The 495,949-nt window shown below is 37.2% G+C and overlaps 74 protein-coding genes, 2 long non-coding RNA genes, 1 other non-coding gene and 1 pseudogene across 142 annotated transcripts; 33 read left to right on the forward strand and 45 right to left on the reverse strand.

Annotated features, from left to right (window-relative positions):
* Positions 1–3,726: 3,726 nt before the first annotated feature.
* LOC120010768 lies at positions 3,727–5,636 on the reverse strand. 5 transcript variants are annotated; one of them, XR_005470918.1, is made up of 4 exons: positions 5,179–5,636; positions 4,743–5,091; positions 4,368–4,540; positions 3,727–4,133 (listed from the first exon to the last, which is right to left on the reverse strand). XR_005470918.1 is itself a non-coding variant. In XM_038861621.1 (3 exons), the coding sequence occupies exons 1-3, from the start codon at positions 5,512–5,514 to the stop codon at positions 4,129–4,131; spliced, it is 690 nt and encodes a 229-aa protein (XP_038717549.1). In that variant the 5' UTR covers positions 5,515–5,634; the 3' UTR covers positions 3,727–4,128. The 5 variants fall into 5 exon arrangements, 4 of the variants coding, with proteins under 4 accessions (XP_038717549.1, XP_038717546.1, XP_038717547.1 ...); XM_038861621.1 differs by lacking the exon at positions 4,368–4,540 and having other exon boundaries at positions 5,179–5,634; XM_038861618.1 differs by lacking the exon at positions 4,368–4,540 and having other exon boundaries at positions 3,727–4,114; positions 5,179–5,632.
* A 1,841-nt stretch (positions 5,637–7,477) lies between these two features.
* Positions 7,478–9,198, reverse strand: LOC120010765. 2 transcript variants are annotated; one of them, XM_038861615.1, is made up of 3 exons: positions 8,721–9,198; positions 8,307–8,640; positions 7,478–7,765 (listed from the first exon to the last, which is right to left on the reverse strand). In XM_038861615.1, exons 1-3 carry the CDS (start codon positions 9,108–9,110, stop codon positions 7,701–7,703), a joined length of 789 nt encoding a protein of 262 aa, XP_038717543.1. In that variant the 5' UTR covers positions 9,111–9,198; the 3' UTR covers positions 7,478–7,700. The 2 variants fall into 2 exon arrangements, with proteins under 2 accessions (XP_038717543.1, XP_038717542.1); XM_038861614.1 differs by having other exon boundaries at positions 7,478–7,777.
* Positions 9,199–9,377: 179 nt separating this feature from the next.
* LOC120010762 lies at positions 9,378–14,724 on the forward strand. Its single transcript, XM_038861609.1, has 5 exons — positions 9,378–9,767; positions 11,200–11,462; positions 12,489–12,699; positions 12,802–13,183; positions 14,432–14,724. Exons 1-5 carry the CDS (start codon positions 9,383–9,385, stop codon positions 14,487–14,489), a joined length of 1,299 nt encoding a protein of 432 aa, XP_038717537.1. The 5' UTR covers positions 9,378–9,382; the 3' UTR covers positions 14,490–14,724.
* Positions 14,725–15,015: 291 nt separating this feature from the next.
* On the forward strand, positions 15,016–16,526 carry LOC120010770. The gene is made up of 2 exons (XM_038861624.1): positions 15,016–15,520; positions 15,601–16,526. The coding sequence occupies exons 1-2, from the start codon at positions 15,206–15,208 to the stop codon at positions 15,694–15,696; spliced, it is 411 nt and encodes a 136-aa protein (XP_038717552.1). The 5' UTR covers positions 15,016–15,205; the 3' UTR covers positions 15,697–16,526.
* A 632-nt stretch (positions 16,527–17,158) lies between these two features.
* LOC120010761 (WD repeat-containing protein WDS homolog) lies at positions 17,159–21,591 on the reverse strand. 3 transcript variants are annotated; one of them, XM_038861608.1, is made up of 6 exons: positions 21,427–21,591; positions 21,052–21,089; positions 20,300–20,967; positions 19,674–19,775; positions 17,785–18,420; positions 17,159–17,556 (listed from the first exon to the last, which is right to left on the reverse strand). In XM_038861608.1, exons 3-6 carry the CDS (start codon positions 20,945–20,947, stop codon positions 17,383–17,385), a joined length of 1,560 nt encoding a protein of 519 aa, XP_038717536.1. In that variant the 5' UTR covers positions 20,948–20,967; positions 21,052–21,089; positions 21,427–21,591; the 3' UTR covers positions 17,159–17,382. The 3 variants fall into 3 exon arrangements, with proteins under 3 accessions (XP_038717536.1, XP_038717535.1, XP_038717534.1); XM_038861607.1 differs by lacking the exon at positions 21,052–21,089; XM_038861606.1 differs by having other exon boundaries at positions 20,300–21,082.
* Positions 21,592–22,069: 478 nt separating this feature from the next.
* Positions 22,070–28,141, forward strand: LOC120010763 (ribokinase-like). Of its 4 annotated transcripts, XR_005470917.1 has the most exons (15): positions 22,070–22,234; positions 22,338–22,389; positions 22,483–22,572; positions 22,683–22,760; positions 22,859–22,933; positions 23,038–23,090; positions 24,024–24,174; positions 24,888–24,998; positions 25,148–25,247; positions 25,542–25,604; positions 25,688–25,814; positions 25,964–26,061; positions 26,963–27,101; positions 27,676–27,728; positions 27,880–28,141. XR_005470917.1 is itself a non-coding variant. In XM_038861611.1 (14 exons), exons 1-14 carry the CDS (start codon positions 22,140–22,142, stop codon positions 27,961–27,963), a joined length of 1,251 nt encoding a protein of 416 aa, XP_038717539.1. In that variant the 5' UTR covers positions 22,070–22,139; the 3' UTR covers positions 27,964–28,141. The 4 variants fall into 4 exon arrangements, 3 of the variants coding, with proteins under 3 accessions (XP_038717539.1, XP_038717538.1, XP_038717540.1); XM_038861611.1 differs by lacking the exon at positions 25,148–25,247 and having other exon boundaries at positions 22,877–22,933; XM_038861610.1 differs by lacking the exon at positions 25,148–25,247 and having other exon boundaries at positions 22,071–22,234.
* A 99-nt stretch (positions 28,142–28,240) lies between these two features.
* LOC120010760 (FT-interacting protein 4) lies at positions 28,241–31,479 on the reverse strand. Its single transcript, XM_038861605.1, has one exon. It carries the CDS (start codon positions 31,417–31,419, stop codon positions 28,381–28,383), a length of 3,039 nt encoding a protein of 1,012 aa, XP_038717533.1. The 5' UTR covers positions 31,420–31,479; the 3' UTR covers positions 28,241–28,380.
* A 12,358-nt stretch (positions 31,480–43,837) lies between these two features.
* Positions 43,838–45,615, forward strand: LOC120011525 (probable indole-3-pyruvate monooxygenase YUCCA8). The gene is made up of 3 exons (XM_038862658.1): positions 43,838–44,557; positions 44,652–45,023; positions 45,158–45,615. The coding sequence occupies exons 1-3, from the start codon at positions 43,883–43,885 to the stop codon at positions 45,383–45,385; spliced, it is 1,275 nt and encodes a 424-aa protein (XP_038718586.1). The 5' UTR covers positions 43,838–43,882; the 3' UTR covers positions 45,386–45,615.
* A 1,724-nt stretch (positions 45,616–47,339) lies between these two features.
* On the forward strand, positions 47,340–48,925 carry LOC120011527 (mitogen-activated protein kinase kinase kinase 17-like). Its single transcript, XM_038862659.1, has one exon. It carries the CDS (start codon positions 47,516–47,518, stop codon positions 48,686–48,688), a length of 1,173 nt encoding a protein of 390 aa, XP_038718587.1. The 5' UTR covers positions 47,340–47,515; the 3' UTR covers positions 48,689–48,925.
* Positions 48,926–49,060: 135 nt separating this feature from the next.
* Positions 49,061–52,657, forward strand: LOC120011524 (nuclear poly(A) polymerase 1-like). Its single transcript, XM_038862657.1, has one exon. It carries the CDS (start codon positions 50,533–50,535, stop codon positions 52,417–52,419), a length of 1,887 nt encoding a protein of 628 aa, XP_038718585.1. The 5' UTR covers positions 49,061–50,532; the 3' UTR covers positions 52,420–52,657.
* Positions 52,658–55,309: 2,652 nt separating this feature from the next.
* Positions 55,310–56,264, reverse strand: LOC120011529 (hevamine-A-like). The gene has a single exon (XM_038862662.1). The coding sequence runs from the start codon at positions 56,262–56,264 to the stop codon at positions 55,365–55,367; it is 900 nt and encodes a 299-aa protein (XP_038718590.1). The 3' UTR covers positions 55,310–55,364.
* Positions 56,265–57,033: 769 nt separating this feature from the next.
* On the reverse strand, positions 57,034–61,501 carry LOC120011528 (short-chain dehydrogenase TIC 32, chloroplastic-like). Of its 2 annotated transcripts, XM_038862660.1 has the most exons (9): positions 61,200–61,501; positions 60,168–60,399; positions 59,921–60,000; positions 59,247–59,400; positions 59,068–59,146; positions 58,505–58,621; positions 58,136–58,220; positions 57,616–57,671; positions 57,034–57,460 (listed from the first exon to the last, which is right to left on the reverse strand). In XM_038862660.1, exons 1-9 carry the CDS (start codon positions 61,303–61,305, stop codon positions 57,296–57,298), a joined length of 1,074 nt encoding a protein of 357 aa, XP_038718588.1. In that variant the 5' UTR covers positions 61,306–61,501; the 3' UTR covers positions 57,034–57,295. The 2 variants fall into 2 exon arrangements, with proteins under 2 accessions (XP_038718588.1, XP_038718589.1); XM_038862661.1 differs by lacking the exon at positions 58,505–58,621.
* Positions 61,502–61,765: 264 nt separating this feature from the next.
* Positions 61,766–66,474, forward strand: LOC120010378 (probable inactive nicotinamidase At3g16190). 5 transcript variants are annotated; one of them, XR_005470870.1, is made up of 6 exons: positions 61,766–62,156; positions 63,658–63,771; positions 64,493–64,727; positions 64,844–64,960; positions 65,777–65,961; positions 66,048–66,474. XR_005470870.1 is itself a non-coding variant. In XM_038861153.1 (5 exons), exons 1-5 carry the CDS (start codon positions 61,986–61,988, stop codon positions 66,119–66,121), a joined length of 711 nt encoding a protein of 236 aa, XP_038717081.1. In that variant the 5' UTR covers positions 61,770–61,985; the 3' UTR covers positions 66,122–66,474. The 5 variants fall into 5 exon arrangements, 4 of the variants coding, with proteins under 4 accessions (XP_038717081.1, XP_038717084.1, XP_038717082.1 ...); XM_038861153.1 differs by lacking the exon at positions 65,777–65,961 and having other exon boundaries at positions 61,770–62,156; XM_038861156.1 differs by lacking the exons at positions 61,766–62,156; positions 65,777–65,961 and adding an exon at positions 62,199–62,391.
* A 2,487-nt stretch (positions 66,475–68,961) lies between these two features.
* LOC120010375 (protein NRT1/ PTR FAMILY 1.2-like) lies at positions 68,962–72,295 on the forward strand. The gene is made up of 4 exons (XM_038861150.1): positions 68,962–69,271; positions 69,352–69,569; positions 70,643–71,193; positions 71,290–72,295. Exons 1-4 carry the CDS (start codon positions 69,178–69,180, stop codon positions 72,179–72,181), a joined length of 1,755 nt encoding a protein of 584 aa, XP_038717078.1. The 5' UTR covers positions 68,962–69,177; the 3' UTR covers positions 72,182–72,295.
* A 5,397-nt stretch (positions 72,296–77,692) lies between these two features.
* LOC120011349 (uncharacterized serine-rich protein C215.13-like) lies at positions 77,693–79,032 on the forward strand. Its single transcript, XM_038862447.1, has 2 exons — positions 77,693–77,826; positions 78,226–79,032. Exons 1-2 carry the CDS (start codon positions 77,727–77,729, stop codon positions 78,771–78,773), a joined length of 648 nt encoding a protein of 215 aa, XP_038718375.1. The 5' UTR covers positions 77,693–77,726; the 3' UTR covers positions 78,774–79,032.
* A 3,064-nt stretch (positions 79,033–82,096) lies between these two features.
* LOC120011513 lies at positions 82,097–90,517 on the forward strand. The gene is made up of 7 exons (XM_038862638.1): positions 82,097–82,346; positions 82,638–82,874; positions 83,034–83,207; positions 83,378–83,484; positions 85,007–85,284; positions 89,326–89,997; positions 90,070–90,517. The coding sequence occupies exons 1-7, from the start codon at positions 82,221–82,223 to the stop codon at positions 90,252–90,254; spliced, it is 1,779 nt and encodes a 592-aa protein (XP_038718566.1). The 5' UTR covers positions 82,097–82,220; the 3' UTR covers positions 90,255–90,517.
* Positions 90,518–91,802: 1,285 nt separating this feature from the next.
* Positions 91,803–93,982, reverse strand: LOC120010627 (protein HEADING DATE REPRESSOR 1-like). 2 transcript variants are annotated; one of them, XM_038861411.1, is made up of 3 exons: positions 93,537–93,982; positions 92,286–92,605; positions 91,803–92,206 (listed from the first exon to the last, which is right to left on the reverse strand). In XM_038861411.1, the coding sequence occupies exons 1-3, from the start codon at positions 93,628–93,630 to the stop codon at positions 92,003–92,005; spliced, it is 618 nt and encodes a 205-aa protein (XP_038717339.1). In that variant the 5' UTR covers positions 93,631–93,982; the 3' UTR covers positions 91,803–92,002. The 2 variants fall into 2 exon arrangements, with proteins under 2 accessions (XP_038717339.1, XP_038717340.1); XM_038861412.1 differs by having other exon boundaries at positions 92,286–92,627; positions 93,537–93,744.
* Positions 93,983–94,416: 434 nt separating this feature from the next.
* On the reverse strand, positions 94,417–97,714 carry LOC120010362 (uncharacterized protein C1450.15). The gene is made up of 8 exons (XM_038861135.1): positions 97,213–97,714; positions 97,069–97,134; positions 96,898–96,940; positions 96,341–96,395; positions 95,882–95,930; positions 95,474–95,541; positions 94,955–95,063; positions 94,417–94,660 (listed from the first exon to the last, which is right to left on the reverse strand). Exons 1-8 carry the CDS (start codon positions 97,408–97,410, stop codon positions 94,547–94,549), a joined length of 702 nt encoding a protein of 233 aa, XP_038717063.1. The 5' UTR covers positions 97,411–97,714; the 3' UTR covers positions 94,417–94,546.
* A 1,287-nt stretch (positions 97,715–99,001) lies between these two features.
* LOC120011592 (aspartyl protease family protein At5g10770) lies at positions 99,002–100,919 on the forward strand. Its single transcript, XM_038862746.1, has 2 exons — positions 99,002–99,285; positions 99,496–100,919. Exons 1-2 carry the CDS (start codon positions 99,114–99,116, stop codon positions 100,764–100,766), a joined length of 1,443 nt encoding a protein of 480 aa, XP_038718674.1. The 5' UTR covers positions 99,002–99,113; the 3' UTR covers positions 100,767–100,919.
* A 1,992-nt stretch (positions 100,920–102,911) lies between these two features.
* LOC120011595 (AP2-like ethylene-responsive transcription factor At1g16060) lies at positions 102,912–106,168 on the forward strand. The gene is made up of 8 exons (XM_038862751.1): positions 102,912–103,208; positions 103,322–103,404; positions 103,737–103,745; positions 103,928–104,016; positions 104,108–104,181; positions 104,287–104,337; positions 104,455–104,531; positions 105,419–106,168. The coding sequence occupies exons 1-8, from the start codon at positions 103,087–103,089 to the stop codon at positions 105,955–105,957; spliced, it is 1,044 nt and encodes a 347-aa protein (XP_038718679.1). The 5' UTR covers positions 102,912–103,086; the 3' UTR covers positions 105,958–106,168.
* A 14-nt stretch (positions 106,169–106,182) lies between these two features.
* On the reverse strand, positions 106,183–108,778 carry LOC120011593 (tubby-like protein 8). Of its 4 annotated transcripts, none has more exons than XM_038862750.1 (9): positions 108,206–108,773; positions 107,902–108,016; positions 107,461–107,637; positions 107,282–107,334; positions 107,115–107,211; positions 106,880–106,969; positions 106,679–106,771; positions 106,523–106,590; positions 106,183–106,434 (listed from the first exon to the last, which is right to left on the reverse strand). In XM_038862750.1, exons 1-9 carry the CDS (start codon positions 108,652–108,654, stop codon positions 106,359–106,361), a joined length of 1,218 nt encoding a protein of 405 aa, XP_038718678.1. In that variant the 5' UTR covers positions 108,655–108,773; the 3' UTR covers positions 106,183–106,358. The 4 variants fall into 4 exon arrangements, with proteins under 4 accessions (XP_038718678.1, XP_038718677.1, XP_038718676.1 ...); XM_038862749.1 differs by having other exon boundaries at positions 106,196–106,434; positions 107,282–107,337; positions 108,206–108,771; XM_038862748.1 differs by having other exon boundaries at positions 106,284–106,420; positions 108,206–108,778.
* A 3,267-nt stretch (positions 108,779–112,045) lies between these two features.
* On the forward strand, positions 112,046–130,440 carry LOC120010810 (nudix hydrolase 3). 4 transcript variants are annotated; one of them, XM_038861680.1, is made up of 21 exons: positions 112,046–112,202; positions 112,307–112,486; positions 113,169–113,246; positions 113,839–113,935; positions 114,558–114,691; positions 115,122–115,212; positions 116,618–116,704; positions 116,888–116,994; positions 118,404–118,575; positions 118,712–118,953; positions 119,061–119,142; positions 119,381–119,446; positions 120,888–120,965; positions 121,130–121,225; positions 121,680–121,786; positions 121,904–122,072; positions 128,285–128,368; positions 128,606–128,703; positions 128,784–128,874; positions 128,952–129,098; positions 130,187–130,440. In XM_038861680.1, exons 1-21 carry the CDS (start codon positions 112,114–112,116, stop codon positions 130,238–130,240), a joined length of 2,349 nt encoding a protein of 782 aa, XP_038717608.1. In that variant the 5' UTR covers positions 112,046–112,113; the 3' UTR covers positions 130,241–130,440. The 4 variants fall into 4 exon arrangements, with proteins under 4 accessions (XP_038717608.1, XP_038717609.1, XP_038717610.1 ...); XM_038861681.1 differs by having other exon boundaries at positions 128,609–128,703; XM_038861682.1 differs by having other exon boundaries at positions 115,122–115,203.
* LOC120010811 lies at positions 125,021–126,880 on the reverse strand. The gene is made up of 2 exons (XM_038861684.1): positions 125,658–126,880; positions 125,021–125,361 (listed from the first exon to the last, which is right to left on the reverse strand). Exons 1-2 carry the CDS (start codon positions 126,742–126,744, stop codon positions 125,324–125,326), a joined length of 1,125 nt encoding a protein of 374 aa, XP_038717612.1. The 5' UTR covers positions 126,745–126,880; the 3' UTR covers positions 125,021–125,323.
* A 494-nt stretch (positions 130,441–130,934) lies between the features above and the next one.
* LOC120010852 (putative leucine-rich repeat receptor-like serine/threonine-protein kinase At2g24130) lies at positions 130,935–135,562 on the forward strand. Its single transcript, XM_038861748.1, has 2 exons — positions 130,935–134,329; positions 134,824–135,562. The coding sequence occupies exons 1-2, from the start codon at positions 131,725–131,727 to the stop codon at positions 135,141–135,143; spliced, it is 2,925 nt and encodes a 974-aa protein (XP_038717676.1). The 5' UTR covers positions 130,935–131,724; the 3' UTR covers positions 135,144–135,562.
* Positions 135,563–139,112: 3,550 nt separating this feature from the next.
* On the reverse strand, positions 139,113–141,508 carry LOC120010850 (heat shock 70 kDa protein). Its single transcript, XM_038861745.1, has one exon. The coding sequence runs from the start codon at positions 141,257–141,259 to the stop codon at positions 139,292–139,294; it is 1,968 nt and encodes a 655-aa protein (XP_038717673.1). The 5' UTR covers positions 141,260–141,508; the 3' UTR covers positions 139,113–139,291.
* Positions 141,509–143,396: 1,888 nt separating this feature from the next.
* Positions 143,397–146,167, reverse strand: LOC120010851 (shikimate O-hydroxycinnamoyltransferase-like). Of its 2 annotated transcripts, none has more exons than XM_038861747.1 (3): positions 146,032–146,167; positions 145,138–145,580; positions 143,397–144,428 (listed from the first exon to the last, which is right to left on the reverse strand). In XM_038861747.1, the coding sequence occupies exons 2-3, from the start codon at positions 145,543–145,545 to the stop codon at positions 143,535–143,537; spliced, it is 1,302 nt and encodes a 433-aa protein (XP_038717675.1). In that variant the 5' UTR covers positions 145,546–145,580; positions 146,032–146,167; the 3' UTR covers positions 143,397–143,534. The 2 variants fall into 2 exon arrangements, with proteins under 2 accessions (XP_038717675.1, XP_038717674.1); XM_038861746.1 differs by lacking the exon at positions 146,032–146,167 and adding an exon at positions 145,754–146,021.
* Positions 146,168–150,664: 4,497 nt separating this feature from the next.
* On the forward strand, positions 150,665–152,259 carry LOC120010281 (chaperone protein dnaJ 8, chloroplastic-like). Its single transcript, XM_038861039.1, has 3 exons — positions 150,665–151,222; positions 151,321–151,389; positions 151,840–152,259. The coding sequence occupies exons 1-3, from the start codon at positions 151,001–151,003 to the stop codon at positions 152,023–152,025; spliced, it is 477 nt and encodes a 158-aa protein (XP_038716967.1). The 5' UTR covers positions 150,665–151,000; the 3' UTR covers positions 152,026–152,259.
* A 2,374-nt stretch (positions 152,260–154,633) lies between these two features.
* LOC120010060 lies at positions 154,634–157,640 on the reverse strand. The gene is made up of 2 exons (XM_038860746.1): positions 157,433–157,640; positions 154,634–155,054 (listed from the first exon to the last, which is right to left on the reverse strand). Exons 1-2 carry the CDS (start codon positions 157,590–157,592, stop codon positions 154,963–154,965), a joined length of 252 nt encoding a protein of 83 aa, XP_038716674.1. The 5' UTR covers positions 157,593–157,640; the 3' UTR covers positions 154,634–154,962.
* Positions 157,641–157,840: 200 nt separating this feature from the next.
* On the forward strand, positions 157,841–160,797 carry LOC120010058 (pentatricopeptide repeat-containing protein At1g80880, mitochondrial). 5 transcript variants are annotated; one of them, XR_005470810.1, is made up of 3 exons: positions 157,841–158,458; positions 158,789–160,066; positions 160,185–160,797. XR_005470810.1 is itself a non-coding variant. In XM_038860745.1 (2 exons), exons 1-2 carry the CDS (start codon positions 157,884–157,886, stop codon positions 159,852–159,854), a joined length of 1,641 nt encoding a protein of 546 aa, XP_038716673.1. In that variant the 5' UTR covers positions 157,841–157,883; the 3' UTR covers positions 159,855–160,797. The 5 variants fall into 5 exon arrangements, 1 of the variants encoding a protein (XP_038716673.1); XR_005470811.1 differs by having other exon boundaries at positions 160,214–160,797; XR_005470812.1 differs by having other exon boundaries at positions 160,327–160,797.
* A 693-nt stretch (positions 160,798–161,490) lies between these two features.
* LOC120011220 (non-functional pseudokinase ZED1-like) lies at positions 161,491–163,096 on the forward strand. The gene is made up of 3 exons (XM_038862284.1): positions 161,491–162,653; positions 162,838–162,862; positions 162,989–163,096. Exons 1-3 carry the CDS (start codon positions 161,491–161,493, stop codon positions 163,094–163,096), a joined length of 1,296 nt encoding a protein of 431 aa, XP_038718212.1.
* Positions 163,097–165,069: 1,973 nt separating this feature from the next.
* On the reverse strand, positions 165,070–167,618 carry LOC120011586 (putative receptor-like protein kinase At1g80870). The gene has a single exon (XM_038862736.1). It carries the CDS (start codon positions 167,420–167,422, stop codon positions 165,296–165,298), a length of 2,127 nt encoding a protein of 708 aa, XP_038718664.1. The 5' UTR covers positions 167,423–167,618; the 3' UTR covers positions 165,070–165,295.
* Positions 167,619–169,258: 1,640 nt separating this feature from the next.
* Positions 169,259–175,014, reverse strand: LOC120011278 (protein LOW PSII ACCUMULATION 3, chloroplastic). 2 transcript variants are annotated; one of them, XM_038862356.1, is made up of 12 exons: positions 174,673–175,014; positions 173,961–173,991; positions 173,532–173,624; positions 173,389–173,451; positions 172,941–173,052; positions 172,544–172,629; positions 171,132–171,190; positions 170,935–171,037; positions 170,787–170,847; positions 170,170–170,252; positions 169,989–170,069; positions 169,259–169,642 (listed from the first exon to the last, which is right to left on the reverse strand). In XM_038862356.1, exons 1-12 carry the CDS (start codon positions 174,987–174,989, stop codon positions 169,583–169,585), a joined length of 1,149 nt encoding a protein of 382 aa, XP_038718284.1. In that variant the 5' UTR covers positions 174,990–175,014; the 3' UTR covers positions 169,259–169,582. The 2 variants fall into 2 exon arrangements, with proteins under 2 accessions (XP_038718284.1, XP_038718285.1); XM_038862357.1 differs by having other exon boundaries at positions 173,532–173,729; positions 174,673–174,781.
* An 11,531-nt stretch (positions 175,015–186,545) lies between these two features.
* Positions 186,546–187,207, reverse strand: LOC120010341. Its single transcript, XR_005470867.1, has 2 exons — positions 187,073–187,207; positions 186,546–186,905 (listed from the first exon to the last, which is right to left on the reverse strand). It is a non-coding gene; the product is annotated as an uncharacterized LOC120010341 (long non-coding RNA).
* A 588-nt stretch (positions 187,208–187,795) lies between these two features.
* On the reverse strand, positions 187,796–189,457 carry LOC120010340. The gene is made up of 3 exons (XR_005470866.1): positions 188,744–189,457; positions 188,093–188,364; positions 187,796–187,945 (listed from the first exon to the last, which is right to left on the reverse strand). It is a non-coding gene; the product is annotated as an uncharacterized LOC120010340 (long non-coding RNA).
* Positions 189,458–189,818: 361 nt separating this feature from the next.
* LOC120011239 lies at positions 189,819–192,430 on the reverse strand. Its single transcript, XM_038862306.1, has 3 exons — positions 192,213–192,430; positions 190,223–190,379; positions 189,819–190,103 (listed from the first exon to the last, which is right to left on the reverse strand). The coding sequence occupies exons 1-3, from the start codon at positions 192,413–192,415 to the stop codon at positions 190,056–190,058; spliced, it is 408 nt and encodes a 135-aa protein (XP_038718234.1). The 5' UTR covers positions 192,416–192,430; the 3' UTR covers positions 189,819–190,055.
* A 236-nt stretch (positions 192,431–192,666) lies between these two features.
* Positions 192,667–196,172, reverse strand: LOC120011236. 2 transcript variants are annotated; one of them, XM_038862302.1, is made up of 5 exons: positions 196,016–196,172; positions 195,060–195,185; positions 194,237–194,465; positions 194,054–194,158; positions 192,667–193,584 (listed from the first exon to the last, which is right to left on the reverse strand). In XM_038862302.1, exons 3-5 carry the CDS (start codon positions 194,418–194,420, stop codon positions 192,872–192,874), a joined length of 1,002 nt encoding a protein of 333 aa, XP_038718230.1. In that variant the 5' UTR covers positions 194,421–194,465; positions 195,060–195,185; positions 196,016–196,172; the 3' UTR covers positions 192,667–192,871. The 2 variants fall into 2 exon arrangements, with proteins under 2 accessions (XP_038718230.1, XP_038718229.1); XM_038862301.1 differs by lacking the exon at positions 195,060–195,185.
* Positions 196,173–197,109: 937 nt separating this feature from the next.
* On the reverse strand, positions 197,110–201,029 carry LOC120011237 (histone acetyltransferase MCC1-like). Of its 3 annotated transcripts, none has more exons than XM_038862304.1 (8): positions 200,874–201,029; positions 200,474–200,586; positions 199,848–199,920; positions 198,776–198,993; positions 198,549–198,693; positions 198,333–198,432; positions 198,023–198,251; positions 197,110–197,734 (listed from the first exon to the last, which is right to left on the reverse strand). In XM_038862304.1, exons 4-8 carry the CDS (start codon positions 198,880–198,882, stop codon positions 197,554–197,556), a joined length of 762 nt encoding a protein of 253 aa, XP_038718232.1. In that variant the 5' UTR covers positions 198,883–198,993; positions 199,848–199,920; positions 200,474–200,586; positions 200,874–201,029; the 3' UTR covers positions 197,110–197,553. The 3 variants fall into 3 exon arrangements, with proteins under 3 accessions (XP_038718232.1, XP_038718233.1, XP_038718231.1); XM_038862305.1 differs by having other exon boundaries at positions 200,474–200,572; positions 200,874–201,017; XM_038862303.1 differs by lacking the exon at positions 200,474–200,586 and having other exon boundaries at positions 200,874–201,027.
* A 554-nt stretch (positions 201,030–201,583) lies between these two features.
* Positions 201,584–212,814, reverse strand: LOC120011235. Of its 5 annotated transcripts, none has more exons than XM_038862299.1 (17): positions 212,340–212,812; positions 210,681–210,884; positions 210,346–210,527; positions 208,870–208,996; positions 208,571–208,768; positions 207,977–208,024; positions 207,724–207,771; positions 207,477–207,524; positions 207,124–207,346; positions 205,871–206,418; positions 205,631–205,735; positions 205,200–205,273; positions 205,069–205,120; positions 204,031–204,117; positions 203,883–203,926; positions 202,281–202,355; positions 201,584–202,204 (listed from the first exon to the last, which is right to left on the reverse strand). In XM_038862299.1, exons 1-17 carry the CDS (start codon positions 212,445–212,447, stop codon positions 202,003–202,005), a joined length of 2,373 nt encoding a protein of 790 aa, XP_038718227.1. In that variant the 5' UTR covers positions 212,448–212,812; the 3' UTR covers positions 201,584–202,002. The 5 variants fall into 5 exon arrangements, 4 of the variants coding, with proteins under 4 accessions (XP_038718227.1, XP_038718228.1, XP_038718225.1 ...); XM_038862300.1 differs by having other exon boundaries at positions 205,871–206,403; positions 207,109–207,346; XM_038862297.1 differs by having other exon boundaries at positions 205,871–207,346.
* Positions 212,815–213,967: 1,153 nt separating this feature from the next.
* On the reverse strand, positions 213,968–216,369 carry LOC120011345 (40S ribosomal protein S12-like). Of its 4 annotated transcripts, none has more exons than XM_038862439.1 (5): positions 216,262–216,360; positions 215,911–215,951; positions 214,649–214,931; positions 214,347–214,412; positions 213,968–214,230 (listed from the first exon to the last, which is right to left on the reverse strand). In XM_038862439.1, exons 2-5 carry the CDS (start codon positions 215,916–215,918, stop codon positions 214,171–214,173), a joined length of 417 nt encoding a protein of 138 aa, XP_038718367.1. In that variant the 5' UTR covers positions 215,919–215,951; positions 216,262–216,360; the 3' UTR covers positions 213,968–214,170. The 4 variants fall into 4 exon arrangements, with proteins under 4 accessions (XP_038718367.1, XP_038718368.1, XP_038718369.1 ...); XM_038862440.1 differs by having other exon boundaries at positions 215,911–215,946; positions 216,262–216,338; XM_038862441.1 differs by having other exon boundaries at positions 215,911–215,955; positions 216,262–216,337.
* A 112-nt stretch (positions 216,370–216,481) lies between these two features.
* Positions 216,482–216,555, reverse strand: TRNAT-AGU. Its single transcript has one exon. It is a non-coding gene; the product is annotated as a tRNA-Thr (tRNA).
* A 1,596-nt stretch (positions 216,556–218,151) lies between these two features.
* LOC120010099 (probable CCR4-associated factor 1 homolog 7) lies at positions 218,152–219,656 on the reverse strand. 2 transcript variants are annotated; one of them, XM_038860799.1, is made up of 2 exons: positions 219,490–219,656; positions 218,152–219,233 (listed from the first exon to the last, which is right to left on the reverse strand). In XM_038860799.1, exon 2 carries the CDS (start codon positions 219,106–219,108, stop codon positions 218,284–218,286), a length of 825 nt encoding a protein of 274 aa, XP_038716727.1. In that variant the 5' UTR covers positions 219,109–219,233; positions 219,490–219,656; the 3' UTR covers positions 218,152–218,283. The 2 variants fall into 2 exon arrangements, with proteins under 2 accessions (XP_038716727.1, XP_038716728.1); XM_038860800.1 differs by having other exon boundaries at positions 218,152–219,110; positions 219,490–219,653.
* A 1,107-nt stretch (positions 219,657–220,763) lies between these two features.
* Positions 220,764–229,320, reverse strand: LOC120011540 (factor of DNA methylation 1). 3 transcript variants are annotated; one of them, XM_038862675.1, is made up of 10 exons: positions 229,057–229,201; positions 228,919–228,976; positions 228,735–228,810; positions 227,008–227,908; positions 226,535–226,716; positions 223,634–223,723; positions 223,258–223,542; positions 222,394–222,606; positions 221,842–222,073; positions 220,764–221,036 (listed from the first exon to the last, which is right to left on the reverse strand). In XM_038862675.1, the coding sequence occupies exons 3-9, from the start codon at positions 228,804–228,806 to the stop codon at positions 221,843–221,845; spliced, it is 1,974 nt and encodes a 657-aa protein (XP_038718603.1). In that variant the 5' UTR covers positions 228,807–228,810; positions 228,919–228,976; positions 229,057–229,201; the 3' UTR covers positions 220,764–221,036; position 221,842. The 3 variants fall into 3 exon arrangements, with proteins under 3 accessions (XP_038718603.1, XP_038718604.1, XP_038718605.1); XM_038862676.1 differs by lacking the exons at positions 228,735–228,810; positions 229,057–229,201 and adding an exon at positions 229,267–229,320; XM_038862677.1 differs by lacking the exon at positions 228,735–228,810.
* Positions 229,321–231,177: 1,857 nt separating this feature from the next.
* Positions 231,178–235,327, reverse strand: LOC120011543. The gene is made up of 6 exons (XM_038862683.1): positions 234,722–235,327; positions 233,144–234,075; positions 232,594–232,998; positions 232,212–232,481; positions 231,861–232,117; positions 231,178–231,783 (listed from the first exon to the last, which is right to left on the reverse strand). Exon 1 carries the CDS (start codon positions 235,226–235,228, stop codon positions 234,893–234,895), a length of 336 nt encoding a protein of 111 aa, XP_038718611.1. The 5' UTR covers positions 235,229–235,327; the 3' UTR covers positions 231,178–231,783; positions 231,861–232,117; positions 232,212–232,481; positions 232,594–232,998; positions 233,144–234,075; positions 234,722–234,892.
* LOC120011544 (aquaporin NIP6-1) lies at positions 231,862–234,075 on the forward strand. The gene is made up of 5 exons (XM_038862684.1): positions 231,862–232,129; positions 232,251–232,475; positions 232,590–232,784; positions 233,479–233,543; positions 233,848–234,075. The coding sequence occupies exons 1-5, from the start codon at positions 231,896–231,898 to the stop codon at positions 234,068–234,070; spliced, it is 942 nt and encodes a 313-aa protein (XP_038718612.1). The 5' UTR covers positions 231,862–231,895; the 3' UTR covers positions 234,071–234,075.
* A 129-nt stretch (positions 235,328–235,456) lies between the features above and the next one.
* Positions 235,457–238,144, reverse strand: LOC120011541 (60S ribosomal protein L7-1-like). 3 transcript variants are annotated; one of them, XM_038862679.1, is made up of 6 exons: positions 238,037–238,144; positions 237,650–237,844; positions 236,921–237,018; positions 236,699–236,836; positions 235,905–236,007; positions 235,457–235,795 (listed from the first exon to the last, which is right to left on the reverse strand). In XM_038862679.1, the coding sequence occupies exons 2-6, from the start codon at positions 237,836–237,838 to the stop codon at positions 235,580–235,582; spliced, it is 744 nt and encodes a 247-aa protein (XP_038718607.1). In that variant the 5' UTR covers positions 237,839–237,844; positions 238,037–238,144; the 3' UTR covers positions 235,457–235,579. The 3 variants fall into 3 exon arrangements, with proteins under 3 accessions (XP_038718607.1, XP_038718609.1, XP_038718608.1); XM_038862681.1 differs by having other exon boundaries at positions 236,699–236,815; positions 238,037–238,142; XM_038862680.1 differs by having other exon boundaries at positions 237,650–237,849; positions 238,037–238,127.
* Positions 238,145–238,264: 120 nt separating this feature from the next.
* On the forward strand, positions 238,265–242,507 carry LOC120011542 (Golgi SNAP receptor complex member 1-1-like). The gene is made up of 5 exons (XM_038862682.1): positions 238,265–238,451; positions 239,034–239,273; positions 240,455–240,622; positions 241,501–241,614; positions 242,086–242,507. The coding sequence occupies exons 1-5, from the start codon at positions 238,413–238,415 to the stop codon at positions 242,197–242,199; spliced, it is 675 nt and encodes a 224-aa protein (XP_038718610.1). The 5' UTR covers positions 238,265–238,412; the 3' UTR covers positions 242,200–242,507.
* A 4,341-nt stretch (positions 242,508–246,848) lies between these two features.
* Positions 246,849–247,867, forward strand: LOC120011150 (zinc finger protein 1-like). Its single transcript, XM_038862214.1, has one exon. It carries the CDS (start codon positions 246,913–246,915, stop codon positions 247,705–247,707), a length of 795 nt encoding a protein of 264 aa, XP_038718142.1. The 5' UTR covers positions 246,849–246,912; the 3' UTR covers positions 247,708–247,867.
* Positions 247,868–249,586: 1,719 nt separating this feature from the next.
* Positions 249,587–253,245, reverse strand: LOC120010175. Its single transcript, XM_038860891.1, has 5 exons — positions 253,032–253,245; positions 251,890–252,309; positions 251,076–251,125; positions 250,929–250,981; positions 249,587–250,438 (listed from the first exon to the last, which is right to left on the reverse strand). Exons 2-5 carry the CDS (start codon positions 252,117–252,119, stop codon positions 250,187–250,189), a joined length of 585 nt encoding a protein of 194 aa, XP_038716819.1. The 5' UTR covers positions 252,120–252,309; positions 253,032–253,245; the 3' UTR covers positions 249,587–250,186.
* A 3,406-nt stretch (positions 253,246–256,651) lies between these two features.
* On the forward strand, positions 256,652–257,826 carry LOC120011332 (deSI-like protein At4g17486). The gene is made up of 3 exons (XM_038862424.1): positions 256,652–256,904; positions 257,052–257,339; positions 257,417–257,826. Exons 1-3 carry the CDS (start codon positions 256,748–256,750, stop codon positions 257,659–257,661), a joined length of 690 nt encoding a protein of 229 aa, XP_038718352.1. The 5' UTR covers positions 256,652–256,747; the 3' UTR covers positions 257,662–257,826.
* Positions 257,827–257,986: 160 nt separating this feature from the next.
* Positions 257,987–261,426, reverse strand: LOC120010309 (DCN1-like protein 4). Of its 4 annotated transcripts, none has more exons than XM_038861079.1 (11): positions 261,254–261,426; positions 261,005–261,085; positions 260,319–260,403; positions 260,141–260,215; positions 260,005–260,041; positions 259,421–259,504; positions 259,240–259,300; positions 259,045–259,151; positions 258,573–258,638; positions 258,302–258,415; positions 257,987–258,151 (listed from the first exon to the last, which is right to left on the reverse strand). In XM_038861079.1, exons 2-10 carry the CDS (start codon positions 261,078–261,080, stop codon positions 258,317–258,319), a joined length of 690 nt encoding a protein of 229 aa, XP_038717007.1. In that variant the 5' UTR covers positions 261,081–261,085; positions 261,254–261,426; the 3' UTR covers positions 257,987–258,151; positions 258,302–258,316. The 4 variants fall into 4 exon arrangements, with proteins under 4 accessions (XP_038717007.1, XP_038717005.1, XP_038717006.1 ...); XM_038861077.1 differs by having other exon boundaries at positions 261,005–261,151; XM_038861078.1 differs by having other exon boundaries at positions 261,005–261,080; positions 261,254–261,425.
* Positions 261,427–261,770: 344 nt separating this feature from the next.
* LOC120010835 (nuclear pore complex protein NUP96) lies at positions 261,771–268,384 on the reverse strand. Its single transcript, XM_038861719.1, has 6 exons — positions 268,161–268,384; positions 265,212–267,799; positions 264,187–264,310; positions 262,898–263,046; positions 262,638–262,735; positions 261,771–262,233 (listed from the first exon to the last, which is right to left on the reverse strand). Exons 2-6 carry the CDS (start codon positions 267,768–267,770, stop codon positions 262,041–262,043), a joined length of 3,123 nt encoding a protein of 1,040 aa, XP_038717647.1. The 5' UTR covers positions 267,771–267,799; positions 268,161–268,384; the 3' UTR covers positions 261,771–262,040.
* Positions 268,385–269,163: 779 nt separating this feature from the next.
* LOC120011232 (protein RAE1) lies at positions 269,164–275,365 on the forward strand. The gene is made up of 12 exons (XM_038862295.1): positions 269,164–269,296; positions 269,395–269,456; positions 270,480–270,566; positions 271,028–271,105; positions 271,221–271,414; positions 271,781–271,922; positions 272,808–272,888; positions 273,064–273,192; positions 273,443–273,520; positions 274,360–274,431; positions 274,893–274,973; positions 275,062–275,365. The coding sequence occupies exons 2-12, from the start codon at positions 269,400–269,402 to the stop codon at positions 275,110–275,112; spliced, it is 1,050 nt and encodes a 349-aa protein (XP_038718223.1). The 5' UTR covers positions 269,164–269,296; positions 269,395–269,399; the 3' UTR covers positions 275,113–275,365.
* Positions 275,366–278,749: 3,384 nt separating this feature from the next.
* On the forward strand, positions 278,750–279,635 carry LOC120010434 (ethylene-responsive transcription factor ERF003-like). The gene is made up of 2 exons (XM_038861233.1): positions 278,750–278,941; positions 279,036–279,635. Exons 1-2 carry the CDS (start codon positions 278,859–278,861, stop codon positions 279,514–279,516), a joined length of 564 nt encoding a protein of 187 aa, XP_038717161.1. The 5' UTR covers positions 278,750–278,858; the 3' UTR covers positions 279,517–279,635.
* Positions 279,636–283,721: 4,086 nt separating this feature from the next.
* Positions 283,722–289,138, reverse strand: LOC120011147 (ATPase 9, plasma membrane-type). The gene is made up of 15 exons (XM_038862211.1): positions 288,882–289,138; positions 288,482–288,601; positions 288,266–288,364; positions 288,044–288,181; positions 287,617–287,931; positions 287,172–287,498; positions 286,914–287,033; positions 286,278–286,400; positions 286,078–286,182; positions 285,693–286,002; positions 284,987–285,501; positions 284,680–284,853; positions 284,409–284,591; positions 284,140–284,312; positions 283,722–284,055 (listed from the first exon to the last, which is right to left on the reverse strand). The coding sequence occupies exons 1-15, from the start codon at positions 288,936–288,938 to the stop codon at positions 283,959–283,961; spliced, it is 2,856 nt and encodes a 951-aa protein (XP_038718139.1). The 5' UTR covers positions 288,939–289,138; the 3' UTR covers positions 283,722–283,958.
* A 3,654-nt stretch (positions 289,139–292,792) lies between these two features.
* LOC120011148 (probable receptor-like protein kinase At1g80640) lies at positions 292,793–296,085 on the reverse strand. The gene is made up of 10 exons (XM_038862212.1): positions 295,770–296,085; positions 295,027–295,197; positions 294,658–294,911; positions 294,429–294,561; positions 294,257–294,320; positions 294,074–294,170; positions 293,887–293,986; positions 293,587–293,705; positions 293,395–293,484; positions 292,793–293,305 (listed from the first exon to the last, which is right to left on the reverse strand). Exons 1-10 carry the CDS (start codon positions 295,786–295,788, stop codon positions 293,180–293,182), a joined length of 1,173 nt encoding a protein of 390 aa, XP_038718140.1. The 5' UTR covers positions 295,789–296,085; the 3' UTR covers positions 292,793–293,179.
* Positions 296,086–298,689: 2,604 nt separating this feature from the next.
* On the forward strand, positions 298,690–300,787 carry LOC120010968 (F-box/LRR-repeat protein 2). Its single transcript, XM_038861939.1, has one exon. It carries the CDS (start codon positions 298,805–298,807, stop codon positions 300,557–300,559), a length of 1,755 nt encoding a protein of 584 aa, XP_038717867.1. The 5' UTR covers positions 298,690–298,804; the 3' UTR covers positions 300,560–300,787.
* Positions 300,788–300,977: 190 nt separating this feature from the next.
* LOC120010970 lies at positions 300,978–307,072 on the reverse strand. Its single transcript, XM_038861940.1, has 5 exons — positions 306,027–307,072; positions 305,282–305,364; positions 303,585–303,696; positions 303,117–303,169; positions 300,978–301,425 (listed from the first exon to the last, which is right to left on the reverse strand). Exons 1-5 carry the CDS (start codon positions 307,009–307,011, stop codon positions 301,267–301,269), a joined length of 1,392 nt encoding a protein of 463 aa, XP_038717868.1. The 5' UTR covers positions 307,012–307,072; the 3' UTR covers positions 300,978–301,266.
* Positions 307,073–310,736: 3,664 nt separating this feature from the next.
* Positions 310,737–314,472, reverse strand: LOC120011023 (protein kri1). The gene is made up of 2 exons (XM_038862030.1): positions 312,353–314,472; positions 310,737–311,164 (listed from the first exon to the last, which is right to left on the reverse strand). Exon 1 carries the CDS (start codon positions 314,356–314,358, stop codon positions 312,385–312,387), a length of 1,974 nt encoding a protein of 657 aa, XP_038717958.1. The 5' UTR covers positions 314,359–314,472; the 3' UTR covers positions 310,737–311,164; positions 312,353–312,384.
* Positions 314,473–315,437: 965 nt separating this feature from the next.
* Positions 315,438–317,911, reverse strand: LOC120011371 (acetylornithine aminotransferase, mitochondrial). The gene is made up of 3 exons (XM_038862473.1): positions 317,357–317,911; positions 316,316–316,750; positions 315,438–316,124 (listed from the first exon to the last, which is right to left on the reverse strand). Exons 1-3 carry the CDS (start codon positions 317,771–317,773, stop codon positions 315,591–315,593), a joined length of 1,386 nt encoding a protein of 461 aa, XP_038718401.1. The 5' UTR covers positions 317,774–317,911; the 3' UTR covers positions 315,438–315,590.
* Positions 317,912–318,603: 692 nt separating this feature from the next.
* On the reverse strand, positions 318,604–321,736 carry LOC120011004 (F-box/LRR-repeat protein 14). The gene is made up of 2 exons (XM_038861998.1): positions 321,323–321,736; positions 318,604–320,295 (listed from the first exon to the last, which is right to left on the reverse strand). Exon 2 carries the CDS (start codon positions 320,258–320,260, stop codon positions 318,857–318,859), a length of 1,404 nt encoding a protein of 467 aa, XP_038717926.1. The 5' UTR covers positions 320,261–320,295; positions 321,323–321,736; the 3' UTR covers positions 318,604–318,856.
* A 150-nt stretch (positions 321,737–321,886) lies between these two features.
* Positions 321,887–327,976, reverse strand: LOC120011002 (BRAP2 RING ZnF UBP domain-containing protein 2). The gene is made up of 12 exons (XM_038861997.1): positions 327,630–327,976; positions 327,082–327,197; positions 326,500–326,608; positions 326,230–326,353; positions 325,268–325,365; positions 324,745–324,851; positions 324,321–324,567; positions 324,171–324,224; positions 323,849–323,992; positions 323,546–323,610; positions 322,403–322,457; positions 321,887–322,321 (listed from the first exon to the last, which is right to left on the reverse strand). Exons 1-12 carry the CDS (start codon positions 327,858–327,860, stop codon positions 322,157–322,159), a joined length of 1,515 nt encoding a protein of 504 aa, XP_038717925.1. The 5' UTR covers positions 327,861–327,976; the 3' UTR covers positions 321,887–322,156.
* Positions 327,977–330,081: 2,105 nt separating this feature from the next.
* LOC120011341 lies at positions 330,082–333,614 on the forward strand. 3 transcript variants are annotated; one of them, XM_038862432.1, is made up of 9 exons: positions 330,082–330,302; positions 330,421–330,599; positions 330,848–331,035; positions 331,121–331,405; positions 331,495–331,553; positions 331,655–331,691; positions 331,778–331,849; positions 332,561–332,885; positions 333,004–333,614. In XM_038862432.1, exons 1-9 carry the CDS (start codon positions 330,188–330,190, stop codon positions 333,295–333,297), a joined length of 1,554 nt encoding a protein of 517 aa, XP_038718360.1. In that variant the 5' UTR covers positions 330,082–330,187; the 3' UTR covers positions 333,298–333,614. The 3 variants fall into 3 exon arrangements, with proteins under 3 accessions (XP_038718360.1, XP_038718362.1, XP_038718361.1); XM_038862434.1 differs by having other exon boundaries at positions 330,965–331,035; XM_038862433.1 differs by having other exon boundaries at positions 330,424–330,599.
* Positions 333,615–334,194: 580 nt separating this feature from the next.
* LOC120011331 lies at positions 334,195–337,630 on the forward strand. The gene is made up of 9 exons (XM_038862423.1): positions 334,195–334,616; positions 334,794–334,978; positions 335,469–335,650; positions 335,753–336,037; positions 336,117–336,175; positions 336,264–336,300; positions 336,404–336,475; positions 336,615–336,933; positions 337,053–337,630. Exons 1-9 carry the CDS (start codon positions 334,508–334,510, stop codon positions 337,452–337,454), a joined length of 1,650 nt encoding a protein of 549 aa, XP_038718351.1. The 5' UTR covers positions 334,195–334,507; the 3' UTR covers positions 337,455–337,630.
* Positions 337,631–338,297: 667 nt separating this feature from the next.
* LOC120011221 lies at positions 338,298–349,258 on the reverse strand (annotated as a pseudogene).
* A 1,501-nt stretch (positions 349,259–350,759) lies between these two features.
* On the forward strand, positions 350,760–361,450 carry LOC120011080 (mediator of RNA polymerase II transcription subunit 15a-like). 2 transcript variants are annotated; one of them, XM_038862119.1, is made up of 13 exons: positions 350,766–350,916; positions 351,124–351,201; positions 351,311–351,433; positions 352,177–352,288; positions 352,869–352,989; positions 354,377–355,720; positions 356,610–356,680; positions 357,507–357,581; positions 357,864–359,198; positions 359,307–359,645; positions 360,288–360,482; positions 360,572–360,660; positions 360,874–361,081. In XM_038862119.1, the coding sequence occupies exons 3-13, from the start codon at positions 351,321–351,323 to the stop codon at positions 361,079–361,081; spliced, it is 4,002 nt and encodes a 1,333-aa protein (XP_038718047.1). In that variant the 5' UTR covers positions 350,766–350,916; positions 351,124–351,201; positions 351,311–351,320. The 2 variants fall into 2 exon arrangements, with proteins under 2 accessions (XP_038718048.1, XP_038718047.1); XM_038862120.1 differs by lacking the exon at positions 351,124–351,201 and having other exon boundaries at positions 350,760–350,916; positions 360,874–361,450.
* A 4,340-nt stretch (positions 361,451–365,790) lies between these two features.
* LOC120011081 (protein NUCLEAR FUSION DEFECTIVE 4) lies at positions 365,791–369,614 on the forward strand. Its single transcript, XM_038862121.1, has 3 exons — positions 365,791–366,295; positions 367,935–368,845; positions 368,958–369,614. The coding sequence occupies exons 1-3, from the start codon at positions 365,960–365,962 to the stop codon at positions 369,421–369,423; spliced, it is 1,713 nt and encodes a 570-aa protein (XP_038718049.1). The 5' UTR covers positions 365,791–365,959; the 3' UTR covers positions 369,424–369,614.
* A 142-nt stretch (positions 369,615–369,756) lies between these two features.
* LOC120011082 lies at positions 369,757–370,631 on the reverse strand. The gene has a single exon (XM_038862122.1). It carries the CDS (start codon positions 370,596–370,598, stop codon positions 370,029–370,031), a length of 570 nt encoding a protein of 189 aa, XP_038718050.1. The 5' UTR covers positions 370,599–370,631; the 3' UTR covers positions 369,757–370,028.
* A 10,462-nt stretch (positions 370,632–381,093) lies between these two features.
* On the reverse strand, positions 381,094–383,650 carry LOC120011562 (amino acid transporter AVT6E). Of its 3 annotated transcripts, none has more exons than XR_005471050.1 (2): positions 381,516–383,650; positions 381,094–381,296 (listed from the first exon to the last, which is right to left on the reverse strand). XR_005471050.1 is itself a non-coding variant. In XM_038862708.1 (1 exon), the coding sequence occupies exon 1, from the start codon at positions 383,318–383,320 to the stop codon at positions 381,836–381,838; it is 1,485 nt and encodes a 494-aa protein (XP_038718636.1). In that variant the 5' UTR covers positions 383,321–383,650; the 3' UTR covers positions 381,389–381,835. The 3 variants fall into 3 exon arrangements, 1 of the variants encoding a protein (XP_038718636.1); XR_005471049.1 differs by having other exon boundaries at positions 381,095–381,283; XM_038862708.1 differs by lacking the exon at positions 381,094–381,296 and having other exon boundaries at positions 381,389–383,650.
* Positions 383,651–396,749: 13,099 nt separating this feature from the next.
* Positions 396,750–405,042, forward strand: LOC120010950 (protein TOPLESS). The gene is made up of 27 exons (XM_038861911.1): positions 396,750–396,923; positions 397,429–397,547; positions 397,674–397,853; positions 397,981–398,094; positions 398,216–398,374; positions 398,709–398,886; positions 398,965–399,091; positions 399,217–399,326; positions 399,440–399,623; positions 399,735–399,844; positions 399,947–400,016; positions 400,134–400,207; positions 400,292–400,387; positions 400,467–400,562; positions 400,691–400,818; positions 400,922–401,156; positions 401,239–401,397; positions 401,480–401,569; positions 401,658–401,810; positions 402,327–402,437; positions 402,523–402,708; positions 402,814–402,942; positions 403,057–403,152; positions 403,522–403,710; positions 403,796–403,965; positions 404,114–404,391; positions 404,596–405,042. The coding sequence occupies exons 2-26, from the start codon at positions 397,468–397,470 to the stop codon at positions 404,325–404,327; spliced, it is 3,438 nt and encodes a 1,145-aa protein (XP_038717839.1). The 5' UTR covers positions 396,750–396,923; positions 397,429–397,467; the 3' UTR covers positions 404,328–404,391; positions 404,596–405,042.
* Positions 405,043–406,396: 1,354 nt separating this feature from the next.
* LOC120010933 (F-box/LRR-repeat protein 14-like) lies at positions 406,397–416,798 on the reverse strand. Of its 13 annotated transcripts, none has more exons than XM_038861868.1 (17): positions 416,642–416,798; positions 415,492–415,795; positions 415,272–415,400; positions 414,855–415,062; positions 414,566–414,712; positions 413,714–413,788; positions 413,122–413,193; positions 412,880–412,951; positions 412,482–412,553; positions 412,253–412,324; positions 411,825–411,896; positions 411,610–411,681; positions 410,520–410,591; positions 409,393–409,536; positions 408,042–408,113; positions 407,333–407,479; positions 406,397–406,890 (listed from the first exon to the last, which is right to left on the reverse strand). In XM_038861868.1, exons 2-17 carry the CDS (start codon positions 415,684–415,686, stop codon positions 406,706–406,708), a joined length of 1,806 nt encoding a protein of 601 aa, XP_038717796.1. In that variant the 5' UTR covers positions 415,687–415,795; positions 416,642–416,798; the 3' UTR covers positions 406,397–406,705. The 13 variants fall into 13 exon arrangements, with proteins under 13 accessions (XP_038717796.1, XP_038717793.1, XP_038717794.1 ...); XM_038861865.1 differs by having other exon boundaries at positions 411,610–411,684; XM_038861866.1 differs by having other exon boundaries at positions 411,825–411,899.
* Positions 416,799–417,266: 468 nt separating this feature from the next.
* LOC120010353 lies at positions 417,267–419,685 on the reverse strand. 2 transcript variants are annotated; one of them, XM_038861124.1, is made up of 5 exons: positions 419,202–419,685; positions 418,775–418,992; positions 418,415–418,543; positions 417,701–417,832; positions 417,267–417,612 (listed from the first exon to the last, which is right to left on the reverse strand). In XM_038861124.1, exons 1-5 carry the CDS (start codon positions 419,548–419,550, stop codon positions 417,499–417,501), a joined length of 942 nt encoding a protein of 313 aa, XP_038717052.1. In that variant the 5' UTR covers positions 419,551–419,685; the 3' UTR covers positions 417,267–417,498. The 2 variants fall into 2 exon arrangements, with proteins under 2 accessions (XP_038717052.1, XP_038717053.1); XM_038861125.1 differs by having other exon boundaries at positions 418,775–418,975; positions 419,202–419,403.
* Positions 419,686–425,040: 5,355 nt separating this feature from the next.
* On the forward strand, positions 425,041–428,223 carry LOC120011307 (trigger factor-like). The gene is made up of 3 exons (XM_038862395.1): positions 425,041–425,274; positions 427,525–427,583; positions 427,685–428,223. Exons 1-3 carry the CDS (start codon positions 425,143–425,145, stop codon positions 428,010–428,012), a joined length of 519 nt encoding a protein of 172 aa, XP_038718323.1. The 5' UTR covers positions 425,041–425,142; the 3' UTR covers positions 428,013–428,223.
* A 917-nt stretch (positions 428,224–429,140) lies between these two features.
* On the forward strand, positions 429,141–431,500 carry LOC120011472 (protein SRG1-like). Its single transcript, XM_038862596.1, has 4 exons — positions 429,141–429,709; positions 429,943–430,190; positions 430,385–430,709; positions 431,111–431,500. The coding sequence occupies exons 1-4, from the start codon at positions 429,461–429,463 to the stop codon at positions 431,345–431,347; spliced, it is 1,059 nt and encodes a 352-aa protein (XP_038718524.1). The 5' UTR covers positions 429,141–429,460; the 3' UTR covers positions 431,348–431,500.
* Positions 431,501–432,508: 1,008 nt separating this feature from the next.
* Positions 432,509–434,253, reverse strand: LOC120011471 (arogenate dehydrogenase 2, chloroplastic-like). Of its 2 annotated transcripts, none has more exons than XM_038862595.1 (2): positions 432,858–434,253; positions 432,509–432,735 (listed from the first exon to the last, which is right to left on the reverse strand). In XM_038862595.1, the coding sequence occupies exon 1, from the start codon at positions 433,985–433,987 to the stop codon at positions 432,875–432,877; it is 1,113 nt and encodes a 370-aa protein (XP_038718523.1). In that variant the 5' UTR covers positions 433,988–434,253; the 3' UTR covers positions 432,509–432,735; positions 432,858–432,874. The 2 variants fall into 2 exon arrangements, with proteins under 2 accessions (XP_038718523.1, XP_038718522.1); XM_038862594.1 differs by having other exon boundaries at positions 432,509–432,739.
* A 187-nt stretch (positions 434,254–434,440) lies between these two features.
* On the reverse strand, positions 434,441–439,692 carry LOC120011470 (pyrophosphate-energized vacuolar membrane proton pump-like). The gene is made up of 8 exons (XM_038862593.1): positions 439,306–439,692; positions 437,199–437,773; positions 436,731–437,110; positions 436,523–436,609; positions 436,092–436,422; positions 435,429–435,839; positions 435,053–435,112; positions 434,441–434,963 (listed from the first exon to the last, which is right to left on the reverse strand). The coding sequence occupies exons 1-8, from the start codon at positions 439,559–439,561 to the stop codon at positions 434,757–434,759; spliced, it is 2,307 nt and encodes a 768-aa protein (XP_038718521.1). The 5' UTR covers positions 439,562–439,692; the 3' UTR covers positions 434,441–434,756.
* A 5,574-nt stretch (positions 439,693–445,266) lies between these two features.
* On the forward strand, positions 445,267–448,107 carry LOC120011258 (glycerol kinase). Its single transcript, XM_038862326.1, has 4 exons — positions 445,267–445,555; positions 445,652–445,873; positions 446,393–447,350; positions 447,655–448,107. The coding sequence occupies exons 1-4, from the start codon at positions 445,419–445,421 to the stop codon at positions 447,898–447,900; spliced, it is 1,563 nt and encodes a 520-aa protein (XP_038718254.1). The 5' UTR covers positions 445,267–445,418; the 3' UTR covers positions 447,901–448,107.
* A 26,192-nt stretch (positions 448,108–474,299) lies between these two features.
* LOC120011146 (VQ motif-containing protein 11) lies at positions 474,300–475,153 on the forward strand. Its single transcript, XM_038862210.1, has one exon. It carries the CDS (start codon positions 474,392–474,394, stop codon positions 474,938–474,940), a length of 549 nt encoding a protein of 182 aa, XP_038718138.1. The 5' UTR covers positions 474,300–474,391; the 3' UTR covers positions 474,941–475,153.
* Positions 475,154–479,030: 3,877 nt separating this feature from the next.
* On the reverse strand, positions 479,031–491,474 carry LOC120010860 (protein TSS). The gene is made up of 23 exons (XM_038861755.1): positions 491,405–491,474; positions 491,223–491,284; positions 491,049–491,141; positions 490,895–490,967; positions 489,500–489,841; positions 489,167–489,228; positions 488,040–488,171; positions 487,818–487,859; positions 487,201–487,722; positions 486,557–486,711; positions 485,287–485,791; positions 485,000–485,062; positions 484,806–484,907; positions 484,257–484,571; positions 484,087–484,179; positions 483,852–483,953; positions 483,649–483,753; positions 483,244–483,377; positions 482,735–482,918; positions 482,512–482,643; positions 482,138–482,250; positions 481,968–482,049; positions 479,031–480,927 (listed from the first exon to the last, which is right to left on the reverse strand). The coding sequence occupies exons 1-23, from the start codon at positions 491,472–491,474 to the stop codon at positions 479,263–479,265; spliced, it is 5,148 nt and encodes a 1,715-aa protein (XP_038717683.1). The 3' UTR covers positions 479,031–479,262.
* Positions 491,475–495,949: the final 4,475 nt, after the last annotated feature.

Raw genomic sequence — 495,949 nt, forward strand, 5'->3', positions numbered from 1 at the left:
TATGGTGAACAGTAAGGGTCCTTCAAATCTTTTTCTATAACATCTCCTATTATACTTTCTCGAACAGTCCCAGAGGGGATTCTTCTTATGCCGAGCACCTATCAAAAGTTCAAAACCCAAAAAATAGATCAGATGATGGAATGAGCATAACAAATAACTACAATGACCAAATCACGGTCATATCAAAAAGAAAGGGTGAGGGAGAAGATTATTTCAAATCCTTCCTGCACGGAAAAAACCATGGCAGCGGTTTCGTGAATCTATTTGTCCGACTTAGTGAAGGAGGGTTGTTTTTTTGGGATATTTGGACATAATATTCACAAGATACATTCACTGCTGAAGAGAAGAGGCTTTGCGATTTTTCGGGTTTAGATTTGGTACATCTTCTCTGACACGAACTCTTATGGCAACAATAAAAGGACACTACATACAATAAGAAGTGAAGGCATATACTCTATGTTCAAAAATCCGAATTATAAGAAACAAATCAAATAGCCAAATACAAAAAGAAAATAAGGTTGATGCTCAAGTATAATATCCAACGTATATGCACAAACTGAAATAACAATTCTATATGAGTACTTTAGTGCAGTAAACAAAACAATTGGAAAACTTTGTACACCTATTATTTCCGCCAAATCAAATTATTTCGAATATTTTTTCATGATTTTCTTAGATATGGGTGAGGGTTTTAATTTCCTAGCCCAAAACAAAAGAATCGATGCAAGCAAAATGAAAATACGCGTGAATGGACGGATACGAACCTGAAAGATAAAGATCGAAATGTGTTGCTTTGAAATTTTGACAAAGACAAATTTCTTGGTTGTCTCTGATATGCCAGAGGGGTCTCTGAAAACGAAAAACTGAATCGACTCAAGAACAATGAATATACGCGTGAACAGATGCTCCTTTGCAATTGACGAAGCGAGTGAAAGATCTCGAATGGCAAAAGAAAGAGAAGGAACATTTGAAGATTGTGATGATGAGCAAAAATTGAAGAATTGAGAGATGAAGAACGAAGAATCATACCTGGCGTACGTATGCTGGAAAACTATAACAGAAGTGTTTCAAGCACAAAATGATATCAAAAAGGCTTTAATAAATTTAAAGAATCCTTAGAAGTATAGATTAAGGAATTTCCATGCTATTAGATGGTTCACCTCTTGAACAACTAACTTATCATGATCCAGTTGCTGTCATCACTAAAACTTCTCCGACTCACCTTTCCCTCTTCCTTCCTTTCTTTACTCTCTCTCAACCATCCTGATCCATGCCTCACCACGTTCTCTTTCTCTCTCTGTCTCAATCATTCGTTTCTGCAAGGTCTTGATCAAAAGTTTGCTCGAGTTTGCAATCACAGTGAGGGGAAGAAGAGAAAATGCATGAACCTAAACTTGAGGTTTTCACGTCTTCCCAAATTTAGAGGCCACCAATTGATGAACCAAAGGTGAATCGACGGAGACGTTAAATTGAATTTGCTTTTTTAAAAAATATTTTTTCTTCCTCTCTGGTTTTTCCCACGTGGCAGCGGAATTCGTTGGGAAGCATAGTGGAGGCCTCCCTTTTATATATAGATAGATAGATTGATTACCCTGAAATCATAAACAATTTTGTCCGAGTCTTGTCCTCATGGGGAGAAGGCTATGTGGTGTACATTGTCAAATGTTTCTGTGCTATCTTCAATTGATTTCCAGGTGATGTTAAAGGCCCTATTTGGGTGGTGGTATTGACATCATAACGCAAGAGCTTCAACATCCGCCATTTCAAGATGCTGTAGGATTCAAACTAGGGTTAAGGGTTGCTGCAAGAGCTCTAAAAATTATCACTGTCTACGGCAGCTTACATATTGTATAGGCCCAAAACCATTGACCCAAAATACTTGAGCATAGGTTGAAAGGCCCAGCGAAGGCCCAAGTTGGATTGGCCCAAATATATGTCCAGATATGTACCCGGCCAAAGTCCAAGCGAAGCCCAAGGCCCACGGTTGAAATAGTTACAAGAATGGTCGTATGAGGCCCAAGGATTGTGATGCCAAACAAGTACCAGGTTGGGCCGCGTGCCCAATCGCGGCCTAACGAAGAAGCTCTTTCGTACGGTCAACATGTGTTGACCACGTGATTTGGAACACTATAAATAGAGGAGGATCCCTCCTCATTTACTCTCTCAACTACCTGGTATCTTTCTCTCCCTCTCTCTTTAAGAGTCTTTCACTTCTCTCACTAAAATATCTCTCATTGTTGACTGACTTAGTTGTTGGAGCTTGTTCAGCCGACACCACATCGGTGTCCAAGCATGACGGTCGACCTTCCTTTGATCTTGCAGGGTTGTCATTAGGCCTCGATCGACAATAATGAATTGATTGCGGATTTTAGGATCTACACATATATGACTGCCAATTCAACATCTGCCATTTCAAGATGCTGCGGACTTCAATCAAATTTTTTTTCTCACCTACCACAGTTAAGGTTTGCTGCAAGAGTTCTAAACATGGTTATTGTCTACTGAACTTACACCTATGACTCACCCTCACTGGTCGAGGAACTACTTCTACATAAGGCTCCATATATCACAATCATTATCTCTTCTATGCTATCCTTAGGCGATTTAGATAGATTCAGAATTCACAATGTAATGAACTTCAGATAACTTGAAGATAGAGAAAGATTAGAAGAAGATAGAGATTGGAAGAGAAACTTGTTTCAGACCGTATTCATGTAATAGCAAGTTACAATCAAATGGCTAAGATAGCCTGTAATATACACAGCGATTAATTTGAATCTAACGTTCACCAACTTGATAAGAGAGGAAAACTGTTAAGAGCAGAGACAAAGTCGCACAATAAAAAGTCCTATATCATACAGATTGAATGTCAACGATGGCCCACTATGTAGCCCATCAAAGATAATAAAAAATAATACTGGACTGAAGGCCCAAAGAAAAAGCCTGTGAGCTCAAGGCTGTAGTGACTAAAGCCCAAGATTAACAAGCCCAAACAACCAAGGGCAAAGAAACCTGAGCCAACCATCACTTCCAGCCAAACATCCCTCCTCATCGCGCAGAAACTCCATATCTCAACACAATGTGTTCATTATGTGGCTAAATATGTTTTGGAGATTGGCATAAGTTCAATGAAATCTTCCTCTCAATTCTCTTCGAATCTTTCCCCTCCATTTTTTTTCAAAAACTATCCAAACAAGAAAATTGAAAAGAAACTCTACGTCCCCCAAATCCCTCAATCCAAAATAAACTGAGATATTATCACTACCTGAGTTAATGTCTTAATGCTACTACTGTGTGTCTTGCATCCCAAAATATGACCACAAACCATCCCCAAATCAATGTGACATTAAAATAATCATTGAATAAAAACACACATGTAAAGGGCCTCAAGCATTTTCCAATTCATAAATCATGCATATAAAAAAAATACATAAATCAACAAAGAATATAATTAAAGGAATCCAACTGATCGTATTTCAAAAGCAATTCTCCCTGATAGGGGCATCAAAGGTCACTTTGATATAGTTCCCTAGAAGGGATTGCCACACAACCTAACATTATAGCAATTTGCCTTGCTTCCAAAACACTTTTATTTACGTTCAACACAGAACAGATTTTCTATACCTTGCCCATTGGATTTCAATAACACCTAATCAAATCCATAATTACCAAGGCCCATAGCTGAAAATCAGTCCACCTAATACATAATAAAACTACAAAAGCCGATAAGAACCAACCGCCTGTCTCCGTACTACTTCAAATTTAAATTTAGATATCCAAACAAAATTCCAACGATCCACTCACAATATCTAAACATTACCTAATTAGAGAAGGGAACAACCCCTAGTTCATAAAATCTATAATTATACTAGTCATTTTACACATGAATAAATATATGAACATCCCCTAACTGGGAACATCCTCTAGTTCATAAAATAAAATTAAACTCCAGCATTATACATAACTAGGGAACATCTCCTAACTTCATATAGTCCCCAATTATACATATCCATCTCCAAATCTCCAACTACTAGAGATTTGCTGCAACTGTCCGACACCAGCTAAGGACTTGCTCAAGTACTAATATTGTACTCATCATCATCTGACACATCATCTGCATGCAAAATGTCAAACTAGTCCTAGAGTGAGTTTATAAAATAAATTCAATTAGAACTTAACCACAGCAAAGAAGATCATCCAAACTTGTAACATGAAAAATATATATAAAAAAAAATTCTCGAAAATAACAGATAATACAATTGTCTAATCCTCAAAAATGTGTTAGCACTTTATGACTCTTACTATGGTTATTAGATAGATACACATCACGATGCAATATATAAATAACACACAACAGTTACACATACCATTAGTTTAGTGAGCCAAAATAACCAAAGGACAGTTTCTGGATCCATCATCACTTAGGTAACTTTACTTTGTGCAAACCTAAGGCATCATGTTTTGTGCATCAAGTATTCCAGTGACTGAGTTGTAAATTTTCAATAAAGAACCATCATCTTCCATGCCCTAAAAATTATAACTGCAAAGGGCAAGCAGCTTATACTAGGTGCAAAAATCCACACCCAAATAAAATTAATAAAAGAAAACTTGGTTCTTTTACAGAAAACCATGGAACATCCTATTTGATTTCGATGACAATATATTTCATAATAACAAAGCAATGCTCTGACAAAGCTGTAATCTTTTTGTTGAAACATTAAGTAAAGAAACAGAAAACTTACCAGAATCTTTGACCAACTCACAGAAGTAATCATATCCCATCATAGTAGCCTGTGGCAAGATATTTGACACCCTTTCTTCATCGTAATACTTTAAAAGACTTCGTTTAATTTCCATTTCGCAAAGGTCAACTCCTGCTCCAGTATATTCTTTCATTTCATCCTCGGTTCGATCACAAAATTGGTTCAAAGCCACTCGAAGAGAATCCGGTGAATTACCCTCTGAATTTGTCTCAACAACAAACTTGAACGAACTTTCAAATATTTTGAACCTCATTTCTTCCTCCTCAGCATTCGCGTACACCCTCTCGTATGCCTCTTTCCATTCCTGAAAGAACTCCCTTACCCGTCCCTGCCATACAAAGTTTAACTTATATAAACAAATGTCATCTAATTTCGTATACCTAAACATCCATACGAGTATTGGTTTTTTCTTCACCTCTTCCCATCTGCGCTGCAGGTACTCCTCATCACCAAACTTCTCCTTTCTAGACTTTGAGCGATCCACTTGTTCTGCGTCCCCCATACCATCCGCTTTGGCAATTTTATCAGATTCATCGATCTGTTTCTCCTCCTCCTTCTGGTCCAGGACCATACTGCTCCACGACCTGGTAGTAGGCGCCGTAGCCTTCATCGAAGAGGTTAGAAAGGGAACATGAGCTTCCCGACTGTACGAACCAATCAGGTTCCTCGATGCCACCGAGCCAAAGGTGGCCGTTGAAATAGATCCCCGTACCATAATCGCTAATCTGAACCGTAAGAAGCTCGTCAGCATCGTGATCTTGTCTTCTGATCGCCGATATCTATGAGAGAAGTAGGGCTCTCAATCTCTCAGATCAGTTTAGCTTGTTTCTTTTAAATAATTCACTTCAAGCACAAAACCTAGGGCTAGGCCCAACATTGTCGCGTCCTTCTATTAGCCAAAACACTTGTGTAATGCGTATCATCAACTATCAATTAATGAACAGCCTAGCCCAGCCCATTTCGTACAAATTTATTTCCGGCCCATTACCAGTCTAATCTCACTTGTTGATCACGGGTAATTGGGTCCGTATATTGGCCTGCCTTGTTAAATGATTTAAGCAGTGAAGCAGAGACACACATGTACAGTCCAGGCCCAATAACAACTTTAAATGTGATGTTCTTTCCATGAATCTTATTTACACCTCATTATTTACTGATGACACCCCTTAAAAAAACCCCACCTAAAAATATAAAAATGATGAGTTCACCCATTTTATGTTTTTTTTTTTCTAAAAAACACAATCTACATCCTTAAAAACCTATATTTTCAGATTACTAATTGTCTGTAAATAGATGTTTCTCTCTACAAAATCAAAGAAGAATCTCTAACGAGGAATTAACCCAATTGCCCAGTTCAAAGGAATCCGTATGAGCACAAGCTGAAAGGAAATATCATCCCTCATAAGGCTTTTATCAAACACTTTTCTTGAATCACCTAAGTCACCAATCTGTGCATGCATATTGATTAAAGAAGTGTGCACAAAGACAACATGGTGCCCAAGCTTCAAGACATGTGCATGGATCTGTTCCCCTTCATAGGCAACCCCAAATTTAGCACAAGATTTCAAAAGGAAAGGGAAACTGGGTGTTGTGGAGGCACAAACATGGATGAGACATATCTCCGAAGTGAGAAGTGGCACAAACATGGATGAGTATGGTAATGGCGAACTAGGTGTTGTGGAGGCTGATTTTGATAGCCGTTGGAGAGTGAAATTGGGAGTGGGTCTCCGTCGAAGGTTTGTGGAAGAGGGAAAGAATGATAAGAGTTAGTGGGGGTATTGATAGATTAAGGTTTTTTTATTGTGCTTAGTAAAAGGTGGAATGCAAATAAGATTCATCGTTCTTTTTAATAATTGGGATATCGTTCATTTTAGTAATTGGGGATGGGGAGTCTAAGATATTTTCTAAGTCATAAATCACGCCTATCAAAGAAAAAGGACATAAATCAACAAAGAATATAATTAATGAAAGTATTTCGTCAATTTCATTTTCTTTTCATAATTGCTTTCGGTGACGGGATCTTCAACGGGCCGGGTTTGTTTTAATCTTATTGTTTGTGTTTTGTTCTCCATCGATTTCTATCAGAGTATAGATTCATCAACTCCTATTAAATTTATATACTTTCTTAATACTTTTAGATCTACGTTACTGTCTCCAATGCTCTCCTATAAAAATATATATCATTATAAAAAAATTTTTAAAAAAAAACTACTACTATCTGCAGCTCATCATCATAAAAAAACAGCATCCAAAAAATGTCATTTCCGTTTCAAATCTTCTTTCAAGACCACAACAAAACTCCATTTGATAAAATAAAATAAAAAAACATGATTTACAAAAGTGTATTCAAAATAATCTCTCTTCAATTACATTAAAATCAATGGACCCATTGCGAAGATTAACCCAATAGATTACAAATTAACAACTTAATCAAAACTGTTACAAATCCCGACATAACTGAGACGATTTGTATTTTTCTGGATTTCACCTGTTCAGCTATTGTTCTCTTCATATTTTTAGTAAAATTAGAAACTTTACGCCAAGTCATCAGCTGCATAGTGCCGGTGCAATAAGCGCGCCGCGAAAGCGCGGGTGCATCGCTAGTTTTTCATAAAAACAACAAAAGAGACAAAGAAACATGGAAGTCTCATGTACCATATATATTCGTTGATACTTCAAAATCAAAATCAAAATCAAAATCAAAATCAACTGGATAATGACAGATTGGACCTCCAAGAAGAGCAGTCCCTACTTTACTTTACTCCTTGAAACTTGATAATGTTACCAATAAAAAGAACATGACTCCATACCACGTCAAGTTTTAGACACAGAATAAATATATGAACATCCCCTAGACAGTTCATAAAATCCATAAATAATACAAGACAAATTAAACTCCGGCATTACATAATTTAATACATTATTAGGGAACATCTCCTATGGTTCACAATTATACTCTCCAAGCCACTCATCATCTGATTCCCAATAACAGAACTCATCACCTGACCCATCATCTGCGCGCAAAATGACGCATTAATGCAGAGTGAGTTTATATAGTACATTCAATTAGAGTTCACAAAACTACGTCAAAGGAGATCATTTTGAGGCATTTATTAAATCCAAATTTGTAACATGAAAAATATATAAAAATCATGAAAAATAACAGATAGTAAAAATGTATAATCCTCAAAAATATTAACATGAACTTTGTGACTCTTACTATGGTAATCAGACAGAATACACAATGCAATAATATGTAAATATACAATCACTTAGGTGACTTAGCCAAAGGGCAGTTTCTGGTCACTTAGTTAACTTTACTTTGTGCACCTAGGCAAACCTAAAGCATCTTGTTTTGTGCATCAAGTTCAGTATACCAGTGAAATCTACCGATTTCCTAATTTCAACAAGGAACCATCATCTTCCATCCCCTAAAATTTATAACTTCAAGGACAAGGAGCTTACACTACGTGCAAAAATACACACCCAGAAAAAATTAATAAACCCAACTTGGTTCATTAAGCAGAGAAACAGAGAACTTACCAGAATCTTTGAAGAACTCACCGAAGGAATCTATTGCCAACATTACTGCCAGTGGCAAGAGTTCTTCCACCTTTTTTATTGTGTAACGCTTTCTCAGACTTCGTCTGATTTTGGCTGGGCAAACTTCATATCCTTTAGTAGGTCGTTTCAATTCCTGCTCGGTTTTATCAGCAAAATTGTTCAATCCCATTAAAAGCGTACCCTTTGAATTTGTCTCAACAGCATACTTGAACAAACTCTCAAATATTTTGAACCTCATTTCTTCCTCTTCAGCATCCGCGTACACTCTCTTCTGGGCCTCTTTCCATTCCCGAAACACCTCCCTTGCTTGTCCCTGCCAGACGAAATTTAACTTATAAATGAATGTCATATTATTTCCGTACCTAAACTTAAGGATATTGGTTTCTACTTCACCTCTTCCCAGCTGCGCTTCAGGAACCCCTTATCATAAAACTTAGCATACTTCGAGAAATCTTCTTGCATACGGCGAAGAAAAGGGTTTTGATCACTAAACTTTGAGAAACTCATATCCACTTGGTTCCCGGCCTGCCCCATACCATCCGCTTTGGCAAATTTATAAGATCCATCGATCTGCTTCTTCTCCTCCTTTTGGTCCAGACCCATACTGCTCCAGGACCTGGTAGTAGGTGCCATAGCCTTCATCGAAGAGGTCAGAGAGGGAACATGAGCTTCTCCACTATACGCACCAATCAGGTTCCTCGATGCCACCGAGCGAAAAGTGGCTGTTGGAAAAGATTCTCGGACCATAATCGCTAATCGGAACCGTACAAAGCTCATCGGCATCGTGATTTTGTCCACTAACGGATAATGCAGATCCAGAAAGATAAGTCGCCGGGGGAAATCTGAGAGAGGTAGGGTTCACAATCTCAGATCAGTTTGTTCTTTTAAATGGTTCACGCAGAAAACGTAGGGGTAAAACTGTCCTTCTATTAGCCCAAAGCACGTCTGTATCAACTATCAAATAAAACACGTCGAAATTATTTTCTGGAAAACACACAAATTAGGAAACAAAAACGAGAGAAAAAAAAAAAAACCTAAAAAAATGGAATAGGCCCATGGGCCAGAATCTCCATTTTATATTCTTCACCCATTCCTTAACAGGTGCTCTGTTTCGTTCCTGCCGCTTTCATCCCCACAAGCACAAAACTTGGACTTCGTTTATGGCGGATTCCAGTCAGGTTTACGTACCCTTCATTCCTGGCGCTCTACCTCTCCATAAGCTCAAACCTTGGACTTCGCTTATGGTGGATTCCAGTCAGGTGTACGCACCTTTCAAAGCGGAGGATCTTAATTCAACTATGCCTCAGCCTGAGCTTCCCGATGCAGAAGATCGAGCTCCCACTCATGACCCTGTTGTTCAAACTGAATCTGTACCTGGACATCCAGCTCCTGCGTTGGGTTTGGCTCCTGTTCCTGCTTCGGCTTCCTCATCTCCCGCCGGTAAGCCCTGCTTTTATACTTCTGATTTACCCCAATAAACTAACTAGTGAAGAAAAGATTTATTTTTGGAGCTTCTCGCGTGCAATATTTGTTTGTCTACTCTGCTGTCATTTCCCCCGGCATAGATTGTCCCTAATTTATGGAATTAGGGTTCATCACCATCATCTTTATCACTGTGTGCTTTAATCGGTAAAACTGTATGAGCGTGCTTGTATATATACTTGAGAGAACTAATGAGGGTTTGTTGTTATATTTACTTATAGGGTTCAGGTTTTTTTCTCCTCTATCTTTTGTCCCGGGTTCCTTGTTTAGTTTAATTACTTTCTCAGTGATGAAATTGCGGATTCTTGGGAATACTGGGTTGGCTACATAAACCACTCAAGAAATTAGTGAGAATCAATGCGACCTGTTGCCAGTCCTAGTTTTATATGCCTAATCAGCAGGGGAGGGTTAATACGTGATATGGGTCAGCTTGTGCAGCAAAGTACTTGCAAGTCATGTATCAAAGTATTTACAGTTAACAGGCAGCATAAACTAACTGTGATAATCAGAAGAATCGACTATGGACTATTTTCAGTTTAAGGAAGGCTTGAGTAAGGGAAAACAAGCATCAATTTTGTTTCCTTTTTCATACATTCCAAACCTTTCCAAAATTTATTTTTCAATCGTGTTTCAAACCACTCATGTAACAATTGGTATCGCCACCATTTTTCAGGCTGACCAAAATTGCATCTTACCCTACTTCTCCTCATATTGCATATAATCTTAGACCGGAGGTTGGTGCAGTGGGGGATCCATATATGATTATATGCATTTTTATAAGGTTATTCTAATCTTGCAGCAAAAATTTCCATTGTGCAAACATATTATTATATTATCTTGATTAAATTTCTGGAGAATAATGTGGATGTGGTAAATTGTATCTCAATTGCATTAATAAGTTTTGTTCTACTTCATAATAAAATTTTAATTGAAAGGTGTACATGGAACCTCAACAGAATATCTAAATCTAGTTTTAACTTTTAGTTTTTTGACTTGATATAATTTTACCTTTGAGATATTAGTGGCTACTGGCTACTGTTTTCTTTAACCGAAAGAATATTTGAATAGAATTGTCATTTTTACTTTGAGCATCATAATCCAATATTATTGTCTAGTTTAGTTAGTATTGAAGTTGGATGGACGAAGTCAGTTTGAATCATTAAAAAATTGTGGTCCTGGTCTCATTCATTTTGAAAGTTAGACTTCTACAACTTATGCTGATTTTTTCTTTGAACAAGTTCAAAATGAGACATATTGGTAATATTATTCTTAGGAATGATTTTGTATGAATGTTAGGTAGTTGATCATTATTTGGCTAATATGACATGAAACATGCTAATTTTTATGATGTGCTTATATCCTTTGAAGGATTAATGTCTTCTTTGCTTAGATACTCCACAAAAAATGATGCACAAGAATCGTTTGCAAGAGTACACCCAGCGGGCATCCCTTCCGTTGCCAACTTATCAAACGGTTAATTTAGGATCACAACATGCACCGAATTTTCGGTCGACTGTGCTGGTTGATGGAGCAACTTATTCCTCTCCAAATACTTTTCCACATCGAAAAACGGCTGAACAAGATGCCGCTAGGGTTGCCCTAGAATGTTTACCAGAAAAAATAAAGTATGAGGGCCCTCCTATCATTTGCGAGGTTTGTTTTATTGGAAAAACATGAATATCGACATTTGACAAGTGTTAGCATTTCTTTCTTTGTCTTGTAGTTATATCTTTTTTCTTGCAAATTGGGTTCTTGGACGATTTTAAGCATTTGATCTTTTCATATTTGTGCAGATGAACTTATTATTTGCCCTATTTTTACCAATAATAATAAAACCGTATTCATTTAAGAAGGGAAGTCAATAAATTTCTCACATGTTAGCATTTAAATCTTTCAAGCATTTAAGTTTCTTTTTCCTTAACGAAATGCATGTATGTATCTTTCAAGCATGATCTCTGAACTTTCTCACCTGTTCTCTTTCTCAGGAGACCACATAAATATTTATCCGTGGCTTTTTTTTTTTCAAAAATATATATATTTAACCCTAAACCTCACCACCCTAAACTCCAATGACAGGTGGCTTTTGTTATCTGTGGCAGTCGACCTTTCTCAGGCAACAACATAAAATACAAAAGTGCTTGAATTTTGATGCTCCACATTGTCTTAATAATCAAGAAGTGGAACTCATTTGGATATTGGGGGTTTTTGTTTGGCATTGAAAATTTGAAATTATTATTCTTGTTGCATTTTGAATTATATATTTGAAAGTTGAAGTGGTCAAGCTCCTCACCACTCTGCTCTAGTGGCAAGTGTTTGATTTGTGTCATGTCATATAAGTTTGGATGTTAGTGTTAGAGATTGTATTGGTGCCAATCGTAGATAATTTGCTTATCATCTGATAGTGCTTAGCAGTATAACTCATTATTTTTTATGCTCTTACCTGTTCTTTGCCATTTACAATCATTTATGTTTCTCTTTTCATGTATCATTGTTGCATATTCAGCAAACAACATTTTGCAAATCCATCCGCAATGAATATGCTGTCAAAATGAATTTTGACATTCCTGCTTACAACACTGTTCAGTCAGAATAACTCATTATTTTTTATGCTCTTACCTGTTCTTTGCCATTTACAATCATTTATGTTTCTCTTTTCATGTATCATTGTTGCATATTCAGGAAACAACATTTTGCAAATCCATCCTCAATGAATATGCTGTCAAAATGAATTTTGACATTCCTGCTTACAACACTGTTCAGTCAGAAGGGTCGCTTCCTTGTTTTACCTCTTCGTTGGTTTTCAATGCTGTATTTTATACCGGCAAAGCTGGAAAAAACAAGAAAGAAGCAGAGCAATTGGCAGCACGCGCTGTTATTCTCTCTTTGTTGGGTATCCTTCTTGACTTCTTGTCAACTCTTTAATGAGCAGTTATTTGTGAGTTATGTATGCAATACATGTACCTATAGTGTGGCTGAGTAATTGTTTAATCAGGTGATAATAGGACGGGAACAATTCTCTATGAAATCATAAAGTCAAAAGACAAACTTTATGCTGCTCTTCATAAAGGCAAGAACTTCCAGACTCATCACAACTCTCCTCTCGATGGAGGAAGTGCTGGACCTCATTATGGGATGCCACTTACCCAAGGCAGAGAAGTTGAAGCGTTTGTAGTTCCTGGGGCAAGTTCAGAGGCTAATCAGCCCCACCATTACTATAAGAAGCAAAAACTAGGGCCACCTTTTGTACCGAACCATCTCCCAATAACATTTGTGGCTCCAGTTTCAGCCCAACCTCAAGGAGATGGTCCAAGTTGTGCCAAAAAAGGGAAAAAAAACAAGAAAAAGGCAAAAAAGAAATTACAGACTGGTGATGAGTAAGTTTTATTTTCACTCATTTACTAATGGTGATTATATGCATCTTGTGCTTTGCTTTTGTTAGTAGTTTTTTCATTTTTGCATTCTTATTTGTGAGCTTAAGGCAGTCTAATTATTGTTTCGTAGCATGCATGTGGATGATTTTTCCCCTTCTTTTCTCTTCTGCTTTAGGAGGTTGTGATCATTTTAGTTTTATTAATATGTAACTAAATTAGCTTTTAGTTAATGTTTCTCTACAATTACCACTACTATATAGTATATAATGAAGGATACTATCACTTTTGTTCACTGTGCAAAAGAATTGCAATTGAAAAAATGTCAAGATGTCTGTAAAAGTTAACAAGAAAGGAAAATATACTTCTAGTTACGTTATGCACCAAAAATGCAGTTCTTTCATCAATGTTGAATGCTAATTTTGGCATTCAATCTATTATGGTTTCTTATATTGAGGGATTACTATTTCTTACAGCTACTGATATATGTGAAATAATTAGTCTCTCTTGAAAAATACTGAAGTGTCATTGCTGACGTTAAATTTGAAGATGGGTGTATGCCTACCAATTTTAATGCTGAACCTGCTCATCAGCTCTATGCTTCATTCTGTACATTGGATATGGTTGTGCTAAAGAATATTTGGCAAATTGGCTGAGGGTTCTTCTGGTCTTATTTGGAAACTTATTGTGATTGAACACTGCCACATTATGTGGTTGTTGATGCATCAGAAATTTAATACAATTGGCCATTTTATTTGTTGTTACATGAGAGTGGTGCCTTTGTTACAGCAGATTTTGTGGTAACTTTCTTAGTTTATGATGCTTTTTTAATGCTACTGGCCTTGGAATCCCCCCTCCCTTCTTTCCCATGCTTGTTGATGGAGAGGGTAGGATGAGAGAACTTATGGCATTAATTGAGGGCTGGTTGCTGTTCATACCTATGCTAACAATTTAAGCTGGCTGGCGTTTCCTCTTGGACATGCATGTCCTGTGCACCATATGCAGGTGCTGCTTGTTTGTATCTGCGGCGAAGTATTTTAGATATTCTTTTATTTAACATGTTTTGTCATAAACTACCTAACCAAATTGTGTGGCTCAGGCCTCTTTAAGGCAATTGGTGTGTGTCTTCGACTCTTCTACATATTTGTAATTGTTCTTTTTCTGTACATGTGGTACCCCCATGGATTTGTCTTTTAAATATAGACAAGTTAATCTTCACAGAAATAGTAAAGGTGAATTCTTTTGATCTTGCAGATTGTCTCTTGCTGTGTTTCCTCCGAGTCAAGACCCACCTTGTTCGGTAGCCCAATGAATGGTGCAAGTCTAATGCATAATTTTTGCAGGAATCCTGTTTTGTGGTGAACATGGACTCATGTAAAAATAAAAATAAAAAAGGTTTAGTGATGTTTGGCATATGTAACATGGTTTAACTTTTCTATGTTTTGAGACGAGGTTTCTTTGAGGTACTGACCTCTATCATCCACCAACGAAGCAACTTATTATTATTGTTTAGGTTTATGTTTTAACAATTCAAATCTTTCCTTCAAGTGGATTATTCCTTCCAATCAATTAGGGTTTTTGAGTGAAGGCAGGAATCAAATTTGAGACCTAATTCTGATCTCTTGAATCACTGAAAAACATTGCGGGCTGAAATGCCTCAGCCCCCCATGAATGGATCAAGCTATGGTACTGCAAGAGTATTTGAAATGGCATCAGTCAACGGAACATTATATTATCATCTCAATGTACATATACACAGTTCAAATATGAAGGATCTCTTGCTTGATGTTGATTAGTCAGCCGCAAGCAAGCAGTAGTCTGTTTGCAGGAAATCCCAAGTGTTTTATTTGATACATGATACACAAGTGCTTTACTTGATACACAAGTCTTTTGGGCTAGGCGGACAATTTTACCCTAGGTTTTCTCTGTGAAATATTTAAAAGAACAAACTGATCTGACATTGAGAACCCTACCTCTCTCACAGACATCGGCGACACCGATAAGTTAGTGAACAAAATCACGATTCCGATGAGCTTTGTACGGTTTTCAACGGCCACCTTTCGCTCGGTGGCATCGAGCAACCTGATTGGTGCGTGTAGTCGGGAAGCTCAGGTTCCCTCTTCGATGAAGGCTACGGCGCGAACTACCAGGTCGTGGAGCAGTGTTACGGCGCGAACTACCAGGTCGTGGAGCAGTGTGGTCCTGGACCAGAAGGAGGATGAGAAACAGATTGATGGATCCGATAAAATTGCCAAAGCGGATGGTATGGGGGACGCAGACCAAGTGGATGACCCAATGAACAAGTTTCGTAATGAGGACTTCCTGCAGCGCAGCTGGGAAGAGGTGAAGAAAAAAACCAATACCCGTATGCATGTTTCCGAAATTGTATGACATTTATTTATAAGTTAAACTTTGTATGGCAGGGACGGGTAAGGGAGGTCTTTCAGGAATGGAAAGAGGCATACGAGAGGGTGTACGCGAATGCTGAGGAGGAAGAAATGAGGTTCAAAATATTTTGAAAGATTGTTCAAGTTTGTTGTTGAGACAAATTCAAAGGGTAATTCACCGGGTTCGCTTCGATTGTGTTTGAACCAATTTTCTGATCTAACCGAGGATGAAATGAAAGGATATACTGGAGGAGTAGGAGGAGGAGGAGTTGACGTTCGCAAAATGAAAATTAAACGAAGTCTTTTAAAGTATTACAGAGAAGAAAGGGTGCCAAATATCTTGCCACTGGCTGCTATGATGGCATATGATTACTTCGATGAGTTGTTCAAAGATTCTGGTAAGTTCTCTGCTTCTTTACTTTTAATGTTTCAACAAAAAGATTACAGCTTTGTCATTGTGCGTTTCATCTTGTTTTTAGAGAGCATTGCTTTGTTATTATGAAATATTTTTTCATCAAAAGCAAATAGTATATTCCACAGTTTTCTGAAAAAGAACCAGTAAAAATGCCAAAGCGGATGGTATGGGGGAGGCAGCTCAGAAAAGGGTCCTTTGTTTAATATTCTTGAGGATTAGACATTTTTACTATCTGTTACTTTTCGTGATTTTTATGTATTTTTCGTGTTACAAATTTGGATTTAATAAATGCCTCAAATGATCCCCTTTGCTGTAGTTTAGTGAATTCTAATTGAATGTCCTATATATATAAACTCACTCACTCTGCCAATAATGTGACATTTTGCGCTCAGATGATGATGTGTTAGGTGATGAGTTCTGTGATTGAGTATCAGATGATGAGTGGCTTGGAGATGGACATGTATAATGTATTAAATTATGTAGTAAATTCGGGGCTCTTCTTCTTGGAAGTCCGATCTGTGATTATCCAGTTGATTTTGACTTTGGTTTTGAAGTGTCAACGAATATATATGGTCCATGAGATTTCCATTTCCATGTTTCTTTCTCCCTCTTTTGTTGTTTTTAGGGAAAAAGATTTTACTGTTTCTTTCTCTTGGCTTGGTCTTGGCTGGTGTTGGAAGCAGCTACCATATTAGTCGTTGGGACAAAACGCTTATAAGAACAAACAACCTGAAAATATGGGGTTGTGAACATTAGAATAGGCAATAAATCCAAAGAGTATGCAGACATGCATATCCAATTAGGCAAAATCAAAACTACTGCAATATCCATGTTCCAGAAATAAGATGGATCTATGGGACAAAGGAGAGACCAGAGAAGATGTTTGATGCAAGTGAGAGGACGAGGAGAGAAGAATACATAGTGCAGGAGGGAAAAACAGAGTCCAATGCATTGTTGAAGAGGCGAATTAATGTAAACGACGGGTTGCAATGTTTTCCTTCTCCAGAAAATCAGCATGTTTCCTAATTTCATGAGAAAAAAAATTCTCCCTCTTCAGGAAAATTCTCAGAGATAGATAAAGAACCCTTTGCGGGGGTAGGGGCGATGTAGCAGAGTGGATCAACAGTTGTGAAACAGGATACCAAAAGTTTTTTCCACAAATTGAAAATGGTAAACAGGTAAAGCAAACAGACACTTTAGCCTAGTTCCTTTTCAAACTATGTAAAAGAACCACAGTTACAGGGATGTATACACAACAAACAATATGAAACAAAATTGGAAAGGAGCCGCTGGAAGGCAGTAAGTTACAAATACACTAATAAATAGCACAAAAAAAAAGAAAGAAGCTATATACATGAGACCAAAACTTTAAATTCATGATTTATCTAGTTCAAATGAGCTGATCAGGCAGTTTTCCTTTTGGATTGGCTTGGTCCCCAAATACGGATTGTGTGATCATCACTAGCCGATGCCAACATCTGATGCCTTCTAGGATTCCAGCTCACACAGTTTACAGTCATTGAATGGCCAAATAGAACCTCTATTGGCCTGGACACTTGCTGATTCCAGATGTAGACCTGTTTATGTATAATCATACCGATTAAGATCCTATTGTTTGACAAGTGATAGGAAAAGGGAAAAAAAAAAAAAAACCAAAAGATTGACCAGGTGTATGTGCTAAGCGTGTTTGTGCATTACTGGGTTTGCATGGCTTTCAAAGGCGCAGAAGTGAGGAGGAAAAATACAGTGAGTGTGTGCAACCAGGGAAGCTATGTACATATGACAACAGCAGCATAGTATCATACCTGCGAGTTCTCACTACCACTGGCAATAAAAGAGCTATTCACTCCACCAAAGCATGAGCGTATCACATACTTGTGTTGCTTGTGACCCGTATACTTCAAAGGTTTCTCGCATTTTCCAGCAACATCCCACAAATGGATCTCTTGGCTGTTTAGGTTGACGATAAAGTATTTACTATCTGCGGAAATTGAAAGGGATGTGATTGGGTGCTCCTCTGATATGACGTTCTCGGCATTTGTCCCCAAATTTAATATCCGTATTTCTTTATCTGAGGATACAGTGACGAGGTTTTCCCCATCTGGTGTCACCGCAAGATCCACAACCTTGGGCATTCTCATCCCTTTCCATGCTTTTATCTCACTCCCATCACAGTCCCACATGTAGATACCCTTTTCAGGTTCAGAACTGCCACAAACAAGCCGCTTCGAGTCAGGAAACCAAGCACATGAGGTCACAATGAAGCCATGATCCCCAAATGTATGCTTGCATGTACCTGTCTCGACATCCCACAGTTTGAGGACTTCTACATTTCCACACGTCAGTAACTTCGTATCATCAGGGCTCCATGCTACAAAAGATACAGGATTTTGGTGGCTTCGTAGTGCGTGTTTCATAGTCAGTTTTCCATCTTCCAGCACCTAGCATAGAGTAACAAATTGGATCAGAAAGCCTAAACAATTTGAACTTGAATATCCCTTTTTTACGCATTAAAACGTGATTGAAGTTATAATTACAAACCCAAAATTTAATCAGTATATTAAGCAGTACTGCAGTAAGCACGTATAGTAAAAAGTCAAACCACAGAACAAGGCACAAGAAATGGTGGTTGGCCTGGGAACGGCAGACATAAGCAGGCTCAACCACATTGGGAGATATTTTCCTTCGTTTGAACCTGTTACACTCCAGTTGATGTCAAGCAATTTTCGCACTTCAAATATTCGCCATTGTTATAACATCCGCTTCTAATGTCGGTTGTAACTTTGTGTGGTATAGAGGTTTATTAATGAAGAAAAGGTGCACCAGCCAGTTTGGGCAGACTAATTTCCATCTTTTTGTTTCAATGAAGTATCTCTTTATTCCGTACCCCAAGAATGCATGCCTCAGCCAGCATGTGTTATAACAGAGAGGTTTGACCTTGGGTCTGTTAGGCTATAATGATATTTCCTTAATACACAAAAGGACAATCTTCATCGTAAGATAGTTTTTCTGGAATTTCAGACAGCTTTGGAAACAAGATTCTATCATAAAACTGTATAGCACAACTGCAGTTCAGGTTTGGACAGAGAGAGTGCATAAAGGGACTGCACAAGTGACCCCTAGCTCCAAATTAATGAAAGGAATATGTGGGGATGCTACGGGATGTTTGTCATCGTGAGCCCCCTCAAGGAGTAAGTGTGTACCAAGTGACTACTAGACCAGCCTAAGTCAATGAGCTGAAGGACATGATTATATGTCATCATACTAAAACCAACATTAAGGCTACTCTAGAATTTTTTTAAAAAATGATTAGATTTAAACGACACCTAAAAATAGATTCCGTAGAAAGTTACTTTATGTGTCCATCTAAGGCAAAATACCAGTGCATAAGAAGGTCACTGCGGGGTCGGGGATAGACAAGATGTTCGTAGACCTTACTTTATGCGTCCATCTAAACTACTTTATTCCTTGACATTCCATAAAAAAAAAAAAAAAAAACCTAATGAAGTATTAATGATTAAAATAAAAGATTTAGTCATTAAGAAATTTCAGTCTAAATGAATAAACTGCCAAACAGTGCCACATGGCCACCAAATATTCATTAAAGTTGCTCGAGGTCAGAAAATTGGGACATATACCCCTGAAGAATTATTTACGTTAACATAATTCCACAGGATAAGGTGAGAAAGAGTACCTTCCATATAATGGCAGTGCAGTCACTTGATGAAGAGGCTAAATACTCCCCATTATTAGAAAATTGTACAAACCAAACTTCATTCTTGTGCTCAGTCAAGATCTGTACAAATTGCACAAATGTCAAACAACAGCTAAGTACCATATAGCAAAGGGGAAAAAATGCTAAACAAAATCAAGCTGTCCAGATGACTTAATTGGCATTCCAAGGACTATACCAAAATAGACTTTTGGTCATTATTGAAGAGAGAAATCATCTTGAAGCATGACAGCAAGAACATCTTGTACATTTCTCAACTAAATCAATGCACAAGATACATATCAAATTCAAAAGCTCTTCATGTCACAACATTGGGATTAAAAGTATTCCAACAATAGATGAAATCCTAAGTCTCCTTCCAAATTTTATAGTCACCTAAACTGCAATGCATACTCTATTCATAAAAAGCTAATAAGAGTGAACAGAATCAAACATTTTGGTTTTGGAGATGTTGGCTTTGACATTGTCTTCCTATGGTGAAAACATATCATCACAAGAGAAAAAAAATGTTGATAATGGGTATTAGTAAAAAGAAAAGGAGTTGGATGAAGAAGAAAAAAGGATTTTGACAGAAAGAAGAAACACACCTGAACAGTCTCAGTAGGGATTTGGTCTCTACTACAGCAATGGTCCTCGTAAATCGAAACTGTGTCGCCTGTATTGTGATATAAACAAGAATCCATCTGGGCCAAAATGGCAGTTTCAACCAAGTGTTCCAACCTTCTTTGAGGTACCACAGTGGGAGGAGGAAGCAATTTTTCCAAATCCAGTAACAACGTTTTCCTCAATTCATGAATGACACATTCATCTATCTTTCCCAACTCCTTATCATTCATGGAAAGAATGCTATAGGCAAGGTTGTGAGCCTTCTCCCTTCCCACGTGTAATGCGGGAATCGTTTTCCTCAAGACAGACAGTGCTAAAGAATCATCCCCACGATTCAAATACTCCAACAAACACTGCTTGAACACAAGGTACAAAGCAGAAGTTCTCGTCTCACCCGTCAAATCCATAATTGCAGTGAGGGTATCAATGCAACCGTCCCAATTTCCATCGAGTGCATGTGATTCCAGCAGCTCGAACTCTACAGATTTGTATGAAATTCCTGACTCTGACTCCAAACAAGAAGCAGACTTCCCGTACCCCAATGAATATAAACACTGAATAATAACTCTGACAAACTCGTGCCTCTTAATTAGACCTTTTGGACCAGTACCACTCTGCTGATTCTCCATGGATGCAGTATTTTCGCAAACTACATAACATTAAGAGTGTCACCTTTCAAAAGAAAGATACCCATTTTGTCGACTAGCCATGAATAGAAAGTCATGAACCTTACAAAAACAGGCAGCAGATTCTAAACCAGAGATCTGAATCCTACAAAGAAAATCAAATATTCTATTCAGAGAAGTTCCTAAAATATAATAGTTTGAAACTTTGAATGAGCATAGAATCAAAACTAGCTCCCTATATATGCAAATATCAGAATTCAATATACAAATAACATAAAAAAAGATTGAAAAATCAAACTCCATACAGAAAGACCATAAAGAATAAAGTATCTTAAAGACTACACAATAAATCCAGTAGCAATCAAAGAAACCATAGAAACTAACCTAACCCAATAAGCCCTGAAAGATTCAGGCATAATTCGAAAGCCAAAGGAGGCACAACAACTTTGATTGTTGCAGAGAGAGGAGACAGGAGGACATACCTTCGTCGGAAATGGAGACTGGCTGTGCGGTAATGAGTCGTTGCGTTTGAAGGAGAGCTCGCAAAACCGAATTTTCAGAGTGTCAACTGTCGATTAGGGAAGAAACGAGAAAGCCCCTACATGCCAGTTCGGCAAGACACGCCGTGTTAAAATGACCTTAAAACGACGTCGTGTAATTGCACTGGATTTACTTTGTGTCGTTGCCTACCCAAAATTGGGACCGGGCCAGCGAGCTCAGTCATTCCTCTCGAGCTGTTGAGTTAGACACATATAATTCAAATTAACTTGTCAACTCCTCATATATGTACATGGAATCTTATTGGTATAGTTGGTATAATTGAAATATCAATTATAACGGTTTGACATTTGAGCTAAATTTGTTAGTGCTTATGTTCCTATGAATTTTCAAATACTGAAACGACGTCGTATGTGAGCGGTATAGCGTATTCATTCCTTATAAGAATAAACAAATTCCAAACTGGTATAAGCCCACTCTCCTCCAAATTCCCAAACACATCTATTTGTCATTTACTTCCTCCCGGGCCCAGACGAGCGAGCGACAACCCCAAGTCCACAGTCCACACAGAAGAGATTATCCAAGCCCAACCCAAAAGTTAGCTCCCAATCCTCTCCAAGACTCCAACCCTTCTTCCTCTGCCGCTCTGCACTGTGCACTGCCCATTGCCCAATTGGATAGTAAGAATTAAGAAAAGATGTTGAGACTGTTCACAATTCCTAACGTCATAGCTCCTTTCCCTTCAAAAACCATACCTTCTTCAAGCACGCCAACACACTGCTCTCTTATCAGGTCCCTTCATAGCCCCCCTAACACACTCCTAACAACCTTCTCTTCTGGATTACTTTGCGCTTTTGAGTCCTCTCTTTACTTGCTTCACGTTTTCAATCTTCAGGGCCAAAATGTCGTCCGATTCACTTCCTCCTCCGCCTGATAACCGCATCGTCGTAAGTTGTTCTTGTTTGTTAATTAAGTTTGTGTGAGTTTTTGTTTTCGATGATCGGACTTAGAGAGGTTGAAGCGGAGAGACGTTGTCGCAGTTAGGTTGCGGAACGGTGACGGTTGACTTTTTGGCGGCAGTGGCCGCCTATCCTAATCCTGATGACAAGATCGGAAGCACCGGTTTCAAGGTACAGCGCTTGGTCCTTTGAATTTTGGAATCTTAATTGAAAACAGAGAATTAGTAGTAAGAGATGGAGTAATGAATTGAAGTATTTGTTGTAATGCCTTTTGTTCTCAGGTTCAAGGTGGCGGAAATGTGGGGAATGCCTTAACTTGTGCTGCTCGTTTGGGCTTGAATCCTAGGCTGATATCCAAGGTTTAGCACTTGCTCTTCCTTACAATTTCTAATTTGACTTGGTTATCTTTCTATTCTTTATCTTGCAAATCTTTGTCTTGGCATTTTCAATTGGCTAGGTTGCTGATGATACCCAGGGCAGGAGTATACTGGAGGAGCTTAAAGCTGATGGTGTGGATCCCTCTTTTCTAGTGGTGAGTTTTAATAAATGAACTGTGTGTTCTCTCCAATTAATTGATTTAGTTAATTATCATATTTAGTTAGTATAGATTATTGACTGATATGGTCTTGTTTATAGGTTTCTGATGAGGGAAATTCACCGTTTACCTATGTCATTGTCGACAACCAAACGTGAGCTCTCTGTCTCTCTCTATGTGTCTCCAATTCCCTTCTGCCTCTTGCTGGTGTTGAGATTTCAGTGAGGCAGTGAGCTGAATTTGATTGTAATCTGATGGTCCTTTTGTTTGTCTATGAGACTATGACTATGATATATTAATTTAGATCCTCTCGGAACAGATTGTGACATTTGTTTTCATGAAGATTATACTGAATCAACTTTCTTGTTCACTACATGGTTTTTAGCACTTGGTGATCATGCTTTAATTTGGATGCAATTCCTTTCTGATTATGTCAATTTTGTAAGGATAACAAACCTAGTCTGTGCATCGCTTTGCGATTTTTACTTATTTTTCTTCAAATTTCTAGGAGATGGAAAGGAAGAAAGAAACTAATAAGTATTAAGTAATTGTGTAAATATGAAAAGGATGAGAATTAGGGAGGGTGACTGAGCTAAAGCTTCGCATATTATAGAAATTACTTTTTCCTTTCATACCCTTCTTCCTATTTCATAAGAGCAAAGTTGACATGCAGGAAGCCTTGTTGTGGTGATATATATTTACTTCGCGATTGATCACATTGTAGCTTACAGAACCACTGGACATTAATTCATTCACAAGTGCCATTGATATTCGTAAATAGGCAACATAAAACATATTAATTTTCTGTTTGGGCAACTTTTTGAGCTTCTTACCCCATTTGGTTGCTGCTGAAGGTCTGACTCTTAGTCATGTTTTGTTTGCGTAGTGATCAGGCCCAGTGTGTATTTCAATCCAACCTGTTAATGTTTGGAGCCTTGATCTTAATGCACTACAATCTCTTGTCAATCAAAGTTTTTTTTTTTCCAAAAAAGTTTTTGTTTTTGTAATTATGCTTGTTAGGATGATTGTTGTAAGTTCTAATTGGAAATTACATAGCTGGTGGTTAATTTGTAAACGTCTTTTCCAGAAAGACGCGTACTTGCATTCATACCCCCGGATATCCTCCCATGATACCAGATGATCTTTCTCAAGAAAGCCTGGTTTCTGCTCTGGATGATGCTAGAGTAGTCTATTTCGATGGAAGGTTACCTGAAACTGCTTTGGTAGTTGCCCAAGAGGTAATTGTTATCTTATGTTTTCTCCTAGCTGCTGTGGCACTAAGTTCTTTTATTTGAGATAGATGAAGTGCAGTGGACTGCTGGTTTCACTGACACTGGAGGTATTTCAAGTATAGGGTCTTTCTATGTGTCCACTATTTCTGTCTGTCCAATTAATATCAAATGATGGCACTGGTAATATCAAAGCACTCATGGTAATAATGTTTTCAGTCACTGTGTGTGTGTGTGTGTGTGTGTATTGTCCAGATGCTCAAGAGTGTTATTGATTTAATAGTTTCTTTCTGTGGTGTGCTGAATTTCCAACAAGGTCACAAATTAACGTAGGCCTGAAATATCTTCTTTTATAACACTTCAATTGTAACTACAATGCATGAGCTAACTGATTTTGTAATTTTATTCAAATTTCATGTTTGGGGATGGGGGGAGGGCTCATTGAGCCATTCTTGTTTCTTCTACTTAATTCTATCGTTCTCTATTTACAAGATGCATTTTATAATTCTTCGTGTGTAATAATGTTCAGTTCTTAGCATCAAGTTATAATAGCTCTTTATGTGTCCAGCTCATTGTCATATTGGCCCAAATCTATTTGTACAAGAATCGTACATCATTATATACACCCTTTTTCATTCTTACTTTTCTTCTCTAATTATAATAGCAAAAAGATTGTGTAATGCTTGCTAATGAGAACAGTGTATTGGGGTCTTCCAGTGCAGGCAGCCCGCAAAAACATACCAATTTTAATTGATGCTGAAAGGAAAAGGGAAGGGTTGGATAATCTTCTAGAATTGGCTGATTATGCTATATGCTCCGCAAAATTTCCACAGGCAAGGCTATTATATTTTGTAAAGTTTTTTATAGTTTTCTTCAATTGCAAAGTTTTGTTACTAATGTTTCATATGTGAGAAATTTACTTTAGTTTCATTAACATCTCTTGACCCCTTCCTCTTTTTTTCTTCGTGTTTTTATCCCAAAGGAAGTGCTCTTTTTTATCGAAGGATATAGAGGAGCTGAGTTGATTCTGATCCTGTATCTCTGCATAATTAAACATGTCTCTCCTGTTTTATGTGAAACATGTACTCATTCCTTGGTATACTCTGGCTTATTGTTATCTGCTCTTTTCCTCTAAATTTTTTCTTCTTGTTTGATTTCTTCTTCCATACTATCATATATCCTAATAATAACATTAATGCCCACATGAAATTTCTTTCAAATATGTAATTCATATAGTTTCTAGGGCGTCATCTCAATCACCATTGTTTTATTTTGGATGTATTTTATTTTCTGGATCTTCCAGCATCATCCCTATGTATGTCCTCTCTGGAACATTGAAGTTTTGCATTGATATGATTGTTCATTTGGTTCTGTAGCTAATCATAAACACTTTGAGTATTCAACCCAATTTTGGAGTAAATTGGTCCTTCATCGGTTTGGTAAAGCTTTGTCTATGGTATGGCATATATGGTGTTCATCTAGTTGCTCGGCCTAAGGAACATCATAAATTGCTGTATCACAGGCATGGACGGAGGCTCCATCTATTCCAAGTGCACTTGTTTCCATGCTTCTGAGGTTGCCGAACCTCAAATTTGTCATCGTGACTTTGGGGAAAGATGGATGTGTAATGCTTGAAAGGAATGTAAACGGTAAGCTATGATTACCAATTTGCTTACATTTGAGGTGATATGCTAGAGTAGGGCCTGTGTAATTGCAGTTACAAATGTGCTTTCATCTATGTGATGTTGTTATGACTGTCAAAAAATTATAGTTTTTGTTGTTAACCTGAATTCTGCAGGGGATGTGGTGTCTGAAGAAATAGATGTGGACAGCTTATTGGAAACACTGAGGCAGAGAAAGGATGATAGCATAGGGATTCCAACATGTCTTTCATCAGTAAATATTTTTTCTTCTTTAAACCATTGTCATATTTAGTTATGATTTTTCTGCAGCATGAAAATTTAGTAGAAGCAATGAACATGTTACCTAAGGAGAACTCCTTCCAATTAGAGCAAGGAATACTCCTAGTTGATTAAGGATTGATCTCGCTGAGTCTGGGGTACATGGATAAGTGGGTTGTGCTCTTGATGCAATTGAGCTGTTCTCTTGTAGATAATCTCTTGGCTAGGTTCTTGCCAGTTTGAACTCCATTGGTGCCTCATTAATAGATTTCCTTCTTTGTTGGTTGAAAAGAAATTATAAGCAATATGGCTTTTATGGTTATTTTCAACTTTATCCAGGTCACAAGAGGTGGCTTCATATACAAGTATTTCTCTTTTAATGACCCTGATTTATGGGTTGGGCTTTGATGAGGAGACCATTTGAATTCGAAAGAGAAATAGAAAAGTTAAGATAAGACAATCACATATTTATCTATCTATTACAGTTCAGGCATGTCGCTCTCTCTCTCTCTTTTATGCCAATTTTTTCCAATCCACCCTGTTCTTGAAAAGCTCAAAAGCATATGGAATTCCCTCTCTATGGACATTTAGGTGGTCTTTCCAAACAGAGGGAAATAAAAATGATTTGGGAATTGATGTCCTGTGGTTATAGTGTTGGACGACCTCTGCTTTTAGCTAGAGGAAACTAAATATTGAACTTACCTAGAAGACTGAACTATCTATAAAGAACAATACAATTTTGCTGTAGGATTTTTGTCTGTTCCAGGTTAAGAAGTCGTGCTTTAAGAGAAGATATGATAATATGGTTATGGATGTCTTATGGTTTTAAGCACTTGAGACATACCTGTGCTTCCATTTATTATTTAAATGATAATATTTCCATTTTATCCTCTCAGCCAGTGGCAAAGTTGACAGCACAAGGGATAGGGGCAGTGAGTGGTAGATTATTTGCAGGAACAGCTGAGAAGATACCTCCATCAGAACTTGTGGATACTACTGGAGCTGGGGATGCATTTATCGGGGCAGCTCTTTATGGTATGTTTAATAACAATATTTCATTATTTCCTTCCATGTGGCCCTATGCTTCTGTGCAAACACTCATATTATCATTTCTGTGATATTGGTTTTATATTAGAGATCAATAAGCAACATGTTGCCTAAAAGCATTTATGTTTTATTTTAGCTCAGAATTTAGAAAAATGATGCCCCATCTCTTTTCGAAAGATCACTGAGATTATATCAAACCTTTGAAAAATTGTACCAATAAGAGTATAGGACAAAGACTGTGCAGAATAATAGTTAAACTTGTGTAAATTGTTGGTCATCAGAATTTTTTAATCCACTATTGAGTTTGTATTTGGTAGGTCACCTGATTCAACTAGCTTGCTTCTTTTTTTTTTTAATGATATTATCTATCAATTTGAACGCCAAACCACCTTTTGGTTATGTTTTGCAGTTTCATGCCGAGAATTATCTGAGAACCTAGATTATGTTTATCATTCTTTCAGCAATGTTTTGGATTTTGCTTCTACTTTTTATATATTCTTTGATTGATATGTTCCATTTATGGATCCGAAATTCGCTCATCTTCTCTCTCTTTCTCTTGTAGCTATCTGCGCAGACATGCCACCAGAGAAAATGTTGCCATTTGCTGCCCAAGTGGTAAGCAGACGAATTTCTTTTTTGCTGCATATTGGCTGGCCTCTTCAGCTTCTTCTCAATTTCATCCCCTCCCTTTCCCCTTCTGAAAGTAAAAAGCCAAGGACAGCGAGGAAGTAGGATCATGACATATTTCATGTTGTCTTAATTGCAGGCTGCTGCAAACTGTAGAGCTTTGGGAGCTCGGACGGGGCTTCCACACCGCACAGACCCATGTTTAGCATCTTTTCTAAGTTGAGTTACTGAATCTTGATTTCCGAACAGAACTACTGAATCTGAGACGGGCTTCCGAGTCCTCTCTGTTTTGTTAAGATTTCATAAGCAGTTGTAGGACAAGTGGTTTGGTGAAAGCATGGTGTTGTGTCAATTCCGAACGGATTGCGCCGTATGCGTGATTGGTACATTGTTAGATACTTCATAACTATTGTTTTGTTTTTCAGGAGTAAAACGTTCAGCAAGTTTACAAGCTAATTAAACCAATTTAGTGGTCAGATTCCAACTACATGACCGAAAGAAGACATTACAAAAGCCCATGCCTTGTGGGTAACACCATCCAAAATAAGTTCAGAATACTAGAGTCTAAGCATTGAAACGAAAGTTGCATCTAACCCTTCATTCTACAGCAGACCTATCACTCTACAGCAGACCTATCACTCTACAGCAAGCTATCAGCCTTGGTGGGTAACCTCTTCAAGAAATTGAACACTGGAGAAGGCAACTTGCTTCTGAACCTTGGCGGCCTCAGCGCGTACAACACCCAGAGTGCCACCACAACCCTGATTGGCAGTAAGTAGAACCCAAAAGCAGCAAACAAGCACATAATCACAGCCACGAAGGTGGCTCTCGGGTCTCGCCAACTTAGTAGCGCCTGAAATCGTTCACCTTGAGAAGCCATGTCTCCAACCACAGTTTGAATCCTCCCCGCCACGCTCCTTAGTCGGTCATATCTCATTCTAACAATCTCAGCACTTCTACTAGTCGGAAACGAATCAAATTCCTCATCCAATTCATCAGGATAAACACTCTCAGCATGGGAAAGCCTGATCTCCATATGGGGTGGATGGCGTGGTCGTGACCTGTAACGCCAAAGCCCCAGAAATGCCATGTAAAACAGTATGATTGGGATAATGAGTTCAGGCATTAGAACCAGCAACAGAAAAACTACAAGAAACAAGGTCGAATAAACCGGCCTATGCCAATTCCGAATTGACTCAACCCACTTGCCCATGGCAACAACACCAGAGACCACATTCATTAGCCTGAAAAAGTTAGCCTTGCTCCTTCTCATGCTCCACATATGAGAGTCATGATCAAGCATATACTCCACCACATCTCGCCCTAAAGGCGGTTCTGCCCGGCTCAGCCTTGATGCCACAACATTCATAGCCTGGTACCTCAGGCTCTCCACCTGGTTCACAATCAGAGGAAGCACGTAGTGCATCTTAGGCAGCAATGGCAAACTATACATATGCAACATGTTAGCCATATTAGCACATGAGAACCTCACAGCTAGATGGAGCTCCCCCATTTTCTTCACACCTGTTGTGTGCAACATAAGCAGCGGATACGAGTGAGTGTAGACTCTATCAGATTCAAGGGTTGATAGCCTAATTCTAACCTTCCCAATGCGAGAATCCCGAGCTCCAGCGTTGTGTATCACATTCTTGTCGACGCGGCTATTATCAAACACTCCAATGGTGATCACTGTGCAAGGATCAAACACCTCCCAAGTATACTGCTCATTCCATTTTGGAGACAAGCTATCCACAACAGTCCGGGTTCGAACCCATTTCTGGCCATACTTCGCAACACAATAAGCATCTGAAGACCCTCCTTTCCCTTCTTTGATTTTGGTTGGCATAAGCCCTGTGGCACCCAATATCCCCATTTCAAGCACACCAATATGAGGCTTCCATAGTTGTTTTGCTGTTGGCCTAAGATCACTGCTATACATAGCAGCTTCATCAAGTACATGGTAACCTCCATCAAGACAGACCCTGAGATGAATCCTAGACCCGAACCTCGTCACAATCTTCGAATCAGCAGCATTGCTGAATTGGTTTTCGACATTAAACCACCTTGAAGTCACTTGTTTTTCATTCGTCCGCCTCTCCATAGCAGTAACCGGAAGCAAGAGTCTCCCCACAACCTCCTCCCTTCCTGGCCCAAAACGATCCTCAATTGAAACCAACATATAGTCCTCAAAAGGTTCTGCAACTACAAATAACAAATCTTCATTCCAATAAGGATTTGACACGCTTCGATTTGGAGTAGCTCCAGCAATTCTAGTCCTCAAAACCTGGTTACCCACCTGAACTTTTGCAGAAAGCTCAGGGAACCTCATCATAGCAGGCCCTTTATCACCAGGGACTATATCCTGTGCTTCAATGACAGAAACCCTTAAATACCATAGTTTTGGTGAGAGGTATACCTTGGATTTGATTGAACAAAGCCCGTCAAGGTTCACATTTGCTGCCTTTGAATGCCAAGCCTCTGCAAATGCCTCATCCGCTTGAGTCCCAAACCATATGGACGCCATTACTTCACCAGCTTTTGCTCTGTCTCCTTTCTTGTCCTCCATTCTATACCATTGTGGTGCTAACTGACTATCAGGAGGTACCCTTCTCGGAACCTCGTTCAAATCGAACCAAACACGGCCCAAGAACTCATCTTTGTTGCTCTCTTTGACAAAAATCTCCACCATTGATGATTGTATACAGTCTTTGGAGAATGCGAACACTTGATTCCAGTCTGAATTAGCACTACCCCTCTTTGTGATGCCTCTGTAGTTCCCCAACTTCACTTCTGCAACAATCTCACCACCACCACCAAACAATCCAATGTCTTTAGCTCTCACAACTCTCACATAAAGATACTGCATTTGCTCAACAAGGTCATATGTTGAACTAGTCTTGTCCTTGTTCAAGAGACCCCCACCAAGGTGAGGACTTGTCTCTTTTAAAGAAAACTCACTTGACCCATTTGAGTACCCACCAAACCCAACAACCCCACCGCCCCCTCCGCGGCCTCCAATGGCCGGACCAGGTGCTGTAGTGATGACAACAGGCTTCATCTCCCCTGGGTTTGGCTCCATAGGCTTCAGATTGATCTGATTTTGGTGATTAGGCTTGTTGTCTTGTGTCAACTGCACAACCATAGCTGGACTTTGCTGCTGCAACTTCTTGTTCTTTTTAGAATTAGAAGCACCAGAGACGGAATGAGACCCAGCTACCACAACCCCATTAGTGAATCCACCTTCTTTAACAACCTCCTCTGTTTTGGACACATAAAGCTTCAAGCTTATCTCTCCCCTCACATGAGAAAACAAGCTTCTTTTGTCAAGAGTGAACAACTGTGCCACCTCTTCACCTTCTTTAGCAACCATTGAACCAGAAATTCTAACTTTACCCAAAAAGTTCCTGCTGTTGCTGGACCTTCTCTCATTGAAGACATTGGCCTCTATGGTTCTGTAAGGAAGATCTGCAACATCTTTTATGTAGAAAACAAGCTTCTCATTCCAAATGGGGTTCAAGTCTTTGTATTTCACTTGGGTTCTGAGCCTCTGATTCTCAAACTCTACGTCTACAAACGGTGAAGATGAACCTTCTCCATCTTTGGGCATAAGATTGTGTGCTGCCACCACCTCCACCACCAGCTTTTCTTTAGCATTTGTGGTGGTGCTGCCATTCATCATATTCAGTTCTTTGTTGTTACAGAAGAGATGCAGAGAGAGAGATGAAGAAGATGAAGTGACAAAGAGGAGAGACAGTAGAGACAAATTGGGAGAGGCTCAAGAGGAGAAGAAGAGCTTTTAAAAACAGAGGCGTGAAGCAGAAAGAGCGTGCAAACTGAGTTGTTCTACACAAACACAGACACAGCATTTGAGAAACAATCTCAGATACCCAGGTCTGTTGATGCACGCACCAATCATGGTGCAGGAGCTAAACAAACATATTGGATATGGTGGGACCCAAAAAACATTCTTAACGTTATTAAACTTCACTGGTTTGACTGCTTTCGTTGCATGAGCAGAGAGAGTCAGCCTGGTCAACGGGGCTAAGGTTTAATTATAAAATAATATCCAAAGTGGTTTAAGTAACGCATCCGACCTTGTCTTTTGTTCCCAAGTGAGATATTTTGGGTTGGATTTGTTAATTATTGAAAAATAATAGCATGTCTTACATTTGGTAACAAGCCCCTGTTCCTTGCAATTTACAATCAATCCTACGTCCGTCCATTATTGTTTATAAATGTCCTTGCAACGGATCATAATGATTATTGTCTCTGCATGTCATCTAACGGATCCATAATGATTTATACTTGATATGGATGAACACTCCCATGTCATATTATATTTCTCCAATATAGCTTAATTTACATCAGTCCTACGAATTCTAGTATTTTTTATCTCAATTATCTCCAATATTGATATGAACACATAATATTTGATATGAATCATGTATGTCCATCTCAACATTTAAAATAACAAAGACAAAAAATATGGAGATACTTGGTATTTTCACCGTTATGTGCACCAAGTAATTAGAGAGTATGAAACTTTAAACTTTAAAGGTAAAGTAGGAGAACTAAAAATGTGAAATACTTTTGATGGGCATGGAGACAAACATGGTTCATGTTTTTTTTTTCCTTCTTTTTATAGATAATGAGATGAGCGCGTGTTGGATGGGCTAAGGGCGTGGTATGAAGTGAGGGAGTGAGTGAGTTATAAAAAGGAATAGATAGGTCAGCAGCAGAACATAGCGTGCGAGGATCAGACTCTACAGAACATACTTTTTTCCCAAAGCTGAAAGAAGGAAGAAGCCATTGCTTGCAATTGTAATCTCGAAGTCCGAGGTTTGGGAAACAAAATTTGTCTTTTTTTTTTAGCCAATGTGAAATTACTTCCACGACCTGGCCCGCATGGACTTTTCATGTGTCTGATGAGTCGTGGGCCCCACCATGCAAAGGAATTACTCATATATGACCTTTTTACAATCCAACGGCTAAGATGTATCTGATTCCTTTTTTGCCTAGTTTATAATAAAACTAATCAAACTAATGGTGATGCTTCTCATTCCCAAATGTGGAAGTCTTGTTACTACATACGTTAAGTGGAAATCAAAGTCCCACATCCACTCGGCATGAAAAAGATGATGGGTTTATAAGTGTGGATAATATCTCTATTAATATGATATCTTTTGGGTAGAAGTCCAATAACAAATTCATACGGGCCTAGGCTCAAAACGGATAATATCATATTAAGGTGGAGATATATGGTCATATGGGGTTCATAGTCCCAAAAAAATGGTACCGGAGCTAGATTCCAGACTTATCCGTGTGAAATTCTTGAATGTCGAACAAAGATGATGGGCTCAATTAGCTCAAGATGGATTCATGTTAAGGCATGTCTCTCAACGCAAGAAAGTAGAGTAGATCAGGATAAAACAAGCTATCGAGGAAGGTAGTACTTTTGATCTTCACCATGTTAGAGACACAAAGAAATTAAGTAGTTGATCGCGATGGACGGATAAATGTTACTTGAGGGGAGGGTTTAAACCATGAAGAATTATGTGATTCTTAGTTTGAGGGGAGGAATACTTATAGATGCAAATCAAAGTCACATATTGATTAGACATGAAAAAGATTGTGAGTTTACAAGTGTAGATAATGTCTTACTAGTACCAAGCATTTTGGGTAGAAATTCAGTAGTAAATCCGTGCATACGTAGGTACGAAGCGGAGAATTATGTGTGTGGTGAAGGTGGAGGGTTTTATATTTGTGAAGGGAGAAGGCTTTACCATCAAGTGTCTGAAAAGGCTAAGCTTAGGTGCTGTCTGAAAAGATGGGCCCTTCTGTCTCTTCCGACAACCCCTTCCCCTCGGCTTTATCATATGGTCTCTGGGACAACACTATTCACCTGCGTCCACCACTTTTATTCCGACACCTGTCCATAAAGAGGGGTACTTGGGTAGTTGCATCTACTTAAAATTACCCAAAAAGGCTTGCTCCATTAAACGACGAGTACTGTTTTTGCCCTTTTTTAGGTAAGAAAAAAGATGAGAAGTCGTCCCTATCTTATAAGGTTAATTAGATCTTAAGTGGTCTGTAATCTGTATCAAACAAAAGAGTATATATATATAGTTTTCGTAAAAATGTACATGTTTTTGTATGTAATTAATTTAATCATCTTATAACGATGTATGACAAAAGGGATTTGGATCGAGTCCATTTGACCCTCTTGGCCCATATCTTTACAGCCCAGCTTTGCAAGGGCCTTGGGTCCAAATTCCCAAGCACCAAGAGCCCAACATTAGTGGCCCATCATATAGAGCCCCAATAGCGGCCCATTATATCATCATAATTATCATTTATTTGAGCATTTATCTCAAAAAATTTGAGATGGCTACACGAGTTCACGAGAAAATCAACATAAATCAACTATATGAATTTGTTTTCACCGTTCATTTTTATTATAATTTCATCAACTCTTATTGAATTTATATTTTTTTCTCACTAATTCAAGCCATCTTTTTTTAATCTTGGTGGTAACCCGACCAACACCATCAAACTTGACAAAATGAAAAGTTTGGGGCCCCACTCACTCAAGCTGGAGCCTAGATGCTCCAATAAATCCCGGATACTTGAATCCTCATCTAATGTTTGTAAGGTTTGATATTTCGGCGAACAAATAGAAGAGTTGAACATCCTTAAGAGTTAAAAATCAAACGAAAGTTTTGATATCGAAACAGAAAGCTGAAAACTGCACGCAAATGATTCACATGGACCGACTAAAGCAAGGGAGCTTTTTCAGTGCCTGTCCATCTCCACCACAAGCTTTCTAGTCTTAAGGGACCATGAAGCTCTGCCCTACTGGACCATTCTTACTTGTTCAAATCCCTAAAATCCATCACAGCTGTGCACTGGTCCATGGCTTGATCTTCATTTGCGTGCAAAAAGAGACTGATTAGGGTTTACTATGTATCTGTAAAGTTTGGGCCCATTTTTGGCCCCTATTTACAAAACCCATAAAACGTTTCTCCTTTGGCAGAACCTAGAAAAGGATGTCGGCTGGGCCTTGTTGATGTGAAGGAAATTAAGTCTATGCTAGTCTCATTCACTCCCCCACATGGCCCCTCAAATAATTAGATTTTCCTATTGGACTTGTGAAACTAATTGTGAACTATATATATATATATGCATGTATATCTTTCCAAGTTAGATGGTCAAAGAGTGGTTGGGGTTTTAATTCATTATTATGAAAAAGAACTATAAGTCTAGTTTTCATAGAGATAGTATGTTCTTAGTGTGACTCGGGTACAACAATTAGTGCATGCCAAAAGAAAACTTTAGGAATAAAACTCTTTTAAGGCTCGATAAATTTGTATAGTGTCGTTTTCGGTTATTAAGAGAATAAAATCAACTCTCTTTTTGAAGATGATGTGTGAGTCAACAATAGACTAAAGGATTGTCTTTTAGGAGAGATATATACAAATACACAATGTCAATTATTCTGATTGAGACCTTGATCTTTGACAAACCCCCAATTTAATTGCAAATTGCCTTAACTACACCACAATAATGTAATATATATCATTTTCAGAAGGAGTTCTTCAATTTTTGCATGGATTACTTTGTCGTTTGTGTTGTGGCAATAGTTAGAGCTAGCAATTATTATACTAAACAGTAAGTAACAAGTCTTATCGGTTTAAGTTTCTGAGAATCACTTGAATGATAGTTTAGTTAGTGAATTTCTTTGAGGCCAAATGTATTGACTCGGGAGGTCCCGAGTTCAATTTCTATTGAGAACAATACTCTTGTGGTCATGCATTGGATTTTGGCCCAACTTACTCTGTCATGATGTGGGAAACTTCTGCACGCGGAGGCCTGACAATCATAATTTAATCCTATATCGAATGTTGAAAAGACAAATTTGTATAGTATTGTTATTGATCACAAAAAATATTTTAAGTAAGTTTATACAAGGCAGGTATTAAATCGATTTCAAACGGCACCAAACTTTTGCAATGATGCAAGAATCATCATATCCCTTAAAAACTTATAAAAACTTGAACCTACAAATATTAATGTTATATAATGAAGATTTGAGTGATGTGTGTGTTCCAAAATACCACATAATCAGTCAAGTTCACATGCAAATGCAACAATAAACATTAGTAAGCGAAATTCATAAATTAACTATTATAATCAAAGTATTGCTTTATCAGAATCAATTAGGTTATATATACATATATATAGGTGGTTGAGAAGATGAATTATTGAAGAATAGTAGCACATGTAGTTAGTTTGGCATAACAAATTCCAATTCGAGAAAGAGAGATGGAGAGGCATTTGACTAATTATTTTCTTACCAAACAAACACCCTCATTTCATTAATTAATTTAATCAAACGCTAATTAACCATGTTGACATTGGAATTGAATTGTGTAAGTAATATTAAGCGGCTCTTCCATGTGGTCTCATGTGTTTCCACATTTTGAGTCAAACCACCGCTTAGACATCATGTTCTTGTTTGTTTTGGTAAACATTAATTTGGTCATGTTCTTAAGAGATCATCAACTCCCAATTTCTTACTAGTCATTATAGTTGGAAAGTTAGTTGGAATATTCTTCCAATAAATAAACAAAAGATTTGACTGATATATGCGTCTATATATATATATATATATATATATATATATCGCCTGAATCAAGAAGGAGATTAGAGTGAACTTGGCCATGTTATATACTTATATATATGTATACATATATATGCAACTTGAAATATGATATTTCAAGGTTTATGGAATAATGAAGTGGTGTTAGTTGAACCTATATGACTTATTAAGACAAGCATCAAAACAACTAGCTAGCTACGTACATCTTCTTCTTCTTTTGGTTTAATTAAAATCAAATTCAGAAATCAGTTTGTTAGGGAAAAAAAACACTACTGAAAGAATATTTCAATAGATCATTGATTAATGAATCATTTTTGTTGGATCCTAAAATTCGAGTTTTTCAGTTAGACTCTGTCACCCTGATTAAAGATACTTAAATGGTTGACTTTTTTTCAATGTATGACTCATTATAAGTTGGGCTAATTAGCTTCATTAATTTGGATTAAATAAATTGGACTTGCCAATTTTGGGAAGTGAATTTCACATGCTTCTTCAAACATTTAATTGGGACGGTTTAGATCATTTTTACGCCATATATATATACACATTCTCTATAGATAATTGTGGTGACCTGCCCTAGATGAGGACGAGGTCCATGGTCATCGATAGCTGTGTCATGTGCAAACATATGTCTGAATTATTTGTTAATTAAATTCATATTTCTTGTAATACTGGGTTTGAGAGGTTTTCAAGGAAATGTTATGACGTGGTGACTTTGGAAGGCCAAAAGCCACCCATTGAAGGTGTTTGAATGTGCATGAATCTTGTTGCAGACAAAAATGGCCTTGAGATTCTAATCTGCTAACGCACCATTTTAATTTACACTCCCATCAACCCTTCCTCCATCGGTTTATGTGGCTTACCATAATTCACCTACAAATATAAACAATTATATAATTTGCATTGAAGCAAAACATCACAACCCTTGCTTTATTAGGCATATATTTCGCTAGTCAATAGCTAGCTAGTTAATTAATTACATATGCCATCGATTAATTCCTTCTTAATTAATCATTTTCTAACATATATAGACCTAAGTAGTTAGGTATGGTCATGTCATCAAACCAAACCCTATTATTTGTTGGGATTTTCTAGCAATCTCTCTCTCTCTCTCTCTCTATATATATATATATAGTCAAATTTTAGGTGATGTGTTAAGAAGATTATTGTTAATCATCATAAATTAAGAAACAAAGGACTACCATAATATGGGAAGATCAATTGTAGGCAATTTTGACCAAGTGAAAATATGTGTATGTGGCAATGTATAAAGTAATGGTTTGAAGATAAACTAGAAATTAAATGGTGATTGAAACCAACCACATTTCACCAAGAAGCACCACATGTTTAACCCTATATTATAATCAAAACCCACCTGGCCACTCCCCTCCTCTGTGTGTGTGGCCGCATTTGGTGCTGCATTCTACAAACCACAGAGCTTGGGGAGTTGGAGGGCGGCACCTAGATTTAAGAGAAGCCTCTCTTGAAAGCTGAGCCTACTATATATGTATGTATATGCACACATTCTCTGTGGTGCCACATGCAGGGCTAACGTAGCGCCAGGTGCAATGGTCCTAACGCGTTATCTGAATGACTAAGCGCGCGCGCACACACACATAGAGACCTCGAATATTCAAACGGTAATACCGACCACATCATCATCTTCCATATATATATATAGCCGTTGGGAACTGTTATTATATGAAGTAATTGAAGAGAATATTAGGTCATCCATATATCCCACATTCTTATATGTTCAATAATTTCAATTTGCATCATCAAACCATACTTCTCATAAATTGTGTGGCCTTTTGGGTGTTTTTGTCAATTTAAACTATCTATTAAATAATTAATTTTCTCCTATTTCTCTCTCTCTCTCTCTCTCTATATATATATATATATAGCAGCCTACCATGTGATGTGATCTCTACCACGTGATCAACAAACAAATTTATTAGTGATCATTATTTTTAACTGTTAATTTGAAGGGCAACTCAAATTTATATGTAAAATCCAAAAAATTCACTGCATAAATATTCTTTTATTAAAATGATTATTGAATATTTTTGTCAAAATTGGACTAGATCGATCCAGGATGACCATGATGTGGAATAACACAAGCAATAAAGCAAGTTATAATTAGCTTTAACATAAATTTTGAAAAAAAAGTTATAATCAGCTTAAATGAGGCTCAAAAATGTTTTACATTATAAACTCTTTAATTTGGGAGAGTGAATATTCAAATTGTGAACAGTCAAAGGAGGGTACAAAGCACACAATACGTTAATTAGACTGAAATGTCAGGTTAAGAAAGCCGGGTTTTTACATCCACAATAAAAATGAGAAATAATTAACTAGAATTTATACAGATAAATTAGTTGCATTTTGCATTATTGTTTCTATTTATTTTCAGAGAAAAATGTCTTAAATAAAAAAAAAGTATTGCCGAAATAATACAACCTAAATAGATAATTAAAAAAGATGAGCAGAAAAGCTCAAGCAAGTGCATAATATGGAAAATCAAATTCGGATTCGGATGAGTGTATGTGCCATGTTTGCCAACTTTAATGTTCGAAATATAATGCACACACAAGTGTGCATATATATTTCAAGAAAATGTTAATCATAAATTGTCCCAGCAGACAAAAATCCCATATAAGAACCACTCATAAAAAATTAGGTTGCCAATAATCATATTTACTGAGATTTTTATGCTCTCAAATCGGACCAAATCCAACCACATGTCATGAAATATTCCTGCCATAATTTATTAATCTCATTTTTTTTTTTGCTTTTTATGATGATGATGATGATGCATTTAATTTATCACATGAGATAAACACAACAACTAGTTTTGCATTCAAAGATCCTCAAAATCTTTCAAAGGTTCTAAATTTTGTCAAAAATATTAGAAAAAGTTCCTAATGCGCCCTTCTAGATTTCACTAGATTTTAATTTCTTTCTTATTATTGTGGATGTGTATGTTTTTGTCATGGTGCCATCTGAGACTATTCTATCTTTATGACCACACGCTGGGTTTGGTTCAACTTATCATGTTGTCAAGTGATAAATATTTGTGCGTGCGTACTTGATGAATCGTGTTTAGGTTCATATCGAATGTTCAAATGACAAATTTGTATGGTGTTATTCTTGATTAAAAAGAATAGTGTAAATCATATACTAGTTAGGATGCATTAAATCCTGGCCTTTAGTTTAATTATAAGGGACGGTGATGCATTTATATATAATCATATATGTAAACTTGTATCCAAGCTGTCTAATCATTGGGTGGATATAGTAAGTGAATTTTGAAATTATTTAACAATATTTAAATTATAATTAGAGTATATTACAACGTTTGATGTTGTGGGTGCAATGAATAGGTATCACATGTAGTTTATTATTTGTAAATATGTGGAAGGCATAAAGGTTTCATCAAATACTGTATATATATATATATGTGGATCCTCTTGAAATCTTATATGGGTCCCTTAAATGATTAATAGAACCTAATTAATCCCACATTTAAAAATTTATGTTCCATAACTACTGAAAATATATGCATTAGTCTTCTCTTTAGGTTGACTACGTACGAAGAAAGTGTAGATATATAAACAATTAAGACACACCAAACTCCAAAAGAAAAGGACTAAATTTGATTCAAAAGTGAAAACCCATAATGTTCTTAGAATATAAATTTCTAAAATATATCGCTATTCATTAGTAGCTACCGGATGCTAATTGGGTTTTAGTCATAGCTAATCAAGAGAAAATTAATGACAACCAAATTCTCATTTTCATCTCGAGATTATTATTGTGGTCACAATCCACAATTTTCAATTTAATCACAGAGAATTAATAATCTCGGTCACTTCATATTCAGTCAATTAGATGACGTGTCAACATCTCATTGAAGAGGTAATTTTGATATTACGAACGTTAATTCAACACGTGTCGATGGCCTATAAACATCGTTGCTTTTCACACTAATCTCATAATTTGACACGCGTTATAGCTCATGATTAAGAATTAAAAGTAGGCTCATAGTTCTTAATCAAGTTAAAGTAGTCTGTATTATATATATGGTTGTGGTGGTGAGGAAAATTAGCTCTACTTCACTTTAGGTTTAGGGTTTGCGTTTGTGTTATAAAGAAAACTTGTGCAAGTACAAAAAAGGTGTATGATGAGTGGTGTATGAAAAGAGAATGAGTTGGAAAATCATGGCAATGGGTGTACCCCCACACCTACTCACTCACTACTTACTATACTAAATGAGTAAACTCGATCTTGGAGAGGGAAGCATGTGCATGAAAGTTGAAACCTTGAATTCCCCATGCATATAGTCTCTTCTTTTCATGAAAAGATTTCAGACCTAACCTAGCTAACTCAACCATATGAGTTTGGCAATTCCAATGCAACCAAGAGAGAAAAACAAAATGCAAAGTACAAAAGGGATATAAGAGAGAGATACGGCTATATATACATATATACATATAATGACACAAATATATATACAAACTAGAGCCCATGCATCCATTATGTGCATGATCGGTAGTGATCATATGAGATACGGATATCATGTTCACATAATTTGTAGTAGCTAGCTAGCCACCAACCTGCAGGCTTGCAAACATAATGCTCCACAGCTAGCCGGGTTGGTAAGGCATTAGTGTATTTGGTGTTTGTGGGTATGTAAGCTTTCCACTTTAAGGATGAGATGGAATATGTGTTTTTCTTTTTGTCTTTAATTAATTGTGTATATTATTTTGTAGCAAGATCCTATGGGCTTTCGTTTTGGTTCGACACTTTTGGAGTCGGTGCTGCTTCACTTGCTAGGAAGCTAGCTAGGGTGTTTTGGCAGTGTGTATATAGCCTTTAGTGATCGTGGGGTATAGTTAATCGATACATATACATATATATATGTATATATATACATATACATATATATATACATATACATATATATGTTTATATATATATCATTAGTATGCAAAAGCTTAATTGCGAAAATCAAAATCTATATTAATATTAGTTTGGTGAGTCGCACGCGTAAAGCAAAGTTGAAGAAAGGCGCAATCATCAACTCACTGTATCGGGCCATGCAACTATATATATATATATATATACACACACACACATACTTATGCCCACCTTCAATAAGCAGAAAGTTAAAAACTGATATAGTTATTTTATATATATATATATATATATATATATATATATATATATATATATATATATATATATATATATATATATATATATATATTCTGTAGAATAACAGCTAAACATATTAATAATACGCGTTCTTCTTTCGGTTTTGGTGGCTAATTATATTTAAATCATGAACGTTTTCGTTTTTGTGATTTGTGAACAAGGAAGGAGATGAGAAACTAGCAGAGCTAATTACTTAACATTATTATTCATTCATATATAGTTTCTATGTAAGTCATATATTTTCCTTTTTTTTTGGTAAGTCATATATTTTTCTAGTTAAAATTATTAGCGTGGGAGGATATTGAATCTTACCCTATGATACTCTCATTCAAGTCTTAAGAGGTCGGTTATCACTAGACAAATTTAAGGGTTATTATGGGTTCAATTCTTCAAAACAATATGTACTCAATACAGTTTGTAGACATCTTATCTTTTCACACATCCTTGATGATAATTTTTAGCACAAAATAGATGTCACAAATGACTAATAATTTAATTGATGAATTCTCTAACATACTGTAGACTACGTAGAACAAAGATATTTTTGTTGAGATAGATAAGTTGAATGTGACAACTCTTCACAAATACAGGAGGTCACACATTTAATTCCTACACCTAGCAGTGTCGGCATTAGATGTCGTCAATCCGGTCTTAGCTGTCGTCAGGGTAGAGCGCATTGGGTTTGCAGTTTGAGTTTAGAGCTAACCCAACTGTCTAGTGGGTGTGTTGATTGCTTAATAAATCACATAGAAACAATGTACTATATTGAACATATCGAACTTCATGAGTCCTTCAACTAGAAGGATTTTTTTTTTCCAATCAATTCAATGACTCCAAGTGGTTAAATGATAAACCCAAGCCAAATTACTAAGTAATCAAAGTAAAGAATAATGAAGACATTATTAGGGTTTAACGGAACGAAAGAGTTGGACTAGATTTTTTATTTTGATTGGTAGGAAGGAAGACAAATATTCTACCACCAAAAGTGGGTTCCACAAAGCTGGTTGGCAGAATGGGCTTTGTGGGCCTTATTAACAGCCTTACAACTACGAACGTCGCAATCCCAATGCCAGGAGCCTTTGTGTGGGTGGGTCCAAGATTGTGACAGTTAGGACCCCTCAATTAGCCATTCAACTTCATCCACTCCAGCCTCGACGTGGGCATGTCCTAGTCAGCATGTCAGTATCAATGCTTCATTACTTTGGGAACTCTTTGTGGGCCACTCGAATCAGATTAGGATGACATGTCATCGTCAGTGTTCCCTAATTCTCCTTGTATTCCTTCTCTCTTGCTTCACCATTTTAAGTAAAAACCCCTAAAATGGCAATACATTCCGCCTTTTCCCCTATGCAATTCTCGTTTACTAGTTTAATGAATTCGTTATCGGCCAACACGATTATTCTCGAATGAATCACCTGAGTGATAACCTATTTCTGAATCTCTCTGATACCAAACCATATTAATATGAACTTAAAATGTCCTTAGTTCGATTCTATTGAGATTAATATCCTTGTGAGAGATTTGACCTAACTTGCTATGTCATATGGTGAGAAATTTGTTAGGGTCTGATGGCCCGAGTTTAGACTCATACTGAATATCCAGAGAGCAAACTTATATGGTGTCGTTTTCGATTTTTACAAAAAAAAAAAAAAATCTCAAACGGTTAATATATGAAACATACTATTTCTTGTTATAGGTATGAGAAAAACCGTTAACAAACAAAGAGAATAAAATCAGTGGAGCGTATATTAATCTTGGAATCTAAATATAGGGTTTGCTACAAGACCTTCCTACAAATTAAATCTTTTTAGGGTATCAAAAATCATGTTTTATAGTCGGGTCATACAAAGCGTATACCTAACATTACTTCTCCTTCTTCTTGTACAAACACCACCACCGTATTCCACCCGAGAAGTTACAAAAAAGCCCTTCACATCTGAAAAATCCCATAAAGGCATAAACAATTCTCCCAAAAAATGTTCTAATGTACATTCATAAAGCAATAGTATTATCACATAATTATTATATAATATGATTAAAATTAAAATAATATAATCAATAGTTATGATTTCAAAGCGCATTAACTTCCCACTCTATCCCTTTGCACCTCTCTTGACCAATTCCCCTATTTAAACCCCCCTCACATCTCCAAACCAGAACATCATCTCATCATCAACAACAACAACACAAAAAACTCTGTTTGATCCTCTTAAAGTTCTTACAACCTACCCATTTGAGCAAAAACACCTCACCACATTATCTCAAAATGGAGAATTTTTATCGCTTAGTTGATCATGATCAAGATTTCCACAATCGTAGATGCATTTGGGTTAATGGTCCGGTCATAGTTGGTGCCGGACCATCTGGGTTAGCCACAGCTGCTTGTCTCAGAGAACAAGGAGTTCCCTACGTTGTTCTTGAGAAAGCAGACTGTATTGCTTCATTGTGGCAAAAGCGCACCTATGACAGGCTTAAGCTTCACTTACCAAAGCAGTTCTGCCAGCTCCCTAACCTGCCATTCCCAAAAGACTTCCCTGAGTACCCTTCTAAGAAGCAATTCATCGAATACCTTGAGTCCTACGCAAGGCGTTTCGAGATCAGCCCCAAATTCAATGAGTGTGTGCAAACAGCAAGGTATGACGAGACCAGTGGCTTGTGGAGAGTGAAGACTGTTTCCACAATTGGGTCTTCAAGGACTGAAATCGAGTATATTTGTCGGTGGCTCGTGGTGGCGACAGGGGAGAATGCAGAGTGTGTGACCCCTGACATTGAAGGACTTGCAGAGTTTGGTGGGGAAGTTATTCATGCTTGTGACTACAAGTCTGGAGAGAAATACAAGGGAAAGAAAGTACTTGTTGTAGGTTGTGGCAATTCTGGCATGGAATTGTCTCTTGATCTCTGCAATTACAATGCTGATCCATCGATAGTGGTTCGCAGCTCGGTAAGTGATCTCAGATACTTATATACATCAAATCAGTATAATAAAAAGAAATATGAGTTTGGAGTTCTAATATGATTTCCTCTGTTTTCAACAGGTTCATGTCTTACCAAGAGAAATCTTAGGGAAATCGACATTCGAATTGGCTGTTTTGATGATGGCATGGCTACCTATCTGGCTTGTTGACAAGCTTTTGTTATTCTTGGCATGGTTAGCGCTTGGAAACATCGAGAAATTCGGCCTGAAAAGGCCATCAATGGGTCCTATGCAGCTCAAGAGCACACATGGCAAAACCCCAGTTTTGGATGTTGGCGCCTTGGCGAAAATCAGATCCGGTGACATCAAAGTGGTTCCTGGAATCAAGAGGTTCGCAAAAGGCCAAGTTGAGCTTGAAAATGGAGAAAAACTCGATATAGATTCAGTAGTTTTGGCTACTGGGTATCGCAGCAATGTCCCTTATTGGCTTCAGGTGAGACTATGTTCAAATTTTAGCATCAACTAATTGAAAAAAAAAAAAAAAACTCGTTTATTTTTACAGTTTGTGATGTTTTGTAATAAATGGACAAATGGGGCTGATCTTGTTTTGATATTATGATGTTTCAGGAAACTGATTTCTTTTCCAAGAATGGATTCCCAAAAGCAACATTCCCAAATGGGTGGAAAGGCAATACTGGTTTATTTGCAGTTGGGTTCACAAGGAGAGGGCTCTCTGGTGCATCCTCTGATGCTATGAGAATTGCACAAGATATTGGCAATGTCTGGAAGGATGAAACTAAGCAGAAGAAGCAGAGAACCACCGCTTGTCATCGCCGTTGCATTTCACAGTTCTAAGTTCATCAATCAAGTCAACAGACTCTCTCTATGGTGTATAAACAACAGAATAACATATACTGTAGAAAAAACTATACACAGAAAGAAAAAGTAACAGAATATACAGCAGCAACAGAGACAGAGCCCTCTCCGAATGCCCAGGTTTTGGCTTGTTTTTGGGCATTTTGTTTTAGAAAACTGAGGATGATGAGGCTTTCTCTTCTTTCATTCTTTTAAGCTTCATACATGTTTTTGTTTTCCTTTCTTTGTACCACATTCAGTGATCAAGTTGAATGAAAAAAAAAAAACTTGTAATTTTACAGTCCACTTTCTGTGTTCATCTTCATTCACCAATTCTCCCATTTTTTGTGGGCTTGGAAGCAAATTTGACCCTAAATTCTCAACAATACTCTCGCACAACTGTCCCCTCTAATGTTCTCCAGTTTGACAGAATAATGTAAAGTAGTAGGCTAACATTGCAAGTCTCTGGTGGGTTGCACATGGACACAAGCCCCCAACCAGCTCTAGGAGTAGCAAAGTTTGGAGTTTGGACAGTTAAATTCCTTCTCTCTTACTCTCTGTACAGAAAAGTTGAAAAAGAGAAGTAAAAAATGGTTGAATACCAGATAACAAATAACTACTTTGTTTGGGTTGTTAAACAGGTGGCATGAACTGGAGAGATTCCATGTATTTCAATTGATAAACCAAGCTGTATACAGTACATATACTACTGCACCATCTTTGGTGTCACCTCATGTAGTTGTCATCTAGGATAAGTAAAAAAAAGGTTGACTATTGAATGACAGGTTAATGCAATTTTGGGGTTAGCTTAAGATACCAAAGATTCCATATGGAGACGAGGTGTGCATCACCTTACCCACAACCCCCAATGCAATATGTAGAGATTAATTTTGAGAATTGAATCAGTAACATCTAAGTTGCACCTTTGCAATTCTACCAGGACACCACATGACCCATATTCGATTGAGCTTCGGAAGCATCAAGGAATGAACTTTGAGAAGAACAAGGAAAAGGGTACTCCCTCAAGCTACTTTGAAAGGTTACTCTTGAGATTTGGGATTTTGAACAAGGTGTCTTCATACATGGCTGACTTTCCATGGCGGATATGACTTCTATCTTTTGTCCGGAAAAGAGTTGCCTTGTGACCTGGTTTCTTTTGTGGTCCAATTGTGGTATTACTTTGGGGCTCAGTTTTATGGTCTCACGACTGTCATGTCTCCCTACAACTTCTATGGTGGACTGTGAAATTTGGCCAAGACACTCGGAGTAAAGAGAGTTGCAGGGAGAAGTCACCCAGCAGGGTCGGACAGTTTGCTCACAATGCAAACATTCATGGAACTCAAACAACAAGGTTTTGCTGATGAATTTGAATTTACAATGCAACAAGGGAAGTGGACTGGGTTTGAGTGGGTGCTTTATGGATTGAAGGTTGTAGTATTACTTGACTGTCATGGCCAAGTTCACAGGTGGAAGGGACTTGAGGTTGTCTAGAGAGGGACTTGAGGTTGTCTAGAGCTTATTATCTGATATCATATTGGCATTCGCATAACTAACCGAGTAGTTTATAAATAAACGTCAAACATATCTCATACAACAAACACATTTTTTGAACTTACATATTAAGGAAAGTTCATGAGAGCGGACAATATTTGTTGATGTGTTTGGACTCGGTCGGTCCATTTAGACATAACATTTACTCGTGTATGATTACCAATCACTCTCACACAATAAACCCTATAATCGAGTTGAGCTTGACCATCTAATGATCTAATTTTAACAAACCTTGTTATTCCAATTTCATTATGTGAGAAAAAAATGAGATAATTAAAATTAAAATATGCAAATCCCAATTGTAATTAAAATGATGAAACCCATTATATCCAACTTTATGACTAGTCATAAAACCCTAAATAAAGGCTCTCTTAATGCGCGTAGGAACGAAAATTAGTCTCGACACGTTTAGGAATGAATCCTTATTTGAAAAGCTAAACACGCGACGGCTCAAAGATATTACAGCCTTGTTCTTCTTCTTCTTCTTGGGTTTCCTAATTCATTCAGTAATTCATCGATTGATTGCTACTGAATTGGGATTGAGATTGACATTGTGATTGCTGTTGATTCCAAGAAACCATGGAAACCCACGGAGCACAGTGGGTTAGGGGTCCGATAATCGGCAGAGGCTCATTCGGCTCTGTTTACTTGGCTTATTCCAAGAAACCATACTCTTATCTGCCTCCTGCAATGGCCGTCAAGTCTGCTGAAGTTTCCGATTCAGCTTCACTTCAGAAGGAAGTTGAAGTTCTCAAAAATCTCCAGGGTTCCCCTTATGTAATCCGCTGTTTTGGGGAAGAGACTACAATTGGCGCCAATGGAGAGATGGTTTACAATGTCTTGTTAGAGTATGCTTCTGGTGGTTCCCTAGACACTCTTATCAAGAAATCGAAATCGAGTGGGGTTTGCGGTGGCTTGCCTGAATTGGACGTGAGACGTTACGCCAGGCATCTTCTTCTAGGGCTTGCTCATATACATCAATCAGGGTATGTTCACTGCGATTTGAAACCTGATAATATTCTTCTAGTTCCTTGTAGAAATTGTGGTTCTATGACTAAGTTTGTGGCAAAGATTGGGGATTTTGGGTTGGCCAAGAGAGAGAGGCAAAGCAAGAAGGCCAAGTTTGATCATTGCTTGAGAGGCACGGCTCCCTATTTGGCACCAGAAGTTGTGGTTAATCGGGTGCAGGAGGCTCCTGCAGATATTTGGGCTCTGGGATGCGTTGTGCTTGAGATGCTAACAGGGGGGTCTCCTTGGGGGTCTGATTCAAACCTCACTGCTGAAGAACTGTTCAACAAAATTGCTGATAGTGGTGCACTCCCAAAGACTCCTATTGGGATATCAAATGAAGCTAAGGATTTCCTGAAAAGGTGTTTAGTGAGGAATCCCATGTTCCGATTTACTGCAGATATGTTACTGGATCACCCTTTTTTCGGTGGCTGCGAAGATGGATATGATGCTGTTGAAGAAGATGTAGGTGAAGTTGGTCAGGCCATTGGGGTTGGCTCATCATGTTGGCCTGAAGACGAGTTAAGTTCTTTGCTAGTTCCAGCGGATTGGTGTTCTGTTTCAGATGAGGATTCAGATTCATTGCCCTGTTCCGGGTTTGAGGATTTTAAAGTGTATGCAAGTACTGCCGAACAACTGATACTCACAGGCCATAAAAGAAAAAGGTCTTCACACTTCATTCCCATCACCGATGGTGACTTTTTTCTCACCACAATAGCCCCCACCGTTGCTGCTGGATTATAGCACACATAATGTGAGTTCTGGTGAGTATACTGTAGTTTAGAGGATATGATATTCTTTGTATAGCATTGATGTCAGCCTCCCAATGGTAATTAATTTTGTTGATGTGATTGAGATAACAATATTGATATTGAAGCAATTACACTACTGAGTAATGGTTAATTGGATATCCATTACCTGCCATTAATTGTAACTAATTGTTTTGACTTTTGGGATGAATAGTTGTCTTTGTTTTTCATATTTTTTGTGTGTTTATGATATGTTTTTCCTATTCGTGATATATGATGTCTTTCAATCTCACGAGGGTAGCAATAGTGATTTTTGTTGCTTATGCGCATTCAATTTTAGAAACTTAGAGGCTGCAAGTAAGTTGCATTGCGATTATTTCTATTAGAATTCCTGATTCGTCTTTTTTGAATTGCTAATGTGGTAGAGAATAAAGAGTTGCATTCTTTAACTTAGACTGGATATTCTAAACTCAGTGCTTGTTTGATGTAAATTGTAATCTATTACATATTCGTTGATGAAACAAACGAGGATTAAGTAATTGCTACCCCAAGCTTATGCAGTGACCAGGAACATGAAGCTTTGTTGTTCAAAAATTCTCTTGCGGAACTTTCATTACTGAAACTATATTTTGCTAATCCTTGCTATAATTTTTGCGTCTGTTTTGCCTTCTCAAAAAAGAAATTGCATCTTTTTCAGTATACTAGCACGAAATGGTTTATATGGTGATTGACTCAAGCAACAACTCAGGAGTATATTATACGGCTTTCCTCCCCAAGAACTAAATTCCTTACCAATTTTCAGAATTTATGCTACTGGCTTAAGTTATACAAGCACTATTTGGCTGTGGCTCATAAGAAAATTTCAGATCTGGTCTTAGCTAGTCATTGTATGCCCATAGCAGAAGCACATATTGAATCTTGGTTTTTTGTTCTATTCCTTACTTTTGGTTGGTGACTCTTTATTTACATTTGTCATTAGCCCTTCACAAAAGTTACAGACTTGCTACATTTTCATTGATTGGCTTCTTTATTCAGCTTGGCAAGATTGAAATCTGCATGCCTCCAAATCCTTTAGTGATTTTGATTGAAATGGATCTTGTGTAATTTATCACACTTTAGGACTCCACCAGGTTGAGGACAAGGTTGGTAATGAAAGCTCCATGAGGAGAGGAGCTGTGTGTTTCTGTTGATAGGTTTATGATATGCAGGTTCTTGGCCACAATTTGCCCTGTCATGTTGCTGCACATTTTGCTGTATCATTTACTTTCATGTTTTGGAAATCAAACTCAACTGTTGCCATGCCTTGTAGGAGGGGGGAAAAAACAGAGTTTTTAAAACAAGGTCATGTTATGAGTAAGGTTTTGAAAACTGGACCGGTCATTGAACTAGAAAAATCTTCGATTCATGGTTCCATGATTCGTCGGGGTTCAAATCGGTTTGAACCGAATTCAACAATACATTATTATAAGTAGACCGAAGATATTAACTCCAACAATGCAAAATTATTCAGTATAGTATAATTACTAATAAATTAACTACCAATGAATAAATAATTCATTGATAATGATGGTGTACCGTTAATTAGTTGAATGAATAATTCAATTTCAGGGAGTTTTAAGACTTGTTTTGAAACGTTGAGGGGCGGTTGTGAAAACTGGCAAACCTTTTGGGGTCTTTTTGATATTTTCATTATCCTAATCCGAACAGGAATAGAGGAACGATACATATATAACAGAACGTTGGAAAGGAAAAAAACAGAAGACGGTGCGTGAGCTCCTCGATAGATTGAGATTGAGGGCGGTGTTCCTTTAAAGTTGCGATCAACTGTTGTGCTTGGTGATGGAGCCCATAACTACTGATGGGTCTTGTGAATTTGACGTGATTAAGAATGGTGAACTGGAAACAATGCTGAAGGATGCAGGGTTGTATGAGAGCCATGAAGAATCTGTAACGAGGGAGTTGATGCTGGGGAGATTGGATCAGATTGTGAAGGACTGGGTGCGGAAAATCACAAAGGACAAGGGTTTCAATAGTGAGATTGTTGAAGCGGCCAACGCAAAGATTTTCACTTTTGGGTCTTATCGATTGGGGGTTCATGGCCCTGGAACAGATATTGACACACTGTGTGTTGGACCAAACTATGTCACTAGGGATGAGGATTTCTTTGGAGGACTTTATGGGATACTGAAGATGATTCCTGAGGTACAAGAACTGAACCCTGTACCCGATGCACGTGTTCCTGTTATGAAATTCAAGTTTAATGGGGTTTCTGTGGATCTTCTCTATGCACCACTGCATCTCTGGGTTGTTCCTGAGGATCTTGATATCTTGCAAGATTCTTTGTTGAATGGAGCGGATGAGAAGACAGTGCTTAGCCTGAATGGATGCAGAGTTACTGACCGGATTTTACGTCTGGTTCCTAATGTGCAGACTTTCTGCACCACATTAAGATGCATAAGATATTGGGCAAAACAGCGCGGAGTTTATTCGAATGTGATGGGGTTTCTTGGTGGAATCAATTGGGCTTTGCTTGTTGCTCGTATATGTCAGTTGTACCCGAATATGTTGCCTAGTACATTGGTTTTTCGATTCTTCAAGATATACAAGCAATGGAGATGGCCTAATCCGGTTTTGTTATGTCCAGTCCAGAAGGGATCTCTTGAACATCAAGTTTGGGATCCAAGGAGAAATTTCAAGGATAGGATGCATCGAATGCCTATTATAACTCCGGTTCATCCTTGTATGAATTCGAGTTACAATGTGTCGTCTAGCACACTGCAGATTATGGTAGATGAGTTTCAAAGGGGTTCTGAAATATGCGAGGCAATGGAGGGTAGCAAAGATGGCTGGACTTGTCTGTTTGAGCCTTTCCTCTTTTTTGAAGCTTACATGAACTACTTGCAGATTGACATAACGGCGAATACTGATGAAGACTTAATGATGTGGAAAGGCTGGGTTGAGTCGCGCCTTCGTTTGCTTACTTTGAAGATTGAAAGAGACACAGGAAGTATGCTTCAGTGCCACCTGCACCCTACTGGTTTATCAGACAAATCAAGACCATTGCACTGTAGTTATTTCATGGGGTTGCAACGGAAACACGGGGTGTGTATGCAGGAAGGGAAACCATTGGACATGAGATATACTATTAGAGAGTTCAAGTACTTTGTAGGGCTGTACTCCTCTTGGAAATCAGGAATGTCCATCGATGTAGGTCATGTAAAACGCAGTAGCATTCCACATTTTGTCTTTCCTGGTGGCGTCCGACCTTCATGTTCCATTCAAACATTGAAGAGAAATAAAAGAGTTCATGGGAAAAAGAGAAAATTAGATGAGGTTGCCAAAGGTAATGAATTGAAAGATCCAGGGTCGTTGATGGGAATTGGGACAGATCATTCAAAGGAGGGGAGGAGGATTAAAGAACATAAAGCAAATGCGAATGAGTTCTTGTCTGATGCAAGCTGTGGTTTGACAGCAGGGCCACCAAATCCTTGTGTGAAAGTTGAAGAAGTACCATCCATGTCGAACCATCAGAATGTAGCGGTACCTCTGCAAGCAGCAACGACAGTGGCGAAAGTGGTCAGCTACTGCACTGATCTCCTGGAAGAATTAGAGGAGCTTGAGCCTACAGACGTAGTTGCGCCATTATCTGGAGTGGCACAAGGAAAATTGTTTATCAGACTAAACACAGCCAGTACTTGTGGATTTCCACAGCCTTTGAAGTCATGAGATAACCTATTGAAGGCATTGTAATGTAGCTGTCAAGGAGAAGATGTCAAGTTGTAGGAGATGAAGTTGGAGAGATCAGCGGGATTGGCTCATCTTGTTTCAGATGGAAGATTTCAATTCATTGTCATGTTCCTGTTGCAAGGCTCTGCTAAGGATCTGATTGAGATGTTACAGTGTGTTAGATACTGATTTCGCAGTCCAAGTGTAAAAACTATTCTTTTGGCATGAATGATATAAATAAAAATAATAATTCTTACCAAGATTTTGTCCTTTTTTTGTTCATCTGATATTTTCCTTTTGTGGTCAATGGCATTTTTCATTATCATGTGGATAGCAATAGCTAGTGTTCTCAACAGAAAATTATTAGAAACACAGAACTGAAAATTTCCCATCTTCTGAACAACATTTAAGCAGGAATAGTTTGAGCCGGTGTCATGAATACAAGCGCAGTATCAGTGATTGATAGGAATGAACATAATCATCTCCATCTCGTTCTTCACAGCCACTTATGAAAGGTTAATTCATCAATTAGGACCTCTGTAGTGAACCTAAGAATATGGGGTTCCTCACAAAAACACTAGACACCAGCAGGAATGGTTTGAGGTAATGCGGTGAGCGCAACACAAGGTATGCATCAGTATGAGAATACCTTTTTCATACTGATACTTGTCTATATATATATATATAGAGCTAAATTTAAGATTTTTTCATATTTTTTGTTTTGTAATATTGATTGGTGAAAGTCATTGATACTCCTTTCACTAGAATATATGCATTTAAATACAAAAAAGCTTCTGAAATTCTCAATGTCATATTTTTGTCGGAATGGAAAATTACAATACACTACAGCTTGAAAGATACTTAAGTATATATATATATACACCACAGTTTAATTAAATACTTTTCACATTTTTTATTTCGTAAGATTGATTGGTGATAGCTGCCAGTTGATACTCCTTTCATTAGAGTATATGCATTTAAATGCAAAAAAAGGCTCCTGAAATTCTGATGTAAATACTAAGTTTCTTTACAAAAGAATTCAATACACTTGGGATTTCAGATCGATACAATTCGATATCATCGCTAAACATCGATACAACTATTGTAAGTATCTCCAGCACCGATTTGGGGGCTCCGTAATTCTCTAAAGTTTACAATTTACATCTAATGATAGAGGAAAAGTAAGATAGTTTTAAAAATATAAAAACAAAAATACGATGTGATATGACATACCTCCTAAATCATTGGATTCAAATTATAGATTGTACAATTTTAAACAAATTGCCCCTCTAACACAATACACCCTAAAACCCAAATATCGGCAGGAGCCTCTTGCACATGATCAAGAACCACTTCTGGAGCCACATACATTGTCTCAATCGGTAAAAACGATTATTACTAGATGATGTGGGATATAGAGCACTAAGCCCCTTTGTCACTGTGTAGCTCACCCAGGCCTGACACCACCAAGCTTAACAATGTAGAGGCTTGTGGCTTCTAGCGCAGGAAGCTTTTTACAGGCCCATGACCTAATTATCAATCAACTCAATATGGGCTCATAAGCATAGGAAGCTCCTTCACAAAGTCCATGGTCTAACCAAGCCAAGGCCCAATCCCTCCAGCTCAGCACCCATGTACTAGTGGTGGGTCACGTGAGCCAAAAATTTATTAATAGAAGAGGTCCAACCACATTAAAGGGAATCAATTTTGGAGGTATCCGATTCTCTCTAAACTCTGTTAATTCTCTCACTAAAATATCGCAACTATATTCTTGACTTGATCGTCGAAGATTTCCCAGTTGGACACCGACATCAAACTTCATGATTTGCTCTCTATGTGATCTTTGTCGAGTTGTTGGTGGCCTTGTACGACATCCCAGCAATCATAGATTCTCACGTCTACAAAATGACTGCATCATAGTATATTCAAATCAGTATACACTTGAAAAAGAAAAAGAAAAGGAAAATAAAGTTTGGGCACAGATTGTGAGATGAATGCATCACAGTGATTGTAAGCATTTCTGGTTTGTGGTGTACAGAAGACTACCAATGGAATATGATCCAAGTAGCTTCTAAAATTTACTTTTGTAACTGAAGTTTTCTGATTATCGAACTAGCTAGGCTATCTCACTTGATGATTTCCGGATCACCCATGAGGGACAAGTAAGATTTTGTGGTTGAGGCTTTGTACATGCCTACATGGAGGACTTGTAGAGAGGGAGAAGATCAACTTATTCTTCCTGCAATTCAGAGCTTCACGCCTTACCATGAAGAGGCAGATATAAGAAACGGCGTCGTGTGGGCTGCAAATTGCAATCGACTGCGTTTGTGGGCCCTTCGTCTGTATCTCGATGGGCTGGGGGTTCATTGGAAGGGTGACGTGTGGGCTGCAAATTATAATCATCTTAACTTGTGGGCCTTCGTCTGCACCTGATGGGCTGCCGGGCTGGGCTTCGTTTGAAAGTAGTCGTGTACTAGTATACAAATTGCAATCATCGGCCCTTCGTCTGCACCTGATGGGGTTCTGGTATGGGCTTCGTGGAAAAGGTGTCTTGTAGGCTACAAATTGCATTCATCTGAGTTTGTCGGCCTTCCTCTGCAGCTCGATGGGCTGCTCGGCTCGGCTGGGCTTCCTTGGAGCGGCATTGTTTGGGCTATAAATTACAAATTTGCAATCATTTGTGTTTGTGGGCCCTTGTCTGCAGCTCCATGGGCTGCGCTGGTCTTCTTTCTTCTTTTTTAAACTTTGTTGTTTCTGATATTTGTTTATGATGTTTTCTGCTGTTTGCTTGAAGTTCTGATAGTTGAAAGTGTGAGATTTCATACTACACAAAAGAGTTATTTATCACAAGGATTAGGGTAATAATAGATATACATAATGATGACAGGCAGGAAGTATTACAAGCACAGATTCACATTTAACCATCCATCAGCAGGTTTAAGAATTCAGACATGGCTCTTAATGGAAGAACTATATCCACTTTGGTCATCATAATACTTGGACCACAACATTACTCCCCCATACTTGTCAGAACCCTTAATCGCTGGAAGCACGTCGGCTGTTAGATCAGATACTGGAATGAAGCCACTACCTGCAGCCTCTTGAGATGCTGGTAGTCCTAGAAAAATCTTAGTTGCAGGGACATCAGAAGTCCATTGTTTCCAAGCGTCTTCGAGGCTACCGATACTGCCAGAGGCGTACTGACAAGGAGGATTGTTATAGAATTGGACCCAAACATAGTCAAAAAGACCTGTCTTAAGGGCATTTCCTATCCAAGCATCAGGAAATGGGCACTGGGGAGCTGCAGTTAGGAATACTCTTTTACCCGTCTTGCTATAACCTGAGAGATACCTTGCAAGGTCATCCCAATGTTGGTTTGTTCCTCCTTCAATGTCAAAATCAATCCCATCTAGAACAGCAGGTCCGAGGGGACGGGACGATGATTTTCCTCCCAAGAAATTATTCCACAGATAAGTAGCTACCTGCCTTGCATCCTCGGCGGAGGTAAGGAAATAGCTACCGGCTCCTCCTCCTATAGAAAGCAAGACTTTGATGCCTTTGGCTTGACAAGATTTGATATCAGAACTTAATCCAGTGCAACCATTATTGTAAGGGTCGCAATGGCCAGCGAGGTTTAGCATTGGAGTTTGGCCATTCCCAAAGGTCGGTAGGAAAGCGATGATGGCATACTCGTAGTTCCTTGTGGAGCAAGTTTCCGCTAGGGTTCCCTCGTTTCCATTTTGACCCCAATAGATGGCAATTCCTCCTGCATCAGAGCCTATAAATTGTATTACCACCACCAACACAACTACGAGCAGCGATGAAACTGCTAATTTAACTGCCATTCGGAAAAGGGTTCAAGTACTGAAATTGCTGTGTTGAAAATATGTTAGAGGAGCATGTCTTTTATAGGCCAGAAACAGAGTTTTCTGATTCAACAATTTTGTAAGCTTATGGTTGTTTGTTGTAATGAAATTTTGCCATAAAGTTGCTTCTTCTCACGTTATAATATGTTTTAAAATTTCTACAGACAGCATTGCCGTAACGCTGACAATATGATCAAGGTAGCAGAACATATATTACATTGAAGTTAGCATTTCTGTTAGCTTTTGTTCATTGCCTCTGTTAAGATCGTAATCTTGTAACTATTCAGGCATCAACATGTTTGATTTGTGTTAATTTGTTTGGTAGCTTTCAACTGTTATATATCAGCAACTGCGACTTGTTTGTTGTCTTTTACTTTACTTTTCTTTTTTTTAATGTCAGAAATCAAATACAAGATTGTCTCAGATATAGAAGATTAAACATGCCAGTTAGAACCACCTCAAACACTACAAACTAATATTGTATGCTTCGTGCCTTAGCCTTAGTTCTTCTAGGCAGTCATCAATGGTACTTAAGCCTAGAAAAGACCTCGGTTGTGTGAGATAGAGTGGATCTTTACTTATAAACCACTCGGTTGGATTATCCGAGTGGTAGCATTTACAACTACTCTGCCATTAATATACAGTCAAATTTTCATTGATCAGAACATCCACCAAACAAAATGATAGAAGTAACAACTAACGACATTAAGATTGAAAAAGAAAAGTTGAAGATGATTATTATGGCTGTGAAGAACAAGAACGAGACAAAGATGATTATATTCATGAAGATGAGGATGAAGAGACTGAAGAAGAAAAGAAGGTCTTCTCACTTCATCCCAAATCTAAAAACCTACCACGTAGTTTCTGATTATTGATTAAAGCAACATTCAAGCATATACTAATTTGAATTGATTAAAGCAACATTCAAGTATATACTAATTTGAATGTGCATTGGGTTACTTGAAGTAGACCAAATCTGCAATTCATCAGCAAAAGCCTTCCAAACCCAACTACTTGGGGGTTGTCAAGCTCAAGCTGAAATCCCATAGCTTTTTGGCTAATGCTGCATCTTTTGCTTTCACGCTTGGCTGGGCTATGTTACTATCCGAAAAATATTCCCCGCTTACTCCCTTCACTTGAGGATGCAATGCTACATAACACGTTGTTGCCGCTCCCTATAGAAAAAAAAAATAATCAGAGAAATGAACAAGAAAATGATAAGTTGGCTTTGGCTGTTTACGTTGGGCTTATCATGATTCTCTCCAATTCAAAAACCAATCATGCTCAAACTAATTTCTGAAATACAAAGCTGTCGAGATAAGACACATACCTGCTGAACATTTTTTACCAAATATCTTAGAAATATACCGATCACATTGCCAACACCTGCATCAAAAGCCCAAGAATTGTTACTCTGTAACCAGATAACACACAAAGAGTCAATGAAGAAGTAATAAACTTAAAATATCTAATCAGTAAATATTTAATCATATTTTCCATCCTACGAATGGCCAAACCCACCCCGCACATATCAGGCCAAGAATTCAGAACTTTAGTTGATTGATACTAAGTACTAACCTGCTCAGTAAACCTAGTTTGTCTGACCACCCTAGCCTTTCTTTGAGTCGTATGTCTTGTTGATCATGATTCATGGCACATAATTAAGTTGGCATTACAAAATCTAAAAAGTTTGACGCATGACTAGGAACCTAAACACAGATTGTATCAATCTATCACCTCTCGCATTGCAATAAACAAAAGAATTACTGGTAAATGTTCTTCAATTACAGCCAGAGCTTTTCAACATGCCATTTATTTAGGAAACAAAAATCATATACTTCCAGGATTACCATTAAGAAAACTGTTGTGGCGCAGAATTTTGGTACCAACTGCTCCAGGATGAAGTGAATTAGCAGTGACGTCCACTCCATCTTCCTATATGAAAAAGAAAAGGCAGATACATCTGCATTAGGATCCAGTCCACAATGTTGAGCAAATCAAAAAGATAACTCATCTATACTCTCCACAAATACAATGTCCAATTCAGAGGCAGAGGTAATTTGTTGCAAAAAGCTAATAGAAGTTCTCACTAAGCTAACATGAAAACCAAGTTTCTCATAGCAGGCAAGCGTAACATTTTAACATGCATAAACATCTTCAAAGTAGCATAAGCAATTAATTTATCAACAAGTTGGGAATATACCACCCTAGTTACACACCAGGAACTGAATATTTGTTACTGTCACTTTGCGGTAGGAATGAAGTGAATGAGGAACACCTCCTATCTTCGCATCAGAAATAGGTGTAACATTTCTACTTCCTGTTCTTAACTTCAGCTTTACAACGAAAAGTTCATAGACATTGTTAGAAATTAACAACTTTTCAATATGGGAGGAGGAATGGGCAAAGACAGATATGGGAGGAATTCTACGTATTCTGGTGCATTAGTCTGTTTCATGGTAAACAAAAGGAAAACAAATTCAAATGAAAAAATTCCGATTAATTGGCAATGATATAACTCACAACTATCAATATTGAGTAGTACTCAATCACTTTTCTACAAATATAACTCGAATGCTATATTTTCCAATACAAAAGAACCCACAACTCTGCTTGTCCTTTGGTAAATAAGAGTTTTTTTAAGTCACAATAGAAACAAAGAAACATTAACAAATATCCAAATGCGTTTAAATCTACTACGGTGTATGCACTGCTAAATGCAAATAAACATAAAATGTTATTCTGATAGATAGGCATCACTGGCTTGCAAACTTTTGAATACCTTTAGGCACCTTGCAAGCTCATTAGTATGTAAAATATTAGAAAGCTTTGATTGTCCATAAGCAAGTGTAGTGTTGTAACTGCGTGACAAGAAAAAATAAAGTGAACATTGAAAATCATAGCAAATGCTAAGACGCAATATTCAAAAAAAAGAGAGAGAGAGTTCCATTTCAATCTTACCTTGGTTCACTGCTAATTTCATCAAATTGAATTCCTTCGCTATATGTCCATCGGTGAGCCATCGATGACACATTAATGATCCTAACCTCTCTGTTGCTTTGACGTGCGGTGTTTTTCATGGTCTCCAACAGCAGACTTGTCAAAAGAAAATGACCTACAAAATGGCCATCAATAAGGTTAAGACTTGTTGGCTGCATAAGGTGTGCATCGCGAATTATTTCATCATATCAAAAGAATAACATTGCACTGTTATGCACGCATAAATTTTTTAAAATAATGCCATGGACATCAGACACTAATGTCTCCCACTCCTGGAAGAGACTCTAAGCAAGAGTAACTTCTTGATACCATTTTTCAGGAAATATTCAATTCTAAGTACAAAATTATAATACATCAACGTTTGAGTAAAATTTTAACTTCAAAAAAACTTTAGGATAGGATACTGCAGCCTCACCAAATTTGGCTTATTATAAGAATTTGAACAAATGGTTCACAACCTCTGATAGCCCTACAGATTTACAAATCACATCGTCACATACAGCTACATGATTTTAGATTTTTAGTCACATATGAACTCGTGATCTTATGGGATCTGAGAATCAGATTCGAGGTACGATATCCTGTATTCAAGTCCCCTGCTAACCCAGAGCAAATGCAAATCAAGCTCGGCCTACCTAAATGATTTGTCGCAAATTGCAATTCTATTCCGTCTTCAGAAAGCATAAATGGAGTTGCCATTATCCCTGCATTGTTTCTTCAAAGTTCAAACAATGAAAAGAGAATATTAGATTTCACCAGTTGATAAATCTATATGATACCAGCAGCCATAAATAGGTCTTGTTTGCATTCCCAAATAAACATGGAGTATCCAGAAGAAAGAGGGATATAAGTAATACAAATGCTTGATAATAGTTTTCTTACATTAGGAGATTCAGAGGAAGTCCCGAGGAGTTGTACTCTGATGCAAATTTTCTGGCTGACGCCATTGAGCTGAGATCTAACTCCATAACATCAATCTTAGCAGAAGGGTTTTCCTTAAGTATTGTTTCTCTGACATTCCTACCAGCCTCGACGTTTCTAACTGCCATGACTACGTGCACACCACGCAATGCAAGAATACGTGTTGTCTCTTCACCTATACCACTGGATGCTCCTGAAGTTAAACCAATATAAAGCACCAGAGACAAAAAAAAAAAAAAGAAGGTAAATTAACAGGTTAAGTTACAAGAAAACTTAAAAGTAGTCAATAGCAAACAAAACCCTAATATTGCAAACCGTCTCATCAGAAAAACAACGGAAGGATCATATAATTATGTGTATCAGAAGAGAAAAATGTTAACTGAAAGGCATCAAACAAAAGACATCACTTCAATTTGACAAATCAATGCCTTCAAGGCAGCACTCCAGCATCAAACTCCACAGATGTCATGATAAATCTAATCTTAATCCGGAACCATCTACTTCAACCACTCAATTTTAATATCATAAAATTCTATTACGTTTGACTCAATATACAGAACTCGCTACTCTGATATCAATACACACAACCGTAGCCGAACACAGTACTTCCTAAGAAGATTGAGAATCGTACATATATTGGCGGGATTACAAGTGAATCAAAAATAAAAACTTCATTAAGTCAAACAGGATAACAAGCAATCAGGAATAACTTATTCACATATTTGTAACTAGAATAACGCAATTGACAAATGATGGTCTTAATTCCAAAGCTCAATAAGCTTTAGCAATAGCTCTCATAATAATATAATAACATCTAACTAAAGATACTAATCACATGTCACTGAATAGATTTTGACCAATAACTAGATCACTAAATATTCCGAAGAACTAAACGTGATAAAATTATTTGGGTCTGCATCTTTTTCACCTTCTCATTTATAAGAGAGACGGAAATTGAAAAATAGAGCAAACCCAGATAGGTAAAAGAAGAACCTGTAACAATGGCAGTGAGACCAGTTCCATCGATTCCCTGGGTAACCTCCTCTGCCGTGGAAGAAGCAGAGAACCCACTTGGCCCTTTCACCCCAAAAATCCACATCTTGTTAATCCCCACTCAACTAAAAACCCCAAACAAGAAGCCCCTGCCTCTGCGAATCTTTGTTCCTCAAACTGGTTTCACTTGGATGCCATTGCAAGCCGAGTTTTAGTAAAGAGGGTCCTCCGCCTGGTGGGTCCTATGTGGAGCCACAGATATTCAACAACGACGACGGCATTGAAGATACTCAGGCCCGCCGTCAAAGTTTAAACAAGCTGAAATTTGAAAGATCGTTTTCTTCGTAAAAGCCAATGACGTGGAACTGGACTGACCACTAGTTCAACGATTGCATGTCAACCTTTCAAAAAAAATTAGTTCAACGACTCTGCGCGCAAGATATCCAGCACGAGGACTCCATGTTAATAGAATATGTAAACTTTAGTCACATCCCTGACACTCCGATTTAAGTTGACTTAACATTGACCGTGTTCTTTTTTTTTTTGGATGTCGGCTCATAACACCCCAAACCCATGTTCTTTGAAAACAGAGTAGAGAGATGTCTGCCTTAACCACGAAGGCAAAATCCTGATTTTTGTTCTTGTTGCAGATGAAATCGAAGATTAAGAAACGGACGGCTCCTACGAGAACTCCGGCAGACTTGGTTGTCAATGGCTTGCTGTTCCACCGGAGTTTTCCAACGTTGAGTGCCTTCACTTCTACATCGATCTAGGCAGAAGGTTCGGATGGGATGGGTCGAGGTCATGGTACAACTAATTGCAAGATGGGTACACCGAATTGAAGAAAGTATCCATGAACTTAGTTCTACAAGATTATTGTCGGCCATAAATAAAGAAGCAGCTGATAAAGGGGATCTACCAAACTTGCTCATCATTTCAAATGGTCAATTTCCAAAGGTTTGTGAATTATTGTGTATTTTCATCTTCTGAATTTAGCTTCCACATTCTTATCCCAACTTAGGTGCCAAAGGCTCGGGTAGATCACAGCTGCAACACAATGGTGTTTGATAGCAAAGAAATGGTGATTGGGCACAAATGCCCGTAGACCCTCAAATCTTCCTTGGCGGCTTGGATGTTGCTTTTACTCGTGTTATACTGGACACGAAAAAAGCTTTGTGTTCTTTTGATTTAGGTTAGCATTCCCCTTCACCCCTTGTTTGTCCTCTGTTTTTATGCATTAGGGTGTTCTTTGAAAATGTTTAAGATTTAGTGTATTTTGGGTGTATTTATAAAAATTTACAATTTTAAGAGGTTCGTTTAACAAGGGGTGTGTCTTTTGTAAAAATAGGGATGTGACTAAAATTTATCGTGTTCGTAGGGTAAGACCGTAAGGGTATATACAACTCCTCCAGCCCACGTAGTGGTCCGTTGACTTGGCCGTCCGTTCTGGCCCGTCCGTTTAATTTCATGGGCCATGACGGTCCGTGAAGACCAAATCCAATGGTCATGCAAATTATGGCCCAAGGGCCTACCTGGCCTACCCTTTTTAATATTGGGACAAGTCAGGCGGGCCGGTCAACAAATCGTGAGGTAGCTTTAGTCACATCCCGATTTTTTTTAAATATACCCTAATTTAAGTTGATTACCCCTTATAAAAATCAGTTGACGGGGTATCTTTAAAAAAAATCGGAGTGTGACTAAAGATACCCTAAACTGTGCCTGGAATCCCAGCTCGTTAAAAGATGCTAGGCCGGGCCTAGCACAGCACATTGACCATGTTCAACGGGCCCGGGCCCGGGCCCGGCCCCGGCCCCAAACGGTCAACGCCGGATTGACGGGTTTGAGTTTGAGGTCCGTTTGCCACCTCTAGGCTCTAGGCTCTAGATAGGAACATATCATTTTTAAAATTAGGACGGGCCAGGTGGGCTGGTCAACAGGTCTTGCCGGGCATGATGGGCGTGAATCCCAGCCCGTGAAGAGTTGCTGGGCTGGGCCTAACTGGGCAAGTTAACCTTGGTCAACGGGCTCGGCCCCAAACGAGCTACGCCATGCTGACGGGCTCGAGGTCCGTTTGCCACCTGTACAGTCTACATAGGAACTACTGAACTAGTCAAGCCCTTGGTCTGAACGTTGCTTTGAACGAGAAGAAACATGGGAGAAAAATGGAAGCACACAGCTCTTTTAGTCATTGACATGCAGGTCTCTCTTTTCTCCTCTCTTCTCATGTATTACAAGTATCTCTAGGAAATTACGAAATCCTGATAAAATAATAAATCTTGTCGAAAACGATGACAAATTTGAGGCTTGAACAATAAAGAGTTGCAGATAAATGAATGCAATCTCCCAGCTCCCCGTTCATTGGCATGTAGTTATATTTATCTCTATGTGTAGCCTGTAGATGTTTATATTTGTAACTGATGTCAAAGTATCAAGATTCTTGTTTTTTTTTTTTTTGTAGAATGATTTTGTACTTGAAGATGGGTTGATGAGGGTAAATGGGGGCAAGGCGATTGTCCCAAATGTGGTCAAGACTGTTGAAATTGCTAGGCAGAGGGGCATCCTCGTTGTTTGGGTAAGCTTCACTTCTTTTGCTCGCCTTTCAATTTTCCTCCTTCCTGAATCTTTCTTTGTTTCCGGGGAATTTCCAGGGAAAATAAAGAGGATTACTTTGGGTTTTACATGGAACAGCTTCTATTTTTCTTTTTTTTTCTGGGTTATTTAATCCAAGCTCTATGGGAAATACCTGTTTAAGCTAGTTAGGCCCAAGTGCTCTGTTTGTTTTTGCAAAAAAATTTGACCAATGAATTGTCTTCCCCTGAAAAGTAAATAGTAAATACGTAGATGAACAAATAGGTTTTCTTCATTGTCAAAATATTTGTTACCCTAAAGGATAATTTTCATCAAAACAGGAGAAATGAACAATTCAAGTGCTATTCACAGTTATGTTTGTTACTTTGTTCCAGAAAGCATGAAAAATTGACTAGTTTGATTGTCGTGAATTATTCGTTTTGAGGGACTGTGATTGCTTCAAAGCAGAAGCTGTGTTGTTCAGTCTAATACAACATGAAAAGCAGTATTATGGGCTCACTTTTTTTCTTTTTTTGGGTAAGGGGGCTTCCACTTTATTTAGTTCTCCTTACACTTTGTTAATCTTGTTCTTTTTTCTCTCGTTCTCTCCTCGATTTGATTTGAATTAGAAGATGTTTAACACTTTAAATTTTGGATGGTTTGTGGGGGGTAAAAATCAGGGTTATAAATTTAGATGTGCTGATGTTTCTGAAATTTTTTTCCAGGTCGTTCGTGAGCATGACCCATTGGGGAGAGATGTTGAATGCTTTCGTCGACACTTGTATCCTCCCGGAAAAGTGGGTCCAACCTCAAAGGGAAGTGAGGGAGCAAAACTGGTTGATGGCCTTGAGATCAAAGATGGGGATTATAAGTTGGTGAAGACACGGTTCAGTGCATTCTTTGCTACTCATCTTCATTCATTTCTCCAAAGTGCTGGGATTGATAGTTTAGTAATTGTTGGTAAATGAAAGTTTAAGGCTATTGAAGTCTTTTTGATCCATCTGGTTGACGGGTTGCCTGGATTTTGATTAAATGGTTTCTTTTACCGCTTTTACTATCTTGATTTGTATCTCCAGGTGTTCAGACTCCAAACTGTATCCGGCAGACTGTCTTTGATGCTGTAGCTCTGGACTATGAATCTATTACTGTTCTTGTTGATGCCACTGCTGCAGCTACACCTGATATACACATCGGTACGTATACATGGATGTGATGGAATTTATTCCTGTTACTTTTTGTTTTTTGCATTATGTAGAAACTTTTTCGATGGCAGTTCAAGGGCTCCTGTGGATATATCCTAAATAAGAGTTCTGACCCAAGGAAAACAGTTACCATAGATTGAATAGGAAACACAGTTATCTCAATCCACTTTTCATATTCACTAGAGCCCCTTTTACCAGTGAGCTACTTATTTTCTAATTAGAATTTGAAGATGCTTACTGAAACAATAGAGTGCTAGTTCACATTGACCGTAAAGCCATAAACTAGCATGGGATTGTGTTTTTAACAAACAGCACTGTTATATACCAGCTACCAGTGTCAATTAATTCAAGAAACTGGAGGGAAATGACTGGCGGACATGGAACCAAACTTTTCAAACAAGTGGTATGGTGCTTCTTTTTTTCTGCATCTAACCTCCAGTCAAAACCATAACAATCCATTTCACCTGCTAATTAATCAAGACTTTAAGAGGGTTGATCTGTTCAAACTTTCCCTTCTTCGTAAGTTTTATGATGGGCTGCATATTCCAGCATAATATTTTCATACTACTACTTGTGCTTATTTCTATGTTTAGCTGCCATTAACACTAAGTCTCAATACTTTAATTAGCACTTTATTACCTACATTGAGCTCACGTCTTTCTTTTTTCAAGGAAATATTTGTATGACTGATGGTGGGATCAAGAAATCTTATTGATTTTGTTTTGTATCTGTCAACCCTTGATAGTTACGTTATTTTTATATTGAGTCATATAACGACCCATTCAGTAGATCTTCTATTCTGGCCAGGCAAACCCATGGGCACTTAAATGCGACCCGAACTGTAGTGAAAGCTAGCATAAAGACTTTTGCCACTATTATAAATTGTATGGCAGACCTGAACACATCCTAGATATGTCATCATCATCATCGAGCCTTTATCCCAAACCCTATCCTAGATATTTCAGTTCAACAATTCCCGACTGCCTTAGAAAGTATGTCTCAAACCTCTTAGATTACTTTTTAGCAGTTTCAATTTGAAGATCGGTACTGATATGAAGTTGTAAATTTTCTGGACCAGCAAACATATTTGACATGAAAAATGTTGGCGTTGCAACACCATCAATAGAGGAATGGTCTGAGGCTGATGCCTGAATCCACCTGTCGGATCTACCACGCTATGGCTCACGGTGAGGTTAGACCTTACCGTGATTCTGGAATGACTCAATGGATCAAATGTGTAACATACATGTGATAATGAGCCAAGCATTGCAGTTTGATCAATATTTTTTGTACTATGCTTTGTCAGCCCAATACTATCTTCATTTCAGATAGAGTGATCTCGCAGTCTGATAACTAGTATACTGCTCCGAGAGATTGAACCGAACAACAAATTTGTTATCATTTTTATTGCACTTCGTCTGTTCATGCATTTCCATTGAAAATTTGAAACTGTGCGATGTAATCATGACATGGCATTTGTGTTGTATACTGGCTTGCTTGCAGTTTTTTGAATTCTATTCAACTTTTAAGGAGTAAAATTTACAGATTGGCAGTTACATGAAATTCCAACTTTTCTGGATCAGCATACAGATTTGGCTTAAAATGCAGGCTGGAGAAGATCCGTGGCAATATGAATATTTCGTCGTTGATTACTTGATTCCACAATTTCTATGGTCTGATTCCACAATTTCCAGGCCGGAGAAGGGAGCTCTTGAAGAGCATACTGGGGAAGCTGAGCATTTCTCAAACTCGTAAAAATTAAGCACTAGCAATGTCATTGTAAGTTGTTTCAAATCATGTCCGGATCGACTTAACTCGGTTGGTTTCGGTTTTTGAAACTGTTTGACCAAACTCGGTCAATTAACCGATCCAAACCGGACCTACCAGTCCGATTACCCGCTTTGGTCTGGTTTTCAATTTCATTTGCACAGGCCTAATGCTGAATGTGCCATGCCCTCATACATGCGAGTTACCACAGCCAAAACCCTTTCACTGGTTGGGCGTTGATCTGACTCTGTTTTGCAGCAATCCAGTGCGAGTGTTGTTATCTCTCCGGCTTGTTGCAATGTGCAACCTCGCTTAGTAAACGAACGGTGCACCACATGGTCTTTTTTGCGAGGCACCTGTTGAGCCCTTTCTGTAACATGCATGCTCATGTCATTAATTGGCGATTGTTCTTTCATTATTGCCTGCAGCATAAGTATTCCAAACGCGTACATATCGAATGCCGCCATTGCTCTGCCTGCAAGAAGGTTTTAAAATTGAACGTTTCAAGTAGCATGCATTCCATGGCCCCGTTTGGTAGACCATTTTGGGCAACAATATATTGTTGTTGAACCATAAATGGTTTACCATCACCAAACGGCAATCTCACGTCTCAAAAATCGAGGTTTTTTTTTTACAATGTATGGCCTTTTCTGAACTTTTCTCATTTTAACAATTTGGAGAAATTTTGTAACCATTTTTCATTTATGCCCTCGATTTTCTATGCTTCTCTCACCCGTCCAATGAAGTAGCTTCTGATCATCGAAGAGTAACAAGATGAAGGATAGCATTGAAAACTGCTACATATAGTTAATTATCAATAATTAATTACTTAAAAATAAAATAATAATATCTCTTTTATTTAGATAGGTAATGTGTCAAATATAGAACATTAAAATTTTGATGGTATGAAAATATGTTAAAAGGAATTTGATGTAGATACTTTTACATTTTTCGTTTTTTGTTTCCTTTCATGATTGTTTTGCTCTATAACTTAGGTTTTATTAAGGATCATCGAAATAGGCAAGACACCCAAGCCTTTTGGTCCACAAGATGCTTGAACTTCAACCAATTGTTTGCATCATCACTTAATTACATCCAAATAATAATTCAATGCTATTTTCGTTACCATTTGACAACTACATAGCAGATATGTTTTTTCAATTTTTTTCCTCTCTTACTACCCTTTTTCTGTTTTCAATTTTTCATGCTTGTACTTAAAGATGGACCAACCATTTAATAGCAGAGACAATGACTCTCGAGAGATCTCATTGTAACTAGGCTTCTAAATTGGGATTTCTTGACAAGAATGTTGGATCCTGATCAGGATTAAGTATGTAGTCGCCAACATCACACCAATATTGAGTGCTACTAGAAGTGCCTGGATGGTCCAACATCACTCATCTCTCAAAACACACAAGCACTTTATGAATATATGGTATGTAATCTTATCATACTTTTAGGGTTGATACGAAAATCCGCCAACAACCCTCAATTGAGTTGGGTTGAGTTGGATAAGACATATACTTGAATTGGTTGGGTGATATTCAAATTCGAGCCCCCTCCCGCTTTCCTACAAAAATAAGATATGAAAACCCACATGGTTACACAAAAGCATAGAATCAAATTGAGGTCATAAACTAGGATATGCTTCACCATGTGTTCACCAACCAAACTTTACATAGGAAATCTCTATATGTTCTCTGTATTACACAGCTTTTCAATAGAACACTTTCTAACTTAAAATTCAACAAACCCAGAAAGAAGAAGAAAAAAAAGCTGAAATTTTGGTGTCAGTAGCTGAAATGTTTTTGTCCAATGGATCAGACTAGACACACCATATGCATGCATTGCACCCATCAATCAAGCACATAATAGATTGTCATTGGCCCAATTTTCAAATGGCCTTTGCCCACTCTTTCTCTCATTGGATCTCTTTTGAAAGACTAGATAGAGCATGGAGAGTGGACCAACCTTATCAACAGTGAAACCCTTTTTCAGTTTTTTGCACCCACATGAGATTTATGTTTGATTTCTTGTTTCTTTTCAGCACATGACAGAGCCGCTTGTCAGTTTTTAAACGTTATAGTGAATTTTCTTTTCTCTTCTATTTTCTCTTTCAATGTGCAAAGGGAAAGAAAAAGTGATCACAATACAGCTGCAACTGGTAGGACAGATCGTGGTGTGTTTTTTTCCAACTCAATGAACTAATTTATATGTAATATTGTGATGCAGTGTATATATATAAATAGGTATCTATTGTGTACTACTGTACTATAGTAACTGACACACGCTAGCTTCCCAAACTAGTCTTGCATTGCTTCTACTTTTGACTAAAAATCATATAAGTTATGAAACCACAAGACAAAAGATTTTTATAGTACTCTCTCTCCCTTTCATTCCATCTTCGTTCTTTGTGTGTTCGACAAATTGTGCCAAAGAAAATGGGAGAACCCAGTTCAGATCAGGAAGAGATGAATCCCCAACAGACCCCAAAGAGACCGAAAGGAGGCCTAATTACCATGCCATTCATAATAGGTACATGCGTTTGATCTTCAATTCATCTGTATATTTATGTTGTGATACATGTATGATTATGTATATGTATATATGTGCAGCAAATGAGGCATTTGAGAAGGTTTCAAGCTATGGGTTGATGCCTAACATGATAATCTACTTGATGAGAGATTACAGAGTGACAGTAGCTAAAGGCACCAACATACTCTTCTTCTGGTCAGCTGCTACCAATTTCATGCCTCTTTTGGGTGCTTTTGTCTCTGATTCATATCTGGGTCGATTCCTCACCATTGCCTTGGGTTGCATCGCCAGTTTCTTGGTAACGTTGATCTTCAGACTCTTTATTTTGTCTTCTTTTTTATGCCGCCAATTGATTCTGATGAGCAGGCAAAGTTATTATTATCTAAACAATTGATAGTTGTCTCTGAGTGGATTGAAATGCTAAACAATTGATGAATCATCTTTATGTGTGTGTGTTTATGAGTATGACTTGTTGATTCTGACAGAAATACAAAACAATTGTTGGGTGGGGAGTGCCCCACCTGACCCGCTTTTCCGCTGCCTATGAGTTTGTGTCATGTGACTTGTGCATGTTCTGGCAGATTAGGTGATACGTCACCTTGTAAAGATTTTTTTTAAAATTTTTTTCCCCTTTTGAATTAAAGGGCTGGGCCTAGATTCAAAGACCTACGATTCATGGCCTCACCAATCTATTCTCTGAAGGGTTGGCTTTGGACTTGAGATCTAACTGTGTAGAGCCAGAGGGTTTAGCATGTATCACAGATCAAACACATGAAATTATACACTAAATTTTGGCCATAAGAGAATGATTAACGGTAACGGGGCTTGTTACTGATGACCCAGTTGGGATTCTTTTAAAACAAATGGTTTTGTGATGGTTTGATAACTAGTCCTAATGGAAGAAACTCTCTGCAAGAATTCAAGCTATTAATCATCATCCGAGCCATATCCAAAGAATTTTAGGTACGTGCATATAGCATTCAGATGCTAATTAGATAGCCTGGTTGGTCAGGTTGTCTGCCCAGGACCTTGAGGTCCAAGGTTCTATTCTCACCAAGGGGGTTTGGGATTTGGGTAGTTTTCCATCCGTAGTGGTGGCATTCATGCCCCTCGGGCATGGCTTAGCGTGTGTGTGGCCTGTGGGCCTTTCAAAAAAAAAAAAAGTTTGTAAAGTGTGTTTTAATTAATGTCCACCTTAGTTATTGTGGCCAAAACAATGTAATATTTCTGTTATTATTGACAGAGAAACATGCATCATTCTGATAAATTTTTCTTGTCTGTATTAGAACCAGGAAATATATTGTCCTTCAGCTGTGGTTGTATTGTGGGCGCGTAAATACTAATCTTCTCATGAAATTTGGAATGATACAGGGAACGGTCCTCTTATGGTCTACAACAATGATTCCACACATAAAGCCTCCACCTTGCGATCAATCTACTCAGGGTTGTAAATCCCCGACTGCAGGGCAAATGACATTTCTAATATCCTCCTTTGTCCTCATATCAATAGGCGCTGGTGGGATTAGGCCATGTTCCTTGGCATTTGGAGCAGATCAGTTGCAAAATAAAGTCAACTCGGGAAACAAGAGGATCTTGGAGAGTTTCTTTGGCTGGTACTATGCCTCCTCAGCTGTTGCTGTGCTGATTGCTTTAACTGGTATCGTTTACATTCAAGATCATCTTGGATGGAAAGTAGGATTTGGAGTTCCTGCTATTATCATGCTCTTCTCGGCATTGTCCTTCTTCCTTGCATCTCCTCTTTATATCAAGCGAAAAGCAAAACAAAGTTTATTCACAGGTTTTGTTCAGGTGGTTGTCGCTTCCTATAAAAATCGAAAGCTCTCCTTTCCTCCTCTAAATTCAAAAGGAGGTTACCATCAGAAGAAAGACTCAAACCTTGTTGCGCCAACGGATAAATTAAGGTATCACTTGATCAATACAATCAATGTAATCAAACTTGTCTAGTAATTTGGTCGCTGATGCTGTTTCAACTAATCTTGTCCAATTAATACTACCAGGTTCTTGAATAAAGCTTGCATCATCAGTAATCCCGAACTAGATTTAGCACTGGATGGATCAGCTTCAAACCCTTGGAGGCTATGCACGATAGAGCAAGTAGAAGAGCTCAAAGCACTCATTAAGGTTATCCCAATATGGACTACAGGTGCCATAATGTCGATCAACATTAGCCAAAACTCATTCCCATTGCTCCAAGCCAATTCAATGAACCGACACATTTCTTCAGGATTCCAAATACCAGCAGCCTCGTTTGGGATGTTCACAATTATTACTCTAACCATCTGGATACTTCTCTACGATCGAGCAATCCTTCCCTTAGCATCGAAAATCAAAGGTAAACCTGTAATGCTAGGTGTTAAACTAAGAATGGGACTTGGGATATTCTTTTCCTTCCTTTCCATGACAGTTTCAGCAATCGTTGAGAACATTCGACGCAGAAGAGCAATCAGGGAAGGCTTTGCAAACAACGGTCAAGCAGTACTTACAGACATGAGTGCAATGTGGCTTGTGCCGCAACACTGCTTGAACGGTTTAGCTGAAGCCTTCAATGCTATAGGCCAAACAGAGTTCTATTACTCTGAGTTCCCAAGAAGTATGTCAAGCATTGCTTCTGCTCTATTCGGACTCGGCATGGCCGTGGCTAACTTGTTAGCAAGTGTGATTTTGAGCAGTGTGGATCACATTAGTTCCAAAGGAGGAAAAGAAAGTTGGGTTTCCAACAACATCAACAGGGGTCGCTATGACAATTACTATTGGGTTCTTGCCATATTGAGCTTCATTAACTTGCTCTATTTTGTTGTCTGTAGTTGGTGGTATGGACCTTGTGCGGAACCATATACTAACATAGAGGGTGATCAAGAGTTAACCGAGCTCGATAAATCACCTGCTTGAATTGATGATATTCTTGTGTTTAGCCTTTGTAACATAGTGAATGTATCCTTATGTGGTTTGGATTATAGAAATCAAGATTATAATTAATGTTGAAATTATGGTATTTATATGCCATTGTACTCTCGAGTTTTTTTTGTTTGTTTTTTCATGTTTAATAGCACTTAAGAGGAGATTTGGAGTTCCGCAATTCGTTTAAAATTGTAAAATTTACAATTTGAATCCAATGGTTTGAAATGTGTATCACATCGCACCACATTTTTATTTTTTGGTTTTCAAAACTTGTTTGACTTTCTTTTTTCTGATGATAAGGAATTGCGGAGCCCCCAAATCTCTGAATAGGATTACAACTTGCAAGTGTAGAATCACTATTGAAGCAATTGAGGGGCTTCTAGAGATATAGCTAGCCCATATGTCATATTGGGCTTGACGAGTTTTTACAGCCAGCCCATTTGCATATCTATGACTATGGATGGGTTTCTACTTTCTAGAGATGTAGCTAGCCCATATGTCATATGATGGGCTTGGCGAGTTTATACTTTAGAGCCAGCCCATATGTGTATAGCTATGGATTGGATCCCTTTAAAGAAAGAAGCCCACTACAGACATTTTGAGAGGGGAGGGACCCAGATCACTTTTTTTTGTTCAAGTGGGCATATTGCACATGTGCTTATTTTATAAAAGATGATATGGGCCTTGTGAAATACATACTACTCAATTGATCTTTATTAGTGCTGCCGACATTCTTTTCTTCTGTAGTCATTGTATATGCTTCCATGTAATGATTACACTGTTTACAAACACTATGACTAAAGCAAATTTTACTACGCAAAAAGTGAGAGATCTAAAGGGATATCAAAAACGTGATTCAAATAGTCGTTATCGTAAATCATAAAGATCCTAACAGTTTATTATCTCGATGATCTTAATTGTTGAGTTAAACGTACATGATTCAAATAAATTCGTGAGCTCCACCAATCCCACATTATGTGCATAAAATTTCATACATATAACTTGACAACTGAAATATCAGCTACTAGGATCCATATCGTAACTATATATATATATGTATGTATATGTATATTCTCCTCTTGCATGTAATTATGTGATTATGAACATACTTTTGAAATTCAAACCATACGGAAAAGCGTTTACTAAGGGTTGACCCGGTGATTCCAGTTCCAAATATGGTTAAGACACTATACTTAAAGAATTAATTATAAGTCAATGACATATAATTAATCATTCACTTCATTCATTAATTAATCAAGTGATTAAGCATGGAAAAATCATGTAAAATATACGTATATCTATGCCCGTAAAACATATGGATGCCCACATAAAGTTTATTAACTATCATCTCAATCATTGGATCTGACCAACACTGAGATTAAAATATCATCTCATGGATCCTAAACTTTTGGAGTTTCGTGTCAAAATGAGTACCCACAAGTCCAATTCGGGTCTTCCTCCGTTGCTCGTCGATTCGAAACCAAATCTGGAATAGAATAGTATATTTCTCAACCATTCTACTTAAGCTATGTTTGGCTCGCACATAGAACTAGAATTGGAATCGAAACCAGATCTGGAATAGAAAACAAGAGAGTTATTATAACATTTTTAAAGTCATAATCTAAAGAGGTGATTAGATAAGAAAAGAAATCACAAATCCAAATGATAGGGGCTTAGTAGATCCTACAAGTGGAAAATTAGGTCAACAAATGAAGGTAATAAATTAATTTAAAAGTTTCCCAAATCACTTCCAAACATATAGTAACTTCCACTAGTGATGAGTTGATAATAATTACTAAATCACAGCATTAATCCTACCCTTCTATCATATATTATCAAATCTCAATACCTTTCGGAAGCCCATGTAATTATCCACTTAACTCACCATGACAAATTGACAATCATATGATTATTATTTAACTATAAAGACAAGCATGAAAAGGATACACACCATATATGTATACACACACAAATTCTCCTCTCTGTGAATAAAAAATGTGAATACGAAATCCAATTATTATAATAAAACACAACAAAAATGGGGGTCACACATTTATCGTGAAACCCGTCGCATCTATGATTGAAAAATAAATTTTTAAAAGTTGATTAACATTTTCAATTCACATATAATTAATTGATAGACCATTACATTGACATTGATCTGTTTGTTCTTTCTTTTGGACGGCAACACTTGTAGTTGTGGAGCCCCCAAGTGACAAAAGCTAAAATCCACCACTCGTTTTGACTCGGCATGTGCAAAGCATTTTAAATTGGAATTCACCCTAAACCCATTAAAAAAAGGCTTACCTTTTTTATCATGAATTTTTGTGGAAATAAAAAGATAAACAATTATTGATCTCCATTATATACGGTGGGGATTAATAATATCGATTGCAATAAATATGCAAATTAAGTAATCATCCAGTCGCCTTGCCATACCAAAATCAATGGAACTGTGTCAAATTCACGTGAGGTTACTATATTTTAATATTTAAATTACAAATTATTTATCTCTATTCTCAACCACCCATTTATTATTACAAATGTTTGTGAAATAACACAATTTTATTGATTCTGGCACACCATGTCAACAAATGACATAGTATACAAGTACCATTGATAATTTTTTTTCCCGTGTTGATTTCCAATTCATCATTCAAAATTGGAACAATCCAAAAAGTTATGACATAATAGTGGTATTAATTTGTTTTGACTAAGAAAATGCCATTTGTCATTAAGACAAAAAGTCATGCTACTTTCATTAGTGCGCATATATATATATTATTGTTCACATGTCGAGCACCAACGAGTCGAGCCCACAGGAAATTAACTTTTTGTTACAGATAAAAAGGTGGACGTCCGTAAATATTTATTGGGTGCATTTAAATGTACACAATTTTTTTTTAAAACACATGGGACACTGATCCACCAGTGAAAGAATCTTTTGCCAATCCTGATTTGGTTTCTGTGAGATGTCTCTGTCTCATGTCTGTAGTCAAATATCAAAGGATGATGTTTGAGAATTTTAAAAAGTGATCTCAATGTATCATGGAGTGTTGGATGTGAAGTGGATCTTATCTGTGTGTTTTTAATAAATAATTAAATAAAATACAATAATAATATGAATTTCATCGGTTTATATCCCATTTATCTTAGCTATTGATTTATACACACAAGATTTCATGTGGGATATGCTTAGCTCACGAATTCACTTAAATTTTATACGTCCAACTCAATAGTTAGAATATCAAACTATCGAGATATTTATAATTTTCGGAGAAGATAACATATTTGTTTAATCAATTTTAAGATTATACAGTAAGTAGATAGCAATAGGGAAGACAAAGAATGAGGAAGTGGACTTCAAAGGGGGCTAGTGGCAGGTTTAGGAGGAGTAGTAGTAGCTGTTTGAAAATTGGGATTGATGGATGGACATTATAACACTCGTAAGGGTGTTATATTGTTTAGGCCAACAAATATGTATGAGGTTTTGTGTTTTGTTGATGTGATTGTATTGAGTTTTGTGTTTTACTGATGAGGTTATATTGAGAGATGTGTTTTATATTAAAAGATTATGTTTTAGTGTAGTTTTATTGGGGACAACATGGAGGGCGTGAGAATTTGTTGGACACCATGTTGGGTGGAAAGGAAAATATATAGGAATTTATGTTTTCTTGATGTGATTATATTGGGAGATGTGTTTTGTTGATGTGATTTTATTGAGAAACATGTTTGCCTTAACTTTTTATGCAATAAAAGTGGTTATCATCTATCATCGATCTCTGTCTCACAATTATGGGATCTGTGTCCTCCCAATACAGTAATTTGTGTGTATTTAGCAAAAATGGATGTGTATTTAACAATTATCATATATTTATTTACGAACGTCCAAACATATATTTACGAACGTGCGCACCTGAGATTTGCTGTACTTAATAGTTAGTAACTATTACAATCCCCACAAAATAAAATATGCCACGCCTGCATACAAACATTAAACATTGTACTTAATAGTTAGTAACTAATTACAATCCCCACAAAAGCACTTGTTACCCGCACTAAGCAGATGGGCCAATCAGTCTTAAGAATCACCATGGAAATACAATCATATTCAGAATGTCCTATGCCTTATAAAACTTGAGCTATGAAGGTTAGTAGTAAATCACATATTAAGTGAAAGAAATGACATTACAAATGTTCTTGCAAAGGAGGGAGAAAGGAGGTCATCTGATTTTGTTATGTGGTTTTAGTTTATTTTGTGTCTCCTTCTATGATTGATCTATTCGTCCTAGAATTTTTGTTTTTCTTCTAATGTATGTATTTATCGTCGGCCATCCTCATCGAAGCCCTATTTTTTAAATTTTTTTTGTGGTTTATATTCTCCTTTTTATCAAAAAAAGAAGTAGATGATCAATAACTTTAAAGTTAAAAACATGAAAAAGGAAATCAACTGTGTGTTTGTTTCTACACGTCACATAGCACTAACACATCGACACCCAAATTAATCATACCACTCATGTATGGGAAACCAACGAGAGGTGATTTGATAGGTAATCGACTAGATTATGTATATATGTGTTCAAAGTTCAATTCCAACCACAAACATATTTCTATGCGGTATTTCTCACAGAGCTCAACCCATGCTTAGGACATGGCCCAATTAGACCAATCGCATTGGCGGACTACGACCCGGGGTTTGGATCTAACTCGGGGATCACAAAGTGACCGACTGGTCATTGGGATGAGGACTTCTCATGTTATTTAAAAAAAAAAAAAACTCATGCATGGGAATATCCATATTTTTATAATCATTTTTTGTAATATAATTGAAATAATTTGCGTAAGCTGAGGATTGACTACCTCAATCTCAACTGTTATGCCCACTTAGATGCTCCCTTATAATCACTTTTTTTTGTGTGTGTGTGACGACGTCGTTCAGCAATAATAAAAATTTTACTAAAATGCTGTGCATTTGGACGGCTTCACACCTAATTTAATTAATTAAAAATAAAGCACAATCTATAGTGAGCCAATCTTCACCTTTTTTTTTGTCATTTATTATATTGAATATTATTTTTAGTTTTTTTTTTATTTTTTATCAGGCACACCAACACAGATTACACACAACACCATGACAGACCAAAAAAATAATCTGGTGGATCATGACCACTATGCAATCAGCGTTGGAACTCCAAAAGAAAATGTGTGGGAATGCTGCCCGAAAGCTTCAAAGCAACAACCCATTTGGTGAAAACATCTGCTCAGGCATTTTATTACCTGCTAATCTTCACAATACTCCATTTCTGAATGCCATTCAATTTATTTTTAGTTATGCCCAGGGTAGAATATCTAGGATTTTTTCCTCCTTTGCTTTAATTAAAAAATAAAGCTTTGATACTAACACTTACCTAATAGAAAGCACTTCATTTAAAAAAAAAAGAAAGAAAACAATAATAAAATGCACTCATGCTTTGCCTATAAATAAACTACGTTGATAAGACTTCTCCTCACACACAAGAACTAAGAAGTAAGAGCTATGAATACTGTGATGATGAGAATGGCTTCTCTCTTTCTCAACACTTGTTTTGTCATTCCTGCTCTTCTTGCCATTGTTGCTCAATCAAGACCTTTACGAGGTACCTAAAGCTGTTCATTTTTTCGCTCTCTTAATTCTTCTTTTCATCTTCATAAGGTTTGAATTCGACAATATTAAACACAATCGATAGCTCAATTGTTTATCTTATTGTTAGGCATTTCATACCTCTAGGGGTTTTCCTAGAGGTACAACCCCTAGAGGTACTCGCATCCTGGGCTTGTCCCCCCTATGGGACTTAAGCTCATGGATTTCGGTCCAGTCTTAACTATCTCTTTGGACAGCTCAAATTTAAGCCCACTCACTTGTATAAAAAGCACGCTAACTTTCGAAATTTTTGGTAGTTTTCATGATATTAAAGTTTTTAATAAACACTAAATATTCTCGGTCCATAATAGTAATTGGTCATTTCTATTTGGTCTTCATCACTTATGATTTTTAGGTGTTACGAATACTGATTTGAGCATCGGAGTTGCAATAATTGCCATCAATGGGAACCCTGATCAAACTGGAGAAATCATGATACCTACTAGTCTTACTTGTACTTCAGAGAAGCCATGCAAGCAAGGGATGATGAGTAGTAACTATGAAAGGAGGCCACCTAAAATTCCACCACCATCTCCAAAATCATCACCACCAACCAGAGAAATAACTTCTTCATCATCATCAACAAGAAGTTCCAATGGAATCCAGAGACCTTCTGTTTCATCTCCTCCACCACCAAAGGGAAGCCCTTCCATTGGTCAATTAGGCCTTGCTTCTTCTTCCTCATCATCAACAAGAAGTTCCAATGGAATTCAGAGACCTTCTGTTTCATCTCCTCCACCACCAAAGGAAAGCCCTCCCATTGGTCAACTAGGCCTTGCTTCTTCTTCCTCATCATCATATGGCGATGGCCATGAACATGAAGGGAGTACTACTTCTAATACTCCGTCCTATTATATATCCATGATAACCCATAAAGACTTAACCACTGCAGACCCTATCTAGCTAGTTCATATCCCTGCAGGTTATCACTTTAATAAGATTAATGTTTGTGAGAAAATAAAAAATATAATATGTTTGTGAGAGTAACTTAGTTAGTGTTTAATTATCAATGTATTGTGACATATATACATATACGTATGTATGTATGCTTAGTAGAAGTAGGGTTTGGTATAACTAGTAAAACCATTAGTCTCTACTTCTCCTAAACCTTTTGTGTGGAATATTGTAATCATCTGTGCAATAAAGCTGAGAGTTGTTTTTACTTTTCTTCATGAAAGAAAACCAATAGCACTCCCTTAGTCATATTACAATTAATTAATGGTATGGTGATAAGATGGCAGCGAAGCAATGCTTAGAAATATAGTTGTTTATCATCAATTATCAGTACTGATGGTAAGAGCATCTTTCGGAATTGAGTATTCAGCCTTTTCCAAAGAAGATGTAGATATATTATGCATGACCTACTTCCCATTTTTTTGACTTGCTTTCTTGTCATCTTAATTTGTCTAGCTCTCTTTCAAATAATTGTGAGAGGATTAACTTTTTGGAAGGGCTTTGTAATAGAAAATTGTTGGAATTAATGATTGTATGGCACTTAACTGGCTGCTAGCTAGTTTCATATATATCCCCAGATGTTCTCCTAGCTACAAGTAAAGATGCACCGATTGAGATTTAGATAACCATACATATACTTTTAAGCCCCAAACATTAAAACATTTGATATTAAAGTTATTAAAAAATCATAAATCCTTTTTTTTTTTTTCGTGACAAGAGAACCAACTAAAAGCACAACTCACTGCATTTTATCTTGAACGTAAACCCACGAGACACATACAATATCCACAAATCATATGGGCCGGTTAAGTTCTAGGCCGAAGCCTGATGCGAAAATAACGTCAAATCATGTCAAAGTGGATAATAGAATCGGTGACCTAGCTCCCATGCACATGCACTAAGAGCTAGGTTAAAATAGCTTAACCATCTGAACCAACATTTTTTTGTTCCTAAACCCTAAATTTTTTTTGATAATCAAGAATTCCCCAACTCAACATGCCCACTGAATAGGTGAGTCAACTCTAAACTCAGGCCGCCAACCCAACCTATTATATGCTGACGACAAGTAAGACCGAACCAAGACCCTTGTGGAGAGAACGAGGCTGAAAACCACAAAGAAAGTTAACTTCCTAAATTCTAAATCTTAAACCTTAAAATCTCAAACCCTAAACTCTAAACCTTTTTCATAATTAAGTACTTATATACTAAATCAACTTTGGACTTAAAGTAGATGTACTTATATAAACTCCATTAAGTTGAGGAACTCCTAAATATTTATGAGAATTTTTGAGATGGGGTAGATATAGGTTAAAAGTTGGGAATAATTGTGTCATATCTTAGATCCTCATTTGCAGACTAATTAATTAATGATATGGTGATAAGATTTCAAGGAAGCAATGATTGAAATATATAGTCGTTTATTATCAATGGTTGTAAAAAGCATCTTTCAGTATTGGATTTTTTATTTTTTTTTTGCTTTTTTCCAAGAAAGATGTAAATCAGTAAATGTGATTCAAGATCAAATAATGGATCACGTACAATGAAGATATATATGAATAGCAATCTCTTACATGATCACGTCGTACCTAGTTGTGCAGCAAGAGAATCATGCGTGACCGACCAACTCATGGTCATAAGTCGTAACCAGGCCGAAAAGTAGTTAGCAACTTAGCACTGCCAAGGGTGGGCAATTGTCCACTTCGATTTTTTTTTTTCTTTAGCCTTCACCCAATCAACCCAATTTTTTTGTCCGCTTTGTAGCCGAACTCTTGTTCATCCTGATAAGTCATTTGACCCAGCACAAGTGTAATTGTAGTCTTGTAGTTATTTGGTCCTGCCCAACTCAATTTATATCGAGAAGATATTTCAAGTAAATTTTATGAATTTACGGTTTCAGAGTAGAATGGATGATCAATGATTAAATGATAGTTTAATTGTGTTCATTGAGAAATATATTTTTGATACTATTCCAAATGAGATCATCATGACACGATTTCAAAATATAAAAAATCTTCGAGGAACATTTGTAAATTAACTTTCAATTATTATCCATTGCTATTTTATAATTTTTTATTTTCAATATTATTTTTCATACTTTTAAAGATATAATTAATAAAAAATAAAAATAATTCGAGTGCATTGCCCCCAAACCCCGCTTGAATTTGCCTGTCTTGACATAAAATTTTGCATCCACCCCTTTGTACAGACTAATCTGCCATTACTATAGCATAATGTACAATTATAATGAGTAATTACAATAATTGTGTTTCGATTTAGGCTGAATACCTTATCCAGCCCATTCACAAATGTATGGGCCAGCCCATCATCCCTTCCCTTGCACAATGCACGGTGGAAATTTTCGGTCCATTATACAGCGCCTTTTGGTAATTGGATATTCTAATAATTGGTTCAAAAAAGAGAGGATATTCTAATCCCAAATAATATTAATAAAAGCTACATCCGAACCACTAATTAAAGTAATAAAAACGGTGTGTATCACCCTGGTGACCAGGGTTCGAATCCTCCTCTCATTTCAAAAAATATATATATTAATAAAAGCATCTACTTGCACAAACAATTCTTTTGATGATAAGGTAAGCCCAATGGGACAAATCTATTTTTCTTTATTTATGAAATCAAGTCCATTTAAGGTAGACAACCAAAAAAATAATAATTATGAGAGCAAGTCAATATTTGGTTTTCCATTTATGATCAAGTCCTTTTTTTGTTTTTTTTTTTAATTTATTGAAAAATTCCATTTTGATTGTTTAGTTTATGAGCAAGTCTATTTTTGTTTCATTTATGACCAAGTCCTTTTTTTGTATTTTATTTATTGAAATTTTTTCCATTTTTATTTTTATTAATGAGCAAGTCCATTTTTAGTCTTTTAATTAATGGCTAGTAGTCCATTTAAGGAATGACAACTAAAGATGACAAGTCCGACGTGGCAACGTCTATCCAGAAACGGCATATGACGTGTCACTCTCAACCGATGACAGCTGTTCCTTAAAATTAAAAAACAGAGATCCATTGAAGCACAAAGGCCCCACAACTTTATCCAAATTTTGCAACATGACGTGGCGGTCTCTGCAAGCACCGGACAATCAATGAATAGACGAAAATACCACTAGCCAGTGGCGGCAGTAGCAATCCAACTCAAGGGCATTAATCTCAATGCGGGTGGTAAATTGGTAATTGTAGTTCTGTAATAAAAACGTGGCGAATTCAAATTCATTCTCGTGCTTAACCCACTGTCTCTGAGACTTGATAGCTCTCACGGAGACAGCCGGAGACACTAAGGCCATGTTCTCTCAGAACTGAAAAAGCTTTCGAGGTTTTACAGAGATTCTGAATCGCAGATTTACGGAGTCAACTCGTCCGCTCGGAGGCTTCGAAATGGTTCAGCTAGTGAATTCGGAGAAGGAGAACGAGAAGGAGAAGAGGAAGCTGGAAACTGACGACTCCTTGGAGGATCAATTAGGCTATCTCGACAAGAAAGCCAAACTTGATGCCGCCTTAGAGGTTTTTTTTGTAACATATGAATTTGTGCGTTTGATTGAAATTAGATTCGAATTCTTTTCCCTTGCGGTATTTAGGCATTTCCCGTTCAATTTCTTAGGAACCAAACAGCATTAAATGACCTTGTTCCAGATTAGGTTAGTCAATTAACTTTTAGGAAACTGATCTAGAACCAAATAGGAGTTAATTTTTTTCTTAATCTGAGAAGATTATTTTGCTGGTTTTATTATATTTTGTTGTTCATAGAAGGAATGTGAAAAGGCTGTTACTGATACATTGTGTTTTGAACACCAGAGTGTGATGTCGACCTTGCCTTCAATGGACGATCTACTGGATGAGCCACCTCCGCTGGGACTGAAGCTCACAAAGAGTCCATCGTTTATAGCATTGATTGAGGCGACACTCTCTCAAAGTCAAGGAAACAACACAAAGTTACCTACTGAGAGCCTTAAAAAAGATCATAAGGTTGCTGCCGATAAGCTCAAGGCTTCGAATTTCCCAGTTTCTCTTCTCAGGATTGGGACATGGGAGGTGCGATCATAATTGCGCTTGTTTTTATGATCTAAACTCTAGTAGATATTATTATGTTTTTTTTTTACCTCTTTTTCTGCAATACTGTTAAGTCGTCTGTTCCAATTGTCGTTTTTCCCACCGCCAATGTTAATATTTAGTTTTTTTTTTGGATGGCAGTGTAAATCTAAATATGAAGGAGACCTGATGGCGAAATGTTACTATGCCAAGCATAAGCTTGTGTGGGAAATTCTTGATGGTAGTCTCAAGAATAAGATCGAAGTTCGGTGGTCAGATATCGAGGCAATCAAAGCCAATTACCCTGATGATGGACCGGGTACCTTGGATTTGATGGTAATTGTCTTTTGTTTCAAGAAATTCTATTTGGACATTTATGTACACATAGTAAATGCTTTAATATTTTTGGCCTACGTATTTATTATTTTAAGCAGATGTATTTACAACTATGTTTGCTTGTCACTGTTGCTGTCGTGAAAATTCACAGCTGTTTTTGTTTTCCATAGCTGGCTAGGAGGCCCAAATTTTTTAGGGAGACTAATCCCCAACCTAGGAAGCATACCGTATGGCATGAAACTTCAGATTTCACTGGTGGACAAGCAAGCATACACAGGTAGCTTATTCGAGATCCTAGTCATAACTGATGTGATTAAATGTATGCATACTCAAAATATAGGTGGTTGAAGTAATTTTTATTGGTTATACTATTCTGTCGTTATTGATGCTTTTCATCCCATATTGTGCTATTGATGTTATTATGTATGACTGAACATGTTACAACTGCAAAAATAAATCAACCAAAATGAAGACTTTGAGTTGGGAAAAAAAAAGAGAAGAGAATATAAGGTTAAAGAAATTGTGGCAATATCAACTCAGTTGACACAACCCGTTGGAAAAGCGTCGTACATTGTAAAATCATATTAAGAACCCTTTTCCTTTCTGTCCTTTTATTTGTGTGCCTCTGTATGTTTATCTGTGTTGGGTTCATCGACTGAGTGTTTTTTGAAAGCAGATAGAACGGAGAAAAATGAAGGAGGAAAAGACAGGAAGCTATATGAAATAATGATATGATTATGAAAGCTTGTAACCTATCAAATCATTTTATAGCTGATACGTACCCTGTCTGGCATGAAAACCTCTCGTCATATCCAAATCCGTCTTTTGAAATAAGGAATTGTTGTTGAAAGGCAAACCAGAAGCCTACAAGAAGATTACTTCAAGCATCAGATGACACAATCTGTTTCTCACTTCATTAATTTTAATAATTATGGGTCTCAGATCAGGGGCCTTGTGGCCTTGGCATCATGTGAGAGAATATTACTACTAATTAGGAACTACCACCCACCACTAATACGTCCTCCCCAAAAATCAACCCAATATACATCCGTTAATTATTTGAAAGGCCTTGGTTTATATTTCTTGATATCAATTAAAGCAGGCATATTGACAAACAGTCACCATGCTGGTGTGAATTGAAGGAGATGATGCTTTGCTATATGAACCTGAAAATCATCTTTGGTGATTATTTGCCTAGTATACAAAAATTCTGCAATGGACCATAATCATTGAGGTGCTGAAGGGTTAAATTTCAGGTTTACTTGATATGTCTACTTTGTCTATAGTTGGTTTCTTGATATGCTAAATTCAAATTTGAATTTTCAAACTTAGTGCGGTGTTGTCTTTTCATGCACGGTAAATCAGCTATGGGTAACATGGGTTGATTGAGTTTATTATTTTATTTTGAGCTTGCTCTATTCAATACTCATTGTGAACAGGCTTTCTGTTTCTTAGAGGTTCACACGATACTAGTCGTTATCTTTTGTGTTTCTGTGTGTCACTGTGTGCACATACTTGTTTTTATGTGCGCACACACTCTTTTTTTTCTTCTCACAGTGCACTATTTGGTACTATTTTGGTTGCTATGTTGACATGTGTTTAAGCTTCCTTCTTGCCATTTATCTTGGCTTGCTTCAAGTAAATCAGACCAAGAGTTGGATTGGAAATTAGGAATCTGCCTTTTGTAATAGCTTCAAAATGTTTGGTAGAAGATGCAACCATTCACAAAATATGTTGCTGAATTTTGTGTTCTCAAAATTTTGAATGCATAATGATGATGTTTTTAATTTCTGTAACAGGCAACATTTTCTGCAGTGCCCAGAAGGCATGCTGGCCAAGCATTTGGAAAAGATTATCCAATGTTATCCTCGTCTCAAATTTCTAAGTCAGCAGCCGGAAATTCCATTGGAATTTCCGTATTTTGAGCCCCAAGCTTCAGCACTTAATGCAACAAATGGATCAATCTCCAGGGGTGCACCCCCATCTGGAGTTTCATCTGCCTTGGAGAATGAGCGACAAGAGTCCCTTCCTGAACTCCCAGAAAATATCTCCAATGAAGCTCCTTCGCCCAGATCAGGTAGTTGTTATGAACCCATTCCTGAAAGTTATATATCATCAGCTCATATATAAACTATTCATTTCAGTACATGGAAACAAATTTACAGAATAGTTCTGCTAATTAAAAATTTATAGTTCTCTATAGAAATATATATATAAAAAAAACTCGCAGTGGGTGGGGACGGGGACAAGTAGGATATATGCAGACCTATGCCCACATAAACTCTACCACTGGGCAACATGTTCGCTTGTAAAAAGGTAAATAATTCTCGTACGCAAGACTCCAGCAGTGGACGGAGTCGAGGACGGGAAGGATGTACGCAGACTTTACCCCACATAATATGTGGGAGGTTGTTTTTAGGAATTGAACTTGTGACCTTTAGGTTGCACCACTGCAATGATTTATTTGATGTACTCTACGACTATACTTTTGCATAATATACCTAGAGCTTCGACTGTCAATACATAAACTGATGTTTGTTGCAGTGAGAAGTTTGAGGATCGTGAAATTATTCGGGGTCAACTGTCGGTTTCCATAATTATTTGTTCTTAAAGTTAGATCCATGTTAAGAGCTGAATTCACATAGAACCATGCGGAAATTTGGTTGTAATTAAACTTTGAACCATTCTATCAGATTACAGTTTAAGTCGATTGAATTATATGAGATGTTTTGAATGTTTAGTGAACAAAATTATGAATGATTTGATCTTGTTGCATTCATTTTGATGGATGGGTAGAAATTTCCTTTTCATTATCTCATCAGTATTTTTTAAACAATAATTCATAAGGTCAAATTATGATCTTTTTGTCGGACGTGATCTTTTTGTCGGACGGGACAAACGAACCGTACACCTTTTGTGAGTGTAAGGAGCTGGCCACTACTAGGCCACAAGAGCACCCCTATCTCATTAGTATGCTAGTACCTGTTGTATGTATATTGTTGAGTGATTAGTATTCTTTCTAGGTATTTTCTTTAAATTGTCCATAGTTCTCCAATTTGTAGAAACTTCTTTCAGATTAAATCTGAGAAAAGCAGGCTTCGAGTGTTGTTGGCCAATATTGTGGGTTAGTGTATGAGTGGAAGTAGACTGATTGAACGTGGTTGTTCTTGAGAAAAGATGCAATTTAGATTTTCCTTTTTCGCTAAAACTTAACCTTTGCTAGATTATGTCCCAGCGTGAAAATGGCAACAGATATGTCATGGATACCTGAGTATCATCTTTTAAATTGGTAAAAGTGCCATAATATTTTGTCATTATAGAGGATTTAATAGTGAAATCTGGCACCGCTAGTTACCTGAAAACCAATAATCAGATTTTCAAGACCTTTAAGTTGCTCCTTTTGATCATTGTATATGATGGATAATGTTTGGATTCAAGAGCAAACGCTTGGTAACGTCACCAATTTTTACCTGAAACACAATGATCAGATTAGTAAGACCTACCTTTAAGGTGCAGCTTCTGTTCATTGTGTTGGAAGGATAAAGTATGTACTAGAGTGCAATAAGGTCAAATCCACTTTTAAGATTCGGTTATGTTCTTTTACACCCACTTTGAATGTTCCTTGGAACGATTGCCAACAATGCTTCATGGGAAACTCTGGGTACTAAATTTCGTAGGCGGAATTGGTGGCTAGATTTGGATACTTTATAGCTTTCATTGACTTATGGAATTGAATGATGGAGTTCCGCTTGAATAAAATTTCCTCAATAGGTGTATAAGTTTCATACAAAAGCTATATGGTATCTCTTTTGAAACACTGATCATTGAGTCTCCTAGTGGTTTAAAGGAACTTTTTGCCTGAGACTATCTACTTAGTTCGATTAAGATTTTTTGAATGGATATAAAATATGAGGATCTCAACCTAAGTGAGAAACTGAGAATTTATTGTTGGATGAAGGAGATGGAAGGTCTCTCTTGTAAACTTGGTGGGTATATATTCTTGGATGAAATCAAGCAAAAGAGAAGAGTACATGTGGAAAGGACCATCTAGTTTGGGGTTAATATTTTGTAGAGACAAGTTGAATTTATGGAAGAGAAACTTTCCTAGTGAGAAGCTCTACCAGTTGAAGGGGCCATGTCATAACCATGAACTTGAGTCAAGTCAAATCCCTCCTCCGCCAAAACTTTCATACCCAAAAGAGTTGAATTGATGGAGGATGGAAGATGTTGACTTAAAACATGTTCACCTCTTTGACAACCAACAGTGAAAATTTGACAAGAAAATGTCAATCGTGCCCTAAAAGGAAATTCAAAATTAGTGCATAAGGCTACCACCATCATCATTATTGGTTCTTCTAAGGGTTCCTCTCGTTGCAAAGATGTTAGTTCTTGACTTGAACATGTGATGCTTACACTCCAAATAGAGCAAATTTATCATTGCGCAAGGTTCACCTTCGCACCACCAGTAAAAGGAATTAAAAAAATTATAACCGATGAATGAAAGGAGAAACAAGGTAAGCATTCCATGAGCAGTAGATATTATTTGATTTTTTTGGCTACAACGATGTTTATGGTAGAAGGATGGAATACTTGGACTAGAAACGAGTTCTTATTTCGGGCTTTCATTTTTCCAGCAAAAAATACCTTAAGCATAGATACCTTTTTTACTAGTTTGAGACAAAGGGCGAGCCTATAGACTAGTGGTAAGGTTGTCTCAAAAGAAGTCATGGGTTCAAATCGTAGAAACAGCCTCAACATTGATGTGATGGTAAGATTGCGTACCATTCTTCTTCACAGACCAGTGTCCGAATATGTGTCAGTTGCAAGAGTCTTGTATGTGAAAGTTGTTTCCCTTTTCTTGGAAGTCTCCATTATTTATTGTCTTTCCTTTCTTTGTCGATAAGTATACACTATATGCCAGATTTCCTACGAGTAATTGCTCCATTTAAATTGTTATTTTTGAATTACCAATATTGTGCATTGGCGTTTTACCCCCTTTCCACATTGATGTGGCGGATGTACACAAGTCTCCATTATTTATTGTCTTTCCTTTCTTTTTTGACGCATATACACTATTTGCCGGCGGTTCTACAAGTAAATGCCTCCATTTAAAGTCCTTTTTACTTGAGTTACCATACATTCATACATTTCATTATTATCTGTATCAAAATGTCTACGGGATGGTTTGCTAAGTGGTAAAGTTGCTTCACTGCAACGCAAGCATCAACCCAGAAACAACCTCTTCAAAATGTGAGGGAATGCTGGGTGTTGTTTCATTTATACTATTGAGCCTTTAATATGGTTATCCTTACTAATCCAGCCATTAGGTATGTCTGGGTTTTCGCACATTGTTTCATTTTGTTTTATTTCGTTACACTTGAACTGGGGTTATTTCTATTCTGGGTAAACCCATATATTTTAGTGTGGCCTGCTGAGGTTTTTTGCAACTGTGCTCTAATAGATTGAGCTAGACATAGTAGTCATCGTTATTTCCAGGTGAATATGTTGGCTGGTTGGGGCTATCCAGCTTGGGCTGATGACCGTAAGCTTGCACGTTTTGGTCTTAAGAGCTGTCACTTCATCCAAAAGTGCTGTAGGATAAACTTGCCTCTAGAGTTCCGCTATCAAGATGTACCTTGATGGCATGAGTATCCAACCATGGCCTACTAAAAGTCCTCTGTTAGGTAATACTATTTATCAAGTTTAGGAGCCAAAACATGCTTGTGAAAGTTTGCTGAGATGCAAGCATGTGATGTTCTTTGGGTGGCCCGCATGGCCTAGAGGGGCTCTTCTCTTTTGAAAATGGCTGGCCTAGAAAGGTTTAACCCTTATGTAATTCGTTTTAGCTGGTACAGATGAGGAAGAGTTTTTTTTCCATTTTGAAGCTAATTGTTGTTTTCCAAATAGGAAAAGGAGGGAAAGAACTTTCCTGCTCCCTATTTTCATCTCAACTATTATTTCAGATAAAGCAGTTGAATTTCATTTCATTTCTAGATTGTGATTACTCTCATTTTAATGTGTATGTTGGATTATCTGTGTTACTGTTATCTTGTAGCTTGTCTTTGTCTTGATTTTATTTTTCTTTTCCTTTTTAAAGTAATAGACATCTCAATTTCAGATATGAGTGCTGGAACAGAGGAATCCAACTTGCTCAGGCATCCTGATCAGATTCAGATGTCCGAAAGTCACCAATCTGTGGAGATGAATGACCCAGTTAGTGTCATTGGAAACTGCATTTCAGAGCAGAAATCATCAGGCAATCCTGCCCCTTTGCTTGGCAACTCTCAGTGCAGGCCCTTTCTGGAGAAGGTTACCCATCTGTTGCTCGGTGATTCCCAACTTATGTCCACCTCTGATGAGCAGTCCGTCATGTCAAAGGCAAATTCTTTTTGTTCTCTGCTACAGATGGATCCTGGAACAACACAAATATCTATTCCTGCTGAGCAGTCCGCTACGTTGAGGATCAATTCCCTTTGCTTCCCGCTGCAGAAGGATCCTACGGTAGCAGAGAACTTGGAGAGTAAAGTTAGGACTGTTCAAGATGCGCAAATTGATGAGAATAAGAATTTGAGGGATACACAGTCTGTCAATGAATCAGCAGGTGAAGATAAAATTTCTAGGGATTTTCCCAGTCAAGTATCTGATGACATGCAGGGTGGGGCCATGTCAAGAGAGGATTCTATTGAGGAGCTGCTTCACAATCTCCCTAGAATTGCATCTCTACAAGAGTTTCTGTTCGACATTACTGAAGAGTCTAATACTGCAGTGGCACAGAACTTGGAGAGTAAAGGTAAGACTATTCTTGATGGTCAAATTGATGAGATTAATAATATGATCATCACAGAATCTGTTGATGCATCAGCTAGTGAAGGTGAAATTCCGGAGGATTTTTCTGCTGAAGGCAAGTCCTGTCATGTATCTGACGAGGACCAGGATGGGGCCATTTCGGGAAATGAATCTGTCGGGGAGCTGCTTCACAATCTCCCTAGGATCGCATCTCTGCCGCATTTGCTGACCAAAGAGTCTGACAATCGAGAAAAATGGTGAGTCATGCCAATGTTCCATCATTGGTGCTTTCATCCGAAAGCCAGGGGATTTGGAAACTTATGTTGATGAAGAATCCCCCAATGTCCACCTGAAAATGCAGTATGCAACCTTATGCAGGCATTAGTTTTCATATGGTGATCATTTCAAGATCGCAGATTCTGAACCTTTTCTCTGTGTTTTTTTTTTTCTTTTTGGGAGTTTCTGATGGTTTAATTAAGGTGAAAGTATTCTTGAAGAGTTTGATGGATTTAAGGTAATAATGCCTTGCTTATATGAAATCCAGTGTTGGATAAGGTCGCAAGGGCACTAGCTTGGCCTCATGACCTTATATAAATAGGTGCTTCAATAGTTATCAGCTAGTGATAGAGCTTTCTTTTCTTTTTAAACCAACTATGCTTTGCAAAAATGGTTTTTGCCGATGCTGTTTTGATAGCTAAAACATTTTGTAGGTTCACTTGATGATTAATACAAATTGTCAGTCGAAGGGAAATCTTGGACTTGTAATTTGATTAGTCAATATTAAGGTGGTTTAATCTCTAGTTTTGCATTGTATTATTGGGTAGGGTAGGAAAAAATTTGCCAAAAATTAAGAGTTTTATATCAGTGTTTACTCCTGCACTGTGAGATGAATTTAGAAGAATTAATTGTTGAAACTGAGTCTATGAATTTTTGAAATTGACTGTTACTACAAAAAGATGGACAAAACTTGGCACTTCTGGTTTTCTAGTATTTCTCTAGGGGTGTTCAAATGTGTTGACATTAGGGAGACCGAAATATTTCGGTTCCAACAAGAGGAAACCGAATCATACCGAACCTGTCATAAAACAAAACAAAAGAAAACCGATTAATAACGGTTTAGTTTGGTTCGGTAAATAACGAACTCGCACATCTGAGAATAGTAGAGGAAGACTTGTAATCCACATCGGATTGATATTAACCCAACCGAGTGACATATGCGTAAAGCTTAAGTATCCCTCACGCAACACAACAAATGCATTTTCTGAGTCATACAGAGATGGCCCAAGAAAACAAATTCATGTGGACTTGTGGTCTAGAGCTGACATTTTTAGTTGATGTGTTTGGACTTGAATTTATAAGACGTATCGGAATTTGGAGCAAAGACTCGATGTGTTTGGACTTGAATTTATAAGATGTGTTTGAACATGATCTCTATCCGGATCCACTTGTTAAACCCACAAGTGTAAGGAAATGTCAAGACTTGTAATCCGACAATGGATTGACATAACACAACCAAGTGACATATAAGTAAAGATCAAAACACCTCTCACACAATAAATGCGCAAGTATTACAGAGACGGCCCAGGAAAATAAATCTGTGCAGACCCCAACTTAGATCGGACAATATTTATTGGTGTGTTTGGACTTGGATTTCTAAGATGGTTGAGATTATTAGCCTAGATGATGGCTTAAGCCTAAATAAATGAAAAATCAAATAACAATAAAGTGCAATTACAGTTTTTAATTCCAACCACAGTTCCATACACAAGCATCCTTTTTGGCCTTCTCTCTAACAACAGGAAAGAAAAATCAAATAAAAAATCATTTTCATAGAATTTTATGCGATAAGTGTTTCATAATTACAAATTATGGTAGACCAAACAACAATGCAGAATACTGGTATACCTGTATATATCAGAAAACCTCACTCCTAACCCTGACAAAGATATATGTATCATCCATGCTTCTTTTCTCCCGAAACTACTTACAAATAACAAACAAGAGCATATCTAAGGTTCCTCAGGGCCTTCATCCTCCTCTGGTTCATTTTCCTGCAGCATGTTCATCAACATGGAGATCTGGTCTTGCAGCATAGCATTTTCTCTTTCAACTTCAGTTCGCTTGCTCCTTTCATCCAGAAGCTGTAGTTGTAGATGTTCTAGGCACCGTGCATCCTCGTCTAGCTGCTCGTTGAGACCATTAATTTCTCGATCCTGCAAGAATTTAACTAGTGATGATTCAGTCTGCACATGTTAGTGTACATGGATGCAAAGAGGCGAAGAAATTAATTACCTTTCTGTTCATCTCCTGAACGGCAATCCTCCGCATGCTCTCAACTACATCCACATTAACAAGCTTACGCTTCTTGCCAACCAGCCAGCCTCGGGGATAACTTGCAGCATCAAAGTCCGGAGGTGGGAGTAAAGACTCATTTGATGGTTTTCGACCATTTGCCGGTTCCAATGGCTCGAAAAGAGCCTTCCGACGCTCAGAAAGTTCAGCTGAAGTGGGAGTTGGCTCCTCCATCTTTTCATCATTCGGAGTTGTTTCCTGTTTGCTGGGTGTTTCATGAACTATTTCTTCCTTCACGTCATTCAACATCCTCCCGCTAGCTGTTGGAAAGAAATCACCATTCTAGTTCCAAGAAGTTTTAGACAGAGTGTAAATCTAGACTACTTATACACACTTGCTACATTGTACATTAAACCAGAACGAACGCCAACCAAGATGCCAAATCCGTTCAACAGAGAGTGTTGACTGAAGTTTTGTCCAATGGATCAAACAGATATTATGGAAAGGTGTTGGATGAATGGACCTATCAATGCTCTAAGAACAGACCATACAATGCACGGATTCAATACCAAAACTGAACTAATTCAAACTGCAAAGTAGAACAAAAATCTTTTGACCATCTTTAATGCAACAGCTCCATTTGAACAAATACTGACTCTCTTTTGTTTAGGCAGGATCATATGCATAGTACCTGGTACCAACACTTTTTTGTCATTCCATGAGATGCTTTCTTGTAAGCTCCACAAGATGCTTAATCGTGGAGCAGAAGGAAGATAGTATATATACATAAACAATCCCTATTTGCAGTAGAAAAGAACATAAACAGAAGAAAGTGGCAGATTTGATAAAAATATTGAAAGAAAAGATACAAAGCACAACTGCACAGGTACTGTTATATATGGCCCCACATAAATAATTGTAAAACATGTGTGGATAGGAGGATCAGATGTATTAACATTATGGATAGGAGGATCAGATGTAATTCAGCTTTCTCTGTATTTCAACTGAAGAAAAGAGAGATTGGACTCTGCTGAAATGGGTACGATTTGACTCAAATCAAAACTGGATTATATTCATAAATCAAGGTGATAAACACTATAAAGCATCCAAATTTCAACATATAATTTGATGGGTATGTCTTAAATCACGAATACGATTTGGGGAAATAAGTTTCATTGCCCTATCATCTATGAATCAATTTCAGAACCAAAACAGAGAGAAACAGAGTAAAACCTGGAAATCAAGAAATACCTGATCTCTTTCGAGATTTCCAATGTATCCGAGTAGTAGAGACTGGAGCGAATCCATTTAAAGCCCCACCACCCAAATTGTTCGACTGGTCCATTCGAAGAAGAAATCAGTAGTTGTTGTTGTTGTTGTTGTTCAACTCCTGAGAGAAATTCTTAAAAGATAGAAGATTGTGTGTGCGCCTGTTAATCTGTTATATGCCTTAAAGACAACAAGGGATGGTGAAGATAGACGTTTCTGCCGTCAACTGTGTGTCTGATGACGGCACCATCAAGGATGAATCATTTCAACGGTTCAGATTTCTCATTTCATGCTCACAGTCTCTACGTGGACCCCATGCTTTGATGTAAATAATATTAATGTCTTTATCGTTGTTTTTTCTTTAGGAAGGGAAAAGCTGGTGATTGCTGATTACTCCCTCAACTTTCTTCTTCTTACAGATTTGCCAGAGCATATCCTTTTTTGGGTTCCGTAATTTTCTTGGGATTTGGAAATAAACTATGTGGGCTGGGCCTCGATCCTTATGTAGATCAGGTTATGGGCCTGAAGGTCTGGACAAGTCGAATTGCAGACCCAAGTTTGGCTCATACCTTGAGCAATGCCTTCTCATAGAGTTCCTTATCCAAAATGTTGAAAATCTACCCGATGTACTAAAACAATTTTCAACTTTGAATTCTTAAGTTGTTGGAACATTTGAACATTCGATATCCATGTTAGAACATTTGAACATTATATAACTGAGTTGGAATGTAACTAATCTTTCAATAACCAATTGTTGCGTTAACCCCTTATAAATACCCCTCAACGAAATTTTATACAAAATTGACATGTACCCCATCTGTTCAATCAAACAATGATAGTCCCATGAGAGCATGAGAGGGAGAAAAAAAAAAAAAAAAAAACCAACTCCATATCCTAAAGCTATTTCCTAATTAAGAGTTCTATCAAAAATGGTGGCATAGGTAAGATTATAATGCTAAAGTTATATGAAATTACGAGATTTGCATCGCTAATTAATCCGCTTTAAGATGCTGCCGTCGACCATTCACGAGTATGAATCCAACAGACACTACCATTCCTACTAGGTACCCGATCAAAGCTCCATTAGCGACGCATATTGGCCATTCCTGTAATTGGGAAATAAGTGAATCATGGCCTCAGTCAAATCACATTACATCTGAGTAATGCAAACCAGAAGAAATGACTACCACTAGTTCAGTATTATCTACCAAGTGTAAAATCCACTTTGACAACTTCATATGATAAACAAAATAATAGATACTACATAATCGAACCAAATGACTCGTTCATTAAGGAATTGTGACCTAGTGAACCAGTTTGAAACTTATTGAACTGTAGCAATCAAAGGTAAAAACTTCCTGCACTAGAAAATTAGGACAAAAAGGGAAATGTAACTGAACCTGCCATGGCCTCTCCCAGTCAAGCGGCATGGGCCAAGCACCAAACCAAGCTCCAATAACAGCTCCATGTGCAGGTATACATATCAGATAGTCTAAAGAACCTTTTGGCCTAATCATGAGACAATCCATAAATCATATTAGCAAATACAGTATCTTACTGAAATCCAACTACCTAGATTCGTAATAAAGCTAGTCGGGTGCTTCAGTGATCAACATAATTTATAGGCCAGGATGAATTTAGGAAGCCTACTTTACTTTATCATATGCTTTCCCGATTTCACATCTTTGTGAACAATTTACTAAGACCGACGTAGTTAACAGGTTCCAGGCCCAATAAGGGAAATCCCATGTACAAAATTGTAATTTACTTATCCCCCAGGTCCAGTCAAATGTAAATTAACTTCTCGTGTATCAATTGGTTTTTATGGTATTATATAGATGTCCTGAAGAACGTGAAGGAAATACTTATGCCACAAAGCTAAACGCCTAACAATGGATTAGTAATACGTGAAAACTTACTTGGTATGAGCAAATAAGCGTTGCCACTCTGACCAAGCTGAGCCAAATACAGAAGCAGCAGGTACGCACTGAATAAGCAGTGTGGGTAAATCATGTAAGAAAAAGAACACACAGGTAATGCAACAACAATAACAACAAAATTACAAGGATTGCTTAGAATTCTATGCATACTTCTAAGAGGTGAAATCAGTAAATTGGGGAAAGGAAAGCAGATCAAAACCTCCACCTATGAACTTTCTTACATGTAGCCACTACTTGAACCAAACAGATACTTAGCATAAACATCAATGCAATACATTACTAATGCATACAGCCATCGATTTCATACAAGTTCACAGAAAACAAGACACGAGGTCAATCCTTCAAAGAGAAACTTAAACTGCAAAAACTAGCATACTAGAAACTTACAGTGAATAATGACATAAGAAGTGACCAGTTAAGGGTCTTTGGTAAATACCTGTGATCAGTGAGAAGGTACAAGTCAATTAAAAGCTTGTGATATAAAAGCCATAATAGAAATAGGAATAACAAAAGTCAATTATCACGGTTCTAGTTGCTCAGTTAGTTTATTTATGGGTTATCTATATGTGCTTGTCTTCATAACTATGAAGATATATATCACAGTTGAGATTGATGGTAAAAAGAACTTTGGAGTTTATTGCCATAGAAATATGGGATGATTAGTTTTAATTTCCTTTTTCAATAGAAGCAGAAAGAACCATCAACCTACCAAAAACATGGGAGATTAATGGACCTAGTACTGTTTAGGCTACAAAAGATTGTGCACTCTGCTACTTCTAACCTCAACTGGGACATCTACATAATGCTATATGATATGAATTCTATTGAATACTAAATATCACGTACTGAGTGCCAACTGGTGAACCCAAAGCAATAGCTCCAAATGCATTTACTAGAGCCCCTACAAATTTGAAGACAAAGATTATAACAAACACCTTTAAGCACGTTAAGGAAACATCTCTAAACATAAATTCAGAATCTTGAGATAGAAACATATTGATCAGGCAAAAAAAATACATTTCTATATAGGACATAACCACATTCTTATATAGATTTCCAGCAAATGACCTAACACGAAAACTCTGCCCTACTAATTGACAACAAAGCTCACTAATTAATGCACAATGTGCTTCTGTATTAGGCATCCACTACTAGGGTAAGGCATAAAATTACTCTCTCTCTCTCCAGTTCTATACTAACAAATACAAAACCCAACTAACATATGGACAAAAAATTTCTAAGAGAAGTTCTTAAACAGGTCCTAAACATGTAAAAAGTCTAATTTTATCAATAAAACGTATATAAAAAGCTATTGAAACTAGGATACAACAGGTAATAATCATCTCACAAGTTACAACTTACACGATTAAACAAACAAATGCAGTGTGAGATTGAAGACTAACCAAAAGGAAGTCCCAGTACGCCCCGTCCAACAGCTCTGAAGTACTGTCAGGACAATGAAAATAAACTATTAGCCAATGAAATCCAAAAGAACAAGAAAAAGAAAGGAAAAGAAATTTATACGCTCTCTCTCATACCAAACTAAAGAGGAGCAATCAATTATTGGAACTTACAGAGCATTTGTCCGGATTCTGCCGAAACCAACTGTATGTGAGGATCACAACAGGGCTTTCAATAACCTGATACCAAAAACATAAATTTCAAACCCAAATTTGGAAACGAAAAGCGATTCAGAACGAGGAAGGTAAGAGAAGCACCAAGATCAGGAGAAGGGTAAGAGACGGATTGGAGACAAGAGTGACGGAGTAGAAATTGCGAGCCGTAAAGAATCCAGTGGCCAAGGCTAAAGCACAGGCGAGATTGATTATACACGCTTGAGAAACTGAAATTTCTGCTCCAGAACCCGCATTTTCACTGCTCGAAGGCTCGACAAAACCATCTTTCTTCACATTCATTTTTTGTTGTGAAACCCCGATTTCTGGGCTTCTGGCAAAGCAATAATAAGCAAAGCACCTCCGTAGTATAGGGGGCTGAAATTACCTGAAATCCATTAAATCTCAGCCATCTATTTCATCTAATGGCTGAGATTTAATAACAATTCATCAACATCTAGGGTTCCCTCCTCTCTTCCCTCTTCGGCTCTTCCACCTTGAACTTAACAGAGCCCCCTGTTAAGACAAGAGCTACAATCAGCAAAAAGTCCTACCCTCCCCTGAGGAAGCCAAAAGACCCTCTCACGGCCGAAGGCTCCGCAACACGTTGGAGAGCTTTTAGATCCCGCCCTAAAACGCCCATTCTCCTAGAGTTCCGAAGTGATCCTCATTCTCACCGCAGCCTTCTTTCTTAAGCCGAAAGAAAGCCGGGCAAGAATCTTCTTTTTTGGTAGTACGAAGGGGAAGCAGAATCGTATCTGGCAGTGGTTCTTCGGATCGATCTGTGGAGGGGAAGAGAAGAGGTTATGGAAGAGGGAAGTAGAGTTGAGACTTGGTAGAAGGAAAGAGGATGGATAACATTTTTCACCATTAGATGAAATGGATGGGTAGGATTAAAAAGATTTCAAGTAATTTCAGGATTAAAATTTCAGCCCCACCCATCCCATAATGGGCCAAATTTAGCCCTCAACTTCTCTAAATGGGCCTACTAGTGGTGATCCAGCCCAGAGATATTAACCTGAAGCATCGGTGGGCTTTATTTTTATTTTTTTTATTCTTAAATATTTAACTTGTACTTGTTAGTATGGTTCCGTAGTATGTTTCGTATCAAAATGATGTCAAAATACAAAGTTTTGTCGAAATTGGACAGACAACTGAAATTAGGAGAGAGTTAACAATCACAAACCGTCAAAGAGAATCATTATATTCTGTTTATTGTTTTTAAATGTCTTATTTATTAGTATAGACTCGATACAACGTTTCGTACTAAAATGAACATCATTACATATGTCGTGATCTCTTACTAGCATTACATGACAAATAGTGAAAAACATGCCACATCATGATCAACCCCATGACTTTAACAAAAAAAACAAGCATCACCTGTGAGTCTTAATTCCTCATTAGATTATCCTGAGACTGAATTATTTTGCCATTACTAACTACTAGCGAAACATGATGCAATGCCACACACTCACAGTTGTAGATATATCTACAACTGTACTATCACATTAATCAGGACAATAATGAAAGGGACAATATGAAACACACAATATGCTCTCTCTCTCTCTCTCTCTCTCAAAGAAGTCCAAACTAAATGAGTTGTGACAGTTGATTCCGTGAATGGGGAGTCCTTATCCCTTGAAAGCTCAGCAAAACCAATAGAAATCATTGAACATCGACAACTTCTTCTTCATATACATCCCACATCCCACACCATAGCAAGCAATAGCAACTAGCAAGCTTGATTTGCTTTTCTTCTGTGTTTGTAATAGAATATGCACGTGAATCACCAATAATTTCTCATGCACCCAACAAGTGGGGTCCTTAATGCCAGCCCCTCCTCTTTTGTTCTCAACCCAACTTCCAACTTTCATAGAATCTCTCTCTCTCTCTCTATCTCTCTCTATCTCTTTCTCTATCTCATTGTTTCTTCTTCTTCTTCTTCTTGTTCTTAAAAAATAACCCAATATTTCTTATCTCTGCCATTGTACTTCTCAGTTACAATGGTGGAACCATCACCTCTTTTGTTTACTCTACTTGTTGTTTTGCTCTTCATTGTATGTTGTGATGCAATTAACTACTCTTTTGAAGAGAAGACTAGAGTTCTCAATCTGAACAACTTGAAAAGGGAACCAAAAATCATTACCTCTTCAAATTGCCTCTCAAAGAAATCAAGTGAGTAAAAGCAATATATTCTTTCTTTCCTTTTTTTTTTCCTTCCTGTTTAGACATGGAGTTCTTTTTCTGTTTTGTCTTGCTTTTATGGGAAACATAATCATTAGTCTCTCTTTTTCTCTCTTAAATCTTGTAGTGAAAGCAATATATACCCTTTTATTCCCATCTAGTTTAGTATAATATACACATTGAATCTGATTTTATTTGCAGGGATTGAGAGGGGTGCAACAATATTGGAAATGAAGCACAGTGATCACTGCTATGGAGGTACTAATGCTGACTGGAACAAGAGGCAGCAGAGGAAGATAATTACGGATGAAATCCGCGTTAAGTCGCTGCAATCTCGAATCAAGAACATGGTTTTCAACTATAACAATGGTGTTTCAGACACTCAAATCCCATTAACATCTGGTATAGACCTCGAAACTCTCAACTACATTGTTACAATTGAATTAGGTGGTAGAAAACTGACTGTAATTGTGGACACTGGAAGTGACTTGACTTGGGTTCAATGCCAACCTTGCAAATCATGTTACAATCAACAAGACCCTCTCTTTAACCCTTCAATGTCCTCTTCATATCAGACAGTTCTGTGCAACTCCACAACTTGTCAATCCCTCCAGTTTGACACTGGCAATAGGGGAGTATGTGCGAGCAACACACAGACCTGTAACTATTCTGTTAGCTATGGTGATGGGTCTTACACAAGTGGTGAATTAGGCCGCGAAAATCTCAATCTAGGCAACACTACTGTCAACGATTTCGTATTCGGGTGTGGAAGGAGCAATAATGGTCTATTTGGAGGAGTTTCAGGGCTAATGGGATTGGGAATGAGTAATGTTTCATTGGTTTCTCAGACTCCCAACATATTTGGAGGAGTTTTCTCCTATTGTTTACCTACAACAGAAGCTGAGGCTTCAGGGTCATTAGTTTTAGGAGGAAACACTTCAGTTTACAAGAATTCAACCCCAATTTCATACACTAAAATGGTACAAAATCCAATGCTACCCACATTTTATTTCATCAACCTGACTGGAATCAGCATTGGTGGGGTGGCATTGGAATCTCCAAGTTTTGGTAAAAGTAGGTTTCTGATAGATTCGGGAACAGTAGTCTCAAGACTTCCTCCTTCAATCTACAGAGTTGTGAGAGCAGAGTTTATGAAACAAGTTTCTGGGTTTCCTTCTGCTCCTGGTTATTCAATACTTGATACTTGTTTTGACCTAAGTGGGTACGAAGAAGTGGACATACCCAAGATTGAAATCCAATTTGAAGGGAATTCTGGCATGACTGTGGATGTGACTGGGGTTTTTTATTTTGTGAAGACTGATGCTTCACAGGTCTGTTTGGCTCTTGCTAGTCTTTCATATGAAGGAGAGATTGGTATAATTGGCAACTTTCAGCAGAAAAACCAGAGGGTTGTGTATGATACTAAGCAATCTATGTTTGGATTTGCAGAAGAAGCTTGTAGTTTTGAGTAGGGTGTATGGCTTCTGAATGTGTATATATAATGAGACGGAGGGAGTATATATCTTTGTATTTGTATTGCCAATTAAATTTTTGGCACAGAAAATGTGATTTTAGTGTGTCTCCCGGTTCATATCAGTCACATAAAAATAGGGATTTCTTATTAATATATCATAGTATATGTGGATTCAAGTATTGATTTTCTTAGAATGTTTTTGAGCGAAAATGATTAAGGTCCCAGTAATTGATATATCAATTATATCTTATCTTCTAACTTAGATGCATAAGATTCAAGCGAAATCACACTGTGTTCCACGTGTCTCATATAATGCACATGAAATTTTTGTGCATAGTACGCAGTAATTGAGAGACTGGAATTGTACAATAGGGTCCTACAATGAATAATCATGTGGGTTGGGGGTGTAGGTTCATTATGCATTAGATTTGGGCCAGAAAAATAAGCCCAAATTCATTTTTTCCTGGATTTGGGTTTTACTTGGACCAGTGCACTACCAGCCCAACTTAACTTAACAGTTTGCCACCCAATTTTAAATTGTTATTGAACAAAAGAAAAAGAAAAAGAAAAAAGCAGTTGGGAGGGGTTTGGTAGAAAACTATGATAGCAATTTAGATCCATTAATTGTGAAAATTTCTATGGTTTGAATTTGAGTGAGGCAAATCAGCCAGAAATATATGGCACCACCTAAAAAAGTAAGTTGGGGATTAAATCCCAAGTGTTGCACTTGCCATCCCTAAATGACCATGCAACACATTAATTAATAGCTCCCTACTAAATTCATACTTGAAAAATAAAATGAAGAAGACAATTTCTCTTATGCCTGTTTTCTTTATATAGTTTTGAATGGTGATTCCTTGTTTATTAATTTGTAGACATTTTGGCATAGTGGTAGTCTAATACTTGAAACAAGTCAGAAAGATAAAAGAGTTTATATATCTTTTTAGGTAATCGATAATAATATCATATAAATTTTTAGTTTGGATTTTCTTTTTGGGTCTACACTCGGATTTTTAACCCTGTGTGTCTATTATGTGTTTGTGTGTATAATTAATGAGATTAGTAAATTCCTTATCAAATTTTCCAAGAGAAAAGTCATAAGTAACACCAAAATAGTGTCTTAATTTATTTGTTAATATTAATCAATTGTTACAATTACATGGCAATTGGGCAGTAATCCATATCTCTCATTTGCCCAACACACATGACAAATTAGAGGATGACTTTGCTATATGTAGACATTAGCCTTATAAGACTCATCCATAATTTGGAGACCCTAAACAAACAATACAACAACATACATCCACATAGTATCATATTTTGGATGGCAAAGTGAGACGACAACATACTTGTTTCATTTTATTTGTTTTGCTTCATTTATCGAGTTAGAGATCTTTTTATAAATTATAAGAGGTAGGGGATAAGATTTTTTTATATATAAAATATTCCTTTCCATTAGCGAGACTTTTTCCTTGGGTTTAAGTACCAAAGTGTGATGGTTCAGGAAGAATAAAAATTGTGCGAGCCCCATATATTCACAATAACCGAGCTTAGATTTCTAACAAATATGAAATATTATTTGAACTTTTTTAAGATAAGTAATTCATTAATCATCAACAACATACTACAAATTTACAAACCATAAAAAGAGTCTCAAATAAAAATCAACATATCGATATTTAACCAAAACCCAACACACTCGGGAAATGTAATTCACATGGAGTGCGGCCCCTAGTCCCCCTATAGGGTCTAAAAAGATAGAGGGAATGAGATCCCACATATCCACAATTGATAAAAGAAAAAAAAAAAAAGGTTGAGATCGAGGAACATTAGTTTGGAAAAATGATTGCAAGATCATGGTAATTAAGTTGATGTTTACGTGAAAATGAAGCACAGGATTATCTATTTTTGAGACCTAACCAAAATTGGAAAAATAGAAGAAAATGAATGTAGAGCACAAATTATGAATTGAAAAATCTTATCCCCTAATCAAATGTGTACAAAATGACCTAATTAGTGTTAAAATCTCAATCCCTAAATCCTAATCCATATTTTACTTTAATTGTTGACAATGTGTATTAAATAAATATTAAGAGAAAGAAAGAACACAATTGAGGACAAAAGAGTGGAGAGAGAACACACATAGCCGCTTAGAGACGGCCACTAGAAGCCATCCTCAAATCTCTCCCTAGCCGGCCCTCACTCTCTCCATTTCTTTTCTCTTCTTCTTCCCTTTTAAAACCACCCTTTCATTGGACCTAAGACACTCAGTTCATTCATTCTCTCTGTTTCTCTCTGTTTTTTGAACTTTCATTTTAATGGGGAAGATCTCACAGAAAAACACTGCAAACCCAAAAACAACAAAGGTAAAACGGACTCGAAAAAGTGTGCCCAGAGACTCTCCTCCCGGACGCAGCTCCATTTACAGAGGAGTCACAAGGTGGGAACTTGGAACATCACATTCATGATTAATTCACCAAAACAGGGTTTTTTTTTTTTTTTCTTTGTATGGTATTATTGATTATCTTCTATTAATGGTTGGTTTTGATTCAGGCATCGATGGACGGGTCGCTATGAGGCTCATTTGTGGGATAAGAATTGCTGGAATGAGTCACAGAACAAGAAAGGAAGACAAGGTTTGATTTTGATCCATTTTCGTTCAATGGGCTCTGTTCTTTCAGTAATGATAGGTATCCGGTATCTCAATTATCCCAGCGGTTGAGTTGTACGTATATGATTTTATGTGCATCATGTGGGATATGTGTAACCTACTAATTCACTTGAATCTTGTACGTCCAACTTAATAATTGGGATATCAAACTGTTTGGATCTTTGTCAATTTGGCCGTTCTTAGTCTTACTAGTACATTTGTGTCGAAGAGTATTGATTAATCTTTTTCTTTTTGTTTTCTGGGATGTTCTGCCAACGATGTTGATTGTGGTTGTTGTGGAATCCGACTGTAATGCAGTATATCTTGGTAAGTTACACAATCTCTATCCTTACGTTTTCAAAAAAAATAAGACCATGTTTGTCCACTCGGAATTCTACCCAAATTACAAATAATAAAGACACCATTTTTGAACAAAATTTAATCGAATCACTGCTGAAACACACATGCAAAGCAAACACGGCCTTAATATAATGCACATTTTTCTCAAGGTGCATATGATGATGAAGAAGCTTCTGCACGTGCGTACGACTTGGCAGCATTGAAGTACTGGGGAAAGGACACTGTCCTCAATTTTCCAGTAAATTTTCTTTTCTTTTTCTTAATTTAGATCATAAATTTCCTTCTGTTCTTAATTTTACATTGATTTAGCCATTTATTAATTTCTGTAGTCATCAAATTATCAAGAAGAACTTAAAGAGATGGAAGGTCAGTCCAAGGAAGAATATATTGGATCTTTGAGGAGGTATTAATCAAATTTTCTAGGGAAATCAATACATATTTTAGTTGCTTGTGTGTGTATGCATACCAATGTTGTTGTGGTAATCTTGTTTATTCACAAATTTTGCAGAAAAAGTAGTGGATTTTCTCGCGGGGTCTCGAAATATAGAGGAGTAGCAAGGTAATAATTAGGTTTATTGTTATTGCATTCGTAGTTTACGGGTTATTGTATGAGCTCATGAGTTTACCTATTCCACACACGAAAGAGGAAAGATAGTGATTGTGAATATGTGTGTAGACATCATCATAATGGGAGATGGGAAGCTCGCATTGGGAGAGTTTTTGGGAACAAGTATCTCTACCTTGGAACATATGGTATGTATACACTTGTCTTTTTTTTTTTTTGATAAAAACAACTTAATAATAAATAATAAATAAACATTAAAACTCAACGTCTCTATCTCTATTGTGTAAGAATGTTTTTGTTATAGGAAGAAAATGCACTTGTTTATTACTATGTTGATGTCAAACATAATCAAGTGAAATCCAAGAAATTACACTTGGTAATGGATGGCTTTTCTAAACATTTAATATTTATTTGGACATGCAAGTCAAGACAAATAGCATAATGGCATAATAATATGATGTAATTTCTTGGTTAGTTGGGATATTGATCACCAACCCTCAACTGCCTAGTCAAGCTTATGATGTATTCAAACTCATTAATATATCTAAAAAAATTAATATTATTTCAATTAATACTACAAATACCTTGTTGTGGATTAGATACTTTATTTTTTTTATAAATGGGGATAGCCTAATACAATCATTTGGGTGATAGTTTAGTGTTGAATTTCAGTGGGGACAAATTATATAAATTCGAAGATTCAAAGTTTGATTTCTATTAAGAGCAATACCCTTGTGGTCACACACTAGAATTTGACCTAACTTATCATATTGTCAGGTGAGAAATTTATGTGCGCATGCCTTAACGTCTGAGTTTAGGCTCATATAAGATGTTCAAATGATAAACTTATATCTGGTCGCTCTCGATCAAAAAAAATTTTGATATGGTAATTCAAAGTCAATACACAGTTGGACATCTAAATAGAACATAAAATTGGACCTTGGTTTAAATTACTACCTTAGGTTAAAATTGGACCTTTTTTATATTGTTTTTAGTATAATCTCTAGTGAGTAGTGATTTAATGTTGTCTCTATGCTTTTCCAAAATTGCCCCTAATTATTTTCATTTATAACAGCTACCCAGGAAGAAGCAGCCACAGCATATGACATGGCAGCGATAGAGTACCGGGGACTTAACGCCGTCACGAACTTTGACTTGAGCCGTTACATAAAATGGTTACGCCCCGATAACCAAACGAAACTTAACAGTGACGGCCACCAAGAAATTACTAACGGAGACGTTAATCGGTCCGCAAAACCTAACGACGATGGACTTGCTTTTACCTTATTGCCCCTCAACCAAAACCCCAATTCTACCGAAACAGCCCAGCAGCTTCCACCAAGACCAACCGGCGGGGGCGGAGGATCCGCCTCATCGGCGCTAGGCCTTCTCCTGCAATCCTCGAAATACAAGGAAATGCTTGAGAAGACATCGGCGGCTGACTCCCCATCAACACCGCCGGAGTCCGACCAGCCACGCCGGAGCTTCCCCGAGGACATCCAGACCTACTTTGATTGCCATGATTCCGGCAACTACACCGAAGGTGATGACATTTTTCTTGGTGATTTGAATTCGTTTACTTCGCCGACTTTTCGCTTTGAGCTTGATGCGTAGGGAAGATGATGGGAATAGACATCTGAAATTCTTTCTTTTCTTTTTGTCATTTACTTCTTTTGCTTTCTCCAGAATTTTGAAGAGAAGAAAGTTTGCTAATTTTTATTGCTTCATGACTTCATATCTATTAACTTGTAAATTTAGTTGGATCATGTAAACATTTGTTCATCAAAACATTTCTCTTAATAAGAAAATTTTAATTTCTCTTGCATCATTGTTGCCATGATATCTAGTGGTAGAGGTGCAAGCCAGTACCTCCAGTGCATTACATTTTGATTACAGAGCTTGCATTGATACAAAAATGGTACCTCTGTACTTCAGCTGAGGGGCCGTAAGCACATGCAAGAACAGAACTTAGCAACTTAAGGTTGAAACTGCAGTTGGATCTAGGTAGCTTATAGTTATAGTGTGCAGCAAAGCTTTGAATCGATCGAAGCTAAACATATGCAAAATGCTTGGTAACCTGTTAAAGGATATCTGCAAAATTAAGATTGTATACTTATTTATACGTTTTCCTGATACTTTCTCAAAGGCTTCGAATCTAGAATCAATGAGACCAGTGTACCTGAAATCCATCACAAACTTGGTTTTGTCAACCCTTCCGAGCTGCAGAATTGTCTGCTTTCCATTCTCCTAGATAAATATGTATACAAGTTAATAGTACCATCGAGTCACAGAATAATTGTGACTGAATAACTTTCAAATCTAATGTTCTTGATACCTCCAATGTCAACTGGAAATTTTTAACTGATCTTTGGACTCTAAGTCCAGCTCTTCCTCTATCTCTGAAGTCCAACTCATATTGTTTAGAACCCTGAAGAAGCAAAAAAAAGAGAGGTTAAATTCATGGAATGAAAAATAACTCAATACACAAGAGTTTCTACTTTTCTATGAAGAGGAAAGACATTCATTGTTGTCTTACACTATTGTATTGCGGTATTCTTGAAAACAGCTTATGCACTCTTTCCACTCTGCTCTGCCAGTCCTCAGGCAGTCTGCCAACGTGTTGCGTCTAAAGTTTACGAAGATTAAAGAAAAGCGTTAAATATCATCAACCCGGAATTAGGTCTTTGATGATTGAAATCCAACAACACATTTGTAATAGGTTATGATGATCCTATGGTTCATTGGTTTGTATCTTAAATTGTACAGCTCACCTGAGTTGCATTCTTTAGTTGCATTGATTGCTGCTTAGGTACATACACTGTCATGTTTCTGTGACTTCCAGTCCAGGTAGCTATCGTTGGCATGAACCTGCAGAAACAACGGTTGATAAAACCATAGGCAGAAAGGGAGGAAATAGAGAGTGATAAGTTTAGCTTACTTTACAACAGCTAGTGGATTAGACTGTTTCATTGGGGAATTTTCACGGCTTCCCTGCTATGAAATAAAACAATAAAACAGAATCAGAATACATTCTCATTCGGATTAAATACACCTGCTATATGTTTTCAGAGGTGAGACAACTCTCTATATGCGTTTCAAATATTCGAAAACATATACCTGATCCCATATATAGTACTTTGAGCCCACAAGGTTTGAGGTTACATTCCCCATATAACTATCATCTGAACTTGAATATATTCCCTTTGCATTCTGAGCTATAACATATTCCGACTTCCCATTACGCCGCTTGTGAAAGGCTACAGCTAGTTTCCGATCCTGTCGTCCTTGACCTTCCTGAATCGTCAATATGCCAAATCACATTATCTGGAGTATAATACAGCTATAACTGAAGGGTATGAATGATGATACAACGATAACGATGATACAACGATAACGAAATTCCATAACCATAACTAGTTAAGCTACTAGACAGGATTCATGGAGGCCCTAGATAACTAGATTGAACACACTAAATCTGATAGACTCCAAGTCCCTTGTGCCTAGATCTAGAGATCACAAGAGGTCAGAGAAAAAGTATGACAAGTTCAGAAATCTTACATTTGTGTAAAGTGAATAAAGAGTACTCCCATCTAACCCTTTAGGCGATGCCTCCTTCACAATAAGGCATGTACATCTCCCAATGTCCACTGGTAATGTCCTACACAACAAAGCCCTGAAACCCAGCCGAAAACACGAGTTCAATTAGAGAACATTTCATAGCGTAAATCATACATCAACGGCATGAAAGCTTGTATCGACTTTAGTTTCACAAATAACTTTGGCTATTTTTGCACCAACCTCAATAAGATAGCGAGCACATCCACTATAAGTCTAAGAAGAGATGGGTGTCTGTGTTACAAACCTATTAGGCAGTGTTGACCAAGAAGAAGCTGGAGCAGCCTCGGAATCGGAATAATCCCAAATTTTCAAAGAAGTAGAGTTCTCCGACTCTACGGGGTCCCAGATTTTGGACCCAAAAGCCTCCTTATCAGGCTCATTCATTTGCATACAGAGCTGAAGGGAAGAAGGCTTCAAGACTCTGCCAGTCGACAAAGATTTGAAATTGGAAGGCTCTCTGGCCAAAGTAAAAGACCCATTAGTGGATAAAGATTTCTGGACCAGAGGAGTCCGTTTACAACCGTTTGTGGGTGCTTCAATGTTCTCTTTGTTGTCATCACCACCAAAGATGACATTCTCTTTGTTGTCAGAGATGGGCTTGTCCCTGCAGCTGGGGCTGTTTTTGGGGTCGTTGACATGGAGGGAGTTGTGGTAAGACTGATTCTGGGGTGATGAGTTCTTGGAACTGGTCATTTTCTGATAAAATGATGAGACAGAGAGATTACTTGGTGAGTGTTGGGCTTTGTTATAGTAATTTCATTTTCAGGCACAGACACTGAGATTTTGTGTTTTGAATTTGAAATGGCATAGGGTTTGGTGGGCAACGGTTACGTGTTTTTATAGAACTTTAGAACTGGCTGTTCTCTTTTGTCATCAAATGGGGTTTTGACCTGTGACTAGTAGTCCAAACACAAAGGCGACAAAGCGGGAATCTAAGTTTGAAATAAAAGCTTTATTTTCTCCTGATAAATTATAATAATATGAAATTTTGGTCCGTCTAGACCTAGTTGCTTTTTACAGAAATATTTTAAATTTTGTTTCTTGATCCTTTAGACTTGTCCAATTGTCTCTTTTTTTTTATATATTTTTTATAAATATTTAACCCACAATTTCTACGCACGACTTTTTTGAATATGCATCGGATAGATACACTCATAAATTTACATAATAATTCACAAACAATGTATTAACATCAAGTAAAATAAAATTTTCATCCACATACCCGATTGTAGTCCATTTTGGGCCACAATAAAACTCTTTTTCAAGTTTGAAATTGTAGTATTTATGTTTTGATGGATTTTACGAATGCAATAATATATTTTATGTCTGAAATAAAATTAAATTCACATTCATTAAACTAGATACTACACATTTATAGTTTTTTTAATGAAAACAAATCATTATGGGCCTAAAGGGGCTACAACAGGTCTATCGTAGTTCACCCATAGCAAAGCCCCTCCACCGGCCCTAGGTCTAATTAACAATTTAATTAATCTTACTATAATCTATTATCATGGGAAATTGGAGTAACCAACTCGGACGGATAGCAAATTCTCGGACTATATGTTTATGGTGCGTTTGGTACGAGGGTAATAGAGTGTAATAGTTATAAGGGTAATTAAATTTTAAATTTACTTGTGTTTGTTATGTCAGTATAACTTTTACTCCTGTAATAAATTTTAGTAATTGAGCTTATTTTTTACACATAAAGTTTACTTGTGGGGGGACCTGGGTAATAAAAAGTAATGAGAAGTTTTACTCCAATCTATTACCCCTTTAAATAAAAAATTATAAAAGCCCATAAGTTATATATACACATATATATATATTATATATTATATATATGTATATATATATATATACATATATAATATACACACACATATATATATATATATATATATATATATATATATATATACACACATATATATACACACACTCACATATGCACTGTCTGTGTGTATTTACACACATATATATACACACACATATATATATACACATACACACACATATGCACTGTCTGTGTATATATATACATATGTATATATATACACATATACATACACACACATATATATATATACATGCATATGCACTATATGTGTATATATATACATACATACATATATGTGTGTATATATACATACATGCATATACATATACACACACATATAAATATATACATACGCACTGTCTGTGTATATATATATATATATATAAATAAATAATGTCGGGCTTGGGTCGGGGTAGGGGTCGGGCTGAGCCAAAATTGGCCTGAGGTGTCTGGCTTCGGGTTGGGCTGACCCAAAAAATGGAGCCCATGCCCGATCAAGAGGTCAGGCAGGGCCGAGCTCGGACCTAGGCCCGCGGGCCAAATGATGACCCCTACTCTTGTGTTACGTCTTTGTCATGGATTTGAATGTTACCAGATTATTTTGTTGAAATTGTTAACAATTGTTATTATATATATATATGTCTGGCTATGTGTGTATATCTATGCATATGTATCTATATTTTTAAAATTTTGGTACATGATAGTCGTAACAATAAAAAACATAATCTCACTTTTTTCTAATTTGGTTCATTACAATAATAACAAACAAGGGTAATGGTATTACACCAGTAATGTATAGTCGTAACAAACAAGAGTAATGAATACTTGGGTAAATTTTACCCTTCTTTACCAAACAAGGGTAACACTTGTTCTCCATAATTATTATTACTCTTGTAACATTTACATGGGTAACAAATTATACCCCCAAATTCTTACCCTCTTACCAAACGCACCCTTAGTATGAATAGATTTGTAATTAGTTGTTCATAAAATTGATTATAAACATGAATAGATCATTATGTTAGGAACATATTGTCTCACATCGGTTGGGACACCACTAATTGAGTGATTTATATGAGCAAAACTCACTCCCTACATAAAACAAGGTATTTTTCCTAAGCCTAGTGAGTTGGGCTTTGTCCCATTAGTAGTTGGGCTTAGGAGGGACAAAATCGGGCTTAGTAGTTGGGCTTAGGAGGAACAAAGTAGTGCGGGCCCGATGTATATCATCAGGAAATAGGAATCGGACAACCCAAACAGGATAATATTATGGACATATATGGGGGTGTGATTATGAATAGTTGAGCTTCTTTCGCACACCGGACAACCCAAAACATATATGGGGGATAATATTGTTGACATATATGGGGGTGTGATTATGAGTAGTTGAACTTATTTCGTAAAACGAAGAATACTATTGACATATATGGGGGTGTGATTATGAGTAGTTGACATTCTTTCGTACACCGGACAACTCAAAACGGACAATACTGTTGACATATTGACATATATGAACGATATGGGGGTGTGATTATGAGTAGTTGAATTTCTTTCGCACACTGGACAACTCAAAACGAACAATACTATTGACATATATGGGGGTGTGATTATGAGTAGTTGAACTTCTTTCGTACACTGGATAACTCAAAACGGACAATATTATTGACATATTGACATATATGGGGGTATGATTATAAGTAGTTGAACTTCTTTCGCACCGGGGGAACAAGATCCAAAGCAAGGACCCCAACAGTTTGGAAGATATCTTGCGAAAAGGTTAAATTCTAGCATACTCTTCTAGCTACTTCTAGAAAGGAATACTCTGATCGGAAGTGCGCTCAAAAGCAAGGTCCATGAGTGAGAAATCGTAGTTCTTGTTACTGCTGGGTGACGAGATTTTAATATTTTATGGCCTCTCAAGACTCAAATGGATCTCTTCCTAGAGAGATGTGGGCATCTAATCCCTCGACATCAATAAATAATTCGAAATGCCTAGTCTTTTTTTAAACACGAAACGAATATATGAGTTAATATATGCTCTAAAATAAAAGGTATCATTAAAAGAAAAGGTCCTCGATATGAACTTCATCTTTCAGAGAATCGGGGAAGGTGCTTGGCAGACGATGAGAGAATACATGGTTGCACCTAATAACAATTAAATATTAATAAAAAATTGGAAAATATACGACCGACTTTCTCAAAGGGCGAATATGTAATTACGATCAAAGTCCCATATAAACGCGCAACGGTAATTTTTTATTTTGACACCCGTAAGAGTTTTCAGGGATTTGCATTTTAGGGATTGACTTCGGATGCAAGCAATGGAGGAGACTGCCGTACAAGAAGAGCACCTCGATGTTCTCAGTCAAGACGGTCAAAAAACCGGCGTCTCCAAACCCAGGTTAGCTCTCTTTTATTTAACAAACTCCGATTGTTCTTCGATGCACACTCGAAGCTTGAAACGACGTAATTTTCGTTAATTTCTGTTGATGTGCGTGTGTGCAGGGGAGCTGTTCATCGAGATGGAGATTACCATCGAGCGGTCCATGTGTGGATTTTCGCGGAGAGGACACAGCAATTGCTTCTCCAACGACGTGCCGATTGCAAGGATTCGTGGCCTGGGAAGTGGGATATATCCAGTGCTGGTCATATTTCTGCGGGTGATTCATCACTCGTAACTGCACAGTGAGCGAACCTTTCATCCTTTCTTCGTGATAATATTAACGTCGATATTGTGCTTAAGATTCTGTTTGGTTTATCTATATTGTGGTTCAGTGGCTAAGGTTTTGTTTGGCGGGAAAAATTGATTGGAAAATTAACGATTGGTTGGATGTTTTGTTTTTCAGAACTGTAGATCAATTTTATTTGGGCTCAATCTTCTCGTGGCTTGGATACTAAGTTTTCTAACTTTTTTGGCCGTTTGCTTAGTAACCAATCTATTGCAGACATAAATTTCCTATTGTAGACATACAAGTCCATTGAAGGACATAACTAGTTTTAGTCTAAATCTAGCTAAGTTTCAAACTAATCTCACTATATATAATGAGTTCTGTAAACCAGATTATATATAATGAGTTCTGTAAACCAGATTATGTTTGGTCCTGATGTTTAATGAGATACCTTGAATTTGAGGGTGGGAAACTGGTTTTTCACTTTGTCAAGCTGCTTTCATTGCCACTTTTTCTCTCCCCCTAAAATTTGCGATGGGGATGGGGATCATTCGAACTCCTTCCTTTAGGTAGGGTGGTTAAACACTTAGATTATTGGTGCTCTTCATTCTCACTTGCATAGATATCTTTTAACTTATTTTTAGTTTATGTCGTTCTTAGGTCAATTTTTGCTAAAACTTCAAATTTTTTGCCTTCAGGAGGGAGCTTCAAGAAGAACTAGGCATCTCCCTTCCAAAAGATGCATTTGAGCCGATATTTGTTTTTCTTCAAGAGTGGTGAGCAAATTAATTTATCTTATCTATATAATGAATTTTATTTTTAATTTAGTTAATGAAGGATTAAGGTTCTTTTGTTTTCAGTGCTTTACAATCCTTTTATTTTCCTCTGCATGTTTCTTCTGGAGCTGTTTGCACTTAATCCTATAAGTAACCCGTACAGTGCAGTCTGCTATGCCTAGGCCTTTATGCAGTCCATTGAAGGCCACGTCTTCTTGTAGAACTGGTGTTTTTTTCCTTGGGAATTCTCGAATTCTTGTACACCACGACGGAGATTTTTTGAAGTACTATCTTGGCTTTCTATTTCATGTATTTTTGTTGGCATATTTAGCTTGGAAATGAAGCACTAAACTTTGATACTAGAATGACAGTACTACTAGGTCTTATATGTTTCTCATGATTGCATGTGTGGTTAAATTGCCTTCCCCAGTTCCTAAATTATCGGTTGTCTAGCTGAACTTTAGTCTGGAAACTTCTATTGGGATGCAAATATCTCACTGATGGGTTAGTTCAATGGTATGCAGTATGCTTGGTGAAAATCCAAATTCCCCCGTAGTTGACCAACTGTTTTGAATCTTGCATTTGGGTGCAGCGTCATAAATGATGGAAAATTCATCAATAATGAGTACAATGATGTTTACCTAGTGACAACACTTGACCCAATTCCTTCAGAGGCATTCACTCTCCAGGTAGATGTTAATATTCATAATTACTTAAGAATTGATTTGGTATTGTATTATTTAAGAAGATCATTTTCTCCCTAATATTCTATCTGGCACTTATGGCATCTTGGGATTTTGGTTTATGGTAGAAAACTCTTATAAGAAAGGAAATGAAAGGACAACCTTTCTATCTATGACTATGTTATTTTAACAGTGAAATCGCCCCTTTTTTTTTGAACCTTGAGTCGTTCTGTTAGCTGAATTAACAAATGTAATAAACTTGTGGAAGGGGAACTCAAAGGACAATGATATTGCTAACGGAAGTAGCAAATGTCTCTTGGAATGCCGTCTTTTGCTGATATTTTATATTAATATAGCGCTCTATGAATCTTGGATGATTGATTTGTGCTCTTAAAATTCAATTTTATGTATACGTTGTTTCTTTTGAAGGTATTAAATTATTCTCATTAGATTGATCTAAGTAAGAAGATTGTTTTTGTCTCATACCTTGAGATGTGGAAGGCTAAATTTTCATATAAAATATTCTTCAAGCTTGCTCTGCTTGTTTCAGTTTCATCATAAGTAATATGCTTCTAGATGTTAATTTTGCTAGAATCTTAAAGTTTATCTTTGCTCATCCTTGTTATAGGAAACAGAAGTCTCTGCTGTCAACTATATCTTTTTCAAGGAATACAAAAGCTTGCTTGCTAAATCAGATCCTGACTACGTCCCCTATGATGTTAGTGGACAATACGGTCTACTCTTTGACATAATTATGAAAAGGTAACTTATATAGAGTCACCAAATTCATCAAGCTGCATCAAGCTAATTGCCCAATCTTTTGTTGGCATGACAAAAAGGAAAAATCATTCATGGTTTAGCCCATACAAAGGGAAAATAATTTGTTTTCCCTTCTTAAGAAGCATGTTGATGTGAATAATTATCCATCTTCAGAGACTAAGATTACAATATGTTTTGGCCACTATTTATTTTGAGTGAGTTTTGGTCACAACATATTTCTTATATATTAAAATGGAAATGTCATGACTGACTCATATTCCACTTTCTGTACATTGCTTTGGTGAAGCACCGAATAAAAGTATTCCATGATTGGCAATGAATTTGAATGTTGTCATGCAAATTATATGTGCTATCATTTTTCCTGTGAAAAACTCTTTTAGACTTATGATGCGTATTTCTAAACTTATTGAAGGTACACCAAGAACTCAATGGAACGCCATTTGGCTCTTCAAAAGCAACTTGGTCGATATGCTCCTGTTTCCCTCACTGCAGAGGTTTTCAATGTTTAGTTTTCCTTCTCATTAATATCTGAAATCTTTGTTCTTGTACGTATCGCCTTTGAGGTTTTGATTTTTGTTATATGGGATAAGATTCTCTAGTTCTATGATTTTGTTTTATTTACCATTTACCTGTTATTTTAAAGTTGGCTTTTAAATTTTTTAATAAATGGTGGCTTCAAGATAATTTTTTTAAAGTTGTTTCTCATTCCCTGTTGAATGGGACAAAGCCACAGGAACCAATAGGAATGAGATGTATCAGTAGGTGGAACTTCTTAGCACATCATATTGATCGTAAATAATAAATTCTGCATGTAGCAAGAGTGGTCAGACACGTTGTAGATGATAATTTACTTTTACTTTAGATTTACTATTCTGAAAATCACATTTTGTTTACAGTTTGCCAATGGGGGCATCCTCTGTTTGCTGATTTTCAATGAAATTATCTTTCGATTTTGAAGTGAAAGGAAAAACCGAGAGTAGTAAATACATTTGACCTTTTCACAGCAAACATTCTTCTGTTGTGTTGACCTAATTGCATTTGAAAAGTATCTGCTCATAGAAGACTTCCTATTTAATGCTGCTAATCTTATGAAGGCAAGGGGTTGAGGACTGGATTGTTGGAATCACAAATTCACAATCACTAAGATGCCTATTTCTTTCATTTGTTCTAGATCTTCTTTGTTGTTGTACACACTTGGTTGTTTTGTACTTTCGCTTATGTGTTACAGTGTTATACATGTTACTGCATGATATGCAAAGCATTTATGTTTGCACTTTGCAGGTAGACATCAGATTCTGAAATATTCCATGATATCAATATTCATAGATCTTTTAGCTGTGGAAAATTTTATCATGCCTAGAAATTACCACGAAGTGTTACCTTTGAGGTTAAATAATCTTCTTATTTGAAAACTTGATCTGTATGTTTCAATTAATATATTTCAATTTTTTCTTCTTCATTTTATTGGATAAAGAATGGATAATTTGAACTACTTGTAAAGTTTTGAGGCAAGAATTGCTTCTGTCCACTTTTAAGGCTTTTAGAGCTTTCTTGTTTTGGTTTACTGGGCGCAATTTGTTCATGTTCAAGACACTCGTGATTATGTTGATTTTGTGCTGTGGAAGTGATTCTGTAGGGGTTGGCTCAAGTTCCTTTGGCCCTAGAGGCTAGAAGACAATTTCTAGATCTTTTCCTGTTCGAAGAAGAATATCATTTAAATCTAATAGATTTTGCAGCTTGGCTCTCTAGGAAAAGATGGAAGTTAAAAATATACATGTTACAGACCTGTTCTTAGTCCACTTTTCGTTCTGTTGTTCCACATGGTTGATAATTTCATTATCTTTTTCAAATCAAAGCATGTGCATGGTGATTGACAAATCTCCTCCCCTTTTACCCTCCTCAATACAGTTAACTGGGCTATCAGATGCCGAGAAGGAGGCTCTGGTTTTACTTGTAAAGGCTGCAAGAATTATGGATAATATCTTTTACCTTCAGGTGACTCTGTCTATATGGATATGCATATGCAAGCAAACACTAGTGCACGCACGCACACAAATACACAAACAAATGCATGCATGTATGAAAAATGAAGGCTCATATGAGCATCTGGTACCCTTCTACAAATTTAATGCATGGTAAGATGATTTGAGCCCTTTGTTAAAATTTTTTTCCAATCAGGTTTGGTACAGCAATCCAGCTTTAAGAGACTGGTTGAAAAAGCATGCCGATGTATCAGAATTAGACAAGCTGAAATGGATGTATTACTTAATAAACAAGAGTCCATGGTAACTTTTTCCTTCAGCCGCATTTGATTTATTTTGGTGTGTTTGCATGTGTGCGTGTTTAATCTGGGGGAGCATAGCAAGTCCGTGTTGTAGTGACATGCATGAAATGTTGAACAAATTTTGGATAATTGAGGCAGTGTTTTGGCATTTTATGATGATAAATGTGGGTTAGTTTTCTTCTGAAAAGTAATTATGCATGATTGTGTACGAACAGTTATGTAGCAGCGACTATAATAAAAGTTTCAATCTTGAATTTTGTTGCCTATGGTGCTGTTAGTGTTAATGTGCCAAAACAAATGTGTGGAAGACTTGAACATAGTATAACCACATATCACCATAACATTTGGTGGTTGAACAAGCAGCATAAATTGTTGAAGTTGCTCAATGTGTTTTATGTATCTTATCCTCCCCTATGGTCATGATATGGATGTACCTCAGCCTGTTGGAAGTGCTGTTACCACTCAGTACTGCAGGGAAAGAACCTACATGTTTTCAGCTGTCAAGTAGTTTTCTTAGTTAAACAGAGCTGAAGTATGTTCTGTGAAGTAAAACCCTCTCAGCAGTCACCGTGTACTTGGTACAACTTCATGGGTTACTTTGCATATAGGTGGGCAGGTGAGGTGACCCCAATAATGGGGTAAACTAACCACTCTGCATGAGTGAAGTAAAACCCTCTCAGTTCTCTAATATACTCAAAATGGCAGGATTTTATAAGTGCAATACCTTCGGTAATTTTTGTAAATGCAGTACCTTCAGTTTTTTGGGTGATTTGAAAAAAAAAAGGAATATGAGGGCCTTTGATGGGATAGAAACTAGTTAGAATGGTTGGTTACACACTGAATATAAATATGATAGAAAATTTAAATTGTAGACTGTGGTTTGAGGAAGATTCCAAGAAATTTGTTCCTTCTTATTAATTTGTTTATGATAGCAAAGATAGCCAATTATAAAGTTACCCTTAGAATTCGAATCTAAATACTTCTCTAGTTGCTTATCCATAAATATGTACACGTTCTTAGGCCAGTTATTTCGTTTAGTACTACCAAACTGTCGGTGATGATTGTGGAGTAACTCTAATCTCTTAGATAGGCATTCCTGTTCTGGGGCATAGGAGATTATTTTCAATATGATGTAGGGGTAAGTCTACGTACATCTTGCATGTCCCCAACCCTAGCCATTTCGGGAGCCTTGTGCACAGGTGTTGTTCATCTTTTTACGAGGAATAAAAGTAGAACTCGTATGAGAATTTGGTCTGCATAGTTCAGCTTTTTTTTTTGAGGGGGGGGGGGGGGTGTTCTTTCCAGAGGGATGCCTCTGCCAGGCCTCCCTAATATTGTCTCTATTGATTGGGAGAAGTTCTTTTCAAAGGGAATATCTGTTTATTAATTTTGATTCGTTGGAATTCACAGGTCCTGCCTTGATGAAAATGAGCCGTTTCTGACAACTGCAGATTCTGCTGTAAAGTTGCTTCCAGAAGCTGCAAAGCAAATTACTGGTTGGAAGGGTCTGGAATACAAAGCTGCATTTCCAATGAAGAAACCACCTGGTGCAAACTTCTACCCACCTGACATGGACAAAATGGTATGGGTGTAATAAGATGGGCGCTGTTTACATTGCACAAGTCATGTATCGTATATGAATAACTGTGCAACAAATCTTCTGTGCTAATCATTTCATTTTTGTTCAGTATGAGGCCAATTGTATCTTCATGTTACAGGAATTTAACAAATGGAAGGGCAGTCTAACAGATGATCAACAGCGTGATGCAACAGGATATTTCAATGTTATCAAAAGGCACAGTCAGGAGAACATTCTTTCTCATCATTTAATTGATGGGCTGACCGATTCAACAGGGTCCCATGATTTATATATTGTTCCCTTCTCCCAAGAGTATAATTCTTTCCTCGTGAAAGCTGCTGAGCTATTACATAAAGCTGGAGACCTTGCCAGCTCACCCAGGTATGATACATAAATTTTGCTGTTGAGGAATTATGGATAACTTTTATGTCATCATTCATATCAACATTTCTCTGGAAATTCTGTTGACTATTTCTTGCCCTATGCAGTTTGAAGAGGTTGCTGCATAGCAAGGCCAAATCCTTTCTTTCGAATGATTATTATGAATCAGATATAGCATGGATGGAATTGGTTGGTACTTACGATTCTCGCTTATTTATCAATGATTGATATTCCTTCTATTGTTGACATTTCATAATGCATGTGGTTCTGCACTTTGATTGAAAAAAGGGTATATATATTATTTCTTAACATCATTATGACCTGGTTTTTCTGAATTGTATAGAACTTTTCTTTTTCTCACTGTTGATGTCAAATTATTTTAACCTTTCAGTTGACAATACCCCTCCATTCTGTTTTTCTGGTGTAGGATTCTAAGCTGGATGTTACCATCGGTCCCTATGAGACATACGAAGATTCACTTTTTGGGTACAAGGTAATATAAGAGGCATGCGGGTTGACCATCTTTTCACTTCATTAGCAGAACTTATGGGGCTTTGCTTGTTGCTCCTGCATATATTATGTCTTTATGACAAACTGCTTCCCAAAGATACTTTCCTTTGATAATTTCTTTTCCCTTTCCAATTTCTGCTCTTTTTAACAAGTTCGTAAGGCTTCCAAATAACAAATCTTAAAGCACGGTGAGTGACAAATATTACTGGAATTTACATTTGCATTAAATCCGAGCTGATTCAATGGTAGAGTATGGGTTCTAAAAGATTTTGGGCTTGAATTTTTTTCAGCTCAAGAAGCATAGGCTTGTAGGGATAACTTATCTGGAGTGTGTTGTATGATGTAAATTTGATGGAAGAGATAAATAAGAAAACTGCCCTAGTTAGCAAAAGCACTTTTGAAGGAGTCGAGACCGCCAGTGGAGACTGTAAAAGACAGTTGGTTCTTTCCTTTTTCATGGTTCAGTACATCGTAATCTTGACGAAAATCTTCCTTTTTATGGTTCTGTATCATAAGATTGTATTTGAGTGGCAACCCCTTGTTTCATTTTCAATGCAATTCCTTCTTTGCTGATGTAAAAATGCTTTTGCTTTTATACCATAGCAGCAGTTCATATATGTTTCGAGCTTTCTTAATTGCATGCATACTTGTGCCATTTTGTGGCTAAACTGGAAATCGCACTAGTAAGAATGCAATATGCTTACAGCAAATCTACATCAAGATCGCTCAGTGCAACTACCGAACAATATTTGATGGTTTTATTCGACAAATTCAATTGTTTACATCTTCATTTGTTTCTTTTAGTTTGCAAGGAAGAGTATATGTCTTCACGTGTTTCTGTCACAGTTGTCTTAAAGGTCCTGAGTGAATTTACGGCGTCATTGAGCTTTTTCGTGAGGGTTATTCCATGATTTCAGTGGTTACATGCTTGGGGTCTGCAGTCTGCTTAGCCCAACCATGCTTGAATTTGTTGAGGTTCTGGATGGGGTGGATGAAATATAGTTATTGTCTTTGATATTTACTGAAAGGTCTGCTTTGCGCCTTTATCTGTCTATTGTATATCAACTCTTGCTCCTTCATCTCTCTCTCCCCCTCTCTGTGCTGTAAAATGCTAGTTTGTTTGATGTGGTTCAGAATTAATTGATGTGCTACTACCTCATATTCTCATTCTTCATTTATACTTTGGTTTTCGCATCTTTTGAGGGGTAGTAAGGTCCTATCTAGACTTCCAGATAAGAATATACATATTTTTGTTTACTTTTTTAAATGTTAAAGCATTCTCTTTGATGCTCCACCTGTGTATGAGGAAGTTGTCCTCTTTCTTGAATCTTTATGATTCATCTTAGAAGAAAAAGAAAATGGAAAAAAAAAGAAAAGAAAAGAAGAGAAGATGAAGCTCACCAGTTGCATTCCTCTCATTGCAGGCAACCTTTGAAGCATTTATTGGAATTCGTGATGATGTGGCGACTGCACAAGTTAAACTCTTTGGTGATAATTTGCAGGTACTATTATGGCGGTATTTGTGACTGAAGTTATGAGTCCTTTCTAATAGCTGCTTGGCTTTGTTTCTCTTTGAAATTTCTTTTACCATATGAACCTTTTTTTTTGTTAAGATACATGTCAAGATTTTATATTTTGTTTCTAATAAAGATGTTTTGTCTCTTAGTTGTTGGAGAAAAATCTACCCATGGAAAGTGTGTACAAATCAGAAGATATTGTTGCTGCTCCTATTCGCGTTGTCAATCTTGTTTATGCTGCGGGGGTGAGTTTTATTATATGTGAAGAATATCCAATCATGATTATCATATTCTCTTGGACCCGTGAACTCAGTAGGAAAATAATTGAAATCTAAGCCAATTTCTTTGTTATAATTGTTTCTTCAGAGGCTAATTGTAACCTCCTTTGGAAAGTGATTCTCTCTCTCATATGCACATGTGCATTTGCAAGGAATTCAATTGATCTTTTACACTTTGCATTTCATTTTATTGCTGCTGCTGGACGCCTTTCATTCTCTTCCTGCTTGCTGTTTCGCTCTCTTTCTTCTGTTGTGGTCTTGGCTTCTCCTCTCTTTTTTCCCCTATTTCTTCACTTCTGTTTCAGTTCTTGTTCTGGTTCTACTACTTGTACGAAATTGCTGTTATTTTTATTATTATTATTTTTTTCCCATCTGAGCTCTATTCACTTATGGAATTCTTATATGCTCTGGTTGATGTCAGGATGTAAAGGGCCCTCAGACTGTTGCCTTCAATTTGCCAAATGATGAGCGTATAGTAAAAGATCGAGGAACATGTATGGTCATGCTGAAGAACATTTCTGAAGCAAAGTACTATTCCTTTCTTTGAAGTTTCTATTCTACGATCAGCTGTCTTTAGTTGTCTTGATAAATTAGTCTTTAGTTCTGGAACAATGTTTTAGATGGAAGATCTGCTTATCTTGACAGGTTCAGACATATTTTGGGGCCAATAGCTAATGCTTGTATAAATAAGGAACAACGGGAGCTTGTAGACTTTGATTCTTTTTTCACTCACACTATTTGCCATGAGTGCTGCCATGGGATTGGGCCTCATACCATAACACTGCCAAATGGTCAAAAGTCTACTGTCAGATTGGTTAGTTTAATATAATTTTTTATGTTATTCTTTGCCATTTACTATGTTTCAGATTGACAATTTTTTTAGTATGTGAAACATGTTTTTACTACTCATCTTTGGTCTTTCTTTTAGGACAAATTTCCTTAGTTGATATCTGACCTGATAACAGATATGAAATTGTGTAACAAATGAGTAATACATGAGTATATAGACAAGAGAATGAAGAGAAGACCATACTACCCTTCTATACTAAAAATATACAAAATACACATCTCTAACACCCCCCCTCAAACTCAAGGTGGGTCAAACACCGAGAGTTTGCCAATAAGAAGCTGATGACGAGAAACAGTGTGAGACTTCGTGAAGAAATCCGCCAACTGTGCAACAGAATAAGTGAAAGGCAAGGAGAGAACATCCGATAGAAACTGCTCACGAACAAAGTGACAATCAATCTCAATGTGTTTCGTCCTCTCGTGAAAAACAGGGTTGCTGGCAATATGGATAGCACTCCTGTTGTCACAATGCATCGGTGTGGGTCCAGAAATATGGACACCCAAGTGACTAAGGAGATGACGTAGATGAACAATCTCCTTAGCCGTAGTGGCCATGGCACGATATTCCGCCTCCGTGCTAGAAAGAGAGACTACATTCTGTTTCTTGCTGCGCCAAGAGATGAGAGAGTCACCAAGAAACACACAGTAGCCTGTAATAGAGCGACGAGAAGTAGGATCACCTGCCCAATCAGCATCTGAGTATGCCTGAAGAGCGAGAGGCGAGGATGATGATAAGTACAAGGACCTAGTCATAGTCCCACTGAGATACCTAAGAATCCGAAGGAGAGCACCATAGTGAACTGAGCTGGGAGCAGACATAAACTGACTCACAATACTCACAGCATGAGCAATATCCGGACGAGTGATGCATAGGTACACAAGCTGACCAACAATCTGCCTGTAGCGAGTCGGATCAGGAAGAGGCTGACCATCAGTCGGACGGAGCTTCACATTAAGCTCAAGAGGAGTGTCAACACTGCGAGTATCTGAGAGAGCAGCCCGACTGAGGATGTCAGAGAGATACTTCTGTTGGGACAGCAGAATGCCATGATCAGAACGAGTAATCTCAATACCAAGAAAATACCTGAGAGAACCAAGATCTTTCATCCGAAACTGAGACTGAAGGTGTCGCTGAAGATACTGTATGGCAGCGGTATCATCACCTGTAATGATCATATCATCCACATACAACAGCAGAATCGCCCGCCCCTGAGGGGATGACCGAACAAATAGAGAGTGATCCTGAGAACTCTCAGTAAATCCAGCCTGAGTCACCACCTGACGAAAACGCTCAAACCAAGCCCGAGGGGCTTGTTTGAGACCATAGATAGCCCGACGAAGGCGACAAACATGCTGAGGAGGAGTCCGAAGTCCAGGAGGGGGTTGCATGTAAACAATTTCTGAGAGATCACCATTGAGAAAGGCATTCTTCACATCCATATGAAGAAGAGGCCATTGACTAACTGCCGCAACTGCCAATAAAGTGCGAACTGTAGTCATCTGAGCAACTGGAGCAAAGGTCTCATCATAATCAATACCATGCACCTGAGAAAAACCTCTAGCTACAAGACGCGCCTTATAGCGCTCAATGGACCCATCAGGTCGACGCTTGACCCGGTAAATCCATTTGCAGCCAATAGGCCTAACACCAACAGGAAGAGGAACCACATCCCAAGTCCGAGTCTCCCTAAAAGCCTCAAACTCCTCAGCCATAGCCTGCTGCCACTAAACGGACTGAGATGCCTCACTGTATGTACTAGGCTCAGACTCCGAATGAAGAGCAGTAAGAAAAGCAGTAAACTGTGGAGCATAAGTGGAAACAGAACTATAACCATACCTCTCCACAGGACGTCGCTCGCGCTGAGGATAGCGAGGTGCAGGAGGATCCGTACTAGCAGATGATGGACAAGTGATCGAGGAGGATGAGGTAGTATCAAAACTAGAAGATGGGACATAGTCAAGATCACGGGTGTAGTGAAGAGGATAAGGAGTAATACCAGATGAAGGAGGAGGAGGAACAATATCAGTCGAGGACGATGATGAAGATGGAGATGGGGAGGATCAGGTACAGGGGGAACGTGATCAGGGCCAACAGAGGACGAGGAAGATGGAGGATTAGGCTCAGTAGGAGTAGAATCCGAGGGAGTGGAAGAGATTGAAATATCTAGAATGGAGGTAGAAGAAATAGGAGGAGAGAGAGTAGAAATTTCAGGAGTGGGTAAAGGCGGAAGCGTAAGAAAGGTAAGATCCTGAGATGTCGAGAAGAAATAAGGAACATCCTCAAGAAAGGAGACATGACGAGAGATACGGACGCGTCGAGTCAAGGGATCGTAGCAACGATAACCCTTGTGTTCAGCACTGATACCGAGGAGAACACATTTGACAGAAACAGGAGACAATTTGGAACGCTCAGGAGGAGGCAATAGGACAAAACAAGTGCAGCCAAATGTGCGAAGACGAGAGTAGTCAGGTGGGGAGCGGAAGAGCCGCTCATGAGGAGAGATACGACCAGGGAGAACTGAAGAGGGAGTAATGTTGATAAGATTGACTGAAGTGAGAACAGCCTCAGCCCAGTAAGAACGAGGCACAGAAGCCGAAAGTAGAAGTGCCCGAGTAGTCTCTAGAATGTGTCGATGCTTCCTTTCAGCAACACCATTCTGCTCATGTGTGTGAGGACATGAGTGTTGAAAAATGGTACCGTGAGAGGAGAGCAATGAGCGCATACTAGAAGACAAGTACTCAAGAGCACAATCAGATCGAAGCGTCTTGATGCGACGACCGAACTGGGTGAAAATCATAGTGGTAAAGTGCTCATACACAGAGAGAATCTCAGGGCGATGTTGTAAGAGATAGACCCAAGTATAGCGAGTAAAGTCATCAATAAAGGAAACATAATAACGATAACCACAAATAGAAGGGAGAGGTGCAGGGCCCCAAATATCTGAATGTAATAGATCAAAAACACTAGAAGTTTGGGATACACTGGGGGAAAAGGGGAGTGCTGTAGCTTTAGCAAGCTTACAACCAAGACAAGGACTCAAAGCAGAAAAAGGACCACGACCGAGAGCTCCAGACAGGGAGAGACTCTTCAGTCGCGATTCAGAAATATGACCTAATCGTCTATGCCAGATATCAGGAGTAGGAGAGGCAAGACCACAAAAACTGGGACGCGAGGAGGGAATGTGGAGGGACTGGAGATGATAGAGGCCACCCACTCTACGACCACTGCCAATCACCCGGTTGGTAGACGGATCCTGCACACGACAAGAAGAGGGTGTGAATAAAACATCATAGCCAAAATCACATATACCACCAACAGAAATAAGGTTCATGCTCAATTGAGGAGCATGAAGAACAGAGGGTAGAGAGAGATGGCCTGAGGGCTCTGAGGTAGTAGTAATAGAGCCAGCCTGAGAAACTCTCAATGGAGAACCATCAGCAGTGTAAATAGAGGGAATAGGAGGTGAGGGACTACAATCAGTCAACAGTGAGGCATCAGAGGTCATATGATGAGAGGCCCCAGAGTCAAAAATCCAAGTACTAGACATACCAGTGGCTGAGAAAGCAGAGGGTGCAGGAGTGCTACCAGTGCTAGAAGAAGTAGTCATCTGCTCAAGACGCTGTTGATACTGTTGGAACTGCTGAAATTGCTGAATATCAATCTGAGGCAAAGCAAGAGCAGGAGCAGGAGAAGGAAGTGCATGAGTAACAGCCGCAACAGTGGAAGTGGAGGCACGGCGGCCGCGGCCACGAGGTCCAACACGACGCTCGGGGTGGAGCTTCCAACAGTCATCTATAGTATGACCTGGCCGCATGCAATGAGGGCAAGTAGGACGACCAGAGGGAGCTGTGGAAACACTAGAGGGAGCTGCAGCAAGAACACCGGAGAAACTAGAGGGTGCAGGAGTAGACTTGACCCCACCTAGTAGGCGAAGACGAGTCTCCTCGGCGACTAACTCAGCAACTGCAGTCTCGAGGCTGGGAGGGGGGTCACGATGTATAAGCTGACCAACCAGAGGACCAAACTCGGGGCGGAGAGCCATCAGAAACTCGTACATGTGACGCATATCCCAAAAAATCACATCAGCAGCAATATGACTGCCAGCAGGGAGAAAAACCTCCAACTCACGCCAAAAACCACGCATGTGGTGATAGAACTGCTGAATAGACCGATCATCCTGACGAGCAGTAGCAGCCTGAGTGAGAAGTGAATACTGACGAGCCCCACTGCGTTCAACAAAACGAGAGGTAAGAGATCTCCAAACAACATGGGCAGCTTGAGTAACTAGATCAGGACGGAGAGCCGGGTCGAGAGACTCAATCAGATAACTGGAGACTCGGTTAGTTCGAAGAGTCCAAGCAGTTAAAACATCATCAGAACCATCAGCAGGTGGACCATCTGTGAGATAAGATAAGAGCCCTCGGCCAAACAAGGCATTACGAACCGTGGCACTCCAAGTAGGCCAGTCACCGGCTGAAGTGAGCCGAAAATCAGTCGAAGTGGGAAGAAAATCCCGAGGAAGGTCAAGGGTGGTCAAACCAACGGTCGTCGATGATGCAGCCGAGGTCGACAAAGACCGAGTGGCAGAGGAACCAGTCCCCGTCAAAGGTAGAAAATCAGCACCAAGAGTTGCCATCAATACAAACTACAATTTAAAAAAAAATCTGTAGGGACTAAACTGTAAGTTCAGAAAGCTGGAGGGACCAAACTGCAATGTCAGAAAGCTGGAGGGACCAAACTGCAATTTCAGAAATATGGAGGGCCAAACTGCAATGTCAGAAAGCTGGAGGGATCAAACTGCAATGTCAGAAAGATGGAGGGACCAAATTGCAATTTCAGAAATATGGAGGGCCAAACTGCAATGTCAGAAGATAAAAAAAAAAAAAACAGATCTGGCTGGGTTGGCAGAGTGGACCAAACAAGGCAGAGAACACCGATCTGGACAGTGCTGGTCGGCAGAGAACTGGGCCGAGAGAGATGAGAGTAGAGGCGCACTAGAAGAAGCTCGCCGGCAGCTGAGAGATCGGAGCTGGGAGCTGGCAGCTGGGTTGGCAGAGTGAACCAAAGCTGGTCGGTAGAGAACTGGGCAGTGCTGGTCGGCAGCAGAGATCTCGCCGGAGCTGGACTGAGAGAGCTGAGAACAGTGGCGCATTGGGAGGAGCTCGTCGGAGAAGAGTGCCGCACGAAAAAAAAATTGTAGAGAAAAAAAAACTTAACTCGATACCATGATAACAGATATGAAATTGTGTAACAAATGAGTAATACATGAGTATATAGACAAGAGAATGAAGAGAAGACCATACTACCCTTCTATACTAAAAATATACAAAATACACATCTCTAACATGACCATTATCATGTCACTGGTGAAAATTGATTGCCAAAATTAGTTGTTGCCTATAAAAATGTGAATGCTTGTTGGGAAAGTTGATCTCCCATAGATGCCTTGTGAAAGGAAGTGAAGAGAATAAGGAAAGAGAGAGACAGTAAGGGCGTAAGGCTCATTACTCTAGATTTATGTTTTCTTATGTCACACTTCTTGTCTAACCAAGTAGTAGATATAGTATTGAATCTTCCCCTTCAAGACGAGCTCTACTGCACTTAGGGGTGACCGTCCCTAGTATCGCATCACAAAAAGAACTCATGATTTTAGGTTGGAAAGATTTCATCCGTCTCTTTGACTTCATGATAGTAAGATCCTTCAATTGTAGACTTTATTTCTTTTGACACTTCGACCAGTGACCACATTCTCTCTCGGATGAGCAGGCACCCATAAACTTGGTGGTCTTGCATTCGAATCCCCTCTGGTGCTACTTGGGGATAATTACTGACGTTCGGGTTTTACTCTTTGGGAGTGTGTCCAATGTGGGCCTTCTTTGGAGTGGTCCCTGGTGTCAAAATAATAGTGAAAAAATTTCGGAAAGGGGCATCACCAAGGGATGGTGACAGTGTAGATTACTGACGTTTGGGTTTTTATATATTGCTCGAGTTTGACAGCACGGTGGGATTGATAGTCAATCTAATTTTATCTGATATTTCCAACTCCTTGATCTGGTCTTTTTTTCTTGTACAATTATTTTATCTTTTTAGGAAAAACAGAATAAATAATATTTTGATGTTAATTATTTTGCTCATCATTTCTTTCTTCTATCTTCTCTCTTTTTTTTTTGGCACAGGAGCTGCAAGAACTCCATTCAGCTCTTGAAGAGGCAAAAGCTGATATAGTTGGCCTTTGGGCACTCAAGTTTCTGATCAGCCAGGTTCGTTATTTAAGCATACTGAAACATTATGGTGCTTTATTTCCAAATTTCAACCTTCAATGTTGCCCGATGAATGATCAATGACTCCGAAAAATAAGGATTGTGGTTTGCACATTTTTAGTACTACCGGGCTATGTGGAGTTATTTTTTAATTGAAAATTTTAGACCAAGTCTTTAGTCTTGTCTAGGTTTTCATTGTCTGACATTCTCTTGATTTGTTTGTATGAGCATGAAAAGCAGGATTTCCTTTCAAGGGATTTGGTAGAGTCCATGTATGTTTCTTTCCTCGCAGGATGTTTTCGCTCGATACGATTTGGTTTAGAAGAAGCTCATGGGTAAGCTGATTATTAATATAATTTTCTATACTGTTGCTGTTAAGGAAATAACTATCTAAATTTTTGTTTATTATTGTCAGGAAAGGACAAGCATTGCAGTTCAATTGGCTGTTTGAGAAAGGAGCCTTCATTTGGCATCCTGATGATACATTTTCCGTGGATTTTGCCAAGGTATAGGTGTTAATGGTTGAAGGGCATCTCTGTAACTTGAGTATTAGAGCTGTGAGCTTCCTTTTTTCATTTTATAGGTTGAAGAGGCAGTTGAAAGCCTGAGTAGGGAGATACTCACCATACAAGCAAAAGGTGATAAAGAGGCAGCAAGATTGCTGCTGGAGAAATATTGTACGATGACACAGCCATTGAAAGTTGCACTGCAAACATTGGAAAATATTCAGGTATGAGTTGTGACATATTTCATATTCGTAAAGGAACATTTTTCTTTCTATGAGGAGCACCGTATTTTAGTAATGAAGATATATCATGACCCAATATCTCTGTTCTGTGGATTAATTAGGTGAAAACTGCAGATATGTTCAATCATCAAATTATTTTTTGCATATTAGATTCAAATTCCGAGGCCAAGTATGACCATTTTCTGTGGTTTAATTCACATTTGTGCAACAAGGTTATAGATTTACTGTGTAGTAAGTATATTTGAGCTACTCAGTGCATTCCTCTCAATCTTCTTATGTACATTAGCACGGGCTTTCTCCTTGTCATCATCATTGTCGTCATCATTGTCGACATTTATAAAAGGCCTGATTGATTATGTTTCTGCAGTCTGCCCCTCGTTGCAGCATATGAAGTTTTACATAACTTCAGAAAATCCCGTAGACCAGTGATAAATAGTAGCTGTGAGTTCTATCCAATGGGAGGATGCTGTATAGCTAAATTCAAAATTGATTTATAAGTGGAAGTTTTCTTTGTTTCAACCCTATATCTTACTGTCATCCCACATCACTGAAATATAGAGTTGTAGTGTGGTTTAAAGTTAGGGTCATGTGCTACTCAAATTTCACGGTTTTGAGTAGTGGTGTGCTCCTCTCCTCTTAACAAAAAAATAGTTGGTTCAGATTGTTAAGTTAATTGTTTGAATATCTTAACATCCACTCTGACGTGAGTTGACGTTATTTCCGTACTGGGTTTCAACTTAGGACTTAACCAACCCACGTTGCGGGCATTACATGTGACTCGTGGGTTTGCTATTGAGGTGGAGTCTAATGGGAAGTGTTCCTCTCCCTCTTCACTCTGGTGCCATATGCGTGTGCGCCCTTTCTCTTTCCCCGCTATTTTATTTTATTAAAAAAAGAAAAGCACTTTTGTGACCTACCTTCAAAGAGTGCCTGCCTTTGGCATGTAGAGTTCCCATCGATTGAATATGGAATGTATAGTATGATTACCTGGAGTCTTATGACTTGAAAATGGAGATCATTGTGCCTTGTCTTTAAACCTTATTCTTGTGTAAATTTTTTTGATCTTTCAGGTGCCCGTGGACATAGTTCCTTCATATACTGCGGTCAATGAAATGTTGGATTGAACCTCCGAATTGGGTACTCAGAGAAGAAGTTTGAATCTCATCGATAGAACACCAAACAAAATCATTGACAACGTTGTTCTGCAATTTGATGGGAGTTTGTCCGTACATGTGATTTAGTTGAATGACAAAAATACTATGTTGATCGACTCGAACCTTGTTGTCTTTGTAACATTTTAATAATAATGTAACATTTTGACGAAGAAAGTTAATTTTATGGATGAATATTATTTGCATCATATTTTTTATTAAATACATTCTACTCTATACTCTAGTGTGATTTTAAAGGGTTAATATGGTGTATTTAGTAAAAAAAAAGGGTGTAAATAATGTTCATCAATCTTATGACCAATAAAAGTTAGATTTCATGGGCAAAAAAGATATTAAATCATTATATAAACACTTTTATTAAAAAAAATTGAGTTGGGCAAATAACCACCCCACGCCTAAAAGAAGATTATTAACACTCCCCGCCCCCACGCCCCAACCCAACCGCCACATTACGGCCCCACTTTATGGTAAGAAATAAAAATTAAAGGAAAAATGGATGATTAACCAACTTAGTGCTTTATTTTGTATTCCTCCACCCAACCTAGTTGAATTAATTTATTTTTGTAGCTTTATCTTAATTGGACTCGTGTAAAATAAAAATAAAAATAGAGACCACAAAAGGAAGAAAAAAAGAAGAAGATGATCTCTAGTTAATTTTGATTCCACCACCAGCCCTCCTCTCAAACAAAGCCTACAATTGCAAAACATGATTGATCCAACACCACCACATACACATTTCACATTACTCAAGCCTTCATTTGGTTTGAAAAATGTAAAAACAATATAAATCCATGGAGACTAAGTGCTATTTTTCTCAGCCCAAAGATGGGTAGTGCAACAACGGTTGTGAATTTGTGATCCAGATCAGCTGAAATTGAAAATGGATTCAAAGACACATCAAATACAAACAGAATGCACTTTGCAGGGCTACCATTCAATTCCAGGTACTGATCAGTGGTTCATTGACAGCACTCACTCCAGCAAAGACTAGCCAAAGCTAGCCAACCTTTGTCACAATCAGCAGTCATTGAACAAGTGTAAGTCAACATCACCATGTTACACAAATGAAGAATGACCAAGAGTCAACTGCTTCCCCAACGTCATGCACATTCCATCAGCCATGGCCAATTATCAAGAATCATCAGCCTGCCTCTTGATGCAAAACTTTATTGGATTCCAATTGGATATCCATTTGAGTTGAAAATATACTCAACCTTAGCCGCAGGGCATAATGAGAACTAGGAAAATACTATTTCCACTGCACTAAAAAAAATCATGGCCGGTGTTGAACATTTTCCCAAAAGATCTATTACCACCTTCACTTAAAAGGCCTCAGAAGAGTCAAGCGGATTTCACGCTGCCAACCGCCTTTGGAAACCTTTCCCTTTCTCCTACTATTTTATTGCTATGAAGAGAGAAGAAAGAAAAAGGAGTAGATGATCTCACAAAGGATATTATTAGGCTTCGGTACTTGCATTGTATCCAACATGGCCTTCACCAGAACAATTTTTCTTCTTCTGCTGCAGTATTTCGTTTTAACATCTGTTCATGCAGCTTCAGGTCATCACCGTCCTCCGCACTTCTCTTTACAAACAGATAAGGAGACTCTTCTGGCATTCAAGAAGGTGATTAAATTTGATCCCAACTCAACGCTTGCTAACTGGGTCGAGGCTTTTCACGTCTGCAACTTCACCGGGGTCATATGCAACAGATACCATCACCGTGTTGCAAACCTCAGTCTAAACAGCAAAGGACTTGTAGGAATGCTTCCCTCTTTCATTTCAAACCTCACAGGACTTCGAGCCTTAGAACTTGCTAACAATCACTTTTCTGGTAATATTCCATCTGAATTTTCCTCACTCCAACGTCTTCTTGTGCTTAGGCTAGAGATGAACAATTTGAATGGTCCAATACCAGAATCTTTTGCATTTCTTTCCAACCTGACTTTAGTAACACTTATGGATAATAATTTGAACGGTTCACTTTCTCCTTCCTTTTTCTCTAACTGCACTTTGTTGAGAATTATAGATCTTTCCGACAACTTTTTCACAGGAACAATTCCAAAAGAAATTGGAAATTGTGCAGGCCTCTGGACTCTCAATTTATACAACAACCAATTTACAGGAGAACTTCCTCTCGCTCTAATAAATACTTCACTGTCAAGCATAGATGTGGAATATAACCATCTTTCTGGTCAATTGCCATCATCTTTGGTAGAGAAGTTGCCCAAATTGTATTACCTCCATTTATCCTATAACAATATGGTAAGCCATGATAACAACACCAATCTTCACCCATTCTTCACTGCCCTTGGAAACTTCAGTTCCGTAGAGGAGCTTGAATTGGCTGGCATGGGCTTAGGAGGAAAGTTGACCCAATCCATAGGCAAACTTGTGAATCTGAAAACACTGCTCCTGCAAGAAAACAAAATTTTTGGATCCATTCCTGCATATATTGCAAATCTTTCTAGTCTTAATGTGCTGAATTTAACATCCAATTTTTTAAACGGAACAATTTCGTCAGAGATTAGTCGGTTGCCCAACCTGCAACAGCTCTTTTTGTCACACAATTTTTTTAATGCGGAGATTCAGGCAGCGTTAGGTCACGTACCTCGTCTGGGTCTGCTAGATTTGTCGAACAATAAATTCTATGGAACAATCCCGGAAACTATTGGAAACTTGTTGCAAGCAAAGTATATATTTCTGAACAACAACCTCCTGTCAGGAAAGATACCTCCAATGTTTGGACAGTGCAGAAATCTGGACAAGCTAGACCTGTCATATAACAGACTGACAGGCATCATTCCTCCAGAAATATCAGGTATGCATGAGATCAGGATATTTATAAATCTTTCACATAATCAACTTGAAGGGTCATTGCCACTCGAACTTAGCAAGCTAGAAAATATCCTGGAGATTGACCTCTCCTCCAACAAACTCAATGGCAGTATCTTCCCTCAGATATCAAGCTGCATTGCATTGAGGGCAATAAATCTCTCACACAATTATCTTCAGAAGGCCCTTCCAGATTCTCTGGGTGATCTAAAGAACCTCGAATCTTTTGATGTTTCAGTTAACCAGTTATCTGGAAAAATCCCAGCAAGCCTCGAGAAAAGTCGAACTCTCACCTTTCTAAATCTTTCCTTTAACGACTTCATGGGAATGATTCCCTCTGGTGGCATCTACAGTTCAGTCACAAATTTGTCTTTCTTAGGGAATCGGCATCTTTGTGGGGAAGTCTCTGGCATGCGTAAATGCCCTCAAAAGATAAATAAGGTTTTTATTATCTTTATTTCAGTCATATCTGGATCTGCATTTGTCGCAACAATATGTTGTTTGATTGCATTCCATCGCATCAAAGTACAAGTTTCTTCAGGGAAATCTGAGGAAATTCAAACAGCAGAGAAAGCAACACAGGCAGAACTCATGCACAACATCCCAAGAATTACACACAAGGAATTGCTAGAGGCCACCAGAGGATTTGATGAGCCGAGACTGATTGGGACAGGCAGCTACGGACGTGTCTACAAGGGAATTCTTCAAGATGGGACACCCATTGCAGTAAAGGTATTGCATTTGCAATCAGGAAATTCAACAAAGAGTTTTAACAGAGAATGCCAAGTTTTGAAAAGGATTCGACATAGGAACTTGATACGGATTATAACAGCATGTAGTCTGCCTGATTTCAAGGCTCTGGTTCTTCCTTACATGGCAAATGGGAGTTTAGATAGCCGTCTTTATCCTCATTCCAGCACAGGTATAGGCTCTGGCTCTTCAGATTTGAGTCTCATCCAGAGGCTGAACATTTGCAGTGACATAGCTGAAGGGATGGCCTACCTGCATCACCACTCCCCAGTTAAGGTCATACACTGTGATCTCAAGCCAAGCAATGTTCTTCTCAATGATGACATGACAGCTCTGGTTTCTGATTTTGGGATTTCGAGGTTGGTTATGACTGCTGGAGGCAATGGTGGAGTGGTGGAGAATTTAGGGAACTCTACTGCAAATCTGTTATGTGGATCTATTGGATATATTGCTCCAGGTACAGAAATATATTTTCCCTCTGCTACTGCACCTGGAATATAAACAAAAAGAAAATAAATTCCTGAGAAAATTATATCTAACTTGAAGGACACAAAAATGCATGCCTATCAATTCACTATAAACAAAGACTTTATTGTTCTTCCAACTAAAGGATTTGGCTTCATTGAATTTCTTTTCTTATCACATTAATTACTTCTGCCTAAAATACTAATCAGAACTAGGGCAATTGACAGTCATTCAAAACAACAATTGCTTAGGTTTTGCCAAGTGATTTTGTAATCATGATCACGTACAACCTTCTGCCAACATATTCCCTCCTGTCTTATTAGTATTTAGGTAATTTTTATACTATTTTAAATCAACATAGCATAAGTCTTTCCTTAAATATTTGTAATGCAGAGTATGGGTTTGGATCCAACACATCAACAAAAGGAGATGTTTACAGCTTTGGTGTTTTAGTCCTTGAGTTGGTGACCAGAAAGAGACCAACAGATGACATGTTTGTTGGTGGACTAAGCTTGCACAAATGGGTGAAGAGTCACTACCATGGTAGAGTAGAGAAAGTGATAGACTCTTCCTTGGTGAGAACTTCAAGAGATCAATCCTCAGAAGTGAGAAAAATGTGGGAAGTAACAATAGGAGAGCTGATTGAGTTAGGCCTCCTTTGCACACAGGAGTCCCCCTCTACCAGGCCTACGATGCTTGATGCTGCAGATGACTTGGATCGGCTTAAGAGATACTTAAGCGGGGACACAACTACAACATTTGCCTCTTCTTTAGGAATTTCATCATCCACTCTAGGGGATGACTAGACCCATCCTGTACATTCACTAAGAGTCTATGATATCATTATGCTTTGAATTTTAACAATTTTACTGAAGCTTACCAAGATATATGCCTTATTCTTCCAGACACCAAAAGAAAGAGGGGAAAAAAAGCATCATCATCAACAAATCAGATTCGAAAATGTTAGTAAGGCAGTTTATCCAGCCAAGTCAATTCCCAATGAGAAAACTCAGGATGGAATAGAAGTTTACCTTCCTCCTAGGATCAAATCACTCATAAATCACTGACAAATGGCAATAAGAAATTTCAGTACAACTAATGACCTAAGCCTTAAACCCTAGTAAAGAGTAAACAATTCCCTTGCAAAAGGCACCCATAGTGGGCGGGGTTGGGGACAAGCAAGATGTACATAGACCTTACTCTTACATAATATGTGGAGAGGCTGTTTCTAGGGATTGAACCAGTGACCTCTAGCCTTAAATCCTAGTATCTATCATGTGAAATTTGTATGAAACCAAACAATTATATCTATCTGGCCTCCCATCAACAGAGGTCTCTCTAATCTCATTGACAAGTCGGTAAACCAATGTCTTTTTCTTATTTTCTTCCTCGACCATATTGTTCCCTCTCTTTCCCTTTCTATTTTTCTGGAGAAGCAGGAAAGAGGTTGGGTTGGAAATCAGGGCCAGTCATATAATGACTTTTATATCACATCTAGAACTATCCTGTTTAAAGGGATTGCCATCTAGTGCACTCCCCACCGAGGCTTAAATGCATAATCTAACTCCTCTCTCACATGGATAACGGCAGTATGTCAAGAACCAAGCCCAGATACAAAAAGTAGTTGAGTGGGTATTGGCCTTCCATGATGGCGACCACCATCAACTGTTAGTCCAACTGTGGTAAAACCACATAGCCAGTCAAAAATGAATAGTAATGATTTAGAACAAGAACAATAAAATAATGGATCTTCATGTCAATGAAAATCAAATTAAATAATCATAATTAAGTACCGTTCCACTCATGCAATAAAAATAAGTCAAACTTTACAGGAAAAGCTATTTAGTGCATAGTGCATACTATAAGAATGTAGGTTACCCACCTTCTATCATATGCTATTTCCATACAAGTTAATATTTCCTATTGTCTTTATTAAAATAGAGAGCCCCGCACAATTTTTATGTTTCGAAAATGTTAAAGTTACTGAAAGCGGTGACATAGGAAACCAACAAAGAGCTGAAGATGCAATGATGAAGATGAGAATGAAATCCGATTGACATTTCCAATTAGAGATTAGCATATTTCCTCTCTTTTTTTCTTCTTCTTTGTTGTACGTATGATAACAACATTTTGTTGCCACCAAAAAACATAACGTTTGGTGGTTAAAGCATATTTGTGACAACTACAAGCAAAAGGTTACCAAAATGACCTGAGCTTTAAACCTAGTATCTCCCCCTAAAACCTCCAGCATTGACTAGAATCACATTCTCATGTCCAAAAATGACGGGACAGAGAAATCTGTCATGGTTGAAGTAATTAGGTAGGATGTTGGAATAAGTTTGACTTTATAAGGAAGTCCACCAGCTATCAGCTGATGAGTGTGTTCAGGAAATATGGTGTCCAACAATCTAGCAAAATGAAGCACTTAGCAACTAAAAGCCAAAGAATTCAGCATCTTGTTGGTGTCAAATCAATCGATATATCCAAAGCATTATAATTTTATGCGTCGCATTTATTTTTAAAGACTAGATTATTTGGATCCAAAACTTTCAAAAGGAAAAATTACAGAAAACTGCAGAACATCCTTTTCTTTTTCTCTCTACTACTGCCCGGCACTTCTCCACCACAGCGAATATTTGATACTATGATTTTGGCCAATATGATATAATCTAATGCAATATCTAACAATCACATGACAAATGTTGAGGAAATATATAACTTTCTTCTTCATACATCACAATTCACAAGCAATAGTTATAACAACCTCTACTGTAGGAAAATTAATCTACATCAATCGAGCATAGATTGCTAGGGAAGGTTTTGCAAGTAGGTATGCTAACAACCTATGACTCACAGATGGTCACAAATATATGGTCATGGACAATCTTTTAACATCAAAACATATCAAAAATCATAACAGACTCAAAAGGCAAGATAACTGAGATTCTTCACCTTTCTGTTTTATTTTGTTTATTAATTTTCTAAAAACGTCATTGCAGAAGGAAATAACAGTTTCAAGTAAGTCATTTGTTATAGCCACACACATGCACCAACACAATCCATATCTAGCTGACAAGAACAAAAAGGTGGGATCTGCATCACATATCCCATTTCTTTCATTTGTTGTTATCATCATCCCAGAAGCACATAAAACTTTACAGAGTAGTCCACTATAACCACACAATTCACAACTGCAACAAAAGCAAAAGAAGAGGAATTTGCATCAAGCATCTCTCTCTCTCTTGCTTTTAATTTAATTAGACATGAACTATCATTATCACATATGCAAATAATTGACTTGCATAGGTTAGTCCAAGACAACTGCATATATTATCAGTCTGGCTAAAATTTTGATGCATTTATAATGAGAAAAACAAAGCTGCTTCCCAGGCCAAATCCAAGGCATTTTCAGGTATATTGCTTATGGTATGGACAAATGCCCATGACAGATTGCAAAATAAGTCATTTTCTTATCCCAAATTAGGAAGCTTTCCAGAGCAAGAACCACGAGAGAGCTTTCAAAAACTCTAGAAGCATTTGTCATCATACCAACTACCTGAAATGAGTTGACATTCAGTTTGCTTAATTCCCTAACCAATTTCCAGCTAATTTTCAATCCATTGGAGAACAAAATTTCTGCCATCAGCCCTGTTTGTCCTCCTCCTCATAGCTGCTCAATCTCAACAGAATTCTCAACATATCAATCTTCCCACCTTAACACTTCAACAAGTTACCTTGTTTTCATGCCGTCTGAAGACCTTTAAGACTACTGGTTCAGCTATAAATCAACTAACATGAAGTGGTGGCTTAAAAATTAGTGGAACACCAATACCATACATATAAGACGATATCTTGCTCTTCCTTTCTTTGTCCGTTTGTCTCAACAAACCCCGATCGAACTATTCCAACGAAAATCTTGATTGAAAAGATTTTCAGCCACAATTTGACTTTTGCTCTTCGACAATAACCAAAGAAGCTAGTGTGGACACATTATACATGCAAAAGAAAACAATTTACTTGCATGGAATCGTTGAAGCAACACATACCACACTTTTTTATAAGCATTATATCAAACGCATTATATGCAACCACTAAATTAGACTGGAATGCACCAACATTCTTTATCATGAAATGAACCTGTGAAGAAGGAATCGATACACTCTTCATGCTTGTCGGAATTCTTCCCCTCCAGCACAATCTCTGAGTACTTTCCTTGCGCTATGTGACGTTGTTCTTCGTCCGATCAGGTCATGCGGAGAAGACATCGTATCGTTGAAGACCTGCGAACTCCACCGGATGCGATGCTTTAGGCCCATTGCAAGCAATGGAATTCGAACTGAGCGGGCAACATTATTTGGGCTGTCTGGGCCCATGTATTTGGACATGGGCCACATGTAATAGCACAAGGTTCGTTGAGAATATCACAGGTCCACAGGAGCAACCTTAGGGAAGGCTTAAACATTAGTTTTCCTTTCCAATTGCCTAGAATTCTCAAGCTTGAATCTTCATTGGGTAATGTAATTTTTCATCACTAAAAGATTTATCAATTTTTAACTCCCAAATGCCAACGTTCCAATCTAAAAATCAAAAGTTAAAATTGTTCTGGAAATTTCTCACTGATCAAAATCTACCCATGTATGTATGAACATTTAAAAATTCCATTATCAAATTATATCTGGTCTGGTCTGGTCTGGTCTGGTCTAACCCTTCTAATGAGCAAAAATCTGATAACAAGGAACAGTAGTATTTGCTCGCATCAATTGTAAAACCAGGAATGAGAAAACTCGAAAGCTCTCCTTTATTACATTCAGACAATAATTTACATCGCTAAGCTTTTCTTAATATGAAGCTTTCTCAAGCCTCCACCATAACCATACTCTCTTATATAAGAACAATAACAGGAAACAACATAACAACATTAGCATATATGAAACAGAACATCATCTGCAACCCTTTAATCAACTTCCTCAATTTTAGGCCCAGCACCAGAACCGCCAGACCCAGCATTGCCATATCCACCACTCGGCATCTCCGCGCCGCCGCCTCCCATCGGTACGTCCCCAGCACCGCCTTGATACATCTTTGCAATGATTGGATTGCACAGACCTTCCAATTCCTTCAACTTGTCCTCAAATTCATCCACCTCTGCCAACTGGTTCCCATCTAGCCACTCAATGGCCTCTTCAATTGCCTTCTCAATCTTCTGCTTGTCTGCTGGGTCCAATTTCCCTGCAATCTTCTCATCCTTGATGGTGTTCCTCATGTTGTAGGCATAGTTCTCTAATCCGTTCTTGGCCTCCACCTTCTTTTTAACTTCCTCATCCTCTGATTTGTACTTCTCTGCCTCCTGAACCAGCCTCTCTATCTCGTCCTTGCTCAACCTTCCTTTGTCATTAGTGATTGTAATCTTGTTCTTCACCCCTGCAGTCTTGTCCTCTGCAGATACATTCAGGATACCGTTTGCATCGATGTCAAAGCATACATTGATCTGTGGTACCCCTCTTGGAGCCGGTGGAATGCCGGTGAGCTCAAATTTACCCAGAAGATTGTTGTCCTTTGTTCTTGCTCTTTCCCCTTCATATACCTGAATTAGTACTCCAGGTTGGTTATCAGAGTATGTAGAGAAGATCTGTTCTTTTTTGGTGGGGATGGTGGTGTTCCTTGGAATCAACACTGTCATCACCCCACCAGCAGTCTCAAGACCAAGACTGAGAGGTGTGACATCAAGGAGGAGCAAGTCTTGGACTTTTTCATTCCCTTCTCCGCTAAGAATTGCCGCTTGAACAGCAGCTCCATATGCAACCGCCTCATCTGGGTTAATGCTCTTGCAGAGTTCCTTACCATTAAAGAAATCCTGCAGAAGCTGTTGAACTTTGGGAATTCTTGTAGACCCACCAACAAGAACAACCTCATGAACATGAGACTTGTCGATCTTCGAATCTCGAAGACACTTCTCTACCGGTTCCATACACTTCCTAAATAAATCCATATTAAGTTCTTCAAATCTTGCTCTGGTGATTGTGGAATAGAAATCAATACCTTCGAAAAGGGAATCGATTTCAATGGTTGTCTGAGAAGTCGAAGACAGAGTCCTCTTCGCCCTCTCGCAGGCAGTCCTCAACCTCCTCAAAGCCCTGGCATTGCCACTGATGTCCTTCTTGTGCTTCCTCTTGAATTCCTGAACAAAATGATTCACAAGCCTGTTATCGAAGTCCTCACCTCCAAGATGAGTATCACCCGCAGTGGCCTTCACTTCAAAAATCCCTTCCTCAATAGTTAGCAAAGAAACATCGAAGGTTCCTCCTCCGAGATCGAATATAAGAATATTCTGTTCACCTGCCCTCGACGCCTTCTTATCCAGCCCGTACGCAATTGCAGCAGCAGTAGGCTCGTTGATGATTCTCATAATATTAAGCCCAGAAATAGCCCCTGCGTCCTTTGTAGCCTGCCTTTGCGAATCATTGAAATAAGCAGGCACAGTAATCACAGCATTCTTTATCGTCTGACCCAGAAAAGCCTCCGCAATCTCCTTCATCTTGATCAGAACCATAGAAGAAATCTCCTCCGCTGCAAATTGTTTCTCTTCGCCTTTGTACTTGACCACAATCATGGGCTTGTCACCAGGTCCAGGCACAACCTTGAAAGGCCAGTGCTTCATATCGCTTTGAACAGAAGTATCGGAGAAGCGCCTGCCAATCAAACGCTTTGCATCGAAGACAGTGTTGTGAGGGTTCATCGCCACCTGGTTCTTCGCTGCATCGCCAATAAGACGTTCGGTATCAGTGAAGGCCACATAGGAGGGAGTGGTCCGGTTGCCCTGATCATTCGCTATGATCTCTACTCGGTCGTTTTGCCACACACCCACACAGCTGTAGGTGGTGCCAAGGTCTATGCCAATAGCCTTCCCTTCCGTCTTCGCCATTGTGAAAAGAATCCGATTGAACAGAAAGTGCTCGACGAATTGACAGAGTGCTCGCTATTGCGTTTGCTGTGTTTTTGAGTTCTTCCGTTTAGTTTTTCTGTATATGGAGGCTGCGAGAGGTGTATATATATAAATTTGGGCAGGACACTGTTGCGCAGAAAATTCGAGATAGGAAGAGGCCCGAGAGTTGTAGAAACAGGAAGAAGATACAGTGAAGCGAATACTGGAGAGTTCTGGAGAAGCCGTGAGGTGTCGAGGACTTTTATGGGTGTTTGGATCAGCTTGGAGGTCAGCGGACGCAAGCAGAAGCGAGATATTTCGCAAACCGACTTTAGGAATCACACATTACGGGGCTTGGTTGGTCAGTTCAGGCTCTGGTCTTGGGCTACATGGGCCTATCCGAGAAACCAAACCATTGGTCCAAGCTTCCAACAAAAATGCAGCAAATCAAACCAATATAAATATTGAATAAAATAATTATTATAATTATTTATATGATATATTTAGGTTTAGGAAAATATTAATATTGATGTTAATTTATTTATTATGTTAATATGGTAAGATTTTATATTATGATAGTTGTAAAATAAACTGAATTTAAATAAAAAAGAATGAGTATAATAGAAATGAATATTTAAATTATTTAGAATGGTTTAAAGTATGTGATGTGTGGTGGTATTGAAAATGATAAAGATCTTAACAATTGGTATCTCAATTATCCCCGATGCTGAGTTGGATGCACAGTATCCAAGTAAATTCATGAATTTTACATGTCTCACATGATGCACATTATTCCGTAATCGGAATAATTTGAATATCAGTTGTTGGGATCTCTATCATTACTAGTGGTGGTACTATTAGACAAACTGTAAATCAGTAAATGGTGAATTTTTACTGTAAAAATAATAGAGAATTTATTAAGAAGAGTTTATGCAGATGGTCTAAGCTCAAAAGGATAAAGAGTAATATTGTTGTAATGGCATGTCATGCCTTATAATCACATTTTAATTAACCAAATCAAAATCCCTTTTAAGTAGTTTTACACATATTGTCACGCCTTAATTTAATGAAAAGATAAATGTATGATTTTGAAGGTAATTAATTTCGCTCCCTATATATAAAAAAAATTGCAGAATCAAGAGTAAAAGCCAGTGTCTGGTATTTTCAAGAACAAGAACAAGATGATGATGTGTTCTCTGAGGAAATCGATTGTGATTCCTTCTTGTGCTTAGTTTAATGGCTATGACAGTATTTCCAGCTGTGGCAGCGAAGAAAACTAAAACTAAAACCCAAACCCAAACCCAAACCCGTTATTATAACTGCTGCAATGGCTCAAGCTCATTACATATCTCCAACACAGTCTTGAAGCTCTTTGTTGGGCGTATAGGATTCTTGTTACTCTCATACTTCATGGCTTCTGCTATGTAATGGGAAAATCTGGATTACGTAGATATTATTAGTGTTCTCCCTTTTACCAATAGAGAAAGAATCATAAGAATCTGTTTCGCATCAAGGGAGGAGTGACAAATCTTCCTCTCTTCCTCCTCCCCTCTAGTCTAGTTAAGTTAATTTCCTTACTTTTCTTGTTCTGAGTACTTTTCTTTCAATAATATAATGTCATGACGATTAATCTGCATGGATCTTGACCCATTGACAACTTGTTTTGTGGAGATTTCTGTTAGATTTATTGGATCGGTTGGTGTGATGTGCTAGTAGATTGACGAGCTGTTTATGGGAGTTCTTGTAATTTGAGTTTGTTTCTTCTTCAGATCTATTGTTTTGGAGGATTTTTTTTACATGAATGGTCTTTCCTTCTTGAGATTCGATGCTACTATTTATGTTATTGGTTTGTGGAGCTGGGATTTCAACTAGAGCTTTAATTTTGTTTCATCTATACAAGTACATCCCAACATGTTAGTCTCCTATGTGAAGCGGTGGTCTCCAATCCGACCCGAGTCCGTTTATATTAGTTCTCAGCTTGTTGGATTCTATCCAACTAGCATCTTCAAGTCCAAAAGGATGACCTCTTAAGAAAGTAACCGGTCGTACTCCTTGCGACATGTATTCCCAATTTATTTTTGTTCGATGGTTCTGTATTATAATTTTACTTTTAGCAATAAAATTTCTTGCTTTACACCAAAAAAAAAAAACAACCTTTTATTGTACATTATATTGACTTATGAGTAGGCATCAACAAAGTATAGAGAGTAGAGAGAACAAGAACATAACGTGAAAGAAATTCCACAAGTGAGTGGTCAGCAGCTGCTTTGCTTTCTTAAATGTCATATATGAACTTCTCAAATAGTTTCATGTGTTCAGATTGCAAAGAGATGGCCACTGATAAGCTCCCATCACTAATCGGACTTGGCAAGATAAACGACAACCCCTCATATGCAATCCCACCAGGCCCCATAAAAATTGGCCGACCCCAACCAAAATCTGCATCATGAATCGGCAGCCTTACCCAGCTAGTTATCCCGAGATTCGGACACTGGAAAGTATGAGCCCCGCGGACAAGCTTCGATAAGTCAGGTTGCAGCTCTAGGTAATCAAGGGCCGACCTTAAGTAATCGTTGTCCATCCTTGCCAATGCGTCATGAATCTGGCTTGCTGCGTACCATGCTGGTTTTGATTGGAGATCACCCGCTACAGCAATCGGTGTGGCAGTAAAGATTACATTGCCAAAGTAACCGGGAGGCAGAGGAGGTTGCAGTCTTGACCGTCCATCAGTTGCAATGTACAATTTAGTCTCCTGATCGTCGGTTAGACCCCGTGCCCTGCACGCGGACCTCCATACATGACTGGCCAACATCTCATATGAGCTGTAGTTGACTGTATTACCACCTTCCTTGCTCTTGCCTTTGAGGGTGATAAGCTGGTCGCGAGACAACTTGAAAATGCCCACAGCTGTTGTGCTTTCAGGACCAGACAGGGGTTTTGTTGGAGCTTTCAAGGATGGAGGCTGTTGGTACTCAATGTGAGGGAATTGTGGCTGAGGTGGGTTCCGCGCTCGGAGTAGGGTGCGGTCGATGAATGGTGGAATTGTGAGCTCCAGACCACGAGCCATGTCTGACCATGTGTTCACAAAGTGAAGACCAGAAAATCCATCTGCCGCATGATGTTGCATGCCAACACCAAGGGAGACTCCCCCACACTTGAAGTATGTGAACTAACAATATTTAAAACCAAAAGCTTACATGAATGGCTGTGGAGTTTAATGCTAATATGAAATTGAAGATGATTTCAAACAACATATATAAGCTCGGCCAGTGAGGCCTAAGAAAAATATCTTTCGACCCGTAAACCTGATCAAAACACATAGTTTGAAGTTCACATCAATGGTTAAAACTCCTGTGATTCCTCAGCATCTATAGCAAATTTGATAAGACAATAATAAATTATGTAATTACTGCATAAGTAATTAATCTGAATAAAACAATAGACAATAATAAATTATGTAATTACTGCATAAGTAATTAATCTGAATAAAACAATCCATTGTAGATCATATTCCAATCCAAAACCTTTTTTTTTTTGGCAACGTGAACTCACTCAGTTGTCCGGTATTGATAAACCTCATGCCACATGGAAGATCCTACGACCTCTATGAACCGGGTCAAGGTTCAATGCGGAAAGATATCACAAGATGACATTTGCACACGCTAGGCTAAGCAATGGATCAAGGGTTCATCTTGCAAATTACGATAATGCAAACACGCATGATAGTCACGACCACTTGTGTCAAGTGCCAAGAATTACCACGGTCAAAGTTACCGTAAAGGAGCTGTTGTTTTCCAATCCAAAACTTGTTCAATCAATGGTTTGAAACAATGAAATCGGCCCAAAATATATAAGAGAGACAGTTAATAAATGCATACCTGCAACACCAAGAGAGGAAAAGAGCCTATATCGCCAGAATAATCGACAGTTGGAATGAGTTGCTTCAGCTCCATGGTGGGTGCAAAATCACCGAAATCATCAATCACAGAGTTAGTTTCAGCCAGATCCAATTGGACACCTTCACCATTGCAATTGATCTCAATACGACCATCCTCATCGCGCCTTAGCCTCCCCGCCATTGGATAGAACGGCACGAGGGCCTTGCTCAGAGCCTCCTTGAGCACTTGCGGATCGAAGAAGTTGGAGGCTCCGGTGGGTCTGTAAAAATAGACGCTAGGGGTGTGGAATCTGGGCACCACCAGGTCCACGTTGGAGTTCCACAGCCCCTTCTGCGGCGTCTCCTCCGCCGGGCGCACCATGTTCGACTCCTTAACGTTGATGATCATTTTCAACCCTCCAATGTTCGCCGCCGGTTATTGATCTGCAAGGTCATAAAGGAACAAACTTCACTACAAAACCACAAAATTGAGATAAAAATCCTTTAATGGGTACACAAGGAAGAGGAAGATTTTCTGAAATTAACCATTCGGGCATAAATCTGCCTTTGAAGGCAAGAAACAAACAAATTGAAAACCCAACAACAATGTCGCTTACCAACAAGTTCTACAGTCTATGAGAAATCAGAAAACTTATTCTTAGGCAGAGGCAGTAAATCAGTAATGGAGCATTTATACGCAAATGGGTTCCTAAAAAAAGATACTTTTTTGGCAATTTCTAATTAATCTGCCACGATAAATAAATTTGCGATTGGCTCTGATAGAAAAATCATAATTCTGTTTATGTTTGTCAAACACCCAGCCGCACTTCCTATCTAATATGATTAAACCAACAAAAAAAAAACACAGAGTTTTCTCATGGGAGATCAATTAGACCTGTTAGGAAAGAGAGCACAGTGATGAATGGCAAACGGAGTGGTAGACTTGCAGACTTAAAAAGAAGAAAGAAAATGTTTTTTTTATACGAAGTCAAGTGCCTTAATTTCAATATTGAAGATAATTTGGACAAAAAATATTACAATCCGTAACAGTTTGTAGCCAAATTAGTAATCCCAAGAAAAAAAAAATAAAACAATTTTTTATAAAATAAAATAGGCAAGGGTTGGCCTGATGAAGTCTACATCCTCACTCATTTGACCTTCAACAAACCCACCAACACCCTCATAAGATAAGATAGCAAGTTATTTTATTTCTTTTTTTTTAGGCAGATAATAAGTTTTATGTGTTCTTAGCGATTGTCTGTCTTGATAAAAAAATCCCACAAAAACAAGTTTTAAAAAGTACCCTTTTGGTTTGGGCCTCAATAAGAAGATCAAATGACACTCATTCCACCCTGTCACCAACCTGTTTGGAGTGTGTGGGAAAATGGGATCTTGATGAGAAAAGTCAATATTTTTTTATCAAGGAATAAGTTGGTGGACGTAGGAGCTGCAAAGAGAGGGAATTGGCAAAAGTTGGTGAGACGGTGACCTGAAATTTTCGAAACCTCTCACACTCAAACACTCAAGTAATCATCAACACCTATCTTGTTTGTTGGTATTCCACACAATTTTGATCATATGTGGCGTGGAGCCGTGGAGGTGGAGCCCATGGGGTTAGGTGATGATATTGTTCGGTGGCTAATTTTGTTTGTTTGGGACCCACCGTAAAATATAATGTTAATGCGGGTCCATCCAAAGGTTTGGTGAATGGTGAGGCATGAAGTGTCGATCACGTCACTCTAAAGAATGTCCATACCCCATACTGGCCGAACTGTTAAAACGGTGCCGTATTCGGTCCATGCACTGGAACTGGGATTGGACTAGCGACCGTGCAAGTTTAGATCCATTGCCCATAATGGTTTATAAACCCATATAACATGCACCATCATTATGCATAACAATCTCAATCAGAAGACTACCATACAGGGAAAATTGAGTTTTGTGTTCAATGGGTAGGTGTCTGCATTTTCTTGACAGTTATGGTATGTTCACCTCCCTATAATTGTTGTATTTTGCTCATTTGATTGAAATTATGTCATCATCTCTCTATGTAGGGATTGCATGTCCGCTTGATTCGTAAGTAGGGTACTCCCACTTCCAAAAGATCATGGGTTCTAATGGGGACGTAATATTTTCCTCAAATATATCTGGGAGGTTTATGTGGCAAAAGCAAAAACATCCCGCAACAGACAACCTTACCCTTCACGTATATAAGCATAACCATCAAAAAGCTTCTTCAAGAAGGGGGCCACGACCAATCGCCTACCTCATAACAAAATAGTGCCAGAGCAAATGTCATGTCCAGTTTAGATGCTTAAGTCAACTGTTTGAACCTCTTAACACATGTGTGTGGAAGATCCCATGTTCTAACACCCAATCTGATGCAATTTGACGTTATTTCGGCATTGGGTTTCGGCCCAATACTTAACCCGCCCATGTGATTTGTGAGTATTGCATGCGACCCATGAATTTATCATTTGTGATGGAATCCGATGAACTGTGCTTTCGGTGGTTTCCCTCCTCACCAAAAAAAAAGTGTCCAGCCATAATAGCCGCCCCTAAGAACCCAAGATGTTGAGGCCCTGGCAGAGATAGCAGCCCATGAAGTCCTAGACTGGCATAGCATGATAGCAATTAGCAACCCATGAAGCCCAACAGCCCACATAAGCCCATGACATCCGTACTCATCAAACCCAGCCTGGACCCGTGAACGCATAACAAAGAAATACGGAAAACTTTAGTCACACCCCACTTTTAACTAAAGACACCCCAATTTGAGTTGACCATCCCTCGTAAAACTCAATTGACGGGGTGTCTTTAGTAAAAGGTGAGGTGTGACTAAAGTTTTCCAAGAAACACACACAAGCTCAGCCCAACGCTACTCACGAGCTCAACCCGAATTACCTTACCCCAACAGAACCCAGTCCAAAACCCCTAAATCCAAGATCAACCTACATGAGCAATGACAACGGTGGTTCACCAAGCTTCAATGATTGTCAGTAACACTAACGCCCAAACTCCAACGTGTGGCGAACCAATGATTAGCAATTTAACACTAATCATAAATTCCCACTCCAATATCAAACCCCTTATGTTCTTATAAATTGGATACTCGTGGGAGAATTCAACACAAACAATTCGTAGAGCGGTAGAGGTATTGTCTGTTCAGGGTTCAAGGCCCATATGGTTGTCCTTAAAATGACCCTCTTGGTTGAGAGGGATTGAATATTTACTTATAAATGAAATTGATAACTTACCCCTAATCGATGTGGGATACAAAGTCTTAATAAATTGAATACTTATGAGACCATCGTATAAATTTAATTTGAAAACTTATGGTTGACTCTGAGATGAAGGCCCACGGTTCTTTTCCTTAAAAGGCCATTGTTGTTCACTCTAGGTGGGTGATGAATTGATGATAATCCACAAGTATAGTGGCCCACACCAATTAGGTGAGTGGTGACCCAAAGATTTTTTGGGCCGAGCCCATTCAAAATACACCATCTTCTCTCTTAATTATATTTCCCTCCATTTATACCTATCCTCTCGTTCTCTTTCCAAAAGCGCTAAATATACCACCCCACCACCCAAAGTGCTATAAAACATTCCATTTAGCACTCTCATTGGAGTGATATTTTTTTTAGCTTGAGATACTATTTTGGTCATTATTTTAAAAATCCGACCATGCCGCCCGATCAAATCGGAAAATCGATCACCCAATATCGATGATTCACTGGTTGAACGAGTGAACCAGTGACTTGGTCCCTTGTCCTGGTCGATGTCCAAGTCGGTTTTAAAAACATTGATTTTAATAGTTAAAACCATATAGCACCCCATTTAACATTCTCATTGGAGTTGCTCCAACACCTATATCTGAAATTTTCTTTATTATTGTAATTCATATACCGAATTTGCCAAATCTGACAAAAATTGAAACAATGCAGAATTTTTAAAAAATATTATAGACATGTATTTACAATTCTATATAACAAAGTGCAAGCATACACGTGCACAATGTACATATCAAAATTTTAGCCTAATCTCAACCATTGATTTGATCTATACATATTTCGAGCACAAGTTCAACAAAAACACCTGAGTGACACCCGAATTCCCAAACTAATAGTTGAAACGGTAAAAAAATTATGTATCATCCTGATAACTAAAGTTCAAATCTCCATCCCCATTTCAAAACACACCTAAGTGAATGCATGAGCGACACATGTGAACTCATAGACGATCTCATCCACAGCGTCTTTTTTCACAACTTATCCAGAAATCCGTTTACAAATTCCAACGACAACCGCTCCTAAAAAACAGACGCTATCCTGTCAGTTATCGGTTTTGGCTATTTTTAAACTATGACACGTCACGTTATCCGGTTCGTTATCATACGATACACGAGGTAAAATGCATCTTCTGCTCCTGCTTTTATTGCCCATCTCCGCATTAAAAGCCTACACGTCATCCCTATTTCTAAGTTACATTATATGGTTTCTCGGTTTGCCCCACTAAGTTTCTCTATTTATACTTTCACCCACTCTTAAATTTCTCAATCAACACAACTCACATACCAAGTCACCGTCTTTGGGTCACCTTATAACATGATTAATATTTATATAATGCTTCAATGATTGAATGGAACAAGTCAAAACGTAACAATCAAATATGGTTCAATGCATGCACAATAAGCCTAGACTTTATGTACAAACAAATGTTTAATTTGTAGACCTTTCTTTAAAATCAAAGATTTTAGGTTAAAAGTAAGGAGATTCCATTACCTTATTAGCAGTATTTCTGCTCTTATTTTGTCAATAATAAAATCTCACACTGCTCTAACATAATTCAATCGCGTAATTTATAGGCAAATCTCAGATTCTCTTACGTTGAAGACGCATATAAATAAAACATTGAGGGTAAAACAATGCATCCACAGTGAACCAGAGTCCAAAGAGGATTGTATCTCTCTTGCGGGTTTAGTGTGTCTTCTACGCCACTCTGACCCCTCGAAGACACGTTTTACAAGTCTAAAAACCATTGATAACTAATAACTGTTCGTGAAGAACAAATTTGAGCAGACACGTTATCCATATATAGTGAATAATAGATTCAATCTGTTTCAGCTTAGGATTTCAACATTAATGCAATGATAATAACTAATAAAGTTGTTCTATCAATGTTATCTCTAGGTGATAGAAACTATTGGTGTGAACATCATGACATTATGCCACCTAATCTCTACATCATATGTTATTTAAATATTTTGGGCATCAATAAATTTTATATTGCGGTAGATGCTTGACGGCAACGGATGAAGGTTCTTGAATTATTATTAATATAGGGAAAGAACATGTCCCTTATCTAGTGTGAACAATGAAGGAAGCTACGCGTGTAAATTACCAATATTTTTGTGGCGAATGGGGTAATATAATAAAAGCGAATATTCCAAAAATAAACCGTCCAGTGTTATTTATTTATGGAAAAACCCCTCAAAAATGCTAAATCACTGGTTCTGAATCTGACAAGAACCAAACGATAAGCGCAATGCGACATCGTATCGTTCTGATTCATTCCCCCAAAACACGGTCATCGTTCGGATAAGGACCAACCCCTTCTCCTTCTTTAAATATAGTCTCCGTTTTTGAACAGTCATTCTTATCTATTTTTTCTATTGTTATTGATTTCCTATATATTTGAAAGCTTCAAATCCACTTTTCACAAACCAAACAGACCAATTCCTGATTGATTCAGCTGGCTTTGCCCATTGTTTTTCTTCTTCGATTTGAATTGATTTCTGGGTGTTGTTGGATTGCGTTGGGTTTAAGCGAATTTTTTGATCGTTTAATGTTTGATTGATTGTCGCAATGACAACTGCTGTTGGAATTATTGGTGGAAACGGGTCGTCTTGCTCGAATTCTTGGATTAATTTGAAGGACAGAAAGAGAAGGACGATGAGAGATCGTGTGATGATTTGTTGTGTTGCCTCCTCTCCGTCTTCGGTGATGGATCCTTACAGGACTCTTCGGATCCAACCTGGAGCTTCCGAATCTGAGGTTAAGAAAGCGTTCAGAAAGCTGGCTTTGCAGGTTTGTGATTCGTTTGAATTTTTTTTTTCTGGGTTAAGATGTTTGTTATTGGTTTTGGGTTTTATTGATTGATTGGAAATTTTTTTGGTGGTTTTCAGTATCATCCGGATGTTTGTAGAGGAAGCAACTGTGGAGTTCAATTTCATCAGATCAACGAAGCCTACGACGTATGTATTCCCTTTCTCTGTATATCCTCTTTCAATTGATCTTGGATCATGATGTCTAAGGCGACTCAGTCTGGACAAGATTTTTTACACTCCAAGATTGGAGAAATAGCTATCGGCAAGTGGTTGTATTATCGTTTTACAAAATTGATTTTGCAAGAACTGAAATTTTGTTGGGTAGACCTCTAACTGGTTCAGCTAGCTAGTGGCCTGCAATCAGACACGCTCCCATCAATTCTTGGTATGGCCAGGAAAAGATATGGCGTTTGATGGGGACCACACTAATCATGACCTTCTCTTTTCCAATATTTGGATTGTCGGGGCCCAATGGGCCCTTTGAGGGACGTCGTGACAGTACACATTTGGGCCCAATGGGCCTACAGATTGATGTCATGATACAGAATTCTAAAATCATCCCTGTAACTTATGTTTGGCTTGTGATGGTATTTGCAGATGGTGATGAGTAATCTGAGAGAAGACATAGATGAGCCAAGAATGGCATATGAGCCGTGTGATCAAGGAATAGATGAGCCGATGAGAGGGATGAACGATCCAGATTGGGACATGTGGGAAGAGTGGATGGGATGGGAAGGAGCTGGAATTCGCGACTATTCGTCGCATATTAACCCTTACCTTTGAAGTAAATTGTGAATTAATCAATGTTATAATAAAAAATTAGACCCAAATATTAGTAGCTGAAGTTGGCTGCTTGTATAGGTAAAAGACTTGGGTCTAAACCCTAATGTTATTGTCAATTTCTGCACATATGATGTACGCTGGCTTCAAACTTATATCTTTGCTTACTATTGGAGATGACAAGGTTGTAAGGTTCTGCCAGAATTAAATCCAAATCCATTGCCATCGTTATCTTTATTATAGCGTAGCCCATCTTCAATTTGATAGATTTTCCGAAAGATCGATCATATTCCATTTTAGTCACTAATAGTCAAAATGTTCTAATTTGGTCACTTCAAATCAAATTCACACCATTTTGATGGTTTAGATAGAATTTGGATTAAGTCAACTTTTAGCCACTGAAAGATACTCAAGTTTCACTTTGGTCATCCAAAGATCAAACGTCCCAAGTTGGTCATCCAAAGATTTTTTTTTGATACAATTTGGATACTCAGACAGATTTCGTGAATTTTGGGCAGTCACTGGTAGGCAACCGTTAATGTGGGATGATGTGGCTTGACGACGTGAAGACTATATGTACACGTGGCATAAAAATTAATATTTTTAACAAAATTAATATTCCACCTTCCTTCCATCTCTACCCCTTTGTCTTGCAACGATTTAGCAGATTCTTCTTCTGGTTTGGTTCTCCGACCCTTCTTCTCTCTCATTTTGGTGGTTTGCTCTGAAGTTGAGATCTAATCAGATTTGGGTGGGGAGTTGGAGTCAACCGCCGGTGTCTCGGAGGTCTTCTAGTCGAACAACCTTCGCATCATCATCAACGCCGATCTCGAAGAGGACTCATCAAAGGCGTTGATTGTCTTCACGGCTGGAGCTCCTTTATGGTAAACTCGGGTTTGTGAGCCTTTAAATCCATGAAAGCCATCCTTCATGAGCTATCACGTTCGTCTCTCTTTGTATGAACCTGAGAGCAATCCCTTGTGAGCTATTAATTTGGTCCATTGTGATGTCTTTGAAACAATGATTTCATGCTTGGATTGCCTGAGTTCAACGTCTTCTTCATTGTAATTGTTTATTTAGGGTTTTTGTTTGAATTTTGGGGAAATTTTGAGATGTCACTATTTAGGTTTTTTGTTTGAGTTGGCATTTTTATTTGTTTAATCTTGACAGTTGTCATGCCACATAAGCAAAATATAATTGTTTTTATCTAGGGCTGTTACTGTTATGGTAAATTATCTATTGGTATACCATTACCGACCAATTGGTTACAGAAAATAGCAGAAGATTGGTATACCGTTACCAATTGTTCGGTATGGTAAATTTTCCGATGATTTCGGTAACGGTAACGGTAAGCAAAGTTCAAAACCGATAAATTTCCCGATTACCGACATATATATTAAATATATATTAATATTATTTTTAGTTTTAGTTTTATTTAATTATGATCATTAGATTGATTTAATTTAATATAGACCATTGATTATTTTTAGGATTATCATTTATATATCACTCGTAGCAATTTCATTAACTTTAAAGCAGCGTTTGCTACATAACAAAATGCTTTGTTGGTATTGATTACATGTTCTTCTTCTCCCTTTCCATTATGGTTTTTTATCTTTATTTATCTTGTTTCTTCTAGCTTACTTGCTATGGAGTTTAAAACACTTCGGATACTAAAAATATTAGAAATTAATGAAATGAAAGATTTTACGTTATAGATTGTTGGAATAATGTTATGTGAATTCTCCTTTCTTTTTTTCTTCGATTGATAGGTATTTTATCTTATTCACATGTAGCACAATGATCCTTCTCATTAATCTATCATTTTTATTATTGGTATTGTAGGCAAGATGAAAGTATTGTAGTTTTATACAATGACTATTAAGCACAATGCTACTTGATGCATTTTTTTTATTCTCTTTTTTAAATAGGTTTAAGAATTGGTAAATTTACCAATTACCGACTTACCATTACCGATTGATCGGTATACCGACTCTTCCGGTAACGGTAACGGTAACATTTTTTGAGTTACCGAAAGAATTGGTATGGTAACGGTATTCCGTGTTTGGTAACGGTAACCGTACCAATAACAACCCTATTTTTATCGGTCAATGTGACACATCAGCGCGTTGACTGCCCAGAATTCACCAAATCTGTCCGAGTGTCCAAATTGTATCAAAAAAAATCTTTGGACGATCGACTTGAAACGTTTGATCTTTCGATGACCAAAGTGAAATTTTGAGTATCTTTCAATGGCCAAAAGTTGACTTAACCCGATAGAATTTATTAAAATTTCAATCAATCAACTTGCTGATATGTTTTCATTGTCGTGAGCCTTATCTTTGACAGTGTAGGCTTGGACAATTGTATGACCACGGGCCTAGTCCCGCATGAGGCTATTGCTGGATAAACTTCTTGGGCCCATAATGGGGTGGGCTTGGGAGAACAAAGGCCTAAAGCGGACAAATGGCTAATTGTTGGAGGTGGGAAGGGTTGTTCGTATCACTAATTCCTTGGAACAATGTTTCTGAAATTAGTTCAAACATATTACAGGCGCCTGCAACACTTTGTTCCTGTATCCAATGTGTAGTGTTATAATATTACAACCAACTACTACGTAAGACGGTGCATATAATCTTATTAATGTGCTTACATGCCACATTTAAGCATGGTCTGCAACATCAAATTGATTGAATATAGTGTTTAAGTAGTCAAGCGTTATTCATATCAACCCCCTAAACACTTCCAAGGTCTCAGCCCAGGTATGGCAACTGAAAAAGAAAATAAACAGAAGTTCTCCCAAAACTGGACACTGAAAACATGCCTCATGGATCAACACAGCCACTTGTGGGTAGGAGAGGGAGACTTAAAAGGGAGTGCCAAACAACAAAGGTCCACTCGACCACTTATCAAGGAGATCACTGGAAAAGGTATAAGAAATCATGTAGCAGAAGATGAACCAGGAGAAAGCCTTTCCTGTCGAGCTTTATCGGCCTTTTCCATGTAATCCTGATGAGAATGTTGCTTTGATCCTACAAGAAGACACAGAATTTCCAGATTTCAGTTCGTTAACTGTTAATAGCTGAAACACATTTTTCAAAAAAGAAAATCCTCAAAGATTTTACTTTTATGGCCAAACTAATTTCAACTCTCTAACTCCTACCCAATATAACTCTTTCTGAAGCATGTATGCTCATGAAACCATGTTTAATCTAACTTCAAACTTGAAAAACTTTCCTACTGCAGAACAAATATGAAAATTTAACAGTTATTGGAGATTTGGATGTTAGAAATGTAGAACAATGGGCCTAGGTTTGCAATAAAAGAAGGATTTTAAATTCGAGACAGCTTGCATGCTCAAGTTTCAGGCAGCAACAAGTACCGAGGCTCGCGTTTGAAATTTAGTGCGCCAACTCTAGGAAAGGACACTGAGATTAGTGCGCCAACTCTAACAATCAAATAAGACGTGAACCAAATCAAGGCTAATTCCAGTAGAAATATTAGAAGGATACGAAAATTGACCACCTACAGGGTAAGACCTAAATAACTAGATAGTACATTTCCTTTTAGGTGGGGAGATTGATTTAAATTTTAAACTACGACCTTATGGTCGTAGAGATGGGTATTCTATGTCTACCCCTAGACCAATTGCACTGGTAACATTTTCACTAGATTGTCCTAAACAAAATTACATGCAATATTTAAAATTATTAAGAGCATTTAATAATATTAGTGTGGATAACCATGATGTGATGTTGCATGAGAGAACAACATAATAGTAAAGATGAAAGGAAACCATGTATAAGAATCTTAGACATTGCTACATGTATACAAGAGTTCAAATCCCGTTCTCAAAAATTTGATTGAGCTAAAGAAATTTAGTCTCCCACAGCACAACCCAACCCAGAAAGATATGACACCAGCACTAAATTGTGATTTAACTATATATCTCCGTTTACATCAACATGGATGTTTTCCCCAATTCAAATGAAGATATCCCCAAGAGACTAAAACAAAAACTAATAACCTAACAAGAACTAACAAAACTCTCCAACGTCAAAAACACCAATGCTCGTCAATGCCTCATTGTGGCACCCATAAATTGCTCCATCAGAGTACAGGCTGAGGCTAGATTTCAAGCAAATTCTACTTCAGGACATAAAAGGGGGCAAAACTGTCAGATTTCACACCATGAACAAGAAAATAAAGTTGAACCCCATGCACAAGCCTTCTGATGCGATAGTACTAGGAATGATGTAATCTAATACTGCATTACAGAGAATGAGTTTTTATTTGAATTAGTACACCTAAGTAGCAATAGAGAAACTTCACCATAACGCGAGGCTGGTCATCTAAGCTAAGTAAATAAGAGACAAAAATGTTCACTTTGAAAATTTGGACACATAAAGGTTAACCATTCTAACCATGCCAACCATCCCCATTAGAAATAAACCTGAACCCACCTCAACAGGGACCAGAATGAGCCTGATTGCCGACCCCGAGATCTCTCACTATTCAACCTATTCCAATCTACTGAACGAAAATGCAGAACTTAAACTTCCCAACTTGCAACATGTACATTAGTACTTTAACGCACATAACTTGCCGATGATTCCAAACATCCCAAGAAGCCTTCTGGAGTACAAGGAAAGTGGACAATAAGGAATATCATATTCCACAACAGTACCACACTCCTCATAGGTCAAATTTGTGAATGTACCATCATCTGCATCCCACGTCTATCACAGTAGTTCAATGTTTCAGAATCTCAAATTTCAGTCGTTATTGCTCCCACATTACCTCTTTAGACATCCCTTAAATAAGATACAAACAGATGTTTGTCGAAAATAAAGCATCTAGGATGACAAAGTCTCCCATACAAAGTTGCTGCATTCTTATATTAAAAATCACATATAAGCTCCATTGAATGATCATACACCACATAGATGTCAAAACTTCGTTTATCTTGCCAATGATGTGGCAGCCAATTCTCACCCCACAAAAACCCAACAACATGAATCAATTCTCATCTTCTACATCGCCCATCATAGTCTTCTACCTTCTCATGTACAGTTCAACAGTTCACCAGATGTTTATGCCTTATCATCTCCACTAAAACAAAAAAAGTTCAACAATTTACCATGATCGCGCATACTCACTAATGCCTCAGGTAATGTATCAACAAGTGAAAATAAAAACCTGCGTCATATCCCCAGCCATATGGCTATAGGCATAGAGCAATACCAAACCTCATAAAATTGTGAAATTTACGAAATAATCATTCACTTCCTCAGCAACCGAACAAAATTCACCGCGGATTCAAAGAAACAAAATTTAAGTAAACCCAAATCACTAGCTATATTATAAATAAACAGAAAAGCCAAAAAAAAAGAACGGGAAAGAAAAGAACCTCTAGTCATGAGGTACCAAGGGATCCCAAAGACAGCACTGATAATTGCCACTCCGGCGAAGACATGCTTCTTTTCCCCACTGTTGATATAGTACACCATTCGTGACTTGAACCCTCCACCGCTGCTACTGTCTTGACTGGGTTTAGCCTCGCCCCCCATTTTTTGACTCGCTTTCGTTGAGTTCCTCCCCCGCTTCCTCTCCAGTTCGGTTCTATAGGTTTTAGGGGTTTAGATATCCCGAGAGGCTACCCCGAACAGGCCCAATCTCACTTTTGGGCCCTATTTGGGCCGTTTGGACCTGAAAACGGTCGGGTCACGAACTGCCCGAATGGGCAAAAACAGGTTTTCCCTGCCTGTGCCCGCATCGTCGGGGGATATATATGCACTTGGGTTCAAAGTTTTCCGATTGAAACTACGGCAGTGCCTTTATACCGTCGTATACCGTAGGTTATGGCACTTTTCTGCTTTACAAGAAGGCTTCAAAAATCCCAGTTCATTTTTCCGTTTCTGCATCGCTTCTCTCACGCTCCTACATCATTACGTCCACTCTATTCTTTATCCTCGGCATTTCATCAAACACGTCGCATACCCTTTGAAACCCGACCTCACTTCTCTGCTCTTCAGTGGTTCTCCACTCGAACATTCGTTGATCCGTTTGAGATCACCGAAAGGATCAAAATTCAAGCTTGTGATCCTCGTGCACAGGATCTTCTGCAATTGCTGAAACAGGTCGCTGATTTCCCCTCGGAAGCAGAAGCCATGGTCTCTCTTAATGAGTCCGGGATTGAAGCGAATCAAGATTTGATATATTCGGTGATATGGGTGTTGAGGGAAGAGTGGCGAATTGCATTTTTGGCTTTCAAATGGGGCGAGAAATTGAGTTGCGTCGATGATAAAGCTTGCGAGTTGATGGTATGGGTGTTGGGTAATCATGGGAAGTTCAATGTTGCCTGGTGTTTGATCCGAGATTTGCATCGGGCCTCACTGGGTGGCACACGGAGGGCAATGCTCATTATGATTGATAGGTAAGACTGAACCACTATTATAAATATTAACCCTCTCCACCTTCCCTTTTTCATATGTGCAGTTATGTACCTTATCATCTCTTGTTGTTGATGTTGAGTGACGAGGGCTGTGGCCATGTTTTTCTTCAGCAGCCTACCATTATATTACTGATTTAGTTCACTACATGTTGTGTTTATGTGAAAAAAAAAATAGTGCAACAGGGTTTTTATGAGTTTTTTTGTTGGAAAACAATGCCTAGTGCCTTCTAGTTTCCACAGTTTTTCTGTTTTGCACTTTGTTCTGGACTTCCATTCACAATGATTATTGTCTTGCATTTTGTTTCTAATTAGATATGCAGCTGCTAATGATCCGGGCAAGGCTATTCGGACATTTCATATCATGGAGAAATTCAGATTGAGCCCTGATGAAGAAGCATTCCACCGCCTCTTGAAATCCCTTTGTAAAAATGGGAACACGGAAGAGGCAGAAGAGTTTATGCTCATAAACAAAAATCTATTTCCCTTGGACACTGAGGGCTTTAATATTGTTCTCAATGGGTGGTGTAATATATCTGTTGACATAGTTGAAGCAAAAAGAGTTTGGAGGGAAATGTCTAAGTGCTGCATTAGTCCAAATGCAACATCTTATACTTATATGATTTCCTGCTTCTCTAAGGTTGGTAATCTTTTTGACTCACTGAGGCTCTACAACGAAATGAAGAGAAGGGGTTGGACTCCAGGGTTCGAGATCTATAACGCTTTGATTTATGTATTAACTCGCGAGAATTGTTTGAAGGAAGCTCTCAAAATCTTAGACAAAATGAAAGAAGAAGGTTTGCAGCCGAATTCTGCCACTTATAACTCAATGATATGTCCTTTGTGTAAAGCAAAAAGGGAAGAAGAAGCTAGAAATATATTGGCTACAATGATAGGGGAGCAACTCACCCCAACAATTGAGACCTATCATGCATTTCTTGAGGGAGCTGATTTTGAAGGAACTTCGAAAGTTCTTGATCTCATGAGGGCAGCTGGTTTAGGTCCTAATGGGGAGACCTTTTTCTTAATTCTTGGCAAGTTTTTGGAATCAGAGCAACCTGACAATGCATTGAAGTTATGGTTAGTAATGAAGCGGTATGAGGTAATACCTGATTTGACACACTACACACTGTTGGTTGAAGGGCTAGCTAAGTGTGGATTGTTGATCAAAGCCAGGGAATTCTATTCTGAGATGAAATCAATTGGAATTCCCGATGATCCCAAGCTCAAGAAGATCTTGAAGGAACCAGCGAGAGGAAGCCGTGATAACAGCAAACGGCAGGTGAGAAAGTTTAAGAAAGATAAACAGGTAAATCATAGGAGAGCCAATGAAGAGCAAAGTCATCAACGTCAATCAAGAAAGAAAAGGGACATCAATTGAAGAATCTCCTTGAGAAGCTCTTGATGAAACACACAAAATATATGAAAACTGGAAGCAGAGGAGCTTATGTGGCAGGATATTAAGGAATCTCAAGTGATAACCCAGTTCATCCTCCATAACAAATTCAAATAGAGGTGATTAGGCATTACTCATGAGCAAGAGTTCCGGACCTGCAGGGCTCCATACTTCTGACAGTTTTCCGCATGATTCAGGTACTATTTCTTTAGTTATTTATTTTTCTTTGATGATGAATGCAACGCTCACTAGGATTGTGATGGATGGCAATTTCGTTGGGGGATGTCTGACATGGAAGTTGCATCTGTCTTTCAGCTGACTGCTTACTCGCTGGCTGGTTTCAGGAAATAGTATCATCTTTTATGCTGCATTAGATGTGAAACTTTATGGTGTTGGAGGAACATAGCTTGTCTTCAGAATTAGATGCCCTTTATGATGTGTTTTTGCCTTTTATTAGATGGATTTGAGTGGTGCAAAAAATGTTCTCATTGAATGAAAACCAGAGGGAGAATGTCTTCAGAGATTGATCTTTTGGATAAATCCTTGTCAGACAGAAATCGAACTCAGTGTTGATGCGCGAGAAATTTACATTGTGGACAGATTGTTGAGGTCTCTTATGACACTGATGGCAAAGCTCTCTGTCAAAACTGGACTACTGATGCCATTCAGTCTCAGTGCTAGTTGCTGAGACTTCGGCTTTGAAAGGGTTCTTGCTTATGATGATCCTGCTGGAGATCAACGTTTGTTGCTGAGACTGGCTTTTATAGAGGAGGTTATAAATCAAGAGCATAGGAGCACTCTGATATATGTATCAAAATAACTGTCATTGGCATAATCTTTGTGTAGTCCCTTCCGAATTTGCACACTGAATATACTGGCATATGAACTTCAACTGTATGTATATATATCGACTTGGGAAATTATTCAATGGTCTTGATATACCATGTCACATGTTGATATAGTATACTAGAACTAATAGGATGTTGTCAATTCACAAATGTTGTAACCATACATGGGTAGTCGAGGATAGAAATAGGTAGTTTGCAATTCAAATTTTAAAAATATACAAACTACGTGTGAATTGGCACCGTCTTCTATAGTTTTGATGCAGTACTACATCAACGTATAACATAGTGTGCCAAGATCATTCAATAATTACTCATATTAACTGTGTTATTTTGAATTGCAATACCTCTTGTACTAGAAACAAAGACCTGGTGACACCAATTAGGACAAAATAATATATTTATGAAAAAAAACATCAATGACAATCATTGATTAATGAAGACAAAATTGATAGGTACCCTTTTATACCAATGTTTATTGATGGGAACTTTCATATCGGAAAGATCGAGAAGTTAAGTGCTCTTTATAAGGAAACTAAATGTCATTCGTGCAAAATGTTTTTACATGATAGGGTTGGGTCTTGATTGTGGAGACCTGTTGGACTATAACCTGTTCATGGGCGCGTGTTCGTAGGGTCGTCTATAGGCCTGTTGAACTGTTTAGGGGTTTGGGCCAGACCTCCGAACTCATATAACCCTGATGTGGAGGATAAAGAATCAGCAATAATCCCTAAAATTGTCCAACCGATCTGATTTTCCACAAAACCCAGAAGAAAATGTCCAACAAATGGAAGGAAGATCAGGAGCGTTTCTTCCTGAAAAACGGAGCGCTCGTGTTGGAACAGATCATCACTGGTTTCAACGGCAAATGCAATCCGATTCGCAGTTTCACCGAACAAGAGCTCAACGAGGCCACAAACAGCTATGAACGCGGTCGAATACTGCGGGACGATCTCTACCACACACTCTACAAAGGAATCCACGAAGACCGCGAGATTTCGGTGAAGAAATTCAAAAGAACATCGACCGTGGAATGGATCACTAACGAGATCGCAATCGCCTCCAACATGAGCAACCACAAGCACGTCTTGAAGCTCATCGGCTACTGTTTGGAGACCCAACTCCCTCTACTTGTATACGAATTTGCTGGCAACGGAATCCTCTCTAAATACATATATAACGCCGCCAATCAACCGCAGGAACTGCCATGGGAGACTAAGCTGAGGATTGCGACTGAGATTTCAAACGCGGTGGCGTATGTTCACTACGGAACATCGAAGTTGATTCTGCATCGGAATATAAACCCTACTAATATAATATTAGGGGAGGACTATGTTGCAAAATTGCTTGATTTTCAATTGGCCATACCAATCCCTGCCGGTGAACAACATGTTTATGCAGAGGAGATTTGTGGAATTATGGGGTATGTGGCTCCTGAGATCCTTAGCGGACGATACACAGAGAAATGCGATGTGTATAGTTTTGGAGTAGTACTGCTTGAAATGTTGACACGTGAAAGAGTGGGAGATTTGGGGGATTTTTATGAATTGGGAACCATTATTGCTCCTGGTGATGTCAACGGTTCCCTAGATGCGGCCATTGGCAGAGTCTCCTTTGATAAGGATCATCAATCTAGCTATGATTTTATAGTCAGGAAAGATGGTCATGATGAATCTGGTTCTAATCGTGAATCTACCTATGGTTTAATAGCCAGGGAAGATAGTGATGATGAATCTGGTTCTAATCATGAGAATGGGAGAAGTAATTACTGGAACACGTATTTTCAGTGCTGCTTGCAGGCCGTTTTATTGGAAGAAGGAGATAGGCAATTGGTGGAATTTGGGGAGCTCACACTTAAATGTCTCAAACATAATCCTGATGAAAGACCCACCATGAAAGAAGTCTCGCAAGAACTCAGATCCATCAGTAGAAGACACAGGTCTTCCCTCCTAGCATGATAATCTGGGGAATTGGGGAAAAAGGAATTTCCTGCATGTTTGCCAGGGTATCAGTCATTTCTCCATTAACGATTATGTATCAGTTATGCAAGAAAGATACCCAATGATATCCTAATAAAATTGTGCTGGTTGCTGCTGTTTGTTAAATTGTCAACCATGAGCTAGCTATGCTGTCCCTGTCGATCAAACTGTGAGCTGTTTGGGATATGAAGACTAAAAACATATTCATGGCAGGAACTTCGACCATGATTCAACAGGCGCAGAATGAGGGTAAAAAAAATCTAAGTTGACTTCGGCTGGACATCCAATGCAATAGCATCAACCAAAATCCCAAGCAATAAGGTCGGCATGGGAAGGGTGGGAAAGTCCATGGAAGTTCGCATTAAGCAGTGTTGAAGTTTCAGGCTTCGCTATACCTGTTTAATTAGAGGTCAATGCCTTTGGATGCAGAGAAGACCCAACTAGCTAAATATTAGATTGGGTAAATGAAAGAGAGTAGTTTGTCTTGAAGAATGGAGGTAAGATGTTTAGAACAGGTCATCATAACTTTTAAAGGAAAGTGCAATCCAAAGTTTCTCAGAGGAAGAGCTTATAAGGGCAACAAACTACTATGCAGAAGAAAACTCCTGCACCATGACTGGAATTTCTGCATGTATGAGGGAACAAATGAATCTCGCTCTGTTTTTGTCAAGAAGTTCAAGAAAGAAAGGTTTATGCTTGGGGCCAGCTTGGATATTCTTGAATTGGTGACAAATGAAATGGCAATTGCATCCAACATGAGCAATCATATCAACTTCTTGAAGCTCCTGGGGTGCTGCACTGCTGCCTGGAGAGTGAAATCCCCATATTAGTCAACAAATTTGGAGTAAATCTTTCACATGAGATCGTAAACAGTCTGCCATGGGACAGCAAGTTGAGAATTGCAAACGAAATGGTGAACGTAGTCGCTTAGCTCCAGAGTGATCATCCATAGAGACATTAGAATTGGTCACATATACCTTAACCAGGGCAACATTGTCAAACTGAGTCCCAAATGTCTGTGAATTGCCTTGGGCTAAACACATGTGGACGTACTAGTATCTGGAAGCACAGGGTATTCAGCTCCAGAAGTTGCGGGGACAGCGCATTTAACCGAGGAGCGATGCAGGTACAACCCTGGGATTGTATTGATGGAGATCTTGAATGGAAAGAATGTCAGTAACCGGTATAGAAAAATACTTGATGATGGGGATCTTGATGACGGGGGTGATGAAGTTGCACAAGCACTCAAATCTATCATAAACATGTCCTAGATGAGTTTATCTGAAATTCTGGTTGTGTATGAGTCGCAACATCTCTCTCTTTTTAGTTTTTGCAAGTAGTTTTAGGGAAGTCAATTATTCTTGAGTTGTTCACTCACTGTGTTGTTTCTATACGGCCTTCTTTTTTCTGTTGAATGAAAGCACTTGCAAGAAAATGAAGTTGTGTTCTGCACTAGCAAGTCAAAATTTTTTCCCTCTGCGTCTCATTTCACAAAAAAAGCAGCAGCTATTGTTGCAATCCAACACACAATGGAATTCTTGAGTTACCATCACAAATGCTCAAGCCCCAAATAGCTAGGTATTTTGAAAAACTAGTGGGAAATCATTAAACATTTGCCATGGCCTACCTTTATTTCTTTCTGGTTTTTTTCTCCTCCACAATCTCTATCTCTAAGTATTGACTTGTCTAACAGAAAAGACATACCCATAATTGAAGAAATTGTGAAAGTTCTGTCTTTTATTGATTCAAGCCAAGAATAGCATATGTTCTGCTCATTCAAGAAATCCCAGAACTTTTGCTTCAGAAAATGTGAAACAACCAAAGGTCAAGCAAAATTGTCTAATACAAAACAAGATATTCTTGCTTCTGCTGCACTTAGTGCCTTTTATTTTGAAGTAATGATGCATAGCTTCAATAGTTGATAAGCTTTAGCCCCTGACTATGACATGAGTGATTCCTAGCTAGTCAAACAACAAACATCAATCTAAAATAGATTGGCAATCATTACCTGCACCCTTAAATATTGCATTCAAAAAGATGAACAAACCCCATTTAATGCATAAGAAAATTCAAACCCTAATTGGGAAGGCAACATTATTCTTCTCACCTAAATTTGTAAGGCATCTTTATTGCCAAGTTTGTTGCTTCCGGCCTTAATTTATTGGAGGTTGTAAGTGTCACTATCTGGCCCCATCAAAATGCAGTATCAAGAAAACCAAAAAGAGAAAAATTCAATCACAAGTTTGACTGATGAACTGGATTTTGAAATAGAAACCACAATGGATGGGAGTTCTGCTGTCTTAGGACTGTCAAAGAAATTGCAATGCACCCAGCAACTTGAAATGTGAAAAACACAGTATAATTTACAAACTAAGGAGCACAACATGAACCTGATCCATCAATATTTGCAGCTGGTTAGGGGCATAGAAAGCAAGAAACCAGTCTTCTAATATACATACATCAACATAATCCCATATTCCACATACACTCAGTTCTTTTTTCTCAGTATCAGCTTCCAATCTATGTTACACTCAAGAGAGAAAAAAAAAAACCAATGTCACATGATTTAAAGAAGCAAAATCAATGATATATGTTGCAGACCCTAGTCTCCATTAGCCTTCTGTTTTCTCCTGGACCTGCTCAACAATTTTGATGGGGGAGAAGGAGAGAACTCAAATGGGAGTGATGGGAGATCCATCTCCCCTTTCAAAATCCGAACAACATCACCAATATCGGGCCGCAACTCTGGCATTTTCTGCAAGCAAGCAAGTGCCAAGTTGATGCACAAGCTTGTCTGCTCCTTATCATACTCATCCTTCAATCTCTCATCTACAAGTTCTAGTATGTTCCCAGTTTGAGCTAATTGCCTGCACCAGCTTACCAAGTTCGCCTTTTCGAGCTTCATTGGTGAGGCAAGAACATGCAATGGCCGTCTGCCAGACACAATCACAAGAATCAAAACCCCAAAACTGTATATATCAGCCTTCTCAATTAAGAACCCACAGCCACCATATTCTGGTGCAACGTAACACAAGGTCCCTCTCATGCTTGTGGTGCTACTTAACTCTCTGCTAAAAAGATCTCCACTACACATATCACTTCCCGTGGAAAGTGCATTCTTTCTCCTCCAACCTCTTCTGAAACTGAACTCCCCATTTTGATCACAATCATTTTGATTCTGTTCCCCGAATACATTTCGTCTCCGAAAGAGAAGCCTTTTACCCAGATCAATATGAACAATCTTAAATCCTTTCTTCCACTTGGTTTTGAAATTCTTAATCTTGCTACCCTTATTGCTGATTTCACTAAGATGCTCTTCTTTCCACCATTCCTGCATCTTCCTTGGCTTCTTTCTGCGATTTTTCTTGCCGCGTTTGGATTCTTGCATCTGAGGCTCATTTACATCTTCTAGCTTATCTAATGGGGTTGAATTTGACAATCCAGCTTTCTCAGGAGTACTTATCTGCTCTTCATCCCAATCGGGATTCGTTGAAGGACAAATTTGGCTTCCTATCCATTCCATGACATAATCTTTACTACACAATTCAGCACTCCCATCCTGTCTCCACCACCAATCTTTCCCCCATTGTTTTGTATCCTCCACATCGTCAACAACAGAACAAGCATTCCTATTCAATTCCTTACTATGTTCAACACTGCAGAACTCATCATCATAAGGCACAAACTTACAATTCCAATCATCCCCACCAATATCCATGTTTGAAACTTCTTTCCCCTTACCACTCAAAACCTTAACATCACTACTCTCAGTTACCATATTGGCATTATAGTTTAATGAATTCAAGTTCAAAGCTCTAACATTGTGACTTACCTTACTATTTTTGGAGGAAGATGAAGCTTGTAAAGCAAGAGCAAAATCTACCTCAGTATTATCTTCAACAGGTGTACTAATTGCAGGAGTCTCCACACCAGTTCCTCCCAAGTTCCCTGACAGCTCTTGGCTCTTCCATAGCTCCTGACTCCTCCCCAGATCTTGGCTAAACAAATCCACCCCAAACTCACCCTCAACCTTAATCCTTGACAACCCGAAATCAGAAACCTTTGCTCGAAAATCCGAATCGAGCAAAACATTACTTGGCTTAATATCTCCATGAATCACAGGAGGGTCACATCCACAATGCAGAAACTCTAGAGCTTTAGCAACATCAAGAATTATGTCAAATCTTCTCTCCCAAGAAAAACCCAAATGTCCATCTCCAAATAGCATCTCTTGCAAACTTTTATTTGGCATATATTCATACACAAGCAATCTCTTGCCCCTTTCAACACAATACCCCAATAGGGTTACCAAGAAAGGAGACCTTAGACCACCAAGAATCTGCAACTCACTTTGAAACTCTCTCTCTGTCTCCAAAGACAGAGAGTCGAGTCTCTTGATAGCAAGTAATTTACTATCTCTTATAATGCCACGAAACACTGTTCCAGACCCACCTTTGCCTATAATGTTCGCATCATCAAAATCATCTGTGGCATTCTTTAGTTCTCTATACGAGAACCTCTGGAGCTTCAGTGGCGCACAAGAGTCAAAAGGAATAGTCTTTGAGCGATTTACAAGGGAACACCAGAGATAGTAAAGAAAGTAAAGAATTGTGAAGATAATTACTGCAGATGCAGAAATTGTGAGACCCAAAAACAAGATCCTGGTCTTGGATATGATCCTGGGTTGTCTTGTAGGATTGAAGCCTGGAGAGAGTGCCCTTGAAGGCATGATTTTGTTCTTCTGGGTTTGGCACCACAAGATAATGTATCAAATTTAACAAAACGAGTAAATGGGTTTTTTCTTTCCTGGCTTCTTTCAGAGTTTTTTCATGGTTGCTTCACAGTTGGATAATCATAACCAGGATTGATAATTATCGTTCTAGTACTTTTGTTACTGATATTGACACTAGTGTTGGTTTTTCTAAACAGTGGAGCTCTTTGATTTTGTCATTTTTGTGATGAGGAAGTGAAGGTGGGCAAAAGGAGGGTTGGAGGGTCCCAAGGTCCTATTGACTAAACCGCAAACTTTTGCAGAGAAAGTCATGAGAGTGGAAGAAAAAAGAAATAGAAAATGGTGGGAATATGGATTACAGTGATGGCTGACTTGATTGAGTAATCAAAGAAAAAAAAAATCATGCTAGAAGATATTAGAATTCAAATTTGAAATGGTTTGCTAGAGAAAAGGAAAGAAAGTAGGGAGAAGAAAGTAGGGAGAAGTTAGGGAAATTTCAATTTCTAAAATCAAGGAAATTTTTGATTCAATCACACCAAAAATCACATGTATTTTTTGGCTTCTGTTTCTACTTTCTAGCCTAAAATTTTCCATCAAACAGTGAAAAATCATCATGGGAGAGATGCCATGGCAGCGGAAATACTTGGAAACTACTTCCCTTCCTTCTCTTAAGCACCCCGTATGTTGCAAATTGATTTATAAAGTGAAGTTCAAGTCGAATGGTTCAATTGAGAGGTATGAAGCAAGACTCTTGTTGCTGATGTCAATAATGCTCTCTTTCGTGGTGATTTACACAAGGAAATTGCATTATTGTATAAGTATTGATTAATGAAATTGCATTATTGAGAGAGGTCTTAGGATTCTCTTCTTTTTCTTCTTTCTTATTGTTCTTTGGTGGCCGGGAGTGGGAGTGTGAGGCATCTCATTTTGTTCTTAGTTTTGGCTTTATATATATATCTTTCTTGTATTGTACAATCACGAGATATTAAAAGTGGATCAATTAAATCATCAAAGCTAACGTATATACTATGCACAAATGAATCCACAATATTCGGTGGGTATACTCATAATTAATTAGGGTTTAAATTAATGCAATATTAGTACTAATTAAGTTTTCTTTCAAATCACCTTTTTTCTTTAGATAGCATAGTTGACAATAAATAAGACTTGGTCAAAGTTCATGTATATAAGGATTTAGAGGTGGGACAAGTCCACTGAACTAAGATTCCGCAAGGGAATATCGCAGCTCGCTGGTTCGAAGTTTCGATGTTGGATGCAGTTTACCCTAAATTCGGAAAGATAATAAGCTAGGCTATCCTGATTTTTTTTAAAACACTCTACCAGTCTATCATATGTTCTAATGAATATAATAATAAACTTTGACATCTTTTAATGAACTAATTAAAATATAATTAGTGGGGAAAGTATGCTTTATACTATAAAGTTCAACAACTACAGATATTCAGGGGATTGATGTGCTCGACCTATTTGGATTGGGCTGGGCCTCCGTGAGCTTTAGCTTCCTTTAAATTTGGGCTTAATCAGAATTCAGCTTTCTGTTTAACGGTTGGGCTAGGCCCTCCGTTAGCTTTTCTCTTGAAAATAAAAAATTGGGCTTGATCAGATATTCAGCCTTTCAGTATAACGGCTTTAACGGTCTTGGCCATTTTCCCTAAAACATACATCGATCGCTCTGACACATGTCTGCCCCCCTCTCTCTCTCTGCGCCTCTACAAACACAGAAACCCTCTTTTATCCTCCCATACTTCATCCTTCAAGAATCAAAGCTGCCGCCTGTAACGGTAATCTCATTCTTCGACATGCCTACAGGTATGAGACAAATAAGGTTGCTCTAGCTATGTATAACAGTTGTTTCTCTTACACTAGAACTACAAAACAATCCAGTGATGGGTAACTTGAAGGAGTTGGGGATTTAGGCATTCTACATATCTCGAATCACCATAAATAATAGAATGCAAGAAACATGAGAGGATTACATATAGATGAACGAAACAAAAATCATTACGGTGGAAGAGAAAACGATGGAAAAAGAATATCACCAAGAAATCTTCAATCTCGACTCTGAAGCAGCATCCGTAACTTCTTTGCAATCTGTCACTTTTCAATGAGCTTCTGCTGAGTTCAGCGACTTCTGGCTCAACTACGCCATTCAGAAAATGCTTCCAGTTCAACATCTTCTTCCCACCAAGTGGCAGCCTGCAAGGTTAGATAAGGTAGTTTTTGTAACGCGTATACTTAACAAGAAAATCCATATTATTAGTTTATTTTCTTTTAAATCCGCTCTACTTACCTAAACACATCTAACAGAATGGTTTCAATCTGTAACATTCTGGCTTACGCATAGCAAGCTCGAAATAGAATGTTTCCAGAACAGAACACTTGTAATTACTAGAAAAATAAGAGCAAGCGAATAACTTGTATTCCTACAAGATGAAATGTTGACCATTTTTCATACCTTTATCCTTCCTACATACAACTTATGGTTTACTACTTCACTAATTTGCAATGAAATCATAAAATACAAAGTTTGAACAGGAGAAACCTTGTAGCCTCTCCGAAGGAATTCTAATGAGCTTCCTTGCTCCTCTTGTAGTCCCAGGACCCTCAATAGTTCTTCTTTGGTCTGGATTGCACCAAATAATCAGTCCATTCTTAAAACAAGAATATGTTCATTATGTAACTAAGCAAGAAAAGACTGCATACACAGTAAGACACGTCCATACCTCACCAAGTGTGAAGCGTGTTGCACTCTCTGCTACGCAAGCATAAGAACCATCTGCTTGTTTAAGCATCACCTGCCATGGCCCTGCACAAGTTGCAAGTAAGAAATTTCAACCTAAAAATATAATAACTATGCACATATTTGATAGTGGAAAAAAATAATGCATTGGGAAAAGAGTTGGCACAAAGCTAGAAAAACAGCTATTCAAGCACTGACGCAAGCAAATTGACAACCTGCTTTGCTCCATTAGCAAATGAGTGTAAACAGCAGAACACAGAGACACAAGTACGGACCAGGAAATTTCCAACAAATAAAGGTTACTTGAATTTCATACAAGTTCCTTTCATCTTGGACTTTTCTTTCCAATTCTAATCAGCATAAGAAATAATAAAATTTTGCCAGTCAGGTTGAAAATTATCTTATTACTCTTATATACCCCTCTTACATGGAAATTCCAAATGCAATAAGTATTACCGGTCAATAATCTGTTACAGACCTGTTTCATCATTTTGTGATTTGATCAGATTAGGCCTTAAAACCCCAAACACTCACCACGACCAAGGGTTTAGGGTTTACTGGCTTGAATACTCAATAGAATGAAAAATTTTAAAATCTTACCAGGGTATTGGCGAAAGAGTGCCCCACTATAGTTCAAGACATAAGGTGCTGTTGCTACTGTCTTATGTAGGTTAAAAAAACAGTCATTAAAAATTAGATCAAAGAAACCTTAAACAGAAACAAATATGTATATCAAGGAGTGAAGTACCTTTGAATACTCCCTTGTTCGTATATAGAACACTGGGATGAATTGGGATAAAAAACGATAATGCAGATCTTTGGTTGGAAATCCAAGAAGACCCAAGTCAGCACTGCGAGCCAAACAAATTTTACTTACCATTATAAAGTAGCTAATAACCAAGGAATCAACTATCACTTGTAGAGACGAAAAGCAAAAAAGTGCACCGCAATGTGTCAAGTTCAAGGTTGAACAGAAGCGTTGGAGTTGACATGGCAAAATTTTCCTACAAATCGGAATCAAAGTATGAGGTATTTGCCAATGCTTTCTGAAAGTTAATAATACTTTGGATCTTTCACGTACAGGCATAAAAATGAGGATATAAACAATGTCTTCATGTTAACATTTTAATTTCTCTCTTAAAGTTTAAACACCGCGGCTGGCTTGTTCTTATAGACTTATGGTCCAGGCATGCAAAAACAGCTGAGATGAAAATACATCACTTATTAAATTCAAATCTTCAACTACAAGATAGGATGGACGATTATCTGTGTGAATTTCTTGAAAGAGATTCATTTGAAGACAACAAATTTTTTGTCAGGCTCTACAAACTTCTACAAAAGTGAGTAAATATACAAAATCTCTGGAGAAGATAAGAGAAAAATGAAAACTATATAAGAATGCAGATGACGGTCACAGAAAACTGGAATGCCCAAGGTAGTATAAATGGGGTATACATACAAATTTCAGTTTTACAAAAATTTAGCAAATCAACACATTTACATATACTCATAATTAAACTCCTATTCTTTTCTTGGAGGCACCTATAGATGTGATCAAACATCAAGTTGCAATAGCTAATGATGATAAGTGAAAAATGTAATTTCTTTCCATTAAAAGGAAATTTTCAAAAACGAAGGAAATATAAGTAACATCTTAAAATGTTAAAATAGATATTTTACTCTGTTAACCTCATAGCAAGTGTGTGTACGAAGATAAAATCTCCTCTATTTGCTTCCCTTCCTCTCTAAAATGAGACCCTCTTACATTTCCCTTGTACTTAAATAAGTTATAAGCTCTACCATTCCATACTTCGAAATATCGAAATAATGACAAGTCGAAAACTTTAAATACTAAGACCACTCTACTTTAAACTTTAAATACTAAGACCACTCTACTTTAAATAAGTTTTCCTCCTCTTCCTATAAGAGCACTCTACTTCAAATATAAAACTTTCCTTTTCTACCAAACTTCCTTCTGCAGTTCTGCTATGCCTATAACTATGGCAAGTGTAAACTACAATATTTTATTTACCTTTCTGCTTTGTGTAAAGGCAAAACGAATGACAGAAAGGTTTCTTCTTAAAAATCACGTGAGAAGAACAAAAAGTGATTTCTTCGCCTATAAATATTACAATGAACAGATACTGAAGTTTGTAGTATACAAGAAACCAGCTGAGATTCGGTCAAAAGACTCCATTGCCAATCATGCCACAAGATTTACAGATTTATATGCAGGTATTATGAAATGAATTTTAAACAAAAGCAGTACCTCCTTTTCTAAATAGGAGAACGACATTAAAATATGCATAAACTACTGATAAAAAGGGGGAAAAAACTGCGGTTAACTGAAGCCGTACCACATATTTCTCAATGTTAGAGAGCTCACGAGTGCTACAATTTAGAAATATGTAGATGGACGGTGGCTCACTCGATTTCCAGCAACCTGCAGTTGTAAGAAATAACAGAGAAGAGTAGAAGACTAAGACCAATCTTTTTCATTGTTTCATCTTCATACGAATAGAGATATAAGTGCCTGGTGGACCCTTCTGTGCACAAAAATGTGCTCTAAATCTCCAGCCATGCTCGATTTCAAAGAGAAGAGTAAAGGACCATCAATCAGGGTACTTTCGGATTGATTGTAAATGCAAAACAATCAAGGTACTTCCCATATAAGTGAAGACATTATATAGAAAATAGAATGCCCACGAGCAAACAAAATGTCCACCATAATAGAAGGATTCAAGGATAACCTACCTTCATTATCATCTTCAAAATCAAAATCTAGAGTGCTCCTTATAGATTTGAAGAAAGAGGTAACAGGACCTGTGGGGATGTCATCCAGAGAACCTATAGTTATACCATCAATCTGAAAGTAAAAAACAAGAGTCAGAGATAATAGAAAATTTTGAAATTTGAGCCATTGTGTCCTTCAGTAATTAAGACTCATTTAGTTCAAAAGATTCTATAAGAACACCTTACCAATTACCATAACAAAGATGGGATTTCACTAATTACATTGTACATTTTGACTGAATGCAGAAGTTATAACTAAATCTCTAAAATTGTTTAAATCCCCATCAACTCATTACAACAGAAATGAATGACCTTAAATTTCAGGTGCAGACACCACTGACAAAATGAATACCGATGTCATAGGTTGAACAGGCATACTTTGTCAAAAAGATTGTGATCTGAAAAATACCGAATCAAAAGCTGCTTTGAACATCTGAGAGGCCCTGCGTTTTTCTGGCTTATCAGGAAACACCTGAAATGAAATACACTCGTTTACCTCAGTTTTTACTTCAAATATTGAAGATGTTTCATGAGAAAGGAGTCTTATCTTACCATACAAGCTCTTGTTTCCATTCTTTCCTGAAGCTTCCTGATAACAGCTAAGGCAAGTTGAATGTTGGCATCAATGAAATCGTCTGAAGATCCCTTCACATGTTTAGGAATTTTTTTTAAAAAGTGATGTATCTATTTTCTTCATCTCTCCCTTCCACAGAAAGAATCTGTTCTTCATTATTGGACCACCAAATCAATCTACATGATCCCCTCAACAATACCATTGACATTTGGTAAAAACAAAACATGAAGTATGGTTTGGTAACCCAAAAACATGTTCATATTCTGAAAGAAATGAAAGCATTCAAAATAAAAGGAACTTGCAGTACATAGTGATGACAGAAAGCACTACATAAACATTTGAGAAAGCCTTAAGCAAGAGCCCTTGAGTGTAAAAGTACGCTTGTAAATGAGTGCAAGAAGGAATACCTTGTAAGAAGATATGTTGCTAGGCAAGGGCCTGAAGTGCATGCAAACAAGGGAAGAAAACAAACAGAGAATATATAAATGTTAGCAGAATTATATGGCAACAAAAATAAATGATATGGAGATCTCAGTATATATGATATTTTAGTTAAAAATTGACAAAAAGTTAACAATTCCAGCAAAATAACACATTCGTATAAGAATTTGTTAGCTTAAATACAATATAAAAATAACAATAAAATAGATGAATCATGTATCTTTGATCCAAAGTTCACAAATCATCCATGATTGCTACCATCAGTTTCAATGCATAGTGACAGAGAAAGTGCATGGCTAATTTTATCTTTCAATGAGAGAAGTTTTACAGTCAAAGTCCAAAAAAGAAAACAGAGATAACGAATACACATGTGTAAACTAACCAGAAAATCTGTCAAAAAGTTTCAGTCATGAAGCTCCTTATTACTAAATGGGTCTAGAGATAATCCTATTCTAGAACAACTAAATTGTCACCAGAGAGAAAAAGAGAGAGAAAAGGTAAACTTTTCAAGCGGGTTTTCATATAGTTATTAATCCAATTCCTCGGAAGAACATATGTAAATCACGCAAACTGGTCAAACCCGAAAGGAATCAACAAGATACGAAACGAGAAGAGAGAATTCTAGGGTAAAAACAGCAAGAAAAACAATCCAATTGGACAAGAAAACAAAAGAATTACGGGAAGTCAATTTCCAAGCGAATTTTGCCGTCTTGAAGTGCATAGGCGAGAGAATTGGCGGCGTCGCTAGCAAGAACCGCGTAGGATTTGGGCTTGTAAACTGAGACTCCGGTCTTGGGGTCGGAATTTGGAGACCCTTGTTGCAGTTGCTGCTGTTGTTTTTTGTTGTTGGTCGTGCATTGGATGTTTGTATGATACGAGAACCTTAAAGAAGAAGAAGAGGAGAGAGTGGGGAGATTGAAGAGAGGCTGCAACGGAGAGGGCCGAAGGATGGTAGTGAGGGAAGGGATAGAGAGAGCCGTTGTAGACATGGCCATGACTCGCAAGAGATTATGGTCGGGATTTGGGAGCCTCAGAAAACAAAAATAAAGTCAATAAAGTTACCGTTAAAAAAGTAAAAATTTTTTTCTTTTCTATTTCAGAATATATTTTTATTTTTTTGTTTTCAAGTAATTTTTTTTTAATTGCAACCAATAAAATTTTCTGGATTGTTTCTATTTTCAAAAAATAAATACAGACAGAACTAAAATGAAAAGAGATTTGAAGACATGGTAATCAGTTATCCCAGCAACAACAGTTGAGTTAGACACAGATAATCTAAGTGAATTCATGAGTTTCACATCATGCACATCGAATTAGCGTAATCCAATCGAATGTTATATATGCAAAAATCACACACTTCTCATACAAAAAATATATTTTCTATGCTAAGTACTACGGAGGTATATATGCAAAAGTCAAACACCTTTCATACAAAAAATGTATTTTCTAGGCTAAGTACTATGGAGACAATTCAAGAGAGCAAATTCGTGTGGACCCATAACTCAAAACGGACAATATTTGTTGATGTTTTGGGATTGGATTTGTAACATTGTTGTGTAAGCATATGCTGCTCATTGCTTAATCATGCACTATTTTTCCATGTTACTTCAAAAACATTTTGTGTGAATTGTGGGAAGATACTTTCTTTCCATTTGTTGACAATTATCAATATTCTTTTCTTCCATCTTTTTAAACCAAGTATTCAATTACAACTATAACAAGTAATTAACTAAATTGACATATAACTATAGAAGGTAAGTAAATAAATTCTCATAATACAGTTTCTATATTCTCATATAACTAAGTATTTAATTAATTAGAATTATAAAAGGCAAGTAAATTCACATATAACTATTAAAGCTAAGTGAGTAAATGCATATATATATATAGAGAGAGATTCTCCTATAAGTACTCAAAGTAAGGACTTAAAATAAGTACAGATATTTTCACCATTGATTTAAAACATGTGAGACCCAAAACAGTGGGTCCCACTAGTCATTTCACTTAAATCAATGGTCAAAATGTTGTACTTATTTTAAGTCATTACTTTGAGTACTTATAGGAGAATTCATATATATATATATATATGAATTCTCACATAAGGGTATAAAGTAAGGGTGTAAAGTAAGGGTCACTTTTTAATGGTGTGGATCAGTGTAAAGACAAATGAGGTCCACTACTTTTGGTCTCACATGTTTCAAATCAATGGTGTAAACATAAACCCTTATTTTATACTCCTACATTATACCCTTATATAAGAATTTCTCTATATGTAGATATATATATAGATGTGGGGTTTGATTGTAACAAATTGTTGTGAAATTAGTTAGACGAATAAGTGTTTATAGGATTACTTATAAATCCATAATATGGAAATCCCTTAAATTCGTAAATCTTGTACATTTTACCCACTTACCATTTATAGTTATATATATACATAGAAATTCTATATATATATATATAGAATTGGCAATCCCTTAAATTTGTATATATATATATATATAATTCCCTTAAATTTGTAAATCTTGTACATTTTACCCACTTACCATTTATAGTAATCCTATATTTATATAGAATTGGAAATCCCTTAAAAATATTTAAGGGATTTCCATATTATGGATTTATAAGTAATCCTATAAATACTTATTCGTCTAACCTAATTTCACAACAATTTGTCGCAATCAAACCCCATATCTAACCAATCACAAAATTAACTACAGGAAAAACAATGGAGAGGATTTCTCGCAAGATGGCCTTATTTGCCATCCTCTTTGTCATCGCATTTAGTTAGTCCCTCTCTCTCTCTCCTCCCCTCTCTCTATAAAATGAGCACACCCACATGAATATGTTTAGATAATTTTCATATATGTGGGAATTAATTATTATTATTTTGTGCTCATTGTTAGGTTTAATGGGTGTGAATGCCAAAACAACTCTAATGGAGGAAGGGCCATGTTCTAGTGACAAAGACTGTGCCGGACGCATATCTACATGTTTCCGTCAATTCAAGTGTGTAAATCATAAATGCAAGTGTGAGTGGCCATATATTAATTTATATAAGAGCTCTACCGATGAATTTTCGCAAAATGATAACAATCTCAGCAGTTGTTGATATTTCAGTTATCACAGATATTGAGTTGGGGGCATATGATCTCAGTGAATTTGTGAACTTCACATGTCCCACATTATGCACATAAAATCATGTGCGTACAACTGTGATAACTGAGCTACTATATGTTGGGATCTCTATCATAACTGATTTTGTATTTTTTTTCTGTTTAATAGGTGTGCCACCAGCGACAGAAGAAGAGCAAATTTACCCTTGTTCTAATAACAATGATTGTACAAAAATCCCAAATGTGTGTTATGGTCAGTTTGTGTGTAAAAATCATTACTGCAAATGTGAACCACTTGTTGCTGGACCCATCTTGGCTTGATTAAGACCATGTCACAAACTATTGTAATTGGCAAGTGATTGCATCAATAAAGAGCTTATTTAATTTCTCATGTTAAACAATCAATTTTTAGTGCAATTGTGGGTCAATTTTTTATTTTATTATTTTTTTTTTGTGTTCAAGATAATTGGAAATGACATCCTACGAGTTTTTTCCTTTGGACATATATTTGATGTAAGTCTAAACTCGGGTCGCTAGGTCCATGCACACATAAATTTTCATCTATGACAAGGGTTAGTTAGTCAAAACCTAGTGCGTGGTCACAATGACATACATTATTCTCAATAAGAATCGAACTCAGGATCTCACGAATATCATGAATCTTCTTTGAACTGGAATGTTGATATTCAGACGACATACGTATTTGGTTGATATGACGGTTGTGCGCTTTTAAATAATGAAATTTACATACGTTTGTGTATGTCACTTTTGGATTCATTAGTAACAAAAGTATTACATATCATTTTTTATTGGTGTTTTTATGTCAAAACTTGTGTTATAGAGTTGATAAAAACAATACTTGTTATGAACAAAATATACCACATCGGTTGGGTAAGTCCCAACCGAGTGATTTAGAAGAGCAAAGTCCACTCTTATATGTTATCTAGCCATTTTCATGGGCTTAAGTGATTTGGGCCAAGACTCAGTTGTTGGGCTCATGAGGAACAAACTCGTGAGGGTAATATGATATATCCATGGTAATCGAAATCCCAAAGCGAACAATATAATTGGTATGTATGGGGTGTGAATTTTTGATAATAACATGAAAACATGTGAGGGTAATCCGATGTATTCACGTGAGCTCATGAGGAACAAACTCGTGAGGATAATTTGATATATCCATGGGAACCAAAACCTCAAAGCGAACAATATAATTGGTATGTATGGGGTGTGAATTTTTGATAATAACATGAAAACCTGTGAGGGTAATTCGATGTATTCACGAGAACCGAAATCTCACAATGAACAATATAACTATGGGGTGTGGAGGGTGTGGATTTTTTATAATAATATGCAAACCTGTGAGGATAATCCGATGTATCCAAGGGAACCAGAACCTTAAAGCGAAGAATATAATTGATATGGCACATAGACATTATGACAAATAAAAAAGGTTTTATTGATGTTATCTATTTTGAATTTAAAGAGCAATATTCATTGACATGGTTTGTCACATAGATAGCCCCCTTAACTCTCAACTCTTAAGCCTTAATGATGTTGGATTCAACACGAGGTGGCTGGCATTGGCAGATGTGATCTTTACAAATCATGGCCCAAGGAGGACATATGAATAATCCAACGCAGTCATCAGCAGTTTCACAATGATGCGCGTTCTCAATTAATCGCCCACCTGTACATATATATATCAAACAAAACAAAAATTCAGTATTATATTATTACAAGTCTTCTTTTCTTTCTTTCTTTTTTTCTAAAATCGAGAACCACAAAATCCAACATGTTCTTTGGACAATTGAGTGAGAGTAAACCGGAGAGATAACGAATGAAACTATGGCCAAAATATACTACTAACCTTCCACGCTTGAGATTGGAATGCCTATCCAAAACAAAATTAAAGAAGAAAAAACCCCATTAGCAACCTTGAATATACATATATAAACAAAACAATTTCATGTATCATTCAAGAGAGAAACAGATTTAGAGAGAGAGAGAGAGACTCACAAAATGCAATGACAAAGAGGAAGGCAAAGAAAGCAATCTTGAGAGAAGTCTTCTCCATCACTTTTTTTTTCCCCTTATGGATTATGGGTTTTGGACTGAAAGATGTGTGTGTTTGATTGCAATGTACAACTCTCCACAATATGCATGTATTTATAGGCAATAAAATTCTAAATCTCATAAGATAGTGGATGAGTATGAATTTGCTCACTTACCTTTTATAATGATATGCATCGATATTTTTTTATTTACTCACTCACTTTTTATAGTTATATGCGTCAATATTTTTCATTTACTCACTCACTTTTTACAGTTATATGCATCAATATTTATGTCTTTAATTATATACCTATAAGGATTCTCATTACTTGGTTTGATCGAGATAAGGTCAACATTCTATTAACATTAAAGTTAATTTAATCACCTATATTTTCTAGTCACGTTCTTTGTGATTTTTCCCCTCTTACATTTTATGGTTCTAAAAAGTGTTGGACCCGGCCTGGCCCCCCAAACTTCCGGTTTAACCGTGTAATTTGGATAGTGTCGGGCCGAGCCTTGTGTTGGCCCGCGTCCATATGACCCGACTTTTGTCTCTTACTCTATTTTTATCGAGGTGAAAAGTTGGGCTCAAAAAGCCTGATAAAAAGAAGAGCCCGCACACTCCTCTCACTCATCACAAACACATCCTTCCACTCTATTGGGTTTAATATAAACTTAATTAAAATGAATTTTCAATTTAATAAATATTAACAAGGGAAAAAAAAACTCCTTTATAAGACATATTTAGTTGTAATAAATCTACCACAAGTCTCACATGATGTTCAACCTCCTACCTTTGTTCCTAATCGATAATGACATCATATAAATTGATCATTTGAAAGTTCGATATATGTCTAAACTCACGCACAAGCGAAAAGCAATCCAATTGGACAAGAAAACAAAAGAATTACGGGAAGTCAATTTCCAAGCGAATTTTGCCGCAGAGAATTGGGAGCGTCGCTAGCAAGAACCGCGTAGGATTTGGGCTTGTAAATTGAGACTCCGGTCTTGGGGTCAGAATTTGGAGACCCTTGTCGCAGTTGCTGCTATTGTTTTTTGTTGTTGGTAGTCCATTGGATGTTTGTATGATAAGTGAACCTTGAAGAAGAAGAAGAAGAAGAGGAGAGAGTGGGGAGAGTGAAGAGAGGCTGCAATGGTGAGGGGCGAAGGATGGTAATGAGGGAAGGGATAGAGAGAGTCGTTGCAGACATGGCCATGACTCGCAAGAGATTATCAATATATTGTGTGAATTGTGGAAAGATACTTCCTTTCCTTGCTGACAATTATCAATATTCTATTCTTCCAACTTTTTAAACCAAGTATTCAATTACAACTATAACAAGTAATTTAATTAAATTGACATATAACTATTGAAGGTAAGTAAATAAATTCTCGTAATACAGTTTCTATATTCTCATATAACTAAGTATTTAATTAATTAGAATTATAAAAGGCAAGTAAATTCACATATAACTATTAAAGCTAAGTCAGTAAATGCGCATATATATATATGGGGTTTGATTGCAACAAATTGTTGTGAAATTAGGTTAGACGAATAAGTATTATAGGATTACTTATAAATCCATAATATGGAAATCCCTTAAATTTGTAAATCTTGTACATTTTACCCACTTACCATTTATAGTTATATATACATAGAAATTCTACATATATATATATAGAATTGAAATCCCTTAAATTTGTAAATCTTGTATATCTTACCAACTTACCACTTATAGTTATATATACATAGAAATTCTATATCTATATATAATTGGAAATTCCTTAAATTTGTAAATCTTGTACATCTTACCCACTTACCATTTATAGTTATATAGTTATATATATAGAATTTCTATGTATATATAACTATAAATGGTAAGTTAGTAAAGTATACAAGATTTACAAATTTAAAGGATTTCCATATTATGGATTTATAAGTAATCCTATAAATACTTATTCGTCCAACCTAATTTCACAACAATTTGTTGCAATCAAACCCCATATCTAACCTATCACAAAATTAACTACAAGAAAAACAATGGAGATGATTTCTCGCAAGATGGCCGTATTTGCCATCCTCTTTGTCATCGCATTTGGTTAGTCCCTCCCTCTCTCTCTCCCTCCCTCCCCTCCCCTCTCTCTCTAAAATGAGCACACCCACATGAATATGTTTAGATAATTTTCATATATGTGGGAATTAATTATTATTATTTTGTGCTCATTGTTAGGTTTAATGGGTGTGAATGCCAAAACAACTCTAATGGAGGAAGGGCCATGTTCTAGTGACAAAGACTGTGCCGGACGCATATCTACATGTTTCCGTCAATTCAAGTGTGTAAATCATAAATGCAAGTGTGAGTCGCCATATATTAATTTATATAAGAGCTCTACCCATGAATTTTCGCAAAATGATAACAATCTCAGCAGTTGTTGATATTTCAGTTATCACAGATATTGAGTTGGACGCATATGATCTCAATGAATTTGTGAACTCCACATGTCCCACATTATGCACATGAAATCATGTGCGTACAACTCAACGTACAACTGTGATAACTGAGCTACTATATGTTGGGATCTCTATCATAACTGATTTTGTATTTCTTTTCTGTTTAATAGGTGTGCCACCAGCGACAGAAGAAGAGCAAATTTACCCTTGTTCTAATAACAATGATTGTACAAAAATCCCAAATGTGTGTTCTGGTCAGTTTGTGTGTAAAGATCATTATTGCAAATGTGAACCACTTGTTGCTGGACCCATCTTGGCTTGATTAAGACCATGTCACAAACTATTGTAATTGGCAAGCGATTGCATCAATAAAGAGCTTATTTAATTTCTCATGTTAAACAATCAATTTTTAGTGCAATTGTGGGTCAATTTTTTTTTTGTTCAAGATAATTGAAAATGACATCGTATGAGTTTTTCCTTTGGACATATATTTGATATAAGTCTAAACTCGGGTTGCTGGGTCCATGCGCACATAATTTTTCATCTACGATAGGGGTTAGTTAGTCAAAACCCAAGCACCTAGTCACAATGACATACATTACTGTCAATAAGAATCAAACTTAGGATCTCACCAATATCATGAATCTTCTTTGAACTGGAATGTTGATATTCAGACGACATACGTTTTTGGTTGATATGACAGTGGTGCGCTTTTAAATAATGAAATTTAGATACGTTTGTGTATGTCACTTTTGGATTCATTGGTAACAAAAGTATTGCATATCATTTTTTATTGGCGTTTTTATGCCAAAACTTGTGTTATAAACTTGATAAAAACAACTATAAGAGTACTTGTTGTTATGAATAAAATATACCACATTCGTTGGGTAAGTCCCAACCGAGTGATTTATATAAGCAAAGTCCACTCCTATTTGTTATCTAGCCCTTTTCATGGGCTTAAGTGATTTGGGTCAACGCTAAGTTGTTGGGCTTATGAGAAACAAACCCATGAGGGTAATATAATATATTCATGAGAATCGAAATCCCAAAGCGAACAATATAATTGGTATGGTATGTATGGGGCGTGAATTTTTTATAATAACATGAAAACCTGTGAGAGTAATCCGCTTATGAGAAACAAACCCGTGAGGATAATATGATATATTCATGAGAATCGAAATCCCAAAGCGGACAATATAATTGGTATGGTATGTATGGGGTGTGAATTTTTTATAATAACATGAAAATCTGCGAGAGTAATCCGATGTATTCACGGGAACCGAAATCTCAAAGCGAACAATATAACTATGGGGTGTGGAGGGTGTGGATTTTTTATAATAACATGAAAAACCTATGAGGGTAATCCGATGTATCTAAGAGAACCAAAACCTCAAAGCAAACAATATAATTAATATGACAGAGAGACATTATGACATATAATTAAAAAGAGGTCTTATTGATGTTATCTATTAATTGACATAATTTGTCACATAGATAGCCCCATTAACTCTCAACTCTTAAGCCTTAATGATATTGGATTCAACGCGAGGTGGCTGGCATTGGCAGATGTGATCTTTACAAATCATGGCCCAAGGAGGACATATCAATAATCCAACGCAGTCATCACCAGTTTCACAATGATGCGCGTTCTCAACTAATCGCCCACCTGTACACATATATCAACCAAAACAAAATTTCAGTATTATATTATTACAAGTCTTCTTTTCTTTTCTTTTTTTATTTCTAAAATCGAGAACCACCCCATCTAACATGTTCTTTGGATAGTTGAGTGAAAGTAAACAGAAGAGATAACCAACGAGACTGTGACCAAAATATACTACTAACCTTCAACGCTTGAGATTGGTATGCCTATCCAAAACAAAATTAAAGAAGAAAAAACCCCATTAATAACCTTGATTATACATATATAAACAAAACAATTTCATGTATCATTTGAGAGAGAAAGAGATCTAGAGAGAGAGAGACTCACAAAATGCAATGACACAGAGGAAGGCAAGGAAAGCAATCTTGAGAGAAGTCTTCTCCATCACTTTTTTTTTTCCCTTATGGATTATGGTTTTTGGACTGAAAGATTGCAATGTAGAACTCTCCATAATATGCATGTATTTATAGGTAAAAAAATTGTTAGTCTCACAGGATAGTGGATAAGTATGAATTTACTCATTTGCTTTTTATAATTAAATGCATCAATATTTTTGCATTTACTCACTCACTTTTTATAGTTATATGCATCAATATTTATGTCTTTAATTATATACCTGTAAGGATTCTCATTACTTGGTTTGAGATAACGTCAACATTCTATTGACATTAATTTGGATGGTGTCGGGCCCAGCCTTGTGTTGGCCTGTTTAACTGTTGGCCCGCGTCCATATGGCCCTACTTTTACCTCTATTTTTATCGAGACGAAAGTTGGGCTCAAAAAGCCTGGTAAAAAGAAGAGAGATAAAAGTCACGCGGCCCGCACACTCCTCTCTCTCATCACAAACACATCCTCCCCCTCTATTGGGTGGTTTAATATAAAATTAATTAAAATGATTTTTCAATTTAATAAATATTAACAAGGGAAGAAAAAAACACTCCTTTATAAGACATATTTAGTTGTAATAAATCCACCACAAGTCTTACATGATGTTCAACCTCCTGTCTTTTTTTCCTAACCGATAATGACATCATACAAATTGGTCATTTGAAAGTTCGATATATGTCTAAACTAATGCACAGATTTTTCCCAACAGACGACGTGATAAATTAGGCTGAAGCATGACAGTTAGTCATAAAGGTATTGCTCCTAGTAAGAATCGAATCACCAATAGTATATCACCCAAATGGTTTCCAATCTTTTCTCTTTTTTTTTTTTGAAATACCATTGAGAAATATGTAATTTTTTTTATAAGTGAAATTATAACTATAAAAAGTAATTAAATTTATTGGCGAATATAACTATGGAGTAAATTCATATTTATCCAATATCTTGTGAGATTTAGAATGATTTACCTGACACTTTTTGATAATATTCACCATTCTTATCATTCAAACTAGTGGTTCGGGCATAATAATGAGAGTCATTAGAGGTATATAATTGAACACCTAAATATTGGTGCACATAACTATAAATAGTAAGAGTAAATTAAAAATATTGGCGCATATGCATAGTTTCCAGAACCTTACCGTGCATCAAACTGTGTTAGATGAGGGTTCGAGGTTTTCAAGGTTCAACCGATGCGACGAAGGTCGAACCACTCTTTTATAATATACATTATATTTATATTATATATATATATATATATATATATATATATATTATATGAATAATTAAATATAAGTATATACGTTATACATAACTCAAAATAGAGTCTCAATTCTCAAATGTGAGATACAAAGTTCAAAGAAGTTCCAAAATAAACAATACATGGCTCAAATTCACCTTCCTCAGGCCATGAAGGTCTGCATTTGTACTCTCAATCTCTCTAGCGCAACTCTTCCAGAATCCAGATTCCAGAGTCTCCGACTTTCCTCACAAATTAGGGATTTCGACTTTTGTGAGTTAGATTAGGCCAAGGGGGAGGGGCAGTTGTAGAAAATTATTTAGTGACCTTAATTGTATATTTTTAAAATTAAATCTAATGTCTTTAATAGTAATTTACAAAACTTGTAGCTTTATATGAAATACCGCGGTTCATGGTTCATAGAAATGCCGCGGTTTGACCTCGAGTTTCACGATTTGATTGCATGTGCGGTATGAATGTAAAATAAAATAAAAAAAACGTCTCAATCCAATTGGCAGTACGGTAGGGTTTTGAAAACTATGCGCATATCACTGTGAAAAGTAGGTGAGCAAATTCATACTCATCCACTATGTTGTGAGATTTAGAATTTTATTACCTATAAATACATGCATATTGTGGAGAGTTCTACATTGCAATCAAACACACACATATTTCAGTCCAAAAACCATAATCCACAAGAAAAAAAAAGTGATGGAGAAGACTTCTATCAAGATTACTTTCTTTGCCATCCTCTTTGTCATTGCATTTTGTGAGTCTCTCTCTCTCTCAAATGATACATGAAATTGTTTTGATAATATTCAGATTTGTAGTGGATTCATCATTATTTCTTTTGTGCTACAAAAAAAATTATTATATACTATATATATATATATATTGTTCAAGGTTACTAATGGTTTTTTCTTCTTTAATGAATTTTGTTTTGGATAGGCATGCCAATCTCAAGCGTTGAAGGTTAGTAGTGTGTTTTTTTTTATGTGTTAAAATCTTTCTATTGAAAAATAAATGGCAATATAATAAATCACTTGGCTATAACCTCATTGGTTCTCTCTCCGGTTTATTCTCACTCAACTGTTCGAAAAACATGTTAGGTTATATGATTCCTTGATTATAAAAAAGAGCTAACAATATTGGATTTTTGTTTTGTTATATATATATATATATAGGTGGGCGATCCCCGAACGTGCATCATTGTGAAACCGGTGATGATTGTGTTGGACTACTTATATGTCCTCCTTTCATGGTTTGTAAAGATCATATCTGCCAATGCGAGCCACCTCGTGTTGAATCCAATATCATAAAGGCTTAAGGGAGCTATCTATGTGACAAACTATGTCAATTAATATTGCTCTTTAAATTTCAAAAGAAATAACATCAATAAGATCTCTTTTTACTAGCGATAATGCCCCTTATCTCTTTTTGTTCATAAGGAAAAGTGCTCTTATAGTTGTTTTATCAAGTTCATAGCACAAGTTTTGACATAAAAACACCCATAAAAAATGACAAGTAAATAGACATACATAAATGTATGTAAATTTCATTATTTAAAAGCATATAATCATCATATCAAAGAAATATTAACCTCCCAAGTTCTAACAGTTCGAAGAAAAGATCATGATGTTGTCCTACGATCATAAGCAACCCAACATTGGGAAATTGGCGAGTCGAATCAAATTCACATGATATTCAATATATTACTTTGGTGAATTTTGATCTGACTCTGAACAAATAAAGATAAGGAAAACATGACATCGTGGCAGCAACAGTACACAAGTAGCATCAATACAACAAGGTGCTTTATAGCTAACAATATGTTTCTTATTACACTGATGTATTACCTAATCAATAGGTAGTATAGAAACCAAAATGAACCTCCTTGTACTTGTGGCTCACTGCAAGGCGAATCCTCACATAATGTTTGTCATCTCGCCAAACCAAGTGTCTAAATATATAGTCTTCAAACTTATTAGTAGCCTTGACCTCCAGAGTAACATTGAAACTCTTTATCTTCACATATTTCCTTAAATGTAAGTGTCATTGGATTAACCTAAATTGACAAACTTGTTGACTATTTAACTTTTACTCTATGTCCCTAGAGAACATTCTTCCTTGTTCTCCATACAGAGTAATTGTTAAAGAGCCTTGACCTCCAGAGTAACATTGAAACTCTTTATCTTCACATATTTCCTTAAATGTAAGTGTCATTGGATTAACCTAAATTGACAAACTTGTTGACTATTTAACTTTTCCTCTATGTCCCTAGAGAACATTCTTCCTTGTTCTCCATACAGAGTAATTGTTAAAGAGCCAACAGGTTTGCCAATTTTGGTTAATGCAAGGACACTTACATTTAAGGAGATAGGAGAAGAGATGAGGTTCAATGTTTCTCTCAAGGTCAATGTTAGTAAAAAGTCTGAAGACTATGTATTTGGATACTTGGTTTGGCTATATGACAATCATTATGTGAGGAGTATCCTTGTAGTGAAGCACAAATACAAAGAGGTTCGTTTTGGTTAATCCAGTGACCATTTTTTTAGTTTGGGACCTTTCTGCATATGGGAAATCTATAGAGAATATTGGCAGTAAATGAAGATGAGAATGAACCTATTGCAACAAATGGATTCTTGGTCGTCTTCCTCACACGGTCCTTCCCATCTCGATGGCACTAGTCCATACCTTTCATCGCTGAATCTCTCTGATTCTGGCCAAACACCTAAAACACAAAATCTGGACAAAAAAATTAGTATACAAAAGTTATTTCAAAGGACAACCTGATAGCAAATGACAAACATATGAAGGAAAAAAAAATCATATTCTTTCCCCTCAAAGTATTTCAATAGAAACAAGCATTTAGATTACAAGACTTGCCAAAGTCGAGATTTGGATGATCGTGCCTTCACCAAACCTTGTCTTCTTCAAAATTGAGCTCCTTGGAATTTCTCCCCTGTCTCTTGTCCAAGGAAACCCATGACCATGCCTCTGCAATTTTCTTTCCTTGCTTAGTTAAACCGAAACAACATCTGGACATTTGATCAAATCATATAATTAATCAGGAGAACATAAGCGCCACGAAAATTCCATCGATTCAGACAAAAATAGGCAAGAAGGGAACAAATGAGAAAAATTATAGTAAAGAGTTAACACTAAATTAAATCAGAAGTTCTTACTCAGAATCTATATTGCTTTTTTCCTTTTGAGGCATTGCAGCAAAGCCATTTATGTTTTTGGTATAATGACAGAAGATAACATTTTTGGCTTTCTCTGTACTGGTTCAAAGTATAACAAACGACTTTATAAAGTTGAAAGATTGATCCTCATGAAGCAAGGTGAAATCTAGAGGTGAGTTTGTGAAAAAGATCTATACCTTCCCAATGATAGTCTGAGAAGCTCGAAATGAGAATTTTTGGCTCGATCAATACCATCAGATGCATATGTAACCCTAAATACACAAATAAAAAAAGAAAAAGATTAGGGGATAGTTCAACAACAATTTTATTAAGATAACCCACGAACCCTATTATGAACTTATCGTGTAGGGTTCGAACCAATAAAAAGGTTTCAGGCCTGCCCGATAAATGCTGGGTCGAGCAGGATTTGGAAACCTGATGTCCACCTCTAGGCGCTAACAAGTGGTGGTTATCATCAATGTAATTAACATGATAGACAAAGACTCATAATATAAACAAAGACAGTGTTTCGAGTCCTGCTTGTTAACTCTCCAACTACTGGCTAAAACGCACAAATATATATATGTTTAATAGATTAATTAATTAAAAAATTGAGAAGTGAAAACTGAGAGAGGGAGAGAGGTGGCGTACAAAAACTGGTTTCCGCTGAATGATTACATCTTAACACCTCTGGACTGGTGTCAACGTTGGGTCAGAATCGCTGGCTACGTCCGTCGTCGTTGAGGATGCACAAGGATTCGCATCTCATTCACAAATCTTCCTCCAATTCAAATATTCACTGTCCTGCGCAAGCAAGAAGCGGTTTTCGTTCGATCGACGGAATCCATCGTACTTTCACTGCTGTGGACCGGCTTTCATAAAGCACCTTTGGGCAGCAGCTACTATTGGGATCCAATTCCGAGATAAATTTGACAAAGAGACTTCTGTGTCTAGGGCAATCAGTAGATCGACTAGAATATTGAGATAATTTGCTTTTCTGTTTTTCTATATATATATTTCGTTTCTCACGTTGGGCTTCAAAGCCCAAGAAAAGGTCCAATGCATGCTAATTCGCGCTTTGTGCTTTGCCAAAAACGCACGCCTGCACCTGTCCAACCGCGACGAAGCGAGTCGCGAGAGGTGAGGGGGGCCGAGTCACGATCCGTGAGCTCCCCCCTCACTTCACGCTTTGAGCGTGTGCTTCGGTGCTTTTTGATAGTGATATTTTGTCTGTATTTTAGGAATAAACTGGTGGTGCAGATGCTCTTATTAGACTCTAGAATTAACTAACATCAAAAGAAATGGCAAGAGATGCATTCAAAAATTTCTACTTACCTTTTTAACAGGTCAAGTCTGTGTGGAGAAAAAGAGAGCAGCTAGCTCATTGCTTCTCTTGGGTTGTGGAAGGGAGCTTTGATGGGATGAAGTGAGTGTAAGTAGGTTTTAATGTCTTGATTGGCACCTACAAGTGACTGTTAGATTAGTACTAAGAATTTAAGAGCGCCATCTTGCTTTTTATGGTTTGTTTCTTTTGGTCACTAGATTGGCTTGATACTTGTAGTTGGGCATTAAGTTTTGTTGTACTCTTTTAAATTATTTTGCATCTTTTCTTACGACATTATACCTCTTAGTGTAAATTGTTGCATTCACCCTTATCTACAAAATGAACCAAAAAGCATTAAACCATAAATGGGAAAAAGCATAAGTAAATAGTAAGCAAAAAGCATTAAGCCCGCCCGGCCTTTGATTATGTGGCAGGAAAACTAAATTGAAAGGGAAAAGGAAAGGCCATAAATGGTAAAATTTCAAGAACTTGTAACAAAGTCCACAAATAAACAATTATTAGCGGATGTAAACATTAAACATGGAACTCAGGACCAAAAAAACTGTTCAAGTCCATGAGCACAAGTCTTTGAAACACAAGCAGATAATTATTGTCGGACATCAAGCAAGATTTTTCACCTCACTCTTTCTTTCCGATTCCATGAGACATATTGTAGATCCCACGTCCCTGAAAGGAAAATGCACAAAATGAATGATTGTTAAATTATCTACGAGTTTAGACAGCTAAAGTGTCTTGGGGTGGGGCAAGATAAGAGGGATCAAATGTCGGGGTCAGAAGAAACTCACGATCATAAACAATGAAGTGGCTGCTAATGCAGCAGGAATTGCAACAGAGGTGATCTTGTCAAATGGTCCCTTCAAGTAGGTGTGTTTTTGCACCTTTTGGAAATACTTCTGCTTTTCACGAAGTACCTCTCGTGGTCTAAAAGGAGTCTCTGACATCCTACACAGCAAATTGGTAATAAGTCTCCACATAAAAGCAATGAGGGTGACACAAAAGCATATAAAATTATGGAAACATCATAAGGTGAAGCTTCGAGGATGATTACCAACAGAGATTGTGAGGGAAATTGCACGGTCATAAAAACCATAAAGCAAAACTCATTGCCTGTATCATGTGCATGTTCTATACATGTCTCCTTTCATGCTGTTTGAAGAAGCATAGCACAGGAGGGAAAACTCCAAAAGAAAGGGGCATACAAAAAGGAAAACAAAATATATCCTGGAAACATTAGAAGTTGGACCTTGAAACTTCGAGGATGACTACCAACAACCGTTGTGAAGGTACATGTATGGTAATAAAAACCATAAAGCAAAATTCATTGCCTGTGTCATGTGTATTAATACATCCCCTCACATGCTGTTTGGTGGAAGCATAGAACAAGATGGAGAACTCCGAAAGAAGGGAGGTGAAAAAAAGAAAAAAAGAAAAGAAAAGAAAGGTATAGCTAGATTGAGATGTGCAATTTCCTAGTGAAGACAAAAACCAAAACCACCATTATCTCAAAATCAGACCAAAAGAAAGAGAAACAGTCAAACAGCACAAGACAGTATGAAGATAAAATGCACAAAACAAGTAAATTCAAATGAAAAACGTTTCTTCAGAAGAAATCAAATAACACAGAAAGGTAAAGAAAAAAGGGACTGGGGAAAAGTGGAGATCTAGCATTTTGTAACATATGCATGAAAGGAGTCAATTGGAATACATTTTGGTCTCAAAATCTTTCTTTTCTTTCATTTTTTCGTAACAAGAGATAATGATATCCTAATGCTATCCATCTCTTGCCACACACCACCAATCCCAATCACAGGAAAACACAAGCCTGTATTGCTAGATTTCTGCAGTTCTATCCATCTGCCCTACCAAACATGCTAAATAAGCAGCCTCTTACTCGTGCCTCCAAACAGCACCTAACCAATGAGAGTAGTATTTGTCTATTTGAAAAACTTCAAAAACCTACAGCATCAAGCATTAACAAATGACTGCAGTAGAGCCTTCTCCATTGAAGAGAGGATCAAAGTGATTGATATGAAACATACTACAAAGTTATTCAAAGGGAATGACAAGTGGTGAATCTAAATGGTTAATCCATTCGTCATGACAAGGAAATTATAACATAGAGATTCAAAAAGTGTATATGATAGATAGGAATGTGAAAATGACTCTCCTCAAACCGAAAGTGGACCAAAAGTATTTAACAAAGCATTTAGAACTGAAAATTACGAGGAAAAAGGCCCAAAAGCAAGAAAAACAATGCTACCTATTGTCTGGTTCAGATTTCAAACCACCAGACTTTTTTCAAATTGAACTATTAAAAGGGACATTGACTTTCAATTTGATTCAAGGGATCTGAGTAAGAGAAATCATAACGAATAATCAAATGGAAACCTAACACCAATAACACAGGCTCCAATCTGGTGAAGAAGTAATAAGCCAAGAAAGTTCATGAAAAACGACACGTGTACACAAAGCACACTCCAAATTCATAGCACAAGAAACTGAAAAATCACCATCATTATTCATTACACAACAAAGATCGGCAACAATACTTACAATTACGCTCAATTCCTACATCTACGAATACAAGAAATCATCGCACCAAGAAATTGTCGAGAACATATAAAAGAAAATGATAACTACTCAGAAATCCCCCCACAATTTCAAATCAATAATCAGATACAGATCGGAACTAACGACAGCACGAATAACACCGAAATCAAGGAATTATGTACAGACGATAGAAGACGATAAATCTAGGGAGATGGAAGAGCTTACCTTCCGTACTCTGACGAAGTGTATGTGCTGCGGTAGGTTTTAGGGATCGGCGTGTCGGAAGCGTTGGGCAGAAAGGTTGAATTTCCGCCGTTTCGCGAGGAATATAAAGATATGGACAGCCATCTATCCTCCTTATTGGGCCGGCCCAACAGACCATTACATAATTTACCATTTTTGAAAGGGTTGAAAGCCCAACATTTCATTTAATATCATATTTAAACCTAGAACCATCACCAGGAAAGCTTAGAAAATTATAAATTTCGAACTACAAGACCTATGTCCACTAGATCATTCTAGGAGCTACATCACTGTGCCCCAATTTATAATAAGGATTGGAATCAAAAGCTAATATGTAAGAAAACAAAATCTCAAAATCAATTTTCTCAACTCTTCTGACTCTGAATTTGAAGAGCAGACAAATGGCAAAACCAGTGTAATGTTCCTACAGCTTTGCTTTTGCGAATACCATACCCCAGTTCTCTATTTTGTCTCTCCGTCTTTAGTCTCAACTCATGCACATTCTCTAGTATAAAACAATGTCAAACATTCAAGCAAAACCAAACATGGAAAGAAAGAAAAGGAGAAAGGGAAGCCTCTCCTACATATTGAAACTTAAAACCATTACAAGGAACGAGGAAAACAAGAAACTAAGGGTGCACCTACAAAATATTAGGTAGCTGAGAATCTAATCTCTGTTGCAACTCCTTGATCTTCATGGATAGCTCTGCTTTCTGCTCCTTATAGCTCTGCAGCACGTATTCCTTTCCTTCAATCACCTCCTTCAACTCTCCCACAACGCTCTTCAGCATCTCAACTCTGTCCCCATCTCCCCTTCCCTTTTCCAACGACTCAATTGCTCTCGCCATTGATGTAGCCATTTCTTCACTCAGATTCCCAGGTTGTGACTCGCCATTTGTGACCACATGTCTCACACAATGATCTGCAATTGCCTTTCTCAGTCTCTGAATTTCCCTTTCCGAATCAAACAGGTCCGTATTTGCAGCATCAAGCTGAGACTGCAAATGACTGGAATGTGCAACCTGAGCATTCAGTGAATTATGCAATTCTGCAATCTGATCTTGCATCTCAAGTATCATGTCATCTCTCCTCTTCAATTGCTGCCTAAGCTTGTGTATCACTTCCCGCTTGCTGAGTATGTCAGAACCGGATTCTGATACACATGGAGAATCTGAGCAGTTTGAATGGTGAAAAGGCTTGGGAGGCAACTCCAAACGATCAGGAGAAGATGCCCAAATAACACCATTCTCCTTGGGATATTCAGTGGACGGAACTGTAACCAGTGGAAGAGCAACATCAGATTCGGAAAGCACCTGGCCACTGGGCGGGTACTTCAACTCCATGCTCGCGTACCCTGTTTCAAATCCAAACAGAGGTCCTTAACATTATAATACATGAAAAACAACACCCCAACCCAATTAACCAATTTCCAAATGTGTTAAGAAAATGTTACAGGGCTAGACCAACTACAAAAACTGTTCTCAACCATGTACATAATATTGCCAAAAGTCAGGGTAATAGAAAACTGATACTCACAGCATGACTTGAGACTCCACATTAGGCCTAATCAAATGACATGCACAAACAAACACAAGCACTAGAAGAACTTCGTGGTGTTAAACTCCAGCATCATGGCATGTAAGGAGAACTTTAACAACATAAAAAAGGAGGAGGAAAAATAACAGATGAATCTCATGACTATCCATTTTAGCATATCCATTTCAAAACACCTGCTTGAAGATTTTTCCTCTTAGCAGCAGATTGTCTTCCCTCTGAACACTAAATCAAAGAACGGTAGATAGCAATCATAAGAATTTTCATACCTGAAGTGCAGTGAAAGCAACCATCATTATCGTGTGGAAAAGAATACATATTTGAATGCAAATGGCAACCATGTGGTCTCCGTCTCTCGGAAGATATTCCATTCCCTGGTCATCAGGAACTTTAAAAGTTAGGAATGGATTTGCGTTAAAGACGACTTATCAAATTCCAACATATTATAAGACCTTTTAGGCTACTACTAGCATTTGCTTGTTGCTTTGAGTCAAGAGTCTGCTTCATCTTGTAACCAAGGCGAATTGAAAGTGTACTTAATAAGGCACCACCTGCAATGAGAATCCAACTCGGCCCATCACCTTGAAGTGCTTTTGTCCTCTGAGCTTTAGATTCCACATTTGCTCTTGGTTTCATCTTAAAGGTGTTGGAGGGAAAGATGCCAAATCAGCCAAATATGACCTACAGCAACAAAGCACCAAAATTCCATGCAGCAGAATTAGGTGAAACAGCAGCAAGAAAGCAGACAATCAACCGTGGTTTTATAAGTTAGAAAAACCCCTGAATTAAAATAGGAAGAACATAATTTCGATTTATAAGCACAAATCACTCTCTTATCAAGTGATTTGACTGCAGAAAACAAATGATATAACCGAATGTCTTACACGTCAGTTTCTTCCTTCAAGCATATGCATGTATACGTGTGTGTTTATGTATGTGTAAAAAGGCTACTTTGGTAGCCCAATCCCACTCAACCAGTGACCTCATTCAAGGAACCCATCCCAAATTACAAGCACAATATATCATGCCCCTCTACCATTGAAACCCATAACACTATGTTTGGTGAAAAGGAAAGAGAGAATTGCTGGAGGGAAGAAAAGAGAAGGAAAAGAGGCCGATATGGTTGTTGGTTGGAGTTCGAGGGAGGAGAATGAAATGCAATGGGAAACTCTCATCCCATATTTCTTAAAACCAATCCGTTCCAGAGGTGGGAGGTTTCAAGTAATCTTACAATAAATTGAGAAATGATTAACACTATAAAAGGGTTAGTTTAACCTCCACCACTCATTTCCTTCTCTTCCTGTCTATCCAACAGACAATACTCAAGAGGATGGGGACCTTCCTGCCTTCCACTCTCTCACATCTCCTGAACAAATCCTCAGCTCCACTTTCAAATTTGACCTACCAAAAAAGTATAATTATGCAGAAACTACACAGTTATAATGAGTATAGTGCATCCAATTCTCGCAAATTTTCAAGGCTTAGAATTTTCTAGGATCTTCAATTCCTAGTTTCAATGCAACAAGACATTGTCAACTGGTATATCACCTCAAAAACAAAATCAAAATAGTGACGCAGGGAGAGACCACTACCCTAAATAACAAGGAGGCTCCAAACATGAAGTTCCATTAGCATGGTCCAAGCTAATACCATTATAAACAAAACTCATTTAAAAGGTCTCTGAAAGAGCCATTAGACCAATAATTTAGTCCGACGAGACTTTGTGTTTGCCAAATTACACAGTTCACATTTTCACAGAAGCAATGGATACTCACAATGACTAAATAGCCACATCCTGCTAAGGCACTAAACCTCTACCATTAAGTCTTCCCACTTAATCCATAGTCCTAATGCCAAACATATATGAGGGAATTGTTGAAATGTATAATAGATTCATCTTTATGGTTCAGTAAATAATCAATCAAAGCATCCACACATATTCGGGTACAGAGACAAAATCTCAAACAATCGATATGCAAAGAATAAAATCCCTCTCATCTAGAACAACATTGACAAAAACTCATTAGCTCGTACTGACATAATCCAGATACGACACCTGTGTTAAATCTAATTTGGCTAGAAGAAAACAAATCAACATAAGTTCTTGATAGATATAATATTCCCAATCCCTTATAAATTATTCTTAACAGAAAAATGCAAAGCAATCGTGCTCAACCAGTATCGTTCCCTAAAACGCACAAAAAGTAAAGGGGAAAAAACGAAACACGGACCTCATTCACTGTTTTAGGGTTTCGATATTATCCCTTGGGAACTCCGGAAGAACGATGCTCACTTTTTCTCCCTCAGATTTGAACTTACTAAATGAGGTAAAAAAGAAAGGCAACAAAAAGAGGAAGAGAGAGCAAAAGAGAAAGAGGGAGAAATGAGTTTTGGAAATGGCGGTTTATTATTATTATTTTTTTAATTTTTTTTTTTGGTATAAATGGAATATTTTCCAGTTGTTTATGCGTAGCAACGTCAGCAAATACACGTGGTAGCTTTTCTGAATCTGCATTTATTGGCAGGAGGTTCACAAACCATTTCTGTTGCTTCCGTTGTGATTTTGTTTGTTGTTCGGAGTTCGGACGGACTGCAATCTTTTCTTTTCTTTTTTAAATTTAATTTAACGATATAATATAAAAAACCAAAATGAAGTTGCAAAACACGATGAGAATAATTTGGCCAAAGAAAAAGACAAAATAAAGGTGTAAAGAAAAAAATCTCTACAGTTGAGTATTGTTCACAAAGAAAATAATTTGGTCATAGTGTAGGTGGTTATCTCTCACAACTTAAAACTTAGGACGTAAAATATTTAGTCAGAGATCAGGAGTTCAATTCTAAACTGGCATTATTATTTTCGCGAACAGATTTATACATGTCTACCCTGATTCGAGTTTGAAGTTCGTTGACGGTCCAGATAATGATGAGTTATTTTTTTTTAAGAAAAAGTTTACAAATGATTAAATATAATTGCCTTTTTATATTAAGAACGTGTATCAAACAATTTTTACTTTCTTTTAAAAAATCTTCACCAACTCAATCATTGTTTTGGCCTTAAATGATTGCTTTCAATTAGTAGTCGGTACACATATTGGTTCCCATGCCTGCCATTAAAGGTTTGAAATGGCTTTTTAGCTTGGTAACCGAGACTTATTGTAATAAAAGTTGTGTTTGGCATGGTCTTGATCCCTTCGTGTGGACTCAATCTAGTCCTTGGGGACCAGATTAACATGTCCACTCATTCTGCATATAGTTCATCATATCTTCTTCATTTGTCAGTAACTGAGATGGTATGAAAATGAAATTACATATCAACAACACATAGTCCATACCCAGATATAATCACCTTAAGTAAGCCAAAATACACAAAAAGCCTGATGTACAAGTCATTAGCACAAAATACACAATCAATCATGAGAAAAAAAGAATAACAAGGTAAAAATGCGCGTAGCGTGCAGACCGACTCAGAAGGACGCTCGCGCAGAAGCAGTGGAGGTTTTGGTTTAATATAGTAAGATGCCACACTAAGCTTACAGTTAAGAGTCTTACAGGTTCAATGACAAGATACAAGTTCATCAAGCTTCCTGATAAGCAAGGAGAAATTCAAGCAAATTAGGGCAGATCATGGACACATGACTTAATAAAGACATTATTTCACGGCTCAGATAAATAGGAGCCAGAACGAAGGTAGGAAAGGAAGGAGTATACTCCAGCTTTTGGATTTCCACACCATGTCTCTTATTTATCACAAAATAAAGAGAGGCGCGCATCACACATATTCACACCCGGTATACTCCGATGTTGGGTTTCTTTTGTTCTGCTTGAATATAGGACTCTGGGTATTTCTACATCTGGGCCACTTTATCACCTTCTCTTCACCCATCCTTAGCCTTGCTGCTATTGACTTGAGACCACTTCTGATATAATTCACCACAAACATGACAACCTCTCTGCAGACCAAAAACAAGAAAGACACTACCTTAGAACAGTAAAACTTCAGTAAATAGTTCATTCAGCAGCACAAGTACATTCAAAAGAAGCAAATTTCACAAACAATAATCGTCTGGTAAGTTTTTGGCCCAGGTCCTATAAGATTTATATCATCTACAGGTGATTCTAATCATTGACATAAAAGAGCTTCCTCATTATGCGGAACATGCAAAATGCACCATTTATGTCAAAACTCTTATGCTAAGTATCAATGTCAAAACATAGAACAAGTTTTTTTTCGTACTTACAATGGTGAGCAAGGAGAACGACTGCCATTTACGTAGTAAACAAACAGGTAGGAATCATAATGCTGGCCGTTGATCAGGTAAAACCCATGCAACCTCCGTACGCACTTGAACGACATTTTTTGGTAGAAATGAATGGCAGGATTATTATATGAAATAACATGCAAGTAAACTGCACGACAAGTCGGAATACTTGAAGCATATTTGATGACCTCCTGAATCAGTGAAGATGCTACAAATACAAGATTATCGTATTGATTAGATGGAGACCGGCATAGCATACTTAAGCCAAATCATATGAGAAAGTTCCTACCTATGCCGACATTTCTGTAACTTTCTACTACTCCCAGTGTCAAAATGTAGACTAATGTTTGATCATGTTTTGAGGGATCATATCTAAGGAAATCCACAATCTGCAGGGTGGATGTTAGATATATACGAGCTCATCAGCAATTACATAAACTATGCTTACAACTTTTTCATTAAAAAATATTCACAAGTTGTAACCTAACAAAGGTAGAGGACCCACCTCTGTGTCTTTTTCCATGACAACTCGTGCAGTAACAAATCCAATAAGTTCATCAGTGTGGCCATCGGGTCGATTACGATCAACTGCTGCCCAGGACACAATATCATGTCCATTGACAACATTCTGGAAAAACTCAGACTCGTACCTGGAAAGAAATTTATATTAATGAAGAAGCAAATGAAACCTCCAGAAGCTTATCTCACAAAGGGTATAGTTAAGCTGCCTACCTAATAGGAAATATGTCACCATGTAGTTGCTCTAAAATCTCTAAATCAGAAGGTTGAATTTGCCTATAGCATATAAGTGGGTGGTGGGAGATTTTAGGGGCTACCATTGACGATTTGACTTCTAATCCCCAGCAAAAATATGATATATTTGAAGATATAGTGCATGAACTTGTCCTTCCATTTATGCCACATCAGTCATGACTGCCAAGTATTAGTTCCTGAAAAATGTGAAAAGAAGATTCTCTTTTTATAACTTCCAGAATTAATAAAAGAAACCAGGCATGATAAACAAAAGAATCAATATGTGATACCACGAGCAGGGGTACAGACAGAGACAAAGAGTAAAGACTAAGAAAATACACAGCATATGGAGACACTAAAACAGTACAATTAAAGAAGAAATTATTTCAAATATAGCTTAACACGGTTAGCAGGCCCAGCTCAAATCTTTGTGTTTTGCAGTAGCTAGGAAAATTCAACAAGCTTTTGCAATTTGGAAGTAACTAGCTTAAATGTGGTATTTTTCCCAAGGGATGTGGAACCTCACCTAGAAACTAGCTTAACATGGTATTAAAGTAACAAAGCATCATTTTGCTGCAATTATAATCAAAAAAAGAAATATGAAATATTGACATTGTTAACCGGTAACTATAAGACAGGTCTTCTTTAGCCAATCTCAACCCTACAAAACTGAACAAATCGTTCTTTGAGAGTATGAATTACAGAAAACTGCGGCATTACATGTGACCAGAGATTTGCGATACTAATAATCCCGGTTCTGCGCATGGATACTAGCAAGTAATAAAGAGAAAGGTAGCCCATAACACTCTGAGAAAAGCTTTGTTAATTGGAATCTTACAGCAGCTGCTACAAAACAGATGTACATAACATTGCAAAACATGAGTTATATAACTGCATATCCTCACATATTCTTATACCATAAAGGCATAAACCACACCCATTTAAAAAGTCTTTGAAAGAACCATTAGCCCAATAGAGAAATCTAAGACGACTCTGAGTACATAAATTATACAGTTCAAATTTTCACTGAAGCATAGGACAGGACACTCACCATAATGGCACATGGTCACGTCCTGCTAAGACACTAAACCTCCACCACCATTCCACCTGTGTAAGTCAAAGTCCTGATGCCAAAAAAGAATTTGAGACTGCTCCAAATGTATAACAGATACATTCATATGTTTCATTATTTAATTAATCCACCAACCACGCAAATTTGGGTAAGATTTGGATATGAAATCCAAAAAATGATGTGCAGAGAATAGAATCCTTTATAATGAAGATAACCAAGAGGGACGCTCATAACTTATACTGACACAATCCAGATAAACATTGTTAAATATAATCTGGCTATAAGAAATCAAGTCACTGTAAAGTAACAGATATAACATAGCCAATCTGTTATAAACGCAACTCCAAATCCACATTGGAATAAGGCAAACCAATCATTCAAATCAAACTACCAACAGAAGTCATAAAACTCAATATCAAAACTCTAAATAGCCAAAGTGAAAAAAAAAGAAGAAGCTATAAATCATTAAATCAAAACGCCAAGATAACCCAACAGAGAAGTAAATTGAGCTACAAAATGATAAATCCCTATTGTCCCTTAAAAAGCGCAAAAGTTGTCTTTCAAAAAGGAAGAAGAAAGCCAAAATTAAAACATCAAGCACAGACCTCATTCAATAGATTAGGATTTCGATACTGTCTCTTGGAAACTCCGCAAGGTCAATAGTTGATGCTCTTCACTTTTTCCCTTTCAGACGTACAACTTCACTAGACGGAACAAACTTGAAAATAAAAACAAAAGAACTCAAAATTCACCATATCACACCACAAGATCAGCATCAATACTTTAGATGATGCAATTCTCACGTCTAAGAATAAAAGAAATCAACGTAGCATCTTTAAGAAGAAAATAACAAATACTCAGAAATTCTCCCACAATTTCAAATCAACAATCAAAATCAGATCCAACCCTACGATAACTCGGAATTAACACCGAAATCAAGAATTCATATCCAAACGAAGCTTTGTTGTTTAAAATCCAAAGAGATAAAACGAGAGAAGAGCTTACCTTCGTTGACCAAGTCTACGAGCTGCGTAGGCGGAGAAGGATGAGCTTCGTCGAGGAATGATTACAAGAAGATGAATTGTTGAAGTCTATAGATATGAGGACGGGATAGTGGCGGACAGGACATGCATCCACTATCCAATCCTTGCTCGCTTATTAGGCCAGACAAACGAAGCATTACATTCTGATTTCTTTCTGGTCTTTTTTTTTTTTGTTAAATTTAATCTAATCATTATTTATTATTTATAATCGATATTGTTATTCGTTAAATTAGAAAACAACTGTAATTAAAACAGATCGTCAATATCTGGACCCGGCCAGATTCGTCCGTTACAAATCCATATATCATCCATCAATCTCTATATAGATTTGAATAATGAAAAAAATTCGGGTTTCGAGTTCAAATAGGACAAAAATTTTATGTTTAGACCTTGACCCGTTTTAAACGAAAAATAGTTTTTGTATTTGAACCAAATTTCAAAAATATAACTATAACTGATGTTCAAACTTAATTTTAACTTAATTTTAATCCGATTCAAACAAAAATGGGAAAGAAAGCCATACCATAAACTATTCTACCAAAAAAAACGATTAAGCTTTTTCTCCAACCAACAAAATTAACAGTCCACCAAAGCATCAATGTAACGTTTGTCCATCTCCAACAAATAAAACTCATGTGAAGCATGGCCAGGAGTTGTGAAGGACTAGGCGCAAATGCAATTTGTCATTGACACAAGGACAACAACATCATTCCCATTCCCAAACCTTCATATTTCCATCCATACATGATTAGGTGCCGAACGTTAGGTCTACAAGTACAAAATCGAGGGGATTAAGTTACCATCACAACATGAACTGGATAAATTATCAACAGGACCATCCTGCTGTCCATTGTCCGAATCCAGCAAAAGACAGACAGCACGTACAGCGCTGTGGACTAAATATGCAACGATAATAGCAAAGCTACTACTAACCTGAACAAAACAGACACTACACATGCCAAGCTTCCCAATCTCTCAATAACTTGCTTCTTGCCTCTTGCCTCTATACACGCATTCTTTCATTTTTGTCTGGATAACAACCACCGATGATCAACTGCTAATGCCTTTAGGACTTTCGCCACTGAACAGGGTCAGCTTCTCTGATATGATCTTGTTGGTGTTGAGACCGCTCCTGGACTTTCCATTCTCAAATTTCCTGCAGATTCTTTATTATCATCTTTCAAGTTATCTGTCTGAGTTGCTGCATCCACAGACGTATCAACTTGAACAGCTTTATCAGTTTTACCACTATTTCTAGCTTTGACTTCGAAAGCGCTATCAGTAGCTCCACTCCTGGAAAAAAAAAATCATATTAGTCAGGAACACATGCTGACACCGATAAAAGTCCCATATATTTATGGATACTGACCTTTCTATGGATACATTGGCACTTCGTTGTTTTCCTGATTCCAGCTTCCTTTTCTTCCCCTTTTGCTTTTCCAATCTGGTCGGATAATAAAGCAGATGCATGTACAGAATCCAGCAAAATAAGAAAATTTTTTTTTATAACCACCAACTATATAATCCACGTAATGAATTCCCGTTGACATAGACTCATGTAGCAGACCCCAAACTTATGAGATAAAGGCTCGGATGATGATGATGAATCACCACCTATATATGCCACAAATATAAGATCATGCAACATCAATCATCTAGTATTAGTATTAATGTTTAATGCTGCCATTTCAATGCATGAATTGTTCTGTCCTATCGTTCTAATCCCCATATGACTATTAAGCAAGTTAGTTTCCAACATAAAATAAAAAGGCCAGAGCATTTCAGATGCTCTCATTTTCCTTTTTAGGGAAAATAATTTTATAAAGATAAAGGTTATCAAGGAGGTGCTCGCTTCATTTTTATAACCAGCACATAATTTAAAAATGTCCTTGATACAGTACAAATTTACTTACATTCAAGAGCTAATGATAAACAATTAAACATGAATGTATAGAATCCTCTTTAAAAGCAGAACTATCATTCGTCCTTTTCCTCACTCCAATACTAGACAATACATAACGAGAGGGAAGAATGGGCCGATAATGCAGTAGTAGAACTTCTGTAGGGAAAGGGGTTCGAAAGAGCAACTCCCTCTTTCCAATGGAAAAAAAGAAGAAAGAGTAACTCCCTCTGGCAGGATCAAATGATAAACAGATTGTAAGGAAGATATCAAAGACACAGCAAGCCAACCTAATGCAATAACTATTTGCAGGTTAACATTAACACATATAATGATCAACCCAGAGCAAGTGACTCCATGGTTGCAAGGTCAGGGGATCACGACCTAGGCATATTAATAAGCATTACAAAGAGACTGTGTTTCTGTAAAGAATAATGCAGATGTGTCATGCATGGTTTAATTCCAAAAGTATGGGTTAGACATCAAAACGTGTCTAGGACTACAAGATTCCCCTAAAATGGCCGTTGAACTCAAAAATATTTGCAGCATGATTAGGACCTTTGCACAAACAGCAGATAAACAAATCCCAGTATGGACACGAAACCTTCCAACATGAAAACCATTTGTAGATAGCCAACAACTGAAGTTTAGCCCAAGTCAAAAAAAAAAAAAAAGTAGAAGCAAAAATTGTTCTTCAGAGGAAAGATTGCAGAAGAGCAAAGATTTAGTACCTAAAGCCTCAACTCAAGCAAATGCAACACAAGACAGCTGTTACTAATTAATTGATATAAGATGCAAAGAAAGTAATGATGTTACAAGAGGGATACAATTTTGTTTTGATCTTACAGAAGGGGAATTGATCACCATAATAACCACAACAACCATATGCAACTTAAGGGTTACAAATTCACAAAAGAATGAGAAGCAAGATAGTAGACTACACATAAGCATGCCCATGACCAGAGCATATGCAAAGACAGTTTCAAAATAAAATGTCTCAACTACAAATCCACATATGAAACAACTCAGGAAAGCGAAACAAACAGTATTGGCAAAAGAGAAACTACGTACCTATCTGGTGGATTGTCTAGTTTTGGAAGATCAATACCTTGCCCCTGTTAAGAATACAAGCACAATTGTATCATAGAGGAATTACTTTAAGAAAATTTTTGGCTAATGTAAATCAAAAAAATTTAGGAAATGAAAATAAGATGCCTACTTCATGTGGCAAAACATCATCTTCAACCAATTCCCAGCACTCCTTTCTGAGATTCAAGGTCTCTATATCCCCATCAGCATATAGCACCTAGGTAAGAAGCATCAACAATTACATTAGGAGCTATAAGATACAGAAACAAAGGAATGAAAGAAAGTACCCCCTTTTTTTAACATAAGTTATGAGGTTATAATCTTAAATTTTAGGGGAAGGGGGAATCGAACCTTGCACATTGTGCAATCATAAGGAGTTGGCTAGCACTAGGCCATAACCTACTTTTTTTTTTTTATGAAAGATCCACTTTATAATTGTTAGAATATGATACAAATGATGTGAAATTTCCCGAACCAACAAGTTAACTTACTAGGTTGAACGACAAAATAAATAATCTTAACATGGTATCAAAGCGGGGCTTCTTGGTTCAAAACTTAGTTTCTACAATTTAAACCCAAATTTTTTGTTGCCCCTAGTGTTGGCCTTTGTGTATGTTTGTTGTTGCCCCAAGTTTGGGCCTTTGTGAGAATAGCCCCAGTGTTGAACCTCGTTTGTTGTGCACGTGTGGGGTCGTCGGATTGTCCAGCCCACACGTGAGGGCGAGTGTTAGAATATAATATAAATAATGTGAAATGCCCCAAATCAACAAGTTAACTTACTGGGTTGAACAACAAAGTAACTAATCTTAACAAATAATAATATACTCATATGAGAGAAGTTGAGTAAGACAATTTTTCTAGTCATTCACGACAACCAATGACTACAACAGCAAGTAGTCAATACTCAATATGATAGGTCAATGTTTCTTGAAGAGCCATTACTAATGATAAAGGCAATGCGAACAGAGAGACGCTGATTCAGTTAAGATTAGTCCTCTATACAACTGTTATGGCGCTTATCGGGGAAAAAAAACTACATTATGGCAGGAGAAAAAATAAAAGGAAAGGAAAAACAAGAATTCGACCAACCAAAGAAAAAAGCAACAATTAAGGGACATACATAAAAATTTAAAATTGTAATTGGGTGCGGATTGCTGAGTACTCATACCTCATGTTTCTCTTTCACAGGGTCATAGGAATCAACTACGCCTTTATAAAACCTGCAGAATATGAAACTACATTTTATAACTTCAGACATTTTCCCTTGAAAAAAGATAGAGGAAGCATTGCAGTACTCACTCCTTGTCCATTGGCCACCAAACCTTTATCGTGCGACCAACCAGCTGGTTCCCATGATAGGGAATTCCAGAAGACTGAATGAGAAGGAAGAGAACATACAAGTTAAATTGGAACAACATCGTTTAGGAATAGCAGAAACGGGAAGAATGGAATTAAACAAAACACCAGTGAAGCCAAATTAGTCCAACTACTAGAAACATCGATATCTACAGTGAAATTAGGATTCATAGTCAAAACAAGCTCGAAATAAAACTTTTGCAAACAATTGAAAGAATAATCTTATACAGCATTAAATTTTAAAAAATTTGATGAATCCATTATTTTTAGGGCAAGGAGAATGATATCACAAGCACAAAGGTTTTATCTAGCCTGCACCAAAGATTACTCAGTCAAAGGAATTAAACATACATTTGCGAAAACAAAAATAATACCACTTCCTTCCTCATGCTATGCTTCCTCTTGAGTTTAGATTTAGGCATTTCCTCAAGTTGATTTCCGTCTTTATTGGAAGCTTTGAATGTGGACTTAGATATGCTCTGCACAGATGACAGAAGAGAATGGAAAATAAGACGTTTTTTTCTTGAGTGAAAGGAATGTAAGAACTTATTGGACAAAGAAACCAAGAACTGGAAAACACATAACAAAATAATTTAAGTCATCCTATTCCAGACCTTACTGCCAGATGCTTCAGTAGTATTTCTATCTGAAACAGAATCAACACTCCTCCTATAAACATCTTTTTTAACTGATGAGCTGTGATCATTGACGATCCTTACCCCTGCCTTTGAAATTGAAAGCTGTTGTGCCTTTTCCTCACGCTCACTTAGAATCTCAGCTTTCTTCACTTTGGCAACAAATCCTTGAGGTGCATCCATCTCCTCAAAAGCCATTGCAAAGTTACTAGTTTTTCTCATATGTTTTCTTTGCTCAGCTTCCAATTTACTGTTCTCTTCAGGTTTCCTTTTCAGGCTGATATCTGTAGATTGCGAATATTTTTCCCCATCCTCAGCCCTCAAGTTCTCTCCCTTCAACACGGATGAGGGATTAGGATTCACCGCTTGATTCACCAGATTCTTGTTTTTCCTTGGTCGGCCTCTTTTAGGATGATTTTTATCAGGAAGGCTATGTTTCGGGATTGGGGAAGAAGAACCTATGCCTTCACCTACTTTGGATGTATATCCCGGAGGCTTTGTCCCTCTATCATGTCTTGAAGTCAAATCTGTAGATTGCGAATATTTTTCCTCAGCCTCAGCCCTCAAGTTCTCTCCCTTCAACACAGATGAGAGATTAGGATCCACTGCTTGATTGACCATATTCTTGTTTTTCCTTGGCCGGCCTCTTTTAGGACGACTTATGTCAGGAAGGCTATGTTTCGGGATTGGGGAAGAAGAACCTATGCCTTCACCTGCTTTGGATGTATATCCCGGAGGCTTTGTCCCTCTATCATGTCTTGAAGTCAAATCTGTGTTCTCAGAAACTGGGGTTTTAGAAGATGAATGATCACTTCCCTTGTCACGAGACTTTACAGGACCTGGTACTGCTTTCTTCACTTTGGCAACAAATCCTTGAGATGCAGTCATTTCTTCAAAAGCTGTTGCAAAGTTACTAGTTTTTCTCATATGTTTTCTTTGCCCAGCTTCCAATTTACTGTTCTCTTCAGGTTTCTTTTTTAGGCTGATATCTGTAGATTGTGAATATTTTTCCTCAGCCTCAGCCCTCAAGTTCTCTACCTTCAACACGGATGAGGTATTAGGATCCACTGCTTGATTCACCAGATTCTTTTTTTTCCTTGGCCGGCCTCTTTTAGGATGACTTTTATCAGGAAGGCTATGTTTCGGGATTGGGGAAGAAGAACCTATGCCTTCACCTACTTTGGATGTATATCCCGGAGGCTTTGTCCCTCTATCATGTCTTGAAGTCAAATCTGTGTTCTCAGAAACTGGGGTTTTAGAAGATGAATGACCACTTCCCCTGTCACGAGATTTTACACGACCTGGTACTTTTGGAGTTTTTTTATCCTTAAAGATCCACGAATAATCATAGCCTTCCTCAGGATTCAGAAAAGAATTAGGCCTCCGACCTCTTTTAAATGGAACATTCTCTAACTCACTTTTTGACATAGCATCTGGTGAGAGTTCCTCTTTCACCTGAAATTGAATTCTGGAGGGATCATTCTAAGGGAATAAAAAAGATTATCTTCAGAAAAGTAAGTCAAAAGGACTCATTACCATCAGTAGCATTAACAAGGAAATTGAGCTGACAAGGAAAATTACATACCTCAGGTGGCTCAATTGAACCTTCCCCATTCACCGGCTTGTGTGAGTCCTGGAGCATTTTGCGGAATACAATTATTAGTCATAATACCTTGAATTCAAATAAACTAAACTTATTTCAGAGTGAATATGGTGATCATAGCCAGATCACTTGGCATGCTCTCCAAGAAGATAATTACAAATTTGATAATATTGTAATTATTATTGGTAGCATTAACAAGGAAAGTGAGCTGACAAGAAAAATTACATACCTCAGGTGGCTCAATTGAACCTTCCCCATTTACCAGCCCGTGTTCTTCCTGGAGCATTTTGCATAATAATCAGAATTATTTATCGTAAATACCATGAATTCAAAGAAACTAAACTTATATTGGAGTGAGTATGGTGATCATATGCTAGATCACTTGGCATGCTCTCCAAGAAGATAATTACAAATTTGAGAATATTGTAATTATTATCGGTAGCATTAACAAGGAAATTGAGCTGACAAGAAAAATTGCATACCTCAGGTAGCTCAATTAAACCTTCCCCATTTACCAGCCTGTGTTCTTCCTGGAGCATTTTGCGTAATAATCAGAATTATTTATCGAAAATACCATGAATTCAAAGAAACTAAACTTATTTCAGAGTGAATATGGTGAATCATATGCCAGATCATTGGGCATGCTCTCCAAGAAGATAATTTCATATTTGTGAATGTCCAACTATGAGCACTACGTCAACTACAACCAGAACAGAATTTTCGTAAGAGACTATTAACTGATGGTCAACTTTTCTGCACATCTCTCTTTGCAGCTGCACCTTTAATGGTGTAGAGAAGCATTTCTAATCTGTTAGGATTCCAACTCCCAAAAGAGTGTATGGGAGCACGGCAACATAATATTGTTACCATGTGAGTGTTAATACAGATTCCATCCCAGTATCAGCCTGTCAGTTTTGATCATAAAGTGTAATTGTTAATATAAATATGTCAGTTTTGACGAAGGCAAAGGTAGATATTTTGCAGATTCCAGGAAAAATTACAGAGGTACCAGTAATATGCAACAGAAAATTATATTTGAATGATTAGAGTTATGCATGGAATGATAAAATATGTACCAGATGCTCCCCCGACCCACTTCCATCGTCATTATCAAGAGTATTAGTTTTGTTTTCCCAAAGGGCAGCAACAATAGGAGCATATTCATCCAAAGCAACGCCAATAGACTGCACTGCATCTTTAAGATATGGTTGCAGCTTAGAAGCACAGCTGACAAGAACTTGCTCCCCAAGCTTCCATGATATTGGAGAAACACTCTGGAATCATGAATAAACAGCACAATTGTGTAAAACAAAAATCTTACCGAAGATCATGTCTCTGTGCCTCCAATTGTGTAAAGATTAGCAAACACGGTTACCTGATTTTCCTGTCTGACACTAGCTAAAAGAGGATTGATAAGATCCACAGAGACTTCTTCACTTTCATCAATGACCATGGTCATTATGGTCTCCATCGACGTAAAAACAATATGCGGATGATTGGACCTTTGAGAGAATAGAAGATAAAACGTTAGTTGCGAAACTATTTTTTATGTGCAATAAATTATTAAATTGCTGAAAAAATTCAGAGCAAATTAAAATTTTAAAAATAAATGACTTCAAAATATGTATACAGAATTTACAGAAAAAATCCACTAACGAAGAAGCAAAGTCTTAGCAGATTATTGGTGAAAAGGCGGATTATGGGTGAAAAGGCTGAGGCTAGTGTAGTAGTGTTGGGTGCTGCATTCATCTCTATGCCATGTTTGCATCAGCCAAAGAGCCAACTCCAGCCCCGATTCACTGATTTCTAATTCTACGAGATCTACCTTAAGCATTATTGTGACAACTGCTGCAGACACAAAGCAGAACTTTCATAATTCATACTATACCGTTAACAATATTTTTTTTGGAACAGTAACAGCCAATCAAAGCCCAAATATAAATGTCAATCAACTTATCTTATCTTAGGGCCCATTTCAAGATTTCCATCTGAGTAATGAAAATCAGAACATAAATCAAAATTTATTACCACTAAACTCTTTAAAGAATGACAGGAGTCAGCAAAAACTAATTCACCATCCAAAAATAGCCATGGCAGCGCAAAATCTAAAAAGTTTGGAAGTCTTCTTCAGCATATGTTAGAGTTTAATCAGTCAACCCTATCAACATCAATAGAAGGGAATGATTTTTATTTTTTAATGATGCCAAGTCACAAAGGGAAGATTCATCACAATCACAAACAATTTTCTTGGCTCACTTTTCATTCTATCTACTTGAATCTATTCTTCGGTTTCTTCCAACTTCACAAAACCCTCTCCAGATGATTTCATCATCCACTTGATCTTGTGAGGTTCTTAATGCACCAGCAAATAATGCAGAGCCATAGTGAACTGACCTCTACACTCCCATCTTTAAGTAGCAAAACGAGTATACAAGTGACCAGAAAATATATTACATATAATCATCCTCTCACTAGAAAAACACAACAATAGCTAGCAAATATAAGTGAAACCAGCACACATTTGCAAATGCTTAGATAATCATGGACACAGTTGACATATAGGCTTACGCATGTCAAACCAACTTATGTCACAACTTCCCTAAATGCAAAACAATTATTAAAATCTAAGGGCATTTAGTATTCTTTAGTTCGATAAGTTCAATATAAAAGTTTAAGATAAATAACTCATATGATAAATGAAAGTTCAACCCATATTTCAGTCACTGAATGCATGTATCGATTTATGAAACTATGCATAACGTGTGACTTTCTTATTGCATAATAATAAACCATCCACTCCAAACAATTAAAAAATAATAACAATAAAAAAAAACTTTGAACAAGTTCTTACCTGATGACTTTGAAAAAAATTTGGAACATTTTGATGATCAACGAATCACACTCCAGGTCCAACATTACCAAGCATGACCTGCACCTTGCCAATGTATCAAGAATAGAGATTGCTTTCGTATAACAGCGACCCGACACAAGGGATAGGTTTTCAAGGGCTTCCACTGCCAGCTGAAAGTACTCCTGTAAAACGATGTATTGGAAAAAGAGCACAACATGAGCACTTAGGAATTCAGCATTTCAGTACAAAATGCTGATTAAGCCTCCTATACTTGAACCTGCCTAAAATCTGCAAGCCAATTAAAATTGTGCAATTAATTTGCATGCTATGGGTACCTTCATCATGTCATCATTGTAGGGAGCATCGGGGGCACTTATTCTTGTGATCTCACTAATACAATCTGCAACTGAGACCTTTACATCCATGTCTGAGTGCCTGAAAAGGTCATTCCCAATTAAGGCCTTCATTATTGGTAGCATTGCATCTTGCGTTGCTCTCGAGGGTGCTTGATCCACATTTGCGAGCAAGTGCTCAGCTTTCTACAAGCCACAACAAACAAAGAAAATGAATCCCTCTAGGGATGAAAGAGAACGAGATAATTAAAGATGGGTAGAAGAGAATTCCAAAAATAAAATTTGTCCCATTGCCCAAAAAGACACATTAGACCAAATAAAAATTCAACATTATCAAGAAGTACAGTGAATATTTCAAAAGTACCCTATTTCAGATTAAAAACCAAAGCAAGCATTGAATTCAAGAATGTTCAATGGCGCTAATCCATGAAAAGTGAGCCTCATAAAGAATATAAGCTTGCATGCATGGTCCATGATGAGAAGTCAGACCAGTATTATAAATGCATGATGATACAATTTGAGGATTATTATTGTTCTATCAATCAAACAAATTACTAGTCACCCAATCCTTGGTGATATCCTAAATGCATGGAGATGTAATCAGAGAATCGTTCTGAATTTGCACCACAGTAAACCACTCAGAAGCTAATATGGTCATGGAATTAATGCCTACCATATCAGCAAAGTCTGGCATTCTCACCTGCAACATCTTCTAAGTAGCAGTCAAATCTGATTAAATCTAATTGAGAATAGGTCATTTAACATTTGGAAAATCAAAACTTTTACTTTATTGCTCAACTTTGCATCGTTTTGACTCAATAGGGGGAAAAAAGGATTGCAGAATCAAATAACTGTATCAAAGGTCTTAAGTGAATGCCAACCAACCAATTAAAAAACTTAAAAATCAACTAGAAGGATCATCAGCAAGAAAAAACCTTAACACCGTTTCGGTTGTACTGATTTTTATAACCATATAAAGCATATCTTGAGATCTGCAAATCTAACATAATAATTTAACAAATATCACAGCCCCAGGTGCAAAGTACTTGTCAATAAATTTTACTTTTTGTCCAATCAAGAATCAGTGTGGAACTAGACACCATCTCTACCAATGAAATCCCCAAGCATACACATGTACACGAAGAGAAGAAATTATTACATAAGAAAGGCAGAAATATATATATATATATATATATATATATATATATATATGTATGTATGTATGTATATAATTGCAATTGGAAAGATTAAACCATTGCAATAGGGAAATTAACAAACAAAAAGAGCCCAAAAGACAAATGCAAATGCAAACACATGAGACACAGAAGACTAACAAACAATTTGACAAAGAAAACCCATGTAACACCAACAGAGATCAAGGCTGCTCATGACCAATATAACAATTGATTCTTGTGCCAAGTTTTACTCATGATCAATATAAAACATGATCAGCGATTGGAAGGAAGGGGGGAAACCACATAAAGCCAAAGAAAATTAACCTAACATACCCACAAAATCATCCACTAACAATTCGAAAACAACATCCTAATCAATCACGAAAAAGAAAAATCGCAATACTAAATAACACAAACATAAGGATTAAAATTAAAAAAAAAAAAAAAGGAAAGAGAAAAGCATTACATCAAGAAGAGAGCGAAGCTCAATAGTGGATGAAGGAGGGTTGAGAAGGCTATTTCCAGTCTCCATAAGTTGCGTCTCAATGTGAATGTCCGTGAGAACCATCTTCATTCTATCAGTACAAACCCTAAAAAAGAGGTAAAAACTTTGTATCCCGTCTCTGTTACTCTCTGCGACTCCACTTTATAGCCCGGAAAAGGCGACACCCAGATGGCAACCAGTACGCTTACAACTCACCACGGCAAATTTGGGGTTTTTAGGAAATGTTTTGAGCATGCAAACAGCAAACACAGACTGACAAAATACCAATACCCGCCCTCCAATTTATAGCCTAAAAAGGGAGACACTCAGATGGCAACCAGATCGCTTACAACTCACCATGGCAAATTTGGGTTTTTTGGGCAATGTGTTGAACATGCAAACACAGACTTACAAAATACAAACCAATCCCTGGTTTCCACGGCGCTGGGTTGTCCGCTTTTTCCTTCATTTTATATTCTCTTTTTATGTTTTTATATTTTCATCTCTAAGTAGTAAAGTTCTATAAATCACTTGCTGTAAATGCAGTTCTAACCTTATCAACTAGGAATGTCATAAATTCATTCTTAGGACTTTGGTCCATTTACCGTATTATCATATGAGAACATACAGGTTTGACGGCCTTAGTTTAAACTTATATAAAATATTCAAACAGTAAACTTGTGTATGATATCATTCTTGATTACGAAAAAAATTTATAGACATACATAATTAGATTCGACGTCGCTAGTTTGAGCTGGTCAAAAATAAGTCTTAATCTAAATGGAGGAATTCGAATTCAACTCCAACTCACTATGCACTTGGAGATGATCTCACCGGACCCTCCACACTTGCTCCTGGTCTCATTGCCCCTGAGTGCTGTCAAAATGTAGCAGCAATTCATGTGACATGCACCTAAGCCATGAAACTTACCTGCACCGCATATGGAATCCTCCACTCATACTCTGGTTGGTTACTCATAAGGTCCAACTACCTGTCCCTGGAATGCACTAGACTCTTCTCCTGGTTATTTGTCATCCTCTTTCAACTTGTCATCTGTCATTGTTGTATCTTCCTCAGCTATGTCGACTTAGACAGCTTTGTCAACCATGGCAGCATTCACAGTTTTGCTACCATAGCAAACATACCAGGAGAAACTAACAGGAGAGTATTTTATTGAAACTGGTGAAGATTTAATGACGATGGGTTGGGCTGGTTATTTGAGTGGGTTATGGGTTTTTTAGGTCAGATCGTCAGATTGATGAACCATTGGGCCGTGTTGTTTTCAAACTTAAGTACATGCATTCGTCAGCCCAATAATCTGCCTGGCCAGCCCACCAAGCATGAAGAATGAAAGTGGCAAAGTGCGGTGCGGGTTCTGCAGGCCTAGGCTTTGGTTTAAGCCCGACCTATTTTTCAGACCGAAGCTTGAATTTGGCACCTTCGACTTTAGCCCGGCCCATTCACCCATTCCGATCATTTTTAAAACATACTTCTACCCGGGCCAGCATTGGACAAGGATGTAGGCACAACCGCACAAGTGCACAACATACTGCATCCAGCCCGGCCCATCGCGGTACATAGGGTTCGAAAACTTCCTCAAGCCTGGCCTGGCAGGAAAACATGCCTCAAAAAGTGAAAAAGTTTCTGAATACACTCTTCTTTTTTCATTCAATCTATTCAATTTTGAACGAAAGTTTCAGAATTTGCTAAATGGGAATACTAAAAACTGCTCTAGAGCTAGGTTCCAACAGGAAAACATATAGAAGGTCCTCCATAGTTTACTCCAAGCCTGACAAATAAGACTCATTGTCGATCAGTGAGACTTTATGTGCTGCTGAACAACTCCGAGCCCTTCGCTTTCCTCCCCATAATCCTGCAATGCAAACAAGAAAGGAGGAAACTGCATGAAAACGGCTTAAAGGCAAACAGACGTGAATGACAGAGGAGCACAAAGATGTGAAGTGAATTTCTTCATAAATCTGTTCATACCTTGACCACAACACATGAGCATCCAACAACCTTCCTGGCCTTTCCCTCTGAATCGATCTTACATAACTGCAGTGTCCCAAACAACCATTAAAATGAGATTGGACACAACATTTTCCAAGGCATCAAAAGTTGTGTGCAAACAGACAACTTGCATATACATGTATTACTTACGCCAGCAGAGTGGAAAAGAAAGACAAAAGTTAACAGTGATCACTGTGAATGATATACAGAGAGAAATTACAGCCATTTTCTGCATCCGAAAAGGAAATGATGGCATGCACATTTCAACAAATAATACTTACACCAGCCCACTCGCCAAGGGTCTTTGCGCTTGGTACTGTTACCAAGCTTACATTGTGATCAACACAAAGTCCTTTTACCAACTTCACATAATCGGGTTGATCACAGTCCTCCGCCAATAAGCATAGCTGGGCAGCATGCTTCTCAATCACTTTTGCGCCTTCATGCAGCCCACACGCAAGCCCTCCATGAGCCAATGATTTCTTGAGCACAAGTTGGATGGCTGTCATCAAATCCAACTCAGGAGCAATGATAGAAGCCTCTGGAACAACAGCAGCCTCCTCACTGTCAAAAGATATTTTACGTTCATGAGGACATGGTGGAAACTTTCATATTGTGATATAAATTGAGCAGACATGCAGACCTCCCATAAACAAAAAAGAAAGGAAAACAAGGGGTAATGGAAAAAGAGGACATTGAATCATAACAAAAGAATACAAAATCAACATACAAGTCAAGCTTCATCCAATTCCACTAGAGTGAGGTACAAGAGAGAACTAATCTTATCTCTCTTCAATTATAGACTATCATGAAATTCTAACCAACTTGAACTCAAGTTTTTGACAAATTTGTTGCACCATCTCTCAAGTAATAAGCAAAACTATAATGACGTTTTAACCAAGCTAGCCACACCATATACAGCAGAAATATCTGATGTGTCGCACTATGTGTTACACGTCGAATAATAAGAAAAACTAAAAATAAAGTTCTAACCAAGTAGCCACAGCATATAGAGCATAATTGCAGAAACTATCAAAAGAAGTAATATGATGTCTGTGTCCTAAAGATTCACAGCCATTAAAGGGAAGGGATTATCCAAGTTAATAAACTGCTCCAATCTACAGTTATCTTATCACTCGAAAAGGCAGTCTTGCTTTGCCTCAAAAAATTTCCACAATCACAGAAAAGTTCGAAAATCCCCATATATGACACTCACAGGAGCTTCTAGCCCATCATGTTCATATCCTAACATACCAATAAGTTGAAAAATACAGCTTGAATGAACTATACAAAGACAACAAAATCCTGTGTGATTCCAAACAAACTCAAAACATACGTTTCATAAGAACTAAACAACATTAATTTCAGACACCGAAAATTGGAATAAGTAACATCATTCCAAACCCACAAAACATCATGTGTCATTATATCACACAATGATGAAAGTCAGTACAGAATTCGACTCAATCAATATACTAACTACACAGAAGGCATCGCCCTGCACTGCTGCACTCGCCAAAAGTTCAAAAAAGAGAAGACTTACCCAGACATCTTTCCTTCTGTTGATATTCAGATAACTCTTTCCTTCCCACAACATCAAAATATCCAAATCAGTCCCAATACAAAAATAAACCAAAGGCTAGGGTTTATGGATAAACAGCATAATTAAACTATTAACTATTAAGTATAAACATTAAAAACACTAAGCCCGTGATGCCCAACTGTATTCATATGCGTTTCGAGGCTTAGTCGCCCAGAACATTATTGTTCTGGTTTACGAACCAAAACGAATTTAAACTAAAAATGGAGTCTTGTCGATCCCCGAACACTGAATGGGATACATATCATAAAAAGTAAATACCAATCAGAGAAAAAGAAAAAGAAAAAAGGGCACCTGAAGATGTTCAACTCGAAGCCCAGATCGTTCTGTGATCGGCAAGCGAGGTAAAACTCAGAAGTCCCGAAGACACGAACCTTGGAAAGGAAAAAACCCTAAATAAAGGCTTCGGCTCCTTTCTGTTGGGCTTGGGCCCGTCGAGAACTCAGCCCGTATATCCTCCAGGCTCCAGGTGCTGGTTGGGCGGCCCAGTAAGTTAAAAAAATTCGGAAAATTTTGCTTTCATTGAGAGTCGAACTCAAGACCTCCCGCTTACTAAACGGGTGCTCTAACCAACTGAGCTATGAAAGCTTGTTGGACCCAACAACCGTGAATAAAAAATAAATACTAGCTCCACTACAGTGTCCACATCACTTAATTTACGAACCACCTAGCCACCCCCATGAAAGACCCAAATTCAAGCTTGAAATGGCCATCAGACTAGTTGGAACACCGAGAGGACACTTTGGAAGAGAAATTCAAGTTCAGTTCTATATAGAACCATATAACTCTCACTTCCACTAAAGTTTTTCTGAACTTTATTGCCTACAATGATGTCATGAGCTTGTTCCTTGTTCATATAGCACATTCACAACTAATTTCAAGTTGCAGGCGCAGATTTAGGAGATGAAACTATTGCCAGAAAAAAAAACACATGAAGTCCAACCAAATGAAGAGTTGAAGACTGTATTCATGGAGATGATGATAGTTCTTCATGCAACAATGTTTCAGAACTAAGTAAATGTCAGCAATGAATATGTGAACAATGTCAAAATATCTATTATCATCTAGGAGGTAAAGACAAACAAAATGCATCAAAGCTGGTGACCAAAAATGAAAACCTGGATGGATAAGCAAGCAGTGCAAAGAAGACGCAAAACCTTAAGCAGTCTCCCAATCTAAGGCATGCATAGAGCCATAGAGCAGAGAGAAAGAGAGCAAACTCAGTATTTATTCCTGGGTGCTCTTTGTTCTAGGCAAGACCTGCACTTCCCATGTTAACAGTAACAAGATAGACTGTCATGCAAGGTGACAAAGGGGAAAAGAAAAGAAAAACCGAAATTAAAGCCGAATGAGATTCACCAGAATACTTTAACATGGACTAGTCAATTGGACATAAGATGAATGCATGCAACAAACTCTTCCATTGATAACTCAAGCAAAAGCTGAAATGAGACAATTGACACTCCCAGAAAAAGACATGAGAAACTTGTAACAATGAAATAAATTATAAAACCAACATATTTAAGTAGAACTTTTCAAGCAACTATAGTTTGTTTTCTTTTCCACATCAACGTCCATGACTCAAAGTTAGCGGAAACGGAAACTACGCAAGAAAGAAGGCATACCATTAACATGACCAAATCTAAACGTTGCTAAGTCCAACATTACAAAGGGCCTAAGCACCACTAACTTGTTTCCTTTGTAGAAAGACAACATCCATTCACCCCGCTTTTCTTCACTTCCAGTCCCAAATGGAGAAACAGACTTAATCATGTATCACCAAAGTATATCAACTGTAACATGTCCTTTTGCAAGCATGAACTCCATTCAGAAAAGAAAGAACCAACAACTGAGGTTTTACAAAATTATAGAAAAACATGTAAGGAACACCAAACAAAACCAATAAATCAGATGGAAAAGAAATTTTACAACCATTGGTTGATACATGAAGTACTGACTAAAACGGTACAAAAAGAAGACCAATGCACATCCATAAGGCAAAGCTCTCTTTTAGATCACAACAATTAGCCACTTACAGGAGTAGATAAGAGATATTTGTGTTTTATGTTGCACTAAGGGAGTAAATGCTGTTTTCTATTTTTATAACTTGTGCTTTTCATTTTAACCGTATGCAACTATCAAGTACAACAAGAGAAAGACAAGTACCAGTAGAAGAGAGGAGAATAATAATAGAAAGAAATGTCTGTAGATTAAGGAACTTGTTGCCAAAAGTGAACATTGAGTTATGGGTGTTGACACATACAGTTGACAAACATCCCTCTTAACTCTTTTTTTTTTTTAATTTTATTTTTCACTTCAATGTATACTCTGTCCATTCTCAATACCTAAACCATACAACACACCAGTATATTTTTCCAGAGAACCACTAAAGAAATTCTCTTTCAATTTCATGAATGTACAAGATGTGAGCAAACTATCTGAACCTGCTTGATGACAAATCCCAACTCTCTCCACTTCCAACAACTCTGCGAGCTTATTCAATCCACCGTGAAGGCTATTGCAGAATTTCATCAAATGCTTAATATCGTAGAGAGTCGGGAAGTACATGTTGATCAAATTGAAGAACCCTGCTTGAGTATCGGGCAGATTTTGACATGTCAACAGCTTAAGTAAGTACCCAAAATCATACCCACTGTGGAAGGTTACCCAATGCACATTATCGTTCAACACAATCCCAGATGACATCAAGAGTTCACCAAAACGCAAGGCATCAATACCGTTCTCATTATTCTTCTTAAAGTCGATCCCACTTCGACGCAATAGCTCAATTGAGTCATCAGCAAACACATCTTCGTTGACATTGAATTCACGGAAATTGAATTGCCAGATGCAGTATTTATCAGTTCCACAAGTAGGTAGATTCCCATGCTCATCTGAAAATGTTAAACCCAACTGAATCAGCTTCAACATATCAACATTGTCCTTCAGTGTTTGGTAGTGGTAGTCATAGCTATTCTTGAAATTGCCAACCGGGCGCAGAACTATGCCCGGAAACTCTGTGTCCATGGCAATAAAAGGGTAGTCATCCACAATATCCCGAATCAAAGCAAATTCTTCCTCCAGATTGTCATTCCACACCTCTCGAATATGGATTGAATCATCTTTTTGCAACAACGACATTCCTAAAAAAACAACTAAATTAATCAGTGACCCAATACAAAATTGCTCAATCCCAACTCCCCAATGAAAATAGCGTCTTCAGCTCCACCAGACAATAATTATACAAAAAAAAGATATCACCAAATCTGCAGCATAATCACAACAAATTCAGCTATAAAGAAGACACAAAAAGACAGCTGAACAATCCCATGATTGCAAAAAAACTAAGCAATGAGAAATGAACACAATAATACGACAAACTTCAGCCTTTTTTCGTAAAACCAGCATTAACAGGATCCTTGTCAAAGAAGCCGGGAAAAAAAATACACCAGCGAACGAGCATATAAACCACTCAAAAACATTCAAAATTACAGAGAGATGAATCCAGATCTCGAATCGGACCTTAAATAACCGATAGTATAAGCCCTCGAACAGCAGATCTTGAATTGGAACAGCAAATCCGAGAGAGAAAAACAAACATGGGTAGAGTGCGAGAGAGGAGAGGAGAGGATCGAGAAGGGTCTCTCTAGGGTTTCAACGACTGGTTAATATCCAGCACAGGGATCGGGGAAAGAGAAAGCGACGCGGATTTTTTTTTTCATTTTCATTTTCTTTCATTTTTTTATTGTTTTGTAGATCAATTTTCTTTATTTGTTTATTTTTCTTTCTTGATTTGCAAAAAAAGTTTTGATTTTTCTCAAAAGAGGTTTCTGGAAATACCTAAAACGCCTTCTCGTAATAATGAAGAAAAACAAAAAGTCAAAAAAAAAATTCAAATGATCAAAAAGAAAGTCAGACAGATATGAGAACTATGGGTGACAAAATTCTATCCAATCTTGAATGATTGAATTTATTCAATTTTGAATTAAACAAAGTATGTACATGACTATTATCGAATTTGTCCGATTATGGATTAAACCAAGTATGTATATAAGTTATATGTTTAAAATTCTGGTTTAAGCACAATATTTTTGTCCAGTTTAAAACTGGGTTTGAATCCAAACATATCAATTTTTTCTAGTTTACTTATCCAAACCCTAACTTGAATTAAGTTAAACCAATTGGAATTTGATTTATTAAATACGTATAAAATTCAATTCAGATTAGAATTCGAACATGTAAATATTTCATAAACACGTGATATTATCTGAACCGAAATCTTTTTTTTTCCACCCTACTGAGAACAACCATTTTACGCCTTCTCAAATATGATGGCCCAGCTCAACAAAATTCTCATTGAATTCTTTTTAACCTATAAAGTTTGTTAGAATTTTATTTTTATTTTTTTATGTACATTGAAGTCGGCAGCACATTAGAAAAATAATACACTGCTCCTGAAAATAATTAAAGAAAAAGTTATGGACACCCATCCCATGTGGTTTAGTAGCTTACGCCATTTTGAGATATGTTTCAAACATGTTAAAAGATTCAAATTCTTTCGCGGTAATAACTAGAAGTAACATTATTAATCATAACAAAAAAGAAACCACTGCCGGTCTAACTTGTTGGACTCTGATCAACATGTCCTCATTGACATGATTTTAAACCCCCTTCCCACCATGTAACTTGACCACAAAACTCACCATTGTTTTCTTTTTCCTCCCAATTCCCCCATCAAAATCATAATTACAGAGAGAGGGGAGCAGGTAAGAACAGGGGGCAGAGAGGAGATGAGGTTTCGAGACAAATGAGCATGAAGTACATGCAATTATGCAAGTGTTTGTCACAAAGAGATCTTCCCAATAAAAGGATTACAGTTGATATGGGATAGAGTTAACAAGGTTTGTACTCCATGCGATATTAAGATAGCAGGTTTATAACCATAAATCATATCAAGCTATCTAGCAGCATAAGATAGAAGCTCAAAGGAATTAAGGTCCTGAATACTACGCCACTTCAAAGGTCACTCTGCTTCCTCTTCAAACTTGATGTTCCTCTTTCTGCAGCACCTGGCAGTGAATCTCATGGTTAAACATGATATGTTAAACTTTAGTAAGGTCTGTGTGAGTTCAAGAAGTGTGAAAAGGTGTGAGTAGTGTAAAAAATCAAAGTGCCCTGAGCAAAATTCATGCAGCTGGATTACCAACTCATTTCACAAGAACGTCACGAAACCGCAATATTTTTCTGTCACAACAAACAGTTTTCAACTTAAACTAGAACCCAAACAGGCAAATGCCAATACCACGAGAACTACCAATTCTGGCTCCGAACATCTTATAATAAGTAATACCTGCAATCTTAGCAATATGAGTATAACAATGGCGAACTCAACTGTTTTACATGTATTAATTGCAAATTAACACATGGTTTTCCCATTTTCCATTGGTATATGGAGCTAAATGGTTATAAAATACATGCATAGCAAACAATCAACAAACTTTTTGTCTCTTCCTTGATCTATTGTTTGATGCAAATAACTTTAGGATCAGTGTTGAAACCCCCATATCAAATAGCTCATACAAGTTACAAGTAAACCCCAATATTTGATAGTCTGGTGGCTGGCGAACACAGCCTTGATTGTTTATTTTCACTTTATGCCCCCAAACATTGTCAGTTGCACTAAGGAAAACGTTACTACTAGCGTACATATGAGAACACAACTTATGTTTTAACCAATTATGTTATCCATACAGTGCAAAATTAATGGCGCTTTTAAAAGTCAGTAGAATGAAAATTATGCTTGGGCTCTGAGGATTAGCCCACTTTATATCTCTTAATAAACCAAAAATCTATATATATGACAGCAGACCTTACCTTAAGTCCTCTTGCGCTTAAGTGACTTAATATTTTTCAAGATGTAACTGATGACTTCCTTCAATGTGGCTTTTCTTCCTTCCTTGTAGTTCCAGAGCTCAGAAATCACGTATCTCCCGCTTGGATTATACTCATTTAGTTCCTTCAAAGCAGTTACAACTGCCATGTAGATTTCAGATCCCCATTCCTCCTTGAGATTCCGTAGCTTTTCATCTTCTTCATCAATTATTTCCTGCATCATAAAGACATATTGCAAGATGAATAAATTTCAAACTATTTATGTGATCATAAAAGGAAGGAAAGAAAATGTTCCAATTTACTCCTGGAAATGGGGAAATAGTCAGAGAAAAGACCCATACAAGTATACAACTATACAAGAGAACTTGTACGTATAACGACAATTGTTGAAAGAAAAATCAATTATAATTTCAATTCATTCATCTATCAGCAGTGTGCAGCAGAGATTAATTGCAACCTCATTCTGATGCAAGGCTACTAGAAGCAAAAATGACTAATATATAAGTGACAATTTAGTTGTTTGAATACCCATACCTGGGGTTTTTTTTCAGTATTTATTATTTTAAAAGGATGCCATCCTGGATTCTTCAAATTTTCCTGCCACAAAGAGCAAACAGTGGATGCCTGCAACGGTGCTTCCTCAGCAGAAAATCTCTCCTTGCATTTGTTCTGAAACGGCTTTGAATCAATTTCTCCCATTCTCTTTATTCCAATGTTAGTGCGTGCACTCAGCATCTCACTCAAACCCTACAAAGGAAGATATACCTTTGTTACCTCTTGCCTATTGGTTATCTGTTTATGCAAGGGATAGACAACAATAACCAGTTCACATTCCTTAAGTTATCAAAGGAGAAACATTTGAAGTATAGTAAAAGTGAAGAATATCTGATATATAGCAACAAAAGTTAAGTCTGTTTATCATAGGCATCCATTAACTATGCCATCAATAGTGGTCACCAATGCTCCAAGGGCAAGGGAATTGGTGAAAAATCCTATCACCATCACATAATACTGGGTCTGGTTCACCGGATCCATCACATAACCCATCACTCTCCCGTCAATCGTGGTTGCCAATGCTCCAAAGCATTCTTTGAATGCCTTCAGTGTGTCTTTCTTTCTATCTCTCACAATACAAGAAATATCATGAAATGATAGTCAAAAGTATCTAATTCATTCGACTTTGAAGATATCTTGATCCGTGGCTCCTGATTCCACATGCAGCAAAAAGCTATTCTGTTCAGCTTCGTACTATTATTTATAATTGTCTCTTAACTCTTAAACCAGATTTAACAAACCAATATGAAGTATTAAATCCAAGGACAAAAATCTCCCCCCCCCCCCCCACCACCTGCCGCATAAAAAAATATATGCAAATGCAAGTAAAGATCATATGCATACCGATATTAGCTCTTTACGAGCTTCTTGAAGCTCATCATTGCTCTGGCGCTCTTTTAACAATAGAGTTTTGTTCAGATCCTCCATCTCATTGAGATTTTCAATTTTCTCCTCCAAATCTTCATTCATCTGTTTCACCTTCTCCTGAACGGCAACATCATCTTCTTCAAGGCACTTCATCACCTGTAACTTCCCTTTTAACTCTTGAATTTCCATTTCCAACTTATGTTTAGAATCCAGCTGCTTTTCCAACTGAAGTATCTTTTTGAGGGCCTCTTCTTTCTCTCTCTGAAAACTCATAAATCCATACCAATTGAACAGCAGAAAAAGTGAAACATAAGTATGGTACAAAATATGCTCTTAACACTAAGTAGCAGACCTTTTGCTCTTCAACAAGTCTTAAGACATTCTCATCAGCCCTTCTCTGCTCCACGGATGCCAACTGAAGTGAACTGTTCCTACTATCATTCTAAAAGAACAAAAAGAGGTTCAGTTAACGCCAGAGATTGTCAACATAAAAACACACACCATTCTTGGCAATGCCATTAGAGAGTTCAAATACAACACAGTATGAGTAGCTATTGATATATTTGAAGATGCCATTTTTAGCTGTTTCTAGTTTCTATCAATGCAAGCATAATCAATATCTAAGCCAATGTAAGTAGTAAACACATTAAAACTGCAACTTCAAGTAGCATAGACACCAAATTAGTGTTGTTATCCAATCTCATTCCATTAGAGTGTGGTCCTGGATGGGTAATTCAATGTTGTCCCAAACCTCGACACTTCTAATATGTTTTAAATGGAACAAGAAAAGTATTGAAAGCAACAAGAGGATGACACCAAAGTGCATCATATTGCTGAAGTTCAATCTGCATTTAAATGCCTCACATAGAACAAGTATCGGAGTCACAATGACTTAATATCCCGTTTGACCTCCAAGAACAATATCAAAATATTTCTTCTCGATGCCACATATCTGTTGGACCAAACGTCCTACATTTTAATTTTGATGATCCAATATTATTGTGCTATTTGATTACATGCACTATGTGATGAATTTAAGATTGAATTTGAGATTGATTTTTATTGATGAGGTTTAAACCTACTTGTGAACTCACTGATCATTTTTATATCAAATGAATTCGGATTAATCTGAAATTTGGTAGAGACATTATTTACATCATAATAAACATTTTTCATGAAGACATGACTAAGAAATGTTGACTTCTTCTTACTCAAAATCGTTGCCCAAATATCTGTTTGAAATTGCTACGAAATGTTATTATTCAATTGATTTATGTGACTTATTATATGACTATATGATATTTATTTGAGCTGGAAACTTACATACACATTAGCCTATCTATGCAAAGATATTTGGAGAGAGAGTTGGCTGGGATTTGATTTCAAATAAAGAAAGACTTACCATATTTGATTGAAGCCATTAAGCCATGAATTATGGAGAAGGAAATCAAATAAAGGAGTTCTCTTTTTGACTTACCAAAATCACAATAATTTGAGAAGATCTTGCAGCTGATTCTTCTATGAATAAAGAAGGGGCAAATTCAAGGATGTTTTCAAAATTGGAGGGAAGACTTTGACATTTGAAGTTGATTATGTTACAAGTGCAAAATTCAAAGCTGAATACATAGTTTGACGTGTCAAATTAATGAGTCTAATTGAGAGAAAATCATGGAGCTTTGTATACAAGTCAAAAGAAGTTGGTTCTATCACATGTTCCGAAGACTTTTACAAGGCAAAATCTCATAATTGAAAGAGAAGAATCAAGACATTATTGCTGACTTTATGGATGATGATCTCAAGAGCTAAAATCGTGGGAACATGATTTTTCTTGGCCTATATAAGCAGCTCCTTAGCACAAGAGAAAATATACAAGAAAGAGTTAGAATTATCAAAGCTACTTGCTCTCAATTTCTCACCCAAGCTCATATAATATTCTTCTATCTTACTTCACCGTTTGCTTAGTGCAAACACAGGTGTGAAGAACTAAATCTTCATTGTTCATCTTCACCGATTGCTATTGCAATTCCAGGTGTGAAGAATCTTCTCTTCTTGTGAGCTCTTCTAAATTCAAATCCGATTTTCTATTCGTGAGCCTCACTTTAAAATCTCTTGAGAGTTCCTCCTAGTTTGTTGAGTGCAAACACTGAGTGAGTGAATCATTGAGCCTATCTTTGTAAAACCCAAACCGGGTACTATATTTGTGAGATTTTGGAAGAGTTGGGGTAATTTTGAAACCCTTGTGTAAGAGTTTTGTGGAGCTCTTGAAAAGCCACACCTTAGTGAAGGTTTGAAAATCCTAGGTGGTGAACCTAGGTAGTAGACGTAGGAGAAGGGTCTCCGAACTACTATAAATTACTTGTGTGTTCTTTACTTGCTTTACTTTTACAGCTTTCATTAACTCTTCTAATTTAACATAACTTGTTTTATTTTATTTACTTTACATTATTGTTTATTCTGTTCATATTGCTATTGTCCTGTAAAAATTGCAAGTTAAGTACTTTCTAGTGCTTATCTTGTTAGAAGCTTTGCTTCAATTGGTTCCTATTGTGCAATTTATTCATATTGCTCATATAGGTCCATTTGTGAGCAACTATACTTTGCCAATAATTAAATTGACAGAATTTTGCATCTAGACGCATTATATACTTAAGTTACAAGTTTGCTTGGAAATAAATTAGGGAAATTGTATTAGTAAGAATCACTTTGTGTGCTTGGTGTTGTGCTTGATTTGTGAAATTGATATAAGGGGGATTCCTATTCGGAATTTGGGGACACAATTCACCCCCCCTCTTGTGTAACCTAGGTCCATCAATATCTTCGATTCTCCATGCCCATCTTTATTTTTGTGTGGTCTGGTTAACATCGCTAGTGAAAACAATACTTGTGTATGTTCCTCAAATGATAGAAAACAAAGCCTATAGTACCAGCACATGTTACACTAAAATGTTAAAGAGGCTACACTCTGACCTGCACTTCTATACTACGCTGCAAAAATAATGGATCTTCCTAAGGAGAACTTCACTTTCAGCCTCATATGACACCAGATCACATATTATCCCTTTTAACAAAGAAAAATGTCTAATAACCATCACGGCTTTCAAAAGAAAATGAACAGCTAGAACAGAAATCAAAACAATGGAATAAGAGCTGGATAGCAGACAAAACAATACACGTAACCTGAACATAAGCAAGAAAATTCAATAGTTCATAGAACCTCTCAACCCGAATGTCAGCCAGTTTAATATGTAATTACCTTTTTTATCTCCTCGTCAAGCTTTTGCTTTTCCCGTTCTGTTAAAGCTTCACGTTTGTTCAATTCATTGCTCCAGTAATCCAGTTGCTTTTTCTTAGCATCCAATTCATAATTCAGTTTTTCCTGTTCTTCCAAGATCCTTCGAACATTTTCACGTGCAGTTCGCTGCATCTTCCTTGTCTCTGAACAGGGGAAAATAATAGATGTCACAACTTCTATGACACGTGTTTAAGTATGTATGTTATAAGAATTTATATAGGCACCTAACTGTGGGTGGGTTCATCAACCTATTTACAAGCAGATGTGTGTTTTGTATCTATGGACGTCCAAGTGTACGAACAACATACAGCAATCAGAGTTTGATTATTTATCATCCTCAAAAAGACCATGAACCCATGGATGTGTAAACATAACATATAGTGTATATGGCCATTATGCTACATTTGGAGAGAGAGACATTCACAGAAACAAACCTTCAACAAAATCATTGTGCAGCTTGTCTTTCTCTTCAAGCATCCTACTCAAAGACATAGTCTTCTCATTGTACTTGTACTCTAACTCATTCAGGTTTTCATTTGTCAAGCTAATTTTATCAGTCAGATCCGCCACCACATTATTTCTATTTTGGGCTGCTTCATGGACAAGGTCAGCTATTGTTCTTAGTTTTCCTTCAGCGCGCAGGTAATCCCCGATTGGCCCGATAGAATTATGATCATCAGCACGTGCACACCAGCCATATATATGAGAGCCAAGATTCATTTTCTGCTCATTCCATTCCCTTTTGCTGTGACGCTCAGCTTCGAATGCTTTATCAAACTCAGTTGCATTCATGAAACCATTCCAATCATTGTTGAATTTCACCACAGCTTGTGCGGTATGGTCTGGTTCACTCCAGAAAGTACGAACTTCTAAAGGCTTATATTGGGCAAACCGTTTCAACCAATATCCACCATCAAACAAAGCATCCCCATCCTTTGAGTCAGTCACTATGTTGACTATTATTCCCATCCAGGGCCATACATAGAGATCTTCTTGCCCCGGAGTTTTTTTGACAGGTTCTGAAACAACTGGCGGCGGAGCTTGATCTGCTTCAGCACCTAGATCAGTCTCCAAATACTTCGCCAATGCAAGATGGTTTGCCTTTTGTTTTGCACTTCTGTTAGCAGATCCTTTACCTACTCCTGAAGCATGCTGAAACAATTCCTTATACTTGTAATCTTGTTTCTTCTTCCCAGCACAGAAGGGGCATCTCAATGCACCATTTATATGTTTAACTTTGTATTTTCCACTCCTTAGCTGTTCATATGGCTTGTCCTTGTACTCGTCAATTTCAGATTCACTAATGTCTGACTCTTCATCAGAATTAGAGTCCATCTGACATCCCACCAAATGAAAAAAAATAATAATAATGCAAACCAACATATGAGAATATAGTGGTTAAACTAATAAACATAGCAGTTACCCAACACCTTCCCCTCGCCCCCAAGCACCCAAAAAAAGTACAAAAGGTTCTCATGAACAGGAGTCCTGAGTTGCAGAATTGAACAGCAAGTTTGTGAGTGCGATACTGTAACTGTAATTGAGACGTGCATGGCCTCTCAGAAAATCTGTGCGATACCTTCTTTTTTGATATTTTCTCCAAATAAATAAGTACATTATCGTCACAAGGCACAAAAGAAGAAAGGCAGGACACATTCAACAATATACAGATCAAGAACTGGACCCACAAAGAATCAACTCAAACAGAAATAACTTCTATATTTCATCGAGTGACCAAAGAGAACAAGAAGCATCCACTCATAGCATTTGTAATTTTCCCTATGGCCCAATCATAAAACCAGCAGAAGGTTCCTTACAATAGTTTGCCGTCGTTATTAGGAATTTTATACTAGCATGACAACAAAAATAAATGAGGAGCTTTGGCATAGTCATAGCCTAATCCTTAGGACTTGAACCATGTTAAGGTTTGAGTTCTTTCACAGGCTAATGATAACAATAAATTAATGATGACATGACGTTTTAAAAAAGAGGCATGAGAACACAAAAGGTAGATCAACTAAATAACTAATCAACAAATAACCAACCAAACAGCAGTAAACTTTATGACCTCCCTTAATTCAAATCATGGCAGCTCAACGTTAATGTGTGAGAAAAAGTAAGCAAATAAGGACATAGATAATTATCCACAGGGTATAAGCACCTCAGTTACAATTAGGTAACATATTGATAATAAATAGAAACATATTTGAATGCCATCAGCACTTGATTTCATTTATCTAGCAAAGAAAGCAGGAGATAAAATTTTATATGAATTTTTCATACACATTCAACCAATTAGAATTCAATATCAACAAAACACAAAAAAAAAAAAAAAGAAGACTCACATTTTCTTGAATTAGGGTTTGATATGGGCTTCAAAACCGAAAATCTGAGTTCAATAACCTGCAATAATGAAAAATGACAGATGGACCGATTATAGAAGGAGAAAATGGAGGCAAATGCTTTAAGGCTTCAGAAGATACTGAATCGCAACAGCTAGAGACTGCATGCAAAAATAGCAGTCGCTACTCGCGCCAAAGCAAACGCTCTGCCGTAGCAACACCGACCGCTGGTTGCTCCTAGACCAAATGCAGCTTCTGGCACAGTAGAAGCAGCTCGCTTCACCGGCTACAGTAACCAGTATAAGTAAAAAAAGCAGACGAAGAAGACATGGAGGAGGAAGAAGTAAATACCTGATGTAACGCGACTGTCCGACTGCGAAAAGCAGGTGGTGGTGTACTGGTATTTAAATTTTGGTAAACGACACCGTACATGTAAATAAATATTAAAATAGTTAATTATTTAGTTTTCCGAATAACATATTTTAAATCCGAGCCGTTGGTTTTATCTCACAGTCCTAAGTCGTAAATATAATGCCTGCCCGGCCCATATCTGTCAGAGTATTAAACATTCATGCTTTAGTTTGAAATATAATGCCAGCCCGGCCCACATCTACAAGAACAACCATACAAAATTTCAAAATGATGAAACACATGTATCAATGCAACTTTTTCAATGTCCAAGACATTTTGTTTCCATTATTAAGTGTCTCAAGAATATTAAAATGCCTAAATCTGAAACTCGAAACCCTAAATTAAAATGTTTACAATTTTCTCACATCGGATGACATAACTCAACCGAGTGATATATTACCATAAACAAAGTCCACGCATCTCTTTCACAATATATTTATTTTCTAGGCCTAAGTACTACGAAAATGGTCCAAGAGAACAAATTCATGCATGTCTTTGGTCCAAAGCGGACAATATTTATTAATGCATTTGGATTTTTAACATGTTATCGAAGCAAAAAATCGGTCAATTTGAACATGATCTCTACTTGTGTTCATTTGTTGGGTCTCGCAAACAAAGTTCACAAGTGCGAAAAATGTGTGTGTGTTTTTTTTTAATATATATTTGGACTTGAATTTTTAACAATAACAATGCATGCATGAAAGCTTAGAAGGAGACTAGATCCAAGTTATAAAAAAAGAGTGCTTGTTCTTCTTAACCATGTGGATTGTGGGTACTACTACAAGGTTCTGGACTCAACCATGACCAATACTCTCATGCACGAATGATGAAACTCTGATGATTCAAGAAACGCCATCAATTGTGTTCGTGTAATCCTTACTATATATATACATATAAAAGAACAGAAGTCGTTCATATCATGCAAATAAAATAATTAGGCTGGCCACTCTGATGAACACATTTGCTTTTTATCCATGAATTTCTAGCCATAATAACTTCAATTTCAGATTAAAATTCATCCTAATTTCATCTGTTTAAACTCAGATGCGATTCACAAGTCAATAAATTGGGTAGATAATAAATCAATACACGTAAAGGTTCAATTTCTAAAAACAACCTCTCCACATCTCATATAGGGGCAACACCTGTGTACATCATGCATTTCATTCACTGACTCCACTAACGGCAAGAATCTTGTACACGAGAATTCTATGTAAGGCAAATACGTTAGTATGCATCTTAGAAGACTATATATATATATATATATATATATATATCGAAATGACTTATTATATATGTAGTTAGAATTAAACATTTGAAGTAGATTGTTTATGGCATGTGCATGGTGGGAGCATATATAGTGAGAGGTTGGGGTTCAGAGAAGCCAATAGCCAATACTTTTATCATATTGGAAGTCATGATGATCTGGAAACCATAACAGCAGGTCATAATGGGGTCTTTTTATTTGTTCTTCATGTATCTTTTGAAAAAGAACACAAAGAGTTATGATCCATATATATACTGAAAGAGCATAGTTTATTGGAAGTGAATAAGAACAATCCTTAAAATAACCAATTACAATATAAATAATTAGAGATACAGAATCTCAAACCTTATAATACACATAATTAGTGTTGGTAGTTTAGTTGGTGAGCCATTTAGAGAATTAATTGCTTTGGTCACTTTTCTACTTTTGGTATCCGAGAATATTACCATACAAATTTGTGGACTTAAACTCAGACAATCGAGCATTCGCGCACATAAATTTTTCTCCTAACGAGTGAGTAAGTGGGACAAGACCCAACTTGCCCTTTGCTCAAGTCATAAGAGCAAGTCTAATTGCTTTCATTATTTCATAACAAAATAATTGCTCTTAATAATCTAATGCATTCTAGAAAAAGAGATTCGTTACATATATCAATTTCAAATAGCCAAAAAAGGGTCAAGACCTCTTAGCTAAAAGAAGACATGGGCATCGTTGACTGGTTAAGTAGTGGAGACAAGATGATTCAAGAAGCAACCATTAAGTTTGAGTTTGACCCACCTTATACATTCAAGTGCATTGAATATGAAACAAGTTCTAGGATAAATTCAATCACCTAGTTAGTTTTTTTTTTCCCCTCAAAAAAATTAAATTGAAAATGAATATGATAAATAGCACTGAAAAGCCAAAGCTGGTTACCTTCATTACTCACAAGGACAAGCTCAATGAGAAGCTAACATGGATGACTTCTTTGCTCCATATAATTGAATGAATGGCAATTGAGTGCAAGTGCCTTAAGACTGACAGGGGCGCAATCTTTCATGCCTCCTTTACAAGTTTCACATACTGAGAATGTCCCACCATGACCATCCACTTCCAGTGCCACCAACCAAACCATCTTTTTTAACCTCCAGCAGTTCCAACCACTAACTTCTTCTTTTGACATTCGCTAAGTCAACTTCTTTTCTCTCCTTCTGCATTATAAATAACACAAGCTAAGGTACACAAAACATATAGAAAAGAAAAGAACAGTACAATCTGTAAGATATACATCTCGGCTCTTGATTGGCTATTTTGGGGGTGATAATGGATAATGAGGAGATTCCATCAGTGCCTTCAACACCAGCAACACCAGGGACTCCTGGTAGACCTCTGTTTGGAGGGTTGAAGGGAGAGAGATTAGGATTAAGCAGCATTGGTAGAAAATCACTTCTCAAGAGCTGCAAATGCTTCAGTGTCGAAGAATGGGCCATGGAAGAAGGAAGATTGCCCCCTGTGTCTTGCTTCATTCCTCCTCCTCCTATCTCCCTTGCAAGAAAGGTAAAAAGAGAGTGAGAACTCCTTCTTCCGAATGTTAATTTAAACACTTCTTTCTAATGCAATGCAGGGGAAGACTACATACATGTAACATCTATGGACTAACGATTGAAAACTTGTGCAGGTGGGGGCTGAATTCATAGGCACACTAATACTCATCTTTGCTGCGACAGCCACAGCTATTGTGAACCAAAAGACACAAGGCTCTGAGACCCTCCTTGGCTGCGCTACCTCTACCGGGCTTGCTGCCATGATTGTGATATTGTCGACTGGCCACATCTCAGGCGCCCATCTCAATCCGTCTGTCACCATTTCCTTTGCTGCTCTAAAGCACTTCCCATGGAAACATGTACAGCTAAAAAAAAACTACATTTAATCAAAAAGGATGGATTCCTCTTTCATTGATCCATTGAAATTAAAGAGCAAAACAAAAGACTGATAAACTTTGTTTGTGGGTGTACAGGTACCAGTGTATATTGGGGCACAAGTGATGGCATCACTGTGTGCTGCATTTGCACTTAAGGGGATATACCACCCTATAATGGGTGGAGGAGTTACGGTTCCAGCAGATGGATATGGTCAGGCTTTTGCTCTGGAGTTCATTATCAGCTTCAACCTCATGTTTGTTGTCACTGCTGTAGCCACCGACACTAGAGCTGTAAGCAGTCACATTCTAGTATTACTCAAACAAAGAGAACTTTGAGAAACTTGTAAAAACACTGCTTCTCCCTCTACATGTTTTCAACTTCAAATCAGTTTCTGTCTTCTCTTCAAAAGTCTACTTTGTCTAGAATTAAAGACCTTCTCCAAGTATATTCCAGAAGACCAATTCCCTTCAAACTTGATTTGAGAATTCCAACAGTTTGACAAACCTGCAATCCCAGTCTCTGATGAGTAAAATATTAAGAACATCCAAAATAATCTAGCAACAACAAATAGCTATAATAAACAAGAACCACAACGTGCAACGAGAACAAACTAATCATCACAAAAAGTATATTAAACAAGGAACCGGACCTGCTTTCTTTATCAAACTCATAAGCTGTATAGCATAACCTGCACTTGCTGCTGTCGCTCCATGTTCCCTTTCATTTGCTCTCTCAGAGGGGCACATATTTCAGCACTGGAGCAAGTGAAACTCACTGTTCCATCGAGGTTTAGAGCTTATGAACCATATGCTATATTTGACTCTTTAGTCACAGAAGCCTTTCTATGCATTTCATGGTTGAATATATAAGTCTAATATGCATTTTGTCTTCAGAAAATCATTTTTAAGAAAGTGCAATAATAGGAGTTGATAACTATCAAATCTTCAAACTTTGCATCTGTGATTTCACTCCCCAACATTGCAGGTGGGAGAATTGGCGGGAATCGTGGTGGGGGCTACTGTCATGGTCAACATACTCATAGCTGGGTATGTCCATTCCCTGTTGAAAATCTACTTGATATAAGTTGAGAGATTCAACATCAAAAAATAAACAAGGGACTAAAGGAAAATAATGTTATTTCTTCTCCTTGAAGCTGCTAACTTATATTAAGCAGGGAATACGCCATCAAAAGAAGTGTTTCCACAAGGAAAAGATAAAAATAATATAAACATAAAGTTCAGAGGCTATAAACTGCCATAAAGCCTCGTCCCCGTTATTTCTTTCACAAAGACCAACAAGATACAAAACCTGGTGTAATTGTTGACACCTCCAAATGTATTATTGAAACCATTCTTTTATGCCATGGTGCAGGGAATCAACTGGTGCATCAATGAACCCTGTGAGAACATTGGGACCAGCCATAGCTGCAAACAATTACAAAGCCATATGGGTATACCTCACTGCCCCCATCCTTGGAGCACTGGGTGGAGCAGGAACTTACACTGCTGTCAAGCTGCCAGAGGAAGATGATGCAACTCATGGAAAGCCTTCAACAGCACGGAGCTTCAGAACATGAGTCACCTACAATACCAGGTACCCTCTTAGTAAACAGTGGGAGAATTATAAGCATGTGAACAAGATGGGGCAATGGCAGAAAAAATCTGGTTACCTTCATCTATATCAGTGTATAGTAGTAATGAAAAGGCCATTTATGGCTTCATAACACTGTGTATTTGTGTTTTTGCTTCTAGATGTTCATTTAAAGTCATCATACTGGGACCAAACATCCTTTGTCATTTGCTCTCCCTCCATGAATATTTGATTTGTTCTATTTAGCAAAATTTCACACCCTGAAACGAGATTTATTTTATTACTATTACACTAATTATTTAAAATCCATAAGAAGATATAACCTATTTTATATTTTTGTGACATGTTCAGGATCTCTTATGAACAAGAATCTGAGTTTCAAACTTCTGTCCTATCTTCTTAAGTACATCAAGTTAAACTAGAGATTTAAAATTCAAACCAAAAGAACACACACCCATACATGTCAAATTCCCCCGATCAGCCTCTCTTAACAATATTAGAACAACCCCAAAGAGATCACAAAAGTGGCTCATAAAATGATACCACATTCAATAAATAAATATAACATTACATGGCCATTCAAAGTGGAAATTAAAGCATTACTCAAAACTATGTAGTGCGGGAAAAAAAAACTAACCTCAATCAAGTATTTTTCTACTAAATCAGTACCCAAAATTCCAACTTCTTCTCTTTATGACACTTTCTTGGCGACAAAGAGATGATCACTTATTGTCCTAAAAACCAAATCCGTGTTCCAAGTTGCAACCGTCGTACAAATCGCACCAGCCATTGATCTCCAGATGCTAAATCAAACAGGCAAAACCCGTCCGCTGTGACTGGAATTGGAGAGGGCTTGTTTACGACACAGAGAGAGCACCAAGGCAGCCACCAAGACGCCTAGGAGATCAGCTGCCGCGTCCTTAGATGAGGCCCCAGCGGAGTGAAAATAGCCAAGCTGGTCTGCAGTCTCCTTGGCGGCTCCGGCAGCGAGGGAGAGGATGGATCCGATCCAGATGGAGTAGCGGCGAAGGAGCGGAAAGCGGGTATGGTTGGCGAGAATGGAGAAGAACAAGGTGAGGGAAAGGCAGAAGATGACGTGATAGAGCTTGTCTGGGGCCAGCCAGGGATCCTCATCGCTACCCATTGTGGTATGGCAGTTTAGGTTCTAGTTCAAGGCTCCGTTTTTGGTTGGTGAGAAAGTCGAGCGGAAAAGGAGAAGAGGAAGCGATTTTGAATATCCCAGTTATTTTAGTAAATTTAATTATTTTAGTTTTATTTGCAAACAGTCAAAATTTTTATTATTATTTTTTAAAACGGAAAGGGGATTCAAATATCACCAGATTGATCATTGATACACACCACAAATCGACAGTACCAGAGATGCAATGATCTGATCAGTAGAACTGATAAATTTGGAATACAAAATGCCAGAACCTATAGAAGGTAAATGTAGAGTAAATCACAACTCAAAATTTTTTTTCTCACGATCGCAATGCTAATTCATCTTACTAATCAATTCATTAATTTGATCACCACGATCACCAGAGTCGCCTCCATCCTTGTAAGGTTGTTTCTTACCCTGCAATCCTTCCGTTGGTCTGTTAAGTGCCAAGGGTCCCAAGAACTTGCTGACAACCTTAAAATGTGGACCTAGAATAGAGATTTCACGTATGATATCTTCTATGCATATCATGCCATATTTTCCTAATGCCTGCCAAGCAATTATATGGACAGTAACATTATGAGAATTCGATGTCTCCAAGCAATAAAGATACTCAAGTAGGCAAGTATTATGCAATGTTTAGCAAATTCAAACGTACCTCTTCGATGATGATATTATCTGTCAGGGGAACTTTCTGCTTGTTTATTAATCCATAACCTTTCTTGTAAATCAGCTCTTTTACGCTCTTCAGATTAGGACATCTTCAGAAAAGTTCATCATCTCATGAGGACAAAGACTTGATTGACAAAATCAACCAAAATAAAATACTGGAAAATAAGTTAAACTGATTAAAACAAGGAAAAAAATGTAGAGTTAAGTATAGAGATATCAAAATACCCATCGTTCTTTCAACAAAAAGCTAAGAATTCTCGCTATATAGTAGTTCAAGAAAATAGACCATGTAAGCAGTTTATATGATGGTAAAAAAAATTAAATATCAGGAAACTGATGCAATTTTAGACATTAAAGATGGAGCCACACTGATGTAGCTTTTGGCAAAGAAACACTTATTTTACATTGGCAATGTTTTGTGTCAATAGGTGTGACTCCACCATCTCATATAACTTTCTCATCATGTCTCTTAGGCTGAATTCAAACACAGCAAGTGGCATCTAATTCTTTATTGTGTTGGACAGATGGGCAAAAGAGTGTTCAACATGAGGGTAAACACCAATGAACTACACAGAGAGCAGAATTAAAAAAAGAAAGAAAATGGAGCCTAGAGTGACTAAGCTTATCAAAGTACCTACATAAGTAGGTAAAGTCCTCCACTCAGGATAATTCAACAATGAATCTACAGTAACAAGGACACTACATTAGTACACATCGCCTTGTAATCTCTAACTCATTATATTTTCTGCATAGAACTAGGAATAAGGCATGTTTGCATACCCATAAGTTACATATGGCTCCACCTTTTGCAGCATTTCCATCAACCCTTCATCTACCTTCATGAAGACACCATCAAATATTCTGTTCAGTCTCAAGTTCCGCAAGATCTTCTTAGTTCTTGGATGCATGTCAGTTTTGCTACAAATAGATAGAGAGATCAGAAATTAAACAAACCAATTGTAAAAGTATAGAGGAAAATCATTACAAGTAGTTATTTCTTACCCCTGTATGCGGATGATAAATAGTAGATTACATCCTGGCAACCGTGACACAGATCTCGGTCTCTTTCCCCTTTGTTTCATGCTGACAAGGTCCAATTCCTGCAGTAGGATGTTAATATTAGTTGTTTTGAAAGGAAAACGTGATATATTTAAGTGGCACAAAGCAGGTGCCAAACAGTACATCCACATTGTCCCAAATCCAGTAACAAGTCCTCGACAACCCACATTACCTTCACTCCCCAGCACATTTACTCAGAAAAGCAACAGTTGTACATTTTGACATTGTGTGACGTAAAGAGGCTGTCTTATAAATACTCTTTGTTGTGGATTTATATATATATCAGCAAGCATGCAAGTAAAATTCTTCCTCAATTTCTTTTTGAAGACAAGAACATGAAAGTTTAACAAAAGCAGTGCTTCATGGTCAAAGAAATAATTCCTAGATTTCCAATCACATTTCGCATTACAATCTTGACTATTAAATCATGCGTAACTATACATGCTCAGAGAATTCCCAATAAGAAAAGGAAAAAACATCATCTTTTTCAAGATATGCACTTAAAATAACCAACTTCAAGCACTTGCAGATTGCAATACAATAATTTATTATCATAGCCTAAATTTATAGCTCGAATGCTCTGATCTGATCCAACATAAAACCACATACATTAGATGTTAACGTATGTCGGACGGCACAGACGCATGGTTAATTTACCAATAATATGATTACCTTGTCTCTGAACTCTTTGATTAACTGTTCAGGCCTTTTGAATTCGCTTAGCTTTCTTTTCTTGTTTTCATGCTTGCCCAACTCTAACTGCTTTCTCCTCAAAATTGCCAATGCTTCATTGCCTTTTCTTTTCTTCAATATCACTTCCGGTACATATGTCAACTGATTCACCTCCTCCTCCGCCATCATTATTGCCTACACTACCAGTGCAGCAAACCAAAAATTCTTAGAACCACCCAACAGCAATCCCGCACCCTTTTTTTTGTTTAAATGTGTTCGGCTCCGATTCGCCAACCAAACAGATCAGCAGAAAGAATATAAATCCCGTGATCATTCAATATCCAGCACGAAATATATATATATAGAGAGAGAGAGAGAGAGACGTACCAAAGGAAAGGAGACGAACAAGCCCTTGAAAGTCGACAGAAGATAATATGAGAGCAAGGAAAGCAAGGGTTTTAGGCAGCTAAAAAAACCCTAATCCTCATAAAATTGGGCTGATATTATTATTTTGTTTTTTAAAAAATTTGTAAGGTCATAAAAGTTAATATGAGAACGCTCACATGGGATAGGGAATTGTTTTTAATTATCTATTAATCAACATAATTGTCAATGGCCAAATTGCCGTTGAGGGACAGACCATCTGTCTACGTCTCCAAACAACCCTCAATTTTCTCCGTTTTCCGAAACACAGCATAACGATTATAACGCAGAATCAGATTTCGATAGGATCGAGTGAGTTCCTCTGTTGTTCCAAGTCAATATGGATGTTCCAACCTCATGGGACGCTTTGCGGAAGCAGGTGTGAATCCTCCTCCTCATCTGTTAACGTTCCGTTTTTGTTTTTGGTGTTTGATTTTTCTATTCGGCTGTCGATTTTGCGGTTGAAAGGAATGAGAATCTGTAATTTGTTTTCTTTTAATGTCCGATTTTGTGAGGTTCGTCAAGGGAATCGAAATATGCTGCGTTCATCGTTATTTTGGATGTAATATCGGTGTGTTCAATTGAGTGGATGTTTGAAGGCAGTGGGTAGGTGATGCAAATTGTAGGGTCGAGGTCTATCAGATTTTGATGCTGCCGAGGTGGTTTGTTTGGTTGCATCTTGAGAATGTGTGGGAGATCCAATGCTAATTGACATTAACTTATGCGCCGTGGCTGGATTTCAATTCTGCGAAGGCTATAATATAACTCACAGTCAGTCAACATGCCCTGATTTAAACATGTTATGCTTAGGTTGCAATGCAGCAACTTAATGTGGCAAAATCCTTGCTTGAGTTGACAAGTGCATATATGACTAATTGATTTAGAATTTAATTCGTATTTTAAGTTTTCTGCCAAACTAATTATCTGTTACCGGGATTGGTGTTTTAATTTTTGGCTGAAGGCGAGGAAACTTGAAGCTCAGTTGGATGAGCAGATAGTTTCCTATCGTAGATTGGTTTACATAAAGGTCTCTACAAAAGTTGATACTTCTGAGAATGATCTGGAGTCTGGGATAGACCGGCTACTGAAACAACTTCAACAAGTCAATGAACAAATGCAAGCCTGGGTTTCATCAGGTGGCTCAGAAATGGTTTCTCACACCTTGACTCGGCATCAAGAAATTCTTCAGGATCTGACGCAGGTAATATGTCTTTGTAAATAAGATTTTGCAGAATGCGTACTTCAACTATAGTTATATTGCATGTGTAGGCCTGAAAGTTAACTTTACATAAGATTTCAAAAAGATGTTTTTGGCCTTTTGGGTTACTTGATTGTCGTGGGTCGTGTGAAGCTCTTGCCTCTTGTGACTATACTTATATTGTAAGTGTGAGCTTGAACATTAACTTTGTATTGGATTTCACAAAGATTTGATGGAATTTTGGGTTGCTTCATTGAAGTTGGCCATGTGAGACACATGACACGACGTGCTACTCCCTGCTTCAAAATTCTTTTGCACTTTGAAAAAGTCTTCTGGGGCTAAAATATTTGATCGCACCCTTTATTTTTTGAGGAAGCTTTTTCCTTTTTTTCTTTTTAAATACTTTTCTTTAGCACTTAGTAAAGGGAAAGAGTGGTAAGGTTTTATAACTCCCGCTTCATTGATGCAAGTAGTAACATTAAAAAGAGTACAAATAGATTTTGATTGCTGAAAAATTGAAAACCTGATATTTTTTTTATTCTTCTAGATATCCGCAATATTTGGCTTCCTCTAAATGAGAGAACATTTTAGTTGGAGAGAGGTGCTTTGTAAGTTTCGCTGGAGTTCTTACTACCTCTAATCTCTCTCTCTCTCTCTCTCTCTGACTGCCCTTTCCTTTTCTTCCCTAACCCCCTCCCCCTTTTGTTCCTTCCCATGTGTATGTTTGCAAAAGTACTTTAGTTGTCTTTGTTGGTGCACATGTTGGTCTGTTATTGATATTTCTCATTTTCATTCAGTTAATGGCCGTCTTTGGATTTGGCCTTGTATGGTATACTCTCCCCTACCTCTTTTCATTGTTAAAAAGTGAGGAGAGAAGACAAAAGAATATTTCTATTGTCCCTGAATTTTCGAGGGGATTAAAATTGATGTGTTGGTCAATGAGAATGTGGATGGCAAATTTTTCTTTAAAACTTTGTTTGAATTTCAAACTCTTACTGAAAATTCTATTTTAAAATTTGAGGTTTAGTTTTATATTGAACCTTAATTACTCATAGCCCTTCAACACTTTGGGTTCATACCATCTAAGCCTTATCATCTGCATTCTTTTCCTGTTAACTTTAAGTGTAGTTTATATAGATATAGACTTCCAGATGACTTACTTTCTATTCATGACCGAAATGCAGGAATTTTATAGACTTCGCTCAAGCCTTAGAGCTAAGAAGGAACATGCTTCGCTTCTTGAAGATTTTAGGGAGTTTGATCGTACAAGATTAGACTTGGAAGATGGTGATGTTTCAGAAGAGCAAGGTCTTCTGAAGGAACATGCATCCATTAGCCGGAATACAGGACAGGTTTGTGACAAATAAAAATAGATCTTGTTCAGTTGCCAAAATGACTACCTCAATTTCATACTTCCAAATTCCAATAAGAATGAGGTTCAAATGGCTGGGAAGACAAATATAAAACAAAATTCTTCATATAACAAGCAGTTTTTTTTAAGTTACCGTAATTGTAATTTCCAGCAACATCCCTGTTTTCCTTTCAATGTCAAGTAGTAACTTATTGTGGGATGGTATTCAATCTTAGTTCGCGTTTACATCAGCATCAGTTGATTTATTTCCTGTTAGTTTGAGGTTGCCTTTTGATTTGTTGGAGCCTGCATATGGTTTAATGGAGTCACTGTGTTTCACTTGTATGATATCTCCTCTTTTGACTTTAGTTTTTCTGTTTTGTATATATGGGTGGCACTGGCACTGGCACCACCTTGGTGCCCTTCCATATAATTTTATTATTCAAAAGGAATTTTCCTCGATTAAAGAGCAGATAGAGAGAATGGTGGCTATCTCAGATGAAAACTGACAAATAATTAATTCTAATAGAAAGAGGATGATATCTTGCTCCCCCAAGTTGCCATAGCCAAAAACAAAAGAGCAGAGTTTGGGTTCTTATGCTGGATGTTGTTTGTTATGCTGTCGATAGAAATATGAAATGGAATTGCTTTCCAATACCTAAAATTTGCTGTATGTCATGCCAGAAACTGTTTGTCTCTATTTGTATAGTATCACTCCAGAAATGTGATTGATGCAGACAGTTTGGGATTCTTTTTGTCTGAATTTATGTTGACATTGCATCAATTTATAGGGTAATAAAAATTGGGGAATAAAATTCTATGCTTAAAAAGCAGCGTTTTGTGCTCTCTATGGAATTTCTCTGTTTTCTGGTATTGCAGATGGATACTGTGATATCCCAAGCTCACGCAACACTTGGCACGCTTGTACTTCAACGTTCAACATTTGGGGGCATAAATTCAAAGCTTAGCAATGTTAGCAGCCGCCTCCCATCGGTATGGAACTTGCTATCCCAGTTATTGATGTCTGAATATTTTCTCCATTGTCACACAAGTGATACTTTATCCCTTAGAACGCCCATGAGAAAAGAAATTTCTTTCTGCAGTCATGCTATTTTATGAACTTCAAACTGTGTGACAGTTAGTTGATTGTATTAATTGCTAACAAAACAATCCATCTCAATGAATTATAGCAATGACTTAAGACACACAGTGGTACATTTGTGAGCATATTACATCATATCTTAGCAGTAAGTGACTCAACACTACACGGTTCATTTGTGAATTGTGAGTCTATAAAGCATCATACCATAATAGTATTAAATGTATGTGCAATCATTTTAAGGACAAATAAGAACATGGTGGATGTTCTCAATTGCTTGGGCCGTTCCAATCCCCCCCACCCCCCGCTTGCTTCTCTGTCTGTGCTAATTGATTGACATCCTATTTTCACAAAACATGGTGCAGGTAAATCAAATTCTCTCAGCAATAAAGAGGAAAAAATCTATGGATACGATCATACTTTCCCTCGTTGCATCCGTGTGCACGTTTCTCATCTTCATATACTGGTTGACAAAGTGAGGATTTGATTTTGTTTGCCTGCAGATGATTAGCTGAAGTTGCCATATCCTTATCGTTACGCTTGTTGGTGCATTCAGCGAGGGGTATGGTGGCACATTCTTAGTAGGTGGTGTATAAATTTTTTTTTTCCCGCTGTAATCCCTTTTAAAGGTCCACACGAACTGACAATAGGCACATACTTTGTATCATTCATGAGGGGAGACCAAAAGTAAGATATTGATGTCACTGCCCTGAGTCCTGTGAGGGAATACCGTGCTCAATTCACTGCTTAAGCATAAATGATTTGGGAAGTTTCATATTTGCAGTCATATCAATGTATGCACCCTAATGCATTCCTAGTGTCAATTCTCACTGGGTCATGACAAGCCATTAAGGAAAGCATTGCATCTATTTTCTCCTCCTGAAGAAGCTTCAAAGATGTTCTTTACACTCTTGAGTAGCTGACATCATTCGTAAGACCAATTAGAAGTTAAGACTAGAGTTTTTTTGTATTGATATGCAAAAGAACATTAGCGATGGTTGGACTATCTCCGTAAGATAATTGTGGTTGCAGAATTAGCCTAAGCGATGGTTGGACTATCTCCGCAAGATGATTGTGGTTGTAGAATTAAAGCCTAAGGATGCTAAGCCATCCACTAAGTATAAAACGTGTAAGGCCAAGATCAATGGCTTGCTCGACCCTGAACAGGAAAGCATAGGCCTCCGCCGTGGTAGTGCCACAAGCTGCTGGGATCCTTTTGTAAGCAGATAGTAGGATTCGTCCACTATTGTCCTGGATCACTGCTCCCACATCAGCATAAGCATATGCCAAAATGCATCAAAATTAATCTTGAGATTGTTAGTTGACTCTAGAGTTCCTTAATCCATCATTGAGGAGTGGAATTTAATGTGGCTATAATGTAATTCTACATATGTTGGTTGTTTTCTCAAGTGTGATTTTCTTCCTTTTGAGAGAAAGAAATAGATAGAGAGAGAGAGAGTAGAAAAGATAAAAGAGTTTGACAAGAAATTGTGTGGAACCTCCACCTTTTTCAAGTGGGGGAAGTGTTGCATGTTCAAGTTGTGATTGATTGATGTGTAATTAAGCAAATTGAGTATGGGCTAGATATTGAGGGAGAAGTAGACAACTAGTCCATGACATTCTCTTGAAAGTGCTAGATATATTTAATCAAACAAGAAAAGGCTAAAACAGAGAGAGGAAGAAATCCACAAAGAGATTTTGGGGTGGGGGGGTCCAATTTGATTAGACAAAGGAAGCTAAACCCAACAGAGGAATCATTAATCATAATGGCCTAATGTGGGAGGCTTAATCAGCAATATTGACAAATAAAAAACAAGAAATTTCAAAAGCAATTATTCTCCTCTCCAATCTCCATCCATCAATCCTAGACTTCAGTTTCATTAATTTACTATTGTGTCATGAGTTGAACCTTATCTTACTTTAGGTGTATACATATAATTCATAATGTTACTTACATAGCATGCATACATACATACATATATTATTATTATATATGTATATATATAAGACAGCACTATGAAATTGGAAGTGTTGAAGAAGCACATTAGGAGGTCTCCAAATCAACTTACTCCATCTACTTGTCGGCCATTTGTCGCTGCTCTAAACAACGAAATATATACCTGTTGCCACGTGTCCTTTGTTCGTAGGATAATTGATTTCATTTTTGGAGGAGTGTCATTCCAAACTTTCCAACCCAAAATGAATGGGATTTAGAAGTTTCGTAATTTCTTGAATTTTATCATTCATATTTATATTTAATGATAGAGAAAAAGTCGGACAAAAATTATAAATGGAAAAATAAAACAAAAATGTAGTATGATGTGGTATAACTCCCAAGTTATTAGATTGAAATTGTAAACTCTATAATTTCAAAATATTTACGAAACACCCATATCCAAATGAAAGGACATATCTTGTGTTCTTATGAATAGATATGCTAAAATAGTTGCATATATATATAATAAAATAATTTGTTATGTATACAATAAAATAATTTGGATAGGTAATTATAAACGTAAATATTTTATTGATATATTAGGAGATTATATTTATGTGTTTACTTATTCATTAATTGCTTTGAAGTAATGTTTGTCCCTACATAATTAAAATTAATCATATGATATGTTGTATATTTAACTATTTAAGTGCAAAACCTCCACCACCTTTGCCCCTTTTTTAATACAAACAACATATGGGAATGGGACACAAATCAATTGTGCATTTCACCTACGTTAATTATTAGTTTTTACAAAACTTACAGTTTAGTTTTCACTTTCTCACCAAATCAAGGTAAAAAAAAAAAAAAACCCCCCATAAAGAATTGATTCTACATATATATAAAGATAGTTCATACTAATCCATCGAATGTCAAAGGCTTGTTTGCTAAGTGAACGTGAAAGACAAAAAAATAGCATGAAAAGTGAAAACTCTCACTTTCCAAGGATGTGATTGCAGAGAAACTAAACTCCCACTGTATGCCATGCCTCCAATGTCTATTCAATTGTGGAAGCCTACCTAACATATGTATACATACATACATACATATATGTATATACAACCAGCGCGTTTGGGGGGACAACTTCGGAAGACAATTTATGGTTCTTTGACCATATATTATTAAGCGACAGCAAACCATTTTTGGACCCAAATATCGAGATAATTTTATGAAAATAATGTGACACTTCTCAAATTGTTCAACATGGGACCATTTTAAGACAATTTTGGTTCACATTCACTTTTGTTCTTCATTCTACCGTTCTTTATTAATGATATTCCAAAACTATGCCAGCTCGCTCTTCTTCTCTCACTGCTGCCGCTGGGCCTTCGTCCTCCATGCTTTCCAGTTTCTCTCACAATTTTTTTTTTGAAGAAAACAGCAGAGACATGGCTTTCGAAGAGTGAGAACATGTCATTTTATTTTATTAATTAAAAATGCTTTTATTAATATTATAAATTTTTTTTTTTTTATTTTTTATTTTAATTTGTTACAAGTTAAAAGTATAATACCCCTGCACGTAATTTGTCACGACAATTTTTACACTATATATGCTACATGCAAAAGTATAATCAAACACTCTCAGCATTTCAATAACCATATATACGACCATTTATTATTTACAATATATGTTTTGTCTACCAAACGGATCCACGACAAATTCAATTGTGTCCACCTAAAGAAGCTAATCATTCTACTTTTTGAACATTTGTGTTCTCTAATAGTGGCTAATGGCTATTGCTGTGCATGTCGATATACATACATATTTGGTCCTTTTATCAGTAGGTATGTGTTCCTTTAATCCACGACAATAATACTATTTGTTATAATCCAAGGAAGGCAGAGTGAAAAATCCAAATGTAATATAGTTTGTCTATGGTGTGTGTGTATATATAGACACACATACACTGTGCAAATGTTTATATATAAATACCATATATTCCTTCTCCAATAGTGGTGTCTTTATTTTTATCTAAAATAAGGACATTTACTTTTAACCCATTGGATCTAACCAAATGACAGAGATTAAAACTGAATTATACTACTCTAAACTCTAAACTTTAAAATTTAAATCATAAACCTTAAATCTTAAACCCTAAATTCCTAAACCCTGACCTCTAAATCTTAAATCGACTTTAATTTCAGCTATTCAATCAGATCCAATGACCTAAAAACAAAGGTATTTACTTTAACTAAAATAAGGACATTCTTACTAAAGAATTCTTATATATACACCCATACACCTAAATAAGTTTCAAAGTTGACTTATGCAAGTTTAGGAGTCTCATATATATATATATATAGAGGGATATTGATGTGTACTTGAGTAGAATATAGTGGGTGCATGTATAAATTTGTGAGATGACTCATATCCACTAAATCATAGCGACTTGACAATTCTTAATTGCATAGAATAATTTAATAACTTGAATCACATTATAGCCTATGATGAGTGTTTTAATTAATGAATTAATTTCAGTATTTTTTAATTAGTTTTCTTTGGACGAGAAAAATCAATTGAAGAGTATTGATTACATTAAGCGCACTGCCAATTTCAATGGCTATTAATTCAATAAAAAATAAATCACTCATTTTGATAAGATATATATAATTATTTACAACCATGATTTCTTCATAACTGGTCCAATAAGGCTTTAATCATATGATTTTTGATCAATATCAGATGTCCAAAGGACGGACAAGCTTATATATATGGTATCGTTCTCGATCGGTTAGATAAAGAAATTAATGTTTTGTGAAAATAATTCCTTTATGTACAAAATTGTCTTTTTCATTATTATTTTTTTTCAATGTAGCATTGTTTCAAGAGGACCAAACCCTAAAATGACAAGAAATGTAAAAAGGGACAAGAGTGCAAAGACAGAAAAGTTAGATATAACATGCAATGGGGTACATGTAAGAAAAAAGATGTACATAGTTTTAGGGTTTTCAATCAATACCCCTTTTTGAGTTTCAATCTCTCAAATCACTTTCTTTTTCAAAAAAACGTGTCAACAATGTATATATTAATTAGTAAAAGACTTTGAAATATAACTATAGAGAAATAGTAGAACATATATATATAAAGTATTTATATTTACCATATAAATATTAACATTTCACCTTAACTTGCTATTAAACCCAATTATTCTCTTCATCACAAGAAAATTCAACCCCCACCCGCTCCTTCCCTCTCATGGAGTCTTCAAGAGTAGTAGTACTATTAGAGCCAAGTCTCTCTGAAACTTCAACCATCAATCAACAACAAGAGGTGCAAGAAGATATTCATGACCATCATCATGAAATAGCACACAAAGAAGGCGCAAATCATCATGAGCTTGTATTGGATCTTAGCCTCTCTAACAAGGATGATTCTTCCAATCAAGGGTCTTCTTCAAAGCTTGAAATTGAACTCAATCTCATCAATTCAATCAAGACAAGTATTCCTCCTCCTCCTCCTCCTCCTCCATCGGATGATCAAGCCGAGCCGCGAATCTTCTCATGCAACTATTGTCAAAGGAAATTCTATAGCTCACAAGCACTTGGAGGGCACCAAAATGCACATAAGAGAGAGAGAACACTAGCCAAAAGAGGGCAAAGACTTGTTGGTGGTGGTGGTGGTGGCGCATATTCTAGCATGTCTTCTTTGCCTTTGCATGGATCATTCAATAGATCACTTGGTCTAAAAGTTCACTCTTTGATCCACAAGCCCTCCAATTCTTTGTCATCAAGTAGTACTATTGGTTTTCAAGGGCAAATAAGTGGATGGTCTAGGCAACAAATTGATCAACAACCAGCAATTGGAAGGCTTACTATGGAGAATTTTAATGTTGGATCATCATCAACAATTAAAGGGGCTGCAAGATTCGAAAACTCTCGGCCATTTTCGCCGGCCGGTGAAGGGGTTGGGGGATACCGGTGGGATGGTCTTGGCCACTTGAAGACCAAGAAAGATGAGATGCAGAAGCTTGACTTGTCCTTGAAGCTCTAGTTCCTTTTCTTCCTTCTTTTTTAAGTTAAATTTTTGTCTTCTTTGAATTTTTGGGTTTTGATTGTTCTAGATTTTTAACTGTTTTTTTTTAACTATTTGATGTTGGATTCTTGTAAATTCTCTTTTTGGAATAGAAGACTAAGAAAGATTTCAAGTTCAAGATTTTTGTATTAATGGATTTATCTATTACAATATTGAATTTTGATAATTAGCTGCATGCATCTTTCCATCCCAAACCTTCCCAGAATTAGCAATGGCAACACAAACTTCATTGATGGGTTAATTGACATTTTTTTTTAAAATATTTAACTTCAAGTTGCTTTTATGTTAATCCAATGGATTGTTAACTGAGTCACCTCTCGTTGGTTTACGTAAATTGCTTTGAAATCACAATCGTTCAAAATTGAAAATACAAACAACAAATAATATGACATGGGTATCATGTGATTAGTATGTTAAGTTCACTTAAGTTGATTTTGGGTACTTTGATGATTAAATATGCTTAGTCTCAACCTAATTTAGTGATGTGGTGGGTGTAATTAACATTTGGATTTTGGAAGGTTGTGGGTGTCAAGTCATGTTGTTATATACACAAATATTAGATGGTTGTGATTGTTTTGTTTTTGAGTGACACCATCTTTTGACCCACCATCAGTTGTAGAAATAGACGCTCTCTATTTGGGAGGGAGTCTGTGTGGGTGGGTTAGGAGTTGTAAAATTTTATCCGATTTGAATGATCGAATTTGTTTGATCCGAATTAAATCAAATTTGAATATAAGTTATATGTTCAAAATTTGGATTCAAACACAAAATTTTTATCCAGTTTAAATTTGGGTTTGGATCCAAACATATAAATCTTGTATGATTTATTAATTTGAACTCTAATCTATATTAGATTATTATCCAATTTATTTACTGAGAATGAGAGAGGGTGTTGGGGCAATCAAAGGGGGTCATTCAAGGAAATGGAAAGAGGTTGGTGTGGAAAGTAAGGGCACATAATGACCCTCCTCACAGCTATGCTATCACATCATTATTTTTTTGTTTTTATATGATATTATATAATTAAAGGGTATATAAATCTTGATTTGCTTTGATCTCTTACCTAAGATAGATATCTTTAAGTGGGGTCCCAAATTAGCACCCTGATGTCTACAATCTTGATCACATTAATCATGGTTTAGAACACAAAATTGCCTAGAATCAAGTTACAAAGTAACAGAAAAATCTTGTAATCATGATAGTTAATTATCATATTACTAGGTGACAACATTGTCACAATACCAAGTCTTGATCATATAGATTGGGACATCTGGGCTTTTGACATGTGTTAAAAGTGGGTTGGCTAGTCTATTTTCTTTTAGGTTGGATTGCCTTTATCCTAGTCATTTTGCCATTAAAGTATACACAACTTATTGAGTTTGCCTCTAATTCAAGAAACACTTGTCAAAAAATTAAACACAAGTTGCGGAGCAATCATTCTGCTAAGTTAAGGTGGAAGATGAGAAAAAAAAGATTTTGTAATAATTAATTATTAAAGAATAGATTGTTTGTCTTAAATCAAATTAAATATTAGGATATGGATCTTCTCAAAGATCTAATGAAGACTGTGTTTGTCTCTCTCACAGAAAAAGAAATACAACAATTCAAAGTGTACACTGTAGTATAATACATCAAGTCAAGTGTATAGTTCTACTGCTTTGCTAATATTAATAAAAAAACAGAAGGATTTTAACTTTGCGGTGCAGCCCTCTGGTCGCCTTGCCCTTCTCTTTGTTTCTCCGAGTTTAGGGTTTTTTCAGACCTGTGTATCCGCACCCGTGGGAGTTTTCCTACACGGGATCAGGACACTTCGCTAGCATTTTGTCATTGCTGATACTTAAAATTGAATGTTTGGTTCTTCCTTGCATTTTCATTATAATTATATGTGAAAAGCTTTGACATAGAATTGGCAATTGTTGCCTATTACAATGTTGAGATCTGAAATGCACTTATGATGAACATTGCAGTGAAAAAAAATGCTGGAAGGGCCAAATATAATAAGCCAAGGGAAAGACATAAATTTCCAGTAACTTTGATGGAGAACTCCCAGACCCAGCATGCCAACTCTTGCTGCCTGACACTAGCACCGGCCAGAGAAGTTTGCAACTAACCATATTGGTGTATTAGCAACCTCCCTCCAAGACTTTATAAAGTGCAAAGAGCCTCCCCTATCTACCAGCAGCCTAAGCCCCTTCTTGCAGTCAAAAAATTGCAAATCCAAGGTTGGACAATGGGGCAGAAAAGGCCTAACGCTTTGCTCCTAAGACAGACATGCATACGTCTGATAAAACAAGCTCTACATCTCTTATTGCATTGGTATCATGAGAAAGACCTTCGCTCTGGAATTTTATTCTTCCGATTCTGCTAGAAGGCATCCAGTTGAGGCGATAATCCACTTACCAACCAAGGCCGGGAATAAGTTCTTCGGATTTCTGATCTACTTGCTATTTCTTGATTCAACTGTTTCAGGATGCTTCCTTTCAACACCATTATTCTGATTTTTGGTTGTGCTGTCACACAATTGTTTATTTGCTTCAACTGCAATTTCCTTTACGACCTCCTCTAATTTATCCAGTCTTACTTTCACCTCCAGAAGCTTCGAATCAGACCTATCTTCTGCTTCTTTAGTGGCATTTAACTCCATCTCTTTAGCTTTCTCCTCCTCTTCCTTCTTTTTCTTCTCAAGCTCCTAACATCATAAATTTGAGTCAAATAAGAACAACTTAGGATGATTGTGATGGAAATGAAAACCCTCCATTGTGTTTCTTGGAGCATATAAAAAAGAACAAATACATAGTATAAGGTACATTATACAAAGAGCAACCTCGAAACAGACAAATGAAGAAGCAAGAAAAACTCTAGACATCCTTGACAAGAGGAACGCTGTTACATAGGCATTAAGGTTAACCCGACAACGAAGAAACCTATCGAGCCCAAATGACTGATTATTCCCCAATGAAATCACTGTCTAATCAACTCTCCATCAAATCCAATACCAGAATCAAATATCAATCCAGTCCCAAAAGTAACGTCAAATCTACGGTAAATGTATGTAGGTAGTTTTTCACAAAATTAAGAATGAAGTAGTCTAATACTGATACATATAGACAATTGGTCGTCAATACAAACGACTAATGAGGAATGCATAATAAAAATACGTAGAAGGAAATTTTGGTTACCACATCCATTTTCTTCGCCTCATGTCGAGCATATTGTGCCACCAAATATACAGCTGTCATAAGAAAATTTTCATTTAGATAGCTATGCCAAACCAGAGAGGTTTCAAGTTGAAAGGTGGCATATGTTAGAGTGGTTAATTGAAATACCAAATGAAGGCAGACAGGCAAAGAATAGCTGCACCAAATGGAAATCAATCCTGAAAAAGTGTAGAGATATATGAAGCAAATCCAATGGCCAAAATTAAGATACAAATAATTTAAAGGAGGAGACAACTATCATCGAATCAGAAGGCACTTCTCCGGGAAACATTTTAAAAAGCCATGATGCTTATCTCTTTCGAATGATAGCTATCATTAATTCTAACAGAAGGAATACTCAGAGCAATTATCCATGTTAAGGAATCCATAAAACCAGTACGTGCATGACTTATGATCCAAAGCATAAGCAGCAGGACATAAATATTTCAAGTATATAAGATGAAGAAGAGAGTTACGAACTAATCCTTGATAATTTATTTCTATGAATGTAGGTGTGCCAGGGATGTAGGTGTAAAAATCCCTGGCACATAGTATGGAAATGCTACAACTGCCCAATTATATTCAGTCTCTAACACATTATGGGAGCAAGTAAACATCTGTCAGTCTTTCTACAGTCCAAAAATACAAATTAAGTTTCATATCTTTCTCCTTTTATTGTTCAAAAAAAAACCCACATATTTCTTTAGTAGCATTCTTGATATTGACTTATTTAGTCTCTTGATGATCATTAAGACATTAACAATAAGAATCAAAAGCATCAGCATTCACTATCAACAAGGAGTCACTCAATGATCCACAACTACTTCAAGGCAAAGGTGTTCGACAAAAAAACCTGAGAGAACCAGCAGAGAATCATTTTTATACTCATCACTGAATTACAAAATTAAAGTTCAAATAAAGGAATAAATGCAACATACATTACCCAAATTTCGTTTTCTTAGGTGGGCCGGTAAAAAGAATCTTGGATGCAGTCATAAAATCGAGCTTGTCCAGCTGCTTATACGCTTGACTGTAACTGCTCACGTTGGGATCACGCTTGTCGTTATTGCTTTTGTTGTTGGTGATGGTGGGGGTGTTGCAGAATGGCCTGCCCTGAGGAGACTTCAATCGAGTTGATAGTTTAGCAACTAGGTCTCTGGCGCGAAGCGCCATTTTCAATTTTCTTTACATTATAAGAGGCGACCCATGTTGGATACGGAGGAGTGGAGGACGGCAAACACGATGCTGGATGCAAAGGGAGGGATGTTTCGGGTAGAAATTGGAACAGGTTACCGGTTGAAAATGTAAATAAGAGCTAACGAACCATAGAGCTTGATAGTTGACCCGATAAAAACATTGACATCTATTCAGAGAAACAAACAATCTATCATTTAGGTTTTTATTTAATATAATCATATCATCATATGGCCTGAAAACTTTAATGAAAACACCAAACAACTCCTAATTAATTAACATTCAGTATTAAAGCAAAAACAGAAAAGACATGCATGCTGCACAGTGCACATAGCTTCGAATGTAGAAAGTTGGTGGACCGAAATGAAAAAAGCGCAAATCCTTATCCACTTTGCCTGCAAGAGCTTCATATGCTCCTCCAAAAGCTTACATAACATATGCCTAAAACTAATTTTAATTTTACAACTATTTCAATCTTTTTCTAAACTTATCTTCAGATCAGTTTTGGAATTCAATTGTTTCATGGTGAATTTTGGAAGCAGATTGCTGCAATACATGTGAAAAGAATGAATGAAAACTCTAGGCAACAGTGACAAAAATAAGTAGTCGACAATGAATAAGCATCAATAGTTCAAGACATCAACATGCGGCCGCACAGGGATATCACTTGGGTATATAAACACATAACCAAACCATTAAACTTGTTGCCAAAAAGATTAATATTAAAGTAAAAATTCAATGACGAACTAAAAAGGTGTAATGAATGATTAATGCATCAAACACGGAAGTGAATCAAATACAAATCAAGGCTTGAACGATTTTATTATAATTCAAATACAAATCAGGGCCTGAATGCTTAACGGAAAACAAACATTGGTGCATTCCCAATACCTAAAAGAGCAGAGACAGAGAGCAAGGAGCTATTCGGTGGACGGCGATGTGGCTGTGTACGGCTTTCCGCGGTCGAAAATTCGACCAGAAGCAGAGAGCGAGAGAGGGAGAGAGGCGTGCGGCTGTGTGCGAGAGAGCGAGACAGATCGATGTCCGATTTCGAGCAGAGGGAAATCGATTCCCGATTTTGACCGGAGGGAGAGAGCAGGAACGGAGAGGGTTCAACGGCATTTTACGTAGTATGTAATGGGCCTAAGACCCCGGCTGTTTGAGGCTTTTAGCCTTCGAGGGCCCAACGTGTGGTTAACTGCAGCCCAAAATATGCACAAATTACAATTCTGTACGTATCTGTTATTATTAATTGCCAAACATGCATATCTATAATTAATATTTTTCTAAAATATATTTTCCTACATGCATTAAAATTTCATTTGAACCACATATTCACGAATCATAATTCATATGGCCTAATAATATAATCTTTATTATATGCATGCTTGCATTTAATTTGAAATTATGGTAATAAATGCACAAAAATTGTTTTGGAGTAACAAGGTAAACTTCTATAAATAAAAAATATTGTTGCACAAAAAACATATATATACACCATAGAGATCGATCGGCAGAACTTTTGAGATAGGAATGAAAGGTAGACTTATAAAGAAGAAGAAGAAGAAGAAGAAGAAGAAAAGATGAATGATGTGGTTATTGAGATGGGAATGGAAGGTATGTTATATATAACATGCATGTTCAATATAGTTTTCATGGAAATATATACAGCATAATTTTTTTTAAAAAATATAATATTTGCTTAATTTGGGTTGCTAATTAGCTATTTATCAACTATTGCTAATAGTTCATGCATGCGTGTGTAATTTTTATTTTTATTTTTATTTTTATTTTTTGTGTGTAGGCAGAGGAGGACTGGAGCCGGTGTACCTGAATGTTTATGATTTGTATAGGTTTCCAGTTGGAGTTTACCACTCCAGTGTAGAAGGTTTGTTTCTGCATCCTCCTGACTATTTAATTTATCTTGATATATACAGTTATGATATGAATCACATCAATTGATATCTCAGTTACCTTAACTTTAGATCGAGTTGTATGCATAGGGTTTTATGCATCATGTTGAATATGTATAGCCCAAGAATTCACTCAAATCCTATACATATTCTAACTCAACAGCTGAGATAACTGGGATCTTTATCATTTTCGATTTTGATATTGTGTAAAGTTCGGATATTTAGATTGTCACACTCTTCTCAATTCCTAAAACAATCTCTCCACATATCATGCATGTGAGGGTTAGATCAACGTACATTATGGTATGTTCTCGAATCTGCCCACTGCGAGAGTTGTTTACGTTTACTCTTCTCAATGGTGTAAATAATGATGTGTGTTTATATGGTGTTTGGCAGTTCATGGTGTTGAATATGTATTTGGATCAGTCGGAGTGTACACTGCAGAGCCAAAACAGTGTCCTGGATTTAAGTATAAGATGTCAATATTTATAGGAGAAACAGACATGAGACCTGCAGAGGTGAATGAAGTAATAATATCTCAAGTGTTGAAAGAGAAATACAGAGGAGAAAACTACAATGTCATCACTAACAACTGCAACAACTTCTCCGATGATGTTTGTGTTCATTTGACTGGCAAACATATCCCCAATTGGGTTAATAATGTAGCCAGAATTGGTAATTTATTTTGTAAAAATTGGTCATAATTAATTATTCTTTCTTTTTTTTTTCTTCAATATATTGCATGTGAAGTGTTTATTCTTTTCAATACATATTATCGATCGCATCAAATCTACAAAAGCCTTGATTTAAGCTCACTCAACTTTTGCATTTTACATTGTGTTTGATGTTTGTCTCTATTATTTGCGTTTTTAGAGACCTCTTATAACTACTTAGAAAATAATCTAATGATTAAAGGCAAACCGTATAAAATCAAAAGGCATTGAGTTTTTACTGGGAGCAATACCCATATTAGCCATCCGTTGAATTTTGATCCAATTTAACTTGTCGTCAAATGAAAAACTTCCGTACATCTTGGTCTAACGACCCAATTTGTATAGTGTGCTTCTCTATTAAAAAAACGTTTATCATGTTTTGGTTTATATTTATCCATACAAAAGATCATCATTATTGGGTCATGGGCCCACATCCTTTTCTCCAAATGATACTATTAATTTATTGACTTCTTGTTTTTTTTTTTGACTGGTATTTATTGACTTGTTAAAGGAACTAACTTTGTCACCCAACTTCTTCCAGTCAAGTGATCAACTCGAAATTAAAGAAATATTCATTTTGGAAAATTAGATCCAATATATATATATAAATTCTCAAGTACACAAAAAAGTGTCTCACGTTATTGAAATTGAAATAAAGAGCAAAATGGAATGCAATAATGATCTATGTGGTAATCAACTTCTTTAATAATCTAATCGTGCTGGGAATTATTAAGTCTTTGGCCTAGTACCCAAACTTTCCATGTTAAGACATATACCTCAAAAGTGGTTAATTGTGGGTCCAATTATATATATATATATATACATAAATTATTTTATGCGCACTTAAAATACGCACTACTTTTTAATGGTATAGATGAGTGAAATAACAAACGAGAATCATTATTTTGGATCCCATATGTTTCAAATCAATGTTAAAAACATAAAATATATATTTTAAGTGTGCAAATTAGGTACGCATAAGATAATTCATGTGTATATCTATGCTAGAGCATTATTATAAACCAACTACCACTACATGTTAAAACCTAAAATTTTGTAATTTTTTCGCGCAATTAAGCTAAGCTCCCGACTAGTTACACTAAAAGATTGAGAATCTCTAGGTTCTACCTACTTCTTTTTCCCCTCTAATTGAGATTAGAGAGGTAATCGGTCTCTTGTGTATGGGTCCCACCATCATTCTTTGCACCTAATCTATTGACTATTACTTCCCTTTTCAAGTTACAAAGATGACCGTCGTACAGTGTGACAGTGCACACTTATATAAATCAGCAAATCAGTGATCATAGTTATATATAATATGATCCACCCACCGTTCACCATAAATAATGGATTAATGGTTGTGTGCGTTGCTTTGTTCCATAAAAGAATTTTTGTTTACACCCGAGTCATTAGTTGAAGTGGTAAAAATGATCAAGGTTCGAATCTCCCCTCCCAATTTCAAAAAATATATATTTACTTTTTAAAAATTCTACAACAAGATAGTTTTGTAAATTCAGAGAAATTCAAGTGTATTAATCCGCAAAAACTCCAGGATTTGTTAAAATAAATAAATGATGATGTGGAAGTCACATCTCTTTATGTGCATAATTAGAATATTAACGATTAGGATCCCTATCAGCATTGGACCGCAAATTCTAATATTAAAAAAATTAGCGAGGAATCGGACTAGGACATGAAGGGCCCACCAAACAATTCCCAATCCACTGTTAAGAAGAATAGAAACTATATTATAAAAAACATAATGGGGGATGGAACAGAAGATTCTCATTCTTTTTCAACCAAAATTTCAAAAACTTGGAACACTTTCAAAATTATTTTTATTTGCTTTAAATAATTGAATTATTAAAGAGAGAACCAAGAGAAAGATAGAATTCAAATAGGTTGAAAAGGACGCGACTCCGGTATCATATGACATGATATGATATGATAAATACTTGTTGTATGAGGTTTTGCAGAGACAATGTTGTTGTGTTCAAAAAACTGGTGCAATAACGACGTCGACGGCCAAAAGAAGAACCCAAAGTCGGTGCCGGTGTACCTGAATGTCTACGATCTGACTCCAGCCAATGTCTATGCATATTGGCTTGGTCTTGGAGTTTATCACTCCGGTGTTCAAGGTTCGTGCTTTAATTAATGAACACTTCTCAGTTTGAGATTTCCTTTTCTGGGTCAATTCAGAATCAGATCTACATTAATGGGTCTCGATTAGATCTGGGAAAGTCGGAGTTTTCATTTCTGGGTTTTGATTTATCTGGTGTTTGCAGTTCATGGTGTTGAGTATGCATTCGGAGCTCATGAGTATCCATCAACTGGAATCTTTGAAGCAGAACCAAAACAGTGTGATGGGTTTACATTTAGGAAGGCGATTTTGATTGGGAAAACAGAGATGGGGACTGCACAGGTGAAGGCAGTAATGGAGGAGCTAGCAGAGAAATATAAAGGAAATTCATATAATTTGATTACTAAGAACTGCAATCACTTCTGCAATGATGCTTGTGTCAGGTTGACAGGCAATTCAATCCCAAGCTGGGTTAATCGCCTTGCCAGAATTGGTAAGGATCACATCCTTATATATATAGAATTTCTATGCTGTATATATAGGTTCTTATTGATGTTTCATTATATATAGGATTTCTCTGCAACTGTGTTCTTCCTGCAACTTTGAATGCGACTAAAGTTCCTCAACACAGAATGGAAAATAAGCCTCGTGAAGGAGAGATTAAGAAACTGACCAGTGGATCCAACAGATTCACTTCTTCTAATTCCTCATCTTCGTCGTCATCATCTCCTGCTCAAACTCGCGGTCGAAGTAGAAGCAGACGACGTGCTGTTCCACAGTCTTCACCGTTGATTATTGGTTCTTCATCATCTTGATGATCCAAGTTTGGAGATCCAATTTTCGATTTTTTTTTCTGGAAATCCTTGATTAAAATTTTTATTCTAATTTTTTTGTCACTCCATTAGTACTAATCACGACATGTTTGAATCTTTTTGTACTTTGACCCAACTTGCCGTCAAGAGAAAAATTATGTGCATGTAAATTTTGACTCACCTTATCGTCAACGAGAATTAGATCCACATCGGATGGTCACTTTAGATCCACATAAGATGATTAGATGAGGAACTTCTGTGCGTATACATCAAAAACTTCTTTGCGTGGAAACCTAATGACTAAAGTTTAAATCCATATTGAATGTAATTTTGTTTGTTAATGTAATTTTGCAAAATGGAGAATGTATGAACACTATCGCCAGCATATCTCATTACACAGAAGCAGGAAATCTCAACAAAAAAAAATTAAACTAAAAAAAGAGAGAGGGAAAGGTGCTTGCTGGGGCAGCTTATGTGTATGTATGGGCAGGTCCTGCAACCAGATAAATAATAATTAGCCGTAGAATAAAGTTAGAAGCTGTCAACATAATTCCTCTTCAAATATCGAAAAGAAGGCATTGAGGATTTTATGAGTACGTAGTTCAATATTGGCTGGCAGTGTTTAACAGCGAAGCAAGCTCACCAATATAGTGTGGTTTTAGGCTGCCTGCTTTGCACGCATCCATTCTACAAAATTGTCCAAGATCAAGGGCCAAGCAAGTTCTGGATCATAGTTCTTGTGGTCTGGAAAACTTATCTGTCCAGAAATATACAAGTGTTAGTAGCATTCATAGTTACTGTGGTCTGAATCAAATTAGTATTGGTCAAACCCCAAGTGTTGGACTTAAGGATTCATTGCCCATAGTTATGATCGAGGTAACTCATCATGGATGTACGTATCAAGAAAGCAGTACCTCATTGCAAAACCGGTAAAAGCCCATCCACTGATCCATGTTTATGACCTTATAATCACTCTGAATCTGCCAACGAAATATACAGGGCAAGATAGGAACCCTCTTTTTGGTTAAAAGAAAATATCAGCGACCATGTATAAATCGTTTTCTATCTCCAGTCTATCCCTATCAAGTATCAACTTGTTCTATGAACAAAAGCACATCAAGACTGTAGGATATCTAAGATCAAAAGGAAAAATCCTAATTCGAACAGCAGCCAGACTTTTGCCACTAAAAAAAGAGCAGACTCCATCAGTACGAGGAAAAAAATATATGACTGGTATACCAATACCCCAGAGAGAACTTACAAACTCCGGCAACCAAAATTCAAATGAAAATTCTCATAGAAACAAGAGTTATCACATAAAATCGGAATCCACGAACTCTGAAAGTTAGAACATCAGAGGACATTTGCAACGACGGAACTACTTACCTTTAGATACTCAATGAAATAATCCACCTGTGCTCGGAATTGGGACCCTAAAACAAGATTGAGTAATTGGCAGATGCTCTCGATGTCTATACTCTTTTGTTTCTCCTCTGAGAAAATATAACAGAACAGGTCAAAACTACTACAACAAGGTCGAGACTCTCAGATTCAACTGCATGAAAAAATAACTTATATTACCTGTAAGGCAATACCTAAAAGCATATTTATAGAAGTCCATAAAACTTGATGGCCTCCTCACCTATTTTGAGTATGTATAAGTCAATCAGCCTTCTTTGAATTGTCATCAAGGTAATTTACATATAGAAACGTACTAAAAACTGAGGAAGTATCAACAAGAATATCAGTAGTAGAACTGTACCTCTTTTTCAAGCTCTGGTAAGGCCTTCTTTAATTTACTTATAGTGTCAGCCCCCAATGCTTTGAGGCCTTGATGCCATTCCTCCTAATCAACATCAAGACATCTGATCTCAGTATATTGAAAAAGGGAATCAAATATTCATCACACATACAAGATGTCACAGTAAAGGATGGTCTGGATATAGAAGAGGGGAGAAAGTATGTAATTCTTTGACAAAGCCAGCCTAGCTGTTATGTAATTATGTTTCTTGGGTTACAAGCGACACATAAAGGACATTTTTTTATGTGAATTTTCCGAGGGAGAAGAGAATCAAACCTTGCACCTTGTGCAAGTGTTAAGGGACTTGAATCCAATTCGCAATGTATATATCTGCGCACAAAGCCTAGGGGCTAGGACTGCTAAATGCAGGTGCATGGCTCAATCTTTTCCACTTCAATCAACATGCTAACCAAAATACTCACAAGAATGTTTATAAAAAAAGTGAAACCAAGATGCTTTTACTAACTAAAAATAAAGAGAGAGGGACAATCAGCTAAAAAGAGTTGTAGAACAAAAAGAAAGTGCCTATGAGTGATAATCCGTACCAGGGTAAAGTATCCCTGTTTCTCAGCTTTCATTTTCCTGAAATGTTTAGCATGTCAATTCATTGTGTGAAACTGTGAATCTTACAGTTAAAAATTAGAAAGCAAGGTATCAAACAATTATATTTAACTAACTTACCAAGCAAGCATCAAGATTCGAACATCAGTATGATCTATCTCCATATCTGAACAAAGAGCTTCAATTCCTTCTGGGCTGTTCGAATACATGTTTATAACATGAGTGCCATACTTGGAAGTAAAGGAACCTTAAATATAACGAGTAAGAAATCCTTTGACAACTTTTTCAGCATACTTACTCAATCAAACTCGAAGACCTATCCGCATACGAATAAAACAGATTATCGATTCTTTCCATCTCCTTCAAAGATGCTTTACTTGAGGCTGAATAAAAGGAATTCAGACAGTTGGAAGTAATCAAATAATATAAATAATAGCCTAAAGCAGCATAGGAACTAAATTCATCTATTCATGGCTAAAAGCAACTAAATTCAGGAAACAAACTACACAAATAATCCATAATGAAAGGATTCGGAATCCAGTCTATCCCCGCTCAATCTGATCTAAAGCTACTTTTCAACTTGACAATATACCTTAAAAAATTCACAGATTACTAATTTTAGCTGCGTTTGGCATAGTGTATCTATTTTAGTCCTTAAAAAGTAAATCCAAAAGCTTTAGCTGCTACGCATAATCTTACTCCTACCAAACTCAGATTATCGGCTCCATAAATCTCCACTCATCTTCAGTTTGTTTGGATGGAAGAAAAAAAGATCTCCCTAATTCATATTAGATACTCAGCCCTACAAACATATAAATCAGAAGAAAAAAAAAACTCCACCTTAACAATTCAAAACCAAATATATTTGAAAAACACGAATCATGAGGCTCACGAGAGTACCAGTAATTAAAATCAAAACTACAAAACAATAATTCGCAGTACGACCAAAATTCAAAACTGCAGTCGCAGAGACAGAGAGATTACCTGACCGAAAGAGATCCGTGGCGGTGGACGTAATTGAATTTGACTGGCCCGATTTCTTCGAACTCCCTTTGCGCATCTTCGCTTTCAGGAAGAAAACAAGAACGACGAATCTCAACTTCAGCGAGCGAAAATCGTAAAATAGGGTTTCTAGAGAGACGGGAAAAGAAATAACGGAATAGAATTTAGAAGGAATTGGGTTTTCTTTATATATAAAGAGGAAGAACAAAGGTTTAAACTTTAAAAAGAGACCTCGATGTGAACAAACCAAGCAAAAGAAGCTTCGTTTCTCCTAAAAACCAATGTCCAGCGCCGATTTCTAGACAGAGTCGGAGATCTTTCTGCTTCGGATTTTCTCTACTTTATATATATATAGAGCTTTTGATTGATTGGTTTAAGGTTGGTAAATTTGGTTGTGTGATTGGTTCCAAGTTTGTAGTCTAGATTTCTTTCCTTTGTAAACAGGAGTTTGAGTTTTATAAGGACTGGTACTCCTAAAATTTAACCTGAAAGAAACTCTTTTTTTTTTTAATAACCTACCCTTTTCTTTTGAACATTTATATATCTGGCATCACGCCTGTGCGAAGTTTTCTACCAGACGAATGTCTAAGTTGGGTCACAACTAAATACATCTGCGACGGGCATCATGCTTGCAAACTTTTTCACCCGACGACAGTATAAATTGGATCAAAACTGAATGCATGGCAAGGACACTGATATATTAAAGGTAAAAGAATCCTGTATGCACCACATTGTGCAGATCAAATTCTTGAGCAGAAAAAAAACATTCACCACAAATAAATACGAAAAATTCATCCAATACTTTCAGAAAGACCAATTTCCATGATCTCATAAATCACCAGTTGATATTGCAGGGATGCTGTTTGCAACAATGAAGAAAACTTGAACACAGGAAAGGACACTTTTTGAGCAAAGAGAGAGAACTCGATCTGTGATGGATCGCTACTTCTGTGGCAGGAGAATGCTTCAAGCATCCAAGCTAGAGTTTGCATAACCCAAAAACATGAATGAGTAAAAACTAAGCGGTAGTCTCTGATAGATAGCATGTAAAGAGGGCCACTGCACCCTGCACATGAGTTGATCGAAGGTCTTCAGGAATTGGAGCACTAAAAGCTATGTCAAAACAGCTAAATTGGGTATCAGGTGTGCCGTCACTGATATCTGATACAAGCAAATCACAGATCTCCTTTGCCATCTTCGAATATGCTATTCTGCAAAGCAAACATGAAACCATGTCAATCTAGAGCATATATAACATATAAAAAGCCAATCACGAGAAGAGGCCGAGGTTAGGAAGGTAGCATTTAAGTTAACAAGAAACAGAAGGTGAATATAAGATACTTCTAAAAAAAATACAAATGGTGGTTCAAAAGGCATAAATATTTCCCTTATAGAAAAAAAAGTGCCAGAAATATTTCATTTTGTTTTGATATTTTCAAGCAGCATGGGTGGTAATATTAGAGAGGTTTAGAACTATTTGGAGTTTTGGACGTGACAAGAGAATAAACAGTGGTGACTAAGTAGCCGCTAGCGACTTCAAACGTTCGTCAATATGTAATAAGGGACACGTGAATAATTTAATGGGCAAACCAAACCAAAAGTTAAGAAGCAGAACCTTGCATCATCAGGTAGTCCATCACCCCAAACTGCCAAAGATTCATTCAAATGGGTAAGGAACTCTTGACAAGTACTATTTTTGCTTTCAAGAGAATCCTGCAAAAGATAATGCAAGTTGCGATTAAATGGCTGAAGTAAGCGGCTGCAAGCAATGGACTCTGCAGTTGATACTTTAAATGCCAATGAAGATGTCAGAGTACAAGACAAGATAAGACATGACATAAAGGTTCACAGACTATCTATGACTAGTTTTCTCACCAGTTCAGTCATTGTATTGTTATCTCCCAGCAGCGAGCTTCTAAGCAAATAGAAAGATACATAAATTCCAGCTCCCAAGTCCCATTTATCAATTTCTGACTTGTGGTCTTCCATGCAAGTTGCGAGCCTCCATATCTCTGAGTGGTTGCCTGATTCAGTTTGGTCCGGAGAAGGAATAAATTAGCAAACTTCTACGTTGTGACAATAAAATGGCAACGTTGCACCAAATAAATGTATGCAAAGAACAAAGTGAAGCGATGGAAGAGGCAACAGGATTAAGTTACTCATGAAAGCAAAAAAGTAAAAGCAATGAGCAACTCAATGTCTAAAGAAGATTATTCCCCAGGATGTTACGGGTCCATCATGTCAGGAACAATTACCATAACTGTTAACGCAGGTCATAGTTCTCTAGTTTACATTCAGAATGAGAATTATCACATGAAACTTATCCAGAAGAATTCAGAGTGAAAGTATTAATTCTATACTAATGATTTACATAGCCAAACAAAGGTAGTTATAATTTGAGAACAGTGACAAAAGCAACAAAAAATATTCATGTTGACTTCTTAATTCGACACAAGGAAGAAAATCAGACTGTACCCTCCTAAGCATCAGTTTATATAGCATCTGCATCCCAGGTCAGACATCCAAAATATGTCAGCCGTCATTCCAAAGACCTTATGGATTTCCAAGTTGACCCAAGCAGCACACATAATGGTCCAAATTCACATTGCTAAAAGTACTAACGATTAGATTTGGAGGCATTCAATAACTCGAAATTTGCAAAACTGGTGATCACCCCAGTTTTCCATTAAATAATAAGAAGCAAAAAGTGATAACAAGAAAAACAAAATCAATGACAAATGGAGTTCTGTAGCAGGCGACAATGCATCTCCTCTCCACCCAATCATCAAAGAAAAACACTAAAGTCATGCCACACGGTACCCAAACTTCTTGTCAAATCTAGAGGCTAGAGGCAGCTGAAGAGGGATTTAAAACAAAAGAACTTTATTAAGGAGCATAGAGATGGTACATCCCAAATAGGAGTTTCAACCAAAAGCATCAAGAAGATAATAAGAAAACTATATCAGATGCAACAAGAATGAATAACAACTGAAAATTTACACAACTTTCACGGTTTCCAAAATTGTTCATGAAAGACGTAGAAATAAGTTTGTAAAATTGGATCCTTCAATACGAATGAATATCCTCACAAACAGTCAGTAAGTAATCCAAATAGTTCGACATAAGATAATACAACCAAATATAGATTAGAATTTCTTGCTTACCTGACAAGAACAGCATATGAGCAACTGAAGTAACAAAAATAGAATGGGCTTTATGCCAATAATCACATTTAAGATAATGCTCGAGAGCCTTTAAGAGGTCCCCGTGATAATGGAAATAAACTGCCTGCATTCCACAGAATGAAAATCAAGCATTGGAAAGATGTGTTCAATGAAGTAGTAAACAAATTAAGTACCCAACAGCCCAAAATCATAAACAAATCAAGCATTGTTTATGTGTGTAAGAGATGAGGAAGCTATGAAATAACAGTTTTATGTTCACAATAGCACAAGATGCATCTAATTTTAGGAAAAATTCTATGATACTGTGCAAGTTATCATACCTTCTACTTATTTTTGTCAGGATTTACTTAAGGTCTGTTGAGTATTTAAAGAATGATGTGCAATGGGTTATTGATTTTAAGTAAATACCAACTTTAGTTTTGAATTTAAAAATTCATTTACAAGCGCAAAGAATTTACTCACTAATGTTAAGTATTTACCCACACGGCATGATAGAATGAACTCACCCCCAATTTTGTTAAAAGTTAAAACTACTAACCATCAACATATGGAAAGAAAGAGACACAGCTAGGGAGAAACATCATGCTTCATAAGACGCAATTGAATCTTAGGAAAATAGGGCTTTTGGAGGAATAAAGATGGCAGCCGAGACTGTTGAACCTGGTAATGTGGACAATTTTCTAACAAACATCCCCCTAACCTGAAATCACACTTGCTCTCTATGGATAGAGTATTTCTTTCTCTTTTTTTCCTGGTCATGGATGGAGTGTATCTTTTCCCTTATTACTTTTGCCATGATTACCTTTCATTTTGTATGTATGCACATACAACCTTGCCATTCGTGCTTCCAAATGAATCATTGCATTGTGGGAAAGAGAAAAGTAATATATCAATTTTAGCAGCACCAATATGATACCAATAAAAGTAAAGTGCAAATTATGGCTTTGACAGATGTATGATGACTTCAAAGTATCTAACTATCTATGCAACAAACAGTGACATACCATTGCCTCATGCATCCACGGCAAAGCAATGCCTAATTCTTCAATGAATTCGCGTTGTGATTCTTCTGAGCTCCAAGTTTCACAGTACTGGAACAAGATTTCCCGAATAACGGTAGCTTGGAGATATGGGTAATCATCATGACGGGGCATGTGAAGAACCACATAGATAGCCCAATGACATTTCCCTGCACACAGAAGCTGGGAAACAAACCCCATGTCAAGAACTTGAAGATCGTTAGAACTGAAAACACCAACCGCTTCTAATATTTCACGCTGATGCCAGATCATATGGTAGTCAAGTGGATCATTTGTTGAAGAAAAGGCACTGAACATTGTCTTCAGAAAGCCAAATTCACTCTCTTCCTTGCCATGAAGAAGCATAAGATAATACGAGAGATCAAAGCGTGTCTCTCCATCCCATGCAACAGCCTCCTCCACAGGCCCTTCATCAACATAAATTGGAACTGGAAATGGAGCCTTTCCATCTTCAAGAAGGTGCTGATAAGTTTCGAAAACAACAGGAAGTGAAGTGTGAGGGGATAGATGATACCACATCAATAAACCTAGAAACCTCTTCCAGTCAATTTTATTGTCATCCAAAGCACCATGAATATTACCAGCAAGCAACTCATAAACCCTAACCCTTTCCCTCTCAATAAAATTAAAATCCAGCCCATTCATCCTCCAACTATCAAGTTGCCTTGCAACATCAGAACGGTTTATTGTGGACGCACCAGCCTGACTTAACAAACAAGCCAGTCTTACATCTCCTTTAGAAGCAGCGAGTTCCACAGCTGCATCCAACTGTCGGCCTGTAAGGAGTATGAATATGGTCTTTAGATACTTGGACTCATCTAAAGAGCTAACTTCCTCTTGCATGCGGTGGCAAACACTTTCTTGCAACCAACAACTAAACTCTGCCCTTCGAATAAGAGGGAGCGCTTCAAGGTCAACATCTGGAGGCCCTTCCTTTATATCCTGCATCATCTCCTCCTCATTGTCAGCACCAACAGATTTTGACTGTCCACTACTCTCCTTTTCAGAGAAAAGAACTTTCATCAATTCCCAGACCATCACTTGGTGCATCAAAACCAAACGAGCAGAAGAAGATAACCCAGGAACCTCCAAGTGCTTCTCAACAATGTCTATATAGCTTCGACAAATCTCTGGAAGCATTAAGCGATTGGAGACAACTCTTTGAAGCTTCAGTTTGGTAGTCCCCACTTCAACTACATTCGTTTCATGATCTATTTCTCTGTGGAAATTTAAAGGAGAGTCAAAAGCAAAACCTGCAAGTTCGCTCACCACTTTGTTATTTTCATCTCTAATTACTTGGTCAATTGCAACCTTCTCTACATTGATTACTGAAGACAATACCCTTTTAGAATCGTTACTCCCAACTAAAGCACCACAATGAACAAGGACCCCATTTGGGCCCCATCCGACACGAAATGACCTGCCCATAAAGAGACCTGCATCAACTATGTTGTGAGAATGGCTTCCAGTAACTGGTGTCTCATGGTTGAGGTCCAGGATAAAACTGTCTCCTTTTACTGCCTTTAGAGGCATGCCTTTATTCTGCTGGGCCATCAGAATGGTTCCAGGGGAGCTTGAACTATTACCAGGGTTGTACTCAAGCAAAGCTAGTGGCGTTTTCCTCCCGATGGCAGTACTAGATCTATGGCTAATCCTCTGAATGGAATTCTGTAAAGGAGGTCTTATAAACTCTTTACCAAAGGAGCGTCTCTGACTTGAAGAAATCCCATTGAAATAATCATTCTCCTCCTCATTCTCATCCTCAACTGGAAACATTAACATCCTCATTTCTTTCATCTTTACAGGGTCAAGGCCAAGATGTGCTGGTAGAGAATGAGAAAGCTCCGGTCCAGTATCCATCGGTGCTTCCTCATCCATGTCGGAAGTCTCACCACCATTCACCTCCACGGGACTTTGAGCTGCAACCGTATCATCCATTATAATATCTTCCTCATCATCTTCGCTCAATCCAAATCTGCTGAAATGCTTAACAGAGAATTTCCATGCACCATTTACAGGGTCAAATGAAATAAAGGAAGCTCCTTGTCTCTCTGAGTTTTCCTTCAACTTCTTCAAAAATCTATCTAATTGCTCCTTCGTGGAGTTTGCTGGTCTTACTTTCAAGATCAGACTAACCTCAGCAGCCTTGTTAAGGCCCTGACCAACTGCAGGCTTAGACATCTCATCCTGATATACCACTACCTCATGCCTACGAAACTTCACAATTTGATCTAAACCTAACCATCTAACATCAGTCTTACCAAGAAACCTGACACTCCCGTAACCCCACCTCCCGACAGTAAAATCCGGAACTTGGCAGCAGTAACCAGGGTCCATCAATTCCATGGTAGCCAAATACTCCAAAGAAGGCTCAATGTAATAATCAGGCGAACATAGTATAGGCAAAGAATCTTTAATCCCTCTCCACACCCCATCTGAGATAAAATCTGTTGCTGGGAATATCTTCCTTTTCTTGATTAGAGATATGGTATCACCACTACAGGTCCCTACTTCAACATCCATCCCGGAACTTGCACCCAAGGAATTGTTCACTACAAATATTTAAGACAACGATTTGTAAGAACTACCAACTCCTACAAACAGAAACTATCCAAATAATTCCAAAATGAAAAACACCCCTAATTACATTGCAGAGGATAACAGCGAACCAAAACCAAGTTTCATAAATTTTTCGGTTTACGTTGCACAACCTTAAACCCTCCTAATTGCAAGATTACTGAATTGTGAAAGCAATGCGCAAAACAAACAAATTATCTCAAAGCCCATCAGAAACCCTAGCATAACTTGCCGGGTTAAGCAAATTAAGCAATAAGGATTCCAAAACAAATTGCAATACGCCAATACCGCATTATTCAAAACAAATTAAGAAAGCAAAGATTTATAGAAACCTACCGAGACAAGAACCGAGAGACCTTTGCTTCTTCAGAACAACACGAGCCCAAGATAGAAAAAAAAACACAAAGCAAGAGAAAGTAGAGCTGTTCGGAGGATCACGATTTGAACACCAACTTGGTTTTTTCCTTTTGTTCAAGCGCAGCGCGGCAATCTGCGGGAGAGTAGAGACTCCAGTCCGACGCAGTGTCAATGAATCCTACTTTACCGTTTCTTGTTTTTCTGTTTTAATTTTTGTAAATGAGAATGGTTTTATTTATGTTGGGCTAAACCCGGTTAAAAAGAAAGTAAGCTGAAAAAGGGCCAGGCGGCCCAAGCCCACCATCCTATAATTTTTTGATAAAAAGATGGAAGAGAAATTTTATATATACACCGTAAAAATACTATATTTACATACCTTTTGGAACATGATAAGTTGACACTAAAAATTTATAAGTCTACATATAAAATTGCAGTGAAAATATAACTATACCATTTATTTATAAAATATTAGAATTTTTATTGTTAAATTTACCCACGTATTGTCTCTCTAAACCCCGATTCAACCCCACCTTCCCCCATCCCTCAAACTTGTATGAAACTATTTATATTATAAAATGACACTAACCAATAAACTAGTCATCGTGAAACTCTCTTAGGTCAAACGTATGAATTCAGAAAATACTGAGTTTGAAAAAATAGTCATGAATTTCTTTGAAATAAAATCGTATGAACTCGGAAAGTTATAGGTTCGATTTTACTTTGTTGTAATGTGAAAAACTTTTGTGTACACAAACTTGATGACCCGAGTTCGAATTCATATTGAATGTTGGAAAGGTAAACATGCATGATATCGCTATCAATTGTGTAAGAATAATTTTAGTCCTTAAAATTGAAACTGATTTTAATAATTTCGTTGGTATGCGGTTGGGTCAATGCTAAGCCCGTATATCATGACGTACCAAAACACGCGATATCGTGGGCCGTGGCGTCCATCAAACGCTACTTGGTGTATACGCCGCCCTTAACATGCACCGCCATCCGCGTTAATACACATTTATATAGCCCACCGCTCCAGTGTGTTTCTCTCGAGCATCAAACTGAAGCCTCTCTCACTCTCTTCTCCCTCTCACTGTTGGTAATTGGCGCTGAAATTGGTATGATCTATTTCAAATTTGATAGTGGGTTTGATTTAACGCAGATGTTATGATTATAATTTCGATTTTGGTTTCTGAATGCTGTTATGTTTGTGCAGCTTCAATGGCTACTTTTGGCTCCGCTGCTATCGCAAATCAAAACCCTAATAAATCGTCCGAGGTGAGCATTCTTTTTTTTTATTCCCCCCAAATTGTTTTTGTTCACTCTGCATTGTTTCTGTTCTTTTCTTTTATATTCATTTTCAATTTCAAGACATTAGTTTTTTTATTTTTGAGGTCTGTGTATGCCTGGGATTTTGCTTTTCTGTGACGCTTGTTTTCCGCACTTGGTTTATATTTGTTTTTGTTAGTGCTCTGTGAATTTGTGGGTATACGTTTTTGTCTTTTTGATTGTTGGGCTGAATCTTCTGTCAAGGTTTCTTTTTTTTCTTCATAAAACTAGGATTTCTTTTCATGAGAGATTGAAATTTGCCCTTGGATTTCATGTTGTTCTGAACGAAGATAAGTGTTTGTTCAAGTTTCATGTTGTGCTTGAATATGCTTAAATTTTTTTTTTTTGTCAAATAGTTTTTGTGCTTTTATGAATTTGGCATGAGTTGGACGAAGATAGGCTATAGTGATGCCAAACCAGTTCTTGTTGCTGATGCCTTTAATGGTGTGTGGAGTTTGGTCTTTGGCATCAAAGTTTTTTCCTTTTTATTAAATATATAACTATCAGATTATATATGGTTGGGATGTTCCTTTTGGTTCCCATTCTGTTAAATATTCTATAGCTTTTCTATAAACTTCTGGATTGAAGAATAAAATGAGAAGGATATTTGCATGGCATGGTTTCGAAACTGTTTTTATTGTCATATGTTATGCATGCATGTCCAAGGAGTCACCTTGATATGTTCGTGCAACATACGAACACTTCTCTCTCTCTCTCTCTCTCTCTCTCTCTCCCTCTCCCTCTCTCCCTCTCTCCCGCTCCCTCACTGGATCTTTATGAGTCTGATATTTGCTATTAACTATTAGTTGTTGTGAGTTATCTTGCTTAATGGGTGTAATATTTGCTATTCTTATTAGTTCTTTGGTAGAGGTATAGAGAACAGACTTTAGTGATCTTTTGCGAATAGGCTTCATTTGAATTTTTTTACGTGGCAATAATGGGAATGGATTTATTTTTATCCTTCTATTGTAGGTGGCTCAACCTCCTAGTGATTCTGTTTCAAGCCTTTGTTTTAGTCCCAAGGCCAATTTTCTGGTAGCCACTTCATGGGATAATCAGGTTTGTTTAGTTGGTTCTTTTTGCTAAATTTATTAAAGTTAAGCATATGTTAAACACACACATCAACCAACGACCATATTTGTTGTGGCTCTGTTCATCAGGGAAAATAAAGTTTATTGATACCTGATATTATTAATACTCAATTTTCCTTCAAAACAAATGAATGCTTAATTGATCTACCCTAATGAAACAGGGGCAATTGCAAACTACTCATGCATTTTCCTTCTCTTTACTCGATATTTCTTTTGCAATAATTTTTCTTTAATTATTTATATTGTGATAGACTTACTGTTCTTACAATAAAAAAAAGACTGTGTATTGACAACAACAGAAGATTTCCTTTCTACTATCGTCTCTCTCTCTCGCACACACTCATCAGCATGAGAATACATCCACCCTGCACGTGCTGGCATATTTTAGGTAACTTGTGTACAATTTAACACTTGCTGGTAAATTCACAGGTTCGATGTTGGGAGGTAACACGAAGTGGAACCGCAGTAGCCAGTGTGCCCAAGGCATCAATGTCGCATGACCAACCAGTAATAAATTGAATTCATGCTACAGAAACTTGGTTTATGAAGGCTGAATTTGCAGTTACTTCTGTCTCTTTATTTATTTATTTTTCCATTTCTTAATTTGTGAAATTATTTTTAGGTTCTATGCTCAACTTGGAAGGATGATGGAACAACTGTCTTTTCTGGAGGCTGTGACAAGCAGGTGAAGATGTGGCCTCTGCTCTCTGGTGGTCAACCTGTTACAGTTGCAATGCATGAAGCACCTATTAAGGAGCTTGCTTGGATTCCAGAGATGAACCTTTTAGCCACAGGAAGCTGGGACAAGACACTGAAGTAAATTTATTTCGTCATTAATGAGTAATTTGATTGATTAATTGCAAATATTTTACATCTGATACCACATTGTTTGTCGAAACAATTTTAGCATTACTTTTAACCTTGATTGAATACCCTCTTTTCTTTTTCTATCTTTCTTTGCGTTGCTACACATCCACTATTTAAAACATTCTAGTTTCTGCTACATGCTTTCTTATTGAATTACAATTCTAATCTTATTCCCGACTTTATCATGGCTTTGGCTACTGTGATTTTCTAGCACTTATTTTTGGTCTGCATGCACTTGGTCTAGTATTTGCATTCATCTTTTGTATAATTTTTTTGACTGCATTGCTCATGTGAGTCTTTTCTGCTTCCATTTAGGTACTGGGATTTAAGACAGTCAAACCCTGTTCATACTCAGCGGCTTCCTGAACGGTGCTACGCAATGACTGTGAGGTATCCTGTGATGGTCGTTGGTACTGCAGACAGAAATATGGTAGTATTTAATTTGCAGAACCCTCAGGTAATCTATGTTATTTTAGAGAAAGAGTCTCTTGCAGTAAACAATTTTACTGTATTTTGTATTGTAAACTACTCATACATACAAGGCTCCCACATTGGGCGGAGTCGGGGACAGACAAAATGTATGCAGACCTTACTCCACATAACATGTGGAGAGGTTGTTTCTAGGAATTGAACTTGTGTCCTCTAGGTTACACTCCCTCAACTCTACCACCCGGTCATGTGTTCTCCTGTCTTACTGTTTTTTGTATTGATGGGCTTTTTTTTGCATACTCGGCTTTTATACATGAAAGTGGTGGGAGTGGGTGATTAAACCTGTGACATATAGAAAAGCAAGTGTCCACTCTACCACTAGACGAACTACTGGGGCATTTTGTATTAATGGGCTTGTTATTGTGTGTGACTCGTTTTCTATACATTAACTATCTACAGTGTTCTATAATTGGTTGATATTGAATCACAGCATGGTGCACTTTGTTTCTCTGATTATGATAGAAGAATCCTCATTCGTGGTCTTTAGTTAGAGTATATATATGTGTAATGACTATACGGGGACTTGATCCTGGCAGAAAGTAGTAAGTTGATGGTTTTTCATATGTAATGTGTGTGGCTGGTCGATCTTGCATATTGAAGGAGGTTTGGTAATTAATGTCCACATCAATCTACTTCAACTTGCCTATGAAACAATTTGAAACATATCTATCCTACCTGTTCTACCAGTTCCTTGAAGTTTAATACAGTTCAGGTTGGGAACATTTGAAACAGTCTACTGGATTCTTCCAACTTTAACTTCTGTTACCAATTTTCTTTTCTGAAATTTGAGTCTACTTCTTTCCTTCTGTTTACTATACATCATGAACTTTGATGATAAATTTAATGCTAACAGACGGAGTTCAAGAGAATCGTTTCACCACTGAAGTATCAGACGAGATGTCTCGCTGCTTTTCCTGATCAGCAAGGTTTTCTGGTATGTATTGTAAGGTAATTTATTGTGTCTAATATGTACTTTGAATTGCTCACATTGGTTGTGATGTTCTTTAAATTTAATTGTCCAATAATTTTGGAATGGCAGTTTTAATAACCCTGGCTGATATTTTGTTTCTGTCACTGCATGATAAATGTATATTTTATGGCATATGTAGGTTGGTTCTATAGAGGGGAGGGTTGGTGTACATCATCTGGATGATGCACAACAAAATAAAAACTTCACATTCAAATGTCATAGAGACAACGCCGATATATACTCTGTCAATTCCTTGAACTTCCACCCTGTAAGTTTTTTTCCCTAATTCATTATTTTTTGCACTTTGATAATAGAATTTTTGCTTGATAGCATGTTCGTTTGTGTGCATATGTGGAATTATGTTCTCTGTCGGTAGCAGTTCTAGCACAAAAGCTTGTGCCTTTGTTAATAAATTTTTTTTTACAATTAAAAGATTGTTTGGCTCAGCCTGATTTCAATTTATTTTCTTTTTTCTTCTCTCTTTCACTGTCTCTCATCATTGTCTTGTTTCATTTCAGGTGCACCATACGTTTGCAACAGCTGGATCAGATGGTGCTTTTAATTTTTGGGACAAGGATAGCAAACAGAGACTCAAGGTGTCTTTAATCAGCAATTTACATTCTAATCTATTTTGCTTATTATTAGAACAATTTTACTTCTGCTTTCTAATAATTGATATAGGCTTTGGCTCCAAAAAAAGGTAAAAATCAAATGATAATGACTTGGAAATTTGCATCTAATGTGGGATGCCTCGTTATAAATGGTTGGAGCTAATTGGTTCTGGAAGCTGGGCTTTACTGTAAATTATTGTTTATGGATCACTGTCATAGTTCATTATCCAAGCCCAAGGGTCAGTAATCAGTAGCATCTTACTTTCAGAGAAAGGGCTTATGTGAACTTTTGCTTAATACATGATCTACTTCCAACATTTTGTTATTTTATTTTAATTTGTCTGGATTTTTTTTGAATGGACATTACAAGCAAACATGTGGCCCTGTGATAGAGTTGCGGGGGTGCAACCGTCCCACTGTGGGAGCCTTGTGCTTGGGAGTTTATCATTTTTTTTAATGGACATTGTGTATGCATTAACCAATTAATATAGCATGGGTATCAGCATCAGCATGCATCTGCAGTGGCTTGCCTCTGGCTTGTGTCATCATATGCATATGCTGGCGTATATTTCTAATATGCTTGCCATGGTTCATCTCAAGTCGGCTAAGTATTTTGTTTGGCAGTCTGCTTTTAGGACATCAGCATTGGTGGTATACTGGTATCAAGTTGTGATGATCTATATTGTTGGTTCTAGGTGTCAGTTATATTATTATAATTATACCTTCAGGATGTTGTATATAAGATGTAAATATTTCTTTTCATGTATCGTTTTTGCTTATTGGTATTATGTTTGAAGTCTAATACAAGTGTTCCTATTTTCTAGGCCATGTCAAGGTGCAGCCAACCTATACCTTGCAGTGCTTTCAACAATGATGGCTCAATATATGCATACGCGGTAGGTCTAATTGTCGTGTGTAAGATTTCTGCAGAATCACTTGTCATTCTCCGCACACAAACACCCAACCAGCCAACCCCAAGTTTGCATGTCGAGAGAACTGCCCACATGCCACAAAAGCTTGTGAATGCCTTAATGCAACCTGAGAAAGAACGTTTATTGTTATCTTGTAGCATGAATTTTTTGAAGTCTTAATTTACCCATCTACTGAATGCTGGAGAAGTTGATGGTAGCCTTTTCTTTTCCCATTAAAGTTTCATGGAAAACAATGTTAAATGTCATGCGCTTTTTAAATAAATGGCTCATTGCAAGGATACACTCTTTATGCTTGCATTGTGACAGAGACTGCTCATAGGTTCTGATGTTTAAAGGAGTTGACATTACAAAGAGTTACAAATTGTTAACTATTCCTTTATCTTAGCTAATTAAAATTTAATTTCTGTGTTTTACCTTTTCCGCAGGTGTGCTATGACTGGAGTAAGGGTGCAGAGAATCACAACCCAGCAACGGCAAAGACCAACATTTACCTGCACTTGCCACAGGTTTTTATTGTCTTTCAATGGTGGAGCATGTTAAGTTAGAATGTTAATGTCAGCCAGCATGATGTGTTATTGTTTTCAACCATTGCAGGAAGCTGAGGTTAAAGCCAAGCCACGAGCGGGAACAAGTGGTAGAAAGTAAAGCCACTTTCCTCCAAGGAAAGTAGATGTAGAGAAAAATGCTTCTCTTTTTCACCAGAAAGTTGGGAGCCTGGAAGTGAAAAATTTACTGGTCATATGTTGGTTTGATTATGGATTTTTTTCTTTTCCTTTTCATTTTGATTTTGTTTTCACTATCTTAGGACGAGTGTAGACTTGGTTCTTTCTCATGGTATAGAATGCCTGTTCAGCGATATGGTTCCTCGTGCAAGTATATGCGCATTTTGCTGTTTTGATTTCAACTAGTGACAATATTAGATATGAAAAGGTGACCCATGCTAGTTTCCTGGGTTCCCACCCTTTCGTTGGGTTATAATTGACAAAAACGAGTTATTTCGTACGAAAAGATGAATTTGTTCCTTTTGTTTCTGCATCACCTATCAATAGGATTTATTTTGAATTAGCTTTATGTAGGAAAGTAGCCCATGACTCTGTTTTATCTGGTCATTAGTTTTCAGATAGCATCTACAGCCTCCTGAGGAGTTAATGTTGGCCTCTTAAAGGTTTTTCTGACACAAAAAGAAAATGAGAACCAGTCTTTAGTCTCTTGCACTTGTTATCAGTTGAGTTTTTGGGGGAGAATCATATTGGACGGGTAAGTATGGAAAACATGTTTGTTTGGCTAAAGTTACAAAAGTTTACTTTTCCAAACCTCCAGTCCAAGCAAGGTGTGTGAAGCTTGTGAATTATAATCAAGCTTACCTTTTTTTAATGAGGAAGTCATCCAAGACACGGTTACATTGGATCTTTGTTCCACACGTACTAGATCTAGATTGGATGACACGGCTACATTGGATCTTCGTCCCACACATATTAGATAATTATACGACCCTTGGCGAATGGGAGGTCGCACTCAATTAAATTGGGTCAAAATCAACATGGCTGCACTCAACTGACTACTTACAAAGTTTTGCATTGCATGCATATGCATATTGATAGAACTCTTTCAAGTGCGTTACAGAAAGTCTCAATTTATTTCGTTAAGTAATTGTCAATTAGGAAAGGAACGCACATAATATAAGGATCTATTTGCTTTTTTGAAAAACAATTACTACTTTTGTTATTTGGACTGAGACTTATGATTATCCAGGCATGCGTTATCTTAACTTTCCCCTCTTTTAAGTCACAAACCAAACACCTTTTTATGTTTGTAAGTATGTGAAGTTTTCCAAGTCTCCTGTGTTGAAAATGTTGTGTGTATGTATATATATTGTATCTGAGTTTCGATCAAACTCAATCCTCCTTGTTGAAATTCATGTTGGGTTGTTTTGTTTTTGTCCCCAAAAGTTGGAAACAAAAGCAGCTGCTCACCATGAGCATGCACGCCAGTTCTAATAATAATTCATTGGTCAAGACTCAAGAGCATGGCTTTTCTACCTTTGTCCCAAGTGTCTTTTGTCTCGAGAAAACAACATGAGATGAGAATTTTCTGATGAAACTTCACATTTCACATGTACTTTCATGAATGTGTTAATGAAGATCAATCAGTGTTATCAACATTAACGTTGCTAATTATTCGCGGAAATGTGCACGGGTAATGCTTCCCTGTACTAACAAGCTAGATTTTCAGTACATTAGAATCCTCCTCTGATGCATAATTCTACATCAATGATTCCATATACATATAGCTTTTTAACAGGGACCATGACTACTTTTCAATAACCTTTCAGGATATATATATACATATACATATATACACATAATTAGCTTCATGATCACTATTGTATTCCTGCATCAAACAAAATAATAATTCTGATTTTCGGATTCAAAATCCAAAATTAAACATGATTATTGTTAATCACGATGACCAAATATTTTGATACTATATATTCAGAACCAATCTCTAAATCGAACAGCTTGAACTTTGACATGGTTTGGTAAGAGACAGCCTAGACTAACACCAGGTTATGTGATGTCATTTAGGTTTCTCTGCAGCACCAAGACAGCTAATGAAATCATGGAAGTCCAAAAAAAGTGTAGATATGATATATATATATATATATATAGCAATTTCATAAATCTAGTATGCAAAAAATTGAATTCTAATAAGAATGCTGAGCAGTAGTACTCTTTCCCTAGCTGTCATCAACTACTGCAATTGCATCATATACCTTGCAATCAGAACATAAAATAAACTACATCCCATAAACATATGCATGCTTATGATGCAAGCAACCTTTTCAAGTTTGTCTGAAATTTTTCTTAAAAAGTATCATCCAGAGTGAATGCCCATCAAACTATACATGTGTGTGCGTGTGAATGTGTGTTTTTTTGAGGCAATTCAACAGATGGATATGCAAGGAAGGCTTTGCAGGGTTAGTCATACATGTCATTTTTGCTATAACCTGATGGCTTTAGCCCATCCAAATAAAGAAACAATGACACAAATCACACAATTGTGTTCAGAAAAACAGTGGCATCCAGAGAGAAGCTATATATCACTTTTTTTTGATAACCGAAGAACCACCCAACCCAGCATGTCCTTTGGACGGCTAGCGACAGTTAAGACTGGGTCAAAGCCCATGCGGCTAGGGGGAAGTGAGAAAAGCCCACAGAACCAGGATTCTAAAAAGAAATATCTAGCTGACTGGTTCGAACTCTTGACATTGAACACTGTACTCCCTAAGTTCGGAGAGATAACCAACTATAGGTTATCGTCAAGTGGTTGAAGCTATAGATCACAAATAAGTCATTTGTGAGTCATGTCATTAACACCACACATATAGCTACATTTTGAGGGTACCTAATGGATGGCTTCATGTGTAAGAAGAACCTGAGTTCATGCAAATTCCTCAATCACTCATGAGAGTTCTGAGGGGCACTGATGATGTAAGATAAAATATCAGATTCATTTAATCTGCATTTGGTCTAAAGATAGGCCTTTGGATGCAATATGGTAGCTGTGCAATATCAAAATAGCATGGCCATGTGGACACCAGAAAAAATGAGTGATCAGTGAAAGAGGAGAAGAAGCAAAATGGGTGTATAGTTGATGTCAACATCTGCAATATTGCAACAAACAAAAAAAAAAGACTAATAATAGGTTGGTCAAATATAGCAGCTGCTACAAACAAGGTCCGTTGGGGCAGTGTATGTTATGGGGCTTGAAAATTACATGAAACATGGTCTCTCTCTCTTCAGTCTTCACCATTACGATTATGGCATATGGGTAGGTTTCCCATGTTTAGTAATGGTAATGTGAGCCACGTAGTCATGTCCTCTTGAACTACTACGATAAATACAAACACACACACACACTTATCCTCTCTCTCTCTCTAAAACATCTTGGTATGGAAATTATACATAAATAAATACAACTTGGAGAGTAACTTTAGTGTTAAGAAAGGTATACTACTATACTTGACCCTTTGAACTTTGAACACATTTTATATATATACTCACAAAAACCCAGTTGTTCTTTTTGAATATAACGACTCATGTTCAAGGTTTAAGCACACAAAACAAACCAGAGTAAAAAAGAAAGAAAGAGAGAATTAACTTTGTGTAAAGAAGAGAGAATTCCTGAAAAGGAGAAGAGAGAAAGAGTGACACACCTTGTGGACCCAATTGCTGTATTGATTGCCAGAAGGCCGCAATAGAGGGCCTATATAAATCCCTGCAACTCTCCAACTTCAATCCCCTGTTTCTACTCAATTCTTCTCTCACAGGCATTTCAACAAACACCTTCTCTGCTTTCACATTAACCGAACGTTTCTCTCTGCAAAACAAATGGCTAGACCTCAACATCGTTATCGTGGAGTTCGCCAAAGGCATTGGGGTTCGTGGGTCTCAGAGATTCGCCACCCTTTATTGTAAATTCAGTACCCAAATTCATATACTAAAACGTTTCTTTACTCTTACTCTGTTTTTGACTTAAAAACGTTTCACGTTTTTCTTGGGTTGCAGGAAGACAAGAATTTGGCTTGGCACATTCGAAACGGCAGAGGATGCTGCACGAGCATACGATGAGGCTGCGAGGCTCATGTGTGGACCAAAAGCACGCACCAACTTCCCATACAATCCCAATGAGCCTCAAACATCTTCTTCTAAGCTTCTCTCAGCAACTTTAGCAGCTAAGCTACACAAGTGTCATATGGCAGCTCTCCAACTTCAAGTGACCAAGAAAACTGCACCAAAACAGTCCAATGGAACGTCTCAATATAACCAATTTGTCACAAGTGATGGCATTGGAGGAAGAAGAGTTGAATTGGGCACAGAATGGCAGGAGGCCAAATGGGTTGGTGGGGAAGTTGGTCAATTGGGGATCAATCAACAGCAACAGCAGCAGTTTAAGGCACTTGAAGATGACCATATAGAGCAGATGATTGAAGAGTTGCTTGATTATGGGTCTATGGAGTTTTCTTGTCCTGATGTTTCGTCAACATAATTTGTCCAAATTTAGTAGCTTTATTAGTCAATTAACCTCTATTTATCTCCTTTGTTATCCAAGTAATTCTAATAATAAACATTTAATAGTTGAATGATCTCTCATGATCTTGAATTTTATGTATTGGGTATTATTCTCCTCTGTTCTTCAACATAAAGCAATTGTCTAGTGCACACTTCAATCTTTATTGGGTAAAATTCGTGTGAATGGGGGTAATGTAGGTAGCATGAAAAATGGTCTTAGAATATACCCATGAAATGACAAAAACCATTATTATACCCAATACACTGTGGAAAAGGAAAGATGAAAACAGAGGAAAGGCATATAACAAGTTTCTTCCCTTTCATGTATTTAGTAACAGAGAGGGAAAGAATCCAAGCAAAAATGTGGGCGGCTTTGAATGAAGTTTGATATCTCTTGTCTTTTTTTTGGTCATCGAGAATTCTCAGTTCTAACATGCGTAACTGACAGTTGAGGTAGCTCTGAATTCGGGCAATAATTTAGCCCGTTTCACGCTAGTGATCGGTAAGACCTCTCGCATTTACAAAGAATTACTACATTCAATTTCACCATCCCAAACAAAGCTTATTTGTTTTTATATATCTTTCTTTGGTCACCTTGGATATAAAACCCTATCTTCATTTCAATGATCAGTAGACATTTTGTTATAGCTAGAGCTATCGATCTATATAAACTATGGTAATAAATGGGGTAAAGGGGCCATTAGTCCAGCAGGAAAGATCCTCTCTGATATGCTCCTTTAATTTTGTCCTAAATGCCCCTTCCAAACTGTGAGTACAAGAAGAAGCAGACAAAGATTGCAAATTTGGATGGTATATATGGTCATGCACCTGACCATGCATTGTCTGTTTACACAAACATTCTCATTGTTCTCACTCACTTTGCTACTTGATAAGAGAGATTTGACAGCTTTTGCCATCTCTCTCTCCCGTTGCACTAATTTGTAAAATAGTTATTTGTTTCAGCGTTACATCATTGAGATATCACTTTGAAATAGCTAGAATTTTAATCTTGTGTCAGGATTTACGGGCCAAAGGACAGTCTCAGATAGACGGTATCTATGGGGTATAGGCCCCCCAAAAGGTAATGGAGGCGTACAAATATTTAAAAAATTCGTTATTACGGGTACTTCTTATAAATGATCGGACTAATGATGTATACAATACTTAAATTCTTGATGTAGATGCAATATGGTTGGCTCTCATCATTCATAGACTATGAGTGTAATAAGAGCATCGACAAAACGATCACCTTAAAATGATCATCTCATATGGTTCCAACTTGTCTCCACATGAATGAAGTGAGAAAGAGTCTCGCACACCTAAACTTAACAATTATATATATATATTACTCTGAACTAATTTTCTTCATTTTGTTTTTAGTTATGGCTATCCACATCAGGTAAACTCACTTTGTCTGTTGTTCATGGGACTGAAATCAAACACTTTTTAAGAGTGGATGGTGTTTATTCATGCTTAGAAACAAGTTTTTCTTGCAATTTCCAACAATATGGACCTACATGCATGTCACTTTATATTTATGAGCATTACATGATCAACACGGTTTAAGCCAAAAGTACACATATATGATCATACCTATAAAATCAATGGTTGTTGATCATCTACGTTGGAGAAATAATGTTGGCATTATATAACAATATATCTTTGGTTTTCAATGGAGGAATGGAGTATCAATCAAGTAACCTTTATTTTTTGTGTACATGCCATCTATTATCATTTCTAGGATTGCAAAAGGAGTTGGCAATATGTATTCATTCCTGATATACCAAAAATACCCTCCTTTAGAATATTGACATGTGGCACAAGATGCTAAGGAGTATGTCTGACTACTGACCAAGGCAAAGCCTAGGTGCCCATCCGAGAAGAAAACGTGCCGAGGAGCCCACATGAGGGCCTGACAATCAAGAAGAAAGCATCTCGGCTAGATTGAGATGCCCTTCGGTATAATGCCGAACATACCATCTTAGAAGCCAGGGTGATCGAACACTCATGGGGAACTCAGAGTCCTAAAGGATACCAACTCTGCTTAGGAAATGAATCGTGATAGAATTCACCTTCATGTAAATCCACCTAAGAATCAGGAAAGAAGATATCTATGCCTGAGTTAGAACTCTCCAACTTATACAAAAGGGGACCTTCTGCTTTAGATATGTAATTAAAAGACCCTAATCTTGAACCTTACATTTTTAATAGTTACTTGATAGAAAGATAGAGTTCCGAGTACTCCCCTACCGATAACATATATATTGACTTTTTTTTTTTTTTTGAAATAGCATTGAGAAGTTTGTTTGTTATTGGAATCGAACATTAGACATATACATATGCCTAACCCAATCCATTACCAACCGAGCCACCACTTGTTGGTGATAACATATATATTGATTTGAGCGTCAAAGAGATCCCCCAAGAACACTCTCGGGACCCCTTATAGCTCATGTTTTTTCATGTGCAGGCTATCCTTAACATAACCGGAAATACCTTTTGATTTCAATCCTTCCTCCTCATACGTCACCCAGACGGATCCAGTTTTAAAATTCATCAATTCCCATTTTACTTTTCACTCCCACTTGATCATGTGACTGAAAACAACAAGAAATTATATGCCCAATACTTGTAGGAATCTTCCTTTTGAATGCACATGATAAAAATTTACCGTTAATTCAAGACTTTTTTTTTTTTAACTACTTTCCTTTTTAGGTAATTTTTGTTTACTTCTACTTTTTTACTGTTAGTGGAAAAACAACAGAAGTGGTCAATTGTGATTGCAAAAGGGTAGAGTTTTTTTTCTCCCATTTATTTAACCCTTTAAATTATATAATTTGTAGATATTAGTTTTTAACCTTTGAGGTCCATTCCAGTAAATTAATCTCATGTTTCATGATTGATTATGGATAAACTAATTGATTTTGTCCCCCATAAACATTTACAAGATCAAAAGTGGATAACCTTAAATTGTTAATTTCGGAATCCCTCTTATTAAGCAAAGTTATTTGGTTTAATTAGTTATTAATTTTGTTATGAATTTATATTGTTGACTCCAAAAATATATATATGATTAAGTTGTTTATATAGATAGAGAAATTTATTTAGTAAGTGAATTCCATCTCTACAATGATGTAAAATCATTAGCACTTAAGGTGATATTTTTGTTTTCCAAAAAATGCTAAAGAAAAGTAGTCAAGAGTAATCATAATACACATGGGATCTTGTGTCCATATAATGGGGAGAGAAAGAGACAATCATGGGATGTTAAGCATGACAAAACCCTAATTATGTTTATGTCAACTCCATGTTTTTTTTTTAAACGTTGGATATGTTTTATCATTTGATTTAGATACTTAGGATCAAGTAAATTATGTATTGCTCCACCAAATAAGGCTTTTCTTTTCAAATGGTGATTTGGACCATACACACTTGTGTAGGATGAAGACAAAAAATACAAGAAAGTTAAGAATTCAAGTGTTTTTTTGTCCCCGTTATCCCAAATGTTGAAATGGATGCATATGATCATGTGAAATCGTGGGCCTCACATACCTCACATGATCCATATGAAATCGCGTGCGTCTATCTCAGTATTTAAGATATTTAGGACAAAAAAACACTGAGATTCATAAGACTCCGAAAAAAAAAATGTCTCTCTATAGCATGTCTCTCTATCATACTCTGCATGTTCTTCCCCATTCCTTCACATGCAGAGAGGTTACAAAGACATGTTATCCAAATAGTGTCCCCCATTTGCCTATGTTGACATGCACATGGTTTTTAGCTATATATACAACTTCTCCTGTTCTTGTTTTAAACAGACGAACATATATATATATATATATATATATATATATATATATGGTACCATCTCCTTGTAACTATATTTCACTTTTGTGGTAAAAATATAAGAGATTACTGTGAGTGTAAAGCACTTACTCATTGTACACTTTGTCACTCCAATTCCATAACGATTAGTAAGCAGACGAAGACTTACCAGTAAACAAAGTGAAAAGGAGCATACCATATATGTAAATATTCCTCTGCTTTCGGTTCCGGTGCCTCATAAGCCACAAGGTTGGGTTACGCCAGACCGACGTGGATTATAATGCCAATTTGGACAGTATGCAACAATGAAGTGGTAAAAGAGTTCAGAACAAGAAGGAAAAAAAATTGCCAGAAGCAAATATTAGGAAGCTTTCATTTGAATGAAATGTAACAGTACTTAACATCCGGGATTACTACTTTCTCATCTAACTCTAATTCCAACACGGGATAATCGCGTAAACCTATCTCTCATGCTGGATTATTCCCAATCTTACATCCTCTTACAAAATCATCAAATACAAATCTGAAACAAAAGGGATATATGCCAATTATCTGCGCCATATTCAAAAATCTCTTTTGCAAGTGTAGCTCTCAAACAGTGTAATGCTGTTGAATGGTCTCGATATCAAGTCCTTTGAGCTTCACAACGGATTCAACGTGTCCCTTGAGAGTGTGAAGCTCCCTCAACCTGCAGGTATCCGACTTATAATTAACAAAATCAAATATAGAACTAAGATGGTAGATAGCATTTGAGCCGGTGCTATAGCATTACCGAGCAACTTCAGCACGTTTCTTTGCCTGTTCAGCAATCTCAGACATTTCATGGTAATTATTGTTCTTATCAGAGCTTTCGGGAGGTTGCAGGCCATGCAGGGTACGTTGAGCCAAGGCCCATTGTGCCTCCCTCTCTCCCCTTCCATAATCCTTCTTTGTTGTGAAGGCAGTCTGCATAATTAAGGGCAAAATAAAGAAGAGGAATCAAAAAAATATATATTCAGTGACTTATTTCCTTTCCTTTTAATCAAGAAAATGATCAGCTACCTTATTTTGGAGAAGGTTATCCCAAGCTCTGCCACTCAAGGCGAATCGGATGAGGAACTTAAGAATATCCAAGGGAATATAGAAAACCAAGCTGTAGAGCCAGATAACACCAGCCCATCCCCAGCCAATACCTTTCATTCTTGCAAATTCCCAATTTGCATAGACAGCGATGAGCGTGGCAATCTGAATGAATCAATACAGTGTCCATGTCACTTGGTCGAGCAAATAACAAGACAATGATCTTAAAACTGAAAATGTTCACATGACTTACCAGCTGTGCTATAGCAAAGGCACTCAATAGCAGGAGACCAGGCCGTTCAATATAAGACCAGCTCCGGGAGCGAGTGACAAAGATAAGTGCCTGCGACACAATACTCACTTGGAGGTAGACAGCTGCAGTAAGCTCATCAGGGCTATCTCTGATGGATCTAACATTAAACTTTTCCTGCAAGTTTTGTTTGGATAAGATGAATAGCAACAATATATTTAGTGCAACTCTTAGTAGGGTAAGTAAAGAACTCGTATTGACCATAAAGCTGGCTAATTTTATAGCAAAATAATTAGATCACATTTATTACCGAGAAAAAGTCGGAAGTATGAGCTGCCCAGAAGAATATAACAGTCATGATAGCTAAGTAGGCGCCAAGAACAACGCCTGTGGCAAAAATCTCTTTGAGCTTCCATGAGTCAGGCATAGGAGATGGCTTGACTCTGTCTTTAGAAATGGTCATTATTGTTCCATCATTGAGTATGGCAATGATAAGAACCATGAAAGGTGAGAAATCAAACTTCCAAATGAGAGCAATGAGCATGAAACCCAGCACAATACGGATAGTTATAGAGACTGCATAAATGGTGTAATTCTTCATTCTCTGGAAAATGGCTCTGCTTGTTAAAACAGCGCTGACAATCACACTCAATCCAGGCTCTGTCAGGACTATATCAGATGCACTCCGTGCCGCATCAGTAGCATCAGCTACAGCAATTCCAATGTCTGCCCTTTTGAGTGCTGGGGCATCATTCACTCCATCTCCAGTCATGCCACAAATATGTTTCCTGTCTTGTAGCCTCTTCACGATCTCATATTTGTGCTCTGCATGCTTCCATCAGTTAGTACCATGGAGGCATTGACACAAACCAAATAACACAATCTAATTTCAAGTTACACTATTACATGATTTCAAATTGTTGAAATCTGTTCAAGCAAGCTTTCGAGTAATGCTTGCTACTCTGCTGTGTTTTATAGGCAGATATCGTCTAGAAGAAAGGGTTTAGTTTCATTACCAGGGAAGACACCAGCAAAACCATCTGCCTTCTCAATAAGCTCATCAACAGGTAGTGCAGATAAAGACTCGTCCTTGTGCTGACCAAGGAGGGCAGAAGAAGGATACATGTTGGTTCCCATACCAAGCCTCCGGCCAGTCTCCTTCCCAATGGCTAGCTGATCACCAGTGATCATCTTGACATTGACTCCAAGGTTGAGGGCACGACGAATGGTTTCAGCACTGTCATGCCTTGGAGGATCAAAGAGAGGCAAGAGACCCAGAAATTGCCATGGTGCTCCTGGACTTTCTTTGTTTTTCTCTGGAACTTCCTGTAGAAGCAAATAATGTGACCCAAATCATGTCGGATTTTTTGTGTTACATTCCTTCATGACAAACAAACCAACCTGTTTAGAAACAGCAAGAGCACGAAGTCCACGGTCAGCAAACTTATCAATTATGGCGTGTGCTTTCTTTTTCACATCTTCGCGAAGGTTGCAGAGCTCAATAATCTACAACAGGATTTACATGTAATAATGTAAGCAATAACTAATACAAAGCAAAGAAAATAAAAAGCACCGTTAGCATGAGCTGAACGAAGTGTTACTTGTTCTGGTGCGCCTTTGCTGATTCGGTGCCAACTGCCATCAGAGTCTATATATGTTATGGCCGTGCGTTTATCAACAGGATTAAAGGGCAGGAAATGCACCTCATTTATCCCTGTTCTTGCCTGCAGAGCGAAATACAGAACAAAGTAACTGCCAGTCGGATACAGAAGCATAGAAAACATGGATTTTTCAAATGTTTCTTGAAATAACTAGTTCTATAAGTCCTCCCAGTCAAAATACTCTTGAGAAACATGTTTGGATTGCTCTTAACAAATAAGATTAATATTTAAGAAAGAAGTGTTGCTTTGTGATTTCCTGTAAGTGACAGCAATTGCATTGCATCTTGGTGGTAGTAAACGTCACAATCACTAATTACGCTAGAGATTGGACAGGAATTCAGACTTAGCTTCTCCGCTGGATTTTCAGATAATCATATGTATTTTAACTTTCAGTTCTGTTACCAATGACAATGCATATCAATGACAACATCATACTCCAGGGTTTTGCCCACGTCCATAAGGATGTTTCTTGGAATGAAAAGTTTTACTGGACAAATTTTCCGATATCACTAGATAAGCGCATGACCTGTGGATGAGAGAAGAAAAAAAAAGCATTTCATTTATTTCATCATATACCTCCTTGGGATCACCCAACATTCCAACAATACAAGCATCAATAGCATCCTGATTCTCAACCCTTGATGCCCTAGCAGCAGACAGCATCAAGGAATCCCTGTCCACATCTTTCCCAAATACCTGAAGAGCAATTGATTGGAGGATCAATGAATTAAACATTATGTTTTAGTTCTTTTCGCTAACCATATGCTTGGTGTACCGAGAAATTAATTATGGTCATTACCACTCTAAGCATTCATGTACAATTGCTGCATTTACCTCAACCATGGTCTTGTCAACTGTAAGCTTATTTAGAGTGAGAGTCCCAGTCTTGTCACTGCATAGTACATCCATTCCTGCCATTTCTTCAATAGCAGTCATCCTCTTGGTGATAGCACCTTGCTGTGAAAGCCGGTGAGAACCGATAGCCATTGTCACTGACAACACTGTTGGCATGGCAATTGGAATCCCTCCAATGAGAAGCACCAAAAGATTGTCAATCCCATCCCTATACCTTCGGTGCTGAATGGGATACATCACTATTATCTCTATAATTATTCCCACTGCAATGGAGCAAATACAGAAGTTTCCTATTGCTGTCAACACCTGATGAAGTCATCACAATCACCATCCACAGGCATATCAGAAAAAGATGAGTTCACATATATTGAAAATTACGGGTACTCAGAAGTCAGAACTAAAATAACCCTTATAGATTTGGTACCTTTTGGAAGTGCCCTTCTCGATTAGTGCTGTCAACGAGATGAGCAGCTTTTCCAAAGAAGGTATGCACACCAGTGGCAATGACAACTGCCTCAATCTCACCTTGCTTGCAGGTAGATCCAGAGAAGACTTCGTCACCAGGGTTCTTTGTGACAGGCAAGGACTCACCAGTAAGGGAAGACTGGTCAATCTTGAGAGGGTCTCCCTCCAGAAGACGAGCATCTGCTGGGACGATGTCTCCCAGCTTGATGCTAATCACATCTCCTGGAACCAAGATTTCTGCCTCCTGCTCACTCCATCTTCCGTCTCTCAGAATCTTGTAATGGTTTGGAAATGTTCAAAGTGCATTAGATTTTAAGTCTAATTTTGATACAGGAATTGCATATATCCAACAGATACTGCAGACTCATGATACAAATTAAGAATACCTTTGTTTTGGGAGCAAGACCAGCCATAAGAGCAGCTGCGGCATTGCCTGCGTTGTTTTCTTCTATGAAGCTTATTGTGGAGTTGATAAATAGCAATGCAACAATGCCGACAAAATCTTGCCAGTCTGGGGGTTTGCCCTGCATTTGTTTGTTGAAATGAATATATATATAAAACTAGGTGTCTTGCAGTTGGAAGCACGGAGAAAAAGTTTGGTTTCTTACTCCCCCATTTGCCAACGCAATAGCCATGATAGCAGCAATCTCCATGACCCATGAGAGGGGATTCCACATAAAACCCAAGAACTTCAGAAATTTGCTCTCCTGTCAGGATTATTTTTAGGAGATTTATCAGCTTCTCATTAACTACCAATCGAGACTGCAATTCAAATCAATAATACAAACAAATACAAAGATTTCAAAAATGATTCAGGAAGTTGCCTTTTTCTCTTCTAGCTTGTTTGGGCCAAAGATTTGAAGCCTCTTCTGCCCTTCTTCTGATGACAAACCTTCTCTGGAACATTTTAATTGTTCAAATACTTCATCAACCGGAATGTTCTCCTGTAAATACACAACATCACTGGCACGATCAACATATTTGTTCACTGCTTGCAGCTCTTAATAACAATTAGCATTCCGAAGTAATTTCTATTATGTCTTATCAACACCATTATTAGCTTAGAATTAGATTCAAAAGCCAAAAAAACGGAAGTAGCACGAACCAGAACGATTACATCGCAATATCAAAACCACGTATCGAACACAAACAGCACAGGAAGAAAAAAAAAAGAACACGAGAATCATGAATGTATGTCTAAAACACGAATCATCAAACACTCACAAGGTCGACGCTCTCGTTCCTGATTTCCTCCAAGCTGATACCTCCGTTCTCCACCATTGTTCACCTCCGGCTACTACACTTTACGAACAATGTATAGATACAATTTTTCACTTTCTTTACACACGTATACGCGCTATAAGCCGGTCTCTTAGTCAGTCTGCAATTGTGAACAGGTACTACTGGTCTCTCTCTCTATGAGCTTAGCAGACATGGATTCATGGAACACGAACTCCGGTGATTTCAAAATTCAAATAAAGCAGTGGGAGGATAAATAACAGTGGAGCTCTGGAGTCGGAGTCTAATTTTGCTTTTATACCATGTACAACGAACCCCATATGAGCGAATGACCGGGATCTTGTGGACCCGGTAATCCAGCTTGTTCACTCATTATCAACCACGACATCTCACACGTTGTCTCTCCCAGTGACAGACCACTGTTTATCTGCCACTTGTCGGACTGTTCAACATTATTCCACGTGTCAATCACTCTGATGTGAAGATGAATAGTCGTTTGCTTTTTTTCTTTTCCAAAATGATATATGTCCATAATTTTTTCATCCATAAACTTACATAATGTAGGTGGTATGCTTATGAGGCATGCCACATAGATTAAAAAAAATAAATAAACTTTATTAAAGAAGCCACATAGGCATGCCACCTAGATTATGTAAGTTTATGGATGAAATTTTATGGATGTGTAGTCCTTCCGTTTTCTTTTTATGTTAGGGCAAATGCAATGGTTGCTTATTTGCTGGGCCAACAAAAATATTGACCCGGTCCCACCTCTATTACACAAAACGTCAATTCAAACACGTATTCTAATACAACCACATCAGTAAAACACATATTCTAATACAACCACATCAACAAAACACAAATTCTTATACAAGGGGATTTGGAGAGGGGAGGACTCGCACTCACTCCCTAGTGGGTGGGCCGTCCTGTACATGTCAATCATCTTACCGTTTAACACGATTGGTTTGGCAATAATCATTTGTTTAGGATTCGAACCTACGCTTTAATGGGGGAGAGTGGTCATAATTGGTGAGTCAATTTTTTGTTATTATAATTAAATCAAAAACAGATAACCACAAAAAATAATAATAATAATAATACTTCCTCATACAAAAAAAATATTAAAAAATCTTTATTCAATTCTTGATGACTAGCCAAAATAAAAAATTTGAACCAAACTTATTCAATTTTGTAAAGGTTATTAAAACCAGGCCGGATTGATCTGTTCAACCAGGGGACCGATTTCTATTTGGTTTAATCTATGCATGTGGATGGACCCAAACTCCTGAGTTGTATCTTGAGTTAATATGGGCCACCATCCCCTGTGTCCAAAAGTCCGTTTTAAGTCCATGGAACGTGAGTTTATCCCCGATCCAAATTTCTTACATTGTATTAGAGTCCAGGAGTGTGTGTTTGAGACCCAACAAGGAGGCCTGTTTAAAAAAAATTTGAGGCCTCCCACCTCTAAACACACTAGTATAAAATATTATGTTATACTAAACAAAACTATGAAGTAACCTTACATAGTCCATAGCAAATATGTTAAAACATGAACAAATGCTATGTTATTCCTAAGTACATGAATTATGCTTGAGATCTCAAAATATGATTCCATCTCTTTTATCGCCAATTAATGTAGATCGTTGGATGTTAAGTGGGTCTTACATGGGTGTATATAAGAATAATACCTGTGTGAGCTCTGAAGCTACTTTGGGGAGCTGCTGTCCAGATAGGTGGAGCTGCAGTCCAGACATAGACATACTTTGATCTATGACAGTCAGGAAGCTTGGCAGAACTTTTTCTGTCCGGACAGGTGGAGCGTCCCAATCAGGCAAAAGCATTGCTCTTCGGACGGGCTCATTTACTGTCCGCACAAATGGAGCGAAACAGCATTATAGAACGCAAACTGTTTGGACATGGCCGAACATACTCGCAACTAGTATCTTATAAATTGAGGATATGTAGCATTACTCTATCTATGACAACAATGGAAAGTAGCAACAGAAGCTTCAAGGCTCGTCTTAAGAAAAAAGAATAAAGGCAAAATGTTTATTCTGCAATTGTTTATTGCACAAAAATAAAGAAAAAGCAAAGGCGAAAAAGAAGAAGAAAAACAACCTCGAGTTCTTCGTCATCCTACAAATTTTACATATGAATCCTATTATTCTAAGGCAACTGAGCAATTCCTTTACTCTTCAGTTATGGATTCCAGACTTGGTTGCCACTGCTCAAAGGACGACCGCCTTTTCGGCGAGCTAATTATGTGGTGATCTTTGTTCCTTCTCCTGTTAAGCTTCTTGGTCTCAGACAAACCAAAGCTACCACTGCTGCTGCCTGTACTTGAATCATCATCACTTTTAACATCAATCCCTGCAATGAACATATTGAAACAACATCTGGGATTCGTGTTGTCGCCTTTTTTGGCTTGTTGGGGTTCAAGAATCAATGGAATTGAAGATGAAGACTTGAAGGCGAGTCGCTGGAGTTTGCGGATTGTGCTGAAAGGGACTACATAGAATTTCTGACCAAGATTTAGTTCTGTGGCTGGTGCAACAACTGCCCATGGTTGCTTAAAAACATGTGGGTATGCAACGACACATCTTGGGTTCCGGAACATGATCTCGGATGCAAGTACAGGCCTGTCATGGAGCTCAATGTGTCCTCCTGGATGTACAATCTTTACAAACATGGATTTGGTGGTATTGGTGCAAAACCACCTTGATAATGCCATGCTCTGTTTTCGAAGAGACTAAAACAGAGAGAAGAAACAAAGGATTTCCATGGAAGTAACCAAAAAAAAGAGTTTTTGTGGATCAAAAGTCGATGCATACTTTTATGCTCCAACAATGGCAATTTGTTTTGCTCTAATGCCATTGATTAAACCAAAGCTACAACGTTGATTTCAAGAGTTACAATAACTTGGTCATGTGTTGTCTTATACGATAATGGACTTCATTGAAATTTGTCTCTATATATTCTTTGGTATGTCTGTTCCCTCAAATGCAACCCATTTTATTGAAACAAACACAAATTAGGAAATTCCCATTTGGGTATTGATATTCCAAGACAAATAGCGCAAGAGGTATTGTGAATAGCACGCACCATGCTAACGACATGTAAAACTGACCGAAGCCTAGGGTAGGGGGTAGAAAGTGGGACAAGCCCATGGAACCAAGATTTCACAAGACAATATCTCAACGGGTGGATTCAAATTCCCGATCTCAAACACCATAGGCCCTAACTCTAAAGAGGTAACAACTAAGTTATTGCAAGTGATTGTAAAAACTGTTGATGATAACAAAGAATGAGAGATACTTTGTGGGGTATAAAATATGAAGATCCTCCACCTTTTCTTATATTTCATTGTCAAGTGGGTTGTGCAGGATCAGTTTCATTAACCGAAAACTTCAAGGAACTTCAGAGTCGTTTACTTAAGATGCAGACAACAAATCAAGCCTTTTGTGCTTTGTTCTTTTATATGCCATCCTCATTGTTTGACTGTCTTATTCTAATGTCGTTTTCTAGGCAACTTGGATGGAGAGAGGGGACTCAAACCCAAGCATTGTGGGGATCGAACCAGCTCGACTACTAGTGATCCCCTTATTACTATATGGATTTCTTAGCCTCCCGTCCTTTCCAGAAATGCATCCGAGAGCCGGCCATGTATTTTTGTATAATGTACACTGACATTACCAAGGTGATTTGGGTTTTCTCTCCTTTTTATATTCTTGGACCTCTTGACATTAGTATTTTGTCCTAAACTCATTGTTTTAGACCTCTACTCCGATACTATGTTGAGATTAGTTACTTTGAGGAATTTCACATCATTTATACCATGTTCTAACATAGAGTAACATAACAGAGAACTGCGAATTCATTTTCGAATCTCACTGGTATCATGGACATACAACTTTTACATTAATAAAAAGTGGAGACCCTTCAAGCCAAATCCAAATTTGTTCGACATTATCACTATATTGAGTTTGAACAAAAATCTGGACGAGCATTCTATAACAAGCGACTCTCAAAGGGAAGCTCTTGAAAACTCGGAAGATGTTCCATTCCGATAACTACAGAAGAATTCAATTTACATCTCCCATAACGGGAAACAAAACTTTCTTCTGCCACGAATTCTAGCAACTGAATCTCTCAATGAAACAGCCATCCAAGAAGAAAATTAACCGGAAAAATGACAGCTATATTTGGACCATCTTGAAGAGAATCACAAGGTGATAATGCCCAGCAAGATTGTCATAAGTGAGAGGGCTGTGCGAGTTTACCTGTTACGAAATTTTTAATGACCCTCCAAACTCAAGAGGTACAAGGGGTATGAGGGAGTGCAGAACATCTGTTATCAATGGCCTGTAACTTGGTTCCGTTTGTACGCAGAGTACTGCCACAGCAGCCACCTGGTTTGTGGTTATGTGGATTAAATTTGACAACTATAACAAGCATAACTAACTCGCAAAACTTGATATAGTATCTATTATATATACACCTGATATAAGTGCTTTAAATCCATAGTGTCTCTGATAACAGGATCCACAATGTTCGGAAGCTTTAATCTGTCGGTGAGCTGAGGCATGGCCTGCATGTCAAAGTATCTGCACAATTAAATTTCAAAAACGCAGAACTTTCATGGAAATTCAAGCAATAGAGAGTCAGCAGAAGGCCATTGAAGGAAACTTACCCATGTTACTACAGACTGACAATGAGATGGTGACATCTTTTCCACTGGTTTTCGGCCAGTTAGGAGCTCAAGAAGAACAACCCCGAAAGAAAAGACATCACTTTTGTCGGTGAGTTTACCTGCCAAGGATATATGCCAGTGAGTATCATCCCAAGAAAACGAGAAATGTAGCAATATTTCCTACTAAATTCCCATGTTTTAGATTACTCACTTTTAGAACTCTAGCAACAACAAACATAGGTATTCTGGTGAGTAAGAATACAACAGCAACAATTATAAACCAAATATGTTTCGGAATACCTTCTAAAAGGTATTCTGGAGCTACGTAACCCAAAGTTCCGGAAAGCTTTATATTCTTGTTTTGGGTTCCGGCTGTCACTGCAAGGCCAAAGTCTGAAAGCTGAATCCAGAAAAAACTCATTAAAGGAAGTAATTTATCAACAATCATGCAAACCAAGGTTCCGCAAGTCATGCAAAGCTGTTTTACCTTGGCATTAAAGTTGGAATCTAGAAGAACGTTAGATGATTTCAGATCTCTATGGACTACAGGGGGGTTGCAGTGCTCATGGAGATATTCCAACCCTCTAGTCAAAAAGTAAAACACCTTTTAACCACATTAGCAGAACATAAAGAAGCAACAAACAAATAATGAGAAAATAACTTGACCTACCTAGCAACATTGACAGCAATTTTCAGCCGCAGAGGCCAAGTTAATGCTGACCCATGACTAGGTCCTGCAATGTTCACCAAATGCACACAAGATATCGTAAAGATTGGCATTGTTCCATTCATCTTTCATTCATCTTTTTTTTAAAAAAAAAAACTTACAAAGAAGTTCATACCATGTAATTGACTCTCCAACGACCCATTGTGCATCATCTCATAAACAAGAAACCGCATTTCCCCATTAATGCAGTAACCCATAAGTGAGATTACATTCTGATGCTTGATTTTCACCAGCCAGTTCAACTCATTCTGCATTTTTACTCGAAAATTCAAATCACACACTTGAGAAAGATAATCAAATCCACAAAAGTAAATATCAGAATCAGTTTCAGGTAAACCTTATACCTCGAACTCTCTTTCAGCATCCTGGCCGCTGCCATCTAAGCTCTTCACCGCTGCCAGAGATTTTTCATCAAAACGAGCTTTATAGACACGTCCACGACCGCCTTCCCCCAAAATATTATTGTCCCGGAAATTTTCTGTTGCAGCTTCCAACAACTGGTAGTCAATAATGGCAACTGAACCCTTCTTGCTGTTAATTCTGGAGCTGTTGAATCTCTCCTTAAGTGGACTCAATGAGACCCCCTTTGCACTAATGTCTGATTTAATGGACAATGAAAAAAAACCTTAAGAAATAAAAAAATGTAGAAGCAGATTACATACTTCAAGTGAAAAACAGAAAAGAAAAACAGATGTGAGGAACTGGTGAGATACCGATGTTCTGCTTAGTCTTCTCATTGGAATTCTTCAAGTTTCTATATCTGCAGATCCAGAAGCAAACTAGAGACAGCAAGAGGCATCCAAGGAGACTTGAAGCAACAATGAGCGCCACAAGAATTCTCGTGTTCAAATCTTGGTGATCCACCACTCTAACCACGGGAGTCCCTGGTCAAACATTAAGAAACTTTACCAAAACATAGTGATTTAGGAAAATTTAAAAAAAATATATATATCAAGGATCAAAACAGAATCATGATCAAGACTAGAACTAATAATCTACTCCAAACTAAATTAGTTATATTTGATTAAAAGAATCAGCCTGTAAATGGGATTAACTTTCATCTTTTTTGATGAGAAAACTGAGGGATCAATAATAGTTTAAATGCAAGTGAAAGATTCAAGCTTTTCAGTTGCTAAGTTTTCCTCCTACATGTCTACATTGAATTGCAATAACTAACATCAGTGCCTTGGTGCCAAAGATCACATGTTCAAAAGTCAAGTCTTTTCCTTTTCTTACATCTCATCAACAGAACCAAGAATCTAAGTTCAGCGAAAAAAACAACCTACAATCTCCAAATCTAGACTGCATATCAAATTCCAGTGACTAGGTTTTCCAATGTGAGTTTGAATTTTGAATCAAATTAATTAAATACATTACACAAAATAAAGATAGAGAGGTTCGAGATTCATGAAAAGAATGTATTTAAGGACAATGCGGTGTGCATTTTCGGAAAAACCTGGAGATTGAGCATCCATTTCTGCAGAAAATGTGAACTGGGTTTCTTCCCAAAATACCCAAAAATGGTGGTGAGAGTTGACTCGGGTGAGGTAACAATTATGGCTGACCAAGTGAACAACAGACCAAGAAGAATCAAAAGTCCTGCAGTGAAGCTTCTTTCTTTTTGTAGTGGCCTTCCCTTTTGAATTTTGCTTTTGTTGCAGAAGATGACAAAGAGACCACAATACAAAATAAGGGAAACCCAGAAATCACTTTCTTTATTTTTTCAAATTTTTTTAAAAGTTCTGATCTTTGAGATGTGAGACACCTTATATCAAGGGAGGATGATGGCGATAGTTGTTGGACTAGATATACCCAATTATTCTTTGCATATTAACCAAACTTTCTTCTTGAAAAAAAAATTTATCTGGAAATTTAGTAATACTACTTACTTACTTAGTCGGTGGCATTTGGAAAGGGTGGTGGTCACACTTTGTCTCACCCATATTTATCTTTATTGAGTGATATTTTTTCGCTGCTATCTCTTTTCTGGACGGTATGCGTTAAATATTATACATTGTGAGAATAGAACTTCCATTGCTGATTTCTTGCAAAGTTGAGAGTCTACTCTGGTGATTCATCAACTATATATGTGATCAGAAGACAATAGCAATAATCCCTGGTCATCTGTGATTCTCAGTAACACGAAGCAGCCTTAACCAGCTGTATGAGAAAAACAAACAACAACCAACCCATAAAAAAGCTAAAAATTTGACTTTTGTGCATTGTACTTGTGATACAGTCACAGGTCTCATGTGAATTTTTTTGTGTAGAAAATAAATAGTTTTTTGGTCATTTTCAGCAGAGGGGGATGAGATTATTAAACCCATTTTTACAATGACTAATGAACTTGACTAATTTGCACCATTGATATTGCACACATGGGTTAGGTTCTTTTTTGTCTTTTTTTTATTTCTTACACGTGTTTGGTTGAAGGAAGGAACTAATCAAAATATCAGATTTTAGGGCAGATTGTGTGTTCATGACTAAATTCAGACCAAATTAGCACCGACATCCTCCTTGCAAAAGTCACCGACTATATTCAATAACTGTAGTACTAGTGTTTGTGTATATACTGTTCTTAAGAAAATCCAACTCTCATGACATCGCACACTTAAGCCATTTGTTAGAGTGGTAAGAATAATACGTATCACTTCGATAATGATCGGGATTCGAATCTCCCTCTCCCATTTCAAAATTCTCATGACATCAAATTTGTCACTTTTTATTTTTGTTGACCTCGCATGGGATCGAAAGAGCCCTACAACATGGTGTAAACATGGAGGGTTTTATTTTCTTATCATGATAAATCTCACCACTTATTATAGAAAGGAGAGGCTGATATGAGATTGAATCATGTCCCCAAAATTAGCCACGTAAAAGTCTCAAAGGTGAAATGACAATCGGTTTTGTATAACACAACCGAGTGACATATTTTAAACAAAAATCAAGTCATTCTCACACAACGAATTTATTTTTTCAGTATAATAATCAATGATGATTATTGATCTAAAACGGACAATATTGATTTATAGAGTGTTTTGAATGAATTTTCTAATATGATATTGGAGCTAAGACTCGGCCCATTAATCTGGGCATAACCTTTACTTATCCGCTTGTTATGTCTAACATAATTCAACCCACAAGTGTGTGGGGGGTGTTAAGATTTTAATCCGCATTGGATTGACATAACTCAATCGAATGACATATAAGCAAATGTTCAATCACTCTCTTACACAATCAACGCATTTTCTAAACCTAAGAACTAAAGATATATAACTGTTAAGAACAATAAAGTTCTGCCAGCCTTTGATTCAAAAGTCAAAACCAACCATATTAATTTGTAGTGTTTCAGCTCGGTTTTCTTAACACTTTACTATGGATAATTTGTAATCATAATTGGCCACATCAATTTAAATGTTGGTAAAAGGCAACTCAAAAGATTAAAATGAGTCACAAAAAATGGGTTGATGGACAGTCTCAACCTCACCCATGAAATACAAATAATTTTTCTGAAATGAACACTCTCCATGTGCTTTTGAGTTTACTTTTTTTTTTTATGTCAAGTGGTTTTAGCTTTAGAGAGGACAAACAGACATGCCCATCACTTCATTAGTGGGAGGTTGGATGCTGGAGATCCATGTCTTTATTAACCATCAAACAACTTTTACTTTGATTTTATGATCTTGTCTACTATACTTTCTACTAGTGGGCCATGTTAGGACTTGACTATTTAAATAATGTTCAATTTTAGCTGGCTTGTCATAATCATCATAATACAACTTTATTAAATAATACTATATTGAATGAATTAAGATATATGGGCTATTATCATGGGCCGCAGGGCCTGACAGGCCAGGCCTGCATTTTCACGGGCTTGGGTGTATCTGTTATGCGCATGAGCCGGGCTTGGAGGGTAGTCTAGGCCCAAAATTATTTTCAGGCCGGGCTTTGTTTGTGCCTTTAAGTATGAGGACCGGCCCCCGTTAAAAACAATTGTTTTAAGTTCTCAGGCCATAATCTCTGGAAAAAAATAATCAGCACATAAAATGACAGTGTGATAATAGTGCATTTAATTATGTATTTCTCAACTAAATCATGCTCGAATTAGACAGTTGTGTATATAATATAATATACTTTTGGTAGGTAAGCCATTATTAGATATAATTTTAAATCTTTCAAAAAAAGGTATAATTTTGAATAACCTCCCAGGACAAGGTATCTCAACTTTTAAAATTTAAAAAAATTGAAGATAATATATAAATAAAACCAAAAAATTGAAGAGCGTTTTTGGAAATTCAAATTTTGACACTTTTTGTCTTTTAGTTTGAAATGATAATTATTTGGCCGTTACTCTTGCCACCCCCCCCCCCCCCCTACCCTGCAACATCTGTAGCTCAGTTACCTTACCTCGTTCGCCGTTGAAGGTCCTATATTAAACACCCTCGCCCATCGAACGCTCTACCCCACCCTACCCTCTCAAACACAAATCCAATGACGGAGAAATCCATGTATTTGCCAGATGAATGCTGGGAATTGATTTTCAATTCCTTTGACAATGATCGTCACTTCGAATTCCCCTCTTTAGTCTGCCACCGATTCCTCTCCATCACCAATCAGCTCCGCCGCACCCTCACCATCACCAACCAAGTAGTTCATTCGCTCCACGCCCTTCTCCGCAGATTCCAGAATCTCAAAGAAATTGAGATCCGCAATTTCATGGGTGACCTAGATTCCCTCCTCTTCGAAATCTCGCAATTCAATTTGGACCTCGAATCGATCGATTTCTCGAAGCATAAGCTGTTTCCCTGTCTGGGTCTGAGAGAGCTCGGACCCAAGATGAGGAATCTGAGGGTTTTGAATTGCTCGAACGTTCGGTTCTTGCAAGATAGCGATGTCATTTCGATAGGGTTTGCGTTTCCGTTTCTCGAGGAGCTTGATATCAGTTATCCTAATTATAGCGATTCTTATTGTCCAGATGGATTGTACTCGTCTCCCCGATGTCTCTCAGAATGTCACGTAACTGATGCTGGGATTGTTGAGTTGTCATTGAAGCTACCGAATTTGCGTAAGATCATTCTCTCTGGAAATCGGTTTGTAACCGACAAATCCCTTGCCTCGCTGTTGGTAAATTGCTTGTTACTTGAAGAAATTGGGGTTCGTGATTGTGATTTCATAACCCAGAAGGGAATTGGTACGGTTCTGCGTTTATGCCCTAATTTGAGTTCCCTTTCCTTGAATAGAGTTACAGTTCCATGTGCTGATTCCTTGTTTGAAGATTCATTTGCCTTTGCCAAAAATTTACGTGAGCTTGATCTTTCACATTCATCTGCAAATGATAAATTGCTATGTGGGTTAGCAAAGGCATATCTTCCTTTGAAGAAACTCTCTTTCTCTTGTTGCCGCAACATCTCATGTGCAGGGACTTCATTTGTTTTGTATAATTATCGGTTCCTTGCATATTTGGATCTTGAAGGAGTTAGATTCCTCTCTGATGAGATCCTCTTGGGGTTATCTATGTTTCTACAGAATTTGACATTTATAAACCTCAACTTTTGTTCTAAGTTAACCAATTTAGCCTTCTTCACCATCACAAGGAGCTGTCCTCTGTTGAGCGATATCAGAATGGAAAGAACAAGTCTAGGAACTCAGGATCTTCCAATGGATTTTGCGGTCAATAACAAGGTTAAGTCCCTATCCTTGTCTGCAAATCCCAATTTGGGTGATGAATGCCTCAAAAAGATTGCATTTACATGCCCCAACTTACAAGTGCTTGATGTTAGCCGCTGCCCGCGTATTACAGATGAAGGCATAAGCGAGATTTTGAGTAGTTGCTGTGAGATTAGGCATTTGGAGATCAACCATTGTATAGGCATAGGTAACTTCATTATTGACTGTCAACTTCCCTGTTTGGAGGTTTTGCGAGCTCAGGGACCTGTGATTAATGATGGAGTATTGGCACTGCTTGCAGAAAGAAGTCCGGGGCTTCTGCATTTGGACTTGGAATCTTGTGTAAATGTGACAACTACTGGGATCAAGAAAATCGTAGCAAACTGCATAAAACTGAGGGAGATCAATCTGAAGTGGTGCAATAATGTGAGCCTTGATATCGTAGCTTGGATGGTGTTCTCAAGACCCTCGTTGAGGAGGATAGTCCCACCGCGTGATATCGTTAGTTCAGAAAGCCGGAGGAACTTTTTTTTGCTCCATGGATGCTTTGTTGATGACAGCGGTAGGAAGCCCCTATAATTCTTGAAGTACATTGGGTTTTCCAGATACTTTCTGTAAAAAATTATCTCAGAAAATGGACTCTTTAGATCATAGATAGTTATTGTAGTGCCTTGTTTGATGCTGTTTACTCTCCCCTTCGCCCCTTCTATTTCATGTATCTGCTAAACCCCCTCTTCATCATCTTTAAAGAAGTGTATAGGGAGCAAAACCCCGTGTTTTAGGCAGGTACTATTCAATCATTATTATCTGTTGGAGTAACTCATATCAATGGACTCCAAAGCAACCAAAAGGCTTAAATACCATTGGTAATCGTAGATTGATGCAGGTACCGACACAAAATGGGTAACTTTTAGTCGAGACAGAGACCCGGAGGATTGTAAGAATCAATGTGCTCTCATAATTCTTGACACCAAGTTTCATAATTCTTGACACCAAGTTTCAAAGAGGAATAAGATTGATTTTCATGATGATCTCCAACAGATTACAGAGCGCGTACGAAATTTTGATAAAACGGAAAGGAAAGCATGGTGATTTCACCACTGTCTAGAATAGTTCTCTTGGCTGTCAGGCCTGGTTCTTTGAAGTCTGAGTTGTTCAGAAGACTAAGCAAGCTCAATCAGCACAAAAGTAATAGGAATCCAAGTCACTTTTTCTCAAAATACTTCAGTAACCTTTTCCTCCACAGAAACAAAGAACAATAATTCAATTACTATCTGGAATAGTTCTCATTGTGGTCTGGCCAAGTTCTTGTAGCCTGTGTTGTCTCGAAGACCAAGCTTATCCAGCACCAAGCAGTATGAATCCCAGTCAGTTCTTCGCAGGTACTTTAATATGCTCTTCCTCTTCTGCACCATTGCTATGAGCCCCTTTCGAGAATGCTTATCCTACAAAATATACACACAAAAAATAATTCGATGCAATAATCAAGGACAGATCCTATGACACAGTAGTTAAATTATGCTCATTAAAATAAATCAAGAAGCTCTAGTCAGCGTTAGAACTATCTAAAGAGTACAGAGAAATTTCCTATCGCGAGAGGTTCATACCAAGGGTTGGCGTTAAACTCACTTTTATTTGTATGGCGATGGATGAACTCAAACAACATATCTAAGGTGAGATAACTTGGTGCATGTTGTTTGCAGATGATATAGTTCTTGTGGACGAAACAATATCGGGAGTAATCGCCCAGCTCATAATTCGCGAATTCATAGTTTCAATTCCTACAGGATGCACACCAATGGGACCTCCACTCAAAACTTGAGTATTAGAGGATCTAAATTAAGCAGAACTAAAATATAGCATACGAAATGTAAGTTTAGTAAGAGAAGACAAGTGGATGAAAAAACGATGGAATTAGATTGCGAAAGAAGGAACAAAAAGTAAGATTTTTACATATCTTACTTGATATTCCAAGATGACAGATAAAATAGTGAAAATGTAGCTAATAGGCTTAAGAACATATGGATGAAATAATAGGCTTAGAGTCTTATGCGACCAAATGATTCCTTTAAAGTTCTACATGGCAACAATAAGACCCATGTCCCATGATGATGTATTGTTCCAAATGTTGGGCTATTAAGAGACTTAACATATCAAAAAAAATGCATGTAAAAGAAATGCGAATGTTTCGTTGGATGTGTCGTCACATGAGAAAAGATATGATATGAAATAAAATCATTAGATCTAAGGTAGGAGTAGCACTAATTAACCATTTAAGATGGTTTGAGTATTCACAACATAGAGATCAGTATATAGTGGAGAGGAGAATTGATAAAATTTGAATAGAACAGAGTAAGAAACAAAGAGAACCTAAGAAGACATTAGCTTGAAGTAGCATGAAAGGATATGGATTCAATATGAATTATTGAGAATATGATACTAGATGGAAATGAACGGCAGAAATAATTCAATGGTTTTCTCAAACTCATGAAGCCGACCCCAAAAATTTTGGGACAAAGGGTAGGAGGATGATGAAAGCAAATCAAGAAGGGAAGCTACGAGAAAAATGGCCAACAATTAAATACAATTAACTAGCATAAATTAGCTGCCTACTTTTATTCTCTTAATCAGGTAACTATATGGCAGGCCCTACCAAACAAAATGTATAAAAAAATAGTAAAAAATTCATTAACTGCCTTTTAGAATATTCTTAATTCTGTATCACAGGACACAGCCTCTCACTAGTGGCAGGATCGATTGTGGTTGGTGAAAAGGAGAAGACCTCTCCTGCTATTTTCTCAATCTCACCTCATGTGTGGAACCAAAAGGCAAATATAAATTTTTTTTTTAGAAAAATTATTTTAATGTTTCGTGTGTCAGTGCTGACCACATCCATTTTTCAAACAGTCTATATCTCCATCACCATCCTGATGGTTTGGGATTATCAACATTGGAAATGTTGTCCTGCTAGGAAATAGTTGTCGTTGTTTAACTACAATCAACAATAATTTTTTAACAGAAACTAAGAATAATGAAGCAGTCAAACTACTAAAATTTAACTCATATATTTCTATAATAACACTGTCAGGAAAATCATATGCTAGAATACAAAAAAGAATCTTGAATCAGCTGTCACCTTTTTGTGCAGAACCGATGATAGATGCTTGATCTTAATGGTGAGTTGTGCCACTGCAAAGTAATGAGATTTAAACATATCAGAATCCCAGAAAAACCTGACCAAAAACATGATATATATATATATATATATGAAGAAATCTCCAGAACGACTGAAATCTTCAACTTCAACAAAGTCCAATGTTAATACCTATTAGAAGATAACACTTGGCACATCAGTAAGGTTACTTCAGTATAGCATGGATATCATAGGTTCAAACCATGAGTTTCATCAATCCATAATGGAGCAGTGAGGTTGCGTACATTACCTTCTATGACACCATGGGGGTAGAAGTGCAAGGCTTAAGAGTTTTAGTTTGTAAATGGTGAACGCAAAAAAAGTAAAGATTATAGAAATCTCACAAAAAAAAAGAGAAAAGAGACTCAAGTTCGATAGGGCGGTACAGCCTAATGAATCAAAACTACTCACCTTGAACACGTGAAGATCCACAATCAGACTCTGACATTTTAAATTCATCTCTGACTTTCGCAAGCTCAATTTTCATTTTTTCAGCAGAAGACATGTTATCCGGATGGAAATACTGCATTAGGCACATGGTAACAACAATTAGGACAGAAGGAGCCTTTTTATTTCTCTTCTTCAATCTTTAATAAATAAAAAACTCCACAAGGGAAAGAGGGGAACTACTCAAACACAGAAACTTGCGATTCTACAGAGACATGATGCCACATGTGATATAACCCAACAACACTTGAGGGGAACTACTTAAACACAGAAACTTGAAATTCTACAGAGACATGATGCCACATATGCAAGGTAGTTAAAATCGCGAGTTTAATCGTAAAATCGCACGATCATACGATCTTGTCTAGGATGCCGAGTAGAATAGTGATGAAATCGGTAGCATATCAAACTCGCCGCGACTCGCGATCAGACTCGGTAGGATCGCACGTTCACATACGATTTTAACGACTTTGTTTTTGTTCTTAAAAGGCCACATATTTGACTTGGCCCATTTTTCTTATTCTGGCCAAGTTTTTTTGGCCCATTTTGAAGACTCCTTTTCACTTCGAAGCATTCAGCAAAGTAGTCTAAGTGTCTAACCCTAAAATCCTGATGTTCTTCACTTCTTCTTCACCCGATTGCTGCTGCATCTTCTGGTGAAGTCGACTAACACAATCTTGGCTGCTGCTGCGCTGCATCTCGACTATTCTGGTATCCATAACTGATTCGTATTCTCTGCTACTCAATCACTCTGCCATGGCTTGTGAGATGAATATGATGAAGATATAGAAGAAAATGTGAATATGGAGGAGGGAGAGAGAGATGAATATGATGGGAGTGATGGTGGTGGAAGTGGTGGTGGTGGAAGTGATGAAGATGATGATCTTGATGATTTGTGTTAGTTTATTAGTTTGTATTTTGGTTGTTGGAACATGAGATTGAGCTTATGTAGCTTGTGTTTTAATTTTTAGTATGTTTGATTGTTAGAACTTAGAACTTTGAACATGTATGGCCTTATCTAATTATTATTGCATCATGTTATTCTTGTTACATGTCTTAGTATTGAAAATTATGCTTATTTTTACATTGTACACGATTCGATTTTGCGATTCCGATTTTACACCCCTTCTCCGATTCCGATCCGATTTTACGTTTTCACTACCTTGCACATATGACATAACCCAACAATGTCAATTACTAGACTAACAGTCGCTAAAATATGTCAATGCCTATCTTCAAAAGAAATGCAAATGAGAGTTTTCCCCTTCCACAAGTTCGATTGACCAACATTATCATTTTGGGCCCAGTTGCACACTACAATGACGTTTTTTGTTTAAATCATGTTTGCAAGAAAATAGCATATGGATGCCCCAAGTGTACACCATAATGATGTTTTGTGTTTTAAGTTATGCTTGCATGAAAATAGCATAAGGATGCACAAGTGTATGTATGTATTCAACCTCTTCAGTCTTCACAAATGATTGATTTTTGCATTCAGCATCACAGTCAAGGTTATGCATTGGCAATTGCACAAACTACTATTCTAGGAACACAATAGAGTTTCACTAGTAAGGGATTTTTCAAAAAAAAAAAAAGTAAATTAAAAGGCAATCTAGATAAGCAACAGTACAGGAAGAAAAAGAAAGTAAACATGTACTTGCCTTTTCAACTAACTGCTCCTGTGGTGGGTGTCGCATAAAGTCTGGAGTTCCATCAAGTTGACCCAAGATATCGAATCTCTGGACTGAAAAATAAACCAGATCGATATATTAATTCATTATCATTCGGTCATCCTTACTAAAATATATGTTTAACCAAAGGACATCAAATAAAATGACATTCAAAAGCTAAAAGGAAAACATTCCAATACGAATTTTAATAGAAACTTGAAAACAACATATTATACCCCATTTTCTAATTATAAACAAACACTCATTGCTTTTTCAAAGTGAAATTGTGACAAAACTAAGAATCTCATATAAACAGATCCTAAAAGGCCATGTCTTCCAGCCAAATTATCAAAACATGATATTTTCAGCACTCCAACTCGCTCTCATTCGTTCATTAGCTAGGTTCGAAAGTTTTTGTACAGCATCAGAAAAATGCATGAGAGTTTTTTAACACAACTTTCTTTTCAGTAGCAGTTTCTTTTCTTTATTAAAAATTTTTTTGAAGCCGAATTTTTCTTCCTGCTAACAACCCATTCAAAACTCACAACGGAGTGAATGATGACAAAAAGTCAGTAGTTCAGGGTTTTTATCCTTATATTGTATTTCACTCAAATTTTTAGAAAAAATCTTTTCTTTTTTTTAACTCTTCTTCATCCACTTTTCCAGTAACTAAAGAGAAATCAACACCACCAATAATAGAAGAACTCATAAAACTCATAAAACAAGAAGTACTCACTTGTAGTCTTTCTGGTCTTCTCAATCTCCGCCGTTTTAAGCTTATTCAAGCTGTCCCTCAAGTCCTTAAATGAAAACCCAGAAGCCCGTGAGGCAGCCTCCTTCTCCTCAATCTCCCGCAGCTTTACTAGCCTCTCACTGAACTCATGCAGATTAAATTCCTTCACCCCGTCCTCCGGCCGAAGGCTCCTCAGCTTCTCCCCCAACTCATCGTATTTATACATCTTCACAAACTCCGTCCCCGTTGCCTCAGTGCCTTTTTCCTCCTTGTTTTCCTTCATTTCCTTGCCAAAGACGGTAAACGGAAGCCCCCCTGTCCCGCCTATAACAGTAGACCCTGGAATGCCGGCAGGACCATCAGCGGGCTTCAACCTCAAGTTGTTCTTGAGAGTATCGAGTGAAATCGGATCTCCACCTCTGCGCTCAATGTTCGCCTCCCTATTTGGTCGCATTTGTCGCAGACTCTGCCTGATTGCCTCGAATGAAAAAACCCCAGAGGGTTTCGGAGGCCTGGATACCGTACCTCCTTGTGCGGCAGCCTCCGATTTCACAATTAAATTGCGTTTGTACAGTTCTTGGAACGAGATAGGCTGAGAGTGCGAGGAAGCGTTGGGGTCCGTAGGAGGAGGAACAGAGGTTCGGCGCCGGAACTCTGAAAGATCCTTCTTTATCTCCTCAAGAGACGCGATTTTAGAGGGCCTACTGAGAGGCGAAGTCTGTTGTTGTTGTGGTAGTGGTCGTCTGGAGTATTGATTTTGAGCTTGGTTTTCCATCTGTTGATGCCGCTGCCGAAGGCTCGCTTTAACATCACTGAAATACGAAGAGAAGGAAGACTGTGATTGCGTAGGTGACTCTGATTGTGGGGCGTCGTTGTTGTTGGGATCATTTTGTTCATTTGAAGAAGAAGAAAAAGAAGTGGGCAATAGGTGGACAAGAGAAGGATTGGTGAGAGATCTGTGTTTGGGTCTGGCGATGGAGAGCGCCATGGCAGGTGAGATGCAAGATTTGTGAGATGGAAGAAGGCGGAGCCGCGGATGAGTGTAGGGTTTGGGAGTGGGTTTAGGGGTTTGGCCCGTTTAGGTTTGTGGGTCGGGCCCGTGTGCCTGGCACGATGCGAAACCTCGGAACACGGGCCGTATTAAGACCGGCCCACTCTTTTTTCAACACGGACTGGGTTGGGGATTATGGCTAACACGGGTTAGTCCATAAAGTTTTAGGGAGTGGAACATGCCCCCGGCCCGGCCCGTCACAAGACAGCCAGTGAGGCCCATCTGACTGGCTTAGAGGAATTTTTTTTTTTTTTTTTTTTTCTAAACGAGGGAGGAGAATTCGAACCCTGATCACCAAAGTGATATATATCATTCTTATTCTTATCACTTCAACTAATGGCTCGGGAGTGTAGAGGAAACTTGTTGATATTTAGAAATGCAATATATGAAAAGTAACATGCATATTGGGAAAGTGATGGCCTTTATTTGTGAAGGTAGTTGGAACATAATAATCAATATAATAAAAGGCCAAAGAAACTTTTGCTGCCTTATCGAAAGTGCATGGATGATAATTTGGCCAACATATATATATATATATATATATATATATAAAAGCCATGAATACGTACACCATTAAAAGTTTTGATTAAATTTAAAAAAATAATAAATTAAGGAGATGAACGCAGCTCATCAAGCTTATGTAAGCTTTCCATGTAGTTTCACTAATCTTATCCATTTGGGACACAAAGTATCCTCAATTTGTGGACATGTTAGTCTCGCATTAGATGAGGGTTTGTGAAATTGTTGCTTTGATTTATAAGCCTAGCTAGTAGTCATGATATGAGATCAGGACACACAACAACACAAGTAATTGGGAGATCTAATTATAGATATGGCACTAATTAATTAAGTCAACAGAAAATGCTCGTGTGAGAGGGATTGAAAATTTACTTATATCATTCGGGTGGATTATGCTAATATCATGTGGGATAAAGTCTTTTTAACATACACATGTTAAGTGTACCTCATATTTTCATGCACATACATTAGTTGCATGTGTGACAAGCCAAATTATAAGCTAGAATATTTCAAGTGTGAATTGAGAATTGATAGGGCCTTGAAGCTCCTTCCATGGAGTGGTGATCAAAGACAAAAAGGTGACGAAAGTAGTAGCACTAACAAATTCTGTCTCATAATTAAATAACAAATTCATTCATTAATGCTATTTTCCATTAAAGGAGAAGAAGAAAAAGCTCAAGTGCATGCCTTCTCTCTCTACTTTTATCAATTCCCATATAGTGAGCCTACAATTACGGATACAATAAAGTAGTATACAATTCTACAGCTTTCTTTCTTATATATAAATCATGACACTCTTACAATGATGGCCTCTAATAAGTCGTCATAATAAGCACAACCTAACACCACCTCTCTTCAAAAGCTAGCTTTTCCTCTCAAATCTGATCAAAATCCCTACTACTTCATATATATCTATATATATTACATACGAGATGGATAGGGTGCACTTAAAGGCTATTGTAGTGTTGATCATCGTATATGTATCAGCAGCTGTTGTTCTGATTGCATGTTTGCAGTGCAATTACTTGAAGAGGGTTTCTGCTATTGAAGACCATTTGCCAGTAATGGAAGATCACAACAAATTGCCTCCTAAACAAGACCAGCTTGAAGATTATTCTGGTGAATATGATTATTACTACAGAAGGTATGGTGATGTTCCCAGCCCCGGTATCGGTCACTAATTAAACTAGCTTGTTTTATGTATACTTGCCTAATTTGCGATTTATATTGATTATATTTGTGTTTATTGAGTATTTCTCGATCCTCTCGATCATCTTCGTCACATATATATATATATAGCTTATTGTGTTTTTTTTCCTTGGACAAAATAATATTGTAAATAAAATACATATCTCAGTTGTAAACAAGTTGGGGTTTTCTTGTTGAGAGATATGTTTTATACCTATAGCCTGAATTAAATTTAAATCAACACTTGCAACATCAATCTATTCTTCTTTTATTTTTATTTTTATTAATATTTTTTTAGAGACTTGCCATATCTCTTGATAAAGCTGTAAAATTCAACCCAAACTGAAATTTGACTAGTAAAGAAGTAAAAGATGAAGGGCTGGTATCACTTGAGAAAATGGGCTGCTTATAGAATTCAGGCCCGCAACATCTTGTAGCCCATTAGGCCCAATAACATGTCTCGAGCTTTACTAATTTTTATTAGCCCATTGGGCCCAAGTGCCCTAGGAGTCTTGTCATATTGATGAATACCCGCCAGATGGGGGCCCAAGTCTAGCATCACAAGTTTGGGTCTAACTCTCTATTGAAAACCCAGGTTGACAATTGGAGATTTGTCCTCCCTTATAAGCTAGATTTCAAATTCACCATCTTCCGATGTGGGATTCTCATCACATATTCTTAACTTGGTAACAACTAACAAGAACACTAGGGTTCGAAATTCCAATTTCATTTTTTTTTTATAATTTTGATGATATTTGGGCCATTTGGCATTTATTTGTTTTGTCTTTCTGTCTATGAAAATGCACATTAACCCACAATAAAAAAAAAAAAATTGTACCAAAAAGTTATAGCAAAATTTTGTCTGGATAACAAAAAATTTGCAATGCTGAGTTGCTGTTTGTTTGTGACAACAAATTTTTTTGAGATATGTGTTTTGATGAGGTAGCTGATAATGGAAATGATATGTGTTGTAATACTGGAAATTTTTTTGTTGTTATATTGTAGTGGAGTCATCGGACCAGAAAGCAAAACTAGATTTTTTTTAGTTTGAATGTTGTAGTGGGGGCCAATTAAGGCCAACATAGGAGCAAATCAAACTCCATCATGTCCCCCATGTTTGGCCCAGTTAAAAGAAACAAATAAATTACCATCATTGTAATTCAGCGCGGAAGGGGCACACCGGAATAACCGTGTGGTTCAAACGAATGGTTCATGCAAAAAAAATAAAAATAAAAAATTCAAGTTTCTGTGTCTTTCAACCACACATTACCCATGTACACACATATATACATATACACATTGATTTGTGTGTGTTGTTGGCTTGTTTTTGGGCATTTTCCAAGGTGAATTACTCTTATATATATCATATTTGAACAAACATTCGGTAGCAACGAAGAAGAATGTCAGTCTACTGGACTTCAAATACGGTACTCTACTCAAAACAGACGTTACTCCCAAGATACATGCAACATTTGGTGCACGCGAAGGTTTTAGTCTTGTAAACACACTCTGGACTCAGAGATCATGAGATAAATGGGTCTGTTTTGGGGGTTTGAGAAAGCAAAGAAAGAGAAAATGAGCGAGAAAATCCCAAGAAAAAAAAGCAGAGAAAGAAAAGTGTGTTAGTATCATGCAAAACTTTTCTTATTCTTGTCTGTCTGTCACTTTTCTTTGTTAGTTTCATGGTTCTGTGTGGGAAAATGTAAAGCACCCAGATATTGCAACTTCAAAACTAACTTTCGGCTGATCTTTAGTACCTATGGTTCCTTTTTCACTAGAGTAGTAATTGAAGGAAGAGACGAATAGTAGTCAAAGAAAAAGGTAGATATGCTAGATATGGTTCCTTCAGGCTTCATCCAAGGCAGGGCATGATTTATTTATCAAACACTAGTGTCCAAGCCTGGCCCAAAATGAGCTCCAATTTTTGGGAAGTTGAGAATTCTGAAATCACAGAATTGGCAAAACCACATCATGATCTCAGATTTTATTTCACTTCTCATAAATAGCAGAATGAAATACAATCCTTAAACTCACAATAAAAAATGTCCAAGACAAACCAAATCCTCCAGAGATTTAGATATCACTAAAACGGGTAGTAACTGGTAAAAAGCCTAAACTGAATATAATATTCGTCTAGAAAACTGACTAGATAAACTCAAAATTCCATGGACGAGAAAACAAAATACTTAAAGTGGGCGAAATACAAAATGCCTACCTAGATGCACCATAGAGTCTGTCAAGTTCAAACTAATATGCACTTGATTGCTTCAGTAATGCAGAAATCAAACCAAAACGGTCCCCAGCTCTTGCCAATATACGATGATCACGCGGCTTGCTTCTCTGTCTCTTTGTGCATTTACCATACTTCATGCTAAAAAAGTAACTGTGCACATAGAATTACAGTTAGCAGCAAGTGTGATATCCATTAGCGTCCTACTTTAAGCTGTATCATTCACAACATCCACTGAATTCAAGCAGAAGCCCGAGTTGTAGGCACAAAAATAACTAGATAGCATAAGAAATATATATATATATAAAACAAAAGGTTAGCAAGCCCCCAAAGAAAATCTAAATCAGCCAACCCCAAACAAAATCTAATTAAAAAACAAAGGGTCTTCCACCACCTCTTTCACCACCTAACTTGGTATTCCCCCCATTGCTCATTGCTCTCTTGGTTTTCTCCTACCAAATAAGCCAACAAGTTATTGGCAGGCTTAAGTCCATAATTTCTTTTTGATTCTTGACTTATGAATGTATCAATGCCTGTAGTTTGTTTCTAATTGAACTTGCTACTATGATATGCCAATAATTCTCAGCATCGGAAATGTTGCTTCATGGTCCATGATTAAATTGTTTCCGAAATACCTTGCATAAAGGGAATTTATTCACTAGCATGCGGACTCTTTTAAATGTCAATGATTAAAATGCCCTACCAAGACCCATTATGGCTTACAAAAAGAACTCAATATCCAAGCAACATTGACAAGGTCTACTATGATGACATAATTAAGCAATGACAGCATAATAACACCGAAATTATGGGAATAGCTATAACGCTGTTAGTTAAATCAGAAAATGTGTCAAAATCTTAGTAACAATATAACCTGTAGAGCCTAACTCAGAGACTAGCATAAGAGACCGCAATTCAATTTTTAGTGTTCCCCCAATTAAAGTCAATGGCTCATAACAGTCTTTCCTGTAATATCCTTTGTCACATAAAACTAACAAAATTGATGATAAAAAATAATAAAAGGAAAAAGCTCAATCCCAAGCCCCTCTAATTATCATTGGAAGTAAATGGCTAATAACAACAGCTTTCGTGTACTATCCTTTGTCACAAAACTTCAGTACAAGATAGTTTATTAAGGTTAATGCACTACAGTAATTTTTTCTGTTGATCAATTAAAATATGACATAGTTCAGAACTTATGTCAGATAAGCAGGTGTATCATAGGATATAATAAAAAAAAGTTCGGACACCAATCAATAATTTCAAATCAGAAACAACCAGAAAATGTGATGCAAAATGTTATCTTACTGAGTTATATTTCATTTTAAGGTAAATTCTAACCTTCTTGAGCTCAGCATAAATTATCGCGGTGCTCAGTGCTTTCGTTTATTCTTAGACTTAGGTTGTATCTTTCCATAAGCTATAAGGCGTGAGTGGGATAGTTTCAATTCAGCTTGATTGCGCTTCCTCCTAGCTTTCCTAGATAATTTACTCACATCACCATTCGATTCCTGCGCTTGGTCTTTCTCATCTTTTGTGGAAATTACCACCGAATTTGCTACATCACCTTCATTTTTGGACCTCTGCTTCTTATCAGCCTTCTTGTTATCCTTCTTCTTACCGGCCTTCCCGCCATCTAATTTTTTCCCTGTAACAAGCTCCTTTATCTTCATCTTCTGCTCATATTTCTTACTATTAGGGACCTTCCATTCCTCCTCCTGAAAGGGAGTGATTTTCTTCAAAGACACATATTGATTTAGCTCACTGTCATCCAACATTAATATCTCTTCGGTCTTCAAACCATACCTATTAGGATGAACTTTCGCATACTTGAACCTTGTCTTCAAATCTCCAACTGTATCTTCATAGTCCAATTTATAGTATTCCTCCAGCATTTCTTGTTTAACTTTCTTCACGAGAGACATTTTACGCTTCCTCTTTGGCCTACTCTCCTCCTCCTCGCCCTCTTTCTCATCTTCTTCTCCTTCTTCTGCCTCTTCTTCACTATCATCTTCTTCACCACAATTCTCTGCCTTACGTTTCAAAATTCTTTCTCTCGTGGCCAAGAAACCATCATGAGACTCTGGAGCATCCCACCCCTTTGGAAGTCCAAGCAATTCATCTTCCTCATCAAAATCTGGTTTTTCAATTTCAGCACCATCTTCATCCTTATCACTCCCAAACTGTGGGTCTACATCCTCATCTTCATAATACTTTTCATCAAAAGCCTTCTTCATCTTTTTATCATACTCCTCTGGATCGAAGTCCTCCTCCAGATCATCCAAATCCAACATACACTCGTCGTCTTCTCTAATCCCTGCAGCGCCCAGAACTTTCCTCATCCTCTCCTCCATCTCCTTCTTCTTCAAATTCTTCAAGTGCTTTAGCTCCTCCTTCCTCTCCATCTCCGCAATCCTCATTCTCTCCTCCTTGCTCTTCCTCTGCTCCTTCCTCGCATTCTCTTTCTTCCTCACTGAACCCTCCACCCTCCGCGAGTAACTCATCACTCTATCTCCTGCATTCTCCTCGTATCTAAAATTATATCCCTGCTCATACTCCTCTTGCCTCTCCATCTCCTCCTCATCTCGCAACACCTCATCCATATCCTCATCAACATCCATTTTGTTCCCATCCTTGTCTTCCCACATCCTTTTCCTGAAAAAGTCCCTTAAGAACAAACTATTCTCATCCAATTCACCTTCACCCACGAAATACTCATCCACCTTCTTAGCAAATTCGTCCCCATCACCATCCTCCACTACATCCTCTCTCTTCTTCTCTTTCAAATTCAACAAATCCCCTCCATCATCATCCTCCACCTCCTTCGCTGCATCCAAAAAGGCCTTCCGAATTTCCTCCTGCTCCTCATTATAACTCTTTTTTCCACCCTTCACCCTCACTTCACTCTCTTCAAATTCCGGTCCCTCCTCTATCAAATGCTTCGCCGTCACATCCTTCAAATACATTGCCTTTTTCCCCTTCCCGCGCTTTTCACCTAGTTCTACTTCCTCTTTTTCACTATCATCATCATCAGAATCAAATAATTTGACATCTTTTTGTTTGAGGAGTGGGTCTTGGTTTCGTACCTTAATCAGGGCATCGAAAAACTCGAGGTCCTTATTGCTCGAATCCTTCAAATCAAAATCATCTTCTCCATCCTCGGAGGACGAGTCTTCCATATCAGAGGACTCGATTACACCTTTCTTCTTAAGCTCTTGGTACCTCTGAAGGTCCTCCCTTTTCTTGTTATACTCGAATCTGCGTGCATACTCCTTGTTGATCTCAATCTTCGATATGTCGTCGTTTTGCTTATCGTCTCCGCCGTCGTCGAAGAGATTCATGCCCATCTTTATGCTCTTCAAACAAACAAACAAGTAAAAAAACAACCGGATTAGAGATTTCAGAGAGAAAGTTTGCTGGTGGGCTTCCGTTAGTTGGGAGCGGGTGTTGTTTAGGGTTTTGGTGAGTTACGAAGGGTTATGCGGGAATGGTGCCCTCTTTGCTGCCTTCGTCAGCCTATATGGGCTTTGCTTATGGGCTTTTAATGAATGGACTCAATTTTACAAGGAAAGGTGGTGATCCTCTAGGGCTTGCTTTTGCAAGGAAAAGTGGAGATGAGTTGGTAAACTTTAATCATACCCCTAAGTTTACTAAAGACAGCCTATCAACTAATCTTTATAAGTGGTGGTCAACCAAAATTAGGGTGTTTTTAATAAATTTAGAGGTAAGCTTTAATCACACCCTTAAGTTTATTAACTGAATTTTATAAGGGGTGATCAACCAAAATTAAAGTGTTTTTAATAAATTTAGATGTGTGACTAAAGTTTACCAAACATCTCAGCTGGTCACTTTTCTGATTCAAGTTTTTGGATCCTTGATGGGCCTGGTTTTCTTTTATTTTTAGACTATACTTTTCTTGTTTTTCTCTTCATAGCTTTTTGTTTGGCTGGCGTGGCATTTGGTTTTATATGGGTTCCTTCCTGTGGCCATTTTTCAGTTTGGGCTTTTATTGTTGTGCGGTCCGGATTTTAAAGCCCGATGTACACTCAATGCCCATGTTTTTGTGAGATAGATCTTGTGTCTCTTGACTTATCTTTAGGATATGCTCCTCGTATATTGTAGATTTTCTTGTTTTCAATATCATTTACCAAAGAAAAAAAGAGTTAACAAAGGAAATGATGTCTGTCGATCTCTTCTATCCCAAGATCGATAAGGACAAACCCTAGAGATCCAAAAACGATGTCCGTCGGTTCCATCTGACTTGTTAGCAAAATCTCTTAAATTATTTCAACAGCGATGGAGCAGTGAAAAAAACATATCGAGGCAGGGATTAGCCAAGCAGTTCATGGACAATAACAGAGTCTAACAAACATATGTTACTTTTCCATGAACATTTCAGATTAACATATAAATAAATATGCTATTAAGAATGGGTAAACATAAAGATAGTGAATTTCACCTTAAATTATCTCAGCTCAGTTCAATACTGATTTATTATCTAATTCCCATATTCAAACTTCAAATGCTTACATTTTACATGTATCACCGGTAAAAGAATGCTGGCATCAACTCTCCGGCTTCACTTACTCTCATCAAGTGATGGTAAACATTCTTGAAGAATCTCAGCTGCACGCTGCAGTTCCGGCTCTGAGATTATCAATGGTGGAACCAGCCTAACCACATTCCCTTTCCCAGCTGTCAACACTAGAAGACCAGAATTTCGACAGGCATTAACGAGTGGTGAAGCAGATACGTCTAGCTCTACCCCAATTAGAAGCCCCCAACCTCGAATTTCTTTCACATGTGGGTTTCCTCCTAACTTCTGTAGAAGCAGTTCTTTGAAGTACTGGCCTTTCTTTGAGACACTAGCAAGGAAACCAGGATTTGAAATTTTATCTAAAACAGAAATGGCTGCATTGCAGACAAGAGGCCCACCAGCAAATGTACTTCCATGATCTCCATATTTTATGGTGGATGCAATTCTTTCAGTCACCAAAACAGCCCCAATGGGAAGTCCTCCTGCAAGAGGCTTGGCAAGAGTCATTATATCTGGGAATACACCGTAAGCTTCATGAGCCCACAGATGACCAATCCGCCCAAGACCACATTGAACCTAGTCGAGATGATAAAAAATTTTCATCAGTGTGTTTATCACTCAGCCTGTAATCAGAGGAATGCCAGGGTATTACAAAACATAAAATGCCTATTATAAAACATAAACGTGAGTACTTGACCAAGAGATTTGAACTAATGATCCAGCAGAATTTGTAACATAAGAATAATTAAAAGCGAGCATCTCCCTACCTCATCAAAAACAAGAAGTGACCCAGCATCATCACAAGCACTGCGTAAGGATTGCAGAAATTCCTTTGTTGCACTATATATGCCACCCTCACCCTGAATAGGTTCTACAAATACAGCAGCAATTTTACCACCTTGAATGAGTTCCCTGGAAGCTTGTATATCTCCATACTCCAGGAAAGTAACACCAGGCATGACAGGCTCAAATGGTGATCGATAATATTCTTTGCTTGTCAAAGCGAGGGCTCCTAATGTCCTCCCATGGAAGCTGTTAGTGAAAGAAATGAACTCCACTGGTGGCTGCTTGTCACCAGGACGTGAAAATCTCTGAAACTTCCTCGCAAATTTGATGGCAGCTTCATTTGCTTCTGTTCCCGAATTTGAGAAGAATACACGATCCGCAAATGAACAAGTTACCAGGCGCTTTGCAAGTTCCACCTAAATTAAAAAAACTCCATGGCACTTTCATTGTGAGCAAAATTAAGGACCAAAAAAACTTTAGCCAACAACCTGAAGACAATTTAAATAGCCAGCAGACCGTATGTAAAACATGTCGCATGAGGAGGGTGGGCAATCTTAAATTAATAATTCATGTGCTTCTTGCTTACAGTTAAAACATATTATGCTGCTTCTATACAATTTTCCTTTTCTTTGTTCTTTCTTTTTTACCCTCTTGTACAACATCCAATTAACATAGGACATGTTATCACAAATTCACAAATCACAATCACTTATAACAAAAGAGAGATGAGCCAACTCCAATTTTAACAATCTCCCCCATGAAACCCACCCCTAATTCCAGTATTGACTGTACTGTAAGACTACATAATACAAACTGAGATGCCCGTTATATTGCAAGAATTAACCCAACTCAAACATAATCGTCTGAAAAGTATCAGCAACATCTAAAGAAACAATTCAAAACATAAAATCAGTCCCTTTACACATTACAAAAGAGAGTTCCTATACCATTTTGCATATGCATCATAACCAAAAATAATTGATATTTCAAGAGACCAAGAAGAAGAAGAAGAGAAACGTCACCTGGGGGATCGAATAGTAGACATTACTAACATGCGTGAGAAGATTTGCTTGGTCAGTGACGGCCTTCACCCAATCAGGATCCCCATGCCCAAGTGCATTGACAGCGATACCAGAAGAGCAGTCCAGATACTCTCGACCCTCTGGATCATACAATTTACAGCCCTTGCCGCTGGAGAGCACAACAGGCGCCCGTGCATAAGTCCCCACCAGAACCCTTCCCTCCGCCTCCACCACCTCCTGACTAACACCACCACCACTCGCCCCCAATTTAACACCATCAGCCGCCTTCACATCCGCGTTAACGCACGCCCTCACACAAACCCTCCCTCTCTTGGAATTGAAACATCGGTGGGAATCAGCAGCATTCGCCGGCGATAAAGAGATCGTACGGTTGAGGAAGAGCTGGAGGGAACTCATTTCGGTTTACTCGATTGGAACAATTTCGGTGATGAATCGAGAGAGAGAGAGAGAGAGAGGGGTTGGTGGGAGGAGTTAGGGTTTCTTATAATCGGTATTTTACCTTCAAAATGGAAACGGCGCTGCTGTGGAGGGCGGGTATTCAACGTTGTATTGCCTGGGTTGGTCAAATTAGACAAGTACGCTGAATTGGGGAGTAGCTTTATTTTATTATTTATTTTATTCGGACAAAAGAGAAAATGTCTAGCAATACAAGATCGGAAAATCCACGGTGGACAGAATTTTCAAACTCTCAATTCATGGTAAATTTAAAATTAGGTCATTAGAATTTGTAAAAAAAAAAAAAATCTAAGTTGGTCACCACATAGGGTTGCATGAACAATTTTTTTTTTAGTGTGCACAATCATATAATAATTTTATATACGAGTTGAAATATGAATTGAAGTATTCCTAATTAGGAGCGAATACTTGAACCTTAGTTAGGTATAAAGTTTTGGATTAGAATTCCACCTAAAGAGCAAATTTGTAAGTGACTTAAAATAGGTGTTAAGTCGCACATTTTCTACATGACAATGACAAATGCGTGAGACCCCAATCTATATCCGTCATATCAATCCATGCGGCTCATACCACAGATGATCAAAATAGGAATACAGAATGAATTGTGCAGTTTGTTCTACTGAATTTGCTTGCCAATAAATTGCCTACAGAAGTAAAAAGAGAATTTGCCAATAAATTAGGACTCAACCCACTTTGACATTGTTTATCTCCTGCTTATCATTGTTCAATAAAGAACTCTCATTCCTGCAATTGCAATATGCTCATCTCTGTGACCACAACTATGGCTTTCACACTTCTAAAGTGTAGCTGCCAATATTCCACTTCATAATAAATGAATCAAAAATACCAATGACTGCAACAGATCATTGTAGTTAAGAATGCAATAATGCATATATTACAATCACAAACACAAAACAATTTCAATGTTTGAGATAGAAGCAGAACAAGAAGAACAGAAAAAAAGAACATCAATTTAAATTGAGCAGACCTTGGCGACTGAAGTTTCTTGATTCCAGCAAAACTTCAGTATATCCATGACAAGTCTTGATGGAAAGATACAGATCTGGCAATGCCTTGGACACCTCTTTCAGATATTTGGGGACAATCTTCTACGGCAAGCAATTCCAATTTGTATGATCCGACAAGTGACTTTAATCCGTCATCTGTAACTCCCAAACACTTGCTTAGTCGCAATGTGGATAATCTTGGGAACTGGATCACAAGCTGCAACCCGTCGTCGCTAATTTCTTGGCATTTGACAAGCTCCAAAGTTTCAAGATACTGAGCGGAACAAAGAGCTTCCATCCCGACATCATTGAAGGAATAAACATGGTCAAGCGAAAGTTCTCGAATTGGACATGTTTGGATCAAAGTAAGAATCCCATTCAAAGTAAATGAGGAGAGTGAGGGAAACTCCCCATCAGAAAAGGATATCCCAACAGATTCAAGCAGAGGACAGTTTTGTGCCATAGCTTTTAAACTATCATCGGTCAATCTCATGGTGCTGTTCATCAGAAGAGGCAGGGACAAATCTGAAGGTACTCGGAGGGAAATAGACCGGAGCTTTCTTGATTTTTTGGCTAAGCATATAATATCACAGTCCCTTAGCCCGATACACATTTCCAAATGAATCTTCTCCAAATTCTTGCACTTGCCCAGTACCCAAGCAAGTCCTCTCCCTGGGCTGATGATGCAATTCACCAAGCTAAGCTCCAACATATTTTCACAAGGAACCCATTTGTTTTGCCATCTGTCTACACCTAATCGACCATAAACCTTCATATATCTATAATTAGCATCCACCTCAAACTGCAATCTCTTAAGTTTCTGCCAACTAGGTCCCAGCTTAATTAAATCACCCTCCCCAATCGCTCTACAATTCTTTATTGAGAGTTCTTCAAGTGATTCAAGCTTGCGTAGGTGTTCTAGCCATTCAGTGCTGGTAACATTTAGGCATCGGTTAAGGTGGAGAATAGAAAGGTTTTTGCAGCCAAGAACAAGACTTAATATGCCCCAACCAGAGACTCTTGGGGTGAAATTCAACTTCAAGGCTGAGAGCTTCGAGCAAGAAGCCAGATGACTGAGACCCTTATCAGTGATGAATGTACAATAGCTTAAGGTGAGATCTGTCAGAGAAGGGCAGTTGTTTGAAAGAATGAGAAGCCCTTGGTCATCTAACTGTTTCCCTAGTTTAGACATCCAACCAGAGTAAACTATTTCTACTTTTACCAAGTTGGGAAATCTAATGCAGAGTGAAGTTAATGCTTCAGTAGCAGGATTTAATCCACAACCAACTCTAAGAAAATCCCGTTGCTCTTTCTCCAATTTGTAGAGGCGTTTGCATACTAGTGAAGCAGAATTTCTGTCTACGGTTTTCTTAACCCTGTTCATGATCTCCCATACTAGATGGTCAGATAAATCGTCCATTTGGAACCAGATATTCCTTCTTGAAGTGTAATAACCTGAACCCAAAGCATTAGCTGATATTATCTCTCAATCAGGAAAAAAAAGAGGAAAACATGCCTCATTTACATTTTACAATAATGACTAGTTATACATAGTTTACGCAAAAACTTCAAATGCAAATAATCATAAAATTTTCAAGTAATTACAAAAGAACTTAGTGTCATTTCTAGTAGATTAAAACAAGGTTCCTGACCTCCCTATTTTGATTTCTAATTCAACCAACCACGAAAGAAAAAAGCATACGACTTCAAATGCACATCTATCACAAATTTTTTAGGTCATTCCAAAATGAATGTTTGACGTCATTTCTATTTCAAAATTAAAATCCAAGATTCTCTGCTCTCATTTTAATTTCCAATGCAACCAATCATGAAAGAAAAAAGTACAAACAAGCCGCTCGTAGAAGCCACAATCAAGCATCAGCGAGCCCTTATCTAAGCCTGGCAATGGCATATTTGGAAACCAGACTTATTCAAGTGCTTGAAAAGCACAAACCCGATCCAAGTACCGCTTACAAATGATAAAAAAAACACAACCTTAGTTAATCTAACAAGATTACGAAGCTGGTTAAAATTACTTGCCTATTGCTTAGAAAATCAATCTAGAAAATTCCACAGGAGGTTGGAGAAATCTGAATTAACTATTCAAAAACAAAAACTAAATTGTGGAAGAATCTGGATTAGTTACCGTATTAGACTCAACAATCTGAAACGAAATCACTTACAATTATTCAGAACAGAATTTGTTTATAACAAGAAGGGGGAAGAAAAACCAGGAACGTCTCTAACATATACACATTAAATTCCTCTTTTCCAATACCCAAAACGATTTTAACCATATAAAAGCTATCAATCAAAACAGACAAACAACCATAACAAAAAAAAAAAAAAATCCGCAACACAATAACAAGCAGAAGCAGATAAATTCAAGCAAAAAGGGGGCAAGAAAACAGAGGAATAATTTCAGATCTCATGAATTTTTTTAAACCAAAATTTTGCAGCAATGAAAGAATTGAAATTGTACCTTCGAAAGACAGATGCAATCAGATTTCACTTGAAGAAGCAAGCTGATAGGCAATTCCTAACAAGTTGCGGAGTTCTACGCTGACTGAATAAACGGAAGAATAGGAGGTACCCTACTGCCGAAAAACAGATCAGCTTTACGATGTTCTTAGCGCCCTTGATTTGTCGGTTGGAGAACTCTTATTCTTGCTGATCGTAGTTGGAGAAATGCTTCTTTTTCTTTCTTTTTTTTCCGGGATGGTAGTCTCTGGAAGTGGTTTTTTTGATAAGGCAGTCTGGCAGTGTTATTTATCTCTTTTCCGGTGATGCCATATAAATATCATATCATAGGACCGATTATAATTGACAAAAATATCTTGGTCAGCTAATGGAAATTAATAAGTTTCTTTTAAATCAAAAAACAACAAACTTACTAATTTGGACATCTAATATGACCCCGACCTAAACTGCATTCCTCCCCTCCTCATCGTATCTTGAGGAGAAAATAAGTAAGGCTAGAATTCATTCACCACTATAGTAAAAAAAATAAAATAGTATGCTAATATAGTGGGCAATTAGAAAAGGCTAAAACCAGTCGAAACTCAAAGGGTAGTGCCTCAAGCAATGTGTTTCTATGTGCAAAACTCCTTACATGTTCCAAATGCTCGAAAGAAAATTCAACTTCCCTGTCAGTGTCTGTCTGCTATACAAATTCAAAAAGATAATCGGGATTATCATGAATTGAAAGGCTGTCACAATCTAAAATTTAGACTAGCATTCTCAAGTTCTCCTCCCAAAAAAGCTCCCACTAGTTCCCAAAAGTAAATACATGAGAGACGAACCCACTTCCCCGTAGCTAGTTTCTTCTCCGGCTACTAACTTTTTTGCTCCCTTTGTCGCCAGTAACTGACGAGGACTCCTTTGAAATTGGCAACACGGTGGTACCATCCTTTATTTCATCAGATATTGACATTTGCTCCATTGTCTTCCCAGCCTCAAGATGCAGCATCAAGTCTCTAAGCTGCATGTTCATGTAAAAGCATCAGTTGAAGAGTAGTGCCTAAATTGGTGTGAATCTGTCCGAATGTAAAAGTTATCTTGCCTGCTCTTCCAGCAACGCAATTTTTTCATCCTTCATTTTCAAAGTCCTTTTCTCCCTGAAAAAGTTCAAACTCCAGATGATATTATAACACATACAAAAGTGTAATCCACCATATTATTTATGTCATTCTATCCATAAATTCAGCAGTAATCAAAATCTTACAAGTTTCTCTCCATAAAAATTTAAGGACTGGTTACAGATATGTTACATCAAGTGTGTTCACAAATAACTGAAACCAAGCTGCGTTTACAATAAAACCACACATAGCTCCATGCTTAGAAATATATATAGTTTCGCCTGGATATGCCCAATACTGTGTTCTATGTCGGGACCTGCACTAGAAACTGGCACGAACAGCCAAATCCCTTGACACTAAATTTAAACTACCTCCCAAGCACACGAGAAGCAAATAAAGATTTTTCAGAAGGCTTATTGATCACTAAGAGACATCAAATGAATGGCAATCCCCAACAAAAAAGTAAAATGTCTTGAGCACATAGATGATCAAATTGCACCAGATGTCATCAAAACTGTCTGTATCAATGCAGGGTTCCACAACTCTTTTATGTGCATTGAACAGTTTTCACTATTATTAGTTTGAGTAATTTCTAACCTCACGAAACTTTCTTTGATGTATCTAGAGTTACCAGAATGAATAGAAAGTACTAAAATTACAAATCAGTATGCCTTTTTAAAAGAAATCATTGCTTTTGCACCTTCCAGCCGCTTGTTTTGAATTGAAAGCAACACAATTACCAATCAGAATCAAGCTAGCAGGAATGCTGTTTACCCAACGCAAATAATTATTGCTAACTGCTAAAATTAGTTGCTGAGCAGGATGTTTACCTAAGCAAATAATTATTGCTAATTGTTAATGGAAACTAATGTAAAATCAGTTGCCCTAGTATAAATAATTTCAGTACCATTTATGCAAAATAGATAGATGAAGCTATAAGTTTCATGGGACTGTTACCCAGGAAGCACCTAAAAATAATTCCACATAACATTGGCCAAAAGATTCTCTGAACCGCTGAGAAAACTTCTCACAATCAAGAAGGCTGAGAAAAAGTAATGTGCCAGTGCCATTGAAATTCCCGACATAAAAAAATGGAGGCCAAGTGGATTTTGTTGTAAAAGTCATACCTCTCCTCAATTTCCAATATCTTTGCTTTCCATATCTCCTGATTTTTCATAAGATTCTCATTGAGCTACACACAAAGAAACAAAAGAGGTTGGAAATTCGCATAATAGTAAGAGACTAATATGAGCGTAATTTTGAAAGGGGGAAAGATTTGGTATAAACTATAAAGTAATACAATGACTTTCACAATTTTGCAGTTTATCAAAACAATATAAACATGGAATCACTTTGCAAATCATTAATGAGTAAAAAATATGTATGAAAGATTCTAAAAGAGCCACTCCTATCAGACAAGTAATACTTACATCATTAAGAATTTCCTTCTCTTTGGAACATCTATCCAGCTTAGCCTGCATCTTCTGCAGTTTTTGAGCCATAGCCTTTTTAATAGCCACAGAAATCTCCCTTTCAGTTTCCTCTTCAACTCCTTGAAGCAAATTCTCAAAATACTGCATTCAAAAAAGAACATATGAATCTACAAGGCAGAGTGGCAGACATGAAACAGGCAACCACAACTCAACCAACAGCACATGCACATAGAGTAACAATGAAGTAAGATAACCAATATAAGCATTTTAAGGGATACAATAGTCGTGTTGACCCAGCTCAAGCAAAGAAAATACTTACTATTTTTTGGTTCTCAAGTTGGGATGCAAGAAGATCGTTGTACTCATTAACAATCTGTGAATATGTTAAACTGGATTATTTTGGTAGTTACGAACATAATGCACAAAAATCAAACACACAACTATTAGGGAAAAACATGGAACACATTACCGCTTCAACTTTGCTATTCACGATAACCTCACTAATGCCAGGATCTGCAAGGTCTTGACTTCCATAGCTGTCATTAGAATGCACGCAATGGGAATTTAATTCAACCAACTTTCCATCAGTTTTGGATTGAATGAGTCGATGAACATAATTGTCACCAGCATAATCCCAAACACGTTGTGTTTCCAATTCAAGGGAATAGCAATGTTGCGTTTCTTTCCAATGCTTTATGGCATGTCCTCCTTTATACCTGGAAGCATCATTATATATTTTAAGGAGTGGCTGACTGAAGGCACATACCATGCAAAAAGCAACACACATGCATGTTCACTTTGTATGGCATAGCTTATGCATGTACATCCTCTCTCTTGCAAAAAAAAATATATTAGCAACTCAAAGTTGCAAGAGAGGGGGAAATTTTTAGTACCTTCCGCAACCAACAAAGCCACATATAACACAAATCCATAGATTCTCAGAAGTTTGACACACAGAGCATATAGACTTTTCTGGCTGTTGCTGGCAATATCGGCAAACCTGGAATACAATGATTGAATAATCAACTTACATACACTTTCTCCATAAAACTCATTTGCAAGCAGTGTTCACAAATCACCACCGGGCAGCAGACCAAGAGATCCTCAAGAAATTTTTCAAATTTCTATGTTATTTATTCCTCTACTTCGCGGCACAGTTATGGAAATCATCCCAAGGAAGAGAATATTTGCAGCATCACCATCCCCAAGTCACAAACTCTTATAGTTGCTGCTTAAATTAAACTTTTACCTACTCGTCAATTTAATTATCATTACAAGGTGTAATGCTGTTAAAGCACATAAATCTCTTCTTTTTGACCGAATACTGGACCAAAAGGCCTTTGGTCAAAATTCATCTGAAGTCGTATCACTTTAGAGACATTTCTCCTGCAAACCATAGAGATCATAATCACTTACTGGACAAGAAGAGTCTGTCCAATTCGAAATGCAAGAGCAATGGAAAGTATGATTGCAAATTGTAGTGAGAATTCCACCCGTTTCTTGATCTAATTTCTCTGCAACAAAGGTAAAAATAAGATAATATCACTGAAAAGTTAAAACGACAATTTACCATTTGTGTACATACAAGATGGAGAAGGGAGGGGGGGGGGAAAGGTTAATGCACCAGAAGAGCAAGAAAAAAAAAAGTAAAACTATAAAAATGCAGATTTTGGAAAGTGTTATATTATCCAAATGACATGAATCCAATCCCGAGTTCTCAAAAATGAAAATTACTGTTCTATGAATTGCCAAGATCCACAAGGGGTACCTAAAACTGTATCTGGCTCAATGTCACAACTACAACAAAACCACGTCTTTATCCCGGCCATGCCCGCTGGTAAACAAAGAAACCTATAATAATATGCTAATGCTATGCACCAAATCTCATGAAACACTCATAGTGCAGAGGAACACTGCAGTAAATTGTTTGGCTTAGAACGTATATGGAATTGCATGAAAGCCAAAAATATTTACTCATTAATCAAGTATCTTAATATTCTATAAGCCAAAAGATTAATGGTTGTGAGTAAATGACCAAGACAAAAAAACAAGTGCAATGCTAAAATGGTAAACAGGGCAGCTACGAAATTTTTTTATCTAGTTAGCAAGTGATTCTGCAATGCTAATTGACACGTCTCTCCACATATATATAAAAGATAGCAATCAAAATTGGTTAAGAAAACAAACTCTCCATAATGTGGTGGCAAGGTTGTGCCCATTCTTTCACCTCATATCCACAGTGGGGAGAGCCTTATGCACTAGTTACCCATTCTATTATGATGCACCAGACTTGGTTTATTTTTTAATACATTAATGCAAGAGCACTATTCGAGGAAAAAAGTGGAAATCATCGATATATGAATGTAAATTGAACTTACCAAGACAGACTGGACATGAGGGCTGTTCAATTAAGCTTGCAGGGGAAGGCTGTGCATGTTCAAAGGAACCACTGTAACCAGTATACTGTACATCGACTGTGAAAAGCACATGGCACACTTCAACCTGTATTAAGAAGGAAAAACAATAGACATGATAATTGGGAGAAGCTCAACCTAAAATTCAATAAGTGAAGATACCCATGCCATAACAGAGATTTCCTCATTCAAAATGGAAAGCACACGAGAAGCATGAGATAGTGTAGAAGATACCTCTAGAGAATTAAATTGTTTTCCATCAAAATGGCGGTAGAAACTATCTGCAGAATCTTGATTGTCAAATCTTATCAAAATACTATACCGATCTTCCATACCATCATTCCTGAACCACCATGCAAAGCAGCAACAAAACCATCACTAAGTGGCATAACCACCTACAATCACAAGCTACAAGGGAGAAGGGAGGGGTGGGGGTTTTGTCATGCCAATAATAACAATCAGTATTATACACAGAGTTTACACCATCCAGTTCCAAAATTGGGTGATGCTGCGGATGTTCAAGTGATATAAGTATGTAACTCAGTATTGAGCAGAGGTCACAGTTCAAAGATCCACAAAGAATACACTTCTGAGTTCCCACATCAGTTTTGTAAAAGTTGTATCCTCATTTAAAAAGTTTTGTGAGATAGAGAATGAAAGTCATTCAGTATTACCAAAAATCCATACCGCTGACAAATGACAAGCATCAATAAACTAAATCCAATCACAAGTTCCATTAAATGATTCCATCATTTGCTCCTAATAATTCAGTCACTGCTGCCAGATCATCTTCAATACAATGCCATCCAAACTTACCTCACAATTCGCATCTCCAATATATGGTGAATAAACGAGCCAGAAAACTGGCAGAAATCCGCATAGGTCATGTGGTTTGGCACACCATGTACACAGACAGCAGGTTTCCTTCCAATCTGAACAACATTCGAGTAATACAATTAGCAATTACTTCAAATTGAAGATGTTATATTTAAAGATTTTCAATTGAAAGTACATCCAAGGCTTCTAATGCCACTCGTTTAACCCTAACAAAGAAAAGTGTTCTCTTAACACATGAAACTTCTAACTATATTTGACTGAAACTAATTTATATTCGAAAATATTACTAATTGCAAATACAAAAGACAACAAAAAATCAAACGATCATCTCCTGATTTGATTTACAGTTCTACCAAAACAATCTGACCATCGATGGACCCACAATTTAATCCTTCTAAACTGAATCTCAAATATCGTAGCTGTTTCTTTTCCTAAACAACAATTCCCCACCCGCGACAAAGACGCACACATACACGCAATTTATCGATCGACCGAGAAGATAATTGAGAGAGAGAATAGGAGCTCACAGGCAGACTCAAAGAAGCTGTGTCGGTCTCGAAGAGGTGCATGATACCGCGCGTCTCTTCGATCCTAGGGTTTCCAGACGAGAAAGGGTAGGCCTGAGTACTCACGTCGGGGATGTTGAGGATTGAAGAGGAAGAAGAGGAGTCACCTGGATTGCTGGAGATCATCGCCACCGTTGGCGCGAAGCGATCCCCCGCCGGTGTTTCTGTAGGCAGGCTCGAGCTCGGTGACATAATTGTGAATCCTAATGAACGGATTTTCGCGGGGTTTTGGAGAGGAAAGAGATCAACAGACAAGTTGTATGGTATCCGACTCCCGCACAATAGAATTTCTCACGATTTTCTTTCGAATAAGAAATCCGTAAGGGCTTTATATATATATATCAATCATCATTATCAATCATCAATTTATATACATATATAACTGAAAATCGCAAGGCTTCTCCTTAATTCTTGGTGCCACGTGGATGTCTCCATAAAAATCTTACCCATTTTAATTAAACTTGATAAAAAAGAATGATTGACAACTTGAGTGATAAGAATTAATTTTAAAAAAATGTAATGGATAAAAGAAAAAATTAAAATATATTGAAAAACTTTAAGACCCATAATGGGGATTTAATGTTTCATGGAAGTGATTTGATGTTGTTTCAGCTTCACTAAGGTCATGTATTGTTAATTATGAGAGTCTTTTGATATTACTCAATTAATGAAATTCGTTTGTAGTATTTAGTTTGAAAACATTTTGTATGTTTTTTGCATTAATTATCATCATTTTGTGGGAATTTTTGATTGTTTTTATCATTATTTTTGTGTGTTTTTATCATTTTGTGTGTTTTTGATGTATTTTGTGTGTTTTTGTAGTATTTAATTGATGTATTGTGCATGTTTAGAGTTTGGTCAGGTTTAGTAGTCTGTCTGAATTGCAACATACACAACATGAGAGGTTTTTCTCACGCTATATTGTTCCAATGTGTAAATAAATTAAGCTCATTTGGTATTGGAACATGTAACTTGTGACATGAAAGCATGATAGAATTCAATGAGTTGTTGAAGGTCAAAGTGATTATAGGCATAAATCTATCTGTCATACATAACATTTCAAAAATATAAATTCAAAAATCTTATTCTAAAAATATAATTTCAAAAATATTACTTATGCTACATTGTATTTCTCGATATTGAATGCCACTTTATAGAGAATGTTGTACTAACCATACAATATTGTCTCATAAACATGCATTGGTGACCTATAACACTTTGTAGATATTAACGACACAAATAAAAATTGATAAACTCTTAACATACATATTTCTTATGAATCAAATTTCTCACACCCTATTAGAAATTTTTGTTCTTAGCAAACTAAAAAAACGGTATTGTACATATTTTATCTGCATCTTCATCTCACAATTATCTCTATTTTCTACAATTAAAACTCTACTCTACTGCTTTTCATGTTAACAAAGTATTGAAAAATTCTCACATATCTCTATTTTCCAATCAAAATATGTGTCGCGCGCTTCGCGGGCATGCAACTAGTATATACAAAGAATCAAAGCCCAAAGGCCTATTTGAGTATCAATGGTTAATTTAAGTATACTGTTAATGATGTCTTTGTTGGTTTATAAACCTTACTGGAAAGATTTATTTATAATTATCTCTAATAATAATAATAATAATAGAGGTTTAAGTATACATAATCACAAGAATCCAAGCACTGATTAATTCATTCCAGCTAAAAAAAGTTATTGGATTGGGAAACTTTTACGTAATTTTCCTTCAAAAAGAAATTGATTTGACCTCATCACTGCAACACTAAGAAATCATAATTAGATAATTAAGTATAAACAGTTAAAAAAAAAAAAAAAAGACAGAAACCGTCTTTTGTATAAGAGCATCCACAATGGGATGATTTTGAAGTACTTGATATGATACTTTCTTGATAAGTTAAGTGCTAGATGTTCACAATGGATATAATGGAGTGTATTTTAAGTACTTGAAATGTTACTTTTTTGATAAGTATAGCGCTACATGCACACAATGGGTGAAAAATGACGTTTGAAAATTTAGTTGTGGAAAAATGATACTTGAGAGTTGGAGTATGTATATAGTTGATGAATAGTGAAGAGAGATGATAAAAAGGAAGAAAGAGGTGATGAAAAGGAAGAGAGAGATGATAAAAAGGAAGAAAGAGAAGATGAAAAGGAAGAGAGAGATATGAAAAGGAAGAAAGAGATGATAAAAAGGAAGAGAGAGAAAATAGAGAAAGTGAGTATGCAGTGTTGGAATGTATGAAGTGTTGATGAATAGTGTATATTGTGAGATTTAATCATCCAATTAAATTGTGCCACGTAGGATAAAGGAGGAGAGAGAATAATTTTGAAGTGCTTGATATTTCAAGCATAACTGTGGATGCTCTAAACAATTCATCTTCCATGGGTGCGGTGTCCGTTACACTCCTTATTACAGCTACCCTATAAATCCTCTTCTTTTCCTCCCTAAAATTTCTCGACATGCAAGAACCCTTAATTTCAAAACTCAAAAACCCATAACACACAATGTTCCTCATCAAATCACTCATTGTTTCTGCTTTCTTGATTTATTCTTCTACTTTGTTTTCAATCTCTCATGGGTTCTCTGCATCAGAAGAGGCACAGAACACATCTATCGAAGGTACGTATGCTTGATAATGTTTTTATGCACATACATTGTATATATACATATGGGTTGCTGTATTGGGTATGATTTCATTGTAAAGATTTGGTCTTGATACATGGGTTTTGGTATTTAGTAGATTTGAATGAGGAATATGGTGTTGTTGTAAAAGCTGCGGAAAGGTCTGATCTTGAGGAGGAGGAGAAGAATTCAACCATTGTGTTGGCTGCAACAAGGACAATCAGAAGAGACCCCCTTGACCATTTCAATTATTACAGGGGTGGATGGAACATAACTGATTCGCATTATCTTGCTGTGAGTCTCTTCATATTCTTCTTCTAATTTTTCTTTTTTTCTTATTATATGCATCCTTTCGGTTATGTTTGGTTGTCTTACATTGATTCTCTATCTGGGTTTTGCTTGGTTTAGTGTGTATTGTGTAGAACGGAAATTTTGAAGAATTTTCTCAAATGGGGCCTCTCATGGGAATATAGGAGATGGAAGATTGTTATTGCCTTGTAAATGTTTTGGTGAACATTATCTAAATTGTGTTCTTGTTGTAGTCTGTTGCCTACACTGCTGCTCCTCTATTTGGGATTGCTCTCGTCTGGTTTGTGGTTTGGGGTCTATTTCTCATTTGTGCATGCCTTTGTTGCTGCTGCTGCTGCCGCCGAAAGAAGAGCTATGGCTATTCTCAAACATCTTATGCACTTTCAGTTGTCTCTCTCATAAGCTGCATTGTCGCGGCCGTGTAAGTCTTAATTTCCTTAGCACTTCCTGTTTCCTGGTTTGATTTCCTGTCACTAATTTCATTGCTGCGTACTTTTTGTTTCCAGATGTGGATCTGTTTTTCTGTTCATTGGACAGGCAAGGTTCCGACATAGTGTAACAGATACATTGGATTATATAGTGAATACTGCCTTAAGCATATATGATAGAGTGAGGAACTTTTTGATTGCTCTGACGTCGTCTACAGAAATTGCTGTGGATCAAATTGCTTTATCGGCAGATCTCCTGAAGCAAATCGGTGATGTAAACGTAATGCTCAATGTTTCATCGCATCTTCCTCAAGCCCAGTCGCTGAAGAAATCTCTTGACATAGAAAATGTCATTGGTCCTGTGTGAGTTGACGGATCCATTGTCATTTTGTTCCCACAATCACTCCAAGTCTTAAGTTCTTTGTATTTTGACTGGAGCCATTTTCTTGCAGTGGAGTCGCCCTTAACATAGGTGTCGCTGTGATTCTTGTCTTCGCGATTCTTGGTTTCCGTAAGCCCTAACGATGGTGTATTTTACTTCAAAATTCAAAATTGTCCCGCTCACTGCTTTTTCACTCACTATATATTCTGTGTTGTATTTGTTGGTTGCAGTATTTGCACTTTGTGGCATTAAATTCCTTGTGTACATGTACGTAACTGAAGTACATTGTTTTTGTTTCAATTTAACAGCGCCATCTTTTTTTCATTCAATAGACTAATGTTAGACATTTGCAGATTGGAAGTCATAGGGTGGATTCTCGTCACTGGTACATTTATTTTGGCTGGCGTGTTTCTAGTTTTCCGTAAGTAAGTTCCTTCTCTTTGTTTCTGCTCCACTTGTTAATATATTCTCATGGTCAAAAATAATTTGCTGCTCTGATTATTTTTTACCTAAGAACGGAAAACTCATCGTGATAGGCATAGTTGGAGATGCAAACTCGAATTAGATTTCAATAATTGGTAACTGTTTATGTAAAATTGATGTGCATAACATCTTGGATCAACTACTACAGCCACTTTCGAGAATTGATGTGAATTCAATTAACAAAGGGCTGCAGATGGCTTAGTAAAAAGGTAAAGATCTCCCATAGTGGGTGGAGTCGTGGAGAAGCAAGATGTAAGCAGACCTTACCTCACATAATAAGTGGAGAGAGTATTTCCAAGAATTGAACTTGTGACCTTTAACTCTACTACTGGGGGGCCACATGGCGTAGTAGGCTAATGAAATAAGAGGTTCATTTCTTATATCTCTTTGTGAATTGTGAAGCAAGAACTGAAGTCATTCCCTCAGCATGTAGCGCAATAGGATCCACAGGAGGGGTGGATTTCTTTTCACAATGCAAAGAACAACGAAAGAAAACTTCCAAAAAGACTGATACTAATTTAATGAAAAATTATCTTTGCTGTTACTAATTATGATCTTTTGAAATTAATCTATGAAAGACACCTCGAAATTAGCATTTTAATCTATCATTGCATATGCTAAATGACTTTTTTTTTTCTCTGGCCACTTGACAGTGTAGTAACAGACACTTGCATTGCAATGGATCAGTGGGTGGAAAACCCAGCAGCTCATTCGGCATTGAGTGATCTTCTGCCTTGTGTTGACAATGCAACTGTCCAAACGTCTCTGAATGTAAGCAACGGAGTCACCTTTGGATTGGTCGAAGTTGTTGATCAGTACATCACCACTATTGCCAACCAGAACTTCCCAGAAGAAGCTGGACCTCTCTATCACAATCAAACCGGTCCATTGGTTCCTCTCCTCTGCAGTCCATTTGACTCTAACTTGACTAGGCGACGTTGTGCTCCTGGTGAAGTAGACTTCAATCATGCTGGACAGGTATATTTAATCCAATACAGAAAGCATTTGATAAATTGTGCTTCATTTGATTACTATTACTGTGAAGTCAATGAAAAGATATTAAATTTATCGGCCTCCTGGTTGTGTTTTCGTGCAGGAGTGGAAAAAATATGTCTGTCAAGTATCAGCAGATGGTATTTGCACTACTGTAGGGCGCTTGACACCTACGGCATATGATCAGATGATGGCTGCTGTAAACACTAGCAGCGAAATAACTAGTTTTGGACCATTCCTCGCCGATCTTGTTGATTGCACCACTGTCCGGAACACTTTCAGAGACATCAGCAAAACTTACTGTCCTGGTCTGAGACGAAACAGTTTCCGGACCTATATGGGTATGGTAATCGTATCAGCAGCAATGGCTTTCTCTCAGATTTTCTGGTTGTTCTAAGAGAGAGACGACACAGGATTCGTTACAAGAAAACCATATGTATGACTGAATATCCTTTAGTAGGAAGAAGCAGATCATGAGCTTTGAAGAACAGATTATCTTTTATTTGCCAAAAGTCTGACTGTTCTTCCTAACATGTAGGCACAGGCAATAGGAGATTTGACACCATGAGAGTATGATGGAAAACTTTCATTCTGTACATTATTTTGTAGCCTTTTTAATATTACATTATGACAAAAGCTTACACCTTTGTTGCTGACCATAACAGAACCTAATCAGGTAATTTGATTTGGTTTTTTTCCTAAAAGAACTGATAAGGGGCACCTCTTATAACACAACAACTATGCACTAAAATTCTGCATTTTGTTGGGAGTGCATTTCTTCTCTAATCCTCCTGTTTGTATTTCTTCTTTTTAGGATGACGTTGTAGGGGTATCCCGCCCTAGACTTTGCCAGTTTAATACACAATTCCCTTTGATATAAAAGAAGTGTGCATTTTGTTTTATTGAAACAGGTTCTTTCTACCAGTCAAAAAAGAGCAATCAAAATCCCATATTTTGTTACTGGTTTTTTAGATAAGACATTTTGAATCTCACTTTTGTTTTTTTGTTATATCCGGAACACATTATATAAGTTTTACTTTTTAATGTTCAATATAAGTCTAAATTTGGGTGCACAAACAAAAATCTACATTTGACGAGACACGATAAATTGGGTCAAAACCGCGCACACAAAAATCTTCACCGACACTTGATAGTTTACACTCGTCCATAGATCTATATGAATCTAGGAGAAAAATCAAAATAAATGTATTCGCCTTCGCTATTCATTTCTATATAGAATCATATTTACATAACTCTCATTGTTTTTATATATTTCTCACTAATTCTAAGTAATGTGTTTTTAATTCTTCCTCCCCGTTTTATGCTATCTTCTTCGCAAATTCTCTATATCCTTCTCGTCGGGCGCCACTATCTCTACCGGTGTGATACTCTATGGGAGTTTGTGGAAATGTCCGTGTTTTTTGACGGTTCATTCACGTTAAAACCAGAGTCAAATCCTGTCTAATGTCAAGACTAAAAATGGCATGGAAATTGACTGGGTGTTTTCTTCGTCTTCTCCGTCACTTTGACGGCATCAACGTCTATATAAGCACTCATATTTAATTTATTATTAGCATCTGAATTCTCAGAGTCAGTATCCTGCAAGAATGAACACCCATATCAGATTGCAGTCATTGCTTCTCCTATCGATTCTTCTCCTCGTTGTTTCAACGTTTTCAGTCTCAAGTGGGTTTCCTCAAAGACCCCATCTTCGAGGTTTGTCTATCTCCATCACTTCTATGTTTCGTTTGGGTAATGCAATTACTTTGTTCTGTTCATAGTAATGGCTTGTGCTAATTGGGTTTTTGCTCTTGTAATTTTGGTCTAAGCTTTGGTGTTTATCTGTCTTGTTTTCGTCAATTCGTTGTTTCCAATGTCGATTTTGCTGTGTAGGGAGGACCGTCGAGGCTGAGTATGGTGTGGTTTCGTTGGAAATTAGGTCTGTTCTTGAGGAAAATAATGCTGGTGAAAACAATCATATGGCATTAGCTACAAGTAGAACACACAGGAAAGATCCTCTGGATGGTTTGAACCATTACAAGGGTGGATGGAACATCGGCGATAAACATTACTTGTCTGTGAGTTGCTCTAATCCTTATTCTCTCGTCTGATCAATTGGCATGGATATTCACCTCACTAATCCTGTTTTCAAGATTTAGACTTCCTTTTTTGCTCTTCCTCTCTCAATTCGTCTCTCAAACTAGTGAGTTATTTTATGAGATATGATTTATTGGTTTCTCCTCTTGAAAGTGTATGTCTTCTTGATCAGGAATGGCCATTATTTTTTGAATTGAGAACATTGAAAACTCAACCTTCCTATCTGGGTTCTAACATTTGGCTTGAAATTATGAAGTGTTCTTTTTAAGTGCCGATGATTAAAGTTTTCATATTCTTGGAACTAAAATCCCCTTTTTTGGTTTTGAGTTTTTCTAGAATTTCATGCAGATGAAGACTTTATCAATAGCTACTTTGTTCTATATGTATCTTTTGCCATATATTATCTTCCAATTTCAATTGTAGCAATCTGATGAAATGGCTTTCCTCATATTCTGTGGTTTTTTTACGCAGTCTGTTTTGTTCACTGGTGCTCCATTGTTCTTCATTGCGGCAGTTTGGCTTCTTGGATTTGGTCTATTCTTGTTTGCCGTCTGTCTCCATCATTGTTGCTGTCTCCGCCAGCCTTATGGCTATTCTGAAATTGTTTATGCCCTTTCTCTCATCTCCCTCGTATTTTTCACTGTTGCCGCCATGTAGGTTCCCAACATCCTTAATCTCCTCTTTATTCTTTTTTTTTTCTCTGCACAGATGAAATATGTCCAACTCCACTCTTGATTTTCTGTCTGTATTTTCAGCGTCGGGTGCATTGTGCTCTTTGCTGGACAGGGAGCTTTTTACAGTAGCACAAAGGATACATTGGACTATGTTGTATGGCAGGCCGATAACACGGCCATGAATCTCACAACCATATCGAGTTACCTAGATGAAGCTAAGAATATCAGGGTGGACCAATATTCTCTTCTGGCTGAAGTACAAAACAATATCAACAAAGTTCAGAAAAAGATAAATAATGCTGCTAGCACTCTTAATGAAAAGACGGCAGAAAATTCGAGAGAGATACGGAGAGCTTTAAATATCGTGTGAGTATCTTTATACTTTATTAGTTGATCAAGAATATTAGTTGTCCATTGAACTAATATAATGTTATATACCCTGCAGAAGAGTGGCTCTAATTGTACTTTCTTCTGTGATGCTTCTCTTGGCTTTTGCTGGTTTCTGTAAGCCACTAATCTCTTCCATATATGCTAATTGCTCCAAAACACATAACAGTACGGAATGACGGCTTACTTTAACTTTTGGTTGCAGTGTTATCGATTTTCGGCATGCAATGTCTTGTGTACACGTGAGTTCTTTGCTTCTATTTTTTTCAAGCATTTTCCGACTATCATGACTCTTCCCTTTTTTCGTGATTAACAAGATGCTGAATATTACCTGAATGAACGCAGATTTGTGATCATAGGATGGATCCTCGTAACGATCACATTTATCCTGTCTGGCGTATTTCTCGTTCTCCATAAGTAAGTCCATTTGGTCATGTAGAGAACATTCAATTCGCTCTTGATCACAGTCACATCTGTTCCATGAGACATGCTCTATCTTTTCTGGCTTGAGACAAGCTTATATCTTTACATGGGCTCTATTTTTCTGGCTTGCCAGTGTGACTGAAGATACGTGTGTTGCGATGGATGAATGGGTTCGACACCCTATGGCCCATACAGCTTTAGATGACATCCTCCCTTGCGTGGATAATGCAACTGCCCAGGAGACCTTGGCACAGAGCCAAAACGTTACCATCCAGTTGGTTAGCTTTGTTAACACATTGATCAATGTATCCAATGCAGACTTACAACCTGGTTTTCCCCTCTATCACAATCAATCCGGGCCTCCGGTTCCTTTTCTCTGCAATCCGTTCAATCCTGATAGAACCAATCGGAATTGCACTGCCAATGAAGTGAATTTCACCAATGCTGCACAGGTAAACAGATAAAATGCCATGCTGCAAAACATGCATTGAAAAGGCTTAATTTCTCATACGAGCAAACGAATGCAAGAGTGACTTGTAAGTGTCTAACCATTTTTGCACATTGTATGCAGGAATGGATGAATTACGTCTGTCAAGTTTCAGACAACAGTAGCGTTTGCATTACCGAGGGACGATTGATTCCTAAATACTACAACGCCATGACTGCTGCTGCAAATGTAAGTTATGCATTATATCAATATTCACCATTCCTTGTTGGCTTGGGAGATTGCTCGTTTGTCCGGAAAACTTTCAGTGACATCAATGCGGACCACTGTCCTGACCTAAAGAGCAAGAGTAAGTTGATCTACATTGGCCTGGTCATGGTTTCAGCTGCAGTTATGCTGTCTTTGATCTCTTGGGTATTCTACACAAGAGAGAGACGTCACAGGGTATATCACAGACAGTTCATAGCCATATCTGATCAACATTCAATAGAATCACAGCAGAAAAGGGATGCTGAACGTCAGAGCTGATAATACTCCATTCAGATATTATTGTTGTACTGAGTTCCTATAGAAAAAAAAAATTGATACATAGATATCCATTGAATAACACAATTGTAGTACAAACAGTAATTTTTTCACATTCTAGGCTAATTGCATGATGACTAGTTTAACATATAGGCGTTCATGTTAGATTTCTCTCTCAACCTCAGTGTCCTCTCTCTCTCTTCTGTACTAGATGAATGCTTTCTTTTTTGCTGTTTGTTTCAAAAGAAAGTAAACAAGAAAGAAAATTATAATTTTATATGGTTTTTGATGTAAATTAGGGTTTCTTGAAATGTTGAACCATTTTATAATTGATAAATTCAGAATATTCAGATTTCAGTAATGTCAATGAATCGGGACTGGACAATATTTTTGTAGTCACACATTGGATTTTGACCCAACTTACCTTATTATTAGATGGAAAACTTCTATGACCCAAGTTGATTCATTGGGCGTCTACATGCTTGTATGGTTTCATTATCGTTACCAAAAAAACATATTTTCATTATGTCAAATGGGCTGGGACTGGACAATCGTCAGCATCTGCAATTATTAAGCCCATGCCAAGAAATTGAGAATGGCCCACCGCGCTAACATTTCTAGACTAATAACTGGGCTACTTTTCTTTCTCCGTCAGAACACCTACTAATGAACATCCATGGCAACCAAGAACGTCAAAATTAGCTGGAACATTGTCATTCACCAATCCCCTTACATGCAACAACTTCAAGTGAAATCTTGATTTCCAAAACTCCCCAGTCCTCAAATGCGATTTTTTTAAAATCACTAATCCATAGGTTACTACAATGTGTGTCCTTAGGAACGGCACTGCCAAGACTGATAGAATTAAATCACAGAAGAACATACCAAGAGAAACATTAATCCAGAAGTTGTATCAGAATCTTAGATATTGTTGTTCAAAATAAAAGCAACATAAATAAATCCATGCATGCTCCTACTCAATCATCTCAAATCCAGAACTCTTAAAATTAAATTGACATTAGTAGCATATCACTCCGCTCATGAGAACCTTGTGCACAAGTGTCGTTATTTACCTTTTACTATCTCAGTCGACCTTGCACTTAACCCGCCAAACCATTTGACTAGGGTAGAAATTGAGCCATTGAATAGGTAGATTCGCCTGTCTGGAGCAATGGCACCAACTGAAATAAAATGATCACCAATAACAGAATCAAAATTAGCTTTAACACAAGATTCTGGAGTGCATTCTCGCTGGCCTGTCGGGGAGAGTGGACAGATTTTTGACACAAAGAACCAACAGGAACCCACTGCATTGAAATCAGAGCATATCCTTGTCCGGCGGAGTCCAATTTGGAGCCTGGTTGGGGCAAATTCATCATGTTTTGCTGAGACAGAGAACTATGCTGCAAACTAGCAATACTACTCTGCTGCATTGTTGCTGCAGAACCCTGTAAGTTCACTGACTGGGCCTGAGGGTTTATCGGATTTTCATGAGACTGAATTTGAGTAATTTGAGATTGTGACTGCTGAATGGAGTGCATTTGAGTCGGCAGAATCTGTCCTGGGCCTCCTAGCTGCTGGGAAGGAGGCTCCCTCGGCCTGTTTGAGTTTATAAAGTTTATAATCTGCTTCTCATAGGAACCCAACTTCTCCTTGAAATAGGGCGGGATGGTATGTTTGGGCGCCTGTAAGAAAGTTATAATGCGCTCCAACATAGCGTTGAAGACTTTCAGCTTCTCAACCTGCTCTGGCTTTGGTGGTTGTGGAAGAGATTCATTCTGATGAACGAAGAATAACATTTTAAGAACACCAATCCACGAACATATGCAAGCAAAAGCTAAAAGACAAACATTTCGCTAAGTCAAGAAAATAACTTTGTACTTTTTTTCTTTTCCCTCTTTCCTGATTATTTTCTTGGTGATAGACAGTGAGACTTATTTAAGATCAGAAGACAACTGATTGACAGCCAATCTACACACAAATAATTTGAAGCACATTCATGCCTTGAACCATCTAACGTGACAATGAACTCAAAGGAATATATGTGAGGCACAGCTAACCTGCTGAAATTTAGCAACAATTTTTTGGTGCATTTCATTCAATTCAGGCAAGTAAGTCTCCTTCAAGGCTTTGATCTGCAAAGTAAAAGTAAGATATATATTTAGCTAATTTGTTTATAATGGTTTCCACAATCAATCAAACAGCTTTCTTGCATCTACATGCTGATGGAGAATTAACCATGAAAAAGGTTCAACCATGCCCATTACTTGAGGACTCACTTTCCCTGCCAGGTTAGTAATAACTAGATTATATTAAATGAATGGCATATTGAATTCATTACATATGACCGTCATCTGGTTATAATGTTCTCTCTACAGATGCTTACGCAATTTGGCATATCATGTAAATACTCGAAGTAGAAACCTCTTACAAATACCAAAGTACGAGTAATGACAACGCACTGCCATACACCACGGAAATATCTGTTCATGCCATGAACTATGTATTACTCTCTCCATTGTGCTAAACTCAACATAAACGAAGGAGGATGGGCAGTGGAGAGGTTCCACGACCTCAAAATTTTCATTGGACAAATCGCACCACATAGCCATTATACTCTGCCATGGTTTTATAGGAACAGAGTTCTCATCACATCCACGAAAGATGCCATATATCTAGTATCTACCCGACCCAGGATCTTGGACCAAGGTGAACTCAATGCCATAGATTCATGTAATTCTCTGCTTAGGTATTTCTATCAATGCATCATGGAACAAAAAAAAGGCAGAAAAAAGGGGCCTGTTGTTGGGTGATATGGAGAGAGAGAGAGAGAAGGGTGGGGGGATCAGCAAGACAAAAAGGATGTTAACAATTATTGGTCATCAAGTTTTATGGAGGTAAGGTCTCCATACATCTTCCATGTCCCCAACTCGGCCCACTGCAGGAGCGGGTGTAGTTTACCTTTTGCCCATATCATAAACATTTTTCATTAAATGGAGAACAAGAAAACAACAAATCACCTTTTGATAGACTTCCTCTTGCCAATCAGCCCCGTCAGCATGTCCTGTCTGGCCTGTGGAATCTAGAGATGCTACAAAATAATGCAAAAAATGCACGTCAATTAAGAGACTTGCGTACAATGGGAAACTGCACAAAACTTATTAGGCCAACAAATCTCATAATTACCAAAGATCAGAATAGAGATAACTCTAAATGAAATTATTAAATCCTAAACAAGAATCTCATTGTTCATTTAATTGGAGTAATGAAAAAATAAAATGAACAAAAGTTTCCCAAGTAGCAAAAACTAAATAATTATTGAAAGAAAACATCAAAGTCGTTAGGGAGAAATGTGAAATAATCTACATCCATCAGTGCTTCAGAAGACTTCCTCGCAATCAAGATATGTAGCAGAGGTAACAACACTTCACCAGAAGCAAAGTTGTCAATAATAACTTTTTTGTGAAGCAAAATAAATGTATTGAAGGAGTTCCAAAGTGGTGCAACCAAAATGTTGGTAATCACATAAGCGAGTACCCACTTTGGACCAGATATGTTAATTTGTGGGCTCAGCTGTTGCTGATGCATACCTGAGAGGTTATTTTGTTGAGCCATCAACTGCTGCTGCTGGTGCAGGTTTTGAAGATTGTTCTGCGGGCCCAGCAACTTCTGCAGGTGCTGCAAGTCCCCAACATTGTTTTGTGACCCAATTAACTGATTCTGCTGCATGTTTGATGCATTTGCCTGTTGCCCAATTTGCTGCTACTGCGGATGCAACAACGTCCGCTGTGCCATTAGCTGTTGATGAACAACAGCGGTCTGTTGTGGTTGTTGATGCAGCCTAAGGATTTGTTGTTGATGTTGCTGAAGCATAGAATGAGTCGATTGTTGAACAGGAGACTGCTGATTCTGTTGACGACTAAATAGAGGAGCTGATTGCATCAAGGAAGGTTGCACCATGGATGATGTTTGCATACCAGATTGCTGAGAAGATTGCAACTGCGTTGGTTGTAATATGTTCTGCTGTTGCTGGATATGTGATTGCACGAGTGAATGTGGGAGATTTCCCTGCAGGAATTTCTGCTTCATAAGTAACTGCTGCTGATAAAGATAGTGTTGTGTGTTCTGGGACTGCCGTTGAGGTTGCTGCTGTTGCCCAACCACCTGTTGCCTTCCAGCCATTGGCCTTAGAGAATTAGTGAACATATTGGAGGGCATCCCCTGTCCCATTGAATTCCCCACTGAACTCTGGGAAACATTCGATATGTTCTGCATGTTAAAGTTCTGGCTAACAACGTTGGGAATAGGAGCCTGGCTTAGACCGGCCACAGAGGACATTGCCAAACCAGCAGATGCAATGTTATTCTGGGTGTTCTGGGATAATAACTCTTGGCGTGCTTGCTGACTCGATGGCAACTGCATAGGAAGTGATTGCCCTTGATTGTGAAGTTGGGACTGCATATTGTGAGATGCTACTAGAGAAAAAAGACCAAATTAGATATAAATTAGCATAAACATGTAAGCTTATGAATTGTGAAGACAACTAACATGTAATTATGAAGGTAAAGAACAGAAGCAATAAAAAATCAAGAGTGACTTGAGAGTATTTTTTAGAGTTGCACAACCAATCAACACTTGACGCTTGCAAGTTTAACCAAGAGAGAGAATAAAATAGAAAAAAGGGAGGGAAATTGTAGTTGAAAGATTTGAGTTTGGAGTGCTTCATATTGTGAGCCATTGTAGAGAAGTCTTGATAAATTGATGTGCACAAATTACAAAGTATTTTAGAGTGCTTGAAATAATTTTGCCAGTGGAGATGCTCTTACAAGGCACTCATGCTGCCCTTCAAAGAGAAGAAGAGAACAGAAAACATAAAAAGGAGATCAAAAGATAACTATATTTCTTATTACAAACTCATCAGTCACTTGCAGGGAAAAAAAAAAAAGAGTTAAGAAAAAAAAAGAACAACAAATCATCAAAGAATGAAGGGGGATAAAATCAACCAAAACATTGTATATCCAGGCTCTCTCCAACGTATCAGAAAAATGAAGATTGGACAATATACTACATCTAAACGTTTTACTTGATCGAACAAAAACATAACAAAAGAACATGATGGAGCACAAAAACGAGGGAGAACAGTAGAGACATGCGTACACCACCATGTGGAGAGCAAAGAAAATATGAAAGAGTGAGGGTCATATTTTATAGTTGCGTAACATAAAAGCATTATTATACTTCATTTTATTACCTGGATTAGGGGGCTTGTTGCTGTTGTTGTTGCTCGGAGAGTTGGACTGCAAAGGATTGGGCACAGTGTTCTGGGACTTGCTCTCCATTGTAAGCATCTTCAAAGATATTTTTCGAAGATAATCTTTCTGAAAAGTAAAATAAATATGAAAAACTTTAGATTTCATGGTAATGCATATTGCAACTAGCTCAATCATTTTAAGCCAGCATTGACTCTGGCTCTGCAACTTCTTTTTTATTCCCTCCTTTTTTGCCCACATATTTCCATGTGACAAGCTAAAATCTCTCAGCATTTTAAGTACGTTGCTTAAGTGGGAATATATACATTTAGAAATATTTGAACCCCCCGGAGACGGGGAACACTAAATCACCCAACCACATCCACATATATCTATAGCTCCAGATTATGAATTCATGCATATATATGTCTATGTATTGGTGACCACAGAAGACTGGAATAAAGGATTACTGAAATTTGAAACTTGTAATTTCAGAAGGCGGTGGGGAAAGGAGGATGACTTTGAGTTCTGTTCTCCTATAAAGGTCAAGGACCTAATCTAGTTTGTACTCTGTTCCCAGTAGTACCATCTTGGTGCCCAGTGCATCGATGAAATTTCCTATTAACTTCGAAGAAAATATATCTACAAATGGAATTGGTTTAAATGAACAACCCACACAATGAAACCCCAGCAATGTAAAATTACCTGGCTTTCGGCGGCAAAATATATTTTCTCCTCAAACCTTTCAGCTATTTTCTTCAGTTCTTGTAACCCTTCTTGCCCAGTAAAAGGAAGATGCCTTTTTAATGTTTCCATTCTACACATGGAAAAGATTTCATTTAATGACTTTTTCTTTGATGAGATTCCTTTTAATAGCAATTAACCATTCAGTATGCACAAAAGTAGCTAGTGAGAACCATCAACTGGAAAAGAGTGCTAGTTTAGTAGTGAGACATCCTAAGGTGGTATGGACACCATTTCTATTCGAGTCATTTTGACTGCATCATAAGGTATAACCGTATAAAACTCAATAAAGTTTGAATCAAAATACAAGTAAATGATTAAACATTTATTTGAATGAAAAAAGAAAAAGAAACACTAACCATCCAGAATGCATGGATACAGCTATATTAAGAATAGGAGAGCAACATTTCCTGCCATTCATGAGCTGTTTTCTTTTCCCGAGCTCACTTAATATCAAGAGATATGACTCTTGCTATCTCTTAGGTTTTTACCTGGCAACAACATCTACAACTAAAATGCATCTTGGTTCATTCACAAACTTTCTTTAAAACAATGAATGCAACGCGATGAAAATGTTAAGAGGATATATATAAGTTCGAACTATGTATGTGATTACATCTACAGTTCTGCGCTCCAGTTACTAACTGCAACTAAGTTTTAAAACCCAAAATAGCTTCTTATGCAGGCCTTAATTTTATTATATACAATTGAAACAGCCTCGCCGCTATGCTGGGGTAAGATGGCTTACATCTTGCTATTACTGCTGCTGCTGCTGCCGCTGCCGCCACCGCCTACCCTGCTGGACGCTTGAGCATGGGAGTTGTACCTTTTATACTGAAAAACTAGAAACATCCGCTAAATGGTTTTCTTTTAACATTTTTTATGGTTATAGAAACATCCGCTATATAGTCCAGATCACCTCCATCACGGTACTCCCAATTAGTATTACAGCTAATAAAAACAAAAACCAAAGTTAGGCTCACCTATTCTATGTCTACATCTAACTTCAATTTTTCATTTTTCTCTTTAATTTTGACTTAAGTGTTAAATACGAGACCCATAACGACCACAAAATCAAAGAAAAAGGGAAGAAAAAAAAATCCTTTAATGTAATCAACAAATACTCCAAACAAAAGAGAATTGAAAAGACAAACGTATACATTTTGTTGACAATTCTTTGCCGATAATCAGGAGCCAATTGAGCTCTCCAATCGCCGGTGTCCACGGCAGTATCTCCGGCAGGAGGAGGACTCGAATTGTTGGTATCCATCAAATCCTACCTAAATCAAAAAAGAAGAGTCACCAACACTTATATAAATGGATATGACTAACAAGACAGTATCCCAAAAGCTATTTCGTCAATCACAGAAACCGATCCCCACTATGAGACTACCAAATCGACAGATTCCGATTCAAAAATTTCCTTCCTATAATCTCATATGCTGCGATTGATTTCTTTTTCATCACCAAAAAAAACACAAATTCGCTTACCTTCTACACAAAGAAAGGAAGAGAAGATGAACCAAACATCAAAAGATTCTCGTCGGAAAGATCAAAAGGAGAGGAAGAGGTGTATCACCTGTGGATTTGCGGCGGTGAAAGGAATGAGAGGCCTTCAGGCTTTGAACTCGATTGAAGAAATAGACTCCTCTCCTCTTCAGAAGAATCGGTGCTTGCAATGCAAGACTCTCTCCTTTATGCCGTTGCAGAGTATCCAATTCGTCGCTAGTCAACGATGATTCCCAGGAGACATGAAGTGGAAAGTTCATTCGACCCGTTTGTGGGACTTGGGCTTTTTAAAAGTTGAAGCGCTTCAAAAGCCCATGGGTCTGTATACTCCGTAGCCCACGAAATAATCAAATGGACCTTAGCAGTTCAGTGGGTGGACTAATATTCCCAATTCCCATGCACGTCCGTTGTTTTATCTAATTTTTTTAACAAAACCTTTATTCTTAAGTAAAATAAAAAAAACCTTTTTTTTCTTTCCCGTTTGTTTCAAAAGAAAATTGGGTCCACGAATAGTTTTTTAGAAAAACCTGATAAACAGCCCTGCTACTCGTCCTAACAATTAGGATCCCAGTGATCTCAGTTGCCCACTTGCAATTTTAATCTCCTCCATACACGTCAGCAACTGAGATCACTAGGATCCTAATTGCTGTGACAAATAGCGTTTTTGCTTGATAAAAGACCAAATTAGACATAAATTAGCATAAACAAACATGTAAGCTTGTGAATTGTGTGGACGACTAAAATGTAATTATAAAGGTGAGAACGGCAACAACAAACACTTAAATAGGTTATACTTGACAGATTGAAAGGGTCTACTTCAATGCATGAGGCAGTCATGCTGCTGCCACTCCAAAGAGAAGAAGAGAGAGGATAGAAATGAGATAGAGAACATAAAAAGGGGAGCAAAAGATAACTTTCTTTCTTATTATACACTCATCAGTCACTTGCAGGAAAAGGTACCTTTCTTTCTTATTACATTAAATCTAAAACAAAGCTATCATGCAATCAAACTTCTATTGCCTCATCAGCATCATCATCTCGAACACCATCACCATCATCAGTACTCCAAGTTCGGCTCATTAAGGGAGAGTTTTGCAATATTTAGGTGTCCAGCATCCTCCAATGTACCAAATTCATCTCCTGCAATGTCGCACATTTTGATTTCACCTTTCATGTTTGGCTAAGAAAGGACGAAAAAATATAAGAGCCAGCTAGGGTTTGCAGCTTTTGGCCCACCACAAAACCGCTCGTGTCCAATAGGTGTCGGATAACCAAAAAAATTAAAAAATCGGATACTCAAATACACATATCGAGCATGTGTATGAGCGTATCCGTGTCCGATACAATAGAGTGTTCGTGCTATTTTGCATAAAAACACTGTTATACTTTATTTTATTACCTCGCTTGTTGCTGTTGCTTGGAGAGTTGGACTCCAAAGGATTTGGCACAGTATTCTGGGGCATGTTCTCCCATATGAGCATCTTCAAAGATATTTTTCGAAGATAATCTTGCTGAAAATTAAAACAAATATGAAAAGTTTTAGATTTCAGGCAATGCATATCGCAACTTGCGCAATGATTTTAAGCCAGCATTGTTTCTTGCTCTGCAACTTCCTTTTCATCCCTCCTTTTTCGCCCACATATTTCCATGTGACAAGCTAAAACCTCTCAGCATTTTAAGTACGTTGCTTAAGTGGGAATATATACATATCGAAATATTTGAACCCCCCCAGAGAAGGGGAGCACTAGAATCACCCAACCACGGCCACATATATCCACAGCTCCAGATTATGAATTCATGCATTTATATGTCTATGCATTGGTGAATGCAGAAAACTAGGGCCAAGGATTTCTGAAAGTTGTAAACTGTAAATTTCATAAGGCGTGGGGGAAAAAGGAGAACTTTGAGTTCTGTTCTCCTATAAAGGTCAAGGACCTAACCTAGTTTGTGCTCTGTTCACAATAGTACCATCTTGGTGCCCAGTGCATCGATGAAATTTCCTTTTAACTTCGAAGAATATATATCTATCAATGGAATTGGTTTAAATGAACAATCCTTACAAGGAAACCCCAGCAATGTAAAATTACCTGGCTTAAGGCAGCAGAATATATCTTCTCCTCAAGCCTTACAGCTATTTGTAATGCTTCTTGCCAAGAATAAAGACTATTCCTTTTTAACGTTTCCATTCTACAAATGGAAAAAAATTTCATTTAAAATAGCTTTTTATATGATGAGATTCCATTTGATAGCAACTAACCTTTCAGTATCCACAAAAGTAGCTAGTGAGAACCATAAACTGGAAAGAGTGCTGAAAGTACAAAAATGAGACACCCTAAGCGGTGTGGAAGCCATTCCTAGTTGAGTCATTTTGACTGCATCATACGGTCTACAAAAACTCAATAAAGTTTGAACAAAAATACAAGTAACAAATGATTAAACACTTATTTGAAAAAGAAAGAAAAGAAAAACTAATCATCCAGATTATCACCAAAATTTCAGCTCTGTACAGGTTCTTTTCCGATCTTCTCATAGACCCATGAACAAACAATTCTTACCAGTAGTTTCCATTTTGAAACTACAAGCATAGCATAGGTCCAAGAAATTGAAACTTAAAGTAGACCTAAGTATATCTCAGACATGCTAACATTTACACACAACTAAGAATATCTCAGACATGCTAATATGTGTTACACCTTAAAGGTGACTTATAATGCTCTAAAGTGCATAAAATCGCACAAAATGTTGGGTCACTAAGAGACAACATGCCCAAAAATTGAGTGGCAGAAATGACCATGTTGCATTGGATTTGTGGAGATACAATGAATGATAGGATAAGAAACGAGAGTATTTGATCCAGGATAAGCGTAAGATCATTTGGGCATGTGCAAAGCAGAGTTATTAGGGTGGTAGTCTGTTTGAATTAAAAAATATATATATAAGTAGGAGATACCAAGAGAGTAAGTGACAATATCTCTACTTCCCAATCTGGGATTTCATGGACTATTAGCTTCACCAGAGATGCCCAATACCGGGAAGGTGATAACTTCCTTATTGTCTTGGAACTTATGGTGATGAGCCGAACAATAACTCATGTGACGGATTCTCAGAAAGTTTCTCGTATGGATTCATTTAGCAGACCCTGAGATAGTTTGGGGTCAATCAAAATATCATCTAGCCTTAATTTTATTACATACTATTGAAAAAGCCTCTATGCTATGTCGGAAGTAGGATTAAGGTTTTGTAAACCTTGTCCTTACCACCACGGCTGACCGCACCACCTCCATTGTGGAAGGCTTGCGCACCAAAGTTTCCTTTTTAACATTTTTTATGGCTATAAAAACATCCGCAAAATAGTCCGGGTAACCTCCATCACGGTATTCCCAGTTAGTATGACAGCTAATAAAAACAAAACCTAACTTAGGCTCACCTATTCTATGTCTACATCTAACTTAACCAATTCTATGTCTACATCTAACTTCAATTTTTCTTTTTTCTCTTCAATTTTGATTTGGGTGTTAAATACTAAACCCGCAACAACCACTAAATCAAAGTAAAACGGAAAAAAAAGTCTTAAATGTAATCAACAAATATTCCAAACAAAAGAGGATTGAAAAGGCAAATGTAATACATTTTGTTGACAATCCTTTGCCGAGAATCAGGAGGCAACTGAGCTCTCCAATCGCCGGTGTCCACGGCAGTATCTCCGGCAGGAGGAGGACTCGAATTGTTGGTATCCATCAAATCCTACCTAAATAAAAAAGAAGTCACTCACCAAAACTTGTGTCAATGGTTATGATTAACAAGGCGGTATCCCAGAAACTATTTTGTCAAAGAAGAACAGAAAATAATTCCACGAAAAACCAATCACTACAACCGATTCCCACTTTGAGACTACCAAATCCACGGATTCCGATTCAAAAATTTCTTTCCTATAATCTCATATGCTGCGATTGATTTTTCTTTTTCATCACAAAAAAAAAAAAAACACTTACCTTTTACGCAAACAAAGGAAGAGAGAATGAATCAAACATAAAGACATTCTCTTCAGAAGGATCAAAAGGAGAGGAAGAGGTGTGGCACCTGTGGATTTTCGGGTGAAGGAATGAGAGGTGTTGGACACGATTGAAGAAATATACTCCTCTCCTCTTTCAGAAGAATCGATGCTTGCAACGCAAGACTCTGTCCTTTATGCCGTTGCCGAGTATCCAATTCGTCTCTGGTGAACGGTAATTCCTAGGATCGGGAATTCTGTCGTATCGGTCTATCGGGGTCGAAGTGGACATTCGACCCGACCCGTTTGTGGAACTTGGGCTGTTTGAAAGTTGGAGTGCTTCAAAAGCCCATAAGTCTGTAAACTCCCTAGCCCACTAAAAGTCAAATGGACCTTAGCAGTTCAGTGGACTAGTAATTTTATATGTGTTTTTTGCAAAGTAAATTTTGGGCTAGACAAGTTAAATAGCCAAGGTTTTTAACTTGTCACGTAGATTTGGAGGCAAAATGTAGGTCTTATTTTGGATGGATGTAACATTATTCTATGTGACGAGTTAAATAACATTAACTATAAATACACATATAAAACCCACATAAGTTAAATGGATATCACATTCTGATAAATTCTCACTACTTATATTATATAATAACATTTGTGAGTGTGTTCAGCTCACACATGTGAAGCCCTAACTTTATTTATTTTGGACTCTAAGATTTGAGCGTTGATTGGTTAATTATCGCGCTCTGAAAAATAGAGATGATCACAAAAGATGGCAAACACAGATTGTTAAGACTTGTTTGGTTAGGTATGAGTTGCCATGTAGTTTGTAAGTAAATATTTAATCACTTTCAACTAAGAATATCCTTTTAAAGATAAAATTGTGCAAGTCTTAGATCCAAGGTGGATAATACATCTCCTGAGTTATAAGCTAATAACATTTTTTTTATGCGAGAAAAATGGAAAGAGGATATCAAGAAAGCTGTTTTCCTCGCAATCTGACATCCTCATTCCTTGTCAATGTTTGGATCACAATCTTCAAGGAAAATTCATCTTGTTTGGGAGGAAATGAGAATTACCTTTTGGGAGGAATTTTTCTTTTCTTATAATTTTTTATTCCTACAATTCCACCTATCAAACCTAACAACAAAAATTATAATTTATGAAAAATTGAATTCCGCGACTCAACAGACAATGAGAATTACCTTGATATAAAATTATTATCATCTTGTTTGGGAGGAAATGAGAATTACCTTTTGGGAGGAATTTTTCTTTTCGTAGAATTTTTTTATTCCACCTATCAAACCTAATAATTATCAGTAACAAAAATTATTATTTATGAAAAATTGAATTACGCGACCCAGCAGACAACTATGAGTAATTTCACCTTTTTGAATATCTTTGGCGATGTGTTTCAATAATAAAATGTAGTTAATTAATCTTTTGTTCACTTCAAGTCTTCAATGTAAATCAATAATCACATTTTACCCCGGCTTTAATAGGAGCACAAGTAATTGTTACTGAGCCATTAATTAGAATGATAAAGATAGTGGGTGAGTTTTGAATTTCCCTATCATTTTATTAAAAAAAATAAAAATAAAATAGATAAAAAAAAACATTTATTACAAAGTAAAAATACTACCACCAGTGAAAAAGTTTTTTTTTTTTTAAAGGCTCGTAAATCACACACGAAAAGTTATATCTGAGGGTCAGACAACCTGACCAATCAGACTATCTCATATTCTCAGTGAAAAAAAGTCTAGTTGGAATTGGGCAATCATGTAAAATCCGTAACATGATCTATAGATAAGTGGTGCTCCCTCTCCCCATAAATAGTTATCGTTTTGCAGTGCCAATATCGAATCGAATGATTTCTTCTGAAGCGAAGTCAATTTCTTCTTCTTCAATCGGGTCCAACGCCTGACCTCCACTGATTTTGTTCAAAGCTTCAGCTATCATCGCTGCAAATCCACAGGTGCCCATTCTCTTCGTCCTGATATCTACATACACATACGAAATGCAATTCGCTTATAGCTGCTGCTTATATCGGAATATAGATTTTTGTTTTATGCTAAAATTCTTCTTCAATTTTCTCCGAAACCCGAAATTGCGAGGAAGAGAATCTTTGATGTTTGGTTTCTTTGTCTCCTCTTTTGTTTGCGTTGAGAGTAATTGGAATTAGGTTTCTGTTCGGATGGAAAACGAATCAATTGCTATATAAGGAAAAAAGATTGAATCGAATTTGCGGTATTCTTAATTGGTGAGCAGTTCCGTGGAATTCACTTCTGTTCGTCTTTGATAGGGTTGCTGGAACTGTTTATTTGGTGAAACAACTGTTGGTGACTCTTCTTTTCTTCTTTTTTCCCCAGCTAGAATTTGATGGATACCAACAATTGGAGGCCTAATCCTCCTGGCGGGGAACCTGCGGTGGACACAGGTGATTGGAGAGCTCAGTTGCCGCCTGATTCTAGACTCAGAATTGTCAACAAAATGTAAGCTTATTTTTAAATTTACCTTTTCTACTTCTTTATTTTTTTCGTGATCTTTTTATCTGAATGTGATTGCAATATTTTCAGATTCCATTTAAGAATTTGTCTCTTTTTCTAAGAACCAGGGGTAGTTATGAGTCTTGTATTTTTACATCCTGTGATAGTAATAAATAAATCAAAAGAGGGGTTACTCTATGGTGAATAGATGCTGTCTCTGTATGGATGACTTGGAGCCAATTGATCATCTGCTCCTACATTGCTCTTGGTCCACAAAGGTGTGGGAAATGTGCTGACCATGCTGGGCATTAGGGGTCACAAATGCTTCAGCGGACAAGGAGCTGGCTTGGAAATCTATTGGCAAAGGAAAACATCACAGAAGCTTCTCTCAACTTATTCCAATGCCTGTGATGCGGATGTTATGGATTGAAAGGAATAACATAATTTTTAACAACAACGAGTCCTCCTTAGAAGTCTTCTTAGAAAAATGGTTGGAGTGCCTAAAGTTGTGGAGTTCATCCTTATCAGGGAATGTTTTATATGGTTATACCTTATGATTCAGTCAAAATGACTCAAATAGAAATGGTGTCCACACCACCTTAGGATGTCTCACTATTGTACTTTTAGCACTCTTTTCCAGCTGATGGTTCTCACTAGCTACTTTTGTGCATACTGAATGGTTAATTGCTATTAAGAGGAATCTCATCAAAGAAAAAGCTATTATTAAATGAAATTTTTTCCGTGTGTAGAATGGAAACATTAAAAAGGCATCTTCCTTTTTCTGGGCAAGAAGGATTACAAGAACTGAAGAAAATAGCTGTAAGGTTTGAGGAGAAAATATATTTTGCTGCCGAAAGCCAGGTAATTTTACATTGCTCGGGTTTCATTGTGAGTGTGGTTCGTTTAAACCAATTCCATTTGTACATATATTTTCTTCGAAGTTAAAAGGAAATTTCATTGATGCACTGAGCACCAAGATGGTACTGCTGTGAACAGAGTACAAACTAGGTTGGGTCCTTGACCTTTATAGACAACAGAACACAAAGTCATCCTCCTTCTCCCACCGCCTTCTGAAATTATAAGTTTCCAACTTTCAGAAATCCTTGGTCCTAGTCTTCTGCATTCACCAATACATAGACATATATATGCATGAATTCATAATCTGGAGCTGTAGATATATGTGGTTGTGGTTGGGTGATTCTAGTGTTCCCTGTCTCTGGGGGGTTCAAATATTTGTAAATGTATATATTCCCACTTAAGCAACGTACTTAAAATGCTGAGAGATTTGAGCTTGTCACATGGAAATATGTGGGCAAAAAAGGAGGGGATAAAAAAGAAGAAGTTGCAGAGCCAGAGTCAATGCTGGCTTAAAATCATTGAGCAAGTTGCAATATGCATTACCGTGAAATCTAAAAATTTTCATATTTATTTTAATTTTCAGCAAGATTATCTTCGAAAAATATCTTTGAAGATGCTTACAATGGAGAGCAAGTCCCAGAACACTGTGCCCAATCCTTTGCAGTCCAACTCTCCGAGCAACAGCAACATGCCCCCTGATCAAGGTAATAAAATGATCAAAATAGTGCTTTTATGTTATGCAACTATAAAATATGACTCTCACTCTTTCATATTTTCTTTGCTCTCCACATTTGCTTTGATATGGTGGTGTATGCATGTCTCTACTGGTCTCCCACCTTTTTGTGCTCCATCATGTTGTTTTGTTATGTTTTTGTTAGATGTAGTACATTATCCAATCTTCATTTTTGTGATACATTCGGGAGAGTCTGGATAAATTGTGGAACTTATACACAATGTTTTGGTTGATTTTGTCACCCTTCATTCTTTGATGATTCTTTGTTCTTGTTTTTTTCTTCACCCTTTTTTTTTCCTGCAAGTGACTGATGAGTTTGTAATAAGAAATAAAGGTATCTTTTGCTCCCCTTTTTATGTTTTCTGTCTCACTTTCGTCCCTTTCTCTTTGATACGAATGTTCCACATTGCTTAGATAGGGAACTTATGATCTATTGATAAAGAGGGCAAATGCCTTCCTCAATGAGTCAACAAGTTTTTTAGGTAGTGACCTATTGGGCTTGTTGGTTACAACCAGCCCATATGTGGGTAGTGGTTGGTTAAGGAATGTATGGGTCTGTTGGGTGTGTGTATGGGCGCACACCTGGCCTGGTTCTTAACAATGGTATCAGAGGTGTTCAGTCTTTGCACATATGGGTGTTTGGATCTCCCTTCGTCCAGGTATGGGATTGGACTGGGCCACCATGGAAAGGGCTACCAGTGGCTCTGGTGGTACAGGTAAGCCCCAGCCCAGTGAAAGACCCCCACTTAGTGCAGCCAACGTGGGCGTCGGCTTCGTCCAGTTATGGGACTGGATTGGGTCGCTACGTAAAGGGCTACCAGTGGATCTGGTGGTATGGGTAATGACCCTAACCCAGTGAAAGACCCCCACTGAATGCAGCCGACGTGGGCGTCGACTCAATAAAGTGGGGGTATTGATACGAATGTCCTACATTGCTTAGATAGGGAACTTGTGATCTATTGATAGGAGGGCAAATGCCTTCCTCAATCAACCAACAATCTTTCTAGGTAGTGGCCTATTGGGCTTGTTGGTTACAACCAGTCCATATGTGGGTAGTGGTGGGCTTGTGTGGTCGGTTAAGGAATGTATGGGCTTGCTGGGTGTGTGTATGGGCGTGCACCTGGCTTGATTCTTAACACTCTTCTTCTCTTTGGAGTGGCAGCATGAAGGCCTCATGCATTGAAGTAGACCCTTTCAATCTGTCGATTATAACCTTTTTCTTGTGGCTGTTCTGTACCTTCATATTTACTTTTTAGTTGTCTCCACAATTCATAATTTCTTTGGCAAGTGTCTTCACAATTCATAAGCTTACATGTTTATGCTAATTTATGTCTAATTTGTTCTTTTATCTGGAGTAGCATCTCATAATATGCAGTCCCAACTTCAAAATCAAGGGCAATCGCTTCCTATGCAATTTCCATCAAGTCAGCAAGCACGCCAACAGTTATTATCCCAAAACATCCAGAATAACATTGCATCTGCTGGAGTTCAAGGTTCTGCTGGTTTGGCAATGTCCTCTGTGGCTGGTCTAAGCCAGGCTCCTATTCCCAATGTTGTTAGCCAGAACTCTAACATGCAGAACATATCGAATGTTTCCCAGAATTCAGCAGGGAATTCAATGGGACAGGGGGTGCCCTCCAATATGTACACTAACTCTCAAAGGCCAATGGCTGGAAGGCAACAGGTGGTTGGGCAACAACAACAGCAGCAGCAGCAGCAACCACCGCAACAGCAGTCCCAGAACACACAACAGTATCATTATCCGCAGCAGTTACTCATGAAGCAGAAATTCCAGCAGGGAAATCTCCCACATTCACTCATGCAATCACATATCCAGCAACAGCAGAACATATTACAACCAACACAGTTGCAATCCTCTCAGCAATCTGGTATGCAAACATCATCCATGATGCAGCCTTCCTTGATGCAATCAGCTCCTCTATCTAGTCTTCAACAGAATCAGCAGTCTTCTGCCCAACAATCTACTCAGTCTATGCTTCAGCAACATCAACAACCAGTCCTTAGGCCACAACAACAGCCACAGCAGGCTGCTGGCATTCATCAACAGCAAATGGCACAGCAGGCATTGTTGCATCCACAGCAGCAGCAGATTGGGCAACAGGCAAATGCATCAAACATGCAGCAGAATCAGTTAATTGGGTCACAAAACAATGTGGGGAATTTGCAGCAACAGCAGAGGTTGCTGGGCCAGCAGAACAATCTTCAGAACCTGCACCAGCAGCAGCAGTTGATGACTCAGCAAAACAACCTCTCAGGTATGCATCAACAGCAACTGGGCCCACAAATTAACATTTCTGGTCTGTCACAACAGCAGCCGCAGCAGAAATTGCTTGGAACTCAGTCTAGTAATCCAAGCATGCAAACTAATCAGCACTCCGTCCACATGCTGCAGCCTTCAAAGGCACCAATGCAACAACAACACCAAAACTCGTCCAATTTGTTACCAACCCAAGGGCAGCAGTCACAACCCCAGCCATCTCAGCAGCAATTGATGTCACAGATGCAGTCACAGCCTGTACAGTTGCAACAGCAGTTGGGTTTGCATCAGCAACCTAATCCATTACAACGAGATATGCAGCAAAGGCTTCAAGCATCAGGTTCTTTGCTTCAAGCACAAAATGTAATTGATCAGGAAAAGCAATTGTATCAATCACAAAGGGCTCTTCCAGAGACGTCATCAAGTATGTTGTCGTATTTATGCAGCTTCCTGCTTCTGTTTAGTGCTTTCATGCTACAGGTAGATTATTATAGATGCTTTTTATTAGTGGCCTGTAGCATCCTAAATATCTAACATCTTGTACCTTCTATCCATAATATTACTGGCAATGTTATTCATTATCATAAGTTAAGTCAACAATTTTCTTAGAGTTTGGTAGTTGATGCATGCTTTGTTGGAAGAAGCGGTGTCTTTAACTCCTAGAGGGTAGGTTGTATGTCACGAACTTCTGGAAATTATGGGAATGGCAAAGAAAATGCATTCAATGTCATCCAAGTGAGACTATTAGGCTTCAAAGGTGGTGCTGAGGTTAAAATATAATCTCTTGGTAAAGACTCCTACAACTGCTGGTGGCATCTCCTTGAGCGGTAGCTATTTGTACATCTTGCTGTCAGTTGCAGTTTGACTGTTGCTTCAAAGTGGGTACTGGCTTTTGTGATTACCAACATTTGGGTTGCACCGCCTTGGAGCTCCTTTAATAAATTTAGTTTGCTTCACAAAAAAAAGTGATTATTGACATCTTTGCTTCTGGCAAAGTGTTGTTACCTCTGCTACTTATCTTGATTGTGAGGAATTCTTCTGAAACCACCAATGAATATAGATTACCACAAATTTGTCCCTAACGACTTCTATATTTTCTTTCAATAATTAATTAGTTTTTGCTATTTGGGAAACTTTTGTTCATTTCATTTTTTTCATAACTCCAATTAAATGAACATTGGGATTCCTGTTTAGGATTTGATAATTTCATTTAGAGTTATCTCTGTTAATTATGAGATTGGTTGGCCTAATAAGTTCTATGCAGTTTTCCATTGTACACAAGTCTCTTATTTGACGTGCATTTTTTTGTGTAGCATCTCTAGATTCCACAGCCCAAACAGGACATGCTGACGGGGCTGATTGGCAAGAGGAAGTCTATCAAAAGGTAATTTGTTGTTTTCTCATTTTCTATTGAATAAAAACTGCTTATGATATGGCCCATATGGGTAAAAGCCTAAAAGGTAAACAATACTTGTGCACAAGGCTCCCGCAAGGCCTGGGTCGGGGACATGGAAGATGTATGCAGACCTCCACAAAACTTGATGATAGAAATTCTTAACATCTTTTTGTCTAGCTGATCCCCCCCTTCTTTTTTCTCTCTCTCCATTTCACCCAACAACAGGCCCTTTTTTTATGCCTTTCTTTTGTTCCATGATGCAATGCATGGATGGAAAAACCTAAACTGGGAATGACATGAATCCTGGGTTGTCCAATGAAAATTTTGGGGACATGGAACCTCTCCACTGCCCGTCCTCCTTTGTTTATGTTGAGTTTAGCACAATGGAGAGAGTAATACATAGTTCATGGCATGAACAGATATTTCCGTGGTGCATGGCAGTGTGTCGTCATTACTCGTACTTTGGTATTTGTCAAAGGTTTTACTTACATGGTTAACTTGACATAGTTTCTCCAGCTTTGTACATTTCTACTTCAAGTATTTAGATGATATGCCAAATTGCGTAAGCATCTGTAGAGAGAACATTATAACCAGATGACGGTCATATGTGATGAATTCAATATGCCATTCATTTTAATATAATCTAGTAATTACTAACCTGGCAGGGAAAGTGAGTCCTCAAGTAATGGGCATGGTTGAATCTTTTTCATGGTTAATTCTCCATCAGCATGTAGATGCAAGAAAGCTGTTTGATTGATTGTGGAAACCATTATAAACAAATTAGCTAAATATATATCTTACTTTTACTTTGCAGATCAAAGCCTTGAAGGAGACTTACTTGCCTGAATTGAATGAAATGCACCAAAAAATTGCTGCTAAATTTCAGCAGGTTAGCTGTGCCTCACATATATTCCTGTGAGTTCATTGTCACGTTAGATGGTTCAAGGCATGAATGTGCTTCAAATTATTTGTGTGTAGATTGGCTGTCAATCAATTGTCTTGTGATCTTAAATAAGTCTCACTGTCTATCACCAAGAAAATAAGCAGGAAAGAGGGAAAAGAAAAAAAGTACAAAGTTATTTTCTTAACTTAGTGAAATGTTTGTCTTTTAGCTTTTGCTTGCATATGTTCGTGGATTGGTGTTCTTAAAATGTTATTCTTTGTTCATCAGAATGAATCTCTTCCACAACCACCAAAGCCAGAGCAGGTTGAGAAGCTGAAAGTCTTCAAGGCTATGTTGGAGCGCATTATAAATTTCTTACAGATACCCAAACATAGTATTGTGCCCAATTTCAAGGAGAAGTTGGGTTCCTATGAGAAGCAGATTATAAACTTTATAAACTCAAACAGGCCGAGGAAGCCTCCTTCCCAGCAGCTAGGAGGCCCAGGACAGATTCTGCCGACTCAAATGCACTCCATGCAGCAGTCACAATCTCAAATTACTCAAATTCAGTCTCATGAAAATCCGATAAACCCTCAGGCCCAGTCAATGAACTTACAGGGTTCTACGGCAACAATGCAGCAGAGTAGTATTGCTAATTTGCAGCATAGTTCTCTGTCTCAGCAAAACATGATGAATTCACTTCAGCCAGGCTCCAATTTGGATTCTGGACAAGGAAATGCATTGAACTCAATGCAGCAGGTTCCTGTGGGATCTCTGCAACAAAATCCTGTCAGCGCTCCCCAACAGGCCAATATGAATGCCCTGTCAACTCAAAGTGGGGTGACCATGCTTCAGCAAAACATTAATCCCCTTCAGTCAAATTCTAATGTGCTACAACATCAGCATCTGAAACAACAGCAGGAGCAGAAAATGTTACAGACACAGCAGCAGTTCAAACAACAATATCAACAGCGTCAGATGCAGCAGCAGCAGTTTCTGCAGCAGCAGCAACAGCAGTTGCATCAGCAAGCAAGGCAGCAGATGCCTGCACACCAGATGGTCCAGCTTCATCAGATGAATGATGTTGGCGAGATGAAGATGAGACAGGGAATGGGTGCTAAGCCGGGAATGTTCCAGCAACATCTTTCAGCAAGCCAGCGCCCATCTTATCCGCATCAACAACTGAAATCTGGAGCTTCATTCCCTACATCTTCACCCCAACTGCTTCAGGCTGCATCTCCTCAAATGCCTCAACATTCTTCTCCACAGGTTGACCAGCAAAACCTGTTATCATCTCTCACCAAATCTGGAACCCCTTTGCAGACCGCAAACTCACCTTTTGTGGTCCCATCTCCTTCAACTCCCTTAGCCCCTTCTCCTATGCCAGGGGACTCTGAAAAACTCATATCTGGTATTTCCTCAAATGCTGGAAATATCGGGCCCCAACAAATGACTGGTGCACAAGCACCAGCCCAATCTCTGGCAATTGGGACCCCTGGGATATCAGCCTCTCCATTGCTTGCAGAATTTACCAGTCCAGATGGAGCTCATGCTAATGCTTTGATTAATGTTCCTGGGAAATCAAGCATCACGGAACAGCCCATTGAGCGTCTGATGAAAGCAGTTAGTGAAATTCCCAACCCCCCCCCCCCCCTTCTCCTGTTCTTTTGTTGTGGTGCTTAAGACTTATAGTTGCCAATATCATCATTGTGCTTCAATTAAAATTTTCAGGTGAAGTCTATGTCACCTCAAGCATTGAGTGCATCTGTGAGTGACATTGGTTCAGTTGTCAGTATGATTGATAGGATTGCAGGATCAGCACCAGGTACTGGATCTAGAGCAGCAGTTGGTGAGGATTTGGTTGCCATGACAAAGTGTCGTCTGCAGGCAAGAAATTTCATCACTCAAGATGGAATAAGTGGAACAAGGAAGATGTGGCGCTACACAAGTGCCATGCCCTTAAGTGTTGTCTCATCAGCTGGATCTGACAGCCTTAAGCAATTAAGTGGTTTAGAGACATCTGAACTGGAGTCCACTGCATCATCGGGTGTGAAGAGGCCTAGAATAGAGGTATTACTCTTGGCTTGTGGTATACTCCTTTTGAAATTGTAGTTGGTTGTTGAGTTTGCCATGCCAGTTTACTTCATGTTATATGCACCATTGTACCGGTTGACATACTTGCTATTTAACGTTTTTGTCCAAGTTCTTATAGGGACTATATCTTGCATTTCTTTTTAAGTTGGTTGCTTCTGCTTACTGAACGAAGATAATATGCTAATTACGAAGCAGTCAATATGGTAGAATGCCAACTGCACTAAACAAAGGCGGTCTTCTTTGAAAAAAAGCTCGAGATTTTGCAACTACAATAAATCATATTATTCTAATATTATCTTCCAAGATGTCTTTTCATTGGAAAGGTGAAGATATGAATAGAATAGAAAAGAAATGGAAGTAGTAGTGGGTGATGCTTGATAGTTAATAATGCTGTGATTTTGGACACACGCATTAAGATAGACGAAAGGAACAATCTTTTCATTAGAAATTTTGAATTAATATTGCCATATGTGTCTAATGTCACGTGAGTGTGTGTTTATCTCCAGTATATCAGTCTTAAGTGTTCTACTCATGTCCCTTTCTCTGTTTGGCTACGTTGCTCACTTGGAGCAGACAATGCTTGCAAAATCCCCATTGACCATAGGATGCATCTTGTAGGCTAATCGTTCCCTTCTGGAAGAGATAAGGGAAATAAATCAGCGATTTATAGACACAGTGGTTGATATTAGTGACGAAGATGTTGATCCAACTACAGCTGCTGCTGAAGGAGGTGAAGGAACTATTGTTAAGTGCTCTTTCAGTGCCGTGGCTCTGAGTCCAAACTTGAAATCACAATATGCTTCAGCACAAATGGTGGGCGTTCAAACACACCAGTATGTTATGACATTACCCATATGCACCATGCATGCCTCTGTATTCATTTGTGCTTTATTCTCATGCAGTCACCAATTCAGCCCTTACGATTAATGATTCCCACGAATTATCCAAAATGCTCGCCAATACTCTTAGACAAGTTTCCAGTTGAAATCAGGTGAAGGAACATGACATTCTCTCTCTCTCCCTCCTAATTATTTATTATAGGTCTCTTTTTCCTCGTGCTGTTATTTTCTTTTTGGGGAATGCTAGAACATGTATATTGATTGAATGGGTGTGGAACATTCAATATATGGATTTAGGAAGTGTATTGGGTAATTTATTAATTCATGGCATTTAGAAGTGTATTTGCCCTGTATTACTTTGACAGTAAGGAGTATGAAGATCTCTCAATGAAAGCAAAGTCCAGGTTTAGCATATTTCTCAGAAGCCTTTCACAACCTATGTCACTTGGGGAGATAGCAAGGACCTGGGATCTCTGTGCCCGTGCAGTTATCTCCGAGCATGCCCAGCAAAGTGGCGGTGGCAGCTTCAGCTCAACATATGGGACTTGGGAAAACTGCTTGAGCGCTGCATGATCGTCCTCTGTCTTACTGGACAGCTGTCTCTGCCGTCGGTATCAGGGCATTTGTAAAGAGACGTAGTGTAGTCATATATGTTGTCCATCTTTCCTTATGTTCAATCTCTGAGCTTGAATAATATGCATCATTATACATATCTATAACAGGCTGTTATCATGTCTGTCTGTAGCCATGCTGCTGCTGTTGTTTGTATGAATTACCAGATTGGTTTTTGTGTATTATCTCAATCGTACTCATTCTCCGCCTCTCTTTATTCTCAACCCTGAGAATAAGGAGAGGCGGAGAAGAATCGGACTGAAACTAATTACCGATGTCAATAATTATTTTTTGATGCGGATAATCATTTCTTGGTGCCGTTAAATGTCATATGTGGAATCAATTATTATTTATAGAATTGTTTATTTATTGGTGTTGATAATCGTTTTTTGGTGTTGATAAACGTCATATGTGGAACTAATTATTATTTATAGAAATGTCTATTTACCCGTGTCGATAATCATTTCTTGATGTCCATAATCGTTTCTTGGTGTTAATAATCGTTTATTGGTGTCAACAAACGTCATATGTAAAACCAATTTTTATTTATACAGAATTATCAATTTATCGGTGTCAATAATCATTTCTTGGTATCGATAATCGTTTCTTGGTGTCGATAAACGTCATATGTGGAAATAATTATTATTTATAAAAATGTCTATTTATCGATGTCGATAATAATTTTTTGTTGTCAATAATCGTTTTTTGGTGCCAACAAACGTCATATGTGGAATCAATTATTATTTATATAGAATTTTTTATTTATTGGTGTCGATAATCATTTCTTGGTACCGGTAATCATTTCTTCGTGTCGATAAACGTCATGTGTGGAATCAATTATTATTTATAGAAATGTCTATTTACCGAAATTGATAATCATTTCTTGGTGTCAATAATTATTTCTTAGGGCCAACAAACGTAATATGTGGAACCAATTATTATTTATATAGAATTGTCTACTTATTGGTGTCAATAATCATTTCTTCGTACCGATCATTTCTTGGTGCCGAGAAATGTCATATGTGGAATAAATTATTATTTATAGAAATGTCTATTTATCAGTGCCGATAATCTTTTCTTGGTGTCGATAAAAGTCATATGTGGAACTAATTATTATTTATAAAAATGTCTATTTATCGATGCCGATAATCATTTTTCAGTGTTGATAATCATTTCTTGGTGCCAATAATCATTTATTGGTGCCAACAAACGTCATATGTGGAACCAATTATTATTTATATAGATGTCTATTTATTGGTGTCGATAATCATTTCTTGGTACCGGTAATCATTTCTTGATGCCGATAAACGTCATATGTGGAATCAATTATTATTTATAGAAATGTCTACTTATCGGTGTCGATAAACGTCATATGTGAAACTAATTATTATTTATAGAAATGTCTATTTACCGATGCTAATAGTCGTTTTTCAGTGTCGATAATCATTTCTTGGTGTCAACAAACGTCATATGTTGAACCAATTATTATTTATATAGAATTTTCTATTTATTGGTGTCGATAATCATTTCTTGGTATCGGTAATCGTTTCTTGGTGTCGATAAACGTCATATGTGGAATCAATTATGATTTATAGAAATGTCTATTTATCGGTGCCGATGATCGTGAATTGGTGTCAATAAACGTCATATGTGGAACCAATTATTATTTATATAGAATTGTCTTTTTACTGGTGTCGATAATCATTTCTTGGTGCTAGTAATTGTTTCTTGGTGCCGATAAACGTCATATATAAAATCAATTATTATTTATAGAAATGTCTATTTATCGGTGTTGATAATAGAATTGTCTATTTATTGGTGTCGATAATCATTTATAGAAATGATTATTTACCAGTAATTATTATTTATTGAAATGTTTATTTACCGATGTCAATAATTATTTTTTGGTGTCGATAATCATTTTTTGGTGTCAATAATTGTTTCTTGGTGCCAACAAAAGTCATATGTGAAATCAATTATTATTTATATAGAATTGTCTATTTATCGATATCGATAATAATTTTTTGGTACCGATAATCGTTTCTTGGTGACGAGAAACGTTATATGTTGAATCAATTATTATTTATAGAAATGTTTACTATTAGGGTTGATAATCGTTTCTGGGTGCCGATAAACGTCATATGTGGAACTAATTATTATTTATAAAAATGTCTATTTACCGATGCCGATAATCATTTTTCGGTGTCGATAATCATTTCTTGGTGCCGATAATCGTTTCTTGGTGCCAACAAATGTAATAGTGGAATCAATTATTATTTATATAAAATTGTCTATTTGTTGGTGTCGATAATCGTTTCTTGGTGCCGATAAACGTCATATGTGGAATCAATTATTATTTATATAAATGTCTATTTATCGATGCCGATAATCATTTTCGGTGCCAATAATCATTTCTTGGTGCCAATAATTGTTTCTTGGTGCCAACAAACGTCTTATGTGAAATCAATTATCATTTATAGAGAATTGTCTATTTTATTGGTGTCGATAATCATTTCTTGGTACCGATAATCGTTTATTGGTGCCGATAAACGTCGTATGTGGAATTAATTATGATTTATAGAAATGTCTATTTATCGGTGTCGATAATCGTGAATTGGTGCCAATAAACGTCATATGTGGAACTAATTATTATTTATAGAAATGTCTATTTATCGATGCCGATAATCATTTTCGGTGCCCATAATCATTTCTTGGTGCCAATAATTGTTTCTTGGTGCCAACAAACGCCTTATGTGAAATCAATTATCATTTATATAGAATTGTCTAATTTTATTGGTGTCGATAATCATTTCTTGGTACCGATAATCGTTTATTGGTGCCGATAAACGTCGTATGTGGAATCAATTATGATTTATAGAAATGTCTATTTATCGGTGTCGATAATCGTGAATTGGTGCCAATAAACGTCATATGTGGAACTAATTATTATTTATAGAAATGTCTATTTACCGATGCCGATAATCGTTTTTGTTGCTAATAATCGTTTCTTGGTGCCAACAAACGTCATATGTGGAACCAATTATTATTTATATAGAATTATCTATTTATCGGCGTCAATAATAATTTCTTGATACCTACAATTGTTTCTTGGTGTAGATAAACATCATATGTGAGACCCAATTATTATTTATAGAAATGTCTATTTATCGGTGCAAATAATCGTTTCTTGTTATCGATGATCATTGACATCATACAAGGCGAGCAGTTCACTGAATTATCGACACTTGAAGAATTCATTAGTGAGGATTGGGGGAGTGGAAGGAGAGTTGAAGAAGCGGGCATTGATTGTTGGCTTTGATTCGACCCTCCTCCCACCAGCAGAGTCATTGGATCGCGTTTGAGCAAAGACCAAGCCGCCTCTCCAGAATGTCTAAAGCTGAGGATCTTTGAATTTGAATTTGATTACAGGTTCTTTCTGTAAGAACCCTACTCCACTAATAAAACCTCACCAAATTGTTTGATCTCCAATTTAGATGAGAACCACAAGCAATATTCATATGTGTGAATCTGTGATGTGTGGTATATCATAAAAATAACGAGTTTGATCCTCTCATTCACTTTCCTTGTAATAAAATATATATATATAACGAGTTTGAACCTCTCATTCACTTTCACACATATGAATATTGCTCGTGGTTCTCATCTAAATATCAAATTCTTCTAGCATGACCCACAGGATTAAGCCTGTGGCGTAAAAGTAACCAGATCGCTGCATTGCGTAATGAGTGTGGAGACTACATACTTTCATTTATTTGTCGGTGGGGCACCATTGTAGATTAAGAGAAAGCCATGGCCCTAAACAACTAATCTGTCAAATCATTAATAACCTTTTTGGGTATACAACTGCAAGGATTCTAAAGTCTTGTAGTAATCGCAAGCCTGACATGTCTAATGCTAGACATCAAAATTTCCTCCTAAAAAACTTCAACTTGAAATCGTGTAAATTAGGATTTGGACATCTTCTCAGAGCATCCACAATGGGAAGAATTTGAAGTACTTGAGATGATACTTTCTTGATAAGTTAAGTGCTAGATGTTCACAATGGGTATAATGGAGTGTATTTCAAGTACTTGAAATGTTACTTTTTTTGATAAATATAGTGCTACATACACACAATGGGTGAAAAATTACACTTGAAAATTTAGTTGTGGAAAAATGATACTTGAGAGTTGGAGTATGTATATAGTTGATGAATAGTGAAGAGAGAGGTGATGAATAGTGAAGAGAGAGGTGATGAAAAGGAAGAGAGAGATGATAAAAAGGAAGAAAGAGAAAATGAAAAGAAGAGAGAGATATGAAAAAGAAGAGAGAGATGATAAAAAGGAAGAGAGAGAAAATAGAGAAAGTGAGTATGAAGTGTTGGAATGTATGGAGTGTTGATGAATAATGTATATTGTGGGATTCACTCATCCAATTAAATTGTGCCACGTAAGATAGATGAGAAGAGAGAGAATGATTTTGAAGTGCTGGATATTTGGTGATCACTGTGGATGCTCTCATCACTCCCAATCCAACACCAATAATATCCATCATGGTGTGTATATATATATATATATATATATAGTTCTAATAAAAATAAAATAAAATTATAACAATGGTGGCATAATTAATACAATGAATGTCTTCAAGTGAGCAGTCAAATTTAGAAATTTAGATTTAATTTTTTTAGTAGATTTGATTGATACTACAATTAAATGATTAATATTGGTATTGATTTCTCTGAATCTGGGGAAGTAGACACATATTCCTCTTTCTGAGGAGTAGACAAAAACAGTACACAAATTCAGCCGGACGCTATTCTTCCAAATCAATCAAAGAATGCCGGATCAACCGCAAGTTCTGAAAGCAGGAAGCAGGCCACCATGGGTGGGATTAGCAGCAGCTGTATGGGTTCAGATATCGGCAGGGAACGGCTATAACTTCCCACTTTACTCTTCTGCAATAAAATCCGTGTTGGGTTTTACCCAGCAACAAATCACTATACTTGGAGTGGCAAATGATTTTGGAGAGAGTGTGGGGATTCTTCCTGGAATTGCCTGTAACAAGTTTCCTATATGGAGCGTACTTCTTGTTGGCGTTGTTGCTTGTTTCTTGGGCTATGGTGTTCTCTGGTTAGCCATTACTGAGACTGTTCAGGGTTTGCCTTATTGGGTGGTAAGTGACCCGTCTTTGTTTCTTTGCAGTTTTGTGGTTATCTAATTGAAATTGAATACCCTGGTGGTTGGTTAAAGAATTGCTAATTGTGAATACCCATTTGTGGATTTGATTGTGTTTAAACTTCCCTTCTTTGATTGCTAAAGTATTTAATTTTTACGGGAAATCGGAAGTTTTGCTTGTTTTGGAAGTATTGGCTTATTTCTAACTGGGTTAATTACATAATCACTTGACAATTTGATTGTGAAAGAATTAATAACTGTTCATCTTGTTAAAGAATTAATTAAGTATTCATATTCTCTTGCGCTAGATTCTTTGCATACCATTTTTGGGTTTGCCTGCAGGCATCGCCAGTTGAATTTAAAGAACTAAATCTAAAATAGTTTATCTTCCGGTGTTTCTTTGATTTTAATGAAGATTGCTTGATCTAGCACTTCTACATGTTGGATGAGTTTATTGGTTTCTGCACATTTAGTCCTACTTCTGTTTGAATTGTTTTGTTGCATCCCATTGCATTTTTGGTTAAGTGGGTATGTGAGTTTTATAATTTTCAGCTGATTGATGCTCTGTGTGGATGCTCAAGGACATTTTCTGTTATTCAGACAATTGTCAGCGAAATAACTCTTGGGGATATCTTAAATCCAATTGATAGATAGAAGTTACAGTATTCCTTTTGACTAAGAGTTGTGCAACTTAAGTTATAGCCTGTCAAATAACTAGGGACCGTGCCAAGTTGGAGTTCTAGCTAATTTTCCCAACAGATTTACTTGAACAACCTAGAACTAAGTAGTGATCATCTTCATGACAAAAACCAGCATGTAGTGTAATCTTTTTATAGTTGGTGCTTTTCTTAGTAGCCATCTGAATAACCAAGCAGCAACCATGGAGACTGATCAAGGATATAAATCTGAAAAGAAATTACTATACACTGGAAAGGTCCTGCCAGTTTGCATCCACTTGGGTTAACTGCTGAATATTCGAGATGATGCTAAAGAGACATATATGTATGAGTATTTGCATCGATTCTATGGGTTTGGAATGATGGAGAAAAACAGTATTTTGGCTAGCCAGGCTTTGTAACTACCCTGTGGCAAGCATTGAATAATTCACCATTCCTCTGTTCAGTGCAAGAGTTGCACAGCGATAAATTATTTCTCCAAGGATCTGGGCATTACTCTAGTCAAAGCCCCAAATTTTATGCCACTTCTTATGGTATTGTAGATTTGTAGACCATATCCTCTGACGGCTAATGGTATCTACTGTTTCTATTCATTATGTAGAAAGGTAGAATCTTTTGGAAATGATCTTCCCACCCCTGTGAAAGTAATCAATGGTTAATATATTTTCACAAACACGGTTGAAGTCATTTCAATTATTGATAGTGCGGTTGGATATGAATTATTGGGAATATTATGGCATGGTGAGAATTAAATGCCTGTAGCCAGTGGAAGAGATTTGTTTAAACCTAAGCACTAAGTGGAAATGACACCTGTCCCCACCCTTGAAACAATTATTTTGTTGTGTTTCCATTAGTATTTTTGACCATACTCAAAACTAGGTGTTGGCCTATTATTTACAGTTTCACTCCAACTTGTATGCTTTCATATACTAAAATCTCTGTTGCACATTGTCATGGCAGTTGTGGATTGCGCTTGTTATTGCCACTAATAGCAATGCATGGTTTGGGACTGCTGTACTTGTAACCAATATGAGAAATTTCCCTTTCAGCAGGGGCACTGTTTCTGGTATTCTCAAAGGGTACGTTGGCCTTGCTGCGGCAGTATATACAGTCGTGTACAATATGGTGCTCAAAGATTCTGCCTCAAAACTTATGTTGTTTCTTGCTATTGGCATTCCCATTTTATGTCTAGCCTTGATGTATTTTATTCGACCTTGCACACCAGCTTCTGGAGAAACGGACTCTTCCGAGGACGTTCATTTTGTTTTCACCCAAATTGCTAGTGTTATCCTAGGCATCTATCTTGTGATAGTCACGATAACAAGTGACTTGGTTTCTCTAAGTGATGTTGTCTCCTACCTATTGGTTGCCATAATGGTTATCCTTCTTTTATCTCCTCTCGGAATTCCTATCAAAATGACTCTTTTCCCTGCAAATACGAAGAAAAAACAAAGTTCTCGAGTTGATTCTTCAGACCAATTGGCTGATCAAGATGGAAATTCGACCCAATATGAACCTCTGTTGGCTCCATCCTCGTCAGAGACACATCTTGGAAGTTTTAATGACAGCGACGATGCATCAGATATGGAAACACTTCTTGCTGTTGGGGAGGGGGCAGTAGTGAAGAAGAAAAGAAGACCAAGAAGGGGGGAGGATTTCAAATTTCGCGAGGCCTTTATCAAGGCTGATTTTTGGCTGCTCTGGATCGTCTACTTTCTTGGTGTTGGTTCTGGGGTCACAGTTCTCAATAATTTGGGTCAAATTGGCATTGCATTTGGTGTTGATGACACAACAATATTGTTGTGTATATTCAGCTTTTGCAATTTCGCTGGTCGGCTTGGCGCAGGTGTTGTTTCTGAACATTTTGTCAGGTAATCAATCACTTGTTTTGCTTCCTTTCTGTGTGTTTGTGTTTCAATCTTCTAGGTTTAAGTCCCAACATCATATGGACTCTGAGCCTCCTGCTTTTCTTCTGCATTGCAGGTCAAAAACACTTCCTCGAACATTTTGGATGACATGCACACTAATACTGATGGTCATAACATTTGTCTTGTATGCATTAGCTCTCAATGGTACTCTCTACATTTCAACAGCTCTGCTCGGTGTATGCTACGGTGTTCAGTATTCTATAATGGTCCCAACCGTCTCTGAGCTCTTCGGCCTGAAACATTTTGGAGTAATATACAACTTTATGCTGCTAGGCAATCCTATTGGTGCGCTTCTCTTTTCTGGTATACTCGCTGGTTATGTATACGATGCTGAAGCTGCAGTGCAGGGCAGCTCTATCTGCTTGGGTCCAAATTGCTTCAGGTTGACATTTCTAGTATTAGCTGGCATATGTGGATTAGGAACAATTTTGAGCATAATTTTGACTGTTAGGATAAGGCCGGTTTATCAAATGCTTTACGCCGGAGGCTCGTTCCGTCTTCCCCAGACTTCAGGTCACTGATAAGCAGAAACCAAAGGCTCCCATTGAAGTTGATTTTAGGCTTTGCTTTTAGTTCCTTATCAGACCTTGCATTAGCTTTAGCGGTATGAGACCATAATCCATTGTATTTCACTTGTTGAATCAGCCCTTAGAGGGGATACAAACCTTATGTACATTTCAATGCAAGTGGGAAACTTCTGTGTGCGCGAGTATGATGGCCCGAGTTTAGGCCCATATCGGATGTAACATGATATATCTATAAAAAAAAATTGAAAGGGCTCCATGATGGGCTTCTTACAATATTCTACTTACTAGCATAGCTAATACAAATCTTCCTCCTAAATATGATACTAATTAAAAAAAACTAGTGCTTCCTTTTCTATCAAGCAAGGAATACAAGGCCAAAAGGCAGGGGAGACAAATTGATTACTTGAAACAGACCCACCTACTAAAGAGAAGGATTTAACAAAATCTTTCTAATCACACAACCCAAATGACAAGAAAAAAGGAAATTTAGAGAAAAAAAAATCTGGTGGAAGAAACCCTAAAACCCATCTCTCACCATGAAAATTTGAAGGATCAGAAGAAACAAAACCAATAAATTAACCTTAAAAACAGAGAGAATCTTATGTGGGTTTTAAATCTTGAAACATAGTATCCCACCTGATCTCTTCAACACCAGTTGACCAGTGGCAGTACCCATCATCATCTGCACAACCTTCCATCTGTTGATGATCATAAGGACTTGAAAAGCTATTAATCCTATTCCCACCCACAAATCCAGGGCTTCCATTTGTGAGCAAAAGCCTCTCCTGTTTACCCAAAATCAGCTTCTTGTTCCTCTTCAACATTCCTCCTCTTAATCTAGTGTTATAGCTTGGCCTTGGAACCACAACAATGGCAGATTTTTCGCGGCGAATAAGCGTGGTAATATACCTTTGTAGACACTTCTTTGTCTTCTTGATTGCAACAAGAATCCTTGATATGCTTCTTGGGCTTGGTCCTCTCTCTTTTCTTGCTAATTTGAGGATCTCTAGCCTGTGTTTGGCTATGGAGATTCCCATGCTTTGCAAGAATTCATGGTTGATGTAAACAATATCTTCATGTTCAAGCTCGTTGTGGGCAAAAGCAAGGCCATACTCATACACAAGTGAAGGCTCAAGCCCTGTTTTTGATAGCCATGAAAACCAGTCCATGACTTTTGAATGAATTTCGACTCTGCTTTGAGACAGATTTATGTGCATATATAAAGCAGGGGAGGTGAAGTACGCAGATTTTACAAAAAGAGTCCTTATACTTTACCTAAATTTTTATTTGGACCCCTTACTTTTTTCTAAACCTAATTCAGCCCCAATTTAAATGAATTTATTTTTGGACTATTGTCACTAGATACTATTGTTATGAAACTATAAATATGACACATAACTCATGAAGAACCACATCATCATTTTAACTAACGTTAACTCCATCCTAATTGGATAGAGGGAAATTGAGGGACTTAATTGAATTTATGAGGAAAGTATAATGGCCCATCCCTCATTAATGGGGAATTGTCCTCTTTTCTTCTTTTTTTCCTTTGTTATTTTAATTTTTAAGCTTTTGCTTTATCTTCATGTGAATAAAACAAAACTCAGTTGGGAGTTAAAAACTTGAGATTGACTAAAGAAAAAGGAAGATGTGTGGGGACTTTCATGGGCATGGCAGCATGTGTCCACTCCCTCCCAAAGATGGAAGATGGGGTTAAAAGAGTTACCAAACTATTTAGCTTGTGAGCTAAGAATTCTTCTGTGGAAATTCATGTTTTGCCATCAATCACGGGAAGAAAAGGAGTGAATAGTAGTAGGGACACCCAATATTGTTTGTGTATGTATGTGTCTATATATATATATATATATATATATATATATATATGGGCCTATTGTTGTGTGTGGACGAGATAAGGGCACTTGTAATGGTAGACAATTATTGAGCCAACAAAGATGTTGTCTTTTGCTGATGTGGCTGTATTGTAAAACGTGTTTTGCTTATGTGGCTACATTGAGAGAAGTGTTTTGCTGATGTGGATGTATTGGTATTTGGTGTTTTGATGTAGTTTTGTTGTGGATAATATGGAGGAATGGAATGTCGTTGGGTTGGGTGGAAAGAGAAAGTGTGTGGGAAGAGAAAGTGTATAGAAATTTGTGTTTTGCTGATGTGGCTGTATTAGAATACGTGTCTGACTTGACTTTTTGTGTAATAGAGGTGGGACCCAAAATTAATTTTGTTGTGGACATTTCCCCCTAAGCCATTGCAGGTGCCCTAAGTAAGTGGGGAAATAAATGTAGCTCAAATTTTCAAAATTGAGGGCCCTTTTAAAAAGTTGGATAAGGATTTGGTTAAAACTAAAAACAAAAGTAAAAGCTTTTTTTTTCAAAGATAGAAACCCACAGTTATTATTATTATTATTTTTTAATAGAGATTGACATAATACAAATTTGTTCTTTGAACATTTGATATGACCCTAAACTTTAACAAGTGAACCAACAAGTATAGAAATTTCTCATCTCATGACATGATAATTAGATTAAAACACAACATGTGGCATTTGGGCGTACTAAATTATTTAATTAACCCATTTAATTATTGACAATTATGTATGAGGTGAAATAAAAATACTTTTTTTGCTAACATGAAACTCACCTAGCTATCCATCAAACCACTAGCTAATAAACCCTTGTCACATGGAAGACTCTGCAACTCCCATGGTGATATTGAGACCCAGGCCGAGGCCCCGTGCAAGAGATAACGCATGGTGACATTTGCATATTCTAAGCTAAGAAATGGCTCATCTCACAAATTGTTATAATGGAAACATCCATGAAATTTGAACTCATGACCTCCCGTTTATGTTAAGAATTACCACGGTCAAGTTTATCATCTCAACCAACGACTCATTGTTTGAAATAAAATATCCCTTATAATTATAAAATCGAGATTTATCCAATAAATGTTCTATGTGAGATGAATATATTGCATGCCAATTAAACTAATTCTAAGTAGGGTTTGCAGTGAAATTACACAAAATTAGCTAGTGAGGACGCTAAATTGGTGTAGTTTGTAGGGTGCATATACAAAGTGGGGGGGAGGGGGAGGGGGAGGGGGGCAGAAAACATTGAGTGTAGAATAGAAAGGGTTTTGACTTAATCACTTTTTTAGTTGTGCCTGCCAACACTAATCAAAACAACAAGTTTATGTTATCTAATGACTTTATTTTAAGGTAATATATTTGACTTTGATAGTTTGTTTCCCTCTTTTATTATTTATGCATGCCATAACTAATTAATGTCAACTATATATGCTATAACAAAATGTGATGCAACCTTTGCCTAATTTTAAAAACAATTTTTTTTTCAAATAACATATATTTTTATGAATTTTATTTTGACGTTTTGTTTTTTTGACTATATGTATTAATTTTGTGGTCAACTATATTTTCCATAAATATATTTTTGTTAAATGTTTAATGAGCAAAATCAATGACAAGAGTCAAACTCCAAACTTTTTAAAGGAAAAAAAAAGTTATATTGGAGGAGGGTTAATACCACTTTTACACACTGAAAGATAGTTAGTGTTTCAATTTATATACCGTTGTTTAAAATGCTTCAATTTGGTCACTCAATGATAAAATTGTTTCAAAGACATATTTTCTCATTTTGGAGGCAATCAAACTGCAAATGTGACAATCAATATTTGGGCAGTCAATGTGTCATATGTATAGTTTTTGACTGCCCCAAAGTGAGAATCTATTCGAGAGATCAAGTTGAAATAATTTTATCATTGGGTGATCAAATTGAAACATTTTAAACAACGATATACAAATTAAAATATTGATTATCTTTCAATGTATAAAAGTGATATTAACCCTATTAGAGGAAGGAGCTTTTTGGAGCATCAAACTAATGGTAATTGGAGAAAACTCGATTTACATGCATGTATGTGTACCAACGTAATTAAGTGGCAGACATTCATGAATACTTTTCAGAAAGTTTGTGACTTCATGCATGTGTACCAAAGTAATTAACGGGCAGACATTCTTGAATACTTTTCAGAAAGTTTGTAACTTCAAGCATTCATAGTTTTGGAGTCATATCACAAATAAACCCTAGATTAAAAAAGCAATTAAGTAGTTCTCGTGTAAGTACGCCTACAAATTTTAAAGTTTGCACGCTTTTAAGCTCATTTTGGGGGAAGAGACGTCGTGGATGGAACCGTTGATGGCATAGATTTTGGGGCAGAGAGAGACGAATGCAGAGAGCCGATGTGAGACAGAGATGGGTATTTTGGTGGGGAAGAATATTCGAATCCGGGTAGATATTTTGTCAGTTAGGTGGACACAATTTTTATTGAGCTTTTAATTTCAGTAGTTGGTGAGCTCTAACGATTGATATTAGAGACGGGTAAACTTTAAAATTTACAAGCATACATACGTAAACAATACATATATATGTGTGTGTGGGGCTCCACATAAATGGAGAAGCTGCTTTTTCTTTGAATCAAAATATTGTGGCAGATTTTGTTTTAATGGATCTAACACCAAGGTTTGTCTGAAATCGCACTAGTAACAAAAATGTTGCTAATATATATTGTCGTCTTCAATATAAATATCAATTACATGTTTGAATTTCAACATCTTCACGGGGCCTACTATTTTCCATTTCAAATCAACCACTAATCCACATTTTTGGAGTTATTCCTACAAACAGATACCATTAAAGTGACTTTTATTATATATTTTTTCAAGATAATATACACATTTAACCAATCACATACATACATATATATATATATATATATGCATGCATGTGTATACATTATGGAGTAGCATTCAAATTTCACACCATTCGAGGCTTTTTGGTCATGCCCTCTAGATCTGCAAATGCATTATGAGTTATGACATGTCCATTTTAATTTTATCTAATATTATTATTTATTTTGGGTTCACACAATTATATATATATATATATATATATATATATATATATATATATATATTGCTTTGTTTAAAAAATTAATTAATGAATTTTCACCCGCTGGCACCCATTAGTCAAGGAGTGAATAATATTGAACGTTATAAGTTAAAACAAGGCAACGACTTTGTTATAAATCAATCAATTGCTGTCACCATGTCATGCAAACACATTGGCCATGGACAAGAAATGAAGAATTACTAGTTATGATGATTGATGATGATAAACTTAGTAAAATGCATGATTAAGTTATATAGATGGATGGATGGCTTGGTTTGGTTTGGTTTGGTTTGTTAATTAATTAGTATCATATAAATTAGATTGCTCTATTGTTGATCAATTAAAGCAATGATGTTGCTTAATTGAATTTTAATCAAAGTTGTCGGATACTATAATAGAGCAGGGTCCAAATCCAGGTGATCAGGGTTCGAATCATTCTCCCTCATTTAAAAAAAAAAAGAAAAAAAATTGATTTCAATTTCAAAACCCATGTATACGAAGACTCGACATAACTAAAGTTCGTTCATGCTTTATAGTCTTTGGGCCATAGAGCCCATAAATTGTCAACATAATTTGATCAAGAGGCCCATGAGAAGCAAGCCCAAACATGTAAGAGTACTGCTATAAAGTATAAAAACCCCAAAAATAATTCTCAATTTTAACCTTCGATTCATGTAGTTTGTAATATCCATTGATTATTAACACACATGTAAGGCCTCTTAAACTTTCTTTTTTAGCAGAGAACACATCATATAAGCTTGACATTTGGACATCCGATATGGTCCTAAATTCAGGTTATCAAATCCGCGCGCACATAAATTTCACACCTAATGACATGGTAAGTTGAGCCAAAACTCAATGCTTAACACTCTATGCTTGACGCTTATGCACAAAATGGTACATGCTTGAATTGAAGAAGCCGTAGACATGTTCACAGGAATGCCTCTGAGGAATCCAATTTCTTGGGCTACCATGATTTTTGGATTTGTACAGAATGAACGATGTGGTGAAGGTTTGAGTTTGTTCTCGGATTTTCATCACGAACATGTGAACAAGCATGACTCCATGCCATGTTGTTTGACCCATCAGAAATGGGACAATAAAATTATATTGTTGTGCCAAATTTATTGTCCATGGGCCAATAAATTTAGAAAAAATTTGGCATCCATGGGCCATCAAATATTGTCGATTGCAAGTGCTATTTACTATTACGTACAAAATATTTATTATTTTTATAAGGAGATGATAACGTATCTTCGGATAGATATAAAAATGCCCAAACCTAAGAAATATGACCTGGGCCTTATCATGACGAATATCCACATAGATATAAAAAAGGCCCAAACCCAAGAAATATGATCCGGGCCGTACCACAGAATCACTTCCATTCCAAGCCTTTAATTATTCTCAAAGGGAATCGCGTGACGTTGCACGAGAACTCCATGCTATTTGGTCAAAAGCCACGCTGTCGAATGAGATTATAATATTTTGAGATACCAAGATCTCGGGACGATGATGTCATAACTGAAAAATCGAATCAATCCAAACCTTTTTATTTATTCTTCCAACAAAAAATAAAATGAATTAATAAAATATTAACAAAAACACACACACACATAAAAAAATGAATATTCGAATTAATATCAAGATTTAACTACTACAAGTACTTTGATTCGTTGGGACAATAATCCATGGGAAGGAATTATTGATTCACTTTCGTTCTTCCCCCTCGATTTATTTCTTCCCCTTCTTAGTCCAATAGAACTCTTTTTGAGGTGGACGAGAAAAATTATTCAAAAAAAAAACGACAAATAGAGACTTTGTCTATTTTAACCTTCATTTCTTCCAATTGTTGTTTGCCAAAATTCATGGCAATTGAGTATAATAAAATACTTTTTGAGACAATTAATTATAAATAAAACACAAAAAACAAAATTAAAATGATTTTTGAAATAATTAAATATTAAGAAAACACAAAATACAAGAACGATGAAGTGTTCACTGGCTCAATCGATCAAGGCACCATCAACACCAAATTCATGCTAAGATTATTTCTTTGGTTTAGAAAACGGGAGAATGAATTATCTGGGGAAGAACCCATTTTTTGGATTCATGTGACTGACCCATTAGCATATATTTTAGCACGATGAAGCTTATCTGACTAATGGAAAATGTGGATGTTGTTAAGGAGGATGTGAAAGCCGCACATGCTCTATTTGGAACTATAGACATTTGGTTAGGTTACATGTTATCGATGTCTCTAATGCATCCAGAACAATGCTCATGAATCTCAAAACTCTTAATTGGGATAAATTCACGTTAGAAATCCTAAAAAAGAAGTTGAGATTCTGCCCAGAATCGTAAGTAATTCTGGGCTTATAGGAAATATTGATAGGCTATTTGAAACTACCCTTTTATTCAACCTTTTAGTTTATTGATTGTTATTCATGATTATTGTTTTCTTTCAACTTTAGAAATTGAAGATATCTGGAATTTGTGATGTGGTTAATTTTTGGTTAAGGAAATTGGAGAAGCAATTATCTAGCGGGAGAACCCCTTTTGTGAAGTCATTTGTCTTGCACATCAAATCACGACTTGTGAAAATTTATAGCAACCGAGTATAATAAAATGATTTTTGAAATAATTAAAGATTAACTAAACACAAAAACAAAAGTAGAATGACTTTTCACTTATTTTGGCTTCTATCTCATCTCGTTCGACTTCATTTCTTTCAATAATAGCTTGCCAAAATTTATAGCAATCGACTATAGTAAAATAATTTTGAAACAATTAAATAATAATAAACACAAAAAACAAAAGTAAAATGAATTTAAAATAACTAAATATTAAGAAAACACAAAAACACAAAAATGATGAAGTGTTCATTGGATCAATCGATCAAGGCACCTCCAGCACCAGACTCATATTGTACTTATTACTTTAATTTAAGAAATTATAAAAGGAATTATCTGAAGGAAGAACCCATTTTGTGGAGTCATGTGGCTTGCCAATTAGCACATATTAAAGTGCAATGAAGCTTATCTGTCTGATGGAAAATGTGAATGTTGTTAAGGAGGATGTGAAAGTTGTAGATGCTCTATTTGGACTTATAGACACTTGGTTAATTTGGAACTTAAATGGTGGCGTGCAGAATGAATTATATGTCACTGATGTCTATAATGCATCTAGAATAATGCTCACAAATCTCAAAATCCTTGATTGGAATAAATTCACTTTAGAAACCCTAAAAATACCAACTATGATTCTATCAAGAATTGTAAGCAATTCACAAATTGTAGGAAAGATTGGCAAAGGGTTTCAATTACTGGCACCAGGCTGTTTGAAACTACCCTGTATCCCCTTTTTAGTTTGTTGATTGTTGTTTAGATTATTATTTTCTTTCAACTTTGAAAATTATAGATATTTGGAATTTGTGATGTGGCTAATTCTTTGGTTAAGGAAATTGGAGAAGCAATTATCTAGCGTGAGAACCCATTTTGTGAAGTCATGTGTCTTGCACATCAAATCACGACTTGAGAAAATTTATAGCAACCGAGTATAATAAAATGATTTTTGAAATAATTAAAGATTAGCAAAACACAAAAACAAAATTAGAATGAATTTTCTCTTATTTTGGCTTCTATCTCATCACATTCGGCTTCATTTCTTCCAATAATAGCTTGCCAAAATTTATAGCAATCGACTATAGTAAAATAATTTTGAAACACTTAAATAATAATAAACACAAAAAACAAAAGTAAAATGAATTTAAAATAACTAAATATTAAGAAAACACAAAAACACAAAAATGATGAAGTGTTCATTGGATCAATCAATCAAGACACGACCAGCACCAGATTCATACTGTGCTTATTTTTTTAGTTTAAGAAATTGGAAAAGGAATTATCTGAAGGAAGAACCCATTTTGTGGAGTCATTTGGCTTGCCAATTAGCACATATTTAAGTGCAATGAAGCTTATCTGTTTGATGGGAAATGTGGATGTTGTTAAGGAGGATGTGAAAGTTGCAGATATTCTGTTTGGACTTATAGACCCTTGGTTAATTTAGAACTTAACTGGTGGCATGCAGAATGAATTATATGTCACTGATGTCTATAATGCATCTAGAATAATGCTCATGAATCTCAAAATCCTTGATTGGAATAAATTCACTTTAGAAACCCTAAAAAGACCAACTACCCTCTATCCCCTTTTTAGTTTGTTTATTGTTGTTTAAATCATTATATTCTTTCAACTTTGAAAATTATAGATATTTGGAATTTGTGATGTGGTTAATTTTTTGGTTAAGGAAATTGGAATTTGTGATATTTGGCAAAGTACTCATGAACGACACGCATGTTGGGTAAAGGTTCCCAAGTGTTGAAGCGATAATCGAGGGCCCATATTTTGGGGGAAGAGACGTTGTGGATAGAACCGCCGCTGATGACATAGATCTTGGGGTCGAGAGAGACGAATGCGGAGCTGATGTGAGGCGGAGATGGGTATGTTGGTGGGAAGAAGATTCGAATCCGGGTGAGTATTCTGTAAGTTGGGTGGATATAATTTTTTAATGAATTTTTAATCTCAGTCGTTGGTCATTTCTAGTAGTTAATATTAGAGATACATAAATTTTGAAGTTTACCAGCATACATACGTGAAGAATATATATCTGTGTGTGGCTCCACATAAATGGAGAAGCTGCTTTTTCTTTGAATCAAAATATTGTGGAAGATTTGTTTTAATGGATCTAACACCAAGGTTTGTCTGAAATCGCACTAGTAACAAAAAATGTTGCTATTATGTATTGTCTTCTTCAATATAAATATCAATTACATGTTTGAATTTCAACATTGAACATGATAAGTTAACAAGCCAATAATTTTTGTTATAAATCAATAAATTCTTGTCACCATGTCATGCAAACACATTGGCCATGGACAAGAAATGAAGAATTACTAGTTACGATGATTGATGATGATAAACTTTGTAAAATACATAATTAAGTAAAAAAAAGAGTAATATAGTTAGATGGATGCTTTGCTTTGCTAATTAATTACTATAATATAAATTAGATTGCTCTATTGTTGATCAATTAAAGCAATGATGTTGCTTAATTGAATTTTAATCAAAGTTTTCGGGTACTATAATAGAGCAGGGTCCGAATCCAAGTGATTAGGGTTCGAATCCGTCTCCCTCATTTGAAAAAGAAAAAGAAAAAGAAATTGATTTCAATTTTAACACCCTTGTATACGAAGACTCGACATAATTAAAGTTCATTCATGCTTAGTCTTTGGGCCACAGAGCCCATAAATTGTCAAACATAATTAGATCAAGAGGCCCATGAGAAGCAAGCCCAACCATGTAAGAGTAATGCTACAAAGTACAAACCCCCAAAAATTATTCTCAATTTTAACCCTCGATTCATGTGGTATATGCAATACCCATTGATTATTAACACATGTATGGCCTCTTAAACTCTCCTTTTTAACAGAGAGCACATCATACAAGTTTGACATTTGGACATCCGATATGAGCCTAAACTCGGACCGTTAAGACACGCGCACACAAAAATTTCACACGTAATGACAGAGTATAGTTGGGTCACAATTCATCGTGTGACCACAAGGATAAGGCCTACTAAACATTAACACTCTATGCTTGATGCTTATGCACAAAATGGTATGCTTGAATTGAAGAAGCCATAGACATGTTCATAGGAATGCCTCCAAGGAATTCGATTTCTTGGGCTACCATGATTTCTGGATTTGTACAGAATGGACGATGTAGTGAAGGTTTGGGTTTGTTCTCTGAGTTTCATCGTACAGGAATGCTTCCAAGCCATTCGAGCTTTACTACACGCGTGCTCTATCACCGGAGATGTTAATATAGGAAGACAGATACACAACCTAACCATTAAAGCTAGCTAGGCATGCCAATTTAACGCGTATGTGGGAAATGGTCTGGATATCAATGTCTGCAAAGGGCAACAGCTTGGAAGATGTTTCTCGGGTGTTTAGGACAATGAGAGCGACTCGGAGAGATTGTTTCTTGGAACTCACTGATTGCTGGGCTCTGAGAGAATTTAAATGTTGGATGATGCTCAGAGCATGTTTAAAAATATGCCAGAACTTGATGTAGTGACTTGGACTGCCATTATCGCAGCTCATGTTCAAGCTGGGAAAGGAGAGAAGGCCTTTGAATTGTTCCACTCCTCACTGCTTGTTACTGAAAGGCTTGTTCGAACGGGAATACAAACATATGATACTCATGTCTTATCATCGAATATATATGCTTCCCAAGGATTGTGGGAAAAAAAAATATAGAGGAAACTAAGGAACTGATGGAACAGAAGGGGAGTTACCAAAAGAAGCAGGAATCAGCTCAATTCAGGGGAAAAAAAAAAAGCTCAATGAGGAAAATAACATTTGTATTGCATGCAAAATACAATCAACAGAAAAGACAGACAAATTACTTAACTTCAGAGAATCAAAAGTTCATCAGATGCAAAGAGTAGCATGTCAAAGGCTAAAAAGAATGACACTAAGAAGAGTGTAAAAGATGGGTGTTTTTGGTTTCTTCAAGCATAGGCTTCATATGTTGCTTTATTGCACGAAAATCTTGCTAATAAAACATAGAAATGTGTGTTCAAAAGGACAAGTGAATCTCTCCATGAATATAATGTTTTTGATTAGAAGATGATGTTATACTCAAATAGTCGAATTTTATAATAACTACATATGTTCTTTCAACATCAGATAGCAATAAAAAATCCAATGTCAAATGGACTTGGTACTTTCAGAGAGAGAAAATCTTCAATGTGCCTCAAGTATGGAAAGCATTCCAAGCCATGAAGGAAGATCAGATTGTTTAATAGGCCTATTCATGCGAACTGAGGTCAATGACACAGTTCATGGTGGGAACAGAAATATTACATCATAAGCAGCTAAAGAAAATAAGGCTTCCTCTACTACCAGAAAAATATGATATGAAACAATGCTTCCTTATTAAAACAAAAATTTCAAGTGAACAACTGTATTGTTGTCATATTGTACAATAAGAAAAGCATTTTTTGTATGATATCAACTAATTTGCAAAATTTTCAACTTACATTGGGTGCCAAGTTAGCAAAGTTCTCTTCTCTCCAAGCATTTTCAGTTGCAAAGCCGACTTGCTGCTGTCGCTCTAGAGATTATAGATTGCACTGTATCCACAACATAATCAGACCCACAAAATCTTTTCAAGCCTTTCATCTGCGCGCTGCCATGCACAATTTCCAGTTTGGAACAATGTTCTACACATCATCTATTTTTATCTACGCGTCTTCTGTCAGATGGCATTGGTAGGCATAAAAATCAATAAATCTCAAATTGCATCGCTATGTAAGGTCTTTATCTAGCAAAGCCAACCTCTACATCATTAGCAAAGGAATCATTCAGATTGGTCTTTGATGCTGTAAATGTTACCAATCACCCCAACAATGCCAACCACAACTGCCAATACCAACATCAGCCATGACAAGTACCTCTCTACAAGGCTTAAAGCTCCTCCTTGTCGACTCAACCTTAATGCAATAAGTGATGGGAATATAAAACCCAACGACACAGCTGTTGTGGCTCCTGTAAACTTGAAGGCTGTCCAAATGTTGGGAATCATAGTGGATCCAAAATAAATAAGTCCCAACAAAACTGTTGTTAAGGCCAGAGACCTTTTCTTACTTTCCTCGAGTGGAGCTGAGCCCTCAAATACTAGAGCATTCACTGTTTGCCTCAAGGAGAAATGAATTACAGGAAAGACGAGAATTAAATGAAGAATGTATCCCACCCGAACAATATTATTCAGAGCAGAGCTGAAACGAATTCCAAGGTCTTTGTCAAAATTGGTCAGCACATCAGACTCAGTATCCTTCCCAAAAAGCAGATAACCAGATACAGCTGTTGATGCATAAACCAATACACAAAGAATGGTTGTGGTCCTTCCCACCTGGTTCATTTTCTGGGGCGACCGCCCTTGAAGCTCATTGTATATAGGTTGAACATTAAAATGGCAAACATAAGCATTTGACATTATTGGGATCACAACAAGCAAATCCAAAATTGCTTTCTTCGACCCAAAATCCGGACTCAGCCTTGGGAATTCACTCTTCCCTTCAACAAACTTAATCAACGCTACAACGAAACAGACAATGACGAACACTACTGCAAGAACCACAGAAACAGCCGAAGTCAAGCTCAAAGAATCAATCTTCTCCAATGCACAGAGTGGTGCAAGAAAGATCACAAGCACAACCAAAATCAAAATCTTCCTATGATCCCAGAAACCATGCCCCAACCACTGGTCAAAAACCCCAGTGTGATGAAGAGAACCAGACATAACATCACCCATTATTATCAAATACACAACCAAAACACCTGCATTGTTCACAATTATGCAAATCTCAGACAAAACCCTCGCTTGCCTTCCCAAGGCACGCTCTACAACTTCACCATAGGTTGCTGACTTCGAAAGAACCGAATACCTAACTAACAATTCCACACTGATTTCTGACAAAATCCCAATCAAGACTATTAGTATAAGCCCAAGAACAACCCCAAGAACTTTCATTGTGGCAGGCAGGGCCATGATCCCGGCACCAATAACTGATGTGGTGAGATTAAAAACTGCGCCAGATACACCAGACCCTTTATTGGGTTTATCACTAACGAGAGGAAAAATATAATTTTCTAGATCCCCATCATCATCGCCATCAAGAAGACGACTACCCTCTTTCTCTTTCTTGTGATCTAGACGACTTTCCTCATAAAAATGGACCGATTTGAGGTGGGTTTCTGAACGGGATGTTAAATTACTGGGATCATCTAGCAATTGCAATTCAACGTGGTTTTTCTTGGATATAGGTGTGTAATTACTATCCATTTGTGTACAAGAAGAAGAAAAAAAATTGAATCTTTATACGATGGGTAGATCTCAGATGCAATGGAACAATGTACCTGATGACTTGCAGACAAGGAAGATTGAAAGAAATCAGAGAGATTGGCGTAATGACGTTGTGGTTGGTGCGATTGAATTGGCAAGAGAAGCATTAGACCTTTTGTGGGTCAACGGTGGATGTTTCTCTCAGCTACCCAGGAGAAGAGGAAGGAACAGCGATTGAAGGCCAGAGAAAGGGGAATAAATAGGTTTTTCTATTGGTGGATATAATTTTCAACATGGACTTCATGGCCGTGGAATTTGGTTTTGGATTTTGGTTTGGTAGATATTTTCAGTTTTCTGTTTGAGGTTGTGGTATTGCCAAATGCGGATGCAACCTCTTTAAACAAAATTAAATAGATAATTTATTTTGTCATATAATAGGGTTTTTATTATATAGAACAAATTACATGAAGATATAAAAACATATATGCATGATTAACTCGTAGAAATAGGCATGTCTATATATTATGAGAGATTCCGTCCACTCAACATTCAATAATATTATTGTTCGTTTTGAGTTTTTACAAATTCACTGTGAATACATTGAATCCGTACATTTTATTTTTTGGACCATTATCACCTATATTTTGAGTGTATGAGAGATATTTGGACTTTTTCATCACCAATATATCATTGGTTCTATTGAGGAAGACATTGATATTATCTTAAAATAAAATATGTATAGGCCCAAGCCCAGACCCAAACCCAAAATGTACAATACCTTAAGTGCAATGGAAGCGACTAGGCCCTAGAAAAAAATTTCCAACAACTTTTGTTATGGATAAATGTGTTTGCGATGAATTTGATTTCTATTTAAAACGAAAATATATTATTCAATCAAATCACATCCATCTATAGTAAAAAAATTTACAGCATACACCCCCGAATTTGTGAAGCCAAACACAGTTTAAGGAATCCAAAGTCCAAACAAATCCCAGTGTAGGGATCCAAGACATGAGCCTGGGTTGCACAAATTAAGGAAAGAAACAAAATTATTAATTTCACTACGTGTCAGCTCTTAGTACCCTGGAAACCCATTGTTTTAGGTGTCGGGCCCAAACGTACACACCTATATGGCTATACCCATCCACTCATCCATACTCGCTGTGGTCCCACAAACGAACCACCTCCCCCACATAAGATTATAGATCGTCGTCAATCACGAAGAGCAGAGCACCGCCTCTCGATATCTCGTCGAATTTATCGGATTTTGTTTTGACTTGGACATTCGCGAGGCCCACTCTATAGTTTTTGAGAGATAATTATTAAAGATTGCCCATCTTTTTAGGCCCATCAACCTCTTCTTCTTCTTCTTTTTTTGTTAAAAAAATTGTTTTCTAATTTCTACACCATGATAATGACAGCATTTCATTTTGATTTTCTTTTTGTTAAATTCTAAAATTTAGCCGCAACAATACACCAATAGAAATATAGAATTGACTGGGGATCGATATTCAGTCGGACTCAATTTGTTTAGATGTTAATTGAAGTATTTCTATGATAAAAGAAAGAACTTAATTATTTGGCCGATAGTTTAGTGGTGAATCTATTTGGAGTTCAACCGAATAAACTCTAGAAGTTTTGAGTTTAATTTTCACTGAGAACAATATCTTTATGACAACACGTTAGGTTTTGATCCAACTTATCATGTCGTTAAGTACAAATTTTCTATACGCGTAAGCCTGACAATCGAGTTTAGACTCATATCGAATATCTAAATAACAAATACGGTGCTGTGTGGACTTGCCGTCTAGAGCTCCAAACAGAAGGACGACTAGACATTAAAGAAGGGTCACAGCAAATGGGTTATTAACACGTACCCAATGTACAATATTTCAAAGGAAACTCCAATGCGCAATGAAATGTAGCTCCAAGGCTAGGCTCCGGCGGGGAGCAATATTGATTTGAATCCACTTAATTTTAAGGTAGGGCTTGAAGTATATATCATGAGTAGGTATATATACTATTAGGATGTACTTAGAGATAATCAAAATCTCCTAATGAAACATGTTGAAGTTCCTATCCCAAATACATTGAAAATATTGTCAGTTCTGAACCACATATCCACACGATTTTTTTTTTCGTGTGCCTTTACCATCGATATTTAGGCCAAGAAAAATGTCTACAATATGTGAACAGAGTTGGGGTGTGTTTATATACCACTCGGTTGACTAATGTCATACCGATGTGATGTTTTTAGACTTGACACTCCCCACACTTGTGGGGTAGAGACTCGTCTAATGAGACCGAAACTTTATTCGAATACCATATTGAAATTTTCAACCTAAAGACAGCAATTACAAATTGTGCAGTCGCCATTAGTGTGACGTGTATGCATGGTAATCTATTATTCTCTCCACATAAAAGGAGAATCATTATCTCATTCAAAGATAACACAAACTTGCAACTTTGCTGATGCACGATATGCACATGAATATTTTAAGGAGTGTTTAGTGGTATTGACTATTCGGGTATGTGCTTTGGGCACAAGTAGGACCCACCTTGTAAGGTCGACTACTTTACGAATATATATATATATATATATATATATATATATTTAAAATAGGGAAGGGAATTCCATTTTGGGGGTCTTTTGAAGACAAAGTCATTAATGGTGTGAGTCCATTTTTTTCCTGACACCTGACACACATCATAACAAAAGTGAGTCGACAGCGAATATATCATCAAGCCCCTCCACCCATGTTCTATCCATCTCATCTCACGATATAATGGATCAAGAGCATAAATAATTGCGGAAAGTTTGTTAAAATCAAAGTGCATTAACATCACATGCTTAGGGTTTAAGTTTCTTCTTTTATTTTTATTTTATTTTTTTAAACATGAAAGGGACTGGTGAAATTTTCGACATACGTTAATCTACAAAATGGGTAGTCTTTGCTCCCACTCAAGTAAAGACAACGAACACCGTCGAATAATTTCATAGGGAGTTTATTGGGTAGTCAAGATTATCAAAGTTAGACGTCTTGATGGGGATATGTGCTATTTGTGTTTTGTAATTCTATAGAGTTTATAATTACATCTAATAATTTTAAAAATAAGTCAAATAAATTTAAAAAATAAAAAAAAATGATGTGATGTGAGACACCTTCCAAACTATTTAAATAAAATGTAGACTCTTTTATTCTAAACAAATTGTGGAACAATGGGACGCCGGACCCCTTGAATTGTGACTCGCGAGTATATTTAATTTTGTTGAAGTGATTCAAATATATGTAAAGTTATGTAATTGTTTGGTGTTTGTTAAGAGATTATAGAGATTTTCTATGTATGGTGACGTCCAATATGACTAGATCATGGATATAGATTATTGTGTAATATCTTACAATTGATGTGTTTGTTGTCCCCTCTTGAAGATACTTATTATTAAATTTGATGCTACCTTGTCATTAACAACATTAAGAATGTAAATAGGTTTGACCGTTCATGGGTTATTTGTTTCGGTACGTCTCCTAAGTGAGCTGAACTTAAATCTCTTTCAAACATTTAATGGGATCATAGGGGTAGACACGTTATAATTAAGAACCCAATCCATATCATGTGTTTAATGTTTTTTTTTATTTTTATAATTGATAACTCATGAGACGCGTCCTTTGGACATGCCACTAAGTCCAAATTTGGACTAGACTAGGCTAGACTCACATAAACCTGTCTGATTAGTCGAGTCGAAGTTTAGCGCAAACTACTTAAAAATAACCATGTCAATTTATAATCGAACTCTCAATCTTGAGTCCGATTCTTCGTTGGAGTCTTCATATCTTAAGTGTAGAAAGATAGGCCATTAGACTATCGTGGAATAGCATGTATGCGTTGAATGCTTCACTAGTGCATTATTTTCCCTGTTGTCTTCAGTCTTCGTTCGTTGCATGTTATAGAATAATTGGAATGGACATTAGAAAGTGCCTCTTTCTCAATAATTTTCATATTTAATAAATAGTCAAAATTCTTGATAATGCAATTACGTTTGAATATAAATAAATTCTTCGTTTGGTGCAACACCAAGAAACTTCCACCAAAGAACATGGAAAAGTACGAAAATCAACAATAAATCTATAGTATTAAATAATAAATTTATTATTAAAAAATTAAAGGCCTAGAGCTCGACACGATACCTAGCCTAGCTAGATAAAGTTGCACAAAAATCCACTATCATGGGCGATGACAAAGCACCACACAAACCGACATAACGCGATAATTTGGCAGCCCAAATTCCCAACAAAATACCGTGAGTCCATAGCTAAAGAGAGAGAATATTATTGGAAAAAAGAAAGTTGGTTACTTTAAGGAAGGTACGTAAACGTTATCTCGGCTCGGGGAGGTCGATGAGAATAACGTGGTAGCAACTTGTCCAAAAGATATAAAATAATATATAAAAAAGAAAAAGTCAAGATTTTTTATAAATGGGCGGACGTGGAGAATGGGACCAAACTAGAGCCATTGGATGCATCGCTTTCGATGGGACCGGAGTTGCATGGCATTATTGTACGGTCATCCATAGCGGATGGTCAAGGGCCAACGTTGTGGTCCTACCTTTCTAACTGCGGACAATCAAGGCTCTCTTGTCAATAGATATGGATAGATATAATGAATGGTTTATATACGAACAGAATTTAAGAAACATGTATTAATGTATACACAATGATTCAAAGTATCAGAATGAGACATTTGTTTGTATAATATGCGAGCATGTGACTCAATGATAAAACTTATTACATGAGATAAGATTTACGTACATCTTATTTGTATCTAACTTTGTTCACTATGAGAGTCTTGTGCATGAATATTGTTGATAATAGAAAAAGCTAAGGATTTCAATATTTTTTTTTCCAGTTATCTCAAATGTTGAAATGAATGATCATGATCCATATGAAATCGTGTGCGTCAATCTTAGTAATTAGAATAGTTAGGACAAAAAACACTGGATCCCTAAGACTTGCTGGCATATAATATGGGACTAGCAAGAAAAGCCATATTCCATTGGTTAATGAAAGGGGTCTACTTGATAGGAATTCTTCAACAAATCAAAGCATGAGAAAGGCGTGTGGGACTGCGCTTCTAATGTGACTAAGAAAGGACCAACTATTATTATACTAAATTAGTAATTAAGTCCATTATTGCTTGCATCATTTAATTTAGTTGTGTTTTGTGAGTTTTTAAAATACACAATCCAAATGCGGATGAGGAGAAAGACAAAGCCTCCAAAGACGCGCAAGTCAATGCTCATAACTAAAAATTATATTTTTATTCACCAATAGTACTAGATAGCCAAAATATTAATGATCCAGAGTAACCCAAATCTATGTAGCACATTGACTCAACAATGAAAACCTCAATTCATTTCATGGTCTCTCTCCTCTCGCGCGAGACGGACTGGCAATGACGAAGAACTTGAATTTCAAGAGAGAGAGTGAGGATGAGGGGGACGATGGCTAGGGTAAATATAAGAAAAATGATATGAAATTTTTGAATTTTAAAATTTTTTATAGCTTGACGATGACATGAACATGTCACTTAGGCGTCATAATGATCTGTGATGGATTGGATTGTCACATGTATTGAGCTATATGTCATTTTCATTTATTCATTCATTGTTTAGTTGTCAATGGTTTTTACACGTAAGACTAACCATCTATGTCTATTTCTAATTTCTTAAATTGAAGACAAAAATTATTTAGTTCTAAATATAACAAATTTATTTCCACAAGCTTTAAACGAGTCATTGTCTAGCAACCACTCAAAATAAAATATCAAAAAAGAAAATAAAAAATGGAATAATTTTTTTTTTTAAAAAAAATCATTGTCATAGTACATGGACATGGACAGTAAACTCCAGCTTTCTCACTTTAAAACGATCAGCACTACTGGCCTGACAGCTGACGCTTTGTGCGTGACGATACGTTCTTTAAAATATCACGATATTATTAACAAGAGAATTTGATACGCTGAACTATCGCTATCTTTGATTACCTTAACTTTGAATGGGTCGATAAAATATAGAAATTAAAAAACAAATATATGCACGGTGGAAAGTGACGTGTCATGGACCGCCTGGAACACTGTTTTGGGACTTGTGTGTTTTACTTTCAGAGATGGCGCGTGCAGTGCACTACCTGTCCTTCACCGAGTATGGAGGAGGTTCCTCGTTTGGGAAGCAATTGTGTGGTCCACCCAGCTGTATATGACACGACCCCAAACTTCAATTATTATCCTTTGATTCCAAGGTTGTGAAAGCGATTTCAAGTTTTGATTTCTGTGGTGCATATTCTTCTTTTTGTTTCTAATTATGGTGGTATATATAAATTATTTTAGGGTGTATCAATCTATATATATATATATATATATATATAACTGAGAATTCACAAGACTTTTCCTTAATTCTTGGTGTCACGTGGACGCCTCTACAAAAAAGATTACACACTCTAATTAAACTTGATAAAAATGAATGATTGACAACTTGAGTGATGAGAATTAATTTAAAAAAACAAAATATAACGGACAAAAGAAAAGATTAAAATATATTGAAAAACTTTAAGACCCATAATGGGGATTTAATGTTTCATGGAAATGGTTTGATGTTGTTTCGGTTTCACTAAAGCCATGTATTGTTAATTATGAAAGTTTTTTGATATTACTCAAATTCCTTTGTAGTATTTAGTTTGTAGTATTTAGTTTGAAAACATTTTGTATGTTTTTGGCGTTAATTATCATCATTTTGTGGGAATTTTTGTGTGTTTTTATCATTATTTTTGTGTATTTTTATCATTTTGTGTGTTTTTGATGTATTTTGTGTGTTTTTTAAGTATTTAATTGATGTATTGTGCATGTTTTTAGTTTGGTCACGTTTAGTAGTCTGTTTGGATTGCAACATACACAACATGAAAGCTTTTTCTCACGCTATATTGTTCTAATGTGTAAGTAAATTTAGCCCATTTGGTATTAGAACATGTAAGTGGTGACAGGAAAGCATGGTAGAATTAAATAAGTTGTTGAAGGTCAAAGTGATTATAGGGATAAATCTATCAGTCATACATAACATTTCAAAAATATAAATTCAAAAATCTTATTCTAAAAATATTAAGAATCTTATTCTAAAAATGTAATTTCAAAAATATTACTTATGCTACATTATACTTCTCGATATTGAATGTCACTTTGTAGAGAATGTTGTACTAACCATGCAATATTGTCTCATAAACATGTTTTGGTGACCTATAACACTTTATAGATACTAACAACGCAAATAAGAATTGATAAACTCTTAACATACTTATTTCTTATGAATCAAATTTCTTAGCAAACTAAAAAAAAGTATTGTACATATTTTATCTTCATCTCACAATCATCTCTATTTTCTACAATTAAAACTCTACTCTATTGCTCTTCATGTTAACAAAGTATTGAAAAATTCTAACACATCTCTATTTTCCAATCAAAATATGTACCGCGCGAAGCGCGGGCATGCAACTAGTTTAAGATAATACTTCGTCCGTTTCGGACTAGCTCACATTGTCTGATTGATCCATACAATTTTATTTTCCTATGCTTAGCACCGGTTCATACTAGTTTGAGTTTAAAAAAATGTTCCTTACTAATTTGAAAGTTTGACCTATTATATATTGTACTTCACATCTTCTCTTGTGTAATGTGGGACAAGAGACTTAACCTCATCATCACTCAATAGGTCATCTAACACCACCAAATTTGATATTTCAAAAACTTACGGTCCCATTCACTTCAGTCGGGTGTTACATTTATCGATATTTTTAAAAAAACAATAAAGAATTGAATGAAGATATTGTTGAAGTCACATGGGATGAGTCGTAGCTTTCTTGACTTGGCCACTAATTTCAAGATATGCATGAACACACGTCACTTACTCATGATTTATAAAAAAAAAAACAATAGCATTGTTTTAAGTTCCCAAAGGACACACATAAAGTCCAAAATTAACTATTTAGGAGGGTAGAGGGGAGGTCAGAAGATTATATGTGTCCAAAAATAAATATTCTATAGTTTGGGGATCTTCTTATCTAACCTAATTAATTATTTAAGGTTCGATCTAATAAATACATTATTAGTAGGACTATAATGTATAAACTATAGAGAGCCGACCGGTCCTAATACGATAAAAGAGGAGACTATTGTCCCGTTTTTACTTGATTTAGTTTTATATATGCTTTCAATGGGACGTCATGACAGACAAATCATTTGTCATTTTCATATATATATGGGTCCGTGGAGTTTTTGGCTCAAAGTTGAATTTTCACTTCAGACAAGATTGTCATTCCTCAAGGAAGGCTTGGACCGCTCAATGAAACTACAGACTTGACATACTTTTAGTTCTAAAATTAAAATTCTATTAGATTTTGAGTTGGAATTGGAGTTTTCTTCTCTTGTGTTTCGTGTTGGCCTATAAAAGTTAAGGTTTATGCAACTTTCTAAGGAGTGTGAGACAAAATGCTTGAGAATCATAGAGAGGGGTTTGAGAGTGTGGGAGTTCCAGAGGAAGAGATTTGTGTTAGTTCTTGAGTTGAAGAACTCATATATTTTGTAATCTTTTTCATATATATTAGTGGAATTTTTCATTGTTATTCACCCGAGAATGTAGGTAAGTTGTGTCGAACCTCGTTAGATCTTGTGTCTTCTTTATTTCTTTTGTTTCCGCAAATTTTCTATATACGAATTTTGTCTTCAAATTCACAACATGGTCCAATATACTTGAAGAATGAAGAGAGAATAAAAAAACTAATAAAATCCAACCCAAACAATTTGTAGAGCTATATATATTTTGAACACAATTTAGTAATTTGGTATGATAGACAAATCTTAGTTTGTACAGATTACATATTTAGTAATTATGATATTATATACACTGCACAATGTCACTAAAACGTATTAAAGATTATAAACGAGAAATGGTTCGGTTGACATATTTCTCAGTGACATTTAAAAAAAAAAAAAGAGAAGAGAGTAGGAAAGATTATATGCTCGTTGTGATCTCCATGACAAAAACTTTGTAATAATCTCCTGTAGATAAAGAGAGTCTCTCACGATTGGCTTCGAATATATTCCAAATATACAGGAAAAAAAAAACATTTTAAGCACTTCTTATTCACGGAAATGCCATTTTATTTAATTGATAGATTTTTATTGAAGATTTTACTAGACTAGTTGGCAAAGTTCGACCATGCATACAATAATTCCAACCTTTATGTATTGTTAGCGATATTTCCCAGTAACACAAGTGGTTTTGGCCTCGTTGAAAATGACATTATACTTATCTAGGACGGGTGCTGCAATTTCAATTGACTTAAATTGCCTGCAATTACTCTTCAAATTATGTTAAATCGTCAAATTTTTTTTTACGAAAACGACAAAATAGATGATATCAACATGTTGTATTAATAATCACTAAAGTTATTCTTGCATAAAATGTAAAAAGCACCATTGAAAATTTTAAGTATAATCTTGAATTCTTTTATTAAACGTATATATGTGAAATATGCCTTTTGAATTTATCTGCTATTTTTTTTATAATAAAAGATGACAATCGACTCAAAATATATTATATTGTAATATTATGAGCATAAAAAAAATACTCCATAAAACATTTTTGATCATAATTTTACATTGGTTGTGTGGAATTACAACAATTTCAGTCATATTGCAGCCACCTATATATCCTGACTTATCTAATCCAATTGTCCACTTAGGGTTAGTTCATGTTGACTCTCACCATTTTGTCTTTACAAACCCAAAACTAGCTCATACTAGTTTGAGCATAAGAAAAACATTTGTTAATAGTTATGATGTTTAGCATATTAAATTGTGTACTTTACAACAAAACGTTATTCGATAGCTCGCTTAACACTATCAAATTTGACATTACATAGGCTTATTATGATCTCATCCACTCGAGATGGGTGTTTGCATTGTGACTCTAAAACAAAAATATATAAAAAGGCTCTTGTCCAGGTGAGTCCCTTCGCCTTTTCCTACTCTCACAGTTATGGATATCTTAAATGTCCATTGTGGTTGAAATTTCCAAAGAATGACATCAATCACCCAATGGAAAAAAAAAATCCTTAATTAAATGCCCATGAAAACTCATTTGATCATCAAGATTAGGAGTGGCAATTAAAGAGAACTTTTTTTCCAATAAATAAAATAAAATAAGACAAAATTTATGGTCCCTTTCATGGTGGAGTTTCCTTTGAAAGGTCTCTCTATTGATGAGTGGTTGGTATATATAATTATATTATCAACAACTTTCTTTTTCTTAATTGTAAAAGGGCATGTGCCTTTATCCCATTAAAGGTTTGAATTTTGGCACAAAAGCAACTATTAGAGAATATTGTCTTTTTATGGCTTTGGCTTGTTTTGTTCATCATGAGCCGATTACATATACAGCTCCCTAGGATGTGACTCTTATCAAAATTACCATTATGTTTGCATTCCCATAAAGTTGCTAGTGGGTGGGAAAATTAATTAAAATAGAATAATAGGTAATTATAACAATTTATTGCAATTAGAAAGAGATTTTTAATTAGTTTTTGCATAATATGTATAAGCTTTAATGAAGTTTTGACCGAATAAAGTAAATCATGTGAACTAAGATTTGACGAATTTATGGACAAATAATTATCGCAAGTTGTGATAAGGTGCATGTCACTTGTCAGTATCCTATTTTGGTCCAATTTATCATCTCATCAGGTGAAAAATTTATATAAATGGACCTGATGATCTGAATTTAGGTGCATATTGATTATTTAAAAGGAGAAATTTATGTAGTGTCATTTTAGATTAAAAAAGTATCCCGATCAAAAGTGTGGTACCATTTCAAGATGGATCAAATTATTGAGTTTAGAATATAAAAAGAAGCACAAAACAAGATAGGTTAAAGCAACTTGTCTAGATGAATGATATGTTATTGGTGTGGTAGGGCAATTCAATTACAAACAAAACAATTGATGGGGACAATAACACCTATCATGATTAGTTCCCTTTTATTCCTAATTGTGTTTGGTTTCATTTTTTCATTTGACAGCTGCCTGTTGAATAAGAATAAATATATATGTCAACATACGTGCCCCACTTAAAAAGCTTAAGATAACGATACGCATATACCAATATTGATAGGGATCCCAGTAACTGATATCCTAATTATCCCATTACTGATAATTTTTGTCATTTTCATATATTTATGGCTGGACTTTGAATCCAGATTTTATTAACGTTTTATTTTGAAATGAGGAGGGAGGATTCGAACCCTGATCATCAGGATGATACACATCATCCTTATCACTTTCTTTAGTGACTCGGGTGTGACTTTGTTTGCGTTCTAATATTCTATGAAACACTCTTATAATTATTTATCATATAAGAACCTATATATCATTAAATCAGTTATCACATAAGAACTATTTATTTATCAGTCTTGAACCTAGGAAGTTCAGAGGTTGCCTTGCTAAGTCAACCAACAAACCATAATTATGATATGATAGCATGTCAAGACAAGGCATGTAAGTACAAATATAACACAACAAAACGTTACTTTGTAAGCATTCTCACACCCACTTTTTAATGTGAATAAACCAATTAATCCCCCCAATCGATATAAATGAGCACAAACCACAAACTAAAAGATTAATATTATTTGTACCCCATTTTTTTTATTAAATATATCCCATTTTAATGTGTTTTTAAAGGATTAATGGGATGTATTTAATAAAAAATGAGATGCAAATAATGTTCATAACTAAAACTACCCACCTAGCATTTTTAGGTTATTTTGCTCAATTAATTCTCAATTTGTCATGCGTAGTATTTAAATCTGCGAATTAATAAAACTAGGTGCGGGTGACAGCTTAATTGATGAACCTTTTTTCGGTCAAATCGTATGGATTTGAGAGGTCTTGAGTTCAATTCTCAAAGGTCTGATGGCCCAAATTTAAACCCATATCAGATGTCAAAAGTATAAATTTGTATGGTATTGTTTCGGGTTATGTAAAAATTCTTCTAACTTTTTTTTTTTTTTTTGAGTACAAGTACAAACACAATATACGACACACCACCAGATCAAGCCTCTGAAAGTACAGGTGTCAACAGGCCCCACGCAGGAGGCACAAATCAAGCCCACGCAGGGGCAGACTATCAAGCCCACATAGGGGCAGACGAAGCCCACACACCTCCTTGTAAATATTCGGAGGAGGTGAGACTAGAACCCATGACCTCAGTCAGGGACATGCAAAGTCATTGCCACTCAAATATACTATGTATATTTAAAAGTTAATATTTAAAAGTTAAAATTTATGCGAATAAAACATTTCTAATTTACTATGTATAAATATATTGAATATAAATAATAAATATACAAAGTTACGAACATAGAAAAAGAAGACAATGGGCTGCATTTAGTACCCATCAACTCAAATCAAATCAAATCTCAAGTCAGACTCGGACTGATTAGGGAGAGTTGTGGGACTCATTAACTTCCTATGTCAGTAGTACGTAGTGTCCAACACGCGCCGTCGTAACCGGGGTCTGTCGCATCTCGTACGTACTGCTTTTCTTAAAAGAAAAGAGAATCTTGCTTATATATATGTATATGTATGTATATGTATATATGTATATATATATATATATATATATTTATTTTAAATTTCACAATTGTCGGTCATTTATCCCCTCGCTGATTAGTCGGTTTGCAACCGCTTTGACTGAAGTTATGTTTCGCGTGACGAAAATGGCATCGCTTTATTCTCGCAGAGAAATTCAACGAGTTGTTTTCAAAGACGAATTAATCATCTCGTTGCACTCATCATGTGATGTGACACAATGATAATTCGTGGAAGTGGGTCCCAGTGGCAACTATCGTAATATTGACTCGAATCTAGGGCGAAGTTCATGTACACTTTATCTCAGGGAAAAAGGTTTGTCGTTTCGTGGGGGATCTGAGAAAGAGCGAAAATCGCTTTTATGAACTTTCCACGTTCTAGCCAAACCTGGGCCCCGCTTCAGTTACTGGCCGTCAGATTCATCTTAACGTACAAAAAGTATTGCATCCTGTGGTCAGATTTAACGAAGCAAGGCTGTACTTTCACGTAGATGACTATTTCTCATAGTAAAACCAGCTGTCAGCTAGAGATTCCGCGCCGATAAACTAGACAAAATTAAGCCGGCTAAGTGGGACCCACTCAAAACTGGGCTTATAAACGGATATATAACCTCGGATGAGCTTATCAAAGTGATAAGATATTCAGTTTATAGGTTCTTCTACTTATCAGTCTCCTCCTCTTTCTATAAAAATCGCCATTTCCGCTAGTTATAATGTTGGTATATATAGATTATGCATATGCATATGTATATGTATATGCATCTTTTATTGAGGAGAGGTTGAGAGATAAGTCTCTGCTCTGTGCTTTGGTTCTGGAGAGAGAGAGATTTTGTGTTGTAGAGAGAGAAGCCTCGTTAAGCTCTCTGTTTCCCTGTGTATCTGAATCGATCTCTGCTTATGCTTGTGAACAAGGTCAGGTTTTGTTTGAAATCGCTCTTTTTTTTACTTTTCGGTATTCATGTTTTAGGATGGAATCTTTTACTTTGAAGCTTTAATTTTTTTCTTCTTCCCCTCTCTGTGTGTTTTTGTTTTTAATTTTATTTATGCTTGTCTTGCTTTTGTGTTCATTTTAGTCCCTTTCGCTTTTGCATCTTCGATTCGCATAGGGAATAAAGCTGCTTTCGTGTTGGTGTCTTTGATCCCTAAAAATAATAATTCAAAAACCCTAATTTTCAACTTTTATATTGACCTGATTTCACTTCGTATATCATGTGTTTTCTCGGGATGGCTATTAATTATGAGAGAAAAGTGGTGTTATTTTTTTCCCCGTGTTAATGTTGAGGATTGTTGAATGATCTGGATTCTGGTATAAGTTTTTTGTCATATTATATTAATTATAATTTTTTGTTGTTTTTTCCCTTGAAATTTATAGCTAATTCTGTATTTTCTGTTTACCCTCTGATTTTGTCTTTTGCAGATCTAGTGGTGTTCTTGGTGAAAGACCAGGGGTTTCATTATGTCGTCGCTGAGTAGAGAGCTTGTTTTCTTGATCTTGCAGTTCCTTGATGAGGAAAAGTTCAAGGAGACTGTTCACAAGTGGGTTTTTCATAGCATTTCAGTTTCTGTAGTCATTTATTTATCGAATTTCTAATTATTAGTTAATTGTTTTAAACTGTTGTTCTCTACTGACCCGGGCTCATTGTTGCTAAATTCATTAAATAGGCTTGAACAGGAATCTGGGTTTTTCTTCAATATGAAGTATTTTGAGGAGGAGGTGCATAATGGAAATTGGGATGAGGTAGAGAGGTACCTCTCTGGGTTCACAAAAGTTGATGACAATCGTTATTCTATGAAAATCTTTTTCGAGATTAGGAAGCAGAAGTATCTTGAGGCCTTGGATAAGTAAGCTTTCCACTTCCCTTGTTAATTTATTATGCAATGATCATAACCGCAATGTCCACTATATTTAATTTTCGTGTATGCTGCAATTTCTTGCCTGAACGTAACGTGGGCATTTGGAATTTGACAGGCATGACCGCTCCAAGGCTGTCGATATATTAGTAAAGGATTTGAAAGTGTTTGCCACATTTAATGAGGAGCTTTTCAAAGAAATCACTCAGCTATTAACATTGGAGAATTTCAGGTATTACTTTTGGATAAAGTTATAAGTTTTAACTTGAAGGTACAAGTTTACACAGAAGTTATTAGTCTTAACTTTGAGTAACCATAACATATGCAATTAAAATGAGTTTATTGTGATGTAGGGAAAATGAACAACTATCCAAATATGGGGATACAAAGTCGGCAAGAGCAATCATGTTGGTTGAGCTCAAGAAGCTTATTGAAGCAAATCCCTTGTTTCGTGATAAACTGCAATTCCCTAACCTTAAAAATTCGAGATTACGAACTCTCATTAACCAAAGGTAAAGTTGTAAGAGTTCCAGTAAACTGGATTGACGTTTATTCTAAGTGGTTGGAAGGGAGTGCTAGTAAATTTATGTGCTGTGATTTATACCTATTTAAAAATTCCCCAATCTAACAGTACAGTTTTGCCATTAAAAGGCTACTGGATTGAGATACTGATGTGTTTCCAAAAAAGCTGCATCTTCAGTTTAGTATTGGAGTATGTTTTTGGGAGAGGAACTTGAATTTCTATGGCTTGGGCAACCTGAGCTTAACTGTTATAAGTTGCCTTTTCCTTGGAATTGTTTAGATGTATTTTGCACGAATATTCTAATTTTGGTATGCAAATTACAGCTTGAATTGGCAGCATCAGCTTTGTAAAAACCCTCGACCAAATCCAGATATAAAAACTCTTTTTGTTGATCATTCATGTGGACAACCAAATGGTGCCAGGGCTCCCTCTCCTGCAAGCAGTCCTTTGCTTGGATCCTTACCTAAAGCTGGAGGCTTTCCGCCTCTCGGTGCACATGGGGTAGGTTTTCCAGCTTTATGCTATCAAATTTTTACTGATTATCTTGTTTCCTGAATGTACATGGCTTTATCTTGTCAGCCATTTCAACCTGGGCCGGTACCAACTCCAACGCCACTTACAGGTTGGATATCCAATCCTTCCACCGTAACTCACCCAGCAGTTTCTGGAGGAGGGGCTATTGGTCTTGGTGCTCCATCAATCCCAGGTAGTAAATTCTGTGTTTTTGCTGTCGACGTCTAGGAAATTTCATCTTTATCTGGTGTGGAGATTGTTGAATATGATCCAAGGTCTAAATGTCTAATTATACCTGTAATTAATTGCATCCGACAGCTGCTTTGAAGCATCCGAGGACTCCGCCAACTAATCCTTCCGTAGACTACCCATCTGGAGATTCTGATCATGTTGCCAAAAGAACAAGACCTTTAGGAATCTCTGATGAGGTAATCTGGTTGGATCTATCTGCATTGCTAATCTTTTTGTTGTGAACTTAATGTGTGATTTTGAATTAATTTTCGCAATACATCACTTGTTGAGGCATGTTCTCTGTTTGCAGGTTAATTTGCCTGTTAATGTCATGCCAGTAACATTTCCAGGGCAAGGGCACGGCCACGGGCATGGCCACGGTCAGGTATTTAGTGCACCCGATGACTTGCCAAAGACAGTCACACGGACTCTAAATCAAGGATCATCTCCTATGAGCATGGATTTTCATCCTGTGCAACAGACTCTTCTTTTAGGTCTGCAGCCTTCAATTTGGTCTACTACGTTGTCTTTGATACTTGGTGTTTATTATGTTTTTAAGTTACCTTTCCTTTGACAATCAATGTTGTTTCAATGTTATGTTATAGTTGGTACCAATGTGGGCGACATAGGGTTGTGGGAGGTTGGTTCTAGGGAGCGACTGGTTTTAAGAAACTTTAAGGTTTGGGATCTCAGTTCATGTACGATGCCTTTGCAGGTTTGCCCGATTATCCTTTGAGTGAGACCAGTTATTCATACTGTATGCGTAACTCTTGAAAGTTAGAATCTTGGGAACTGAACTTATCCTCATGTAATTCAGGCAGCTCTAGTCAAAGATCCTGGTGTATCGGTGAACCGTGTGATTTGGAGCCCTGATGGTACTTTATTTGGTAAGTTTAAAAGACTGGAATTCTTTAATGGCTATTGTAGACTTGTGGTAGAATCATCTAAATATTTTAGGGATTAAGTGGAGCATGAATGATGTGTCCTTTCTGTTCAAATTACAGGAGTTGCATACTCTAGGCACATTGTGCAGATATATGCTTACCACGGAGGTGATGATGTGAGGCAGCACCTGGAGGTATTAAAATGTCGAGTTAGTGAGTTTGTATCCATTTAACCTTGTTCCTTATCTAAACTGAAAATGATGAAAATTTTAATATAGATTGATGCTCATGTTGGTGGAGTAAATGATCTTGCATTCTCCCATCCGAATAAGCAACTTTGTGTGATTACCTGTGGTGATGACAAAACTATAAAGGTCGGTTTTGTCTTGCATATGTTTTGTCTTACATATGTTTTTATTCTTTTGGTCGACTGAACTTTCTTTGTGTATTTAGGTTTGGGATGCTGCTAATGGTACTAGGCAGTATACCTTTGAAGGCCACGAGGCACCTGTTTACTCTGTTTGCCCTCACTATAAGGAGAACATTCAGGTAGGAACTCTGTTTTTACCATTTTGCTTCTTGTAATCGAGACTGGTCTCTTATATTTATAATCCTTTGTTGCACTTTTCGCTGTCCCTTATTCTGATGTTCCATTTTTTAATGCTATGATTCTTCAGTTCATCTTTTCAACTGCACTGGATGGAAAGATTAAAGCATGGTTGTATGACAATTTGGGATCTCGAGTTGATTATGATGCTCCTGGTCGCTGGTGCACAACCATGGCTTACAGTGCTGATGGTACAAGGTTAATACACTTCAACACAATTTGTCAGCTATGCCAATTCTCTGCTGGTTGTTAGTACTTGGTCAAACTGAAATATTTAACCCCCCTTCTCCAAACTTTGCAGACTTTTCTCCTGTGGAACGAGTAAAGATGGCGAATCTCATATTGTTGAATGGAATGAAAGTGAAGGGGCTGTAAAAAGGACCTATCACGGATTCCGCAAACGTTCTTTGGGTGTTGTGCTGTTTGATACTACTAAGAATCGATTTTTAGCTGCTGGTGATGATTTCTCCATAAAGTTCTGGGATATGGACAATGTTCAACTGTTAACATCAATTGACGCTGATGGAGGCCTCCCAGTAAGTAGATTAAAATTTACTACATTTCAAGAGAATTTCCTTAGGACAGTAGTTGAAATGTTTTTCTTTTTGTCAATATTAGGCTAGCCCACGCATCCGCTTCAACAAGGATGGCAATCTCTTGGCAGTTTCTTCCAGTGACAACGGGATCAAAATTTTGGCAAACTCAGATGGTATTCGATTGTTGCGTACATTTGAAAATCTTTCTTACGATACCGCAAGGGCATCAGAAGCTACAAAGGTAGTGATATTAAACGGTTGATTCCTGATTTAATTATTCTATAGTTTATATGTGCTCGTCTAATATTTGTTATCTCATGCAGCCTGTGATAAATCCGATTGCAGCAGCTGCGGCTGCAACTAGTTCTGGACTTGCTGAGAGAGGCACCTCTGTGGTTGGCATTACTGAAATGGTATGTCAAAAATTTCTTACATACTTATGCCCATCAATTGAAGATGTAACATTTGTCACGTTAATGCTAAAATCTTTTACTATGCTAGAACGGGGATGTCCGGAACTTGGGAGATGTGAAACCAAGAATAACCGAAGAATCCAATGACAAATCGAAGATATGGAAGCTAACTGAGATTAATGAACCATCTCAGTGTCGGACTTCGAAGCTACCTGAGAACCTGAACCTGAGAATAACCAGGGTATAAAACCTCTCTTAATGCCTATGCTATTGAAGTTTTCTTAACATATTGATGGGTTGATTATATTCTCTCATTTTGCTTGGTTGTTGTCATAAATTCTTTTCCTCTTGTCCAATTGGACAACATACCGCCATACCGGTGTTATATTTTATTCACACACTGCTTTCTTGTACACTTAGTGGTGCATGTTTTAGCAAACCTCTGAATGAATTACAAGTCTTTCCTGGGTGATGTTCATATATGCGCTATCCTTATGTCTCTTGTTGGTCTCCTGGTGGAGAAGATGGGTTACTATTTTCATTAGCCAGTGGTCAGTGGGTGCTACCTGATTAGTGCCTACTTTCAATACAGAAAGATAGAAAGGTTGGGAAGCTCATTGCCTGAGATTTGGTTGATTATTGAATGGTGAAGTGAACTCATGAATTGTTGTAACTCCATTTTGACTGATAGGCTTTCAGCCACTTGAATAGTGCTTCCTAAGAGAATTCTCAATTACTTCCTTTTTTCCTAGCACAGATATCAAGGTTAATATATACAAACTCGGGAAATGCTATTTTGGCGTTGGCATCGAATGCTATTCACCTTCTATGGAAATGGCAAAGAACTGAACGTAATGCAACTGGAAAGGTACTGGGACATGACACAAGTATTTTAAATTATCCTTATCTTTTAAATTCAAGTATATCTTCACATTTTGTAATTCACACTGTAGGCAACTGCCGGTGCCGGTGTGCCACCTCAATTATGGCAGCCATCAAGTGGCATTTTAATGACAAATGACACTGCTAACATTAATCCTGAGGATGCTGTTCCTTGCTTTGCTTTGTCGAAGAATGATTCTTATGTCATGTCAGCATCTGGTGGAAAAATATCTCTTTTCAATATGATGACGTTTAAGGTATCCCGTGAATCCTTGGATGTACTTTGTCTCTTTTTTTATTTATTTATTTTTATTTTATATCCATTTCCATTTGACCAATTCCATTCCCTTGGGCAAGTGCAGACAATGACCACTTTCATGCCTCCGCCACCTGCAGCGACATTTCTTGCTTTCCATCCTCAAGATAATAATATTATTGCTATTGGCATGGATGATTCAACAATTCAGATATATAATGTCCGTGTGGATGAGGTATGTTCTATGCATAGTTTCAGAGTTATTTATAATATCCATGTGGATGAGGTCTGTTCTGTGCATAGTTTTAGAGTTGTCATTGGTGATTTAGTTGCCATTGTATTCGTACAGGTTAAGAGCAAACTGAAAGGCCACTCTCAAAGAATAACAGGCCTTGCATTCTCTCATGTACTGAATGTGCTAGTTTCATCAGGAGCAGATGCTCAGGTAATAAGTTAATATTTACATACATGCTGCGAAATCCTTTGCTTTCTAGCATTATTGTTCTCATATAGTTTTAACCAGGTTACTGCATTTATTTATCTTCTATTGATTGCCCACTATACAAGCTTTGTATAATTCGGTACCTTGTCTACGTCATATCACTTGTTTCTCTTTCCACTTCACTTGTTCTTAATGTACTCGCAGTTTCCTTTACTTGTGCTCAAGAATATTCATTTCAAGCTATGTCCAAATTATATGCATTATCACCAAAGTTTTTTTCCTTTCTACTGGATTGCTTAGGGCTCCTTGCAGTAAAGCACAATGAAAGTATAATATTGTTTCACTGACCTTGTTGCAAATTCTTTTTCGCAGCTTTGTGTATGGAGTTCTGATGGTTGGGAGAAGCAGAAGTCTAGATTTCTGCAGCTTCCATCTGGAAGGACACCAACAGGACAATCAGACACACGCGTACAGTTTCATCAGGACCAGACACACTTCCTGGTGGTGCATGAAACTCAGCTCGCCATTTTTGAAACAACAAAACTAGAATGTGTAAAGCAGGTAAGTTTTATGTGAACTGCCTTTTGTCATTGAAGGAGACTATTACTTTGTAGTTAAAGTATTAATCAATTCTTTTGTGACACAGTGGTTTCCTCGTGAATCTTCCGCCCTAATTTCTCATGCGACATTCTCATGTGATAGTCAGCTAGTATTTGCCAGCTTTTCCGACGCAACTGTATGTGTGTTCAGTGCTGGTACCGCAAATCTCAGGCTGCGTTGCCGTATCAATCCCTCTTGTTATCTTCCGAGTGTTAGGTACTTCGATTACATTTTCCCAATAGCAGTTTAGTTTGTTCATGTTTTTGCACATTTCCTTGTGTACTTGATACGTTTGAACGTGTAGCGAGCTTTTGTTTCTAGTGTCAACTTTTTAGAATGACCAACTGTTATGTCTCTTCTGCAGGGCTTCTTCTGTCCATCCACTTGTGATTGCTGCACATCCACAAGAACCAAATCAGTTTGCTTTGGGATTATCAGATGGTGGGGTTCATGTCTTTGAGCCCCTGGAATCTGAAGGCAAATGGGGTGTTCCTCCACCAGTCGAGAATGGGTCAGCTGGCAGTGTGCCAGCTACTCCTACAGTTGGACCATCTGGTTCAGATCAAGCCCAAAGATGATTTGATGGCTGCCAGAATTCAAGTTCTTTTACATGCTTGGCTTGATGGCCCGTCACTAATTTAGGTATGCTTTGTGTTTGACCCATTGCTTCGTTTGATAAAGTAGTGGTTATATAGCTGTGCCTGGCCAACCAGTTGATTCTGCATTTGGTGGTAAAAATTATCTGCTTTTTATTCCTTGATTTGGTATTTTTGCAGCATATATTTAGTGTCTTCTTATTTTGTTCCTTTCTCATCCTTACTTAATTTCAATTCTTGTGATCTGCAGTTGAAGTTCACGATATGTTATTTGCTCGAGAAACAACACAAGAAGCTGTAGATTTAACATGTTGGGTATCTAAGGTAAATGTTGTAGGAAAATTGCTAGTAGTCGTGTTTTTTTGGCTTTAGAAAGTACATTATTTTAGCAAGATCCTATGTTTCCCCTTCGCCGTTATATTACTTCTTTCAGTGTTTGAATTGCTACGCTATCAGGCTTTACATATCGAAGTCCTTAAACCAGAATAACTTTTGTCCTCGCCGAATCTGGTAAACCTTATTATTCTCACAAGCCGTTGACACTATAATTTGTGAAGATGTCTGCTTAATTTGGCAATGTATAATTTGATTTGCCTCAAGTAGGATTTTACTTAAGCTGATGCTTTACTTACAGTTTTTCATTTTTAAAACGATACCGTGTACAAATATGTATCACTATATTAGCAGGTTCAGTCAAGGGAAAAGTTTTGGCTAACACAACCTTGCAAAGGAATGATGTAGACGCCCAACTGTTTACTTCAGTTGGGCCTTGTCTCAACTGGGCCAATCTGTTTTTATATACCATTCCATTGGTCTTCTTGCCTCAATGAGCTTAACCATTGCTGGGGTCTTCCCTACTCAAATCTCTTTCATCTTCTTCTTGCCATAGGAGCATGAGATCAACATTAACTGTGGCAATGAGATTTGTCATTAACTAGATCTATGTGAAGGGTCAGATGTACCCGTTGATTATCGAGTGTGAGTTTAATATTGGAAGCTTAAGAATCCTTATATTGGGACTTGGCAGCCATTTTGAACTTGAGGGAGGATGAGTTCCTCTTATCAAGTGGAACACAGCCTAAATATGCCAGAATTTGAGTAAACCATCCGGGAATGCCTTGATTTGACTCACCGTTGATAACCAACAAATTTCTAATTTAGAGAGAGCCATGGCTATCTAAACATATAATGAAAATGTTGGAAATTTTGAGTTGTGTACACATGGTATTTGAGTTTTAAGACACAATGGCAGACCATGCTGTCTTTATTAGGCGGTACCATCCGAGTCTTCGTTAGAAATTTTTTTCACCACAAATTGATGGCAAGGGCGAGTGTTGTTATGTCAACACGACGTGTGCTCCAATTATTGGAAGACAAAAATAATTTCAAGCATTCTGGCCGACACTGTTTCTTTGAAGATCGGACAAAGATATATGGACACGTATGTTTTATTTTTCTTCCTTAAAAAAGACGAAGAAAGGGTTTCAATACTACTGCTGTGCAATGATTTTATTCAAGCGTAGTGCCCGTACCCCTTTGGTTTGATAGAGCTTAGTTTGTCAAATTCAACGTTAAATAATAATCTGTAAAAAATAAGTTAAATTATAATTTGTGAAATAAGTAGAAGTGTTTGATGTGAAATAAACTATAAGTGTGTGGTGAATTTTGTAACTGAGGTTATCATATAAGATGTGGAAAATATATTTTTATTTGTATTTTTTAATTTCTTATAAATATTTACAAAAGTATAAATATGGATTAAACATAATTTATTATAAGTAATATTTATTATTATATTTAATTAAAGTATAAATTAAATAATATTTAAATATTAATTTTGAATTAAAACTTAAAGAAAAAAACAAAAAATAAATGGAAAAGAAAAAGAAAAAGAAGAAGAAGTCGCACCTTGAATCTCGTGGACAGCAAGCTTAACAGTGGTGTTTGGCACAGCGGTGTCGAAGTGCCAAACAGGTGAACTTGAAGCTCATTGATGCTTCAACACATGAAGCCAAGGGTAGCAAATTACTGAAAATAAATAAGTCAGGATGGAATGGTTTAACAAAGCCTTCACAAACGCAGAACAGCAAGCAGTTCATAAATATTCAAAACCAACCAACCAGAGTTACGTACAGAAGTTGCCACTAGAACCCAAGGAGATTGGCGCAGGAAGCTTATTTACAATTTCTTTCATATAGAAAGCAGCATCACATGCTGCATGAAGTTTCTAGTCTACAAGAAGGACCTTTACATGATAAGGTCCAAAGTCTTGCCAGTATTTCCAGGTCAACATATATAATTTGTTGATCTCCCATACCAAGACGATGTATTTACAGGACTTTTTGGTATCACCTCCAGAACTATTCAGGACGAAAACTTACCAGATTAGGCAGGTCCATCGCGTGAAGCTTTCTGATGTCTTTTGCAGTCACTTTGCAAGATTCCAAGGTAAGAGATTTTAAGTTCTTCAATAGTTTCAGATGTCGCAAGCCTGAACCAGTTATGCAGGAATTTGATACGTTCAAAGAGACCAACCCTGTCAATCCTGCACATGGAAGAGGTGGGTATCTGATAAGGACTTTGAGAAACACAACAAAAAATGGCAATGAAACCATAACTACACATTTCTTTTGGGTTCTATGAGTATCGAATCATCAAATGGGAGGATACAAAAAAAGACAGCAACACTACATGCTGTTAATGCACTCACAGAATTGAAATGGTGCTCAGAAAAAAATGAGAAAAAGAACCGAGAGGAATCAACCTTTGAAAAAAGGTGTCAAAGAAACTAAAGTCGCCATTCAGGGCAGTCTACCGAAGGCATCAAAATCACATTAACACTACACTCACATAAATAAAATTATTGTTTTTCATGTGGATGTCACACCAAACTTGTCAGCTTATTATTCAATTGATAAATCCATCATAGCCTAAGTCGATGTAGAGAGCATGAAAATTCTCCTAAAATGTAGAGTTATCGAAGATACCAGAAATCAATTCCAATGTTTTATCTGTCAGGTTGCAGTTTTGTGAAAGATTTAAGAGTGATAAGGATGAAAGATCTTTAATATTCTTTACGCCAGCATCAGTCAAGCCTCCACCACATATCTCCAGGGACTGCAGGTTCTTGAAATCTATTGGACAAAAAGACAATCCATAGATCAGGAGAAAACAAGTAAAAGAAACAATAGGAGAACGACGGTATCCATCATAAAAATTCAGTACCAAACCAAGTTGAAGTTCTACTACTTAAATATGACACATTTGTAAAGGCAAATTACTTCCATGTACTTACCTTTTTTATTCTCACATACTAAAAAAAAGCCAACTTCAATAAAAATTCACACATATTTTACCCTTGGTCCATATATTGAATTAGCCATTTCATTTTATGATCAGGGCATGCACACACATACACACAGTACTACAGTAGTCAAGATGTTTATCCAACTCATATAAACAGCTTCAAGCTTCATCATGTTTTGTAAAGACATTCTATTGTTACCATTCTTGGAAAGGTTGTGCACAAGCAAAGATTGGCATTAAATATTGACTTATGATAATTGTGAAATTCTTTGTAGAAAAAAGCTTTAAAGGTGATTTCAGTGTACTGAAAAAGGTACTGATATCAGTAATTATGATGGATTCAAAATCATAAACTTTATAGAGAACCTAAGGATCAAAATGATAACATACTTCGCAAATAGTTTGTTCCAGAATCCGTTATATGAGCTCCAAAAAGATCCAGATGCATCAATCCTGTCAAACCTGCATCAACATAGTCATCAGGAAAAGAATTAAATAGCATGCTAAAGGGTAAATTTTAAAAGTCTGTCATTATTCAGGCAATGCTTTACAGTATGGAATGCTTGTCCATCAAGAGACGAGATACTCTGGGGGTATCAGAATGTAGAGGAAAATGTCTATCCACTCATCGTTTGTGCTTAAGCAAAGTAAGTGAAGCATTCCATTGGATTAGGAATTTCTATGGGATTGGAGAGAGAGTATGCTACGGTTAGGGGTGTAATGAGTGATAAGTTGACGAACAACTTGTAATGAGTTTGAGTTGAAGAGAGCACGGCCGTTCGCAATTAGTGAAGTAATGAATAAGCTTGAACAAGATTCTTAAACTTATTTACTAAACGAGCCAAGCTTGAATAGCGATGACCTCTGTTTGTAATTATTCATGAATAGGCTCGTTTATACTCACAAACAAGCTTGTTTAGTTATTCAAGAACAATAACATTTAGCAGGTACTGAGTAAATTCGTATCTGTGTTTCACGAAGTACATCATCATGGATTTGCAAACAGGTTATTCAGTGATCAGGTGCAGCAAGCACTAAAACTGAAAATGTAAGGAGGGCTCCTGATTGGGTACTGAATGTGATAGATTCCGGTGTACAAGGTGCAAAATAGAGTAGAAGACACAGGAATCAGATCAGTACACCATGAAATTGGAGACATGATTTCAATAGAGTATGGTGGTGTGCAAATTGTAGGATCACCTGTGAACTTTCTCTACTCGACAAATGGTAACCCATTGATAATCAGTTAATCACAACAGGGAAAAATGTAGCAGAGTGTCTGCAGGGCGTTGGAACATGCACACATGGACAAGGATCACAGAGAACTCAGGTTGCACGTACAATACCACATACCAACAGCAGAGTCTATTGGGAGACAACCTGTGGTATGACTATTGAGCTTGAGTTTGGACAACACACAGAGAGACCCAATTTTGACAGAAACTACTAAGTTTGAACACACTATCTGACACCGTGATACCGTGTAAAGAACGCTGAGAATAAGTGGTAAGGGACTCTATATTATTGAAATGATTTTACATGCACATACTAGGCCTAATCATACTTGAATAGGGCTCATAATATAGAAGGAAAACAATAACAATAATGAAAACTGAAAAGATACGCTGAGAAATAGCTCAATGTTCATAGTTGATACAGTGTTTATATAGTACGTAACAAAAAAAACTGGAATTAAAAGGAAAACTCAGTACATGAATACAAGGAATATATATGAACTTACTTGTAAGAGCTGCAAGTCCAGTATCTGTGATTTGACGAGCATCCAGATTAAGTGACTTGAGAGAAGACAATCCTGACAATTTTCTTAAACCACCATCTGTTACTACTGTGAATGACAAATTCAAACTGTCTAGAGCAGTCAAACCTATAAAAAGGAAAAAAAAACCAACAAAGATTAGGTTATAGAACAAAATATAGTGCAAATAAGTAAATTAACAAGAAAACTAATTCGACACTTAGGACTTTGAGAACAGAATATACTGCAATAGTTCATTATTAAACTAAGAATTTATTCTTAAGGAATAGATTTAGCTATGACAAAATAATAACTTTTAACTTAAGATCCTCCATTCCCCTCGAGAACCAGTTTCTAATCCCACATTCTAGTTTCTCTTACTTGGATCGTGACTAAAGTTCCCTTGAACTGACAGCCTTATAAAGAAAAGCTTCAAAATGGTTGAAGTTCCGGTAGAACCTATCATGAGATTTCAGCACCCAAGATCCGAGCACCAATAAAAACGTAAAATGAAACAAGGTCATGATTAATGCAAAATTTTTTGATCTTTCCATTTTCCATCAGATTCATCTTAAAAGCCCATTCCAGAAGCACTTTTTTTCCAAGGTGGAAGATGGTGATATTAAATTGAATATCTAAGCTGATTTAAATAATTATTCTCTCTCACAAAAACTCTATTATGGACCTCTAAAGCCATCAATGATTCTGGCCCAATAGTAGAGTTGCAATGGTGGAACCTAGAGGTAACATGTTCAATTTTTGGAAACAGCCTTACCACATATTATGTGGGAGTAAAGCTGCGTACATCCTGCCTATTGCCCACCCCACCCATTGCGAGAGCCTTGTAGACAAGAGTTGTTTAACAAAAAAAAAAAGATGTATACAGACCTCACATAATATATGGACAGGTTGTTTCCAGCAATTGAACCTATTACCTCTAGGTTACACCAATGCAACTCTACCATTGAGCCACATGTAAATTTCCTTAAGAACAATGAAGACTCCGCTCAACATATTCTTGTTCAGATCCGACTTCAATAGGAACTAGAAAAACACTTGGATTCGCCACATTATGACATATATGATATCTAACTAGAAAGCCAGTGTCACACCAGAGAGATGGCTGAGCCCACTGCTTCCAACTCCAGTATCAGACAACTCCAAACACTTCAAACGCCGAAGGCCTAAGCCAAAACAATAGCAAAGCCAGGCATTATTTAAAGAAATGGAAACAAAACAGAAAAATGTATAAATAAGATGATTAGGAAGACCAGCGCTGGAGGCTTGCTACAATATTTGGCAATATAGCCTATGCTGGAAGGCTGTAAAACTTTCATTTTTTAAGCATTCATCAACTTGCACCTGCATTGTATACTAAGGCTCCTGATGCAATAAAATGCAAGGACGCTAAACAGAAATTTGCATCATGCCATCAAAAATATGAGAAAAAGACAGTATAGGTCATAAAACTACAAGGCTGTCAGTGTCATATGAATTCATGGATTGGCACACCTTAATGCCCTCATTATCTGTGCACTCTACTGATGACAAACTCAAGTACTTCTTCCAGTTAATTTTATGAAATTTTTTCCAGATGATGAGAGTAAATTGCACATCATCATTAGTTTATGTGTGAGTCATTTTGATAGGACTTTAAGCAATGAGACAGATGTGCAAGAAAAGTCTGTCAGTAATTTTCTTCCAAGTTCCAGTTGCTATATGAGGATAATAAAAGACAATTAATAAGATTCTCTGAAAATAAAAGACAATTAATAAGGGTCAGAGAACCAGCCTGCTGATACTGATAGCCTGATAGTATTCATGAGCTAATCACTAAAATGAGTCTGCATATAGTTTCAAGCATTTTTACCGATCATTGTCACAAGGCTCGCAATCATTTTTTGCTTTTCTTCCCACATGCCATGGAAACTCTGTCAATGATTTTTCTTCACGAAGCGGGGCTTAATAATTCACAAGTATAATTCCATTATATCATTTCCAAAAACGATGGGGAAGATACGTCTGGTCACACAATTAATGATCCGCTAACCCCGAACATGCAAGGAATTTTCTGTTCGTATTATTGCATTATCTCTAACATGAACATGATGAATGAAACAAGTAATCCTATTATTAAAAAACAGAACCAAGATGAACTTAGCAAACTATAGTTGACAAAGAGATAAGTGACCAAAAGGTAACCTGCCAAATTAACCATTCCTCTATCACCAATTCTACAGGAATCCAGATTAAGGCTCTCTAAATTTGTCAAACCTGCTTCAAGGGGGGGAAAGAGTAAAATTTCACGATAAATATATTAATTTTTCATAGAAATAAAATGCTCTGTCCATGCATGCATAAAAAGAGACACAAACATATGCTCTTGTTGACATAGAGATAAGTGACCAATAGGTAACCTGCCAAATTAACCAGTCCTCCATCACCAATTCTACAGGAATCCAGATTAAGGATCTCTAAATTTGTCAAACCTGCTTCAAGGGGGGAAAGAGTAAAATTTCACGATAAATATATTAATTTTTCGAAGAAATAAAATGCTCTGTCCATGCATGCATAAAAAGAGACACAAACATATGCTCTTCAAGAATGTTAGATAGATTTGAATGCTATAATCCTAGGGAAATATTTCATGAATCTCATTCAAAAAATTTAGGCTCAAAATCAAGACAGAGACCATAAAATAAGATGTGAAGCTTTCATGCCATACATAACCACCTAGAAGGAACTTCTCATCCTTTAGCCTTCTCTATTACAGATAAAATTGAAATGTATGAAAGTTGTGGTTGAAAACACTTAGCTTCAACAAAATCCGAGAGAAAAAGAGTACCTTTCATATGCATTAAACAAGCATCTGTTATGTGATTAAACCCCAAGTTTAACACCTTTAACTTCCTGAGCTCTGTAGAGTAAAATGTATGCTAAAAGATTAGGATTTTCCAGTTTCTTCTACCAAGGGAATGCTAAAAACTATTCTAAATCTTGGCTACTTGCAATATATTATCACTTAGTATTCTAATCTTTAAGAATGCGAATATACAAAGTTTTATTCAACTTACGTGTAAACTTCTTACATCCATCGTCAGAAAGATGACATCTGCTAAGGTTTAAATATAACAGAGCAGCAAGAGCTGAACATAAACAGGCCAAAACGGATGTCAGTTCAAGCACAAACTTAAGCAACCGACCCAGTAGATATAGATAGGAAGCAGAAGATTTTTCAAACTCTGAAAAGATAAAATGCCAAGAGAAATCACACAAACATGAAAGTGTTTGCCACAAGCATCTTTTAGATTCCTTATATAACATCATTTAGGTACTGTAGATAATTATACAACATCAAATATGGTATATATTTCACAGTTACTCCTAATGAATGAGTTAGTGATTACAATCCGAATGTCAGTCGATTAAATATAATGACCCGTAGGATCCAGCAGCTGGAAGAAAAGCATACCTGAAAGAGAATCCAAACATCCAGCTGTAACAGGGCACCCCTCCAAGTTCAACAGAGAAAGTTTGTGCAAACCTGAAACACAGCAATTAACCTGATAGATAGCATGGTTGGAATAAAGCTTAAACCTTAAAGTATCATATAACCCCAATACTCACTAATGCAAATTCATGACTACAACACAATCTATCATTCTAATATTAGCAAAAATGATCATGATAATATATAAAACAGAAATGAAGTACCTTTTAGAAAAGCGATACCAAAATCTGTAACCTTACTGCAGGAAATTTGCAAGCTTTTCAAGTTAGATAGCCCTGAAATAAGAGTAAATTAAACTTCTACATTACTGAGAAGCAGGGCTATCGACTGAGAAAATGTCATCATAAATTAAGCATAAATGGAAAAGTATCATTTTTATTTGGTAAAATTTGCTGCTTGAAAGATCATCCAAAAGAAATAAATTCTAGCGAAGTCCATGGGTTGAAAAGAACACATCATATCCTCTGCAATATTGTTATCTGCTAAGTATTACTGAAACACACTGTCAAAATGATAATTATTAGTACATGTGTATATAAAACAACATAAAAATAAAAATAAAAATGGAAGTTCTCATAAAAAAACGAAGTTCTCAATGCAATGGCTATTTAATAAAAGTGGCTTTGGTAAATAAATTGCTAATATTTTCAATTTTTAGATGTCCAAATTCAAGGATGCATGACTGAATATTCATGAAAACTTACAATTGTAAAAAAAAAAAAGTCGAAAATGATAAAAAGATTTACAAATATAGATAAGAGTACATTGAGAAAGAGAAGGTATAAGGTAATTTACCTGAAATAGGCTTCATATCATTATCCGTGATACAATTACACCATTTGATGTTAAGAGACTCCAACTTTGTCAATCCTGTTAGAATAAATGCAAAACATGCAAGCCATTGACTGAATCATAGTGCGAAATTCATATTCTTGGAAGAGTTCATTGCCTTGTTTACTTTTTTATTAATCATTGATATTCTTTCTTTATGAAAATCATATATGACCCCACCTTGCATATGGGGGCCTGATTTTAATGCTTCAGAAAACCAACCCTAAAACTCAACAAAACATCATCATTATCAAAGTTTTCATAAAACAGATTAGTAGATAATTCTCCTTCACTGTTCATTTCAATCTGAAGATACAGTCTCGAAAATTTCCAGAAGGGCCATTACCTTTCTTATAGCACCCATCCATGCCTTTTTAAGTCTCGTCTGTTTAGTCTCTCATACTTGAATTTTCTTGACTTTTTTGCAACCCTGCACTAATATCCCTACAACGTACATGACCAGACCATTTTCTCGCATCTTGTTCAATCAGCTCTACCTTTATCCTTGCTCAAATGGTATTGTTTCTTATCCTACCATTCCTTGGTTGGCACATGCACAATGCAACATTCTTTTTTCACATTCATTTTATATTGTCTCCCAATAGACCAACATCCAGTGCATTATGGGGTGTATAATAGACCTATCAGTTCCCTGTTTAATTCATTCACCAGAGTACTAAAGCTTAAATAAAAACATTTTTATCATGTAAATGAGACTTGTTACCCTTTTTACTAATAATAATTATGAACAGAACCATTTTTAGATACCATAATATTGGAAAAGCACTATTATCAACTTCTATTACCAAGGGTTACCTTTAAGATGTACAAGTCCACCATGAATCTCGGGGCATTTCTCCAGGTCCAACTTCAACAAGTTAACTAAGCTAGCCAAGGCACTCATTCCCTGTGCAGTAATAGACTTGTTTCTTCGAAAACTCAAACTTGTCAAATTACATAGCCCTGAAATGCAGTCAAAAAGATAATACATCAAAAAGTCCCATAACCCAAGAAATTGAAAAGACGAAAATGCTGCTTCATGTATCAATTGATCCGAATAAGAGAGAATTTTATTAAAAAAAGGAAAGAGGATACGAAAGATTACCGCTTATGTTATTAAGCCCACGATCAGAAATCTTGTCACAGTAATCAACTTTTAGGTCTTGCATATTTGTGCATTCTTTGAGATGAAGTAATCCGGAATCTGTGACATCAGAACCAGAAAGATCCAAAGAAAGTAATGATGCTCCCTGTGAAGAGATGACATCCATCCAGCTGTCATTTATCCCAATGTATTCTCCCAAGTAAATATCCTGAGCACAGGACAGAAAAATTAGAGATTAGCATACAATTGCCATCATCTAAGCCTTAATCCCAACCCAACTATTTGCGGTAGCCTATGTGAATCTTAAACAAAATTTAATTGTTTAAGAGTCCACTACGTGGATTCTCTTTTTGCCAATATTATGGAAGGAGTATATTATTTGAAAGTCAAATCATCAAATCTCGAGAAAGGAGTTACCTGAATTGCACAATCTCTGAAAGCTTCCAGATACACATCATTTAAGCATTGAGAATACACCAACTCATTGAAGATCTGCTGAGTAATATCTCTTGGGAGCATAGAAAATGTGCTATATTGGTCAAGGTCCTATTCATGTAATAAGTTTATAACATCAATCAAGATTATTTACAATAAAAGAGCAGAATCCTGACCCAAGCATAAATAGGAGCATATGTACCTTGCATATTTTATGAATGCACAACTCCATGAGGGATGGGCATTTCCCATTTCCCTGAGGTATATCAACACCAGGTCTAGAAAAGGAAGTTGCCAACCACTTTGAACTCCCACTTTTGCTATATCTTTCAGAGACCCTTACGTGTAAACCATTTTCGTCAAGCTGGCCTCTCTTCCTCGAACAAGATCCCCCCATCAAATAAATGCCTTCTGAATCAATATATACAGTAAAAAGTGCAGCAGACCATACTTCAATCCATTCCAATACTAAAAATGAAACTATGCAGTATGTAGTCTACTCCACCCTGTAAAGAATGAGAAATGTAGCATAATAAGTATTCAGCTCGCAAGACCATCAAGAAACTGTATTCCTGAAAATATGTCCAACAATCTTCTTTCATGAAGAAGTTTATAATATGACAACAAAATTTGTTTATAAAATCAGCACTATTTCAAAGCCAAAATGATTTTTAATTTGCAAAAAACTGTTGCATAAGTCATAGTCCAAATCAAGTAGGTACTCGTTAACTTTGCATGATAGCTAATCTATATGACATATATATATAACGCATGTGACAAGACAGGTAGTTTCTTACTGGGGTTTAACATGGAAGAATTAACCAAAAGATTTCATGGCAACAACTCTCAGGCTCCACCAGGCCAATCTTTAGCACAGTTATCTATCACAAAACAAGTATATATTTCGGAACTCCTGGTTTTTCTTATTACATAAACATGCCATGGATGATTAAACAAAATTCAAAAGTGCAATGGCAAATAAAAAACATTCCATAACCACTAGTTAGTTGGAAATAATCCACTTTCAAAGAGAGAAAACTAGTAATTTCCTATCCACAGATGATCGATTCAAAGTAATTAAAAACTTCCACTAACCACACATTCCGGCGTCAAAGCAACCAAAATCAAAGATCATAAAGAAAATTTCAACAAAGATGAATATAGCACAAAAATCACCAGATACTAAACAGTAAACTCCAGAAAATAATATAGAAATAAATAAAAAAATTACCGATCAAAACTCAAAAGCGTCCTAAATTTTGAAATTGCAACTGTTTACGTACCAGAACATATCAATTAAGCCTCAAAACTAATTTTACGGCGATCAAAAAAAATATATATATCATGAATACCTCTTCGTGACAGAGTTCCGAATGGAATTCGAGAATAATTAGCCATTTGTTTGCAGCAGAGCCAGAATCAGGGAGGGGGGAAGGTGAAGACTGAAGCGGAAGCCAAAGGAAGATTATGGAAGTGTGCAAGGCCACTCCAACCGACCCAGAGTCCAAACCAACTGATTGTTGACACGTTGACAGTCGAGTCAGATAGGAGACAAGAGGGTCCCAATTTGTGGGTCCCACCTCTGATTAAATATTTAAATATTTTCTCCATTCCCCTCTTGCTTTATCCTCTACTTGGTTCACTTGGGCCCATTTAGGAGGATTGTACACCCCAGGCAATGTTGTGCTTATCTTTTTGATTGTTCAATTAACCTGACCTCCTTAATCATTATCATTATTAGGCGCTTAATGTAAGCATTAATTGAAGATTATGATAAATTCGCTCCCCAATGCACCAAATCACCAAGAACTTTAGCAAAAAGGCCTATAGAGCCAAGCCCATGGGCTTTACACAAAAAGGCTTAAAGAGCCAAGACCCATGTACAAATTTTTGGTTGGGCCAGTGTTGGTTCACTTTAAGGAATCCTTTATTCTACTAAGTAGCAAAAAAATCCAGAAGACCATAGGAGAAACAAGGGAAAAAATTATGTAGGCATCATTATTGTGCTATAGCTGTAACACTTTTTTTTTTAATCGAATAACCATCCAACCTAACATACCCACAGATAGATGAGTGGGCTCAGGCCGCCAGAGCAGAAGTAGTAACACACTCAACAAGACAATAGACTAAAGAGGGATTGAACGTTAGTAACATATAAACACTCAAGAAGTATGAATGGCCAACTGTTCACAAATTATTTGTTGACATTCTAAATGATTTTCAGTTCCTTGAGCCATGCTGTGTGTAGGGGACAAGGATCAGGTTTCCCTTCCGCGATTGCCTTCTCGGATACAGAATAGAACCAGCCATTCCTCCATTTGAACTGCAAGGTTTTAATTTAACAGTGAGAAACAAGCCAAAACTTTTAAAAACCAGTGTGGCAATTGCATGCCCAAGATTCAAACTTCTACCTCTTTTACTGCTGTTGGGAAGTGAGAGACAGCACGTGAGTAAGCACATAGTCTATCCTCCATGGCTTCTTCGAATACTAATCCTTTCTCTGCTGCTGCTGCAGCTGCAAGTTCAGCTATGAGGCTTGATACCTGGAAGAAAAATGTTCATAATTGTTATATCAGGCATAATTCAAGCCGGCTAGAGCCAATCATATGACACTGACATTTTACAGAAACAATTAGACTGAAGAGGGAAGCAGAAGGTTGGAGCACACATGCTGCACTGCTTCATTTTTTTTTGAATAGAGAAAATTTATTAATGGCACCAAGGGGTGCATCCCAAGAACAAACCGAATTACATATTTGACAAAACAATCAAAGATATTAGAACAAATTCCACTCAACCAGAGCTTAAACACAAAGAGTCATCTATCCAACCAAGAAAGCCACAAACGAGCACTCCTTATCATGGAAAATCCTAGAATTTCGTTCTTTCCAGATTAACCAACATTAGTCTGAAGGACCAGAAGCACAAATTTTTCCTTAGATTTGTCAGAGGCAAGGAAATGCCAAGCCTTAACTTACGAGATCAGATTACTACAAGGAACCAAGTTAACACCCATTAGATTTCCACACCAAACCAAAATGCACTTGTAATTCACCATAAATGTGGCATAACTTGTATGATGCAGATTCAGATACAGGTTATTGATAAGAAGAGAAGAGCCTTACCTCAGAGCGGTAATCCTTTTCAACAACACCTACAGTGGCCCCAGGATGACGAGCGCCAACAAGCATAAATGCTGAAATCCATATCAGCTTCTCCAACATCTGCTTCTGAAATGCGTCCTTGCCAAGAACCTGGCTTGGATTGCAAAAGAATGCATCAACTTAGTGTTGTGCAAGAAGGAGGTTATTATTTAAATCAAAAGGAAAAATGAAAGAAGATTAACAAATCAATTCATAACATTGTTCCTGTAACCCAGCCATCAGAATCTAAAAGCATTGGAATACCAACTGAAAATGCTGCATATTAATAAAGGCTTCCAAAAGAAAACAAACGACAATAGGGAAAAACGAATAACTCTTCACCTTACAAGTGAGGCCTCCTGCAAGCAATCTTCCAGCCACTGCAGATGCCCACTTCCCATAAGCTGCTGTTAATCCTTCAGGATTGGTATCAGTCTTTCCATCAATAGGTGGTTCTCCAAGCTTTGATACAGCAAAATATGCTAGCACTTGGTCCGCATCATTTAAACCCTTACTTTGAAGCCATGGCTCCAGCATCCCATTCTGGAAAAAAACCAGATCTGCTGGACTGTAAGCATCTCATCACAAACCATAAGCCCCTAAACAAAACTCATGTACATGTCCTCCATAAACAATATGTAATTGAACAAAACTATTAAAGGAGAAAGAGTAAATTCATCTAGAAATCAACAAACTAAGCAAGACTTCACTGTTTTCGTTATTTGATGATAAAACAGAAGGTATTCATATGTGAATCAGGTGGTGGTACCGTTCCATCTGGAGCGAGGGGTGGCTTCAAGAACGGCCTCAAGATCATCATTTCTTGTGCAGACCAAAATGGGTCCCTCGAAATCAAGCGGCACTGGCTGCCCTCTCCTTACAACCAAATCCTGGCCGTTGCCCATCTCCTGCAGAGCCCTTCCCACCCTTCCGCCACCCACAATCACGGATGGGATTACTTTGGTTGAGACGGAGGCCATAGAAATAGTGGCAGGTTTTGTTTTGCTGTTGATAAGACGGTGTTTTGTTGGGATGGGTTTTCTGGTGAGGTTGTGCAGGAGACGGGAGGAAGAAGAAGAAGAGCTAGTCAGAGTAATTGTGATGTTATTGATAGCCATGGATTTTGGTGCCGGTTCTGAATAAGAATGACAATGCCGATGCCACCCACATGGATCCTCTGCTGTTTTCGTAGGTCGATTATGTTTAGCTTTGAGAGAGAGTAACACAGCCACTCGATCCTGGCTTAGTTTATCCAGAAATGAACAACGCCGACCCTCTGTGTTGGATATCGGGTCGGTCAGCGGATATTTTGTTTATTTTCATTTTGGGGTATGAAAAAGTTAGAAATCAGACTTAAACCCCAATAACCACAAAACCCTCGCCCTCCCCCTCCATTGCAAGGCCCCTTCCTTTCCCGCTTTCCGTCTCAGAGTGGCTTCACTATCCGTGGACTTAGCCACTGCTTTCCTCTCCTTCACTTCTGGCCACCACAGAACCCCGCTCTCCACAATCAGGACTGCTGTACTGCCTTTACTCTTGAGACCCAAGACCCTGCACTCCCGGACCCTGTCTTCGAACCCCGCTCTCACATCACCCTGTCTAAAAAAAAGGTCTTTTTTCTTCGAATTGTTTCTGTAGATAAAGGTAATAGTTTTTTTAAGTGTATAATAATTGTTTAAGCTAATTATAGTTGGTTGGTAATTGTGTTCATGGGAAGTTCTTAACTCACTTTATGTTGGCATGTTGGATTTTTCCCTGGTGGCAGAAAAGACACTGGGGCTGAGGACATAGTAATGCTCAACAATGGTTGTCTGTGCTGCACTGTTAGGGTTGATCTTGTAAGAATGATTCCTGAATTGGTTGATAGGAAGAATGATGCAGTGGGCTTATGCCTGTAAAGCCCATTTGGTAGTGAAAATATGTAACAACTTGGGTTGGTAAGTTCTTACAGCCTAGGCCCATGTTAACTAGCCCTTGGAGGGCTCCCACTGCTGGTGTTACAAAAGGAGGGTCGGTTGAAGGAAGAGGAGCTTGGATATTTTGTGGAAATTTTAGTTGTTCATAGTTCTTCCTTAGTTCGGGGTCTTTACTCTCGGCACAAGTGCTCGATCGAAGTTTGGGTTTGTAATCTCTCTTCATCTTGATTTTGTAAACTTCCTACTTATTGTGTTTAGGTTGTTGATTTTCGATGAACATGTACATGTTTGTTGGAGACTAGTTTGTATGGTTAAACTGAGATGATCTTGTGATGGTGTTGGAGCATGAAGCTGGGACAGCTTAGATATATTGGGGTGAACTTTCCTTGTTGCTAAGCTTGCTGTTAGTTGTGTGGGTGAATAGCACCTCAAGTGTTTGATAAAATGCCCCAGTGACGCTGTAGCAGTACTAGTTTGCTGGTTTGAGGGTCAGTCCCTACTAGTTTACCGTTACAATGCATATGAAGGAAGACTGTTACAATGCTCAATATGTGTGAATAATGGCAAGATTATCAATGAAGACATATGGTGGCTCTGGTTTTGCTGGTGGTGCTAGCATTGGATTCTTTCCTTTAATACCAAGCAAATTGCTGAGCTAACATAATTGTCTACTGTATCATACAAGCCAAAATATTTGTACAATATCGGAATAACCAAAGATCAAGTGAACGACGATATTTAAATGTGAATTACTAAGAATTTAGCATAACCACCTAATTTGCATCTTCTCACTGAATAAAAAAGAACTAAATCACGATGAAAAGCCAAACTACATGATGTGTTTTGAGGACTAATCCTGCGTAGAGGCCATGAAAGAGTAGCATGCAGTTTGTATATGAAGGAAGACCCTTGTTAGTAACATGGAGCTTTATGTCATAATGAGGCAATATCTTAAATCCCCTCTTCAACTGTTTTTTCTTCTTCTTTTTTTCTATTCAAAAGAAACTATTCCAGAACTCAATTACTGTGAAAGTTGCCGTGCGAAATTTGTAGGGCTGTTATTGGTACGGTTACCGTTACCAAACACAGAATACCGTTACCATACCAATTCTTTCGGTAACTCAAAAAATGTTACCGTTACCGTTACCGGAAGAGTCGGTATACCGATGGTCGGTATACCGATCGATCGGTAATGGTAAGTCGGTAATTGGTAAATTTACCAATTCTTAAACTTATTTAAAAAAGAGAAAGAAAAAAAAATACATCAAGTAGTATTGTGTTTAATAGTCATTGTATGAAAGTACAACACTTTCATCTTGCCTACAATACCAATAATAAAAGTAATAGATTAATGAGAAGGATCATTGTGCTACATGTGAATAAGAGAAAATACCTATCAATCGGAGAAAAAAAGAAAGGAGAATTCACATAACATTATTCCAACAATCTATAACGGAAAATCTTTCATTTCATTAATTTCTAATATTTTTAGTATCCGAAGTGTTTTAAACTCCATAGCATGAAAGCTAGAAGAAACAAGATAAATAAAGATAAAAGACCATAATGGAAATGGAGAAGAAAAGCATGTAATCAATACCAACAAAGCATTTTGTTATGTAGCAAACGCTGCTTTAAAGTTAATGAAATTGCTACGAGTGATATATAAATGATAACCCTAAAAATAATAAATGGTCTAGATTAAATTAGATCAATCTAATGGTCATAATTAAATAAAACTAAAACTAAAAATAATATTAATATATATTTAATATATATGTCGGTAATCGGGAAATTTACCGGTTTTGAACTTTGCTTACCGTTACCGTTACCGAAATCATCGGTAAATTTACCGTACCGAACAATTGGTAACGGTATACCAATCTTCTGTTATTTTCGGTAACCAATTGATCGGTAATGGTATACCAATGGATAATTTACCATACCAATAACAGCCCTAGAAATTTGCTATCTGGAAAATACTCATTGATGATGTAGGCTCGGTGACTTGGTGGTGTGCTTGCTAACACTTACCAAACAAAAAAAAAAGGTGCACTTGGCTACTTGCTAACTGAGTACTATCTTTGCTGTTATATGATGTGGCTCTTCTGCCTGTAAATTGTGGATTGATAACAATTATTCTGGATGTTGAAATGCAGAACATCATCATGGTCACCATTCTCATGATCACACACACACGATCCTGGTATCTCTTCTGTCAGCTTAGTTTGCTCAGGGAGCTTAGATCTTGAGAAGGTTGGTTTTACGCTTCGTTTCTCTGACTTATTGAACTCACTCCTAATTCTCCTATAAATGTATAGACGTGGTTTCAACGTTTAGAACAATTGTCTAGAACATTTATATTTTTTTCTTGCTTCCATTTAGTTGTCTAGAAAGTCGTAAAAGGTTTATGTATCTAACTAATGGGGTAAAACTTAATATTTGGCAGGCTAACATGTGGCTTGGTACGTTGTTAATGGAACGTAGTGAGGACATATATCGGATGAAAGTTCTCCCATCTGTTCAGGGAATGGACGGGAGATTTGTCTTTCAGGTGAACGAGAGAGTTTATAGAATACCAGGTTCACCAGATCGATTATGGGGCCCAAACGGGCCAAGGGTAAACAAGATTGTGTTCATTGGGAAGAATTTGGATGGACAGGAAATAGAGAAGGGTTTTAAGGCCTGCATACTGTAACTCAACTTAGTTTTGGCAACATTTGCCTGATGTATCTAGTGGAGCTGGTAACGAATGTTCCTTTCAAAAATTATTACTAGAGAACTATAAAGAGAATCTGATGGCGATTTGTTGAGTTGCTCCATGGACTTGGGCTGCATTCTTCAGATAGTTTTGTTATTGTGCACTTTTATTTTTTTTAATATAGAATGACATCATACAATCTTATCTTTTGAACATCCGATATAAGAAAAATTGGCCCGTCAGGCCTACACAAATTTTTTCACTTGACGATGGGTAAGTTAAGTCAAAGTTTAGCGCGTGGTCACAAGGCTCGACAATAATACCCAAAACATGTTTGTTTGATAAGTACATAAAATTTTCATATATGGAAACGAAATGCTAAATTCACAGGCTCGGCAATAGTTAGCAAAATATGTTTGTCTGATAAGTACGTAAAAATTTCATATATGAGAACGAAATGTTAAATTCATAGGCTCCGCAATAGTTAGCAAAACATGTTTGTTCGATAAGTACATAAACTTTTCATATATGGGAACGAAATGTCGAATTCATAGGCTCCGCAATAGTTAGCAAAACATGTTGTCCGATAAGTACATAAAATTTTCACATATGGGAACGAAATGTTAAATTCATAAGCTCCGCAATAGTTAGCAAAACATGTTTGTCCGATAAATACACAAAATTTTCATATATGGGAATGAAATGTCAAATTCATAGGATCGGCAATAGTTAACAAAACATGTTTGTCCGATAAGTACATAAAATTTTCATATATAGGAACGAAATGTCGAATTCATAGGCTTCGCAATAGTTAGCAAAATATGTTTGTTCGATAAGTTAAGTACATAAAATTTTCATATATGGAAACGAAAGGTCAAATTCATAGGCTCGGCAATAGTTAACAAAACATGTTTGTCCGATAAGTACATAAAATTTTCATATATGAGAACGAAATGTCAAATTCATAGGCTTCGCAATAGTTAGCAAAATATGTTTGTCTGATAAGTTAAGTACATAAAATTTTCATAGATGGAAACGAAAGGTCAAAGTCATAGGCTCGGTAATAGTTAGCAAAATATGTTTGTCCGATAAGTAAATAAAATTTTCATATATGGGAACGAAATGTCGAATTCATAGGCCCCGCAATAGTTAGCAAAACATGTTTGTCCGATAAGAACATAAAATTTTCATATATGGGAACGAAATGTCGAATTCATAGGCCCCTCAATAGTTAGCAAAATATGTTTATCCAATAAGTTAAGTACATAAAATTTTCATATATAGAAACGAAAGGTCAAATTCATACGCTCGGCAATAGTTAGCAAAATATGTTTTGTCCGATAAATACATAAAATTTTCATATATGGGAACGAAATGTCAAATTCATAGGATCGGCAATAGTTAGCAAAACATGTTTGCCCGATAAGTACATAAAATTTTCATATATGGGAACGAAATGTTAAATTCATAGGCTCGACAATTGTTCGCAAAACATGTGTTGTTCGATAAACATATAAATATTTTATATATGGATTTATAAAGGAAAATGTCAAATTCATAGACTCGGCAATAGTTTGAAAAACATGATTGTCCCACAATTACAAAAAAAATTTATAAATGGGTTTAGAAAGAAAGATAATGTTATGCAAATTCAATGGTCTGACTAAACTTAGAAAGAAAGATAATGTTGGAATCAAATTAAATGTATATTATTACTATGTATTAGATCTGTATATATTTTGAAAGAAAGAGTGATGATGATGCAATTTTTTTAAAAATATTTTAAAAATTAAGAAAATAGGGTAAAATAAAGGAAAATAAGACAAAGAAACAGAGAAATGTGAAAATTGACCATCTAAAATTCTAAAAGAGAGAATATTCTCTCCAATTAAAAATTTAAACTATCAGAAGATATGGATATATTATTCTTCACTAGGATACAGAGGGTGACGTGGCAGTCAGAAGAAATACAAAGACCAAAGTCAAAGCCCTAAACCCCCTGATTTCACTCACTCTGCCCTAATTGGTTCCAAGAAGTTGTCCATCTCAATTGTGTCCGTCTCTCTGTCGGTATTTTTCACAACTTCGTATCGAAGATGGAGGGACTTTTGTTCGCTGATACTGTTCGAAGCGAAAGGATTCGGGGCTCTGTTGTGGAATATTCGGTTATGGAGACTGATCTGCTTGCCTGCTTGCTCAGAACTCTCTGTTTTCGCTTCTCTGTTTTGGTACATTGCTTTGAACTCCACTCTCTAATCTTTTGAGTTTTTTTTTTATGCTTTTGGTGATGTTGAAACATGTTTCGCTTAATAGTCGGATTGAAAGGATGTTTTCTTTGATGGGTAGTTCTGTATGTAAAAGGTGTTTTTTTTTGTGTTTGAGAGATTTTTTTTTCTCTGTTATGGGAATGCGAAAGGCAGACTTTTGTGATTGGAAAGGATTCTTCTGTCATTGTTGGTTCTTAAAGATTTGGTCTTCTGAAGTTGCTGCCTTTGAAACAACTGCTGTATCTTGAATGCTACAGGATTCTTGCGTGCATAAGTTGTTTTAAATTTTGGTGTAGTTGAACTAGTTTCTCTTGATGATAGTCTTGTGCTTTTGTCTGTCATTTGTTTCATTGTATTTTTTATCTCTACTTCTGCCCAACATCTTGGCTGTATGGATGATACTGGGACTTTGAGCCTCAGATTTTTCACCATTTTGGAAGAGGGAAACCCTAATATATGTTAAACGGAATAACAGTTAATGGGATTTAGTTTTTAGCTTGGAGAACCTGAAGTAAAAGTCTTTTCTTTAGATTATGCCACTAGCATATTCTAAGACTTTATTTGTAAGTAGCTAACCCTAGCAAACCCTAATCCACTATGACTACGAATCTATATTGAACTAAACAATTAACTACATTGAGAGCCTCAAGTCAATAATTATCTTGTCGAGACAGGGTCGTTACATCCTCCATCCTTTGAAAAAATCTCTTCCTCGATGTTTGCATCATCTTCAACCCATGAAAACTTTGCATACTCCAAATCAATATTTTGGTCTTGGACTACCCAATCACCTTTGACTTTCGAAATTTTTTCACATTCTATTTCAAGATGTTGGTGTTGGAAAATACCGTTGCGTTCAAACCAAAGACTTTCAAAGACACTCCACAAAAAGATTATTTGAGACCTCAGCCTCAAAAACACAAACTCCATCGCCCTTTGTTCAAAACAAAGATTGAGGAGAATTCTTTTGCTTGTCTTGATATGAATTGTCGATTGTATCGCAAAATCACTTCTACTTGTCTGGTCTCATCTTCTGCCAAAACTTTTGACTTGATAGGCACCGAATCAGTTTCCCAATCTCATGCTTCTTGCACGGTCAATGAATTGTCTTCATGTGGGAATGTCATCTTGTTTATCAGATAGCTGATCTGAAATTGTCATCAACTCTTGGTCGCTTTCCTTCTTTTCAGTAAACCACTTAATTTTTTATGAGCAATGTCTTGTTTTCTTGGAAGTCTTCTCGTAACAGCTCAAGATCATCCTTACTGTTCTGGTTAACAATCCAACCATTCCAAATCTCTCATGTTTTGTTTCCAGATCGGAACATCCATGTTCTCCATTAATCAAACTTCTGTGATTCTAATTGTACATACCAATATTTTGCTAGAATAAAATACAGTAATTTTATAAACAATTCAAGGATAGTCGTCTCCAATTGACAACTTCGAGTGTGATGACTACCAAAGACAGAGCTAAACCTTAATGCCAAAGCAAATTTGTGATGTAATTCTTGAGATACGGTCATTAGCATTCTGAGGCCTTTTTTATATATTGCTTACCCTAGCAAAATGCTATTTCACTCTAAAAGGAAACTACATTAAATAGGGAACAGTTAAAGGACATTAAAGACTAAATAGAAAACCCAAAGGCAACAATTGTCTTGCAGAGATCACTGCAATATGTTTGGCTTTTCTCTTGTTAAAGCGATTAGATGCATGCTCTCTTGCTGTTTCCGTAATGCATATGGCTTCTGCATCCTATATTGAATGATATGGTGTTTGTACATTGTCTTTTGTGAAGTATGCAACAGCTTCAATATCCATGATGTTACTGTGTTGAAGACATGCATCTCTTTGTTTTTGGTTTTATCTAACCCAATTATTCTTGCCCTCCCTTTCCCCTATCTACTACGCTTAGACTTGTTTCTGTGTAGATATTTTTGATAATTTGGTTATACTTTTGGATCTTTTGTGATTGAAATACGCTCATGTCTACCTTTTGATTCCGTGACTATGAATTTTACTTGAGGAAGAAGTTAAACAACAGAAAAACTGTTAGCTAATTCTTATAAAGAACCAGAAATTTGGCTGTAGCTTTGTCAAATTAGGGGGAATTGGTATTTTCTGTTGATATAAGCTGTTACATGGTCCTTTGGACTGAGTTTTTCATTATTTATTTGATTCCTTATTGTTTTATTTATTTTATTTTCAGGTTGGATCTCAGCCTGATCACCATAATATGTTTGCTAATTTGATTGGAGCAGAGCAAAGGTTGGATTTATTTCATTTTTATTTTACCTTTTCTATGCTTTTCATTGATCATTTGCTAGTGTTGCCTGGAAAATATTTTAGTACTAACTCTGTGAATGCAGGTTTCCATTCACTGAACTGAAGAAACTGGAAAAGGTTGCTGCTGAAGTGAAGGATGCTGAAGATGACAGCGATGATGATGATGAAGTCATTTCAGCTCGAGAAGGAAATGATGATGATGATGATGATGGGGAATTGGATTCCGATGATGATGATGATGATGATGACGAGGCAAATAGTGATGGAGAAAGTAGCGACGGTGAGGATGACGAGGATGAGGATGATGAGGAAGATGACGACGATGATGATGACGACGACGACGATGACAGTGATGATGATGAAGATGACGAGGAAGAGGAAATGCAGCCACCTTCTAAGAAGAAGAAGTGAGGGAAATTTTAAGTTATTTATTTCCCTTCTCTCTTTATGCAGGTATAGAGAAAATTCTTCCTTCTTTTTCCTTCTTAAAGTTAGGAGTCAAGTATCAAAACTCTGTTGCCGAAGCTGCAAATTTCATGAATGTTGAACTTTTAATGTCTCCTTGGATTCTTTGATGGGGGATATTGTGTCATATGATTTATGAAGTTTCTCTTTTAGGTCATATCAAGGAATACCATAGTGTTCCTCCCAAGTTACCTTGTCATTCTGAAACCTTTCTTCAAATAATGTGGATATACCCACACACATCATTTGATTAGTCTGCTGGGGATGAGGGGCTCAGCAGTGATGCATCAACCAAGTAGGGGTGTGCAAGACCCGCACAGCCCCCTATCTATGCTGATTGAATGAGGGTGGGATGTGGGTTGGTTTATGTAACCCATTTTGTCTTTTAAAAAACACTGGAAGTCGATTCTTCGGTCCCACCGAAAAAGTGAAAACGACCTCAATATGAACCCAGAAGAGTCGAAACCCAAGTGGATTCGACTTTTTTCTCTTGATACTCGTATCCCTTCCGTTTGGGAGTCAAAATACTCGGGCTTTTGCTACTGGCCTTCATCCTTGTGCTCACAAGCTTGGCTTTTGCTCATGGGTTTGGTGGAGATGGTGAACAAAATGTCAAAAGATCTGATTTCCCAAATGGGTTCCTCTTTGAGACAGGGCCGACAGGCACATTATCTTATCAGGCAAATTAAGATAACAAGATTGTAACTTTTACACCAGGCCTTCTACGGGCATATAATAAACACACCTTACCTCTAGTGAATGTCCTTTTCTTAAAGCTTTCATTAAGATCCCGCATCAGTCCAACATAACTCAACATAGTGATTCATAAGTAAAACTCAGATATCTCACATTATAGATGTGATTTCATGAGCCTAAGAACCAATGACGATTGTCCATGAAGAACAAATTTGTGCGGACCCGTGAAGAACAAATTCGTGAGAACCTGTAGTCAAGAGCGGACAATATTTTCAATAACGCAAGAACATTATCATAACTCTTATAAAGAAGGCTCAACCTAAATCAATTCGATTCAATTACGTCGGTATTAGGTCAATCTAGAACAAATACCAGCTACCATACATATACTATGCTGCATGAGGGCAATCATTTTACCCATTTTTCAAAGCATCCTTGTCACGAACACTAAGCAACAAACCCAATGATGTGGTTTGATCTTAGCCTTGGCATAAACCAAATTTCAAACGTTTTGTCCTAATGTAAGAGTGGACCACCTCTGTCTGCATCACTTATCTAGTCATCTTCTTCTCTCAATCTTTCTGTATTTTTTTGACAACACAAAAAATATCCTCCATCTCATAACAATCAAAAAGAATTTCACCTGATTGTCTTAATAATACTTGCAGCCCAGATTCGTGTGCCTTCAGTGGATAAGCATGGCTGGAGCGCCTGTTCTCCCTGCCGAGGTTTTGCTTGCTAAACGTGTCCAGGAAATGGCCCTTGATGGTGAAGAACTGAAGCCGCCATATATCTGCAGAGATGGTGACAAAGCTGAAGAAAACTTTGCTTTGTCATTTGAAATTCCTGTCATCGACCTTAGTCTGGTCTCTTCTTCAGATCCATGCACTCCAAAAGAAGAACTACAGAAACTTAAATCAGGACTCTGTTCATGGGGCTGCTTTCAGGTATGAACTCGGAATTAAACAGGAAAGAAAAGAGAAAGTTCAGAAAATCCATTCATCAATTTTCTTCATCACCCAAAAGAAGAACACAGAATAATCAGAACCACTAAAGTCACCAGCAATAAATATCAAGACCGCTAAGAACCTTCTCTGAACAGATCTACTGCAATTTCATTAACCTTAATCTAAATTTATGTGCCCATGCTAAATTCTTAATGACTTTTTCTGGGTTTCAGGCAGTTGGTCATGGAATTCCAAAATCATTTCTTGATAAGATTCGGAAAGATGCAAAGGAATTCTTTGAACAGCCAATGGAAGAAAAGAAGAAGTATGCTAAAGGAGTTGAAGAGTTTGAAGGGTATGGGGCAGATCCAGTTCCTGAAGAAGGACAGCCTCTCGACTGGTCCGATCGCCTATTCCTTGATGTGTACCCAGAAGATCGAAGAAAGCTTAAATTTTGGCCAGAGAACCCTGAATCATTCAGGTGCTGTCATTCTGCCCCTTTTTGAATAACTTTAAAGCTGCATCATATGGCCTTCTCCTTTTCTCTTTGAAAAACTAGAGTTTCCACTTTATGATCTTTCACTACAAGAGAAGCTACTTATAACTAACCAAAAAAAAAGAAGAGAATCTGCTGACCAGTTCTGAAACTGTGTACCACTTTTTCCAACCCTGCAGAGAAGTTTTAGAGGACTACACTGCCAAGATAAAAATGGTAACAGAAATCACCTCAAAAGCCATGGCAATGTCATTAAGTTTGGAAGAAAAATGTTTCTTGGATCAGTTTGGCGAACAAGCAGTACTGCAGGCAAGGTTTAATTATTACTCTCGCTGTCAGAGGCCTGATCTTGTCCTTGGCTTGAAAGCCCATGCAGATGGATCTGGATATACGATTATTTTGCAGGATGAAGTACAAGGGCTTCAAGTACTTAAAGATGACAAATGGTTTACAGTTCCTACAATGTCAGATGCCCTCCTAGTCCTCATGGGTGATCAAATGGAGGTATTCTCTCCCTTACTCTATCATGCATCTCAAATGGCATATTCATTCTCTTTGAAAGCAGGATGAAATGGAGTATTCATGTATTAGCATTCATATGATCATATCAAAACAATATCCAGGATTATATCGCCCCACCCAAAACAAATGCTTGCCACATGAATTGCATTATTAACTTGATTAAGGACACAATGGGAACTTACAAAGTTATAATTATAAGAAGTTAAGAAGGATTATGTACTTTCGGTTTTTGCCAACATCTGCCATGTCAAGTAATCTGCACATGAAGACTTACATACGTAGTTTACGACATTTTTGATGATGATCACTTGCGTTATCCAATTATTCCTACACATTGAAATAGCACACCGATACATTGTATATCAACAACATACATGATACAGATCATTACCAATGGCATCTTCAAGAGCCCAGTGCATCGGGTACTGGCAAACTCAGAGAGGGAGAGAATTTCTGTGGCTGTTTTTTACACTCCAGAACCAAAAAGAGAGATTGGACCAGTAGATGGATTGGTCAACGAGGAAAAGCAAAGAATATTCAAGAAGGTGAAGGATTATGCTGACATACACTGGGGTTACTACCAGCAAGGAAAGAGAGCACTTCATGTGGCCAAAGCTTGAAGCTATTATTTGATCAATGATCATCTATTTCTGTCTGTATGAACTATTACTATAGTCTGATCATCGCGCTCAATGTACACCTACAACTCTTACTAATGTATATATCACGACTAAACTATATTCAGAGGAAGCTCTTTTATGCTCTTCTTTATAGCTTTTTTTTCCAGAATGACTGCATGAGAACATTCTGCATAATAGTGCTCTGAGTGCTAAAAGGAACTTCAAATGGAAGAATATCACTAAGCTTCACAATTTGTACCAGCTAAAAAGTTTTAGAATACTATCTTTTAGCTTCCCAGGCAGAACTTCATCACAAGTATAATCTCAGGCAGAACTTCCCAACAGCTTGCATTAATATGATCTATTTTTGAGTCATAATCTCAGGTGTTAGAAAATTACTGAATTATTCTGCACAAGTATAAGAAAGTATTGCATCCAAATGTAAACCCAAGAAAGCATCTCAATTCTCAATGCATTGAAGGAGCTTTCACAGAAATTCCTAGCAAAGAATAATGACAAATGAATCGATTAACATATTGCCAACACCTTAACTGAGAATGCCTAAGCATAATAACATTAAAAAAAGCAGCAGTAGCGGGTAAGGAGGCCAAGTTATTGCCCTCAACAAGCTCCTCCAACATTTCACTCTTGAGCAGGTTAAGCCATTTTCTTGCAATAAAAAAACCGAAAAAGGACTGTTTTTCGATAAGAACGGAAAAACAGCCCTTAACTAGTTACCATATTTTCCTCGATCAGTTATTCTGTATACAACATAACAAGTGTCCCAAAAGATTCTTGTATATATGAATGCTTTCACCAATTTGATGCTTCAACTTCAAGCTATATAAAGAATAGCTCCTCTTAGCTACAATTAGGAGGAAGCAAAGAAAAAGGGATACCAATCCTACAAACTCATCAAACATATATTGGCAAGAAACGTTCATCTAACTTTTATAAAGCCAAATCACAAGAAAAGTAACAACTGACTCAATATAAAGCCACGTGCCATGTATCAATAAGAACAAGGTGGAGTCAAATCTCAAGTACTTTCCTCTTCCCCAAAGAGCAATAAAACAAATGATAATGCAACTCAAATTGAGGAAATGGCATGTATCCCAAATATCACAGGACATTGAGAATTGAGAAGAATTTGCACAAAACTAGAGAAGGATGTTTTATTCAAATAATCCAGATCATGAAAACGTCTAAGAAATGCAGGTTCAAATGAAAAATAGTAAAAAGGGACTTACAATAGAATAAATGTGAACTTTGAACCGCTATCTGCCCAATAGCAAGGTGTACTTCCATTCTCTCTTATTTTGACAAAATTCCATAACCAAAGAAAACATGTGACACTGTGGAGGATGATCCATCATTCACTCTAGATTCTATCTGAAAGTTACATTCAACGATTACACTCACTTTGAACTACAGGGACCAGCAAAAACTAAATACTAGAATTGCAATTTAATAAAAATACAAAATTGATACATGGAGGAGATCCTCATACCAAAAAAAGGCAGTCTTTTAAGGCATATTCTCTGATATCTGGTCAGGAGCACCATTGTGAAGCAACTTCTGCACAACAGGCCTCTCCTCCGGAGCCCGTCCAAGCTCTGCGCTGCCAAACAACTGCTTTCTATAAACTCTATGCAACTGCCCAAACAAATCCCTCTTAATTGCCTCGAAAGCCATATCCAACCTCTCCAGCTGCTCCATCGAATTCTTATTATACATAAACAACCCATAATACAACTCAAAACTATCTCCAGCAGTGTTTTCCACCAGATCCAACAAAGTTTCGTACCCTTTTGTGTTAATAGGGGAAGATTCCAACCCAAACTTCTCCAACACCCTTCCCATTGTGTGCGTCACAAATTGTGACCCCGCCGCATACTTATCATGCTCAGCACAACTCATCTCCACCATTCGGCAACCCTCTTTCGCAAATATATCCAGAAACCTATGACATCTACTCACTCTACCTTCCTCATTCCCAATCCTAACCCTATCATACACGAAAGATAGCCCCGACCATGAGTCCTTTCCGCTCTCCGGTCCAAACATTGGATGGGTGCACAAGATATCAAACTCATTTGGCAAATATTTCATCAACAAGTCCCTAGGGAACTCCTTAACCGATAACACATCAACGAAAAGCGTATTCCTCTTTAATCTTTGAAAAGGGATAGCCCTGAGGACTCTCTCCGTAGAAAGAATTGAGGTTGAGAGGAGTACCACCTCAGGGTGCTGCTCACAGAGATCGTGAAGATCATGGAAGAAGCGGACGCCGAGGTCACTAGCGATGGCGGAGTAGTCGGAGCGGGAATGGGCGAGGAGGGTGTGACCGTGCCGGACGAAGGTTTTGGCCAGGAACTGTCCGAAATTGCCGAAGCCGATGATGGCGATCTTGAGGGACTGGGACTTTATGTGCTGAGAGCGGAGCTGGGCCTCGTAATCGTACGGCTGAGTGGCGTCGATGGCTCGGATAATGCAGAGTGATCGAGAGACTTTGTGTTTGCTGCTAGAGATGGAGACAGGCAGAGAGAGCGAAAGCGACCGAGAGAATGATGGGAAAGGAGGAGGAAGAGGGAGATGATTTAAGGTCTTGGAGGGTTTTGTGCAAGTAAACGATAGCATTGTTGAGAGAGAGTTGGAGCGGACGATATGGGTCTCAGGCTCTCAGCAGAGCTCGAGGAAGGAGAAGACAAGGTGTTTGACACAATGACCGACTGACTGACTTTTGAGCTGCAGTTTCCTAAACTAGTTGAAGTGGCGTATACTTAATTACTTATACCATTTTAATCAACCAATGCAGTTCCATTATATTTAGAGCCGGAGCCGGTTACATGAGCATATGAGATCATCACCGAAAATCTATCACATTATATTCGTAAGATAGTTGAAATGGCGTATACTTTTACCATTTTAATCAATCAATGCAGCTCCATTATATTTATAGTCGGAGTCGACTAGACTATATGAGTCTATAAGAGCATCACCGAAAATCTATCACATTATATCGTTGAGAGGCACATGCTTAGATCATTTAGGACTTGAGGAAAAAATGAGCACCTCTCCAAAATCTTATTATTACAACAAAAGCTTTGAAAATGCTTTCCTTGCCAAGCATGAAAAATTACAACAGTACAGCTTTCAAAATGAAGTTTTTCCAAGGCTACAAGGGAATAATACCTGAACTCACCCTCGATATGAATGACCATTTTCGTCATCAATAAAACCTAGCTCAATTCGCAAAATTATTCGCCGTTCAAAAATAGTAGTAATCACTAACAACAACTAACTTAAAAAAAAAAACTTATCACTCACAGGATGCAAGGTAATACAACTGTAAACAAGGATTACTTCGACAAGGCAGCGCCAGTTGTTTTTTGTTTCGTTTTCTGCCTCAGAAAATCTTGAACAGAAGGCCACCATGAGTAGCGAAAAAGGGAGCAAATACAAGTGACTCCACAGCCATGAGCTTGATGAGGATGTTAAGTGATGGACCGGAGGTGTCCTTGAGAGGGTCTCCGATGGTGTCACCAATGACAGCAGCCTTGTGTGGTTCAGACCCTTTAGGGCCGAGGGTCTTTGCATGCTCTGAAGCACCAGCCTGGTAATAATGTCGTAAAGAATCAGATCATCTGTTGGTGAAACATATAATAACAAACTAGCTTTCAATCAAACAAATAAGATACTTACTTCAATATATTTCTTCGCATTATCCCATGCACCACCAGTGTTAGATGCAGATATTGCTATCTGTTAAAACAAATCCAGCGACGGTGTCAGAAATACAGCTATATACAACCAAGTCACAGTGATAAGCTGGAGGGGCCATGTAAAAAAAAAAAATTCGAAGGGGCAGATTATTCTATGAAAACCACCTCACATCATAGGAATCAATTACCTAACTCTCGCAAGTCCATTCTTCTTCTAGGCCTCTACCATGGAAGAAAAATATGAACCCCTCCCATGGAAGATAAATAATATTAAGCATTCATATGGCACCATCACTGATCATGATTTAACAAATAAAGAGCATATCATCTACATGCTTTTTTAACTATAACATTACCTGAACGCCGGAAACAAGGGAGCCTGCCAGAACGCCAGCCAAAGTTTCCACACCAAATAATGTCCCAACAATGAGGGGAGTAAGCATGACAAGTGCGCCAGGTGGAATCATCTCCTTGATGGATGCATCAGTAGATATCTTGACACAGGTGGCGTAATCAGGCTTGGCTAGACCCTCCATGAGACCTGGAATTGTGTTGAACTGCCTTCGAACCTCCTCAACCATCTTCAAAGCAGCACTTCCTACACTCTTCATGGTCATGGCGGAGAACCAGTAAGGAAGCATGGCGCCAACAATCAAACCAATGAAAACCTTGGGGGCCAAAACATCAACAGTAGATATTGCAGCGCGGCTGGCAAAGGCACCAAATAAAGCCAAAGAGACGAGTGCAGCAGATCCAATGGCAAATCCCTGAAACAAATGACAATTAGATCAATAATGCCAGGCCAACAGAGTCAATCAACATAAAAGAAAACCTAGATTTGAAATTCCAAAAAAAAAAAAGAACAATAGCAACAGCATAGGAGCTTGATCTAGCAATAGTCTATAGACAGGAGGGGCCTGCTCAAGGCTCAAAGAGAATAGCTCAATGTGCATGATCAATCCCAAAAATAAGGGCATACACATTGTAAGGTCAAGCAACAAGAAGATATATCTTGTTACCTTCCCGATGGCAGCAGTGGTGTTCCCGGCAGCATCAAGTGCATCAGTTCTCTCACGGATGCGGTGGCTCATGCCAGCCATCTCTGCAATACCACCAGCATTGTCACTGATTGGACCGTAAGCATCAATTGCCAATCCAGTGGCAATGGTGCTCAGCATTCCCAGGGCTGCCATTGCAATGCCATACATGGCAGCAAAGCTGAAACTAACAAAAATGCTGACCGCGATGGCAAAAATTGGAATGATAACAGACTTGTATCCCAAAGCAAGGCCAAATATAACATTCGTAGCAGCTCCAGTTCTGCAAGAATCAGCAACATCTTGCACTGGGCTGCAAATAGAAAGAACATATAGTCAAGATTCAGTTCACAGACAAAGCAAAAGGAAGCAATAATTGAACATGTACTTCATCTATTCAGTCTTTCTGATACCTATATGCATTGCTGGTGTAGTACTCAGTAACAAATCCAATTATAAGTCCAGCCCAAAGACCAACACCCACACACAAGAACAGTTGCCTGTAACCACAAATCATATAGTCAGCCAAAAGAACTCCTAAACTAACAAAACTGTTAATAGCAATGCATTTCTAGCACTAGCAGTTATGCTAGTCAGACAACAAACTACAGAAAGTCTTACCAGTTCTTAACAACCTTCTGAACACCAAAATTGTAAATTGTAAAGGATGAGGGCAAAGCAAGCCAAGAAACAACTGCAATTCCCACAGTCATAAAAACGGTAGAAATAATAAGCTGCTTCTTCAATGCAGGTTCAATTTCCTTGACAGCCTTGATTTCAAAGAAATCAGTGGCAAAGAGGGTTGTGATTAAACAAACAAGGATGCCCATAGAACTAATGAGCAGAGGATAACACATTGCAGTAAACTGATGGTCAATTCCAAAAGAGGAGATGGAGGCAACGACAAGAGCAGCACAGGATGATTCAGCATATGAGCCGAAAAGATCAGAACCCATGCCAGCAATGTCTCCAACATTATCGCCAACATTGTCAGCAATAACCTGAAAGAGTACCATGTGAAATGAACCACATAAGGTGCTGCCCAATATACATAAGAAAGAGCATATCAAAGTGGAAAACAAGACTTACAGCTGGATTTCTTGGGTCATCCTCAGGAATATTTCTCTCCACCTTTCCCACAAGATCAGCACCAACATCGGCAGCTTTAGTGTAGATCCCACCACCAACTCTCCCAAAGAGAGCCATAGAAGATCCCCCAAGACCATATCCAGTAATAGCCTCAAACAGACCTTCCCAATCATCCCCATAATACAGCTTGAAGAGGTTAATAGTAATATAAAGCACCAAGAGACCATTGGCTGCAAGAAGAAAACCCATCACTGCTCCAGATCTAAATGCAGTAATAAAAGCCTTGCCAACACCCTTTCTTGCTTCTAATGTTGTTCTTGCATTGGCGTAAGTAGCAATTTTCATCCCCAGGAAACCAGAAACGACAGAAGTGATGGCACCTAGCAGGAAAGATACAGTGCTGAAGACAGCAGTAGCAAGTGCTGGCTTGCACATCTTATGCTCATTATAAGTACAAGGTTGGCTCTTAGTACTAAAGCTCTCCACAGAACCCAAGAAAAGAAAGATCAGAATTGCAAAGGCCACCATGAAGATGCCAACATATTGATATTCCGTGAAAAGAAAGGATGTCGCACCTGTTCCATCCATCGATTTAGTGAAAAACAGATAATATATACAACAATAATCCAAAGTTAAAATTGATGGCAAACAAGGGGAGAGCAATATCTTTCTTCTTTTTTTATCAAACGGAGAGCAATATCTAATAGTGAAATCATAGACATCTTAATGATTCCCTAATCCAGTCACAATTGAGTTGTCAAGTTGTTCGACCGTTAGAAGTCCACAAGCAATAAACACATGGGAACATATGACCACATTATTTAGAGAATAAAAGGTGAGAATGAAAATGGATGTTCCGAGCATTGTTATTCAAGTATTCAACCGCACTGGATTCTCCCTGAGAATAATACTCCGATATATTACTGTCAGCATGCTATAGTATATCTAATACACCAATCATCCCACAACAAGAACTATAATGATTCTTTGAACAGAACTGGTGACAAATCTGATTATCAATAAGAGAGAAATCATTTCCTAGTACCAACAATAAGCTAAGGACTTTATCAGCTAAAGCAATTCCCAAAAGCTGCATGGAAATCCGAAATATAGGTTCAAAATGTGAACCAAAGCACTAAGATACATTGTTACTCTGTATTTAATGCCTATGATTCTTTCCTATTTTTCATTTCTGTCTTCCAAGGCATTTGTCGACTCTCTTTTTGTTGAAGTAAAGATTGCCAAAAGATTCTTCGGCACATTCAATCTCTCTAATAAGATAACATAACTTGCGTGAACCACATAACCAATGGTCCCATGCATACAAGTGATAATAACACCCAAAAAGCCAAATACCTCAGTTAAGATGAGACAAAATTATATTTATCTGCCAATAATGACAGCCCAACACCAAAATAAAGCTGTATCCCGTATGCAAGGCTAAAAACCTTTTTATGGGAATAGGAAAATATATAATCTTTAAAAAACAGTAGGAGGCAAAAAGTAGATCTACGGAATCAGCGGGTCATATTGCCATCGAAAGTTACAGTCTTTATATTTATTTTCATATTTTTAATTTTGTCAGGAACGAAGATTTTACGGGTAAATCCAAAGTTTTAAAGAAAAAGGTACAGAAGGAGATATGCAAATCAATTATAAAAGAAAATTTTCCTAAAGCAACATGAAAGAGCACGCGCTGCGGGGAAATCTGATAATCCAACGAAGGAAAAGTACAAATTTCCTAAAGCAACATGAATATCTTCCAATCAGTATCAACAGTTGTAACGCAAATTTCTCGCAATTCATTTTTCAATTTTTCTCCTCTGTTTAGGACACCAAACAGAGGCTGAAGCTCAATTTTCTAAGACATATAACATTAATGTCACTTTTCCATCCCCCGTTCACAAATTGAAATTTTAAGCGAAATAGTCGCACATCTCTTCAAGACGGTAGAGACTGTAATCAGCTGATAATACTTTTTAAGAAAAAGGCAGAATTTGAAAAAATAAGAACGTCAAAACATCTCAAATAACAGTCACCGACACATTATATAGAAAAACGCCAGATCTAAAACTAAAAAATAATGTTCAATACTTCAGAACCTCACCTTCCGAGATTGCGTTCTGGATTTCGGCGCATTTGGTGACGACACTATGGTCATTAAGACCTTCCTCTTCTTCAATCAAGTAGTCACCACCGTAACCGTTCTTTTTGTTGTTCGGCGACGAGTCGTGTCGTTCGTAGGTAAGCTTCACGCGCGAGACCAGAGACCATTGCACGAGAGAGAACACGATGCCAATCACTGCGCAGACCGGGATCAAGATCTCCGTAGCCAGCTCCGACAGCATGACCATCCCTCCCATCCTGCTACTAATCTCCTGGACCCTAACTCGCCGGCCGGAAACCCAATTACAGACCTTAAACAAGGAAACGAGACGAAGAAGTATAGAAGCTCTCCGTTAATGCTTCAGGGAATTTATTTATACTGGTACATATGGAGAAACTGCGGGTGAGCTGTGACAGAGAGAGAAACAACATGCAACCGAACCTATTTTACTTTCGTTGCATCTGGAATAGGGACCGGGATAATTTATAGGTAACAAAGGTAGTGATAGGATCTGCGAGGATTTATTGATTTTGAACCCTTGATGGTAATAGATGATCAAGATTTCAACTATACCGACGGCGTGGGATTGAGGAATTTGTGATGAGATATAAGATTGGGAACAGGTGATTGGTTAACGTCGAAATCGTTTTCACCTACTTTTGTCTAACAAAAATGGAACTTTCGGAAATTTTCCCCATTTTATTGGTTTTTTATAGTCCAATTGGGGAAAGGATTAGGTGACCCGTGGTAAAAACCCAGGGGGAACGGTTTCAGAGGCTCGTGACGTTGCGTGTATAGAATGGCGTGCGAGCCTCCAATCGGATAATATTCTCTATTTTTTTCCACTTTTATTTATGTCAATAAAATTTAACCCAAGTACTTTTTTTTGATTACATGAGAGGGGATATGGTAGTCGCCAACTCGATACGATACGACACGACACACATAAATATCGGTGATCTTTGGGAGGATTGTGCACTGTTGTGATGTTGTGGGAGAGTTGAAACGCAAAAGTTGTTTGGCGCATCACTTTTAAAACTATGGTACGGTGCGTTTGGCGTATCTAAATTACGATTATATTAGATAACTAATAATAGTAACATAAATTCACTTAACGTTTACATTGTACGTTAATCTAAAATAAAATAATTGACCTAATTTGATTACGTGAGACAATTCAACATATATTGTAAGCATTTAGGAGTGTTGTGAGGTGCTGTTAGGTAAAAAGCTGTGGTGCTGTGAGGTGAGGTGCACATGAACGTAGTACAAACACACTGTCAAACAGATACATCATATAATCGCTCCGCCCTACCTGTCATTTCATTTGCTTTTGTGTTGATTAATAATGTTTGGCTGTTTGCATTGGTTGAGAATAGTTGGTATATGTAGATGCTATTTTTACATCCAAATATCTCCGTAAATTTTTCTATTCTCTCCCTTATGAATTTATTTTTGAATGATATTTTGTCTTTTCCATTTGAACGCATGGTTTTTTATTGATGGGAGAGTGAGGTGGAATATTATTTTGTGAGAGGGGTAGGAAAAACTCGCAAATATATTCTAGAGTGGATAATACTTGGACGTAAAAAATAGTAACTTGTCATTAATTTTTTTGTGGGAATTAAGATTTTGTTGTTATGTTAAGTAATTCTATTATTGTGTGGTGGTGTGGTGGGTAGGCTTTTAAATAAGATGTGAGAAATGAAATAGACAGGCGGAGAGTATGGTGTGGGGTTTTGTAAGTTTTAGTGTTGCTTTATCTTCAAGCGAGGACGATCAAGGCAGTAGAAGCGGTTGAGACGCGCGAATCAAAGGGTTCGTGGGATCCAGAAAAAATGTTGCCGTTTTGATTGGTTTATGAGTTATGGTGGGTTCCCTCCAGTTGGGACTTTTGATTCGGTTCCACCTTCTTGTATTTAACTCACCACCAACACGACAAGGTAGACCCCATAGGCCTTTAACATGAAATCCATTCTTTGGTATTTAGTAATTAATACCACCAAAAGATCTCCCGTCAATAACCAACAGAAGGTGACTCGATTAATAATTAATTGATTAAACATATGTATGTTCAAAATTAAATTTCAATGTAAAACATATTTCTTAATGATATTTAAAAAAAGAAATCTCTCGTCATAAGTTTTGTTATTGTATTACATTCTGGTATTATTTTCCACACCAACTAAACGGGTTGACTAACCGGAATTAAAAAAATATGTTCTAGTTATCAAAATAAATAAATTCGTACTTTTTGATGATCGATGTGAAACCTTTGAATATTTGGCGTCCATTTTGGAACACAAACAATATTTCAGTGATTTCAAATTATATTAACCTGGTTTTGGTCCAACTAATCACTACTACTATAATTAAATAATTAATAGGCAACCTACCTTACAATATCTTAACACTGCCTGTTGCCTGTCATGATTAAATATATATCACTTTGATACAAAATTATTATATTTATTTAATTAATTAATTAACCCCCCATACAGTGTCTCCAAATCTGAAGCAACAGCGTTTCAAGGTTCATTGATCTGTCCGCGATGATGTTGGAGCTATTTTAAATTTAATTCTTAAAATCAATTTTATTTAAAATATTTTTTAATTTAACAATTTTATTTATGAGCTGTTGGATTGGAATTGGAATATTCCTACACTAAACAGCTCAATTTCATAGGGAAAAATATTATTCTCACCCCTTAAATTAGTAATCTCACCCCCAATCAATAAATTTTATTTTTTTTAATATTAATTTATTTATGATATGGTATTTGATTTTTTCCAGTTGTGTGTGATTTGACATTTGATTATCATTCCAAAAATTAGTTTTCACACCTCTATCAATTAATTAAAGTAAACTTATTAAATCACATTAATACAGATTGACGGGTATATTTCGTTAATTTCCGCTAATAATGCAACCTTATATTTTATCCGTGACAGATGTAAAAGCATATGAAAATTGTGGATTTAGAGCTATTGTTGGGTTATTAGGGTTCGATAATAATACATGGACCAACGTTCAACAAGATTTTATTGAGATGAGTATGTTGATCTATTTGATGATTATGAGTGTGCATCGTCTATGCATAGCTCACTGACATTACGTATTACAATCATAATAGGATTCGTAAATGGTTATCAATTCGTTCAATTGGCATTGATAGATGATTATGTGATATCTCATATTATGATTCAGTTGTTTATGTACACGTATAATTTTACAAATGAATAGATCACTCCGTACAGAGAACAACTTGAGCCATACATTAAATGTACTCGATAATCTGCATTGATGTGATATAATAAGTTTATTTTAATTTATTAATGGGGTGATAAAATTAATTTTTAAAATGTGAATTAAATGTCAAATCATACATATATAAATTAATATTCAAAAAGTAAAATTCAAAAAGTGGGGATTTGATTACTCATTTTAGAGGACGAGATTATCGTTTCTCTTTCATAGGAGGTAAGGACCCCTGTCAAATCTAATTAAGACCAATCAACTAATCAATTAGCAACCACACATAAATTATTATTATATTTGTTCACAAAAATGGAGTTGATTGGTTCGTTTAAAAATCATAATCTCAATTTGAGAAAGTTTGGTGCAATGATGTGATATAATTAAATATATTTTATTCAAATACTGACATTGCTTTTGCTAGGGAAGGCTCACCCAGGCAGTTCATATATGTCTATATCTATTATTTATTATTTTTTTAAGGAGATAATAACTTATCTTTTGGATCCACGTACATATAAAAAGCTGAAGCCCAGGCCCAAGAAATATGATATGGTGGGGCTTATCATTTGTACACACTTCAATTCCAAATTCCAAGCCCAAGAGTCCAAGACATGATTTTATTAAGGAAAACTTTAGTCACACCCCACCTTTTACTAAAGACACCCCAATTTGAGTTGACCATCATTTGTAAAACTCAGTTGACGGGGTGTCTTTAGTAAAAAGTGGGGTGTGACTAAAGTTTCCCTTTTGTTAAAGGAGTTCACTCATCGAGGCCCAAACTATGTTTTCGGCCCATGATTAATAAAAGAATGAAAAAAACACTGTAACAATTTGTTTTGGAATCCTTCAATGACCAGGCATTGCAATCGTTTTGGAACTGAATAAATTAGATTCTATCTCCGAACTCTTGTAAATCTCCTTCCTACTCAGTGATGAGTATTCCTTGGAATCCTCAAGGTATTCTAGTCATATGGGATTCCAAAGGCCATATGAGGAATACAAGCTGAGATGACAATTAGTTCCCCAACTCGATCTTTTTTTTTTTTTTCAATTTGTGCGGTGATATGTATCAACCTTTCATTAAAAGGGTATTTTTGATATTATCAATTTGGATAAGGATGTACATTTACAAGTCAAGAGGATGAGATATATGGTTCAATATTCTTCTACCTTCTCCACCATTCATGATTCCCAACAGAACACAGAAAAATAATTTCCCACCAAATCCATTAATAGGTTGGCCAACCATATACATCACATAATTTTTTTTGATATTAGGGAGGGGGAGTACGCACATACAAACCAAAGGATTAAACCTTTACTTGCCAGACCCACCTAGGCCAAGCAACTCCAATAAAATCCTCCCAAAGCAGACCCTCAATGCCAACAATAGGATGTTGAAGAAGCGTTAGCCCATTGCCATGGCTGAGAGACTCAGAGGCAAGGAAATCAGCATAATTATTCTTTTCAATTTCATCATTTGTATGAGTGACACAAGGCGTGCGAGTATGGTAGTCTCCGAGTGCCCGGGACCTACTGTAATTTTATTACAGCAGGTCCCGCTGTAACCTATTTTATAGGTAGTAAAAAATTTTATTTTTATTTTTAAAAATCATAAATATGTAGTATTTTTCATAACGAATCCATCGGTATATTTTTTGTTTGAAACAAAAATCAAATTCATCGTGATCAAAACATTGAATATTTTAAGTTTATATCCGATGGTCTAGAATTGTTGTGTCTTTTTCATGTTGACTTTGATTTTTGTTTCTAACAAAAAATATATCGTTGTATTCGTTGCGATGAACACTACATATTTATGATTTTTAAAAATAAAAATAAAAATTTTTAATGTCAAAAAAGTATATTACAGTGGGGCGGGCTTCCGTAGTCTCCAATGGAGTTCCGAGTGGCTTAGCTGTTCCCCCTTAAAAATGGGATCGCGTGACGTTGCACGAGGACTCCGTGCCACTTGATCCTCGTCAAAAGTCAACTTTACCGAATGACGTTTTGATTTTTTTTTTTTGATGAAACCAAGATCTCGGGACGATGATGTCATAACTGAAATATCTAATAAATCCAAACCTTTTTATCTCTTCTTCTCCAACAAAATATTAAAACAAATTATATTCACAAAAACACAAAAAAAAAAGAAGCAAAAAACAAAATTAGATTGACTTTTCTCTTGTTTTGGCTTCAATCAGCCCATTATGGCTTTATTTGTACCAATCAATGCTTGCCAAAATTCATAGCAACCGACAATAATAAAGTTTAAATGATACGGGGATCTCAGCTATTAATGTCCAAATTTTCCATCACATGAATGCCTAATAGACTGATGAAATGACTAATTAGTAGACTAATGACGTGATTAATAGTTTCCTTATTATATGCTAAGATAAAGAAAATAGAAAGATGAGAATAACAGGAAAAGGATTCGTTGAAATTATTTCGACAATTCTACATGATATGCACTATTGAATGTATTGGATGTGGTATTGTCAAATCTAATATAAGGTTGCATTTGGATGGTGGAGATTTGATGAAATTGACTGGACTAATTCCATGCCCCGTAACCCAGAAAGGCAACATGAGTACTAGTAGTCCATTGGTCAAATATGACTAGATAAATAGATACATGTCTATTTATGATAATATATATACCATATATTATCGGATAAATTCAATCTGCAATCCCGAGAAAAATTGAGAGAGTCAAAATTCAATCCTTGATTTTCTCTCCAAATCCGCCTCTTATAAACTACCCTCCTTTCACGCTTGCTCATTCTCTGTGTACTCTGTTTTCTCCGTTTTCTCTTTACATCTCAACAGCAGAGTCCAAAAACAACCGAAAATGTCGAAGAACGATGAAGTGTTCATTGGCTCGATCGATCAAGGAACCACCAGCACCAGATTCATCATCTACGATCGCCATGCTCGTGCTGTAGGATCTCACCAGGTCGAGTTCACTCAGTTCTACCCACAAGCAGGGTACTTTTTTAAACTCTTTCCGTCTCTTATTGTGTTTCGTCGATTCAAATACGAATTTATGTGTGATTCTGGGTTTTGGTGTTTGTGGGTTGTTAGATGGGTGGAGCATGATCCAATGGAGATACTGGAGAGTGTGAGGCTGTGTATGGCAAAGGCGATTAATAAGGCTACTGCTGAAGGTCACAACATAGACAATGGATTGAAGGCGATTGGGTTGACCAATCAGAGGGAGACCACTCTTCTTTGGAGCAAATCCACTGGTTGTCCTCTCCACAATGCCATTGTCTGGATGGATGTCCGCACCAGCGCTGTTTGCAGGTACCCTCTTCTCCCCTTTTTTACTTTGTTGATTGTTGTTTATGATTATTGTCTTCTTCCAGCTTTGGAAATTGAAGATCTTTGGACGTTGTGATGTTTGTTTCCTATTGGTTTTTGCCTCTTGATTCATTTATATTTGTGGCTTAAATCAGCATCTGAATTGATCTTTTCTTATTTTTTAGAAATTAAAAGTCTAGGAAATTGAATACTTGATTCTGGCTGATTTATATTCGTTGCTTTTCAATTTGCATCCTAATTGGGTTTCTTTTTTTCTAGTATGTTATTTGGGTGTTGGTTAGTTCCTGACTTTTGAATCTCTGTCAAATCCCATTTTCTGGTTAATATAATTGTGACCTGGGTTTCATTTATTTTTGATATTGGATCATAGCCTAGTCTAGGATTTTCTTATAATGTGTTGGACATTAGTTTTCATACACTGGTTAGCAGCCATGTTTGCCAGCATTTTAGTACCGTATACGGTATCAAAAAGTTCATGATGTGGTTATTTCTTTGGTTTAGGAAATTGGAGAAGCAATTATCTGGCGGTAGAACCCATTTTGTGGAGTCATGTGGCTTGCCCATTAGCACATATTTCAGTGCAATGAAGCTTATCTGGTTGATGGAAAATGTGGATGCTGTTAAGGAGGCTGTGAAAGCCGGTGATGCTTTGTTTGGAACTATAGACACTTGGTTAATTTGGAACTTAACTGGTGGTGTGCAGAATGGGTTACATGTTACTGATGTCTCTAATGCATCCAGAACAATGCTCATGAATCTCAAAAGTCTTGATTGGGATAAATCCACTTTAGAAACCCTAAAAATACCCGCTGAGATTCTGCCTAGAATTGTAAGTAATTCTGAGATTATAGGAAAGATCGGCAAAGGGTGGCCAATAACTGGTATCCCCATTTCAGGATGTCTTGGTGACCAACATGCTGCAATGGTGGGACAAGCATGCCGGAAAGGAGAGGCCAAAAGCACATATGGGACAGGTGCTTTTATCCTCCTTAATACTGGCGAAGAGGTAATTAAGTCCTCGAATGGGCTTCTAAGCACTTTGGCTTTTAAGCTTGGCAAAGATGCACCAGCAAACTATGCTCTAGAGGGTTCAATCGCTATTGCTGGGGCTGCGGTTCAGTGGCTTAGAGACAGTCTTGGGATAATTAGTTCCGCAAAGGAAATTGAAGAATTAGCATCACAGGTTGAGTCAACTGGTGGGGTTTATTTTGTGCCTGCTTTTAATGGATTGTTTGCCCCATGGTGGCGTGATGATGCTCGCGGTGTTTGCATTGGGATCACAAGGTTTACAACCAAGGCTCATATTGCCCGATCAGTGCTTGAGAGCATGTGTTTTCAAGTGAAGGATGTGCTGGATTCAATGCACAAAGATGCAGGAGGGATTAAGAATGAGAAAGGGGAGTTCTTACTCCGAGTTGATGGTGGTGCTACCGTTAACAACCTGTTGATGCAAATTCAGGTTTTCACTTTCTGCTTTCACTTGGCTTTGTTTACCTTTATTCTATTGACATACAGATTTTTGCGCTTTAATGTTTTATTCTTTTCCTGGAAATTGTGATCAAACTGCTGTTTATGTTGCAAAGCAGTGATTAAAGTTTGGACCTTTGTTCTTCAATTATAGTGTATCTCAAGTAAAATGTTGATTTAGTAACTTTCTCTACATCAAGTGTTGCTTACTGCTGTACCCTTTTTCCTGCAAAGTTACCCTCTTTATGGGTCAATATTCTAACTTCGAATCTTGGTGTTTTTGTTGATGGCCTTAGGCGGATTTGATGGGAAATGCAGTGATAAGGCCAGCCGACATAGAGACGACAGCTCTTGGAGCAGCATATGCTGCTGGTTTAGCCGTTGGGGTCTGGAAAAAAGATGAAATCTTTGATTCTGGTGAGGTGGTCAAGACTTCTACCATTTTCCACCCCAAACTAGATGAAGAATTGAGGAAGAAGAAGGTGGAGTCATGGTGCAAAGCTGTTGAAAGAACTTTTGACTTGGCAGATCTTTCTCTTTGAGGCAATGCATTGATTCTGCTTTGCTTTCTTGTTTTCTTTTTAGTTTGGATGTCACAGCAGGGACACATTTGGTACTTCAGAATAAGCTTTTGTTTGATCTGTGCTGTAAATAATTTTCATTGGTAACGGGAGTTACTAGGGATGATTAAGTTCTTCTATCTATCTTACCAACTCTGAAATTTCAATACTCAGCACTTGTTAAGCGAAGCTGAATCATTTGTCCGCCAACAACTTCGTCAACCCTCTTAAGTCTACCCTCTTTTGAGTCTTTTCTGTTTGTTTCTAAGACGGCTGGCACTGACCTTAACAGAGACGGCTGCCATTGAAGCTAGTTTTCTTTCAATTGTTATGGAAGTTCATTAGAGTCTCTCAGAAGACGAAAACATTGGTACTGTAATCAGAGTCAATCCTTTGTTGTGGGATAAGATAAGAAGAGTTTAGCTGTAGAGGAATTAAGAATAAAACTAATTTAATTCAAAGAATAATTTTGTGACAAATTCAGGCATCAGTGCTTGCAACTGCCGATACTGCCTCTCTAAAGCTGTAGTAAACATTAGCTCTTGATCTTTATTGTAACAATTTACGATGGAGCAGTATCCCACATCTAGGGGTGTCCACCGGGAGGACTTCCGGGGGAGGACGGAGTTGGTCGGGGACGGTCTTTATCTTTACCTCTACCTTCTCTCTGCAGGATGCGAGCGAATCTCTCATTGGCGATGAACAGAGCATGATGAGGTTCCTTCTTTACTTCTTCTGTTTGACCAAAAAAAATATATATATACACCATCAATTCTCAACGGCTAAATTTGTAAAATGCCACAATCAATCATAATAACTGGAGTTTGAATGAATGTTACCTTTGATTGATGCAAGCGCTCTGGCTGAACATTCATGTAATCCAAGCAGTAGAATAAAAAAAAAGCTGTGCCAAGGCAAGAGTTTTGGGGAATTTCTGCATTGTTGAGGAAGGAAGACTCTTAAGAGCTGTGTGTGTTATCCTCGGCAGGTGTGTTTAAAGGAGATGTGTGTCTCCCCCTCTATTAGTGTTTGCTTGTTCGCACAATTTTACGCGTTCGAGAAGTAAGCATTTCAAATCTAAAGAAAATGAAAGGAGAATAGAATTCGTGAGCTCTGTTTTGACTTCTTCAATAGACTCCAAACATTCTACCGCTATAAATTTAATTTTTATTGCAAACGAAAAAATAGAAGATTGGATGTTACACATTTATAGTTCTTAAAAAAATTTGGACCCGGACCATTGCCACAAGAAAGTCATTACATTATAACAGACCCCGATCACCCTGTTCTACAATTTTACTAGTATTATTTAATTAATTTACAAGTAATAGAAAAGTACATTTGTCTTTTTCTACTGCCTTGACCTTAGATTTCGTATTCTTGTGTAACAAGTACACTTTGTTAATGACCAAGTAATATCCACTAGGATTCAAATGTCAAACCAGGACTAATATCCATTCTTATTCTTTTTCTCATTGATTAGTGTAGATCCAAAATTTTGTGATCAATTTGTTATCGTTGATTAAGGCCTATGATAACCCTGCAATATCAAAGAGAGTGTTGACCGTGAAGATTGGACACCGATGTGGTGGCGGTCGGGGAAGCTCCGACAGTCAAGTCAGTCAACGGTGAAAAATATTCTAGTGAGAGAAATGAATAGTTTTTAGAGAGAGAGGGAGAGAGATATCAAGTTCTGGAGACGCAAATGAGGAGGGGGTCATCCTCTATTTATAGTTTTCCAACTCACGTGACTGACATGTGCTGACCGTATGGACGGGTTTCGACCCTTGGGCTTTGGTTGGGCCTCCGGCCCAAAATGGGACTGACTTAGCTGGTAGCTTTAGTCACATTCCGATTTTTTTCTAAAAACACCCCAATATAAGTTGATCACCCTTTGTAAAAATCAATTGACGGGGTGTCTTTGAAAAAAATCAGAATGTGACTAAAGCTACCCTTACTTAGCATCATGGGCTCTGTACCTTATGTGTATATTCCTGCGCTTACTCCAGTCACAGGCCTTCGCCCCATTTGGGTTTGAATTCGCCCATCGTGGGCTTATCTTCGGACGGACGTCTAGTCCTACTTGACCCAAGCCCTCGTGGGCTTAAGTATTCCTGACAAACAATTTTTAGACCATATAGTTAGTTTGCAACTCCGGTCCAGCAATAATTATTGAGCAAGTCAACTTCCATGAATATATTCATCTGGGATGCAACTTTAATTTCAATACGGCTCTCTGTTAGAGCCTAGCACCACAATGTTTTCAATTCAAATGGCATTCTCTAGGACCTTTGAGCCTTATTATCGATTTCTTGCATCCATTATGATTCACGAGAGATTTAGGTAAAAAAAATAAGCAACTCCCGTACACGAGACAAGATAATATTACACGTTACGGGCGTCCAACAGGAGGCCTCCTTTATATTGTTGATGAACTAAGGGAGCTATATTTTATATGTATTAACTTCAGTCTTCAATGGAGAAGGAGACTCTCAGACTCCTCTAGCTAGGTAGGTCTACTTATTAGTCTCTCCGTTTAGTACCATTGCCTGCTTTGTACAATTTCAACGTTTGAATTCCTCTACAATTTCATGTAATCGAATTACAAGGATACAATTGCAAAGTAAATCCTTTACAAATTAGGTAGCAAGACTAAAAATGCTACACGGGTAGAAATTAATGATTTCCCAAATTACAAGATCCTCACACACACATGTAGAAATATATATATATTGCAAAATTACAAGACATTAATACCAGGACTTTGCATGTCCCTGACTGAGGTCATGGGTTCTAGTCTCACCTCCTCCGAATATTTATAAGGAGGTGTGTGGGCTTAGTCTGCCCCTGTGTGGGCTTGATTTGTGCCTCCTGCGTGGGACCTGTTGACACCTGTACTTTCATAGGCTTGATCTGGTGGTGTGTCGTATGTTGTATTTGTACTCAAAAAAAAATAAAATGCCAGGAATTATTTTATGTGGACTTAAAGTAAAGACATAAAATGCGGACTAGACAAGTGAAATAACAAGTGAAACCATTGTTTTGGGTCTCACATCTTTTAAATCAACCATAAACAATTTATAGTTAGGGGCGTCCACCCGGGAGCATTCGAGTGGTTGACGACGGAGTTCGTCTAGGTTCATCGCTCTCTCTACCATATCTCTCTCTACCAGCTCTCAAGAGGCGCGTAATCAGTCCCTCGTTGGCATTTCCAGTCTTGGTACCTCCAAATGTATCAGGAAAAAATGTGCCTTCACCTTTGATTGATCTGGCCGAACACTCATCAAGCCCGAGCATGAGTAGAATCGCAATTAGCGCCAAGACTACTCCAGTTTTGGAGAATTTGGCCATTGTGGATCAACGCAAGAGGTGCTATGTTTATCTTAGTTGGAGAATCCTCTGCCTTTCTGTCTATTTATAATGAAAAAACTTTGCTTTGTTCCTTCAATTTCCCACCCTTTGACGGGGTTCACATTTCATTTTGTTAAACAAAAGAAAAGATAGAGTGATATTTCATCTGCTCTGCTGTGACTTTGAAATTTGAATGATTCAGCAGAGCTTAAAGATCAAAGTATATATATATATTGTAGATCCTAAAATCTGCAATCAATTTGTTGTCGATCGAGGCCTATGACAACCTTGTAAGATCAAATAACTTTGACCGTCAAATTTGGACACCGGTGTGGTGTCAGCCTGTAGTAACCGGTTTTCGTCCGGTCAAAAAATACAAAAATATAAAAAAAATATATAACAAAAAAAACAAAAAAGATAAAGTGGTGGAAAAGAAAAAAGGGGAAGAGAAAAAGGGGAAGGAAATCGGTGGAAAAGGAGAAGAAAAGGAGAGAAAAGGTAGGGGAGAAAGAGAGAAAAGGTAGGGGGAAATTGGGGGTAAATAAAAAAAAAGAAGAAAAAGAAAAGAGGTGGCGTGAATAAGGGGGGGAGGAAGGGAGAGTAGCGGGAGGTCGAGAGAAACAGCAAGGAGAAGAAAAGGATTCAGTCTTTTCTAGCTTGGGATCGAAAAGGTGAGGATTCACACACACTTTCATCTTTAGTTCTGATTTTCGTTTTTGTGTGTGCTTCAATCTCTGCAAAATTTCTGAATATTTATTTGTTAAACTCATGTGTTACTCCCTGCCTCCATGCTTAAGCCGGATTCGTTTCTTCGATTCATACCCGTGTTAATCGTGTCATACCGGACCCTGTTTCAATACCCTTGGTTCGATTTCATGATTGTGATTATGTAAAGCTTTCGGATGTGTTCCTACTGGTTCTATTCCAATGTGTAGGATCTATAATACATTTTGGATTTGAAGGATGTTTATTTGTTCTTTGTTGTTGATGTCCGATTTAAACATATTGTTAAGGTTGATGCCTGTATGTGGGTTACAGGTGCATATAGGAATTGCATAGAGATCCAGTCTGTACAAACATTTGCTTATGCTCAATTTGTATATCTATTATATGCGACTGGTGTATATGTGTTTGCATATGGATATGGGTCTGTCATGTACATGTTTATATGGTGGGTATATGTATATATATATATATATGTATATATATATGAGTTTGTTTATGTCCATACGTTTATATATGTATATATATGATGTGCATATATTATAGGCCATGTGTGCGCGTGTATATGAGCTACGTTTACAAACATATATATTGTGTCTGATATATATATATAGCGTGTCTGGGTATGTGTATATATGTTGCGTGTGTGCATATGGTTTGACCGGCATTATGAAAAATATGTTTGTGTACATGTATACTTGATGTGAATTGGATCCCTTGATATTATATTTGAATACCCATTTGACCATTCTTATGTTTGATTTGTTGGGTTTGAACCGGGATTGATCCCACTTGGGCTGGAGGACATACTTAGAGGATTTGGACCGGATTTGAGCAATGGGCCTCGCGGGTGATAGTGGATTTTTGTACATTTCATTATTTATCATGTATAATTGTAAAGTGTAATCCTTGTAATAGGATAAAAATAGTGGATGTAAAATAGAAATACATACATAAATATGTTAGGGTGCTAGAAGCATATAGATATTAGGAATTGATTTTGTGAATGATGTTTGCATTAGAATGCATGCTTAGGACTTTGATTTCTTACATTATGCCATGATGCCTTAGACGTATGCTAGGATTATTTGAATGTCATGAAAATAAATGCAACGCGTTAGTCATTGGATTAATCCAAGCCGTCTCACATTAATAAAACACATCAAGATTAAATTATGGAATCCTTATGTTTTGATTAAATACCAAAGAGCCTTCAAGATATTGGGGTTCCATTGGCATTCATTGAAAACATTTGGATTTCGTGGATCCGGAAAGCAAATGTGTTTTGAGGGATTAGGAGAATTTATTTACGGACTCAACGGTGGGTTTAAAGATATTTGACCCATTCAATGAGCCATAAATTGATTTTTTCTTTTCTCATGAAGAACATAATTGTGAGTAGGCTTGAATTGAACATTATTCCTTGATGGTGGGCCCTTTTGGTACATCAACCAAGTCCTCAAGAGTCCCTTCTTCCCAAATATCCAAATCCACTCCAAGTGGTATTCTATCCAATCTTTGGCCAAGCCGGGAATGACCCCAATGATCCCGTGCAATCCCTTTTTTCAAATATCCAAACCCACTCCAAGTGGTGTTTTCTCCAATCCTTGGCCAAGCCGGGAATGGCCCCAATGATCCCGTGCACCTTGTTCTCCAAACCACTCCAAGTGGATTTTTCATTTACATTCCAATAAGACCCATCAAAATGGGATTTTCAAAAACAAATTAGAGCCAAATAGGAAAACATTTAAAGGTAACCGATTTCGGGAGTTGTGGGGTGCCTAACACCTTCCCCATGCTCAATAGACCCCCTTGCCCATTTTTCTCGTAGACCAGAACGGATGTCCAATTGCATCCTAAAAATCAATTGGTGGCGACTTCATTGTTTTTCAAGCCGGTTGCTTCACAGCCGAACGAGCTCCGACGGTCTAGTCAGTCCAACGGTCCTACTAGTGATTAGTGAGGGTTGATCTTTGCTTTTGATGGATTTTGTCCTCACGTAAGCAGGAAAAACATCCTCCTGGATTGACGTCCCTTCAAGATATTGGGGGATGGGTTCCACTTCCAGATATGGGGTGTGAACTAACCTGATCCAGTGGCCTCTCGCGTAGCCGCGTTATAGTTAGATATGCCACCCATGTGCACATTACATAACCCTAGATCCGGTTCGAGACCTTCAGAAATTGGTAGGAACCTGATTTTGTTAGGAACAATGGGGGATTCTCCTATCCTTAACTCTATTTATTTTTTGTACATTTAAATACCATGTACCTTTATTCCTCATTTACATGTTTATATGTACTTGATACATACCTGTGTATATACATTCATTGAACCATACATGTACATCCTTTATACATTTGTCATATATGTTAGCCTAGGTTATGATCATGCACAAGCATAATGGCCCATACATGTCCATATATACTTGAATACTCATATATGCCCATATATACTTGTACATCTGCTAATTATCCATACTTGTCCATATGTACTTGTACATCTGTTAATCATCCATACATGTCCATATATACTTGCATGATTGTTAATCACTCATACATGTTTATACACATCTTACACTCGTTCTTTTAATACTACCATGCATTCACTACACACATTTTTTGCATTTTGACAAACTAATAAGTTCATAGTCATGCATGAAAAAAAGAAAAAAGAAAAAAGAAAAAAAAGAAACCATTTCACTCTTGTCATTGCCATCCTTATTACACAAGATTACAGTTGTGCATTGCTCAAACAATGAAAAATGGACAGCAAAAAAATACTGGTGCAGTTTTTGAGGAAATTGACTCTTAATTTTCTTGTTGATGGGGTTGGAATGGATCGTTCTTTGTCTGATTCTGAAGAGATTCATGTTTTGGCTATCGAAAAGCCTTGTTGATAGAATAGTTTGCTCAAGATTACTTCCTGTAAAGTGACTGCGGTGGATAGTGGAATAAGAGTACTTCAGTTTCTGGGTTTAAACGAGGAGAATAATTGTTCTGTTGGGTTTGATAGTTTGAAGGTGGATCTGATCATCACCAACTACTGTATGCCTGGAATGACAAGATATGAGTTGTTGAAGAAAATCAAGGGATCGTTTGCCTTGAGAGAGATTCTGGTGTTAATAATGTCATCTGAGAGTAATCATGTCGTCTGAGACCGTAGTGACTCGAATTGACAGATGCTTGGGAGGAGGAGCAAAGGAATCTATTGTAAAGCCAGTGAAGTTGTCAGATATGAAGCGCTTGAAAGATTACATGACCAAAGACGGAAACCAAGAGGGATGCATCAACAACAAGAGAGAGCTTCCAGAGACTTGTGATCTATGTTCATCATCACCGTCATCTTCTACTCTCAGCTCTCCGCCCCCATAGCTGTCAGATTCTCCGTCACTACCATCATCACCATTAGAGCCGTGTTCTCTACCACTGTTGGAATCTCCTATCAGACGGTTTAAAAGATCCTACTTGGATTAGGTATTGACCGTCCGTTATGTACCCTGTCTCATTGTGCAAATATTCATAATTTCTCGGGGAGTGCGAAAGTTTTTTTTATTATTCTATTTTATTTTTATTTGAGTTGAAAAAAAAAAAAGAAGAAAAGAGAGAAAAAAAAAAAAAAAAGAAAGAAAGAAAAAGTTTGTCGGGAAATGAATAGTTGAGTGTGACAGTTTTGTTTTTATTATTATCTATTTGAAAAAAAAAAAAAAAAAAAGAAAGAAAAAAGTTTGTCCTCAAGCGGGAAATGAATAGTTGAGTGTGATAGTTTTGTTTTTTTATTATCATCTAGTTGAAAAAAAAGAAGGAAGAAAAGAGTTGTCCTCAAGCGGGAAAATAACAGTGGATGGTGACAGTAAAGTAAGTACTGATGTGACAGGCACCGTAAATGTCTTCGTATATGCAGAGCCATTTCCGTCTTCATCTCCGTCTCAATTGCAAAAGTGTGTTTTCTCTCTGAGCTATCTTCATCACCATCTCCATCTCCATCTTCATCTCAATCATTCCTGACAAAAGTGTGTTCTCTCACAAAGATCAAGAGCTATGCCGAGACGCTCGCGCACCATCGCCTCAAGATTACAGTCCAGGCTTGCGTTGTTCAACAAAGCTGAAATTATTACTGAATGTAGAATCGACGAAACGGTACAGCGAGAAGCACTCAACAAATGGGCGATGCGCTACTTGAGGGAGCATTCCTTGCTGTTTCTAGTAGACCCAGATCCAGGAAATGACTTACTGGTGTATCCTCAGATCGTTCGCTCCTTCTATCACACTCTCATCGAGCTACCACGAAGTGAGCGGACTAGGAATCAACTGGTCTATCAGGTCATTCTAGATGGTATAAAAGTTCAATTCACGACAGCAGATCTGTGTTGCTGCTTGGGATATCCACCAGTAGATGATAAGCCCACTGGATCTCGACAACCGATCTGTGCGTCAAAGCAGAAAATTGTTGATGATATGTGTGGAGGAAAAAACAATAGGCACAACAACGCTACACGTCGTGCTTACTTGCCTTCAAAGATGTGGTTGCTGGATGATGTTGTCAGGAAAAATCTGTGCCCTATTAGCCATGAGCAAGAACGACGAGGAACATTCTTGTCAGTCTTATACTGTATGTATAAAGGGCAGTGGTTTGGTATTGAGAAGATCTATCTTCAAAGCCAAGGATTTTGTCGAGACGAAGCCAACAAAGGCGGGGAAGTTATTTTTCCCACGGCTTATCACAAGGTTGCTTTTGTTCAAAAGCATTCGACCTCCTCGGCCTCAAGCATCTTTGGGATATCAGGTCACCATGCTAGAAAGAAGGACATGGCTTCAGAGCATCAACCATTTGAAAACAACTTCTGCTGGAAAGAAGCAGACCCAAGAGGGTCCCTCAGCATCACCACCTGGTGATTCCTCATCAGTAATTGCAGCATCTCCACAATCAGATCGCATGCGTGCAGCGATAGCCCGGCTAGAGATGGGGCTACAAACACTAGAAGATGGACAGCACAGGCTGGAGCACATGTTGGTAGCAGTCATGGATATGATACGGAAGTGAAAACATAGCAATCCAACAGTCAGTAATTTTGGGGAGTTATGTGAGCAGTTTGAGGAATTCCATGTTGCTATTATGGGGAATGATCAAAACTTTGCTGTTAAGCCTTGCCATGTCCTTCAGGTTTTAAGCTCAACAACTGGACCAGTTTTGAATTGCCAGTCTCTATCAACAGCCTTCAAGAGTAATATCCATGTGCACTATGATCTGTGACCCAGCTCATGGCCACTGATTGGGTTTTTGTAATGAGCATGTCTTTACTTTATCTTTTGATGAATTCGCATAGTAAGGCCTTTGCATGTTCTCATGTTTCTGATGATTCTGATATGCTTATCATACACAAAAATCGTTGCTCATAATTCTCACATCTATTCATTTCATTTCACACATCACTTCTAAAAAATCCAAATCTCACACATTCCATTTTAACAGGACTGAAATTGATGATAATAAAAAAGATGAACCGAATGAACCAGATTTTGGGGCACCCCTTAACAATGTTGAATCTGATTCCGACACTGAAGATGAATTTGAGATATCGCCAGAAATGTTGAGACAAGTTAATCAAGAAGAAAAGATAATACAGCCACACCAAGAAATTACTGAGGTTGTTAACTTGGGAACTGAAGATCAGGAAAAAGAGGCTAGGATCGGTGCAGCTTTTGAAGGAGGAGATAGAGACAAATTGATAGGTTTGCTACATGAATATCAGGGTGTTTTTGCATGGTCATATCAGGATATGCCAGGACTTGATACCAACATAGTGGTCCATAAATTGCCATTAAAACCAGATTGTCTGCCAGTGAAGCAAAAGTTGAGAAGATTGAAGCCGGAAATGCTTTTGAAGATTAGAGATGAAGTAAAAAAGCAATTTGATGCAGGATTCCTTGCTGTAGCAAAATACCCTGATTGGGTTACAAATATCGTACCAGTCCCAAAGAAAGACGGTAAGGTTCGGATGTGCGTGGATTACAGGGATCTTAATCGGGCGAGCCCGAAAGATAACTTTCCTTTACCCCAAATTGACATATTAGTAGACAATACTGCTAAACATTTTGCGTTCTCCTCCATGGATGGATTCTCAGGATATAACCAGATCAAGATGGCACCGGAAGATCAGGAGAAAACTACTTTCATCACTTTATGGGGTACCTTTTGTTACAAAGTCATGCCATTTGGTCTCAAAAATGCGGGAGCTACTTATCAGCGAGCCATGGTTACTCTATTTCATGATATGATGCATAAAGAGATTGAGGTGTATGTGGATGACATGATTGCTAAGTCAAAGGAGGATGAAGATCACGTGACTAACCTGGAGAAGCTGTTCAAGAGGTTGAGAAGGCACCAATTGAAGTTGAACCCCTCGAAATGCACATTTGGTGCAACCTCGGGGAAGTTGTTGGGTTTCATTGTCAGCAGAAGAGGTATTGAAGTGGATCCTGAGAAAGTGAAGGCGATCATGGAAATGCCTCATCCTCGCACTGAGAAAGAAGTCAGAGGTTTCTTGGGCAGACTCAATTATATTGCAAGGTTCATTTCACAGTTGACAACTACGTGTGAGCCAATTTTTAAGTTACTTCGGAAGAATAACCCATCAGAATGGAATGATGAATGTCAAAGTGCCTTTGAGAGAATCAAGCAGTATTTACAAAATCCACCGGTCTTGATGCCTCCGGTTGCTGGGAGCCCGCTTATTCTCTACTTAACTGTATCGGACAATTCGATGGGATGTATGTTAGGGCAACATGATTCATCGGGGAGGATAGAGCATGCGATCTACTACTTGAGCAAGAAATTCACCAGTTGTGAGACAAACTACTCCATGTTAGAGAAGACTTGTTGTTCATTGGCATGGGCTGCGCCTAGGCTCAGGCAATATATGCTGTATCACACTACTTGGTTGATCTCGAGGATGGATCCGATCAAGTATATTTTTGAAAAACCATCTCTTTCAGGGAGGATTGCAAAATGACAGGTGTTGTTGTCAGAATACGATATTTTGTATGTTGCTCAGAAGGCAGTAAAAGGAAGTGCAATAGCAGATTACTTAGCAGAGCAGGCGATTGATGACTCTCAGCCTATGAATCCAGGGTTCCCAGATGGAGAAATCTTGTCCTTAGAAATGGAGAGTCGGAAAGATATTGACAGATGGGTTATGTTGTTTGATGGCGCTTCTAATATCGTTGGTAATGGGATTGGGGCTGTGCTTATTTCTCCAGAAGGAAAAGTTACCCCGTTTACTGCTAAGCTTTATTTCAACTGTACCAATAATGTGTCCGAGTATGAGGCCTGTGCCATGGGAATTCAAGCTGCCATTGATGTTGGGATTAAAAAGCTTCAGGTTTATGGTGACTCTCAATTGGTGATCAGGCAATTGTGTGACGAATGGGAAACCAGGGATGCCAAGTTAGTCCCGTATTATCAGCATATCAAGGAGTTGATGAAGTTTTTCGATTGTGTGGAATTTGATCATATTCCAAGAGAAGAAAACCAGATGGCAGATGCTTTGGCCACTCTGGCAGCTATGTTTGATTTGGACCCTCGAGGAGAAGTAGAGGTTATCAGGATTGAGAAGCGTAAAATTCAGGCGCACTGTTTGAATATAGTAGCAGAACCTGATGGCAAACCCTGGTATTATGATGTGAAGCAGTATTTGGAGAAAGGAGAATACCCTCCAGAGGCCTCAGATAATGACAAACGCACCATCCGAAGGCTCTCAAGCTCTTTTTTCTTGGATAAAAATGTATTGTATAAGAGAAGCTCGGGATTTGTGCTTCTTCGATGCATGGATACTGATGAAGCCAAACAGATTATGGAAGATATTCATGAAGGAATATGTGGTACTCATTCAGGTGGGTATTCAATGGCAAGGAAGATATTGCGAGCAGGTTACTATTGGCTTACCATGGAAAGAGATTGTATTAGATATGCAATCAGATGCCATAAGTGCCAGATTTATGCTGATAAAACTCATGTCCCAGTGAACCCTCTGCGGGTATTAGTAGCACCTTGGCCCTTTTCAATGTGGGGTATCGATGTTATTGGCCCTATCGAGCCCAAAGCTTCCAACGGACATCGTTTCATCCTGGTTGCAATTGATTATTTTACAAAGTGGGTGGAAGCAAATTCTTATGCTAAAGTGACAAGTAACGTTATCGCCCGATTCTTGAGAAAAGATATTGTATGTCGCTATGGGGTTCCCGAAAGGATCATTACTGACAATGGCACGAATTTCAACAGCAAGATAGTAAATGATTTATGCGAGCAGTTCAAGATCAAGCATCATAATTCATCTCCTTATCGTCCCAAGATGAACGGGGCTGTTGAGGCGGCTAACAAAAATATCAAGAAAATCATCCAGAAGATGACAGAGAATTACAAAGATTGGCATGAAAAGCTTCCTTTCGCTTTATATGGGTACCGAACTTCGGTGCGTACATCCACTGGTGAAAGTCCTTTTGCTTTAGTATATGGGACAGAGGCGGTCCTTCCCATTGAAGTAGAAATCCCTTTGCTAAGAGTAGTGATGGAGGCCAACTTGGAGGAGACGGAGTGGGTCCGAGCCCGGTACGAACATCTAAATTTTATTGAGGGAAGAAGATTGGGAGCACTTTGTAGAGGACAACTTTATCAAAGACGAATGATAAGAGCACATCACAAGAGAGTGCGTCCTCGTTGTTTCAGAGGAGGGGATTTAGTACTAAAGATGATTCAGCCACCTCAAAGAGATCACCGTGGAAAATGGACTCCTACCTACGAGGGACCATATGTGGTGAAGAAAGCATTCTCCGGTGGAGCGGTAATTTTGACAAAGATGGACGGAGATGATTTGCCTCACCCAGTAAATGCCGATGTTCTCAGGCGGTATTATGCGTAAAAGAAAATCCCGCTAGAGTGAAAACCCGAAAAGGCGCTCTAGGCAAAAATTAGGGACAAAAAAAAAAGAAAAAAGAAAAAAAAAAAGCTAGAGTGAAAACCCGAAAAGGGCGCTCTAGGCAAAAAAATCCCGCTAGAGTGAAAACCTGAAAGGGCGCTCTAGGCAAAAATTAGGGACAATAAGAAATTTTATTGAAGTGAAAACCCTTACGGGTACTTTAATTATGGCTGCAAATTTCGGTTGAAGATTGTTTGAAGAAAGGAGGTTGAGACATGAGTCTGTTGGTTGTTAACTTGTCTTGCATTGACATTGGTGCGGAGTACAAAATCGGCTTCGTAGTTGCCTGATCAGATGACAGTTATTTGAGCACGCACCCAAAACTGGGGCAGTTTTTGGGATGCTCTTTATGCTATCATTGGTTTGTTCATTAAACAGAGTAAGAAGTTTGTTGGCAGAAATAGAGGACTCAGAGACAATCTCAGACGAGTCAGATTTGATCATTGTTAATTGGGTGCACACCAAAACTGGGGCAGTTTTGGTGGAATCTTTGAATTATTACATATTTCATCTTGGCATTTACATGGTTTGTCCTATCTTCCTTTGATTTCACTACATTCTTGTACATATCTTTGTCAATTGGCACCCATCCTTTTCAATAAAAATGGTGAAGAAACTCATTTCTGTAGCCTGGTCACTTGTGACATCTTTTTCCATACCCAATTCCATTCTCAATCCATATTCCAAAAGGTTTATCATTTGCATTCAGTAATTGACATGCATGGCTATACTATTGAATTTATCACTGACAAAGTTTTGACAGAAAATATGAAGAATGCATTAGGACATTACTTTTGACAGGAATTTGATTAGATTTTGGCATCCTAAGCTGGAAAGGATTTGAATAAAAGACTTGAAGCCGAGGTAAGCATTAGCAAGAAAGGGAAGATCATAATCATATGACACGCACAACCAAATGAAAAAATAAACCCAGATGAAATGGCAGCATTGAACTCAAAAGTGGGCATACGTGCAAATAAGGAAAGAAAAGGAAGAAAGATAGCTGAAGAGTTGGGTTTGGGAATGAGCGAAGGCTTTTGCTAATCAGTATAGAGAAGATGCATCGAAAATCCAGAATCAGAAGGTCAAACCCTACAAAGAAGCAGATTTGTTCTAGCAATTCGCAACTGTACGCGTGACTAAGGACGGCAAAGCCTTGAGAGAGCATGCATTCACTCATTAATGAGACATTCATATTTGAGCAAAGTAGGTCATTACATGCATCATTTTTGCATATGGTTTGTCCTTTTTGTATTATGGCAGGTTTATGCAGAAGATACAGCTTGGACATAGTCATTCTCCTCAAATCAAAGCATATCATCTGCTTGAAACATCTTTCTGCCAAGGTGAGATTACAAAAACTCCCGAATACCTTTCTCAAAAAAAAAAACAAAAACAAAAAACAAAAACAAAAAAAACAAAAAACAAAAAATTTCAGCCAAGCCGGGAATGGCTCCAGTGATCCCGAGCAATTTTTCTCAAACAAACAAGCATTGGCCAAGCCGGGAATGGCCCCAATGATCCCGAGCACACTGTTTTTTCAATTTACAACACCCACTCCAAGTGGGATTTCATTCAAGCATTGGCCAAGCCGGGAATGGCCCCAATGATCCCGAGCACACTGTTTTTTCAATTTACAAAACCCACTCCAAGTGGGATTTCATTCAAGCATTGGCCAAGCCGGGAATGGCCCCAATGATCCCGAGCACACTGTTTTTTCAATTTACAACACCCACTCCAAGTGGGATTTCATTCAAGCATTGGCCAAGCCGGGAATGGCCCCAATGATCCCGAGCACACTGTTTTTTCAATTTACAAAACCCACTCCAAGTGGGATTTCATTCAAGCATTGGCCAAGCCGGGAATGGCCCCAATGATCCCGAGCACACTGTTTTTTCAATTTACAACACCCACTCCAAGTGGGATTTCATTCAAGCATTGGCCAAGCCGGGAATGGCCCCAATGATCCCGAGCACACTGTTTTTTCAATTTACAAAACCCACTCCAAGTGGGATTTCATTCAAGCATTGGCCAAGCCGGGAATGGCCCCAATGATCCCGAACACACTGTTTTTTCAATTTACAAAACCCACTCCAAGTGGGATTTCATTCAAGCATCGGCCAAGCCGGGAATGGCCCCAATGATCCCGAGCACACTGTTTTTTCAATTTACAAAACCCACTCCAAGTGGGATTTCATTCAAGCATTGGCCAAGCCGGGAATGGCCCCAATGATCCCGAGCACACTGTTTTTTCAATTTACAACACCCACTCCAAGTGGGATTTCATTCAAGCATTGGCCAAGCCGGGAATGGCCCCAATGATCCCGAGCACACTGTTTTTTCAATTTACAAAACCCACTCCAAGTGGGATTTCATTCAAGCATCGGCCAAGCCGGGAATGGCCCCAATGATCCCGAGCACACTGTTTTTTTCAAATTACAAAACCCACTCCAAGTGGGATTTCATCCAAGCACTTTTTCAGCCAAGTCGGGAATGGCTACAGTGATCCCGAGCATCTTTCCTTATCCTTTCCGTACGAAATTCGGTTAACTACACCTTTGTCTACCTTTTATTTCATAAAAGACATACAAAGGGGGGCAGCTGTAGTAACCGGTTTTCGTCCGGTCAAAAAATACAAAAATATAAAAAATATATATAACAAAAAAAACAAAAAAGATAAAGTGGTGGAAAAGAAAAAAGGGGAAGAGAAAAAGGGGAAGGAAATCGGTGGAAAAGGAGAAGAAAAGGAGAGAAAAGGTAGGGGAGAAAGAGAGAAAAGGTAGGGGGAAATTGGGGGTAAATAAAAAAAAAGAAGAAAAAGAAAAGAGGTGGCGTGAATAAGGGGGGGAGGAAGGGAGAGTAGCGGGAGGTCGAGAGAAACAGCAAGGAGAAGAAAAGGATTCAGTCTTTTCTAGCTTGGGATCGAAAAGGTGAGGATTCACACACACTTTCATCTTTAGTTCTGATTTTCGTTTTTGTGTGTGCTTCAATCTCTGCAAAATTTCTGAATATTTATTTGTTAAACTCATGTGTTACTCCCTGCCTCCATGCTTAAGCCGGATTCGTTTCTTCGATTCATACCCGTGTTAATCGTGTCATACCGGACCCTGTTTCAATACCCTTGGTTCGATTTCATGATTGTGGTTATGTAAAGCTTTCGGATGTGTTCCTACTGGTTCTATTCCAATGTGTAGGATCTATAATACATTTTGGATTTGAAGGATGTTTATTTGTTCTTTGTTGTTGATGTCCGATTTAAACATATTGTTAAGGTTGATGCCTGTATGTGGGTTACAGGTGCATATAGGAATTGCATAGAGATCCAGTCTGTACAAACATTTGCTTATGCTCAATTTGTATATCTATTATATGCGACTGGTGTATATGTGTTTGCATATGGATATGGGTCTGTCATGTACATGTTTATATGGTGGGTATATGTATATATATATATATATGTATATATATATGAGTTTGTTTATGTCCATACGTTTATATATGTATATATATGATGTGCATATATTATAGGCCATGTGTGCGCGTGTATATGAGCTACGTTTACAAACATATATATTGTGTCTGATATATATATATAGCGTGTCTGGGTATGTGTATATATGTTGCGTGTGTGCATATGGTTTGACCGGCATTATGAAAAATATGTTTGTGTACATGTATACTTGATGTGAATTGGATCCCTTGATATTATATTTGAATACCCATTTGACCATTCTTATGTTTGATTTGTTGGGTTTGAACCGGGATTGATCCCACTTGGGCTGGAGGACATACTTAGAGGATTTGGACCGGATTTGAGCAATGGGCCTCGCGGGTGATAGTGGATTTTTGTACATTTCATTATTTATCATGTATAATTGTAAAGTGTAATCCTTGTAATAGGATAAAAATAGTGGATGTAAAATAGAAATACATACATAAATATGTTAGGGTGCTAGAAGCATATAGATATTAGGAATTGATTTTGTGAATGATGTTTGCATTAGAATGCATGCTTAGGACTTTGATTTCTTACATTATGCCATGATGCCTTAGACGTATGCTAGGATTATTTGAATGTCATGAAAATAAATGCAACGCGTTAGTCATTGGATTAATCCAAGCCGTCTCACATTAATAAAACACATCAAGATTAAATTATGGAATCCTTATGTTTTGATTAAATACCAAAGAGCCTTCAAGATATTGGGGTTCCATTGGCATTCATTGAAAACATTTGGATTTCGTGGATCCGGAAAGCAAATGTGTTTTGAGGGATTAGGAGAATTTATTTACGGACTCAACGGTGGGTTTAAAGATATTTGACCCATTCAATGAGCCATAAATTGATTTTTTCTTTTCTCATGAAGAACATAATTGTGAGTAGGCTTGAATTGAACATTATTCCTTGATGGTGGGCCCTTTTGGTACATCAACCAAGTCCTCAAGAGTCCCTTCTTCCCAAATATCCAAATCCACTCCAAGTGGTATTCTATCCAATCTTTGGCCAAGCCGGGAATGACCCCAATGATCCCGTGCAATCCCTTTTTTCAAATATCCAAACCCACTCCAAGTGGTGTTTTCTCCAATCCTTGGCCAAGCCGGGAATGGCCCCAATGATCCCGTGCACCTTGTTCTCCAAACCACTCCAAGTGGATTTTTCATTTACATTCCAATAAGACCCATCAAAATGGGATTTTCAAAAACAAATTAGAGCCAAATAGGAAAACATTTAAAGGTAACCGATTTCGGGAGTTGTGGGGTGCCTAACACCTTCCCCATGCTCAATAGACCCCCTTGCCCATTTTTCTCGTAGACCAGAACGGATGTCCAATTGCATCCTAAAAATCAATTGGTGGCGACTTCATTGTTTTTCAAGCCGGTTGCTTCACAGCCGAACGAGCTCCGACGGTCTAGTCAGTCCAACGGTGGGAGATATTTTAAGTGAGAGAAATGAAAGGCTTTAGAAAGAGAGAGATAACAGGTGGTTGAGAGAGTTAATGTGGAGGACCTCTCCTCTATTTATAGTGTTTTCCTCTCACGTGGTCAGCATGTGGTGACCGTACGGACGAGCTTCCTTGTTGGGCCGTATTTGGGCCTGTGGCCCATTCTGATGCATACAGGATATCGTGGCCTTTAGATGGCTTTACACCCAATCTGGGTATGGGCTTTGGGCTTTACCCAATACTTGGGCCAGATGGGCCATCAGATGCATCTCTGGACTTGAGACAACTAGGGCCCACACCAGACCTCAGACCATGTACTCACATACTTTAGGACCAACGGTTTTTGGCCCATACATATATATATATAAACAAAATGTGAGACTGTTGTGTTTGACAGGTCATCCATTCTACACCTTGGTTTCTGACCAATTAAGACTTAGAAGCGTATTTTTTGTCGTGGTGCTATGATGAGTATCCCACATCGAAAAAATAGAGCTACCAACTCTAGTTTATAAGGATCCAAGGCACCTTCACCTGATAAGCCGGTTTTATGGGTTGTAGTTCTACTTTGGGCCTTATGGGTCGGTAAGGGTATTCATTATTGGTGCTTTCATTGAGAGAGTCACGTTTGTGGAGAGGGTTGCCGTCAAGGAAAGGGTTGCCGTCTGAAGGGCTAGCGGAGCCGCCAAGCGAGCGTAGCCGCTGTGGACGTCGGTTGTCCAAGGGGGGTGGTTTGATGAGTATCCCACATCGAAAAAATAGGGCTACCAACTCTAGTTTATAAAGATCCAAGGCACCCTCCCCTGGTAAGCCGATTTTCTGGGTTGTAGTTCTACCTTGGGCCTTATGGGTCGGTGTGAGTATTCATTATACTATCTTGACATTTATATTTGCTAATCCTTAGTCAATAGTCATTGATTTAATCAATTACAAGACATATATGTGTGTGTGTGGTTATAGATACAGTTTCCTTTATATAAATATATATGTAGCTAGGGGCGTCTACCTGGCAGCGTTCGAGGGGTCGACCATGGAGTTGGTCTAGATTGATCACTATCTCTACCTCTCAGGATGCGCGCTATTAGTCAGTCCTTCCTTAGCATTATCAGTCTTGCTACCTCCAAATATATTGGAAAAAAATGTGTCTTCACCTTTGATTGATCTGGCCGATCGAACACTTAACAAATCCGAGCATGAGTAGAATCGCAATTAGTGCCAAGACTACACCAGTTTTGGAGAATTTGACCATTGTTGATTATTAACACAATAGCTCCAAAGATGACGAAGGGTTGCCGCAAAGTTTTTTTTAAAAAAAAAAAATTTCTAGCTCTCTTTAGGATTTGCAACATATAACATATTTATATTATACAAGGAATTTCAGTTCACTGAAACCCTAAACACCCTAAATAAAACCCCTTTTTTGAAAAACTATGCTCGAGGTCCGAGGAAGGACAATTTGTCCGCCATCAACTTTGCTTTTCACCAATTTTCCAACATAAGGTTTAGTAGATAGATATGGAACTTAAGTCATTAATCAACCCTCTTGTCTGTTTGTTTCTAAGACGGCTGGCACTGACCTTCAACAGAGAGGGTTGTCATTGAAGTTTTCTTTCAATTGTTATGGAAGTTCATTAGAGTCTCTCAGAAGACGAAAACATTGGTACTGTAATCAGAGTTAATCCTTAGTTGTGGGATAAGATAAGAAGAGTCTAGCTGTAGAGGAATTAAGAATAAAACTAATTTAATTCAAAGAATAATTTTGTGACAAATCCAGGCATCAGTGCTTGCAACTGCCGATGCTGCCTCTCTAAAGCTGTAGTAAGCATTAGCTTTTGATCTTTATTGTAAGAATATGCGATGGAGAAGTATCCCACATCTAGGGGCGTTCGCCGGGAGGACTTCCGGGGGAGGGCGGAGTTGGTCGGGGACGGTCTTTATCTTTGCCTTCTCTCTCCAGGATGCGAGCGAATCTCTCATTGGCGATGAACAGAGCATGAAGAGGTTCCTTCTTTACTTCTTCTGTTCGACCAAAAAAAAAAAACAGAGAATACCTTCAATTCTCAACTGCTAAATTTGTAAAATGCCACAATCAATCATAATAACTGGAGTTTGAATGAATGTTACCTTTGATTGATGCGAGCGCTCTGGCTGAACATTCATGTAATCCAAGCAGTAGAATAAGAAGCAGTGCCATGGCTAGAAAGTTGGACAATTTCTGCATATTGTTGAAGAAACAAGAGCTGTATGTCTCTCCCCCTCTATCAGTGTTTGCTTGCTCGTACAATTTTACGCGTTTGAGGGGTAAGGAATTCCAATATAAAAAAAAATATATTGAAGGAGAATATAATTCAGAGCTCTCTCTGTCTTGACTTTTTCAATGGAGCAGACTTTGTAGCGGGGTCAATTGTAATTTATTTACGAGAGATCCCGGGCACCCAGAGTTTGGGACCGAATGTTTCAACCTTTTTTTTTTCAGAGAAGAAAACACATGCATGCGTGACTTTGTTAAAATGCAGTAATTTCGGTGGTGTTCAAATGTCAAACCAGGACTATTAGACTAATATCCATTCATGTATTTTTTTTTCCTCATTGATTAGTTAGTACGTAACTCCGGTCATGTAATAATTCTTGAGCAAGTCAACTTACATGCATATATTCATTTGGGATGCAACTTTAATTTCAGTATGCCCCAGGGCGGATCCAGAAAATGGTTTTGAGAGGGGGCTTGGTTAGTGGTGGAGCCACGAATTTATAGGAGGGGGAAAAATTGAGGGGGGTTTGAGGGTAACGTCCCTGAAATTTTTTTTAAGGCTTAATACTGATATGATAATAAAAAATAGTCAAAAGAAATCCACATATTAATATGAGGATGAAGTCTTACAATTTAATTTTCAACTCCAAAAAAAGACAAGCCTCTGAGACTTGAACTATACATACAACAAACTATTAAATAAAGTCTTTACAATTGACCTCATCTAGTTCTACTCTTTTGAAAATTTTCCATGATTGTTTCATTATCAACACCCTAGTAATGAAATCAAAAGGTGAAGAAATATGATCATGATTCTTTGCCATTGCACTAAAGCTAGTTGCAATTGGTGAGCAAAAACAATGAATATAATATGCACGAGGGTTCTCATTCAAGATTAGTGTTTTTAATCCATTAAATTGACCTCGCATATTATTAGCTCCATCGTAACACTGGCCTTGCAATCTAGGGCCAATTAGGACTTATGTTGTGTTAAATTTAAATGGACTTATTCTTAGATATGAATATGTCATGGTATACTAGTAATTTTTTTTTCAAAATTTCGGGGTGGGCTCTAGGCTAACATTGTCTCCGCCCCTGCAGTATGGCTATCTATTACAATAATGTATTCAATTCAAATGACATCTCTTGCACCTTTGAGTCATATTATTTGTTGCATGTAGAATGAGAGATTTTAGGTAAAAAATAAACATCTCCCGTACACAAGACAATATCATATAATATTACATCTTAGGCGTTCACTAGCTAGGGGGATTTTACTATTGCATGCTTTGTACAGTTTTCCACGTTTGAGCAGTTAGTAATTTCATCTACTATATATGTACGGTTGATGTGGCTTTGAAACTCTTGAATGGTTCAGAGCCAATAAAGTTTTAACAAAGTCATTCTATTTCTAGGCATAAAGATGTTTCAACATTTTGAAAGCAATACAACTGGGAACTAGTCCTAGAAATATATATTAAAAAAAAAGAAAAGAAGCCGCGGTTATGGTTTTTATTTTATTGAATATTATGGATGGGGAGACTTGAATTCAATACATCCGTGAGATACTACACACATGAGTGTCATAAGAGTTACTAGTGATTCTCACGGTTGCCGTTTTTATTACATCTTTGGAAGTGTTATTGAATATGTAGAAAAATTACAAGATATATACACATATATATATAAATGTATAAATACAATTATATATAGATGTTGAACACTTTTGAAAGTGGTATTAATATTTTATTTTTCAAAACTTAAAAGACTTGGCTTGAAATTAAGGTCATTCTAGGCACAAAGATGTTTCAACATTGAAAGCAATACAACTGGAATTAGGTGGCGAGACAACGTTCTACACGTTTCTTTTATATTAAAAAAGAAGAAGAAAAAAGCTGCGGTTACGATTTTTATTAAGTTAATGAATTTGTAGAAATTAATAAATTCCCACAAGACACACACATATATATTTATATGTTTATCTATAGATACAGTCTTCTTTATATATATAGAGCTAGGGTCGTCCACCAGGGGTTGTTCCAGGGGTCGACGGAGTTGGTCTAGGATTATCACTGTCTCTGCCTCTCAGAATCCGCGCAATCAGTCCCTCATTACCATTCTCAGTCTTGGTAGCTCCAAACATATCTGAGAAAAATGTGCCTTCACCTTTGATTGATCTGGCCGAACACTCATGAAACCCGAGCATGAGTAGAATCGCAATTAGTGCCAAGACTACACCAGTTTTGGAGCGTTTGGCCATTGTTGATATATTTATATAAACAAACACGAGAGCTGCTATATATATCTTAATTGGAGAATCCCTCTGCATATATGTGTATTTATAATGAACATTTTGCTGTGTTCCTAGCTTCAATTTTTCCACCCTTTGACCAGGTTAACATTTCATTTTTCAACAAAAGATATTGGATCAAAGAATATGAAAGAGATAATGTGATATTTCATCTGCTCGATCTGTTGTGACTTTCTTGGGGAGTAAGTTCCCAGACTTTGAAATTTGAATGATTCAGCAGAGCTTAAAGATCAAACTATATATATAACGTGAAACTGTTGTGTGTATATATATATATTGCTGTTTATCAAAAAAACGTGAAACTGATGTGTTTGAAAGGTCATATATCCTTGGTTTCTGACCTATTAAAACTTAAGGTGTATTTTTGTTGTGGTATACTGCCTTGACATTTATATTTGATAATAATACTTGGTCATTGATTTAGTTTTCAAAGATCAAACATATCATACCATACCCTCAGCCTCCATTCATATTGTAACAGTTTGTCTCTTTTGAACTAACTGATATTGGCCCAGACCATTTTGTTTTCTTAAACCCAATACCAATTCATACTAGTTTGAGCTTAAAAAAGTGTTTCTTATTAGTTTAGAAGTTTGACATATTATATTTTATACTCTATATTTTCATATGAATGATGTGTGACAAGATACTTGACTCCATTACAACTCGATAGCTCGCTCAACACATCTCAAGTTTGACATTACAAAAGTTTGTGGCGTTGCTCACTCGAGTCGGAGTGCTACACATATTCACTTCGTTGATGAGTTTCCAACACTTGGGCACGTGTTTACGATCGTCAATGGGTTTTATTTTTCGATTTCAAACCCAAACTAAATGTCTAAATGTTCTGTCCGTGTCACATTCTTGACCAAAAATGTTTTAGGCCCATGGGGCTGGACTAGAGTCTAGGCCCAGCCCATCACTGTCCATGATATTGAAGGCCCAAAGCAACGGCCCATTAAGTCCCTAAATCACCATAATAAGCCCAGGGCCATACACGAAGCGATTTTTTGTCCATCTATTGGAGCTTCAGCCTTAAGGTCAGTTCCGCTCGGTAAATTTTTACATTGCATTACGTCACTTAAATGAAAATTGGCATGTCAGCAATTTTCGTCATGAAATTGATTAAAATTAAATTCGAGTGACCCAATTACTAAAGTTCAAAATATTCAATGATTAAATTTGAAACGCTTTTTTTTCAGTAACCCAATTACTAATATCTCTATCTTTCAACGATCTATTTGAACTGAACCCCACCAAGATTGGCAAGTAGTATTTTTTTGTGTTTTTTTTATGGTAATCCCAATTGATAATTTGTTGTGTATTGAAATTAAGAAGTCCAATATGCAATGATGGTGTCGTCCACACATGAGTATTGTGTGATTGAGTTTGAGTGTGTTTCTTGGCATCTTTCATTGCTTTAAGGGAATCCAAGTTCATGACATTTATGCTAAATTTGACTTGAGCAAAAGGCAGAAGCTACTAGGGTTTTTCTTTTCCAAAGTTAGCCTGTGTGGGCCAACATTACATCTGGATTGCTAATCCAACGGCCTAAAATTAATCAAGCCTGGTGGTCTTTTGGAAATGCCAGACAATCTTGTTATTCGCCATTGTCAATGGTTCAATTAGTATAGTAGAAATCAAAAGGCATATATTCATATGTACTGATTTAGATATGTAAGGAGACTTGGCATTTATTTTCTTACTACATTTCAACGGACACACTTTCTTCATATGAATATTTGGTCCTAACCCAAATATTCCTTTCATTGTGCAAGAAATCATGAATTATTACTCCTACAAGTTGCATTAGCTATCCATTATTGTGGTTGATCAGATGATTTTTTTTTTTAATCTTTTTCTTAACATTATGAAAATGGTATTATGCTTTCATTTCAGGCTTCAATTGTATTGTGCAACAATTAAAAAAAATTTCATTTATAATTATTAAATGAGAAAAACATTATCCAATATAGGGATGACAAACAAATCGGTTTCGGGTCAGGCAACATCACGTGTTTACGAAATATTTACATGTCTAGATCCTAACCCGGATTGAATTTCGGACATACTTAATTAACCAAATCCGGATTGGTTTAAATTAAGACAAGTAAACCAAACAATAACATAATCCATGCTAGGGTTCGGACAAGTAAACATAACAAGATTTATGTGTTCGGATCCGAATTCGGTTTTAAACCGAATACAAATTTTGTGTTTAGATTCAACTTTTGGACGTATAACTTATGTTTAAACTTAATTTAATCCGAATCGAATAAATTTAATCATCTTGATCGAAGAGAGTTTTGCCATCCCTAATACCAAAGCCACCATACCAGCGAAGAAAACAAAAGAGTAAGCAAAAGCAAGGGAGACTGTGCCAAAAAGGACCTGAACAAAAACTGTACAAATCTCTCTCAACGCAAACTAAATGTACATAGATGAAAGACAATGGGCTGCCCTGTACGTATTTTAGTATTTTCATATCCTGTGTGAATCTGACCCGTCAGAGGCAGAGCTGCCAAGTCTTCTCCTTTCTTTTTCGTTTCTTGTTTCAATGCCCCCGCTGACTCCGCGTGACTCATCATTCAATGCCAGCCCACAAATACCACTGTTTTTGAAATTCAACAATTATCACTACCATTATCTATTTCTTTACAAAAGTCAATCATCCCCCCATTTAGTGGCGCATTTTGACTTTTAAAAGTGGTCTTATCTAGTTTTGGAGTTCACTAATTATTGCATTACTAATTTATTAAGATGGTTATATTCACATTAAACACGGGTTAAGGCCATGCAACAGAAGTCATTGTAATTTTTTCACAATTTTAACATGTTTTATCAATGTGTGATTCCCACAGTTTTTTTCAATGACTTCTGTTGCAAGAGTCCTCGTCTATATTAAACACTCACGGATCTATGTTTTTGTGCAGATCAAGATGTTTTGAGAGTATTTAATTTGATTCGGTGTTCTAAAATCTAAACAATTCATTTGAATTTAATATTGAACTTTTCTTGAATTTTAGTATCGAACCCATTTAGGGTACGGTCACATAATTTTTTTTTTAAAAAAAATTACACATTCAGAAGATTAAATCAACATCAATTGAAGAATATGGTGTGGGTAGATGATATTTTGTTGCTTAAGCAAAACTTATTGGTTCATGACGTATATGTAATTTGATTAAACTCAAAACATTGGACTAATTCACACCTGAAATTTCAACAAGAAAAAGAGAGCATAGTTGATCAATTAGTCTTGACCCTAAAGTCGGAGGCACAGGCCAATTCTCATTGACAATTTGATCAGGAATCTCAAATAACAACTGACCACATCATCCCAAAACGTGTACTCAAAACATTGCTAACCGCGTAACCTAATCCTGTCGAATAATCAAACTCACAGCACACAATACACCTTCTTATTTGCAATTTCTTTATAATAATCGAATAACTATCCAATCAATCATGTCTTTCGGACAATTGTGTAGGCATAAATCTTGTGTCGATAGAATAGTTTGTACCATGATGATGATAGGTAAGATTGTGTCGAATCCCATGCGGATGGAGACCCGAAAGTGAGACAAGCCTACAGAATCAGGATTTCACAATAAAATATTTCAATTAATTGGTTCGAACTCTCAACCTTAGGGATCATACGTCCTAAATCCGAAGAGATAACCAATTAAATTGTCACCAAAAAAGCTGCTTCTTTTCTACACAAAATGTCATAAACCCTTTAAATATTGAAAGAAACCAAAAAAAAATTCATTATTAAAAAGTACTAAAAAGTAAAAACTCTCCTGATAGAATAATTCATACAGAGGCGCAAACCAATACACACTTTATAAACATCCCCAACTCTCTCTCTCTCTCCAAAAGCGACTCAGCTTTTCTCGCAAATTTTCCTTCTCTCATTCATGGCTTCATCTTCTAACTACGATTCCTCCCACAATACCACTTTTGTCCAGGCAGACCCATCAAATTTCCGGACCATAGTCCAGAAACTAACTGGAGCACCAGAAGACCCATCAACCCAAAAGCTCCCTCTCACCCACCCCACCCGCGATTTGGCTCCCAAGAGATCCGCATTCAAGCTCAACGAGCGGAGACAGAGCGCCAAGAACCTCGAAATCCAGCTAAACAAGACGTCCTACTACTACAACAACAACGAAACTACCAGGCAGCAACCCAACTCGGGTTTCTACAAACAACAACGTGGGTCGTTCTTGGTTTCCCCTGTTTCGACCCTGGATTTCATCGGGGCGCGGGTGAGTCCAAGGTCGCCGAACACTATTGATGAGGAGGAGGAGCAGCAGAGAGTGGTTGCGGAGAGGGGGTTTTATTTGCATCCGAGTCCTTTGAGCACGCCGAGAAGTCGAGAGCCTGAGTTGTTGACTCTGTTTCCTCTGCATTCTCCAAGAGACAATGGTGATGATGATTATGATTGTAGTTCTTCACCTTCTTGAGTGGATTTTGATTTTAGTGTCTTAATGTTAGGTTTAATTGAATGTTTAGTGTTATATTTGTTGAATTAGTCATGATCTTCATGCGCTGACTGAAGTTGTTGTTCCTTGTGTGTGTCTTTCACTGTTTAATTAATTCTAATTGTTGATTTATTTTATATCTATCAACTAATTGTTCATGAGAATGAAATGCATTGCAACCCTTTTTTATTTGTTTATTTTTGGATATTCTATGGTAATCTTTGGATAATTACGCAATTTACTTCTTTAGTGTTTTTGGTAACTAAGAACAACTGCATGCGTGCTTTTTGAACAGTCCATTAAATTCAAATTTAAGTTGAGTTAGGCACGCTTAAACAGAATTTCTTATCTCAAACAAGATTTTTTTACACTCTAAGACCGAAGAAATAATTAATCAAGCTATCTCAAGTGGTTAATTTATTATTTTACCATTATGTAGAATTTGAATTTCAATTACCAAAAGAAAACCATGATTTCATCGTTGAAAAATTACATTTTTTTTTTCGAGGTAATAATGTGTTTTTATCTTCGCAACTAGATTTGATTGCAGCGACCATAAAAGCTACCTGCCGTTAGATTTAATGACTATCAGAGGAAACAGAGAAAACCTGCTGCCAGCGGAAGCCTTTTGTCTGACAAACAAACGGCTAGGATTCGTCCGAGGAAATTAATAGGTTGCTGTCACAATTTACGACATCATTAATGCAATTCTGCCTGCAGCAGCAAATCTAGCAATTCTGATTTTTTTTTAGAATTTTTTTACTGTGTGTAAGCTTTACTATATGATTTGGTGAGTGAAGAAAGTAAAAAAACATTAAATAAGGTGGTCTCCATCCAAGAAAATAGTTGCCCTATTGACTTTTATTCACATTTTTTTGGTGGTAACATCATGCAAACGTCTGGCCACATAATTTTTTTTTCCTGGTTGCATATATTTTCAGACCTTTATATTATTATGTTAAGACCCATACCCATTATAGGCTTTTCAAATTTCTTAATTTCCATTGATTTTATTCTTTTGATGTGATACTAGATATTTTTTTTGTCAAATCAATTAATCTTTATTAGCATATATGCTATTTTTAATATGTTTTATCAAATCGATCCATGCTTGCCAGTTTCTTTTATCAAATCAATTGATTTTTGTTAACATATATGTTACTTTCAATATGATTTATCAAACCGACGCATAGTGTTTTATCATAGCTTTTGCATTCAAGGCTGTAGTAAATTTGATGTCAGTTCATTTGCTACATAGAAGCTAAATCATAATTAAAAGAAGAATTCGTTTAATACACAAGCATGTATGTCTGCTCCTAAATTTAATATTACCGCAGTAACAACTTCTTTTTTCGAAATTCAAATCTGTCTCACGACCATCGCCAGAAAACACAATCATAATTAATAAGGCTCCGTTTGAAGAAGAAGATGATGAGACTCCCCATAGTATAAAATTATCGGGTATTTGAATGATTTTTAAAATACTTAGAATAATATAACTTTATATAAACGTGGTTCTTATACGATGCCGGTTGTATAATGTTAAAGACCTCAAACTCAATTTTATTTTATACAGAGCGCTTAGTATAAGAAATAACATATCAAATGACAAAAAAGACCCTCACTCTCACTTTAATTAGGGGTAGTTTAGATATATTATCACAAATTTTATACTATACAAGCCTAATATCATAGTCTTTCCAAACACCGGATATCGTGAAATTATACATCAACTTATACAAAGATTAAATTATATATTGATATGAATATTATACTATTTTATATGGAGCCGCAAACGGAACATAAATGTATAAAATTTAAACGTCCCTCCGGCCTGACTGGATTCATAAAATACATTAAACGGACCTATTTTTTGAATTGGGCCTAGGAATTTGTCTGGAATCAGCCCATAAGCCTTTATTATCTCTAAGCCCATAAAAAACACCAGATTTGGGCCGGCTGTTGCAATAGAGGATGTCGGTTATTTTGTCACATACTTGGTTTTTAGTTTTTACACATTTTATTAGGATTAATCGAAGTCAACAAAAAAAAAATCCTAAGAGGATTTGTCCAGAATCCGCCCACAAAGCCCATCCTATCTAAGCCCATAAAAAAGCCCGCTGCTGCAGTGCGGCCCTTCACCTGTTTTTGCAACGACTCATGAGCGAACTCCTAATTTGCTCTATCAATGTGCTCCAAAGAATGTTGTGTCGAGGAAAGCATTGATACTATAACTGGATGAGTCGGCGGAGTCTGCTCATGATCATTTTGGTTATTGAGAGGCCGGGATTCGATGTGTTCGGATATCTCTTTGTTTCTTGCTCTAGTATTCTTCTTGAGGGTACAGAGGACGTACTGATTAGGCTGCATTCGATAAACAAGGTAAGTTAGAGATGGTTGTACAAGAAGATTCATGGAAGTAGAGAGCAAGTAAAACTTCATTGATTGTGTTAAGATTACTTACTATCCAACATTGTCCTCATGTGTTGGCTGGCTGAACAATCTGACGGTAATACGTGCTCAACAAACGAGATTCAACACTAAGGCTACTCACACAAGACCCTCATCTGGGCAAAACAAACACATCCAACACATACATAACAAACGAGGTCCAACACTATTGACTACTCACTTGGGGCTATACAAATACACATAAAGGCCCGTATTTAACGATTTAATCCCAAAACAACCCTGAAAGAATACTTTGTGTAATTGCAAGTTGCAACAAATATAATTTAAATTACGAAAGTTAAGGTTTAAATCCAAAATCTACCCGTAAATAGTGAGCGAAGAAAAGGTGGTAATAAACAACGAATTGCAGCAAAACATAGACAACATATTGCCAAATACATGGTTGGACAAGCCCAAACTAAATCAACAAAGCAGCAAGGATAAATATTCTTACTTGTCCATGGTCAGCGAGATTGAATTGGTGCATGATCCATCGACCTTGTTGGTCCGAATTGGGATTCTCATACCGAAATCTCCTCCTAAACCCAGCACAAATATTGTCAGCTTTAAAGATCTTTTTGGCCAAGTCTTCGCCTTCTCATCGACCACCACTAGTCCCAACCCTTCGTGAGAATCTCGACCCATTAATAGATTTTTTCTTCAACTTGGTAAACAAGTTGCAGATTTATTAGCTAAAGGTGGTGTAGGGAGGAGTTCAGATCATGTTGTCTGGTTTGGGATTTGAGGATATGTAGTTTCATTGTTTTTGATTATACTTTGATGGTTTGTATTGAATTGCTGCTCTCCTCTTTTGTACTCTGCCAGGCCATCCCTCTGATGCCCTGTTGTATTTTTCTTCGTTGTGGTTATATATGCTCTGCTTATCAAAAAAAACTTGGTAAACAAGTAGAGCACACCATTGTTGTCATTATTGTTTCCTTCCAATTCGCGTCCACCATTGTTATTCCATATCTCCCATGGCTCTTCAGTTTCACTATACAAATCACACTCCTTCACTGCACAAGTCCGTGGAAGGGGCTTGCCATGAGCTTTATTGTACAAAATACTCATTCACCAACTCTTCGTTTGTTGGAGAAGGAGACTTCATTATTGTTTTCTATAATTCATGTGTGATGTGTGTGTGTGTATATAGCTGGACATTTGTCTCCAAAATTGTATGGCCATATTTAAGGGTAACTCCTAGTCACAGTAGATATTGAATGAAAATCCCAGTGAAGACAAAAAAAGAAAAAAAAAAAAAAAAAAGAGTTGACGAAGAACCAGAATAAGCACAACCCCCATTTACATTTATCGCAAATTGCAAGATGGGTTTTTCTCAATTCAGTGTGTACAAATGTCACCCTGGTTATCTTCCCGACGTTCCCGCACTGGGTCTCAACTGATCAATGGGAGTTGCGGGGTCTTCATGTGATCCAAGATTTATTGGGCAATTGTCCGGTAGACAATTGCCCAATGTGTGCAATAATGCAAATGTCACCTACATCATCTTCCCACACTGGACCTCGACCCAAGTCTCAATTGATCCATGAGAGTTGCGGAGTCTACCGGACAACTGAGTGGGTTCACGTCACCAAAAAAAACATGTAAAAAAGAACAAGATAAACGATAATGGCAAGGAAGTAATTGTTTGACATGTAATTAAGAATTTTATTAAGCTGACTATAACTCTGAAAAGAAAAAATTGCTATGTTTGTTTACAATTATTAGAACATCCCAAAAGGGATTGCAGATTACTAAAATTAAACACTGATTACGAATAAAATTTCTCTTAATACACAAAAAACCTGGTATGCAACGCCTTCCTTTCACTAGGTTCTCCAAACTCTCTCTCTTCAACGAACAGAAGCACATACTGATTGCTGATTGTACAACTCATTCACGCCATTTGTGAACTGCTGTCTTTTTCTTCTTCGCTTTGCAACAACTGTAAATCCTTCACCATCCCCATGTTTCGTCTTATTTACATCTGAGGTCTTTGGTTGCTCGCAATCACTGGACTGAGAGACCAAGTTTGTTTTTCCCTCCTCGTTTCTGTAAAGAATTTTTATAATTGCGCTGTCATTTGCAATGGCATCAGAAGAATTTTCAGAACTTCCAATCTCCTTGTCCCTGGTAGAAGATCCACTTGCAGGATCCACCTTTTGATGGACCGATTTTACGATGAAGCTAAGCAGTATCTGCCTGGCAAGTTCTGATTTCTCAGCCTCAGAGCTGCACTTTCTCAGACCACCTTTGGCTTCTTTATTAGGTTTCTCATCAAGTTTCTCCTCTTCTGCCTTGCTCCGTTGAATCACTGAGTTCAGCTCAGTCGAAACATTTGAATCTCCATTTTCAAGACTGCTCTGCCAAGTTCTCTTAGGTACAAACTCAGGTGCATGAGGGTTCATGATTTGAGGAGGCGGCCCCGGAAGAATTCTCTCAGATATGGGAGTTCGATACTTTTGGTAACCTTGTTGCATGCGGTATGAATGACTAGTTCTATAATACAGGGGCGATCTTGGACCACAAGGAACTCTAGCAGCAACTGATGGTGCACTGGGCTCCACAAGCATGCCTTGACCAACTCTTACGTCATAAATACTTGTGACAGCAGCTGGGTTTAGAGGCTGAACCATTGAAAGTGAGCCTGGATTGAATGGTTCAGCTGCGGCAGAAAGCTTACATCCATTAGTTTCTAAGGGCTTCTCCTGAATGGTGGAAGAGGGACTGTCCTCTGGTTCTGGCTTGGTTTTTTCTGACTGAGTTTCACCTTCATGAGTCCCTTCGGTTTCACTATCATATAGTACACTATCAACATTACGAATATCGTTGCACTCTACCTCGTTAGATGACTCAGGGGGAATGCCAGACAACTGTGCTTCAGTTTTCTCCTTATTTGAATATTCTTCTGTCTCCAATGATGGCTTCAAAACTGTACCTGGTGGTGCCACAGCAACTTCTTTGTAAGATAGAGATTTTGAAGCCAAAGGAGTGAGATTTGCTGAAACAGAGGAAACATTAGACAGAGGAGCATTTTTGGACAGCAGTTTAGATGCATCCACTAGAGCACTTAATTCACAATTCTTTGACGGCTTAGGTGGCATGAGCTCAGTGGTTAGAGTCCTTGAATTGGCTTTCTGTGCTGGCGAACTAATTTCCTGTCTATAGCTGCTGTCTCTAAATTTCGAATGCTCAGATCGTTTTACATTTAGTTTTGTAAGCACTGATTGCTTCCTTCCTGTCTTACGCCCAGAAGTGTTCCCTAACCGTCCTTTTGGATTGGCTTCTTGCCACCCTTCATCTGAATTTGTTACTTCAGTTACTTCACTTGTAACACTCAACCTGTATCCAATGGTATGCTGAATATCTTCTGATTCAGGATGAGCCATGCTCACGTTTGCTTCTTCCACGCTACCATTCTCCATGACTGCAGTGTTTTCCAAGCCATCAAGGAGCATAAAATCTTCTGTATTTACGTCATAATGTGGCGGACAACCATTATCACTGCTCTGCAGTACCTGGAAATTGAGACAAATGCAATTTTAGCAAATTGGAGGTCTTTAAGTTAGACGTTGGCCAAATGAAGATAAGGTAAGATTATTCTGTTGGAGTAAAGGGCCAAAGAGACCAGACAACGAAACTGGAAGCATTATCCACGGTTAATACCAGCTACATCTAGATCACACTCCTGAGTTGAGATATGAGAATGAAAAAATTGCGGTGGTCAAATATCCCACACATTGGACAAGTTCTCATGAACTGCTAGCAGTGTCAGCAGGATTTGCATGTGAAATCAGGTAGTGTAGCTCCAAATATGAGCTAAGAATACAGGCGTTTGTTACCGAAAGACGTCCAGCAAGTTCAGTTCTGATATTAAGTCAATTTTTGCTCAAATAACATGTCTAACAATCTCTAGTTCTATGCCATATTAACTCAGGATCACGACTTTCAATTTTCAAAATCCTGATGAAGTTCAGCTCATATTGGGAAACAATAATAGAAGCACTGAGTTTTAAACTCACTTCTATACTTCAATTTCACTAGGTCAACAATTCTAAAAAGGTCAACTCGATGTGAAGAACTCTCATCACCTCGAAGTGCGAGGAGGGTAAATAATAGCCATCTCATTATGAAAAGGCTGTTTCTCAGGGCTTGAACCTATGACACTCAAGTTCTAAAAAAAAAAATTCTCCACTGCTGCAAGATACCGGTCACTGGACAAGTGAAACCCAAAACAACTCAAGTTGATAGGAAGTTGCATCGTTAATTATCTACATATTTTACTTCATGGAAAATAATACTGAAATGCTAAAATGTTCGTATCATTATATTTTGAGGAAGAATGGGATGGGTGCAAAAGGAAGTTTCCATACAAAAGGTACTTCTGAGTTCTGATATTCCTACTGTCTTGCTGATGATGGCACAAAATTGAAGGTAATTCAAAAGGCCATAGTGACAAACGCAACAAATTTGAATTTGAAGTTGAGCATAAAAGGATTCAGCGTAAAAGGGGAAATGTTTTTATGTTATGATGAAAGGCAAGAGCAATGGCTAATACCTTCACACGTCGTTGTTTCTTCTGTGCATCAGCCCCTTTAGAATCTTGATCAGGACTTATGAAATCAAGGAGATCTGATACACTGCAAAAGAGAGGTCACAACTTTTGGCACCCTATGGCTATCACGCCATTTAAATGCCAGTAATTTGGGAATATTGTATCAATAATACCTAAGATGACCTTTGCTTGCGATAGATGCATCTTGCTTTGGAGTTCCATTCCGTGCTGCTTCCTGCTGCTCTAGGGATTTTGATACAAAGTACTCGAGCCATGCAGCAGCATCCTACATGAGAATATACATCCTTCAAAAGTCAATCCCAAACATATATTAATAGTTTTGTTGGGACAAAAAAAAATGCCTTGGGGTCAGTCTATTGTATCCTCCCGAGCATATTAACAGTTTTGTTGGGACAGGAAAAATGCCTTGGGGTCAGTATATTGTATATCTCAATAAAATCCTTCTCTATTGGGCAATACAGAAGCCCAGCCAGCTAAAAAAGCCATATAGTGAGACCAATAAGAATTGTGCAATCATCCAAGTCACCTGAGTACGAAGATCCTCTGGTCCAAGTTTTGCTTTAAGTATCTGAAGGGTTGTTTGCTCATGTTGAACACTTAGGGAATATGCTTCCATTAACGAAAGAGCTATGGCTATGGCATGGTAACTAGCAGCTGTCTGTCATACAAAAAAAAACCTTGAAGATATTGTGCGCGTGCACACACAGAAACACAGAGAGAGAGAGAGAGAGAGAGAGAGAGAGAGAGACCTGTATATGATCTGCTCCTAATAATCTTTGGTTGCATTTGAGAGCTTCATGCAGGTATCTGAGAGCAACATGAACATTTCCCATGCCCTCTTCCATCATAGCAACATTAATATATGTCGCAGCAGTGTTTGGATGAGAAAGCCCACAAGTAAAGTGTAGTAGGAATAAAGCACGGGTTACATATCTGCCAAATAAACATAATTTGATCAAAACTGGACAACAGAAAGCAAATGATATACAAAGAAAATCATATAAGAACATGCCATAAAATGCTTTAGGAACATTTCCATTAAGGGTAATAAATAACTTACTTTAACCAGAAATCAAATCTAAGAATATGATTACACATAACCTTTTGATGAAGGAACAAGTTCAAAAGAAAAAAACGAATACCACGAAAATTTCAGTTTTCAAGATACAATTATGGCTAAGCAAATCAAGGTAGGAAAACAGAGTAATATGTTTTAGGAATCACGTACAACCCCACAAATTGATCATCTCGCACTTACTTCAGAGCCAATTCAATGTGTTGAAGGCGATAATAAAAAACGGAAAGATCCCCATAGCTTTTCATTGTATCTGGATGGTCAAGCCCAAGTTCCCTCTCATTAATATCCAACGCCTTTTGCTGATATATAGTAGCCTTTTAAGAGAGAAAAAATGAGTAAATAAACAAACAGCTTCCTTTATAAAGCACTGCAAAATCGACATAGAGACGCCAAAAGACCAAATACAAAACTACCAATTATAAATGTATATGTTGGTAAATAAGGGAGTGTCTTTACGTGAGTGTATAGCTATTGTTTTTTCTATACGTGTGTGTTGTAGATGTATCCATGGACACTTTGTATCCTTTGCTTACACAAAATGTCAATGACACTTCAGTTAAGATATGTCAAGGGAGAATGTGGCACCTGATTAAAATCTCCAGTGTGATAAAGTACTACAGCCAGAAGACTGTAGGCACTCGCAGTAGTTCGATGGTAGGGGCCACAGACAGATATCATCTTAGTCAATGCCTTCAAAACAAAATGATGAATGATATGAATTTAAATGAGATTATATTGAACAAAGGAATTCATGTAAATTTTGAACTGCATATCAAAAGAGTTGGCACCTTTGTTCCATAGTTAACAGCATCCTCTAGCTTTCCCTTATCAAGAGCAACCTTGGATGACTCCAAAAGAGTTCGTCCATCGGCTGAAGAGCAAACTACATGCTGCAAAGAATAATGAACATGGCCAAGTTACTCTGAAGCTACTGACTGATTGCTCATTGATTTAGCAATAGACAAGTTAATCACTAGATTTCAAGTGGGAAACAAACAGACGCAGTCAGATATGGACTCCCACCTTACACACAGGAACAATGCTGATGACATCATATTTTGTGAAAGGGTTAGGGCATTCCATATCATAATCTTTCGGAACCAACTCCAAGCCAACCTGGAAAAGAATTACAAGTACGAATTACGGTTTGAACATGTATGGCAGGCAGCAGCAGTAGTCAGAAAAAATCATACCTTATGGCAAAGTCCTCTGAGAATTGTAAATTTCCTCAAGTGCTGAAACTCATCTTTAAGTTCCCAACCAAATCTTCTGGCAAGGGATTTTTGTAGCCACCGCAATGTGAGATGGTCATCATTTGAGCCTTTGTCCTTATCTTCCGCTCCACAGTACCCAAGTAAGAAATTCAGAGATGCAGCAATGGCAGCCGGTAGGTCTCTTACATTTTCAACAGATGCCACCACTGCCTTCACAGCATGCTTAAAAGCTCGAGTAACCATCTCATGAATGCAAAGTGATTGTATGTGAGGAAGTTTATCTGCAAGTTCAACCTGGTTGACATAACGAAATTAGAACAAAAACACTGAATATCCAACTAAGCTTCAGAAAGTTCGAGTTATCATGGGCAGAGATGTGCATTCCAGAATGACTCAAGAGATTGGAAGCCAGTACTGGTTTCAGAAGGCACATTAATAACTTACATAAGGGCCATTTGGTGATAGACAATCAGCTTAAATTAACAAACATGCAAGACAGATAGAGAGAGAAAGAGATTGTTTTCTCACCACACGACCCAATGAGCGCATTTGTAGTCCCCTTAAATGCATGAAATCTGTCAGTGTGCGGCCATCAACTGGAGAAAGTTCAAGTGACCCAAAATCTGTCACCTAATAAAGTATTAAAATCAGTTTCTTAAACTGTGCAAACAGCCAGAGTAATACATATTGAACTTAAAATTTATGCACAAAAACAGTATTACCAGCTTGGCCAATGCAATATCATCGTAATATATGTGTGCCATTTGGGTAAGCTCATCTACCGACTGTTGCACGAAGTAAAGTGAAGGAGTTAGTTTCTAAAAACTACAAAAAGTTGAAAAACATTAATTTCAAAACAAAAATAAGCACTAACAGAAACTAAGCACCGTTGAAAAAATGAAGACAGTAACATGCACCTAGGAAACACATTACACAAGGACAGAAGCGTACGTTCAACTCCAATTCAGAAGAGAATTAAGCAATATATTGATTAGAGTGTGCCAGATACCTTTTCATGAAGACCGGTACCAGATTCTTTTAAACGCAAAAAGGATTCCTCAGAAAGCAGTTTCTTCAATTCAGCATCACCTTCACCTGTAGACCCACCATTGCTGCGATCTCCTGTATCAAGTCGAGCATTCAGGTGGCATCCTTCAGAATCAGCCTCTTCCTTGTTGGGTGTTTCGTTCACTATCTTATCCCTTTTCTTCAAATATTTAAATTGATTTCCAAGGCCTTTGACAGCATGCTCAGCCACAGAATCATCCTGACATCCTCTAGAATTGTTGTCCGTAGGAGGTTCCTGCTTTTGTAAATGTTGCACCCAACAAGAACCAAGTTCCCACCTAATGGGCCTTACAGAAGCAAGAGGCTTCTCATCCAACTTTGTCAAACTATCTTTTAGAACTCTTCGAACAAGGCATCTAGAAGCTTCTAAATCATCTAAGTTGCACAGAGGTTCCTGAACTCCAGATGATTCGGTGATGGAATACTTGTGAAGCAGAACCCTTAAGCTGCCATAATTTTTGTACCTCATGAGTCAGTTGTGGATGACAAAAGGCAAGGAAATAGCACATTTAAAAAATAAGAGGAAAAAAGAAAAAAAAATACCCTCTTGAAAATAATTATTCAAAAAGATTGACCAATTCCACAAAGTTACAAGGTAACGCTGATTTAGATAATTTTAAACAACATATATGAATCCATATGGGTCCTGAAAAATATATCTCAAAAGGATTGCATACATATGATAGCCTTTCAGTCACTTCTCTAGCAGACATTACTTATTGTTGGCAAGTCTACTGGCATAAACTAGAAGAACAATGGTGCAGAAACTTTGCATGTACTCAGAGGAAGAAGAACTGTGTCTTTAGGAGTTTAAGTCAAACTAATAGCGGAAGATATATCTAGCTTGCTTGATTTGTAAGTCAAATAGAAGAACCCAAATTGATATGAAAAGAATTTCAGATAAGATCTCCCTTCCAGTTCACGAGGTCACGAGCTACATTCAACTACATGTGGAAGGAAGGAGTGATGCTCTTGGTCCAACCAAAGATCCAACTATTGACTATTCCAAACGGAAATAACCCTCTATAACCAGAAATTTAGTGCAATTGTTACAACTGAGGGAGTCATCAGAGGGAACTGTTGGCATAATATTCCACATCCTACTTTTGACCCTTGCCCATAGTAACTCCCTAGCATGTTAGTGCTACATGCATGCAACAGTAGATAGTTCAAACGTTATAACAGTGAGAGGATTGGCTTACAGCTCAGACCTGTTAACATTAAGAGCATTAGCTCCTCCATCTGTTTGATCTTCAATTTCAATGTCTGGAGCACCAGATATCCCCTTCTTCACGTCACCAACAACTTTCACAGTTGCCGTGTATCCACAATGTCTTACGACGACAATGCCAATCGAGGATGTATCCTGGCAAAAGTTAAACAGGGTGAGATATCTAACATTTTGAAATGCTTGTAAGTTCAAGTTCAACCATAAAAAGTAATCTTGAAATTCAGCCATTATAGAATGTTTTATTGTGCAAGGAAAAGGTTAATAGGCTCCACCCAACCATCCGTCAAGGTAAAGAATGAAGGCACTACATGGAGGAGAGGAACAGAGAGAGATATGAACTGAAGAAGAGAAGATGTCACACCTTCAGATCTTATTTGAAAAAGGGGTCATATATGAATTAGACTGACGAACTGTGAGGACAAAAAGAAAAAGAAGAATGAAGACATTGTGCACATCAAGCACATGCCAAATATTGAGACATCTCTCTTCAGAACTTTGTTCTTTAATCGATTTGATGACCTTTGAGTCTTTGACCTTACCATGTGCTTGCATGTTTGTTTTACTGTTTTATATGTAGGCAAGAGTATCTCCACGGGTAAATGGGAAAAGCAGAAGAGCACTTACATGAACAACTACACTCTCATTTGCAGTTAAGCCTTTAAGCAAATTCCTTTGAGCAACTTCCTTGGCTGAGATACCAGACAATGGATTGCTGTGGGCTTTTACCTCAAGCTTGAAGCTAGCATCAGTCGTATCGCGTTTTACTGTAATGGACAAGTCACCTATGCGATCCTTGAGCAAAATTGAGCCTGGATGATTATGTTTTGTGTCTTTGGAATCAATGAGACTACGAATAGCTCCAACAGCTTTGAAAATTGAAACATCGACAAATTGGGTATGAAGCAAAAAGGCTTTACGGTCTCGAATCACCCTTTCCTCCTCAGTTTTACTAGGAAGGCTAGCCAAAGCTGCAAAATCTGTGGCCCATTGTCGAAGATCATGCTCACCATTTTTCCCCTGTCCTCCACCACTGCCACCCCAATTCTCGTCTTCAGCAGGAAGGAATGGGAAGTATGATGGATTCTCGGCAACAGATGGAGGAACAAGCCATGTATTTGCACGAAATCCATATGGAAGATTTCCAAACTGGAAAGCCAACAAAACAAATAGAAACTCAAAATTCTTTCGGGTTCAAGTGACCCCATTAAAATCTTGTATGATATAAACAAAAGAAATGCTACCTTATTATGTTCTATGAAAGCTTTCATAAGGGACTCATATGCCTGCATTAGCCAAAAAACCACATATATCAACTGCAAAGTAAATATTAAAGCAAACTAAGATCTAAAAGTATTATGGTCATTTGGTTCAACAATCCCCTTTACAGTTTTCTAAGAAACATGCAACCAAAAGAGGCCATGGGCATGGACTAAAAGTGAACTGAATTTGAAATGAAAACTCACATTGGCAAAAGCTCGGCTCAAATTTTGAAGAAGATCTACCAGGGAATGGCTTTGGAAAGACTGCTTTCCAACAGTATAGAACCCTTTTACTGATGCAACTACTTGTATTAGCTTCCCATTGCAGATCTTAATCTGTATGGATTACTTACAATTTCAGCTTCAATGGACATAATTGTATTGAAACGAGCAAAAAAAATTAAAAATAGAAAGTGCAGATTTCAAAGGGGATTCGTCCCGTATGCAATCAGATACAAGAGATATGAGGGATGCATTAACACTTGCATCACTATACTGCAATATTCTTTTGGATGAAAAACAAACCTCAACATTAATAAAATAGCAATGAAACTCACAATGTGCATCCATTTTGTGTTAAAAAAAAAAAACCTCAAATAAGGGTGGAATCTTTCCGCCAATTATATTCGAATGCAGAGAAAGGGAAGAATACATTATTCTAATTAACATTTAATTTGCTATGTGAATTTGGTGATTTTTTGCAAAGGAACCAGGCAGATTCAAGTTGATGGATGCTATTACCTTTGCAACCCTAAAGCACGTGTAACACAATCACACATTACAACACATACAGTCACTAAACATGCTGAAAATAAAACCAAGCTTTCTTATATTACTGCTTCATAAAACTAAACTTTAATTATTATCTAACGCCACAATTACTGCCAAAGTTACCATAAAGGTGTTTGATGAATTCCACAACTTCAATCACGGTGGAAAGAAAATTGAAGAACTGAACCTGGGTAAGTTTTGGTCCAAAAACTTGGAAGGTTAGAGAGCAATATTTCAGGGTCGTTGGTACCAAAAACAAACAGAAGAGACTTTTGCAGGTCCAAATTTACATACCATAATCAAGAATTTACGATTTAATGATATTTAGGAATAGAAAACTAATTTAAGAAATATCCATTTTTTATTATCCCAAAGATTACTTGGGAGGAAAACTTGCAAGGCAATAGTAACAGAGAGCTTTCAACTGTCCATGATGTTTAGTCCGCCCAGATAATTAAAATCCCCATCACATAAGTGAATGCAGATGCGTGCCTTCACTTTCAAAGAGCAATATGTAATGCTAGCATTGTGTGCAAAGAAAAAGCTAAAAATAATTAGACCTGAATCTCAAAATAGTCACCGTCACGCCATTCTTCCGCATTGCGATCACATCTCCTCATATCTACAGCACCAAATATGATCAAGAGGAAAAAGAATAATCAGTAAACAGGGAAGTATTCCCCTTGTAAGAAATGCAAAGCAAATTAAGACTCTAGTCTTCTAGCCTCAGAGAATTTTATAACTCAATTCCTTCTGGTAATTTCTTCCTGTACACAATCCTTACATTTACAATTACACACACTTCCTGGGAAATCAAACAACCATCCAGAATCAAGTTCCAATTATTGAAAGGCAGAGAAAAAAAAAGAGCCTAAATGGAAAACGAAACTTACACAGCACAGGAGGAGAAAGGTGAGAAAAGGAGAAGAAGTCGTAGAACTCGGAGAGTTTCGGTGGTGGATGAATCGCCGTCATGTCCATGCTCTCCGATATCGCTGCCGAAATCGAGGAGGACTCCGACGGTGTCGACGTCTGGGCTCCACTTCCATCTGACGGTGGAGACGATGCGCCACGTGCATTGTTGTGGTGGGCCCTAATGCTGTTCTTCTTCGATTTGGAGGTATCTGGTGGGACTGATGGCGAGCGTCGGGACTTGGCGAACCTGGTGGTGCAGGCTACGATGTCTAGGAGTCTCCGCACGTGATCCACCGCCTGGGATTCCTCAGCGTAGTCCTCTGTGGGGCCAGTGGCACATTTGTAAATAATTCACATAGATATAAATGTTAATTTTTTATTATTATAAAGAAATATACTTTTTTTTATGTGACCAAAGAAATATACATGTTGATAGCAAGTTCAAAATAATATCTTTAAAATATATTAACGAGTACACATACAAATACACCCGAGACATTAATTGAAATGATAAGAATTATATGTATCACCCTAATGATAAGGGTTGGAATGCCCCTCCCCTATTTAAAAAAAAATACATATACAAGCAAACAAAAATCACATAAGCTATTTATTAGAGTGATAAGGATTATATGTATCACCTTAGTAATAAGAATTTGAATCCCCTACCCGTTTAAAAAAATACATATGCAAACAAACAAACATAAATACACATCCGAGTCACTTATTGGAGTGATACCACGTCCGATTATCAATGCATGCATGTCTAGTCCAGACTTCAGATGTCCTGTATTTTCTGAAGGTTTTTGTTTTTTCTATCTGCCTTGACTATAACACTTGTTTGGTTCAAGTATAAGCGGTTGTTTATAAGAAAGGAAAAGTACAAATAGAGTAATGTATAACCTGAAAATAGGTTTATTCTCATTTTGGGTAATTTTAAAAATTAATGCCTCTGTCCAAGTGTTGTTCTTATGCGGTATATAATTAAAAATTGAATTGAATATATACCTCTCTAATCATAAATAAATAGAAAAATGCAGCAAATAAATGGTAAAAATATGCATTTCGTCCCTGAATTATACCTTAGGTTTCAATTTCGTCTCTAAAGTTTTTTTTGTCTTAAAATTATTCTTGAACTATCCAAAAGTTTCCCGTTTGTCCCTTAGGTTATTCCGGGCGACAATAAACTTTTGGATGGTTCAAGGAAAGACAAAAAAAATTTAGGAACGAAATTGAAACCTATGGTATAATTCAAGGACAAAATGTGTATTTTTGCCACAAATAAACCTAAAGATGGGAATATGGGAATAGTGACAAAATGAGATGCCCATGTCGGTGGAGAATGCTGAGTTTTTGGTAAGGAGGCTACCAACCTTCAACTATTTTGAGAAAACATGGTTTTAGACTCACAATTTCTACTCTCTCACTCAGTCTCTGCCCTTTCACCTGATACAAAAATTAAACGTTCTTTAATCAATAATTAATCATTTTAGTTGAAAATTATCAAATTCAAGACACTCAAATTACCTCATGAGACAAAGAGTAGTGGGTAAGGTGGCATGTTTCAACATGCACTGCCAATAGCCTCCTCACATCAAGTATCTTATCAGTAGAGATGCCCTGCATTAGATTTTCCACAATGGTTAGCCAACTAAATAATCAATCAATTAATTAATTTTTGATTTGACTCAATATAATTACCTTAAGAACAACTTGTGATTCATATGGAGTTATGACAGTGATGTCTATGGCACTAGGAACAACTGCAGAACAGCAGAAATCATTCATAACCAAAGCCAGAACAAACAAAAATAAAGAATCTATTAGATTTTGGAATCAAAAGATGAGATTCTTAATATGCAGAAGTGAGAGAAAAACCAAACCTTTCTCTTCTTTCTTCTTCTTCTCTCCCTTCCCCTTATTAGACTTCCCTCTAGCAGACCTTGGTGCCATTTCTTAACAAGTAACAACAGAAGAGAAGATACCCAGAAGGAAAGGAAAAAAAAGGACTTTAATGGACAAAACTTCAAATACCCATTAATCTCAGATACAAAAAGTTCATTAATTTACAACAAAATCGGTGAATTCAATGTAGGCAGGGCATGAACAGTGTGAAAGAAAGAGAAAGAGAAGCAAAAAAACAGAGCTCAGGAGAGATGTTATGGAGAAAGAAATTTTGAAGATAGGATATGGGTAGATTTGTGAGCAATCCTGGCCTCTCCTTGTTGCTAAAAGACTTGTCTCGGGAAATCTCTCTCTGTGTCTTTCTCTGCGTTTCTCTCTCTAGGTGGGTGCATGTGGATGTGGAGTGGCTAATAACAAGAGGAAACAGAGGGTACAGACAAAATTGGTGGGGTGAGAGGGTGAACCGTTGAATGGACGACACGTGGCAGGTGTAATTGTCTGCCGAGGACTTTTGTTTTATCACCTGTTTGGGCATTGGTTTTGCCTCTCCCCTCCAACAACGCTAATTTCGGTTCATAGACTGTTAATTTGGCATATGTAATGGTAGTGGGGGGAGGATCAAGGGAGAATCTGTTTGGGAAGTCCACTATTTGAGTATTTGTGCTTGTATTTAGTCTCTAGTTTCATCATGAACCAAAATTGATCAATTCCAACTAATTAGAGTTGATGAATCATTCAAAGTTGAATTAAAAAGACATAATTATAGATCTACATAATTTTTTATTTGCTCATTTTGGGTAACTGATGTAATTCAAGTGTTTGATTATTTACAAAACAATAGAATCACAAGAAAAAAAAACAAACAATAATGTACAAATATGAATTCTCCAGAGAAGCAGAAGATGAAGTTTTGAGAGAGGTCTGGACTGTTAGGAGGCCAAGTTATTGCCCTCACAAACTCTTGCAATAATAAGACCGAAAAACGACCTCTTTTTTATAAGAATTGATCCTTAACTCAGTGGCGAAGCCAGATCATCATATGAGAGGGTTGCAGGGGAGGTCCGGATAGACAAATAAATGTCTCATATCGTCTAGTTTGGGTGAATTTGTATGTGCATTTATGTGGTACTCTCCCTTCTCTCTAATAGGTCCTTTTAGGGAGAGTGTATGATATCCACTGTAAAACAAATTTAACATGGTATCATAACGAGACCCTTGCGATATGTTATTGGATGATTTTATCTCCCTCGTTTCTCGGGGCTATAATTTATCAATTTTCCTAAATTTGTCATTTAAAAGGCACCTCAATTTGAGGTATTGAGCCCATCCTATAAACCACATCACTTGGTACTCTGACTCTAAGCAACGTGGGACAATTTAATGTTCTAACATGTATGGAACAATGGAATCAGTATAATGTACATGAATAATGCTTGAGAGTTGAGACGCACAAAATACGACACTCATTTTACCCCCAATTAATGTGAAGTGTTAGATGTCAGGTGTTAGGTGGGTCATACATGTGCGTTTATAAATCAATGGTTATTTCACTTGTCACATATATATGGGGGTAAAATATGAGTCGTATTTTGGGGGTATGTAGCATTACACGATCTACATATGCAACAAATTTGAATAATCAAGATTTCTACTTGATTATAGGTAATTAAATATTACTGACCATACTTTTGAATATTTTTACTTGATTAGAAACTCATTGAAGGGCTTGCTTATTATATTTCTGTGTGTGTATATATATATATATATACATGAATTGATATTTATAGTGAGACAAATAAGGCACACAAATATTGAAAAAAAAGGTTGTAAGGAATATTCTCTGTTACATCTTGTATATTAATCAATCACTAAAATTGAGATTTTCTTTATGGCCTTACCCTGGTTTACCCTTCTCATCAAATAATATTCGTCTCTTTTTCATTGAATATTCTTCTCATTTTTGCATGATATTCCCTCCCGACTCCTTTGTTGGTTCCGTCATTGATTTTTTTTTTTCTCTTCTCCCTTTTGACTTTGTATTATTTTTGTAATTTTCATATGATGGTTAATATATGTCTTCATTAATCACCATTGCTATTATTGTTTAGTGGTTGATAAGTACAAGTGTACTCCACCCACACGATTTAATTAAATTTGAACTAAATTTACTTTTTTTTTAATGGAGTAAGAGGATTTAAACCCTGGTCACTCGGGTAATACACATCATTTCAATTAATGGCTCGGGCGTACTAAATTTACTTTTTAAACTATAAATTTGTTTCATAAAGTACAAACACAAAATTTAAAAGTGTTGGTAAACATTTATTTGGATTGACCCTTCTCTACATCATACCAAAAATTTGAACATAAACTATAATTATGCCCTGAGACTAGGTTCATTAATTCAACTCAATCACTACAACAAATGTGATCTACGGCAACATATTTAACATAATAAAAAAGCGACAACATATTCATATAAATCCATAAATAACATAATAAAAACACGACGTGGATGGAGACACAATATCAATATATATCGGATTGAGGTTAGGTTCAGTGCTATATGCATTGAACTATCAATCAGTGCATCAAGCAACTCAATTCAATCCGAATATAGCTTATTGTTGTGACACACACCGATAATTCATTGAATTTCTCTATTGGTTTTGGTCGCAAGGTGGTCCAAGGATTTCATGAAGTTTGCATGTCTCACGAGTTGGCGAAATTCATATGACAATTATTTAATTTGTTGAACTATTTAGAGAGATAGAAGAGATGGTGAAATTAATTTATGCATTTAAATGTCAATTCTTTTGATATTATTGTCACGGGCATCGCCGAGTCATAATATATAGTGCAAAGCTACACACACACACACATATATATATATATATATCCATTGGACAAAAATTGGTGACACTAATATACATGGGTATTCATCCCCATTAATTCATTAATTGGTCATGAAATAAACGTGCATGCAGACCATGCCTATGATGATCAAACCTCGTGAATCATGACGCATATGTACAAATTACAATAATTTCACAAACATGTGGAATGCATATGTATGGAGAAAAAAAATTGAACAACCATTCAAAATAATGTAAGAATGTCAAAGCATTGTTACATCACAATATCACATCCAATCATTCTAAAAATTACACCCGAGCAACTAGTTGAAGCGATAAAGATGATGTGTATTACCCTGATAACCAATGTTCGAATCGCCCCTATCCCGTTTTTAAAAAAATCATTCTAAAAATTAATGTTAATTTAGATGAAGAGAATAAATATTAGGTAAAATAAATTCAATCTAATCATTAATCAGGAGACGTAATATTAACTCATTATTTTCTTATTTAACTTAAAATCTAGATCGGCAATTAGTAAAAAAAAAAATAGATGTATTAAGTTCACCAACAAAGGAAAAAAGAAGAAATACAGGGTTCTATAATCAATGGTCTTTGGAGTAGTGCATCAAATTAGGTATATCAATTTACACCATTTTGGTGGCTTATTGGGTTGTGTCCCCCAAATTAAGCTATTTGTTAAATGGTGGGTCATTGCGATCTTTGGCTCAAGATTGTATGAACCGTACAAGCCTTTTGCTATACTTCCTTGGGAGATGCAAGCTTTTCTACACCTGAGAGTTGGGTTCTCTCCACACACTTTGTTGTTTGTTTGATAAGATCTATTGACATGAAAACGTACATTTTGGCAAGTTCTTGATTGGATTCTTGTTTTTCTTCTAGTATTACTTGACCCTATCATATATATATATATAACAAATGCATGTGCAATTGTGCACCATTGATGTGTAATTGAATATATGGACAAATGGTGCTATCTATTCCATCATAATTCAAATCAAAACCTAATTTAGTAGAGTCGGTTTCGCTTGATCCATGTAAAGTCTTGAGTTGTAATGCAAAGAAAAAAAAAATCTCATATAGTGATTTTGGACATATTTAGATTTTACTTATATGTCATTCGGTTGAATTATGTTAATTCAATGTGAAATAATAAGTGGTGACAATCTAGTAATGCATATTTGAATTACTGTATATATATATATATAGATATGTGTATATAAAGATAGAGAGGTCTACATATACCCTATAAGTAATTATCCATTTATGTTTCCAACCACCTACAATTAACCTCCGGATTAACAAAGAATGGGGGGTTTGGTTTGGTTTTTTTCATTGACAAAAACAAATGATCCAAATACATCCTACCATTGCGTGTAAAATGGTGCAACTTTTTTTGTTGTTGAAGATTATTGGCATCATTTTGGGATCATCTAATTTATCACTTTTCTTTATTATAGTAGCCAATGGATCTAGGGTTCTGCAATTCGTTTAAAATTTTAGATTATATAATTTGAATTCAATGGTTTGGGAGGTGTGTCACATCACATCATGTTTTTGTTTTTTATTTTTAAAATTTGTCTGATTTTTTTTTTCACCATTAAATATAAATTGTAAATTTTAAAAAATTACGGAGCCGTCAAATCC

This window comes from Tripterygium wilfordii, chromosome 12 (assembly GCF_013401445.1).
Source record: "Tripterygium wilfordii isolate XIE 37 chromosome 12, ASM1340144v1, whole genome shotgun sequence".
NCBI lineage: Eukaryota > Viridiplantae > Streptophyta > Magnoliopsida > Celastrales > Celastraceae > Tripterygium > Tripterygium wilfordii.

What these genes read in the sequence shown, in the direction of transcription:
- LOC120010810 (XM_038861680.1), top strand. Translation starts at nt 112,114, where the DNA reads ATGCAAGCAATGGAGGAGACTGCCGTACAAGAAGAGCACCTCGATGTT. An exon ending in ATAATATCTTTTACCTTCAG is followed by an intron (nt 116,705 to 116,887) that starts GTGACTCTGTCT and finishes TTTTCCAATCAG; the next exon opens with GTTTGGTACAGCAATCCAGC. An exon ending in GACCTTGCCAGCTCACCCAG is followed by an intron (nt 118,954 to 119,060) that starts GTATGATACATA and finishes TGCCCTATGCAG; the next exon opens with TTTGAAGAGGTTGCTGCATA.
- LOC120010175 (XM_038860891.1), bottom strand. Translation starts at nt 252,119, where the DNA reads ATGGCGCTTCGCGCCAGAGACCTAGTTGCTAAACTATCAACTCGATTG. An exon ending in TGCCTGTCTGCCTTCATTTG is followed by an intron (nt 250,982 to 251,075) that starts GTATTTCAATTA and finishes TTCTTATGACAG; the next exon opens with CTGTATATTTGGTGGCACAA. An exon ending in AGGCGAAGAAAATGGATGTG is followed by an intron (nt 250,439 to 250,928) that starts GTAACCAAAATT and finishes TTATGATGTTAG; the next exon opens with GAGCTTGAGAAGAAAAAGAA.
- LOC120011527 (XM_038862659.1), top strand. Translation starts at nt 47,516, where the DNA reads ATGGAAACCCACGGAGCACAGTGGGTTAGGGGTCCGATAATCGGCAGA.
- LOC120011371 (XM_038862473.1), bottom strand. Translation starts at nt 317,773, where the DNA reads ATGAGTTCCCTCCAGCTCTTCCTCAACCGTACGATCTCTTTATCGCCG. An exon ending in TCTACTATTCGATCCCCCAG is followed by an intron (nt 316,751 to 317,356) that starts GTGACGTTTCTC and finishes TTTTTAATTTAG; the next exon opens with GTGGAACTTGCAAAGCGCCT. An exon ending in CACTTCTTGTTTTTGATGAG is followed by an intron (nt 316,125 to 316,315) that starts GTAGGGAGATGC and finishes CATCTCGACTAG; the next exon opens with GTTCAATGTGGTCTTGGGCG.
- LOC120011332 (XM_038862424.1), top strand. Translation starts at nt 256,748, where the DNA reads ATGTTGTTGTGTTCAAAAAACTGGTGCAATAACGACGTCGACGGCCAA. An exon ending in TTATCACTCCGGTGTTCAAG is followed by an intron (nt 256,905 to 257,051) that starts GTTCGTGCTTTA and finishes TGGTGTTTGCAG; the next exon opens with TTCATGGTGTTGAGTATGCA. An exon ending in TAATCGCCTTGCCAGAATTG is followed by an intron (nt 257,340 to 257,416) that starts GTAAGGATCACA and finishes CATTATATATAG; the next exon opens with GATTTCTCTGCAACTGTGTT.
- LOC120011341 (XM_038862432.1), top strand. Translation starts at nt 330,188, where the DNA reads ATGTTCCTCATCAAATCACTCATTGTTTCTGCTTTCTTGATTTATTCT. An exon ending in GTGTTTCTAGTTTTCCGTAA is followed by an intron (nt 331,850 to 332,560) that starts GTAAGTTCCTTC and finishes GCCACTTGACAG; the next exon opens with TGTAGTAACAGACACTTGCA. An exon ending in ACTTCAATCATGCTGGACAG is followed by an intron (nt 332,886 to 333,003) that starts GTATATTTAATC and finishes GTTTTCGTGCAG; the next exon opens with GAGTGGAAAAAATATGTCTG.
- LOC120011345 (XM_038862439.1), bottom strand. An exon ending in CCCTTGGCGAGTGGGCTGGT is followed by an intron (nt 214,413 to 214,648) that starts GTAAGTATTATT and finishes GGGACACTGCAG; the next exon opens with TTATGTAAGATCGATTCAGA. An exon ending in GCTCATGTGTTGTGGTCAAG is followed by an intron (nt 214,231 to 214,346) that starts GTATGAACAGAT and finishes TTTGCATTGCAG; the next exon opens with GATTATGGGGAGGAAAGCGA.
- LOC120010765 (XM_038861614.1), bottom strand. Translation starts at nt 9,110, where the DNA reads ATGCCGATGAGCTTTGTACGGTTCCGATTAGCGATTATGGTCCGAGAA. An exon ending in TGAAGCGCAGCTGGGAAGAG is followed by an intron (nt 8,641 to 8,720) that starts GTGAAGTAGAAA and finishes TTCGTCTGGCAG; the next exon opens with GGACAAGCAAGGGAGGTGTT. An exon ending in TGAGTTCTTCAAAGATTCTG is followed by an intron (nt 7,778 to 8,306) that starts GTAAGTTCTCTG and finishes TTTTGCGCGCAG; the next exon opens with ATGATGGGTCAGGTGATGAG.
- LOC120010933 (XM_038861864.1), bottom strand. Translation starts at nt 415,686, where the DNA reads ATGGGGGGATCTTGTTCGAGGAAGAGAGGCCAGCTTGACGAAAATGGT. An exon ending in TGGGCTTAATAACATAAGCG is followed by an intron (nt 414,713 to 414,854) that starts GTAATCTTTCGT and finishes ACTGCATTTCAG; the next exon opens with GGCTATGTAATTTGACAAGT. An exon ending in TGGACTTGTACATCTTAAAG is followed by an intron (nt 413,789 to 414,565) that starts GTAACCCTTGGT and finishes TTATTCTAACAG; the next exon opens with GATTGACAAAGTTGGAGTCT.
- LOC120011080 (XM_038862120.1), top strand. Translation starts at nt 351,321, where the DNA reads ATGGATACCAACAATTGGAGGCCTAATCCTCCTGGCGGGGAACCTGCG. An exon ending in TTGAGCGTCTGATGAAAGCA is followed by an intron (nt 359,199 to 359,306) that starts GTTAGTGAAATT and finishes TAAAATTTTCAG; the next exon opens with GTGAAGTCTATGTCACCTCA. An exon ending in AATATGCTTCAGCACAAATG is followed by an intron (nt 360,483 to 360,571) that starts GTGGGCGTTCAA and finishes ATTCTCATGCAG; the next exon opens with TCACCAATTCAGCCCTTACG.
- LOC120011232 (XM_038862295.1), top strand. Translation starts at nt 269,400, where the DNA reads ATGGCTACTTTTGGCTCCGCTGCTATCGCAAATCAAAACCCTAATAAA. An exon ending in CCACTTCATGGGATAATCAG is followed by an intron (nt 270,567 to 271,027) that starts GTTTGTTTAGTT and finishes GTAAATTCACAG; the next exon opens with GTTCGATGTTGGGAGGTAAC. An exon ending in CAATGTCGCATGACCAACCA is followed by an intron (nt 271,106 to 271,220) that starts GTAATAAATTGA and finishes AATTATTTTTAG; the next exon opens with GTTCTATGCTCAACTTGGAA.
- LOC120010378 (XM_038861153.1), top strand. Translation starts at nt 61,986, where the DNA reads ATGGGATGGGTCGAGGTCATGGTACAACTAATTGCAAGATGGGTACAC. An exon ending in GGGGCATCCTCGTTGTTTGG is followed by an intron (nt 63,772 to 64,492) that starts GTAAGCTTCACT and finishes ATTTTTTTCCAG; the next exon opens with GTCGTTCGTGAGCATGACCC. An exon ending in TGATAGTTTAGTAATTGTTG is followed by an intron (nt 64,728 to 64,843) that starts GTAAATGAAAGT and finishes TTGTATCTCCAG; the next exon opens with GTGTTCAGACTCCAAACTGT.
- LOC120011529 (XM_038862662.1), bottom strand. Translation starts at nt 56,264, where the DNA reads ATGGCAGTTAAATTAGCAGTTTCATCGCTGCTCGTAGTTGTGTTGGTG.
- LOC120010761 (XM_038861607.1), bottom strand. Translation starts at nt 20,947, where the DNA reads ATGGAGAATCAGCAGAGTGGTACTGGTCCAAAAGGTCTAATTAAGAGG. An exon ending in TCCCTACTGAGACTGTTCAG is followed by an intron (nt 19,776 to 20,299) that starts GTGTGTTTCTTC and finishes CAATTTGTACAG; the next exon opens with ATCTTGACTGAGCACAAGAA. An exon ending in GCACTGCCATTATATGGAAG is followed by an intron (nt 18,421 to 19,673) that starts GTACTCTTTCTC and finishes ACTCTATGCTAG; the next exon opens with GTGCTGGAAGATGGAAAACT.
- LOC120010763 (XM_038861610.1), top strand. Translation starts at nt 22,140, where the DNA reads ATGTTGAGACTGTTCACAATTCCTAACGTCATAGCTCCTTTCCCTTCA. An exon ending in ACACACTGCTCTCTTATCAG is followed by an intron (nt 22,235 to 22,337) that starts GTCCCTTCATAG and finishes TTCAATCTTCAG; the next exon opens with GGCCAAAATGTCGTCCGATT. An exon ending in TGGATCCCTCTTTTCTAGTG is followed by an intron (nt 22,934 to 23,037) that starts GTGAGTTTTAAT and finishes TCTTGTTTATAG; the next exon opens with GTTTCTGATGAGGGAAATTC.
- LOC120010353 (XM_038861124.1), bottom strand. Translation starts at nt 419,550, where the DNA reads ATGGCTATCAATAACATCACAATTACTCTGACTAGCTCTTCTTCTTCT. An exon ending in CCCTCGCTCCAGATGGAACG is followed by an intron (nt 418,993 to 419,201) that starts GTACCACCACCT and finishes ACAGTCCAGCAG; the next exon opens with ATCTGGTTTTTTTCCAGAAT. An exon ending in TCCCAACAGCAGTAAAAGAG is followed by an intron (nt 417,613 to 417,700) that starts GTAGAAGTTTGA and finishes AAAACCTTGCAG; the next exon opens with TTCAAATGGAGGAATGGCTG.
- LOC120011471 (XM_038862595.1), bottom strand. Translation starts at nt 433,987, where the DNA reads ATGCTATCGTTTACTTGCACAAAACCCTCCAAGACCTTAAATCATCTC.
- LOC120011595 (XM_038862751.1), top strand. Translation starts at nt 103,087, where the DNA reads ATGGGGAAGATCTCACAGAAAAACACTGCAAACCCAAAAACAACAAAG. An exon ending in ACACTGTCCTCAATTTTCCA is followed by an intron (nt 104,017 to 104,107) that starts GTAAATTTTCTT and finishes TAATTTCTGTAG; the next exon opens with TCATCAAATTATCAAGAAGA. An exon ending in AAATATAGAGGAGTAGCAAG is followed by an intron (nt 104,338 to 104,454) that starts GTAATAATTAGG and finishes ATATGTGTGTAG; the next exon opens with ACATCATCATAATGGGAGAT.
- LOC120010760 (XM_038861605.1), bottom strand. Translation starts at nt 31,419, where the DNA reads ATGATGAATGGCAGCACCACCACAAATGCTAAAGAAAAGCTGGTGGTG.
- LOC120011307 (XM_038862395.1), top strand. Translation starts at nt 425,143, where the DNA reads ATGGAGGGACTTTTGTTCGCTGATACTGTTCGAAGCGAAAGGATTCGG. An exon ending in GTTTTCGCTTCTCTGTTTTG is followed by an intron (nt 425,275 to 427,524) that starts GTACATTGCTTT and finishes TTTTATTTTCAG; the next exon opens with GTTGGATCTCAGCCTGATCA. An exon ending in TTGATTGGAGCAGAGCAAAG is followed by an intron (nt 427,584 to 427,684) that starts GTTGGATTTATT and finishes CTGTGAATGCAG; the next exon opens with GTTTCCATTCACTGAACTGA.
- LOC120011349 (XM_038862447.1), top strand. Translation starts at nt 77,727, where the DNA reads ATGAATACTGTGATGATGAGAATGGCTTCTCTCTTTCTCAACACTTGT. An exon ending in TCAATCAAGACCTTTACGAG is followed by an intron (nt 77,827 to 78,225) that starts GTACCTAAAGCT and finishes TATGATTTTTAG; the next exon opens with GTGTTACGAATACTGATTTG.
- LOC120011148 (XM_038862212.1), bottom strand. An exon ending in ATTCCAACTTTAATGCCAAG is followed by an intron (nt 293,987 to 294,073) that starts GTAAAACAGCTT and finishes TTCTGGATTCAG; the next exon opens with CTTTCAGACTTTGGCCTTGC. An exon ending in TCCAGAATACCTTTTAGAAG is followed by an intron (nt 293,706 to 293,886) that starts GTATTCCGAAAC and finishes TATCCTTGGCAG; the next exon opens with GTAAACTCACCGACAAAAGT.
- LOC120011146 (XM_038862210.1), top strand. Translation starts at nt 474,392, where the DNA reads ATGGCTTCATCTTCTAACTACGATTCCTCCCACAATACCACTTTTGTC.
- LOC120011023 (XM_038862030.1), bottom strand. Translation starts at nt 314,358, where the DNA reads ATGGGCATGAATCTCTTCGACGACGGCGGAGACGATAAGCAAAACGAC.
- LOC120011258 (XM_038862326.1), top strand. Translation starts at nt 445,419, where the DNA reads ATGTCGAAGAACGATGAAGTGTTCATTGGCTCGATCGATCAAGGAACC. An exon ending in CAGTTCTACCCACAAGCAGG is followed by an intron (nt 445,556 to 445,651) that starts GTACTTTTTTAA and finishes GTGGGTTGTTAG; the next exon opens with ATGGGTGGAGCATGATCCAA. An exon ending in CGCACCAGCGCTGTTTGCAG is followed by an intron (nt 445,874 to 446,392) that starts GTACCCTCTTCT and finishes TCTTTGGTTTAG; the next exon opens with GAAATTGGAGAAGCAATTAT.
- LOC120010627 (XM_038861411.1), bottom strand. Translation starts at nt 93,630, where the DNA reads ATGGACCAGTCGAACAATTTGGGTGGTGGGGCTTTAAATGGATTCGCT. An exon ending in GAAATCTCGAAAGAGATCAG is followed by an intron (nt 92,606 to 93,536) that starts GTATTTCTTGAT and finishes TCTTTCCAACAG; the next exon opens with CTAGCGGGAGGATGTTGAAT. An exon ending in TTCAGGAGATGAACAGAAAG is followed by an intron (nt 92,207 to 92,285) that starts GTAATTAATTTC and finishes AAATTCTTGCAG; the next exon opens with GATCGAGAAATTAATGGTCT.
- LOC120010375 (XM_038861150.1), top strand. Translation starts at nt 69,178, where the DNA reads ATGGGAGAACCCAGTTCAGATCAGGAAGAGATGAATCCCCAACAGACC. An exon ending in TACCATGCCATTCATAATAG is followed by an intron (nt 69,272 to 69,351) that starts GTACATGCGTTT and finishes ATATATGTGCAG; the next exon opens with CAAATGAGGCATTTGAGAAG. An exon ending in GCGCCAACGGATAAATTAAG is followed by an intron (nt 71,194 to 71,289) that starts GTATCACTTGAT and finishes TAATACTACCAG; the next exon opens with GTTCTTGAATAAAGCTTGCA.
- LOC120011239 (XM_038862306.1), bottom strand. Translation starts at nt 192,415, where the DNA reads ATGAAATGTTGGGCTTTCAACCCTTTCAAAAATGGTAAATTATGTAAT. An exon ending in ACTTCGTCAGAGTACGGAAG is followed by an intron (nt 190,380 to 192,212) that starts GTAAGCTCTTCC and finishes TTTGCTGTGTAG; the next exon opens with GATGTCAGAGACTCCTTTTA. An exon ending in CCACTTCATTGTTTATGATC is followed by an intron (nt 190,104 to 190,222) that starts GTGAGTTTCTTC and finishes TTTTCCTTTCAG; the next exon opens with GGACGTGGGATCTACAATAT.
- LOC120011544 (XM_038862684.1), top strand. Translation starts at nt 231,896, where the DNA reads ATGGATAATGAGGAGATTCCATCAGTGCCTTCAACACCAGCAACACCA. An exon ending in CTATCTCCCTTGCAAGAAAG is followed by an intron (nt 232,130 to 232,250) that starts GTAAAAAGAGAG and finishes AAACTTGTGCAG; the next exon opens with GTGGGGGCTGAATTCATAGG. An exon ending in AACATACTCATAGCTGGGTA is followed by an intron (nt 233,544 to 233,847) that starts TGTCCATTCCCT and finishes TTGAAACCATTC; the next exon opens with TTTTATGCCATGGTGCAGGG.
- LOC120010968 (XM_038861939.1), top strand. Translation starts at nt 298,805, where the DNA reads ATGACGGAGAAATCCATGTATTTGCCAGATGAATGCTGGGAATTGATT.
- LOC120010099 (XM_038860799.1), bottom strand. Translation starts at nt 219,108, where the DNA reads ATGTCGTTGTTGCAAAAAGATGATTCAATCCATATTCGAGAGGTGTGG.
- LOC120011002 (XM_038861997.1), bottom strand. Translation starts at nt 327,860, where the DNA reads ATGTCACCGAGCTCGAGCCTGCCTACAGAAACACCGGCGGGGGATCGC. An exon ending in TTGGAGATGCGAATTGTGAG is followed by an intron (nt 326,609 to 327,081) that starts GTAAGTTTGGAT and finishes ATGGTGGTTCAG; the next exon opens with GAATGATGGTATGGAAGATC. An exon ending in GGACAGACTCTTCTTGTCCA is followed by an intron (nt 324,852 to 325,267) that starts GTAAGTGATTAT and finishes ATTGTATTCCAG; the next exon opens with GTTTGCCGATATTGCCAGCA.
- LOC120011472 (XM_038862596.1), top strand. Translation starts at nt 429,461, where the DNA reads ATGGCTGGAGCGCCTGTTCTCCCTGCCGAGGTTTTGCTTGCTAAACGT. An exon ending in GAGAACCCTGAATCATTCAG is followed by an intron (nt 430,191 to 430,384) that starts GTGCTGTCATTC and finishes CCAACCCTGCAG; the next exon opens with AGAAGTTTTAGAGGACTACA. An exon ending in TCATGGGTGATCAAATGGAG is followed by an intron (nt 430,710 to 431,110) that starts GTATTCTCTCCC and finishes TACATGATACAG; the next exon opens with ATCATTACCAATGGCATCTT.
- LOC120010950 (XM_038861911.1), top strand. Translation starts at nt 397,468, where the DNA reads ATGTCGTCGCTGAGTAGAGAGCTTGTTTTCTTGATCTTGCAGTTCCTT. An exon ending in TGGTGCTCCATCAATCCCAG is followed by an intron (nt 399,092 to 399,216) that starts GTAGTAAATTCT and finishes TGCATCCGACAG; the next exon opens with CTGCTTTGAAGCATCCGAGG. An exon ending in CCCTGATGGTACTTTATTTG is followed by an intron (nt 400,017 to 400,133) that starts GTAAGTTTAAAA and finishes TTCAAATTACAG; the next exon opens with GAGTTGCATACTCTAGGCAC.
- LOC120011513 (XM_038862638.1), top strand. Translation starts at nt 82,221, where the DNA reads ATGGTTCAGCTAGTGAATTCGGAGAAGGAGAACGAGAAGGAGAAGAGG. An exon ending in CGGGTACCTTGGATTTGATG is followed by an intron (nt 83,208 to 83,377) that starts GTAATTGTCTTT and finishes TGTTTTCCATAG; the next exon opens with CTGGCTAGGAGGCCCAAATT. An exon ending in GGACAAGCAAGCATACACAG is followed by an intron (nt 83,485 to 85,006) that starts GTAGCTTATTCG and finishes TTTCTGTAACAG; the next exon opens with GCAACATTTTCTGCAGTGCC.
- LOC120011543 (XM_038862683.1), bottom strand. Translation starts at nt 235,228, where the DNA reads ATGGGTAGCGATGAGGATCCCTGGCTGGCCCCAGACAAGCTCTATCAC.
- LOC120010309 (XM_038861079.1), bottom strand. Translation starts at nt 261,080, where the DNA reads ATGCGCAAAGGGAGTTCGAAGAAATCGGGCCAGTCAAATTCAATTACG. An exon ending in CGAATCTTGATGCTTGCTTG is followed by an intron (nt 260,042 to 260,140) that starts GTAAGTTAGTTA and finishes TAAACATTTCAG; the next exon opens with GAAAATGAAAGCTGAGAAAC. An exon ending in AACAGGGATACTTTACCCTG is followed by an intron (nt 259,505 to 260,004) that starts GTACGGATTATC and finishes GATGTTGATTAG; the next exon opens with GAGGAATGGCATCAAGGCCT.
- LOC120011562 (XM_038862708.1), bottom strand. Translation starts at nt 383,320, where the DNA reads ATGGATAGTAATTACACACCTATATCCAAGAAAAACCACGTTGAATTG.
- LOC120011082 (XM_038862122.1), bottom strand. Translation starts at nt 370,598, where the DNA reads ATGGACTGGTTTTCATGGCTATCAAAAACAGGGCTTGAGCCTTCACTT.
- LOC120011081 (XM_038862121.1), top strand. Translation starts at nt 365,960, where the DNA reads ATGCCGGATCAACCGCAAGTTCTGAAAGCAGGAAGCAGGCCACCATGG. An exon ending in AGGGTTTGCCTTATTGGGTG is followed by an intron (nt 366,296 to 367,934) that starts GTAAGTGACCCG and finishes TTGTCATGGCAG; the next exon opens with TTGTGGATTGCGCTTGTTAT. An exon ending in GTTTCTGAACATTTTGTCAG is followed by an intron (nt 368,846 to 368,957) that starts GTAATCAATCAC and finishes TCTGCATTGCAG; the next exon opens with GTCAAAAACACTTCCTCGAA.
- LOC120011147 (XM_038862211.1), bottom strand. Translation starts at nt 288,938, where the DNA reads ATGGTGGAGAACGGAGGTATCAGCTTGGAGGAAATCAGGAACGAGAGC. An exon ending in GCAAAGGCGCACCAGAACAA is followed by an intron (nt 286,183 to 286,277) that starts GTAACACTTCGT and finishes ATCCTGTTGTAG; the next exon opens with ATTATTGAGCTCTGCAACCT. An exon ending in CTCTTGCTGTTTCTAAACAG is followed by an intron (nt 286,003 to 286,077) that starts GTTGGTTTGTTT and finishes TTGCTTCTACAG; the next exon opens with GAAGTTCCAGAGAAAAACAA.
- LOC120011540 (XM_038862675.1), bottom strand. Translation starts at nt 228,806, where the DNA reads ATGAAATCAAGTGCTGATGGCATTCAAATATGTTTCTATTTATTATCA. An exon ending in TTGACGAGGAGATAAAAAAG is followed by an intron (nt 223,724 to 226,534) that starts GTAATTACATAT and finishes TTGTTCTTTTAG; the next exon opens with AATGATAGTAGGAACAGTTC. An exon ending in CTCGTAAAGAGCTAATATCG is followed by an intron (nt 222,607 to 223,257) that starts GTATGCATATGA and finishes CTTCCTTTGTAG; the next exon opens with GGTTTGAGTGAGATGCTGAG.
- LOC120011331 (XM_038862423.1), top strand. Translation starts at nt 334,508, where the DNA reads ATGAACACCCATATCAGATTGCAGTCATTGCTTCTCCTATCGATTCTT. An exon ending in CGGAGAGCTTTAAATATCGT is followed by an intron (nt 336,038 to 336,116) that starts GTGAGTATCTTT and finishes TATACCCTGCAG; the next exon opens with AAGAGTGGCTCTAATTGTAC. An exon ending in CTTGGCTTTTGCTGGTTTCT is followed by an intron (nt 336,176 to 336,263) that starts GTAAGCCACTAA and finishes TTTTGGTTGCAG; the next exon opens with TGTTATCGATTTTCGGCATG.
- LOC120011542 (XM_038862682.1), top strand. Translation starts at nt 238,413, where the DNA reads ATGGATGTTCCAACCTCATGGGACGCTTTGCGGAAGCAG. An exon ending in TTAGCCGGAATACAGGACAG is followed by an intron (nt 240,623 to 241,500) that starts GTTTGTGACAAA and finishes CTGGTATTGCAG; the next exon opens with ATGGATACTGTGATATCCCA. An exon ending in TTAGCAGCCGCCTCCCATCG is followed by an intron (nt 241,615 to 242,085) that starts GTATGGAACTTG and finishes AACATGGTGCAG; the next exon opens with GTAAATCAAATTCTCTCAGC.
- LOC120010811 (XM_038861684.1), bottom strand. Translation starts at nt 126,744, where the DNA reads ATGGCAACTCTTGGTGCTGATTTTCTACCTTTGACGGGGACTGGTTCC. An exon ending in CTCTGCTTTCTCAGCCACTG is followed by an intron (nt 125,362 to 125,657) that starts GTATGTCTAGTA and finishes TGTCGTGTGCAG; the next exon opens with GATCCGTCTACCAACCGGGT.
- LOC120011470 (XM_038862593.1), bottom strand. Translation starts at nt 439,561, where the DNA reads ATGGGAGGGATGGTCATGCTGTCGGAGCTGGCTACGGAGATCTTGATC. An exon ending in CCACTGCTGCCATCGGGAAG is followed by an intron (nt 435,840 to 436,091) that starts GTAACAAGATAT and finishes CATTTGTTTCAG; the next exon opens with GGATTTGCCATTGGATCTGC. An exon ending in CCCTTGTTTCCGGCGTTCAG is followed by an intron (nt 435,113 to 435,428) that starts GTAATGTTATAG and finishes TTGTTTTAACAG; the next exon opens with ATAGCAATATCTGCATCTAA.
- LOC120010850 (XM_038861745.1), bottom strand. Translation starts at nt 141,259, where the DNA reads ATGGCGAAGACGGAAGGGAAGGCTATTGGCATAGACCTTGGCACCACC.
- LOC120011586 (XM_038862736.1), bottom strand. Translation starts at nt 167,422, where the DNA reads ATGCCTTCAAGGGCACTCTCTCCAGGCTTCAATCCTACAAGACAACCC.
- LOC120010060 (XM_038860746.1), bottom strand. Translation starts at nt 157,592, where the DNA reads ATGGGGGGCGAGGCTAAACCCAGTCAAGACAGTAGCAGCGGTGGAGGG. An exon ending in TTGGTACCTCATGACTAGAG is followed by an intron (nt 155,055 to 157,432) that starts GTTCTTTTCTTT and finishes GTCTTCTTGTAG; the next exon opens with GATCAAAGCAACATTCTCAT.
- LOC120010768 (XM_038861617.1), bottom strand. Translation starts at nt 5,514, where the DNA reads ATGCTGACGAGCTTCTTACGGTTCAGATTAGCGATTATGGTACGGGGA. An exon ending in TGCAGCGCAGATGGGAAGAG is followed by an intron (nt 5,092 to 5,178) that starts GTGAAGAAAAAA and finishes TTTGTATGGCAG; the next exon opens with GGACGGGTAAGGGAGTTCTT.
- LOC120010281 (XM_038861039.1), top strand. Translation starts at nt 151,001, where the DNA reads ATGACAACTGCTGTTGGAATTATTGGTGGAAACGGGTCGTCTTGCTCG. An exon ending in TCAGAAAGCTGGCTTTGCAG is followed by an intron (nt 151,223 to 151,320) that starts GTTTGTGATTCG and finishes GGTGGTTTTCAG; the next exon opens with TATCATCCGGATGTTTGTAG. An exon ending in AGATCAACGAAGCCTACGAC is followed by an intron (nt 151,390 to 151,839) that starts GTATGTATTCCC and finishes TGGTATTTGCAG; the next exon opens with ATGGTGATGAGTAATCTGAG.
- LOC120011593 (XM_038862747.1), bottom strand. Translation starts at nt 108,654, where the DNA reads ATGACCAGTTCCAAGAACTCATCACCCCAGAATCAGTCTTACCACAAC. An exon ending in TTTATTCACTTTACACAAAT is followed by an intron (nt 107,638 to 107,901) that starts GTAAGATTTCTG and finishes TTGACGATTCAG; the next exon opens with GAAGGTCAAGGACGACAGGA. An exon ending in AGTACTATATATGGGATCAG is followed by an intron (nt 107,338 to 107,460) that starts GTATATGTTTTC and finishes TTTATTTCATAG; the next exon opens with CAGGGAAGCCGTGAAAATTC.
- LOC120011525 (XM_038862658.1), top strand. Translation starts at nt 43,883, where the DNA reads ATGGAGAATTTTTATCGCTTAGTTGATCATGATCAAGATTTCCACAAT. An exon ending in CGATAGTGGTTCGCAGCTCG is followed by an intron (nt 44,558 to 44,651) that starts GTAAGTGATCTC and finishes TGTTTTCAACAG; the next exon opens with GTTCATGTCTTACCAAGAGA. An exon ending in ATGTCCCTTATTGGCTTCAG is followed by an intron (nt 45,024 to 45,157) that starts GTGAGACTATGT and finishes ATGATGTTTCAG; the next exon opens with GAAACTGATTTCTTTTCCAA.
- LOC120010970 (XM_038861940.1), bottom strand. Translation starts at nt 307,011, where the DNA reads ATGGCGCTCTCCATCGCCAGACCCAAACACAGATCTCTCACCAATCCT. An exon ending in AGGAGCAGTTAGTTGAAAAG is followed by an intron (nt 303,697 to 305,281) that starts GCAAGTACATGT and finishes TGCCTAATGCAG; the next exon opens with TATTTCCATCCGGATAACAT. An exon ending in CATCGGTTCTGCACAAAAAG is followed by an intron (nt 301,426 to 303,116) that starts GTGACAGCTGAT and finishes TATATTTTGTAG; the next exon opens with GATAAGCATTCTCGAAAGGG.
- LOC120011236 (XM_038862301.1), bottom strand. Translation starts at nt 194,420, where the DNA reads ATGAAACCAAGAGCAAATGTGGAATCTAAAGCTCAGAGGACAAAAGCA. An exon ending in TGCTAGTAGTAGCCTAAAAG is followed by an intron (nt 194,159 to 194,236) that starts GTCTTATAATAT and finishes CCTGATGACCAG; the next exon opens with GGAATGGAATATCTTCCGAG. An exon ending in TTGCTTTCACTGCACTTCAG is followed by an intron (nt 193,585 to 194,053) that starts GTATGAAAATTC and finishes GATTTGAAACAG; the next exon opens with GGTACGCGAGCATGGAGTTG.
- LOC120010434 (XM_038861233.1), top strand. Translation starts at nt 278,859, where the DNA reads ATGGCTAGACCTCAACATCGTTATCGTGGAGTTCGCCAAAGGCATTGG. An exon ending in GAGATTCGCCACCCTTTATT is followed by an intron (nt 278,942 to 279,035) that starts GTAAATTCAGTA and finishes CTTGGGTTGCAG; the next exon opens with GAAGACAAGAATTTGGCTTG.
- LOC120011524 (XM_038862657.1), top strand. Translation starts at nt 50,533, where the DNA reads ATGGAGCCCATAACTACTGATGGGTCTTGTGAATTTGACGTGATTAAG.
- LOC120011278 (XM_038862356.1), bottom strand. Translation starts at nt 174,989, where the DNA reads ATGGCCATGTCTACAACGGCTCTCTCTATCCCTTCCCTCACTACCATC. An exon ending in TTTTGAAGATGATAATGAAG is followed by an intron (nt 172,630 to 172,940) that starts GTAGGTTATCCT and finishes TTACAACTGCAG; the next exon opens with GTTGCTGGAAATCGAGTGAG. An exon ending in CACGCTTCACACTTGGTGAG is followed by an intron (nt 170,070 to 170,169) that starts GTATGGACGTGT and finishes GGTGCAATCCAG; the next exon opens with ACCAAAGAAGAACTATTGAG.
- LOC120011528 (XM_038862660.1), bottom strand. Translation starts at nt 61,305, where the DNA reads ATGTGGATTTTTGGGGTGAAAGGGCCAAGTGGGTTCTCTGCTTCTTCC. An exon ending in CTTCCTCTGAATCTCCTAAT is followed by an intron (nt 60,001 to 60,167) that starts GTAAGAAAACTA and finishes TGAACTTTGAAG; the next exon opens with AAACAATGCAGGGATAATGG. An exon ending in GAAATTAGCAGTGAACCAAG is followed by an intron (nt 59,147 to 59,246) that starts GTAAGATTGAAA and finishes CTTGTCACGCAG; the next exon opens with TTACAACACTACACTTGCTT.
- LOC120010860 (XM_038861755.1), bottom strand. Translation starts at nt 491,474, where the DNA reads ATGGCACCAAGGTCTGCTAGAGGGAAGTCTAATAAGGGGAAGGGAGAG. An exon ending in GTACCGGTCTTCATGAAAAG is followed by an intron (nt 485,063 to 485,286) that starts GTATCTGGCACA and finishes TTCGTGCAACAG; the next exon opens with TCGGTAGATGAGCTTACCCA. An exon ending in CACATTGAATTGGCTCTGAA is followed by an intron (nt 482,919 to 483,243) that starts GTAAGTGCGAGA and finishes TTTATTTGGCAG; the next exon opens with ATATGTAACCCGTGCTTTAT.
- LOC120011150 (XM_038862214.1), top strand. Translation starts at nt 246,913, where the DNA reads ATGGAGTCTTCAAGAGTAGTAGTACTATTAGAGCCAAGTCTCTCTGAA.
- LOC120010058 (XM_038860745.1), top strand. Translation starts at nt 157,884, where the DNA reads ATGGCACTTTTCTGCTTTACAAGAAGGCTTCAAAAATCCCAGTTCATT. An exon ending in ATGCTCATTATGATTGATAG is followed by an intron (nt 158,459 to 158,788) that starts GTAAGACTGAAC and finishes GTTTCTAATTAG; the next exon opens with ATATGCAGCTGCTAATGATC.
- LOC120011220 (XM_038862284.1), top strand. Translation starts at nt 161,491, where the DNA reads ATGTCCAACAAATGGAAGGAAGATCAGGAGCGTTTCTTCCTGAAAAAC. An exon ending in TCCATCAGTAGAAGACACAG is followed by an intron (nt 162,654 to 162,837) that starts GTCTTCCCTCCT and finishes ACCATGAGCTAG; the next exon opens with CTATGCTGTCCCTGTCGATC. An exon ending in CTGTCCCTGTCGATCAAACT is followed by an intron (nt 162,863 to 162,988) that starts GTGAGCTGTTTG and finishes CCAATGCAATAG; the next exon opens with CATCAACCAAAATCCCAAGC.
- LOC120010835 (XM_038861719.1), bottom strand. Translation starts at nt 267,770, where the DNA reads ATGGATGTTGAAGTAGGGACCTGTAGTGGTGATACCATATCTCTAATC. An exon ending in CGTGGATGCATGAGGCAATG is followed by an intron (nt 264,311 to 265,211) that starts GTATGTCACTGT and finishes TGTGGAATGCAG; the next exon opens with GCAGTTTATTTCCATTATCA. An exon ending in ACAATACAATGACTGAACTG is followed by an intron (nt 262,736 to 262,897) that starts GTGAGAAAACTA and finishes TATCTTTTGCAG; the next exon opens with GATTCTCTTGAAAGCAAAAA.
- LOC120010362 (XM_038861135.1), bottom strand. Translation starts at nt 97,410, where the DNA reads ATGAATGTGAAGAAAGATGGTTTTGTCGAGCCTTCGAGCAGTGAAAAT. An exon ending in TTACCCTTCTCCTGATCTTG is followed by an intron (nt 97,135 to 97,212) that starts GTGCTTCTCTTA and finishes TTTTGGTATCAG; the next exon opens with GTTATTGAAAGCCCTGTTGT. An exon ending in CGTACTGGGACTTCCTTTTG is followed by an intron (nt 96,396 to 96,897) that starts GTTAGTCTTCAA and finishes TCAAATTTGTAG; the next exon opens with GGGCTCTAGTAAATGCATTT.
- LOC120011592 (XM_038862746.1), top strand. Translation starts at nt 99,114, where the DNA reads ATGGTGGAACCATCACCTCTTTTGTTTACTCTACTTGTTGTTTTGCTC. An exon ending in TTGCCTCTCAAAGAAATCAA is followed by an intron (nt 99,286 to 99,495) that starts GTGAGTAAAAGC and finishes TTTTATTTGCAG; the next exon opens with GGATTGAGAGGGGTGCAACA.
- LOC120010762 (XM_038861609.1), top strand. Translation starts at nt 9,383, where the DNA reads ATGGGCCAGAATCTCCATTTTATATTCTTCACCCATTCCTTAACAGGT. An exon ending in GCCCTCCTATCATTTGCGAG is followed by an intron (nt 11,463 to 12,488) that starts GTTTGTTTTATT and finishes TTGCATATTCAG; the next exon opens with GAAACAACATTTTGCAAATC. An exon ending in TGTTATTCTCTCTTTGTTGG is followed by an intron (nt 12,700 to 12,801) that starts GTATCCTTCTTG and finishes TTGTTTAATCAG; the next exon opens with GTGATAATAGGACGGGAACA.
- LOC120011237 (XM_038862304.1), bottom strand. Translation starts at nt 198,882, where the DNA reads ATGGTAGCCCCTAAAATCTCCCACCACCCACTTATATGCTATAGGCAA. An exon ending in GGTGACATATTTCCTATTAG is followed by an intron (nt 198,694 to 198,775) that starts GTAGGCAGCTTA and finishes ATTTCTTTCCAG; the next exon opens with GTACGAGTCTGAGTTTTTCC. An exon ending in TCATGGAAAAAGACACAGAG is followed by an intron (nt 198,433 to 198,548) that starts GTGGGTCCTCTA and finishes TCCACCCTGCAG; the next exon opens with ATTGTGGATTTCCTTAGATA.
- LOC120011541 (XM_038862679.1), bottom strand. Translation starts at nt 237,838, where the DNA reads ATGATGGCGGAGGAGGAGGTGAATCAGTTGACATATGTACCGGAAGTG. An exon ending in TTTATCATCCGCATACAGGG is followed by an intron (nt 236,837 to 236,920) that starts GTAAGAAATAAC and finishes ATCTATTTGTAG; the next exon opens with CAAAACTGACATGCATCCAA. An exon ending in GAGCCATATGTAACTTATGG is followed by an intron (nt 236,008 to 236,698) that starts GTATGCAAACAT and finishes ACTTTTCTGAAG; the next exon opens with ATGTCCTAATCTGAAGAGCG.
- LOC120010851 (XM_038861747.1), bottom strand. Translation starts at nt 145,545, where the DNA reads ATGATCATCAACGTTAAGGAGTCGAACATGGTGCGCCCGGCGGAGGAG. An exon ending in TTCCTCTCTTGGTGTTGCAG is followed by an intron (nt 144,429 to 145,137) that starts GTATGCATTTAT and finishes AAATATTGTTAG; the next exon opens with TTCACATACTTCAAGTGTGG.
- LOC120010770 (XM_038861624.1), top strand. Translation starts at nt 15,206, where the DNA reads ATGAGCTTTGTACGGTTTTCAACGGCCACCTTTCGCTCGGTGGCATCG. An exon ending in TGCAGCGCAGCTGGGAAGAG is followed by an intron (nt 15,521 to 15,600) that starts GTGAAGAAAAAA and finishes TTTGTATGGCAG; the next exon opens with GGACGGGTAAGGGAGGTCTT.
- LOC120011235 (XM_038862297.1), bottom strand. Translation starts at nt 212,447, where the DNA reads ATGAAGATGGTTCTCACGGACATTCACATTGAGACGCAACTTATGGAG. An exon ending in GTGTCAGACAGGAAAATCAG is followed by an intron (nt 208,769 to 208,869) that starts GTAACCGTGTTT and finishes TCATGATTCCAG; the next exon opens with AGTGTTTCTCCAATATCATG. An exon ending in GTTTAATTGAGCTACCTGAG is followed by an intron (nt 207,772 to 207,976) that starts GTATGCAATTTT and finishes AAAATGCTCCAG; the next exon opens with GAAGAACACGGGCTGGTAAA.
- LOC120011004 (XM_038861998.1), bottom strand. Translation starts at nt 320,260, where the DNA reads ATGGACGATTTATCTGACCATCTAGTATGGGAGATCATGAACAGGGTT.
- LOC120010852 (XM_038861748.1), top strand. Translation starts at nt 131,725, where the DNA reads ATGATCTCACAAAGGATATTATTAGGCTTCGGTACTTGCATTGTATCC. An exon ending in TATTGGATATATTGCTCCAG is followed by an intron (nt 134,330 to 134,823) that starts GTACAGAAATAT and finishes AGAGACCAACAG; the next exon opens with ATGACATGTTTGTTGGTGGA.